At 39.4% G+C, this 512,830-nt stretch overlaps 8 protein-coding genes and 2 long non-coding RNA genes across 27 annotated transcripts; 5 read left to right on the top strand and 5 right to left on the bottom strand.

The window, feature by feature from the left end:
- Positions 1-3,144: 3,144 nt before the first annotated feature.
- gpatch2 (G patch domain containing 2) lies at positions 3,145-10,493 on the bottom strand. 2 transcript variants are annotated; one of them, XM_047388921.1, is made up of 10 exons: positions 10,319-10,493; positions 9,392-9,635; positions 8,423-8,973; positions 7,306-7,370; positions 6,952-7,149; positions 6,539-6,650; positions 6,202-6,241; positions 5,999-6,063; positions 5,796-5,884; positions 3,145-4,026 (listed from the first exon to the last, which is right to left on the bottom strand). In XM_047388921.1, the coding sequence occupies exons 1-10, from the start codon at positions 10,366-10,368 to the stop codon at positions 3,857-3,859; spliced, it is 1,584 nt and encodes a 527-aa protein (XP_047244877.1). In that variant the 5' UTR covers positions 10,369-10,493; the 3' UTR covers positions 3,145-3,856. The 2 variants fall into 2 exon arrangements, with proteins under 2 accessions (XP_047244877.1, XP_047244878.1); XM_047388922.1 differs by having other exon boundaries at positions 8,426-8,973.
- An 11,119-nt stretch (positions 10,494-21,612) lies between these two features.
- On the top strand, positions 21,613-42,702 carry lpin1b (lipin 1b). Of its 3 annotated transcripts, none has more exons than XM_047388643.1 (20): positions 21,613-21,787; positions 32,204-32,407; positions 32,487-32,582; positions 33,942-34,228; positions 34,588-34,698; positions 35,919-36,042; positions 36,163-36,502; positions 36,987-37,080; positions 37,177-37,361; positions 37,457-37,550; positions 37,699-37,768; positions 38,454-38,543; positions 38,629-38,690; positions 39,539-39,677; positions 39,781-39,929; positions 40,157-40,243; positions 40,825-40,977; positions 41,078-41,192; positions 41,285-41,388; positions 41,481-42,702. In XM_047388643.1, exons 1-20 carry the CDS (start codon positions 21,716-21,718, stop codon positions 41,653-41,655), a joined length of 2,751 nt encoding a protein of 916 aa, XP_047244599.1. In that variant the 5' UTR covers positions 21,613-21,715; the 3' UTR covers positions 41,656-42,702. The 3 variants fall into 3 exon arrangements, with proteins under 3 accessions (XP_047244599.1, XP_047244600.1, XP_047244601.1); XM_047388644.1 differs by lacking the exon at positions 21,613-21,787 and adding an exon at positions 28,006-28,205; XM_047388645.1 differs by lacking the exon at positions 21,613-21,787 and having other exon boundaries at positions 32,355-32,407; positions 32,487-33,447.
- Positions 42,703-44,605: 1,903 nt separating this feature from the next.
- gnpat2 (glyceronephosphate O-acyltransferase 2) lies at positions 44,606-60,468 on the top strand. 2 transcript variants are annotated; one of them, XM_047388993.1, is made up of 16 exons: positions 44,606-44,826; positions 51,852-52,052; positions 52,126-52,302; positions 53,141-53,270; positions 53,387-53,514; positions 53,951-54,026; positions 54,165-54,316; positions 54,946-55,076; positions 56,403-56,644; positions 57,049-57,306; positions 57,383-57,462; positions 58,632-58,772; positions 59,135-59,234; positions 59,328-59,421; positions 59,541-59,602; positions 59,715-60,468. In XM_047388993.1, the coding sequence occupies exons 1-16, from the start codon at positions 44,815-44,817 to the stop codon at positions 59,765-59,767; spliced, it is 2,037 nt and encodes a 678-aa protein (XP_047244949.1). In that variant the 5' UTR covers positions 44,606-44,814; the 3' UTR covers positions 59,768-60,468. The 2 variants fall into 2 exon arrangements, with proteins under 2 accessions (XP_047244949.1, XP_047244950.1); XM_047388994.1 differs by having other exon boundaries at positions 44,607-44,826; positions 51,857-52,052.
- A 10,926-nt stretch (positions 60,469-71,394) lies between these two features.
- Positions 71,395-75,928, top strand: fam228a (family with sequence similarity 228 member A). 6 transcript variants are annotated; one of them, XM_047388088.1, is made up of 8 exons: positions 71,395-71,611; positions 71,988-72,078; positions 73,099-73,275; positions 73,352-73,429; positions 74,974-75,066; positions 75,283-75,370; positions 75,500-75,671; positions 75,766-75,928. In XM_047388088.1, the coding sequence occupies exons 2-8, from the start codon at positions 71,992-71,994 to the stop codon at positions 75,905-75,907; spliced, it is 837 nt and encodes a 278-aa protein (XP_047244044.1). In that variant the 5' UTR covers positions 71,395-71,611; positions 71,988-71,991; the 3' UTR covers positions 75,908-75,928. The 6 variants fall into 6 exon arrangements, with proteins under 6 accessions (XP_047244044.1, XP_047244043.1, XP_047244041.1 ...); XM_047388087.1 differs by having other exon boundaries at positions 74,971-75,066; XM_047388085.1 differs by having other exon boundaries at positions 74,875-75,066.
- A 91-nt stretch (positions 75,929-76,019) lies between these two features.
- Positions 76,020-129,050, bottom strand: itsn2a (intersectin 2a). Of its 5 annotated transcripts, XM_047388078.1 has the most exons (41): positions 128,931-129,050; positions 117,934-118,006; positions 117,052-117,228; positions 110,326-110,418; positions 109,031-109,094; positions 108,476-108,651; positions 106,162-106,383; positions 101,941-102,034; positions 99,367-99,509; positions 99,135-99,198; positions 97,759-97,896; positions 97,574-97,680; positions 97,223-97,494; positions 96,996-97,145; positions 96,776-96,916; positions 96,603-96,690; positions 96,378-96,517; positions 94,434-94,514; positions 93,898-94,037; positions 93,402-93,780; positions 92,627-92,787; positions 92,474-92,534; positions 90,392-90,615; positions 90,258-90,298; positions 89,966-90,132; positions 88,781-88,814; positions 88,551-88,672; positions 87,328-87,424; positions 86,067-86,258; positions 85,815-85,859; positions 82,896-83,017; positions 82,701-82,807; positions 80,138-80,321; positions 79,947-80,045; positions 79,689-79,856; positions 79,395-79,607; positions 79,176-79,297; positions 79,008-79,090; positions 77,693-77,776; positions 77,434-77,607; positions 76,020-76,689 (listed from the first exon to the last, which is right to left on the bottom strand). In XM_047388078.1, the coding sequence occupies exons 3-41, from the start codon at positions 117,080-117,082 to the stop codon at positions 76,538-76,540; spliced, it is 5,175 nt and encodes a 1,724-aa protein (XP_047244034.1). In that variant the 5' UTR covers positions 117,083-117,228; positions 117,934-118,006; positions 128,931-129,050; the 3' UTR covers positions 76,020-76,537. The 5 variants fall into 5 exon arrangements, with proteins under 5 accessions (XP_047244034.1, XP_047244036.1, XP_047244037.1 ...); XM_047388080.1 differs by lacking the exon at positions 85,815-85,859 and having other exon boundaries at positions 88,533-88,672; XM_047388081.1 differs by lacking the exon at positions 85,815-85,859.
- An 8,653-nt stretch (positions 129,051-137,703) lies between these two features.
- Positions 137,704-145,851, bottom strand: ddx1 (DEAD (Asp-Glu-Ala-Asp) box helicase 1). The gene is made up of 26 exons (XM_047387106.1): positions 145,760-145,851; positions 145,586-145,637; positions 145,424-145,487; positions 144,254-144,283; positions 144,029-144,125; positions 143,839-143,886; positions 143,636-143,719; positions 143,459-143,542; positions 143,292-143,368; positions 143,132-143,204; positions 142,974-143,050; positions 142,759-142,873; positions 142,471-142,609; positions 142,235-142,295; positions 142,010-142,108; positions 141,803-141,892; positions 140,014-140,202; positions 139,873-139,924; positions 139,619-139,765; positions 139,437-139,528; positions 139,278-139,350; positions 139,107-139,179; positions 138,766-138,808; positions 138,589-138,684; positions 138,331-138,451; positions 137,704-138,242 (listed from the first exon to the last, which is right to left on the bottom strand). The coding sequence occupies exons 1-26, from the start codon at positions 145,773-145,775 to the stop codon at positions 138,112-138,114; spliced, it is 2,223 nt and encodes a 740-aa protein (XP_047243062.1). The 5' UTR covers positions 145,776-145,851; the 3' UTR covers positions 137,704-138,111.
- A 165-nt stretch (positions 145,852-146,016) lies between these two features.
- Positions 146,017-379,711, top strand: nbas (NBAS subunit of NRZ tethering complex). Of its 5 annotated transcripts, none has more exons than XM_047387102.1 (53): positions 146,027-146,183; positions 146,567-146,618; positions 148,922-148,958; positions 152,437-152,514; positions 152,893-152,940; positions 155,313-155,356; positions 159,492-159,625; positions 162,513-162,646; positions 167,152-167,250; positions 171,874-172,012; positions 172,102-172,167; positions 172,264-172,392; positions 172,783-172,846; positions 173,328-173,521; positions 174,154-174,432; positions 187,180-187,305; positions 187,590-187,741; positions 187,869-188,006; positions 195,478-195,556; positions 198,316-198,420; positions 198,649-198,785; positions 204,436-204,522; positions 207,148-207,301; positions 222,814-222,999; positions 225,171-225,344; positions 225,573-225,706; positions 229,788-229,850; positions 236,920-237,042; positions 237,134-237,236; positions 237,407-237,484; positions 237,610-237,764; positions 241,608-241,720; positions 245,405-245,518; positions 249,575-249,685; positions 250,598-250,755; positions 253,337-253,420; positions 254,706-254,858; positions 255,272-255,385; positions 256,513-256,636; positions 260,431-260,507; positions 265,297-265,434; positions 288,778-289,001; positions 289,267-289,377; positions 297,588-297,838; positions 304,749-305,089; positions 306,924-307,148; positions 310,699-310,901; positions 313,773-313,862; positions 317,149-317,332; positions 349,796-349,935; positions 359,297-359,444; positions 360,654-360,788; positions 378,771-379,711. In XM_047387102.1, exons 1-53 carry the CDS (start codon positions 146,091-146,093, stop codon positions 379,044-379,046), a joined length of 7,098 nt encoding a protein of 2,365 aa, XP_047243058.1. In that variant the 5' UTR covers positions 146,027-146,090; the 3' UTR covers positions 379,047-379,711. The 5 variants fall into 5 exon arrangements, with proteins under 5 accessions (XP_047243060.1, XP_047243058.1, XP_047243057.1 ...); XM_047387101.1 differs by having other exon boundaries at positions 249,572-249,685; positions 254,709-254,858; XM_047387103.1 differs by having other exon boundaries at positions 146,028-146,183; positions 171,874-171,982; positions 249,572-249,685.
- Positions 187,802-191,819, bottom strand: LOC124881517. The gene is made up of 3 exons (XR_007041676.1): positions 191,575-191,819; positions 190,419-190,993; positions 187,802-187,938 (listed from the first exon to the last, which is right to left on the bottom strand). It is a non-coding gene; the product is annotated as an uncharacterized LOC124881517 (long non-coding RNA).
- Positions 379,712-436,252: 56,541 nt separating the features above from the next.
- Positions 436,253-441,198, top strand: LOC124882292. Its single transcript, XR_007041855.1, has 2 exons — positions 436,253-436,363; positions 440,050-441,198. It is a non-coding gene; the product is annotated as an uncharacterized LOC124882292 (long non-coding RNA).
- Positions 441,199-458,730: 17,532 nt separating this feature from the next.
- On the bottom strand, positions 458,731-460,874 carry lratd1 (LRAT domain containing 1). Its single transcript, XM_047387201.1, has 2 exons — positions 460,694-460,874; positions 458,731-460,362 (listed from the first exon to the last, which is right to left on the bottom strand). Exon 2 carries the CDS (start codon positions 460,323-460,325, stop codon positions 459,537-459,539), a length of 789 nt encoding a protein of 262 aa, XP_047243157.1. The 5' UTR covers positions 460,326-460,362; positions 460,694-460,874; the 3' UTR covers positions 458,731-459,536.
- Between the last annotated feature and the right edge of the window lie 51,956 nt (positions 460,875-512,830).

The raw sequence follows: 512,830 nt of genomic DNA, 5'->3' as shown, positions 1-512,830 counted from the left end.
TCTGGTACAAAGGGAAAGTTTTTAATTGAGGTGATAGTTGAAAGTTAGTCCATTGACCATTTGGGGTTAGGGAATACAGACTTTTAGAGATTGAAGCAGTTTTGTTTTACTTTAGATGGCAAATATGAGAGGTAACAAAGGGTCTCGTTAGGTTGGGAACCAACAATCTACTAACTACCAATTACTGCCCAGTGTTCCTCAAGTGGAGGTTAAAATGTTAGAGATAGACCATCAGCATAGCAACATTTACTAAAAGTGATTGTTAGGATCTTCTGTTTTTCTGCAGACTGCTCCAGAAGCCCCTCCTTTTTTATTCTGTTTGTGTGCTTCAGGTCATTGTCACGTTGGTAGATGAATCACTATGCTAGCCTGATGTCCAGAGCACGTTGAAGGAGGTTTTCTTCTATAATCTATATATTTGGCTGCTGTGATTTTAGCCTCTATGTGGACTGGTCGCCCAGTTCCTACCTCAGAAAAACATCCCAACAGCATAATGCTGCCCTCGCCATGGTTTATGGTAGGTATGGTGTTGGCCAGGTGATGAGTTGTACCTGTTTAGAGCCCAATATGATGCCTGGAGCTCATGCCAAAAATTGTATTTTGCGTTCATACGAGCAGAAAATGGTGTTTCCCCAGTTCTGACAACTTCTAAGCTGCGTTCTGACTTGATTTTACAGCATACACCTGAGCCCTTCTGTTAGAAGTGGCTTCTGTCTTGCCACTCTACCATAAAGGCCTTATTGGAGGAGTGTGTTAGTAATGATTGACCTTCTAGATGGCTCGGTCTCCACAAAGAGAACATGAGAACTCCCTCTTAGTGACTATTGGATTCTTGGCCTCCTCTCTGAGCTCCTAGGTCAGAAGTTAGCAATGCTCAGTTCTAGTGCTGCACAAATTATGGCAAGAAAAATGTAAATCAGCTCATTCGGCTACTAAATAGTGAAGCCATGAAACAAACCATTGCACCCTCCTCCATTACTCCTCTGTTTAGTTGTCAAGGCATAGGAGGTTAATATGGCTGAAACACGTTGGAGCCAGACGAGCTGACAATTACAGTAGGAAAAAGTAGGAACAGAACGTAACAGAACATATCTAAATGTACAGAATAAAGTTAAAAAAAAGTAAACAATGGGTGAACTAAGATGGCAACACTAAGAGTATACAAACAAGGAAAGAAAGACATCTACAGAAATCCATAACTCAAACACCAAAACATCATGACAGAAGTGACCTTTTTAAATTATATTTTTTTCTGAATAATGACTAAAAGTACTTTTAGCTGAAAGAAATCGGATGGTATGACTTTAAAGAGAGTGACTATCAATGCATGGGAATCCTTTTTAACTGCAGAATGCTTGTCGACAGAAAGCTCTAAAATAAACTGAACGTTCACTACAACTTTAATAGGAAACATTTGACTTTTTTTATTGCCCACTTTTCTGAATTTTAACCTTCCCATGAGAATAGGTAGGTGGTTTTGTGTTCAGAATTTTCTTTTCCTTGGGCAACGACTGCATAACAAACGAGACAAAAAAGGACAATTTATGAAACATGCTAAAAAGTAAGCTTTGCTTGAACATTGGATGAAACTGTGAGGACCAGTGAGTTGTTGCATTTCTGTATCTTTTCTTATGTGGCTGACTAATATTTCAGCTAACCATATCTCCCTCTCAAGACTTAAAACATGAAACACATGACAGGGAGATGGTCATCAACTTATTAACTTGAGATAATGCTTTACCCACTATGCCAAAGGTGTTTTCAGGTCCCTGATAAAGTCAGTCAGTCCCCGAAGGCACAGAGTCCTGAGGAAAGGTTTAATGAAGCCAATTAAATGAAGACACCAATAAACCTGAGGTAGTTGTCTGTTCAATGGATGCTTGGATATTTGTTTTTAAAGAGCTGTTCTGTTAAGAGGGTGTTACTGTTACAGTTACTGGCTTCAAGGTACACCACAGCTTAAAAAAGTTATGGTTTTAAAACCACTTTTCAGTCATACCCTTTTTCAAGCTTAAAGTCCTTTTCGAGAGATATCAGAAAGGGCCAGAGTGAGCAGACCATCCTCCACTGCACACTGCCAGTCAGGTGGCCGAAATAAGGCTGCCACACATTTCCTTTGCTTATTAGAAACATGAATTTGGTCATTTAGAAAGATTTCCTGTGAAAGGCAAATGGAATCAAACTTAAACAACCCATCACTAATAAAGGTAATGTTTTAGTTGTACTGGAGCAGATACCCTGACTAATTAGCCAGCTAATAACCTGTGGACAGAACAAAGAAATATATTTTAAGCAATAATACTAAGCTGCTACTCAAATGTGCAGGTGTTTCTTCTTTGTTTACTTTAGTCTATATCAAAGTGACAAATATTCACCCATCCGTTGTAAATATCCGCTTGTCCTTGCTGGGTCACAGGGGGCTGGTACATTGTTATGTAAATACTGTGAAACTGTAGTATTTCTAGTTAAGGTCATCGAACCAAGATACTTTTTTTTTTCCATTCAGCCCCTTCCTACATACAGTATGAGCAGTCAATACCTTACCCTGCAGTAGATAACTTTCTTATTGCCTTTAATGAAACAGAACAGTTTTTGAGTTAAGGACTAGTGACATAGGAGCTAAATCAAAACCGGATTTCTATCATCTTAAAACAACTGAAAAAAAATCTAAACAGTTTTTCCAAACACTACTTTCAAAAGCTGGCGACCCGCATAAATTGAATGATTATAAACAGAAGTCTGTGGTTCATAAGCATTGGCCCATTTAGTAGTAAAAAAAAAATTTAAGTGGGGGAGCAAAGTTCAAATTCTTTCCACCATTTTATAACATAATCAGGTGTTCACTTTCTTTACACAACCATAGGAAGTTGCCTGATGGCAAACCAACAGTCCTGAACCAAATAAAATAGCATTCACCTGAGCTGCTTTAATGTCTATTTCTGCATCAAATGGTTTCTTTGACCAGGACAGACATGGTGTTGCTTTTCACTTCCAATATATTCTGTAAAATGCATAATATATGGCAATTTTTAACCGTGGGCAACGTTCTATAAAATATGTGACACTACATAAAACATAAAAATATAAATTTGACTGAACTCCAATCCGGGGGGCACGAACATGACCACTAAATGAGAGAAAAACTGAGATTTAGAGTTTTATTTTTCTTGTTTGTTAAGAAATAAAACCTTTCTAATGACACCGAATCCTTAATTAAATGAATAAAATGAATTAATACATACATCCAGATAAATCTGCTAACTTCATAATGATAAAAAATAAACTTAAAAAGGTGTGCTGAGGTATGGCCTATTCAAACATTTGATTCAAAAACATTTGATTCAAAAACATTTGATTCAAAAACATTTGATTCAAAAACATTTGATTCAAAAACATTTGATTCAAAAACATTTGATTCAAAAACATTTGATTCAAAAACATTTGTGCAATCTCAGACAAAACCATTTCTAGTCAATGCTGCAGCCAGTTTGGCTGACTGCTAACAGACTGAACTGTTATCAGTGACACACACTCAGAATGAGCTCAAACACTTGGCTCTCTGCCCTTTAACACTGAGGTAACATGTGATCAAGCATTTAATGTCAAGTTCTCCAACATGGGAGTTTGAGCACTTTTACAGCTCCTGTCCATCTATTACTGTCACATGACTCCATCCCAGGCTTCTTAAAGTTTCCCCAATATGGGAAGGTTTGTCACCACAGACGTTCGTGGTGGAACAAGCCTCACTCCTCTTTACGTGTAGCTCGCAGGACTTTGGTTAAGAATCATCTTGAGGAGAATTTCATCCATCTGTCTTTTTCGAGGCATCTTGTCCCAGAGTCCAGGAATTGGCAGATCAGTTGAAACCTAAGCCTGCCCCTTTGGGTCTCTGTGTGGCCCGGATGGGCTCGGTGATACCCCTTCCCTCAGGGCCGAGGCCCATCCCCGGGCTCCAGCCCATGCTTTGCAACATGCGACTCCCCATGTTCGTCTCAGGGATGGGAGCCGCGTTTTCTCCAACCACAACTGAGGAGAAAAGTGAGAAATTAGTATCCTAACAAAAATAATGGCAAAATTAAAAAAACATCCTAATGGGAACATAAAAGAAAACACTTAACATATATTTTATTAATTTAACAACAGAAAACCACATTTTTCTCAGCCAAAAATCAATAAGTAGTCAGATTGTTAGTCCCTGTGGATCAAATGTGAGCTTTTGCTTTCATACGTTTTTTCTAAGTTTGACTCAGAATTAGCGTGGCTTACTAATTTCTCTGATCTTCCAATGAGTCCTAAACAAACAGTAAAGCTTACTCCCCCTCTCTTTGCCCCTCCTTCCTGTCTGCCTACTATCAAAATAAAGGCCTCTAGTTCCAAAAACATTCTTAAAAAAAACAGTAAAGCTTAGATTATGTGGATTCATTACAAAGAGAGTGATTCAAGTGTTTATTCCCGTCAATGTTGGTGATTATAGCTTACAGCTTTTATAAGATCAATAATTAAAAAGTTATTTTTTTTTTACACAGAAATGTCATGTTATACAAACATAGGGAAGACCGTCACTGGCTCTCTCTATTGCTAAGGAAGCTGGCAGCTCAAAGGGGGCTGAATCCAAACAAATATAATATAAAGTTGAGTAGAAGAAAAAATGTGGTAGAAAAAAATGCTCCGACAACAGGGATAACTGCGGCGTTGGGAAGATTGCGATGCCAGAGTTTTGGGGGATTTTTACAAAGTGAAAAGTGCAGATTAAATCGCTGCGTAGGGAGTCACCTCACACAAACGTATCCATCACATGAGCTACAATTGTTATGTTCTTCGTAATAAAGCCAGTTCTGATCTAGGAACGTTAGAAGTGTCTTACCTAGGACAAAATGGACTGGACTGTTGCTGACCAGTTTAAAGTCCTCTTTTCAGATAAATTTTGGATTTCATTTGGAAATTAATGCCCCCAGAGTCTGGAGGAGGAGTGGAATGGCGCTAATTAAGAATCAGAGTTGCAGTCAGTAATGGGAGCCATGTCATCTGATGGTTCATAGTCAATACAGCTGTTTACCAGGAACTTTTAGAGCACTTTATGATTCCCTCTGCTGACAAGCTTTTTGGAGATATTGATTTTATTTTCCAGCAGGACTCAGCACATGCCCACTGCAGGAAACACCAAAACTGTGTCAAAGACCCTGGTGTCAGTGTTTTTGATTGGCCAGTAAACTGTCCTGACCTTAACCCCACAGGAAATCTATGGACAGGAGATGAGACCCATTAGACAACCTGGGCTTTCTCAGCAGAGCCACAGACTGATCACCTAAAGACAACCGAAGAGTTTATAATCCTGGTTACTTCAAAAGTTAAAACCCTTACTCTTATCTCATAGATTAGGCCTTCTGTCTGCTTGCTTGTCCAGCCTTTCTACAAATGTAACTAGGTTATTGACTTAGCCACACTTGCTGTCGTGCAGCAAATGCATCCGGAAGAAAGGACACTGGGTTCCGTCTTGGACAATGGTCATGCTGTCCTCTGTTTTCCAGGAACTTCGCAGAGACTAACTAATTACTGTTTAAATCCTGTCTTTGTTTGTAAGCAGTGCTGAGTAAAAGCTGCTCAGTCTGTGGTCTCTAGATAGCCTGGATATGACTAGCTCCTCTGTCATTAACAAGTTGTGATGCGTCCAACTCCAAATAGTTCTGGCTAAAAAGATATAAGAAAACAGCTCCATTAAAGTAAGAGCTTATCATACAATAAGTGGCACAGCTGGCATAAAAGATCATCAGGTGTGTTGAGTGTAGATCCATTACCTGAGGGTACAACAGTACCAAGAGGTGCTGCCTTTCGCCTCCGCTTTATGTCGCCTGTGCACAGAGAACCAAGGTGTCCGCTGGTCTGTCTGAGGGGGGGTCACATAAACAACATCAAGTTACATCTCTTAACACCATACAACAGGACAAAATGAGGTAAATTCAGCTGGACGGGACATTTTATCTACGTGAAAAGTTCTCACCTGCTTGCTGTTTTTACTGAACAGCTCCTCCGATGCCCTCTCTCTGTTCGTGGATCCCAGTGCAACTACAGTGGCACAGGTAAAAGACAAATAAAAAGGACACAACTTCATCCCTGAAGCACTTCGGACGATTCAAGCAATACACATAGACTTGATTCAAAAGCTGAACTTTGCATTTTGACCAGTTTGAAAACATGACTCACCTGGCTGTGGTCCCTCCTGGAGCTTGAGCTAAACCAAGGCCTGATTAAAATGAAAACGTACAATTAAAACATCAAAAAAATCTACTGCAATACTTAGAAAAATGCGTACAGAAATATTACTCTAAATTAGGTAAGAGATGTTTTAAAGCAAAGGTTGTGACCTATTTGTTCATATTTCTCATCTTTTCCTTTGGCCACACCATCAATCAGAACACATAATGCAAGCTGAAATGCTCTACAAACATGAAAACAATTTAAAAGGGAGGCATCAGAAAATAAAAAAAGGCAAGAGAGTAAATAAAACAAAAACAGTTAGGTTTAGTAGGTGACAACTCACTCGTGGGGGTCCTGGCTCAGCCTTTCACTGAAGCCCTGACTAGAACTTCCTGCCAGCCCCGCCTCAGATCCCTGCTGATTTCCATGAAGACGACTCAACCTGGCCTGAAAGCCTGTCAAACATTAATGCAGGTTTATTCACAGATGAACTCACTTTGAGCTCATTTTTATTTGGTCAGTAAGAACTAAATCAAGAATTCATCCTGGATGAATTGTTTTTGTTTTAATAGTTTAAAAACAGGAATCAAATAAAAGCAACGGTGACTTAACATTTCGTTTTTCTATTCAGAAACTAGAATAATTATTCTATTTCTCCTCATAGTTCATAGTTTGTTTGTTTTTTTTTTTGGTTTTTGGCATAGTGTGCAAGGAAGTGTTTGCCCCCTACAGCTCAAGAACAAGACAAGTTCATACCTCTATGCGAGGTGGGGCTCAAGAGCGGAAAGGATCCGGTGAGAATGCTGTTGAAGACGGGGTCGGCGAGGTCCAGCTCCTCCGATGCCGCCTCTCTCTCCCACCAGGGAACCACCCCTGCTATCCCACATGCACCACCAGGCCCAGATCCAGACCCTGTTTCTCCATCATAGAACCAATCGCTTTGTTCATCATCGCCTGGAGCAAAGACAGAAAACGTGACCTCACGGTAAAACTAAAATATGCCAGCTTAAAAACAAATTCCTATTTACAACTGACAACATCAGATGTTATTACAGTGTGGGGAGAGAGATCAGCATGGAAATCTTGGGAAGCACTGGAGAACATACACACCTTGCCTCCCCTCATCATTGGTATAGAGGCCACCATCACTGCTGTTACTGACGCTGCTGGTCTCACTAAAAATGAGACAATAAAGGTAATTAAATATAAAATGTAAACATGTTTGAAGCAAAAACGGTCAAAATACAAAACCCTGTGGTTAAAATGTAAGAGCTGAGAGCACACGTTTTCACCCCATCTTTGCTGTGGACAGGATTGCTGAGTGAAGCTGGGTGCACATGTGATATATAGAGGGAGAAAGGTTACGTGCTTTAATGGTATAATGACACAAAGAAAAACCAAAAGGACAACAAAGAGAAATTACTTGGGTTAATGTTCTCCTTCTGACTGAGAAAGATCCAACCAATAGTCAGAAAAAGCTGCGGCCAAATAAGCTCATCTCAGCATGCTTTTATAGTCTATTGTTTCTACCCGTGTCTGTGTTTATTCTTTCAGGAAGTTCTGTTTTTGTTGCAAGGAAGCGTATGTCCATGTTTTTGCTGTGCACATGAGCTTGATCTGAATAAAAACATTTACTTAATAGTCAAATCTAAAACGTGCAGTATGCATGTGTACGTTTAGAAAGATAAGAGAGTAAAACCATGAAAAATTGAGTCTTTTGCGCTGAACCCAGAGGTTTTGATGTTAATGAGATCAAAGGGACTTTTATCTCAAATCAACAAGTAGCTGCAACATGAACTCGTGTCAGTGACGAGTCTGTTGCACACAATATTTTTGGAAGATCAGTTGGACGTAATTTTAGATAAAAACTGCTTGCAATAAAATCTGGATGTCTTTTATAAAAACATTTAGAGTTGGCTTGGAAAAGAGGAGCAGCTATCAGTGTACTTACAAAATTTTATAACAGGTATATTTTTCAGGACAGGAACAGGAAATGGTTCAGAGTTGGCCACAAAAGGCCATCCTCTGAACAGAGTTTCAAATGGAGGAAACTTGTTTTTTTGGTTTTTTTTTCAATTAAAGAATTTTAGAGACAAGATATCAGTCATATATGGTACATGACTGACAAATGTCCTCCAGACCTAAAATCAAACTCATATTAATAACAGCAGCAAAGATGGAGGACTTGAAAATAGCTGAATGGTAAAAAGAAAGACAAAACACTAACCACCTGTCACTCATGTCCTCATCTGAGCCCTTTTGCTCATCCAGGTCCATCTTTTCCTTAGATCCTTCTTTCAGTGAAGACAGAGGGTCTTCACTCTCAACAACCACCCCTTCATCTGCAGCTTCCAGTCCAAGTCTCTGCATTGCCAATTTTCTCTTCTTTACACGATTCTTTTCTCCTACAGATCCTATCAGGCCACCTCCACATAGCTCCATGGCACCCTTACTCTCGTTACCACATAGTCTTTGCGGCTTGCTGCCAACACGGGCCTTTGGGACAGGTGGGGGGCCAAGCAGAATGGAGGAGTGAGGTTCTGGTTCTAGTGGCGGGTCCACAGCCATACGTTTGACCTTACGTCGGCGTCTAAGGCTGCGAGTTCCCTCTGCTGACCCCAGGACGGCCAGGTCGTCAGGCCAAATTGGCCTCTTGCTTCGTCCAAGGTCGGCAGCATGGAGCGGTCGTCTTTTGGGGCCAAGCTGGTCATCGGAATCGCTGTTGTCACGGGCGTGGCTGTTGGCAGCTGAGACACCTCCTGAACTGGCACGGTAGTCCTGCAACAAATATTCCGGCGGTGAAAACAAGATGTGATTACAAAGTACAATAAAAAGATAATTGTGCACCGTCCAATTCGGGTTAATCAACTGAATCAGACTCTGATCTACATCGCATTATTAGTAAGTCAAACTTCCACTGTGATCCCATCTTACATCTCATGGTGGATCAGGTTTTAATGTATGAGCTAAAATGGGAAGTTGATGGGTTTTACTAGGTTTCTTTACATTAGAATACTTGTCTCACATTGATTAATGCACAAATTTATGCTGCAAAGTTTTGGACTTGCATCAGTTTTTCTCAAAACAAATAAAAAGCACCAAATGGATCCACGTCGTAGCTGCCTGAGAAAAGCTTTCAACCGATTTTAGACTATATCAAATCTCTCTAGCAGCCAGAAGACACCTCCAGCCTCACCTTATGTTCCTCCACACTGGACTCTGAACCCTCACTAAGGTGGGCCGTCTCCCATGGCGGATGCGGGTTGTCTGAGCGTCGTTTCCTGCCCCTCCGTTTCCGAGCCTGTCTCTTCAGCAGACAGCCCACTGCCAGTGCGTGGTCTCCCCCATCACCGAAGCCACCCCGGGCAGCTTGCTCCGAGCTCTCCTCTAGTGCTGACACCAAGTCATGGACCAGCTCGTCCATTGTCCGGTGAAAGTGCCTGGGAAGGGGCATAGGTTTCACATGTTTTGCTACAAACCTAAACACTGTTGAACTCCATACTTGAATATAAGCATTTATTTGGGGGGATATGACGAGAGCTACAATGAATGCAGACTGACTGATTGAACACAAAATCAGCAATATAAAGCGACAAGTTTTTTATGGTCATTTTATGTCGATGAGCAATAGTTTAGCAGAGACAAGATGGTAATTATATATGACATATTTTATCTCGTAGAAGAAAGTTATGGTTAAAACAATGGAAACATTTACTATTACGTTATAAAAGCTTGTAGAGGTCTAAGATGAAAACGAAAGATATCGTTAACGGCGTTTATTTGAACTTGAAAATAGACCTCATTTCGTTAGCTGTTTTATTACTTAGCTTTGCAAGCTAACGTTTTCGTGCTAATTAGACCTGTTCACCCAAATAAACGCCTAATAAAGACATAGCTACTTCACTTCCTGTACATAATAAGCTTAAATGCATTACTAACTGTTCTGTGGTGAGAATTGCTGCCAAGAAAAGTGATTAAAATCCTCCTTCGACATTCAGGAGAGCTTCGATGCTAGCCTGTTGATGTAGCTAGCTTGTGCTCTGCAACCAGCTGATCCACGCGAGTTCAATGAACGTGAGCGATGAACTAGCCTACGTGTCAAGGATTTTTAAAGACCACCTACCAGCCAGTTCCCGCTTTACCGATGGTTTTTAGGTCACCTGTGCGGAACATTAAAGCCACCAAATCCCAGCGGGTTATTAACCAGAAACAACAAACAAACGATACTCCATACTGACACAAAAGCTAACAGTCAGCTAGCTGGATATGCGACAAGACACGATGCTGCCTTCATGTGCTGCGGGAAAATGGGATATTTACGTTATAATGTATTGGGACACTACATGGTTCCTTATGTAAAAAATAAGCTAACTTTAACTTTGAATTCCAAGCAAATACAACATGGTTGTGTATATGTTGACGTACGTGTGTGCTGTTATACCTACTAAAATAACATGCTAATTAGCGATGGGGCAGATGGTAGTTTATCAGAGTTTACATACAGCAAGTGAAGGCAACTTCTAATTCAAAGGACAATGTATTTACCCATTTTAAACACCAGAGTGCGCTGCAGTCACATTTTGAATCTGGGCGAACTGTTTAAACCTCTTCAACTTTGTTACATTTTGTCATGTTATAACTACAAACGTCAGTATATTTTATGTAAATCAGTAAATGTAAATCAACTCTGTAAATAATTAGTTGCAAAACTGCTTAAAACCTCTTCAACTTTGTTACATTTGTCATGTTATAACTACAAACGTCAGTATATTTTATGTAAATCAATAAATGTAAATCAACTCTGTAAATAATTAGTTGCAAAACTGCTTAAAACCTCTTCAACTTTGTTACATTTGTCATGTTATAACTACAAACGTCTGTATATTTTATTGGGATTTTATATAGTAGACATAAATCAGGAAATAAATTTGATTTATTTATTTATTTTAAATTTGGAAACCGTCGAGTGCTTTTGTATTTAGTCTCTCAAAATCAGTATGTTGTAGAACCATCTTTCGCAGAAATTAAAACGGCATGTCTTTTGTGGTATGTTTCTACCAGCTTTGCCCATCTAGAGATTGACGGTTCTTTTGTAGATTTTCCTTGGCAAAGTTGTTCAAGATAAATTAGATTAAACGGAGAGCTTCTGTGAACATCAATTTTCAGGTCTTGTCACAGATTCTCAATTGGAGTTAGGTCTGGTCTTTGACAAACCAGTGGCGGCTTGTCAATAGGAGGCGCTAGGGCAAAATTGCAGTGAAAATGTATGGACAGTAAGGATACATTGTGAAATAAAAAGTAATTAATACATCTGTTCACTCATAAAATGTGTCTAACTTTTGATTTTTCAGGATTCCCATTACATTTTTGGTTTAATTGGGGGGTGTAAGTCAATTGCAAAGGGCGCTGGCCAAACAAATGTGTATGTATATGCTTAAACTTTTAACTTCCATGTGACTTCATGCTAGTCTAATATTGGTTACTTAAAGATTCTCCTCAGGGCGCAGAGAGCTGCGCTCCTGGCCAATCAGCGCTTTTGTATATGGATTTTGTTGCCTCTCTGGATGGAGCTCTGAAAGAGCACCTTGAGACTACCATTGTTTTAAGGGTACTTCTACATGTGTACAAAATGAGCTTCTGGCCTGCATGTTGTCTATAGAAAGGGAGCAACAAATCTAAAAAGCTCAAAAAAGTATTTTCTTATCAGTCCAGGTAAATGAGACAACAGATTCAACACAGGCCCAACACTGTGTTTGAGCACAGAGAGGATCTCATTCAGTGTTTTGAGAACATATGAGCCTGGTACCATCAGAGAGGCAGGACCCTTGGCCATGTTACCGGAACATCAGGACTTGAAGTTCTTTCTGGAACATTTTCACCACATCGTGTCACATGTGGACCTCCTCTATGCCAAGCTCCAGAAAAAGAACATCGACTCAGTCCACATCAAAAGGAGCATCCAGCAGTTACAAAACATCAGGTAAAAAGTGTTCGTGTTAGTAATAGGATCATCGTTTCATTACTATCCATTTTCCCTTTTTGATTATGATTTCTCTTTATCCTTCACAGAAATTCTCTCCATTCCATTGGTGAGCAAAACAGTGACTCTCTGCCAGCAGAGGCGTTGGGTACTCAGTTCAGAGTATCTTCAAAGTGTAGCAGAAGAGGTGAGTATATGTTGTAGAAAGCAGACATTGTCCGTGTTAAGTATATTTTTCATGTTGCGAATATGTGCCAACCTATCACCTAATCATATTTTTGGGATTTTTTGTTTTTATTTTTACATTACAATGAAAATTATTCAATATTTCAAATCAGAATTGCAGCTTTCAAAACAGCAAGATATTTGTTTCCAAAATCATGCAGCAACAAAAGGTAAACGTGTTAGCAAAAGTAAATTACATATTCATTTTTGTCTATTTTTGTATTCTTCTCTTTACACTGTAGGCCTGCAACACCATTCTGATACATACCAGGGAGCACTTCTCCTTCACAGACCATCTTGTCTGTGCAACCGTGTTGCAGGGTATGGAGGACCGATCCTGACAACATTAAAAATAAAAGCAGAAATATATATATTTTCTTTTTCCTTTTCCTTACACATGCCTTTGTTCTTTTACATTTCCTCGTCTCTCTTTTTCCTTTACCGTATGCATTTCTCCTTCATTATGCAAATGAGGAGGGCTGCCTTCTTCTCTCCAGCTCCTCTCCTATTGGTTAATATACAGGAAGGTGGAGGATCCATGTGCAGGCCGAGAGTGTGTCCCAATTAAGGGGCTGGATCCTTCCAAGTCCGTAAGCGAGCACGGTTGTCTTCTGCTGTCTTCCGAGGAGAGCATAACTGGCACAACTGGAGGATGAGACAGCACCAAACAAATGTGCTGTCATTCTATACTCCACTGGCTCTTGGTCCACTTTACCATCAGGCCACCACAAAAATCGGAGATGGTCTCTATCCTCTTCAGCCACCTTCACCTGATAAAACATGGACTTAATATTTCCCATGAAGGCTACTGGCTCCTGTCTGAATCTGACAAGGACTCCCAATAGTGAACTTGTCAGGTTTGGGCCTGGAGTGAGGCTCCTATAAATTCAGCTGAGCAGTCAAAAACAACCCTCAGAGAACCTTTTCTGGGATGACGCACAGCATGATGGGGAATATACCAAATCTTTCCATTTTCTCCATTCAGTTGATGTTGAAGCACTTTCTCTGCATAGCCTTTACTTATTACATCACTGAAGAAGCTGGTATATTCTGTATGAAACAGTTCATCCTTTTTGAACTTCCTCTTTAATCCCAACAGCCTTTGCTTGATCTGTTCCTTTCTGAAGGGCATTTTTAGATTATAATGACCATCCTGAAGAAATACTGACTTGTCCATAATCTTTAAAAACCCGATGTCTTCTCTTGACATCCCTTCCTCCTCTGTGCTCCTTTCATTGAAGTCATGGTTATACTGTTTTTTTTAACATCTCTTCCAGGTTACACACAGAGATTCTGTTAACTGCAGCAAATCCAGTTTCACATTTCATGTTCTCGCCATCTTGAAGAGGACCATTAACTACCCAACCAAGTACAGTCTTTACTGCATATGGGCCATTCCCTTGGCTGTTGACAACTTCCCAGGGTTCCCATACCTTAGGTTGTGTTGGTACAAATCATCATGTCAACATTGGCATCTATGCAAGGAATCTGAACTTTGGAAAGGTAAGCCCATTTTTCCAGCTCTTTTTGTGTAACAATATTTCTAGAAGTAACAGGCATTTTGCTTTGTGTGAGACCCTCTGGAAGACTATACAAATGGTTGCTGTTAAGCCCAGCCACTTCCAAACCACTCAAAGCATGAGTGGAAACAACTCTTTCCTGCCCCGTGGTGCATAAAAGGACATTTGTTTTTCTTCCAACTATATTTAAGTTTTGCATAAGATGTTCTGAGCAGAATGTTGCTGTACTCTCTGGATCCAAAAATGCATAGGTTTGTATTATTTTATCTCCCTTGATGGATTTAACTTGGATTGGCAGAGTAGACAAGATGCTGTCCTCTCGCCCGGCCCCTGTATGACCACATGTCTCTGAGGAAGGTGATGCAACATGTTCTGTTTGTTTAGAGTGTTCACTTTCTTTTTCTTGATCTTTCAGGAATATGAAGCGCTGTAGGATGACTCTGACTACACACTTTGCAAATTAAACGCCTGTCACAATCTTTGCTCATGTGTCCACTACACAGGCAGCCAAAGCACATCCTCTTCTCCTTCAGAAATGTAATTTTATCACAACGCTTCATTCTCTTCAGCTTTAAACAATCCTCCAGTCTGTGAGACAGGGAACAACAGATACATGCATTTTATGTTTTTTCCATCCAGTTCTGTCTTTGTGGAATAAAATTTGAACCTTTAGTGGTGTGAACAGTAACAACAGTAGCAAAGCTGTTACCTGTAACTCTGCTGAACTTGGACTGAGACTTGGACTTGACACTCTTTAATATGGGACCACCACTTGTTCTGTCCTGAGTATCGCCAAAAAGTGGATCAGGGATGATCTTGACTTGACGTTCAATAAATGAAACAAGATCTTTAAAGCAAGCTCTGCGATTATATTTTTCCAAAACTTGATGAGCAGTCGTCCTCCACTTTTCTCTGTATTTAAATGGCAACTTGGTCACAATTACTCTCATGTTGGTTGGCATGTCCCACTCTTGGATGTAATGAAGATCCTCCATGACATTGCAGCAGCCACATAAAAACAGAGAAAAGTCTTGAAGTGACTTCACATCCTCTGATTTCACTGTAGGCCAATCCAGAACCTTCTCTAAATAGGCTGCAGCAATCCTGTATTCATTTCCAAAGTGTTCATGTAAAAGCTCTTTAGCCAGTTGATAACCTCTATCAGGAGTCATATGCTGGCAACTCCTCACCAATTCTCTGGGCTGACCCTTTGTGAATTGTTCCAAAAAATACAGAGCATCTGCTTTATTAGCTTTGGATTCCACTCCATGTTCAAACGCTCTGATGAAGTTTCTGTACTGGAGAGGATCCCCATCAAATATTTGAATGTCACGAGTAGGTAAAGACAATAAGCGTTGTTGTTGTACAAGGGTTGATGTGATTTCATTTTGTTTATGCATTATGGTGCATAAATCTCCTTGCATTTGCACAGGAACTGGATGTGATTGGACAGTTGAGGCAGGCTGCTTGTCTTTTACTGACACATGATCAGTTTGTGTGTTTACAAATTGTGTTTTCTTGTGTATCTCCTGTCTTGATCCAACAGTGCGCATCTTCCATTGCTCCTCAGTGCATGCGCTCACTTTACTTGAATCTTTATGTTTTACTGGGAGGTAACTTTGTGGCATTGAACTTTGAGTCCAAGGTTCAAAGGGTTTTGCTGCAGAGTTGAGTTCTTTGGAAACCGTTTCTTGTTCTTTTTTCCTTTGCAGATATGAATTCATTCCATCTCCTGGTTCATGGACTTCACTTAAACATTCTGCAGCATTTTGTAACACAAATAGTTTAGGTGTTGATGCAGCAATTTCAACATCAAGCTCCAGTTGCTTTTTTTCCTTCTAAGCTCTGCTTCTTCTTTCTCCAGAGCATGTTTTTCCTTTAACATTGCAGCTCGAGCTAGAAGTGTAGCCCTTTCTGCCTCAGCTTTAATACGAGCAGATGCTGTTGATTGACCACTTTGCCTGCTTTTAACACTGGATGTACTTTTTCAATGAGAGCATTTACTGGGAACATTTGATATGCTGTCATCAGGATGTACATCATCAGAAGCGCCACCCTCTTTTTCAGTATTTCTCAACCATTGTTTAACATAATGAATAAAACCGTTTTCACTCAACATTTTTGCAACAAACCATGCTTTCTGTATTTCACCTTCTTCAACAGGCAAAAGAGGTATCAAAGTATCATCAGCAATTTGCTTCTTCAAACAAATAAATACATTTTTTCAATGAATCCTTTACCTCATCAACCCTTTTTTCCTGCATATGTTCTTTAATTAATTTTCTTAGATTTTTAATCTTGTTTAATTGACCCTTTCTTACATTTTGCTAATTATCTATTTTCTCAACAAAAGCTTTTGGTGTCAATTTAATTGTTCTTTTAGCTTTGACCACTTGAGTTTCTTTTGAATGTCCAACCTCACTAGAAGCAGCGACAGCGGCCTTTTCTTCACATTTACTGTCCATAATGTCCTCCTTATACGTTCCGCAATGAAATCCAACAGTCACCCTTTAATAACGCTCAGTCTTTGGATGCGATCAAAACTGTTTTTATATAGCAACCAATGCTTTGGAATTACACCTGCAAAGTAGCCCTACACACCAGTATATATATATATATATATATTTTTTTTTATATATATATACATTTTTATTATTAATATGGCCATAAAGTTGGTAGTGCTACTGTTCATACGTTGATGCTAGCGATGGGCGCCATAAATATTGTGATCTCCGTCAGATGAATCAGCTGATCATGTCCTCCAGGAACATGGCCTTTGTGATCCTCCATTCGGCTCACCAGCTCCACTCAGTGCTGTGTCCTCTCCACACTTCCAATCCAGCGTTGCCTCCATAAGGTGTCCTCTCCGCAACTGACTAAGGCTCCTAATTGAAACGACGTTTTTGACTTAAATGTAGTGACTTGTTCTTAATAAAAAAAAAAGCAAAATGAACCTAAGCCACTGAGAGGCGGCTGACTGGCACTTGAGGTTCTATCATTGTAGAACATTTATTGATCAGGCGCTCTCAAACAAGATGCGAATTGTAATATTGCACACTTCAACCTATAACCAAAGGATTTTACATTTTGCCACAACGCAGTGATCAACAACAAACGACAACGACGGTCAAAAACTGTAGGTTTCCGCCGTAATCAGCACCCCTGCTGCTTGGCTACCTGTGATTCCGTTTAAACATATGAAGCCATCCACTGTGATTTTCAGGTATTACACCAAAGAAGAAAATAAACACAAAAAATCCCAAATATGGCTCTAACAGAAGGTTCCATCGGATATTGCTGGATGTTGGAAGTCTATGGGCCACCATTTTATCAAGAACAGCTGTGCGCTTAGGTTATCTGGGAAAAAAGCTGGCAAATCCACCCAGATCAGATAAAACAATCCTCACCTTGGAAATGTGAGAGGTGGCCTGTTGCATAGTCAGGTTGAGTTAAAGTGCATATCAGTGGGTATAGTGGGCATTTGGGTACACATCTCTAATATTCCTCTGAACACCTGCAGTGGAACCCCTCATCACACTGGCTCCATCAAACGCCTGGCAGATTAGCTTACTTTTCTGATCCTCAGGAATGATGACAGCAAGACGCTCTTTTAATGCAGTACCAGTGGACTCGGATGTAGCTGACTGCAGAGGAATGAACTCAAAAAATCTTTCCTGCACGCTGTGTTTATCATCAACGTAGTATAGAACAAGCACAACTTGGGCCTTTGTTGAAATATCTGTTGTCTCATCTGCCTGGATTGATAAGAAAATACTTTTTTGAGCTTCATTGATTATTTGCTCCCTTTCTATAGACAACATGCAGGCCAGAAGCTCATTTTTTACAGATTCAGAAGTATCCTTAAAACAGTGGCGGTCTCAAGGTGCTCTTTCAGATCTCCATCCAGAGAGGCAACAAAATCCACAAACTCACAAAATATCCCAGAGTGTTTAGGAGTAAAAGGTTAGAACTAGTTCTTTTAGGTTTTGACAGCAAACAAGATGTTGTATCAGTTAGGATACAGGACAGATAACACGAGGCTTCTTCCCTGAACTGATGAAGTCAGCTGCTGTATTATCATGTGAATGCACAGTGTTGCAGTCTTTAATACAAATAAGTTGCCATTACGCCACATGCATCACAGCAACATAAGATAAAATAATACAAACCCAGCATATCTTACAAAATAAATAAACACCCATTTATGGATATACATATGCACAACATAACTTTAGCAACTGATTAAACAGTCCCAGTATTATACTGCACAGACAGTTTCTGACTTGGTCATAAAAGGGGAATTTGGCACCATCGTGTGGCCAGATAAAATCACTACACTATGGCGGCAGAGAGCAGCGAACACCGTAACACTTGAAAATGTGCCGCATCCACTCAACGGAAAGCAATTAAAGGTGAGGCGGAAAATCCAGACAACAACAACTGATTTAAAGGAAAGCTTACGCAGACTAACAGAGCTCATTCATCGCTAAAGTATTTAGAAAGCTCAATAAACGAGTAAACTTACATTTAGTCATTTATTTAACACTTCGAGTATCATCGTTTAGGATTGCATTTAGGGACGTAACTTGGATGTCCAGTTGAGACCATTCTGAACTGGAAGTACTACATCCCCGCTTAAATAAGCATTGAAAAATAGACACTCACTCATGCCTACATCAACATTAACTGTGCTGAACAATATTACAAACTATTACAAAATATTACAATGTTACAAAAAAAAAAAAAAACTAAAATAGAAATATCCAAACCTTTTATACACTGGGTTAATAGATCTCTCACTCCCATGGTCACATAAAGCCAACTCAGAGGCCCCACAAAACTTCACACAGTCTATTATTCTGGACAGTATGTGACGGTTTCTGTCACCTCTTCGTTGTGCCTTCTAACACCAACTCTATAGTCCTCATCTAATTGCTCAGCAATTCTAACTCTCTCAAAATCTTTAGCTCCATGCTGTTGTCAAGATGGTTATGGCTACTTTCATGCCGTTTGCATTTCCTTCAGAGATGTTTCAGGTCTCTTATCCCCCGCTTTTGTCCACTAAACCTCAGTACCAGCACTTTGAAAAAGCAAGCATGGAAAGCAAATAGCTTTACTTCACATCCAGTTAGCCAACTGTGCTTGGCATAACAAAGACGGTAAGCACAAACATCCTTCGCCATTGACTTACATACACCCCCCACAAATAAACCAAACATTTAATGGGAATCCTGAAAAATCAAAGTTAGACACAGTTTATGAGTGAACAGATGTGGTACTCATACTCATACTCATCGTCTTCCGCTTTATCCGGGACCGGGTCGCGGGGGCAGCAGACTCAGCAGAGATGCCCAGACGTCCCTCTCCCCAGACACCTCCTCCAGCTCCTCAATGGGGAGCCCAAGGCGTTCCCAGGCCAGCCGAGAGACATAGTTCCTCCAGCGTGTCCTGGGCCGTCCCCTGGGCCTCCTCCCGGTGGGACGTGCCTGGAACGCCTCCCAAGGAAGGCATCCAGGAGGCATCCGGTATAGATGCCCGAGCCACCTCAACTGGCTCCTCTCGATGTGGAGGAGCAGCGGCTCTACTCCGAGCTCCTCCCCGATGGCCGAGCTCCTCGCCCTATCTCTAAGGGAGTGCCCGGCCACCCTACGGAGGAAGCTCATTTCAGCCGCTTGTATCCGGGATCTCATTCTTTCGGTCATGACCCAAAGTTCATGGCCATAGGTGACGGTAGGAACGTAGACCGACCAGTAAATCGAGAGCTTCACTTTTCGGCTCAGCTCCCTCTACACCACAACAGACCGGCACAGCACCTCCAGATGCATGGATCCGTCTGTCGATCTCCCGCTCCATTCTTCCCCCACTCGTGAACAAGACCCAGAGATACTTGAACTCCTCCACTTGAGGCGGGAACTCCCCTCCAACCTGAAGAGGACAAGCCACCCTTTTCCGGTCGAATACCATGGCCTCGGACTTGGAGGAGCTGATCTTCATCCCAGCCGCTTCACACTCGGCTGCGAACTGCCCCAGTGCGTGCTGTAGGTCTTGGCTAGAGGGGGCCAGGACAAGACAGATGTGATAATTACTTTTTATTTCACAATTTTACTGTCTATACATTTTTACTGCAATTTTGATGGGTGGCGCCCTAGTGACCCCTATTGACAAGCCGCCACTGCTTCTAACGATTTCTTCCAGGTCTGCCCTGAATTTGGCTCTATTCGTTTTACCATCACCTCTGATCAGCTTCTCTGTTCCTCCTGAAGAAAAGTACCCTCACATCATGATCCACCTACCACCATGTTTTACCTTTGGGATGGTGTTGTGTAGGGTGATGAGCAGTGTCAGTTTTCTGCCACACACAGCATTTCGAATTTAGGCTAAAAAGTACAATGTTGGGCTCCTCTGACCAGAGCATATTCTTCCTCATGTTTGTTGTGTTCCCTAGATGGATTACTTTCACCAAACTGCAAACAAGAGTCTTGACTTTCAACAGAACCTCATCTTCTTGTTACATTTCCATTCATACATTTCTATATAGGCCAGATTTGTAGCTAATAGTTCAGTTGACAGATTCTTCCACCTGAGATATGGATCTCCACAGGTCCCCCAGAGTTACCCTAGGCCTCTTGGCTGCTCCTCTGATTCGTGCTCTTTTTGCCTGGCTTGTCAGTTTAGGGAAACAGCAATGTCTTGGTAGGTTTGATGTTTTGCCCTACTCTTTCAATGTTTGTATAATGAATTGAACAGTGCATTGTGAGATTTTCAAAGCTTGGGATATTGTTTTATAACCTAACCTTGCTTTAATCTTCTCTACAAATGTATCCCTGACCCATCTGTTTTGTTCATTGGTCCTAATGATGCTGCTTGTTTACTAAAGTTCTTTAATAAAACGTCTGGGTCTTCAAAGATCATCTATATTTATACTGAGAATAAATTACTCACAGTTGGACTGTATTTACTACTGATTTGACTTCTGTAGCTAATTGGTTGCACTGGATTTCATTTAGTGGTATCAGCATAAAAGGGTCTGAAAACAAATGCCTGCTGTTCTTCTAAATAGTTTTATGGCAAAAATGTATCTCGACCTTCCACTCCACAATTGTGCCCTACACTGTTGTTCTGTCACATCAAAGTCCGATAAAATATATTGAAGGTTGTGGCTGTAACATGATAAAATATGAAGAGGTTAAAACAATATGAATATTTTTGCAGGGCATTGTATTATGGGGTCCACTCACTTGGCACATTGGTGATAACAGGATCAGATTATTTGAAGTAGTCACTGTGTACCAGGAAGACTATGTGCTCATTTAACAGGTGGCCTTATCTGAATGTCAGTGACGACAGTATTGTGGTCCTCCAGGGAGCAATAAACGTCATACATATTACAGTCTTTCTATTAAGTAATAGGAAATGCACTTATTGAGAGGACTGACAGGCATGCGTTTGAATTCCTCAGAGGAGAGGTTGGCTGTCTGACTGGTGTGTGATCATGTAAAACCAAAGATGTCCTCTCAGAAAAACATTCAGTCAAAATATCCCAGCAATCCCAACAAATGCCTAAGGAGTCAGAGGATCCGATGTAACATGTCCACTCAAGGGCTGACTCAGGTTTCCAACTGGGGATCCCCATTAAATTTAGTAAGATGCTCTTCACTTGCACTTGACAGTCAGACAGTCCTCCTGCTCGGAGAGTGCAGGCACATGTTCTAGAACGAACTAGACCAGTGGAGTTTCTGCATAACAAACTTCCACTTTGAGGACATTCCACACTTCTGCTTTTGAGATTTAACACATGATATCAGAAGACAAAGAGGAGATAGATGAGGGCGTTCAGCAGTATTCTACCGACACCACTTGGAGCTGGGTAAAGTGTTTTATAAACTATAAGCATGTGTGAAGGAGAGACATCGACAGGAATCACAACACTTTGTCCTGTCCAGCATCTGCATTGTGTTCCATTGTAAATTTAGGTCTGAATTAAGTACTGAAGACAGGTCTTAGAAGTAAGCCAACAGGTTCAAAGAATGGGGTCAGTGTAAGCAGCCGGGTGTGTTTAGATAATCCCACATGTAAAACGACCTGGTGCAAGTGAAACCTGGGAAGAGTGTTTTTGGGTTGTGGGGGCTGGGGTAAACGCTCGAGGGATCAGGTGATCTTCTCACCCCTTCCACAAGTGAGAAAGGATTCAAAGCAACCCAAAACATTTATCATGCAAGATAACAGTTTATAATTCAGATTGAAAAGTTCTACAGGTAAAGTTTTTCTCTCAAATTCTTATTTAAATTTTGTCACATTTGCAAATGCACAGTTAGAGTACATTACCAAATGGAATTTCATTTCTGTTCAAGGAGATTCAAGAATCAAGGAGAATCTAGATTAATTTCAATAAACCTGACTACTTTGTCCTATGTTTTATGGTTTTCAGTGTGCAGTGTTTCAATTTAATCTCCTAGTCAAAGTTTCTGTCTAGTGCCATGACTCTTTAGTCAAAGCAGCCTGAGCCAGTCAGCAGATTTAATATTAATATTTAATGTCTTTCCATCAGTTTCTTTGCATTAAAGTATATTAAAAGAATGTGAGCTGTAAATCAGGAACTTAGACATGATCAATTGTTATAAGGTTGAGCTGAGAGCTTGTTCAAAGTAACAAATGTTTTCTTTATCAGAAAGACTGAAAATGCTGTCATCACGGATGGCTTCTGTATCCTTGGTAGATGTTACAATCTGACTAACACGTTAACAAAACATAAATTTGGGATACAAGCCAACAGACTATTCTGATCAGTGAAGTAGAGAATTACCACTGACATGATAAACAAAGTTACCCTTTTCCATAATGAAGCAAATTGGAGTAAAGATTTGTCTGTGTTATTTTTGAAAAAGGTCTGTCTCTTCTGTATAATAACTGTCCCCTAACTGATCTAACATGCTGAACATTAAACTGCCAACATGATTTGTTTACATCAGCTATGGGCAGTTCTGCTTCTACTCCCAGTGGACTTGTTCTTAGAAACATGTCAGTAAAGACAGCTGGGAGTCTCATGTATCCTAAGAGGTCCCTCTGAAACTGACAGAAAGACTGATGTGGAGTCAGACCGTATTTGTACAACGCCATACAGCTGGAATGTATGTTAGGCTAACATACAGTATATTCAAGAATATATGTTTTGGCAGAATACTGCTTTATCATAAAGATGAAAACATGTTTATTGAAATTTTGAAGTGGACCTCAATAGGGCTGCGAGTGGCATTGAGGTAGAGCAGGCACCCCATATAGTCCTCGACGCATTCGGGGTTCGATTCCCAACCTTGGGACCTTGCATGTCTTCCCCCTTCTGTCTCTGTCATTCTCTGTCTGAATACTGCAAATAAAGGCCACAAAAACCTTATTAAAAAAGTGCATCTAAAAACCCACTGGAATTGCGTCGCTCAAGGTTGCAGCAGGTTGGAGTGGCTCTGTTACTTTTCATTCTGATTAATTCGATTTAAGAACTCAAATTTATCTTGTGGTGGATGAGGGTTGTTCTTTTGGACGATTGTCTTCTCCGGTATCGGATGCTGTGCAGCTGGAAGGATTTTTGCTGATACTTTTTTACATTTGTTATGATGCATCACCATAGCAACAAGATGTTGTTGGGGTTTTTTTTACAACAGGGAGCAGCTGATTAATATCTCAAAAGCTCAAATAATACTTCAACTACAACCCCAAATCTCTGATGAGTTGAAAAGGGAGGTCCATGGCTGCAGAGCAGGAGCAAAGAGAAAAGAGAGAAGGAAGAAGTTCAAACCATCTCTGTTATGATTTGGGGTTGTTTGGTTTCTGGTTTTTTCTTATATGTTTCTCACAGTTTTTGAATCATGCTTCTGTTTATTATATTTCTGGTTATGCTTTAGTTTTTGTCTTCTAGTTCATGTTTTGTCAAGTTTGGTTTTTGGATCTGGTTATGCTTTAGTTTCATGTTTTTTCTGGTTTCTGTTAATTTGTATTCAAGAGTCTCTGTTTTGCTCCAGCCACGTTTTGTTCTCTCCTGTCTGTTAATTAACTTTAATTAATTAACCTGCTCCAAGCTAATCTGTCTCTTTGCTTCACCTGGTTCATGCTCCATATATACACCTCCGTTCTGTTTATTCCTTGCGGAAACATCTTCTGGATCATGCTCACGTCTTGTTTTTCAGATCATGTCACCTGTGTCCTGTTGTTCACGCCAAGCCTGTCTTCCCAGCCTGTCCATGTCTGTTTTTGCCTGTCTTGCCTGCCCGTTTATTGTTTTGGTTCCAGCCTCCTCCTGTGAGTGAGTTTTTTTTGTTATTAAATAATTTTTGCCTGCTTGTCTGCATTCCGGGGTCCTTCGTTGTTCCACGCCTAACAGAATGTTTCCGCCAAACACGGGCCCCGTGGACGAGTAGAAGGCAGACGCCTTGGATCGCTGGGTTCAGCGTCAGAAGGAGGAGGCAATGAGGCATCAGCCGACCGACCTGGAGGTTCTGCCCTCTCCACTGCTGCTGGAGCAGATGGAGCGTGAGGTGGTTCAGCGCCGTCCTCCGCCTGCTCCCCTGGTTGCACACTCTGATCCGGCAGTGAAGCCCTCGCCCTCCTGCGCTGTGGAGCACCTTCCTGTGTTTCAGCCTGCGAGGAGGTGTCTCCCACGTCTGGAGCGGTTGTTTCCCTGCCCGCTGATGGGAGGGTTGCAGCGAGTAACCCCGCATCTTCGTCTACCACAGCACTGTCTCCCAGGCTCGCTGCAGCTCCGCCCAAGCCATCTTCGCTCGCTCCAGTCCGGTGTTCTGAGGCAACAACACCTGACGAGCTGGAGCAGCGTTTAAGGTTTTATGCATGTCAAACTAAGAACTTCAGGAAGACCAGTCTTCTGTATTCCTCTCCTGAGCTGATGGAGAAAATCAAGCAGATGGATGAGGATTATGAAACGGCAGTAAGGCAATTTTACTGCCGTCCACCTTCACCCACACCAAGCGCTGCTGCAGCTCAGTCCACGTCATGTCCACAGCCTGCTGCAAAGTTTCCTGAGGGGTCCGAGGACGGACGCCACTGAGGGTCTCTGCGACATCTCAGCCTCTGCTCATGCCATTGAGGGTCTTGGCGACACCTCAGCTGCTGCTCCTAGTCTGCAGGCCTTCCAGGGGTTCAGTGGGGAACTGGTCCCCGTCCTGGTTCCTGAACCTTGTGACGAGGGGTTTGAGGAGGAAGCGCAGCCAGATCCTGTCTCTGAGGGGTTCAAGGTGCAGCTTGTCCTCATTCTGGCCTCTGAGGGTCCGCCAGGCCAGGTTCATGCTGCCTCCACATCCTGGTTCTGAGCACCTCCTAGGTTTCCTCTGGGGGGTGCTCATGGAACTCAAGCTAGGCTCCAAGCCTCCAGAGTTCAGAGAGGGGTTTGAGGACGGATTGTCTCTACTGCCTGTGCCAGATGGGTCTGTGGGTGGACTGCCTCTGACCATAGCTCCAGGGCTCAGTGACGTTGTTCCAGGCCAGGCTGACTGTGGTTCCAGGCCAGGCTGACTGTGGTTCCAGGCCAGGCTGACTGTGGTTCCAGGCCAGGCTGACTGTGGTTCCAGGCCAGGCTGACTGTGGTTCCAGGCCAGGCTGACGTTTTGCCTAAGGCACCAGACTTGACGCCTGAACTCTGTGCCTGCTTGGGACAATATCCTGGTCACCCGCTTGAACTTTGTGTTTTTGTTTCTGGCCCTCCGGCCGAGGCCCCGACCACCCACCCTGTGTGGGTCGTTTTTGTTTTTTAGTCAGCAAAATATATTTTTAAAAATCCCTCATCCAGCAACATCATCACACAACTTTAAGACCCACAACACCAAACATTGCTTTTAAAATGTCATACTCCATGATGTGAGCAAGTTTTGGCAAGGTTACTTGGTTTTAAAATAATGAAAATTCAACTTGTACAATAGACAGATCAACCAGATGCCTATAAAGCACCTGCCTCAAACAGTTATAATGCTGAACTGCTTTTAAGACCTTGCACCATATAATGTATTTTGTGTTTTATGTATGAAAATGTAATGTTTTTGTATTAGTTCTAGTACCCTCCTTTTGTCTAAACCTGAAGGAACAGTAAACTGCTTTTTATTTTTAAAAACCACCTACATCTGGTTTAATGTTACTTTCACTTTTCCCTGGCTGAGCTGGGTTGTAGCATTAACCCAAATCCAAAATTCAAGTAAAACAGTTTTGTTTTTGTTACACTTTTTAATTGATTTCATTAAAATAAAACAAACAAATGTTTTTTTGTTTTTTTTTTATTGAAAATGCTTTGCTTACAGTAGATTAATAAAGGCATGTAGTTTTATTTTTTGTTCCATTAGTCTTATTTTGTTGAAGATTTTCTATTCAAATACTCAACCAAATCATATAGAAAAAAATTGCTTCGAGTCTGCTTTTATTGAAATTTATATTAAAAATACCTGCTTAGGTCCTGCATAATCTTTGACCCAAGTTATGAAGAGCCACAGTGGAGGCCCCAAAGAGCCACATATGTCTCCGCAACTGCAGGCCGTAGACCCCACCTGCCCTAAACATAGAACTAGGGCTCTCATGGCGTGGAATGGGTCAATGCATATTTATTTTTGAATGTTCAAGCCAAAGTCCAGATCTAAATCCAATTGAGAATCTGTGGCAATACTGGAAAACTGCTTTTCACGCATTCTATTCTATTGTAATCTGGCTGATTTGCTATTTTTTGCAAAGAATGGGTAAAAACATCAGTGTGTAAAGCTGGTTTTACAAAGTAAACATATATTTGCCTGGTTTATGCGTATAATTTTGCTAAGAAGATGCTTATTATGAGAATTGTTAGTGTTAGTCCGTGTTAAGCAACAGGAGACGGAAACCAACGCTCAGCCACATCCTTTTGACACAGTCTCACTTGAGGCTCTCTTTCTATAACAGCCAACATCGCCTCTGCTGCGAGGCAGGGCTGTGATTGGTCAGGAAGATGACCTCACTGCGTCACGCGACTTTAAACGCTGACGTAAGCTCCCAACTGCTTCCCAATGTCAAAGCAAAGCTACAGGATGCAATTTAATTAACCGTTTTCTTTAAATATCTACAACGTGTCCAGGAAACGGGAGTTAAAATGATTCATTTAAGGCATGTGGACGTGAACAGATGTCGCACACAGGAAAACTACAAAAGAGCTGCATGTAATCTTAAGAGATTTTATTTAGATAAAATAGTAATTAATTAAACATTTGTAGAAATCTTGTTTTGTCTGGCGACTTGTATATTCCGTCTCACAAAACACTGAGAATGTGGCGTGACGAGTTACCCTTTTACCACCGAGTAATGAGGTGCATCGGCTGCTGGAAAGGTATTATGGCAAGCCGTATGTGTAAATATTTGATGCTCTTGTTTTGGCAATTGCCATTTCTTTTCTTAGTAGTATTGCTCATTTTACCCCATTTTATACCACCTGGAGGACGTTTCGTACCCACTTTGATAATAGGCCCACCGTAATTTTCAGTGGAGCCTACCGCTCTTCTACTGAGGGAAAATGTGTTTTTATGACTACAAATCATATTATCTAGCAGCAAGAGCTCATTGTAAATTATGCCGTTTTAATCAGGGGAAATAATCTGTCATATTTCATAAAATTCAACTGGCACAAAATGCATCTGAACCACATAAATAGAAATAGGGAGCAATGCGATGTTCACTTACTGGTTCGCAAATACTCTACTATTTAGATATTTTCCCACACTATATTATATATATGATTTTGTTTCTTAAAGATCTTCTGTAAACTGCAAACTTTGGTGCTGGCAAGGTCTCTAATGGGTAACAGGTAGGATAACAGATTTTTTGATGAGTTACTTAGTAGGACTTTCCCTCCTACTAGATCATTCAAGTGCTACTAATTGGCAAAAAGCTAATCAAGAGTTTTTTGAACCACTACATAAAAATACTGAACTAGTGAAAGTACATGTCTAAGCAATGCAGGCAAAATTAACTGATGAGGTCTGGATGTCAAATATTTACTTAAAGCGTTTGCCATAAGAGGTTTGCAAGATCGCCAGCTCGAAGCTGATTGGTCGGTTTTTCTGCATAGGACGCTATTGTCCCATAGGCTACGTGAAGAGTTAAAGGGAATAAACACTGATGAAGAAATTAGTCTACTACTGCGGCTTCTTGACGGAAACATACGGCTACGTGACGCTCTGTTGGGAAACTAGAACTTATGAAGTATTTGGTTTTGCTCTTCTTTAAGGAAGCGCTCGTTCCTGTATGTTAAAGGCTGGCATATTCATTACAAACAGGTATGTGTCTGCTTTTATAAATAGGCTACGTCCCTCAGTCGGTTCATTTAATTGTATGGATGTAAATGTTTACTAGCGGTTGTTTGTACACCTATGTCGTACCCATGTCTTTACACAGTTATCATTTATTGTTGTCATTTTCCGACACGGAGGATAAATGTGTCTTAACTCTTCAACTATCTTCCTTGGACTTAATTGTTTTTCGATTAAATGTTTTTTAGGTAGCTGATTGGCTGCTTGCCTCAGGCACGTGTATTGTCATGTGTTGGTTTATTTAGTAAAATGTATTGTCTTGGTTAGTAAATATTTTTTATTTGAAAGATGACCATATCAACTTTAGTAATACACGAATAGGCTAAGTTTAATTTCCAGAGGCTTAGCACTGTCTGTGTTGTAATATGATACTTGGTTGACTACAAAAGCCCATAATATCTGCTGGGTGGACTAGTCTCATTCCAGCTAAACTGCAGTTTGTGAACTCATTAAACTAATGCACTATTAAACTCACTATTTGAGCTTGAGGTTTTTTTTTTTTTTTTCAACACACATTTGTAAAACCAGATGTTCCCGAGTGTGGCTTAAGCCACTCTTCCTCTTTTTTTAAAATCTCTCACAGGAGACGGTCTATTTTTGGACTGAGCTTCTCAACACTATGTAGTAGCCCTTTTAGTATCAGCTCAATGCAGGGGATGTTAATTACAATAAAGGGAATTTCCAATAAATATTTCTCAGTACAATTTCTCAGTCTGACTTTGTGTTTTAAAGTTCAGTGCACTTGTTATTCAGGAGGGATCCTAATCATATAACATAGATGAAGTGGGGGCACATACTAGCAGTCTTCAATAGGATGAGGGTTATCTGCCAAATGAATCAAGATAAGAGCCACCTTGTCTGTTTATTTCCAACTTTGAGATATTTACATGACAAATATTATTCTGCATATTACGTTCAAACCTGTGTGAAATTACTCATTATATGCATTTGCTTCAGGAAGGAGCTCTATCGCTTGAGGGTAAAATTGTTTTAGGGAGATAGGGCAGGCAACAGCAGTGAGAGGAATGGTGTTTTTAATAATTTAATGGCTCATTCTGAGTCTTGTTTTTGTGTAACTGTGTCTTTCTGGTGTTCTCAATATCATGACGCTGCAGGTTCAGCTCAGCTAATTTAAGACATCAACAGTTATGATAAAGCGATCACTCAAGAAGTGGAAGCATGCTTAACTCTGCCTGTTCAATTCAAATTCAATTCAATTCAATTCAAAGATACTTTATTGATCCCCGAGGGGAAATTAGAATTCCAGTACAACCCATCCAAACATACATCATGACACAAGACAAGGGGGGGACGGGTCACCGAGGCTTTGCTGCCCACTCACAGGCGCTGCCCTTGCTAGATGAGAAAAGAGGCCACATTAGGAAAGTAGAGGAAAAAAAAAATCATATTTCACACTTTATCCTTAGCAGGATACAGTTTGAGATTGCAAAAAACCTCAGCACAAAGAAGCAACAAGTTGACAAAACAACATCATGCTGGGAACGGTGAAGGTGGTGTGAAGGATGCATATGTTTATCTTGAGCATGTGTGTGTGCAAGTAAGTCCATGAAGGTGTTGTTGCACCTCTGGTGTCTGGGGCTGCCGATTGGTTGGATATACACTGCTTGGCCGAAAAGAAGTCACCACCGAAAAAATAGGTCACACACTGATGTTTTGTTGGACTGCCTCTAGGTTTGAGTACACCACGCATTCGCTGTCGCATTGTTTCGAGAAGCTTCTGCAATGTCACAGGATTTAGTTCTATCCAGTGTTGCATTAATGTCACACCAAGATCTTGCAGTGATGATGGTAGAGTCTGACCGTTGCGCAAAGCCTTCTCCAGCACATCCCAAAGATTCTCAATGGGGTTAAGGTCTGGACTCTGTGGTGGCTAATCCATGTGTGAGAATGATGTCTCATGTTGCCTAAACCAATCTTTCGCAATTTGAGCTTAATTAATCCTGGCATTGTCATCTTGGAATATGCCCGTGCCATCAGGGAAGAAAAAATCCATTGATGGAATAACCTGGTCATTCAGTATTTTCAGGTAGTCAGCTGACCTCATTCTTTGAACCCATACTGTTGCTGAACCCAGACCTGACCAACTGCAGCAACCCCGGATCATAGCACTGCCCCCACAGGCTGGTACAGTAGGCACTAGGCATGATGGGTGCATCACTTCACCTACCTCTCTTCTTACCCTGATGTGCCCATCACTCTGGAACAGTGTAAATCTGGACTCATCAGACCATATAACCTTCCATTGCTCCAGAGTTCAATCTTTATGCTCCATAGCAAACTCTAACCTTTTTTTTTTCAGTTAGCCTTATTGATCAGTGGTTTTCTTAAGGCTACACAGCTGTTCAATCCCAATCCCTTGAGTTCCCTTTGCATTGTGCATGTGGAAATGCTCTTTATTTGCACTATTAAACATACATCTGAGTTCTACTGTTGTTTTTCTTCTATTTGATTTGGCCAAACTTTAAGAGATCTCCGATCATGATCATTCAGGATTTTTTTCCGACCACATTTCTTCTATCCGTCCAGTTTTTAATAATCCATTGGACCATTCTCAGCCCAATTTTAGTAGTTTCTGCAATCTCCTTAGATGTTTTCTCTGCTTGATGCATGGCAGACTGACATCTTTTCTACAACCACGGGATGTGTCTTTCGACATGGTTGTTTAAGAGATGAGAAGCTACTGATTGCATCAGTTGGGGTTAATAACTTGTTGCCATCTGAAACATAATCGCCCATGCTGTAATTATCCAATGGGAGGCCCGTACCTATTTGCTTCGTTAAGGTGGCGACTTTCTTTTTGGCCAGGTAGTGTATTTTCTACACTAGAGAAGGAGTGACATGGTGGGAATGCGAAGTCGCAATAAATAGCACAGTTTATGGTGACTTGCAACCACTAACTTCAATATATTTTATTCGGATTTTATGTGATGGACCAACACAAAGTAGTGCATAATTGTTGAAAGTAGAGAAAGGGTTTTATTAACAGAAATTTGAAAAGTGTTACATACCTTTGTATTCGGCCTCCTTTACCCTGATATCCCCAGATTATTAGTAAATGAGTCCACCTCCCCATGCGATTTAAGCTCAGTATGAATCCAGCTGTTCTGTTAAGGCTCAGAGGTTTGTTAGAAAACATTAGAGAACTAACAGCCTCATGAAGACCAAGAAACACAGAAGATAGGCCAGGGATAAAAGTGGAAGTTTAAGCAGCCAAAGGACGCTTGGTAAATGTGGAGGAGCTGCGGAAATTCACGGCTCAAGAGGGAGAATCCTTTGACGAATAACTATTAGTGGTGTCCTCCATAAATTTGGCCTTTATGGAAGAGTGGCAAGGGGAAAGGCATAAAAAGTTCTGTTTGCACTTTCCCACCATGTGGGGGGGACAGCATGCATCTGGAAGAATGATCTCGAGTCAGATGAGACCAAACTGAGCTTTTTAGCAAACACACAAAATTATATGTTTGTGTGAAAACTAACACTGCATATCACCCTGAGATTACATCCCCACAGTGATGCATGGTGATGGCAGCATTATGCTGTAGGGATGCTGGGGATGTGTGGTCGGAGTTGATGGGAAGATGTATGGAGATAAATACAGACCAATTCTAGAATAAAAAATACTTGAGACTGGGGCAGAGGTTCTCCTTCCAGCAGGTCAGCGACACTGGTAGAGAGATTACCCAACAGACTTGGTAGCGTAATTGCAATGAAATGTGGTTCTACTGAGTCATGTCTCAGGAGGACCAAATACAAATGCATGCCACACTTTTGAGATTTGTCTTTGTAAAAAAAAGTTCAAGACTACGAATTGCTTTTTTTTACAACTTTACAATAATGGACACATTTTTGTTGGTGTTTTTTGTCAGTAATTAATAGCCAAGTCCTAAATTAATTATTCTCTCCTCTTCTTTCATCTTTCCATTTTCTAATGTGCATTTCTACAGACCCGTCAGACCATGAACTACGTGGGCCAGCTTGCAGGCCAGGTGTTCGTCCAGGTCAAAGAGCTGTACCGAGGACTTAATCCTGCAACGCTCTCCGGCTGCATTGACGTCATTGTTGTGAGGCAGCCTGATGGCTCCCTGCATTGCTCGCCCTTCCATGTTCGCTTTGGCAAAATGGGCGTCCTTCGGTCCCGAGAAAAAGTGGTAAGGAGGGAAAAATTGGGAATTTGTCTTCATGAGGAATGTTTAGTTTTTCATTCTTTTGATATTCTCTTTACTTTAGGTGGACATAGAAATCAATGGAGAACCAGTGGATCTGCACATGAAGCTTGGTGACAATGGAGAGGCATTCTTTGTTCGAGAAACAAAAAATGATCAGGTCATAATCAGGAAAACACCTTTTCAATGGGTTCTTTGGTCCTGCCTTATTACCCGCTAAGACATTTTACTCTGAGGATAAATGTAGCTGAAGGATTATTTGCCATTTTAAAAATATTTTGGGTTCCCTTGGTGGCTGCACATTTTAAATAAAACAAGCCAGGCTCCACCCAGCCAACCTACCCATGTATTTCAACCCAAAGACTCACTTATCCTCCTTACATTTCGGTACAGGAAATTCAGCAGGTCAGGCTGTGTGCAGACTTGGCTCTGCAGGCTGCATTTTTTCTTTTCCTTTTTTAAAACAGCCTCTGTTTGCCAGTGATAGAGACTTGTGAAGGAGGTATTTACTAATGGAGCCATTTTTACCTACATTTTAATTTGCTGTTGCAACTGTGTGTCTCACAGTCAAAATATGTAAGAATTTCTTGAACTCAGCATTCCTGCTATAAAATGTACCATAGAAGTAAAAAAAAAAAATAAAAACTTTTTTACAAATTGAATTTATTTTGTGATTTTTGTCCCCCCTCTGAGAGACATTCATAACTCTTTAAAAAAAAAAACATTTTAACTCAGTGTTTTAGGAAGCTGCCACCATTAGCTTTGGGGTTTCAAGGTTTTCCGTTGCAAATAAGCTGAAACAGCCTAGGTACTCACTGTTCTAATTAAATGTGCTGTTTTCATCTTTTGGAGCTGATAAAAATGTGGCCAGCCAAAAGTAAGAAAAAGCTGAGTAGTGGCTGGCTCTAACAAAGGAAGTGTGCAATTTATTTTCCCCAGACTGGTGTCAGATTTCCAGGCTTAAAGGAGCAGAGGAGGAGTTTAGTGCCTCTCAACCAACTTTATTGGCACAGCAGAGTGAAAACGTGAGGCAATATTGTCGGACCACATAAACATATATTTTTCTTTGCCTTTACTCTATTGACATGTACAATTACAGAAAAAATGAGCATCTCCTTGAAACTATTTTCCTTTCATAGAACTTCAGCTTGTTAAAGTGTCTGAAAAACAGCAGGTTTACCTTTTATGTAGGTCAACTACTACAGTTTATTAGTCCTTTCCCCGAGTTCTAACCCACTTACTGCCTTGGTCCTTTCAGAAATTGCAGAGCATGTGAAAATATTTCCAAGTCGGCTTCTATACTCAGAGACAGCCAGTTTTTGATTAATTGTTTTTGAAAAAGGCTTTAAGACATTTTAATCTTACATGTTCCAAGGAGTCAGAAATTTCTATACTTACTTTTAATTCAGACTGTTTAGGTTTGTTCAAAGGTTTTTGTTTAAAGACTCTGAACTGTTGCTTACTTGACATATATTACAAAAATAAGTTATCATCTTGCTTGTGTTTATTATCTTTATAGGAACTGGTTCCTTCCTATTTGGCTACCTCTCCCATCTTGTCAGACGCCGCCTTTTTAATGAGCTCCCCCCTGATAGGGAAGAGCTCAGGGGCTCCTACACAGACCCTGGGATCCTTTGGGAGCAATGGCGAGAGCAGCGGGGCAATTACAAAGAAGAGGAGGAAAAGGAGGAGGAAGAGTCGAGCAGACAGCACAAGGAGGGAGGAGAGTGGAGATTACTCAGCAGATGAAGACATGTTTTCAATAGACATCAGTTCTGATGAAGAAGCAGAAATGGAGAGCAGCAGGTAAGAAACAGAAGAGTGAAAGAGAGCATGAGATGTGGCAAAGCAAACATGAGAATGAATGAGAATTAATGTAATCAAATAATAGATTTAGACAGAGTAGTCACCATATGAGGATGGAGAGAAGAACCAGCAGACCTGTCTAATAGACATGACTTCAGTATGATGTCAAACAACTCAGTGTTTAGTTTGACTCAGAATTAGTTTTTATAAAATACTGCTCATCATTTATTGTTAAGACAAAAGCACATATGCATCTTTTTTTTACTTACAGATGTGAATGTGCTGACCTAGATTGGCTACTGGATATAATATCATGCAAGCAAAGCGACACATACTCAGGATTTCTTTTTTCATTTCAGGTCTTTATTGAGGGATTCCTCACAAGACGAAAAAACAGCTGGTTTAGGCATCTGTTTCAAACAGGCTGGGATCTACACTCGTTCAGATGGCGAGTGGAGCCCAGTCCACAGGTAATTCTACTACCCCCGCCACCATGATTTACAGCTCCCTCTATGTTTTAAATTACCAGTATTAAACATGAGAATACTATTCTAGTTTAATAGCATAGTCTTACCCTGAAAAAATATGTTGTAGTCTAAATTGTAGACATTTTTGTTGCTTTTTACCTCCTATACCATCCTCCTCACTGTGCGTTGTGACAAAATAAACAAGTCTGCTATTTCAGCCTTGTTTTTGGCTGTAGATACTTGCAAGCTTAGTCATTTACTTGTTTTATAGAAATATTTTTATTTAATAAGCTAATTAAATATCTGCTATATTATAATGGTATGTGCACTTGTTTTTCTCATTTTGAAGAGTAGTAAAAAGAAATGGGCCACATCATGCAAGGCGTCATGAGACGGATTAAAAATGAATGACTTCCTCAACAATTTCATCACATAAAAATGTAACTCATATATTAAAAGGCTTAAGTTACATTTATTATATATAAATTGTTAGGGGAGCCATTTAACATGTGGCACTATTAAATTTGATACCTTTTTAGTGTATCATGGTATTTGCTCTTGTTCAGAATAGAAAATGATTAATGCTGCTTAAATGATATAGTGTTTTTAATATTACAGTTATAATAGTTGGATCAGTAACATCTATTTGTTATTTTTCTAAAATAACAAATCTTAATAACAAATCTTAATCTATTGTTTAGAATGAATATGCGTTAAATTTGTCTGCTGCTTAATAGAAATGTAGATCACAGCTTGAGACATGCCTACCTGTGTTTTTCACAGCCACAAACATTTCCAAATGTTTCCAAAAGTATTTTAGCTGATGGACTGTGCACAGAACCGGCTCTGTCACTAAGCTGCAAAACTCTTGTTCCAACTCTTTGACAATTATTCCCTGGCATCTCATTAAAAGGACTTTAGAAATGGTATGATGAAAAATGTTAGTGATTTTGCAATCGTAATTTTTTAGAAGTCTATTAACCGGATCATGCCTAGTGTCGGCAATTGTACCACAGATGATTATTTTAAAAACAGATCATTTCTTAATGTGGTATTGTTTCTGTTGATGAATGATTGTGCTCAATTTAAAAGTTGGTCTTTTCAAAAAGATTTTTAGTGTGAGATTATGATATTATGATCCGATGGGGTTCCAAGAAATTTGGAGGTTCTGTATGTTCATAAACAGATGTGTAATTTTTATTCATCAACTATTTTATTTTCAGCCGTGACAACTCTCGCCCCACTTCTCCAAAGAGTGACTCAGAGCTAATCACCAATCTTTCCGACGCCGAAAGTCAGAATCCACCGATGCACTGGGCGTGGGGGGAGCTGCCCCAGGCTACTGCGGTATATAAATGTCCACCATGCACACATCTAAAAATCTGTTGAATTTTTGAGACTATAAAGGGAAAGTTTTTTAGTTGCAATTTTCAACTCTTGTACCTTTCTCCTTTCCCATCTCTTTAGCCTTCATTTCTCTCACTGAAGACTGCCGCACCACGTGTTTGTTCTGTATCTATCCCCGTGTCCGAAAGTACGCATTTCCGTGCTATCCCTCATCAGAAGCCATCAGACCAACGTGCATCGTGTTCTAAAATACAAGCTCCCTCTGTCCTTATTGAGGAGGAGACTGAAACAGGGCTGACAATCAGGATGGAGTCAGAGTCTATGAGGGTGGACGCTCAGACTTTAACCTCAGAGATGCAGGTTACTGCGGCACGAGACACGGACCTGCTGAGGCTGACTGAAATAGAGGAAACAATGGCTTGTCCACCCAGGAAGACAGACTCTCCATCAAAGAAAAACGGTAAAAAGTGATAATTAATAAAGGGAATTTCCTGTGGCTACACCAATGTAGTAAAGTGTATGATGGAAACAAAAAGACTTAACACAATCTCGACAGTGATCAGTCTTGGGTCAGATTCTGCGAACGGTTGTTGTGACTAGCTATAAATGGTCTGCAAGGACGTTTTGGAGTGAGGAGGATAGTGTTTCTTTTAAATATAAAGTCAATGGGGTCACTATGTTACTATACAATTATAGAAAATTCCCATTTTTACTGTAACACTGTAAGGGAACCAGACCCACCATGCTGTTTACCTAAGCCTCCCGGACAGGACATGCTGAAATTTTATTTTAATCAAATAAAATAAATAAACATTCTTTTTTGTTCTAGGTTTTTGTGAATTAGACTGTTATTACATTAGCTTTGCCAAACATATGATAAATTATTGTCTGATGGAAATTGGAATACAAATGCCAGAAACCGGATTTCACCTTGTCTTCTGCAGACAAAAGGAGCCGCCATCTTGGTTCTGATGGAATTTACTTAGATGACATTACAGAATTGGAGCCTGAAGTGGCTGCCCTATATTTTCCTAAAAGGTACAAAAACAGATACATACACACAGATAACACTGTGATAATTCTGATCCATAAAGCATAGATTGGGTTGATCCTTGTAAACACTTCCACTTGCAGTGAGAGCTCTTCAACCATGAGAAGTATATCCGACCCAGCGCTCCACAGCTCCAGTTTGTCCCCACAGTATGTTAGCTCAGGGGGAGACAGCGGAGTGGATAGCTACTGTGACCCCATGTCTGACCTGCCATCCATGGCAATCTCTCTCTGTGGGGGGCTCACTGACAACAAGGAGATTACTAAAGGTACATCAGCACAAGTGACAAAACATCTCCAGGAGACACTTCTTACAAAGTGGTTCCACCTTCACAATCTGATTTGTGTTGTTTTCTGTTTTTAGAGCAATTCTATGATAAAATCGTCTCCTATCAGCAGTTTGCAGAAAACCCCTCCATCATAGACGACCCGAACTTAGTTGTTAAAATTGGCACAAAGTAAGAAACTCTTCAATATATTCTGCATAAATCTGGAACATTTGAATTATCCCTTATTATATAATGAAGAATTTTGCAAAAGTATTTGCTGACTACTCTCTAAATGCATTTCCTGATCGAATTAAAATATATTTTGCTGACTCCCTAGGTACTATAACTGGAGCACCGCAGCTCCACTCGTGCTCGCCCTGCAAGCATTTCAGAAACTTCTGCCAAAGGTAAAAGGTGATGGCACATGCACACAGATACCAATGACTCAGAAGATTTAAGACTTATGAATATGTTATCACACTACCCTATGGCCATTACTGGTACTGCACCCTGCCTTTTCTGTACTATGATAGATTTTTGATGCTGTTTTTTTATTGTGTTGTGATTACAGCCCTGTTGAATTGGCTTGCCTGTATTGCTTGTTTACTTGATTAACAGTCAGGGTGAAGTCTCTTCTACCATTATTTTGTTGGCCTGACACTGTCATATTTAAGAACCAATGCTTTAGAGTGGTGGTGCTTTACTGCAGCTCAAAACAAGCTCTATGTTGGGGAAAATAAGTGAATCTGTTAACATCTGTCATCCCCTGTGTTATCTGCTCCTCTTGTTTCATCACGTCTCCTCTCCTCCATCCACATATTAGTCTTCATGTCTCGCTTATTTACTCTCATCTTTGGAATTCCTCCTCTGTTGTCTGACTGGTATCTTCAGCTTCAGCTTTGTATGTTTGGAAAGACTCCATCCTGCTTTTCATTTATTTGCAGTCTCATATCACTCACAAAAGCTCTCTGTCACTCTGATTTTTCTGTTTGGTTAACGGCTCATTTCTGCATTATTTGCTTTAGTTTTTTTATGTTTCTGTTTTAATGGTGTATTGCCGTGGATGTTTGGGCTGTTCGTGCTCCTCTTCAGGCCACGGTGGAGAACATCATGAAGGAGAAGATGCCCAAGAAAGGAGGGAGGTGGTGGTTCTCCTGGAGAAGCAAAAATAATGCAAAATCAGTAAGTTCTTCTCTGTTCATATCCAAAAAAAGAACATAATTTTTTGGCCCTCTGTTTCCAAATGACCATGAACCTTTTCATTTAGGAATCAGTCGCTGAGTGTGAGGCGTGTGGTTCTGCTGAACAGGTTGGAAAAATGAAAAGCAGGTCAGTAAGGAATTCTGATTTAGAAAACATCCATCCATCCATCCATCCATCCAAATACATTTTGAATTCTATTGAAATTTTCATTTATTTTAGTAACTCAGTTAAAAAAAAATGAAACTCATTTTATACTGATTCTTGGCGCATTCATGGAGTGATGTATTTCTAGCATTTTCTTATTTTAATTTTGATGGATATGACTGCTGAACTCAGTTCCTTCTCTAAGTAGCCCACACTTCTGATGCTGTCTCTAGTTTAGGAGTTGCTTAACACAAGGAATGCAGCAGCTGTCCACGTCCTGGATCAGTCTGTATGTGAAGTTCTTAAAGCCCTCACTCCAGCTCAGGCTGCGGTTATCCCTGTTGCTTGTGCCTCTTGTTCTACCACACGTTTTTCTCCCGCTCAACTTTCCATTAACATACTTGGACACAGCACTCTGTGAACAGCCAGCTTATTTAACAATTAGGTTTTGTGGCTTACTCTCCTTCTGGAAGGTGTCAATGAGTGTCTGCTGGATAACAGTCTTCCCCATGACTGTGTAGACCATTACATAACATTTCATTATGATTAATGATTTTTTATTTGTCTTATGTAGTAATCTTACTGTTGTAAGATTACTCTTACTAGCTCTAAGCAATACCAATAATAAATGCTGGAAATATATCAATCTGTGTTTAATGAATCTGAATAATATATGAGGTTACCTTTTGAACTGAATTACTGAAACAAGTTAACTTATTAATTATATTCTACTTCTATTGAGATGCAGCTGTATCCAAGTCAAGTCAAAAATATCCCTAGGGATCACTCAAGTTTAATCATTTCATATTTATCAACCTCTTTGATGGCAGGCCTAAAGAAGAGTCATCATCTAGTGATGAAGATTACATTGCAGCCAAACAAAGCTCCCCCATCATCCAATCAGAACCTGGGATCTCTTCAGGGGGTGTGTCTTATAAGAAAACACTCCGCCTCACATCAGAAGAGCTGGTGAGGACTCCACCTTTTAATCTAATTTTCTTCTTCATCTAGCTGAATTATGTTCTTAATTTCTTTCTTTGTTTCTTGGCTCTTCTCCCTCTCCTACATGCAGCTGTCCCTTCAGTTGCAGGATGGTCCTAATGATGTTGTGTTTAGTGTGACCACTCAGTACCAGGGAACCTGTCGCTGTCAGGGAACCATCTACCTCTGGAACTGGGACGACAAGATAATCATCTCTGACATAGATGGAACCATTACCAGGTGTTTGATGCTTTAACAAATAAAATGCCTCTATTTGAATAACGTGATGCTTCAGTAACAGATCACTACAGATTTGGAGGAATTTGTTATTTAATGGCTTGCAAATATTGTCTTAGAACAGTTCCATTTAGTTCACACTGCTCATTCACATGCAACTTAAACCATGCTGTCTTTTTACTGAGTTGCAGTCTATCTAGGTTAAAAAAGGTTTCTCAACTTAATTCCAGGTCAGACACATTGGGTCACATCCTGCCCACACTGGGAAAAGACTGGACTCACCAGGGAATTGCACAACTCTACCACAAAGTCAGCCAGTAAGCACCCTACCCCTTAATTGAACCCATAATGTCCAAGTGCTTTTATGAAACTATAAATAGGTATCAAGTGAAGCAATACGTTGTTTAATGTTTGTACAAGCATATATAGATACAGTTTGTTTACACCCCAGATACAGATGTGTAAAAAACATAAAATTGTCTTTTATTGCAAAAGCATAAAAACCTGTATTTTAAATAAATTTATTCTTTGTGGGGGAAAAAACGGTGTTAAGAAATTATTGATTTTAACATAAAGCACCCAGGTTTATGTTAAAATCAATTAAATCAGTGAAGACCCATTTTCAGTTTTCAGACAGGCCACCAGAATTTCATTTAAAATCACCTGGTTTCTCCAAGAGTTCGTGATGAAAGTGCCTTTGGAAGTAAAACAAGCCCACAGTTTCATAGATCCTCCACCCTCATTTACATTTCTTTTTACCTTCCTTATCACCCTCCTCACTGTGCACGGTGGCAGGATACACAGGGGTCCTCGTTCAGTCTGTAGGGCCAGTGGCTAAAAGAAATGGGCCTCTGTTTCATGTTTTTGTTGTGTGCTAATTTCTCTGTCTGTCCATCAGAAATGGCTACAAGTTCCTATATTGTTCAGCTCGGGCGATCGGCATGGCTGATATGACCAGAGGCTACCTCAACTGGGTTAATGAGAGAGGCACCATGCTTCCCATGGGCCCTGTCCTTCTCAGCCCAAGCAGCCTTTTTTCAGCCCTGCACAGGTATTTTTCCGACCCTTAAACATATATATATTACTGTATTTATTAAACATTTTCTCCATGAGATCAGAAGCAGGAGAAACCACGTTTCTTTATGCGATAGGGAGGTGATTGAGAAGAAACCGGAGAAGTTCAAGGTGGAGTGTCTCACAGATATCAGAAACCTCTTTCACCCAAACAAAGAGCCTTTCTACGCAGCATTTGGCAACAGACCTACGGTATACAATCACCTATTTTAGATGTATAATAGATAACATTTCATCTAAAGAAATAACTCAGGGAGAATATATTTTTTCTTTAACATTTGTAGGATGTGTATTCTTATAAAGAAGTAGGAGTGCCACTAAACCGGATTTTTACAGTAAATCCAAAAGGGGAGCTAGTGCAGGAACATGCTAAGACCAACATTTCATCGTAAGTATGCATGATCTTATTATAATGTTATTTTGTCTCAAATAACTTGAATTCGTCTCAGTACAGCTGCCCGTTTTTAATCCCTTTTCCAGCTATGCACGTCTTGGTGAGGTTGTGGACCACGTGTTCCCCCTCAAGATGCGTTCCTGCTCCTCAGACTTTCCCTGCTCAGACACCTACAGCCACTTCACATACTGGAGGGAGCAGCTTCCCCAAGTGGAGCAGGAGGAAACTACATCTCTGCAGAATCCTAATTCCAGCAACTGATTTCCACCTGAGCTTGCAAAGAGAGCACTGATTGGCTGAAATGTTTGAAATATAGCAGTGTTATGTGCGACAATAGTTACTTGTGATGTAAATTCTTGTAGAAGATCAGGTATTTTTATGCACTTTCATAGTCAACCAAGAAATACAATCTTCTGTTTAGTCTTAAGGACAAAAGATGCACTTTTATCAAAGGACTGGATGTGTATATTTAGAATAGATTGTTATAATGTATTCAGGCAGCTTACCGAAGTTATTATTTTGGAGATTAATGTTATCTCATTAGTTAGACTTTCTATTTATCTCGATAGAGGCACTGTGTGAGCTCACAATCCAGCTGTGCTAGGCACTCAAATATTGACTGATTTCAGTTGCTGTTTGTTGGAAAGTTGTTACATAAAAACATTTCTGAAAGCAAGGTTCAATAAAAAAATCATCTATGTTGCTTTATTTCAATTGTACGGAACAGAAAGCACAACACTAGTAGCTGTAGCCAATAACTCCCTCTAAAGTTTTATCTGAGACGATTTGTTCAATAATGTTTATTTTTGTATCCAATCTATGCATGCGTTAAGATATCTTTTATAATACAGTTGTAACTAGAAAAACTTTGTTTCGTCCAATTTCACTTCTGTCATAGACTATCTGACTAATGCCATTTAAAATGCACCTCAGAGTTGTGTGGTTTTTTGTTGCAGCATCGGAAAAGACAGCTCGCCACAGTTTGGACAAGAATGTTTTTCTGTGTTGGGATCTTTATATCTGTCAACACCACAAATCGTATGAAGTTGAATAGACGTGGGAGTCACTATTACAGCTGTTTTTCAGACAGATTTGGTAAGCCGTGTAAAGACATCAAGCCTGCAGTATTGTTTATGAGAGAGGATGTGTAGTTATTTAATAAATGCTGTTATTCTTTCCATGAAAGAGCAAAAACAGATCAACATTCTTTTAATCTTTGCCTCAACTGTGAATCGCTCCCCTACTAGCCTACACTGACCAGTTTATTGTCATAGTGGTCTCATTAAGCACATTAAATTATAAAACACTTATCAGGATGTTAATTGCCTAATTCATATTTTACTGACATCTTAGATTTGTTCCTGGAGAGATATCCGTATTTTGAAATGTAGGCTATGTAGTATTTTTAATTTATGTTTAAGGTCAGAGTTTTAATTCTTTTTTGTAGTCTAGTAGTTATCACATGACTTAAATGTTCAGTTTGACAGATAACTAATTTATTTTACAGTCAAAGATTGTTCTGTTTCAATTCTTGATACAAAACATGATTCTGCTTCTTTGGGAAACAATAAACATTTTATTTTTATGTATTATTATTATTAATTAGGCATATTAGTTTTTTTTTTAGTTTGACACCACTGTTATTGGTCTGATCCAGGACGGTGATGAGTCTGCATACAGACAGGAGGCTGGTACACTGGTGTGGTCAGAACCACCTGAAACTTAACCCACTCAAGATTGTGTAGACTTTTGGAGAACACCACCCCCACATACCCCCCTCACCATCCTGAACAACACTGTATCTGCTGTGGACCACTTCCGGTTCCTAGGAACCACCATTTCTTGAAACCTGAGATGGTCTTCACACATAGACAATGTTCGGAAGAAGGCCCAGCAGAAACTGTACTTTCTGAGGCAACTCAAGAAGTTCAACCTTCCACAGGAGCTGCTGGTCATCTTCTACACTGCCATCATTCAGTCTGTCCTGTCTTCATCCATCTCAGTGTGGTTTGGTTCATCCACAAAACAGGACAGGTCCAGACTGCAATGAACAGATCTAGAGAAAGAATCATCAGGGCTGACTTTCCCTCCATCCAGGACTTATACAGGTATAGGGTCAGGACAAGGGCACCTAAAATCTCTGTAGACCCCACACACCCTGCACACAAACTGTTTAGGCTTTCACCTTCAGGTGGCGCTACAGAGCGCTGTCTGCTAAAAGCAGCCGTCACAGAGACAGTTTCTTCCCCCAGGATGTTTCTCTGATGAACATTTGACAGTCAAGAACAACACCATGCATACTTGGACCGATCTCACGTTATCTTCCATTGTAAAGTCAATTGTGTATATATGTACATTTAAAAAGATATTCTTTATTATTGAGAGCAAAGTGGAGTCAAATTCCTTGTTTGTCTGTACAAACTCGGCATTAAAGCTGATTCTGATTCCGATTCTAATAACATTATTTTACATGCTGAGGCGCAGCCCTACAAGGAAATTCGCAAAGGAGCAGAGAAGAGAAAGGAAGAGAGATATTTTTCCATGTCCCCCCCAAAAATTACTCTCTGAAATGTTCCTGTTTATTGTCCCCCCCCAAAATGAAATGGGATTTTCGCCTTTGTGAATGAAATTTGTGGACCTGAAAAATAGCCATCTGCCATGGGGCATTTCATACCGAGCATCCTTTAAGTTATACCCTTTGGGGGCGTTTTGCATCTACTTTGAGAACTGTTAATTTAAAGTAATTTTCTATTATCTGCTTATGGTTTCCAGTTGGACCAAGCCTTCAGAAGTGGTATAAATACAATTTAAATTTAACAGAGACTGAATCTATTTATGCTTGTTCTGACTAAATTTATTAAATAAAAGGAATACACCGAGGGATATAAAATAATTTGTTTGACAGGTGTATAATTAAGGGGGACAGGTCCACACAAGGGGCGAATGCACCCGCAGGCCAGCCGAGAAAAGCCTCACAATTAAAAACTGATTTTTAAAACAAAACAAAAAAACCACTGCGCCTACATGGTTGTTTATCCGGTGTCTCTAGCTTGCTCTGAGATGGACTTTGCGACCTCTTCAGGGCGTACCCCGCCTCTCAAAATTACTGCTGGAGATAGTAAGCGGGTATGTATGACGAACACCTCCATCTTCTGGACAACTGCTGGAACTACAACTTTGCATTCCAGAGGACCACTGGGTAATTCAAGGGCAAGATAAAGGCTGCTGGTTTCAAGCCAGTGAGGAGGAGTTTCTGAGATCCTGTAACTCTATAGCTAGTTTTGACATGACTGAAACTCTGCTATTGGCCTGAGGCGCAAATTGCTGCAAGGCACGAAGTTTTTTTGTGAAGAAGTTCCAAAGAGAAAAGTCGAAAGTCACGAAGAATCGCCAGCTTTCACGGACGGACTTTTGTAAATAATGGAAAACAAGGTAAGACGTCTTGTTAGTCTGGAATTAAAATGTACTTGCATTCAGCCGGGACACTTGATGTATCCCAGCTTCTCGCTCTCACTGTTAATATGTTTACTCGAAAGGTTCCAAAGAAAACAAAAAGCGCCATGAAAATAAATTAGCCGCAAACGGTGCAGGCTGGGGTCGACATAAGCTGCTCAAACTTTGTTCAGTGTTTCTAAACACGTTAGTTGTTGCCCAATAGGCAGCTATCCGGGTCATAGTACAGAACTGTTACCTCGATAAAAAGTCATAATTGACATTGCTTAAGAGCTTGAAAAGTTGCAGCATTAAACCACTTCAATAAAAAGCTGTGACTAAAAGCTCTATAACTATACTAATTCTCCTTCCACATGCTTTATTGCAGCACTTTGGGCTACAAATGGATTTTCTATCATTTCATAAAAGTTCTTGGAAACTTAAAAACCTGCTGTAGGTACCATTTCAGGCGACAGAAACTGTGCAAGCTGCTTTCTACTTTTCTGATTATACACAAAAAGACATCAGTGACGACCTTACATCTCGGTGATTTAAAATATAATAAAAAAGTGAATACATTTTTGTAACTCACTTGAAACAGTTTTAATGATTATAGGCAGGTAGCCTATTAAGAATCAAAAATTAAATTTCCCAGAAAAGTATAACATATGACCAATAAAAAATTATTCTTAATACAGAAAGGCCAGCCTACTGAAGGGTATATCCTTTGGAAGCAAATCGTTACCATATTTCAAATGAAAAAGCATTTTCAGAAATGCTTTTTCATTTTAAGAATGTGTCTGCATTGTTTGACTCATAAATGAAATTAGTAATCAATAATCCTATTTGCATTTTAATTTTCTTCTTCAAGACTGCTCATTCCTTCACTAAATTAAAATGAAAAAGAAAAAGACTTTTGAGATTTATTTTTCAAAATGTACCCCAGCAAATAGATACCAAAATTCAATTTGAAAAAGCATTTCCAGAAATGCTTTTTCTTTTTTTCAACTTTATTTATTGTTTTTCAGTGAGGTACAAAATAAGAGCAGGAGAATAGTTAAATCGGTAAACGTTGTACCAATTACAAAAACACTTAGTAAACATATAGAAAATATATAGGAAATACCCCACCCCCCCCCACCCACAAAAAGGACATAAAAAAAATAAAATAATAATATATATATATATATACACACATACACAGATACAAAATAGCAACAGCAATAGTGTGAAACCAAAAAATAGTTGCAGAACATATATTTATCTGTCTCTATACATGTAAAAAAATAAATAAATAAATGAAAAGAAACAACAACAAAAAAAACCACAGGTTGCCAGGGGGACAGTCATGTCAGTCTTGACTGATGAGTGTGGACTATAAAATAACCACCAGCAGTGTGTGTGCAAGGTCTTTTTAGTCTGGTATATCAGGAAAATTTATCTTTCTAAGGACTCTAAACAAAGGGTTCCACAGTTCCCAAAATTTAGCAGAGGACCCTCTCAGAGTATGCCGAATTTCTTCTAACTTTATAAAATATAGAACATCTTGAAGCAAATGCATATATGAAGGAGGTTGAGGGGATTTCCATCTCATCACAATCACCCTCCTTGCAAGAAAAGTCAGAAAAGCTAATGAAGACTTTTGTAATGAAGACCAAACAGGCCAAGAAGGTCAAACTCCAAACAAAGCGGTCAAGGGGTTAGGCTCAACCTTTCTGTTAAAGACATCCAACAAGATTTCAAAAACCTTGGTCCAATAACTGTAAAGCTGAGGGCAAAGCCAAACTGTGTGTATTACATTTACTGGTAAATGCTGACACCTATCACTGACAGGTAAAATATTAGTATAAAACTTGGCCAAACGAGCTTTAGTATAGTATGTACGGTGCACAAGTTTGCATTGAATTAAGCTATGTCTAGCACAAATAGATGACTTATGAATTAATAACAAGATTTGTGCCCAAAGGTCCTCTGAAATGGCTTGACCTAGGTCCTCCTCCCAAAGCAACCTAATGGAGTCTAAAGTCTGTGGACGGAGTAAAGTGATCTGATCATAAATAAAAGAAATAGCCCCCTTCAAAGTTAAAACCGGCTTCAAGAACACATCTAAAGGTGAATCTCCGGGAGAATTGGGGAAGGTTGAACATGTTGTACGAACAAATTTACGCACCTGCAAGTACCTAAAAAATTGATGTCTCAGAACCTTAAACTTATCAGAAATTTGTTGAAAGGAGGCAAATACATTGTCAATAAACAAATCTTGAAAAGTCAAAATACCTAATTTCCTCCATGACAGAAATATACTATCTGTGAGAGATGGCGGAAAGGCATGGTTGGCTGCCATGGGGGCATGAATAGAAAACATCTGTAAGCCAAAATGACGTCTAAATTGAACCCAAATTTTAAGAAATGATTTAACCAATTTATTAAAAGTATATGGTTTGGTTGAGGATTGTAGTGGTGAATGTAATAGGGCTGTTAAAGAGACAGGTTTCACAGAGTTGGCCTCCATAACAAGCCAAGCCGGTAGAGAGGGTGCATCTGACTGAAGCCAATACCTAAAAAGTAATATTTGATGCCCAGTAATATCTAAAATTCGGTAGAGACATTCCCCCAAACATTTTAGATCTTTGCAAAAATTGCGTGCTTATACGCGGGGCCTTTCCATTCCAAAGAAATTTTATAATAACACTGTCTAGTCTAGTAAAAAAGGAACGTGGAAGAAAGATAGGAATACACTGAAAAAGATAAGAAATCCGTGGAAGGATATTCATTTTAATACAATTAATACGAGCAACCAAAGAGAGGCCAAGCACTGTCCAACGATCAAGGTCTTTTTCAATACGCGACATTAAAGGGGAGAAGTTAGCTTTAAAGAGATCCTTAAATTCATGAGTAATTTGAATCCCCAAGTAGGTAAAGCTGTGATCTGCGATCTTGAATGGTAGTGTCTACAACGGGTAACTGTTAGCAGGAACATTAACCGGGAACAGCACACTCTTGCCAAGGTTTAATTTATAACCTGACATTTGGCCAAATTGACTAAGTGTGGTGAGAGCCGCAGGAACAGAGGTATTCAAATCTGAAATATATAGAAGTAAATCATCCGCATACACAGAAACTTTCACTTGCACGCTATTCCTTTTAATACCTAAGATATCTGAGTTTGATCTAAGTGCAATTGCAAGGGGTTCAATTGCCAAGGCAAACAATAATGGACTTAGTGGACACCCTTGGCGTGTTGATCAATTGAGGCGAAAGAAGTCAGATTGAATATTATTTGTTCTAATTGAGGCATGAGGGTCAGAGTAGAGTTGCCTGATCCAATCTAGGAAGTTCTTTCCAAACCCGAATTTCTTAATAGAGTAAAACAAATATGGCCACTCTACTCGGTCAAAGGTCTTTTCCGCATCTAAAGAAATCACAGCTTCTTGAGTACTGACAGAGGGTGGGCAATATCTTACATTAAAAAGGTGTCTTATGTTTGAGAAGAAATGTCTGTTTTTCTCGGCACGTTTGCAATGTAATGCAATGCAGATGTGCACAGCGCCCCCTACCGAACAAGATGGGTAGCTCGGTCAGCAGGGAGCTGAAGAAGAGCGTCTGCTGACGTCACTCTGCTGCGCCCGCCGCTCGAAATGCTTTTTCGTTTTCAAGTTCTGGGCAGGACTTTGCGGGCAGACTACGAAAACGAAAAAGCAATGTCTGCTTTGTTTTCTTTTTGATTATGGCATAAAATGTGCAGTCGTGAAGAAGAAAATGCAAATGCAAATAGGATGATTGATTACTAATTTTATTTATGGGTCAAATAATGCAGCCACATTCTTAAAATGAAAAAGCATTTCAGCAAATGCGTTTTCATTTTCAAATTTTACTTTTCAAATTGAATTTTGGTATCTATTTGCTGGGGTACATTTTGAAAAATAAATCTCAAATTTCTTTTTCATTTTAATTTAGTGAAGGAATGAGCAGTCTTGAAGAAGAAAATTAAAATGCAAATAGGATTATTGATTACTAATTTCATTTATGAGTCAAACAATGCAGCCACATTCTTAAAATGAAAAAGCATTTCTGAAAATGCTTTTTCATTTGAAATATGGTAACGATTTGCTTCCATAATGTCCACGTACTGCACAGTATATGCTGTCAATACTTGGGGCTCATTTTGCATGAATTATTGCATCAATGCAGCGTGGCATAGCAGCAGTAAGCCTGTGGCTCTGCTGAGGTGTAGCGGAAACTCTGGTTGCTTTAGTATTGGGCTTCAGCTTGTCTGCGTTGCTGGGTCTGGTGTACCTCTTGACATCTTCTTAGACTTTCTATGGTGTTTACGTCAGGCCAGTTTGCTGGTCTATCAAGCACGGCGGAATTACAGTAAGTAAACCAGGTAATAATCTTTTTGTTGGCAAGTGCCAAGTCCTGCTGGAAAATAAAAATTGCATTCCCATAAAGCTTGACAGCAGAGGGAAGCATGGGGTGCTCTAAAATATCTTGGACTTTAGACTTGATTACAAAAAAGTGGACATACGCCAGCAGAACATGACTCTCCCAAATCATCACTGATAGTGGAACCTTCCCTCTAGACATCAAACAACTTGGATTCTGTGCGTCTCCTCTCTTCCTCCAAACCCTACAGTTGAAGCCCAATCCATTTTGCTTGGACACTTTTTCCTTCCACTCAGTGTTGTTGACTGTCTGCTGGACTGTGTAGCCATGATATATAAACCTTTTTCTTTGTTTTATGTGGCTACTATAATTTTTTGAGAAACTGAACTTCAGTGACTCTTTTTGAATTAATCTACTAAGCTTAATTAACTTCTTGATGGTTCTTAAATTTTATAACCAACATAGGTAAGTCTTCTCTGTAGTTTCTTGTCACAGACGATTAGCCTGGATGCCTCAGTGCCGCACTTTAACACTAAGACAAGTCCATTAGCACACTTCTTTCAACCTATCCCAGTATTCAATTGGCAGAAAACAGAACAGGAGGCATGCAAGGCAGGAGGCAAAAAGCAAGCACACAATTATCTACTTGAGGTCAACAGCTGGTTTAATGAATATGGGTGAAAGCTGGAGAGTACCACACAGGTACAAGAAGAACCACTGCACCAACATACCGTCCTGCACTTTTAAACAGGATTACATTTTAAGATAAAAAATATTGAATTAATACCATTAATGTTTTTTTTTCATTCCTATTGTGATTTAATCAAGTGTTTTACATCACTAAACTGATTGTATGTATATGCTATCTACAAGGTCTTGCAAAAGTGTTCATTTCACACCCCTTGATCTCATCCACACTTTGTCACGTCACCACCACACACCTCAAAGTTTGTATTTGTGTTTTAGGTGATAGACAAGCACTAAGTATTGTTAAGTGGAAAAGTGACTAACATAGTTTTAAACAGTAATTTAAAATATAAAATGTGAAAACTTTGTTGTTTATATGTATTTTATTGTTATGTCTGTATGTTTAGGGTCTTTGTCCCACTGGAGGATGAACCTCCACCCCAGTCTCAAATCTTCTACAATAGGCTTTATTTCAGTATTTCCCTGTAATTGGCTCCATCCATCTTCCCATTAGCTCCGAGCAGCTTTCCTGTCTCTGCTGAAGAAAAGCATCCCCACAGCATGATGCTACAACCAGTCTACATGTGCTTTGTGGACTTGGAGAAGGTGTTCGACCGTGTCCCCCGGGGAATCCTGTGGGGGGTACTCCAGGAGTATGGGGTACCAGGCCCTTTGATACGGGCAGTTAGGTCCCTGTATGACCGGTGTCAGAGTTTGGTCCGCATTGCCGGCAGTAACTCGGACTCGTTTCCTGTGAGGGTTGGACTCCCCCAAGGTTGCCCTTTGTCACCGATTCTGTTCATAACTTTTATGGACAGAATTTCTAGGCGCAGCCAAGGTGTTGAGTGGATCCATTTTGGTGGCCGTAGGATTCCGTCTCTGCTTTTTGCGGATGATGTGGTCCTATTGGCTTCATCAGCTCGTGATCCAGCTCTCACTGGAGCAGTTTTCAGCCGAGTGTGAGGCTGCCAGGATGAGAATCAGTGCCTCCAAGTCTGAGGCCATGGTCTTGAGCCGGAAAAGGGCAGAGTGTCTTCGCCGGGTCGGGGGGGCAGGTCCGGTCTCAAGTGGAGGAGTTCAAGTATCTTGGGGTCTTGTTCACGAATGAGGGAAAAATGGAGCGGGAGATCGATAGACAGATTGATGCTGCGTCAGCAGTGATGCGAGAGCTGTACCGGTCTGTTGTGGTGAACAGAGAGCTGAATCAAAAAGCGAAGCTCTCGATTTACCGGTCGATCTACGTTCCTACCCTCATCTATGGTCATGGGCTTTCGGTCATGACCGAAAGAACGAGATCACGGATACAAGTGGCCGAAATGAGTTTTGTCCGCAGGGTGTCTGGGCTGTGTCTTAGAGATAGGGTGAGGAGCTTGGTCATCCGGGAGGGACTCAGAGTAGAGGCGCTGCTTCTCCACGTCGAGAGGAGCCAGTTGAGGTGGCTCGGGCATCTGGCTAGGATGCCTCCTGCACGCCTCCCTGGTGAGGTGTTCCGGGCACGTCCCATTGGGAGAAGCCCCAGAGGAAGACCCAGGACACGCTGGAGGGACTATGTTTCTCGGCTGGCCTGGGAACGCTTTGGGATTCCCCCGGACGAGCTGGCCCATGTGGCTGGGGAGAGGGAGGTCTGGGTCTCTCTGCTTAGGCTGCTGCCCACGCAACCTGACCCTGGATAAGCGGAAGACAATGGATGGATGGATATAAGCCACATGTATAAATAAGAGGAAAAAAATGTTACGTGGAGGATTTAATGGACATTTGCTAATAAGTAGCTAAATATATTTTTTTGTACATTTTTTTTCATATAACCTATGATACATAAACTATCCTCTTTATTTATTGAGGGTATTTAATATTTGAATCCATGTTTTCTGCATGCACTTTTTGTCTTGTTTTTTTCATTAAATTGTCAAAAATACAGAAATATTCAATCTAAATATTGCTGTCTCCTCCAGTATAGAGTTATAGATAAAGTTGGTCTGCAAGATGACGAGGAGTTTGTGGACATACTGGAGGACAAGAGGTGCCTCAGTGACGTGAGCTTTGCCTTCAGGACCTTTAGTCCTCCACCGTACAAAGTAGCACCAGCCTGCTCCACAGCTGAACTCAACAAAGTTGTGTTGGATTCTCAGTATCTGCGCTACGTGATCAAAGAGGTAGGAGCGAGGCATCCAAAAAGTTGTAGCAAGATCAGCATGCAGTCTGGCTTCTCCCTTCATTCCTCCTCAGGTTGCTGTGGAGACGGGGTCATCTGTGGAGGAAGTGAGAGACCAAGTATGCAGGATTTTGTGGAAAATGTCTCAAAACCTGCAGCTGAGGTTCATCAGGCTGATGGCGTTCACATTCAGAAAGGTGTTTAAGAGAATCTTCAGTGCCATTTACGTCAACATGGAAGGAGTCAACGCGGTCAGTGTGAGATGGGTTTAACTCACTAGATACCAGCCTTTGGTGTCACTCACAATGGTGCTTAAAATGTGTGAATACTTCTAAACAGAAATAAACATGATCTACTCCCCACAGTTACAATAAACACTGCAATCATTTATTTGTGTTATTTATTGGAGGACACACCTTTAAGTTCAGATAAAGAAAGATCTGAGTGTCTTTGTTAGGGTATCCAAGTAAAAAAATAAAGGTTTATATGAAGTGTTCTGGAGTCTATGAGGAGAACCTTAAAAGATGTGTAAAAGATATGTATGACAAGGCCACAGGAACAAAGGAAATACTGTTTTAAATACATATATGCCCATATTTAAATTGGCCCAATAACACATAACACAGCCAATGGGGTGTTGGGAAAGTATTCAATTTTAATAAGTTATAGTAGGTTAAGATAAGACTGCAAGCTAAAATAACCTGCTTTCTTCCTTCTTTGAGACATTGTGGTGGTAGTATTATGGTTTTCACCTCTGTCATTGATTCTAAATTAGTGGAGTTTTGCCTTCATTAACAGAAATAGAAACACAGTAGTGTTCTAGTCCATCTAGAGTTACTGCCACCCAAATGTCACCCATTTTTATTTCTGCCTGTACCTTCCATGTGATTGTGTCGCATTATCTATACTTAGAAAAAGAAGCCCCAGTTTAAAATTGTAGACACCTCAGTTCAACTTTCTATCCATTCTCTGAGGATATTTCAAGATCATAACCAAAAGCACACCAACCATTACTTAATATCTCTCTCAATAAAAAGCAAGTTTTGGTATATTTAATGAGTTCTTTTTCTTTTCTTTCTTTTTCTGCAGCTCCAGCAAGCCGCTCAGGAGAGTCCTGTTATCCTGATGCCCAATCACAGGAGTTATGTCGATTTCCTGGTTGTCTCCTACATCTTATTCAGCTACGACATACCACTGCCCGTAATTGCTGCAGGAATTCGCAAGTATCTATTCAATTTGGACCAATCCATTGTTATTGGAACTGCCAAAAAATTATCCTGACAAGCAGACTTAGTTTCCTTATCTCTTCCTTTTTTTCCTCGTTCATCCTTAAAGCTCTTGCAGGGATGAAGATTGTGGGAGAGATACTGCGTCGGTCTGGGGCTTTCTTTATTCGACGGGCCATTGGTTCTGACAAACTCTACTGGGCTGTGCTGTCAGAATATGTTCGAACAATTGTCAGAGTAAGGCATATGATGATCTGGTGCAAAACATGCTTTGATGTCAACAACTACATTGATGCAATGATAAAACAGACAGCTTTAATCATTTTTTTAATGCAAGGTTTGGTTGCACAAGTTTTATTGAACACCATACCTACTGTTGAGCAAGCTGGTGGCAATGTAAAGTTGATGGAATAAAGAAGACCTTCAAGCTCTTTTACTTACTTTTATTTGACTTACTTTTATATTTTATATTTGAACCAGCATGTTTAATTTTGTTCTTGTGTGAAATTAGAGAACATCCACAATAAATTGTGCACCCAGATCTAGTTCTTAGATATTGTTATACTTTTATGTAGCATAATCATTCCAATCCTATGTTTATCAAGGATCCCCTCCATTTTTTAACGTCAGCTGCTAAAAGAGGCGTAGTAACATTTTGAAATGTGTTCTGTAGAGCGGATTTGCTCCCCTGGAGTTTTTCGTGGAAGGTCTAAGGAGTCGAACTCTGAAGTCCCTCCCACCAAAGTTAGGTGAGCTTTCATCTGTCACCATTTAGTCAATTCTCCTTTTTTAGAGCGAGTCCTAATGTTTTCAGAACATTCTGATTTTTTTTCCTTTTTGAATTGTTTGATTCCAAACACACTACGCTATCTTGTAAATGTCTGCAGGTATGATGCACATGATCCTGGAGCCCTTCTTGAAAGGTGAGGTGTTTGATGTCACCTTGGTGCCCATCAGTATCAGCTACGACCGGGTACTGGAGGAGTCGCTGCTCGCACATGAGTTACTGGGTGTCCCCAAGCCCAGAGAAACCACCACAGTACGTACCACTCACATTAGTCTACCTATTGAAAGATCATATTAAATCCTCACAAAGGTCTAATTATTCTGGAAAAAAATGAAATGCCATAATTTCAGCCAATGTCATGGCAAGTTTTGCATAGATTTTTCTATTTTCATTGAAAAAGATTTTTTCCCCAACACATTTTGTATGAATCTCGGATTTATTCAGAGAAGCAGCCAACAAGCAAGAGACAGCACTTGTTTAAGTATTCACACTCCTTATTGGTCCCTGTTCTTTAATGCCTTATGTTTCACATGTATTGAATTAAATTGAGATGTATTCTTACTTTATTTTTACTTCATTCTTTATTTCAAACTGGTGCTGCTTCAGATCTGTTGATATTTTTAAATATCCATTCACACAGTTCATATAATCTTTCCATTCATGCAAAGCTGCAGCTCTCAAAATGTTTTGTCTTATAGTTCCTACAATAGGTGTCACAAAGATTACAATTTCTAAACAGGCTCAGATGTGTAAAACAATACCATCTCAGCTATCACAACTGACAGCAGTGATATTGTTTATCTCATTATACTTGGTCTGAGACAACGTGTGCAGATCAACAGTTTTTTTTATTCTTACTCTTAGTTTGATTCTCTTTGCAGGGTCTACTGAAGGCCAGCAAAGTTCTGCGGGAGAATTATGGCTGCATGCACGTGAACTTTGGCCGTCCCTTGTCTGTCCGGCAGCTCTGCGAGGGAAAGTTAAATCGCTCCCAGTACAATCTTATTCCTAGGTAGAGAAAAACACTTTCTGACCATTCACTAGTGACCTGCAATAGCAACAGCTTTTAAACAAAAATATTATTTGACATATTTCTTTGCCTGCTTAGTAAAAAAAAATTCTTTATGTGTTTTACTTGATCGACCAACACAAAATATTGCATCATTTTGCGTTGGAAGGAATGTTATGCATGGTTTACAATCAGTCTGAAAGTGTTGCATGCGTGTCGGTTCAGTTCCCCTGAGTTGATAACTTGTAGAAACAAACTTTCGCTTGCGAATATACCTGTTAGTCTTTTGTGATATGTAACTACCAGCTTTGCATATCTAGAGACTTAAATTTAGTTTTTGTCAGATTGGAAGGAAAATGTCTGTCAACCTCAGTTTTCATGTGCTCCCTCAGATTATCATTGGATGTAGGTCTGGATTTTTACTAGGGCATTCTAACACTTGAAAGTGTCGTCCTGATGGAAGGTGAACCTCCGCCCCAGCCTCAAGGTTTCTGCAGCCTCTTACACCTTTTCATCCAGTTGGCCTTTCTTTAGCAGCGTCCATCTTCCCATCAACTCTGACCATTCGTCTTGTCCCTGTTGAGGAAAAGCATTAACCAAAGGGATTTTATGTTCAGGGTGACTGGCCAGAGCACCTTCTTTCAAACACCACAAACGGTTATTATGGTTTTCCTTCAACATTTTCTTTCTTCTTGCCTCTGCTTCATACAGGCCAAATGTGTGGAGAGCACAACTAATTATTTACAGATTCTCCCACCTGAGCTGTAGATCTCTGCTCCTCCTCCAGAGTTACCACGGGCCTCTTGGCTGCTTCTGTAGAATGTGCTTGCTGCCCGTCCTGTCGGTGTAAGGGGTCGAGCAAACATCTGAGGGCCTCCTAGAACAGCTGCTAACCTTTATACTAAGGTTAAATTACACATAGTGGACTAAATTTACTAATTAGGTGACTTCTGCAGAAAAGGGTTTTATTTCAGGTTATCAGAGTAAAGGTGGCTGAATGCAAATGAATGCCAGACTTTTCAGATTTTTATTTGAAAAAACAAATCCTTTTCTTTACAAAGAAATCCCAATGACATACACTTAAAATAGAATACATTTATTTGTTAAGGAACTATAGTAATGGTAAAAGGTTTTTGCTACAGTTTTAGTCAGTTTTATCTCTAAATATTTAGCTCAATCACAAATGTCCAAAAAAGATTAAAAACTTGAATGTACTATAGTAGCTGCCACCCTGTAGTTATTGATGTTTTACAGTGTCTGCTGCCAAGTATATTGAGTTTTGCCTCTCTGTCTCATCCTGCACTCCGTTCACATTATATCTGCTCACAGGGATCTTCCTCAGAAGCCCAATGCAGAGACTGAGGCCTGTGGGAGCTGGCTGGCTCATATGATAGTACGGATCCAAGAGGAGGGTACTCTGACCAGCCCCTGGTCTCTGATGGCTTGTGTGCTGCTTCAGGTTCCCACCGCAGCCTTAACAGAAGAGGGTCTGCTGTTTTATCAGCTCACAGAGCAAACCCTCTGGCTCAGGAAGCTGGCGCTGGATTTTGGGGCTCATCTCAGCTGGCCTGGTGGGTGTTGAATCAGTTTTTTTTTTTTTTACATATATTCTACAAATTTTGTTACCTTTTTTATTCAAAGGTTATTTACAATAAATGCATTTGTAGGCTTTCCTCCTGGTTTGCTTTCATATCCATTCAATGGCCAGTAGGTGGCACTCGTTTTTTGGCATTTAATAGAAGAGCCCACAGTGACGTCACACAATCTGTCTGCAGCAGATCAGACAGATTAGATGAATGTGAGTTGGCACAAGTGCTCACACTCACTTAAGGCATATATGCAGGGGATTAAAGCACTTTAAGTGATTTAGGCTCAGAGTGCAATACCTGAACTGTCTTATTTTACAAGTCTTCTGCATGCACACATCCAGCAAAATTGAAAGTCCAAACATGACGTGCAGGTTACTGTTTTGCAGAAAAACTCTCTGATTCAGAGGTGATGTCTTCCACCCTGGCTCTCCATCGATCTGTTGTTTACCGTAAAGCGGGCCGTGTCTACTTGGTTCGGGGGGATGAGCCTGAGCGAAAACATCCAATAAGCCCAGAGGAGGACATGATGAGGACGGCAGTTGCATTCCTGATGCTGGTTTCATACAGGAATCAATGCCTGCATGTTTTTGTGCGTCCCGCGCTGCTTGCTTTGGCCATGAGCATCACAAAAAGCACGCAGAGAGGTAGGGGGTTTGAAAAGATGTGACAGTATTTGTTTCATAAAGTTACTCATGTAAATGGCGCATCGTCTTTTCACAGATGAGCTCCTCACGTGCTTCTGCTTCCTGCAAGAACTTTTCTCCAACGAATTTATTTTCATCCCTGGCAGATCTTCTCAGGTAAATCCCCTCATCAGCCCTCAGCTCAGATTTTAATTATTGTATATAAAACACTTTTGTTTTAAACTCAACTTTTGCCATACTAGATGTGCTTTAATAATAGAAACTAGGGGTGTACCAGTACATGTAGTCATACCTAAATGTCATAATACAGTCATCGCAACATGCACCTGTGTTTTTTCTGCTTTTTATTAAATGGTGGAAAATTCAATTCAAAATTTATTTATATAGCACATTTAAAACACCTTCAGCTGACCAAAGTGCTGCACAATAGTTACTGCATGAAGTAACTAAAATGAAATTAATAATTATAATGATAATAATAAAATAACATTAAAAGTAACAAAACAAGATATACCCCATTTCAATTAAATTGCAATAATTTTCCAATTCTGGGATCAATTAAGTAAATCATTGTTATCTTATTTCAGCTAGTGTTGAAGGCCAGGGGAAAGCGATACATTTTCAGTCTGAACTTAAACTGACACTAAGGACTGAGAGGACTTGACAGTAAAAGGGAGGCTGTCCCACAGTCTGGGTGCTGCCACGGAGGAGGCTCTATCACCTCTGGACTTTAGCCCGGCTTTAGGAACAGCCAACTAGGGGTGTACCTGACCTCAGGGCTCTGGGTGGAATGTAAAGCTTCAACAGCTCACTTAAATAAGACGGGCCCACAGAGTTTAAACATTTAAAAACAATCACTAAAACCTTGAATTTCATTTGAAAGTCAACAGGAAGCCAGTGAAGGGTGCACAAAACATAGATAGATCCATGCCTCTTTGTTCTGGTCAGCGTGCGGCCTGCAGCATTTTGGACTCTCTGTTAATGCTGCAGGGAACCCTGGTCCACACCGATATACAAAGAATTACAGTAATCCAGACGTGATGTTATAAATGCATGGATTGCTTTTTCAAAGTCAGCTGGAGGAAGATAAGGTTTTATCTTTGCAAGGGTCCTCATCTGGAAAAACTAACCTTGATGACAGGTATTACACTCTGAGCAACTTAAAGCTAATACATTCAACACTAGTTTCCTAACCAGCACCACCTAGAGTTCAATTTGTGCCACCCTTAATCTTCAACATTTTATGGCCTATTTATTTTGTAATTTCACACTTGGAGAGGTTATTTATTCTTTTTTTTATTTCTTTTTTTTTTTGCTCTGTGTAGGACTTTGACGAAGCATGCTCACTACTGAAGAAATGTAAAGCAGTCCATGTCAGTTTGTGGGACGTGACGGTTTCAGACACAGGGCTGGCGGTCTTATCGTTCCTGCAGGAGCTGCTGAAACCCTTCATAGACTCTTATCAGGTGCCCTAACATCTCCATTTGTGTCGGTAGTTAGAATATTCTCGAATGGTTAATTTATTTCAGTCATTTAATTCAAAAAGTGAAACGCATAAAGATTCGTTAAACGTGATATATTTCCAAATGTTTCATTCTATTAATTTTGATAATTAATGCTTATAGCTAATAAAAACACAAGATTCATTTTTTTTTTTAAAGTAGAATATTACATGAGATAATTAAAAAAGGATTTTTAATATAGAAATGTTATATAGCTGTTGATGATATCCTAATTTATTGAGACACACCTGTAAGTTGCATTAGTAAGTTACTGACAGGAACAGACCCAAATGCCTGAAGCACTTCTATGCATTTTTTATGAGCAGCTGATGTTCAGATTCCTCTGTGAAGAGAGAGACTGTGTATTCACTGAGAAAGAGTTCCTGCTTGCTGTGCGAACCCTCGGTGCAAAACTCATCATTTCAGGTAAAATAGAAATCATACAAAAATGACACCTGACCTCCTCCAGCTGCTACATTTGCATAGAAATCAGACAATTTGTTTTTGTGGTTTTTCCAGGTGAACTCCACACCTATGAAGCCCTTTCATCTGACGTGCAGAAAAATGTTTTGTCGGCGCTGCGGAGGCTGGGGGCTGTCACAAGGATAAAGACGTGAGCAAATGAGATCAGGGCCTGAAAATCTGTTTTTATTTAAAACTATTTTCTTTGCTAGTTAAGAAACTGTGTTATTAGTTATGCAGGTTTTGATACTGGTTCTTGTCTGATCTCAGATCTGAGAATAATGAATACAAAGTGAACAAATCAGCTGTGAGAAGAACTGGAGACATGCTTGGTAAGCTTACTATAAAAGTTTTTTTGCTGAATCTTTTTACATTGTTGCCTTCAAAATATCTTTCCGTACCAACAGAGAACACCCTGTTTGCTTTTGTTTTCTCTTGTTGCAGCTGGAAGAATCCCTCCCCAGGTTGTCCAGGCTGTGCCTGATGCCAGACTGTAGTCTCAGCTGGAAGAAATCCATTTTTATTGTCTCCTGTTGGCCGATTTCTCTCTAACAGGGGAGCCTAAGGTGTTAAACTAAAACCTCCTGTCACTTTGCCTGAGAGTATTAAAAAAATAAAAAGTGATACTAAGTAAACTGAAACATTAGAAAACATGATTAAATCAGTTTTTCGAATTTATTAATCATTAGATCTTGATATATTTTATTAGATTTTTTTTTACTGTGATTTAAAAAGTGCATCTAATTTGTTTTCAAATTTTTTGCTCCCTGTATTGATGTTTTTCACCCAGCAAAACTTGATAAAATCACAAATTATTTACAACCCATTTTCAACAATGAAGCTTAATACATGTAAAAATGTATGAAAATGCTAGTATTTTTGGTTCTATAAATACTGTATATATTCTAATAATGTTGCACACAATGGGAATCAAGGGTATAAATAACTTTCAATTCTCAGTTATTTTTCTTTATTTTTTTGATGTGTTGTTGCTGACCGACTGTGTGAATAAACAACAAGGCACTTTAAAATAAACTTGATTGAACAGAGAATTAAGCCAGTTATTGTAGAGGTCTTATTGAATTGAATATGAAATATATTAAATGTATTATTTAGTGTTGTGTGTTTTTTTTTTTTTTTTAGTTCCTAACTAATAAATGGCATCAATAAAAACCCCTGCCTGGGAATGATGTATGGATTTCTGGTGTCCATTTCTGCTTTGTGTGTATTGAGGTTCATGACATCACAAGAGGCATGAAAAATCGAGCTGGTCAGCTGGCGTTTTTATACATTATGGGGTATGAGCTACTTCTGACAGATTTTTACTTAGTTTCTTAAGTATTTGACTTCCATTCCAGTCTTCTCAAATCAATTTTATGTGTTTTATTGTTCCCAAATATGTATAGAAAAAAATCATGCGTCGTTTTACCAGTCGGTTCAAACGTTTTCACTGCAGCTATATAGAATATGAGCAAACAAAAACGGCACGGAAAACATGAATGGGTCTACTCAAAAGAAGAAAATTACTTTAGGCCTTTGGTGATGTCACCAGCAACGGAGGGTGGATTTCGTCTTCACTAAATAACTCTTTAAACAAACTGCGTATGGCATGCTACAAGCAACAGTCTATATTTACAGTGAACTTAAGTGATTTTTTTTTTTTTTTTTTTACAGAAAAGTCTTGTAGCTTTAAGACGTGAAGATCCCAACTTGGATTTGTTTAAGATATTTATTTTAATTTCTTTACATTTCAGCAAATGCAAAACAGTTGTAACAAAACGCACCATAGGTAGTACTCCTCTTCCATATCCAAGTAAGATGGTGGACTTTTACAGTAAGTTAAAACCAGTGGTCAAAGGTCTGCCTCCTGTCCTGTCGGATCAAACCCATCAACTGTACCTTTGACCTGTGGCCAGTTCAGAGAAGGCCTCTTAAGTGCCAGTTAAGCGGACAAAGCTTATCTGTACACAGGTGGCACGTCCACCTTGATGCGTAAAGCGCTGACAGGGTCTTGACAGAACACCGAGATGTACTCCAGCACTTTGGAATTCATCTTTTTCTCGCTCTCCTTGTCCCTGATCCGCTCCTTGTCCCATCTCTCCTTCTCGCCGTTCATTTGGGAGAACAGGTTGATCTGGATGGTGCGCAGCGTCGCCGCCAGGATGTAGAAGCCTCCTTGCAGCATGTGGCAGAAGGCGGCGCCCACACTGAGCGTCGCGCCCATCAGGTTGGGCACCGTTTCGCACACCACGCACATGCCCTCCAGGAAGTGCAGCGTTCCTTTCCTGGCCAGTGGCTGCTGCTGGCCCTGGTGGAGGTACCCGTGTTGGAGGGACGGACTCTGCTGGGCATGACTGAGCAGGTACCGTGCACAGTCGGCGAAGTGGGTCCCGGCCCGCCGCAGCGGGAGCAGGGCCAGGTACAGGTGGCAAGCGGCTTTGGTGAGAGCATGGAAGAGCAGCCGCAGTTCAAGCACGGCGTTACCTGGAGATAAGTCAGGAGCCGGGTCAGCTGGAGACTGATTTAACACTGTGACTAGTGTCACAAACCATTACAAACAGCGCCTGACACTGGATTAGAACCTGCTCAGGCAGGCAGACACATCCTTGTATCCATGCAGAACTAAATATCAAAATTACAAACTATTAAATTTGGAGTAGAATTGACAGATTTCTATTTAAGTTCTTCAACAAGTTTTCTTTTTCTCTTTTTACCTAATTTACCTTAATCAGAGGCCTATAATATTTTACACACTATAATGTGTTGATGTGTTCTGGTGCACCTGTATGTTCACATTAATTAGGTGCACATGTATTTTCTGATCCACTGTTTCTTTGTTAGCCCTGGATGAGATGATCACTTAGAACAACTAATAATAAGTTCTTGGAATAGGCCTACTTTCATTTTCACCTTCTAAAAGAAAAGTGCAGCCAAAATGAGGTACAAAGGTTAACAGGTTGATTTTCTTGCAGCAGCCTTGCTATATATCTTAACAAAGCTTTCAGATGTCTATCAGCAGCTTTGACCTACCGTCTATGAAACAGAATATCCAGAGTAGGGCGATACTCGCTGCCAACCAAGTCCACCAATCCATGTAGCCTCCCCCCTGTCCTGTCCCGGATCGTGTAACGAAAGGAAAGTAAGAAAGAGGTGAAAAGATATGTTGTGACCTGGCCAAGCCCTGCCCCGCCTGTCTGTGGGCAGTTAATACCCAAACATGTCACAGGTGCTTTCCCTGAAGGTGGCCAAATGGACACCTTGTAAGAACTCCTTAGCTGTCAGCAGTCGCATTAAGACCTTAGACCTCCTGCAGGCTGAGTCTTGTCTGCACGCTTTTGAGTCTTGGAGTTTTGTTGAAGCTTCATGCACGTGTTCTTTCCTCGTAGTCTCTCTTGTTTTACTGTAAAGTTTTGTAGCAAAGCAAATGTATCCTTACAAATCTAAATGTCCACGTTCATTGCTAAATTAGTGGTGTTTCCATCCTTAATCTCCTTAAGTTCATCTGCACATAATATTCTCAGGCTATTTACAGTTTCCAGGTTGTGCAAACATCTTTTCATTAGGTCTTTTGCAAAGGTTGGCAACTGGCAATTTTGACCATTTTGAGGTGGACAAAATTGGCCAGGACCTCAAAATGACTCATGCAGACATAAAATGATTAATTTTTAGTGAAAAAGGCATTGCCTGATCCTCATTTAAGAAATATTTTCCATGGGGTGCTTTGTTATTAATTGCTGAATTTGATTCTTGACTATTTGGACCTCTGTTTTAAGCAAGGTAAGTTCATTTGTATGACACAGTTCAGCAACAAGAGAATTCAAAGTGCTTTACACAATAAAAACATAAAACACATAAAAAAAAGTGCATAACATTAGCATAACAAAGGAAAGTAAAGAAAAGTTGGACCACAGACTGAAATTAATGATGTTTCAGTTAATTGTTTAAATAGAAAAGTCAAAGGCAACTCTAAATAAACTGGTTTTAACCTTCATTTAAATGAACTCTGGGTTTCAGCATCTTTGCTGTTTTCTGGAAGTTTGTTCCAGGTTAATGGAGCATTAGTAGAGCATAAGAACTGAATGCTGCTTCTCCATGTTTGGTTCTGATTCTGAGGGTGTGGAGAACCAAAAGACATGAGGGGTCCGTAAAGTTGATGCAATGGCAACACATTTTAACATATTTTCGTGCTAAGCCATTCAGTGTTTCATAAACTAAAACACATATTTTAAAGTCTATTCTCTGAGATATAGGGAGCCAGAGCAAGGACTAGTTATGATGTCTGGCCAAGTCATGCACAGGTGGTAGAAAAAGGAGCAAACCGTGGAAGAAATCTGTCAGCTTTGTGTTGCTTTGAAGGTAAAATAAAGTGCAAAAGATGTTATGGGCCAAATAATATTTAGAGATGAAAACATACTGAAAGGTTTGATCAGTTAAATCTGATAAGTGATCTACCCCAGCTATGGGCTATAAGTGGTGGCAAGACCCTAAGGTTGAAGAAGGAAAAGGGCTAAACATCAACCAGGAAATCATCAAGTCTGCTGTGGTTGATGCAGCTTCTTTGATAAATTGATTCACTTGAGCTACGTTATCAGTTCAGATAAAATGTTGAGATTCACCTGAGTTGCATGTTTGTGGGGATATTTCAGCAACTAACCATTTATGAGCTCAATCATTTAGCTTCCCAGTCGAGGCATGACTAAAAGAAACGAGAATAGATGTGTTAATTTACAGAGCTCAGTGTCAGCGCAGGCACACTAAAGATTTTAACTGTAAGAGCTCCACAACTAATGGCTTGCTGGCAGCCGCTTCACATGCACATAAAGCAAACATTACAAGTAATTTAGTGAGTTATGATGCAACATGTTGCTGTATAGCTTAAAATTGACTGTACCTCATTGGTTACCTTATTTTAAACTATCCTATTGGTAAGCAGAAAATAAGAGAAAATGTCAAAATGCAACACCCATCAGACTGGGCACCCTAGGCAGGGCAACCTAGGCAGGGTGCTGGCCCTGGTGGAGTTAGCCTGAATGGAGGTATGAACTCCGTTAGGCATGACAGAGCACGTACCATGCTTAGTCGGCGAAGTGGGCAGGGGGTTTGCATAGCAGAACCAGGGTCAGGTAGAAGTCGTAACTGATTTTTGTGAGAGCTTGAAATGGACGCCGCAGTTCAACCACGGCGTTATCTGAAGATAAGACAGCAGCTGGGTCACTTAGAGACTAATTTAACAGTGTGACTAGTGTCACAAACCATTACAGACAATGTCTGCCACTGGATTAAAGCCTTCTCCCAGCAATGTGTGTGGCAGGAAGACCTCGTTGGTTCACTGACTGCCTGCAGAACAAAATACTACTAATTAAACATGGCAAAATCTTAAATGTGCAGAAGCCTTAAGAGAAAATGTAGGAAGTTTCAGCTCTTAGAATATTTCAGCAATGGGGTGATATTTTTAAGACACACCCCTACTCAAAATGTTAGGGATATTTGTCTTCCGGGTGAAATTTATGGAAAACATAAACGTTCATGCTACAGTGATATGTCGGAGTAGCTCTGTTACTTTTGATTCTGATTTATTCTTTTTTGGGAACTATTCCTCTTGTGGTGGATACAGTTGATTTTTTTTTTTTGGATGACTGTCCACTCCAGTGTCGGATGCTGTGCAGCTTGGAGGATTTTTCTTAATACTTTCTATTTTTTGACATTTGTTATGATGCATTGCCATGGCAACGGGGTTGTTTCTTACAACCGGGAGCAGCTGATTAATATCTCAAAAGCTCAAATACAACCCCAAATCCCTGATGAGTTGAAAAGGAGATGCCGTGGATGCAGAGCAGGAGCTAAGAGAAGACAGAGAAGGAGGAAGTTCAAACCATCTCTTCCGTCGATTTTGTTGGGCAATGTGAGATCATTGGGAAACAAGTTGGATGAACTCCAAGCCCTACAAAGGACCCAGCCAGAGTACTGGGCATGCAGTATCATGTGTTTTACAGAGACATGGCTGCAGGATCATATCCCCGACTCCAGCGTCTCTCTGCCGGGCTTTTTAACCATACGAGCAGACAGAGATTTAAAGAGGAGCGGCAAATGTAAAGGAGGTGGACTGGCAGTACTTGTGAACAACAGATGGTGTAATCCAGGACATGTAACTGTGAAGTGTCATCTCTGCAGTCCAGATATTGAACTGTTGGCAGTAAGTTTTCGTCCATATTATTTACCCAGAGAGTTCACCAGTGTTATTTTGGCAACAGTTTACGTTCCACCTTCCGCTGTTGCTGACCATGCATGTGATGCCGTCAGCTCAGTTCAAATTCAATTCAAATTCAAATTCAAAAATACTTTATTAATCCCAAAGGGAAATTAAATGTTGTTATAGCTCATATTATGAAGGTTTCTTCAAAGAGCCGTTGTAGATGCTGATGGCTGTGGGCAGGAAGGATCTCCTGTAGCGCTCCGTCTTACAGCAGATCTGAAGAAGCCTCTGACTGAAGACACTCTGTTGTTGTGTTGTTGTAGGACAGTCTCATGAAGAGGATGCTCAGGGTTCTCCATAATGTTCTTCATTTTATGAAGAATCCGTCTTTCCACAATGATCTCCAGAGGTTCCAGAGGAGTCCCCAGAACAGAGCCAGCCTTCTTTATCAGCTTGTTGAGCTTTTATAAGTCCCTGGCTCTGATGCTGCTTCCCCAGCAGATGATGGCAGAAGAGATCACACTTTCCACAACAGACTTATAGAAGATATGCAGCATCTTGCTGCAAACACCAGAGGACCTAAGCTTCCTCAAGAAGTACAGTCTGCTCTGTCCCTTCTTGTAGATGGCTTCACAGTTGCATCTCCACTCTAGTCTATTGTCCAGGTGAACACCAAGGTATTTATACTCCTCCACCACCTCCACTTCTTCTCCCATGAAGGAAATAGTTTTTGACTTATTCCTGTTTCTCTTAAAATCTACAATCATCTCGTTTGTTTTGGTCACGTTCAAAATGAGATGATTGTTTCCACACCATGCCACAAAGCGGTCCACCACCTTCCTGTACTCAGCTTCTTGTCCATCTCTGATCCACCCCACGACTGCAGAATCATCCGAGTATTTCTGAAGATGACAGGAGTCTGTCTTGTACTGGAAGTCCGAGGTGTACAGAGTGAAAAGGAATGGTGAGAGTACAGTGCCCTGTGGTGCTCCTGTGCTGCTGACTACCTGGTTAGACTCACAACCCTTCAGTCTCACAAACTGTGGTCTGTTTGTCAGGTAGTCTTTGATCCAGGAGATTGTTGAGGCCTCCAACTCAGTCTTCTGGAGTTTCTGACAAAGCAAATCAGGTTGGATTGTATTAAATGCACTGAAGAAATCAAAGAACATGATCCTCACAGTGCTACTGGCTTTGTCCAGATGACAGTGGGTTTGTTGAAGCAGGTGTATGATGGCATCTTCAACTCCAACTCCACAGCAATAAGCAAACTGAAGGGGTCCTGATGGTTTAATGTTTGCTTACTCAGGTGGGCCAACATGAGTCTCTCTAGGACCTTCATAATGTGGGATGTCAGGGCAACAGGTCTATAGTCATTGAGGACTGATGGGTGAGTTTTCTTTGGTACCGGAACAAGACAGGAGGTCTTCCACAACACCGGAACCTTCTTCTGGACCAGGCTAAGGTTGAAGAGGTGCTGCAGAATCCCACAGAGCTGCTCTGCACAGGCCTTCAGGATTCTAGGGCTGACATGATCTAGACCTGCAGCCTTATTCCTATTCAGTCTCTCCAGTTGTCTCTTCACCTGACGTCTTGAGACACACAGGTGGAAGGGGGAAGCAAAGGAAGTATCGGCATCTTCTGATATGGTTGAAGGCAAACATGTAGAAGCAGATGGGTCTAAGGCTGAGGTGGAAGATAAAAAATGTGAGGTGGTACTGGACAGCTGTGGGTCCTGTGGGTCAAAGGAAGATGGAATGTCTGTTTGGCTGTGAGCAGGAGAGGAGGATGCGAAGCTGGTTTCTGAACTGAACCTATTGAAGAATGTGTTCAGTTCATTGGCTCTGTCCAGACCTCCATCAGTCTGATCATCCTTCTGCTTGAAGCCTGTGATCTTCTTCATCCCTGTCCACACATCTCTGATATTGTTTTGCTGAAGCTTGCTCTCCAGCTTCTTCTTGTACACCTCCTTCCTGTCTTGTATCTTGACTTTAAGTTGCTTCTGTATTCTCCTCAATAATTCTCTGTCTCCCTCTCTGAAAGCTCTTTTTTTCTTGTTAAGCAGGTCCTTCAGGTCACTGGTGATCCAAGGTTTGTTATGGGGGAAGCATCTCACGGTTCTGGTGGGGATGATGTTATCCACACAGAAGTTTATATATTCGGTTACACACTCAGTCATGGCATTGATGTCCTCTCCATGTGGCTGGCACAGTGCGTCCCAGTCTGTAGCCTCAAAGCAACCTTGCAGAGCTTCTTCAGCTTCCTGTGACCATTTTCTCACAGTCCTCTTTATTACAGGTTGCCTCTGAACAAGGGGCTTATATTTCGAGCAGAGAAGAACAAGATTGTGATCTGATTTGCCTAGAGGAGGTCTTGCTGTAGAGATATATAAGTCCTTGACATTTGCATAAAACAAATCCAATGTTTTGTTTTCTCTGGTAGAGCAGCTGACAAACTGTTGAAACGTTGGAAGTGTAGCAGAGAGTGAAGTGTGGTTAAAATCACCAGAAATTGCCACAAAAGCATTGGGGTTTTGTGTCTGTAGCTTAGAAACAACTGAGCTGATGGCATCACATGCAGTGTCGGCAACAGCGGAAGGTGGAACGTAAACTGTTGCCAAAATAACACTGGTGAACTCTCTGGGTAAATAATATGGACGAAAACGTACTGCCAACAGTTCAATATCTGGACTGCAGAGATGACACTTCACAGTAACATGTCCTGGATTACACCATCTGTTGTTCACAAGTACTGCCAGTCCACCTCCTTTACATTTGCCGCTGCTCTTTAAATCTCTGTCTGCTCGTATGGTTAAAAAGCCCGGCAGAGAGACGCTGGAGTCGGGGATATGATCCTGCTGCCATGTCTCAGTAAAACACATGATACTGCATGCCCGGTACTCTGGCTGGGTCCTTTGTAGGGCTTGGAGTTCATCCAACTTGTTTCCTAACGATCTCACATTGCCCATCATAATCGACGGAAGAGATGGTTTGAACTTCTTCCTTCTCTCTCTCCTCTTAACTCCTGCTCTGCATCCACGGCATCTCCTTTTCAACTCATCAGGGATTTGGAGTTGTAGCTGAAGTATTATTTGAGCTTTCGAGATATTAATCAGCTGCTCCTGGTTGTAAGAAACAACCCCGTTGCCATGGCAATGCATCATAACAAATGTCCAAAAATAGAAAGTATTAAGAAAAATCCTCCAAGCTGCACAGCATCCGACACTGGAGTGGACAGTCATCCAAAAAAAATCAACTGTATCCACCACAAGAGGAATAGTTCCCAAAAAAGAATAAATCAGAATCAAAAGTAACAGAGCTACTCCAACCTGCTGCCACCTTGAGTGGCGCAATTCTAGAAATTGCTAAGCTACAGACACAAAACCCCAATGCTTTTGTGGCAATTTCTGGTGATTTTAATCTCACCTCACTCTCTGCTACACTTCCAACATTTCAGCAATTTGTCAGCTGCTCTACCAGAGAAAACAAAACATTGGATTTGTTTTATGCAAATGTCAAGGACTCATACAGCTCTACAGCAAGACATCCTCTAGGCAAATAAGATCACAATCTTGTTTTTCTCTGCTCGAAATATAAGCCCCTTGTTCAGAGGCAACCTGTAATAAAGAGGACTGTGAGAAAATGGTCACAGGAAGCTGAAGAAGCTCTGCAAGGTTGCTTTGAGGCTACAGACTGGGACGCACTGTGCCAGCCACATGGAGAGGACATCAATGCCATGACTGAGTGTGTAACTGGACAACTGGAGAGACTGAATAGGAATAAGGCTGCAGGTCTAGATCATGTCAGCTATAGAGTCCTGAAGGCCTGTGCAGAGCAGCTCTGTGGGATTCTGCAGCACCTCTTCAACCTTAGCCTGGCCCAAAAGAAGGTTCCGGTGTTGTGGAAGACCTCCTGTCTTGTTCCGGTACCAAGGAAAATCACCCATCAGTCCTCAATGACTATAGACCTGTTGCCCTGACATCTCATATCATGAAGGTCCTAGAGAGACTCCTCTTGGCCCACCTGAGTAAGCAAACAGTAAACCATCAGGACCCCCTTCAGTTTGCTTATCGCTGTGGAGTTGGAGTTGAAGATGCCATCATACACCTGCTTCAACAAACCCACTGTCATCTGGACAAAGCCAGTAGTACTGTGAGGATCAGACAAACAGACCACAGTTTGTGAGACTGAAGGGTTGTGAGTCTAACCAGGTAGTCAGCAGCACAAGAGCACCACAGGGGACTGTACTCTCACCATTCCTTTTCACTCTGTACACCTCAGACTTCCAGTACAAGACAGACTCCTGTCATCTTCAGAAATACTCGGATGATTCTGCAGTCGTGGGGTGGATCAGAGATGGACAAGAAGCTGAGTACAGGAAGGTGGTGGACCGCTTTGTGGCATGGTGTGGAAACAATCATCTCATTTTGAACGTGACTAAAACAAAGGAGATGGTTGTAGATTTTAAGAGAAACAGGAATAAGTCAAAAACTATTTCCATCATGGGAGAAGAAATGGAGGTGGTGGAGGAGTATAAATACCTCGGTGTTCACCTGGACAACAGACTTGAGTGGAGATGCAACTGTGAAGCCATCTACAAGAAGGGACAGAGCAGACTGTACTTCTTGAGGAAGCTTAGGTCCTTTGGTGTTTGCAGCAAGATGCTGCATATCTTCTATACGTCTGTTGTGGAAAGTGTGATCTCTTCTACCATCATCTGCTGGGGAAGCAGCATCAGAGCCAGGGACTTAAAAAAACTCAACAAGCTGATAAAAAAAGGCTGGCTCTGTTCTGGGGACTCCTCTGGAACCTCTGGAGATCATTGTGGAAAGACGGATTCTTCATAAAATGAAGAACATTATGGAGAACCCCGAGCATCCTCTTCATGAGACTGTCCTACAACAACAGAGTGTCTTCAGTCAGAGGCTTCTTCAGATCTGCTGTAAGACGGAGCGCTACAGGAGATCCTTCCTGCCCACAGCCATCAGCATCTACAACGGCTCTTTGAGGAAACCTTCATAATATGAGCTATAACAACATTTAATTTCCCTTTGGGATTAATAAAGTATTTTTGAATTGAATTTGAATTAAACAATTTATAAAAACAAAAGCCAATAACAGTGGAGGGTATACTGCAATAAAAAATACCAATGTCTCAATAACATGTCTTATATCCTTGAGCATCAATTAGAGCAATGACGTTGCATGTTGTTCACAAGTCGACTTTTTGTCTGCTGAGTCATGGCATCTCGCTCTTCTTGAAGGGCTGCCCTCTGGTCATTGAGGTTCTGGGATTCAGAGTTACAAGCCTCTAGATCCCATAAGTTTTATTATGGGATTCTGGTCTGGAGAAAGTGCAGACCACTTCATACGAGGTACCCCAGTCTCCAGCAGCTGTTCCCTAATGATGCAACCTCAAAGAGCTGGAGCATCGTCATCCATGAAATACAAACCTCCAGCAATGGAAGTGATTGTAGCACAAGAATTCATTGATTTGGTCATGATGGATTTTTTTTGTCACTAATGTTGTTCCATCTTTGGTTTATTTCTTTGTGTTGAGGATTTCATGTGTTCTCTGTGTGTTGGTTTAGATACTTATTCTACAATTACTATTTGCTTGTCCATTCAGTTAGATCCTCTTGGATCCTCTTAGATCTGTGGGTATTGCTCCATTTTATCAGCCATTTCTCCTTAGTTCCAATGTTTCTATTTAGGGTCCAACTCTACTCTACATTGGACTGCTGACTTGACAGTTGTCCTACAATTCAATTTATTCAAATAGCGCCGATTTGCAGTAAACATAGTCGCTCTACAAGAAAAACAGGTCAAATTACTATCCAGAAATGCGTAATCCAATCATTTTAATAAGGTCCAATTATAAAGCGGCATTCAAATTCAAAACCTTTGTAGTGCGTTCCGCGGTCGTCGTGGTAACGGGAAACCGCAGGATGCGAGGACTCCTGGAGGTGGCAGAGGAGAATCAGGCCTCCCTTCTGAAGCAAGTTACGGTCGACGCTCTGAAGAAAATTAATGCCGAAAAACACAAGTAAAATGTCTCCCATAGGCTGTATGACAACATTTAGGTTTTAATCAGTTTGTGCAGTCGCAACCAAAGGCGAGGAGAAGGGGACGCTTCATTGCGCAGTAGAAAGGTAAGTCGGTGCGTTATTCGCCGTTTTGTGAGTGGCAACTGCATTTTCCGAATAAAGGAGGCACTAAAATTGACGTTCCACTAATTTTGACAAATCGTTTTATTTAGAGTCACATGTGCTCATGTTGATATTTATCATGGCAATAACTGAGATGAACGTTCAGCAACATCAGCAAATAAAAATAAGCATATCCACTTCGAAATACGATGTGCTTGAAATGTACTTCAACTTAATTTAACTTCGAAATTATACCACACCAGTTGATTGAGTTTTTAAATACTTATATTGCATTTAGTTTAGCTATTTTGTTTAGTCAAAACTCTTTTCATTTTTTAGACTAGCAAGTAAGATATGTCATTTTTGTTTTTATGTCCAGTGATATGAGGATGACTTACCTGAAGAAAAAAAGACCCAGTGGTGTGATCACCGTTTACAATCCTTTTCCTGTCAGCCTGTTAAAAATAGAGGTAACCATCTCTCAATTTATTCCTGACAAAGTATATCACCAGGTAGGAAGGTTCACCGTTTTGAAATGTGAATGTTAAGTAGGGGTGGAAAAAGATCCATTACAAACATTTTATACAATTAGTCCTCAAACATGCACAAGGTAAGACATGATTAAAGACTAAGATTTAGCAAATTGTAACAACATATTGAAATACGGTATTTAATTTTGAAATATAAATAGTTTTGAGATGTTTATCTGTTGATGTTTGCAGAAAAAGCTGCAGGTACTGTGATCACACTATAACTTTTTGATTATGTAGGCCTATAATCTTACTGCACTTCACATCAATGTAGCATAGCATCATGCTCCCGCTGCACTGCTTCTATTTCAGAGAGTAAGACTGTAAACCCCTACCAACTAATAATTTATCAGCAGTCTCTGAATGTCAGGGAGGATGTGTTGGGCCACTAGCTGTTCTTGAATAAAAAAATTTTAGGTTATTGGGGTATGCTGCAGCTTCTGTTGGACTACCGGATTAAACTACACAAGTCGACCTTATACAGATGCCATTCATAATTTTATGCATTTCACTGTGAAACAACATTCATGTTCTACTTGCAGCTTTTGCATAACTAAAGGAAGCAGATCGTGTTTCCAGGCTGTGATGGGATCTATCTGTTGTGCTGACCTCAGCTCTCCTTTGTAAACCTGCACCATTATGTTCTATTTGTCTGTGAACTCTAGGTGGGAATCACTGCGTTTATGTTGCTCTCTATTCTAAGTGATTTCTACAATTATAACATTCTATTTTGCATTTTTAAACCAGCAAACATCTTTACCTGGGTTTTTTTTTTTTTAACCAAATATGTTCAGAGACTTGGGGTTCAGAAAGTAAACACTTGACTAGGACCTGCTTACTTCACTGTCAATTTTCAACTTATTTTTGATGTTATCTAAGCCAATGTATGGGAAGCTTCTGGATATGAAACTGACACCAAAAGCAGTAAGAGGCCCCTTAATTCATAAAGTTGTATTTCAGGAGCACATGGCCGATGTGAAAGAAACCACAGGGAGCAGCAGGAGTTTGGCTCAGCCGAGTGTGAGGGCAAAGAGCAGTTTTATGTGTGTCAGATCAGGGATCAGGAATCAGGTCCCATCTCTCTGTGGGCCAAAGCTCAGGGACCAGCTCTCTCATACCTCCCTCAGACAACTGCAGGTACTGCATTCAGCTCAACTTCCTGTTCCTGTATAGAAAACCTGTGCATTTTCTAACTACATGTATTACTGCTCAGGCAAAGATGGAGACTGAAAATCATCAGGTCCAAGAATTACTTCAGCCTTTATTGAACAGAGAAAATGGGTTCATGAAGGTAGGTCAATAGCATACGGTGCCTTGAAAAAGTATGCATATGATCTGATATTTACATTTTGTTGAATTACAGCCACAAACTGCAATGCATTTTAGAAGGATTTTTATGATAGACCACTATATGATTGTGAATTGAAAGGCAAATTAAACAAAATCTTTGCAAAAAAGGCTAAAAAGTGTGCTGTGCATTTGTTTCCAGTCCCCATCCATTGTGATTAATTGCCCTACGCAGTCCACTTATTTCTAATTTAATCTCAAGAACAGCGCAAAACAGATAAATTTTGGAGAAGTTTAAAGGAAGTGTAGGTTATAAAACAGTATCCCAAGCTTTGAACGTGTACTGTTCAGTCCATCATCAGGTGGTAGAAAGGGCACAAGTGGACATCTACTAAGACATCTCTGTCCACCTAAGCTGGCAGGTCGGGCAAGGAGGGCTATAGACGGAGAAGCAGCCAAAACGTCTGTGGTTAGTGGGACAATCCGTTGAAATCCGCTGAAAAAACTATTAGTAGTGCACTCCACCCATTTGGCCTTTATGAAAGAGTAGAAAGAAGAAAGTCATTGTTGAAGGGAGACCCATTTACAGTTTGCCACAAGCCATCGAGGGGAGTCAGACAGCCGATGGTAGAAGGTGCTTAGGTCAGAGGAGAGCAAAATTTAGCTTTATGGGCTTATCCAAAATAAGGTGGGCAGAGGACATCTAACACTGCACATCACCCTGAACACACTATCACTACAGCTAGTGTTGGCAGCATCATGCTGTGGGGATGCTTTTCTTCAACAGGGAGAGAAAAGAGTAGGGAAGATGAATGGACTGGGCTAAATAAAGAGTAGAATTGAAATAAAATCTGTTAGCAGATGCAAAAGACCTAAGACTGGTGTATAGGTCTCTTCTGGGTAGCAGGACAATGATCCTAAATGTCTAGAGCTAAATGAACGTAAGAAATCTTGGTAAGGTGCGTGGCATAGCAATAGAGCACGCAACCAATATACAGAGGCTTGTCAAGTCCCGACCCCGGAGGCCTGTGCTGCCTGTCTTCACCCTGTCTCCTCCCCACTTCCCATCTGCTGCTGCTGCAAAAAAAACTTAAAAAATTGCTGCCATAAACACTCTCCATCCAGCCAGACTGAGTCTGCAAAGAATGACTTATAATTTCAGTCTCAAGATATCCTAAGCTGTAAAGACTTGCAGTTGTAATTTCAAGAAATGGTGGTTATACACAGTATTGACCCAAATGCACACTATCTGGAAAAAAATTGTTAAACCATATATACTTTCCACATAACTCACAACTTTGTTTTGATCTATCACATACATTTTCCCAAAATACTCAGAAGTTTGTGTTTGTAATATGACAAAATGTGGAAAAAGTTCCAGGGTCTGACATGGAGCATATTGTTTACCTGTCCCCACCATTCTGGCTGAAATCTGTCTTCTTTGAGGAGCTGGAATCTTATCTGACTCAGAGAGACATAGCAGAGCTGAGGAAGAGGGAGCTTCTACACAAGCGCTGGACTGAACGTGTGTGCTTTCCCCTTCAGAAGAGAGTGGAGGAACGTGTTTCCAGCTGTAACCTCATGGTGGCCAAGAAATACCAAAACATGTACGGTCACTACCTCCGACACAGTAACTCTAAGGTGATTCCTCAGTCTTATCTAACTGGCTTTAGAGTTTAGTGACTTAATCTGTGACTTATCAAATTCATGTTTAACTAAACTACTAATTCCTAAAGCATGAAAGGGATTCGTTAGGAGTATAATCTTTTTGGCCTTAAACAACAAAAATACACCTAAATGCGTTTTTATTGTGGCTTAAACTTTGCAAAGATGGGACATTCTCTGCTCCATCCATAGTTCAACACAGCAGACATAAAGGAGAAGCCATATTTTCAATTACATGAAACAACAGGAGAAGATAGACCAGCCACCTCTTGCCAAGCAGGTAGGTGAGCATGATTCAGTTGCTAGATTAATAAGATGAACCCTAAACCTTTGGACAAAATTAAGGAAAATTTGTTTTGTGCTTAAATAAGTTTAATGTTTTGTTATGATTTTGTTTTCTCTGCTGCAGGATCTAAAAACACTTGGGGCCAAACGCAGGAGCTATCCCTGACTGATCGCTCTTTTAACAAGTCTGCGATGTCTCCGGCTAACCAGCTTCCTCAGACCTTACCGAACCATCTGCTGCCTGCGTTCCTCAACCTTCCAGAAAAGGATGAAGCCAAACAAAACAGCTCAGGCAAGTATGTAAAACTCAGCTGTAAGAGTTATATGTTTCTACAGCTAGTTTCTAACATATTCACCATGTATGCGAGCTCAGGTTTTAAACTCATCCAGGAACAACACCATGCGGTACTACATCAGTGCAACATCTACTTTGGATGAGAGATGCCATCAGAGAAGCTGCTGGTTCTGCAGGTGTGAGTGTGTCCAAACCAGACGGTTCACAGCATTTAAACGTACAAATGACAAAATCTAAATAAAACCTCTGTATGCTGATTATCTTCATGTACACTTTCATTTTCAGGAGTCAAATACTTGACTCCTGAAAGAAAAAAAAAAAAAACATACGATAATGGAAAAGCAACAAAAACTGTACAAATATTTAATTTATTCTACTTGTAACTCCTTATTTATTGGAATATTTTAAATGAAATCCTGTTGTATTCAGGATTACAAGCTGAAGTCGTGTGCAACAATAGGTGCCGTGTACTACTCCATATTGACATGTAAGAGACTTCCTTTGAGCGCCTTGTTGCTGAAAAGCACTATATAAATAAACTTGACTTGACTTGAAAGTATATCTATATGTTGCAATGCTGCTTGTAAAAATAGCATCATATTGCATTGGTTATTAGTTGAACAAACCGATCCATTTAGCAGAACTATAAGGTTTTATTTAAAACATTTCTTAAGATTTTGATTCCGCTATGAATAAGAAAATATTTGCAGCTTCACATTCCAGACTGGCATCAGTTATAAAAAGTCTGGATTGCTATGAAAAAAAAAAATGGGGCAGCAGAACCAAGACTAATATACAACAGACCAGGCACATTCAGCATATAAATCTTCTCTATCAATAATGTAAGTGGCAGATGTCCAACATGGCTCATTTGATTGCCTCATAAAGCTGGAGGTCTAGTTTGACAGACACTTCTCCAGTGGGGACTTCATGCAGGAGCAGGTGACGTGTTGCTGCTCCTTTACTCTCCATGTCTTTCTTTATAGTTGCCACAGGAACCTCAGCGCGACCCAGAAAATCTAAGGAGAAAGACATCTGTCATTTCAGTGTGCTGCTTAAGACTTCGTCATCATCAGTTGCTTGTAAATCTCAGTGGATTATCATGGATAACTGAGGCTAGTTTCTCAGCAGGATGCATCTTTAATCATTTTTGGTTTAAAACACACAGATGAAAACATGAAGTAGTATGAAGTAGTGTATTACATAATGGTGACCCTTCCAGTGCTATTTTTTCATGATCTCTTGTTTACTGTGTTTTGGTATTTGCACGAGTTTGGAACTCAGCTAATGTAGGCTTTACTGTACATTCATTTTAATGGAACTGAATGTTAGGGTAATACCGCGCTTTAACTGACTTCTCATAGCTGTTCATTTTCTGAACCACAATTACTATGCTGTATTTTGCTAAAAAAATAAATTAATGAAACGGAATGCGTCACATTTATTTTTTTAAATAAACACAGAATTAAACATACTGTCTCAAATATGCAAGTACGGCTACTCAGGTCAGTAATCATTATTCAGCTGTGGTGTAAAGATAAGAGTTTATTCATTTTAATCATAACTTTCATTTATCAGCAATGACTGGGGGTAATTGACAGCTTCTCTAATAGCAAATCCAATTCAGGCAGAACATATCTGAAAAACAAAGGAATGCAGAGTCACATAAAGTTAAAAACTCCTTTTAAACTGCAGATTTGGAAAACAACTTATTGTACAGCCTTCATTTTATGTCACATCTCATGTTCTGAGAAATCACTGACCATCTGGTGAGAACTGGTCTTTCTCGAACACAGTGATACTCAGGACGTCCTGGTAGATGTCTTTGACGAAAAACTGACAATTGAAGTTCCACTTCGGCTTCAGAGTGTCTATGACCGGCCGTGACGTGTAGCACTGAGCCCCCATGGTCAGTTCACAGTATGGATTACTCTTACCTAAGGAGAGAGGAGTATTAAAGCTTCTTTTTACAATGATTATCGATCAATGAAAACTGATTTGCATTTTGTCTTTGGGTGTCACCGTTGGGCTTGCAGGCCTTCAGCTCCTGAGCTTCTATGACTGTTACCAGCAGGCGACCGATGCCACTAGTCTTTAAGGAGCGTGCTGAAATAAACAAAAAATGACTGATGTACATAAACAAAGCACACATTTTGCTCATTGTGTAGAAAGTGTTCAAGCAGGTTTTTATATAATCTGATTCTGGTTTACAGTTTGAAATTGTAAGTCTTCTTAATATGTATTATTTAGACTATGTTTTAAAAAGTGATGTATATTTCATCTCCTCTCTAAATCATGTCCAATATTATGACAAAACAGCGGTTTTGTGGTATTTACTTATTATGGCGTGCACTTGCAAACATGTTCATACCCCTTGAGTCTTTCCACATTTTGTCGTGTTACAACCTTAACATTTTTGCATTTTTTCTGATTTTATATGGTAGACTAACACATAGTTTCAAATATTTATGAAGTGGAAGAAAAATTATGGCTTTCTTTTCTTTTTAAGTAAAATCTAAGAGGCATGGCATGTATTTGTATTCAGCCCCCAGTATTCCAACTTATCTTTTCCTCCACCATATTTCCCATCCACTCTGTCCAGCTGCCCTGTCCCTGCTGACGAAAAGCATTTCCCACAGCATAATACTGCCACCACCATGTTTCACCATGTTCATTGTAATGTGCATTAGTTTTTTTTTTTTTTTACCAAACATTGTGTTTTGTATGTAGGCTATAATGTTAGTCTTGGTCTTATCTACCCAGAGCCCATTCTGCCACATTTTTGCTGTGTCCTCTACATGGCCTATGGGAAACTGTGAAGATGACTTGTTAAGACTTTGTTAAGCTCCAAGCTCCAGTAAGTTTCGTCTTTCTGTATTTTTAATGTTCTGACTCACATCTTTACATTGGATTTTCTTAAAGCTCAGTTGCTTTCATTCCTTTGGTGCCATGACCCTAAACAAGAGCCCTTATGGTGTTTGCTGATGAGGTCTTTTTAAATGTCTCAAGTGTAAACAGATTTAATCTTTTAGTTGAAAGGACATTGTAAGAAATGATAAATTCTACATGTACTTTTATCATTTGATGCCAAAAGTGTGGCTTTGTAAAACGGGCTCTGTTAGAACATAATCTGCCAGAATTCTTCCACTTGTATTCATTCAAGAACCTGTTGTCTTGTTTTGTTCCAGAGAGCCAGTTATTCCAAAGAGCCAGATTTATTCATACGCCACTTCCAATATTTTCAAAAGATACGAATGCTTTTGCAAGACACTGTAAATCCCACTCAAATTGCAAATTCAGACATTGTAAAAATGTGTGTCCAACGGCTTGTGTTTACCTTGATATGCCTTCTCTCTCTTTTTCTTCTCTGTTTCTATGAAATGTTCAGAGGCTGCTTTAATTTTCTGGACCCACGCTGTCCTACCAAAACAAAGAAGACAAGCCCTGTGTACGATCATTACTCTAGGTCATAGTGCTATAGAGTGCAGCATCCGTGCATGAGTACCTCTCGCTTAAAGTCTCTGTTTTCAGGGTGTAAACGCGGTCAATGTGTGAGACATGAAAGAGCGGCTCATCACTGGACGGGTCTGCTGGCATTTTCACCAAAACCTCATTTAGAAACAGCGGCTAGAAAGAGACGCGAGACGTAAACAAAACAAAAATTTGAAAAATCTCTTGCGGAGAGCAAGAGGTTACACTCTCAGAAGCATTCCCTTAGCCTCACCGTCTTATAGATCTTTAGCTGTATGTTAGTCTTGGGGCTGAACAGTTTTTCTGATCCTGAGGAGGAGAAAGGTTTGGCACTGTGTGTGAGGAGGAGGAAATCATTGAAGAGGAAAGCCCACAGCTCTCTGCTGCTCTTGGTCTTAAACAGTCGGCCACTGTGGAGCAACTTGCGGGGCCCGAGGCAGTTAGTCAAAGAGTTAAAGGACAGGTTCTGCAAGACAGTTTCAGAGATACTTGAGACCTGGTTCAGTAAAGACATGCATTAATATCTGACATGTCTGAGTGTATTTACCTCTAAAGGCCCCTCACACTGAATGTGGTTCTGCATCCATTCCAGGCGGTCTACATTCTCTTTTTCTCTGACTGCCTCATTGACCTGAGAGCACAGCTCCTCGGCTCGCTCCAGGGCCTCTCGCAGGGGTTTGCGGTCCTCATGGCCGTCTGGAGTGTGCTCAAGGATCTGAGCAACGGGAAGAGAATGAAGCTCAATGTTACATCAAGAAGTAAAGGAGAAAGGAAAAAGATGATGAATAGGATGTTTTGAATGTACATTCTTTATGAGCAGAGGGTAGCGAGTGAGTCTCTGCATGGGCTTCAGCAGGAAGCTGGACAGTGGCATTCCTTTGCATCGGTAGTTTGTGGCAACTTTCTGCTCAAAAGAAAGCAAATTATTAGAAAAAAGTATATCTTTAAAAATAGCTTTTTCCCATCAATAGATCATTCCTCATTTACTATTTGTACCTTGAGAAAATCTTTAAATTCAGGCTGGTTGTGGGTTTTGGTCTGCAGGAGGGCTGCAGCATTGAGCTGGCAGGAGCAGAAGCAAATATAAGGCTGCATGTGAGCGAGCTCTGAAGCCAGTAGGTCTCCTATCAGGTGAACTGGCATGTTCTGTCCCCCTGTTTGTTTGCGTTCACGCAGAGCACTGACATACACAAATGATTAGGATGTTATACATGTTTTACAGATTGTTTGCTCAACATGCAGCGCCTTGCAAAAGAGTTCATACCACTTACGTTTTTTTACGTTACAACCTCAAAACGCGGTGAATTTTGTGTGACAATCAAACACATAGTAGTGGATAATACAGTTTTCAATACATTTTTACATTAAAAATCTTAAAGGTGTGGTGTGTATTTGTATTGAGCATCCGAGAGTCAATATAAAGCTGCAAGTCATTTTGGGTTTTTTTCTACTAGGTTTGCACCTGTAGAGAATGACATTATTTTGGGAATAAACACTGATTGGTAGAAGCATTTGTAACACCAATTTTCAAGCCTTTCCACAGATCCTAGATTGAATTTACATTTTGACTTTGACTGGGCCAAAACATGATTATGCTTTGATTTGAACTATTTCATAGCCAGAGCTACAGCTGCTTCTCTACAATTGATTTGTTTAGTTCCATATTTCATTCTGTCAACTTTTATACAACTTTTGGACAAAAGGTGTACCCCACCTTTTGTCCAAGGACAGCTGGAGATAGGCACCAGCCACCCCATGATCCTGTAAGAATACGTGGGTATAGACAACACACTGCTAAAGGTTATCCTGTAGTCAGACTCTCCCACCTGAACTGTGAATTTCCACAACTTTACCGGAGCATCTAAAATCGCAATCAAATATATTTTGGGTTTTTGGCTGAAGATACAGGGGTTGGACAATGAAACTGAAACACCTGTCATTTTAGTGTGGGAGGTTTCATGGCTAAATTGGACCAACCTGGTAGCCAGTCTTCATTGATTGCACATTGCACCAGTAAGAGCAGAGTGTGAAGGTTCAATTAGCAGGGCAAGAGCACAGTTTTGCTCAAAATATTGAAATGCACACAACATTATGGGTGACATACCAGAGTTCAAAAGAGGACAAATTGTTGGTGCACGTCTTGCTGGCGCATCTGTGACCAATACAGCAAATCTTTGTGATGTATCAAGAGCCACGGTATCCAGGGTAATGTCAGCATACCACCAAGAAGGACGAACCACATCCAACAGGATTAACTGTGGACGCAAGAGGAAGCTGTCTGAAAGGGATGTTCGGGTGCTAACCCGGATTGTATCCAAAAAACATAAAACCACGGCTGCCCAAATCACGGCAGAATTAAATGTGCACCTCAACTCTCCTGTGTCGTTGGTTTCAATGGTGCAAGGAGCGCAAATCTTGGGCTGTGGACAATGTGAAACATGTATTGTTCTCTGATGAGTCCACCTTTACTGTTTTCCCCACATCCGAGAGAGTTACGGTGTGGAGAAGCCCCAAAGAAACGTACCACCCAGACTGTTGCATGCCCAGAGTGAAGCATGGGGGTGGATCAGTGATGGTTTGGGCTGCCATATCATGGCATTCCCTTGGCCCAATACTTGTGCTAGATGGGCGCGTCTCTGCCAAGGACTACCGAACCATTCTTGAGGACCATGTGCATCCAATGGTTCAAACAATGTATCCTGAAGGCGGTGCCGTGTATCAGGATGACAATGCACCAATACACACAGCAAAACTGGTGAAAGATTGATTTGATGAACATGAAAGTGAAGTTGAACATCTCCCATGGCCTGCACAGTCACCAGATCTAAATATTATTGAGCCACTTTGGGGTGTTTTGGAGGAGCGAGTCAGGAAACGTTTTCCTCCACCAGTATCACGTAGTGACCTGGCCACTATCCTGCAAGAAGAACGGCTTAAAATCCCTCTGACCACTGTGCAGGACTTGTATATGTCATTCCCAAGACGAATTGATGCTGTATTGGCCGCAAAAGGAGGCCCTACACCATACTAATAAATTATTGTGGTCTAAAACCAGGTGTTTCAGTTTCATTGTCCAACCCCTGTATATGCATACTTTTTTAAGGCACTGTAAATATGAGTCCCAAGCTAGTTAAAAGTCTGTAGACTAAATAACGCCTGACATCAATTTCCATATGATACCAGCCAAAAATGGAAGAATTATCATATCAGGTAAAATCTATAATGCTAAAAGTCAAGCCTTGCTAGATTTGTTGGAACCTTGGGGTTCTGTCAGAACAGTGTCTGCCATAAGTCTTCGATTTGACTCCTCAGCTCAATGTGAATATACATGTCTTGCACATTTACAACAAAAAAAGTATTTTCATTAATCTGTCACTTCCAATGATTTTTGCAGGATCTTTTATCCAACAGTCCCAAACTGACAAAAATATGGTGTGGTCTGAGATTAGGGTTGCACATTAAACTGCTGAACCTCTGGTTGTGGGACAAAATATGGAAAAGTTCAAGAGCTATGAATACTTTTGCAAGGATCTGTTAGATTGTCACATATGATACCTACTTGAGCAATCTGGTGTTGCACATAATCAACTCCCTCCAGTTGACAAAGATCGCTCCCATCTCAGCTTCTGTCAAGCGACCTGACTCAGACATGGGCTTGTAGAATACCTGAGCACCCATCAACAGTCCAAACATAAAATGAAGCAGCTGTAGCTATATCAATTCAGGTAACTTTAAAGAAATATTCGTTTTGTACCTCTAGGACCAGCTCCAGATCCTCCACGTAGGTCTCCTCGGTGTGAATGAGCTCATGTATATAACCCTGTCTCTTCCTTTCTTGAGGACTCATTGTGTCCAGCGTGATCAGGTCTGCACACCCTGTTTTCACCCAAACGCGCACAAACACATGCACATGCAAAGTCACAAAGAGTCACACGAGCACAAGAGAACACCCAAGGTGCATCGCACACAACAAAGCATATAAAAACACTCCACAAGTGCATGTGTCAAAATCATCCTTTATTATCAGTCCTTCAATGTTGTATTTACAGTTAATGCACTGAGTGAGGCACATTGTAGTTGCAGTGCATGAACACAACATACCAAGCAATGCTAACAAGACTGCTACCAAGAAGACTGCATTAAATTAAAGAAAAGCACCTCTCACATTGGGGCACCCTCTCTGGATGATTGCATAGGTGTAAATGAAAAAGTAGCTAAAAGCTGAAGCAAAAGAGCCGCGGAAGATTCAGCTGGTCATTCAAGTCTTAGAGGTTCAAACTTTGCAAAACTAACATGTAAATGTCAGCAGCGCACTGTTGTCCTATCAGTACAATGTTGCACTGTATTCTAATGGGGTTTTGTTTGTTCTTTTTTTGCTGGTGATATCACAGTTCAGTACTTAAAAGTTGAAATACTATGAAGCAGTAATAGCACATAGGAGCGCCTAAGAACTAAGTCATAAAAATAGCATTCAAGTAGTTTTAATCAAAGCAATGTGACAGCGAGCATCAACCGAAGCGATTTAAGCAACAGTGAATCTTCTCATTGGTCCATTTCAGCAAGGTTTAGTGTTGTTAGTGCAAGAATGAGTGAGACTATTAAAATACTATTATAGCACTAATTCATACGCTTAATACAGAAAACTAAATGACTTACATGTTATATTCAATACCTTATAACTAATTTATTCCAGTTCCTTTTTAGAGTTAGGCCCAAAATTACTCACATGGATACCGAAATTTGATTTATTGTTCATTTTCATTTGATCCATAGGTTTTTGATTGCATTCTAACCCTTTAATGGCCAAAGTAGGTTTTATAACTTGACTGGCTTTACCAGTTTGCCAATGACTATGGAAGGTGAGGTAAGAATTGCTTATTTGCAGTGATGGCAAATAAAGGCAATTACTAAAGAAATGTACAAAAACCTTTAAATATGGCATTTTCAACAACAAATAATAATACATACAGATTAATTTATTTTTAAAAGCTTAAAAACAAATTTTAGTTTTGCCACTTGTTTATATCATTTCCAGTCATTAACAAAATGATTAACCAATTAAGGAAATCCCAATGTATCCAACTTTGGTATGTGGATGAAGGATTTCGGGCCTGCCTGTTTCTGTATTAAACTATACTTTCCATATTTCTGTGTTAAAGGTACAAAACGTCCCCTCTGCTTGTGTCTAGCTGCCGCCACCAGAGTCCCTTTGTTAATCAGTGGAGGGAAACAGGAGAAAGTTAAGGGGACCAGGGCAAGAAATCAATGCCTAATGGGAATAAATCTAAAGTGGAGAAGGTAAGAAGCAAAACAATAAAAAGAGGGATTGCAACAGAGGAGCAAAGGACACCAAAGTCCCGAATAATTCAAGAGGAAAGTGAGGAGCTGGACTGTTCTGTTCTTGCTGGCAGCCGGGCTTCCTGTTGCCACAAGGCTATTGGTTCAGACAGGGGCGGTGGGGGGAGACAACAGAGGAAGAGGGGAGGAAGAAGAGAGGAAAACCAGCACTACTGTCCTACGGAAGGAGAAAAAAAATGGATGAAGTGGAGGAGTTGGGGAGATGAGTGAGATGGAAAAAAAGGGAAAAGAGACAGCAGATGGTTAATATAGTTTAAATATTAATGCAGGACTCTTACATGTGCATGCATTAATAATGCATTTCTGGAAATGTAAATGTTGGTACTAATCATTACGAGCTGGAGCGTAGCCGTCATTTATTACCGCTCATTTCTGCAGCAAAGTGCAGAGCGTGTGTGTGCTGGGGGTGTGCGTCCATAAGAACATGTTCGTTAAAGTGAAAATTTCATTGTTTTTAGCAAGTGTGGCTTTGACGAGCTCGGCCTAATTAAATGTCAACTGTGTCCTCTCTTGTTAACAAGAAATGTGCTGCGATGGGCAAAAACACACATCCTATGAATACTAATTTGAACACACACTTCTTATTAAACACTTGTTTAAAACCAGCTATGGCGCCTTTCAAATTTCTTCGTACCCCCTTGAAATTTTTCACATTTTGTCACGTTACAACCAGAAACTTCCATGTGTTTTATTCATAGTAGATGATTATGAAGTGGAAGGAAAAGCATACATGGTTTGAGATAGATGTGAAAGCTTCAATTTCCTTTCATTTCACAATTATGTACTATTTTGTGTTGGCCTATGATATAAAATCTTGATAAAATACATTACAGTTTGTTTTTGTAAGAGGTCTGAATATTGAATATTTTTAGAAGGTGCTGCATGAATGAATCGGTGCTGAATGTACATTGGAAAAGAGTTGAATCAACTCATCAATTAAATTTCCAGAAATGTGAGAGAATTGATTAATGCAGGTTAATCTGAAATTATCAGTGAAATTTCCACTTGATTTGTAAGGGTCTAAAATTATGGGAAATACATTTTACTTTTTTGCTCAGAGATTGTTGAATTGAAAGATTTTAACACGTCAGACTCTTGGCAAAAAAGCTCAGAATGAATATATTGTATTATTCCTTTAAATGATCTTTAAAATGGGAAAACTTAAAATACCCGATTCCTCCCTTTTTAATTTTCTACTGCAAAGGTTAGAAGATTTCATTCATTTCTGCAGTTATCAGTGAAAAAAGTTTGGGATCAGATCTTTTAAGCATAGGGGAACACCAACTCCCTCTGTGACTGAAAAAAACTGGCTTACCATAAGCATCTCCAGGCTCTGATATGGATGAGGAGTTTAATGTACCTGGATCGAACCAAGGTGACTGGTAAGAAAGTAAAACTTTGCATGTGTTTCTGTGTATTTGCAGCTTTATCTTCTCCTTAGCATAAGCTCTCACACAGTTATTCCAGCTGCTGGTGTGAATTGCTGCTTTTCGTGTAAATTCGGCAACAGAAAAAACACTTTTTCTATGAGAATTGTTTGTTAAAAACACACATGAGGTTTACTTACATTGCTGGCTGGGGTCTGACTCTGTTGTCATCTTGACATAATTGGTGGGCAGCAGGCCCGTGACCCCGTTGGCTTCGCTTTTCCACCAGTCGGGGTTGGTCTTGTCGAGGATGTTGATGAGCTGACCCTTGGAGAAGCTGAGCTCATCCTGATTAGCAGCAGTGTAGTCGTACATTGCAATAACTTGGCACACTTGATATATATGGGGGAGAGATACAGAATATTAATGAGGCATCAGTTTACAAGGAGGAAATGAGTAGTGGTCATTGAGGTGATACCGTCTATTGGTAGCTTATAAGTTTATTCCAACTACATAAACTAGAAGTTGCAAATAAGTTTTAGTGTTCTGCAAGCCTTGATATACAATGGCATGCAAACATATTCACACCTTTTGAACCTTTCCACATTTTCTAGCCAAGTGGAAGGACTGCAATGATGACATCTGTGAAGAGCAATGTTCAAACCTTGCTTCAGATTCTTTATTGGATTTAGGTCTTGACTTTGACTGAGCCATTCTGTAATATGAATACCCCATTAAATCTCTGGTTGTATGATTAGGGCTGTTATTCTACTGACTCCCACCTGAGTCTTAAGTCTTCTGCAGCCTCTAACAGGTTTTCTTATTTGGCTGAAAGTTGTCCTATCAACAGATTCTCCAACCTGAGCAGTGGATCTCTGAAGCTCCTCCAGAATTACCATGGACCTCTTGGCTGCTTCTCTGATTAATGTTCGTCTTGTCCAGTTGTTCCATACTCCTTCCTTTTGGTAATGATGGATTGAACAGAGCTCTGAGATGTTCAAAGCTTGGAATATTATTTAATAACCTAACTATGCTTTAAACTACTTCACAACTGTATTCCTGAACTGTCTAGTGTGTTCCGTGGTCTTCATGGTGCTGTTTGTTCACTAAAGTTAAACTTGTAAAAGTTGTAAAAATGTGTAAAAGATTTATACTTTCTCTCCCACTTTGCCGTTATGTTGGTATTTGACAAATAATTCCCTCTAAAATACATTGACAATTGTGGTTGCAACGTAACAAAATGTGAAAAAGTTCAAATTGTTGCAAGGCACAGTACAGTACTTAATTTTCGCCGTATTCTGAAGTTATTCTAATGGGTTTGGAAAACTGGTTGAAAAAAATGAGGTTTTATCACCAGACACATGCAGAAATCCATGCACTTATCAGTAGTGTTGAGAAAATAAACCGGACTAAAACCATTAACGATGACTTCACGTTAGGTAGAGTTGTGTTGGCAGTCACCTGGCAGAGGGGAGAGGGAGATCTTGGTACTGGATGGTCCCAGGAGCTTGACATAGGAGGAGTGAAACCAGCCTTTTTGTCTTTTTTTGCCCCGAGCCTGGCGAGGTAAATAAGAGTGACCAAGAGTCCATTACACAACAGCTTTATTTGGTTTGGGTTCTAAATGAAAAATGTAATTAGTTGATTTTACAAGTTATTTTACAAGGATTATTCATGCTTCCTTAACAATTTTCACACAAAAACTCCATCCAACAGTTTGTATACCATTCTGGGCATCTGAGGACTGAACATTAATATTAAAAATGCTAATTTAATAAACATTTTTAATTATTTGTATCTTCCACAAATTATGATATGATGCTGAATTTGGCTTCTAATTTAGTAATGTGCATAGGGCTGTTTTACTGCTTTTTGTTTCATTTAAACTAACACAGACCATTTCCATTTCAAACTCTCAAGAGGCTCAGATGTCTCAAATTGGGCATAAATCGATTTGTGAACTCATGATACCTTCACAATGTTTGTAAAAACAAAACTAGTAAAAAATAATAAATTTTATTTGGCATCTGTACCACCTTTGATCGTGGTCACCATGAGAACCACAGGTCCCATTTTAAAACCTGATTTTAAGTGAACTGGAGGTCAAAAGTTGCAGTGAAATGGCAATTTTTTGGATATTCAAAACTTAAAATACTGATTGCAAGTCAAAGCTAAAGAATGTAATTTTATAAATAAATCAGTGAAAAAAAAATCATTTTAAAAAATTGTTTATCCTTCAGAAAATGAAAAAAGGAATAATATCTGGAAATGCAAATAGCATTCCATTCTTAAGTTTCTTTTTTTCCATACTAATACAGACCTGAAAAATGATAAAAGCTGCAATTTATACTGAACTGTCACAGTTTATTATTAGAATTAATTGTTGAGAATCATATTTACCTCACCAAACTTACTGAGCAGTAACCAGAGGTATACCAGCTGTACATGAACAACCTTTTTAACACTGCTGTCAGCCTATGAGCAGCTTTACATGCAGCTGCCAGTCAGCATAAACAAAGCCACCAAGACTGCTAGCTGTGCCTATGTTTAAAGAAATCTGTTGTGATTTGGTGTTTAAGATACGTTTTGGATTTAATAATTATATTATTATAAGAATAATTTCTGTGGTGTCATATTTAAAAACAAGATGCAATTCTTGCCCCCACCAGGCTGTGATGTCTGACCTGCAGTTCCCCCAACCACCACCCGGTGGAGTTTTTGGCCCTGACCACAATCAGTTGTCCTGGAGACAGAGTCAGCTGATAAGCCATGGGGGCCTCCATGGCAGCGACAGCCTGAACAATCTCTGTTAATCAAGCAAAAATAAGCAACAATGAATTTAGATCGACATTTATCCACCTGACTCATGACCTCTTTGAATTAAATGGAAGGAAGTGAAGGGCTGTTTCCTCACCAGGTTTCCTGCTTGAAACTCCAGGTGTCAATGCCTAGCATTAGTGAACAAAAGTAAAATAAGTATTTAACTATTGCAATAACATAAAAAATAATCTAAATTGCATTATGTACTACAAAAACATTTATCCTGCAACAAAAGTTTACAGTGCCTTGTAAATGTATTAATACTCAGATATTTGTCACATTTTGTCACACTACCACACAAATCTTAATGTATTTTACTGGGATTTTATGTGACATATCAACAAAAAGAAGGATATAATTGTTAATGGAAGAAAAATAAAAAATGTTAATAGTTTTTTTAACAAATCAATATAAAAGCGTATTGTGCAGTTGTATTCTGCGTCCTTTACTCTAATACCCCTACACAAAATCAAGTGCAACTGGCTTCAGAAGTCACCTAATTAGTAAATACAGTCCACCTGTGTATTATTTAAAGTTTTAATACAGTTGTTGTAGGAAGGCCTTAGGTCAGGGAGAAAGGTATGGAGAAGGATCTGGTAAGATGAGACCAAAATTCCTCTTCATGGACTAAAAGCAAAATGCTAAAAAAAAAAAAACACTGCTCATCAGACTGAGCACAATGCTCCCATCACTGTGAAGCATGGTAGCAGCAGCATCATGCAGTGGGAATGGTTTTTCCTTTAGCAGGAACAGGAAAGCTGGTTAGAGTTGATAGGAAAATAAATAGTGTTGGAAATCCCTGCAATGCTGTATAAAATCCTGAGGGAAGATGCAAAAGGCTTGAGGCTGAGGAATGGGACATCAAGCCTAAACGAGAAAAGGTTTCAGTCTGTAGATGTGCAAAGCTTGTAGAGACACATCCAAAAGACTTGAGCAAAAAATGTTTCTACAAATACTGTCTTAAGGGGATAAATACAAATGCGTGCACTTTTGTTTTACACAGTGTTGGTCCGTTGCATAAAATTTCAATAAAATATGGTTGTAAGAAATTGTAGAAAATTGAAAATGGAAATGTGAAAAATAACCTTTACAAGGCACTGTACTGTACAATAAAGGGATAATTTTCTGCAGCAATTAAAAATTTAATTATTTAACATGTTTAAACAGTTTAATACATATTAGACTAAGAATTTTGTTGTTGGAGTTAACTGCATCTTGTTGAGAAGGAGCAACACCACACGGGATGACACATTTTGAAAAGTGACCCAGTTGTTCTCACCTCTGGCTCAACAGGTCGTACGTAGTTGGAGGGAAACAATCCCGTCTGGTCACCAATGCATCCTCTCCACCACTCTCCTTCTCTCTCCATCACCATGATGACGTCTCCTTCATCAAACGTCAAGTCGCCCGTCTCTGGGCTCTCATATGTGTACAGAGCCACATACTCTGGTTCAGACAGACAATGATCAGAACAAACTATGAAGAGTCCATGCGAAGCCGCATCTGAGACTGCTGTGCAAAGTTTGACAATGATTTTTTTTTGTACAGACAGGATGATGAACGATACTCACCCTCTAACTGAACAGAATCACATGAGTCTGTTGTTTCCACACTACAATCAGAACGACAAATATCTTAAGAATCCAGCAATGGACAACATTTCAACGTTAAACTGAGGTACGTGTTCCCATGTGTGTCTTCGTACTCTGCGTTGCCACCTGGCTCTGGGGTGACGTAGCTTTTTGGGAACCATCCCCGCGTCCCGTTGAGCTGTCCTAACCACCAGTCGTCCCTCTGCTGCAGCACACTGATGAGTTCCCCCTGCGAGAAGCTCAGCAGAGCACCGCCCATGTCTAAGGAAGGTCTGAGATGATTTTCTAAAGCGGGCGACCATGAAGAGATGGCGCGAGCAGAGAGAAGAACTGAGAACTAGGGTGAAAAAATGCAGAATGGAAGAGTGTCAATAATGAATGACAGCTGAACAACTTAGTTATATAACTAATGTAACCAAAAAACACATTTACAGTGCCTTGCAGAGGTATTCATACCCTTTTAACTTTTCATGTATTTTTCTAAATTTTACCAAATACAAATCTAAAAAGTGTGGCATCAATTCTCAGTCACCTTAATCTGAAAACAAGTAAAATCTAGTGCAATCAATTGACTTCAGAAGTCAATTAATTATAAATAGAGTCCTCCTCAGAGTAATTTAATCTCATTTGAGTCCCATTTGACGTTTGCTACAAGTCACTTAGGGGGCACAACAAACATGCGGAAGGTGCTCTTATGTGATGAGACCAAAATTCATCTTGCCGGCCTATATCTGCTATGTGTGGACGAAAACTAACACTGCACATCATCCTTATGCAAAGACATGGTGGTGGGGTTGTCATCCTGTGGGGATGGTTTTCTTCACTAGTGCCAGGGAAACTGAAAAGAGTTGATTGGGAAGATGGATAGAGCTGAATCTCAGAAGAAAAACCTGTTTAGAAAACCTGTTTGGAGGCAGTAGAAGAGTTAAGGCCTGTCGATGAGGTTTACCTTCTGGCAGGACAATAAGAGCTCAAGCAAACTGGATCTGGCTGAGCTGGAGTTAGTTTACAGAAAAGAACAGGCACATTTTTCAGTCTCTGAATGTGAAAAGCTGGTACAGAATTGCAGCTATAACTGCAGCAAAAAGTGGTTCAACAAAGCCAGAATTTTCCTTCAGCTTCACAGTTATTCTGTACTTTCTTTTGACCAATTTTATAAAATCCCAATACTTTACACTGATATTCGAGGTTATAACCTGACAAAATCTGAAAAAGGTTTGCAGGGCCTTGTGTGTGAAGATTTTGCCATATGATATAAAGGTTACGATGGATAAAAATACTGACACTGTTGTGAGATGGACAGAAGTCCATGTATGTGTAACCTACTGAAAGGCAGCGAGACGATAACTCCTTACAGAGGGACGCTTTAAATGTACAGCATTGCTTGTGTTTGTGTGTGTGTGGGGGGGCCAGCAGCAGAGGCTGACACAGACCCACTTCTGTTCCTACCAACGATAGCCAAAATAAACAACAAGAAACAGACAGCAACAAACATTTAATTTTTACAAAACCTTTGTTATGCTATGGCGCATAAAGACCAGTCGTCTCTACTAACATACTGCTCAGGTGCAGTAGTTGTTTATTCAAATGACAAATGTCACTGCCATAAAATCTGGGTCAGAAAATACCGCCTCCCTCAGGAAAGCAGAAAAACAAGTAAACATAAGATTCATAAACTAATTAAAGTGAAAACTATCATTAAAATTGAAGCAAAAAAAAAAGTTTTGTAAAGCACAGTTCTCAGAAATGTGTATATTGTTTTATTTTATCTTTTTTTATAAACTGTCACATGCTACACTATGCAGATGCACTGTCTACATTCATGAAGATTGACTCACTTTGGCATGCTGAACATTTAGAGCAACTGACATGGCAGCGGAGTTGGACTATATTCTAATTAATTAAGGTAATTTTTTTTTTTTTTTTTCTGGGGGGACCTCGATGACTTCAATAGAACCTTAGACTTTTATTCCTAGATGGTCATGTGATCATTAAGTATTAAATAAGAAAAAAAAACACAAGTCGATGTACTCTTTCCTGATGCATATCTAAATGTTGCACATCATTTACAATTCTAAAGTTTAAATCATCATAAAACACATGCTGATATATGTGGCATGATAAGAAACAACAGCAGCTTTAATAAAACAATGTATGTCTAGGATTAAAGCACAGTTTAGTCAAGCCTGCCTCACCTGTGAAGCATGTGAAAAGAGAGAAACAGTGCTGTCCTCTGCTGCATCCAAAACTGGGTTTCTGGATAAAACAGGAAGGAGAGATCACCCTTGTTCAACATGCTTTATGGCACTTCTACATATTTCTATATAGAAAGTAAAAGTTTGACAAACCTTGCATTTAAAGGTGGAAGACTAGGTGTTTTTCCTGAAGAGACAGGGGCCATCTCAAAGGGCTTGCGACATTTCTCTGCATAACTCTGAGGGAACCAGCCCCTTTTTCCTCTGTAATTCCCACACAGCCAACCAGGTTCACCGACAGTATGCTCATCCACCTGCATCATGAGAAATACACTTTAATCCCAGTAAATCAAAGTTAAAATGGCGATGGATAGAGTTTCAGATACCCGCCACACAAACATATCACAGTGATAACTCCTACTGCCTCACATAGTCAGTTTCAGATGGTTCAGCTGCATGTTGCAGCAGAAATATGACGATAAGACAAAGAGCATTTCAGATATAACATAAATTGATAATTATGTATTTATAGATAGACAATTACTAGCAAAAGTTTTATAAATGGTAAGTTACTGTGAATAGTGACATGAGTGAACGACAAACCTTTCTCCAAAATTCAGTACCCCTTATTTTAAGCCTTCATTTTAGCATTTAAAGCAGCATATCTGTATTTTGACAGCTTAACAAAGACGTTGTTGGATCTAGAAGCAGTGTGAAGCAAATTACTAGGTGAAATAGGCCAGTTATAAAAAATACTTTCAAGAGGATTTAGTGAATTTAGGGTGAATTAGCTTTGGTATGTTTAGAGAAAAAAGGATGCAACAGGAGCGAAAAACCTCTCAGAGGTTCTCTCTTTGGCTCCAGCTGCTGCTGGGGACACTTTGCTTGCAGAAGGAAGAGCTTATTTAGCACCGTGTGTGTCTCTTACCTCTATGGGACAGTCTGCATCTATACTCAGCTCATCGGCGTTGCGGGCAACGAAGGAGTACAGGGCTCTGTACGTGGTTAGCTGCGCTACTCCTCTCTCCTGCTCTTCCTTTTTCCTCTTTTCCTCCATTTCTTTTTGTTTCATCTCCTCTTCCAACTGCCTCTTCTTCCTTTCCTCCTCCTCCCTCCGTCTCTTCTCCTCCTCCTGCGCTTTCTCCTGGGCTGCTCGGAGGCGAGCCTGCGCATCCCTCTCCTCCTCCCTCTGTCTAGCCCTCTGCTCCTCCTGGAGCCTCCTCTGCTGTGCCTCCTCTTCCTCCTTCTCCCTCTTCTCTTGTTCCCTCCGTTCTTGCTCTCTCTTCTCCTCCTCCAGCTTCGCCAGTCTGCAAAAAGCAAACGTAAGTGTTTTTATAACCCAATTTAGGTGTGAAAAACATGCAAACAACAATTTCATAGGAGAGATGCAGAAGGAGATTGAGTTAACAGATCACCAGATTCACCTTGCTGCTTCTGCTTCCTCTCTCCGTCTCCTTTCTTTCTCCTCCTCCCTGCGCTTCTGCAACTCCCTCAGTTTCTCCTCTTTCACTCTGTGCAGGTCATCCAGGATGGCCTGCTGCTTCGTCTGCTTCTCCCGCAGCTCCTGGTGCAGGCAAGAGCATGCAATGCAAAGGACACATGAGGATTTCTCTCAGAACAACGTTAAACCCACTAATATATGAATTTAAAAGTCTTCAAAACTGATGTTTACTTTGAAACTCAAGGTAACATGCATATACATTGGATGTGCTGTATGTACATGAGCTGTCTAAAACAGAAATGGAGCAAATTTAACATTTTATGTATGGATGTGTGTTTTACCCTGAGGGAACATCCTGTTTACACAGAACATGCATGTTATTGTTGGATGAAATTGAAAAGAGTGAAGATTGTGGCTGAAGAGAACATAGGAGGTGAAGATGTCTGAGAAAAAAGACAGTTTAGAGGGATTGTTGAAAAAGATAACATAGTGGGAGGTGAAAAAAGGAGGAGGGATAACCTTGATGAGGAGGAAGAGCTGGCTGAGGCAGGCCAGCAGGGTGAGAAGGCCTCGCAAGAGGCAGTCATCCATATCCCCAAGCTATGCAGTAAAACACACGTTGGAATGACAAAAAGAGAAGAAAAATGGATGGAGGGGATGAAAGCAGAATGTAGTAGATGGGATGAAAAAACATTTAATAAAGACGGAAAAACGTGGATTGATGGAAGGTAAAGGCAAATAATGCACACATAAAAAACAAAATATGTAAAGTACAAAAAGATCCAGGTTTGGCAGCAAGGAAGAGAAAGAAGAAGACAAGGGTTAAAAGCTCTAACAGCAGTCAAGAAATCATGCAGTTAAACTGGGCAGAAGAGGAAGATTGATGCTGCAAGTCTGAGAATTACCTACATATTGCCTTTTATAGAGCAATGCATAATTTTCATAGGTACTACAGCCTGAACTACAGCCTGTTTAGCAGCTAATGTATGTTTCTGAGTCTGCAAGTTTTTGCAAATAATAACACAACGTGGTTTGCTGTGCTTCAAAATCTTATTCCGCAGTTTCTGTTTTTACTCGAGAGGCATTTTTAATCTGTTATTTCTACGTATCACAATAAGTGCAGTGTGAAATAAGAGAAAGATAGAACACAAAGGAGGGGAACAATTCCCAATTACATGAATGAGATAAAACATATACACTTGGCAATGAACAGGGAAATTGTACAAGGTAATAAAAGAAATCTGTGTAGTCTTTCAGCTAATCTTAATGAATCCACCATCTGGACAAATGCAGAACATGACAGGGACAAACATAAGAACTGCTGAGCAGGGATAAGCAGCATGGACTTCAAATTTTATCACAATATTGTGTGGTATTTATTGAGGTAATAACAAAAGAAATTAACAAATTCTTGCAGTCTTTTTTTGACAACAGTACGACACTGCAACTGCAGTGTCATGCAGTCACAGCCACAAAAACACAAATGCTGCTTTTAAGAGCAACCCATAATGAAACAGGCTTCTTTAGGACACCAATTACATAAGGAAGCATGGTTTTTATTGCAAAAATGCACAAAATAATAGGATGATGCTGCCATTGACATGGTTCATAACTGGGATGGTGTGTTTAGGGTGATGTGCTGACAGTTCTCAACAACATAATGTTTTGCATGTTGGCCTAAAAGTTCAATTTTGGTCTCATTTTGACCAGAGCACTGATTCTCAACAGATTCTTTTACCAAGGCTGTGGATCTTTGCAGCTTGTCCAGAGTTACCAAGGGCTTAATGGGTGCTCCTCTAATTAATGCTCTTTGTTTCCAGCCTATCAGTTTAACAGTTTAACAGCCATGTCCTTGTAGGTATGCACAAGCTGTTCCACATGATGTACTGAACAGTGCTAGATGTTCACAGCTTGGGAAATTGTTTTATAACCCAACCCTGTTTAAAACGTCTCCACAACCTTCTCCCTGTTGTGTTCCTTGGTTTTTCCTGATGCTGTTTGTCACTAATAGTCTGTATGAAACCTGTGCGGGCTTCATAGAACAGCTGGATTTATACTGGGATCAAATTCTGTTTATTTGTATATTTAGGGGTATCTGAGTAAAGGGGTGCAAATACAAATGCACAGCACTCTTTCAGAACTTTCTGTGAACAAATCTTGAAACAAAGCCCAATAAAATCCCTTAAAGTTTCAGGCTACAACTTAAAGTTCAATAGCAATTAATATAATTGCAAGGCACTGCTTTTGCACACTTTAGTTCTACACCAGATTTACAACACAGATTGCACTAATTACATGGAGATGCAAAGAGATCTATTAAATCCAGAACACGTTGGCTATAAGCACCTATTTTAAAATAATGCATCACAGAATACTCCATGTATATACACGCTCTATAAATAAATAAATAAAAGCTTGATTGATTGATTACACACTGTATCCTGCTCTGTGCTGACCACTGACCTTAAGCTCCTTGTTGTACTGCTCCATCTGGGACAGTTTTTCTGTTGTTTCCCTTTCTAGGATGTCCAGCTGATCTTTGAGCCGGCGGCAGTTCCCACTCGACTCTGTTGCGCTCCCGGTGAGGGATGTTAAAGTGGCCGCTACATAGAAAGGTTAGAGGTCAGGGACATATTAGACAATTCAGCAACCTGTGTTATGTTTGAATGTTGCGACAGTCTGACTCACAGGGCAGTTGCTTGAGGCTGATGTTTCGCAGCTTCTCAGACAGTCGCTGTTGCTCTGGGACGAGCTGTGAAAGCTTCCTCTGCCAGTTCTGCCAGCAAATGATAATATTTAAAACGCTATTGACCATAAAAATGTAAGAGTAGATTTGGAAGAGGCCAGAGAAAGGTTTGTACCTCAAACTCAAGTTGAAGAGTGTTGATCTCAGCAATGCGAGCGTCTCTCTTCTGATTGATGAGGTCGACCTCTGCCTTTTGAATCCGCCTCTTGCTCTGAGCATCACGGAGACGGTCTGAGATCTGCTTGTGCTTGTTGCCCTTATAAACAATAAACTAGGAATTAAACGGCCCAGATTTGACCAGCAGGTATTCATTTTAATGTTAAGCACAGTCTCACCACTGCCTCCAGCTCTAACTCGAGGCTCTTCTTTTTCGCCCTGAGTCGAGAAATTTCCGCTTGCTCCGCCTCTTTTCTCCTTCCCAGCTCCTCTTTCTTTGCTCGCTCCCATTCCTCCCTCCTCTGGCGCTCCATCTCCTGCTTCGCCACCTGAACATACGAAGGCAAATGGTCAACTGAAGGCAGCCACCTCAATGCTTTCCCATCTCAAAACTGCTCCCACATACCTCCTTCCTCTCCAGCTCCCTCAGCCTCTCCTCCTCTCTTTTTCTCTCTATCTCTCTATGCTGCTCCAGCCGCCTCTCCTCCTCCAGCCTCCTCCTGTTCTCCAGCTCCCTGGCCTCCCTCTCCCTTCGCTCTCGGGCTTCCCGCTTCTCCCGCTTCTCCCGCTCCCTGCGTTCCCTCTCCTTCCTCTGTTCCTCCTCCAGAGCCAGCCGCCTTTTCTCCAGCTCAGCACTGCCGCGCACAAAGTTCTCCTTCAGCTTGTCCTCATAGGACACTGAGGTGAGTAGGACGAGAAAGGTAATGAGACCAGTGGAGACAACTTAACAAAACATGAAGTGTCATGAATGCCGTACCACTGTTCTTGTTCTTCTGAGCAGGTTCGATCTCTGTTGTGTCCATTAAACCCGGACTTATGTAGGGCCCTGTTCCATTGACAAGCTCACTGGACTTAATTCCTCCTCTGAAATGAAAAATAGAAGCTTGTTTATTATAGTAATCTATTTGTTTTTGCAAATAATGACCCATCCCTGTATGCTACCTGAGGGAGGGGGGTATAAGGTCCTGAGGCAGCGAGAGAGGCAGTGGATGTCCAGTCTTAGCCATGTCTATCAGGTGCATGGCCAGAATGAACTCCTCAGCCCGTAGCTGACCATCCTTATCAACATCTGCCAGGCTCCTGTGGATAAATAACACCCTTTAATAGAAACGTCAGAATTTTATTCTCGATCTGTTCTTGGTTGTGTTGTGCAAGTTCAATACGGAGAAGATTTAACTTCAGCATGTTAGACATATGGATAATTAATCATTTGGAAGAGAAATGGTCCCACAATATCACGAATCCCCCTCTGTACTTAAAAGTAGGCCCATATTCATCCTTTGTTTTTACACCTCAAATATGGTCAAATCTGACCAAAGCACATGGTTCCAGTTAAAGTCTCATTAAAGTTTAACAAGTTCACAAGTTTATGTATGTGATGGTAGGACAGGAAAGTTTCTTTCTTCCATATCTACAAAAAACAAACAGGCTGGACATGGGGATAGAATCTAATAACTGGTGTGGAGATGGCACTTTTTCTTCACTAGGTCATCCTCCATCCTTGTCTGTCACAGTTTGAGCTCTTTTAAACCTTTTTTAATTATTGCCCTGACTGCAGATACTAGCAAGTTTAGGGGAATTGCTTTTTTCTGTGGCCATTACCTGACCAATAAATATTAACAAACATCCGCCTTACTTAAAAGGTATGTTCTATTTTTCTCCCCTTTGAAGAATGGCTAAAAAAGGAGCCTCTCTGTTACATCATGTTTATACCCCAGTAAAACAGGAAGTCACAGATTATTGATAAAATGTCCACAGAAACTGATCAGATTAAAAAAAGGATCTTTTTAAAATGTTGCAGTAACATTTATTTTGTGGAATTTGGGGCAATTTTTGTAAAAATTTATAATTTCTAAAAGTGTAATTGTATATATAGATTATCCTATTATAATAAAATATTGATTTAAAAGTTGCTTTGATGTCTATTAGGGTTGCTATTAATTTCTAAAGCGGCGGTACATACAGTAGTTTTTACATTGTGCCAAACCAGTTTTCCAGGTATAATTATTTTCATAATTTTTGCTGGTATATTTTCAGCTTCATGTGTTTTTTGTTTGATAAATAACCTTTTGTTTAAACCAGCATCCAGTTTCATAAAGAAATGTGATCCAAATCATCCAAAACAAACAATTGGTAGGAGAGAAAGAAACTAATCCTATTTGCATAGACATTAATTCAATGTTATTTTTATCAGCTTGTTTGTTTTGAAACAGAGAGAAATAGGTTTTACTAAATAGTGAAAATAGTGACACTAGAAAATAGAAATTGAACTTCAAAAACGAAACAAGGCCAGGGAGGCAAACACACATCACACATACCAGATGGTAGCTAGTTGAGTTTGGGTCAAGTTCGATGCCATCAGTGCATTTCTAACCTGAGGTCCTGCAAAGCGATAATAAAGAAATATCACACTTCATATGTACAGTGTGGCATCGGGGTCAGATTCTGCTCTGTTAAAAACAGACCAGACCACTCATGAGCAGCCAAGAGGTGCTGACACCTTTAAATTTTTTTTTGCCGTATTAGTAAGTTCAAACATGATGGACCGACCTGACAAGTAGCCGCTCATGAGTTTGTCGAGTGTGTTGAACTGCTGACGGTACTTGAGCCTTGAGGCCTGTGGAACGGCCCAGTCCCCTGAGCCCATTTTTGGAGAGTTGCTGGCCAGTGATGCGGTGGAGGAAGAATTTGAACTATGGGAAGAGAAAAAAGGATGATTTTAGAATAATGCAAGTTGTTAACTAAGGGGAAAAGACGATAAAATGAGGTGGTCAGCACTTTTCTGCTCCTATTCAAACCTTAACTTTGAAATTACAAGTTGGTTAGAGACTATTTTGTTAGTTCTTACCTAACTAGAGATGATTTATATGAATTTAAAACCTCCAAAGTAAGGTAGAAATTTAATTGAGTTCAGTCCAGTTTATCTATATAGCACAAATTGACAACAAATGTCGTCTCAAGACACTTTACGAAACATACAGCAATGACATACGGCTAAATATGTTGTCACCCGTCAAGCAAGGCAGGGAAACGGTAAATGTTTCTGAGTCATTGTTTTGTAAACCAATGCAGTCAGCCTTTGAGAAACAAATAAAAAGTAGATCCATCATATCCACAAGTGTGTTTTTATATTAAAGAATGGTATAAAAACTTGATCTAAAACACAGAGGTAAATATCACTCAGATTGTTTTTTTTTCCCCCCTGCAGATAAAATGGGCATCATGTTATTCGAAACTGTAAAATTAGTGCAGATCCAATTTCCATCCTTTCTCCAAACCCACAAAAAATGCAAGGAGGAGTCACATGGTTACAAGATAGCCAAAAGAATCTGGGTTAATACGAAACCTTTATAGATCCTAGCTTCGTCCTTCTTTTCTTCTCACTACACCCACTATTGTCGTTGTTCCAGGAAGAGATTAAATGTTTCACACAAAGACAGAAATGTTGCTGCAGTATTTTCTCCTCTTAAAATATGTAAAGTTTAAGAGAAATATTTTGCCGCAAAAGCATCTTTGACATTATTGTTTGACATTTATTGAGATTAAAACAATGAAAAGCAAACATTAGAATTTTGGATGTGAATTCTAAGAAAACACTGAGATAAAATAAAATAAGATAAAATAGAGTGCATTGAATATCTGTGACTCAAAAATGGCTGCTATCAACACTAATTCCTGATTAAATTTCAGTGTTCACTCTGCTCTAATTCTGATTTCCAACTCTCCTGGCCTCTTTCTGCACAATGGCTTTGCTAATACTGGCTTGGGTGTATTGGAGCACTCTTTCTACAGCGCTGGTGAAAACGTTATTTCTCCTCCCTCGAGGCATGAATGTCAAATTTATTTGGGGCCTTTAGAGATGCAATAGGACCCTACTTTGTTCAGGGTGGAACAATAATAAAACAAAGAACAAAATTGGGTGCACTAGTGCGAATCTATTGTGGATATTTTGTAATCCAAACAGGTCAAAAAACACATAAATTCTAAAATGTATTTATACACCTACAGTAAGTTTTAATTAATTCTCAGTAAGCTGCAGAAAAGCTTCTTATTCTGTCTGGATCTTTGTCAACAAAAACTTTTACAATTTATTTAAATTAGTCTGTTTCCTTGCATGGTCTTTTAAATAGAAATAAGGTTTAGATCCAGCCACTCCAAAGGTTTAATGCCAGCCTGCTTTACTTATTCTAAACCAGTTTTAAAGTGTGTTTGAAATGACTGTCATTTGGGAATCCCCAATTATATCCTAGTATCGATACCTTCAAGCTCAACTGAAAAAATGCCATCTAGACAAACGTTTTATGGTCAGACAAAACAACAAGTGAGCGCCTTTGGGCACAATGACAAGAAGTATGTTTGGAGGACTCAAGATGAGGCTTTCAGACCTAAAAACAGTGTGCCAACTGTCAAGCATTGCACAAAGTTGATGGCATAATGAAGGAGGACTACCTCAAGATTCTTCAACTTCAACTTTACTGAACAACTAAATGGTTGACACAAGTTGACCAAAACAATGACCCCAAATGCATCAAAACTGGTTTTGGAAAAGATAAACATGACAGAGATTTCACTTTTGTAACGTCAATCCTTTTGAAAATTGACAAACTAAGCAGCTCTGTGTGAGGGAACCAAAACAAAAATAAATAGACAAAAACAGTTCTGCCAACAGAATTGGCCAAATATTCTGCCAGAAGGTTGTTGATGGTTACAAAAGATGTGTGGTTTCTCTGCCACTTAATGAGGGACATTTATTCAAATATTAGTGGGAGTGTGTGTATAATTATGAATCTATATGTATAATTTTAGGCATGTTTGAATTGGAGAAAATCCATCACAAATTTGAACTAGTGTACCTAGATCTTCCTGAAACTCATTAAAGTTCTCTGATGTATGATCAATCCACCTGCATGAAGAACAGTTCAAATACATCTTTAAATGTCTTAAATTAATTACATTCATACCCATGGTGAGTAAATGTAAACTTTGTGCATAATAAATAGCACAAGTAGAATTACTAAATATTTTATGTAAATACAGTATGTATGGTTCTAAATTTGTTTATCAGTTTAACCTTAGCAAATAGTCATAAAGAACAACTGTATTGTAGAAGAAAAGAAAGTGTACCTGCTTGATCCAAGGTCCAAAAGAGAGTTGGCTTTTGACACAACCGGGGATGGGGAGAAAGCCATGGGGGATGAAAAGCCTGACATTGGGGTCCCTGTAAATAGAGTTGGGCGCCAGTTTACTTTTAGTTTGGAGAAAAAATGAATCTCAAGATAATGTTTAGTAATGATACAGGTCCTTCTGAAAATATTAGCATATTGTGATAAAGTTCATTATTTTCCATAATGTCCTGATGAAAATTTAACATTCATATATTTTAGATTCATTGCACACTAACTGAAATATTTCAGGTCTTTTATTGTCTTAATACGGATGATTTTGGCATACAGCTCATGAAAACCCAAAATTCCTATCTCACAAAATTAGCATATTTCATCCGACCAATAAAATAAAAGTGTTTTTAATACAAAAAACGTCAACCTTCAAATAATCATGTACAGTTATGCACTCAATACTTGGCCGGGAATCCTTTTGCAGAAATGACTGCTTCAATGCGGCGTGGCATGGAGGCAATCAGCCTGTGGCACTGCTGAGGTCTTATGGAGGCCCAGGATGCTTCGATAGCGGCCTTTAGCTCATCCAGAGTGTTGGGTCTTGAGTCTCTCAACGTTCTCTTCACAATATCCCACAGATTCTCTATGGGGTTCAGGTCAGGAGAGTTGGCAGGCCAATTGAGCACAGTGATACCATGGTCAGTAAACCATTTACCAGTGGTTTTGGCACTGTGAGCAGGTGCCAGGTCGTGCTGAAAAATGAAATCTTCATCTCCATAAAGCTTTTCAGCAGATGGAAGCATGAATTGCTCCAAAATCTCCTGATAGCTAGCTGCATTGACCCTGCCCTTGATAAAACACAGTGGACCAACACCAGCAGCTGACACGGCACCCCAGACCATCACTGACTGTGGGTACTTGACACTGGACTTCTGGCATTTTGGCATTTCCTTCTCTCCAGTCTTCCTCCAGACTCTGGCACCTTGATTTCCGAGGTGCCTTGATACAGCACTCTGGGAACAGCCTATTCGTTCAGAAATTTCTTTCTGTGTCTTACCCTCTTGCTTGAGGGTGTTGTGATGGAAATTCTTGCAGTAAGCATTCCACAGTGTATGACCTTTTTTATCTTACTCCTCTGAACATCTGTGTTAGTGGGGGAAGCTGTAAAAGCCATTATCAGAAGTTTAATGGTCAAGGCCCATTTGTTAGGGTGATGCCTCGGGAAGAGCAGATGGTTGTTCCTAGGTAACTTTGTCACCTCTGAACCCGAGAAGGGTCTGGGGTCATAAAACACAGACTCTTTGAAGTTGAGATAACACTGTCATGTTCTGGTATAAATACTGTGTGTAAATGTTGATCGGGGCTCTGCTTAACTGACTAACCTCGGTGACAGAGTCATTCAAACGCTGAATGCCTTTGAATAAAACTTATAAAGACAAAGTCTGGATTTTCTCTTGTTATGAGTCAACTTCTCTCCACTTTGATAAGAAAATTCCACAACAGTGTCAATAGTGGCCTTCTGGACAGCAGTCAGGTCGGCAGTCTTACCCATGATTGGGGTTTTGAGTGATGAACCAGGCTGGGAGTTTTAAAGGCCTCAGGAATCTTTTGCAGGTGTTTAGAGTTAACTCGTTGATTCAGATGATTAGGTTCATAGCTCGTTTAGAGATCCTTTTAATGACATGCTAATTTTGTGAGATAGGAATTTTGGGTTTTCATGAGCTGTATGCCAAAATCATCCGTATTAAGACAATAAAAGACCTAAAATATTTCAGTTAGTGTGCAATGAATCTAAAATATATGAATGTTAAATTTTCATCATTACATTATGGAAAATAATGAACTTTATCACAATATGCTAATATTTTGAGAAGGACCTGTATTTAAAATCATATAAAGTGCATGGAAGTTCCATAAAACAGAATTGCATTGTGTGCAAATTTTCTTAGCTACAGCTGTCCTTGACTTTGTGCGCATCTAATCTTATCTCTTTATATATTATAGACATAGTACATTGAGCTCAAACAGAAACTGAGTTTTATGGTTGGTTTCTGCACTACTCTAAAGAAGAAGCAGATGGTTAAACTAACTAATGTAGTGAATTCAGTCAGTCTTGTTGGGCAATTGTGAAAAACCTACAAAAATACATGGGCATTAGAGGGAGTAACAAACGCACACATGGAGGAGATGTAAACAAAGTAAACACAAAGTTATTATCGGACATGTTTTTATGTTCCTCAGGAAAGGCAAGGCAAAGGAACGGCTCGTTCTTAGAGCAAGTGTTATGATCTTTGGGCGTATAGGTGTTCATATGTGTTTTGATCATTTACTTGTTTATTTATCTTCATATTTAGTAAATTTCTCTGTGTTCATTATTGTTGGAAAAATGTTGCCATATTAGTTTATTCTTTTCTGTTTAGTTTCCGAGTTTATTCATTTTTTCAGTTCTTTGTAAATTTATATTGACTTCTCTTAGATCATATTAGTCTTTTCCCACCTTGCTTTGTAGTATCTTTGTGTCTAGTTCAGCTTCCTTTGTGTTGAATATTCATCTTCCCTCAGTCTGCCTGTTTGCTCTCCTCCAGAGCTGTTCCTAAAGCCCTGATTAACTCACCTGCATTCAATGTCATTCTCCACTCAGCCCGAGTAGAAAAGCTCACTGGTTATCATTGTTCTTTGCTAGTCCCTCCTGTGCTGCATGTCCTGCTCTAAGATCTCCTCTTTGTTTTATTATTAAGGAACTCTATTTTTTGCCACAGTCAGTCACTGTGCGTGGGTCCTTTACTAACCCCAAACATGACAGCAAGTATAAAATATCTTGTGCTAAGCAGGGCAGCATGATCTTAGGAAAACATTTATCATTTAAACATCATTTAGAAAATGACTGACTGACTGACATCATTTATTTATTCCAATTCATTGCGATAACGATATGAATTTGTTGATTCTTTCTATTTTAGGTTTATTAAGAGCAGGTGGTGGATGTGGGGGTATTAGAGTTCTAGGTAATCATACTTCCTATGCATTTCTCTACATAATATTGCTTTAGCCTTACACAGCCTCACCCATCTTCAACACGAGTAAAACTAGTGTGACTTAATGATTAGGAAGCATTTTTATGCTAGCTGTTAATTGTCAATATTAAAGTAACATCATCATAGTCAACCACAGCAACATATAAAGCTACTGAACTCTTTACCTATGAACATTCATAAATGGATCATACAAAATCCTATGATGTGTGAAGCAATCATTCATGGTAGTTTTAAAATGCAGCTTTTCTAACGCCCTGTAGCAGAAAACTGTGCTGCTGTGCTAAAGCTACGTTGTATATAAATATATGTGGGGATCCTGTTTCATTCAACCCTCAACATTGTTGTTAACAACACTGGTGTTAGCCTTTTTGCCAATGGAAAAATGCTGAATTTGTAGTACTTTTTTAATATGTAAAGTTACTTTTGAGTTAGTTAAAGCCCCAGCTAGGCATGAACTGGTGTGAGAGTGGGATAGTATGACAACCTTCAGCGGAAACAGTATTTAAACAAAATTGAAAAACCAAAAATGTACAATATTGTTGAATCACTTTGATTTAAAACAGAAAAGCAACAATTATTGATGATAAAATATTAATATTAATAATTATAACAATGCTATTTTGATTAAAGTAAAAATGTCTGCTTAATATTTTTGCAGTTTTCAAATTACTGAAAAGAATGATGGACCTTTTTGTTTTTCTGCTCAAATTTGTTCATCTTGGAAAGCAAGGGGGAATTGTTCTTGCCTTATTTCAGCCAGTTGACTGGCAGTGCACAGCAGCAGATGGGGTAGGGGCAACACTTTCTCTGGCGTTTCATTAAAAGACTTTAAAATGCACAAAAAACATATCCAAACATTTTAGCAGCTTTGAAGGCATATCATTTCAAAAATGTGGTATGTCGTAATACTGGTAACTGGCTCATGCCTAGCTCTGGCATTCCCTCACGTCCTGCGCTAATGTTTAAAAGACAGGGGCAATTTCATATAGAGCAAGACCAAGTCTCCAGAGCTGTTCACAAATATCTCTTAAATATCCTAAATCTAGTAAGATTACCCGAGCAAATTGATGACCTAAGCCAGTATCATCCATGTGCAATCCTAGTGTCAAATTTGAATTATAGCAATTCCACTTGTCAGCATATCTTTGATTTGTCCAAGAACATGATCTAAATCGTTCTAATGCAGAACCAACCTGCATTGCTGGGAACAAGTGGCGGGGTGAGGAGGCTGACAGTGCCGTTGGGGAACCCCAAATTCCCAAGTGAGGTGATCAAGGGCAGGGTCATTGGCACTGGCACCAGGGGTTGCACAGAGGGTAAAGGAGGATTAGCTGGGACAGGTGTTAGAATGGGCATGGTGGAAATAGCAGGCATGGATGACAGACCAATTGACAAGTTTGGCATGGATCCCATTCCTATACAAAAGAAGTACACAGGTAAATGTGGAGATATCATGAAATGTCTTAGCAGACAGAGGTTATCAGAGGTTATATGTAAAAGTGGGTCACTTTCATATTGTACGTTGTTTGCACTAAAGTGAAACTCATATACAATATAAGTCAGTCAGTCATTTTCTACCGCTTATTCCATAGTGGGTCGCGGGGGAGCTGGTGCCTATATCCAGCAGTCTATGGGGGAGAGGCAGGGTACACCCTGGACAGGTCGCCAGTCCATTACAGGGCAGCACACAAACAACCATGCAAACTCTCATTCATACACCTAAGGGCAATTTAGAAAGACCAATTAACCTAACAGGCATGTCTTTGGACTGTGGGAGGAAGCTGGAGTACCCGGTGAGAACCCACGCATGCACAGGGAGAACATGCAAACTCCATGCAGAAAGACCCCTGGCCAGGAATCAAACACAGGACCTTCTTGCTGCAAGGCAACAGTGCTACCAACTGCGCCACCGTGCAGCCCATATACAATATAAGTTCAAGCATTTATTTCTGTTAATTTTGATGATTATAGCTTACAGTTAATTAAAATCCCAAATTCAGTTACTCAGACAAATATAAGGACAATAAAAATTTTTTAAAACAATTGTTCACCGGCACAAGGGGTTCCCAAAGTGAGGGTCAGGAACCCCCAGGGGGTTGGGTGACTGGAGATGATTTTCAGAATCAACGTGACATGACCCCTGAGCTGTATGGAGGGCCAAAAGGGACAAAATTAAATAAATAAATATATCATGAAATAAATAAATGTGAATCTCCCATGAAATAATTATACCATGAAATATATAAACGTATCATTAAATGTACCATTAAATAAATAAATCATTTATTTGTTTAATACATCATTACATAATTAAACCATTAAATTATAAAATGAGCAATTAAATAATTGTGTGTCATTAAATATACCTTTTTAAATGATGAAGTTAAATAATTAAATGCCATTTTTTTTTAAATCATTCATTTTAAAATACACAGAATTATTTCACTCTATATTTATTTATAAATATAGAGTGAAATAATATATGTTTTTTTAGGGGAGGTCACCAGGTTGCCAATAGGGGCATTGGCAGTCTCTGGCACTGTTATTTTAGGGGCCACAGGCAGAAATGTTTGAGAACCCCTGGCCTACACCAGCCTGGGGAAAACCGCTTACTTGACTGTTACCAAGCAGACTGTCAACAAGTGGTAAGCTACAAAAGGTCATTGGTACTGCAGGTCAAAGGTCATTGCAGCGTTGAGAGGCTTGAGAAGCAAAACCCATTTGGTAAATATGGGTAAGATTCACAGGGGGTGAATTGCATTTGGAGTGAGTACTTCAAGAACCACCAAACACAGACTGATCCAGGACATGAGCTTCAACTGTTGCATTTCACTCACACTGAACAGGATTGCTGTTAAAAGGGAGTCTTTCCTTTCCACTGTCGCCACATGAATGTTCATTATCGCTGATTGTGACAATGTCAGTTATTTGATGCAAAGGACTGGGTTTTTACCAATTTGCATAACCAACTGAACTTGACCGCATTGTTTTATAACTATGATCGAATTGGAATGTATGTAATTATATTTAAATAAGGCTGTATGATTGGATTGAATTGACTTTACATTTTCAACTAGATCTGTTTCTTTTGTAAAGTACATTGAGATTACATTTGCTGTGAATCAGCGCTATATAAATAAGTGTTAAGCTACTCCTGAACCAGAGAGAATGTCAGATGCATCTTCTCTGGGTTAAGGAGAAAAAACTACTGGACTGTTGCTGAGTGATCATAATCATTAAAATCAACAGGAATAAATGCATCAGTACATCGCTGTGTGTGACAAATCTATATAGCATATGAGTTTCACCTTTTGAATTGAACTAAAATCAATAAACTTTCCTATAATATTCTAAATATCGAGATGGACCTGTAACCTTAAGAGTATTGATATACCAACATCTAACATCAGACCAAAATTGCATCTGCTGTATAATTATCCCAGTTTTGAAATCAGTCTTTTTGAAGTACCCTTGTTCATGATTTTTAGACTGCATGAAAAACATTACCAAACCGTGCCGATGAAGACATGTTTGAGCTACTGTTTGAAGTCAGAGGTTGCTTCATGGTAATTGGCAAAGATGAGGGCAAGTTCCTGCCCTGAAGCGTAAGTTTAATGAGCTTCATAGCGATGGAAAACTCCAATCTGTCCATCTTCCCATCACTGTCCATGTCAGCTAGGTGCCTATAGAAGAGAAATTGGTTAAACCTGGTGACTAGAATGATGTGCTTGCAGCAAATTGTACATTCCTGGTGTTTACTTCTCCCTTTGTTGAGACAATGGAATAAGCAAGGTACACAAGGGATAAGGCAATGGTGGGATTGATTTCCAGCTACATTTTTTCACACAAAAACATCAAACACACACACACAGTTCTAATTTCAGTGCACACACACTTCCCCTACTCTTCCACATACACAGTTTACTAGGTGTGGCAGGCAGCAAAGGAAATGAGCTCTCAACAGGAAGTCAAAAACAACTCAATGAACTAAACCAAGTCATTGACCCACTTGAACCAGCTTCAAAATGAATTCTGATAATGATTCGCAAAGCTTTAGGTTACCAGATCTCTGCCAAGACAGAAGCCGGCAGGCCGGACTGAAGAAAGAAATTCCTCGCTTGTTCCCCTGTGGACAAACAACAATTACAGGGGGACTCAGAGAGATGGGAAACTGATACAGACCTATTATTGAATGAAAACGTTTTAAAGCCATAATATTATGACCTAATACTAGGGAAGCTTATTTTTCCAAGGCCTCAACACATTTCTCATTTCATAATTCTAAAACTTCCAGACTCAAATTTCCACAAAAAACGTTCTGCGTTTTTTTTAATATAATTCACTAAACTTGAGAATAAGTAATTTTAAACCTGCTTTACTTGTAGATGAGTCTCATTATCTGTAGCTTTCACAAATAATAAAACACTGCTCAGACTTTCAGTTTTCACAGTGTGGTACAGGCCCACTGCTTTTGTGCCATCTGGCTTAACTAGATCAGCTCTATTTAAAAAATCTCTAGGAAATGGAGCATCCTAGAATACATGCAGATCCTTCAAAGCACATTTGTGAATTTTTCTACCTTTATTTTGTTTAGAAAAACTTCAGTCTGAATTAATATTTTTCTAGAGAGTAAACTGCGATTAAAAGTGCCCATTTTAATTGTTAAATGACTGTGCATTCAGCAAGTAAAAAAAGCATAATATTGATCAATACAATATTTAAATGAATGTTTGTGGAAAATCATAAGACAACACATGAAATTAAACAAAAATTAATGTAAATTAAAATTATATACTGTTCTTTTGGTAATGGAAGGAGGAAAAAACGTTGGAAAATATTTTTTCACACTCAGTTTTCTTTTTTCATACTTATCAAGAACTGCATTATGAGAAAAGCACATTCCACACATTTTGAAACAGTGTAGAACCCCGGTTTTTAACTCCAAATACAGCTCTGGTTGGTGTCTTTTGGTGTCTGTAACAGACGGTCTTCTGGGAGACGTGGACTAAAATGATGGGTCTCTGTGAGTTGGACCAGTTTCCCACTGATACCATGAGATTACATCAGACTAGCACTAGGGTGCTAAGAGGCTGAGTTACCACATCAGTGCCATAAGTGTGCTTTTATGAATCCTTACTTTGCAGTTTCTGCAGGGGGCTACTGCTGTTAATGTAAAGGTGTGCTGCTGCTACTGTACATAGGAGGTGTAATTTTGTCCGAATCTAACAAATTCATGAAGGAATGCAAACATTCCCAGCAGAATCATGTGGAGATTAACAGGGTCACTCACTTTAGCTTTCAAAGGACATAATGTTTTGTCTGATCACTGTGTTAATCTGTTTGTTGGGACAGGTTACCTGAGATGTAGCCAAGGACTGGGGCGAGGGCGTCAAACTGTTTATCATGTTTCCCTCTCTCCTCTGGAGTGATGGCCCAAACACTGGAAGCACCTGGAAAAAAAAACAAGAGATTCACATAATCCGCATATAATACTGTGCAAAAGTCTCAAATCATCCCTCATTTCTTTAAATCGTTCTCCTAAGTAGGCATGTAAATCTTTTAGAGCTGCTTTCTGAAGAGGAATATTTTACTGTTTATTCATCTACTAAACAAGGTCCTATGCATCATTCAAGCTTAATTAGGCTCCGAACACAAGGGATAAGCTAGTCTTGTTTCTTCCAATGATAGAAAACTATTTATAATTATATCTTTAGCCACCTTGTTACACACAGCCTGGAAAAATACAAACTTTGTTCAGATTATTTTAGATGCAGCTCTAAAAAATACCAAATATGATATTTATTAATTGCAATAAAAACTACATAAATCAAACTTCTATCTTATAATCTTACAGATGTGGGTTCTTGAAAAGACTTGATGAAACATATTTGTAGCGTAATATAGTTAAAACATTTTGATTAAATGTAGACATGTTGTTAAACTAAATAACATAATTTAATCCTTCTGGCCTGACTAAATGCAATCTGGTCAAATGTAATACAACTGTAATAAACTAGTTAAAGCCTTTTTGGTACTTTTATTCATTGTCAGAATAAATAATAAAAAACCAACATCTTCAACTTAATGAAAAACCACAAAACTAGACTAAACTCTGTCGGTCGTTAAAACTGTAGTGCACGTAAATTACTATTTTAAAATAATTGGAAGAAAATTGGTCTACATAAGAGGAGGAAGATCTGCAAATTTTAATCATTAAGAACAAGTTCAGGGCCACCCTGATCACACAAACGTCAACCAAGCATCCAAAAGCCAATGATACACCTTCAAAAAGCTGAAACATTAATACCGGTTTCATCACAGACAGTAGTTAGTTCACCATTTAATAATGCATTCATAATTTGTATTCTAAATAAGATCTGCCCTTCAGATAAGTCCTCAGCAAACTTCCACTTGATTGATTGATACACTTAGTGTATAAAACTGTCAGCGCAGCTACTTTTTACCCTGCTCCATCTACCCTCACTTTCTGCCAAGAAACATCTAGGCTTTGGTATGAATTATTACATAAGGTTTGCTGAATTCTTAAACAGGTTCATATTTATCCTTGATAAAATACCTTTTCACAATTGTTTTTTGTGAGAATTCAATAAAAGAATGTACATGCTGGAGGACACATTTCCCCTTTTAACAGTAGCAGGAGACAATGACAGCGTTACAGTCATACTCCTTTAAATGGTTTTACATTTTGTCATGTTCGAAACAGACATCAATTTATTTTACTGTGATTTTATGTTACACACCAATACACCAAGTAGTGCATGTGTCATATTGTGCTGGGTTTTGGTTGGACCAACGTGCAGACCAGAGCATGGGAGCCACATGGTGAAAAGAAGTAAGTTTAATAATAATAAAGTTGATAACTTACAGAGGGTAATGGAACATATGCAGGTAAGCAAACATGGAGCAGGTAGTAAACAGAAGGATCAGGTGGAGAGCAATGCAAACCAGAGGGTATAAATACAAAGTCAGGGTGGAGAATTGACCAATGAACTAGAGAAGCTAATCAGGAGAAATGCGGCGCAGTTGGTGGCAGGGAGAATGCAGAGCAACTGAAGGACGGAGGCTAATTAACACAGAAGAGCAGGAACACACGAAATCCAGGAGAGTCACATAAATAACTAAACACAAGAATGAACCATGAACCTAATCTAATAAGAATAACTAGAATAACAACAACCAAAGAACAGGGAGGAAAGCTAACAAAATATAAATATACATAATACCAAGAATTAACAGTAAAAGGAGAATAAGGAAACTAAAAACTCCTAACACCAGAGGATCATGACGGCATGAAAAAAAAAATGATACATAGTTTGGGAATTTTTTACAAATAAAAATCTAAAAGGCATTGGATGCATTTGTTTTCTGTCCCCTAAGTTGATGCCACCTTTCGATGTAATTACAGTTGTAAGTATTTTGGGGTATGTGTCTACCAGCGATGCAAATCAAGAGACTGATATTTTTTCCCATTCTTCTTTGTAAAATAGATCACGCTCACTCAGATTGGATGGAGAGTGTTTGTGTAAATTAACCTACAAGTCTTGCCCTCATTCTCCATTGGATTTAGGTTTGGGCTTTGATTGGGCCTTTTTAGCAAATGAAAACACTTTGATCTCCACAAACCGTGCTTTGCATGTAGGCCAAAAGGTTAAATTTTGGTCTCATGTGACTGGAGCACCTTCTTGCTATGTCTCCTACACTTGCTTGTGGCAAACTGTAAAAAGGACTTCTTTTGTCTTTCTTTCAACAATGTGTTTCTTCTTGCCACCTATGTATAAAGTGGCATTCCCAGGCCAGCAGAGAAACATAGTCCCTCCAATGTGTCCCAGGCCATCCCCTGGTCCTCCTCCTGCTGGGACGTGCCTGGAACATGGAGGCGTTCAGGAGGTATCTTATACAGATGCCTAAGCCACCTCATGACTCCTCTCGATGTGGAGGAGCAGTGGCTCTACTCCGAGCTCCTCCTGGATGGCCGAGCTCCTCACCCTATCTTAGAGGGAGTGCCTGGCCTCCCTACGGAGGAAGCTCATTTCAGCCGCTTGTATCCGGGATCTCGTTCATTCGATCATGACCCAAAGTTCATGACCATAGGTGAGGGTAGGGACGTAGACCGACTGGTAAATCGAGAGCTTCGCTTTTCAGCTCTCTCTTCACAATGAACCGGCACAGCGTCCCCATGCAACAACAATAGGTCTGTCGATCTCCCGCTCCATTCTCCCCTCACTCATGAACAGACCCCAAGATACTTGAACTCCTCCGCTCCAACCTGAAGAGGACAAGCCACCCTTTTCCAGTTGAGAACCACGGCCTCGTACTTGGAGGAGCTGATCTTCATCCAGCCGCTTGACACTCGATTGTAAACTGCCCCAGTGCATGCTGTATGTCTTGGCTAGAGAGGGCCAGCAAGACCATGTCATCTGCAAAAATAAGAGAGGAAATCCACTGGTCCGGAAAACGTACCCCCTCCGGCCCTTGGCTGTGCCTAGAAATCCTATCCATGAAAGTTATGAACAGGACCGGTGACAAAGGGCAGCCCTGCCAGAGTCCATCATGCACTGGTAACAGGTCTGACTTTGTGCCGGCAATGCGAACCAAACTCCTGCTCCGCTTGTACAGAGACCGGATGGCCCCTAATCTATTATCTATTGTCTTTTATTTCACATTTATGCACTACTTTGTGTCAGTCTACCACATACAATCCTAATGGAATTTGTGGTTGTTGCGTGGCAAAATGTGAAATTTATAAAGGGGTATGAATAATTGTCTAAGGCACTGTAAGACAGAGGCTAGGGATGCAACATCTACAACTCATAAAGGAGTATTAATAATAATTTATTCATAAAGAATTAATTTGGGACAGCTAAAAAAAAAATTGCTGTGATAAATCTGAGCTTGCTTTTTAAACCTCTCATCCTCCGCTGCTCAACAGATGGGCATCCCTGATGCCAAAAGCTGTTGCCATGGTGATCACAGATTGCAAATAAAATGAGTAAACAGATTTGAGCTGAAACTGTGTGCAGCGTTTACAAATTAAAATCATGGTTATGGTACTCACACCCAGAACTTCATGTTAAAACCAGTTTTTAACCAGTGATCCTTATCAAACCCCATGCAAAACTCTATACAATGTATAGAAATGAGTGTAGTTGTAATAATTTAATCTTCCTTTTACTCTGTTTTAAAACATATTTATACCAGTTCGATTATAATTCCATTGTCCTGTGCATTGTAATATAGGTTATGGTGAATTTCTGACAATGTCTGAAAATTTTTAATTTTATTTTTAGTCAAAAGATTATCAAGGTTCTTTTTAAATGTATTGTTTGGCAAAGAAATATAGTAAAAATGTGTTTTTATAATGTTACATCATGGCATTAAAATGTATGATACATTACATACAGCATGACTCTGTAATCTATGAATACAAATAAAATAAAATGTTTTTGGTGACATGTTAGAGGCAGTTGATAAAAAGTCTCCTTAAAACCTTTCAAGTAAAATTTATTAGAGCGATATCAAGAAAGCATGTGATTACACTGATAATTTTGGTTGCAATTAACCTGTATTTTCCTCTCTCGTCTTTTTCTTTACTATGTCACCGTCACTCTTCTTGAGCTTTAGCTTCTTGGGCGCAACTGTGAGCTGAAGGGCAGTAATAGACAACATATGTCCCCAGAATACAGAGCTTGAATGCATGGGGATTGAGAATATAATAGCCAACCAAATACATTTACATATGCTGATACTGTGGTGATTATTTCAATCTACTATATTGCGCAGCTGTAGCATTTATCACATGTTCTAGAAAAACATGGTTTTCTTCATATAAGATAGGAGGAACAGAAGCACTGTGGGTGCATTTCGTCAGAGATATGGTATCTAGGCTGTAATTTGCTCAGCAGGCTCAGGAAATGCCACCCTGCCCATGATGGAACTTCCACCCCAACACAAACCCAAACAATCTAGAAGACTGTCTCAGCTGTACACAGACTTAGTTGAGGAATAGCACATTAGGTATCTGAAATTAAATGACTACACAAAAGCAGCCAAAAAGTTAAATCTGTAACTGTGTAATTCTTCAAGACATGGCTGAACTATTTCCACAATCTAAACAAGCTGCCCTAACCACAATATCACCTGTTCAGAGGGGTTTTTCCCCCTGATAAACTGATGCTATAGCAACTCACACAGCCTAGCCTACTTTAGGCATTGTAGACAACACAAAAGTAATTAATCTCGTACAGAGATGTGAGTATTCTCCACATCGTTTTGATGGCTGTGAGTGAAGGGATATTTAGCACAGGGCCACTGGGACATGCAGCTAACATGGCCACATCCACAGCCTGTCCGTCTGATGCTCTGAGAGTAACTGGGACAGTGCAAAGTTTCAAAAGAAGCCACTATGGCTTGACATTTGTGTTGCTGGAAAGCTATAGTTGCTCTATGTGAGTCCACATAAAAACCTGCCAAATTTATGCATTAGAACTGTAATAAATCACGCTGACACACTTGTGTTTAAACTCCACCATCTGATGTCATTGATTCAACACTCACGGATTACTCACAAATCAACACTGATAATGAAAAAAAAAAAATTGTGATACCATATGTGAATACAAAGCTTTATAAAGGCACCTTTTGCTTATTAAAGCTTAAACTGTTGTGTGTTAGATATAGAGAATGAAATTTTGCCTGTTCTTGAATAACTTAGCTCAAATTCAGACTAGATGGAGGTCATCTGTAAACAGCTTTTTTAATTCTTACCATATTGTATTTAAGTGTGGAGTTTGACTGGGCCATCTTAACACATGAATGTGCTTTGATCTAGACCAGGGGTTTGGGAAATGCAGAACACGGGCCTTTTGGTGCCCTAAGAATGATTTGTTTGACCCACACAAAAACTGCACTTCAACAATGCTACAAATTTGGGTTGTCAGCACAGGTAAATGATGCAATTTGACTTTTTGAAAATTAGGTACAACACAAAGTATTTGTCTTTTACTAACTGCCTTTTTTTTCCTTTCAATTTAATGTCATTGCAAATAAGTTCAACAAACATTCAATGACCCTTTCTCAGGATCAGACCTGGTTGACCATGATCATTAAACCAGACAGCCCGTGTTCTTGAAGAAAGACCCATATTTTATTCTTAATGCTGACAATATTTTAAAAAAGGAGCACTTTCAACTTGATCACTTTGGCCCACAAGGTAAAACGTCTTGACACCCCTGATCTAAACATTTCCATTGTAGCTCTGACTGTATGTTTAGGGTCGTGGTCCTGCAAGTATTTTGTAGCTTTTAACGGGTTTTATTCCAGAATTCAGCTCCATCATGTTCATCAACTTGGAAAAGCTTCCCTGTCCCTTCTGAAGAAAAGTATTTCCACACCATGATGCTGCCACCACCACATTTCACTGTAGGGACAGTGTATTCAAGGTGGTGTGGAGTGATATATTTCCTTCCTGTAAAGCATTTTGGTTGTAGGACAAAAGGTTTTTCCACATTTTTGATGCATCCCCCTACACATGTAGGGTATTAAAAAGTAAAAATAAGACTTTTTACAATCAACCTTCTATGAAGGCCAGATTTGTGGAGCGTACACTCTTGTTTCCTCACCTTAAACATCTCTATAACCTTCTCTCAGACCTGTCTGCTGAGTTCCTCAGCCTTCATGATGCTGTTTGTTCACTAATGTTCTCTAAGAAACCTCTGAGGCCTTCACAGAACAACTGGATTTTTACTGAGATTAAAATACACACAGCTGGACTCTATTTTCTGATCAGTTAACTTCCAAAGACAGTTGGTTTCATACTTCTGGAAGTTCATGAACAGTTTTGCATTGTTAGGGTGCAAGATTTCCTGACTCAAAGCAGGTATGGTGGAAGATATTGAACCCTCTTGCCACAATTTATTTATTCCGCTGATATCAGTTTTTGCATATAAAACAACCTCTGCAAAGCAGGTCATATAATAAACCTGCAGGGATCTCACCAGTACTAACATAAAACAGTTAAAACACCACTGTAAACACATATAGGATGGCTTCTATAGCAACGTCACCTGAGCTGAATTTAAAACACCGGCACCGCATCTCGCCTCCTCAGCAGCTGCTGCAGAGAGCCTCTGCCTTCTGTCTTTTCTCTTCCCTTTGTTGGCCTGTGTGCTGTCGTCTAGGCACCGCAAAGTTCTCACTTAGGAGAAGCTCAAGTCCGTCCCTCGAGTGCCTGCACCCGTCTACTGGAGGAGACCACACCAATGCTTTCCTCAATATTTACATATCAAACACTTCACCTGAGAAGGGCCGGTTTATGTTCCAGATGGTGAATCAATAGTTTCTGCACACTGCAGCATTTTAGGTGCACACAATCCTTGCTTTTTATCTTTATAAGGATTGCTGCATAGTGTTGAGTAAATGACTATGAGAAACTGCTACAGTAAACACATAAAAATGCAAATAATTTTTTCTCCTCTGTCTTCATTGTATGGGATTTGACTGCACAATCCTGTGTCGAGGAACTGTGTTAAACCAAACCAAGAAAAAAAATTGTGTCTGAGAAGCACCCATAAAGCACAAGCACAAGCAAAGTTTCCCTACAGGAAACAGACACAAAAATGTATGGTTTACCCAATATAATTAATATTTCATGTTCACATTAAAAACTTAAGATGACCTGAACATCATAAATCACTGAGGAATAAAACAATTACTCAGTATAAGTCTTGTCCTTTATCTCTGAATGCAGATCAGGACTCTATAAATAGGAACTATGTGATATGATGCAATAGTCCAGCACTTGTCCTGATGACCTGATCTGAGAAATAAACTTTAAGAAGAGGACCTGATATAATTGCAGATAATTACATCAGCTCTTTTAAATCAAAGTTTATTGTCCTCCATCATTCATCTGTTTTCTAATAGAACTGCACAACCTGTATCCTTACCACTCATGGCTGCAGGCTGAAAGGCTCCCGGCAAGAGGGAGGTCCTCTACTCAGCTGGCTAGCTATCAGACATCTGCAGAGAAAAAGACAGCGAGATCTGAGCGTGATTGAGTGTGTCTCACAAAAAGCTGGATGTGTAGTAATCTGTTTGGAAATGAGGAAGATGGGTAAGACAAAAACAATTACCTTTTTCAAAATGCAATGAAGGAACGGTGAAAGGCTAACAATGGTGATAGAGTGAGAGAGGGGCAAGAGAGATGGGAGGGGAAGAGAGAAAGCAGAGACAGATGAGGCCATCATTGTGGAGAAGACATGAAGAGAACAGGCTGAGGAAGAAGGGATGGTGTGTGAGACACAGACTGCCTTGGTGTGTGTGTGTGTTTTTTTGTTTTGTTTTTTTGCTTTTTGGCAGATCTGGCTTCTACAAATCAGGGAAAAACAACAGAAAATTACTACATGCTACAAAAGCATCAACTGCTTGGCTCAAGAACCCCTCATGATGACTACAAAATCGAGGCACCTGACGTCGCCCGGTACAGCGGTCCCACCCTGGAGCCAGGCCTGAGGTCGGGACTCGTCGGAGAGCGCCTGGTGGCTGGGTTGCTCCTCACGGGACCCGGCTGGGCCAAGCCCGAACGAGAGAGGCGAGACCATCTCCCAGTGGGCCCACCACCTGCAGGGGGAACCGTGAGGGACCGGTGCAAAGAGGATTGGGCGGCGGACGAAGGTGGAGACCTCGGCGGCCCGATCCCCGGATGCTTAGGCTGTCTCTAGGGAAGTGGAATGTCACCTCGCTGGGGGTGAAGGAGCCTGAGCTTGTGCGGGAGGTCGAGAAATATCGACTAGAAATAGTCGGGCTCGCCTCCACGCACAGCGTGGGCTCTGGAACCCATCTCCTCGAGAGGGGCTGGATTCTCTTCTACTCTGGAGTGGCCCACGGGGAGAGGCGGCGGCCTGATGTGGGTTTGCTTGTTGCCCCCCAGCTCAGCCGTCTCGTGTTGGGGTTTACCCCAGTGGATGAGAGGGTAGTATCCCTGCGCCTTCGGGTTGGGGAGAGGTCTCTGACTATCATTTCAGCCTAAGGGCCGAGTGGTAGTGCAGAGTACCCGGCCTTCTTGGCGTCCCTGTCGGGGGTGCTGGATAGTGCCCCTCCCGGGGACTCCATTATTCTGCTGGGGGACTTCAACGCCCACGTGGGGAATGACAGTGACACCTGGAGAGGCGTGATTGGGAGGAATGGCCTCCCCGATCTGAATCCGAGTGGTGTTTTGTTATTGGACTTCTGTGCTAGTCACGGATTATCCATAACGAACACCATGTTCAAACATAAGGGTGTCCATTAGTGCACTTGGCACCAGGACACCCTAGGCAGGAGGTCGATGATCGACTTTGTTGTCGCATCATCAGACCTTCGGCCGCATGTTTTGGACACTCGGGTGAAGAGAGGGGCTGAGCTGTCCACTGATCACCACCTGGTGGTGAGTTGGATCCGCTGGAGGAGGAGAAAGCCGGACAGAGTTGGCAGGCCCAAGCGCATAGTGAGGGTGTGCTGGGAATGCCTGGCGGAGCCCTCGGCCAGGGATGAACTTCGACCAGATCCCGGGGGATGTTGGAGACATAGAGTCCGAGTGGACCATGTTCTCCGCATCTATTGTCGATGCTGCTGCCCGTAGCTGCGGCCGTAAGGTCTGCGGTGCCTGTCGCAGCGGCAATCCCAGAACCCGGTGGTGGACACCGGCAGTAAGGGATGCTGTCAAGCTGAAGAAGGAGTCCTATTGGCTGTGGCTGGCTTGTGGGACTCCTGAGGCGGCTTGACGGGTACTGTGAGGCCAAGCGTGCTGCGGCCCGGGCTGTGGCAGAGGCAAAAACTCGGGCCTGGGAGGAGTTCGGTGAGGCCATGGAGAAGGACCACCGGTTGGCCTCGAAGCAATTCTGGCAAACCGTTCGGCGCCTCAGGAGGGGGAAGCAGTGCTTCGCAAACACTGTTTATAGTGGGGGCGGGAGACTGCTGACCTCGACTGAGGACATTATCAGGCGGTGGAAGGAGTACTTCGAGGATCTCCTCAATCCTGCCATCACGCATTCCGTGGTGGAAACAGAGGCTGGGGACTCGGGGTTGGACTCTTTCATCACCCAGGCGGAAGTCACCGAGGTGGTTAAAAAGCTCCGCGGTGGCAAGGCTTCGGGGGTGGATGAGATCCGCCCTGAGTACCTCAAGTCTCTGGATGTTGTAGGGCTGTCATGGTTGACACGCCTCTTCAATATTGCGTGGCGGTCTGGGACAGTGCCTCTGGACTGGCAGACTGGGGTGGTGGTCCCCCTACATAAGAAGGGTGACCGGAGGGTGTGTTCCAACTACAGGGGAATCACACTCCTCAGCCTCCCTGGTAAGGCCTACGCCAGGGTATTGGAGAGGAGAGTCCGACCGATAGTCGAACCTCGGCTTCAGGAGGAGCAGTGTGGTTTTCGTCCCAGCCGTGGAACACTGGGCCAGCTCTATACCCTCTACAGGGTGCTCGACGGTTCATGGGAGTTTGCCCAACCGGTTCACATGTGTTTTGTGGACCTGGAGAAGGCATTCGACTGTGTCCCTCGTGATGCCCTGTGGGGGGTGCTCCAGGAGTATGGAATCGGGGGCCCTTTATTAGGGGCCATCCGGTCTCTGTACAAGCGGAGCAGGAGTTTGGTTCGCATTGCCGGCACTAAGTCGGACCTGTTCCCGGTGCATGTTGGACTCCGGCAGGGATGCCCTTTGTCACCGGTCCTGTCCATAACATTTATGGACAGGATTTCTAGGTGCAGCCAAGGGCCGAAGGGGTTCTGGTTTGGGGACCAGAGGATTTCGTCTCCTCTTTTTGCAGATGACGTGGTCCTGCTGGCCGCCTCTAGCCAAGACCTATAGCACGCACTGGGGCGGTTCGCAGCTGGGATGAAAATCAGCTCCTCCAAGTCCGAGGCCATGGTTCTCGACCGGAAAAGGGTGGCTTGTCCTCTTCAGGTTGGAGGGGAGTTCCTGCCTCAAGTGGAGGAGTTTAAGTATCTCAGGGTCTTGTTCACGAGTGAGGGAAGAATCGAGAGATCGACAGACGGATCGGTGCGGCTGCCACAGTAATGGGGGTGCCGTGCCGGTCCGTTGTGGTGAAGAGAGAGTTGAGCCAAAAAGCGAAGCTCTCGATTTACCGGTCCTTCTACGTTCCTACCCTCACCTATGGCCATGAGCTTTGGGTCATGACCAAAAGAACGAGATCCCGGATACAAGCGGCTGAAATGAGCTTCCTCCGTAGGGTGGCCGGGCACTCCCTTAGAGATAGGGTGAGGAGCTCGGCCATCCGGGAGGGGCTCGGAGTAGAGCCGCTGCTCCTCCACATCGAGAGGAGCCAGTTGAGGTGGCTCGGGCATCTATACCTGATGCCTCCTGGACGCCTTCCTCGGGAGGTGTTCCAGGCACGTCCCACCAGGAGGAGGTCCAGGGGACGGCCCAGGACACGCTGGGACTATGTCTCTCGGCTGGCCTGGGAACGCCTTGGGCTCCCCCCGGAGGAGCTGGAGGAGGTGTCTGGGGAGAGGGATGTCTGGGCGTCTCTGCTGAGTCTGCTGCCCCCGCGACCCGGTCCCGGATAAAGCGGAAGACGACGAATACGAGTACGAAAATGCAATGAAGGAACGGTGAAAGGCTAACAATGGTGATAGAGAGAGAGAGGGGCAGATGGGAGGGGAAGAGAGAAAGCAGAGACAGATGATGCCATCATTGTGGAGAAGACATGAAGAGGACAGGCTGAGGAAGAAGGGATGGTGTGTGAGACACAGACTGCCTTGGTGTGTGTGTGTGTTTTTTTTTTTTTTTTTTTTTTGCTTTTTGGCAGATCTGGCTTCTACAAATCAGGAAAAAACAACAGAAAATTACTACATGTTACAAAAGCATCAACTGCTTGGCTGGAGACAGATTTTGTCTGTCAAGCATTGTACTATCCTCACAAATACATATTTTTCCTGGTTGTATTGTGATTGTATGAAGGATGAAAGCCAATTAACACAAGTAATTGTCATCTTCTGTTCAGATTTAAAAACTGAAGAAACATTATTAGGAATACGATAAATCCATAAAAATCAAATATCATGCTATATCATGATATAGCATAATATAGCAAGATTTAAAAAAGCTCATGTGAAGTGTTGGATGTGTAAAGCTGAAAAAAGGCAGCTGGACTTTTCCCTAAACTTTTGACAAGTTAGGCCTTTAGGATATATTTCCTGTTGTGAAAAATGTATCAGGTTATGAAATGTAAACTGAAAGAGCACCTAGCAACGAGCAGCATATCTGGGAAGCAGCCGACTGCAGGCTTGCTACACCGGCAGACAGCCAACTAACTAAGCCAGCTAATAGTTTGTTCTATAGAGCAGAAAGGCAGAAATATATAATACTCTGCGTGACGAGCAAATAAAAACTAATACATTTTGCAAGCTTTTAGTCTATAAGTTTGCTTAAGACTATGTAGGAAAATCAGAATAAACAATGGATATAGGTAGCATTAATATAACTGGAACAATATTACTATTAGATCCATCCTCCATGTTTCAACTTGGGATTCGCCAAGGATATCTTCACCATAAAATAAAGAAATGAAGATATATCAATCCAAATTGCTTTAATGTACCAATCAGAATAAAAAGAAAATAAGAAAATATGAAATTAATCTTTTTTTTCAGATTCAGTTATAGCAGCAAAGAGAAAATCCTCAGATATCTGGTGCTGTTGTGGAGAAAATCTAACTCAGCAAACAATTTATCATGACTACACACATTTTCAGTTAAACCATAAATTACAACTAAATAATTAAAGTAACACTGGTAAGGGTAGCTCTTAGTGAGAAAGTGGCAGGTTAGTGCTTTACAAACATTTAATGTGGAAGCCACATGTAACCAACCTTGTGGTTGAGACTATGCTAACTGTATAGTAAATCTCATTTTTTGTGAGAAAGATGACATACGTGATGTTTAAAAAAAGAAAAATACTGCTGTCAATTTTAGATGGGAGTTGTTGCCTCACTTTGGTCTATTGCACAAAAAATACACATAGACCTGCAGGATGCACATACAGTAGTGTCATCATGTCCCTTTGGGCTGAATGCTGTCGGGAAAAAATGTGGGCTGGTCAGCGGCACAGAGAAGCTGCTTTAATAACTGAGTCTCATCACTGACGTAATGGAGAGAGGTGTTTATGTGGATACAGGGGCTGAAGAGAGGTGACTTGATAATAAGGAGTCTTATTCACATGGAAACCAACACCTAAGGCACTAAGGTAAATGTAGCTAACTACTGACTAACAGTCAGATGATGCTGATACCTCTATTGTTGTCATCATGAATCTAGAATCTAGAAGCCTTGATGAAAACAGGCTATCTAACCTTAAGCTTAGACTTGAGTGCTGATAAAGAGAGTATTTGTAATGTGTTTTATAAGATCATAGCAGAAGCAAATGTGGATTTATGGTTGCAGCAACAGTAGGTTGCATTTACAAAATCCTGTCTGGAGAAGGTTGGTGCAATGATGAAATGAAGGTAAAGCATCTTAAAAAGTTTTAAATCTTTCAAAGGTTAGATTCCAGTGTTTAATCTAATTTAGTTTTCCCTTTTCTTTTTCTCCCCTTCTTATTTTGCCCCTTCTTTTGTTCCTGTTTGTTGTTTTAGTTTCCCTGTGTTGGAGTGCACTACTAGTGGGGACATTGCAGTTATTTTGTCATATAAAACATTGTCTGTACACGCCAGCTCTAGCTATTGCTAAAGAGCATTAAACCAGTCATTGTATCCTTTGTCTCTGCTTGCTCCCGGGTTAATCTATGAAATTATTCATGGACAAACTCATTCATGACATAGGCAAAGGCACACACCCAGTTTCAACATGAAAAACTAAGAAGAAATTAGAAGCACAAATGGATATACATCTCAGCTAACATTTCTTGTTCATTCACCATTCAGCCATTTTTCTTCTCAGAATGACCTCTGATTGCAGCAGCTTTAAGTTTAGGATTAACGTTGAAACTTTGAATTTTAATAGAACATTGAGATTGGCCTGGCTTAGGTGACCCTTGCCAATTCCTATCAGACTGCTGATTAGTGCTAGATTTCTTTAAGCTAAACTAAGAAACCAAAGAAAAAACTCTTGCCAGCAACACACCTGGAGAAAGGAGGATGGTTGAAATAAAAACATTAAACAAAACATCAATGGACAGAAGAAAGTTTGTAGCATTTAGCATGGCTTACTTTCCTCACTGAAAAGTTTTAAACAGGGCTTTTTCCTACCTTTAAAGACAAAATCAGCTGTTTGGAGAGTTATACCAGGCAAGTGTGGTTATGCTTTTCTTTAAAGTACAGTAAGCAAGCAACGGACAGCATGTTGTATACATTATTCTGTATTTTCTTATGTATTTCATGATGTTTCTTTGAATATATGAAGTAGCTGATTTCGATTTTGAATGTCAACACACTCATGTTCTTCTCATACTGTCCATATAATGTTAGACAACATTTTACCATAATAATCAATCTGTTATTTTAGTAGCAGTATAAATAATCATTGTATTACTGTTTTAAATAGAAATAATTAGGTCATGTCATAATTTTTTTAATCTTTGAATCAATAATGTGAAAATTGAAGGTTACCATAATGTGAGATTTTCATACCAGCCTACACGTAGTCACCATTGCTGTTAATGCTGCTATATATAATTATTTCTTGTGAAATTGACTCAGGGCTTTCTGGTTTGTGTTTTGGTCTCTGTCCCATCCTGTTATTGCCCAACCTCCCTCCCTCCCTATGTATGATGACGCTGCAAGTGTCTTCCAAATGCAAAGGAGTTCCAGCTCCCTGAACTACTTAGGAGACCAAAGATCAGACAAGAGTCAACATAAAGCATATAACCGAACACTGCTAACCCTAACTAAACTAACGCTGCCAAAAATGTGACACAATGCCACAAAAGTGTGCCCATTTTGAGTGCAAATGGGTGAATTTGGCTCTGCTGTCAATCACTTTGATTGGTCGGTATGACAAGAAAAGCGCTACATAAATTCAGTCTATTTAACCTAATGACACATTTATTTTCAGCTACTGTAAGTTGATCTTAAATGTTATAGAAATCTATGTGATCTACATATAAATACTTTATTAAAGAGATATCCAATAGTACTTTCTTACTCTTGACACAACATGGTTACAAAGTGTTTATCTACAATATTTATTTTCATTGAAGTAATTGCTACCATCATTAATATTAGGTCCTCGCTATGAGATCAATAGAAAGTTACTATATGTCAATACATAACTAGTAATGAGGGCTCCTACATCAATGTTACCTTGAGATTCTCACTCCATGATAAACATGAGTAAAATAACAAGGTATTAGGACATTTACACAATTAAATGGTGTCATCTGTCGAGACGCTTCATGCGAACCAAGCATCAGGTGTTACCAATTTCATACCTACTTTGATAACTGACAGTTTATAGTGATTTTTAACTTTCTGCATAATCTACTGTGAACAAATGTCTTTATATGACTCCAATAAATATTATCAATAACAAGGTGGCCACTTATTTTAATTTCAGTGTCCATGAACTATTATATTTCAAAAAATACACATATAAATTGAAATCCATGTATCCTTTTTCATCCAGTAAACAATTCTATACTACTGTGTTGTTTCATCACTGGGGCATGATATTAGAAAATTGCATGATTGTGATACTGTTGGTAACTATTGCTATGCCAACATAAGCTGCAAAAAATCCCTTTTTTCCCCCTCCTCTCTTCTTCATCTGTGCTTCCAACATTCCTTTAGCTTTGTGGACACTGATCCATGTGAGGTATGGGCATTTATTGCAGGCAGACCCCATGCAACAGGCTAAATATGACATTGACATGCAAACTGTGAATTTATGACACTTAATATATTAGCCAACAATTCTTGTATTCCAAAAGATCTTTTCGCGATATTAATTCAATTCAATTCAAAAATACTTTATTAATCCCAAAGGGATTATAAATATTGCGCACATTGATACTGCGATGACAATATATTCACAATATGTTGTGCAGCCCCATCTATCACATAAAATCCTACTAAAATACTTGTACAGGAAAGTTTAAATGTGGCGCATTTTAAAAGGTTAACTAATTTTGCAACACCTTTGTAAGGCACTGTGTCATCAGGTACATTTCCTTATAAATAAGGTAAACTTCTGCCTGGATGTGCACGTTGTTTATATGTGCCTTTATGAAAACACTTACAGTATTTAGTGGACACTTATCCACCCTCATGCACTTGAATACCTTGAAGTGTGTGAGGTACAGTATTTCCTGTTGGCTGTGTAAGACAGCCCTCACTGTTTAAACAGGACGTATCCTGGATAGTTCCAACAATGAATAAACAAAAGGAGACTAAGACACCCTTTATATAAACAGAATATATTTTGCTTAGTTTATATTTTTCAGTATGAACACTCTTGGTACTAATCCTACAGCAATCCCTAATATGACAGTCTTGGTTAAACTTCCTGCTGGTGTAAAATATCTGACATGTAACAAAAGGTTATTAAACTGCTTCCAAGCTGGATTTGAGGCATTGGATTTATCAAAAACAGGCTAGAGGCTTGGTTTGCTGACCCATTGCACAGAGGTCACCAATGAATCAAAGAACCTTTGACTCTAACCAGCATGCTGATTGACACCTGTGTGCGCCAGACTAGTCTAGATGGATGTGGCATATCAATGCTTCGGCCTGTGTGCACAAGTGTGTCCAACACACCCTCCTGACACAGAAGGGGGCCCTGTTCTGGCTGACACAGTCCAGGAAGCATTGAGGAACCGTGGATATAAAGACCCCAGTGTGTGTGTGTGTTGAGTGTAAGCACTGTGTGTTTTGACAGTTCACAAGAGCATAGGAGCAGACGGATACAAAGAGATGCAGGCATACACACCTTTCTCTGTTATGTTCCAGGCTACAATCCAGGACATTTCCGCAATAGGACTCATTCATATCTTCATGACACAGTTATGGGTCAACTCAGTAAATAACTGTGGTCTCTTAAATTACCATAAGATTCTCCATCCCCCATCACACACAAAACAGCATGTCCTACCTCAATGGTTTTTCTACATGCTTTTAAAACAATGGTTTGTTTTTTTCTGCTTAGATTAAAGAGTAAAAGTTACAACCACAAACTACAATTGTATTTTATTAGGATTTTATGTGATAAAACAACTCAGAGCATTGCCTGATTGTGAAGAGGTAGAAAAATTTAATCAACAGTATGGCGTGTATTAATATCAGTCCCTTTTACTCTGATACCCATAAATAAAATCTGCTCTGGTCAGATGGGACAAATTTTCACTTTTCATCCTACATGCAAATTGCTTTGTTTGAAGGAAAACTACCACAGCAAGCCATCCTGAACATATCTGTTCCCTAGTGAGACATGGTGTTAGCAGAATCATGCTGTGCTTTTCTTCAGGAGCGACAGGAAAGCTGTTCAGAGTTGATGGTTAGATGGCTTGAAATAATTTCAGGGCAATCCTGGAAGAATGCCAAATACACACCCTGAGCTAAAATGGAATGGTTCAGATTAAAGCATATGCATGTGTTAGAATGGCCCAGTCAAAGTCCAGGCCTAATATCCAGTTGATGATCTGCTGCTCTGACATTAAAAGTGATGTTCACAGATGCTCTCCATCCAATCTTAATGAGCTCGAGCATTTACAAAGAAGAATAGGCAGAGGTTTTAGTCTGTAGATGTGTAAAGTTCTTACAGACATACCCCTAAAGACTTGCAACTGTAAATGTTGCAAAAATTGGTTCTACAAAGTTTTGAATCAGAAGGGCTAAAAACTATTGTATAGAAAATTGCAGAAAACAATGCATCCTTCCAGTTCACAGATATGCTATTTGTGTTGGTCTGTCACATGTCAAGGGGTATGAATACCTGCGCAAGGCACTGTGGTTATGTCATGCTTTGTCCTGGCAGGTGGATATGCAACAGCCTTGGATGGGATCGGACCAGATGTCACAGCTACTGGGGTTTCAATGGACTTTGCCACTTCAGCAAAGAAAATCTCTAAGCAGCTGAAGAACAGCACACACACACACACACACACACACTACACTGTAAGCTATCTCTATAATTGGTCTTCTTCACTGCAGTGAATGAACACATGCATACATAAACAGCTTATCTTGCTCCAGTTGTCACATTCAGTAATAAAAATATGCTCTCATCTTATACATTGGATGACAAGCTTACCTGCCAGGTGCTGCGAAGGATTGCAGCAGTAAGATAACAAATCCACCTGGTGCTCTTTGAAAAACAGGCTATGCTCCAGCTGTATTTTCCCTCCATTATAAATGTGGATTTGATGATTTACCATTCACTAACCAGGTCCCTGTCAGGGACACACTTTCAGAAAACAGGATAATTAACCTCTAGAATGGGATATGTTGTCTTCAAACAGTGATGTCATGTGATTTCTCCAGACAATTAGTCAAAAATGACTTAAATCACTCCTCCCCCTGAGCACTTCTCATGAAACAATTGCGTTATTGCAGCCAACAGACTATTATTCTGGAAGTTTGAATTTAAGTTTACGGAAAAAACTATATGTAAAAGCATTTTTCCATCCATACGGAGTGCTCCGCATCTCTAACGGAGACAATAGGCTCCTTTTCAGGACAGGTTTTATAGAATCCACATCTTGTCAGGACGGCAGGTCCTCTGCACCAAATCAGTCCACGGCGTGAATAACCGCATTGCCTGTAAGTCTCCTCGTCTCATTTAATAAAGCCGGACACCCCACTTACCTTAATGGAACAGGTTTAATAAAAAAAAAACTAAAAAAAAAACAATATCTCATTCACGGTAACTTGGAGGAGGTGCTACATCGGGCGGTGTTTTTTTCTTTCTTTCCCCCCTTTTTTAAAGCAGCAAAACGATGTTTAATAATTTACCTGTTGCGGTGGAATAGCGGCGAGGATCGACATCCAGGCTGACAACCAAAGCTCCTAGAGAGGGAGGATCAGTTCCAGCAGCCGGGGCGGGTGCGGACTGCAGATGGGCGTCTCTAGCTCCAGAGTCAAACTGGGCTGGATTACTGCTATTTCCGTTTCTGTCCTAAAAAATAAAACGTAGCGCATTAAACAATAATAATAATAATAATAATAATTCCGTCTCTGTCTTAAAAAATAAAACGTAGCGCATTAAACAACAATAATAATAATGATAATAATAATTCCGTCTCTGTCCTAAAAAATAAAACGTAGCACATTAAATAATAAATCAATAAATAAACTAATGGCCAGGATATTGCCGTTTTTAACTAAACAAAAACTACAATAAATGAATGTTTTTCACGTTATTACCCTTGCTCGTGTACTACAATATATTTAGTCTATAATATCTATATGTAGTTGATATTTTCCACAGCTGAACCATATTTTAATGTGCATTTTTGGTGCTTTAAAATATCAAGAATGAGTATCTCCGCTGTGCTGTCATTCTTGATGCTTTAAAGCTGCCTAACTGTGCATTGCAAAGATGGTAGGAATTTCAAATAATTAAAAAATTACAACAGGCAAACAAATGGTAAACCTTTAAAAAAATGATCCGGTGTATTTCGAATATAATTGGTTAAATAATTTATCTATTTTAATTTAAATCCACAATCAAATGTATGTTATTAATTGATTGTTTTATTATGTATTTTATTATGTATTGTGCACATTATCAGCTTTCTCAGTTGTTCACTGTAAACTACCTCACATATTTCTCTATGTTGTAAGATTATCTTGCATGAAACAAGGTCAAAGTTTTCTAGCACCCATTATGGTTTACAATCACCTAAGTTAACCTTTACAGTGAAGGAAAGAAAAAAACAGCTCTTTGATGTACAAGGGACGGAGAGAAGTAAAAAACCTACCTTAGAAAACTACTTATGTTATTATTTTTGGAGCGGACAGACTCACTTAAGTCAAATTTCACACTCTCCAACAGGATGCTCATGTACTACCCAGAAATCATAAATTGGGTTGTAGTCCAGACAACCTGTTTAAGGGGTATCACATGTTCCCCTGTTCCAGCATTAGGCCACTTGGGCTACCCTGCTTCAAGAACTGTCTGTGCATAAGTGTTTGACCATTTAACTGACTTTGTTTTCTTCAAAACAATCTATGATGAAGATATAAATTAATGTATTTTATACCCTTTGTATAATATTTTTAATTAGCTTTTTTCCTTAAAACACGACTGATGTTGGGGAAGATGTAACAATTATTAAGGCTTGCCAAAATGCTAAAAAATTAGATTAAAATGAAAGCATTCGGGATGTTTCATTTACAGAACATACTGCGATATATAAATAGTTTAAAATCAGGTATTTTTTGGATTATCCTATCCTACCATGTTTAAATATTTCTCTTTTGCTTGAAATCCTCTTAGATGAACACGCATGTAATTAAATGCATTTATGATAAAGTTAACTAAAACCCACAATGAAAAAAGGAATCTAAATTTCTGTCAGACTGGAGCGCCACCCAAAGCCCAAACTGGGTATTACAGTTACATGTTAGCCATCATTTTCTTTTAACGTTTCCGACCTGAGAGGATTGAGAAAATGAGAATTTGAGCAACGTAAGTTAGTGTCAATGCTAGTCAGTGGGTGATTTGGGTCATTTCTCATCACAATATAGTAATTTAAAAACGAAAAAAACAACACAAGAAAAAAACGGCAATTTTTTAAATTTAACTCAAAAGATCACATTGAAATAAAACTGCTTTTTGTCTTTAAAAATGATTTTAAACATGGTCTGATTTTCTTTGCATATTTAAATATTAAGAAGATAAGATCTCTGCTAAAAAGAAATGAAAAATGACCAAGTTTTTGCATTTTGTTATAGGACAAGAGACTTCGTTTATTACACATCGACTTTAAAAAAAAATAACAGTTCATATGCTCTTATTTTGCTATTATTAAAGACAATTTAAAATCCTATTACATCACATTTTATGTTATTGCAGAGCCTTGCACAATATTGACACGGTTTTGTCCTAACACGACACATTAGTTTGCTGTGAGATTGAAAATAACACAAAACATCACGTCGTGTATACCCACTTTACAATAACATGTCTGCCATAAATATCATTCTAGCCTGCTATAAATACTATTATTCAGAATGGTGCACAGAAAACCTGAAACACTGACATGAGAAGCTATGCTGAAGTTTAACTGGAAGCACATCCTGACAGCTGTTATATGAAAACATGACTGCATCTCAACAAATTAAAATATAACTGGAAAGTTATATAATTTTAGTAATTCAATTGAATTACCAAAACTTTTATGTATTCATTACAGACATAGGGATATATTCATGTGTTTTTCTCTGAGAGTTCGATAATTAAACCCAAACTTCAAGTTCTCAGAAAACTAGAACAGAAGCCTAATAAACTATCATTTTTATCACATAAAAGGCCAGCCTACCTAAAAGTATGTCCAACTTCACTGGTACTTTTGGTAGTGTAGACAGCTGCCAAATCCTGCTCGAAAATTCAATTCAATTCAATTCAATTCAGTTTTATTTATATAGCGCCAATTCACAATACATGTTGTCTCAAGGCACTTCACAACAGTCAGGTACATACATTCCAATTAATCCTAATCATTGAACAGTGCAGTCAGAGTTAGTTATTTATTCAAATTGGATAAAAAGTTTTTCTATCTAAGGAAACCCAGCAGATTGCATCCAGTCAGTGACTTGCAGCATTCACTCCTCCCGGATGAGCATGAAGAGACAGTGGACACTCACTGGTGTTGACTTTGCAGCAATCCCTCATACTGAGCATGCATGTAGTGACAGTGGAGAGGCAAAACTCCCTTTTAACAGGAAGAAACCTCCAGCAGAACCAGGCTCAGTGTGAGCGGCCATCTGCCACGACCGACTGGGGGTTTGAGAGAACAGAGCAGAGACACAAAGAACAAAGAAGCACTGATCCAGGAGTACTTTCTATGGGAAGGAAAAGTAAATGTTGATGGATGTAGCTCCTTTAGTCATTTCACCTAGAAAGAAAGAACAGATAAACTCTGAGACAGTTTTCAAGGTTAGAGTCTGAAAGAGAGCACATAGAGTTAGTCACAGTAAAAGCTCAGTCAATCACCATGTCTAGGAGAAAGAAAGGGTTAAACACTAAAAGACAGGGCCAAGTGGATCATCGGTAGAGGGTGAGCATTAAGTTGTTGCCAGCAGAAGCTCGGACGATTCCCCTCTCCAGAAAGGTGTCACAGGTGTCACAGGTACACACAGAGCCAGGCCAGGTGTAGCTTCTAGAAAGAGAAAGAGAGAACAAAGTTAAAAGCTGAAATAACAGCAAATAATGCAAAATTGGAGAGTAGTGTGAGAATGTAACAAAGAGGGTGAAAGTGGTCGTTATGTCCTCCAGCAGCCGAAGCCTATAGCAGCATAATTACAGAGATAGTTTCAGTTCAGATTATTTAGTTAAACGGCGCTTATTTACAACAATGTCGTCTCAAGGCACCTCACAAAGGGTCCCACTGATGGTCATTGTTATACTAAAAACCACAATGATTGGGATACCTCTCTCTGTCAGACTGATTATAACCATTGGAAAAGAGAAGGGGTCATACAGGTAGCAGAAATGGAGGGTGTGTTTGCACCTCAACCATAACTGAGCCGGTTTAGGCTAAACCTGACTCCCCCCTTACTCCAACCAACAGGGAGGGAGGAAGGCTCCCTCCCTGATAAACTAAACCACTCAAACTATAAGCTTTATCAAAAAGGAAAGTTTTAAGCCTAGCCTTAAAAGTAGACAGGGTGTCTGCCTCACGAACTAAAACTGGAAGCTGGTTCCACAGGAGAGGAGCCTGATAACTAAAGGATCTGCCTCCCATACTTGTAGAGACTCTAGGAACCACCAGTAAACCTGCAGTCTGAGAACGAAGTGCTCTGTTAGGAACATATGGAACAATCAGATCTCTGATGTATGATGGAGCTAGATCATTAAGGGCTTTATATGTGAGGAGGAGAATTTTAAATTCTATTCTGGATTTAACAGGGAGCCAATGAAGGGAAGCTAAAATAGGAGCAATATGATCTCTCTTTTTAATTTTCATAAGAACTCTTGCTGCAGTATTGTGAATCAGCTGAAGGCTTTTAACTGCATTTTGTGGACATCCTGATAGTAACGAATTACAATAGTCCAGCCTTGAAGTAACAAATGCATGGACTAGTTTTTTAGCGTCACTCCTGGATAGGATATTTCTAATTTTGGCAATGTTCCGGAGGTGAAAGAAGGAAATCCTAGAAACCTGTTTAATATGGGATTTAAATGACATGACCTGGTCAAAAATATCACCAAGGTTTTTTACTTTATTATCAGAGGTCAATTTAATGCCATCCAGGTTAAGTGATTGACTAAGCAGTTTCTTTTTTAAAGACTCCGGTCCAAAGAAGACAACTTCTGTCTTGTCTGAATTTAGAAGCAAAACATTTAAAGTCATCCAAGTTTTTATATCTTCAAGACATGCTTATAGTCTATCTAACTGGTTGGGCTCATCAGGATTTATGGATAAGTAAAGCTGAATATCATCAGCGTAACAGTGAAAATATATCCCATGCTGCCTGATAATTTGACCTATTGGAAGCATATATATAGTAAAGAGAATTGGCCCAAGTACTGAACCCTGTGGTACTCCACAATTAACCCTGGAGTTTAAAGATGGTTTATTATTTACATGAACAAACTGGAATCTGTCAGACAGATACGATTTAAACCAGCCTAGCACTGTTCCTCTGATCCCTACAGCATATTCCAGCCTTTTTAAGAGAATATTATGGTCGACTGTATCAAATGCAGCACTGAGATCTAACAGGACAAGTACAGACACAAGTCCATTATCTGAGGCCATTAAGAATATCATTAGTGACTTTCAGCAGAGCTGTTTCAGTGCTATGATGAGCTCTGAAACCTGAAACTCTTCAAACAGGTCATTGTTGTGTAAATGCTCACACATTTGATTAGCAACTATTTTTTCAAGAATTTTAGATAAGAACGGAAGATTGGATATAGGTCTGTAATTTTTCAAGTCATCTCGATCAAGCGAAGGTTTCTTAAGTAAAGGTTTAATTACAGCTAACTTAAAAGCCTGTGGTACATATCCATTTACTAAGGATAGGTTAATCATACCTAAAATGTGGCTGGTAATCAGAGGGAACACTTCCTTAAATAATTTGGTTGGGATTGGGTCTAACATACAAGTTGAAGGTTTAGATGAAGCTAATATTTCTGATAACTCAGGAAGCTTCACAGGATCAAAACAGTCCAAACACAAATCAGATCCTGCAGTTATTTCCAATGTTGTCTCACTTGCTGAGGATGAAGTAATCATCTTCGGGAGTATGTCAAAGATTTTCTTTTTAATAGAATCAATTTTATTTAAGAAGAAACCCATAAAGTCATGGCTGCTAAGAGCTAAGGGAATGGATGGCTCAACAGAGCTATGACTTTGTGTAAGTTTAGCAACTGTACTAAAGAGAAAGCTAGGATTATTCTTGTTCTCTTTTATTAATGATGAGAAATAAGCTGTTCTAACTTGGCGAAGTGTCTTTTTATACAACAGTAGGCTATTTTTCCAGATTAAGTAGGAATCCTCTAGGTGTGTAGAGTGCCATTTTATTTCCAATTTTCTAACATTGTGCTTTAAAGTATGCAGCTCTGAATTAAACCAAGGAGCTAGCCTCCTATGAATGATAACCTTCTTTTTCAAGGGGGCTGCATTGTCTAATGCATCACGCAACGATGAAGTAACACTATCAACAAGAGAATCAATTTGTGAAGGGGCAGAAACAGAATTATTGCCCTCCATTGTGCTTTTCAGTGATAATGAGGAAATTAAAAGTGGAACAGATTCTTTAAAGGTTGTTAGAGCATCGCCTGATAATGATCTACTATAATGAAATTTTCTTTCAGGTGTGGAGTACTCGGTTAAATTAAACTCAAAGGTTATTAAGAAATGGTCAGACAGGACAGGGTTATGAGAAAATATTGTTATGTCTTTACACTCAATGCCGTATGTCAGCACAAGGTCCAGAGAATGAAGACAAAGGTGGGTAGGTTTGTTAATGTTTTGAGCAAAGCCAATTGAGTCTAAGATAGCATTAAAGGCTATATTTAAGCTATCACTTTCAGTGTCAACATGAATGTTAAAATCCCCCACTATAATAACCTTATCTGTATTTAACACTAAATCAGATAAAAGGTCTGAAAACTGCTCTAAAAATTGAGAGTAAGGGCCTGGTGGACGGTACAAAACAACAAACAGAAGTGGTTTTAGTGCTTTGCAATTTGGATGAGGAAAACTAAGGATTACATATTCAAAAGAGTTGTAGCTATGGATTGGTCTGGGACTAATCAATAAATCGGACTGAAAGATGGTTGCTACTCCTCCTCCTCGCCCAGTATTTCGAGGAAAGTGAAAATTTAAATAATTAGTAGGAGTTGACTCATTTATCGTAACATAATCCTCTTGCTGCCGTAAATCAATCTGATTGTCATAAATCAGGTCATTAACTAGCAATGTCTTTGAAGAGAGAGACCTTATGTTCAGTACGCCACATTTAATTGTTTTATTTTTCTTTTCGGTCTGAGTTGTGTTTATTTTTATGAGATTTTCCTGATTTCCTCCTTTTAGATTATTTTTTAATCTATTGAATATAAAATCAGTATATCCATAAAGCATGTCAGCAGTGGACTCAAAAAGCATTTCCCTGAACTATTAAATGTTTGCAAAAGCTTTTTTTAACCACACTTTTTCTTTCCACTCAACCTTTCATTAATATGCTTGGATGCAGTACTCTGTAAATAACAGCTTTTTCAGCAGTTACCTTGTGTGGCTTACCCTGCATGTGGAGGTGTGTCAGTGACTGTTTTATGGACATTTGTCCAGTCAGGAATCTTTCCCATAATTGTGTGGGCCATGATGTTTCTAGACAAAATAAATAATTTAAATGGTGTTTTGTTATGAAAATATGTAAAAGCCTATTTTTCTAAAAAGACGAATTTGCAACACTTTAGTGGTAAATATGGACTGGCACCTAGGGATGGATGAACTGACTGAATGGTGACTCATTGTGGCTTTTCTTACTGTAATTTATAAACCAGCAAAGCTGTTCCTTTCTCTGGGTGTCAAAAATGTCATTCATGTTTAAAACATCCTTGTAATTTCTTTGACATTAGCATTAGCCTTAAAGTCTATCCCCAAATCACCCACCACTTCAAGCAAATGGAGAAAAATGTTACTTGTGAAGGTCCTGCTAATGCAGACATCAAGTCACTTGACATGCTAAAGACAATTTAGACCACTGCTATGCTCCATTCCTTACCCCTTTTACACTGTTTAATTACTGGTTATTACAACCCCAATTCTGATGAAGATGAGATGTGTAAAACGTAAATCAAAACAGAGTACAATGATTTGCAAATCCTGTTCAACCTTTACGTAACTGAATACAATACAATGTCAAGATATTTAATGTTCAAACTGATAAACTTTATTGTTTTTTGCAAATATTCACAAATTTTTAATTCAATGCTTGTTCCAAAAAACCTGGGACAGGGACAGAAAGGCTTGAAAAGTTGAGGAATGCTAAAAAAAAACAACTGATTGGAAGATTCCACAGGTGGACTGGTTAATGTCATGATTTTGGGTATAAAAGGAGCATCACTGACAGGCTTAGTTGATCACTAGCAACTGTAGGGTGAGGTTCACCACTTTGTGAACAGCTGGGTGAGCAAAATGTCCAACAACCTCAGAACAAGACGTACAATTGCAAGGAATTTAGGGATTTCATGACCAACAGTCCATAATATCAGAAGATTCAGAGAAGCTGGAGAAATCTCTGCATGTAAGCAGCAGGGCCAAAAATAACATTGAATGCTCGTGACCTTTAGTCCCTCAGGAGACACTGCATTAAAAACTGACATCATTCTGTAACGGATATCACCTTGCACATCTGTGAAGGCAAAATTAATGCTGAAAGGTACATACACGTTTTGGAGCAACATTTGCTGAAATAAGCAGGATGTCCCTACAAAGATGTTGCTTGAATGGTAGCATGACAATGCCAAGCCACATTCTGCATGTGTTACAAGAGTGTGGCTTCGTAGTAAAAAGAGCGCAGGTACTAGACTGACCTGCCTGCAGTCCTGACCTGTCTCCCATTGAAAACGTTTGGCGCATTATGAAGCGCAAAATATGAAAACGTAGACCCCAGACTGGTGAGCATTTGACATTTGTAAATCAAACAGGAATGGGAAAGCATTCCAACTACAAAGCTTCAACAATTAGTGCCTCAGTTCCAAAACACTTATTGAGTGTTTCCTGTTAAGGTGAACAAAATCAACCAAGTGGTGAGGTTAATTCTTTTAAGAATTGGTTTATGGTTGATCTATTTAGACAGGGCTTTGTGACCCTCTTCAGGCTGATTTATATAAATGACTGTTTCTCATTTGCTCTTAAATATCTTTGGATCAAAGCATAACTTGCTGCTTTTTCGGATCCTTTAGTTGACTTCATGTTGTCAGTGATTTCTTGATCGCACAGCCGTTTTTTATGTTTTAACAAACTTAAATGAACCCATTCAGTTAACAGCATTCAACCTAAAAAAATATGGAGATTTTCTTTATAATAAGTAGACATCGAAACCAAACTCAACGGACTACAACAATTTATTTCAGAAACAAAAAGTCATTTACTTTACTCATGTTGGTCAGAAAATAAAAGGATGAAGACCAATAAATCAGGATTAGCTTTAGCATCTCTTAGACCAACAGCGAACTTTTTCAGTCATTTTCTATCTTGATCTGTACACTTTAACAAACTCTAATACAGAATACTTCAAAACAGAATCGCCTCTTGTAGCCTGGATATTTAATTCAAAACTTTAGATAAATTAGCAGCTGGAAAACAAAATAAAAAACCAACACAAGATTAACCTTTTTCTTAGATATGCCCTGTTAGGTAGCCCATGAACTTAATGTTCTGCTGTTTTAGCATGTGACTGTTTCACTTTATGGTAAAGGCCTTAAGCGCCATCATGCTGTTTGTGGTTTGTTTGTTCAGAAGGCTCTGAAGAGCTGGTTTGGCATGTATCCTAAATGAAGGAACGATGTTTGAGCATCTCTCTCAAGGTTGGCCAACTCCTGGACTGTCGGGGCCAGAACATCCACGTGGCCCTTATAGTTTCCACCTGGGGAGGGATAACAGGTTTGTTGGTAAGGAACTGTAGAGCAGCAAATATTTATCATTTCTACAAAGATGGAAACGGTTACAGATACCTCCCAGAGCTCTGCGCTGTCCATAAGTCACTTTCCCATCAAACTCGTCCACAGGTACTTTAATATCTGCGTCACACTGAGTAATGGTGCACTTCAGATGCTCTTCGATTTCAGACAGAAGCTGGGAGAAGAGGAAAGGGAATGAGATACAGGAAAATTGAGACCACCCTTTAAACACTTCCCGCTAAATTGGTTCAGGCAAACTACTGCATGCACCACATTTACCTTGAGTGCATCAGAAAGATTCACTTTGCTTACCTCTTTCTCGTTGTACCATATGGTGCACCCTCCATCCTCCTTCAGCCGGGTGTTGTAGCAGCCTTTGCCTCGATTCGGGCAAACATGGTACCACACCTGAAAGGTTGAAAGATGCACTAACATGGATTAAAGAGAGGAGCAGGACCTGAATATTAAGATTCCTATGACCTAGATTACCTTTTCTTTTTCCATAGCAACCAGGGAGATCGCAAGCCCCATTCTACATGTTAAAGGAAAAATTGCTCAACTTTAACTGTACATACAGTGCCTTGCAAAGTATGTTTATATCCTATGAACATCTTTACATTTTGTAATGTTAAAAACAAACAAAAAATTTTTTTTATCCATCAGACCAACAAAAATACAGCATAATTATTAAGCACAATCTTTTTAACAAATATGATTTGAGCCTCCTTTACCCTGACACCCCTAAATATGGTCGAATGCAATCAATTACCATCAGACATCCATAAAGAGAGCCCGTCCACGTATAATTTAAGGCGTGGTTTAGAGCTTACCTCTCGGCTCTTCCAACTCGGCCGATACGATGGACGTAGTTTTGCTTCTCATCAGGCAGGGTGACGTTAATCACTGTTGTTGGAGGTGTGGAGGAAGCAACAGGATGTTTTAAGAACAGATGGCAAAAATCACAGATGTGCATACATCAAATGCAACAACGAAAGCAGTACCATAAGGGACGCCGCTGATGTCAATCCCTCTCGCAGCCACATCTGTGCAGATCAACAGCCTCACGTCTTTTCTCTATGAACACGAGAAGGTACTAAAATGTGCATCGATTGGCTGCACTAACTAAACTACATCAGAAAGTCACATTCATCAATTCTCACCTTGAAGCGATCCAAGTTATTTTTCCGGTCGTTTGGCTTTCGATCACCATGAAGGCAAACACAGGAAAGCTGGTGACCTTTACTGTCTGGACCTGAAGAAAACATGTTCCAAATCCGTTACAAAAAATGGGGTTTAAATAATGAGATTCACAGTCGGTGTTGAATTTTTAAATTCGTTTTACCTCCTCCTTGCTGAATGAAATACTTCTCCATGTTGTCACAGTCGATCTTGGTGCGACAGAAGATTATGGCCTGGTCCATTTTGTGCTCTTTGACGGCCCTGACTGTGTACTCGCCCTTCAGCATCTTGATAGCTTCTGACCACATTTCTAACCAGAAGGCAGACATAGATATCTGTGTCGTTTATTGGTGGAAAAAAATAAATAAAAAAGGACAAGTTTTCTGAATAAAAAACTATGTTAAAATGAGAACTTACCTGGTGTATTGGCTCCTGGTCGCGTGTTGTCTTTGGCATGAACTTCATCGGTCTAACCAAAGGACAGCAGATCAGAATAAGAAGAAATGTTTTCTATATCAACCTTTAACACTGCAATCTATAGTCTCTTGTCCGGCTCACCTGGATGTGGTTCTTGCCGAGGCGTTCCCACAGTCGGTCTGCCTTCGGGTTGACGGGCACCACCACGTGGTGGACGGTCTCTGGAACAGAGTCCTCACCTTTCAGGTCCACCCAGGTGGGAAAATGCATGATGCGCTCGGACAGCTTCTTCACATCAAAGGAGTGCAGCGTGGCTGAGCACACAATGAGCTGGGAAAAATAATGAGTGTCTAAACTTTACCTAAAAAATGGTTGGAAGAAGGGAAAGGGTATCCAAGAAAACAGGTCAAAAGAAAACCTTTTAGAAAGGTAACCCTGTGTTTAGGGAGAGCCTGTGTTTATATTTCCAGAAAAAGAAGCAAATCTGGGAGTGTCACCATGGTGACAGACAGTTACCATGGTGACGCCCTGCCATAGAATGAGTGGGCCATTCGAAAAAAATCCAGCCAGAAACAGAATTACTTTAAAATATCTTCGTCAGGAGAGGATTTTATTTAATTTCCCTGAGGGAATTCTACCAAGGGATCAATAAATCTATCGATCCATCGCTTAGATTAACTGTGGTCTTAACCCACTTAAATTTTCATGTTTAAGTTCATTTAGGTTTTTCCATTAGAATAGCGTTAAATAAAAATGCTTTATTATGTAAAATTACACAGCACTGTGTAATTTCTGGCTTTTGCGTTATGACAGTATCATGTTAGGGGTTTCTATCACTATATTGTTGAAATAGCCATTAAATTAATACTGAATAAAACAGGCAGTAAAGGTGCAAGATTTTACTTAAGACATAAGTCCATGTCTTAAGTTTTTACAGGGTTTTGAAAATTAAAATAAAGGCTTTTTAAGAACATTGCGATTGAAATCTACATGAATTACATAGAAAAACAAATAAGTTAACTTACCCAACAACTTATACTTTACATTATAACTTTAACTATTTGAAATTACGTTGGTGTTTTTGAATCCTGCCAAGTGACTCCAAGACTTTCACAACTAGGTTATCTAACATTAACACGTTCTTAAAGCATACAGTAAGCGTCATACTGGTTGTGAGTGGTTTTTGCAAACTATTTAATGTTTTCAAGCCAAACCTAGTACTAGAGATAGTAGCAGATAACATCACAGGAAGGTTTTAGTTCTGATGTTTCATGTTACAATAAGCCAGTTTCAGAACCAGAATTCTTTTCCAGGCTTGCAGAAAGCATGAATATCTGGGGACAAACATCCCCCAATGGGGCAGGTTGCAGCCCTGCACCAGGAAGCTTGCAGTTTGGTCACATCCAGATTCCTCAACAGATGGGATGAATGCATGATGCAAGGGCAGTTTTCAAAAAAAAAAAAGAAAGAAAAGACAAGACAAGAAAATAATGGAATACACAAATTTTAAGTATATGAATGTAATTTAAGACCTTGTAGGAAAAATCTGGATGTAAAATGTATTTGATTTTTAAGACCCAGCAGAAACCTGTTTTCTTGGCTGACTTAAAACCGATAGAAGCAAAATGCCTAAACTGGAAATCCCTGGACAAATATTAAAGAAATGGAGAAGGCCAAGCGAATTGAAATTAACCTCCTGGCAGCAATTTTCTCCCATGCAGCCTCCAGACTATGAAGAAACCCTGCAATAAATCTGACTGCAAAAGACAAGTGAGGAAAATGTGAATTTATCCCATTTTATAACGGAAACAATCGTATCACAAATCCCACAATTTCCCCAATATAATGCAGCACTAGTTAAGAGTTGTGGTTTATATTATGATTAATTAATTTAACAATCTATAATAATAATTATTATCTTCAATGATACCTGCAGTCTCTTGCCGTCAGAGGTAACCTGAGGGATTTGTTTATGGATCCTGTTGATAAAGTCTGTGTATCCGGCTGTTAGGAGACCATCCTGAAGAAAAAGTGAACGACAAAACATGTTAAAACGTAATAACTTATGTCATAATTATCAAAGAAAATAAAATATATAAAAAAATGGATTCAAATTTTGAAGATGCCTTGCACGTACACACTCATCCAGGACCAGGAAACGGACTTGGGACAGACTTAGTTTCCCAGTAGAAACAAAGTCATCCAGTCTTCCAGGTGTTCCCACCACTATGTCTACCTGATAACAGGATCACACACGCAGAAAGTAAAGAAAAAAAAGAAAAAAAGAAAAAAGGTAAGTCTTTTAGTTTAATTGGGTGTTTTACAGAGATGAAAACCAACTGAGCCTGTAAACGTCACCTACCCCCTGTTCCAGAACTGCCAACTGCTCTTTGGCTGCAACACCTCCAATCACAAGAAGCTCCCTGTAGTCACAGATGAAGAAAGTTTAACAAATGTGGACTAAAAAAATTACACTAACACTTTGGCAGTAATGTGGAATTACAAAAAAAAAAAAGAAACTTCACTTGACTAGAAAGAATCTTCTGTATACAAATACTTTCCCTACAAGACAAGTGGCACCACCTCTATGACTCCTACCTCAGCTTGGGATTTTCTACGTATTTCTTAAACTGCTTGACATTGTTGAAGGTCTGCTCCGCCAGCTCTTTAGATGGCTCAATGATCAGGGCTTTGGGTGCGTTTGAAGAAGCTTTCACTTGAGTCACTTTGGCACTGCCTGCAGATTCACAAATGTTTTAAGAATAAATAAACAGTGGGGATACTTTTTGTAATACTAGCAAGTTACAAAAGACCTTTTTAATACAGGAAATAAATATGATTTCCATTTCATAATTAAACTTCGAATGTTTTTTCTCATAGCTTTACCTGTTTGGGAAGATTTGATTGTGTGACCATCTGATGCCTGATCCAGGGCGACAAACCCACCTTTAGGGGGGTGTTTAAAGTCTTCTCCCCCAAAGTTGAACTTCAGCTCAGCATTCTAGCAGAAAGCAAAGATGGTAGGCTTGTAATGTGCCTTTGTTACATGGCACTTGTTTGTCTGTTTTCTACCATTAGCGCAATATGTTCTCTGAAGATACCTTAAGGACGCATGCGGCGAAAAAACCCTGACACCCTACGTTTTGAGCGATTTCAAAAGCCAATCCCAGATCGTTCCCTGGCAATAAAGAAAAATCAAAATTTTATTAACAACATCTCCACCTAATTGTGATCTAAAGCTAAAATAATCAGGCTGCACCATTTTTAGAGAAGGACATCTGTCCTTTGTCTAAGTCCAGGTAGCACCCGATGGTGTCATGCATGGTAAACTCCTGCAAAGATAGAAAAGGCAGATATCGTGAAAAAAAAAATCCTCACAAACTTTTTGTGTATCTAAACAATGGAGGAGTAATTCCTACCTCCCCATAGCTGTCAAACTGCTTGTTGTTGGATTTCTTTCCAGTCCCACCAAAACCAAAACCATGCTTGTCGGTTCCTGAGAAAAACAGTGACTTATGGTTCAGTTATTGCACTGCTGACATGATGTTTTGTGTGTTCTGCAGACTGGAGATTTTGCAGACAATACCCAGATCCAGAGCAGCTTGACTGGTAGACCAACCCACACGACAGAGACCCTGATCATGGCAGGTCACCTCATAGTAGTACTTCCCTATAAATATTGAATCAATAGAACAGGTGTTTCAAATGTAGGTTTCTCTTATTCAGAACGGTTTGCTAAATAACTGTACCAGCTTTTACAGACCTTTTGTGACACCTTTAGTGGAGCGGCAGCCATGCCACTCTTTAAACTCCCTGCTCTGGCAGCAGAATCCGTCAGGGCCGATTGCTAAGCAGACGTGCCCGGAAAGACGACACAAAAACATGTTGCAAATTACAGAGCTGCAGTTTTAAAGTGTTTGTTCTGCTGTCTTTGAATGGTGATAATTTCTCTTAAGCTTCTCTTACCAAAGGCTGGGCTCCGATCGTATGGATTCATCTGCCAGGTGTTGAAAACTATAATGAAGCATTCAATGACGTTTATGAGCAGGACAAACAACTGCAGAATAGCTTTAATCATATAGAGTATCTAAGCTTTGGATACGTTTTGTATTAAAAGAACAGAATTTTGTCTGATGGATCAATAACTAAATCTCACCTGCTCCTCCAGTTTTAACAGAGGCTCTGCCCTTCTTGCCCTCATGCTGATCCATCAGGGTCTCGTAGACAATCTGGATGACGGGGATACTGAAGGCCTGGTGATCGAAGGGGGAGAAATATTTATGGCACCCTAACTTGAACTACAAAAATCAGCCAAGCATATTTGTTTGCTTTGCTGCAAATGTGTAAAATTGGATTTCAAAAGATGCACGGCTCTGCTTACCCCTGTCTTTCCACTTCCAGTTTCTGCTGCCTTTAATAAAAGAGAAGAACAATCAGAGTCTGCAACAGGCTGGTGTCGGCTTATTGAGGGTGATAGAGATTTTCAACATTTTCTAATGTTACCACCACAAACTTCAATTTTATAGGACTTTGTGTGATAGACCTTTAGAAAACAATCAGCATCAAACTAGGAACACAGCAGACAGGTCAGAGATAAGGTCAGGGCAATAAAACAATACCCCAAGCTTTGGGGTATAGAGAGCATGTGGCACAGCTGGAAACCTACCAGGAGATGGCTATTCCACTAAGCTACAGGCCAGGTGAGGAGAATATTAACCAGAGTCGCAGCCAAAAGGGCCATGGTAACTCTGGAAGTGTAGGAATCTGTTAATAGGAAACTCCTAGTCACACACTACACAAGTCTGATCTTTATGGAAGAATGGCAAGAAAAAAAACCAATGGTGAAAGAAAGCCCTAAGAAGTCCAGTTTGCAGTTTGCCATAAATACTCAAGGACACAGTAAACATTTGGAAGAAGGTACTCTGGTCAGATGACAACAAAACTGAACTTTCTGGCTTACGTGCACAGTGCCAACATAACGCTGAACATGACTCTAAACAGAACATGCCACGTTGAAATATAAATGGGGCAACATCATGATGTAAGCTGACGTTTCTTCAGCAGGGACAGGGATGCTGGTCAGCGTTGTCCGAAAAATGGCTGGAGCTAAAAACAGGACAATCCTGGGGCAGATGTTCAGCTTCTAGCAGAGCAACAATTGTAAACATAGGGCCAGAGCTACCATGCAGGGGTTTAGATCCAAGCCTATTCATGTGGAGTGGATCAGTCAAAGATCACCTAAATCAACAACGTAACAAGACTCGAAAACTGATGGTCACAGATAATCTGCATCCAATCTGACTAACAATAATAATAATAACGTAAAGAGGTTAGGGGCAAACGTGTTGTTATATGTGCGCGAAGCTGGTAGAGACCTACCTAAGAACGTGTGCAGCTGTACGTGCAGTTAAAAAATAAAAACCATGCATCGTTTTTTACTTCAGAGTTATGCACTAGTTTGTTTTGGCCTATCACATAATACTTTAACAGCAAAGGGTGTTAAAGTGGTGGAAATACTTTTCTAAGCAACTGTATACAGAAGGGAGCTTACCATGAGAACATCTCCTCCACCAAGAATCAGGGGAATGGACTCTGCTTGGATGTCTGTTGGCAGTCTATAATTAAAACATTACTAAGTAAACCCTTTACGGTTAAAATGACAAAAATAAACAAGGAATATGGATGATTTGGCAGACAGTGTAATGTAACTCACAGCCAATCCATCTCCTCCACAGCCTGCGCGATTTCAGGCATGACTCCCATTTCTGCGCATATAAAACACACATTTAGTGTTTCAGAGCGCAAGTCTAGTTCATAACAATAACTTGCTGGTGAAACAATTAACGAAAAATGTACATATGAATTCATTTAACACGGAAAAACTCACCAGAAAAGGCTGCCATTTTTACTGCAACGAGAGCAACCGGACCGGATGTTACGTGTTCAGAATGAACGGCTCGGTGCAACTAGTTTAATGGAAAGTCGGAACGGAATGACAACACTAGTTCCGCATTGCAGTTAACATGGTTTAGAAATTGCACAAAATACATTTATATTGTTAAATAAATGTGACATTATAGTACGCAAAGCGTATACACACAAAAAACCTCACCAAACCAATTTTATGAGGGCGATCTACACGTTAAAACTGCGTGGTCCTGCTGTATTTTTTCCCACTCTGCTTGCCATAGGAGAGATTACTGACAGCTGTGGCAATCATGGCTGAAAACAGTTTAATGGAAGGCGAAGAGGAAAACATCTTGTACGATTTACTTGTTATTACGGAATGGCCGCCGGAGACTGACACACAGGTGCGTCACCTCAGACATCTAGTCAGTGGTCGTTAGGTTCGCCTTTGTTTTTGAAACATTACCCGTTAAGAAAGCATGCAGAAGGTGAACTTAACCATGTCAGCAGCGCAAAGCCACGTAGTAGAAACATTGAACAAGCTCATTGAATATTGTGAGAGCAAAGTTCAAAAGACTCAAGATGTAAATACTTCATGCAGTTAAAGAATAAAAAATCTATATACATACATATGCTTCAACTTAAACAATCATAATAATTGTTGCATGCAGTGTACTTACTTTTGCCTTCATTTACATATTTGTAACAGCAGTATAAAAGTCCTATGTAGTTTTGGTCTCTGAAAGACAAAGATGAATTATTGATTCTGTCTCCTATCATTTTGCAGTTACGGGGCAACAAGGAGTACAGTACGTCTTTAATTGCAAAAGCAGTAACAGGTGAGATCTCCTTTATATTGCTTCTGTTATATGTGAACCTGTTTTAAAATTTGTTTGTATTTACACTGCTCAAAAAATAAAGGGAACACTCAAATAACACATCCTAGATCTGAATGAATGAAATATTCTCATTAAATACTTTGTTCTGTACAAAGTTGAATGTGCTGACAACAAGATCACACAAAAATCATCAATGGAAATCAAATTTATTAACCAATGGAGGCGTGGATTTGGAGTCACACACAAAATTAAAGTGGAAAAACACACTACAGGCTGATCCAACTTTAATGTAATGTCCTTAAAACAAGTCAAAATGAGGCAGTATTGTGTATGACCTCCCTTCAATGCCTGGGTATGCTCCTGATGAGATGGCAGATGGTCTCCTGAGCGTCCGCCAACTCCTGGACAGTCTGTGGTGCAACATGACGTTGGTGGATGGAGCAAGACATGATGTCCCAGATGTGCTCAATCGGATTCAGGTCTGGGGAACGGGCGGGCCAGTCCATAGCTTCAATGTCTTCATTTTGCAGGAACTGCTGACACACGCCAGCTACATGAGTTCTAGCATTGTCCTGCATTAGAAGGAACCCAGGGCCAACCGCACCAGCATATGGTCTCACAAGGGGTCTGAGGATCTCATCTTGGTACCTAATGGCAGTCAGGCTACCTCTGGTGAGCACATGGAGGGCCATGCAGCCCTCAAAGAAATGCCACCCCACACCATTACTGACCCACTGCCAAACTGGTCATGCTGAAGGATGTTGCAGGCAGCAGATCGCTCTCCACAGTGTCTCCAGACTCTGTCACGTCTGTCACATGTGCTCAGTGTGAACCTGCTTTCATCTGTGAAGAGCACAGGGCACCAGTGGTGAATTTGCCAATCCTGGTGTTCTCTGGCAAATGCCTAGAGTCCTGCACGGTGTTGGGCTGTGAGCACAACTCCCATTTGTGGACGTTGGGCCCTCATACCATCCTCATGGAGTTGGTTTCTAACCGTTTGTGCAGACACATGCACATTTGTGGCCTGCTGGAGGACATTTTGAAGGGCTCTGGCAGTGCTCTTCCTGTTCCTCCTTGCACAAAGGCAGAGGTAGCGGTCCTGCTGCTGGGTTGTTGGCCTCCTCCACGTCTCTTGGTGTACTGGTCTGTCTCCTGATAGCGCCTCCAGGCTCTGGACACTACGATGACAGACACAGCAAACCTTCTTGCCACAGCTCGCATTGATGTGCCATCTTGGATGAGCTGCACTACCTGAGCCACTTGTGTGGGTTGTAGAGTCCGTCTCATGCTACCACGAGTGTGAAAGCACCACCAACATTCAAAAGTGACCAAAACATCACCCAGAAAGCATAGGTACTGAGAAGTGGTCTGTGGTCCCCACCTGCAGAACCACTCCTTTATTGAGTGTCTTGCTAATCGCCAAAGATTTCCCTCTGTTGTCTATTCCATTTGCACAACAGCTGTGAAATTGATTGTCAATCAGTGTTGCTTCCAAAGAGGACAGTTTGATTTCACAGAAGTTTGATTTACTTGGAGTTATATTGTGTTGTTTAAGTGTTCCCATTATTTTTTTGAGCAGTGTATTTTCCACATTAAGGGCTCAATCTCCATATTAAAACAGTCAAGTGTTTAGTAGATGACTTAGGTGATCTACCTTAGTATGCATCCATCAGAATATGGGGTAGGAAAACATGCAATATATGATTATTGGTGAATGCTGAGATAACAATATGAAAAGTGTTGCTCTTTGCATTCATCCCGGACAGCATGGACCCCAGATAATGAGTCATCTATTCAGCAACTGACCCCAAAATGCCCGCTTTACCACTTCTTTACCTTCTAAAATATTTTAATGCTGTAACATGTGTGACCGTATATATTACAGGCACAGAGAGCCTGAATGTGTGGTACTTGAAAAACCAGCTAGCACTTATTGTAGTCCAGGCAGTTCTCCGTGATATCCATATTGTTTACAGTACTATTGCAATAATGATACATTTGTTATAAACTGTGCAACCCTACTTTATTGATCAAAATAGGATTGCTTTCTTTAATGCAGCAGCAGTTTCCATGACTACTAGGTGTGGTTAGCATTCTAATCTCCAAGGCCAGTAACAACTATGTTTAGATGTTGTCCCCCACAAGTATTTCTATCCCTTAAACATTTTACTTTTGTGATGTTACAACCAAGTGAAGTGGGACCATCTATGGCTATAAACCTGCTTTAAATTGAACAAACCAGGATGGGATGTATTTGCTGAAATGTCAAATTTAGCTCACCAACTGTCACAAATCTTCCACAGGACCGTTCCGATTGCTCCTTCACTATCTATGGTATAGGTAAGTTTGTTATTGTTGTCAGACTTGAATGGCAACAGAAGTGTTGGAACTTCTGTCACAATTTTTACTGCATATTGCCCACCGTTTGATTAAAGAAACCCTTTATATCTGTGAATTAATATCTTTATTCCAATCTTTACCAGAAAGCTATAAAACTATATAAAAAAGGCAACACCATGAAAATAAATAAACTTTGAAAAAGTATAAAAAATGAATAAATAAGTCTGGGTTATTTACCTCATTAAGTTCAAGAATCAATCCAATTGCTTGACTTGATACATTTTAATTGAACAAAAACTAATCGAACTTGTTTGAGATTGTTTTGTGGAAATTATTTACATATTTTTAAAGCTGCTTTAAAGACAACATGTTAAGTCAACATAAAGTTGCAATGTCAGCAGCAACAACCCATACCTATAGAAGAACACCTTAAGCTCTAATTAGATGACATTCTGCATGCAAGGTTTCTTGTGATGATGCAGATTTTTTACCGGACTACCTTCCATCTCTAGCTCATATAGCTGCAGAACACTTGTTTTTTATAAATCCTGTAAATAACCTGACTTATATTTACTACAGCTTAGCTTGAGAATCACAGAAATGTTCAAATGATTACATATTTTTGATAATAATAATAATGCACTGTTCAGTGATGTTAGAAATGTAGCATTTTGGGAGGATACATTCAGCTTTTCCTTATATTTCAGCCCTTAATGTATTACTCAACTCACACTTTCTTTTATATTTAACCCTTATTTAACCAGGAAAGTCCCAGTGAGATTAAGAACCTCTTTTTTTCATGGGAGTCCTGGCCAAGAGGCAGGAAAAGTTCACAACAACACAACAATTACAATTAGATTCCACAATTAAGAGACCATACAAATGAAGAAAATAAGTCACAATTTAAGGAGGTCATCTATAGCCCTCTCAATCTGGACATGCTTGTTTGTATGATGTACATTTCCACCATTACTGGCAGTGGAAATCAGGAAATGCTCACCAAGGCAGCTCCTTCCTCTCTGCACACCGCCTGCTGGAAGACATTAAAGCAGCCGTCACTCTTTAAAGCAGTGAGGTCTGTAATGGTCTAGCCTCATGGTCTGCTTATCCACCCAGCAGGGGGCCTAGCTAACACCATCAATAACTATGTTAAATATTTAACAACTCTTCAAGCTACACCAGTCTCTTTTTATTTTACGTAAAAGGTTCAGAGTTCTTAGAATGTATAAACTTTCTACCTTTTACTGTGCACAAGGCTAGTGATGTTCAGCAGACTTAAAGACCGACGTGGAGTGGGAGACCTAGAAATAAAAATAAGTTATGATTTAAACAAATTATTTTTATAATTGGATTGTTGCCAGAGGGATTGTGCCAATTAATTTTAGATTTAATTTTCTTGTTTGTTTGTTTTTTTTTTTTTTTTTTTAATGAATTGTGTTTTAATTTGAACAAAGAAATCCAGTAATGCCATTATGTAGACGGTTAATGGTCTGGCTTCAGGCCTGTGGAGCTATCCAATCAGTAGACTGACATTACAGGAACTAATAAACTTCCACAGCTTCTAGTGTTATGTGAAACGTGCACCATGGTGCGGCTATTGCCTTAGTAGGCGATGCCATTTGGGGCATCATGTGTTGCTTTCTCTAATGTTTTGACACGCTCAGTGTGTCCCGTGGGAACTGTCATCTAGTTAGTCCTCTTGCAGTAATTTATGAGGCTGTTAAATTGTTATTTATTTACCACAAATCTTATCAGTCTCATTAATAAAGCTGAGTCTCATACCTATCGATAATCAGTTCGAAGGACTAATTCTCTTAATTAGGGTGCCATCGCATTCTGTATATTTTACCTGACAGGTAATTCACACACTTTCATTAGAGACAACAGCCAGCATATTCAGGTAGATTACCTTTTGAGGTACTGTTACCAACTCACTACTACATAACAGCTTCAGGGTGATAAACTTTGGACATGGTTTAACAATCACAGAAACATCATTTGCAGGATATAATTTATTTCAGCTCTACTTGACTTCATGATGAAGTCCTGCACAAAACTTGGTCAGAGTGTGAAATGTGTGCATATGCATGCATGAAAAGCCAGATTTTTAAGTACTTATATTGCTACAACGTCTACACGAATTAGCATATTGAAGCTGAATTAATAATCATCTGTGGTTTAAAGACAATTATATTCAGGAGGAGTGAATTTATACGATAGGATTGTAATAATGTGCTGACAGCATGTGTGCATTCAGTGGTGCATCCCACATGTTTTCGGACTAGGCTACCACGACCTTTTCTTATTGTCTCTGGTTTATTTTAAAGGGTGTTAATGAACACATATTTTACACATATTTTTTTAACTGGGTTAATTAGTTCAAATAAATTATGTGTTGGATTTTTACTATTTTTCATAAGGTTGAAAACAAAGAAAAGACTAGTTATCAGTATCAATGTAAACCGAGGATTTACAGTGTTTTTGTTTTGATATTTGGATACTGTTTCCATTCCTCAATGACCTTTCAATGAGATGGAAGAGAAAGTGCCAGAGTGCCAACAAGTTTCTCCGGCTGTATGCAGCATATAGTAATGCAGCACTGCCCACCACCCACCTGTTGCTGCACATCTCCAGTCAGCTAATATAAATTTACCTGAGGAGGTTGGGACAATATTAACTTACAAAAATGGAAAGTAATATATTCCTTAACATGTTGCTGAGATAAAACATCAGGATAAGAGATGTTGGCGAGGCTGTGGGGAAAGTGTTGCTAGTCCTGTTTGCATTTTCTGGAGCTGTCCTATTGAGAAATATTGGATGGAGCTTAACAGTGTATGGAAATCTTCAGACAGATCTCCCTTTCACTTTTGCAACATTTTACTTGGGAATGTTGAATATGCTAAGCAAAAAGAATGTAAATGTTAAAATGTTTAAAATCCTGTTACTAGCAGGAAAAAGGGGAATTACTAGGAAATGTTTAAAGGTAGAAACGCCAAATAAGGAAAACTTGAAAGTGATAAATTGAGCGGTTGTGGAAAGGATCATTGAACTGTATTAAGCCAATTAGGTCAGGCTTTGTTTAAAACACAGTTTTTGGGAAACTCCCCTGGTTATGTATTGTGTTTTCTACTCATTTGTTTTGCTATATAATAAACAACATTTTACATGTAATTTAACTATTGTACATGTAAATGTATGTTAAATGGTCTGCAACATAAATACAAAAAAAATACAAAAAAGAAAGAAGGCTAAGATACTCTTCATTTCCATTAAAAAAGACAAAGTTGGCTGTTTGGAAAGATTTCTGGTTCAGAGTTATTGCTTGGAAACTAAAGGAGTACCATCCAGTCAAATCATATAATATATATTTTGTTTTTATATTTTTGTGTGGATAAAGTGAAACTATGGCATTTTTACTCAAGTTTTTTTTTTAAACAATCACTTTTTAATAGATTTATTTTCTTGGTTCCTCCCTCAGCCCCTCCAGCTCATCTCTGCCTCTTGGTCTCATCCGACTGGCAAACAAGCAAATCAACTGGCAGCTGGTTCTTTCAAGGTACAGCAGAAACATACAGTTACTGTCTCGCTTTCTTTTCTCTCTAATCAATAAGAGAGTCTCGGCCGCTCTGCCTCATCTCTCCTCAACTAACAATTCGTCTTCATTCCAAATGACAAATTAGTTAAAAAGGCCGATTTTCAAATGGCAATTGTTAATTCAACCAAAGCACGATGAAATGTTTCTGGCTATGACCTGATCTGGGTGTTAATACCCAACCTGGCTTCTTATTCCTGTCTCTGCATTGCTTACAAGATGACACACAAAACTTGTTTATTTTTTATTTATGTTTACCCCTTTTTTATTTACCTCTCTGTCCTTCTGCTCTCATTTCTTTTTCTCATTCATTCCTGACCGCTCTCCTGTTTTACTCCACAGTAATGGCAAACTGTTGGCGGTGGTTCAAGACCAGTGTGTGGAAATTAGGTAATTACAAACCTCTATCTCGTCTTTAAAAGCTCTTTGTGAGAGCGATAGAGCCTTTTTAATTAATGAGGTGATTTATCACATTTTTGTTTAAAAGACTTCCAGGTTCAGCTTGCACCTGAGAAAAGTGAACCGTTTGGTTAAAGCCAGTACAGTCGGTAACAATGTAATCACTCAGTGGAGAACATTTGAATTAATTTAGCACACACTTAACTGCTGCTGTTCAGTCCTTTTGAAGCTGTTAATCAAATGCTTCTTCAAATGGGTATGTGCAAATTGTAGAAGAAGCATTTCCAGATGTATCTAGTTTTTAGTTGAACACTGTACTTTACTGACGTAATGTGGTGATTAAACTGAGCTAGTTGTGTGAGGTTGCACGGAAAAACACAGTTTGAGAAGTCACAGTTGCAAAACCTACATAAATTTAAACTCGTTCAGTGAATTTCAGAGGTGGTGCTTTTCTCAATGATTATGGAGCCCCACCTGGTACCAAGAGCTGTCAGTCAGCTGTGTAGGATTTGCACCACTTGTAAGGATGTGTTAAAAACATTACGATAAAAGTAATAAAAGTTATTAATTGAATGGGGAAAAATCTCTTGTTATAAAATATAGTTAAATAAATGTTACAGATGCATTTTTTAATTTAAGCTTTACCTTTTTAAGGTTGGGATCTTTTGATTAGTAATTTATGACTTTGTGTTTCCTCGGGGGCTATATATTACGTGACACAGATGCCCATTTTCATAGCCACTATTCAAAATGAGAACAAGGACATGTCATTCAAGTAAGACAAATGTTTATTGATCTTCACAAAGGTTCAATACTTGCGACTCAGTTAGGATTTGAACCTTGTTTTTCAAAAGTTAAAACTGATAAAAATTAGTATTACAACATTTAGGTTTTTGTTTTTGTTTTTAAAACCGTAATAGTGTCAAAAAGTACTATTTTTATACAACCCATGCCTACATGACCCGATTGAGGTGGCAGTTCACTGCGTAATTTACCAGAATTTTTGAGGGTAGTTAGAAACTATAAATCTGTTGAAACAATATAGTGCAAATAATCAGGAAAAAAAGGTTTACACTTTTCCTGTTAGCTCTGTGCCTGCTGTCTTTAATTTTACTCAATGGCTGCCTGCAAAAAGATTCTGTCAAGGTTTATTTATTTATTTATTTTTTTACAGCTGGTACACAATTTTAAAGGTCAAAATATTCAGTGGCATCAGTATAAATATGTGATATTTCAACAGAAATTTTGAGTCTAATTCTACTTTAATGGTTTGTTTTTACATTCTAAGTAATATGGAATAGTTATTTTGTTTCCACAAGAACATCTGCTCTATTTGTAGAGATCATCAAAGGTCAACTAGCTTTCCCAGATTACCTGCATAGAACAATATGGTAATTGGGCCTTTTTTGTGCTGCTAAAATCTTTATTTATTACATAATTTTTGTGTGTTTTACAATAATGGTTGATGAATGAAAGGTTTACCATGTTTAGGGCAAACCTTAGATACGTTCTGCAGAAAAGACCCGCAACAAGTTTTTACCTCAAGGTCAGCTGGATGGCCTTTTGTGAACTTTTTTCAATATCTTTAAAATGATAGTAGCTCTAGATTGTGGGGGTGGGACAGCGTCACTTAGGTGTCTGCTCGAGAGCCATACATAAACTTTTGGTTTGCACAGAGGATCAAGAAAATGGCTGTGTTTCAGTTAAACATATGATTGGATGTAATTATGGTCTTCTTAGCAGTACAGCAGCACAACTTAAACTAACTTGGGTACTGAATTACTATTTAATAAGCATAATTTAACAGCAACATTTCTTGATAATTAAATGTTTCATTTGTAGAGAACCATTTGTGTTTAAATGTCTAACTAAAAACAGTGATAGATTTATGTCCAAAGACTGCGATGATTTTTTTAGATACCTTTTTATACACACTTTTTTGCCACTGTAATAAATAGAACAAAATGATGTGATTAAAACTTTTCTGTCTATTTGGCAACTCTCTGTTGCCTACATGTCTTCAACCAAATTTATAAATGTCTAGCAGGAGTTTAATTTACATTCATTGTAAAGATTTGCTCCAATTGACCCTTTGTGCAAAAGGATGTTCCTTTTATACGTTTTATAAATCTGCAGGAGCTGAGTGAGTTCCTGTTATTTACCACCTTCCTGCAAAGTTGAATTGTGGTTAATTTCAGCTCTCTGAGCCTGTTGCTGTGGGTCAGCATTCTGTCTTTAGTTTCACCTCTGTGATCCACTGGTTAAAGTTAGTATCAGAACATGTGGGGTTGAAGTGTGTGCATGTCCTTGTTATTCAGATCTGCTTTTACAGTGTTTGTTCATGTATGCATTTTCTCCTCCAGGTCTGTGAGAGACGACTTTGGCTCTGTCATTGGGAAATGCCAGGGTAAGACCCGCTCCTCTTGTAGTATTAGTTGTAGGCTGTAGTTCATGGTAAGTGAAAGCTAAATCCCTATAGCACACTATAGTAAACACATCTTTGCCATATAAAAGAAAAAATGTTATATAGTAAAGTGTGTGTGTGTATGTTGTGTGTTTCTATGTAATATTGTCAGATGCTGTAGCTTTAAGTGTAGTGGTTGTGGTTAAATTGCCATAGAAACCACACAAAGGAACAATATATCTGCAAGCAGCAATGACCCAGCTCCAATCAGATTAGAAGCATTGAAGCTATTAGCCTTTGTTGACCTCTGTAAGCTCTTGAATACATATTACATGCATGAATTACAGCACTACTGCCTAATAGTAGTAAGGCACCTGGATTTATCAAGACCTGGATCTTAGTAAATAAAACTAATTATTACAGATATTCAATTCATTTCAGTTTTATTTATATAGCACCAATTCGCAGCACATGTCGTCTCAAGGCACTTTATAAAGTCAATTCAATCGAACCATACAGATTTCAAGTCAGGTATATATATTTCAATTAATATATACAAAATATAGTACTAAGTTTGAGATTTAGAATCAAACAATTATTTAAGTGTTAATGACTTCTGTGTTAAAACATGGGTTATTAGTTCTATTTAGAAAGTAATCATCTCTGTTTTTGAGTTTGAAAAGCAAATTATGAAAAATGTAAATTATTTTTCTAAGTTATCCCAAAAAATCAAAGATCAATGTTTTGAATTTCTAGTTAACAATTAATGTGCAATAAAGCAGAAGTAAAAAAACAGGCAAAAAAGAAATATTGATCAAGAACAGAAGCTCTCCTAAGTTGTGCAAAGTTATAAAAATAGTCTGTGGATGTTGATATTTGGAGTAAAGAAGCTCCTGTCTGTGCATTGTTTTTTCTTTCTTTATTGAAATATAAATACATACAGAAAAATGGTACTGCCCCTGTCAAACTAATGCATCACTGCATGAAGATCTCCAGATTTAAGTGAATAACATTCCACCATTGCACGTATTTCATAGTGTATCATAGGGAAATTTGATCTTCAACTTAGTGAGGCTGCCGGAGATCTTTGGACGTGTTAAAATGCTGCAGCATGAGTAGGGCTGAAAGAAAGGAGGTTATGTGAGTTTGTTGAAAGTTAAAATGATGATACCGGTTACAATAAATCCATCTTTTTCTCACCCTTCTTTCCTTTTTCTCACCCCAATATTCATGCCACACTGCATGATTTTTAATGTCTTGGTCACTGAACCCTAGTGGGCATCGATTTAATATACTGCATAGCTCTAGGCATGAATGTTGGAACCTAAAGATGCCAAGCATACAGAATAAATGGACCACTGCTATGAAATAAACTTAAATGTGACTCAAATGTTGCAGCAGTAACTTCATGATGTTACCTAATCTCATGCTACATTATACAGTCCGCAATGATGAAAATTCACTCATCCCAGTATACCAAATGCTTGGTGAACTTGACATGGGAGGCCCCTGGCCTTATTTTCTTTCTAATTCAAATGATAATTATTTTTCTATTTGGGGCGCTGATAGGCTGCCTAGAGACAATTGAAATCACATCCCCATATTGTAATGGGATCTTTAGGTTCTACAGAAAAGAAAATAAGATGGTGACGCTGGTGGAAGAAAATATTTATTTGTTCGCTGATGTGTTAAGAACTAGTGTGAGGTTTATTAAAATGATCTTATACAACAGAGATCACAGTTTCCAAGAGAGCTTTTCATGCCAAGATTAGAAACATTGTGGAAGTAGCTTTTAGGCCCTATTATAAAAAGCCTAAAGAGGATACATTTATAAACTTTTAACAAAGAAACTCAGTGATTTAACAAAGAAATTCAGTGATTTCAATTTGAATTGTGATACTATACATACATATTTCTGCACAGCCTCTAGGCTGTCTCAATGAAAACTGATCTGCAGATCTTTGAGCCTAGGTCATATTGTCAGAGGTCATCAGGTCTTGGTTGTGATTGACCACAGTTAATTTATTCATTCTTTTCCCACATAGGGCTGGGTTGGTTTGATAGCTTTTTTCCCTTTAGTAAATGAATTTGTTAAGGTTATCTTTGTCTGATGTTGAAATTAGTTTCACGAACTGAAACATTTAAGTGTGACAAAACCAATAACTTCATTAAAGTGTCTGCTTAGCAGAGAAATACTGCTGTACAGCCCTGTATTTTAACCTATGCAAAGCAGGAACAGGTAACAGATTCTCAGTGAAACCTGTGTGGGTTTAGCAGTACCTCTACTTCTTTTCTTATTCTATGTCATTTTCTTTTTGCTTTATTTTTGTCATCCCACCCTTCCCTTCGGACCTCCTCACCATATCCGTTCTGCTCTGGCTAGCAGTCATTTTGATCCGTTGCTCCTAATGGTTCATAGTGTGGATAACAGTAGCCCCTGGGTGCGTGTAAACTCTTGCCTCCCTCCCTCTTTTTTTCTTTCCTCTCCATTTCATCTCTCTTTTCCATTTTTCTCATACTTCATTTCATTTCACGGAGATTTGTTCTAATGGATTTTTCTATGATCCTGCCTTTAATGCCATTTTCTCTTAATGGATGAGCATGAGCGTGTATGTGAGCGCGCATATGTTCTCGTGTCCTCTCATTGCATCGACACCTATGTATCAACCCCCCCATCCTTTCCCTCCCGTGTCTGCCTCTGTTACAGTAGAGTTGTCTCAAAACCCCTGTGCATAATTCATAAGTGTTGAGCTGTGATAAATGCATCTGCAAGGCTTCAGATATAAGGCTTCTGTTGGGTCGTTGGGTATAATTCTTCCGCCTCCACTATTGCTAAAAGGGGGTGCAGGAACAAAAAAACAAGGCACAGTAGCATCTAATTTCCTACCTCCTCAGAAAAAACCATCTATGTGGAAATGAAGCCCACCGCATAACATACTGTCCGCCGTTTATAATGGGAGATGAGATACGTTTGTGAGGGAAGCCATAAAAAAGGGATTTAAATATAAAGATGCAAAAGAACAAGAGAAAGACAGAGTTTTGTGCCTGTAGCATCCGTTTAACCTCAATGTCTGAAGTCTGATAAGGTGTGTGGCTCCGAATGTGCTCCTCATACATTGGCCCTGAAATGTGAGCACTCATTATGTTGTTTTTTTTTTTTTTAATAATCTTTATGTCTGATTCATTGTCTTGTCCCTACCCTCTCCCTTCCTTTCTTTATCTGCCTCGCCTCCCACTTCTTCTCTTTGTTCTTCATTTAAAATTCCAGTCATACAATAACCGATGCCCACGTTCGTTAGTGCTATTGCCCACCAGGGGTTGCAGCAGCATTACATGGCCATGAAAATCAGTCCGATAAATGCCAGAAGCTTTGTTATGGGATATCAACTTCAAAAAACATAACCTGCCTTTTCATAACTATATTGCTAGGATGCAGTGCCAGTGTTATATCCCTGTTGTCCAAAAAAAAATTAAATCTGTTAAACCAGAAATGTTAAAAACAAATTAAATATGCTGGTTTTTTTGTTGTTGATTTCTCTGGAGGTGTCACCCCATTTACCCCCCACCTCAACACACACACCCACACACTTTCCGCTTTTTCATTCATTGTGAAAATTAAGCATTCCACAACAGGCCCAGTACCTGGGGCCTGCCAGCCCGACCTGGTCCCTCTGTCAGAAGGAAGGATGACAGCGAAGCCTTGAGCACATGCCAGCAGGCACGGTTGTGCTTTATCATTGCGATATGGTTACCCTCGCAGCTCTGCTGAGCCAGCAGATTCCTAAAACAGTAGCCTAGGCTTCAGTAAAAGCTATATTTATGATCCCCTGTTCTCCTCCCACCTTCTTTTTTCCTCTTCTTGCGTTTTGTTCTCGTCCTTTCTTCTCGCTGTGAGCTTGAAAGTAAAAGTGTGCTACTTTAAGACACAATCACTAAGATGTTATTCATGTTGTTTGTGACAAATAAATTGGTCTGAATCTTGGAAGCATTTCTTTCCAATCTGTATTCATCATCAGAAACCCATATTACACGAGAGATAATGCAACAATGCTGTATTATTTGACCTAATTTAAAAGCTTTAACTCCTGAATTATCTGTTTATAATTTTGGGATTAATTTTTCTTTGCATTTTCCACAGTGCCAAAGGACCCCAACCCTCAGTGGCGAAGGGTGGCATGGAGCTACGACTGCACGTTGTTGGCCTATGCGGACAGCACAGGCACTGTTCGCCTTTTTGACCTCATTGGCAGTGAACTCTTTGTCATCCCTCCGGTAAATATGCTAATCCCAACCGATTGACATAATCTGTCAGTCAATCCATGCTATCTCTGTGTTTAGTAATAAACTACACAACATTCATTATGCTCCTTTTTCGGGGTTGTTGTGTGTATTTTTATATTTTTTTGCTGAACTTTTTTTTTGAAAACTAAGAACTCCCTCAGTTTTTGGCCTACAAATCAGCAAGCTGCACATCCTTCGATACACTTTTCTTTTAGTTGTTTTAGGTCAACAACATACAATGAGGTGCATATTTTTATGTATCTCTGAAAAAAAAAAAAAAATTTAACACGTAAACACAAATAATTTAACTTATTTTAATTATAATTGAAAAAATAACAAAAAGTTTGTATTCTGAGTAGATAAAAAGGAGCCCCTACCCTCTAATAGCCAGTGTTTCCCCTTAGGTTGACAAACTTGTGTTAAACGCTCCTTGTAGCCACAGCGTTCAACCACTCCTCGCTTTCAGCTGTGAGATGTTTGAGTGGTTTCTTTTATGTATGTTTCAAGTCTCCTAACAGCATTGTTATGAGATCAAGGTCTGGGCCCAGGACTTTCCTTACCCTTTCTTTATGCTCAGCCAATTCTTGCTGGATTTGCTGGTATGTTTTAGGTCATTGTCATATTGCAGGCACCTGTTATGCTTCAGCTTGATTTTTTTCAAACACCCTCTGATACACAGTAGAATTCATTGTGGGTACTGTGATGTTGAGCTGGCCAGGTCCTCCTGCAGCAAAGTCTCCCCAAACTATGACACTTCCACCTCCATGCCTCACAGTTGGTATGAAGTTCTTTTCCTGCAATATTTTATTTGGTTTATGCCAAAACATGTTTTCTGTTCTGGTGTCCAAATAATTCAATTTTAGACTCCTTTGTCCAAGGAACATTGCACCTAAAGTCCTGGTCTCTCTGGCAAACCTTGGTCTGGCTATTGTCTTTCTTGGAGAGCAAAGGTTTTCTCCCACCTCCCATAAAACTTTAACTTGTGCAGTCTCTTTCTGATTGTACAGGGATGCGCTTTCATATCAACAGTAGCAAGAGCCTGCTGTATGTCCGCTAATGACAATTTAGTGTTTTCCGAGGACCACTTTTAGCATCATGCGGCCTGCTTTCAGGGTTAACTTGCTTGGATGCCCAGACCTGGTCATGTTGCCAATTGTTTTTAATGTTTTCCACTTGCAGAATATTTCCTGTGTAGAGCAATGGCTGATTTTAAACTCTTTTAAAACCTTTTTAAGTCACTTGTGAGACTCATGAGGTGCTACAATGGTCTATATGCAGGCATCAGACAACCTTTTCAATCTTACCATGTTGTTCACTATTATCTTAACATAGAGGAACACACCAAACTAAATGCGTGAGGTTTAAACATGGAAAACCTGCTTCAAAATGCTGAGTAATGGTAATTGTATGTGCACCTGATGTGACATGCCTATGTGTAGTTTTAGCCATTTTAGGTAGGAATAAATTTGGGAGTGTCTTAATTGACTCATTACCAGAAAAATGCTAAAATTGATTTTATATGTCCAAAATATTGGGAAAACATGCAGGGTGTGTTAGGGTGTCGTTTTTCCTGGCGTTATGCAAAAATGGGAATAACCTCCTTTATTTCTAATTTGGAGTCATAACTAATATCTGTAAAAATAACATGCAGCACTATTTTCTGTTAAATGTTTATATTGCATAGAAAAAGATGAAATTAGCAGACCTCAAAGAAAAACAGAAAGCGGTGTTGGTCTAGAAAAGCCTGATTTGTGCATCAGAAATAATGAAAATGGTTATGGTGGTACGGTTTTCACAAGGAACTTGACCAAAATCTCCATGTCAGCGCTTTTGAAAAATTATTCATTACAAACTGCAATCAGTACAGCTCTACTTGTAACAGTACAGCAAGATGATTATGAGGATTCAGACATCCATAATCCTCCTGGGACGAGTCAGGCGAGACTTGTACTGCTGCTCTGTGAAACACTTTGAGCTGCCTGTCACATTTTGAAGTACATGTTTGCTTGTCAGACACACTCTGTTCTCCTTTTGCCTGTCATGTGGGCTTTGTAGTTCATTATCTGTTGCTTTCTCTTCCGCTTCTTCTTCTCTGCTCATGGTGTCCCATTCCTTCTTTTATCCCCATCTTCATCAACTCCTATCTTAAATTTTTCACAGCCTACTCTCCCAGTCTTTCCCTCAGGTCTCTGCTGTCACATTTCTCTCGTCATCGCATGTCTGTGTCAATATCTCTCCCAATTCTCCCATCAAGTCCATCGTTCTTCCCTGCCTCATTTAATGTCCTCTGTGTGCAGTATATTATTATTCCTGGATTCTGTTCATCATTTCCTCCACTCCTCTATTGGCTCAGGCAGACGGCGAGCGCAGACACTCGTCCTTCTCCCCAGCCACACTTACCTTTTGAAAGTCTCTGAGCCTCGCTCCTTTAGTGCACTTCTGCTTTTTTTGTGTGCCGACAGCGAGTGCGCTCACACACTTACATCAGCTCCCCTCAGCTCTGCTGTGCTCTTCCTTTAGTTTGTCACTGTTTGTCACTGACTTGCTTCTACTTCTGGGGGATGAAAAAAAAGTGAATTTGACAGAAAGTGTGCATGTGCAGAAAAAAAACTGATGTCCATGTGTGTTCTCCTTCCCCTCATCTCCCTGGCTTTCTGTCTATTTAACTTTGTCGTTTATTGTCTGCCTCCCTGGCTTGCCTGTCTCATCATTGCTTTCTTCATTTTAAGGCTGTCTGTTTTCTATTCATCTCTTGCATGTCATGACTGTTGAGATAAAAACACTTGTTGGGATACAAAGTGATAATTACATGTTTTTGCTCTTAAAATCCAACGGAAGTTGCTCCGGCTGCTTTTACAATGCCTGTTTTCTGATCCAGGTGGTGAGTTTCCCCAAAGATTTCAGCTGTGCGATCGCAGGACTGATCTTCTTGGAGTACACAGCAAGTGCTCAGTGGTCAGCAGAGCTTCTTGTGATCACATACAGTGGTGGGCTCAAGAGCTACCTTGTAAGGTGAGAGTGACAACTGCTAAATTAATTCACCACCCTTGAATTGTGTTATTGTCTTCTAATTTGAATGCAGACACTTAATTGGCTTAATTGTCTATCCGATGCTTTTAATGAATCCTGAATGTCACTTTACTGACAAGTGTTGCATATTAACAAATACGATTCTCTAGATGGGCTTTTGGTTATATAAAGACATTGAGAAAATGATGGAAGGTTTAAACATCAAATGCAACATGGATTAAAAACAAAATATTAATTAATTAACATTAATTAACAAGACACAAATCTATCAATTTATTTAAACAATGGTAGTGAACATTCATGACTGAAGGGTTGGTTCTAAGAACCTTAGTTTCATCCTGAAATTATATCAGTCTGAGTTTAGTTTTAGTTTTAGTTCAGGTAAGGTATTTAACATGTTGATGCTCGCTTTATGTCCTGGAGAGGTTTTATGTGTGACCACAGAACCAGCTGCATATAAAACCATGTCATCAGCATACATTTAGAAACCTGCATCCATGAATTTGGCAAATTGCATACAAGATCTAATAAAAAGCACTCTTATTTTATCTTAGAAAAAATATGTTTGATCATTTCCGAAGAATAAAATATTTTATTTAATTCCCACACTCCATTCTGTCCATCCATTCCTCAGTCCGTTCATATATGTAAGCTGTACCTGGGTCAATTTCAGAAAACTTTAAACATCAAAACTTTCTTGACGTTAGTAAAATATTCAACCTAGTTCTTTTGGCTCCTCAGAATACAATTTAAAGAAAGTATATAATAACATGTCATACAGTGGAGTAGTGAGTGCATATAACTTTTAATATTGAACCTGAACTTCACATTGACCCTGCTGGACTCCTGCAAAATTTCAGTTGTGTTCTGGTGTCTTTACTAAAATACCCATCTAACTTACTGGTCAACTCAAATGCTGATTTTATGTTGACTCTGTCTGCTGTCTGGTCAGCATGTTTTGTTACTTTGTTTTGATACTTTAACCTGTCCTTACACATTAACTAACACAAACTCTTAATTGGGGTTTGGTCTGGATTTGGCAAAGGCCATTCTACAATATAATTATGCTTTGACAAAAAAATGTCCCTTATACCTCTGGATGTATGAATTGTGATGTCCTGCTGGAAGGTGAACCTCCACCTCAGTCTAAAGTATTCTGGCAACATCTGGGAGGTTTTCTTCAAGGACTGACCTCCATCTCCTCCAAAAACATCCCACCGCACGATGCTGCCACCAGCGTGGATCGTCATGGGGATAGTGTTTTCAGTTTTATGTCCACTGATACTTCCTCCACCACGCAGCATGGATAAAAGGTTTAGGTTCGGCACTATTCATATGTTTGCTGTGCCCCCTACAATGCTAGCAGCAAACAGGACTTTTTAAATTATTATTTTAAATGAATTTGAGCAGGGACGAGGCATAAAACAATGTTACATTTAAAACAAACCGTTGTTCTGTCTATAGGGCCTCTAGTCAAAGGTTAATTTGCAGGCCTAGAGCCTGTTTAGGCTTTTAGAAGTCAACTTTTAAAACTAATAATACAAAGAAACTCATTTAAAAACAACTGTAAAATCAGACTCCAATACAATTAAAAAGTTGATTTGTAAAACAACTGTTTTATTACTGGTGGCAAACTATTTCAGAACTGGTGTCCTTTAAATGAGAAAAATGTCCAAATGATTTGCATCTTATTGAATTTCAATCTCTGTTTCCAGCTCTCTTTGTCATGACCCCTACTGTGGGAAGCCATTAAATCATGTGACTAACCACCTCTGGAGAAGGTTATTAACACAGTTAAAAGACAAATGTATGAAACTATTGACCTGAAGAGATTTTACACTTCATTGGCTTTAGATTTAAAACTTTTACCGCTGTTTATCCGAAGAGATCACAGACTTTACCACGGATTGGCTAGTTTGGCCCCAGACAGTTGCACACTAAGAAATGTGTGACAAAAATGAAAATATAATTTAGCAGCATGTACAGACTAACATGATCTTATCTGACGAAAGCAGTTTAGATACATTTTTACAGTTTTAGAAACTTTCCTAATGTGAGCTTCACATTTAAGTTGGGAATCCAAAACAACACTCACATATTTGAACTAATATACTTCATCGCTTCGCGCAATAAAATCACTGATTTGACTTTGTCGGATTGAGAAACGCACATTAAGGACAGAAAATGATCCATAAGCCACTTTGAGACTCCCATCATTTCCCTGTTCAGTACCTCTGCGGCCTGCTTTGGATTCTTTGTGGTTCAAAGTTTAAGATTTTCCTTCAAAAATGTCTTTCTTCTTAATATGGAACAGTTCAATGGGGAATTAAAACTAACCTCTAAGCAGAAAGGAAGCCTCTACAATTTTCAGAAACCTTGATTAGTAGGTGGTTATTGTACGTGGTAATATGCAGAGGACATATTATCAGTGATCATTTCGGCAAGTCACTGCATGCTTGAACAAGAGAGAGTGTGACAACTTACTCATATTGACCATGACACTGTTTATTAAGCTTACAAGCTTAAAAATCCGTTAGTTGCGAGTACGTTCCCCCCTCACCACCTTCATCACTGGCATGCTTTTCACCTCTCTCTGTGACCTCACGTTTCATGGAACATTAACAGCAAATTGTTGCGAACAGGCAAAAATCGTGTTACTGGTTTAACCATTTCACAAAAAACAGTTAATTACAGTTAATTAATTAATACGGTTAACAGTTTATGTTAACAACTGTGAAACAAAGTGAAGGTGCCTCTAATTTAATTGCTGATGCATTTCATGAGCTGCTTATCCTGTGCGTTAGAGGCTATTCATGGCAACACAGGGGCTTGTTTGCAGTCTTGGCAAGTCTGGAATTAGATTTCTTATCAAGTTCCAAATATACTATTAAAAAAATTTGCTAAATTGATTATCGAAAAAAGTTTGAGGTTCTGCTTAAATTATTCCTCTATCTAAAAGGTAAACTGAAATTATGAATATAAAAAGGCTTTTTACACTAATATAGATTTGTATAATAGCCTGCATTTTTGGTTTGCTGCATCACTAACTTGAGTTTTTCTTCCAACTCACACTGACCATTTTGGATCCTTTCACTTCTTGGTTTTAAACTGGACCCAGGTTTGGTCAAATACGCTTGATTCGGATGCATGACAAAGCATTTAAATTCAGCTAGGACTGATCTAAAATTTGAAATGGGTAAAAAAACTCAAATTCCTGCCCTTGAGGCCTGGTGTCTGGCAACTTTTAGATGCATCCCTGCTCAACACATCTGAATCAAATAGCTGAATTACTTGGTCAATGTGCAGGCAACTCCTACAGAGACCTTCTAATGACCTTATTAGTTGATTCAGGCGTGGTGAAGCAGAAACACATCTAAAAGTTGCATGACACCAGCTGACGAGATCTAAAGTTTAAGACCCTTGTTTTGTTAAGATTTTGTCTTTTCAAAATCAAGGGCAAATGACTAAACCAATTACATGAATGTTTTTCACTCAAGCGTCCATTATGTCATAAAAATGGGCAGATAAATGTAGAAAGTTTTGAAAATGTGGATTTTAGAAAAGGAAAATTTGTTGGAACCCTGTTTCCTTCCCAGTTAGATTTAGCATTAGCACTATGGCTTTTTTTTTTCTTTCTCCTCAGAGGTTTTCCATTTGTCTGTTTCACTGCTGTTGTCACACAAAGCCTCAGAGCTGTGGCACTCCAAAACACAGGGTAAAACTCAGCTGTGTGTGCTGAATCCTGATCAGATGATGTCCAGCCCTCCAACACCTTCCTTCAATTCTGTCAGTATTGATGCCTGCCAGAAAGTGAGCAAAACGCTGATTTATCCTCCTATTACAGCCAGAGAAATGGTATTTGAGGTACCGCCGTGTATGTGTGAGCAGGTAATTAAGATGCGGGAGACGTTTTTACCAGATTTCCTCTGAAGATGTTTTTGAAGCTTTGCTTTCAGCATGAAGCTCTTCTTCTTTGTGTGACTGTATTCTGATGTTGTTGCTAAATACCTTAAATTAGATTTTCAGACTTCTAGGTGAAGCGCCTCTCTCTCTTATGCTCTCTGTGCCTGAATTTCAGTGTGCGTTCTTTTTGTCTTCCATCTAAATGTTGAGAAGAAGCAAAGCTGTCAAAATCTTGAATATCCTGCAGCTTCTTCCTTTGTTCTCCTTTTCTTTACAACCCTTTCGTCTACTCCTCTTTATACAACAAAGAACAATTTCCCAAGAGAGATATCCCAACACAAATTACACTACATGTGCCACTCTCACTTAAATTTTCATACCTAATTAGATTATATAGATTGTTATGTCTCATTTTAATTGCAACTGGGTGAGAAATCGCTTGTGTCGTGCCCAGAACGGCCCAGAACTGCTTTTCAGCACCACAGGCATCCAAGGTAGAGTTAATGTTTTGATTTGTTTAGTAATGTTTTATGTGCTGAGTTTAATTGTTGATTACGTGTGATATGTTTTTTTTTCTGTTTCAGCGTGGGGACCAATCAAAACTTCCAGGAGAACCACACCTTCAGCTTCTCCCCACACCACTCCCGTGGCATCACCTCGGCCGTTTATCACCTTGGTCACCGGTACGTTAAAATATTACAGGCATTCAAACACTGCATATGTCTGGAAGGCCTGTTGAATATAAATGAGATGAAATATAAACATACTTGCCAGCATTTAGGTTCTAATCCATCAGTGGCAGCCTAATTAATATCTCTAGCCTCCTCTTGACACCCTTGGAGAATTTAAGTTCTCTGGAGAACTCCAGCATCCAAGACTTCATCTATTAGGGCAGTGTTAGATCAGAATAGTTTTCCCTAAATTTATACTCAGACATCCTTACAAATCCTTTGAATCAGTTCTCATCCTGAAATATGTTGCCACAAAACACTTAAATATCTGAAGCTGAAAGTTGGTGAGCAATTTCCAGCCATTTCATCATTTCAGATCTACGGGCAGCGTCGATTTGCTGCGAATCTGTTTTTTTTTTTTTTTTTTTATCATTACTTTGAAAGAACTAAATTAGATTTAATTGCATGGCAGATTGCATTACTTAAATCTTAGTTTTACCTTAAAATCTTTGCCGAGCGGATAGTGTTATGTTTCGGGATAATCTAAAATAAACGTACGGATTATTGGTGGGCCTCTTTCTTTAGTGGTATAACCTAACCCAGATCTGCTGCTCCTTAAAATATATATATTTTTTTCATTTTCCATTTGCAGTGGTTTGCAAATACATTTTATCATGTTACAACCGCAAATATCTTTGGATCATGTGGGGATTTTTTGGTGTTAGACCATTGCGAAGTAGAATTAAAATCAGAATCAGCTTTATTAGGCAAGATTGTGTGCACAAAGATGTATTTTGACTTTAGTTTGTAGCCCTCACAGCGTACAGACAATAACTATGAATATATAACCTTTAGGTGAAATAAAGTGCAGTATAAAAGGAAATGTATGTACAGCTAGTTCGTGCTACAGCAGAGTAGCTGACTACTCAGGCAGTACGGTGTTCATTGTGTTCATCAGAGAGGCAGCATGGAGGAAGAAATTGTCCTCTGTGGCTTCGACCTGAAGGTAAAACTCTGAACAGTTTATGTGCAGGGTGTGTGGGGTCTGCAGAGATTTTAGCAGCTCTTTTCCTGACCCTAGACCTGTATAAGTCCTGGATGGAGGGAAGGTCAGCCCTGATGATTCTTTCTCTAGATCTGTTCATTGCAGTCTGGACCTGTCCTGTTTTGTGGATGAACCAAACCACACTGAGATGGATGAAGACAGGACAGACTGAATGATGGCAGTGTAGAAGATGACCAGCAGCTCCTGTGGAAGGTTGAACTTCTTGAGTTGCCTCAGGAAGTACAGTCTCTGCTGGGCCTTCTTCTGAACATTGTCTATGTGTGAGGACCATCTCAGGTTTCAGGAAATGGTGGTTCCTAGGAACCGGAAGTGGTCCACAGCAGATACATTGTTGTTCAGGATGGTGAGGGGGGTATGTTGGGGGTGGTGTTATCCTAAAGTCCGCCATCATCTCCACAGGCTTGAGTGGGTTAAATTCCAGGTAGTTCTGACCACACCAGTGTACCAGCCTCCTGTCTGTATGCAGACTCATCACCGTCCTTGATCAGACCAACGACAGTGGTGTCATCTGTGAACTTCAGGGGTTTCACAGACAGGCACTTAAGAATGAATGAGCCCCTCTCTTTAATAAAATACCTCCAGGAATTCATGACGGTGGCTTAAAATTCCCCTCTGCCCATTCAGAGGTTGTGGTTCTTTATATCAGGCTCATATTTGTGACTTTACGGTTCTCCCCAGGGTCCATAGGGTGCACAAAGCAAATTTATTTTGGCCGGTGAAACCTGGCGTGAAAGCATAATAGATTTTGGCAGCTACTGTTGGCTAACTGATAGATGAGATGAAACTTTAATGATCCCTGTATGGAAAAAGTGGGTCAGCATCAGAAAGAATAGACAGTAGACAAGGAAACAAGACAGGTTGAGAAATTGCTTCTTGTAAAAATAATGAAACTGTACATTGTTATTAAAATATTTTATGTTTTTAAGTACACATGTGCAGGTTTGCATTAGGAATGCTAATAGTGGTCTAAATGGATCTGTTTTCAATAACCCACACTTTAAGTTTGACTTAATGGGTTTGAATGGGTTGGAGGATTAACTTATAGTTGCCATTTACTTCTTATTAATAACTGTATATGTATTTATTAGTGGAATAAATGCTTTTCTGTTGTGTTGTAGTAAATCTTTCAACATACACTGCTCAAAAAAAATAACAGGAACACTTAAACAACACAATATAACTCCAAGTAAATCAAACTTCTGTGAAATAAAACTGTCCACTTGGGAAGCAACACTGATTGACAATCAGTTTCACACGATGTTGTACAAATGGAATAGACAACAGGGGGAAATCTTTTGTGATTAGCAAGACACACTCAATAAAGGAGTAGTTCTGCAGGTGGGGACCACCTATGCTTTCTGGCTGATGTTTTGGTCATTTTGAATGTTGGTGGTGCTTTCACACTCGTGGTAGCATGAGACGGACTATACAACCCACACAAGTGGCTCAGGTAGTGCAGCTCATCCAGGATGGCACATCAATGCGAGCTGTGGCAAGAAGGTTTGCTGTGTCTGTCAGTGTAGTGTCCAGAGCCTGGAGGCGCTACCAGGAAACAGACCAGTACACCAGGAGACGTGGAGGAGGCCGTAGGAGGGCAACAACCCAGCAGCAGGACCGCTACCTCCGCCTTTGTGCAAGGAGGAACAGGAGGAGCACTGCCAGAGCCCTGCAAAATGACCTCCAGCAGGCCACAAATGTGCATGTGTCTGCACAAACGATTAGAAACTGACTCCATGAGGATGGTATGAGGGTCCGACATCCACAAATGGAGGTTGTGCTCACAGCCCAACACCATGCAGGACTCTAGGCATTTGCCAAAGAACACCAGGATTGGCAAATTCGTCACTGGTGCCCTGTGATCTTCACAGATGAAAGCAGGTTCACACTGAGCACATGTGACAGACGTGACAGAGTCTGGAGACACCATGGAGAGCAATCTGCTGCCTGCAACATCCTTCACCATGACCGGTTTAGCAGTGGGTCAGTAATGGTGTGGGGTGGCATTGATTTGGAGGGCTGCATGTGCTCACCAGAGGTAGCCTGACTGCCATTAGGTACCGAGATGAGATCCTCAGACCCCTTGTGAGACTATATGCTGGTGCGGTTGGCCCTGGGTTCCTCCTAATGCAGGACAATGCTAGACCTCATGTGGCTGGAGTGTGTCAGCAGTTCCTGGAAGATGAAGACATCGAAGCTATGGACTGGCCTGCCCGTTCCCCAGACCTGAATCCAATTGAGCACATCTGGGACATCATGTCTTGCTGCATCCACCAACGTCACGTTGCACCACAGACTGTCCAGGAGTTGGTGGATGCTTTAGTCCAGGTCTGGGAGGAGATCCTTCAGGAGACCATCCACCGTCTCATCAGGAGCATGTCCAGGAGTTGTAGGGAGGTCATACAGGCACGTGGAGGTCACACACAATACTGAGCCTCATTTTGACTTGTTTTAAGGACATTACATCAAAGTTGGATCAGCCTCTAGTGTGTTTTTCCACTTTAATTTTGTGTGTGGCTCTAAATCCAGGCCTCCATTGGTTAATAAATTTGATTTCCATTGATGATTTTTGTGTGATTTTGTTGTCAGCACATTCAACTTTGTACAGAATAAAATATTAAATGAGAATATTTCATTCATTCAGATCTAGGATGTGTTATTTGAGTGTTCCCTTTATTTTTTTTGAGCAGTGTACTTGTAAAGTAAATATATTAAGTAAAACAAAACATGATTAAATGAGATTATGAATAAGATTAACATAAATTGTAAAATACAATAGCTAAAAATAATATTTGAAAAATAATTTTTTTATGTATATAAACATAGATTAATAATTAATTACAGGTCCCCCTCCTATTGTCCTCAGTTCGAAAGGTCAATCTGAGGGCAGGTCAGGGGGCCTTGAGGCACAGCCCCTTTTTTTATATCCACCACCAGTCTCAATTAACTTCTCATCATCATTAATGTAATCGTTTCCTCAGTCCTTCAAAGCAAGGCCACCTGTTAACTGCACATTTCCCTACATTCCAGAGGGTTTACCTTGTTAAGTCCATGAGATGTTTTTTTTGGTATTTGTTTTTTTTTGTTTGTTTTCATTTTGTCCTGTTTTTGTCTTATGTAAAGCGTGCCTTTAGTTGTATATAAAAGGTTCTTTCTAAACACTGATTGGTTGATTACATTCAAACAATTTCCGAATATAGAATAAATATATTTAGCAAGACTAATGATTAATTAATACACAGTAGGCTTTTAACAGTTAGCAAAATAATCCTTTAGATATTTTTTCTCCTCTTTAGTGTCCAATTTCTCTACACCAGGGGGCAGTCTTGAGCTAGAAAGCCAGATTTCATGGCCAATCTCACTGTAAACCAACGGGAACCCTAATCATTGAGGTTTTATTTTTGTCTTTACTGAGTTTAACAGGTTATTTCAACCAGACCTTTTCTCTGATAAATATGAGGCAGTTCACTAGTGGGAATTTTCTTTGGCTTTAGTTGGGTTTAAAGGATGATTTAAAGGTTAAATGCACTGTCATGAGGATGGTCACCATGAATCTGTGTGTTTGTGTATAGATTGCTGCTGGTAGGAGGCTGTGAATCAGGGGATAATGATGCATCCAAGGCCTCCTGCAGCGGGATCACCGCCTGGAGGGTGCTTTCTGGCTCGCCTCACTACAAGCAGGTCACTAGCTATGTGGATGATTTTGGTTCGGTGAGATGTTTTTAACACCCAATTTTCTTGGAAACAATTCAGTCGTGTTGTAGAGCCAAACATTTTCACTGTGTGTGTTTTTGTTAAAGAGTCAGAGAAGAGGTTTTTTCAGGATCCCCAGCCTGAGATTCTTTCCAAGGCAAGGAGATGAAAAGGTAACATACCCCTCTTCAGGCTGAATACCTCATTGTAAAAATGAAAAGCTAATCTATACCTACTAAGAAGAATGTGTTGGCATTCTTACTGTGCAGGATGGTGTGTTTCGCATGAGCATGAGCCCTGACGGGACACTGCTGGCTGTTATCCACTTCTCTGGGCGTTTGTCGATCTGGGACGTCCCCTCTCTGAAACAGAGGGCCACATGGAGCCAAGACCAACAGGTGCAAACCTAAACACTTCATATTTGTGCTGTTAAAATGCTCTGCAGTGGTATTTCTGATAATATGTTGTATATTAGGTACATCACTGATAGTACTAATGTAATCTTCTTTTGGACAAGGTTTTTCAGTGAGGGAAGAAGGATTTTGAATGTTTGTGTTTCCTTCCAACCCTCATATTGTGAGGTGGCTTATAGAGGAACTTAAATTTGCCAAATGTTTTGCTGATTAATGCAGCGTCTGCGTATGTTCAGCTCCGCCGCCGGTGGAGCTCATGTGTGCTGCAAGTGTAAATAGGGTTAGCAGATTAATTTCTTCCCCCGTCCCCTTTTCCACGCTTTCTTCTCTCCCCTCCCTGCTTTGGTGCCTCCATCTTTCCGGTCCGCCCTGCAGCCAGGATTTGAGGAGATCAACCCAGAGTGGAAGACATCACTGGAGAGAAGGAAGAAAATAAAAGGTATTTTGGCCTGCAGCCGTGAAACGAGAGTACTTTGTTGCTGACATGGCAGCATACTTTGGACACAATTTAATGATCTTTGACACAGTTGATTTATTGAATAACACAGTTTTTGCAAACACAAAGCTCACGCTTTATGGCAGGGCTTGTTAATATTTTCCTCCTCCACTAAACGGACCATTTGATGTGTGTCTACTTTCGCTTGTGTATTTGGCTATAATCTTATTTTGACGGTTTCAGGCCAGTAGTGGTGACACCTATCACATTTTGTAAGCAGTAGTCTATGCATATGTTCTTATGACAAGTGATGTCTCATGGCTCTACATATAAATATGTCTGGAAGGGAGGCAGACAAGTTACTAAAAAGTTACTCTTTGGATAAGGGGATTATTAGGCTATAAAGTTCACAAACATGTTCAGCAAGGATGGGGGAAGAAAATCTGCTTTGACTTACTTTTATGTGCCGCCACACTTGTCCCAGATAAGGAGCATTATTACCCGCTGGTGGAAGTGAGCTGGTGGAGTGACAACGTGTTGATTCTGGCTCGCTGCTCTGGGTCGGTCACCGTCTCATCCGTCAGGACGTTACGCAACCTTCTGGGGAAGTCCTGCGAATGGTTCGAGCCCTCGCCCAGACTCACTGCTGCGCATGGCGGGGGCTTCCTAAGCCTGGAGGTAAATGTCACATTCAAGGATGTATGCAGATTTTGGGTTTCAAGACGGCATCCATTAATGTTGGATTTAGATTATAGCCTTCATCCTTTAGGGCCTTAAAACATGTATCGTGGTGCATAGAGCAGTTCACCATCCCTTATATACAACCTCAATTAGGATGTTGTGTAAAATATGAATAAAAACAATGCAAGTCTCATAAACCTGTGTTTTACTCATAATTCTGCTGCCAAGGTGTAACAGAAAGGCCCCCCAAGGCAAAAGTGTGAAGGCCAAAGTCTCCAGCATGAATTTCAATTTATAAAGCCAAAATTGATATGGTAATTTCTCTAGCAAGCCGGAGGGAGTTCAGAGAAATGTTGTCTGAACTCCCCACCCCTTGTTTTTTTTCTTCTGTTCATCTGCAAGATCCCTGATTGACGGTCTAAAATGCAAACGAAATGAATGGGCATTTCTATATGTGGCAGCGTACTTGGCATTAGGCACAAATGGGCTTTAGATCTAAAGTCTAAAGTTTACTTTTCCACAACATGTTTGGCCTTACTAATTACTTCCACCTATTGTTTTTTTGTTTCATAATAAGGCTTTTTGCTGCTTCCACCCTGTTAACTTTCAGTCTTTGTCATATCCATCAGTGTGAGGTGAGGCTTGCTCAGAAGCGTGTGCGCTTTGATAGCAGTCCCACCCGCGGAGCAACAACCAAGGAAGACGAAGGAGATGATGCTGGAGACTCTGATTCGGACGAGGAGTCCTCGGCGAAGGCCCGCTACTTTGGCTACATCAAGCAGGGCTTGTATTACGTGACAGAGATGGAACGCTTCGTGCCGCCACGCAAGCGCCCCCGAACGGTTGTCAAGAACTACCGCCTGGTCAGTTTGAGGTCCACCACACCAGAGGAGCTGTATCAGAGGAAGGTAGGAGGATTTAATCATTGTAACTTGCTCACTACACCCAAGTTTAATAGGGATGATATATTTGTTAGCTATAATCTCTCCTCTGTCCTATATTGCCATTGTATAGCTTCATTATACCGATAAATGCTCACAGTGTCCCACATTTATGCCCGGCTTCATCTGAGAGCTACATATATTAAAGTAAGAAGAAATAACTTCTTTATTGTTTAACTTTGTGACGTTTTATTAATTGTGCATAGCAATAAAACAATTAAGAAAAGTAAGGTAAACATACAATTAACCCTTAAACATATGCATGCATGAAGTGTTGCATGATACAATGCTACACATAAAATTAGGAACTTGTTTTTCCATCAGGTGCATAATATTGCTGAGCTGGAGGTCTCGTTATGATCTTGTGCTAAATGCAAGCGGATTACCAAATATAAACATGATTTCCTTGTACAGAAAAATAAAAGAAGCTGAGAAGAGAAGAGGAATAACGAGAGCTGTTTGAACTTTGAACTCTAAATGTGTTGATTCAGTTAAAAACACAGTTTATCTCCCACTGTTTTTTGCACCAGTTTCTGTAAAAGTAATCAGGACAAACAACATAAAAAAACTCCTTTGCAGAGTTTGTGCCAAAAAAACCTGGAGGCATTGCTCTGAACCAGAAGCCTCTAATAGAGCTTTTGTTGAAAGAGCGGTACCTTAAGGTTTTTATTTTTTTTCTCCTGTGTAATCCCCTTAAGTCCTGTATGGAGATATTTATTTTTTTATTGTAAATGCCTTAAGACGTCATAAATAATTAAATAGTATATGCTACAATGGTATTTAATATTTATTAATTTGAAATCTTCTTTGTTATGGAAAAGTGCATAGTATGTTGAGTGCCTTGTAAAAGTTTTTATGCCCCTTGAACATTTTTTTATGTTATACCTATGTCTTTTGTTGTGATTTTTAAAAAGTTTTTTAATTTAGTTTTTTATGATGCACAAATACAAAGTAGTGCATAATTATAATGTGGGACGAATCTGCCCTGTGATTGACTGGAGACCTGTTCAGGGTGTACGCCACCTCTCCCCAAATGACTGATGGAGATAAGCACCAGCCCCCTGCAAGGATAAGCAGGTATAGACGATGGGTGGATGGAAAGAACCTACACCTGAGCAATGGATCTCTGCAGCTCCTCCAGTCACAATGAGCCCCTTGGGTGCTTTTCTGACTAATGCTCTCCTTGCCCGGGCTGTCTGTTCAGGTGGATATCTTGGTAGATTCGCACATATTCTTTGTATTGTCAGATAATGGATTGAACAGAATACTAATGTAGGCAACTTCTTAAGGCAGTTGGTTGTACTATATTTTAATAAGGGGTTTTAGAGAAAAAGGGGCTGAATTTACATCCATTTTGAATTGCAAAGAAAGAAAGAATACTATGCACCATTTTTCTTCCACTTCATTCTTGTCCACTACTTTCTGTTGGTCCATGAGATAAAATCCCAATAAAATACACTGCTCAAAAAAATAAAAGGAACACTCAAATAACACATCCTAGATCTGATTGAATGAAATATTCTCATTGAATACTTTGTTCTGTACAAAGTTGAATGTGCTGACAACAAAATCACACAAAAATCATCAATGGAAATCAAATGTATTAACCAATGGAGGCCTGGATTTGGAGTCACACACAAAATTAAAGTGGAAAAACACACTACAGGCTGATCCAACTTTGATGTAATGTCCTTAAAACAAGTCAAAATGAGGCTCAGTATTGTGTGTGGCCTCCATGTGTCTGTATGACCTCCTTACAACACCTGGGCATGCTCCTGATGAGACGGCAGATGGTCTCCTGAGGGATCTCCTCCCAGACCTGGACTAAAGCATCCACCAACTCCTGGACAGTTTGTGGTGCAACGTGACATTGGTGGATGGAGCGAGACATGATGTCCCAGATGTGCTCTATCAGGTTCAGGTCTGGGGAACGGGCAGCCAGTCCATAGCTTCAATGTCTTCATCTTCCAGGAACTGCTGACACACTCCAACCACATGAGGTCTAGCATTGTCCTGCATTAGGAGGAACCCAGGGTCAACCGCACCAGCATATGGTCTCACAAGGGGTCTGAGGTAGAGACCTGCACGGGACTGACTTTTCAATCCCGGTCCCGCCCGATCCCGAGGCTTTTCTGACCGCTCCCTCCCGATCCCGAGAACCCCCAACCCCCTACTTTTTCTTCAGCACTCCGAGGCCGAGCGAGACTAGATTGACAGGCGCTGAAAGGCCGCAGTATGTTATTTGACGCGCGCGAGAGGAAAAGTAGCTGAATAAGTAGATCAGGTTATGGTGTTTATTGGGCTGTTTATAAAACGTTTTGTTTACGTGATAGTTAATCATTACAAAGTTAATTATTACTTATTGATATAGGAGTTTTTAGTAATCTGAAAGACTTAAAGGCTGTGATGTGGTAGGTATACTTCATCATATTGTGACAAGCTTCTGATGCGTTTTAACCTGCTTTAATACAGATAAAAAATATTTATTTGTTTCAATGGATTTATTAAATTATTTATTTGTTATATTTATTACAGAATTAACAAGTACAGAAGACAAGAGTTTATTGGTGCTCTTCTGCCTCTTGTAACAAAACTCGACCATATAAAAAGTTCAGGCTGTGAAGTATTAAAATAAATTATATGGGTGAACCAGAAAAAAATATAGAGGCTATAACGAATTTGTCGTATTACCAAAAGCAAACAGAACTATAGCCACAAACTTAGCTATAAAGAGACCTGTCTTACAAAATGAACTAGGCTATCAAAACGTTTAGCCTAAGCATTTATTTCTTCATGCGACTGTGCAGAAACAGAACATTGTTGATTATCTCAGGGTTAAGGTTTGTGCGTCTCTCCTCCACGTTGCGACCACAGACACTGAAAGCTCTTTTTGACGACGCACTGGATTCAGGTATGCTGAGGATGACGCGTGCCAATTTGGCAAGAGGAGGGAAGCGGCTGCTTTTGAACTGCCACCACTTCAGCACATTGTCTGGGTCGGGACTTTCTGGGAGTCTGCAGCTGATATATTCCGCCAATTGTTCCTCTGCAGACTTCGCGTCAGTAACAGCTGAAACTGCAACGTCTTCCCATTCAGTAAACCGCGTTGCTCCCGCAGTTCTTTTGGCTGTAGGTGGCGTGATTGGTGTTGACGACGGCTCTTTTTCCTCTGACCCAACAGCATGCTTTTCTTCAAACCTCATTCTCTGGATCATTTCTTTTGCACCTTTTGAAATAGAATAAATAACCACTATTTATTGTAAATGCATTGTTGTTTTTATTACACTTTATATATAACAAATTAAACACAGAGGTACTGTTTTATTATAGTGTAAATAGATCAAATTAAACCCCAATTTATTGTTTTTATTTTGCATTTTTAGTCAGCTATATTATAATGTTTTTAACTGCATTTTTGGCTAAATCCATACAGTTATTATTTGCTTCCATTTGGATCCAGCATGCGTAGTTGTCGTAGTTGTCGTAGTCAGTAAGGTTGCTATTTTGTACAGCATGTGTAGAGACGTGGTGTTAGAGTTCATTAGCTCTTACAGACGTGAAATGCACACCTTGGCAACTTCGGAGAGCAGAGGGTCCTGGGCTGCTGCTTGGCAGTGTTCAATCAGGGTGATAGGGGAGAACAAGTGATGCACTTGGAGCGGAGTTGTCAGACTCGATTGTTTGTGGCATCCTTGAATACTTTTAGAAAAGCAACTAATGTCTTTAAATTGTCCACATTAATCTGTGCGATCCTGTCATACTGGACAGTGTCCACCAGTAATGCCATAATTGCCTCATGCTGTGACAGTATAGAATCCAGCATGTCGTAGTTGGAGTTCCATCTTGTTTCCACGGACTGTTTAAGTGACTTTCCCAACCTGTTCTATAGACCAGAGTATTTAAAGTACTTCACGAGTTTTTTTGAGCTGACCAGCAACTCAGCCAGCTCCGGCATTGTCTCTAACACTTTATCAGCATATGCGCTGGAGAGGATGACATTTAGGATGTGCGCACTGCAGTTCAGCCTCGTGAATACACGTAGAGCTGCCACAATGTTGGCTCCACGATCGGTAACAAATACCACCCGAGTAGAAAGCAGTAATGTATCAATTCCAAACACCCTGAGTTTCATAAGCAGCAGTTTCTTGATATTCTCACCAGTTTTTGCGATATTCAAATGGCGTTGCAGATTGGATACGAGATACAAGCTCATATGCATCACTTATGTAATGCGCAGTGGCAGAAATGAATGATGTCTTACGATAATTTTCAGTCCATATGTCAGTGGTGACTGCGCACCTGTAGGATTGAACTATTGACTTCATTTCTGTCGTTACTTTCTCCTGTAGGACCTGCACATTGCCTTCAATATACCTCGAAACAGTGGTAGGGTGCAGTAGCTCTTTACGAACGTCAAATTTCTTATGCTTAACTGTAACATCTACGATGTGCTCGTATTTAATTCTATGAAACCTTCCCCGGCCACCACGTCAAATGGTCGAATGTCTTTGCAAGAAAAAAGCAACACACTTCTCTGTTATGCTTTGCTTTACGTGTTGGGGAAGTGAAGGAGTCAGATCTTTCCTGAAACTGATTTTGCTTCGGCCAGGAATGGTGCTACAGGTGTCTCCTTAAACCCGACATGCCTGTTTTCCCAGCAAACTTTATGTGCTGCCCTTTGTCATTGATGACAATTTTGAAGCGGGTCCAAATGTCCAACTTCCCTGCTTTATTCAGTAGGTTGTATTGCCCTTCTCTAATTTTCTTTTCCACAAAAGCCACTGTCTCCTTACCACTCTCCATGCTTTCTTGTTATGTTGCCTCACTCTCACTCGGGAGTCGGGACCCGATGTGTTTTGGTCTGACCGCCGAATCCCGCCCGAGCCTATGTAAATCCCGCCTGATCCCGCGACATTTGTGTCTGGTCCCGCAGGACCCGCTGGACTACCCGCTCGATGCAGGTCTCTAGGCTGAGGATCTCATCTCGGTACCTAATGGCAGTCAGGCTACCTCCGGCGAGCACATGGAGGGCTGTGCGGTCCTCCAAAGAAATGCCACCCCACACCATTACTGACCCACTGCCAAACTGGTCATGCTGAAGGATGTTGCAGGCAGCAGATCGTTCTCCACAGTGTCTCCAGACTCTGTCACGTCTGTCACATGTGCTCAGTGTGAACCTGCTTTCATCTGTGAAGATCACAGGGCGCCAGTGGCAAATTTGCCAATCCTGGTGTTCTCTGGCAAATGCCAAGCGTCCTGCACGGTGTTGGGCTGTGAGCACAACCCCCATTTGTGGACGTCGGGCCCTCATACCATCCTCATGGAGTCGGTTTCTAACCGTTTGTGCAGACACATGCACATTTGTGGCCTGCTGGAGGACATTTTGCAGGGCTCTGGCAGTGTTCCTCCTTGCACAAAGGCGGAGGTAGCGGTCCTGGTTGTTGCCCTCCTACGGCCTCCTCCACATCTCCTGGTGTACTGGCCTGTCTCCTGGCAGCGCCTCCAGACTGTCTGGACACTACGTTGACAGAGACAGCAAACCTTCTTGCCACAGCTCACATTGATGTGCCATCCTGGATGAGCTGCACTACCTGAGCCACTTGTGTGGGTTGTAGAGTCCGTCTCATGCTACCACGAGTGTGAAAGCACCACCAACATTCAAAAGTGACCAAAACATCAGCCAGAAAGCATAGGTACTGAGAAGTGGTCTGTGGTCCCCACCTGCAGAACCACTCCTTTATTGAATGTCTTGCTAATCGCCAAAGATTTCCCTCTGTTGTCTATTCCATTTGTACAACATCATGTGAAATTGATTGTCAATCAGTGTTGCTTCCTAAGTGGACAGTTTGATTTCACAGACGTTTGATTTACTTGGAGTTATATTGTGTTGTTTAAGTGTTCCCTTTATTTTTTTTGAGCAGTGTATTTTGGTTTGCAGTTGTAAGATGACAAAATCTGAAAATGTTGAGAAACAATGGATACTTGCTGTTCTCTGTATTTACTTGCAGGACAACTGAAATATTAAGATGGTCATCATGGTATATTTTGCTAAAGAACAATTTAACTCTGACATTTGTATTTGCCTACACTGGTGATCATCTGCACATTTCAGAACATTTCAGAACAATTTGCTGCGTGAACATGAGGTTTTTTGTTTTACACCTTACTTAGGTTTCTGAAACATCATACACAGCCACATGCTCATGTGCTTTGTGTTTGTGCTGGAATGTCTTCAGGTTTGAACTCAAAGACATTTAGCTCAGCTGTCTAAACAACAACTCCTTCCCTAATCTGTTCTTCTGCCTCCCACTGAGGTACGAATTCATTCTGGAGACAAAATGGATATTGCTTTTGTACTATTTCCAAGGTACTCTAATTCTAATTACATAAACCCTATGCTCTGGCTTTTATTATTTTAAAACTAAATCAATAATAATGTGCACCTCACCGTAATGCCAGTAATCAATTTTATTGAGCGCTTCGCAAAAGACGCCACATTTACTGTGAAACTCTTCATTTCTTTTTTGGCACTTCATTTAGCTGCAATTGAAGGAAGTCACTATCATCTGTTTGGTCATTGACTGAATTGTAATTGGGGATTCAGCAGAATCTGTTTCAGACTAAATAAATCTCTCTCAGCTCCAAGAAGGACTGTTGTTTTTTTGGATCGGCTCCAGAGCACTGTTGAGGAGAAATGAAAAACCAAGGAAGACACTCAGTCTGCTTTAAGGCAATTTTTCAGTCCTGAGGGTATTTTCTGAAATGCTAATTGCTTTGTAGAAATATGGCTGTTTTTGCTGCTTGCTACAAATTGCAGCAAAAGACAACAACAAGCTTTATCTTGAGACGCAGTGAGAGCGGTATCTTTCCTGTACAGTATCCGAGCTGGAGCACGGTTCATCAGTCATTTTTATGACCCATCATCTGCTGCCTCCTTCATCATTGTCATCATCATTAGGTGCCATCACTCATCACCATCAATCCTAACTGTGAGAGTTACAAACTAATACATCATTATTATCTCTTTGTTAAACTAAGTACCGACTGCAATTCCCCAATGGCTGATGCTGCACGTCTACTGTATTATCATACTTTTTTTGTCCTTGTTGAAGGTTTATGGGTGCAAGTAAAACAGCATCTGGATATCTGCATGTGGACTCGCACCTGCAGCCGTACTCATTTAGTCCGTAGCTGTACAATTATATACCTGATCGGATCTGATTCCTGACTTGCATATCAGATAGCACAAAATCCGGGTTTTACCCGTTTTCATTCAGTTAAACCTCAGAACTCCCACCAGTTTCTGTCTATAAACTCACCAACCAGTATCATTTATATTACTGCATATTTTTTTAATTTCATAACAGATACATTGAGGAGAGATGCCTTGACGTATGAATAGGGATAATCTTACAATTTCTTCCCTTTTCAATTCGATTCATATTTTGCTAGCTCTACAAAAGAACCTGCAGCACATCAGGTGATTTCTGAAGTAAATTTGTTGTATTCAGTACATTAGATTAAATAAGGCAAAAAAGATTGCATGCTTTTTTTAATTCTAACAAATTAAAAAAACCAAAAAAAACATATTCCTTTTAAATCATAATTGTTTACTACAAGGGTTCTCAAATGTCATGTTTAAAGGTCCAAATATGATTTCTAGATAAAGTTGAAAGCCCAAAACAGCTAAAAACCATTGAATATTTCCAATTTAAAGGCAAAACAAATGTCACTTTTTGTCTGCTTAGTTGTGACTCTAAGCTGCTTTAATTTCTGAAAGTAAAATGCATGAGCTCTCTTATATTTATAAGAGATTTGACCAACTGTATTACTCTTAATGCATCAACAAATAAAAGTGCCTTACTTTGCGCACAAGGAAAAATACACAAATGAACTAAACTTGAAGTACAGCAAGACACAGTAATAAAATGCTTTCAATGAGAGACCTAAACCTAGAATCCTATAAAAAAAATTTTTTTTTTCAAATTTAATTTGATTACTTCTTAAATTTTGTTTTCAATTTTTAAAATTACATGTATTACAATTCTCTAACCTTAAAATTTATCTAATCATATGTTTATTTTAAATTTAATGTTTTTGTAAAGGTACCAAGTATATTTGGTATAAAATAGTTGCTCACATGTTTCATATGAAAACATGGGAGCAGTGAGGTTTGAAAGATACGTTACAAACTTCCACCACTACTTAAAGTAAAAACTCTTCAGAAATAAACTTGTTCTTGATTTTTATTTACTTATTTATTTACAACAACCAATATATTTTAGAGAGCGCTCTATACTCCAACACAGGGTTAACTTTGCCCCTAAACATATCTTTACTGTTTATTTTTAAATGTCGACTTGACTCGGCACATGCAGAAAAGAAAAGTCAGTAAATGCACATCTTGTTCCGTTTAGGATCTCTGCTGAAGGACAAGTTAACAGAAACAACAGGCTAACGCTAGCTTGTTTCCTCTCTGTGATGACAGACTCTGGTTAATAATTCGCATCATAACATGTTTTCTTTACTGTTCTGATAGTCGGGTAGATGTAAATTACCATCAGAGCTGCTCCATCAAGCAAGCCCTGTGTTTTGCATGTTATAGTTGTTAGTGAGCAGTTTCATGCTACAGTCAGGTCGCTATTAGACGAAACAGAGGCTGAGACATAGCAGTAATGTTTGCTAAAGATCAAGAGATTCATTTTAACATTTGTATTTTATTTTAACAAGCTTCCTGTTTTATGCAGGTGGACTTTCACATAAAACCACACTTATTTAGATTGGAAGCTGATTATTTGAGGCTTTGAGAGCATCTGGTCAATGATTGTCAGGTTTTTTCTTTCCTATTTCTCAAATGCATCAAAACTGATATCTTATACCATTTTTACTCTATATACACATCAACCAACACCATGTAGTTTAATGAACGTTTTGAGTTTAATAAAAGTAAATCTGTATATTCTTCATTTTCTGATGGATTCGAGACTAATAGTTCTGTCATAGAACCTGCAGATTATTATTTTATTTGTTTTGTGTTATAATCCTTAGATAAAAAATGGAATCAGCAGGTAAACCTTAAAGAAAACCTGTAATCAGCTAGGATGAGCCTGATTGGTTTTTTCCTCTCTTTTTTTTCTTCTCTGGTAATATTTATACTATGACATTTCTGTACCACTTTACAATAAACAGCATTCGTACTCAGTCTGGAAAAGTCTGTAAAGTATGGAATTAGATTTCTGTATTTTTCAGTTCTGTATAAATATGAACAAGAGAAATACGTTTATGGAAAAAGATTGGTGTTTCCAGACCTCATTTTCTGTCCCACCATCTAAATGTTGTCCTTCCTCCTTTAAGTCCTTCTATTCTTCCGTTTGTCCTTTCTTCTTCCTCCCTCATGTACTTTGTTCTGCTCCTTTCCATGACTTTTCCTCCTTCATTCGTCTCTCTTATGTTCTTTTTTCTTTCATCTACCCTTCCTTCCTTGTGCCCGACCTACCTGTATCTCTGTCTTTTCATGTGTTACAGTTCACTTTTTTTTGATAATTTTTAGCTTCTATATTAAACATTTCTGATTTAGCAATGGTTTACAAAGTGTTAACATCTAAATGTATTGCAGGTTTAGGAATTGATTAACCATTCATAAGGGCAGGCTTATTGCAAAGGGGTACTAATATCTTTCTAGCTTCACACACACATTCACACAATTATAAGAAAACCGTAATCCCCTCAGAGATTCATCTTGCTTAAAATTATGCGGTGACACTGACTAGAGCGAGTGGGCTCTGGTCAAGTGGGTTATTTCTTTAGGCCAGCCTCCACACACATTTAAGAGTTTGATGATGCACTTGGCAGTGAAACTCTAGCTGCTTTAGTGGCATTGGCAGGTCTGCAAGCAGTTTCATTAGATGAATCTAGAGAGAAGAGGAAGTGTTTTTTTGATGTTCCTCCTACGTGAGGTTTAACTGTGTGGGGTTCCTTCTGGCCTCGAGGATCCACAGTCTGGCTAATGTGTTGCTTTTTAACTCCTACACACAGAGAGGGGGGGATCCTTAGTGTGTCTGTCGACCAGTTTGCATTTTGTTGTTGGATTAAATCATATTGTTCAGCATTGATATGGCAGAAACCTCTAAGATGGTGAAATTCAGTGTGAATAATAATGGCAGAAACAATGACATTCATGCAAGCTTATGAAATTCCACGTAAAATGTTAATGAAATGGAAACTTCAAATATTAGAGTAATAGAGGAGTTATTTGTCACTTAACATGTATTTCAAGTTTAAGGCAGATTTGCCATTTAGATGTAAGTAGGCGTAAAAGTGTGTTCAGAATTGTAGGCTATTTTCATTTTCTTATCTGAAGTCACGAAATGTGTGTGAAAAAGCAGAAAAGAAAATGCACCCAAGAACGTAACCAAAAGTTGCTAAAGAGTGATGAAGAGGTTACATAAAGAACACTGAACACAGGCATCAATGAACGAACACAATGGCAACCCAAGACTAAAGTAGTGACAGCAAAGTTTTCTGCTAAATGTGAGTTTAAAATATGAAGATTTATAAGGCAATATGTAGGAGGAAGTAAGGAGAAATGCTGTCAGAGGAAAGGACTTTAAAGACCTAACAAACTGGCACCATGCACAAAGATTTAAAAGTTTTTTGTGGGAACTACAGTCTGGCTGTAATTCACCTTATTGTTGAATGGCTGCCTGTGACAAAATTTGTAACCCAAAAAAGTTCAATTTTGACAACTTTCAGATAGATGCTGTAAAATTTAGAGTCTTTACTTTCAGAAGCTGAAAGTCTCACTTTTAGTACACATAATCGATCCATGTTTTAATCATGAGGGTTCAACTGCACAACAGTAATGTAGTTGTGAAAAAGTTATTCTGAGAGGACTGTGAACCACAACACTTAAACTCTCTAGTTGGTTTTTCAACAATAAGTGCTGAAACATTTTGCCAGCATTCAAATCCTCTTATATGTATGCATTTCTGGGAAAACTTGCCCATATTTATATATCTATGGATATAACAGCCAGAGCAGAAAATTCCTGATTCTTGAAAACTATAATGGTTTGCATAATGGAGATTGGGCAACTAAAGGGAGTTTAAAACAAGATGGTGGGAAAAAAAAAAAAAAGGGGGGGGGGGGGGGTGTTATTGCTTCTCATGTATTTAGGGCAGACTGCTTTATTTCTTCATTAGATTCATATAGCAAATAGTTGGAGAAAAACAAAAGTCGCTAGAACAGCTAATTATCTTAGCTTAACCTTAAGAAGGAATGTTTGGAGATACTGCGATAATTAATCTAACTCAATAACGAAATTGGAAATCTTGAACATATATTCTTGAACAGACAGAGGATGCATAAAAAGTAAAAGCCACAGTGAAACCTAACCTCAGAAACTTGATTCTTACATACATAGTTCGTGGTTACCTCGATGGGCCCTCAGCTCTGGGTTCTACTTTGTTTGAAATCTTTTCTGTCTCGCGCAGAGACAGTTGTCATAATCTTTGGTCAGAAGGTCCTTTTGAACAAAGAGTGTTCCTTGATGGTGTGGAGAAATCTGTCGTCTTTAATTTATATTTTCAAAAGCTCATCTGCTTTTCCTGTGTACCTATTGACTAGGGCCTACTCCATCCTTCTCTGTGTTGCCAGTAGGTGGCCTCAAATCTATTTGGCCTGTTTCCCCATTAGAAATGCCTTTTTTTTTTTTTTTTTAATTGCAGTTGCACTATTCTGTTTGATAAGCTACTTAATCACCTATATATGGTAACAGTGTTCCTGTTTTAAAGAGGCGTGGCTCCAAATGGTGTTTTAAAATTGCTTATCTGCTGTAGAAACAAGAGACAGGCCATTTTGTAATTTATTTGTATTAAAAATTGTTTAAATTTTTAATACGTTGTGTGGTTTTGACCTGTATGGTTGGATTTTTGTCGCTGGATATTTCCCATGCTTTTTGCTCCTGATTCCTTTTGATGACATTTCAGATTGTCTCTTGGTAACACGGGACCATCTCCTTTTCTGCAGCACAGTTCAGCAGTGGCACATTACACATTGATTCTGAGACTGAAATATGAATGCTTTAACTGTTCCTTTTCATGGACACACTGCTTGTAGCTAAAATTAGTCAAAACCTTGGCCTCCTTGTGCTTGCCTGTAATATAAAACCCAGGGCTGTTAATGGCAAAGCAAGGTGAGTTTATTCAAGTTTATTCATGTTGTGCTATTCATACACAAGGTATTTCAGTGCTTTACAGATACACATGTCTTTTATAGAAAGGTTACAATCAGCTCAAAAAATTTCAAAATGATTTAATTAAACACGTAAATTATAACATTATTAAATGCTTTTCGTTTTTGCTATCTCATTTAAATGAATGAATATATTATAGGTTTTATTTTTATTTCACCTGCAGGACATTGTGGAGGACATTTAAATCAGTTCTGAAAAGGTTAAATGAAAAGAAGATCCACAAATTGCATCCTTATTTTTACTTTACATCTCAATCAAATAGTACTTTTTGGTTTTTGCAGTATAATCAATTTTTAAAATAGTTTCTCATGAGCTTTATGGTCTATTATTTGAAAAACAGTGGTCTGCATTTTTGTTTTAATTGTAAGTTCATATTGTGCTTCTTCTGCAGTGTGTCTCTGTGTCACAGTGCAAATAAAAGGCACAGTCGTTGATGGTGTGTGTTTCTGCTTCCCTCACAGATTGACAATGAAGAATATGGAGAAGCCCTTTCACTCGCCCAGGCATATAACCTGGACTCTGATCTAGTCTACCAGCGGCAGTGGAGGAAGAGCCCGGTCAGCATTGCCTCAATTCAAGATTATCTGGTAAGAAGCGAAGAAAATAAGAGAAAAACTTGAATATTTTCAATATTTATTTCAAGCATTTAGCTGTTTATCACAGTATAATTATTATAGTGTGTAAGCAGATCTGAGTAAGAAAAGCACAAGCTAAATTTCAGAAAAAAAGCATAACCTTGTTTAAAGCCTTGCTTTTTCCAATTTGTCACATTTGTTCTTTTTGCTTTTCTTTTCTTACTCTGTATCTCACTTTATCACATAATGCCCTCTGGGCTAAATCTTTCATATTTTATTCCTCTAAACCCTCCTAGAGCAAAATCCGCAAGCGCTCCTGGGTATTGCACGAGTGTGTGGAGCGTGTCCCAGAAAACGTAGATGCTGCTAAAGAGCTGCTGCAGTATGGGCTGAAGGGAACTGACCTTGAGGCCCTGATAGCCATTGGGCTAAATGAAGATGGTGGCAGGTGGGACATGTGGTGCTGAACACAAACGTCTTTATTAAGGGCACAAGTGATTTTCATCTGCCTTGCTTCTGCTGACGAGGAGCTTTTTCTGGATGTTTTTTAGTGTTTTTTGTTTCAATTTTTTAAGATTTATCATGCCTGGTGATGTGGACCTTGATGACCTCCCATATGAAGACCTCTTGTCAGATGATGAGGAGCTGGGGATGAAGAAAGAGAAGGAAAAAATGAAGCGACAGGAGCTGCTAGCCAAGGTTGATTTCAGCAGGTACGCAGGTTTTACTACATTTGTTCCGTAAGTCTGCGGTTTTATGCACCAGTCTAACAGCTGCTGGTAACCCACCAGTTTAACAGTTCATTGAAAAGTATAGAACTGTGACTGGGGGTTTCACAGGAATTCAACACATGTTTTATCACTGTAGTCACTGATTAAGAAGTTTGTTCCTTGTACCTTATCTCCTAAAATCCACTGTCCTTGTCACTTTCCCTCTGGAGTCACACCCTTTATGCTTTTTGTCTTTGTTCCTTCCTCACAACCTTCTCAATGATAGTTTTAAAACCAGAGTATCAGGCAGTGTACATGATCTCTGACAACACACTTTCCCATGCAGTCTTATTTCCCCAGTTCAGAAAAGTATGAAAAAAGGAAATAGATTGCTGAAAAATATTTATATTTCCAAGATCTTATCCATCTCTCTGACTTTGTCTATCAGTAAGTCCATTCATCTATCATCAGTGTATAAGGCGGAATATTAGAGATTGTCCTGTCCAGTTTTGCACAATTTTGTGCTGGACAGTGGGGTCTATTTGATGGTCAGTGGAATATGAATTTGAACATGAGAAGTATTGTGTTAAAAGCCCAAGAATTCTGCCAATAATTCATTTATTGACTTATTATGATGAAGGAGAAGAAGCTAGTTAAATGATTTGATTTATATAAGCTCTGCAAATACATCGAAGTCTTTTGTGTCAAAAAAGCTCATTTTTGTCCAGTTTCAACAGCTCTGGAGCCTCCGGCCAGTGAGGTGTTAAGTTTTCCCTGAAAACCAAGAGGCAGAAAATATAACTGATGCAGTTCATGATAAACGGTAGAAAAATAAGTCAGTTTTTCTCTGCATAGTGCCGCCTTATTGGAAACCAGGCAGACATTCTGGAGGTGTCTCTGTCTTCGAATGTAAGCGAGGATCTGTTTGGCTGCTGGACTCAAGCTGAGTTGGCATGCAAAACCCCTGCTTTGGTCTTTTAGAGTTAATTAATTTACTGTTTATGTAATTGTTTTATGTGAAGGTTTTCCTTTTTTTAATAAAAAATTTAGTTGAAAAACTTGGGAGAACCATTTGTTGAGTGGGTGGAGAAATCCCACCAAGGGAAACCTGACCCTCACTAGTAGGAGACAGCTTGTTTGGTAAGTTATTTGCCTTGCGTATTGACATATTAAAGGTATGCTTTATTTTTGAACCCGACAGGAAGCACTGTAGCTAATGTGTTAAGGTTTTCGACAGAGGAACCAGGAGTGGATATTAGAGAGGGCTGCCAAATTGAACTCTGATAGTTTGATTGGGTGCCACAGCAAAGAGAGGATCATAAAGGCAGCCATGCTAATGAAGATGAGGGGGGAAAAGACGGAGAAAAAATCATTGGCTCAGATTAGTGGGTAATCTGTTAGAGGTAATTTATGCCTTTGTTGTCAAGTGCCCAGGGAAGACTAATGAAAAACCCTTTAGTGATCACTAATCACCCATTATACGCAGATGCAAATTTGCGTACCCATGTATCCCCAAAAACACTCTTAATGCGATTTCATGCACATTACACGCACCTGTTTAAATAATTGAATGTAAACGGAGGGAAATATGCATAAACTTGCAGGGATGGTGCACTTTTTAAAATGCAAATCCATACTGTGTTCATTGTTCCTGCTGGTTTTAATCTGGAGTTGCTGGATTGTGCTGTGTCTTTTGCTCTTTTTACACCAGGTTCTTACAATAACTTCTAAGCCTTCAGTGTGCATTTGAATGAGAACAAGCACAGAGTTTGTAATGGTGAGCTTTTGTAATGGCTGCCGTTCATTATCTCTAATATTTCATAATTTTACTGCCGTGATTGTCTGTGTGGCTCATCCAAACAAACCAGAGCTTTATTGCAGACCTGTTTTAATATGGATAGATAAAAGATGGAAGATGATTGAAGGGCTATAGGAGGGTGTAAAAAAATTCGATAATTTATAACCACAAAATAGACCATTGAATTGAATCATTAGTGAATTTGCTTCCTAAAACACGGATATTTTTCTTCCATATCTGTCTTTGAGTCGTCGTGTCTCCCAGGGAGCTAAAACATGTCCCAAAATGTGTTTATGTGAGCTCTGCTAATGGATCTAGCCATGCTGACGGGAGGCCTGCGGCTGAGGGCTGTGAGTCACATAATAATTCTCTTAATTTCTTTTTAACTACACAACCATTACAGAAAGGGTTTGGCATCAATCACATCTGCTCTTGAGAAAGTCTGGGCGTCTTGTGCATCAAACCATAGACCATCACAAGAAATGCATCTTTGCTCCTGCCACGTGTCCAAACAGTGAAATAAAATTCTTCTTCATCATTTGGCAAAACAATGAGATGAATGTTGAAAAAAGTCATGATAGATATTGAGCAATCTGATAAAATCCCACTCTGTTTACCTTTTCATTATTGTGTGTAAAATGTTTAAAGAAGCTGCCTCCCTTGGTGTGATATTTTTTATGTTGGTGCTCGGCAAAAGTCCCAGATTGGTGGGTTTCCTTCAGGTGGCCTATTGCTTCCAGGGATGTATTGGGTTGGCTGTGGGCTGCCAGGTCATCGCTCCCTCTTTGACTTCCCAGGGGCTAGCTCACCAGGGGGGATGGTATCCGAGTTCCAGCTGCCGTGGTGGGCTGGTGCCTGCCCGGTGAGTTGGGGGATCTACAGGAGTTCCCATGCTTGGTGCTGCTTGGTCTTGCTGCTGGGGTTGGTGTGAGGCCTGGGTCACCAGGAGACTGGGTATCAAGCTTTGCTCACATGGTGGGATATGGCGGTGGGGGTTCAGTGCTTTATGTCTCGCACTGTCTCTCTTGGCCTGGGGGCTGCTGCTCCTGTGCTTCACCGACGACCTACCTCAATGTGGATAGTTGCCCTTGTGTCTCTCTGCCTGGGGTGGCTGTGGTCTTCCACCTGTTCTTTGCTGCTCTTTAGTGCTGTGTGTTGCAGGCCTTCTCCCCACTCTAACAACTCTGCACCTCTAGGTGTGAAACACATGAAAAAAAGAGAAAGAATACTTTGTACTGTGTATAAAGACATACACACACAGGTTGAAGCAACCACGCTTCAGTTTTTTGCAACAGACAGCATGAGACATAGTTTAGAGTGTCAGATTTGGTTCATTCAGTATTTTCCTACTCACATTTGTTAAAGCAATTTAGGAAAAGACTACGAACCTTTTTAAGGTTTTTAAGGTTTAGGTGCATGCCCTCTGTTACCCACTGTGGTGAATTACCAGGTTTTCCTTTCATATGTTTAACACTGAACTGCAGCACATGTTGTTTACACTGCATCTTATTTCAACTAAGTTATAGAATTACTAATACATCTCAGTTTTGATTAACCTTTATTTAACCAGGTAGATCTCATTGAGATTAAAAAAACTCTCAAGAGAAACCTGGCCAAGAATAGTAATATCACCAAAAAGTGAATTTATTTCAGTAATTCGGTTCAAAAGGGTCAACTCTAAGCTTCATTCACATAGAGCAATATATTTCAAGCATTTATTTCTGTCCATGTTGTTGGCAATTTAATTACAGCTAATAAAAACCTACGATTTACCTTTTCAGAAAATTTGAATATCTCATCCGATCAACAGGGAAAAATATTTTTAGCATAGAACTTTCATGTTATGTCCATGCAATGGCCGATGGAATTATAGAGAAGACTGCAGACTTGAGAGTTGTCTAGCAGACAGTCATTAACACCCTCCACAGGGAGGTTAACATTGTAGTTAGCTCTGGATCCAAGTTTGAAGAATTAGTCCAGCTTGCGAAGCAAGTCGGACATTCGTGTGCGTTTCCTCCCCTAGGAGAGTCGCATGGGTGGAGAACTAGGCGGAGCCGGGAATGTGTTTTTGTTAGAGGCTCCATGACATATTCTAGCTGTGGCTCCTCCTTCCCGAGTTGAACTAAGTGTAGGTTAAACTTCAAAACTGTATTTAAAGGTGCGGAGTTTTCTACCAGCATCCTTGTTTGTGTACAGTTCAGAGTGAAAGTATCTGGTGTGCGCCAGAAAGTTTTTTTTTTTTTTTTCCCTTTAGGCACCGTGCACTTATGTGTTAGAGTAAGTCAGAGATGTCACAGTAAAGGGAATTCAGATCAAGTCGAGAGTCTGACACACCAAACGAGCCTCCAAGTGTAATAGCGAAAATAGGTAGTGATGCAATACGCCTTACCCAATCAGGTTTGACAATTCTTGGTTTCTTCTTCTTTTGAAGTTTATTGGTGGTTTACAAAAATACCGCCACCAACCGGTATGAAGTGTGGTTGCTCATGGCTCAATTTCTTAAATGTGTGAATGTATATAGCTTATAATCAAATTCTATGAATCAATTTTGTTTGCTTAAAAGAAGTTCTGTTGGAATGTGTTTACTATATCAAACTTTTCTTTGATTCTTTCAAATTCTCTCCTCATAAATCTTGTTTCTTGCTCATACTTCTGCCATTCCAATATAACATGTTTTATTGTTTAATGCTCTCACAGTGGTCCTGTATTATGCTTTTGTATTTTGAATAGTGTTTAAGTCTTGTATGTCCAAAAATTAGTCTTATTAATCTTTCCTCCTTTCTGCTCCTTTTTTAGTTCCCATTTCTCTTACTAGCTTTTTGATCTTTTCAAGCCGTCTTCCTTTTCTTTCCCCATTCCACCTTTTCTGCCATTTTTTCTTCAGTTTTTGTTTGATGATGCTCCTTGCTTCTGCTTTACTTGTATGTTTTGTAAGGTGTATATGATTTTGAGTTGCCCTCTTTGCCGTCCTATCTGCCATCTCATTTCCTTTTATTGCAATATGTGCTGGTTCCCATATGAATACCTGTTGTTAAAACCATCCTTTGTATTCTGAATAATGTATGCAGTATTTTCAGTAAAATATCTGGCCTGCTGTCTGAATGATTGTGTTTTAAACGTAATAATACAGAACCTGAATCTGAGCAAATCACCGTTCTCAATTTTTTTATGTCTTCAACCCACTGCACTGCCAATAAAACCGCCCCCAATAAACTGTTTGTGATTCAATTTCCTATTTTTATTAAAAATTCTGGTACCACAAATGCTATTCCAATATTTTCAGTTTTTTCTGATGCATCTGTGTAAATCTGAATTTCCTGATAATAATTTTTTATATATTCCTGAGTTGTATTTAAATCTAAATTGTATGTCTTATCCTTTTTCTTTTCTGTTATTGTCAAATTAACTGTTGCTTCTGGCAAAATTCAAGGTTGCATAACTGATAGAGGTAGTATTATTTCTAACTTATGTACTTGAAATTCTTCTGTTATTTTTCTAATAACCTACCCGAAACTTCTTGTCTCTCTTGTTTTTTTCTTTTTCCCAGCCTGGATTTAAACTGCCACGTGTTGGTTTGGTTGGTGTTTAACCAGTAATTTGTTGCTAATTGTGTTCTTCTCAGATCTGACGGCATTTCTCCCATTTCTACCTCGAGTTCTGCTGTTGAGGTGGTTTTGAATGCTCCTGTAAAAAGTTCTTGATGCTTGATGTTGCATAATGCCTAGTTTTTTCAGATGTGTCTTTGCTGCCGAACCATTAATAATATTTCCATAATCTGTATTTGACCACTTCAAAGATTCCCTATCTGCTGCCCATTCACTGCCTGCCAAACATGTCATAATATTTTATATTTTCTTACACTTGTCTATCAGTTTCTGTATATATATATATATATATATATATATATATATATATACATATGATTTTCTCATCGAACCATATTCCTAAAAACTTCATACATTTTAGTTGTTCTAAATCTTGATTAAATAATTTTAACTTTATTTCCTCTTATTTTTTTCTTTTTCTGTGTAATAACATAACCTTGTTTTATTAAATCCCAATTGAAAGGCCTATTCCTCTATTCTAATACGCTCAGCTGGTATTTTCTTTACAGTAAATTCTACATTTCTACTTTTCTATATAGCTCCATCATCTGCAAAAACTGAACAATACATTTCTTTACCAATTTCTTAAAATATATCATCTATCACCATAGAAAACAATAATGGATATATACTCCATTTTCAGCTACATACTTTCTTGACCAATTCTAACTTGTAGAGTTATATTTGTTAAGAAGTTTTGAATCCAGTTAAACATTTTTCCAGAAATATCCATTTTACATCATTTTAATTTGTAATCCTTCAACCCAAAGGGAAATTAAATGTTGTAGCTCATTATGAAGGTTTCTTCAAAGAGCCGTTGTAGATGCTGATATATATATATCTCTCTCTCTCTCTCTCTCTATATATATATATATATATATATATATATATATATATATCATATATATATATATATATATATATATGATATATATATATATATATATGATGATCATATATATATATATATTGGGATTAATAAAGTATTTTTGAATTGAATTGAATATATATATATATATATATATATATATTATATATCCCTCAGTGTGTAATGAAGGTATATACCAAATAAATGACTGAAAAAAAACAAAAAACGTTTGAAGCATGTTTCAATTTAATAGGTAACTATAGGTGAGATAAGATGCAGACTTGAGGTGAACACCCAGCTTCATCTGCAGTGGTTTAGGTGGTGATTTGGACCCTGCCACTTTAAAATTAAGAAACTTCCCAATAATATGAGATGTTCTTTGTCATTTTTGGTTGTTTTGAACTATGATCAGTCACATTCTCAAGAGAACAGCAGATGGGTTATATATATTTTAAACATCTGTCCTCATCCCTCTTTCTCCCCCTTTTGCCATTCATCTCCTCCAATTTTTTTCTTAACATCGCTCTGAGAAAACAGAGCTAAGTAATTACCAGTAGTGCAAGCTCTAAACCAGCGCTCTCTGATGTGCCAGAGGGTGTTTGAGCCAGTGTTAATCTTTGTTAGTCTATGTGGAGACACCACGATAAAAACCTGATATCACCCTCAGTAATTAGGGATTAAGGAATAAAATGAGGGATGCGAGGTCAGGTCCAGTGCTGTTGATCTGGGACTGATTTTCAAGGGGCAGAGCTGATCTTTCACAGATATTTCCTGATTTGTGTGTGGATCTTTAATGTTTGTAGTCATTCAGTTTATTTATAGCTGTGATCAAATGATACTGGGCATTGATTTGATCCTTGTAAGGTAATCACTCACCTCGACAGTTAGAATCCTTTATTTAAGAACTCAATGGGTTTTGTTGTGAAAAGAAGTTGATTTAGCTGCCTTAGAAAATGATTAATTTGGAGGGCAGTCTAGTCAAAGTCCTATATGTCCCTGAGGGTTTCCTGTGCAGACTCATTTTCCAGTTAATTTGAAGTTGGTTTGTGTCCTACTGCAGTGTATAGACTGCAGTAGGACACAAACCTGAGTAACTTCACTGGGCAAGACCTGCAGTCAGATTTGAGGTCTTGAGTTAACTGTCCGGACTTTGCTGACATGCATTTTATTTACAAACGTGTGTTTGGTTTTTTTCACATCCAGGCTGACCCTGGAGCAGAAGGAACTGTGTCGTAGTCGACTGAAACTGCTCTCCTACCTGGACCGATTGGCAACATACGAGGTAACCACCACTGGTCTGAACGCACCGCTGATGAAATGCTCATCACAAACTCTCGGAGGCAGCCATGGCATTTTTAAATGTCAGCGATCTGAGCAAACAAAGATTCAGTTTACAGTAATCAGAAAAATACACATTTTGCAAGCTTGATATGAGTACATCAGGCAACAGGTTTTACAAAGAAAAAATGCTGAACATCTTTTCTTTTACAGTTGATTTTTAAAGATCAAATGAATAAATTGATTTAGAAATGTTCTGATATACATTTAAAACAATATGTTGGTACACACAGTATTAAAACAACCTTTTTTTGCTCACTGTTTTTGATATAAACTAAACTTTTCCAGTTTTAGGTCTTTTACTTATTATTGTGTTGCCATTTGCTAAATGTGAGAATAATGAGATTGCTTTAGACTTTGGCATAATTGCCATTAAACTGTATGACTTGGGTAAAACATTTTGGGAATCCTTCTACAAGCTTCTCACAACAGTCTGCAGGAGTTTTGGCCCATCCCTGCTGATAGAACTTTATTAGCTGAGTCAGGCTTTTAGGCCACCTTGTTCACACACACCTTTTCAGCTCTGACCACAATTTTTCAACAGGATTGAGATCACGGCTGCGTGATGGCCACTCCAAAGCATTGACTCAGCTGTCCTTTAACCTCTCGGAAATGTTTTGGACATATGCTTAAGGTTTTTGTTTATCTGGAAGACCCATTTGTGTCCAAGGTTTACCTTTCCGCTGATGTCTTAAAATGTTACCGCAATATTTCCACAGAATGCTCTTTCCTCATGATGCCATCTATTTTGTGAAGTGCACCAAACAGGTCTGCAAACAAAAGCCTCAGCCTGTATCTTCACAATGTCTTTTGCTTTTGTTCTGTCAGTGATTTACACATTTTGCACTAAAGCAAGATCCTCGCTAGAACACAGAAATCGTCACCTTTGTGAACAGTATGGTGGCTGGATAATCCCATGCTGTTTTTTACTTGCTGGCAATTAATTTAACAGATGAACATCGCACCTTAAGGCAAGTGGAAGTTAAACTCAAGGATGAACCAGACTTGTGGAGGTTCACCATTGTCTTACTGACACCAGCATTAGATGAAAAGAATGATGCACGCTTTTCCAGTAAACTATTCCACATAACTTTGTTTGCTATTGAAACGCAAAGCAAATATGCAGCATTGAGATGGGTATATTGCCGCACTTCAATGCTTTTGTAACTGGAGGTACTCGGCCAGCCTGATCAAGATATACAGGGTCTCAAGCATAAAGCACAAACCTTTATATCTAGACTCTTGATAATAGCATAGACCTATTTTGGTAGAGGTAGCCATGCTGACAATAGGGTTTTGCCAGATGGGCTTCACTTTAATGAGAAATATCGTGATTTTGCAAAATCTTGTGCAACAAGGTCTCGTTAGGCCCTAAATGGAGGCTGTTTCTAATTTTGTATTGATTGTTCATCCTTTAGTCTGTAGACTTTGTGGAGTCTAAATGAATGTTTTCCAAATTCTCATCCTAATTTTATCTTAAGAGTTCAGCCTGAATCTGTGGGAATTGATACAAAGAGGAGGTCTTTCGAAGTGCTATTAATTATAATTAAAATTACATTAAGTTAAAGAAATTTCAATGCCCAGCATTTTCACTTGTGTTTATGTGGGACACAAACAGCTTTAATGTTTTCTTAAACATTCTTTATGGCTTAGATGTTTTCCCACCAGCAAACTAATGTTTCTGCCTTCATATCAAATCCCTGCAACGCGCAGAGGATTTTCTCATCTATCCTGCGTGGATGCTTTCTCTTTACCCCACTAATCTCTTTAGAAATATGAAAACAGCTAAATAAGATATGGATGTGAGAGGATTTTTAAGTATCTGAATGGAAGACTGAAGAAGTACAGATCCTGCCTGCTGTAACACATCATGCATCACCGATAGACCTGCTACAGAAGCACTTCAGTGCAACATACATGTCTAAAGTGGAGCTTGACTCTTGCAGCCAAGTGCCTAAAAAATAAATAGTAGGTTTTTATATTCACTTTGAAGGATGTTAACATGCACACCCTGGTCAACCACAATAAATCACAAATGAACAAGGCTTTGCTTTCCCCATGCAGGGGGAGATGAGATTTTTTTTTTTTTATACTCTGTTGCATATTCAGCTCAGAGGGAGTGACGTCCCTCACTTTACTCGGACATTGTCATGGTAACGGCAGGACTCGTCAGATTCCTTTCGCCCCAATCCATTTTCTCTGGCTGTCTATGAATATGATATAAGGGTTTTTATCATCCGACGCGGGTGACTCTGTCTGAGTACGACCCATTCAAAGGCTATCCATCACACACACGCATCTTGACACTCTCTCCAGCGCACACACATATTCAAGCATAAAAGATGCTGCAGAGATCTTACACCCACAGATAAATCCCTCTAGCCAAAGGCCAGAACAACAAATGCTCCTTCCTGACATATGCACACACACACGTTCCTAAGATTCACCCAAAGCAGCTGAAAGCTACAAAGTTAAATAGCATCCCTGTTGACTCTTCTTCACTGCATTTCTTCACAGTCTACATCTTCTTTCTCTGGCCCTCTCATCTTTAGTTTAAATTGCTAGCCACTCGCAACATTTATTCTGGAGCGATAACCCTTCTGCTTCTCAAATTTGTTTTAGAGAACCAGAGATCCACTTCATCTTTCTCAGTTTGTCTTGTCTTCTTCTCTCTGCCCCCCTCCACCTTTCCCTTTCTTCCAGGAGATACTTGGTGGGCCTCATTCAGCAGAGCAGAAATATGATGCAGATTTCTTCAAGACGTTTCGCAGTCAAAATATTGTTCTGTCAGCAAGAAACTATGCCAGGGTAATACAAGAGTCTCCTTTTTATTTTTATTTTTACTATTCTCTCTCATGATGTCTTTATTCTAGCTCCATGCATCACCTTAACTTTCTCTGACCCCGCCCATTTCTTTTAAACTTTATTTTAAATAAATTAAATACTTTTCTTCAGGCTGTTGCATTTTGTGGTTTTTAAAACAGAAAATGTAGTGACTGCTGTTCACGTTTTCTCACGCGTATTGTTTGCCTGTAGGAGAGCAACGTGCAGGCTCTAAATATTCTGTTCACGTATCACGGAGAAGAACTCCTGCAGCATAGACTGGCTATCCTCTACAACTTCCCAGAAACCACCTCTCCCCATGAGTATGCCATCCTGCTGCCTGAAGCCTGGTGAGACATGCACAGAGGCTCACATACACTTTAATACAAATGATTTAAAAGACAGGTCTAACACAAAAAGCCAGAAGCCAGGTCATGATTTCTTTTTCTTAAAATACACCTAAAACTGTTGCTAGGGATGATGTGGGTGCATTGTTTTTTTTCGTACATTTTTAGGAGTTTTTCATTGCTGTTTGGTAAAGTGAATGTGGCTTTTTTGCTTTCCAGTAGTACAGTTTCTGATCAATACCTTACCTTGCTAAAGTCTTCATGCTGCTTGAACTTTTCCACATTTTGTCCCACTACAGCCACAAAAGTCAGTGTATTTTATTGGGATTTTATGTGACAGGCCAACTGTTGTCCCTAATTGCAAAACATAATATGGGTTTGTGTTACACCTCCTTTACAGCAATACTCCTAAATAAATTCCATTGCCACAAATTGACCTCAGAAGCCACTTAATTAGCAAATTAGCAAGTCCACCTGTGTGTAATTTAATCTCAATATAAAAGCAGCCGTTCTGCGAAGGCCTCAGTTTTGTTAGAGAACATTAGTGAACAAACAGCGTCCTGAAGACCAAGAGACACAGCAGACCGATCAGAGAGAAAGTTGTGGTAAAGTTTAAAGTGGGGTTAGGTTATAACAGTATCCAAAGCTTTGAAAACCTCAAAGAGCTTAAGAAGACCCATTTAGCAGTAAGCCATGTAGAGCAATCATTAAACATTTGGATGAAGGTGTTCTTGTCCTTTGAGATGAAAATTTAACTTACTATATATGCAAAATACTAAAGGTGGTGGAAAACTAGCAATACAAATTGATTTCAATGCACCATTCCTGCAGTGGTGTATGGTGGTGGGATGGATAGAGCTAAATACTGGGCAATCCTAGAACAAAACCTATAAGAAGCTGCAAAAGCCTTAAAAATCATAAAGTTCTTGTCACTGTAGCCAACCTCTCAGGATGTGAATGCTGGAGCTAATGCAACCACAGGTTCATCAGATGGATGTAATGAATGGTATAAAAAGAGCAAAGGACACCTTTCAAAACCGTTTAAACATAGCTTCAAGGTCAAGGTATGTCACTTTCTGGTTGGACCATTCGTCACGTTTTGAACCATAGAAGGAAACCTAGGAAGGCTACACTAATGAAGGAAAAACACAAAAGAGCCACACTGGAATTCGCTAGATTAATTGTTGACAAAAGCCCAAAGTGTTCCAGAAGAATAACCTTTTGACTGATGAGATAAAACTGGAGATTCAGTCACGGGTCATGGACACTCCAACGAGATAATGACCCAAAACATTCAGCTAAAAGCATGTAATTGCAGTGTAATTACTTAAGAAAAACCACCACAAATTATTTAATTAAGGGAGCCAGATTTTTTTGTCCATTCCATTTTCATTAGTATAATTATTTAAATTATTCAACTAGATAAATAATCAAAAGCAAAGTGTGATTTGTGTTAAATATGGATTGAACAATACAGGATATTACAATTTTGTAAGTTTCACGTCATTTCAGAACCAATTGTATTTTTTAGTTTAAGGCAGAGGAGTACCAACAAATTAGTCTTGGGTTGTATGTATAAATGAAAACATAGCCATAACTCTTTCATCATCTGGGTAATTTACATAGTTGTTCCAAGTCTACCGCTGTAACAAATGAGCTTGTTGAAAGAAGATAATTTCCTTACTTATTGTAATTAATCTGAGTCATCAAAAATGTTGTTAAAAACAATGTATTCTATCAGGGCACATTACTGGTAATGATTCACTTTAAACAATGTATACTTTGCTTTAAAGTTTTAAAGAGTTTATTCCAAGAAGGAAAAAAATTAAATAGGAGGTCATGCTTTACCTTGTGCAACAGAAAAGTCTACAGTTCTTATTTTTTCTTTGCTCTCCAGTCGTTTTTTAAATGATTTTAGGCTTCTGTGGCTCACAGTAAGCAGTTTCACCAGTATTGTATTTGGTTCAGATCATTGTGTTATAAATATTAGCAACTATTAGGCTCGCTATTTAGTACCTGAAAATAATTTTTTATTTGTTTTAATTACTTGACTCTTGTGCGCTTTAAGTGGAAAGCATGGTTGCCTTGATCCTTATTGTTCATTAATTATAAGTACCTAGCCGGATGTTTCAACCCTCAATAGACTTGTTTGCAACTGTAATTTGCTGTGCTTGTTTTTTGGTCATTATTAAAACGACCTGGTAGGATCATTGTCCATTTATTAGCATATTGTTTGCCGGACCCCTGCAGAACTGCCTTCTTCCATAAGTACCTTTTTGGGATGTGGCATCAAAATAATTTGCCCCGCTGGGTAACAAAAAAAAAAAAACCTAATTGTTTTACACTGAGTGTAAATCAAAGCAAAGGTAGAAATAGAAACTTCTGTAAGGGAAACTTAATTTGATGCCAACTTTATTTATAAAGCACTTTAAAAACAGTGAGCACTGACCAAAGTACTGAACACGAAATGAGAAAGAATAAAAACACAACACACAATAAAATACAAAAAAATCAATTTCATTCGTTATTACATTAGTAACAATACAGAACATAGACTTCAGAAAATCAATAAAATCCTAATAGAATTACCTTTCCATTCTGGGTTAAAAGCAAAACCGAAAAGGTGGGTCTTTTGTCCACATTTGAAAATATGGAGTGAGGAAGCCTCTCTAATTTGTAATGGCAGTGCCTTCCACAATTTGCAAAAGCCTGATTCCCCTTGGAGCTTCTGATGTGTCCTTGGGACATCCAGCAACAGCTGGTCAACTGATCTGAGTATGGCCCAACTGCAACCTAGCAAGACATGGCCATCCACCTGGCAAGCAAGAGCAATCATCAGGGAAGCAGCCAAGAAGCCCATGGGAACTTGAAAGCAGCTGCAAACATTCAAAGCTCAGGTGGGGGAATTTGGAAACAAAACAAGTTTTATGTGTGCACTGTACACAACTGGCCTTTATGGAAGAGTGGCAAGAAGAAAGACATCTTATGTTGACAAGAAAAAATATAAGAAGTCTTATTAGCAGTTTGCCAAAACCCGTATAGGGGACACAGCAAGCATGATGAAGAAGGTGCGCTGGTCAAATAAGACCAAAACTGAACTGTTGACATATGGTGGTGGCGGCAGCATCATGTTTGGGAGATGCTCTTCTTCAGCAGGGACAGGGAAGCTGTTCAGAGTCGATGGGAAGATGGTTGGAGCTAAACAGAGGGCAATGCTGAAAGAAAACCTGTTAGAGGGTGTAACAATATTACGATTTGGCCAGACGTTCACCTTCCAGCAAGATATTACTACTAACCATACAGCCAGAGCTACAGTGTAAGGTTTACCTCAAAATCCAATCATGTGTTAGAATGGCCTAGTCAAAATCTAAACCTAAATCTAATTGATAATCTGCACCAAAATTGATGTACACAGATGTTCTCCATCAGTTGTGGCTGAACTTGAGGCATTTTGCAACAAAGAATGTGAAAAGAATTAAGTCTTTAGATGCTCAGCGTTTGGTGCTGCAACTGCAGCAAATTGGTTCAACACAGTATTAAGGCTGATGACAGATGCATGCCAGACTTATTAAAAAACTTTAAAAAACATGCATCTTTTTCCTTCCACTTAACAATTATGGACTACTATGTGTTGGTCTATCACATACAGTGTGATAGACCAATGAAGTAAATTGAAGTATGTGGTTGTTATGTGAAAAAAAAATTAAGTTTCAAGAATATTGAATGCTTTTGCAAGGCGCTGTATATGTTTTCACCAAAATATGGAACACCTGCAAATTAAATCATAATATTAGGTTATGTTCAATGATTGCAGTTGTCTGGTTGGTTGTTTTCTCACATGTGGGGGTGGTTTGACCTGGTTTCAGAACAGTAGTGAAGCATTTTTAACAAATATATATAATGTATAAAAAAAGGACAAGGTCTTCTGGAGTCATGACTTTTCCATCTACACGCATGCCCACACACACATTTCTCTGCAGCCTTTTTTTATTTTTTTATTAGCCATGTCTTGAGTTTGTATGGAGGTCAGGCGGTTGTGGCTCTGCAGTGGGCATCCATCATGGAGCTGCCGCTGTGGGCCAGTTTTCCATTTCCCTCAGCTTGTGAGCACCAACTGCTGCTCCTTCAGCACTCACTCCCACACTGCAGCAGACGGAGCGCGCTCACACCATCTGTCTGGCGCTCACACTATATACTGAAGTCTTGCTTCATTGCAAAGAAGGGGAGGGAGGGTGATTACAGTATTCTTCTGTAATATTGATCAGGTCTGTGTGGGGACCCAGAGAAGCACTGAGGGGAGATGGTTTGTTGAAAAGTTTGCTTGTAGTTTGAAATAGTTTTCCCAGTAAACCCCCCCAAAAAAGGTTTGAAAGCCTTGCATCATCATCTCACTTCTTGTTCCCTGCTCTCCTGATATGGAGTAGATCAGAGCTGTTGGTGCAGAATAATTTATTCCCCTTATTGATATCTAGACCATCTCACCAATATTTACGCTCCTCCCTCTAACATAGCTGTCGTTAATGAAAACTAAAGACCAGGTCAGATAACAAAATTGAATGAATTTGCTCAAGTTTATCAAAGACTTCCTCTTCTCCAAATTTTTAGTCCTAATGGATGAGTTTGCAGTGTAGTGTCCAAGTTAACATAAATCACACCTGCTACTTTCTACTCATGTATTTTTGTGATTGTGTAGAATTTATAGCGGTGCTAATAAAACTGCTGCAACGCGTGTGCAGCCGGCCTTTAACGACACCAAAGCCATAGATGATTTGTAGCTGCGCTATCTCTCTGAGTTTACAGCCTCAGTACATAGTTTTTCTGTCCATAGAGGGGTAGATAACGGATGGAAATGCACTTTTCTTCAATCTGAGCATCAGTCTAGGCATTTTTATGCGTTTTTGTTTTGTTGTTGCGAGTGAATTAGTTTTTAGTGGGTGGGATCTTGTCAGCTCTTTCATACGAGGTTAAAGAATCCTTTTTTTTCCAAATCTGTCACCTAAGGAGGGAAGTTATAAATCAAGCTCAATAGCAGCAGTGTTTAAAAAGTGTTAAAGCTATGAGTCAGACTTTTCTGTAGTTGTCACATGTCGTAATCAGTCTTGCTATTTTGTTGTAAATCATTATTTGTTTATATTAATCTCTAACCTCCCAACAACAGGCTTCCACCCCTCTGGTGACATCACATAAGGCATAAGCCCACTGATTAAAGTACATCTATTCATATATTTCTTGTTTTTTCTTCTGTATTTCCATGTTTTTACCAAATTCCGCCTTTAAAGATATTTACTTGTGTTCAATATGGTTGTGGAAAAATATTTCAATTGTTTATGAGAACGCTGCTTGGATTTCTTGAAAATTTGGCAATAAGAAATGCATGAAAAATGCATTTAATTTAGGCTTTAATAAGGTTGGCAGTTACTTTTTCAACATAAACATAAATTCAGTTATGATTTGTAAAAACTGCATTTTGTATTTACTCAGGTTGTCAAAAAAACCCTTAGAAGACACCTGTAAGGGTACGCATGATTTTTCACGGCACTGTAGGTGCTATAGTATGTTGTAGTCCTGATAAGTTTTTTGTTTGGCTCAGTTGTGTAATTTCAGATTTGCATGTTGTTGAAGCTGTTTCCTAATCCTTATTTTTCCATTACAGTATGGATGAGAGGGGTGAGTTGGCGTTGATCCCTTGGGACGAGCAGAGACACAGAGAGATGGACTGGTGTGAGGCAGAGGAGTGCAGGTAAACACTCACATTAACCTTGACTGACTTTTAGCATTGTACATTAAACAATATTAAACTCCAGCATTAGACAAAGGGTATAATGTATAATTAGATGGCTCCCATCCACATTGCACAATTGGAATAACTCCTGTTGTGTGAAGGCTTGATGCTTGTGCTGGCATCATTATGTGAAGCAAAACATGACATACTATTATCCAAATGTTAAAAGGACTAATGCTGAATCTTGTTGAGCTGCCAATTTGTGCCATTTGCCGTCTACTGTTGGGAGGCCAGCTTCATTTACAATTTTACTTTGCAGGCACAGTTTTATTACTCCTTGGTGTAGAGAGCTAATATAGGTAATCACTTATTTGGAGAAACTTGTCCTGGTGTTGCATTTCATTTGGATAGTAAAATTGACATGATTTCAGGGTACTTATATACTCTCTTCTGTCTTTTATTTATGTTACCTTTGAATTTAAGAAGATATTTTCATTTTTTGGTGATAAAAATTTGACCGAAAAACAATAAAGCCAGCATTGTGCTAAACAAGCTCTGAGTATGAATGTTTGACATCTTTACCCTCTTTTGCATGCTTGTCCTGCCAATGTGTGAAACTTTAACCAGCAGTTAATAAATCCCTTTTATATTCATAAAAGCTAAACCGTTTGCTAAAAAACACGGTTTCTCTTGTGGAAAAACATTGGATGTGTTTTTCTCTGTTTTCAACTCTTTGTGATATGTGCTGCAGGACAGTGTTGTGTTAATTTAAAACGTCTTTTCTGCTTCATTACTCAGTTGTTCCTGCAGCATCTGGTTAAAAATAAAATCTGATAAAGTATGTTTAGCCAGAAACTGTTAAAGGACTTTCGTTTATTTCTAATATTGCGCAGAATTTGTTTTTAACAGTTTGGGTAGTTTCACTTGCGTGCAACCTTGTATAAATATGTAATGACTTAATGTAATATATGATCCATGGTTAAAACATGAATGTGATCTACTGTTGAGCTTAGGTGTGGATGTGGCAGAGTTAGCCTCTATGCCAAAGAAGCCAAAGAAGCATCTATGTCCTTCCTTCTTCCTATACTTCCTTTTTTCTCCCTCATTGTGTGTTTCCTTCCTTGGTTCAGTCCTTCCATCATTGCCCTAGCTCCGTTCTGTCTGTTCTTCCTTGTGTTCTTCCTTTATTCGTTCTTTCCTTGTCCTACCTTTTTTGAAATTGAAAATGTGTAGGGAACCTGATAAAAGAACCACATTTAAATTTTTTTCTCTTACCCTCCTGCCATAAGAGGGCATTAATGTTTCTAATGGGAGGAGAAGTAACATCACACCACTGTGTAAAAAAGAGAAACAAATATTCACATTTTAAATAGTCACATTTTAACTGGCTTAACCATGTTTTATTAGTGGTTAACAATGTGGTTGGCATTCTGAAAACATCACTTTGTGTGCTAACATTCCCAAACCCAGCTTTATCCATAACAGACATAGATACCATAACATAAGTATACATAACATAAATATACACAACAGACATAGCTCAAATGTGTTGGACCACTTGTTTGCTGAATATTGGACCATCGGCACGTTGTTGGACGTCGCTATGCCTTTCCAGCGGCATCGGCCATTCTGTATCCAGGATGGTCCGCTCCTACATATCCCGTCGAGCATTGCGACTGATATGACGGGACGTCCCAAGTCTGATGTCACAAGACGCTATATAGGGAGTCCTCCATTTTGAACACTAGCCTTCAGCTGGAGACCGGGTCCGGTTACCAACATCTGAAGCATCACCTGGAGAAGAGTCCTGAGTGGATCTCATTTATTCTCTCTCGTTGGCCAACGAACAATTCATAACTGAGGTTTCTGGACTAAGAAGGCCAGAAATTTCACTTTGCTGATCGAAGACGTGAGTTTAACACGTAACTAAAAACACGCAGTTTCGAGGAGACGAACCGCCACCGTGTTTTATCCTAAGTTGACTTTGATGGTCAGATCATATCTTTCCCTTTCGCCAAGAAGGCCAAAGGACGAAGATTGACCGCTTTTCCTGAAGTTAACTGTGGACGCACAGTAACTTCCAACTTCCACCCCATTCTCTCTCACCTCCGCTCAGAAGAAAGCCGACAACAAGTAATACCCATCCTTTATTTTTATTTCTTTCTTAGAAGCCTTGGCAGGGTAGGAGGTTTTAGTGCGATGAGATTCGCCATTTAATCTAATGTCTTTTGAATCATATGTGCATGTAACCTTGTTATTGAAACTTTGATGTGCCGTGTTGGACATCTGAAAGCCGCTGTGTTACCCATCTTTGTGTGTGCTTTGCGGGGTTATTTACCACCTGGGAGCAAGCACAGGTGTGCTGTGAGACTGGACTGTTAAAATAACCTCATGGTGAAATTCCCCATTTTCTTTGTCTGCAACCATACTGCGTGGGATAGTAAGTAGAACCTGGTGATGCTTAGCAAGGTGCATTCACTGATGGGGAAAATATCTGATTTCTGCATTCCGATAGGCCAACCAAGTTAAAAATAGTCTGATTTGTATCAATAGCTAAGATCTTGATGCCCCATTAGTCAATTAGTAATTTACTGGAATGAATGATTTACATCTATAATTAAAACTCTTCTTTCAATTACCTAGAGCGGTGCTGGACCAGAACTTGTTTGATGTTGATGGTTTCCTGTATGAGGATGCTCCAGATTTGCAAAGATTTCGTACAGCTACACCATCCATTGAGCTTCTCACCGACTGGTACCGGAGCAGAGCCCAGGACATCGACTCCTGCTCCAGACAGGTATTAACCTTCCCAGTGTTCCCAGCTCAAATATGCTGACTGGACTTGTTGGATGCAGTACTTATCAAAGGAGAGACCTGTCTCTACAGTCACTTTTTGTTAACATGACAGTTGCTGGTATGGAGCATGCACAAGCAATCTTTGGTGCACATCAGCCTGTGAAGGGCTATAATGCCATTCCCAAACATGTTGAAGTCCTTAATTCTACAATGAGAAAAATTGTTCACATGGTCAATCTCAGACTCTACAGGCCTCCGTTAGCATGTTCAAGTTCAGGAACATTTACAAAAAAACTAAGCAAATATTAATTGGAAAGGTTTGTTTAATACCAAACTCACCAGATCAGCAAAAAAATCCATATATATCACTGTCAAGCATGGTGGTGGAGGCGTGATTGGAATTGTTTTGCACCTTGCAATGATGGTGTCAACCTTGAACCAGTTTTCTAGAGTCAAATGTGAGGCCATCTGTGTCTCAGCTAAAGTTCAAGCATAACTGGTCATGCAACATGACAATGATCCCCAACATTGCAGCAAATCACCAACAGAATGGTTGACATGGGAAACAATTAAAGTGTTGCAATGGCCCGGTCAAAGTTCAGACCTCTAAGATGCTGTATCAGAGCCTTGGGAGAGCCTTAAAAAGACTGAAGCGATGTCTTCTTGGCATATGAGATTAAAGTAGAGATGTCTGACTGTGATGCTGTTTTGAAGAAAATCAAACAGAAGGTCAGTACAAAAGAAATCATACCAACTGTCTTGCATGGTGGTGAAGGGCTTGTTGTACAACCATAAGATCTGGCCTCCTTGCAGTCGTTATGTCAATCATAAATTCCTCTTTATATCAAAGTTGTCTGAAGTCAAATTTGAGGACCCCTGTTTTGATGCTGAAGCTTGGTCCACACGGGATCAGTATCAGAGCCTTTTTCAAAACACATCAGCAAATCTGAAACAGAATGGTTTAAAAAGGAAAATAATAAAGATGTGGACATGGCTCAGTCAAAGTCCAGACCGTAACCTGGTTAAATGAGCTTCATAAAAATATCTGCAAACCTCAGTGAACTGAAGCAAGGCTGTAACAAAAGGTGGTTGAACATTTTTCCACAAGAATGTAAGAAACTATCAAAACTGAAGCAGAAATTGATCACTTGAAGTCATTGTTGTATCACGGGGTATACGTCTGTGTGGAAAGTGTGTACTTTCTGGTTACTCTGTATTGTGCTCATGTCTACAGTGGCTTGTAAAAGTATTCATACCCCTTGAACTTTTCTACATATTGTCACATTACAACCCCAAACATAAATATATTTTATTGGAATTTTATGTGAAAGACCAATACAAAGTGGTATAAATTTGTGAAGTGGAGCAAAAATTATACATGATTTTAAACATTTTTTACAACTAAAAAACTGAAATGTGTGGTGTGCAAAAGTATTCAGCCCCCTTTACTCTGTGTGCAACCAATGGCCTTCAGAAGTTGCCCGATGATTGCTAATGACTAAATAGTATCCAACTGCGTGTAATCTAATCTCAGTACAAATACAGCTGCTCTGTGACGGCCTCAGAGGTTGGTTAAGAGAATATTGGGGAGCGAACAGCATCTTGAAGTCCAAGGAACACACCAGACAGGTCAGGGATAAAGTTGTGGAGAAGTTTTAAAGCAGGCTTAGGCTATAAAAAGATTTCCCAAGCTTTGAACATCTCACGGAGCACTGTTCAATCCATCATCTGGAAATGGAGTATGGCACAACTGGAAACCTACCAAGACAAGGCCGTCCACCTAAACGTACAGGCCGAAGAAGGAGAGCTCTGATCAGAGATGTACCCAGGAGACCCATGACTTTGGATGAACTGCAGAGATCCACAGCTCAGATGGAGGAATCTGTCCACAGGTCAACTATTAGTCGTGCACCGCACAAATGAGCTCTTTATGTAAGAAGAGCAAGAAGAAAGCCATTGTTAATAGAAAACCATAAGAAGTCCCGATTGCAGTTTGCCAGAAGAAATGTTGGGGGCACAGCAAACATGTGGAAGAAGGTGTTTTGGTCAGTGACAAAAATGTAACTTTTTGGCCAAAATGCAAAACGCTATGTGTGGCAGAGACGTAATACTGTACATAACTCTGAACACACCATCCCCACTGTCAAATATGGTGGTGGCACCATCATGCTCTGGGGGTGCTTCCCTTCAGCAGGGAAAGGGAAGGTGGTCAGAGTTGGTGGGAAGATGGATGGGGCCAAATACAGGACAATCTTGGAAGAAAACCTGTTGTAGTTTGCAAAAGACTTGAGACTGGGGCAGAGGTTCACCTTCCTGCAGGACAACGGCCCTAAACATGAAGCCAGGGCTACAACGGAATGGGTTAAAACAAAACATATCCATGTGTTAGAATGACCCAGTTAAAGTCCAGACCTAAACCCAATTGAGAATCTGTGGCAAGATCTGAAAACTGCTCTACACAAACACTCTCCATCTAATCTGACTGAGCTTGAGCTGTTTTGCAAAGAAGAATGGGCAAAAATTTCAGTCTCTAGATGTGCAAAGCTGGTAGAGACATACCCTAAAAGACTTGCAGCTGTAATTGCAGCAATTGGTGGTTCCACAAAGTATTGACTCAGGGGGCCTGAATACTTTTGCACAATGCCCTTTTCAGTTTTTTATTTGTAAAAAAAAAAAGAAATCATCAAAATGTTCATTCCACCTCACAATTGTATACCACTTTGTGTTCTTTGTTTCTTTCACCTAAAATTCCAATAAAATATACACTGCTCAAAAAAAATAAAGGGAACACTTAAACAACACAATATAACTCCAAGTAAATCAAACGTCTGTGAAATCAAACTGTCCACTTAGGAAGCAACACTGATTGACAATCAATTTCACATGATGTTGTACAAATGGAATAGACAACAGAGGGAAATCTTTGGCGATTAGCAAGACACACTCAATAAAGGAGTGGTTCTGCAGGTGGGGACCACAGACCACTTCTCAGTACCTATGCTTTCTGGCTGATGTTTTGGTCACTTTTGAATGTTGGTGGTGTTTTCACACTCGTGGTAGCATGAGACGGACTCTACAACCCACACTAGTGGCTCAGGTAGTGCAGCTCATCCAGGATGGCACATCAATGCAAGCTGTGGCAAGGTTTGCTGTGTCTGTCAGCGTAGTGTCCAGAGCCTGGAGGCGCTACCAGGAGACAGGCCAGTACACCAGGAGACGTGGAGGAGGCCAACAACCCAGCAGCAGAACTGCTACCTCCACCTTTGTGCAAGGGGGAACAGGAGGAGCTCTGCCAGAGCCCTGCAAAATGACCTTCAGCAGGCCACAAATGTGCATGTGTCTGCACAAACGGTTAGAAACCGACTCCATGAGGATGGTATGAGGGCCCGACGTCCACAAATGGGGGTTGTGCTCACAGCCCAACACCATGCAGGACGCTTGGCATTTGCCAGAGAACACCAGTATTGGCAAATTCACCACTGGCACCCTGTGCTCTTCACAGATGAAATCAGGTTCACACTGAGCACATGTGACAGACGTGACAGAGTCTGGAGACACCGTGGAGAGCGATCTGCTGCCTGCAACATCCTTCAGCATGACCGGTTTGGCAGTGGGGCAGTGGGTCAGTAATGGTGTGGGGTGGCATTTTTCTGGAGGGCTGCATGGCCCTCCATGTGTTCGCCAGAGGTAGCCTGACTGCTATTATGTACCGAGATGAGATCCTCAGACCCCTTGTGAGACCATATGCTGGTGCGGTTGGCCCTGGGTTCCTCCTAATGCAGGACAATGCTAGACCTCATGTGGCTGGAGTGTGTCAGCAGTTCCTGCAAGATGAAGACATTGAAGCTATGGACTGGCCCGCCCGTTCCTCAGACCTGAATCCGATTGAGCACATCTGGGACATCATGTCTCGCTCCATCCACCAACGTCACGTTGCACCACAGACTGTCTAGGAGTTGGTGGATGCTTTAGTCCAGGTCTGGGAGGAGATCCCTCGGGAGACCATCTGCTGTCTCATCAGGAGCATGCCCAGACGTTGTAGGGAGGTCATACAGGCACGTGGAGGCCACACACAATACTGAGCCTCATTTTGACTTGTTTTAAGGACATTACATCAAAGTTGGATCAGCCTCTAGTGTGTTTTTCCACTTTAATTTTTTGTGTGACTCCAAATCCAGGCCTTCATTGGTTAATGGATTTGATTTCCATTGATGTGTGATTTTGTTGTCAGCACATTTAACTTTGTAGAGAACAAAGTATTCAATGAGAATATTTCATTCATTCAGATCTTGGATGTGTTATTTGAGTGTTCCCTTTATTATTTTTGAGCAGTGTATTTGTTTGTGGTTGTAAGGTGACAATATGTGAAAAGGTTCAAGGGATATGACTATGTTTTCAATCCACTATACATGCTTATTGCATCTTTCCCCTTCTCATAACAACGGATTTAACTTTAAGGCTTATTCGGTACAAGTATTAGTACCTCTAACCCCACTGCAGCAAAAACCAAGAAGTCTTTTGTTCAAATGGATATTTACCATGGTGAGGGTAAAAATTTTCTCAAAAAGGGCTTTTAGCTTTGAACATCCAACAATTGAAGTATCCCAATTCCCATTGCTCTCACTTTCAATTAACAAACATTTTCTTGTTGCTTGTTGGGGATACAATTAGCTCAGACTGCTGGTGTTTTCTACCATTAACGTGAAACATCTTATGCAACCTGATGATCACTCTTTTTCAGGTTCCCTCTGCTTTATTGTGACTTACAGCAGGGCAGCAGCAGAAAGCAATTAATGGAAATCTGGCTATCGGAAAGATAATTGCTGTTGCACACTACTTTTAGATAATTGAGGGCAGAAAACTATGACGAGCGCAGTTTCAGAATGCAGAAGAGATGTTGCCAACCTCCATCATTCAAGGTCACTTTGATCCTGTCTGTGACAGTTATTATCATATTGGCCATATGGACTTTTAATGAAGAGAAACCAAAGCTTCTGTCATCGGCGGTCTGATGCGGTTGCTGTAAAAATTGGACTTGATAGGACTTGTTTAGAAGAGTAATGAGGTATAAACTGTGGTGCTGCCCACTGTCTCCACCCACACTATCCAAACTGCCACCCTGTCCCCTTCCTACCTCCTTCACAGTGATGGATCAAGGTTGTCAGGGCACTCTCTTTATCTTTCTGAAAGGACTAACTAGGGTGAAGTCATTTTGTTCCCCATCATTTCTCTATTTCACTCCTTTCCCTTGGCTTAAGGAGAGAGATTTGAGGGTCCATTGCTCATTTTTGGGAGACCTGGGGAATTGTTGCTTTCATCATACACTGCAGAGAGGGAGACTGAGAGGGTCTGAGAAAAAAATTAGGCTAATCTCAAGGAATCACACCAGCTTTCCCTTTGATTCTGTCCCTTGTTTCTTTTTAATTAGAACTCATCTCCTTTTGCACTGTAACACGTTACTCCAGGAGTCTCTTGAGACTCTTTTTACATGTCACATCTTCTGCGCCTTCACACTTTTTCTTACACATTCTGAAGTGACATAGACCCTAAAACCCTCTGTTATTCTAGTGTCTTGCAAAATTGTGAAGCGGACCTAAAATAACGCATGGTTTTTCTCATTTTTTTCACAAATAAAGATATAAAAATGTGGTGTGCATTTGTTTTCAGCCCTCAGGTCAACCATCTTTCACCGCAATTACAGCTGCAAGTCTTGTTGCCACTCTTTTATTAGTGGTATGTTTCTACCAGCTTTGCACATCTAGGGACTAGGGCTGCACAACATTAGGAAAAACATGAAATTGCAATATAATTGATGAACATTGTGATGGGGATACCAACTGCGATTAATGGTCATTTTCTTTTCCATAAACACAATGTTTCTACCACTCTCATGGACCTTAAGTATCTTTGATTCTAAGATCTAAGACAGATGTGGGCATGGAAGACAATGAAAGTCCATTCTGCAACGGGCCAACATTTATACCCTACCACAAACCCAAGTAGTCCTCTGCAACATTTGCCACATTGACGATGACATTTGTTTTTCAATATGTTGTGAAGCTCAACTAGATAGTAAAATTGGAGTGCATTCTTCCTGCAAAATAACTCGACCTCAGTCCAATTGGATAAAGAGCATCTGTAACCAAAAATGTTCAACTCTGACAGTTTTTCAATTGGATTTAAGTTTCCGGGTTTACTGGGGTCAATCTAAACCATTATGTTGTAGCTCTGGCTGGGTATTTAGGTCGTTGCCCTGCTGGAAGCTGATCTTTCACTATAGCCTCAGATCTTTAGTAGCTCTAACAGGATTTCCTACAGGAGTGCATTTTATTTAGCTCCATTCATCTTTCCGTCAACTCTGATCAGCTGAAACAAAAAGGCATTCCCACAGCATGATGCTGCCACCACCACCATGCATCAATGAGGAGAAGGTGTGTTCTGGGTGAGGAGTAGTGTTAGTTTATCTTCACATGCAGGCTTTTTCATGTCGTTGAAAGACAGCATCTTTAACATGTTTGCTGTGTGCCCTACATGGAGCGTCAAACTGCAGTTAGCTTATCACATGAAATCCCAATAAAATACATTGAAGTTGGTGGTTGTAATGGTACAAAATATGAAAAGGTTTAAGGTTATGTGTGCTTTTGCAAGGCACTGAACTTTTTCTCTCCTCCCTAACATGGTCTGGTTGCTGTTTATGTTTAGGAGAGTGATTTCATGTAGAGAAAGTGGGGCTTGATTAAAAAGGAGCCACATGAGGGGAAGCTGGAGTGTTCTGAAGCAGTCCCAGAGAGATGGCCACCAAGATGCTCAAGGGGAAATTGACAACATGACTCATAGAGGGGAACAAGCTTCTAAAGCATAATATGAGAGTGAAAAACAAGAAAGAAAGAAAGAAAAAAAACGCAGATAAGTGCCGGGCCAATGCAGCATTTCCCACTAGGTTAGCGCATTACAAACACAAAATGAAGAGAGGGCAACGCCGACAGATGCTCCGATAGAAAAAAGAAAGCAATCTAATGGAAAGAGCTCCGTGTGAAGAAAATCACCACTTATATGGGGTTCAAAGAAATTATATTAAAAACAAGTGGTGGTTGCGCTTGCCTCAAAAAAGCAAAAAAAAAAACAAACAAACAAAAAAAACATTTTGAATAGCAGAAATGAGAAAGGGGGTTGCTGGTTTACAGGGAAAGCAGATGGCCAGGAAGGGAGTTCAAACAGAGGCTAGCTATAGTGACTTTTACAGACTTCTATTAGAAGGTGGGAGGGAAAGAGAAGAAGACGAGTGGGTCAGAAATGGAGCAGAGTTGAACAGAATATGTGAGACTGATGTCTGAAAGAAAAGACTGAGATTGGAAAAGGATGAGAATATAAGGAGGCTTGAATTGAGCTGGAGGATCATAAAAAACTGAGGAGAGGGAGATAATGGAGAGAAAAAGAATAGATGGAAGGTGCATGTTACCACATCAATAATGATAACAGAGGAGGAGATGGGGTCATAATTAAAATGTTAGATTTAGGCATGGGCGGATTCTAATGGTGTAATAGAAATACCATGTTAAACAAAAATGTATACCATGATGAAAAAACAATACAATTATTCCAGCTGCTGATTTAATAATTTATTGATTTTTGCAATTATATCACATATATGAATATTTTTCATATGACCTTTTAACTCTTTGTAGAGTAATACTGATTTAAAACTAGTTAAATAACTGTGCTATATGTATCCATGCATTTAGCCAGTGGAGTAAAACAGATGCTCAGAAATCTGACTATTTTGCTGACATATTAATCTTTGACCGAGACTTCATCATCACATTACAGGGAGTTGAAAAACAAAAACATCTGGCAGAAGATTATCATGTCCAAATATAATATTTAGGACTGTGAAGTTATGATTTACATTTTAGTTCGATGCATGTCAGGATATGCTCTAAAAATGAATCCCTGAATAATAATAAAAATAATATTATAATTTAATTATTTATTATTATATTTCTCTTATTCCTTTCGTTAAACTATTCAGTTAGGGTTCAGTGATATAGTAAAATAATTTCAATTAATAATGATTTTTGAAAGATAAGACACATAGGAAAAAAAAACTTTGAAAGATATGATTTTGTTATTCATAGATATAATTATGTTGCCTTCTCTCTTTCTACAAATAATAATAATTTCTAATCCCTTATGAATTCCCTAGACTAGCCTGCGGTCAGCTGCTTTACAGACATGCTGCCTGTAGCTTGTTTACAGTAACTTTAAATCCCAAGAGATCGATGAGTTGCACAAGATTTTTTTATTTGTTTATTTATTGGTGTAAGATTCACCCTGTGTAACATTAAATAAAAATACCACAATTTCTGAATATCATAGTTTGCACCCAAATATTTTACCTTTATAACATTCCTTTTATTTGAAACAAAGAACCAACAATTATTCATACTGCTGCAAAAATGACATCACATATTATTCCAGTTGTTATAATGCTCTCTATAACACTTCATGTTTGAGCTCAGCAAAATTAAAGAATAAATAATTATATTTAGCAGTAGGTTTAATTACTGTTACTGTTGAAATAAAGTTTTTTTGCTTTTTAGTTCTGGAATAATGCTGATCATACAACAAGTTCTGACTAGTTGGATAATTCATTGGTTCATCTGCACAGGTAGCCAGCCGGCATTTTGATTTCTAAAAAGACTTGTAGCTTGCTAGCTTTAGTTTTAAAACAGCCTTAACTTAATAAGAGTGATGGATGGTGCTAGTTAAGGTTCCATGCTGTGACGATTTGTGTTTTTCGTGACAGAAAATATTTCTAAGTGGTTCTTGTATAGAAAAACTCAGCTAGCCTGCAGTGTGCAGCATCACAATCAAATTTTTAAAACTCAATTTAAACCTTGATCTTTTTTGGGAATCTGATCTGTCAGCAATGTGAAAGGGGAATCTCTGTGGAGAGGTCATGGAGGATCTTTTCACACATTTAGATCAATAGACCTCTCCCTCCTTCCACATCTAATCAGGCCTGCTCTGAGTCAAGCTGGTTTAGATGTTTCTCCTGCTGCCTCTGTTTGTTTGTAAGAATGTACATTCAGCGAATGAATGTATGGAATTACCTGTTCAGTAGAAATATGCTGAAACAAGCAGAAGATTACAAGGTTGCAGGATCTGTCTGTGTGTGTGTGCGCGCATGCCTGTGTGTAGGAAAGATGGTTGGCTAAAGAGGCTCTGCCTTAAAGGAAGAGCGAAAGCAATCATCACCTAGAGGTCCAGTGGCATCTGCTATTGATTGGCCGACATCCACAGGTAGGTGCGCATCGATTGGCCAGGCGTGCTGCTAGTGTATAGGTGGTCTAATATTGATCAGTTGCTCTTTTGGATGGAATTATATTGATCCAAGCAGCAGGAAGCTGATTGGATATTAGCAAAGACTGATGGGTATTATTTGGGCTGGGATTGGCTGGGATACTGTTGATTTTTTTGTGTCCCACTTCAGTAACCTGCATGGCATCATTTTATTGACCAGGCACATTGCTAACAACACCCTATGTATTCACTTTGCTGTCCAAGTGTGTTCGGCAATGTGTAGAGATACAGAACTACATATAAAGATGTAGCCTGGTGCAGCAGCCCTACACTCTTGAATGAATCCCAAAGTTTCCACATGAAATGACAATGCAAGTTGTTCTTAAATGAATAAACTTACTATAAACCAACACAGAGAAGATGCAACATAAATGATATCTCTGGGAAACACTTACATGCAGAAAAAAAACACAAAATTACTTAAGCCGAATAAAAATGTACCCTGGGAAAAGATAAATTATCTGTTGAGAAGTTAACATTGGCTATTATTGTTATCAGAATAATTGAATATTAAATGGCGCTATAAAATATTGATAGAAAATTATGAGTGGGTAAGAATACATGACTTTTTGACAGCAATGGTGTTAAATAAATAACATTTCTAAACAAGTTTGATTAGTTTGGAAGCTAATTTTATCATTTTGCATCTATCACAATTGATATTTAATAAGTACTCTGACATACAGTGCCATGAAAGCGTATAAATTTATCTTTTTGCTAGATTATTAGACAATCTCTTTGCTTTAAATCATAAAATAAATCTCATTATCAGATAAAGATAAATTAAGTTTTCAAATGAATAGTTAATTGATTTAGAGGACATTCCATCCAAACCAACCTGGCCGTATGTAGAAAGGCAATTTCCTCCTAAACTGGTTGCGTAATAACTGCTTTGTGGTGTTGTGTTTTGTCAGCAGGGTTTTTTGTTTTGTTGGGACATGAACATTTACCATAACTGAAAAAAGTGAGGACTGCAGAGCTTTTGATGATGTGGTCTTGGTTCTTTTTTGTGCTCCCGGATAAGTTGTTGATGCAATCAAGGTCTAATGTTGTCAGGCTGGTTCTGTATATGGTTTTCTTGATTCTAGAGGTCCGGCAGTGTTGGACCACTTGTTTGCTGAATATTTTGGACCATGTGCATGTTGCTGGATGCCACCAGGCCTCCTGGTGTTTTCGGCCATTTTGTATCCAGGACATTGCGACTAATATGACAGGGACGCCCCAAGTCTGACGTCACATGGCGCTATATATGGAGGCATCCATGTTGAACACGCCGCCTTCTGCTGTAAACCGGACTAGCAACTGAAGCGCATCACTTCAAGAGAAGAGTTCCTTGCGGAGCTCTTTTATTCTCTCTCGTTGGCCAACGAACAATTCCTAACTGAGGTTTCTGGACTAGGAAGGCCAGAAATTTCACTTTGCCGATCGAAGACGTGAGCTGAACACGTAGCTAAGAACACGGAGTTTCGAGGAGTCGAACCGCTACCGTGTTTCATCCCAAGTCGACTTTGAAGGTCAGATCGTATTTTTCCTTTTCGCCAAGAAGGCCAGAAGACGAAGACTGACTGCTTTTCCTGAAGTTGCGGAGTATTTAACGGTTGTAATTGTCAAAGGCGTTGAGCCACAATTACAACACCAGAAACATCTCTGGTCTCAATTCATAAATGAGGATTTTGGTTAAGAAGTTACTTTTGTCAAGTTATGATTTTTAATTATAATTATCGATCAAAATTACTTAATCAATAATCATACTTCCAACAGCAGTAATCACGGCTGGGTCTGATGAGAGAAATCTGACCAGAAAACAGGGTTAATCACAGTTAATTCATACTTTGTACTCGTACTCGTCGTCTTCCACTTCATCTGGGACCGGGTCGCGGGGTCAGCAGACTCAGTAGCGACACCCAGATGTCTCTTTCCCCACACACCTCCTCCAGCTCCTCTGAGGGGAGCCTAAGGTGTTCCCAGGCAAGCCGAGAGACATTGTCCCTCCAGTGTGTCCTGGGGTGTCCCCTGGGCCACCTCCTGAGGAAGGAGTCCAGGAGGCATCTAGAATTGCGCCGCTCAAGGTGGCAGCAGGTTGGAGTAGCTCTGTTTTGATTCTGATTTATTCTTTTTTGGGAACTATTCCTCTTGTGGTGGATACAGTTGATTTTTTTTGGACAACTGTCCTCTCCGGTGTCGAATGCTGTGCAGCTTGGAGGTTTTTTCCTAATATTTTCTATTTTTGGACATTTGTTATGATGCATTGCCATGGCAGCGGGGTTGTTTCTTACAACCGGGAGCAGCTGATTAATATCTCAAAAGCTCAAATAATACGTCAATGGATAAAGAGCAGGAGCTAAGAGAAGAGAGAGAAGGAGGAAGTTCAAACCATCTCTTCCGTCGATTATGATGGGCAAACTGAGATCGTTGGGAAACAAGTTGGATGAACTCCAAGCCCTACAAAGGACCCAGCCAGAGTACTGGGTATGCAGTATTATGTGTTTTTCTGAGACATGGCTGCAGGATCATATCCCCGACTCCAGCGTCTCTCTGCCGGGCTTTTTAACCATACGAGTTACAGAGATTTAAAGAGGAGCAGCAAATGTAAAGGAGGTGGACTGGCAGTACTTGTGAACAACAGATGGTGTAATCCAGGACATGTAACTGTGAGGTGTCATCTCTGCAGTCCAGATATTGAACTGTTGGCAGTAAGTTTTCGTCCATATTATTTAGCCAGAGAGTTCACCAGTGTTATTTTGGCAACAGTTTACGTTCCACCTTACGCTGTTGCCGACACTGCATGTGATGCCATTAGCTCAGTTGTTGCTAAGCTACACACACAAAACCCCAATGCTTTTGTGGCAATTTCTGGTGATTTTAACCATGCTTCACTCTCTGCTACACTTCCAACATTTCAGCAGTTTGTCAGCTGCTCTACCAGAGAAAACAAAACATTGGATTTGTTTTATGCAAATGTCAAGGACTCATACAGGTCCTTCTCAAAATATTAGCATATTGTAATAAAGTTCATTATTTTCCATAATGTCATGATGAAAATTTAACATTCATATATTTTAGATTCATTACACACTAATTGAAATATTTCAGGTCTTTTATTGTCTTAATACGGATGATTTTGGCATACAGTTCATGAAAACCCAAAATTCCTATCTCACAAAATTAGCATATCATTAAAAGGGTCTCTAAACGAGCTATGAACCTAATCATCTGAATCAACGAGTTAACTCTAAACACCTGCAAAAGATTCCTGAGGCCTTTAAAACTCCCAGCCTGGTTCATCACTCAAAACCCCAATCATGGGTAAGACTGCCGACCTGACTGCTGTCCAGAAAGCCACTATTGACACCCTCAAGCAAAAGGGTAAGACACAGAAAGAAATTTCTGAACGAATAGGTTGTTCCCAGAGTGCTGTATCAAGGCACCTCAGTGGGAAGTCTGTGGGAAGGAAAAAGTGTGGCAGAAAACGCTGCACAACGAGAAGAGGTGACCGGACCCTGAGGAAGATTGTGGAGAAGGGCCGATTCCAGATCTTGGGGGACTGAGTCTGGAGTAGAAACATCCAGAGCCACCGTGCACAGGCGTGTGCAGGAAATGGGCTACAGATGCCGCATTCCCCAGGTCAAGCCACTTTTGAACCAGAAACAGCGGCAGAAACGCCTGACCTGGGCTACAGAGAAGCAGCACTGGACTGTTGCTCAGTGGTCCAAAGTACTTTTTTCGGATGAAAGCAAATTCTGCATGTCATTCGGAAATCAAGGTGCCAGAGTCTGGAGGAAGACTGGGGAGAAGGAAATGCCAAAATGCCAGAAGTCCAGTGTCAAGTACCCACAGTCAGTGATGGTCTGGGGAACCGTGTCAGCTGCTGGTGTTGGTCCACTGTGTTTTATCAAGGGCAGGGTCAATGCAGCTAGCTATCAGGAGATTTTGGAGCACTTCATGCTTCCATCTGCTGAAAAGCTTTATGGAGATGAAGATTTCATTTTTCAGCAAGACCTGGCACCTGCTCACAGTGCCAAAACCACTGGTAAATGGTTTACTGGCCATGGTATCACTGTGCTCAATTGGCCTGCCAACTCTCCTGACCTGAACCCCATAGAGAATCTGTGGGATATTGTGAAGAGAACGTTGAGAGACTCAAGACCCAACACTCTGGATGAGCTAAAGGCCGTTATCGAAGCATCCTGGGCCTCCATAAGACCTCAGCAGTGCCACAGGCTGATTGCCTCCATGCCACGACATGGACAATCCATGATTAGCACAGAAGTCCAATAATGAAACAACACTTGGATTCAGATCGGGGAGGCTTTCAACCCGATCACGCCTCTCCAGGTGTCACTGTTATTTCCCACGTGGGCATTGAAGTCCCCCAGCAGAATAATGGAGTCCCCGGGAGGGGCACTAAGCAGCACCTCCGACAGGGATGCCAAGAAGGCCAGGTACTTCGCACTATCGCTCGGCCTGTAGGCCGGAATGACAGTCAGAGACGTGTCCCCAACCCGAAGGCGCAGGGATGCGACCCTCTCATCCACTTGGATAAACCCCAACACGAGACGGCTAAACTGGGGGGCAACAAGCAAATGCACCTGAGCTCGCCACCTCTCCGCGCGGGCCAGTCCAGAGTAGAAGAGAGTCCAGCCTCTCTCAAGGAGATGGGATCCAGAGCCCACTCTGTGCGTGTAAGTGCGCCCGACTATTTCTAGTCAATTTGTCTCGACCTCCCGCACAAGCTCAGGCTCCCTCCCCCCAGCGAGGTGACATTCCACGTCCCTAGAGCCAGCCTAAGCATTCGGAGATTGGGCTGCCGAGGTCTCCTCCTTCGTCCGCTGCTTGATCCTCTTTGCACCGGTGCCTCATGGTTCACCCTGCAGGTGGTGGGCCCACGGGGGGATGGCTTCGCTTCTCTTGTTTGGGCCCGACCGGGTCCCGCGAGGAGCAACCTGGCCACCAGGCGCACTCCGACGAGTCCCAACCCCAGGAATGGCCCAACAGTAGGACCCCGGCTCCGCCTTATCGGGCGACATCACGTGCCGCGATTGTGTGGTCCTCATGAAGGTGTCTTGAACCACTCTTTGTCTGACCCATCACCCAGAGCCTGTTTGCCATGGGAGACCCTACGGGGGGCATTTAAGCCCCAGACAACATAGCCTCTAGGATCATTCAAGCACTCAAACTCCTCCACCACGTTAAGGTGGTGGTTCAAGGTGCATTGTCCATTTTTTTATTCCTCCCCAGAAGTCAATACTTTGTCAAAAAACACAAAAAACTATTTTTGCTAGCTTGACAACTGTAAGTCTTTTGGGGTATGTCTGCCAGGTTTGCACATCTAGAGTCTGTTTGCCTTTTCTTATTTTCAAAATAGTTCAAGCTTGGTTAGAATAGTGTTTAGGGTAATTTTGATTGTTAGTTTTCCTCCATAAATAATGTTTTGCATATAGGCTAGCTCAATTTTGGCCTCACTTGATCTGAGCATCTTCTTCCACATGTTTTCTGTGTCCCCTACATGGCCTGTGGCAATCTGCTTTCTTCTTGTCCCTCTTCCATTAAGGCCAGATTTGTAGCAGTGCAGTTCTGTTGGCAGATTCCCCTACCTGGGCTGTGGATCTCTGTAGCTCCTCCAGCGTTACCTTCTCTAAGGCTCTCCTTGTCTGGCCTGTCAGTATAGAGGGGCAGCCATGTCTTTTTAGGTTTGTGGTTGCACAAACTTTCCTTTTTATAGACGATGGATTGAAAAGTACTTAGTAAAATATCCAAAGCTTAGTTTTTAAACCCTAACCCTGCTTTAAACATTTCTACAATCTTCTTCCTGATCTGTTTACTGTGTTGCTTGGTCTTCATGATACTGTTTGTCTACTAACACTATCTGAGGCCTTTACAGAACAATTGAACTTTTAGTGATTTGGAAACTTCTGAAAGGAATTTATTGAAGGGTATCAGACTACAGAGGACTGGATAAATATTTAACTTTACACTTTCAGTTATTTCTTTGAACAGTTGGTTTCACTTTGTTAAACCTATAAAGGGGTTCGAAGGACTGCATGATTAATCTTTATACTAATGCTGAAACCACAAATTAAATTAAGAAGTTAAATGTCATGCATTGTCCAGCATTTGAATAATTTTTATTTCTGCTTTCTCCCCTGTCAGGTGGACTGCGCCCTGTCTCTGGTGCGTCTGGGGAAGGAGCGGGAGATCCTGGGGCTGGAGCTCCTGTCTGATGACTTGATCACAATGGAAACGCTGGTGTATGAGACGTCATGTGAACTCAGTCTGACACTTAAAAATTTGCAGCAGCTCAGCGACATTGACAAACTGCGGCTGCTTATGAAAAACGTGAGTGACATTTTACCTTAGGGTCTTCTAATGCAGAATATACTTTAAAATAAAATGTTGGCTTGAATTTGAGTTTTTCTTGTGATTAAATTATTAAAAGAGCTTTGGTTCAACACTGGTAGAGAGACATTAACTTACTAGTGAGAGATGATTTAGACCATGTTCTTATGGTTTGAAATAATGTTATTCTGTATTATGTAGTCAAAGCTAAGAGCAAATAACATATTTAATGTTGATAAAAATCTAAAATGAAACTTCAATATAGAGAAAGGTAAAAGAAAAGTTTGACTTTGAAAATATGTTTAATGATGGCCACAAATGCCTGAAATCCCTGACATTTAATGATACAAACCTGCTTTCCAACCACAGCATGAGTGCTATGTGAAAGAGGCTCTATTGCAGGTACTACAGTTAAAAGTCCACCTGGAGTACAAAATGTGAGCTGTCCTGTAAATTGTAGCTAATAACTGCCAGTTTTAGCCTGTAAGGACCATTGGCAATAAGATCTGCCACACAGGCAGGCAGCCAGCAAATGTTGTTGACTGCAATAATACATGCTGTTTGACTGGAACTCTCTTTGGGCTCTCGTCGAGTATATGAGTGTGTGTTTGTAACTGTTTACCAAACTGGCTAGATTAAATCTCCCTCTCTGCTGGTGTCTGATCTCTTTCTTTTCAGAGACATAGTAGAGCGAAGCAAAAACGTGTGTGGGTGTAAGCTTTCGTTTGTGATCTAATTTTGTTTTGAATCTCATTTTTTCCTGTGAATTAATTCTCATCAGCACATTGGGAGTCAGGGCTGTCACAAGGTGAGTGCAAGCCCCTATGAAGATCTTAACATCTATGCTTGCAGACCACAGGACTACCCACATACTGCAGCAATTATAGTTTAAGTTCAGGTGTAATTGCATGGCTCGGTTTCATATAGATGCAGTTTGAAGTGCTCCATAATGTCAGGAAAAGTAAAAAAAAAAAAAAAAAGCATAAAACTTTTTTGAAACCGTGACATGCACACAATCTAGTGTTTAAATGCTGGCATCCTTTTCCATCATACAGCTTATTTGTTGTAAATATTGCAGCAGCATGAAAGGTATCATTGACATGCAGCTGATGTCTTACAGGGTTCTTACACAGTTGGGGAAAAATGGATCTTGACCTTAGGATATTTCAGGTTCTAACTTTCCATAAAGTATTGAAAAATGTTTGTTTTTCAGGTTTTATTTTCCATCTATATCACTGTTTAAAAGACCCGCCCATCTGTCCGTTTATCATACATTTGATAATGTGTCTATCTATCCGGTTTTTTGTAGATCCGTCCATCCAGCTAGCTACCCATCTATCAATCTGTCCATCCTTCTAGTAATCCATCAGTTCCTCTGTCTGTCTATTATTTGCTCTATTTGTTCAACCAACTGTTTGTCCATCGATCTATATTTATGTCAATCTGACCATACATCCATTCATCTGATTGTCAGTCTACCAATTCTTCCATCTTCCATCTGCCCCTTTGTCTATCCAACCGTCCATCCATCTGTCAATCTATCTGTCCATCCATTCGTCCGTCTCTGCATTTGACCATTTGTCCATCATTCTGTCCATCTTTTTGTCAATCATCCATCCAACTTTTGGTCCTTCTATCCATGCATCTAATTAGCCATCCATAAACCTGTCCATTTGTCCCTCCAACTCTCTGTCACTCTGTTCGTTGACCCAGCTATCCCTCCCTCTCTCCGTCCGTTTGTTCAGCAGGTTACATACTCCAATAATGACCATTGTACAAACACCTGCCTTAACTTTGTATTGTAGTTTTATTATTTACATTTATTAAGATATGACCAAGACTTTGATTTGGGACGTGTGCAATCTTGAACCCTGCTCATAGATCAAGAACGTTCTTCAGTGATGTTGACTGGATGTCAACATCATAGACACAAGTGAGGAGAAATGTTCAGCTGAAGCAGCCTGAATCTAAGAAATTTATTTAAAAGGGAAATTGAACTAAGCAAATGTTTAAACTTTCTGCAATTCTTTTTGCAAAAATAACAAATTGTATATAATTTGTGTCAGCTGATCTTTTACTTCTTTTTGGCTGTTTTTTTTTGCCTATTGTTTGTGTTGTCACTAGTATGAACGTGTTTAAACATTTTTCTGTCTGTTTCTTTCTGTGTACAGTCCAATCCTGAGCGCTATGTGAAAGATGCCTTCCAGTGGATGGTGCCATTCCTGCACCGTTGCGAGGGACACAGTGAAGGTGCTGCCAAGTCTCTGCTCGCAAAATACCTGGTCGGCCTGGCCCAGCAAGATCTCACTCTCCCTCTTATCATTTTCCAGCACTCCAAACCTGTAGTAAGTATCCTAAAACCCACACATACACTGGGGTTGGTTTATGTCTAGGCCAGTGCATTTGCTCACATATTATAAATGATAAGCCATATTATGTTTTAGTATCATAGCAGATACAAATCATGCACACGCGCTATAAAGTAAGACAATGGGTAGACATTTGCTTTAGCATTAGAGTAAATGAGGTATTGATACAGATTGAAATGCAGACTTCTCTGTCATCTACTACAGTGCCAGCAGAAGATTATTGGAGACCCAGACCAGCTGATGGAGGTCGCCCTGGAGTGCATCTACAGCTGCGAGAGAGATGACCAGCTTAGCCTCTGTTACGACATCCTGGAGTGTCTACCCCAAAGGGGCTATGGGTGAGACATACACACATTATCATTCACCGGCACCCACAGTCAGCTCGTCAGATATTTATTGCCCTGCAAATGCCAGCATTGATCTTCATCTAAATTCTGTAAATCGAGCTTTCAGGATGTTGAAGAAGTCAATCACTGCCTTGTCCACAAAAATACAATAATCTTAATTCCCACACCATCTTTCTTTTCATTCGCACCTACCATCTCTCCCTGGACCTATAAATAAACCCAAGTACCACCTCTGTTTCTGTTTCCCCTCCCTTTGAGCCTATATTTTCCTGCTCCGTCCCGCTTATACGTCTAACTAGCACTCCAAAGAGCCATCAGTCAGCCATGCTACAGTCCGAATATTATTTCCTACCCTTTCCTATTGCTCAGTCTTTCTCTCTGTATGCCTCTTCAGTTGCACATTTTATTTCATATGACATGAGGGCCTGCCCTGTGAGGTTCCCATGAGACTGTGTAGGTTTGCTGCACATTTAAACCAGACTGAGTTTTCTTAAAAGAGAAAAAATCGAGAAAACCACTGATACAGTGGACTCTTCTAGAATAGCTGAAATCAAATGAAATTGTTCATAAAATCAAGCCTAATTGTGGAAAGATATTACCATTGTGACAGTAATCAGGTGGCTGCATGCAGGTAATCTCAACTTTCAACTGTTTTGCATTTTGCTCTTTTTATCTCTCATTTTAGCTGCACTGTGGCGCTCCATACTGATTGTGTGCTTTGCTATTACACACTCACCTCGGGGAATAGCTGCACTGTAATAAGATGCAATAGAACTGGTTTGGAGCAAGAATCCCGTTCAACCAATGTTTAATATTATGATAAACTGGCTAAATTTGCTACACATGCCGTTCATTTTTATGTGAAGTAACAGCTGTGGCCAGAGGCAATGTGTTTTAGTATTACAGACTTTCATGGGCGCAATATTTCAGGAAATGCTTTAGAGTTTTGTGAGATGTGCAACAAACGTCCACTTTGGCCTACAGATGAATTATTTTGCTCTAACTAGAAGTCATTGTGACAAATGTCTTCAATCGATCTAATACAGTCTCACTTGAAAATGTTTTATTAGGATTTTATAAGATAGACCAACAAAAACTAACTCAGAACCACTCTGGTGGTTCTTCAAAGTTTTGGCTCAAGGGGGCTGAATACAAATACACACCATACATACAGGGGTTGGACAATGAAACTGAAACACCTGGTTTTAGACCACAATAATTTATTAGCATGGTGTAGTGCCTCCTTTTGTGGCCAATAGAGCGTCAATTCGTCTTGGGAATGATATATACAAGTCCTGCACAGTGGTCAGAGGGATTTTAAGCCATTCTTCTTGCAGGATAGTGGCCAGGTCACTACGTGATACTGGTGGAGGAAAACTTTTCCTGACTCGCTCCTCCAAAACACCCCAAAGTGGCTCAATAATATTTAGATCTGGTGACTGTGCAGGCCATGGGAGATGTTCAACTTCACTTTCATGTTCATCAAACCAATCTTTCACCAGTCTTGCTGTGTGTATTGGTGCATTGTCATCCTGATACACGGCACCGCCTTCAGGATACAATGTTTGAACCATTGGAAGCACATGGTCCTCAAGAATGGTTTGGTAGTCCTTGGCAGTGACGCGCCCATCTAGCACAAGTATTGGGCCAAGGGAATGCCATGATATGGCAGCCCAAACCATCACTGATCCACCCCCATGCTTCACTCTGGGCATGCAACAGTCTGGGTGGTATGCTTCTTTGGGGCTTCTCCACACCGTAACTCTCCTGGATGTGGGGAAAACAGTAAAGGTGGACTCATCAGAGAACAATACATGTTTCACATTGTCCACAGCCCAAGATTTGCGTTCCTTGCACCATTGAAACCGACGTTTGGCATTGGCATGAGTGACCAAAGGTTTGGCTATAGCAGCCCGGCCCTGTATATTGACCCTGTGGAGCTCCCAACGGACAGTTCTGTTGGAAACAGGAGAGTTGAGGTGCACATTTAATTCTACCGTGATTTGGACAGCCGTGGTTTTATGTTTTTTGGATACAATCCGGGTTAGCACCCGAACATCCCTTTCAGACAGCGTCTCTTGCGTCCACAGTTAATCCTGTTGGATGTGGTTCGTCCTTCTTGGTGGTATGCTGACATTACCCTGGATACCGTGGCTGTAGATACATCACAAAGACTTGCTGTCTTGGTCACAGATGCGCCAGCAAGACGTGCACCAACAATTTGTCCTCTTTTGAACTCTGGTATGTCACCCATAATGTTGTGTGCATTTCAATATTTTGAACAAAACTGTGCTCTTACCCTGCTAATTGAACCTTCACACTCTGCTCTTACTGGTGCAATGTGCAATCAATGAAGAATGGCTACCAGGCTGGTCCAATTTATCCATGAAACCTCCCACACTAAAATGACAGGTGTTTCATTGTCCAACCCCTGTAGTTTCTTTGTTGTAACATTTTTAAAACAAATTATAATTTCTCTTCCTATTCATAAAATGCACTACCTTGTGTTGGTCGATCACATATAATTTCAATAAAATACATACATTTTTGTGAAAATATGGAAACATGAGACGCAGTTCAGGAGATATGGATTATTTTACCTAGTGCTGTAAATATTAAAATAATCTATTGCGCTGTCACTTTAAATATTGACAGCAATGATAAATTACATGATAACAGTGGTGTTGACACTGGTAGCCAAAATTAGCCCTTTTTAAATCAAATCCAGCTAGTTCAAATGGATAACCTGGACCACAAACCATGTGATTCATTCCCAAAACACCGTCCAAGAGGGCTGGCTGAAATCTGGGAGCTCAAACCTAACCAGGATTAGGTCACATTATCAATTATCAGTCGAAATATGAATCCGTCTGCCAATTTTCTGTGCAAACTCACCTGAATACACAAACCCTAAGACATAGCAAAGTCCTATTGGCAACACCAATCACTAAAATCAGCCAAAATGTCTGGCACTGAACTGCACTTGGCACAGTTCAGATTGGTTGCTGTATTTCCAGCCATCACTTCTATCTCTACGAAAAAGATGTGAATCTATTTTAGTTTTTCTCTGTTTATATTAACCTAGTTAGAAAGATGACAAGTGGTGTACAGAAGACCACTTGGTGACAAAGAGGAAGAAGTTGTAAAGCAGAGTTAGATGATAAAAGTATTTTTTAGGCATCAGCAGCATTTACACTTTGAGATGCTAATTTTATTATTACTTGAGGTACATCTGAATTTGACCAGTGGTGGAATAAATAATGATCAGAAATGTGTTCCTATATTATTACTCCTGCAACTTGATTTTTAGTGTCTTTTTAACAGTACCATTTAAATTCTTTATAAACAAGTACTTTTATGTTTCACTTTCCTTGAATGTTTTATTTTCTGCAGTATTTAGATTAGGAAAAATAGTGAGGCTGAACTGTATATGCATTAACCTCAACCTAACATTTATCCTGGGAGGGATTTTTATGACTTATTAAGCTCCAAAGCTGTTTGCTCCACATGGACTGATGCACTGTAATGAATCAGGTTAGAAAACAACCCTTCGCTGCTCCAACTCAGTTTTTTCCTATCTGTGACACTACTTAACTAAGTCTAAATCATCTAAGAAGTACGTAATTTACCTCTGCACTTATATAAAATGTAGGAATGAACAAGAGATTTAGTGAGTCAGAGAGAAAAATAGCTGGGAAAAGTCATTAAAAGGAGCAGGAGCTAGACGTGGGGGGCTAAAAGTCAGAGCTGGAAAGGAGGAAGCAGAGAAAGGGGTTCAAATGTCAAGATTTTGTTTGTGGTTAGTGGGTTGGGAAGGCAGACACACACACACACACAGATTTACACATGGTTTATTTTAACTTGGCCAGTACACTGCAGGGGAACAGGCCAACCTGGTCCAGAATGCTTTGCCCTGAAGCAAAAGCATCATGGGGTTTGTATTTTTAGTTGGGAATCGATGGAAGGTTACACACAAAAAGTGTACCTCTTAATTATTCAAGCTACTGCTCATTTTTGTGCTCTACTTTGCTTACTAAAAACACTTTTTTTGACCTGTTTTATTATATTGCAGACCAGAAACGGACATCACAGCATCACTCCATGACAAGGTGGACAAACTTGAGAAGCATCTGAGGTACATTTGCTCTGTCTCTCACCTCTGACTGTTTTTGTCCACTTTCCATTTTTGTCAGATCAATGAATTGATTAATTTAATATTATCATTTTCCAGACCTTAAAGGTCAAGCATCATCATTTTTGCAACCTTTCCATTTCAGTTGTAAAAACACAAGCACAAGCTTGAGAATGCAGCCAAAAGTTTCCAATGAGTGAAGAAGTTACATGCAGAACACTAAACTCAATTTATTGGTTATTATATGCCAGTTTGTCTTGACAGTGCAACTAAACAGCACTCTGTGGCAAACCTGGTCTATTTGTAATTTTCAACAGTGAAGAATAACCCTGACCTGTGACAAAAAAAGTTAAACAATGTTGTTGGGTAAAACATAGTGATAATGAATTAAAGCTGCTGAAAATCTAAATTATCTTCAGATAATCAGTCCAGGTTTTACTCACGAGGGTCTTACTTCACTACTGTAAAGTAGATATTAAAATGTTATTTCGAGGACATAGTCTTTCACACCACAGGCACACTTGAGTTCGCTTACAGTTCTTAGAACATGTTGTTTAGCCCCAAAAGTAATTTCAAGCTAATACTAAGCATGTGTTAATTGAAGGGAAAGTAAAATAAAAAACAAACTGATATAGTTTGTTGTTCCTTTCACTCATACTCTGAGACTCAAACTAGCCGCTGCTGCAGCTAATTATGGCGGATAAACACACAGGTGGAACATTTAGAGTGGTTATGAATTTGATTTAATCCTTTGGCATCAGCAGATGTTTTGTAGTGATGGAGGACAAATAAAAAGTATAAAAGATTTTAAAACAGCACTTTGATTTTAACTTGAAACACATTATGCTCAAAACAACACTTGTTGCATACATAGTTGTCTGGCTGCAAAGTAACTTAATCCGCCGTCGATGTAGCATAAAATGTGTGATGTCCCTCAGCCTTCAGGTTTAGTTTCATATTCGTTCGTTATATTAGGTTGTTTTAATAAAAGTGTTTTGAACAGACCCGTTTCTGGTGGGCAAGGAAAAGTTGCTCCTCTTCATCTATTTAGTTTGACAGATCTCATGTGTTTGAATGCACAGACGGTCTTTTGGGAAAATGTATTCACATAAAGGATGTTTTTGTTTAATGGTGAATACTATATTTTTCTTTTTCTAACAATAAAATGGCACACTCTGGGGTTCCAGATGACACGTGGCCGTGTTATGTTAATGGGGATTCTGTTTTACAGAGATGTGCCTCTTCTACGTGATTTATTTAACTATCAACTAATTAGGATTTAATAATGTTTCGTAAATGTCACGGTTCTGTCACGGTTTACTTGGAAATGGACCCCAGAATGCAGACGAGCAGGCAGCGTGATGGTAAGTGAAAAACAAAAGGTTTAATAACAAAAACTCACTCAGCAGGAGGCAGGAACAAAACAAACGGGCAGGCAAGACAGGCATGGCATGATAAAAAAAAAACAAGACTTGGTTAGAGAACTAGACATGAGAGCTAGACATGAGCATGAGAATGAAAGATGTTTCCGCAAAGACTAACAGAACAGGTGTGAATATATGGCGTGAAAACCAGGTGGAGTAAGGAGACAGATTAACTTGAAGCAGGTGAACTGAATAAACTTAATTAACAGAACAAAACGTGACTGGAGCAAAACAAAGACTCTTGAACACAAACTAGAAAAACATGAAGCAAAAGCAAAACCAGATCCGAAAACCAAACTTGACAAAACATGAACAAGACGACAAAACAAAAGCATGACCAGGAAAATAAACAGAAACATGATTCAAAATTTGAACAGTGAAAAACATAAGGAAAAACCCCGAAACCAAAAACCAAACAACCCTACATCATGACAGGACCCCCCCCTTAAGAGCGGATACCAGACGCCCACAACAGTCCAAACAAAAAGAAAACAACCCGACCAGGGCGGGCGGTGGGGGCCTTGGTAGGTGGGCCAAAAACAAAAACAGAGTTCAGGCGGGCGACCAGGAGGTCGTCCCGAGCAGGCACAGAGTTCAGGCGGGCGACCAGGCCTGCACCAAAGACGTGGAGGCCGACTGAGCAGAGTAGAGGACTTCCAAGACACTCTGTGGAACTCCAGAGGCTGAAGCAGAGCCTGGCGAACCCTCAGAGGCTGAAGCAGAGCCTGGCGAACCCTCAGAGGGTGAAGCAGAGCCTGGCGAACCCTCAGAGGCTGAAGCAGAGCCTGGCGAACCCTCAGAGGGTGAAGCAGAGCCTGGCGAACCCTCAGAGGCTGAAGCAGAGCCTGGCGAACCCTCAGAGGCTGAAGCAGAGCCTGGCGAACCCTCAGAGGGTGAAGCAGACCCTGGCGAACCCTCAGAGGCTGAAGCAGAGCCTGGCGAACCCTCAGAGGCTGAAGCAGAGCCTGGCGAACCCTCAGAGGCTGAAGCAGAGCCTGGCGAACCCTCAGAGGCTGAAGCAGAGCCTGGCGAATCCTCAGAGGCTGAAGCAGAGCCTGGCGAACCCTCAGAGGGTGAAGCAGACCCTGGCGAATCCTCAGAGGCTGAAGCAGAGCCTGGCGAACCCTCAGAGGCTGAAGCAGAGCCTGGCGAACCCTCAGAGGCTGAAGCAGAGCCTGGCGAACCCTCAGAGGCTGAAGCAGAGCCTGGCGAATCCTCAGAGGCTGAAGCAGAGCCTGGCGAACCCTCAGAGGCTGAAGCAGAGCCTGGCGAACCCTCAGAGGCTGAAGCAGAGCCTGGCGAACCCTCAGCTCTGGGTTCAAAAGCCAGAACGAGGACAAAACGTTCCTTAAACTCCTGCAGACTAGGAACAGGAGCTGAGGCGTCAACGGGATCCTCCGTGACGTGAGCAGGAGCTGAGGCGTCGGCCGGACCCTCAGTGACGTGAGCAGGAGCTGAGGCGTCGGCCGGACCCTCAGTGGCGTGAGCAGGGGCTGAGGTGTCGACCGGACCCTCAGTGACGTGAGCAGGAGCTGAGGTGTCGACCGGACCCTCAGTGACGTGAGCAGGAGCTGAGGTGTCGACCGGACCCTCAGTGGCGTGAGCAGGGGCTGAGGCGTCACCGAAACCCTTAGTGGCGTGAGCAGAGGCGTCGCCGGGTCCCCTGATGACTTGAGCCGGGGCGTCCCTCTTACGACGTCTTCTGCGCCGTGTGGAGGGGGTTGAGGCTGACTTAGGGTCAGGCTGCGGTGTGTCTGGCCTGGAGTCAGGCTGCGGTGTGTCTGGCGGCCTGGAGTCAGGCTGCGGTGTGTCTGGCGGCCTGGAGTCAGGCTGTGGTGTGTCAGGCTGCGGACCTGACGTGGGCTGCTCTGCAGCAGCAGCAGCTCCCTGGAGTCCTGACGTGGGCTGCTCTGCAGCAGCGCCCTGGAGACTTGACGTGGGCGATGGAGGATGGCAGTAAAACAGCCTTACTGCCGCTTCATACTCTATCTCGATCTGCCTTTTCCTCTCCATCAGCTCAGGAGAGGAATACAGGAGACCAGTCGTCCTGAGGAACTTTATTTGGCTTGCAGTGAACCTCAAGCGCTGCTCCAGCTCGGCAGGTGTTGCCCCAGAACTCCGGGCTGGAGCGAGCGCAGACGGCACGGGCGGAGGTGCAGCGAACCTGGGAGACAGTGCTATGGCAGACGAAGATGTGGGCTCACTTGCTGCAGCGAGCCTGGCAGACTGTGCTGTGGCAGACGAAGATGCGGGCTTACTTGCTGCAGCCCTCACTACGCTGGCAGGGAAACCAACTCCTCGCCAGGCGACCGGCTGGGAATCCCTGCATGACGGTGATTCTTGCGGCGGGAGGAAGATGACGGCTCTGTTGCCAGTATGGAAGCAGGTGGGGAACGTCGGAGCTGAGGCGGAGGGACAGAACAGCCCTCCCGAACTCTCTGGCGCTGGGCCGCTTCACGCTCCATCTCTTCCAGCAGCAGAGGAGACGGCAGAACCTCCCAATCAGTCGGCAGGAGTCTCATCGCCTCCTTCATCTGCTGCTTAACCCAGCGATCCCTGGCGCTCTCCTGCCTACTGTCCGCGAGGTCCATGTTTGGCGGAAACATTCTGTCACGGTTCTGTCACGGTTTACTTGGAATTGGACCTCAGAATGCAGACGAGTAGGCAGCGTGATGGTAAGTGAAAAGCAGCAGGAGGCAGGAACAAAACAAACGGGCAGTCAAGACAGGCATGGCATGATCAAAAAATAAGACTTGGTTAGAGAACTAGACATGAGCATGAGAGTGAAAGATGTTTCTGCGAAGACTAACAGAACAGGTGTGAATATATGGCGTGAAAACCAGGTGGAGTAAGGAGACAGATTAACTTGAAGCAGGTGAACTGAATAAACTTAATTAACAGAACAAAACGTGACTGGAGCAAAACAGAGACTCTTGAACACAAACTAGAAAAACATGAAGCAAAAGCATATTCATATCCGAAAACCAAACTTGACAAAACATGAACAAGACGACAAAACAAAAGCATGACCAGGAAAATAAACAGAAACATGATTCAACACTTGAACAGTGAAAAACATAAGGAAAAACCCCGAAACCAAAAACCAAACAACCCTACATCATGACAGTAAATTCAAAATGTTTACATTTTCTGCCTCTAAACTATTATATTTTCTCTTTTAAAGATATTTTTTCGGCACTAGTGGCCTTTATTTTTTGACAGTAGGCAGACAGGAAAGAGGGGTAGAGAGAGGGGGAGACATTTGGTAAATGTCGCCGGGTCCGGGACTCGAACCCGGGACAGCTGCTTCGAGGACTATAGCCTCCGTATATGGTCGCGCGCTTAACCCCTACACCATCAGCGCCGTGCCCATTATATTTTCTCTTTAACTTGTTCTGTTTAAAATGATTTTCTGATATTTTTTTATTGATATGTTTTCGGCACTAGTGGCCTTTATTTTTGTATTTTTCCTTTGACAGTAGGCAGACAGGAAAGAGGGGTAGAGAGAGGAGGAGACACTCGGCAAATGTCGGCAGGTCCGGGACTCGAACCCGGGACAGCCGCTTCGAGGACTATAGCCTGTGCATATGGTCGCGCGCTTTCACTCTTACACCATCAGCGCCACGTCCATTTTCTGATATTTGTGACTAAAATTAGTTTGACTTATTTTTTTTGTGTGTTTTGGGTATTTTTCTTTGAGTAAAGGAGAATTTACTCTGCCTCCTCATCCTGACGTCTCTGCTGCAGCTGCTATTTCAAATTCTCTTGACAACATTTTAAGGTGTTAAAAAGCAGCCTTTCTGTTCTCTCATTAGTGGTGCATCGCTTGGGAAACGTTGATCATTAATTTTGCATTTTAACTTGATGGGAAAACACCAAAAAGAAGAAGAGACACAGATACACACTCAGCTCACTCACTCCGTATCAAAGGATCATTGACATTCCCAGCGGGCTAAAACAGCCCCAAGCGTTGGCTCTTTTGCAGGTTTTCCTCTTTCTCCTGCACTTGTCTCCCATGGATAAGCTTCCAAAAACAGCAGCGATGAAGGTGAGAGATGGAGGATAAGGATGAAGACAAGAAGAGGGCAGGTACCTGAAGGGAATCCTAACAAATATGGCGATGAATAAGAAGGGAATGAAGTAGATGTGGGAAAGCTTTGATTAAGGCTCAGTTTATCCTTTACATTGTTTATATGCAAGCATCAACAAGCAGACCTCAGGGAGCTTGCTGACTGTGTTTATATGCTTGCCATGCTGAAGTTGTGACTCATACACCACAAATGAATCAAGCGGCAAATGCCAAGTGTTTACTCTCAGAGGACCACCATAATAAAGGCTGGTTTCACTGGCTGCCAATGCCACTTAATTGCAGATTAGGATGTCCACAGGAAGCATGCAGACACATATACACAGACACATGAAAACTCAAGAGCGTACACCCACACAGAGTTGTAAATTTCAGGCCTTGCTGTCTGTCTTTCACTCGCACACATACATTACAGGCAAGAGCCCTCACACATTCCCAGGCACCTGTTTGCTATGTTAATGAGCTACGGTGGAGATCGAACATCTGTAGCGGCACAACCCCGTTGAGACGGGAGGGGGTGCCACGCTAATCCGTCACCAGCGCCAAGCTTCTTCCTTGGTCATATAAAACAGCTGCAGGTGTGTGTTGCCCACAAACACACACTTACAAGTCTGTGCTGTCTCAGTGACATGCACTTTATCATGTTCTTCTGACTTGCACTGTTTTCTCCATCTCCACTGTGTCTTATAAATGACTCTGTGCTGCCAAAATAATAAACAGCTTAGATTCTACCAGTCTTATGTCTTTCTCCTGTGGATTGGGCTGGTTTTATTTCACTATCTTTCTTCTTTATTTACTTTGGCAATGCCAACGGTGACTCAAAACACTTCCTCTCATCTTTTCTGCTTTTTTATTAAGTAAAACTTGTTGGAAAATGTTTGTGTGGTGTTGTTTAAGTTATTCCAACTCATCTAAAGCTCCTTGACTTGTTTTTACTCACTAGACTAAATAAGGTAGATTCCAAATAAACAGTACTTCTAACAGAAATGTGGTGAAACTTGTTTAGTAGGTTGTGAATTACAAAAATCACAGATCAGTTTATTGTGTCATCCACAAATAACAGTGGAACATCATTACTGTCAGTCAGTGTTGCATTAGGGCTCCTACAAAGCCATCCGTCCGTCCGTCCGAATAAAAATAATATATAATGCAGAAGAGAAACTAAAGGTGTTAGTTTCATTTATTTTTTCAGCACCACTGTATCCTGATTGTGGTTAGAAACCTATGCTAAAATTCCTGGTAAATCTCTGAATGCTTCTGCACTTCCTGATTATTCAAAGCAACGCAAATAAATTCAGTCTGGGAAGCCAAGAGTCACAGTTGGTCCTTTGTTCCTTCCTTCTACAATGATGTCGCTTTTCATTGACCTGTCCCCGCTGTGTGGAGTTGTTTGGTCCAGAGCTTTATGCTGCTTTCACTAAGGATGTGGTCTGTTACTTCGGCACTGCACTCTGTGACATTATCTTAAAAAAACTATACCTGAGAGTTTTTGCATTTATCTCTGCAAACTGATCCCTCCAGCTTTCGTAAACTTGAAGCTGTTCGGTTGTTTCCTTGACAGTGTGGTGGAAGTTCTGGAGAAGCATGGCCTCCAGAAGCCCATTTCATATGTGAAGAACAGCCAGAGTAGGAAGGAGGAGGCCCATCAACTTATGGTCAAGCTGTGCCGTCACACCGGCCGCAAGTATGAGCTCAGAATAAAATGCATTCATGAATTGTGAAACTGACAAAAAAAAAGTTTCTGAGTATGCTGAATATCTGTGTGTTGCATTCAGGAACCCTCCAGTGAGTGAGACGGTGTGGAGAGGTCTCCTGCAAGACCTCCTTGATATGCAGCAGAACGTATACTCTTGTTTAAAATCAGAGATGTGTCATCAGGTATCAATAAGCAAATTCACCAAAAAAAGAAACATTTGGGAAAAATTAGTTTGTACTAAAACGTAAGCTTATAGTTTAACACACTGAACATTGCCAGTCTACATCACTCATGCAACAAAGGTACATATCATTTCTGCATCAAATATCCTTACATTTCCTGGCTCTTCCAGGTTTTTGTTGATTCCCTGCTGTGCTCAAGCCGTGTGGAAAACGTACGGCTGGCAGGGCAGCTAATGCATTGCTCTAAGGTATGTTGAACAAGACTTTCCTTGACATAGGCCTAGTACCCCCAGTTGGTTCTCCAAACATTAAACCGCTAATAATGACTTTTCCATTCTTATTGATCTCTCTGCGTTTGTATAAATGTTTCCAGGTCAGCCAGGATGTTCCTGTCAGCTTGTCTTTCCGGGGAAAAGGTTATGCTGTTAAGTTGGCCTATGAAAGCAGCGTGGAGTTGGTGTTGGCTGCTGCCAGGGAGTACTTCAACTCTTCTACGTCAATAAGAGACCCCTGCATGGATCTGGCCAGGTGAGGAAGAATATGAGTAGCTGTATTTCCATCCATAATGGGCTCTTAAAAAGATCATTCTCATCTCTTGTTGCCAATTCTTACTTGGCTTTACGCTTGGCATAAATTAGGCGGGTTCAGATGTAATTAGTGTTCGTACATAATTAAAACAATTTAAATAAAGCAAACATTTAAATTCTGAAGTGTGAGCTTACTTTTCATACCATTTATTGTGTTACCATGGAGGTTCAAAAGTGACCAAATTTATTAAATTAAGTAAATCTTTATTTGGTTACCTAAATGTGTCATTAATTAATATATAAAACAAATACATAGATTATTTAGCAAACATATAGTTAATGTACTATAACTAAGTAGAAATACTCATTATGTCAATGTGAGGGGGTGGAGCTAATTCTGCTCTATTTAAAATAATAATGCTTGAAATTGAATTCCCTGTGTGTTAATGACAGTTTAAATTAAATAATTGTACGCTATAGGTCTGCGCAATGTTCCACATGTATCGTCACTACAGTATCAGTTTGCACAATATTAATATCGTAAAAGACGACTGAATGAAATAACCTTTGTCTAATATCTTCCATGTGTCATGAATACAAATTTTGCATGCCAATAAGAAATTCAGCCTGTTCGATGAAGTCTCTGCAGTAGATGCCCACACCTAAAACGAATAACAGTGTCTAAGATGCTTAAAGTCACAGATGGCTGGAAGCACTTAATAGTGGCATTGCAATATTTCTCTATAAAGTTTCTGTTGTATGATTTTTCAATGTTGTGCAGTCCTAGAGCTCTGCAGCACAGAAACCATGAAATAATTAAAGAGGTAAGAATTTAAAAACAAAGTGAATTAATGGACTAGATACATATCCCACCTTGTTCATTGCTTGACAATAATGTGCGACTCAGGTGACCTGTAACTGGTAGGTTGCCGGCTCGAACCCCTGATGTGTGTTTTTGAGCAAGACACTTCACCTGGCTTGCCTGCTAATGGCGGTCAGACGGCCCGGTGGTACCGATTCCATGGCCGATTCTGTGGCTACCATGTAGTCTACCACTGTCAGTGTGTGAATGAGTGGAAGATTGTAGTGTAGCGGTAAAGCGGTGCAGGCCATTTACAATATCCGTGTCAATTTTGAAAGCACAACAAAATAAAGTTACAAATGGAAACAATTGCTTTTGGGTTTAACATACAACTTTAGAGTTTGATTCAATTTTGTGATGATTTTTTTTTCTATATTTAGTTTTACAATATTGACTCATTTAATATTTAAATTTATCTATTTATGGGCAAAGTATTCTAATTATAAAATGTTTTTATTTCCATTTTTCTTTTTCTTTGACATAAATAAAATATTTTTATATTCTATGTTTAATCATGGCATTTTGGCTCTCATGCCAAACAATGACGTATGAACAATGTTTTTCTCTTCTGTCGCCTCAAAAAAACCCAATAAAACAAAGCAAAAGACCAGCCACTACATTGGGGTCTGCTTTCATTTTATCTTCTGCTGTGTACTACATGAAGGTTTTGTATTTGTGTCTCTTGGTGGTTTCAGATCTAAGAGGGGGGCCGGTGGATGTCTAATCTCACCGTCTGTTCCTGGTGGGGAAGTGGGACAGTAATTGGGTCGTCATTCATTTATAGTAACTAATATGGAGGCCCCCCTCCACACACTTGGACAGCATCATCCATTGTAACACTCCCATCGTGTGAGCATGTCCTGCTGTGCATGTGTGTGTTGTGTATGGATAAAAGGCAGAAAGTAGCGTATTAACTTGTGCGTATTACTTGGAAGATAAATGGCCTTTGTCTTTTTGTCGATTACTGCAGTACATTTTGGAACTTCTGAGACTGACAGAGATCTTGTTTTTCACAAAATTAACTGCTTCAGTTTTTATGAAACTTTGCATGGAGTCTAGGTTGCCATGAAGTGGTCAGTTGAAATGCAATTAATTGCAAAGTTAATTAAAATGTACAAAATGGCCTGCTTGCATCATTTCAGTTTTCTCAGTGTTAGCTCAGAGGAAAGTGTTAACGAGGACAGCGCCGCCGATGTTAATCTGTGATTCTGTTTGAATGGAGTTGTACATTTATGGTTGTTTTTTTTACAGAGGTTTTGCACAAAATAACTTGAAAATTACAGTTTAAGCGCAACAAACCTCTAAGACTTTTTTTTCCCCCTCTTTTCCTATCGCCATTCCTGCACACACTTCCAGATCCTTCACAACCTAAGTACATAATCAACATGTCCTTTTTGAGTCTTTCATTTGCCCATCTGCAGCTCTTTTTTCCACTCTCATCCTCGCCAGGAGAAACTTCTTCCTGGCAGAAAATCCTTGCCTTGCTTAAAGAGCATGCGAAGCAGTGTGGAGTGTTTGTGGAGTGTGCAGTCTACTGAACACTTAGCTGCGTCATTTTGGGGTTGTTTTCATCTCATTATGCTTTATAGGATTAAATTCTACACATTTATAGCAAGGACAAGCCAGTCCTCTCCATTCAGTGTATGCAGATGTAAGATATATATTCTAATCCTAGAGGATTAACTTTAAATTTATCACTTTGCCTTGTTTTTTTTTATGTCCCAGACCTTGTGGTTTATTTATTCATAAAGTAAACTTGCATTTTTCTCCACTCACTCATTCGGCACACTGTTTTCTATTCTAAGTGCTATGCTGCATAATCCTCTTAAGGATAATGAGTGGGAATTGTATTCCAAGAGAGACCTCCGCTGTTGTGAATCCGTCAAATTAGTCTAGACTTTGTAAATAAATCCATTTTAGAAGCCTCATCACATTTCTGCTCACGCTGCTGAGCTCTGAGAACTTCAGGCTTAATATTTTTGGTGTTAACTGGAAGAAGGAAAATCCATTTAGTTCCCTTAATGGTAATCAGTTGGTGAGTTTTAAATGAATAGAAAACAGGTGTGGTCCTCGTGGTGATAACCTTGAGTAAAAATGCCATCGTTTCTTAGTTTTTAGGCAAAAAATGTATGACAAGATATAAACAAATCTAAACAGAACAGCAGTAATTATTCCTTTATGCTGCTACTAAGGTAATAATATATTATTACCATCATAATAAGGGAGTCTATAGCATTTCTTTTTTGTTATTAAGATCTTAACACAGAACACTTTGTATAGAATTAATTTCAAGGAAACTCATTTACAGTTTTAAATAGCTTATTACACTGAATATTACATCTTTTTTCCATTCTGATCTTTATAGACACGAGTATAACAAGCTGATAATAGCTCATAAACAATGGGACTATCTGCTCCAGTGGCCAGTCAGCTGCATAAAGCCCAGGTCTCCTCATTGTGCACCATTTTCCAATGTATTGCATGTTTTTATCTGAGAAATACAATTCACTTTTTGGGTTTAAGAAAAAATAAATAAATTCAGTTAAATAAAAAAGTAAAGCGAAATACAGAGATAGCCAAACAGAACAAGCGACGGTGGCTCTATAGAGTAGATACTAGAACAGAATTAATGTTTAAAACATGTTTTATTTACTTAAAAAATACAATGAAAAGCTCATAAAAATAAAAAAAACTTGGACTAGTCTCTTAAAAATATGATGTTACAATAAAAACTAAAATATAGAAATAACTAAAAGTGTGACTGTAGTTTTGCAAGTGAAAAGATTTCTAAACAGCCAAATTTCTCATTGTTTTTTCCATCCAGCTGGCTGCCAGTGCACAGCAACAAGTGGGGAAGGGACAATGTGACATTACTCTATCCACATTCTCTGTCCAAACAGCAGGAGAAAACTCAAGTCACTCCAATGATCTGATTTATTATAGGAAAATGTTTTGCCATTAATTGGCAGTTGTCTTCCTTAGGGCATGTCTCCAACTGATCACCGACTGTCCTCCAGCCATCCAGGCAGAACTGGACCTCATCAGTGCTCTCACTCAACTGGTTGACTTCAGCGTTTGCATTCTCCCACTGCAAGGTGATACACAAAGTGCCTTTCCTTTAAATATTCTGTCTAAAATGCTGTCTCCTACCTCTTGCCCACACAAATTATAAAACCGGTCCATCCATGCATCATGCTTCCATATGTTACTGCTTCTTGTCTCTATATCGAAATAAATGGTTATTGATGGATCAGGTGTTGAGCAAACATCTGCTTGATGGCCTAATTAGGATCAAATTTTTATGTCTGTATGTGCATGCTGTCTCCCACAGTTTTTGAAATGTCTGCTTCAGATGTGAACCTGATCAATCTGTATTCATCCCTGCACCCATTCTGGTGGGAACTATGGTTTCCAGGAATTCCCTTCTATTAAGTGAAACAGCTGAAGGAGAATAATGTATTGTCAGTTTTAAAATTCACTGTTCGAGGCTTACAGCAAAAAAATACAATAGTTTTTTTCTTTACCAGGTTGTTAACTTGGGTAAAACAACAGATTAAAGACAACACATGACTTTTGCGGGTTTTTACATCCAGTTATTGGAAGAGATTTTGTTCACTGTTCTGTTGCATGAACAAATACACCATTTATCAGGCTGGTGGCCTCACATTTGAGTCCAGAGTCCTATACAGAGGAGTTCACGGTTGATTTAATGTACCCTTTCCTATACAGGCTTTAAAAAACTCCCCGAGCCACCTTTGTTGCAGGAAGGTGTTGAGGCAGAACAGGGTGGGGGGCAAATTTTATAATTTGCTGATATGCTTACGAGTTAGGAACTAAAGTTACCACAGAGCCAGGATGGTGTGGATTTGTGAAGTGGGATGCAGTGTCTCCAGAAGTTGTTACCCAGTTCATTATTTGAGTTATCAGCAGTCACTTGTAGAATTATTGTCACCCCTAGAGGTTTTTCAAATGTAGTGACATTAAAACCACAAACATTAATTTATTGTTTTGGGATTTCATGTGAGAAACAATCCCAAGGTAGTGCATAGTGTGAAATGATACATGGTTTTACTATTTTGTCTTGAAAAAGTATTGACCCCCTCACCTGGAGACCCCCAAAGTCAATGCTTTGAGAATTTACCTTTCACTGCAGTTACAGCTACAAGTCTGTTGATAAATGTCTAGAGACTGACATTTTTGTCCATTCTTCTTTTTCAAAATAACTCAGGGATGTCCTGTATTTAGCTCTATCGATCTTCCCTTCCAGTCTGATGAGCTTCCCTTCCTCTACTGAAGGGAAGCATCCCACACCATGATGCTGCCGCCACAATGTTTCGTAGTTGAGATAGCGTGTGCAGTTTGTTTTTTTGACAAATTTGCATACATTTTGTATGTTGGCCAAAAAGTTTTAATTTAACTCTCATCTGATCAGAACATCTTCTTCAATATGTTTTTTACATCCTTTACACGACTTGTGGAAAACTGCAAATACCACTTCTTATGTCTTTCCTCAGGTCCCATAAATGTGTTAAAATGGCCCAGCCAAAGTTCAGAAGTAAATCTAAACACTTGCATCTGTAATTGCAGTAGGGATCGTTCTACAGAGTGTTGGCTCAGGGGATGAATACAAATGCACACTACATTTTTCTGATTCTTTTTGTAACCATGTTCATTTTTTTACACTACATTGTGTTGTTCTATCACATAAAATCCCAATAAAAAGCATTGCACCTTGTGGTTGTTACATGGCAAAATGTTCAAGGGGGGCTAATAGATTTGCAGATAGTAAAATGACTCATAGTGATGAAATTCAGTACGTGCATTTGTGGGACCATTGCTGATGCTCCTTTTTTTGCAGTCTGTAAACACACAGCTGAAGGCTTCAGGCCTGTTAGCTGACAAATGGCTCTACTTTGAGAGAAGTGCTCCCATTTTCTGATGATCATGTAATCAAGAGCAACACCTGTTTGCTTTTATTGTCTGTTTTTAACTCAATACTGAGTGGTGTTTTTGATAAATAAACCAGACTATAATGTATGATTTAATATCTGAGGTTGTTTACTTCATTTCATGACCACATGTTGACCTTTTTTTTTACACGCATCAAATATTTAAAATCTTAACATGTGGAAAAAGGTTGTACCAGCTTTTTCTAGGACTCTAAAACTACTGTTACATTGAGTTGTTAACTGCATCTCCCGTCATCGGTCTTTGAGACCTACACCTCCACTTAGAGACTGAAAGCAGGGCAGCGTTTCCGAAGAAACTGATATAAGTAGAGACTTCTCGGCTGCTTCCTTATTCAGGGGTCGCCACAGCAAGTCAGTTGAATATGCTCTCAGACTTGGCAGAGTTTTTACACCAGATGCCCTTTCTGACGCAACCGGGAATTGATATGGGATCTCTTGTATCGAAGGCACAGACTTCCCCCACTACCATGAAGAGACTATAAAACTGATTAATGTAACTTAGTAAAATGCATTGTTAGGAAAAAGAGCACAACCAAATTCCAATGAAGAAAAAACTCAACCCATTGATTTTATTTGACATACTGAGTAGTGATTTTTTTGGAGTCAATTATTACTGCTCAGGACCCAAGCTCTGCTTTCCTCACAGTGCTCTTGTTTCCTTTTATTGCACTGTTACAAGGACACACAGGTACTGTACTCACACAGACACCAAAACAAAGAATAGCACCATTTTTTTCCTCGCTACAATGCTCTGTAGCAGATAAACGCGTACAAGTATGAAGCCGAAGCATTTGAACATATGTAATCCATCTCAAGCTTTTTTTTCCTGCTGCCTTTCTACTGAGCAATGCCTCATACACACCTCATCTCCCCAGAATTCCCTCTAGGCCTTGCCCAAAGTGATGCCAACTTTTAAAGATTCTCAAAGGGGAGCAAATAATTCACAGAGGCTTGCTGGGTTTCTAAACGTGACAATTCTTATATTTTAGTGCAAGGTTGGAGAAATGTGGAAATGGAGTTTGGGGATTTTTTGCATCTTGGATTAAAATAGTTAGTTTTGTGCAGAAAATATTTAAACCTGAAAGTATGTATCATATTAAAATTGCCATTAAATTAACAGCAAATCTTAAATATACATGATGAATGAAAGCTACAGTGGTAGGATTATTTTAGTTTTTCTAAGCCAGAGATTGGAATTTGGTCCTCTTACCTTTATTGACTATTTGATCAGAGCATTTTTCTGTTCATAACATACATCAAAGCTAAGAACTTTTACCCATTTTCTGTCAAACACATCGACCAGCAACATTTCACTTTAATTGTTTTGTTTTTTAGGTTAGGAATATTTGCTTTGATGCTTTAATGGGTATTATTTTGCAATTCCTTAATTTTCCTTTAGGATTCAGAACTACAAGCCTTTAAAAGAAAAGGCACCTTTTCGTCTCTTTTGTGTGTTGTCATTCTTAGCTTTAAAAATAAATCAGAATCTGAGATCAGCTCTCAGGATATTGGAAATTGAAAATATTGGCCATATGCATTTTTTAAAAAGTGGTTATGCAGAAAATGACAATTTACAGCCAATGCAGTAATGGATGATTTACATTGTTCTCTGTGAATTTTCTCCTGTGCTTTTTGCAGTTATATCCCACTGTTTGTTCCTGCCTTGTTCACAATAGCTGCTTCATTATTCATTCTGCACAATTTCCTATTATTGGATCATCAACTGTAACTTGCTCTAGATTAAGTGTTGTAATTTGCCACACAAGTGTGACCACCCCTCCTTTCATTCTGCTTCTTTCTTCCCTCCAGTGCGGCTGCGATTAAACCGTTTATCCCTCATTGAAGAGTGCATCGCCCAGTGCTCCATAGCCTACACAAAATCCGCCACTCTGCTCAATCTGGCCTCGCTTCTCAGAGTGTCAGGTACATGCAAAGTCACCTCTAATTTTTTTACTCATATTTTTTTCTTTTTGAGCTTTTTCATGTTGAAATGTGATTGAGGACAAACTTTGAACAAGACTGCCCTGCTGGTTATTGTGTGATGCTGCTTTTAAGATGAAGTGAGATATGTGTGCACGAGAGTTCGACCTAGATACACAATGATGCATGCATGGGGGCTTTTAGCAAGGTTGCTGACAGTTCGAACACAACAGAGAAAGAAGTCAAATGTTTTCAAGCAATGATCGATTCTCAAACTCGCACTAATGAAAGCTAAACCCACTTTTTAGTTCACATAAACATTATATTGAAAACTCAATCTTTTTGTGCACTGAAACATCTTGCACTTTTGCTTTCAGAGACTGAAAAAATACCAAACCATTAGGTCTTTATACTAACATCTTCCTGCATAAGAAGGAAAGTTTGCTTTAACCTGATTGCTTTACTGTGTTATTTTGCAGAAACTCTTGATTTTACTTGGAGTTTAGGTAGTGTTTTTGTTAGCACAAGATTAGCGGATAGTAGTTGTTACCAACAGTAAATTAACAAAATGATTTTGATTCATTTACATTTCATTACCTGTGTGAATGAGTTTAAATGACTAAAAACTCTGCTTTGGGCTATTTTCATCATCACATATTACGTTTTACAGGATTTACACTCTTCACTGGAGAAATGTTTGCATCAGCATTCATATTGTAATTCTAGTAGGGGAATTCCATACTTTAAATTAAATAATTTATGATTTGTTTTGAGCTTTTGAATGTGGTGATGCATGCTGCAGAGCTCTTTGCACTGCAGCGCTGACCACATCGACCAGCAATGCAAGCAGTTCAGTACGTAAAGGGAGAAATGCACAATGGCTGCAAATTGTGGTAATCGATTTCACTCCTTCAATCAACCTTGGAGTAAACACTTTAAGCCTTTCAACTTTAATACCTTGATTCGAAGAGCTGAAAAAGTAAACTTTTACTTTACAGCAGAACCTGAAGGGAAATATGTCTCTTTTTTTTTTTAGATTGCAGCAACATTTTTGACGTTCTGTATAGCTCCAAAGTAAAATGTTCTCCCTGTCAAAAGTACAAGCTTTCACTCTTTTTGTGTCGCTGTATCTGTCTCTCCTGCTTTCATCTCATTTTTTCCCCCCGCATCTGTGAGCCTGTCCGTCTGTCCTCTCACTCAGAGACTTGCCACCAGCCAAAGGAAACCTGCTAACTGGCCTTGTGGCATTTCTGTGTCTGCACCCCTCACAGTTTGTCAACAGGAACCTCTCCCTGTGTGGTTTCAGAGGGGGAAAAAAGAAGGGAGATGAGAGGAGGAATAAACATTTTTTTAAATAAATAAATGCAGGAGGGAGCCTTTTGAAGGGTGCATAGCTCGGGGGCTTTGTGGTGAATATTTAATGCAGGTATCGCCAACACACAAGTTAAAAACACTTAGAGCTGGGTTTCTGCCGTGACAGAAATGCTCCATAAATCATTCAGTATGTGAGGTGTACGTAAAAAAATATATTAAGGAATCAGTAATAATAATTATTGAAATATTCCTTATTATTCTCACTTGCAGCCATTATTACCACTGATCCAGATCATTGCTTTTGGAGACCGTCTTTGTGCGACATTCTTCAACCTTTTGATCTGAGCCTCTGATAGGTCCATCAGGGAGAAGTACAGATATTGATCAGATTATCAATATGTCAGATTCAGAAGAGCTTAAAATAAATACCAAGAGCTGTTTGGATTTACAAACGGTACAGGCTGATGGTTGGTTTGTTCAAACACAAACATTCCTCTTTATTGAGGTCTTGACAGCCTTTGAAGACACCCTCTCTCCATTCACCCAGAAGATATTTGACAAATACATGTCACCCCCCTCTAGGTAAACATCGCATCTCTAACCGCCAGTCACTCTGCACACACACACACACACACACACACACACACACACACACACACACACACACACACACACACACACACACACACACACACACAGCACAGCCAAAGACCAGCACATTTCTTCATGCAGTGTCAGTTCTTTGATCCTCAGAGCACGAGTTTGTTCAGAAGCAGCGTCTATGTCTGTGTCCATTTTCATCTCTTTGCCACCCCCCTTTGTTTATCGAGCTGACGGAGAAATCAGAGGCTGTCCCGAATCCTGACACATCACCCAGTTCCCACCTTTATTAAGAAATCAAACTTGTTTTATTTATTTCCTGTTTAGTGAGACAGCAAGCTGACTGACTTCGAACATTTCAAATACTCTTTGGATGAAAAGACTTTAAAAATAACCACATTTACAAAGACATTAAATAATATGTAGTCTCAGACTTTTCCACCCTGTTGCTTTCAAGATTTAATTACAGTTGTACTTAGACAGATGTGACCTATGGAATCAAAAAGCCCAGATTTTTGCAAATTGTGGTATGTGGTTTGATAGCAGCCTTCAGGTCATCAGCATTGTTGGATCTGGTGTCTCTCATCTTACTCTTAATAATACTCCAGAGATTCTCTGTGGGGCTCAGGTCTAGCCAGTTTGCTGGCCAATCAAGCACAGAAATACCATGGTTATTGGATCAGCTTTTGGTACCTTTGGCAGTGTGGGCAGGAGTCAGCTCCTGCTGGAAAGTTAAATCAACGTCTTGATAAAGCTTGTAAGCAGAAGGAAGCATGAATTACTCTACAATTTTTGTGGCTGAGTTGGCTGTGGACCTCTTCAGAAACAGTAGACCAACACCAGCAGATGACATGGTTCCCCAAATCACCGACTTTGAAATAATCTTACTATACTTCAAGCAGGATTTGGTGCCTCCTCTACTCTTCTTGCAGATTTGGGGACCTTGATTTCCAGGTGAAATGCAATCTTTACTTTCTTCTGAAACTTCTTCTGAAACTTCTGGACTTTGGATAACTGAGCACCAGTCACTTGTACTGCATGTGTAGGATTAGTCTATGCATAGTGGCTCTTTGACTCCAGCTCCCCAAAATTCTTGAATGGATTTTGTTTAACAGTCCTCTCAAGGCTGTGGTTATTCCTGCTGCTGGTGCACCTTTTCTTACCACAATTTTACCTTCCACTCAACTTTCAATGAATATGGTTTTACCAAACAACCAGCTTCTATCACTGTGATCTTTTGCGGCTTACAAGCCTTGTGGAGGGTGTCATTGCAGGCATTTTTCATTAATTTGCTGATTAGAGTGTTACACCATGAGTTTTCAAAATTGAACAATTTCACACTTTTCTAATGTTCTAACGAGTCTGTATAACATGAGTTTCACTTTGTGGAATGAGTGACAAAAATATTTAACTTTTTCATGATACTCTAATTTGTGTAATTGTAATAATATTCAAAATCAGTCTAAGAATAAAATCATTAAATGACACCATAAGAGAATTCTCTGTCTAGATTGCAAACAGAAGTGTATAGAGTAAAAGAGGGAGCATAGAGTCTTCTCTGTTTGTATAATGAAAACTATGGCTATTTTTCAAATTAAGGTCTAAGCTGTGTGCACAAGTTTAACCAGAACATCCCCCCCAAAGGCTGTAAAAAAACTGTAAACTGACAGTCTGGGTTGACCCGCTGATAGAATGGCAAACTAACATCTAATGGCAGCCTAACACTGCTTTAAATCTACATTTTACAGGGTTTTGGATATTTTTAGGCTTAATTGTAAATCATTTCATAACAAGCCATGAAAACTGAGCTTCACAAATAGTCTAAAGCAATCTGACTGGGATTGAACAATTATTTAAAGAATAGGCAACAATTTCAGTCACTACATGTGCAATGCTGGTAGAGACACACCACAAAAGACCTACAGCTGTAAATACAGCAAAATACGTTTTTACCTCTGGGTATAAAACAAATACAAATACTAACAACATTGTTTTTGTCAAGATGTTTAAGAATGTATCCTTTTCTTTCCCTCTAAATTATATGCTGATTTGTGTTTGTTAATCAGTATAGAACATTTCAGTTCTTGTGTTTATGTGTGGCATGTCTCTGTGCCGGCTTAAACAAATACTTTGTGTGTTCAGAAGACAACAACACCGGGCGAAAAGGCCAAGTGCTGACCTTGCTGGCTGAGCAAGCCCTCAAATGTCTGGACTTCAAAGCCTCTTACATCCACTGTCAGGACCTCATGACTGCAGGTTTGTAGTTAAAATAACTGAACCAGGGTGCAGAGTTAAAGGAACAAACATGAAGTTCTCTGTGCAAGAAAATCATTCATTAAATATTCCCTTCGGAGTGATGTCAGTCTATTACTTTGTTTAAATTGCAAAATTATCCTAAAGAGAGCTCTGCATAAAGATTCAGTGGAGTGACTTGAGGTTTTTTATAAATATCGTTTAGTATGACGAAGATGAACGGTCTGAAAATATGGTAAATAGCACATTGACCTGCAATAACAGCAGCAAATTTCTTGTTGGATTCTACAAAATTAGAAATAATTGAACCTTGGTTTAGAGCTCAGATAAATCTCCTTTAGCCACATTAATAGTTATGAAAGGGGAGCTTATACAGGCAGCAAAAAGACATTTTAAGTGCTCTGAAATCCAAGATCTTCTAAAGTTGGCATTATCTAAACTCCATGTGCTTTTTAAAAGAAGCAGTCTGCCAAGTCCCTTTGAAATCTCTGTGATGGTCAAATAGCTCCTACAACTATTTGAATGTACGTTTGCAAGTATTTAAAGTTTGTGTTTGAAAGCAGAGAGAACAGTTGCATAGTTTTTTTAGGAACTAAGTCAAGGTGAGGTGTTGGTGCTTGAATGGGAAGAAGCTTTAGTAAATATAAGCACACGTTCAGTAGATTCTCATCAAGGTCACATTAGCTTTAGACTTAAATAAGTATTTATGTCCTAGTGATGGTAAGCTTTTTTATACTCTTACTGATTAATTTATATTCTTTACGTTTGTCTTCATTCTGGTTTGTGTTATGCCATTAAAAGTTAATTTAGATGCAAATTAAACTATTATTTAGATCCTTTTTTATCTGACTTTATCCTGGCTCATCTTTAACTGTAGCTCTCTTCGTCATTCCCCTCATTGTGTTGTTTACCCAGGTTACAGTCCAGCATGGGAGGTGTGCAGTTTGCTCGGCCAGAGTGAGGGTTATGGAGACCTGGAGGTGCGACAAGAATTGTTAGCCTTCGCTTTGACGCATTGTCCCCCTGACAACATCCACGCCCTCCTAGCTGCCTCCAGTGACTTGCAAACTCAGGTTTGGACAATATGGCCTTTTTTAAATAAAAACCAGACTTAAATGCTATTTAAGATGTATGTTTAGTTTTTAAGCTTGTATTCACTGTGAAAGAACGAAAACAAGTTGATCCTAGATTCATGAGCAAAGTAATTTTGCATGATTTATGATCACTATTATACATTTTTATTTTTCTCACTTTTAAATCACAAACTTCATATAGTTCTATTGGTGTTTATGTGATATAGACAAGCAGAAAGTAGCTTATGTGAAAGAAAAATTCTAACATATATAAGTGGGTGTGCTACCTTTCCGTGAGGTAGTCTTGTTTTATTTATTTTTTCATATCAGTGATCATTTAGGAATCTGGGAAGGAAATTCTTTTGCCTGATGACTACTTCCAAATGGTCAGATAATTATTAGCTTAGAAGAGAGTAAGTATTACTAGTAGTTTCACTTAATGTTTCAAGCATTCAGCATCCCGAGGTGATTTATGCATCTTTGTAGTGTAGCGAACAATAATGTGATGTTATTAGGTTGTTGCCTTGATATCTGAGTTGCAGTTGGGTGGATTCTATAAATGTAGTTCACGTGTGGTATCTATGAGTTTATCTCTGAAGGAAGTTGGTTGTTACCACATAAAATAATAATAAAACACAGTGACGTTTGCAGCTGTAAAGTGATAAGGTGTGAGAACATTGTGTGTGAATGCGATTTGAAAACGCTGTAATTAGATTTTTCAGTTCAACCGCTTTTTTCAACATCTTTCTCCTGATTTCAATCCAACCGTTTCTATGTCTTTACTTTTAGTTTGTGTAATAAAGGATTGAACAGTGTCAGATATTCAAAATGAAGTTTTTTATTGTTTTTGCAGCTGCAAAACTGCAGCTCTGAGATACTCTTTAAATTATTTGGATTTCTGTATTTTTTCATTGATTCTTAATATCTGCATTATCTATAATTATAGTCAAATGATTTTCATGTAACAATATTTTTAGAGTCAGTCAGCCCTGAAATATTTATAAATTCAGTTTTTCCAGTCTGCACTATGGCATGACTGACATGAAATGAACCTTTTAAAGTTTTGAAATATACACCACAGCTCTAACCAGAGGTTACAATAACAAATTTATTTTTCCTTATTTAGATTATTTTGTAGTTTTACCCTGTCTTGTCAAAAACCAAATGTTGAAGCTCATAATCATCGAGGAAGGCTGTTTCATCTTTGAAAATGTCTTCTTTCAAGAGTTTTCTGCAGCTACCTCTCTGAATTGTTTGTCTTGTTTCTATTTTTGGGTTTGCATGGAAAAGTATATGCTCAGCTAGGTTCAGGTTAGACACCTGTCTCGGCCATTCAACAGCCTTAAAGTACACATCTGTACACTTCAAAACCTCTCCTGTTACTTCAGCCAGCAGTCACAAGGTCGCACAGCAGTGACCCAGTTACATTGGCAGACATGAATTCTTATAACATCCGATTGACTTGACTCTATTTGACAGATGATGCCTTTGTTTTCTTTCTCTGTACTCCTCTCATCCAGCTAGGTTAGTCGATGTGTCAGCTGTCCATAGAATCTGCTTTCAAAGCTTGGCAGATTGTTCTGCACAGGAAAATCAGATCCAGTGTTTCTCCTTTTCACTTTTACTAATAGTTTGACATGTGTGGTTAGATAATGCTGTGTATTTACAGGAGTATCATAGTAAGAACTTTTTTCTCCTGAAGAGTGTCTTCAGCTCTTTTAGATATTGCAGCAAGGTTATTGTCTCTCAGGTTTTAAAAATGTTCTTAATTAAGAAGGATTTTAGTCATATTTTGCAGTTGTCTGCTCTTGGATTCAAGGCCTTTTTGTATTGCAGAACTTGCCTCTGTATCCACTTGTTTCATTAGCAACTTCTGTTTAAAATACATATTAAAGAAGACTGAAGATATTGTAGAAGAGGATGAATTTTGATGGCATAATCTGAGAAGATACTCTGAACGAGGGTTTTGCCACAAATAGGCAAAATGGATGATGGTGTGGTGAATGAAGAAAGTAAGAATGAGGAATGAAAGGGGGTAAGGATTGGTAATCATAGAGGTTGAGATGGGAGAGACAAGGAGAGAGGAAAAAAAACTAAGAAGGTAGATATGTCGAATGAAAGGTAGGGATGAAGGATTTGGGGTTAAACATTTGAGGCTCATGATGGTGGTATTTAAAGAATGGGAAAGAAAGTGCTGAACAGGAGAGCTAAGCATAAAGACTGCTGGTTAATTAAAGGTGTGGGCGAGACATGGCTCTACTCCTGAAACCAGGTGAATACATTACCTGCATTTGTTGAGTCGGCCATGATTTACCTTCTACCATTGCATCAAAATGTTTTCCAAAGATGGGAACCAAGAAATACATTTCTCCTCCTTGCTGCATATTTGTTATATTCCTATTTTTTATTTTAGATATCAGATTTTGTATCTAGTTTGGACTTTTTTTCATTATGCTGGTTTTCTAGCTCCTGATCAGAAATTGAGATGACAGCCAGAATGCTGTAGTACATATACAAAGGCAATAAATGATTGGACACTACATATTTCTTTAGTAAATAATTTATTTTGTTGGTTCTTCAGGTGTTGTACCAGGCTGTTAATTATCAAATGGAGCCTGCCAAAACTGAGACTGGACAAGAAGTCACTAAGGCTGACTATTTAAAGGTTTGTGTCATTTAATGTGCTTGCCTTACATGATTATATGATCCCTGTCTGAGCTTGTTGCCTGAGTATACCCTGGTGGGCAATATTTTGAACCTTTTGTTCTGTTTGTGTGTTTTCCTGCTGCTTCATATTTAATGAGTTGTAAACCTAATGTTAAGGTCTGCTCCGTTCCCTTGGTTAATTTATGCCCTTTCTTCTTGTCTTCAGCACTCCCAGCTTTATGATGCCTTGAGTGGGTGTTAATGTTTCATGACTTGAACTGCATTCCCTTTTTGTGCGAATGGGAGCTCATCTGAAGCTCCCTGTTGTCATTTTATTGTTATATTGATGTCACTACTCCTCACTTGTATATATTTAAGACCTCTAGATGTCTGTTTGCATTATAATGTATGTGTGTATCTGTATTTTATTCTTGTCTCTCAATCCCCTGTCTCTCAACCCGTTGCCAAATTAATTATGGAGGAATAGTGCAAAATAATTTGGATCTGGCCCACTTGCAGTCTAAATGGCGCTTTGAGAGCATGTGGGCATAACATGGAAATGTGAAACTTTACATGGAATTTGGTTACATAGTTTCAAAATGTTTTGTCAGCATTATTTCTGAAAAATTATTTCCAAAATAACCTCCCCCATGTAAAAAGTAATTGTCCCCTAAAACTGATAACTGCTTGTGGTATTCTTGGCAGCAATGACCTCCATCAAGTGTTTTGCAATAAGTGGTAATGTGTCTTTTACATTGCTATTGAGGAATTGTAGCCCACCTTATATTCAGAACAGTTTTATCTAAACTGCATCTGTAGGTTTTGGAGAATACACTGCCCATTTAAAGTCAAACCATAGCATCTCAATCAGATTTCCTGACTTTTCTATGTATGTATGTAGGTAACTTTATTTATCATCTGAACTGGGCATGTGTTCCTTTTTGCCTACTGCATGCTGTCCGATGGGTTCTATTTGAGTAATGTTTTGATTCTATAGATCAGTAAGTAATCTGGCCTAGGTGTCATAAGTGAATTTGAGCCAAATAATCTGGATAATCATCATTAATTTACGATTTATTAACAGGGACATTTATATTTTGACATGTTTGTTTGGTTTAGGTCTTTATTTAATACCATTAACCCACCTCAACAGTCATGTAGTTTGCAATTAAAAGAATAGTGTTAAAAAAAATCCCGTTCTATCATGTAAAGTAATTTTTACTTGTTTAGCCCCTCACATTGCATACAACACGCCAGAGAACTTCTCTCTAACATATGTAGTTTCTCTTGTCACCACTTGGCAGCAGGCTGGCACAGCTGGAGACCTCCTTCATAGGACCACGGCAAAGACCATGAAAGTGTTGACCACCACAGGACTGACCACCAAGGCTGTGCTGACTGCCGTCAGTGACCACCGTTGGTGGAAAGAGTCCCTCAGTTACCTCCATCCACTTCAGGTATCAGCACACTGTTTTTTTGCTGAATTAACGGGCCAGTGTTGTAAACAGAGGTGCAGACACACAAACAGTGCAATGAATGTGCAGTTATCTGACTTCTGAGGTTTCTGAATTTACTATCATTGCTTTTATGCTCATGGTCCCTTTTCAGACTTTATTAAAAAATTCAAAAACCAAAGTTCATCTTTTGGATAATTAACTGACGTCCTTCTAAATACTTTATTATCTGGTGGTTAGGAGGTCACCAAGGGGGAGCGGGGTGCCATCTTTCGGGGTGGCTGGGGGTTATGATGCCTACATGGCCACAAGTTACTAAAGAAAGAGAATATGCAAGGATATGAGTTGTGACAGAGCGAGATGACTGTGCTGTGGGCATGTTGTAAAAGTTTAATGATATTTTGATGGCTCCTCAGGGTCATGGAGTAGGAGCCACCGACCAGGAAGGCGTGTTTGAAAACTCCAACCTGGAGCGCCAAGGCTGCAGCCCCTTTTATCAGGAGCTCATTGAGGATCCCTATGTAGACCCGGTGAGTGGTTAAGACCAGTATTTACCATGGCTCATTATTTTCTACTGCAGGCCGTCCTCTTAAATAGCAAAAAATACCTGAGTAGACTTTTGACCCAGGGCATTTAATTTGATTTCCCCCCCTCATGACTTATACATTCCTTCACAAACTGTGTCAAGACAAAATGAATATTGATTTCAGTCTAAGTAATTATTATGCCAAAAGCACTTTGGAAGCACTAAAATCAGGGAAAGCATATTATTTTTAAGATGGATATTATGTTAGTCAGCAAAATCCAAGATGACTTAAAAATAAAAAAGTTGTAACACACTGCATATATCAACCAGAACCGAAAGGTGAACATAAAAAATCCATAAGAAAAGAATGTTGAAAGAGGGATTTATGGAAGGAGAAAAGTGCTACATTTAAAAAAAGGAGTAGATTGACCTTTATACTTAGAAAATGGTCGCCCTGGGCCATAGCTGCGCTTTTTACTCACAGACACAAATCATATGGATACGTAAAGGAGTGGACATGAGGTAAAGGCAGTAAACAGTAAAGGCCGATACATCTCCTCTCATGACACTTTAATAGGCCTCTCCAAATCCCTTCTTTTACTTCGTCTCCACCGTTGATCCATCTTCCATCATCCATCTAGCAATAATTACTCCATGCGTCCATCTCTCCGTGCCTGATCAGTAGGGTCATTTCTTTACCATAGGAGTTGCATTGAAGTATAAAAGAGACGAGGAAGAGGCTGATTGAGGGGGAAAGAGACAAATGCACCGAGACAGAAAGATGAATAGAGTGTTAAAGACAGACAGGAAACATTCAGTGTAGAAGCAATAGCTCTGAGGCAAGTGGGAGGAGAAACTTCATTGTTCACAATTGAGACACTTGAGCAACAACTTGCCAAACAGCAATCCTATGAAGCTATCAAAAGACCTTCTGGTTGAAAATCTTGTTCAGCTCTATCGTTCATTTGTCTACTCCATCTCTCATCTGTCTTAACTCCATGGGAAAGAAGACGCTCAGTCATCTTAATCACATCTCCCTATTTTTTCTATTTTCTTTTGTAGTCTACCCGTCTGCAAGGATTTTGTTTTAACCCTAAGGACTTCATCATTCTCTCCTGTCTTGTCTCTTAGAGCCAAGATGTTTACTCATCCTACAAAGAAACGCCTCAGGAAAACTTTGCTGAGGTTTTGCTGAGGACGGGGAAGCTGGCTGAGGCTAAAACTGAAGGAAAAACCTTATTTCCTGCGACCGAAGGTAAACATCTGGAGCATCACACTACCACTACCACATTTGACCTGTTATCAGTTTTATGATGGATGTAATGGGATGCACACCCTCCAATATGTTCCACCTTTTTTAAAAATGTCTGCCAAGATGCATTTGGTCAATGTGAGGCAAGCTTTTGAGTTCCTTTTGGTCTGCAGATGTTTTCTTCTGAGAACAGCCCACATTCACTTTTGACATCCTCCCACCTGTAGTGTGGATTGTCTTGTACTTTTTCAATTAATAATTGTTCTGTGGTTACTGGAATGTACAGCATGGACTATTTTGAATTGTGTAGAACCTTGACATTTCCCACAGACACTCAATGCTTTCAATGGGTATGATTAATATCAGGCATGCTCTTATACATGAAATGGAAGCCAAACATTCCAGAAATGTATTGAACAATTAAGTGTCACATTTTGACACGCATCTATATCCTTTCTAATCCGAAAAACATGTTGGTCAAGTTAATCTTAATCTCCTAGTGTTATGGTTTGCTAGATAGAACCCCAGAATGGAGACGAGCAGGCAGCGTGATGGTAAGTAAAAAAAACAAACAATTTAATAAAAAACAAAAACTCACTCTAAAAAGAGGCAGGAACAAAACAACGAACGGTCAGGCAGAATAGGCCAAAAACAGATTTGGCCAGGCTGGTCGAAACAGGCGTGGCGTGACTACACGACAAGAGCAATATTTGAATAATGTTTCCGCAATGTACAACTGAACAGGAGTGAATATATGGAGAGTAAACCAGGTGGAGCTAGGAGACAGATTAGTTTGGAGCAGGTGAACCGGATAAAGATAATTAACAGACAGAACAGAACGTGGCTGGAGCAAGAACAGAGACTCTTGAATACAAACAAAAACTAAAGCATGACCAGAACCAAAAACCAAACTTGACAAAACATGAACAAGACTAAAACATGACCAGAAAAATAATAAACAGAAGCATGATTCAAAAACTGTGAGAGAAGTATAAGAAAAACCCAGAAACCAAAAACCAAACAACCCCAAATCATAACACCTAGAGGTATAGATAATTCTGGGCTTTGCTGTAGCTTAAGGTTCTTTTCATAAATCACGTAGGGCTTAAATTGAAATCACAGTTGTCTTAAAAAGATCAATTTAACTTCATAAAATTTGCAGAAGCTCCGGTTTGTAAGAAGGTGATTTGTGGCTTGTGGGTAAACGGAGTCAGTATTGTTTAACTTGAACTATTTCTCAGTGCTTTATCTCACAGTTGAAGCTGTGTCATTTGCCAAGAGCACAGTATGGTCGATCCCCTTGCACACACCCTGCCCTCCCTCACCTCATCCATCTTAGCCACGGAGCCCATGTGTGTTGGACTTGAGGATAACATGGGAAGAATAGCATCGTACTGCTAATTAATGTATCGTCATGCGTCCTGCGGCAATGGTAATTAATGACTGATCACTGCACTGGTACTAGAGAGATAGCATCATGTCAAAACATCAAGGCCATGCTGTATGATGGATCACAGCTGCTCAACAAAATCAATGCAGCAACAAAAATAAAGTGCCAACATGTGGGTGCGTGAATAACTATCTCTGGCCAAAGAGGAGCAGTGTGTTAATATGCCTCCACATATCTGCTTTACACACACACACACACACACAAGCATAACCAAACTAAGGCTCTGTCACGGTTTCTTCTGTCATTCAAATGCGATTCTCCCTCCCTAAAAGTCACCTTCCCTTCGTTGTGAAGCACGACGTGTTGTGAAAGAGAAAAGCCACTCTGGACGGCATCGTCCCCGATAACAAGCTTCGATTAATGACTGCCGTATCTGTCTGCTGTTCTGGCTGTCCTCATAAACAGACTAGGATATAACCTTTAAGAAAATAAATACACTGATTTTTCACCTGACCCCTGATAAGGTGGAGGTAATTAATGATGACACGGACAAAAATTGACTCAGCGTAATTGAGGTCCCAACCAAAGTTCTCAAAGCGAACAGACACAAAGATGCAGACTTTACTGAGTTACACACTGAGCATTAGGTGCTGCCACCGGCTGCATTGTGACCAGGCTGTAATCACTTGTTTTTCAGCCAATATGTACCGGCATCCTGCTAACAACATGGCACATTTAAGTTGACGTGGAAACCCAAATGAACGTGTGCATCAAACTCTCCTTGTCTCATGGCCCCCTACTCCTCCAAAAGGTGTATCTTTATCAGCGTTCCCCTTCATCTTTTTCTCAAGCAGAAATATCGCTAGCTTTAAAGTCAGGGTTATCTACTTTGAGTGTATGAATGTGTGTGTGTTTACCCCTCTGGTAATTCCTGTCCCGATGGTATCTGTAACTTTAGAGAGGCGTGTAATCAGCTCATTCTGAGGTGTAGCTCATTGAAACCCAGGGGGTAGGAGAGGAGGGAAGAGAAAAGTGAGTTGAAGGAGGAGGGTGGGTTCACTTCTTAAGAGAGCTGTTATGGCTCTTAAAACCTCCTCCGCCCCTGCTCACACATTTACACAGAGTAGTTTCAGCTGAACATGTCAGCCACAGAATGCTCCTGCACACATGCACATCATGTGTATTTTGTTCTCCAGAGCTTGTGTCTTCCTTTGGCCCTGAACCTGTCTCTTAGCCAGTGTCCATGCTCCACTTTCTTCTTTCGGTTCCAGTTAGTCTCCTGCTCTTATCACAAACACAGGCCTCTTCTTCTTTGTGGACTACAAAGTGATTTTGTCAGCTTCTCTCTGCTCACTCCCACCGTTTCCTTTGTGTGGGATTCAGTTAGCAAGTGATTAATTAAATGCATTCGTGTGCTCAGAGTGGGTTGGGTTCATCTGCGGTGGTAAATCTGAAAATTGTGTGTGATGCGTTTGTTTCCTTTCTGAATACTTCCTCTTTCAGCCAGTCAATCTTTGTTTTCATTTTGACTTTGTAGGTCTGATAAATCATATTTGCCAGTAGGTATTTGTATCATGTTATGTACTGTTTCAGTTGTATTTGAAGCAACTGTTTTGTTGACATGCCAAGAAATGTAATCAATCACTACTGAAATGTTCAGTGTAGCAACTTTTTGACCAAAAAAAGATTTCTGATTAACCTAATGATGTAAATGATTGAAAACCAGTTATAAGAATGATAGATTATTGTGAACATTTTAGGAACTGGTTTTATAATAAGGCATTTTACCTATTTTTCTTCACATTCATTTAATATTAAAGAAAAATAAGTTTGGCAAATACAAAAAATTTATTTTTGCATGGGGTTCTCATTTATTAGGGGTTAGTGGCTTACCTAACCAACCAGGTCCTATGTATTTACCTCCCTTTTCATATCTTCTGAACTTTTTGGAAGGTGTGTGTCCTGTTACACCTGGGCTAAAGCTAACACAGCATTTTAGAAAATAGACTTCATGCTGAAAGTCAAACCAAGGTGCTGGTAGTGTCATGGTCTGGGAATTGCTGCTTAAATCGGATTCAGATACTGTTGAATGACGTTAAACAGGCTGTCCATCCCCTGAAACCTTCCAGTGTGACTGAATTTAAACTGTCCTGCATAAATGAGTTGAACAAATTTCCTGCACACTGATGTTAAAGAAGGTTAATTCAAATGTGCAACTGGTGGTTGTTCCTGTAAAGGGTGGCATGTCAGTTATTTGATTTAGGGGCAGCAGGGCAAATGTTAAGTACATTTCATTTTTGTACAATAACACCTTTTTTTTAACAACTTGGTCCTCTTATCCAGCATTTAACTGTTCATTTAACGTCTTTTCTTCTCCTCCTTTCCCACATCCCTCCGCTCTTTTCAGTTTTGCTGCAGCTGGCCAGTGATGCATTTCCCAGGGACATGATGCTGGCTCTATCCTACCTACTGGCCCTGCCTCAGGTATGTGCACATGCTCACACATACAAACACGGTCTAGTGGCAGTTAACATGCTTTTGTCTTTTAGTAAACTGTAATTTCAACATTTATGTGATACTGCTAAAGTGTTCTTTGAATTAGCCAATAATAATGTCTGGAATGTAGCACAAAGTCGCCCATCTGTGTGCTGATGTGTACAAACCTTGCAAATTCTTTACCCTTGAACTTTTTCAGGTTTTGTTACATTGCAACCACAAACCTCTGTATTTTGTTGTGATACATCAACACAACGTAGCACATAGTGGTGAAGAACAGATGGTTGAGAAGTGTTGTTTTATTAAAACCTGTTACACGTGTTGTACATATGTAATAAACCTCCTATTAAAACCATTTTGAATCGCCTGTTGGTGCAAGTACAGCTGCAATTTTTGGGAAGCATCTCTTTACCAGTTTTGCACATCTAAAGACTGAAATTCTGCTCATGCTTTTGCAAAAAATTAGCAGTAGGTTAGCATGGAGTGTCTGAACATTATTTTTTATTGTATTTATTTCTGGACTTTAAAAGGCACCTGGGGTTTGTCAGTTCTTGCTCAAATATAATTCACAATCCTTCATCTGAGGGAATTAATGTCACAATTTTCTCAAACCATTCTCATGTCCCATGTTGAGGGTACCTTGCCGATAACAGCAGCTGATCAATACTGTAGAGATTTGAGGACGGATTAGTAAAATGTCATAATACCCTACTGGTATTGAAAATCTTTCTGAGGAGAAACTTGTTGCACAGGTGCTGACCATCCCAGCTTTCATGGGGATATATTCCTTCTCTTTTAACCTCTGTTAAAGATTTTGTGTTTGTTACTGATGAAAAGTGCTCTATAAATAAAGATTGATTGATTGATTGAAGAAGAATGCTTAGTGAGAGCAATATGAACCTAACGGCTTTATTGCTCACCGGTTTAAAATACCTGTCAAGTTAAGGTGCTGCAATTGAGCGAAACTTGACACTTTTGAACTGAGTCATTTTTTTTATTGTGCTATAACTATGTATCTAGGTCTGCTTAGCTAACCAGGTTTTCTATATTTTACCACTTCCTCACCCCCGTCTCTCCTACTCTTGCTTTGTACACTACTGTAATTTATTAGTTTAGTTTATTAGCACAACTAGGGGAATGTCACACACCATATATTATAAGTTAGATTGTAACTTTTGTTTCAATTTTTTCCCCTACCCTATGGTCAGTCATCATGGTAGATTCAGTATTAGTACTTCAGCCTGGGCTAATTCCAAGATGGTTTCTTAGAAGATTGTAAAAGGAGTAGTTATTTAATTTAGAAGAAGCAATCAATGTCAATCTTTGCTGAGAGTCTTATGGCTCACCCTTCTCTTTAACTAGCTTCTTTTAAAAGGGCTAGAAAGGCTTGCTTGAGAGAGTGCAGTGGTCCTGTAATCTGGCAGGTATTTTAACAGTGAGAATGGGATTATTCAAATTCAATTCAATTCAAAAATACTTTATTAATCCCAAAGGGAAATTAAATGTTGTTATAGCTCATATTATGAAGGTTTCTTCAAAGAGTCGTTGTAGATGCTGATGGCTGTGGGCAGGAAGGATCTCCTGTAGCGCTCCGTCTTACAGCAGATCTGAAGAAGCCTCTGACTGAAGACACTCTGTTGTTGTAGGACAGTCTCATGAAGAGGATGTCCAGAGTTCTCCATAATGTTCTTCATTTTATGAAGAATCCTTCTTTCCACAATGATCTCCAGAGGTTCCAGAGGAGTCCCCAGAACAGAGTCAGCCTTTTTTATCAGCTCGTTGAGCTTTTTTAAGTCCCTGGTTCTGATGCTGCTTCCCCAGCAGATGATGGTAGAAGAGATCACAATTCCACAACAGACTTATAGAAGATATGCAGCATCTTGCTGCAAACACCAAATGACCTAAGCTTCCTCAAGAAGTACAGTCTGCTCTGTCCATTCTTGTAGATGGCTTCACAGTTGCATCTCCACTCTAGTCTGTTGTCCAGGTGAACACCGAGGTATTTATACTCCTCCACCACCTCCACTTCTTCTCCCATGATAGAAATAGTGTTTGACTTATTCCTGTTTCTCTTAAAATCTACAATCATCTCCTTTGTTTTAGTCACGTTCAACATGAGATGATTGTTTCCACACCATGCCACAAAGCGGTCCACCACCATCCTGTACTCAGCTTCTTGTCCATCTCTGATCCACCCCACGACTGCAGAATCATCCGAGTATTTCTGAAGATGACAGGAGTCTGTCTTGTACTGGAAGTCTGAGGTGTACAGAGTGAAAAGGAATGGTGAGAGTACAGTCCCCTGTGGTGCTCCTGTGCTGCTGACTACCTGGTTAGACACACAACCCTTCAGTCTCACAAACTGTGGTCTGTTTGTCAGGTAGTCTTTAATCCAGGAGATTGTTGAGGCCTCCACCTGAGTCTTCTGGAGTTTCTGACAAAGCAAATCAGGTTGGATTGTATTAAATGCACTGGAGAAATCAAAGAACATGATCCTCACAGTGCTGCTGGCTTTGTCCAGATGACAGTGGGTTTGTTGAAGCAGGTGTATGATGGCATCTTCAACTCCAACTCCACAGCGATAAGCAAACTGAAGGGGGTCCTGATGGTTTACTATTTGCTTACTCAGGTGGGCCAACAGGAGTCTCTCTAGGACCTTCATGATGTGGTATGTCAGGGCAACAGGTCTGTAGTCATTGAGGACTGATGGGTGAGTTTTCTTTGGTACCGGAACAAGACTGGAGGTCTTCCACAACACCGGAACCTTCTTCTGGGCCAGGCTAAGGTTGAAGAGGTGCTGCAGAATCCCACAGAGCTGCTCTGCACAGGCCTTCAGGACTCTAGGGCTGACATGATCTAGACCTGCAGCCTTATTCTTATTCAGTCTCTCCAGTTGTCTCTTCACCTGACTTCTTGAGACACACAGGTGGAAGGGGGAAGCAAAGGAAGCATCTGCATCTTCTGATATGGTTGATGGCAAACATGTAGAAGGGTCTAGGGCTGAGGTGGAAGATAAAAAATGTGAGGTGTTACTGGACAGCTGTGGGTCCTGTGGGTCAAAGGATGGTGGGATGTCTGTTTGGCTGTGAGCAGGAGAGGAGGATGCTGAGCTTCTTTCTGAACTGAACCTATTGAAGAATATGTTCAGTTCATTGGCTCTGTCCAGACGTCCATCGGTCTGATCATCCTTCTGCTTGAAGCCTGTGATCTTCTTCATCCCTGTCCACACATCTCTGATATTGTTTTGCTGGATCTTGCTCTCCAGCTTCTTCTTGTACACCTCCTTGCTGTCTCTTATCTTGACTTTAAGTTGCTTCTGTAAACTCCTCAATAATTCTCTGTCTCCCTCTCTGAAGGCTCTTTTTTTCTTGTTAAGCAGGTCCTTCAGGTCACTGGTGATCCAAGGTTTGTTATTGGGGAAGCATCTCACGGTTCTGGTGGGGATGATGTTATCCACACAGAAGTTTATATAGTCGGTTACACACTCAGTCATGGCATTGATGTCCTCTCCATGTGGCTGGCACAGTGCGTCCCAGTCTGTAGCCTCAAAGCAACCTTGCAGAGCTTCTTCAGCTTCCTGTGACCATTTTCTCACAGTCCTCTTTCGAGCAGAGAAAAACAAGATTGTGATCTGATTTGCCTAGCGGAGGTCTTGCTGTAGAGATGTATGAGTCCTTGACATTTGCATAAAACAAATCCAATGTTTCGTTTTCTCTGGTAGAGCAGCTGACAAACTGTTAAAACGTTGGAAGTGTAGCAGAGAGTGAAGCATGGTTAAAATCACCAGAAATTGCCACAAAAGCATTGGGGTTTTGTGTCTGTAGCTTAGCAACAACTGAGCTGATGGCATCACATGCAGTGTCGGCAACAGCGGAAGGTGGAATGTAAACTGTTGCCAAAATAACACTGGTGAACTCTCTGGGTAAATAATATGGACGAAAACTTACTGCCAACAGTTCAATATCTGGACTGCAGAGTTGACACTTCACAGTTACATGTCCTGGATTACACCATCTGTTGTTCACAGATACTGCCTCCTTTACATTTGCCGCTCCTCTTTAAGTCTCTGTCTGCTCGTATGGTTAAAAAGCCCGGCAGAGAGACGCTGGAGTCGGGGATATGATCCTGCAGCCATGTCTCAGTAAAACACATGATACTGCATGCCCGGTACTCTGGCTGGGTCCTTTGTAGGGCTTGGAGTTCATCCAACTTGTTTCCCAACTAACTCACATTGCCCATCATAATCGACGGAAGAGATGGTTTGAACTTCCTCCTTCTCTCTCTTCTCTTAGCTCCTGCTCTGCATCCACGGCGTCTCCTTTTCAACTCATCAGGGATTTGGGGTTGTAGTTGAAGTATTATTTGAGCTTTTGAGATATTAATCAGCTGCTCCCGGTTGTAAGAAACAACCCCGTTGCCATGGCAATGCATCATAACAAATGTCCAAAAATAGAAAGTATCAAGAAAAATCTTCCAAGCTGCACAGCATCCGACACTGGAGTGGACAGTCATACAAAAAAAATCAACTGTATTCACCACAAGAGGAATAGTTCCCAAAAAAGAATAAATCAAAATCAAAAGTAACAGAGCTACTCCAACCTGCTGCCACCTTGAGTGGCGCAATTCTACAATTGTCTGTATGGGCCTAAATTGTATCATACATGTAATTTAAATTGTATTTTGTAATTTTCTGTTCATTTAACAGATAGGCTGATGTAAACCTCTGAAAATGCTGTGAATGCTTTTTCCCTTAACATATGGTATTTAATACATGCAGGTGTTAGATGCCAACAAGTGTTTTGAGAAGCAGTGCCACTCTGCTCTGTCACTCCAGCTGGCTGCTTACTACTACTCCCTGCAGATCTACTCCCGCCTCATGCCCTGCTTCAAGGACAAAAACCACACTCTCTACCAGGTTGGTATACTCAAAGTATGTTCAATGAGTCAAAACAATGGTGGTAAAGGTCAGCTGTATGCTAATCATGTGATGTTGTGGTTGTATATAAGTTAATAATTCTTAAAGCTCTTGGTCCTTTTTATCAGAGTTATCAACACTGAAGTTCACTTTGGTTTTATAACAGATATTTGCGGGGAGCTTTGACTTGAAATATGGAATCTAGAAAAAAAAAGATATCTAGAGAGATGGATTGGTGGTTGGTTGATTGGAAGAACGGGTAGATGTAAAGCTAGCTTGAGACATGGGTAGATGGATGGACAAAAGGACAGACTGATGGATGGCTAATGGACAAATTAATTAATTAATGGATAGATCAATAGCTAGAGGGATAGATTGACAAATGGACAGATGGATGAATGTATTGATGGATGAATAGTAGGCGGGCTGATAGATGGGTGACGGAAAAGCAAATGGATGCACAGATGAGTAGATGAATGGCTGTGTAGATAGACAAATAACTAGTGAGATTGATGGATGCCTAGGGGACAGACAGATGGATGCATGGATGGTTGGATGAATAGCTAGTGGGAAGGATGGATGACTAGAGGGATGATAAGTGGGCAGATAGATGGCTGATGGACAAATGATGGAATGAATGAGTGGATGAATAGCTAGATATATTAATGAATTTACAGACAAATAAATGGATGGCTGGATGTATGGATGGCCAAAGATCCAGTGGGATGAGTGGATGGATCACTAAAAAACAGACAGATGAATGAATAGATAGAGGGATAGATAGATAGGTACAGGGACAAAAATCTCCAAAAAGGAGGCATTTGTTAGATGGATAAACTATTCAATGTCTAAAGCTCTTTAGTACTATCCTGGTTTGACCAGCTACATGTTTGAAGAAGCTTCTTGACGATTAGGAAACTAATAGAGCAAGTTTTAGTTTTTACTGCAGTTTACTTTTACGAGGTCTACTTGTAAGACAGTCTGATATGGGTTGGGCTGAACACAGGTGTATACAGGTCCTTCTCAAAACATTAGCATATTGTGATAAAGTTCATTATTTTCCATAATGTCATGATGAAAATTTAACATTCATATATTTTAGATTCATTGCACACTAACTGAAATATTTCAGGTCTTTTATTGTCTTAATACGGATGATTGTGGCATACAGCTCATGAAAACCCAAAATTCCTATCTCACAAAATTAGCATATCATTAAAAGGGTCTCTAAACGAGCTATGAACCTAATCATCTGAATCGAGTTAACTCTAAACACCTGCAAAAGATTCCTGAGGCCTTTAAAACTCCCAGCCTGGTTCATCACTCAAAACCCCAATCATGGGTAAAACTGCCGACCTGACTGCTGTCCAGAAGGCCACTATTGACACCCTCAAGCAAGAGGGTAAGACACAGAAAGACATTTCTGAACGAATAGGCTGTTCCCAGAGTGCTGTATCAAGGCACCTCAGTGGGAAGTCTGTGGGAAGGAAAAAGTGTGGCAGAAAACGCTGCACAATGAGAAGAGGTGACCGGACCCTGAGGAAGATTGTGGAGAAGGGCCGATTCCAGACCTTGGGGGACCTGCGGAAGCAGTGGACTGAGTCTGGAGTAGAAACATCCAGAGCCACCGTGCACAGGCGTGTGCAGGAAATGGGCTACAGGTGCCGCATTCCCCAGGTCAAGCCACTTTTGAACCAGAAACAGCGGCAGAAGCGCCTGACCTGGGCTACAGAGAGGCAGCACTGGACTGTTGCTCAGTGGTCCAAAGTACTTTTTTCGGATGAAAGCAAATTCTGCATGTCATTCGGAAATCAAGGTGCCAGAGTCTGGAGGAAGACTGGGGAGAAGGAAATGCCAAAATGCCAGAAGTCCAGTGTCAAGTACCCACAGTCAGTGATGGTCTGGGGTGCCGTGTCAGCTGCTGGTGTTGGTCCACTGTGTTTTATCAAAGGCAGGGTCAATGCAGCTAGCTATCAGGAGATTTTGGAGCACTTCATGCTTCCATCTGCTGAAAAGCTTTATGGAGATGAAGATTTCATTTTTCAGCACGACCTGGCACCTGCTCACAGTGCCAAAACCACTGGTAAATGGTTTACTGACCATGGTATCACTGTGCTCAATTGGCCTGCCAACTCTCCTGACCTGAACCCCATAAAGAATCTGTGGGATATTGTGAAGAGAACGTTGAGAGACTCAAGACCCAACACTCTGGATGAGCTAAAGGCCGCTATTGAAGCATCCTGGGCCTCCATAAGACCTCAGCAGTGCCACAGGCTGATTGCCTCCATGCCACGCCGCATTGAAGCAGTCATTTTTGCAAAAGGATTCCCAACCAAGTATTGAGTGCATAACTGTACATGATTTGAAGGTTGACGTTTTTTGTATTAAAAACACTTTTTTTTTATTGGTCGGATGAAATATGCTAATTTTGTGAGATAGGAATTTTGGGTTTTCATGAGCTGTATGCCAAAATCATCCGTATTAAGACAATAAAAGACCTGAAATATTTAAGTTAGTGTGCAATGAATCTAAAATATATGAATGTTAAATTTTCATCATTACATTATAGAAAATAATTAACTTTATCACAATTTGCTAATTTTTTGAGAAGGACCTGTATAGCTATCAACAAAATCAGAGGTAACATTGCCCAACTAAGATGTATTGTTAATAATCATGTGAATTTAGCTTGCTATGCTTCAAAGTATGCCCTGTAGGAGTGATTTAAAACTAGTCAACATCATTTACTTCCAGCTACATGTGGGTATAGGGTGTGATAAAGGACAGCTATAGCAGCTTATTAACAGCAAGTGCTGTTGTGGTATCAGTTGTATAGAACATTTTCTCCTTAAAATGGGAACAAAGTAACAGATTAGAAACTCATTGGTTCTGCTTGTGAAAAATGTGTAATTTGCAAATGTTTGTGCTATTTTGGATTCTTTGCCTCCACAAGTTTCATTTGTTCTTTGTAGACCCAAATAGTTTAATTTTAATTGGGCGATATTGACTATTTTGATTGAAGAATCTGCTGAATCTAAAAAAACAAAAAAAAACAAAAAAATTTTCAAAAGAAAAACAATTCTTTCATTGATTTTAATGACATCTTTCACATAAAACAAATAAATCAAGACTGACTGAGATACAAATAAATACGACAGATAAGGGAAGGCAAGGATGACGAAAAGTGGCAGTAGAGTTGTTAGGGGTTGATTGGCACAGAATAAAAGAAGAAATGGCTCTGACCTTTTTCTTGAGTGGTCTGTGGCTCTCATGGCTTTTAGTTCAGGTAGGAGGAGGGAGGTAAAATGTAGAAATAAAAGAAAGAGAAAATTGAAAGAAGAAGGAAAAAGGCCAGCAGAAAAAGTGGATAAGTGTGTCCCAGTTGACATTCAAGGTCAGTGCTGTGCACAGAAACGAACACTCGCACATCCCTACCGACAAATACACTGACAACTCACAGCCAATGTTGCACACACATTTTCACTGTGATGCACGCAGTCCTCCTGTGTCCTAATGGCAGTAATCACTCCTCAATCTCCTGCCTCAAGTAAAGTTCAAGTCCATTAACTTAATATATATATACAACCTTTCTTCACTTCCCTTCTCTTTAGTAGCTGCACTTTTTTTTTTTTTTTTTAGCTATTTTTTATTTACGATTTACTTCTTCTTTTGTTGTTTCAGCGTGTTGAACAATCTTGAGAGCTTGTTATTGTGTTTGAGGTTTTGATGTCCCTTAACTTTTATTGATGAGGCTGTGGTAACTTCATTTTACCCTTTTTACTGTTTTATTCCTTTTTCTTTACTTTCTCGACTATGTTCTCTCTGTGCAGAATGAAGAACATTAATATGTCAAAACAAATAACAAAAATGCTGTAAAACATTTTAAAACTTTCAAATGAATTACAAGTAGGCCTTAACTTATTCATAGTACTGGGACATTTTAATTATAGTTATTGTCATCCAAACACAAAGTTTATTTCTGATAGAAAAATTAGACCGTCATCTCACAAAAGAATAATGTTATCAGTTTTGGGGGAAAAAAATCTATTTTCATTTACATCTTATAAAACATTAGCCTATCGGAAATTATTTATATTCTTTTAAATAATTGATTAAAAAAAAACCTTTATCAGCATTACAACAATCAAACCATTTTCTTTGATAAGTGACCAGGTTTTAGCATGTCTGCCTTTTAAGGACTTGTCTTTGTAGATAGGTCCATTTGTAGATTTGCCTAACTGCTGATGAAAAATTGACATGATACCAAAATAACCTCAGTAGCTGTAGTACAGTATGTTTTTGTACTTTTACCCTAACTAGAGTTGATTTGGTCAAAATTCAGTTTTGACTGTATATTGACTAATGTGTGCAGATTTCATTATTGCTATTATTATTACTACAGTTTTGTTAAAACGTTTTAAATATGCAGACAGCATTGCTATAGACTGAACCAGTAGTATTACAAGGTTTTCTGCAGCATAATTATAATTCCATACTTTACTACAACTCCCTATTATTACTATTATTATTATTTTTTTTATAGACTCTCACCACCACACAGATTGCCTATTTAAAGTTCGACTTAAGAAAATAAATAAAAACAACAGAATGATTTCTAGATTTTCACAATTAGAATACATATTTTGTTCAGTGCTAACGCAGAAGAGATTTGTGGAAATGCTGACATTTTCACTGTTAGAAATATTTACAATAGTTAAATAAAGTAAATGGATTCAGGGAACTCAATAATCTCTGTAGTGTTTGAAAAAATTTGATATACAGGCGTGTCTTACAACAACAAGCAACAAAAATGAAATAAAATTTTTTCCAATACTAATAATAATGGCCTTTAACCCTTTCCATGCTGAGAGATGTCAGACTCAAGTCATCTATTCCTGAATTTCTTGAGATATGAGCATATTTTATTGTTTTAAACGTTGTTACCTACTTCACGTTGTCCAACGGGTTAAATTGAACTGGTTCCTTGTGTCACATGTGTCCAGGTTAGTTTGTACAGTCTTTTTCTCCTAATATATTAAATAATCACCTGAAAACAAATTTTTGAATTTACTCATGTTTTGTTTATCTGATATTAAAATTTGTTTGACCTAAAACATTTTAGTGTGACAAAAAACTAAGTCTAAACAAAATATATGTCACCTATCCTTTTCTTAAATGCTACTTTTAAACAACCTCTGTTTGAAGTACCATATAGCTAAACTTCTTCAGCCTCCTCCTCCATAACAAAAAACAACAAAAGAAAAAAATCTCCAGGAAGTGAAAACATTTTCCAGGAGGAAGTTGATGAAGAGTTTTGGAGGTTCAGCTATTGTGCTTACACTCACCAATCTCAGAATATTCTTTCCTTTAATATTTCATGCATGTCAGAGCATTGACCTCCTTGTCGCCGGTCACAAAGGTATATAAAAAAAAAAAAGGTGGCTGGTTGTTTTTATTAAAAGAAAAATGATCTGAGGGCAAAGGGAGTGGTAGTGGCACAGTTTTGTCTGTGCAAAAATGGAGGCTGACAGAGGAAAACATTGGGAGCCAATAATCCAAGAAGAAAACTATACAGGTCCTTCTCAAAATATTAGCATATTGTGATAAAGTTCATTATTTTCCATAATGTCATGATGAAAATTTAACATTCATATATTTTAGATTCATTGCACACTAACTGAAATATTTCAGGTCTTTTATTGTCTTAATACGGATGATTTTGGCATACAGCTCATGAAAACCTAAAATTCCTATCTCACAAAATTAGCATATCATTAAAAGGGTCTCTAAACGAGCTATGAACCTAATCATCTGAATCAACGAGTTAACTCTAAACACCTGCAAAAGATTCCTGAGGCCTTTAAAACTCCCAGCTTGGTTCATCACTCAAAACCCCAATCATGGGTAAGACTGACGACCTGACTGCTGTCCAGAAGGCCACTATTGACACCCTCAAGCAAGAGGGTAAGACACAGAAAGACATTTCTGAACGAATAGGCTGTTCCCAGAGTGCTGTATCAAGGCACCTCAGTGGGAAGTCTGTGGGAAGGAAAAAGTGTGGCAGAAAACGCTGCACAATGAGAAGAGGTGACCGGACCCTGAGGAAGATTGTGGAGAAGGGCCGATTCTAGACCTTGGGGGACCTGCGGAAGCAGTGGACTGAGTCTGGAGTAGAAACATCCAGAGCCACCGTGCACAGGCGTGTGCAGGAAATGGGCTACAGGTGCCGCATTCCCCAGGTCAAGCCACTTTTGAACCAGAAACAGCGGCAGAAGCGCCTGACCTGGGCTGCAGAGAAGCAGCACTGGACTGTTGCTCAGTGGTCCAAAGTACTTTTTTCGGATGAAAGCAAATTCTGCATGTCATTCGGAAATCCAGGTGCCAGAGTCTGGAGGAAGACTGGGGAGAAGGAAATGCCAAAATGCCAGAAGTCCAGTGTCAAGTACCCACAGTCAGTGATGGTCTGGGGTGCCGTGTCAGCTGCTGGTGTTGGTCCACTGTGTTTTATCAAGGGCAGGGTCAATGCAGCTAGCTATCAGGAGATTTTGGAGCACTTCATGCTTCCATCTGCTGAAAAGCTTTATGGAGATGAAGATTTCATTTTTCAGCACGACCTGGCACCTGCTCACAATGCCAAAACCACTGGTAAATGGTTTACTGACCATGGTATCACTGTGCTCAATTGGCCTGCCAACTCTCCTGACCTGAACCCCATAGAGAATCTGTGGGATATTGTGAAGAGAACGTTGAGAGACTCAAGACCCAACACTCTGGATGAGCTAAAGGCCGCTATCGAAGCATCCTGGGCCTCCATAAGACCTCAGCAGTGCCACAGGCTGATTGCCTCCATGCCACGCCGCATTGAAGCAGTCATTTCTGCCAAAGGATTCCCGACCAAGTATTGAGTGCATAACTGTACATGATTATTTGAAGGTTGACGTTTTTTGTATTAAAAACACTTTTCTTTTATTGGTCGGATGAAATATGCTAATTTTGTGAGATAGGAATTTTGGGTTTTCATGAGCTGTATGCTAAAATCATCCGTATTAAGACAATAAAAGACCTGAAATATTTCAGTTAGTGTGCAATAAATCTAAAATATATGAATGTGAAATTTTCATCATTACATTATGGAAAATAATGAACTTTATCACAATATGCTAATATTTTGAGAAGGACCTGTAATTGATCCAGTGTTTCTAGGCAGTAGAAACAAGAATAATTTCATTAGAAATAAGCATAGAAGAGAAAAAAAAACAAGTTTTAATTTTTTGGGACCTTTAAGTTTGAAAAATGGTCAGCAGTTATAATTATGCCTATTTTTCCTTATAATATGCTGCATTTCAGTTTTGTTCAGCACTTCTTCTGTGCTCTGTTCAGTAGCTTTTTTTTTTTGTCCTCTACTATTCTTCGTGACTCTTGTCAAATCCCAGGCTTCTCTATTCACAATACTATCTCAGCAGTACATGCCTTACACATTGTACCGTTCCTTCAGAAGCTTCCTTGCTTTTTCTTATCTTTATAGTGGCATGCATTTTACATTCTGTGATATTTAATTTTAGATAAGTATGACAGGGTGTATCTATGTTTCATACAGACTCTGCTTTGCATTGCAAATTAGGTTGGCAAAAGAGAAAATGTGTCACGTAGCCAAATGTTTTCTGATACACGGATAGGCATTAAGCATCTGTGTGCATCCTATTGAATGTTTGTAGTGTCTAAGCGCTCCTGCAGGCTAACATGTTGGTGTGGATTTCAGACTAAGATCTTTTTTCCTGTGACAGTGGCTGGTGGATGTCTGTTGCTGTGTGTTGTGGTGTGTCAAGCTGTCTGCAAGTGTTTCCCACTCTCTTCTTGAAGAGCAGTAACACTATGTGAATGACTCTCGTGCTTTTTCAATTCTCTAGTGTCTATCGCATAATTTCATACCCAGTCAATAAGACGCCAAACACTCAAGCTACTGAAATCATCTATTTGCAAATAGGAATAGAACCCTCTGAGGATTTACTCTAGGTGTTTGATTTGTTTTTAAAGCTTCAATGAGCAGCATGTTTTCATAGTATTCTGCTGATATATTAAAGTGACTTTCAAAATGGAGCTGCCACAAGAAAGGGAACATTAAAAGTTAAAGTGAAGAATGCACTTATTTAAGATGAAGTTGCATTGTTTATAAATTGTGTGTAGTAGCTAGATACAGTCACAAAGAATCCACATTACATGCATTAACAACACAACAAAGAAACATATTTATGATAAATGTTAGTAAAATGCCACAGGTTCTGCCCATTTTTGCCCTGCGTTTAGTTCCTTCTTTAGCTAGTTCCCTTGTCCTGCTGGAGAATAGCCAGCTCACTACATCATGCTGCCATGACCCTGTTTCACCATTAGGATAGAGTCCCCACAGTATTGGTCTTTCTCCACACAAACTCATTTGTATTATTGCAGATAAGTTACATTTTTGTTTTATTTGACTAGTGCACCTTCTTTGACATGGATGTGGTACTTTCTGGTGTTCTGTCAACAATCCAACTATTGTGCCACATTTTTAATAAAAGCAATACCTCTGGAGTGCATGACCAATAGTTGTCCTTTAAGCAGATTCTCCAATCTAAACTGTGGGATCTGTTCAGCTACTCCAGAGTTACCTTTGGCCTCTTGGCTTTGATGGATGTTATCTGTGCTCGGTCTGTAAGTTTGGGTGGATATCAATGTTGTAGGTCGGTAGGTAGGTTGCTGTTGTGCTTAATGATGGATTAAACATAGCTCTGTAAGATGGATAAAGCTTGGGATATGGTTTAATAAACTAACCCTGCTTTTAACCAGTCCAAAACTTTCTCCCTAAATGTCTCCCAGTTGCTTTTTACCCCATCTCACTGGTTTCATTTTTGAACCCTTTTATTCATACTACTTGGAAATCTTGAAAAAACTTTTAAGGGTTTGACAAGTTTTCAAATTGTGCTCCAAATTATTATTAGTATATTACGATAGAGAAGCTAAAGTCAGAACTTTATCTGTATGCCTTTTAGTGCTCTGTTTTTTTTACCAGTGTGACTTTCTGGTAATAAAGAAGTATAAACTAGGTTTTTGCATAGGTGGTAATACATGGATGGAAGATTTTAGAAGGTTTTAAAAATATCTTGTACTGGTAAACTGGTTAACTTGCTAAGATGTTCAGGTTTCTTGTCTAAATTTAGGACATGCTTGTAGTCTGATTTAGTGATCAGACACTGGAATATTCTGTCTCTATTAGTAAAATATAGCTGAGCATCAACTGCAAAAACAATTTACCCCATTCTCATATTTTTACAGAGTGGAATTCTTTTAAAGTTACATTTACGGGTCTGAGCATGGGTCTGAGGTACTTAATAACTAACACTGGATCAAACAAACAAGCTTAAATCTGTTAGATAAATATGATTTTAAACCAGCCTAGTGCTGTTCCCTTATCTCCAATTAAAATGTCAACTTGGGTCACATTCCTTTTTTCTGTTCCAGGTTTCGGTAATTATGCATAATACCTATGTTGATTTGTTTATTTGTGCATCTTAAGTAAATGTACTGTTGGTAAAAATAATGCCTGCATCTACAAAAAGAAAGGCAGATTTAATCAAAATTGGTTTGTTACAAATAAATTAGAAATTTTAAACTTTTCTTTTATTTAGGTTTTTTCTCTTATTGTGTTTGTGTTTTTATTTTTTTTAACCCAACTCATTTACTTTGAGACTGAGTCATGTTAAGCGAGTTGATTTAACCTAGAAGAAAATAAAAGCAGACCAATTGCAAATCTGTAGTTTATAATTTGTGCCAATATTGTATTTTAAACATCAGCTTGTAGCTTGTCTGCATTTACTAAATACAGTAAGGTATATCTTTGGACACTGACATAACCTTTTTTTTCACTTGTTTACTGAAACATATTACAGGTATAGTTATGTAGTGAATATAGCGGGCAGACTCAGCTTTAATTTGAGGGTACCCACATTCAAATAAATGATTTCTAACATTTTTGCTCCTTAACATGTGCCACACTCTTTTTAAAGTGACCTAAAGTAATTGGCTCAAAGGCTATTTCATGGCAGGTATGGGCAATTTTTTTATTATGTCTTCATCAATTAAGCTGATAAAAGGTCTGGAGTTGATTTGATGTATGTTGCCTGCATTTTAAAGATTTTGCTGGCAAAGGAGCTCTCCATACAGGTGAAACAAGCCATACTTAAATGCGAAAAACAGAAGGAACCCATCCAAGAAATTGGTACAATATTAGGAGTGGCAAAATCTACAGTTTTGTACATCCTGAGAAAGAAATAAGGCACTGGTGGATTTAGCAACTCAACACAGGTGGATGATCACAAAACCGTTTTCATGGTGGAAAGAAATCACCTCACAACAGCCAACCAGGTCAACAACACTATCCAGTAGGCTGGCTTATCAATATACAAGTCTATCAAAAAGCAAAACTGCATGAAAGTAAGGACCGAGGGTTTACTGCAAGGTGCAAGCCGCTCATAAGTCTCAATAACAGAAACGGTAGTTTGGACTTTGGTAATAAACATCTTTAAAAAAAGCCAGCACAGCTTTGGAAGAACATTCTTTGCACAGATGAATCCAAGATCGCCATCGTCTTCCAGAATGATTGCAAGAAAACTGTATGGAGAAGGCATGGAACAGCCCATAATCCGAAGCATATCACATCATCTGTAAAACACGGCAGAGGCAGTGTGATGGCTTGGGCGTGCATCCTGCCGGTGATTGATGATGTGACACAGGACCGAAGCAGCTGAATGACTTCTGATTGGGTTGCGTTTCATAATACAATTAGACACTGACCTAAAACATACAGGCAATGAAACCCAGGAGTTTATTAAAGCAAAGAAGTGGGATACTCTGAATGACCAAGTCACCTGATTTTAACCCAAACTCATGCTCTTCACTTCTTTTAGACTAAACTTCGGACTGAAAAAGGCCAAGTATTAGAAATGAAAATATTTTTCCCCCTTTTGTCTAGTTACTTTTGATCCCATGAAATGAAGGCAATGTGTTTAAAAATGCTTTAGTTCCTCACATCTTTATGCTTCTGAATCATTTTATTTAAAATTCATCAGGATATTGCACACAACCAAAATTAGACAAAAAAGTTGTCTCTGTCCAAATGTTGAGGAACTTGACTGTATGCTGACTTTTTAACTCTGTTTATGGTTTTTTGTGTGTTTGTGTTACACTGAGGTCTATCACAGCACTCGCCTAATTTTTAGCTTTCTGTTGCCCTCTATTGACTTTTAAAGCCTTCAGCTCTCAACTTTCTGATCTGATTATTGCTCTGAGGCACGACTGAGAAACTTATAGCTTGGCGACACAGAGGCTGAGTTTCCTTTACTCCCCAAGGCATAATGAGCCACTTTCCACTTGTTCACAAGGGAAGTTTTCATTACAGTGGCTAAAGTGCTCATTTGTGAAACAGAGTTGCTTTTTGCCATAATTGTTCTGTATGTAGTGTTTACATGGTGTTGCAAAATAGTCCTCTTTTTGTTTTGGTTTTGATGAGCATTTACCTGCCATTATGTGCGTTCAATTAATCTATATTAGTTTATGTTTTCCAGTGTGGGTTTATGAGAATTTTTTTAGATTCTGTAATTGTAGCTATTAGTGTTATGCTTCTGTAACGTAATATGCTGAGTAAAGAGATGGACAGTTTTTACCAATGCATTTATCTTTGCCTGCAGCTGCAATTCTCTCACTTATTGGAGTATTGATTTCTGTCACGCGTGCTGTGCTGCTGTACATTTCAGAATCAGAATCAGAATCAGAAAAGCTTTATTGCCAAGTACGTTTTTGGACATACAAGGAATTTGTTTTGGCGTAGTCGGTGCAATACAGTACAAATTAAACAGTATAAACATATCTACAATATAATATAAATATATGTGCACAGTTTTAAGTGAGTGAGAGTAAGTGTAGAGCAGTATAAGATGCAAGAGCAATACAACAGTGCAGGTGATCATTGTGCAAGTATGGCAGTGCAAGTAAAGCAGGAGTCCATGCTGAACGTTAATGTAACGCATAGAGTTACAGGTTACAGGTGTCCTGTCAGCAAAAACAGGGGGGGTGTGGGGGAAAGGGAGAGTGTCAGGGTGGTTTCCAGGCTTTGTTAACCAGGCTGGTGGCAGATGGGAAAAAACTGTTCTTGTGGCGTGAGGTTTTGGTCCGGATGGACCGCAGCCTCCTGCCAGAGGGGAGAGTCTCAAAGAGTCTGTGACCAGGGTGGGAGGGATCAGCCAGAATCTTCCCTGCCCGCTTCAGGGTCCTGGAGGTGTACAGTTCCTGGAGCGACAGTAGACTGCAGCCAATCACCTTCTCAGCAGACCGAATGACACGCTGCAGCCTGCCCTTATCCTTGGCTGTAGCAGCGGCGTACCAGATGGTGATGGAGGAGGTGAGGATGGACTCAATGATGGCTGTGTAGAAGTGCACCATCATAGTCTTTGGCAGGTTGAATTTCTTCAGCTGCCGCAGGAAGAACATCCTCTGCTGGGCTTTCTTGATGAGGGAGCTGATGTTTGGCTCCCACTTGAGATCCTGGGAGATGATGGTTCCCAGGAAGCGGAAAGATTCCACAGTGTCAATTGTGGAGTCACAGAGGGTGATGGGGGCAGGTGGTGCTGGGTTCTGCCTGAAGTCCACAACCATCTCCACTGTCTTTAGAGCGTTGAGCTGTTGTTCTGGCTGCACCAGTCCAACAGATGGTCCACCTCCCATCTGTACGCGGACTCGTCACCATCAGAGATGAGTCCGATCAGGGTGGTGTCGTCCGCAAACTTCAGAAGCTTGACAGACTGGTGACTGGAGATGTAGCTGTTGGTGTACAGGGAGAAGAGCAGAGGAGAGAGAACACAGCCTTGGGGGGAACCGGTGCTGATGGTCAGGGAGTCAGAGACGTGCTTCCCCAGCCTCACGCGCTGCTTCCTGTCAGACAGGAAGTCAGTGATCCACCTGCAGGTGGAGTCGGGCACACTCAGCTGGGAGAGCTTCTCCTGGAGCAGAGCTGGGACGATGGTGTTGAAGGCAGAGCTGAAATCCACAAACAGGATCCTGGCATAGGTTCCTGTGGAGTCCAGGTGCCGGACTTGGAGAGTACACGGTTGTATTATACACAAACCTGCATAATTCTGGATCATATCCTGCTTCAAAAACAGTCGAGCTCTGTGCACATATCATTACAAAATTAGGTTTTAGATTTAAAGGGCACAAATCCCTGTTGTTTTGCAGCAGCAAACCAGGAGGAATCTATTACCCCAATTCCAATGAAGTTGGGATGTGGTGTAAAACGTAAATAAAAACAGAATACAATGATTTTTAAATCCTGTTCAGCCTAAATGCAATTAAATACACCTCAAAGACGAGATATTTATTGTTTAAACTGATCAACTTCATTGTTTTTTACGTTCAGATGTTCACTCATTTTGAATTTGATGCTTGCAACCCTTTCCAAACGTGGGGCAGGGGCAACAAAAGACTGGGAAAGTTGAGAAATGCTCAAAAAAACGTACAATTGCTAGGAGTTTAGGGATTTCATGACTTACAGTTCAATATATTATCAAAAGATTCAGATAATCTGGAGATACTGTATCTCTGCACGTACGCTGCAAGGCTGAAAGCCAACATTGAATGCCTGTGACCTTTGCTCCCTAGGCAGGCACTGCATTAAAAACCAACCTATAACGGATATCACCAGGAACACGTTAGAAAACTATTGTCAGTTAACACAGTTTTCTTCATCTACAAGTGCAAGGTGGCACTACCATGCAAAGCAAAAGTCAAATATCAACCACACCAAGAAACGTCAGCTTCTGTGGCCCTGAGCTCATCTGAGATGGATTCAAAGTGGATAAGTGTGCTGTGGTCTGACGAGTCCACATTTTAAAATGTTTTTGAAATGTCCTCCAGACCAAACAGGAAAATGACTATCTGGGTTGTTATCAGCGCAAAGTTCAAAGGCAGCATCAGTGAAGGTATGGGGGTGTGTTGGTGAAAATGGCATGCGTAACTTGCACATCTGTGAAGGCACCATTAAAGCTGAAAGGTGCATACAGGTTTTGGAGCAACAGATGATGTTATTCAAGCAATGTGTTTTTCAGAGACGTCTTTCAGCAAGACAATGCCAAGCCACGTGTTAGAACAGCGTGACTTCGTAGTAAAAGAGTGTCTATACTAGCCTGCCAGCAGTTCAGACCTGTATTTTACAACAACCGAGACCCTGGACTGGTTAGAGCAAGAAGGGGAAATAATTCCTCCTACATAGCTTCAACAATTAGTGGCTCAGTTCCCAAACTCTTATTGAATGTTGTTAAAAGGAAAGGTGATGTAATGCAATTGTAAACATGCTCCTGTCCCAGCTTTTTTAGAATGTGTTACTATCATCAAATTCAAAATAAGTGAATTTATCAACAAAAAAACAATATTATATCTTGTATTTCTAGTGTATTGAATTGCACATGGGTTGAACAGGATTTGCAAATCATTGTATTCGGTTTTTATTTACGTTTACTCAACGTCCCAACTTTTTTGGAATTGGGGTTGTTGATGCTGTTAAGTTTGTAAAAGCACAACTACAGTGCCTTGCGAAAGTATTCGGCCCCCTTGAACTTTTCAACCTCTTGCCACATTTCAGGCTTCAAACATAAAGATATAAAATTCAAATTTTTTGTGAAGAATCAGCAACAAGTGGGACACAATCGTGAAGTGGAATTAAATTTAATGGATGTGTCAAACTTTTTTAACAAATAAAAAACTGAAAAGTGGGGCGTGCAAAATTATTCGGTCCCCTTGCGTTAATACTTTGTAGCGCCACCCTTTGCTGCAATTACAGCTGCAAGTCACTTGGGGTATGTCTCTATCAGTTTTGCACAACAAGAGACTGAAATTCTTGCCCATTCTTCCTTGCAAAACAGCTGGAGCTCAGTGAGGTTGAATGGAGAGCGTTCGTAAACAGCAGTCTTCAGCTCTTTCCACAGATTCTCGATTGGATTCAGGTCTGGACTTTGACTTGGCCATTCCAACACCTGGATACGTTTATTTGTGAACCATTTCATTGTAGATTTGGCTTTATGTTTTGGATCATTGTCTTGTTGGAAGATAAATCTCTGTCCCAGTCTCAGGTCTCTTGCAGACTCCAACAGGTTTTCTTCCAGAATGGTCCTGTATTTGGCCCCATCCATCTTCCCATCAATTTTGACCATCTTCCCTGTCCCTGCTGACGAAAAGCAGGCCCAAACCATGATGCTGCCACCACCATGTTTGACGGTGGGGATGGTGTGTTCAGGGTGATGAGCTGTGTTGCTTTTACGCCAAACATATCGTTTTGCATTGTGGCCAAAGTTTGATTTTGGTTTCATCTGACCAGAGCACCTTCTTCCACATGTTTGGCGTGTCTCCCAGGTGGCTTGTGGCAAACTTTAAACGAGACTTTTTATGGATATCTTTGAGAAATGGCTTTCTTCTTGCCAGATTTGTGCAGTGTACGACTGATTGTTGTCCAATGGACAGACTCTCCCACCTCAGCTGTAGATCTCTGCAGTTCATCCAGAGTGATCATGGGCCTCTTGGCTGCATCTCTGATCAGTCTTCTCCTTGTTCGAGATGAGAGTTTAGAGGGACGGCCGGTTCTTGGTAGATTTGCAGTGGTCTGATACTCCTTCCATTTCAATATGATTGCTTGCACAGTGCTCCTTGGGATGTTTAAAGATTGGGAAATCGTTTTGTATCCAAATCCGGCTTTAAACTTCTCCACAGCAGTATCTCAGACCTGCCTGGTGTGTTCCTTGGTCTTCATGATGCTCTCTGCGCTTTGAACAGAACCCTGAGACTATCGCAGAGCAGGTGCATTTATATGGAGACTTGATTACACACAGGTGGATTCTATTTATCATCATCAGTCATTTGGGACAACATTGGATCATTCAGAGATCCTCACTGAACTTCTGGAGTGAGTTTGCTGCACTGAAAGTAAAGCGGCCGAATAATATTGCACGCCCCACTTTTCAGTTTTTTATTTGTTATTTGTTAAATTTCATTCCACTTCACGATTGTGTCCCACTTGTTGATTCTTCACAAAAAATTTGAATTTTATATCTTTATGTTTGAAGCCTGAAATGTGGCAAAAGGTTGAAAAGTTCAAGAGGGCCGAGTACTTTTGCAAGGCACTGTATGTATGTACAACTAAATGTTAAGTTTTTGACACTGAATTTCACCACGTAGTAATTGTACTTTCAAACCATAATCATTAAACTCAATATTGTACTCATGGGTGCCCTGTAAAGCAGAATAACTGCAGAGTCCTCTATTAGACAAATATGCACCCTGAATGCACTGTTGCAGTTGACTGGGAATGTTTGAGACTAAGTAGTCTTAATTCTTTAATAAAATTCACAGGGTTGAATCGCTTCTGCTATTCCTACTCATGTCTTACTCGTGATCACTCCCCTTCATGGTGTTTTATGACCCACAGTGCAGCCGAGCCTGTTTATGAAGTGATTATTCCTTTACAACCAACGCCTGATTTCTTTCCCCCCATGCCTTTCCACTAATTGTGTGCACATACTGGACACTCTATTATAGTATTAGTGCTAATGAGGCCAGTGACCATGAAGCTAAGTGTCAGACATGACATAAATACAACTCATTAAGATCATTACTGCAATGTAGTGATGGCCGTTTCTTTCATTTTAACCTTTATATTATCTTTCTAATATAATATCGGTTTCATATAAAGTTAAGCCAAATAACCTGTATTTACACTGTCTGCTACTGAGAATGTCGTTTTTAGTTTATTTTTTCATTAGGTTTTTATTCAGACATTTTGCACATTGAGGTGGCATTGTTACACCCAGAACTCTTTTTATGATATCTCTATAAACTCTTTAGACCCTGAGACTGTTATCATACTTTCCTACACCTTGGTTTTTGCATCACCTGTGATAAGACTCTATGGCTGATGATGCTGTTTGATCTCTTTATCTCTTGGTTCAAGTTTCTGCTTCAGTTATTTGCATTTTTACAAAGTTCTGCCTCTTTTATAAACAATAACATTGTTGAAAGGTAATTGGGTCAGCTCAAAGCCCAAAATAACATGAACGTTATGTGTTTTCTTACAAAAATAGGAACTAATGTGACTGAGAAGGCTGGTCACAGCATTGAAGGACCTCTGAAAGTCATTGTATTCCAAATGTCGAACCTTTGGATCAGTTCTTTAACACCACTGTGAAGTTAGTAGTTAGGGAAGAAAATAGTGGGTGTATTTAATGGCATAATATCCATGAATTACATTCAAAAATAAACCATCATACAAAATTATAGCCTGCCATCAATTTTATAAACACTGGGATTTAAGACAGACAAAACAAACAGTGCACATGCCAGATAACCAAACATGCATGTATTTGGAATGCAGGAGGAAACCAGGGAACCAGGAGAAAATGCTCATAAGCATCCAGAGGACACAAACTCCAAACAAAAAGGACCTAGATAAGATTTGACCTTCTAGCTCTGAGGCAACAGTGCTAATCCCTATCTTGCAGCCCCTATTTACGACATTCAGCATATTTTAAGTTCCATATTTTCAGCTTTTGTTTGTCAGATTCCTGCTCTGCTCAGAAGTGTGTTTTAATGTCCTGTCAGTCATTTGTGTTGCAATTTTTCTCATTGGATTATCTGTGCTTTATTATTTTTCCTTAGACCTTACTCTGAGAAGTGTTCGCATCATCAGCCACTCTTGCCGGATCTGAACATTCTTGACCATTGAAACCCAAAGAGTAACTACAAATTGTTACACACAGTGCTGGAAGAAAGTGTTTGTCTCCAAAAAAGATCTTCTATTTTTGCTTTTCTGTCACACTTAAATGTCTCTTTATCAAATACTTTGTAAAATTAGACGACAGGAGCAAATTCAACATGCAGTTTTCAAAGGATGATGACATTTTGCGAGGTAAAAAAGGCATCCAAACCAACCTGGCCCTATGGTAAAAAAAAAAAAAAGTAACATCTCCCTAAACCAAGTAACTTGTTGTTCAACCCTTAGCAGCAATAACAACCACTGAGTCATTGTCACAGCTACCAAAGACTCCTTTACATCACTGTGGGGGAATCTTGGCCCACCCTTCTTGGGCAAATTAGAGAGTTTTTAAACATTAATAGCCTGTTTAAAGTCACGCCATCATACTAGACTACTCCAAAAATATTTTTTGTTGAGCTATTCAGAGGTGCACCCTTTAGTGTGTTTTGGATAGTTACTCTGCTATCATTCTTCTTAAGGATGAAGAAAGCATAATCCATAGTTCAATCAATTTTGGGATCTAATGCAGGTCCTGAGGTACCAGTGCAGTCCGAGAGCATCAGATTACCACCACCATCATGTTAGAATGTCAGTATTTTATTTTTCTGAAATAAATTATTGTGTCACATGGGGTCATGTTGGTTTGGATAACTTTTTCTTGAATTAAATCATTTGAAAACAGTTTTTTGTTTTGTTTTTATATTTCACCTTTTTATCTTAAAATGTTTTGGAGCTGAAACATTTAAATGTGGCTTTTAAAGAAAACAACTAACAGAAGAAATCTATAGGGGACAAACACTTCCCAGCATTTTGTATGCCAAATCAAGGAAGCTGCGAAGATGAATGTGGCAGGAGCAAGTTTTTATTGTTACATTTATTAATTCTTAAGCACCTTCGCAAGGATGAGAAAACAGAGAAAAGAGCCTGTGGCATCAGTGGAGTAGCTAAAGGGGAGTTGGAGACTGATGGCATCACAGCAATGCGACATCACATGCTATCTTATGCAAATGGAATTCCTACAAGCAGTATTCACATTCTCCTCCATAAGGTTTACATCTGAGTTTTCTAGATATTTTTTAATTCTTTCTATTTAAAGAAACTGAGGGAAAAGGGAGAAAAGAAAACACGAAAAAGATGCTGTTATTGTCTTTCTTTGAAGGTAATGTAAATGGGGAAAAGGGATGTAGTATAAAGAAAAGGGGATTTTAGGGATTCTGTGGTATTACGGGAGAGGGGATAAGGAATTTTCAGAAATGCAGCAGAAAATAGTGATCAGGGGAGCTGGGGGTATAATACAGATTACAAACAGTGCAATAGATAAACTGCAGAGAGGAGAGAGAGTAAGGCATTGTAGTATTTCATCATGACAGTCTTTTTTTCAGTCTTATACTTCAAACATCAGCCTGTCCATCACTGTTTTACAGACTTTCTTCTTACTTGTGTTCTTCTCTTTCATGTCATTCTCCCTAATTTTAGGGGAAGTTCAAAATGTACCATTTTGTATAAGGCCATTTGCACCTTACCACAGTGTTTCTCAGTTATAACAAAGAAATACCCCTAACAAGTCCTAATAGCAAGTTAAAGATGTACATGAAACATTACTTTTTGAAGGACTTTAAAAATAACTTATAACCATTCTAAAAATGATTTCCTTGCAAGTATTTGATGGTGACAGCTGTTGAAACGTTGCGTTTATGTACTACAGCCACAACGTTGAATACAATGTAATCTATAACAGAAAATTTTTACTTCTAATACATGGGAACTAGCATTATAACTTTAAGTACATAAAGATAAATCTGAGCACAAAAGTGATAGTGATGCATCAAGGACTGAGCTTTTTCACCCTGACATTAGATTCTGATCCTGAGACTTCACTAGCTCAAGAACGTCAGCTTCCCCTCCTAATCAGGATAAGAGGCAGTGATGCCAGGGCCTCTTAAGACAGACACCCCAGATGCCAAGAGACTTCTTTTTTTGATCCAGAGAATCAATAGACTGGAATTTGTGATGGCATTCAGACCCACAGAGTCTAAATCTTGGTCCAGGGTATATTTTGCCTAAAGGCTGTGGTTATAGCCCTGAAAATAAACTAATAAAACATCCAAGTTCAGAACTCCTAAGAGGACACTTGAAGCCAAGAGTTCACAGTCCTGAGAGACTTATTCATGGCTTCTCCATCCAACGTATTCCTGAATCAGAGCACCAAGGATAGACTGAGAGAAGAAGATGCCCCTTCCTGAGCATGCCGAAAAGGAGGACCACTACTCTCAGGGATGTGTCCACCCAATTTAAACTGACAACCAGCAACCAACAATAATTTGTAAATGTAGAAAGAGGAATGGATCAAGAGGCACCTCCACAGAAGGTGACAAGGACAAAGAGTAAAAATGTGAAACTGGACAGGTGCCCCATCACACACTGGAGCACACCCAGCGAAACCGCAATCGCAATGATATGGGAATAGCATTCCTACAGGAAGTCATGGTATGTAAAAGCAAGCACTGCAGCCGAGCAGTAGAAGGAAGGTGCACTGCTAAGGTGCATTCAAGTACAGCTCGTACCCTGGATTGTCTAGATATCAAAACAACTTCAAGTACAGTATTGTGCAAAGGTTTTTGGCAAGTGTGAAAAAATGCTGTAAACATAGAATGCTTTCAGAAATATAAATGATTGTCTATTTTTATAAATTTACAAAATGCTAAGTGATAGAACCCATAGAACTATCTTCAGCGTAAAGAAGAACAAGACTTACTGGAAGTGATGGTGCGGCTCCCACAGAGCCCTGATCTCAACATCATTGAGTGTGTCTGGGATGACATGAACAGACAGAAGGATGTGAGAAAGTCTACATCCACAGAAGATCTGTGGTTGGTTCCCCAAGATGTTTGCAACAACCTACCAGCCGTGTTCCTTCAAAAAGTGTGTACAAGTGTACCTAAAATTGATGTTGTTTTGAAGGCAAAGGGTGGTTACACCAAATATTGATTTGATTTAGATTTCTCTTTTGATCATTCACTGCATTTTGTTTATTAATAAAAATAATTGATTAACAATTCAGTTTTTGAAAGAATTCTTTGTTTACAGCATTTTTTCACACCTGCCTAAAACTTTTGCATAGTGCTGTAGATTCAAATGTTGGCACAGTCTAATTTAAAGTTTTTAAAGTTTTATAAATTGACAAAATCACATCAAGTCTCTTGTCAGCTCTATACTGGCCTCTTCTTCTACTGATGATGCTGCAAGTCTAGCCACTGCTCATGGGTAATACTGCCCCTAGCTGTTCTCCCGTCCAAATTATAAACCTGTTACTATGTCGTGAGGGTTGACCAAGTTTACCTTCCTTTTACATACATTATCAGGTGCTAATTTCCACCCTAATAATTGTACAAATTCTTTCTTTCAGTTAAGTGCAAAAGACTTTCATTTGAACATAACAGTGGAACATTATTCCATTACTCTTGTTCTTTTTAGACTAAAGTACAAACAGGCAGTAGTGTTCAAATAGATGTATCCAGTATGTTTACACCAGAATAAAAGCCTTACCTTTACCCTCCTGTTCTCATGTTGCCCATACCCTTACCCTTCCTAAATGACTGTTACTCCCCCTTTCATCTGCTGACTTCTTATCTATGATCCTTCTCTTTGTATCTGTGCTTCTCACAACCTTTCCAGTCCTCCTTTTGAACTGCGAATCTGCCACCAAGTCTGCCACTAAGCTTATATTCAGGCACACATACACTAAATATGCGAGCAAGAAGATACACAGACACACAACTGCACATTTCCAGCAGCTATAATTACCTTATGCAAATAAGATCAACAAATAAACCATCTCCTCCTGCCGGGCAGCACGGTATAAGATGCCAACGACTAAAATTTGGGAGCTCATTTAATTAGAATGGAGGTAAAGAAAGAGAGAACATTCACCTAGCCCTCCTGCTGTATTACACTGTCAATTTAAACCTGTCTCTAATATCAAATATCCCCAGGCCTGCATTACCATAGCAATGATAGTACATCTTGCCATAATTTCTTGACATGTAGGAAAAACCTTCGCTAAATTACCTGATTGAACTTGTGCAGGAATAACTGTCTTCACAAGCAAAATTGCAAAAAATTCAATTTATTCCTACACATTTCTGTCAGTTTCTGGAAATTGCTACCATTTGTTTTAATAACCTCATTAGTGTTTTGCTGAGACCTCTGGAAAACATCACAGTATGGGGTGTTTCAAGCTCCTCGTGTGGTGTTGCTAAAGTCAACTCCTAATGTCAATCTTGATTTGGTCATGCCTGCCTTTAATGTTGTGCTGTACCTCCTGCCTTAATACTTGAATTAGATTTAAAAGCAAGCAAGCATCAGGGAACAGGCCTCCATGGTGAAACTCTTAAGTAATACATTTTGAAACACTATATGCAAAACATTGTATCAGATTAGCTTGAATGTATTTAAAGGGGATTTAATTGTGCCTTTGTTGAATGATCAATTTTGATGTTTGATCCTTTTTGAATGAGTTTTATATCCTCTTAAGCCAAACACGCACTGTAAGATTTCAAACACCGTGCAAGACTCGTCAAACTGTGCATGTTTAATATTATAAGATCTTTACAGCAACTCATTTCACACCGCACAAAGAAAAATGCCAGACTTTATGATTTGGTGCCAACTCAGAAACATCCAACAGAAATATCAGTCCAACAATGTATGACGGCAGGTTATGGGTGTTAATGCTTTTATTGTAAGATGCACACAATGAAAAGAGGGAGAGGACGAGGAGGAAAATGAGACAGCTATGGAAATGCCCCAAAATAATAATAGTATGTTGATTTTGTTTTGTTTTTTTCAAAAATCTGCCAAATCAGCAGTCTGTACACCCATCGTACTGAACAACCACACACCACTGGTTCAAAAATTTTGCTTAGGGAGACAACAGGAAGTTTATCCAATTAATGAAGTGTTTCTTTTTTGTTTGGCCGCTTTATCCTGAGCAATGAATCTTTTATTTCTCAAAAGGTTATTGAACAGAAAGGTTGTTAGATCTTTCTGAACTGTCTTACGTGTCAGAAAATATGAAAATAAATACTAACAAAATATTTTATTATCAGTATGGCAGTCATGAAGGGACTATTAGCTGAACAGTCTGCATACAGTGGATGTTCAACTTAAGAATTAAGCCATTTGAAAAGCCCTGAAACAGTCTTTTCTGCTCCTTTTGTCCACTTTCATCATTTTGTAAACACACTGCTCAAAATACTTTCTAGGTCAGAAAGAAGGCCGGGAAAGAGAATGAGTAAAAAGTTGCCAAGGTTCAAATAAAAACTTCAGTTGACCTTCAAAAAGCTGCACAAGCATAATATACATTCTTTTTTATTTTGCTAAATGTTTTAAGGTATGGAGTTTTGAAAAATACGAATTGGCATTTCAAGCCCTTCTGTAACCAGTTTCTCAGTGTCCACGCAGAAAAAAATCTGTCATATTTCATCCAGAAACATTAAATTCTTTACTTCTTTCCACAGGCTGATCCAAAGGAGCTGATTCGATTGGTCACACAGCATGTCTCCTCATATTCGGCCTGGCCGGAGGAGCTGCAGAAGTTAATCAGCCAGCTGTATGTGTACAATGAGCGTTTGACGGACTTCACTCAGGCTCAGGTGTTGCAGGGCCTGGGTCGTGGAGTGGACGTGCAGCGCTTCAGCTCTGACTCCAATTACAAGAAAAACACTATCCTCGGCCTCACAGAGTAAGTGTTTATTTCAGGGACATTTGAGGGATTTTTACCTTCGTGATCGTGAATTGTTAAGCTGGTACCCTGTGGCTAGAAAGGTATTTTACCAGTTGTATTCTGCTATGAGTTGTACTATATCCAAAGTTGTATGCTATATTTAATTTGAAACAGTACTGCAGCACATATGTTATTGTGTAGAAGTAATTAACCTCCCTGCTTTAACAGGATAAAATCAGATCATTTCCCTGTCTTTTCTTGTCTTGCACATGTTTGTGCTTAGGACACTTGATGACAATGTTTACAGGATTGCTTTGTCCCTGGCAAAGCGTTATACTGTTCCTCTGTGGGAGGTCTACATGACTCACCTCGAGTTCCTCTTTACAGAAAACAGGTACATGCACACATACACCATCACACTAGCCCTTTCTTTCTTCTTTTTCTCCTATTTTTCTCATTTTGCTGTGTGATTTGAGTGTAGTCGAGATACAGTAATTAATCAGCCAGAGATTGGAAATGCCTGATTGACCATTCATGATTGGTGATTAGAAGATTTTTTTTTTTTTTAACTGTTGTTTATTACATGCATCAAAACCAAGAAATGTCAACCTTTTTCCTCTATAAATGTATCAGCCAGAAGATTGTACTTTGAGTTGACTAAAAATTACATAAAGGTTAGGAATAAAAGCTTTGATGCCTCAATGGCGATGATTTAAAACCACCAGCTATATCAAAGAAGCTGTTGCACATTTTCTATCAAATATGGTATAGTCCTTAAAAGAAGAACAACTGATGAGAATTGAAATCGGCAGTTCAGACCTCAAAGATAATCAGTGCATCTTTATTTTGTAGGTTTACAGCATTTCTGACATGTCCTCAATTTTTAACAAAAACTACCAGCCAGAACATTTGTTGACTCAAAATGAAATTAAGCATAGAGATATCCCATATGTGTTTAAATTCAGGAAAATGTGAACTTAACTCATTCTTACAGACCTTGCCTACATTAAACAAAGCATTTTTAAAATATCCCAGAGTAAATGAAACATGTAGGGAAAGAGTGTGTTTAAATTTATGAGAGGTTGTGTCAGAAACTATTTTCACAATTTATTGCTCCCACACTTCATAGCTAGTTTATCTGACTAGCACTGCACCTTTCCTTGTTTTTATAGGATGCCTCTTCAGCAGAGTTTGAGGGTTGTTCGTGCTTGGAGGCAAACGTGTGTGCACCTGTGATAAATTCCCACATGTCACATTCTGATATAGGGAAATGCTTTATTGACTCCACTTAACCATAAATTACAACATGCACCTTCCTAAACTCCTTTCACAGCTGCTTTATGTGTGCGTGTTTCCACCAAACCTCAAGATCATGACAAATCTGTGAAGGATATTCATGATATAATCTCGACTAGAAGCATCTGCAGTATCCCCATTGATTTAACGGATGGATGGAAGAAGGAAATGGTATAAATAGTTCAGTTGGGGGAATTTAAAGGGGAAAGATGTATATAGGGAGAATCGGGATTGCAAAATGGAAATTTGACTATTATTGATCCCTAAAGGGAAATAAATACTTTGCATTTCACTCATTTGCCCTATTTAGGAGCTGCCACCAATTATAGTTGGTTAAAGTTAAACTCAGTCCAGATTTTTGGTCAATTCTGGTTCTTTCAGTATAACAACAAGCTTCTGTTTGCCAGACTTCAACCTTCTCTTAGACTTTAACATAACAATGGTCTGGGTCGTAAAGCAAAAATTGCTTTGACACACTCTTGTAAACCCTCTTTTGTCTGGTTTTAAACGAATCAGACTGCTGTTGAAGACAATTCATAAAGCCTGCTGAGTGCCTTCGGAATAAACATAGATCATAACAACCTGCAAACTCAGTTTAGTCCAGGGGTCCTCAACCTTTCAAAAAGCCATTTAAGCCTTCAGACCAGCTAAATGAAGCTCGTTTATAACCACAAATGTTACATGACTTCTTAAAAAGGATAATTTATAAATTTAGCTAAATGTTTAATATAGGAAATGTAATGTTGTTCCTATATTTGTGAAAAATTATGTAAGAAAAGGCAGTTAAAAGGCAGAAAAGCTACTAAATCCTGCATTTGTTGTTATATCTATAATTAAAAACATTAATCCGTTCTATATCCGTTTTAGCCAAAGGCATTAAGAGCCATTGTAGAAGGTCCAAAGAGCCACAGGTTGCTGAAAACTGCTTTAGTCAGTTCATGTGGATTTCCAGTAATATTGATGTTTATGTATACAGGTGTTGTTTAGTTGTTTTTCATGTATTTTTCTAGAATATATTTATTCTCATGTTACTTTGTTGATGATTTCTTAGTCTTGTCTGGATTTAAACCAGGCTGTAGTCTGTGTGTTGCCAATCTTTGCTGATGTTTATTGGTTTAAAATGATTTGATGGTAAACAACCACCTTTGCACGTTGCTGAACCTTAAAAAATGGAGAACTGCATGTTCTCCAACAGAATGTCTATTGCAACATCTTCTTGCTCAAATTTACTACCTGAAGGATGAATTAGGAAACCCTTAAGACTGTTTTTCTTAAAATGACTGAACGGATTAAGACGTCTTTATTGTTGCGCCGTTATACTGGTTAATGTAGAGAAAACTTGAAGTGAGAGAAGCTCATCTTGAAGCTCTCTATATGGAGGTGAATGAAATATTAAAGCTGCATTTTATAAAGAAAAGAGCTGCAACATTTTCCCTCAAGGGGAGCTTAATGGCTGCTGTGTGTGCGCGTGCGCAAGCAGCATCGACCCCATGCTTTAAACTTGACCATACTTGGAGGCTGATGCCCTTTTTTGCCACCACATTTAGTTATTTTGGGGAAGATACTTCTGAAACTAACTGACCTGGCAGATGAGGTTTCGAATGATTTTTCGTTCAAGCAAAATTTTGTCTGTTTTCAAAACTTTTACTCAGAAATGGCATGTCAAAAATATTTTGACCCTTCTTAGTGATCAATGGAAACAATACAACAATAAACCCTTCTTATAATTGCTGAGCAGCATTTTGAATGTTTCCACTGGTGGTTTGATGATTTATCTTTGGTGATGGCCATTAATTTTGTGAGGCTTGAAGGCCTCCTTCCTATCACCCTAATCTTTAGCCCCAACCACAGATTGTTTATCAGATTCTAAATAGATGCCACGTTGATGTATTTGGATTATTATTTTCCCCCTGGTGCCCTGCTGACTCATTTGACCCTCAAAGTGAATCAGAAAAGCTAAGTGAAAATCTATTATTGCTACCTAAGTAAATTAACTTTTCATGTTATTTTTTTAAAAAGGAGATGTTTATGGATGTTTTTCTTAACAAGTAAGTAAAACTGGTTCTCCGGGTTTTCTTTCAAGTAATTAATTATTATTATTATGTGATGATGTGTTTCTCCACAGTAGACAGTTTAACTAATCTCAAGGCACAACAGACTGCAAACCAACTGACTTCAATCAGCCATTTAAAGTGCACCTTATAACATGCTAAATATATGAAGCACAAAATTAACACAGAGAGCATATCTTTATTTACAGGAATAGCTTCTCACATAAAAAGGTGCCTATTTAATCAAGTTTTCTGTCAACTCATTCATTACTTCTGTCTTAATGTGTTCATTTTCAATTCTGTAACGAAGTGTAATTGGTTTCATGTTTAGCAGCCCCTTTATTCTGCAATACCTTATCCTGAAGCTTGGATTAAGGCAAGATTCCTGCAGTTATGTGACCTGACAGCAGAGCTTATGTGTTGGTTTTATTATTGGCTAATACTGTAATACTGTGCCTTTTTTGGACAGAGTGTAGGACACATGAATAGAAAAAAAACTTGGCAAGTCTGATAATTAGAACAAAGCACTGGAAGCGTTTATACATGGGGGCTACTCATTTTCTTCTGCTCACCTGTCCTCTACTCCATGATTCATTAAGCATCTCTTTGGGTTTCCTGTGTTATCAATGAATTCTAATTATTATAAAATACTTCTCTTTTATCTTTTTACCTGGGCAATATCTCTACATTGGTCAGAAAAAAGACCAGTATTCAGTACTCAAACCCAACCTCAATGGATTGATATTGTATAAGAAATATTTGTAAAGAACAAAATGACTTTCACTCTAAGACTCAAAGACATTTAAGGAAAAATGGAGTAAATAGATTACGTATAAATAACTATGAATGGATACTGAATAGATCTATTGAAGCTGAAGTATCTGTCATAATATCTGTGAATATTTGTAAAAAAAAGCTTTCTTTCCCTGATAAAGCCATATAGCTTTTTTAAATCACAGCTAGTGCTGTGACCTTTGAAAGGTACTTTGAACTTTGATAGTCTTAAGTTCCAACTTAAATTTTATTGCAATCTTGTTTATACCAAACTACTAGAAACTGCTCTGTAGCATAGCATATTCTAAAGCTTGTAACATTAAAGCAAGCTACACTGCAACAATGATTACAAAAATTTCACTTTTTGGAAACCAAATGTTTCCTTATTTAATTTTTTTACTTCAATGCTACTCATGAAAAACCATCGAAAATCGGCTTAAATTTAGTTTTAGTTAGTCCTAAAATCAAGCTAGATGTAATTTTGTTATTGCAGCTTCTTTAAAGGGTTAGTTCATATTTTTAGAAGCGAGGTTCTGTGACGCTGTCGGTTGGGTTGGGGTAAGGCTTCCCATCCATTTTGGAATTGATTGTTTTTGAAGTTCTCAATGATAATTTCACACAAAACTCCAAAAATGGGCCTGACACAATTATTGGCACCTTTTCAAAACTGAGTTTAAACAGCATTACATGATTGTTTCAAGCATGTGATGCTTGGTTGAGCAGCCTCCATCATGTTCCAAAGCAATTCAAGCTGTCCTGGAGGCTTAGCGTGCCTCACTGTCAGAGTGAACTGTCCATCGACAAGAGGACTCCATTACTGACACAGAGATATAGAAAAGCTTGCGGACATCTTGTGGACGGATAAGACCAAGATAGAGCTTTTTGGTAAAGCACATCATTCTAATGTTTATCCAAAATGAGTCAAATATGGTGGAGGTTCAATAATGTTTTGGGGTTGTTGTGCTGCTTCTGGCACTTGACTGTGTGCAAGGCATCGTGAAATCTGAAAATTACCAAAGGACATTTGGTCACAATGTAGGGCTCAGTGTCAGAAAACTGGGTTTATGTCCTAAGTCATGGGTCTTCCAGCAGGAGAATGGCTTCAAGGATACTTCAAGAAGCACCCAGTAATCGATGGAAACAAAGTGCTGGAGAGTTCTGAAGTAGCCAGCAATGAGACCGGATCTAAATCCTATTGAATACCTCTGGAGAGATCTTAAAATTGCTTTTGGGAGAAGACACCCTTCAAATATGAGAGACCTGGAGCAGTTTTCAAAAGATGAGTTGTGCAAAATTCCAGCTGAGAGGTGTTGAAGCTTGCTGATGGTTATAGGAAGCAGTTGATTTCTGCTCTTTTTTCAAGGAGTGTGCAACCAAATAATAATTAGAGGGTCCAAATAAATTTGTCTCTCCCATTTGTGGGGTTTACATAAAATTATGTCAAATTTGGCTTTTTTTCCTCTGTCTTCTGATGTTGTTTCAATTCACACAAAGGAAATAAAATGTATACAACAAAACGTGTGTGATTGCAACAATTCTCTAGCAGTAATTCTTTATTTTCTGGAAATATTTCAGGGCCATGACTGTATATATTGATTTTGTTAAGCACTCTGCTGTCTAATATTGTGTAAATGGAAAAGCTATACAAATAAAAGATTAATTGATTGGTGTAACAGCAATACAGTACAACACCCTCCTTCACAGCAAGTTTAAAGCATTCTAGACCCACATATTGCATCTCTTCTAACAATGCAGTGCTGAATAACTATCTGTTCTTATCCAAACCCTCCCCACAGTTTAATCTGTACTGTCTGATTGCTTCTTCAATTGAATATGCCTCAGAGTTTGGGAACATTAGCAATCTCTTTTTGTTTGTTATCTCATGCATCACATCTGAAGCAAACATGTTAATGCGGGCCCGGGACAAGCAGGGAGATGAGGGCTGCAAGGAGCGGCGCAGAGATCAAATCAGATTAAATTGGCTCCTTGTTCTGACTGGTTTTTGAAACAAACAAGAGAAGATTGTAATAACAAGCATCTGATATTACAGCCTCATGAGTACCACAAAGACAGAGTGGGGAAATTCTGCTGCGTCCTTTGAGAGCTACCAACAAGGAAGCAGCGGTAGCAGCAAAGCCAGTGCGGCAGAGGGTAGTAATGAAGCTATCAGAGAGAAATATGCTCACTACAGAGATGCTAAAAACCACAGAGAAAAACAGAAGAAATGCCCCCAACTTAAGAAATTTTTTTTTTCATCAAATAACATCTTACCTCAATAAAGGGTTATTTTAGTTCTAATTGATTCTTTACATGGTTCTCTTTCTCGTTAGAGGTATTATGAATAACTAACAAAACGACCCTGATTGGCTGCTTGTCTGTGAGCGAGACGGAGCACTCACTAAGCTGATCGTGCTTCCCTTTGTATTAGTTCAGATGATTGCAGCCGTATTAGAACTCCTGTGGTGAACATGATTAGTGTTATTTACATTATTGAGCCTATTGTCAGCTGCTGCACCCGCTGCTGCTCTCTATTTAATTTTTTCATTAGCAGAAGCCTCCCAGCTAAGTGTTACAAAGAGCCCAGGGGAAGCATTGTCCACTTTGATGTTGTCTCGTTCTGACAGATAAACAGAAGTCCACTCTCGCAAACACGCTCCCGGACAGCAGCAGATTGTTCGAAGCCCCTCGGAGACCACCAGCGAGTAGCTTTACATCGCCCTTGCCTTTTTAATCTTTGTAGCGCTTCTTGTTTGACTTTAATTGCATTTCTCAGGGGTTTTTCCTCCATTTCTTTGTGCTGCTCTGCTTCTCTTCATTTTTCTTTTGTTCTCATTCTTTGGACCACTTGCTGCTGTTGACTCTTTGCTCTTCTATAACACATACTCAAATCGTGCTCAGCTTGAGCAAATGAAAAGGTTTCCACCGTCTGAACCTTAAATCCGTCCTCAGCTTCATTTTCCTCCCCTGTCCTTCAGTCGTTTTTTTCTTTTTTCTTCTTAGCATAAGTTTGTTACCTGTTCAAATTCGTAGGTTTATTGCCAGCTTTGAAAACACTTTTTTTTTTTTTTGGAGGGCTATAAATTTTCTGATAAGGCCACAGAAGTGTGCCGTTTAAATCAGTTTGTAAAACGCAATTTCCAGAGCTGGTTGTTCTCCTTTTGATTTACTTTAATGAAATAATTTTTTTTCTCTGTGTTACTGTTTAACTTTCCTGCTGTGTTTAAGTGGCTCCTAGCCTGTCTTGGTTTTTTGTGGTCTTAATAAACAAACCTTTGTTTCTGAGACTATAAACAGGAGTTTCCATCCTTTAAACAGATTTTTTTTTAAATCGAGTTTTTCACATTTAATACGCTAGCCTTTTGGGTTACCGGCTTATTTTTGTGTTGGTTATGTACGGTTCAAAGCAGACTTTAACATACACTGTATGAAAAAACAGACCTAAACAATTTTTCTAAATGCCTGACATAGAAATTCAGAAGTTTATATAACCTTAATATTTTTTAGAATTGCCTTAAAAGCGTGTGTCTTGGATCAAACTTTCCTGGTTTCCCTCCAGAACTCTTTACAAAGGTTTGCACATTGTTCTTTCCTCAAGACTCCAACTGTTTTGTGAAGTGCACCAATCCCTCCTGCAGCAAAGCACCCAAACAATATGATGCTGCCACCCAAGTACGTCATACCTAGGATGGTATTCTCAGGCTTTTAAGTGTCCAGCCATTTCCTCCAAATGTAATGGTGCTTCTTGTGACCAGCACCTCAATTTTAGTTTCATCAGACAACAGGACATGTGTCAAAACATTAAGGTCTTCGCCCCTGAGTGTATTTGGAATATGCAGTCTGGCTTTTTATGTAGCTTTTGGCACAATTACTTCTTCATCCGAGTGGCCTTTGAGACCATGATATAGAACTTGTTTCACTGTAGATAACAATAGTCTCTGATGAGCTTCAGCTAGGATCTTCACAAGGTTTTTTACATTTGTTCTGAAATTGGTAGGCACTTTTTGCACAAATACACATTTATCTTTGGGTCACAGAACCCGTCTTCTTCCAGAATATTATGATAGTCTGCACATTCCCATTGTGTTTAGATTTACAAATTACTTTTTTAACAGATGAATGTTGCACCTTCTGGCATCTAAAAATTGTACACAAGAATGAACCAGACCTGTTAGGGTGTGCCTAATTTAAGCTTAAATAATCTCAATTAACCTATGGGAATCTTACAAAGCCATCACATGATCATCTGGGCTAGTAATCTTTACGTACATAAACGTCTGAATAATATTTATACAAATACAAATAATTTTGGTAATCCCAACTGACCTAAAATAGGTTAATTTTAGTCTTATTTAAACTCAGTTGAAAAAAATGGTTGTGTCCTTTTATACGGTGTATGTAAATATGTTTCTAAACACATTTCTGCTCTGTTGATTTGATTGTCAGCTGAATTTGTCTTTTCCTCCTCTTTCTCTCCCACTTCAAGTCTTTCCACTGAAGAAATTGAAACTCGAAGTAACTCCCTCAAACTGTTTGACACTTTGAAATGTGACCCGGAGGCCTTTTACAGCCACATGACCAAATATGTTTTGCCCACTGTGGAGGGAAGCGACCTGGGACGCCTGCTCTACTACTACACCTTGTTAGACGCTGCTGGTTGTGAGCCTTATGTGACCACCATCATAAAACCAGACTCTCACATCAAACTGCTGAAGAAGCTTCGCGCCGTTGCCAAAGGTACGTTTTTCTTTTTATCAGATGGAGATGTACTGCAGAACTGCAAGTTTTTATGTCTTTTTTATTTCATATTTTCTTTCGTTTCAACTATAGAATGTAGTGTATTTTGTTGGGATTTTGTCTGATAGACCAACACAAAGTAGGGCAGTGTCATCATTTGTATTCAGCCCCATTTACTCTTAATAAAATCCAGTACAACAAGTTGCCTTCAGAATACAGCTTAGTATTTCATAAACTTGTGAAGGCTTAAGGTGTGTTTGGCAAAAAAAAAACAACCCAAAAAAACCATTTTCCTATTCATTGAACATCTTCTAGAGCTCAGATTTAATACATTTTCAGAAAGTAGAAAGAGTATTGCAGAACTGCACATCAGTAATTCAACGCCCTTACCTGGGCCTGTGGTAACTCTGGAAGATGTGCACATATTCAGGTGCTCAGGTGGAGGAATCTATTGACAGGAAAACTATTATGTACACCATAACAGTTATTATTGTTGAAAGAAAATCAAAAGAAATTCTGTTTGCAGAACTGAACTTTTTGTCTGGCATTAAAGATTCTACCAATCGGATTTAGCTTGAAATACTTTGCTAGAAAATTGTTACTTTCAGTCTTTGGATGTGTAAAACATTTAAATGAAGGATTTATTGTTGATTTTACTGGGGAGTGATCCGCCCCTGAATGTAACGGTCAAAAAAATCCCCGTGAAGAAAAGATTAAACGTACCCAACGACAAATCTACACAGTCAGAGGTTACATGTATTATCTTATATTTATTTTATTTCCTCCTTGATCTTGTTCTGTTCCTTTCATTTCTTCCCGATCGGTTCATGAAAACCTTTCCTGCAGTGCTGAAACAAAATGCAATCAATTCCCTGTAAATGAAAAAGACACCAATGCATGTCTGTATTATTAGTCAAACAACTGACACCCTGAGAACCTGTATTGACAGCACCAAAGTGAGCACTGCTCTCAAAGGACATCGAGACCAGCAAGTCACCCTCTCTGCCTTGAGTGCCCATTCTTGGTTTTGTTGGGGTGAAAATCTTGTCAGTCCGTTGGAAGTTCAGTAAAGGTCAACCGAGTGTCATCTTGTGTTTTCACGCCTCGCTTCCTCCTTCTGCTTCTGTAAGCGCCACAAATTTTAACAGGGACACATGTCTCTGTTTAAAACAGACACACAAAGCAAAGACGCACACTCCTGAGGGATCGGCATCAGGACTAGGATAATACACCAGCAAAATGTTAACTTAAGGTTTAGGCTCAGTGCTTCCTTTCAGTGTAGGGGAAGCAAATCAAAAATATGACAACAAAACAAGTTTTAATGTGTTACAATATAAGAAGAATTCAGAGGCATGCTTGGCTAACTGCTGCTGAAGTGATTGATATCGTAGGTGTGATTTGCAGAGGTTCAGACATCTGGTAATGCTTTCTTTTGCAAAAACAGCACAACCTCAGTACATTCTAGCCATACAGTTAGCTTACCTCATGTGGATAAGGTCACAGCTTTCTGTTCTTGAGATGTTCCTACGCTCCCATAGTTAAGTGTCGGATTCTTTTCTAAAGAAACTCATTACAACTTAACTAAAGACTCATCAGAACCATTAGTCTTATGGGCTGCACTATTCAGATATTAAATTAAATGGCTAAATTTGGGGGTTTGCTAAAAAGCTTTTGAGTAGTGTTTTGTTTTTTATTTACTGACTGAATGCATGTGCATTCAGTCAGTAAAAAGGGGACACTATGTTTTGCACTTTAGACTACTTCTGATTCAGATTGGACATCCCGGGACTTGTGGTTAAAATTCAAAACAATGCACGAACACTATATATTTTTTGACATTTCAAAAATTAACAAAAGCACCAAATCTGTGTTTTAAACAATCTGCATTTACTGTTGGATAATCTAGTGTTTATTTGACAACTACTAGAGCTACAGATTTAAAAAAAAAGCTGATCTAAGTAAGTTCAGTTGCTAAAAAAGATGGTTTCTATGGTTTCTATAATATGCAATGTGGTATTTTTTAATTTGTGGAACCTGAAGATAGTGCTACCATTCAAGCTATTCAAGATGAATGTTTTGCACTTAACTTTCCAGAATGTTTAAAAAAAACACAGAAACAAATCTACAAATTTGAATCATGGAAAAGCATAGAATGTTGGGATGAAAAATGTGCAGAAACATGGAAGTTTTCACAGCCTGATTATTTCACATCATTGGTTCCTTTGATAAAAACTGCTGCATTAATTCATTGGCTTTAACTTGAGTAAATGTCTCACAGTCTCTGATTTTCTAGGTCAGTTAATGATGTCTTTAAAGTGTTATTTGCGGCATCTGTTTGAAACATTTTCACTTTGGCATCCATGTAAACACATCAGGGCATGCACTCCAGCTAAGCCGCAGAGGAAAGACATCAGCAGTGAACTTAGAGAAACAATTATTTCTTTCTTTTAATCTGGGATTTGTCATGAGACAATTTGCAAATAATTTAAATCCATTATTTTACCGTGGCAAATATGTATTTACAGGCGGCAAAAAAAAAGGTTGTTGCAAATTCATCCAAAGGTTCACTATGAAATCCTCAAATAAACTGTAACACAAGACTCTAGAGCTGCATGTCAGATGCCACAAACCCACTCAACCTGTTAAACGCTGAATTTCATAACTGTATGGTTAAAAAAGGACTAAACTAATAGAGTTTGTTTGAAGGGGTTGCCAGGAGAAAACATCTTCTCCCTCTTTGGCAGCACAAATAAGTTTCAGTCAAATCGGCCACGAGACTTCTGGAAAAATGTTCTTTGGACAGAAGGGACTAATGTAGAGATGTTTGGCGTTAGGGCCAACAAAAACACACATATCAGCACAAACACTTTATAACAAAACGACAGGATAAAAAGTTCAGCTTGGACTTTTTCAACATAGCAACACCTCCTAATCTCCTGTCTTCATCAAATATTTAGCATCGTAGAACCTCAGGAGGGTCTGAAGGATCTTTTAATTTAAAAAAATAAGCCAACAGTTGAAAGGGCCCAGAAATAACAGGGTAGATGGCTGCCTCAACAGAATTTTCACTTTCACTCCAAGCTCTAAAACTTTTTTTGTTATCCCAGAAATTATAGCAAAACCTAACCATAGTGCAGTTTTTTCCAGCCCGAATCCTTCAAAGTTTTTCAAAGCTTAATACCTCACGTACAGTTGCTAGTCGGGGCTGTACCTTGATCCAGGAGGTAAGCTGCAATTTGACACACACTGTTCAGGGGAGGGATTTAGTAATCCATCAGTTTTGCAGATGCTGCAGCATTAACTCCAACAGATGCACATTACCACACATACATATAAATTCAGACCAAATGTAGAGCATCCAAATTCATGCAGGCTACTTGTGTCTTAGCTGACTTTGTGACATTACCTCCTGGAAGCTTATGTGCTCGGCTCTGGGTCTCTTTCCAACTCCCTCACACACAACTTTAGCCCAAGCCAGAAGTTCCAACTCAATGGGAGTGAAATTGTCACACAGGCTGTTGTGGTATCTCCGGGGCCAATAACTTTCTGCTAACATAATCAAACCTTGACACACACTCACTCGAAATGACTCATTTATTTGTCACATGGAAAACCACCCCAGCGAATGCAAAGTTGTGGTGAGAAATGCATTGATGCTTACCACAGGCATTGATGCAGTAAGGATTTGGGGCTTTTAATGATAAATTTGGGCTTACATTTTTCCAGAGTGGAATGGTTATACATCATGCAATTAAAATAATTAATTAGAAACACAAAGTAGGTGGATAGCCTTTAATTTTTTAGAGGGGTATCATCCACACATGTTCAGGAATATAAAGTTGAAGATTTTTCCATACATTATAAAAAGAACCATAACCTTAACTCAAACTAAATGTTTCTTGTTTTATGTCAGTTAGGACTAAGATTGTTTCTATTTACTAAATGCCAGAATAATGAGAGAATTGAGAAAAAAAAAGCATTTGCATTCACAAAAGTGCTGTTTTTTAACTTTTTGGGGTTGTCCAGTTTAAGATAACATAGCTTTGTAAGCTTCTAATTCACAGCATTTGTGTAAAGTTAAGGCACACCTCAGAATGTAAACACACTGCTGAACTGTGTGACATAATGTTGAAAAACAACAGAAATCAGCCAGGATATCAGGGAGATTAACTGTTAACCTGTGTAAGTCTGGCTCATCCTTGGAAACAGCTTTAAGAGGCCTTAAGGTTCTCCCGTCATGTAAAAATTTAAAAATTCCACCATCACAATGTACAGGAAGGAGACGGGCTTTGTGTCCCAGATATAAACGTGTTTTTGTGCAAAATGTCTGTATTGACCCCAATTTCAAAAGAAGACCATGTGAAAAAGCTGGCTGAAGATGGTAAGAGAGTGACATTACCTACAATGATATGAGTCCTGTATCAAGGAAGAAAATAGTACTCCAAAACCAACATAAAAAAGCCAGATTTAAGTTTGTAAATTCACACAGGGAAAAAGCCTGTCCTGCAAGCCTGATAAAATCATGCTAACTTTGAATTATGGTTTGGTAGCATCATATTGTATTAAGGTTTTGCAGCAGAATGGACTTCACAATGTAGATGGTTTGAGGAAATAAATATTAATGCATTATCTCAAGACATCAACCGAGAACTTAAAGATTGGGCACAAATGGGTCTTCCATAAGGGAAAATTAAAAATACAGGCAAATTATTAAAAAATTACTTATGGTAAACAAATTTCATGTTTTGGTTTGGCCATCACAAAGCCCTGATCTCCGTCCTATAGAAAACGTGTTGGCAAAGCTATGACGGTGTGTGGGACCAAGGCACCCTACAAACTAGACTCAGCTATTGCAGCTCTGTCAGGAGGAATGGGCCAGAATACTAGCAAAACATTTTGAGAAGCATATGGAAGGATAACCAAAATGTTTAGCCCAAGTCATACAGTTGTAAATGCAGATATATATATATATATATATATATATATATATATATATATATATATTTAATAACACCGTATTAAGTGTCAAGCATGGTGGTGGCAGCATCGTGCTGTGGGATGGTTTTCCTCCTAGAGATATAATGAACATGGAGGACTACCACCAGATTCTCCAACTTTACCTCAGATCAGCAGCTGGATGGCTGAAAATGAACACAACTGGTTGTTCAAACAGAAAAATGATTCCAAACACTTGTGCCAGCTGGTTTAGGAATCCTCAAGAAGAGTGAACGTAAATTTCCGACTATTAGTGTACTTAATGTCTGAGTGGGCTGTAGGGAGGAAGGTGATGACATGGAGCTTGGAGGAGACTGAAACAAAAGCAGGAAAAGGAGGATGTGGGGCAGAGCCAGACAGTGAGAATGAGAGAACATCTGTAAGGGTAACTCTTATCTGTGGTTTAAGTGTTCTGTCTGAGGTTGTCTAAAAATGATTGCCGTTCTCAGTTTGATAGGTTTTATGTTAGCATGATTTTGTTTTCTAGGTGGAATATTCTGAGCCATTCCACGAAGCGCTCCCCACAGACAGGAGAGTATTAAATATTTAACATCCAGACAGACAGTGGTGTTGCCACCGTGATGCGTCTGTCTGAATGCACTGGAGACCTCGAACACATCACCAGCTCATTCCCATACACACAAACATAAACACAGGCTGGAGCAAAGCTGCAGTGCTTGACATGATCCATGCAGACACATTTACATTGTCAGACAACACTGCTTTCACACGCAACAATCTTTGTTGTCCACATCAGCTTTTTACTCTCCCCTAAGCAAGATAACAAAGCTATGTCATCTTGAACCTAAGCATTTGTGCATTTCTGATGTGCAGTAGATTATAAAACATTCTATTCATGTAAGCTTTTTTCATGTGATATAGAAGTGCAGCAGTTTAGCATTGAATATTCACGCCCTATAGATTACAATGAAATAAACCTGTACCTACTCTGCAATGAAATGTTGAAACTACAGATTCTGTACTTGTCGTCATATTTTTGCTCTTTCGCCCAGCTCTGAAGCACAGTAAAGTAAATACGATTTAAATTTACATAGTTTTGAGTAACAAGCATTTGTATTCAAGAGAGGGGTTGTGGTCTAAAAGATTATTACTCTATCTAAGGTGTGCATAGTAATTAAGCAGCTTCATTCCCTTTTTAAAAAGGACCCAGAAAGAGAATTAGCATATAATAGGTTGTATGTTTGAAACAATATCTACTTGACAGTTGTAACAGTCCTTTCACAAAAAATGTTCATGGAGGAAAAAACTGTGGAAATTAACAGGAAAAAGGTGAAAGGTTTAACAGTAAGCAAGGTAGAACCCATTATCCTTCAGTGACAGCCTGTAGAAGTACCTCCGCCCACGTGTCTTTCTAGAAGAACGAAGTGTCAAGTGACCAGAAACATGGTCGAGGTAAAGAATGGGAGGAAAAAACGTCTGATTTAAGCATCAAGACAAGGCAAGCCTGATGAAGGAATTTTCTAAAGATTTTAAATAGCACATCAAGTGAGAGGGACTTTTTTTTACTGTACGTAGATTTGTACAGATCAGTCAGTGACACTGCTTTCAGTAGGAAATAAAGACCAATACAGAGTAGGACATGATTTTAAAATAGAATTAAAATGATACATTTTTTCACAAATAAAGAGCATCATATCTTTCTGAATTACTTCTAATGTTTGCGGAAAAACTGTTTTAGTATTTGAAAAATAATATTAAGTATATTTTGTTGTATATTAGATATTTTATTATATGACAAACTTGGAAAAAGTTCCAGATGATGGCACATACACATTAAAGAATCAAAGCCAAGTCAAAGAGTTATATTTGGTTGGATAAAGACAAGCACCTTTAAGTTTTAAGATGTAAAATATGTTTTTTTTTATGTTTTGTTTCGTATTCTTGGTGTTTGCAGGTGTAAACTACAGAAAGCTGACTGATGAGTCCTCTGATCCATTGGCCACCTTACAGCTGGTCCTGACCAGTCAGAATGTTCTGTCCATCTCTAAACTCTCCAATCGGCTGCCTTTGCCCGGAGGCGGCAGGTCGACGGTCTCCCCCAGTGCAGTGCACGCAGTATGGCTGCAGAAGCTGTTTTGGAAAGGAGACCCACAGCTGCTGAAAAGACCCCCACAGAGTGATCAGGACTACCTGCATGCTTACGACACCTGTGCGAAGTACATGGACAGACTAGTCCCTGCGGATGCCATCCACTTCCTGGACGGCATCACTTTCTCTCCCGACGCAGCAAAAAATGTAAGCAGCTCCAACTCAACTTGCCATCCATATGAGTCAATATTTGTCCAACAGAAAAGATGAAAAAGCAGCATAGCACAATGCAGCATAGATCAAGCTTTTTTTCTCTGTGATAGCATTAGACAGGAACCGATGGGAGCTGGCCATACACATTTGTAACTGTGGCATTTGTGGTCGCTGGTTTCAGACAGCCACCCAGATGGGGACTCATATTGTGCAGGAGGAAGGATTGTGGGGATTTTTTAGTCACTACATCAGCCTGTCATATTTCTCCCTCCGTAGTTTTTCTTATGGAGCTGATCTGCTCCCGTGCTTCCAGCTTCATTTTGAATTGTCAAAAGCCCCCATGCTAATTTCAGACGAGTTATTCTGTTCACATCCAAATTCCTAGGCCTCAAAACCCATACCAGCCCTGATTTATGAAAGAAATTATGAAATTTCCCTGGAAATGTCAGGCACATAATTACTGCTCTGTGAGAAATTGTCCTGCGGTGGAATTAAAGTGAGTCAGTGCACCTTATCAATAGTAGCCCACTGTGTCTTTTTTCTTCCTGGCACCCCACCAGCTCCCCTCTTTAGACCTTTGCTTTTTTCCCCACTTTTCCCTTATGTCCCTTCTTTCTCCCTGCAACTCTGAGGTTTAATTGATCCCTCTCCACTTCAGAGCCAATTAAACTCCAATTCCCACCAGGCACAGTTTTCCCTCTGGTCTTTAACATGCAGATTACCTCTCAGAAACACACTGCCTTTCTATTCCCTTTCTTTTCTTCTTTTTGAGCCCTTCAAGGAAAAATCCAAACCCATCTCACTATCATGACTGCAGCTGACCTTTGAGTGCTACTTTGCTCTCTTCAATGAAGCCTGATCAATTTCTTACAAGTCTAAGAGGTGAGATGGATAACCGGAGTCTTTCATTCTTCCAACTGGATGAATTTTATGAAGAGAAACTGCTAGCATTAAGGCCCTCCTCTCTAAGTATTGATTTTAGATAAACACTTTCTGGTGTCATACTTGAATTTACAGTATAATATAAACTGATCTGGCTAGGTGATGCAGTGCTTTGCAAAAATAATCATACCTAGTATTGGGTCATATCACTCCGTTCCCAGAGCAGCATGGTGTGTAGGCGATGCCACAGACACTCAGGAGAAAACAAAAAAACTCAGTCAGTTGCACCCACAACAAGTTTTCTGCTGCTGACAAAATCAAGTTGAAGTTCAAGGAATGAATGACAAACCTGCATAAAATCCTACTAAATTTTAAGATTCTGCATGTCTGTCTTGACTCTTAAGTGTGAAAGACCTATCCTGTGATGTTGGAGGAAGGTTCTGATGGGCTCAGTAAAAATACCTTGCAAGTCTATTACGCTGAATGAGAAGTAGTGTCTATGATAATCCAGATAATGCTGGTGTGTCCATCTGGGTTTGATGGTGTGTGTGCAAAGCTTGTCAGCACCTGTCTGCTTTCATGTAGGAGGGTAAAACCTTCAGCCAAACACCCTCTCCTCTCCGCATGAATAGTTAACCTGCTCACGCTGAATAAAATCAATCACATCAGCCTGACTTCCATGATGTCTTTCGCACACACACTTCTCTCACTTACATGCGTCTCCCATACATACACACTTCAGGTTCCTGATATTATTTTTATCGACACGGATCGGGTGTCTTGAATGTCATGTTAAGTTTTGACTTGATAAATATCAGCTGTCAATCCCATCTTCCCTCTTCCTGCTCAGGTTGACCTCAATTTTCCCCACTCATTTGCTTTCGTTATCACATTTCTCCTGTTCCTTCGCTCTTTGACCGTACATGTACTTCTGCTCCCTGTCCAGCTGAGCGTCCAAGCGAGGTTGGTGGTGATAAAGCGAGCCTCAAAAGCCCTGCGCCAGCTGGCAGAGAAGAGCAGGAAGAAAGCAAGTGATAGTAGTGGAGAGCAGGAAGGTACCAACCCAACAGGAATGACTTTTGATGAGGCTTTAGCACACCTTCAGCAATCCCAGGCCCACCTGGACACTCTGAGCCATGCCTTCATCCTGTCACTCAAAGACAGCCAGCAGGTAGGGTGCATCTGCCACAGCCTGGCTATGATTTTCTCTGAGTTTAACAATTTTTCTATATGTAACATTGTGTCAAAAATATCAATTTAACAAACAAGATTTTAAAGAGAAATGTCTCTCTTAATGTATATTATACCAAATTTGTGGGAATTCTTTTGTAGGGCTACATAAAAGTGTTGTTACAATATTGTAATATTATAAAATATGTGTTAAAAGTACTAAGCAAAGCATTTCAGAAGGTTTCTTAAAGTAATTTTATTTCTAGGTTTCCATAAGAACAAAGATATTTATGTTTCGAACAAGGTCTTCATAAGTTTGTCACCTTATTTGACTCAAAATGGACTGAAGCACATAAACTTTATTTGTAGTAAAATAGGTGGCTGATTTTTATTTTATTCCTTGACAGGTTAAAAATATGTTGTTTAAAAAGTTAGAAAGATAAAACATAATCTGGGGAGACGTGCATTGCATTAAGTATTTTCAAGCAGCTTTTTATGAAACTATGAAAAAGGTGTTAATGGTAGTACATTAACAAATAACCTCTCTGTGGCTTACATATTTCGCAGTCCTGCCTCACTGACATTTAGGCTTTAGAAAAATCTGTTAATTAAATTGAACATTTTAGGAGTAAATTTAATTCCTTAAAACACAAAATCCCCATAAATTGCAACTTCAAGGCAACATCTGGTAATCTCGGAATTTCAGTAATAAATGAGCTGAATATAAATGTACAATTTGAGCCAATTATGTTCAGTTAGCCCCAAAATAGTCCAAAAGGATAGGTTACCTTTGTAGTTAAGTTACTCGCCTGTAATACAACAGCTTGTTTTAACATGTGCTAGCATATAAAGTACTGCAGTTCTCGGAGGCAACAGGCAAGTTGACCAGACTGGCATTCTTTTGAGTAAGTGTCTCTGACATCCTGTGACAAACACACACTCACACACATAGACATTTCTCATTTCCCTACCATGAGGTGACCTTTAGTTTGACCTCCAGATGGTGTTGGCGAGTGTTTATTCTGTATATGCGGTTGCATATTTGACCGGTTCCGCTCTGCTAAGCTCTTCCCAGCCTTACGGGGGCCAGTCAAGGGTACATTAATGTAAATCTACTGGTTGCTGTTTAAATGAGCCCCCTCCTTATGGACGTATACATGGCACATGCACCATGCTGTATCTCATTAAGTAAAGTCACACTGACTTAACCCCGCTGTCGCCTCACTGTGCCTGTGCACATGTGTAAACACCGAATGAACGTGTGGCCAGAGAAACAGGACATTATGATTTGGTGAGCTGGATGTTGCTATGCGACCATTAGGCTGCATTGAGACCTGGCTTGACCACTGCACCGTGTAAGTTAGTGATATTTAGCCCCTGATTTATCTCTGTTTAGGAGCAAAAATCCTCCATAATAGAGGCGACGGTACAAACATTTCAAAGCAAGAACGTTCAGGCGCGGTCACCGGTGTACGTGTGCAGAACATGTTGTCAGACACGTTATGCACCTTAATATAACTTCTCCTCTTTTACTGGGTGAAGTGATTGCATCCTTAGAGGATAAACAGCATATTAAGGGGCAGGAAAGGCCAGATAGGAAGAGAAAGATGGATAGCTGGAGTTCTAGAGGTTCTCTTCTGCTTTAAAGGGGTCATTTATCAGATGGGCATGACCCACTGCAAAAACAGGTGCACTGACCTGGCATTAGGAGAACAAAATGCATGCTTCGGGTTTTATACACACTGCCATGCAAAAGTATTTCTACCACTTCAATTATTTTCACAATTTGTCCCATTACATTCACAGTCTTTATGCTAATAAACCAACACATGTAATGCATAATTCTAAAGTGTAAGGAAACTGGTTCACTAATGAAACGTTTATTTTTCCAATAAAAATCTGAGAAGTGTGGCATGTATTTCTTTTCAACCCTGATGGCCTTAAAACAAATTTAGTTTCACAACTTGCATTTATAAGTCACTGAATATGGGGCGCAGCGGTAGGGCAGGGGTAAAACTTGCAAGCTATATTGAGTTTTCGGTGCTTGACACAGCTGCTGTGGGTTTGACTGCCCGATCAGATGAGCTTTGCTGAATGTCTTCCCCCTCTCTCCACCTCTTTCCTGTCAGCTTATTGTCAGAAAAAATGAGAAAAATGATGGCCACTAGCGGCTAGCCCAGGAAAATGTTAAACATCACAATTATGATATACTTTGTGCTGGTCTATCATATAAATCCTAATACATTACACTGGAGATTGTTTTTGTAAAAAATGTGGAAACAACCCAGCTGTGGAAATAAGTTTGCTAGATTGTGTAAGATGCATATGTATAGTGTGATATCCTGGCAAACTGGTACAAATATTCAGGAAGGTTATAAATTGCCACACAGAATAAATATCCAAATCAAAGTCTGTTCTCTGTAAAAAAAAAAAAAAAAAAGCTTTAATCTACAGATAAGTTAACTACTGCCCCATAATTTTTATTCCTCTGAGAACTGGAGCAAAGACTGATTAATTGAAAGCTTAATATAACATTCACTCGTCATCATGTCCATTGCACATAATTAGCATATTACTAAAATCGCTGCATTTTTTCATCAGGCGCTCAGACTATATTGCCATGAACATCAGGGACCACAGTGAAACTGCTGCAGAAAAATGTTATCCATTCAGACACTCCTCAGTCTTTAATGCTGAACTGCGGATGGTTATAATATTATAATCAAGTATCCCATATGAATTCTCTGTGTCTCGTTTCAACAGAAGGAATGATAATTGGATATCAGTATCAAGCTTTTAATATTGTCTTGGTAATATAAAAAGACCCATTTTTGATTATAAAACTTAGCGTGGTTAACCTATTATCAGGAATGTTAGTGTCATGATTAACGTGCATACCAGATTGTTGAACACACTTCTTCTCTACCAGCATCTCTAATGAAATACGTAAGCAGAAAGTAAGAGCAGGGCCCCATCTGCCTGAGGCACACTTTACAGGCAAAAGTGTTAAAAAAGTCAAAATGCAACATTTCAATTTAAAGAGGTTTGGGATCAATTATGACACCCCAGGAAAAAAGTCAAACTGCTATTAATGCAGATCTAAACCTCTGTACTGACAAAACTTCTCTTAGATGGATTTTATTTGTCATTTAGATTTCTTTCAAAATGACATTTCGATGCAGTGGCTTAAAGCACACAGGAATAATAGGCAATATACACAAAACCAACAAGAAATAAATAAATAAAAAACTTTACATTAAGATAAATTTGTATATTTAAAGATAAATATGAAGTTCTGTATATAGCACAGTGGTCATGTAATATAGCATGGCATTATAGCATGGAGGTCCTTGGTGGAACTGTTCTGTCTGGAGGTGTGTGTTTGAGAAGAGGGAAAATTAATTATGCATTAAGCATTCAACTACTTTTGGATTTATTGTTTTAATAACCTCATAATGCTAACCAAGCCCAGTTTATTTACATTGTACCTTAAAACAGACTCCTTCTGGTTCTGTTTCAACTGCTGTCCTTTTTATTCCTCTCTACTTCAGGAGCAGCAACAACGCTATAGTCAACTTTACGATTTGTCGCGCTCTGAAAGGTCAAAAATATGCGAGTTAGCTGTCACAATGGCAACTGATGGACATCCTCTGGAGCAAATTAAAGAGCTTCTTCGTGTGGCTGTTGGACCGCTCGACCTGTCTGTCAAAACTGTGTTTCAAGAGGCTGTGCAGAGGGTCGTGGCAGAACTCAGGTAAGATCGCTCCCTTTCTTTCTGTTTCTCAGTTTCTCTCACACCTTTACAGATGTTGGAGCACAAGGAATTTAGGTAAGATAAATATATATTAAAACAAGATTGCAGTTTTATTGGAGGATATTGATGAAGAAAGAATTCTCCGCAGATCTTTGAAAGCCAACAGCAGCACATATCACATTTCTTAATGCTTAAATCTGCCAGTGGAGCTATCCCATTTTTATCTAATTTTATTCGACAGATGAACAAAAAGAAGCACATTACTGTGAAGTGGATACATGGGTTTCTATGTATTTCACATAAAGAATCTGAAAGGTGTGGAGTGTATTGGTATTACACCTTTACAGAAGTTTGCAAGAGAACATAGGTGAAGAAACAGTATCTTACGCTTGTGTAAGGATATACCCCACTTACTAATACACCACGTTGACTTTCTGCATGTGGAAACAGATCACTCTAAAAAACGTTTTCCTTGAAAGCCTGGATGTTCCTTGCTCATTTGACGTTTAAATAACACTGAAAAACAGAACTCAGCACAACCTAAATTTAGATGCTGCGTATTAATCAGTTTAATTGCCTGGCAACCTCACTCAAAATAACATTTCGCACACTGGCTTTTCAAAATACAGTAAGAAGCTTTTGATGAACAAAGCTTATTTAATTTTCTTATTTTGGCAGAAACAGAATATTACAGACAAGGCTTTGTTGGCTAAAAATGTGAACATATTTCAAGTCCTATGTTTTTTAGGAAGACTTTCTTTTTTTTTTTTAATAGACAGCAACAGTAGGGTTCTTAGTTGTTACAGATATTTTACTGTCAGTTTTCTTCTACATGCAGCTAAAAGTATTTTGCAACTTCTTTTACTGTCTGGGGGAAAATCCGAAGTTTTCTTGTCTTCATCCCTTTTTTTCATCCTCTAGAAACGCCTGCCAAACAACATTTTCATCCCTTTGCTCTGTTTTCATACCTGTCTTACAAGATCATACACAAAGACATGATACAAAACACTTCTTAAATCTATATATGAATAAATAGCAGGCTTAGGATCAGGCCACCTAAACACACCACCCACGACCTGATCTTTGTTGGCGCTTATCAGAAAGAAATTCACCATATCTGTCCACTCTGGGCTCAGCGTGTTGTTGGGAAGAATTCTGTCAAAAGTGAAGCCTGAACGTACACAAGCTGCCTGTGGGAGTTCTGAGCACTCAAAAGGAACGGAAAGATGATTCATGCTGACATGCCTGCGGAGCCGCTAGATTTAAAAGCCATAGCAAATACGCGGATATTGTATGACTCAGCCTGCAAAAACATCATACAGTCGTAACTGAGCTTAGTGAATAACAGAAATGAAGAGAATCTGGGTTGGAGATATGACCAATAAGTAATGGAAGGTCTACTCATTCTTTTTGCCCTTTCAGCCTTGAAGACCTCTTCGGTTTTACTGACAGAGCCACATGTAATCTGGCCATCTGATTGGCTTGATAAATGAGCACCAATCACCTTGATTATATCCCTGCCTCATTTCCTGCTTTTTTTATGGCTGCCCAATGGTGCATGGTGCAGATTAATTGCACCTGCATGTACTCACCAGCAGAAGATGATCGTGCACATCAGCAGACTCCCTCATTTGTATTCGTGCAGAAGTGCAAGCACTATCAATAATAAACACACACACACGGTTTTGCATGCATGTATTTTTGGTGCTTTTTCTCTAAATCATTATCTTCTATCATCTAGCTATCTTTAATTGATGCAGCCTTGTATAGATGTTCTCCTCCAGATTTCATCCACACCCGTATATCTGCTTGTTGGTTATATGTCTGCTCACATAGAGCTTTGCTGCAGGTAATCAGTGGTAGATTTTTTTTTTCATGTTCATTATGCTCATAAATATGCCTTTACCTATTGTTGTTGGGCTTTCTTGAAGTGTTTGGCAGTTATGAATGAGCCAGTCTGGTTTTTGGCTCCCCCAAAAACCTTTCCGGTCTGGTGCAGCAGGCGGAGCCGAGCCTTACGCTAATGGCTGTCTTTTGTATCTGTCATAACCACTCTGTGTGTGTGTGTGTGTGTGTTCTTGTCTTGGCATCACAGTGAGAACCATTTTCCCGATTTCACCATCAAATTGAGGACCGTTTGTACCAAAGTGAGGACATTTTGCTGGTCATGCACTGGTAATGGTTAGGTTTAGGGTTATTGTCAGGGTTAGAACATAGAAAGGGTTGAAAATGACTGAAAATCAATGGGAGTCAACACATGGTCCTCACTACATATAGCAAAACAAGTGTGTGTGTGTGTGTGGGTGTGTGTGTGTGTGTGTTTAAAGGAGAAAATCTAAATGGGAAAAAGCAAAAGAGAAAATCCTGTGTCATCTTCCTCCTTTTTGTAAGAACATTTGTATATTTTTGAGGTCTATATATGCCCAGGGATGAGTTTCCATTGCATGGATGCAGTCCCAGCAGCAACACAGGAAATGCGGCAGATGCCAGAACCACAAAAACACTAATGATGTTCCAGTTACTCTTTCTACTTGCAAGTTTGCGCCTTTAAATCCATTTAATTTACAACTCATTTGAAGTGAGAATTTTCTTTCAGCTTTAAATGATCTTGTCAATTAACCAAGTTTATTGAGCCTGTGATGTTTCCTGCATTCCAGATTGATTTCATGTTTTTTTTTCTGGTTCATGTTGCTAGTAGGACGGTTTCATTTCTACAAAACTGTGTTTTCTTTAAACATTTTTTTGCTGCCAGAGTCATTTGTAATCGAAATTGTCCCTGACAAGAACGTGCTTGTTGTCTCCTGACTTTATAGTAAATCTAACAATAACACTACATTGTTTTAATCTGTTTTTTAATCTGTTTCTCTTCAGTGGAGACCAAAATGCCCTGACAAATTACCCTCAACCCCTCAGAGTCCTGGAGGGGGTGGTGACGTCTGTGCACAACAATGTGCAGAGCGGGTAGGTTGTCCACTCATGCCTCTTCAAAAACCAAAAGCAAAGATCATTGTTCCTAGTGTTAGACTCATACCTCTTGAGTACTTGTGGTGAGATGTGAAATAATACCCTCTTTTGACTGTAAGATTGTGTATATCTTGACAAAGTTGTTGATCCCCATAAATCTGGAAAGTGTAAAACGGTCAGCAAAATAATGACCCAAAGCACATCTGCAAATCCACAAGAAAATGGCTGAAAAGGAAAAATGAATCAGAGTTTGTATGGCCCAGTCAACCTGAATGAAATCATGTGCTTAAAAAAGATTGTTACAGTGCCTTGCGAAAGTATTCGGCCCCCTTTGAACTTTTCAACCTCTTGCCACATTTCAGGCTTCAAACATAAAGATATAAAATTCTAATTTTTTGTGAAGAATCAACAACAAGTGGGACACAATCATGAAGTGGAATGAAATTTATTGGATGTGTCAAACTTTTTTAACAAATAAAAAACTGAAAAGTGGGGCGTGCAATAGTATTCGGCCCCTTTACTTTCAGTGCAGCAAACTCACTCCAGAAGTTCAGTGAGGATCTCTGAATGATCCAATGTTGTCCCAAATGACTGATGATGATAAATAGAATCCACCTGTGTGTCATCAAGTCTCCATATAAATGCACCTGCTCTGTGATAGTCTCAGGGTTCTGTTCAAAGCGCAGAGAGCATCATGAAGACCAAGGAACACACCAGGCAGGTCTGAGATACTGTTGTGGAGAAGTTTAAAGCCGGATTTGGATACAAAACGATTTCCCAAGCTTTAAACATCCCAAGGAGCACTGTGCAAGCAATCATATTGAAATGGAAGGAGTATCAGACCACTGCAAATCTACCAAGACCCGGACGTCCCTCTAAACTCTCGTCTCGAACAAGGAGAAGACTGATCAGAGATGCAGCCAAGAGGCCCATGATCACTCTGGATGAACTGCAGAGATCTACAGCTGAGGTCGTAATCAGTCGTACACTGCACAAATCTGGCCTTTATGGAAGAGTGGCAAGAAGAAAGCCATTTCTCAAAGATATCCATAAAAAGTCTCGTTTAAAGTTTACCACAAGCCACCTGGGAGACACACCAAACATGTGGAAGAAGGTGCTCTGGTCAGATGAAACCAAAATCAAACTGTTTGGCCACAATGTAAAACGATATGTTTGGTGTAAAAGCAACACAGCTCATCACCCTGAACACACCATCCCCACTGTCAAACATGGTGGTGGCAGCATCATGGTTTGGGCCTGCTTTTCGTCAGCAGGGACAGGGAAGATGGTCAAAATTGATGGGAAGATGGATGGGGCCAAATACAGGACCATTCTGGAAGAAAACCTGTTGGAGTCTGCAAGAGACCTGAGACTGGGATGGAGATTTATCTTCCAACAAGACAATGATCCAAAACATAAAGCCAAATCTACAATGGAATGGTTCACAAATAAACGTATCCAGGTGTTGGAATGACCAAGTCAAAGTCCAGACCTGAATCCAATCGAGAATCTGTGGAAAGAGCTGAAGATTGCTGTTCACGAACACTCTCCATCCAACCTCACTGAGCTCAAGCTGTTTTGCAAGGAAGAATGGACAAGAATTTCAGTCTCTCGATGTGAAAAACTGATAGAGACAAACCCCAAGTGACTTGCAGCTGTAATTGCAGCAAAGGATGGCGCTACAAAGTTTTAACGCAAGGGGGCCGAATAATATTGCACGACCCACTTTTCAGTTTTGTATTTGTTAAAAACATTTACACATCCAATAAATTTCATTCCACTTCACGATTGTGTCCCACTTGTTGTTGATTCTTCACAAAAAATTTGAATTTTATATCTTTATGTTTGAAGCCTGAAATGTGGCAAGAGGTTGATCAGTTCAAGGGGGCTGAGTACTTTCGCAAGGCACTGTCTGTCAATGTATTGCATGGAATGTCCAGATCAGGGCTTTTTAAAAATGCTTGGTATCAGAGATCATCACCAGTTGCTGTTCTGCATGTGTTTTTATGTCAGCTGCACCCATAGTGTTAGTCAGTGAGTTGTGCAGTCTTGTGTTGGACATTAAATGTTTAACAAGCACAGACCCTTTTCATTTCCACCACTCGCAAAGCTGTATTACAGGCTGTGCACATTATGTTAATCTAAAAAACTTAAAGTTCCCCTATTTGTGGCAAAGTCTGTTTGCTACTGCAGCTCTCTGTCTGTCTGTGTCATTTTAGCTTAGAAATCCCCACAGAGCTGTCCATGTCATGGAGAGTTGTACAGAGAGTAACTGAAACACAACTCATTAAATTTTATGATATTTGAAACAAAGTTAAAACTTTATAAAGTTTTTTTTTTTGCACACAGTTAATGTAATTAAATTAAAATGTGTTACCAGCAAGTTATTGTACAACAGTGTTACCCTAGGACATCAGAAAACAGTTCAGCAATAACACATCAGCAGGATGTGTTGGTTAACTCCATGTTGAAGCAGAAAGTTAAATGCTGTCCTGGAGAAACTGTTGGTACAAAGTAGGCTACAAAACAACATAGAGTTCACTGAGACAAAAATCACAATACTATAGTAGACAGTGCAATAGTCTGTTATTTTTTTTCTTTTCCAAGTGGCTGTTGAATTTTCTTTAGCTTGCATCGTATTGAGTGTTAGCTTGAATGCACTGTCAAACTGAATGTCTTGGTTGTATTGAATTACAGCCAACCTACACTGTGAAATATGCCATGGTGCTTTTTAATTGAAATTCTATTTGCCATTTTAAGACGTAGTGATAACTAGGAACATTTTATTCCAGCATTTAAGGCTTGAAATAACTTTTCTTTACTAAGACTATATTTAGTGTCTGTTTTGCTCATATGAGTTCAATTCAAGGTTTCAAAATCATTTCTGATACCAAAGCAGTCCCTGATCAATTTAATTCAATTGGATAAAATCATTAAGAGGTCTTTGCAATTCTATTGCAAATCTATATATTGACAAGTCTTATTTGAGTACTGGGTACAGTGGCCAATGTTGAAAACTTGTTCATGCCAGAAAGCTATTATTGGTTCAGGTTTTATCCTTTATGTTTTGCTGAATGATTTCAGAACTCGAAATGTCTCCCACTTTTTGTTTTCAGGCTGTTTATCACTGTGAAATAATATGTTTTGTGCAGTTTTTTTTAAAAGACATGAGCTCAACCTGTTGATCTCTTCTGAGAGTAACCCACACACGTCTCCTGTCAGTCTAAGCCGTCCATATCTCCCTCAGCCTGCCTGACCGCTGTCTCTCTCCCTCTTCCATCAGTGACAGCACTGTGACTTCAGATGACCTGCTGGCTTGGCTGCGTCCATTCTGCGGTGACGCATCCCTCCCCGTACGGCCTCGTATCGACGTGCTACAGATCCTGGAGAGTAACTTCAGTCTCAGAGACAGTGACGTTCGTCTTCTCCTGCTTTACAGGACTCAGGCTGTGCTCAAAGACAGAGAGGTGATACAAACACACATGGCAATCACTTGCCCACTGCACATTGAGTGTTAATTTTGCAGTATTTGAGAAATTGCTTTTATTCCCAGCATTAAGCTAAAAAATAATTAATTCTAAGGAGATTAGAGAGGCTTAGTTATATTTCTTTTGAGAATGTACTTGAAATTAAGGATAGAAAAGAAGAATGAATTAGAAGAATTAGAAAACAGGGAAAGGGGTGGATCAAGAAATCACTCAGAGCAACATGAAATGTTGTAATTTAATAAAGTAATTTGCTTCCAAATTCTGCACACTTTGGTTCCACGGAGCCACATTTAGTTATAATCCTTTAAAGATGCCTAAATCTGTAGTTTTTGATACTTCCTGAGGGTCGTTCAAAGTTTTTCTTTGCATTTGGGCTCCTTCTTCAGTGATTTTCAGTCACATCCTTGTGCCTGCATGACAGCATATTGAGCAGTGGATGCTTAAATACTTTGAAAAGGATGAAACATACGGGGTTCTGCTGACTTTATATACACAGTCTAAGTATAAGCAAACATACCACAGGGGAAGATGGGTACCTTTATTGGCCATTTTCAGAAATCTTCTAGGTAAACATTTTACCAGTATCATATGGGTAGTTTTTGTTGTGGTCATTATTTAGAAAGAGCATATTAAATTATTTTATAATAAATGGCTTCCCATAACAACTAACAATAAGTGAAAGAAACACTTTTTATTTAAAAAAACAAAAACAAATCTTAAACTTTACATGGGTATTTAAACTTAACAGCACGACTGTATAAAATTACCTTACTGGCAGGTACCAATTGACAGAGGGTCTTAGTGAAACATCCTGCAACATTAAGAGAAGCTGCACCCAGCTGTAATCTCATCATTCAACATAGATTTTAATGCCAGGTCAGACTGTCTACATTTGTCTGAATCGGCCTGGATGAGTTAATTCCAGTTCCTGCAGATCCAATTAAAAATCAGTCTTTCATTACGTTTCATGTTTAGACACAATAGTGGTTTAGCCCTTGAGTTTAGGAGTCTTTCAATGGATTCAATTCAGTTTATTTATATAGCGCCAATTCACAATACATGTTGTCTCAAGGCACTTCACAACAGTCAGGTTCATACATTCCAATTAATCCTAACCATTGAACAGTGCAGTCGGAGTTAGTTATTTATTCAAATTGGATAAAAGGTTTTTCTGTCTAAGGAAACCCAGCAGATTGCATCCAGTCAGTGACTTGTAGCAATCACACCTCCTGGATGAGCATGTAGAGACAGTGGACAGTCACTGGCGTTGACTTTGCAGCAATCCCTCATACTGAGCATGCATGTAGCGACAGTGGAGAGGAAAAACTCCCTTTTAACAGGAAGAAACCTCCAGAAAAACCAGGCTCAGTGTGAGCGGCCATCTGCCACGACTGACTGGGGGTTTGAAAGAACAGAGCAGAGACACAAAGAGAACAAAGAAGCACTGATCCAGGAGTCCTTTCTATGGGAAGGAAAAGTAAATGTTAATGGATGTAGATCCTTTAGTCGTTTCACCTAGAAAGAAAGAACAGATCAACTCTGAGCCAGTTTTCAAGGTTAGAGTCTGAAAGAGAGCACATACAGTTAGTTACAGTTAAGCTCAGTCAATCACCATGTCTAAGAGAGAGAAAGGGTTAAACATTAAAAGACAGGGCCAAGTGGATCATCGGTAGAGGGTGAGCATTAAGTTGTTGCCAGCAGTAGCTTGGACGATGCCCCTCTCCAGAAAGGTGTCACAGGTAGACACAGAGTCAGGCCAGGTGTAGCTTCTAGGAAGAGAATAGAGAGAACAAAGTTAAAAGCTGAAATAACAGCAAATAATGCAAAATTGGAGAGTAGTGTGAGAATGTAGCGAAGAAGGTGAAAGTGATCATTATTTCCTCCAGCAGCCTAAGCCTATAGCAGCATAACTACACAGATAGATGAAAAAAGTAAAAAAGCCAATAGTTGAAAAATGGTTGGATAGCACACCTTTTGCTTGAATTGTATTTAAAGAGAAGCAATGGATTTTCTCATTTATGTCTCAAGAAATGTTGAAAGCAATCATAACAAGGCCTGACACACTGCACATCTCTGCAGTCTGGTGTTTATGAATTTTACAAACTCAGTTATTTTAAAAAGCAACTTCTAAAATAGCAGATTTTGAGGATTGATTCTATAAATATTTGTTCCTGTATGTTTTGTACTTAATGTCATATGATTTTGATTCTAAAGAGACATCTTGGTTGGTTAAAAGAAGGCGTTAAGTTGCATGAACCTCCAGTTCAGGATGAACTTCATAAGACTTCAAATTGTCTTTTACTTTAAGCTATAATCGTATTGAACGAGGTTTGCAGATATTCTTATCATGTGCAATCTGCTTTGATCTGTGGCTGTTTTATAACAACAATTGAATTAGCTCATAAATAACTCATAAATATCCATAATCATTTCATAATTCTCAGTCAACTGGCAGACCTCTGTGGCACATGTGTATTTATCTCACCTCAGCACATGTCTGGCTCTGCCTCCACCTTTTCCCCTCCCTGGTGTACCCAGCCATTGAGTGGCTAGTCATTAAGTTATCTCACTCTCACTAACTAATTCATGGCCAAATCTGGTTAATTAATGTGTAAATGCATGCGCACAGCCGCAGGCCATTGTGTGCTCAGGTAGACAGGTGTGCGGGCCCAGACTCTTTAACTAATTGAGTGAACTCCTGACATTTGGCAGGCTTTGATGAAATACTCACACTGAAGCAGACACACACATGCACTCTTAAAGGAGTGTACATCCAAGGGATCTGTTAATTAAAAGACATCTTGCAGTAAGGGTAAGTCTCATTTCAAATGAAGTGATGCTGTGTGTCTGTCTCTCTCTCTCTCTCTCCTCCCCACGGCAACCCAAAGTGTTAGCAGGATTCTTGTTGTAGGGCTCTGTTTTAACTTTCATTAGGCTAAATTTTGGTTGGTTTTAAATATTTTTATGTTCACGGCTCAGCTGCCACCCAAATCTAATCCATGCAGAAGCACATTCACTCACCCTCACTCTTTTATTCATTATATTCTTCCTTTTAATTTGAGCAACTTTTCATTGTGTCAACGGCTGAATGCTGCAGAAGATTAATCATGTTGGTTCCTGCCACCCACAAGCAGAGCTCCCACTGATGGCAGCAAGTTGCCCTGAGCCTCGCTACAGATTCAGTCAGCACTGACCCCATCGTGTCTTTTTCCAGCCAGAAGACAAAGAGGGCGAGGAGCAGAAAGAAATTGCTTTAGGAAAAAAAAGTCAGATGAGTAGAGAGATGGCAGGGGAGGAAGCAGACAGGACCAGAGTTGGTACTATTTCCCTCCTGGACCCTTGGGTCCTTCACTAATCAGCACAGCTCCCTTCTAACGATGTCCCACAAGTTACCTCAGAGACAAAAACATGTTAAATGTATTCTGTTCTCTGCACTGCTCACCTTCAGCGCAGGTGCAAACAAACAAGCTGCGATGGTTGTCTATTTTTAATGAAAGTTATTAGATAGTAACGCTCTGGCCTAAAATAAAATGCAGGAATGAAATAGTAACTCCTGCTTACTCACAACTTGCTGACAACAAAGTCAAGGAATTATTTTGCTGTTTTAGTTCTTCAGAATATATGTGTGCAGATATGCAGTCTGTAGTAAGTTAGAAAACCCAGGAACTGTGGTAAAGATAATATATTTGCTACTTTACTGTATTCCTTTATTTTCTTTGGTTCAGACAGTCATTTAACTTCATAGAACCAGCTAATATTTTTTAAATGTGTCTTTTGCTTTTTTCTAATCAGTCAATGAAACTAAACTGAATAATCAAATAGAAAGCTTCCATTTTTAAACCTTTCAGATTAGTGGTAGAACCGTGTCTTATATAAGCTTCTGACATTAATGATTTGGTTCTTGTCTTCCTTCTTATGATGCGTTTGGTGTCACCAATCCAATATACAGGTCCTTCTCAAAATATTAGCATATTGTGATAAAGTTCATTATTTTCCATAATGTAATGATGAAAATTTAACATTCATATATTTTAGATTCATTGCACACTAACTGAAATATTTCAGGTCTTTTATTGTCCTAATACGGATGATTTTGGCATACAGTTCATGAAAACCCAAAATTCCTATCTCACAAAATTAGCATATCATTAAAAGGGTCTCTAAACGAGCTATGAACCTAATCATCTGAATCAACGAGTTAACTCTAAACACCTGCAAAAGATTCCTGAGGCCTTTAAAACTCCCAGCCTGGTTCATCACTCAAAACCCCAATCATGGGTAAGACTGCCGACCTGACTGCTGTCCAGAAGGCCACTATTGACACCCTCAAGCAAGAGGGTAAGACACAGAAAGACATTTCTGAACGAATAGGCTGTTCCCAGAGTGCTGTATCAAGGCACCTCAGTGGGAAGTCTGTGGGAAGGAAAAAGTGTGGCAGAAAACGCTGCACAACGAGAAGAGGTGACCGGACCCTGAGGAAGATTGTGGAGAAGGGCCGATTCCAGACCTTGGGGGACCTGCGGAAGCAGTGGACTAAGTCTGGAGTAGAAACATCCAGAGCCACCGTGCACAGGCGTGTGCAGGAAATGGGCTACAGGTGCCGCATTCCCCAGACCTGGGCTACAGAGAAGCAGCACTGGACTGTTGCTCAGTGGTCCAAAGTACTTTTTTCGGATGAAAGCAAATTCTGCATGTCATTCGGAAATCAAGGTGCCAGAGTCTGGAGGAAGACTGGGGAGAAGGAAATGCCAAAATGCCAGAAGTCCAGTGTCAAGTACCCACAGTCAGTGATGGTCTGGGGTGCCGTGTCAGCTGCTGGTGTTGGTCCACTGTGTTTTATCAAGGGCAGGGTCAATGCAGCTAGCTATCAGGAGATTTTGGAGCACTTCATGCTTCCATCTGCTGAAAAGCTTTATGGAGATGAAGATTTCATTTTTCAGCATGACCTGGCACCTGCTCACAGTGCCAAAACCACTGGTAAATGGTTTACTGACCATGGTATCACTGTGCTCAATTGGCCTGCCAACTCTCCTGACCTGAACCCCATAGAGAATCTGTGGGATATTGTGAAGAGAACGTTGAGAGACTCAAGACCCAACACTCTGGATGAGCTAAAGGCCACTATTGAAGCATCCTGGGCCTCCATAAGACCTCAGCAGTGCCACAGGCTGATTGCCTCCATGCCACGCCGCATTGAAGCAGTCATTTCTGCCAAAGGATTCCCGACCAAGTATTGAGTGCATAACTGTACATGATTATTTGAAGGTTGACGTTTTTTGTATTAAAAACAATTTTCTTTTATTGGTCGGATGAAATATGCTAATTTTGTGAGATAGGAATTTTGGGTTTTTATGAGCTGTATGCCAAAATCATCCGTATTAAGACAATAAAAGACCAGAAATATTTCAGTTAGTGTGCAATGAATCTAAAATATATGAATGTTAAATTTTCATCATTACATTATAGAAAATAATGAACTTTATCACAATATGCTAATTGTTTGAGAAGGACCTGTATAAGTAGCTCTTTTAAAACCTACAGCAGAAAAGAAGGTTGTACGTTTTTTTATGCTGTGCATTTGAATTATTTCAAGTTTATTGTTTGAAAAAAAAAACTTCAAAAAGTGGCCCAGAAAATTCAGCCAAAAACAGTTTGTTCAATGCAAAAAGAAGTCTCCAATAAAACCCAAATGTTATGACTGAATCTGAATGTTTCTTATCAACTTTTGCTGGCAAAATGGTGACAAATTTTACAGTTAGCAAAAAGACTACCCAAGGACCTTCCATAGAATGATGCTGCCACCACCATGCTTCGCTGTAGGGATGGTATTTTCCCGGTGATGAGCGGTGCCTGGTTTCCTCCCAACATGACGCCAGGCATTCACACCAAAGAGTTCAATTTTTGTCTCACCCAACTCCAGACAGTCTGCCAAATGCCTTTTATGAAGGAGCAGGTTTCACCTGACCACTCTGCCATACAGGCCTGATTGGTGGGATGCTGCAGAGATGGTTGTCCTTCTGGAATGTTCTCCTCTCTCCACGGAGGAACACTGGAGCTCTGACAAAATGACCATGGGGTTCTAAGGCCCTTCTCCCCCGATCGCTCAGTTTAGACAGCCGGCCAGCTCTTGGAAGGTCCTGGTGGTTCCAAACTTCTTCCTGTGTTAACGAATGATGGAGGCCATTGTGCTTATTGGGACCTTCAAATCAGCAGAAACTTTTCTGTATCCTACCCCAGATTTGTGCCTCAAGACAATCCTTTCTCAGAGGTCTACAGACAACTCTTTTTACTTCATTCGTGGTGTTTGTGCTCTGATGTACGGTCAGCTGTGGGACCTCATATAGGGAGGTGTGTGCCTTTCCTAATCATGTCCAAATCAACTGAATTTACCCCAGGTGGACTCCTTTTAAGCTGTAGATACATCTTAAGGATGGTCAGTGGAAACAGTATGCGCCACCGCTCAGTTAGAGCTTCATGGCAAAGACTGTGAACACTTACGTAAAGGTTTTTTTTAAACATAATGTTTATCACAATGTCATAATACGGTATTGCGTGTAGAATTTTGAGGAAAGAGATTTATTTGATACCATTTAGGATAAGGTTGTAACATAACTAAATGTAGAAAAAATGCAGCGCTATGAATACTTCCTGATGTACATGAAGAATGGAGATGATAAAAACAGCAGTGTAAGATGTTCTCAGCTGCATTGTGCATCCTACAGATCTCATCCACTTGCTGTGTATGTTTCTTCATCCTTTGCACTAATCTCTACGACATTATATCAGGAAAATCCTCAGAGCCTGGTTGGTTCTCACAAGTACAGTTTTTTCTTCTGTTTCTGTTTTTGAGCCTCCAAGTTTCTTCTGTATTCTGCAGGTGTCTGTTTAAATGACACATTTTAATTATTTACCACATGTGCATTCATAGTTTTATGCATTGTTAATGTCATCATAAAGAACCGCTTGCATGTGATATTTGGTGGGCTGTATTACTTCTAGTGTTATTCATTTATACTCAGCGTGCCAATAATAGTCTAAACTACATATTTACATACAGTTCATAAAAAGGATGAAATAAAATGTTTCCTCACTGTCTGAAATTAAATCAGATTGATCTTTTTCCTGTTTTAAGTCTATTCTGATTACTAAATTTATTTCAGTTTTAAAAATGCCAGAATAATGAGTTTTTTTAAAGAAATTATTTCTTTATATGTTTTTTAAAATTCAGAAGTTTGCATAGCTGTGCCTTTAAACAATTCGGGAAAGCCCAGATGATGATGTCATGGTTTTATAAGCTTCTGATGGGTTAATTCACAACATTTGAGTTTAATAGATGCATACCCGTAGATTTATTTTAATACAAAACATTAAACACACTGCTTCCTTGTGTGACAAAAAGGGAAAATTAAAAGAATTCAGGCATGAAATCAGGAAGGGAATTATTTATCTCAACATGTTTGGTTCATCCTTGTGGAAAATGTCCAGATGCCTGAAGGTGCCACGTTCATCTGTTCAAAAAATTATATGCAAACATGGATGTCCACCCATCATACTGTTCAAGAAGGAGGCGAGTTCTGTGTCCCAGAGATGAATGTGTTTTGCTGCAAAATGGTACATATTAACCCCAGAACAGATGTAAAAGACCTTGTAAAGATGATGACTGAAGCTGGTCTCAGCAGTAAAACGAGTCCTTTCATGACATGGCACCTTGGCTGCAGAAGGTACTGGTGCACCTCTACAAAATAGATGACATAATGAGCAAAGAACATTATGTGGAAGTACTGAGGCTACGTCTCAACTGAGCGTTGAAGTTGAGGTTTGGGTGAACGCTGGTGTTCCAAGTGGACAATGACCCTAATTGTGCCACCAAATTAGTTAAAAAGTGGCTTAAAGACAACAAAGTCAATGTTGCCATCACAAACCTGTAAAAGTGTAAACCGCACTCCATTTTACAAGTTCTGTCAGGATAAATGGGCCAAAATTTCGGTAGACTATTGTGAAAAACCTGTGGAATGTTATTGAAAACGTTTGTCCCAAGTCAAGCAGTTTATTAGCAGTGCTATCAAATGCTGAGAAAATGTATGTTAACATCTGACTTTAATTCATTTAAAGAGAAAGTCAGTTGTGTGGACTCTTCCTGCTCTGTATGCATGCACTTCTTGTAGATGTAACCAAAATGCTGAAGCTAATGGAGAGTAATAGGTATGTTGTCATGACATAAAGTAAAAGAAGAGGATAATAGTCGATAAATGTAGTTTTGCTATCAATATTGTCATCCCAAAATTGAACCAAATATTTAAAATAAATATTACAATTCCATGATTTGCTAATGTTAGCCTTGTTATGCACCAAGAGTGGCATATGCAATGCATTTCAGCAAATGCCGTCATGATAGATGGTGTCTAGTCCAGCAGTGTCAAGGTTGGGTCAAGCTCAGCTGAATCAGTGGAAACACCTGCCACATGATTCAGAGCTAATGCCTCACAAAGACCTGGGGTGGTATAGAGGATACAGAGAAGGTATAATGATATGTGTGTATATATATATATATAAAAATCAGATCACCATTCCGATCCATTATCCTTTCTCCCTCATTCAGCATCCCAACACACTACTTAGCTGCAGAGACACCTAAATAGGAAGGTATTAATGAGCCCATTTGAAATGCTGACATTTAGGCAGTCTGGAGGAGGGATGGAGTGATGCAGGGAATGAGGCATCGAGGGTATGAGGGGTGACAGTGGGAATAGATTTTGTGACTTAATTTTGAATGATTAGTTATAACAGCAGGGCACCCAAATGCCACCACTGTCAAGATTGGAGGGTCTGTTATGTCTGAGTGCAAGTCTATGGGAATATTGTGGCCTTTACATGAATGAACACAGTCTACGAAGGATAATTTCTCTCTAACATTTCACAAACAAAGAGATGACGTCAGGGCAAATGTTTGCATGCTGCTAAATGCTTGTTAATGCCATGCTGTTTCTGCCTGGTGTTTAAGGTGACATTAATTACTGTGCTGAATCCCTCAGCAAGGCTATCACTAACTACCACATCAGGCCTCAAACACTTAAATGGAAATCTGCAGAGATGAGTGAAACAAACTGGGCCAGGTCACTGCATCAAGGTCTTCACACCTGTGTTTACTTTAAATGTTACTCGACCTAGAGAGGAATTGCAAAGAGAATCATCTGCAGGTGGTCATGTGTGCATGAAATGTCATCATCTAAGCTTCTCATCGCCCCAATCATTGATTCATGCTACAAGGCCTTTTCACCCTGTCACTGTCATGGATCATTTGCTATGACACACCGTTTTGGTGCTGAGCTTTTTGGCCTTGCAGTGTGTCGTGTATGTAATATGGATGAAGGGAGCTTAGCAGAACACGCTGAGTAGATGCACTCTGCCGGCCTCGGGGCTGCAGGTAAACAGCTTCTGGAGCTTGCATGTTAAACGTGTCCTCACTGCTTCTTGACTTTAAGCCACTGCATCACACTTAGAACATTTAATGTCTTCTGTTTTTTTTTTTTTTTATTGTGACCAACATTACATTTAGCTATTTTCTTCAAAGTTCTTGTTTATTGGTATTCCGCTTCTTAATTTAATTTTCCTGCTGAGGCTTTTATCCCGAGGCAGTGAAGTTTGAGTTAGGATCCGCTTACCCTTCCTAGGACTCAGTCTGCTGTAGGCAGTTCCTTGCTTCATCTTCAGTTGCTCAGATTCTTCTGTCGGTGTTTTATGAGACAATTTAATTTTTACACCTCAGCGAATAGAGATGAAATACTCCCAGAAAGTACAAGTACATAACTGCGACATCTGGAGGTGGATGAACTTTTGCTGTAAAATTATCCCTGTTCAGTCTATCACACATCTCTTTTTATTCAGGAAAAGGATAAATGGTCAAGTCTTACTTGTTTGTGTGGCAATGGTTATCTCAATAGAAACGGTTCACTGCAAACATGATGGTCTGCAAGTCACTGAAAGAAAGTTCACACACGCGTAAAATATACCTATAAATTGCCCGTGGATAATTTCCATCTTGTAAACAATGCCCTTGAATGAAAATGTTTAGAGAGAAAATAAAACTTTGCATGAATAAAAAACATTTTCTTAAAGAATCTCAAAGCATCTAAACCCAAATGTTAACCTCAACATCTGCATGTCAAAAACCAAAGCTTTCTGAAAAAAAAGTGATATTTGAGAAGGGTTGTAAAATTACTGTTTGTGCTGTGCTAAATATCTTCTCACAAGTATAATTCCACAGACAATGTATCTTGCATGGCAGGAGATTTATATGGAATAGTTTGACTACTGTAAGTTAGTAAGACTGCTCTGCTCTCGGTGGAGGATGCATGTGTTTTCTCTCCCTCCCTCTTGCCTGCTTCTGCATCTGCTTTTGTCTGTTTTTCTCAGAGCCTTACTTTACATATCTTCCAAACTTGCAAATTATGGATTTGGTCAGCTGGTCTCTCAACGCAATTGATCAAATTTTTTCCACGGGAAGACAGGGTAAAGGAGAACCCTCTTGTGCAGATGGGACGTTCTTCTCTGGATACACAATGGATTCCTGGCAACAGTGGAAGATTGTGTGCTTGACTACAATGTCGGTTGAGAATGCAGAAGACGTTTATATATTTGGATTTTTGATAACAGGATTTCTGCTTTTTGGAGCCGACGGTTACCTGACTTATCGAGTGAGTAGCAAAACGTGGGCAGCTGTTCAAAGCATCCCAAAGCTGCCTGCGATGCTGGATGGAATCTGCAGAGCAATCAATGCTCAGACTAAATTGTTAAGAGAGCTAAGCCGCAAGCTGGATACAGTTCTTGAACAGAATTGTAGCCTGGAAGCAGCTTTTGGACTCAGAGGTGAAAGGATTTAATCATGGAGAAGGTTGTTCACTCCAGAACTGCAGGAAAGTCCACGAAATTTGGATATTTGGATTCGCAATTGAGAGATAACAGTAAAAACTGTTAAAGCTGTTAGAAATCCACACAACTGCTTGAACCAGAACATTTATTGTTTTTCTAAATCTGGCGCGCCAACGTGGCCTTGACAACTTCTGCTAAGTGGTTATCAACAAAATATCTCCTGGATATTATTTAAACATGGCGCTCTTTCCCAGCACCCCGAAAAGCTGTGACCCAGATAAGACTTTGCAGCCGATTGAGAAAACGTCCATCTCTCTCCTCAAGGACAATGGCGCTCTATCTGTGTTGACAGTCTAATTCTTGCACACACACTCACAGTTATATAGTCGCACCCCCAGGATTCCACCGCACTCTTGCAAAATCTTTTCTTCTTGTGTGTTGCTTAGCCCTGCACCTAATTGCGTGATTTCATTACTTTTTCATAGATTTTTAGTTTTATCAGAAGGATTACCAGCGAAAACCAAACATTATTAGTAATGTTGACTATAGCTGCTCTTACAACAATGACCCAGCTTTCTTAGTTAGACTACAATGGACTGTTATTACTTAGTTCAACTTCAGTACCAGTAAAAGCAATATATTATTAGCACCTGAAAATGTGGATTAAAGCTGTTTTGTACAAGTGACTTAGCTTCACTAGTTAGAATTCAGTGGAATGATGAGACTATTAATATTATCATCTTCTTTTAACATAAGATGCTTTATTATTAAGAGTGGCTTGGAACCAATTTCTACCAGTAAACTTGTAAGGATTATTAATTATTATTACTCCCAAGGATTATTAGTGTCATTTGATTTATTTTTCTGTGTCTGTATCTGTGTTTATTTTCTTTGTGATTGTATTGTAATTGTATGTACAGCGCTTTGAATGTCTTGTTACTGAAAAGCGCTATATAAATAAACTTACCTTACCTACCTTACCTTGCCTAAGACCCTTTGGCCTTTTGTAAAAAAAAAATGTTGCCTATCAATACATAGCACAGACCACCACAGCTTTTGCATGTCTTTGAAGGCTTTGCAAAATGCAGATTGACAATTTGCTTTAACATAGTGGAAAAGTTCAAACATCAACCCCTGTCCATGTTGGAGGCCCTAGGTGCTTCCCCAGATGTCAGTTTCAGACTTGTGTAGACACGTTTTTCCTTCAAGAACCTGTTTCTGTCAAAATCTTAACATTTCCCTGAGAAACACTTACTATAGGTAGAAATCATATCTATAATGCTGTCAGGAAGTTACAAATATCAACCTTAGCCTGTCAGTTGATAATAACACTCTTACTTTGCAGCTCCCCATTTGTTCCATTATAACATTTCAGCTGTTTTGTTGCTGTCTGTCATGGTTGGATTTTTTTGAAAGGTTTAGATTGCAAAGAAGATTGAAGTGCCTATCAATATTTTACAATATGTACAAGCCAAAATGGGGTCCAGGTTTGAAGGCTAATGTTTTTACTTTAATAACTGTAAATATTTGGGTGTGTTTCCAAGAGGATGTGCCTCTATATGCTGTTTGTTCTTGCTTGCAACCATTTCCCCTCCTGCAATTTTACAAAACTCCATCTGTTGTATATTTAAAGATCGATTGTGTACAACACTGTAGTGCTAAGATAAGCTGTTTTGCAACATAAAAACAAGCAAAAGAAATCAAGAAAACTCTGGTACAGAAAATGATTTTTTTCTGATGAATTTCTTCCCTCTCCACTCTCTTCTGTTATGTTTTTGCACATTGGAATCATGTTTGAGTTTGGTTCTCTGTTTGCCTTCAGGACAGGAAACATGTTTGAACCTTTTTAAATGAACATGTGAGTTTGTTAAAATATCAGATTAAACACATCATCATATTTCTCATTGGATGTATTTCTAATTTGCCTATTGACATGAAATTAACACCAGATTTCTGTAATAACTCAAGTAATCTACTCAAATACAGAAATTAGCAGCCCATTTCCACCAGTCATTTGTTGAAAGGTGGAATAGACTAGCAAGAATCAAGAAGTTGAAAAACAACATCATTTCCCCATAAACCAGCCATGACCATGTGCTCCTCATTAGATTTTTGACAGAAGACTCAAGATAATAATCCCAGTAATTGTCAAAGAGCCAAGGGCCACTCAGAGATAGTTTTAGCTGGATCTGGAATTGGGAAAAACTGTTTTTCACTAAAGACAGTAAGTAATGCACTCAACTACCATGACCTCTATGAATGCTTATAGTGCACAACTCCACTGCTGAAGAAAAAGCATACAGAAGCTTGGACAAGCCAATGAAATACTGAGAACATTTAGCTTTATGGATGTCTTTCAACAACCAATGTATGGAAGAAGAAATGACGCCAAAAACACCATATTAATAGTGATGTCTAGAGTTGTAAACATCATCATTTGATACTGGCTGACTTCATAGACGCGAAGGAAGGATAAATGGAGAAATGTACCAGAACATTCTTGGTTAGAATCTGAAGATTCACTGAGGTTGGACTTTTCAGGAAGACAATGATCCCAAACGTTCAACAACAGGAACTCTTAATTGGTTTCAGAGAAAGAAAATAGAGCTGGCCCAGTCTATCACATGACTTCTATCCATTTGATGATCTATGGAAAGAACTGAACATCAGAGTACAGAGGCCCGCACAACCAATCAAGATTTGATACGGTGTGGTAGAATGGGCCAAACTAAAACCAGAGCAATATCTCTAGTTTCTCCACACTTTGGTTGTTTACTGACATCTGGTGTGAATTTCATGAAAATAGCTGCAATTCATACCGAAACTCTCCAGTGCAGCCCTGTCGGTTCTGTACGCACATGTACCGAATGATAACGTCGTTGTTTTATACCTGAACAGATGCAGAATATTTATGTATAGAACTACATGTAATCAGCGATCCCAGACACTCATTTTATAAGAATCAAATTGGAGGAATTTCGGTTAATAAGGGGTGATTTTCCAAACCTCTGCACATGCTGCATTAAGGTACAGCTGGGACACCAAGTTGTGAAAATATCAAAGCTCCAATGTGATTTAAACATGTTTTATTCTCAAATATGGGCACAGTCTTATTCAAAAATTTCTAAAAATCAACACTGACCATTTTCGAGTGCTCATATTATTGTATAATCTGTTTATCAAGACATTGGCTATGCCTGCTTATACTACTATATTTATTAGAAAACATCCAACCAAACCTCCACTCAGTAGAAAGATCATACATTTTTATTTATTTTCTTGACTGAACCATACCAAAAACATACCGAGCCGTTATTTTTGGGTGACAGTACTTTTCTATGTCTTGATGTGACAGGAATACAATGGGGGCTTTAGGGTTTTCTGTTTGTTGACAGAGCAGTGTCCTCTTTGGTGTGCACTCTTTTTATGCATTTTCCAATTCCTTTGTGTGTTTTATGTGTCTTTTAAATTTGCAAGACCATTTCTAGACAAAAAAGGTGTTTCATGTAAAAATGAAAGTTATTTTGAGAGGTGCAGGCTACCTGGAGAGGAGTAGCTGGACAGAAGAGCAAAGAGAGCATTTTCTGATGAAATTGAATAAGTCTGGACTGTGGGGAAAGGATTATACATGAGTGCAGAGAAAGAAGGGGGAGAGTCTTTCTTTCCAAGTGGATAAATAATAAATGCGATGAGCTTGAGAAGGCTATCTTACGGTCACAGTCTAATGCAACAGATCAGGGGTCATTGTCGTGATACCCAAACTTCGGCTGTAATACTGCGTGTTTTGGCAGCTTTTATCTTTCCCCGGCGGCTCTTTGAGAAAACTTTATTTATGCTCTGTTTTTAGCTTGGGAGCCTGGAGAGAGAAGCACAACACTTTGTCATCTCGGTGGGATCACAGATGATTCAGTCACCAAAAAAAAAAAAAAAGGAGAGGAGAGGAGAGGAGAGGAGAGGAGAGAAGAGGAGAGGAGAGGCAGCACAATAAAATAAACAAGGAAAGACAGGATGTGGAGAGGGAGATGGACAAGAGGAAAAATGAGGAGAAAATAGCCGGAGGACGGTTGAAGATATAGGAGTAGGCAGCACAGTGCTGGATAGAGTTGGAGAACGTTGAATTTCAGATGGAGGAGGAGGGGATAAGGAGTCTTTTATTTGAAATCTTTTTTGGCAAGTTCTTTCTCGTTCATAGCACCAGGTAAAGCTCACTTTTTATGGGTGTGCCTAAACTATGTCCTTTCACACTTTCACTACCTGTAACAACATACATTTAAAACAGTCTAATAAATAGAATCCTGCAATGATTTGACTCAACGGAAAATTGTATAAAAAGCAAACATACAGTGTCTTGCAAAATGATTTATATCTCTTGAACTCCATTTACTTATGTATAACCTTCAACGTATTTAATTGATATTTCTTCTCAGAGACCATCACAAAGTGTAAAATTGTGATTATTGCCCATTATTTTATTTATTTATTTGTATGTTTTATTGCAAAAAATTTGGCAAGTGTGGCATCCATTTGGATTTAGCCCTCCTGTGAAAGCATCACTGGCTAGAAATTTTGGTCCAGGTTTTTTTGGGGGATGTCTCTATCAGCTTTGCACATCTAGACATTCAGATGTTTGCTCGTTCTTCCCAAAACAGCTCCAGTTCAGTCAGACTGGATGGAGAGCATCTGTAAATAGGATTTTTCAAGTCTTGCCACAGATGGTATTTAGCTCTTGGATTTTGCTGCGCTAACGCATGAACAGCTTTGATATAAACCATTCTTTACTTGTTCTGGATGTATGTGTACGTTCATTTTCTGGGTGGAACATGCTGCTCTGCCCCAGTCTCAAGTCTTTTACAGCCTCTAACATGTTTTCTTTCAGGATTGTTCTGTATTTGGCTCCATCCAGCTTCCCATCATTTCTGACCAATTTCCCTTTCTCTGCTGAAGCAATAAAACCCATCCCCACGGCATGATACTGCCTCCACCATCCTCATGGTGAGAATGGTGTGTTCTGGGTGACATGTAAAGCTATTTTTTGGCCACAAAGCATTCTGCATGTTGGCTAAAATTCAACAATGGCTTTCCTCTTCCCACCCTTCCATAAAGGTCGGATTTGTGGAGTGTTTGACTTTTTTTTAATCAAAGGATTCTCCAAACCCAGCTGTAGATATCAGCATCTCCTCCAGAGTTACCATTGGTCTCTTGGCTGCTTCTCTGAATAATGTTCTCTTTGTCAGCCCGGTCAGTTTAAGTAGACAGTCATGTCTTGTTAGGTTTGCAGTTGTGCCATAATCTTTATATTTTCAGGCGATAGGCTGAACATTGCTCTTTGAGATCTCCAGAGCTTGGAATATTGTTTTAGAACCTTAATCTGCTATAAATTTCTCCACAGCTCTACCCGGGGCTGTCTGCTTGGTTCCTTGATCTTCATGGTGCTGTTTGTTCTCTAACAAACCTCTGTGTCCTTCACAGAACAGCTGGATTTATACTGAGATTTAGTGGCATACAGCCTGATGTACTAATTAGGTGACTTCTAAAGGCTTTTGGTTGCTTCAGGTTTTATTAGGGGTATCAAGGCTGAACACAAAGACATGCTTTCGCCCCCCTACCCCCCTTCAGAAGTATATGGGGTCATCCTTGTGACTCCAGGCTGTTACTGAATATGTTAGCTGGAATGCTCATATTTTTAAATTAACCAAGTCTTCCTTAAAATCCGACTAGTCATCAAACATCTATGAGCATTTATTATTGGAGAAAAACTGGCCTCCTGCCACTCCTGCATTTAATATTAAAAGACATTGTAAAAAGGAAGCAGGCTGTCAAGCTGTTTCCTGTTTTACAAGCTTTCTCATTCATTCCTACACTCTTATACGGTTTCTTTTTTTACCAGTCCTCTTTTGTGTACTGTCATCCAAGCTCTTCCCATCTCGCATCTTCTTCCTTTCTTGAGGCAAGCACCATTATGTATACTCATGTGTCATGTTATACAACGTGGATGCTCCCCAGACAACAGTGAGAACTAAAAGAACGTAACGAATGGAGGGAGGGAATAGAAAGCTATATTTGTTTGTTATTGCACTTATCCTGTCACGTCTTACCCTGCTTACACTAGAGTGTCTCTGTGTTTGTTTGTTCCCCACAGGTGCATGTGTCTTTATCTTTGTACTTATTCGTTCTCTGCATGTTTTATGTGTTTCACTTTCAAATTGTAATAAACTCCCTGCTTCCCCCTGGGCCTCGAGGCTTTGCCCTTTTTGGTGTTTGCTTGTCGTTGCCTTCATTTCTGTCTGAAATCTGCAGTCTATCATCATCTCCGCTGGCTTCCTCCAGCTACGCTCGTTTTCGCCCCTCTCTCTCCCCTTGTGAAGTATGCGACCTCTGCAACTTTATTCTGCCCGTCGCTGGGGACATTAGCTGGAGCAGGTCAATGAATATTGATGAGCTCACTCAGAGCCCACTCAGTAAAGGCCAGACGCAGAGATGTCTCCGTCCTCCAGCTCCGCTGCCGCTCCCAGTCCGATACACTGACAGGCTCGTGTCCTGCGTTCTCTCCCCTTTTCCTTCCCTTTAGTTCCTCTGCCACTCAGGTCAAGGACTGGGGTAATTGCCAAGTTGCTGAGAACATTATCAGGCAGTTTTGTTGACAGGGGCAAAAGTTCACTTCTGCTTCACTACAAGCTCATAAAAATTCAGAGAGAAAAGCGCGTCTTTGACTTTAGTTTCATTTTTAAAAGCTCTGCATTAGCCTCCTTTTGTTACAAGATGATATTTTGTTGTGATGAGCGTAAATAAACATAAATGATATCCTAGTCCCTGCCTTGTGTTTGGAAGTTTGGAGATCTAAGATAAACCCCTTTTAACATAGAGTCTATCAGTGTTCAGCATATATTCAGTTAGAGTACTGGGTTTTTACATATTAGCAGGTTTTTCTTACCAGTATTTTGGAATATTGTGATTTACTTTTGCCTGGTTTTAGGTTCCAAAGTACAGTACAGCTAAAAAATTGGGAAGTAAAGCAGCTCTTGATTGTAGCCAGTTGACACATTTGTTCATCATCTCCCCCTACGAGGGTGTATAAAAAAATGCTTTTATTTGAAATAAATTAACAGAGAAATTGTCATTCTAGGTTTCTTCAAAAGGTCATTATGGATGGTGATGGGGTAGGCAGGAAGGATCTCCTGCAACGACTTGTATTACAGAAGATTTGAAGAACCCTCTGACGCTCTCTGTGCTCTGTGTTGTCCATCATGTTCTCTTTCATGAAACATCCTTCTTTACTTAGTCATCTCTAGAGGGTCCAGAGCAGTCCACAGAACACAGCCAGCAATCTTTATCAGGATGTTGAGTTTAAGTCACTGGTTCTGATGCTGCTACTCCAACAAATTATGGAAGAAGAAATTGCACCTTCCACAACAGATTTATAGAAGATATGCAACATCTTGCTGGACTGATGCACACTAAAAGGCCTAAGCTTCCTTAAAAATACAGCCTGCCCAGTCCTTTCTTGTAGACTGGATCACTGTTCTGTCTCCAGCCTAGTCAGTTGTCCAGTATAACTGACCCAAAAGTACAATTAATACTGGTGTATTTTTGACAGTGAGGCACAAGGAAATGTGGACTCACTGATATGCAGAAGTATTTGCAGATGCTTACATTAACTACTACTTATGGGCAGGTTACAGGTATTAAGGTATACCATGTTTTTCAAAAGCTTGAGTTTCAAACCTTCCTGGCTTAATGGATCTTAAAGCAGCATGGCGCCTCTCCTCTACCAAATGTTCCAGTACACTGCCAATTTGCTGGAAAGGGCAGTGCTCTAAAACATTTCTATTACTCACAAAAAAGACAGATTTGGCTTTTAACAAATTGTTTTTTTCCACAACACCAGTGGCCTTTATTTTTGTTAATTTTCTAAAGTAGGCAGACAGGAAGTTAGGTGGAGAGAGAGAAAGACAGGTCTCCGGGGTTGGGACTCGACTGGTATATGGGTCGCACGCTCTACCGCTATGCCACGCACCACGCCGCGCAGTTAAGAGATTTAATATTGTGAAAAGCACAGTCAGTCAAGTTGTGGAAACTAAAAAGATCACCACTCACTCACCACTGTTATTAAGGTAAAATAGTTTTGAAACTACAGTTTCCGAGCTAAATGCGACATATGCTAACGTCAGCTTGTTTAACCACTGGTGGTAAATATGATATGCTGTACTATAAGCATGCTAATCTTTACATAAGTCTGTGTCAAAAAATAAATAACTTTTAAAAGTAACTTGATTATATTTCCAATGTAAAATATAAAATATATCCAATGTTATTTTAACAACAGTAGGAATAATTGTTGCTTGGTAGTTTTAAATAAAGGTGATAAAATCATTTTCTACAATTTGTAATTAAAAGTCTTAGTAAATCTATCAGTTATAGCATAATAACTGACAAAGATGTGCTCTCTTTTGGTGTATTATTTTTGAAGTTGTTCTGAACACAAGAATGTGTGAAGAGTGGTGCAAGTCTCAGTTTTTGTTTTTATTGAAAATTGAAGCATTTGATTAAGGAGTAAAAAGCTTAAATATCCAAATAAAACCTTTTAAAGTACTTCAGAATGTCAAAAAAACAACCAGTTTTGTAACGCTTTGTAACGTCTTCCGAGAATAAATAGATGATATAGTTTCTTTTACATTAAAGTTTCCTGCCATAGTTTGGGATTGAACCTTTAAATTGTTTTAACCAAAAAAAAGGGTACAGATTGGAGACTTACAAATTCCTGAGCATATCCATAAAAAGATATTTAAGAGTCGTGTGAGAACCAAAATGTCCCACTAAATTGTCTGCTAATTTACAGATAAATGAATGCTGTCAAAACCAGTGTACATGATTGCATTGGATCGGACAATAGGATTAAGTTGGGCATGAATGTAAATAGCTTTTGACTTGTAAGAAGCTTTTCTAATATATTAGAATTTGAAATTAAAAATATGAAGATATTTTCCTTTCTAGAATCAATGACAGGAATCATAATAGGTTTTGAAATTATGCAATCTCACTATTCCTAATAACATACAGTTCCTTCAAAAAACATTAGTTGTCAAGGTGGGTAAAGTAAAGGAGCACCATCCACCTCTGTTAATGTCATGTCAACTAAAAGCAATACATTATTCATGTTTGTTTTTAATCTGTTTTGTTAATAGCATTATTCTGCAGTGGAGATGCAGGGAGGAGAAAAACCAGGCCAGTAAATTACCCCGGTTCTTAAAAACGGTTCCTTCAGTGGAAACACACCATATCTTTAGCAGTTTTGTGGCACTGCAATAAACAAACAGATACTGACGTTTTTTTGTGTTAATGTTTGGGCCCAGAAAAATGACTTGCCAGGACGCTTGGTGTGATGATTTTTACTGTTTGTCTTTCAGTTTCTGTGGGTTAGTGTCTGCACTAAAAACTGCTGTGGAATGCGTCTCCTGCTTTTTGACCTTCTGGAGTTGGCCCTGTCTCATAAATTTACATAATAGCTTTAAATATTTTATTAGGCCTTTTTAAACTCTGTTTAGGCTTTTAAAATGTGCCTTAGGTGCACAGGGTTTAAAAGAAACTGACAGAGGTCGCAGTTTGATGAATTGCAGGAAATAAAAGGACAGCAGTTGCAGAATTTATCAGTGTCGAAAATGTTTGCTTACAGTGGTCCATAGAACTGTCAGTTATTTTGTTTTCATGTGTAGTACTAGATATTTTGTTCAATGTGAGGCATTTATTGTTTGACTGTAAATCTCTTAATCAGTGAACGTTCCACTAAGACAGTGCTTGCAAGTCAAGCTTTTTTTACCATTTGGTGGAGACTGGCCTTCGGTCCTTGGCAGTCACTGTAAACCATCATAGTTTCATTTAAAGGGAAACACGCCTTTAAGTTTTGTACTGTCAGAAAAGGCTTTCACCCAATCTGGACAGCAGGCCTTATTGTGCTTCATATTGCAAATAGGGAAAAATGGACTTTGGCACTTTATTTTGTATTTCAAACTGTGTTCTAACAGAAAGAACTATACCATGAAAGATTTGATCATTTTTGCAACAAATACTATTTAAATGCTTGGTATACCTCAGTACACTTTATGACATAGATCCTTTCATATATAGTACAGAAAACTAAATGTATGCAAGTTATTAATATGACTGAGTAAATATTTTGTGCTCTCGTTTGGTTAGGTTGAAGGCTTAAATAATTTTTAAAGGACAGTTTTGTGTAATGACATTTACCAGAACATGGTGGAAAAGCAAGTAAAGACACAAACAATACATTTTATTTTTAGTTTGAGTTTGGTAATTTAAATAATTTACAGTTCAGCCATTAAGGGAATTCAAACTCCTGTTTATTTGTCAAAGTTCAGCCATTCTAGCTTTGCCTTTTCTGAATCTAATGACAATTCATCACTGATAACATGATTTAAAAAGCAAATAAATAGACATGTTACAAAGAACTGTCCCCATAGATAATAAATATGCATGTTGCCGTCTGTTCTTGACTCCGCAGGTAGTTATTAGTGTGTGCGATAAGTCTCAAAACCTGTTTAAGCTTTTAAAGCAGGTTCTTCCTCATGATGTTTACCCATGTAGACATGGACTGTTGTTATTTATTCTTTATCCCCCCCAGTGTGTGTCAAGAATTGTCTACAATATTACCTTGAGCAAATTTGAAAGACTTTAGCTGAGCTCATTAAAGTCTGAGTATTCATCCTAAGAGATATTATTTAAGGTAACACCAAGATTTGGGGTAAATTATTTGTCTGCATTTTATTAAAGCTCCAGCATTTAGCTGATTGTTTCCAAGTTTGTGGACAGCTGTTTAACTTTAAATCTATAGTTCTTATGATGTTTTGGTGGTTGTGTGCATCTCCTCGAAAATAATCTGACAGCATTCCCATGCCAGTAACTCAACGTGAAAAGAGGTGTAGCAATGTGGAACTATATTAATCTACCAAACTTTAGTCTAAAGGTTGTTAATATGTTATAAATCAAAATTAAGATTTAGTTATTACCGAACAAAACATTCCATGATATCAAAGATTATGTATTGGTTGCAATCACACTGAGGCCTAGTTCTTAAAGATTTAATTAACTAAAAAAATTATAATAATGAACATAACACAAAGACTAACAACTTCTACAGGCTATTAATACAGTGGAAAATGAATATGATCTATGCTGAAATGATTAACATTTGTCCAAAATTTCCCAGTCTTTCTCTGAAATTTAAAGAAAGGGTTTTGTGGCATATTTTGAGTTCTACGACCTAAACATGTTTTGGGGTTTAGTGTTTGGAAAGAGTAAATTCAAAGAACAAAACTGGGTACATCCTTTTTCAAAACCAAAACACTAGAAACATCATAGAACTAGAAAGCATGCCTTACTGTGGGCAGAGGCTGAATATTTTCTCATAACCAGCTTGCATTTTTATTATTTGGTTTCATCTTCTCTGTATCTCTCTCAGCTGGAGGCATCGTTGCAGCAGTGTTATTGTCCAGAGGTCACTTGGACAAGGCAGACCTTATTGGTATCTAGCCCTGGTCTTTTGGATATCTTGATGGTTCCTCACTTTGGAATCAGGATGCCACCCAATCGAATTGGAGAAACAAATACAGGAGTCAGCCACTGAACAATGCACCCACACCATTTTTCCAACCAAACCTTGAGAGGATGATGATCAGTCCTGGTTCTAACAGATTGGAACCAGAAATTCTACCATTTTATTTGGGTGAAAAGTCTGTATTTGAAATGCGATCATCGTTTTCTGAATTATTAACCCAAGATCATTCATATTTAAAGCACAGTTTATGTTTTGACAGGCATACAAACAACGTTAATCATAACGGCATGTCTTACAAACATTCTTATTTTAAAGATTTCAAAATGCAATCAGTGAGGAATGAGCGGTCATTTTGACCAGATACAAAGTCGTAGTGAAGCGAGTGAAGAGTCCAACGAGGGCATTTTGTAAGGCCTTGTTAAAAGGGGTTAAGGGGCGTGGGCCATGTACAGAATGGCGGTCCCTCACCGCAGCTGTCCCTGGTTCGGGTCCTGACCCGAGGGACTTGTAATGCATGTCTTCCCCCATGCAAAAAAATCAAAACAAATCCTTAAAAAATCGAGAAAATATCTTTGAATGCTCAGGTCTGATGTGTTTGTGTGCACTACAAAAATATGGAATTCAGTTCTGTCTGCTGCAGTTATTTAATCATATTCGTTGCTTGCTCCTTAACCTGATGTGTTTGGACTATTTTCTGCTCTGGTTATTGATTTCCTTGGTACTACTGAAAAGGGTAGTTCATCTTTCACCTCTGTACAGAAACATTCACAGTTTAGTATTTTCATGTTATAATAAAGAACAAACTGGGTCAATTGATTTTTTTGACACAAATGGAAAAATGGTGTCAAAGGTTTCTATACTCTATATTTTGATAGTATCATATTTTACAGTCAAACTTTTGCATCCAGTTTCTTTTTTTTAGCTTTGTCTAATACTAAAAATAGATGTCAAGGAGTAATGAAGTGGCTACTAGTAACTGTTTTATTATGTTTTCTGTCTGCTTAAGACATTTTCCTGCCCACCTTTTGCTCTTTTTGTTCCTGTTCATCACTTTTGCATGATCAACTTTAGTCATAGTGGGCAAGCATATAGTATTAGATTTTATTTACAAGTACTGTCTTCAGGGTCAACACAGTGTCATCCTTTTTGTTCAACTTAACTTTCAAGCCTCCATCCATACTCTGTTTGTTGACCTTCAAGTATCTGTGGCTGGAGTTGGTTAGTATAAAGTGTTATGCTGGCTGTGTTTGTTTCCCTTCTAAACTACTACTGATGTGTATTTTGATTTATTTACACCCAGTGCAAAAAGTAGACATGATAAACACAAACTTAAACATTATCACATTCTAAAATAATGTAAATCTAACCTCAAGTGTACAAAACACAACAAATTCCTATTTGTCACTATGTAGTAAACAAAGCTGTGGGAAAAATGAAACAGGAACAGGGACACATTGTTTACATAGTGTTAAGGCAATTTCCTAACAATCATTATTCTACAGTGAAAAAAGTTAATCACAAGAGTTAAAACATTGATGGCAGTTGCAATTGTTTTCCAGTGATCATCTCATAATATTTCCCTGAAGATCAGGCAATACAAGGCTCGGAAAAGTGATGAAAAAAATAAACACATAGAATAATATGAATACCCTTCTGAACCGAACCACAGGATTTCTAGAGCAATATAAATATGCGTTTAACCATTATGCAGAGTACTCTCTAATGAATACTGGCACAAACACCCTATGCCAATTGAAAGCACGGTGGTAAAGGGGTGATAGTTGGTCATGTTTTGCAGCCAATTAAGTCGACCACTAACTTGTCTGGATCCCAAAGTATTATACAGTCAATGGTGAGGCCATCTATCCAATAGCTAAAGCTTTGATGAAGTCATCAAAAGGACAACAGTCTTCAACACAACAACATGACTGAAAAACAAAATATTTAATTTCAACAGTCCAGTACTCAGCCTGATTAAAATGTAGTGGAAGGACCTTATGAGAGCATTAAAAGATTTACACAAACTTCACTGAACTGAAGCAATGTTCTAAAGAAGAATCTGGGAATTTTATTCCAAAATGATGACTGATTACAACAAAGTGGACCCAAATGCAGCTTGGATGCAAGGTGGTGGGTAAGATGCGATTAAAACTATGAAGAGGTAGGTAAGGTAAGGTAAGTTTATTTATATAGCGCCTCTCAGTAACAAGACATTCAAAGCGCTGCACATGAGGAAGAACAATTACAATACAATCACAAAGAAAATAAACACAGATACAGACACAGAAAAATAAATCAAATGACACTAATAATCCCTAGGAGTAATAATAATTAATAATCCTTCCAAGTTTACTGGTAGAAATTGGTTCCAAGCCACTCTTAATAATAAAGCATATTATGCTAAAAGAAGATGATAATATTGATAGTCTCATCATTCCACTGAATTCTAACTAGGGAAGCTGAGTCACTGGTACAAACAGCTTTAATCCACATTTTCAGGCTCTAATAATATATTGCTTTTATTGGTACTGAAGTTGAACTAAGTAATAACAGTCCATTGTAGTCTAACTAAGAAAGCTGGGTCATTGTTGTAAGAGCAGCTATAGTCCACATTACTAATAATGTTTGGTTTTCGCTGATAATCCTTCTGATAAAACAAAAAATCTATGAAAAAGTAATGAAATACTAATAATAATTGGCTTTTGCTGGTAATCCTTCTGAGAAATCTGAAAATCTATGAAAAGTAATGAAATCACACATTTAGGTAAAGTAAGATAGGAGGAAAAAAAATAATATTTCAGACTCTATTCTGAGCAGAATAGAGTCTGAAATAGTTCAAAAAACCTCAGCAGGGGTAAGCAACACACACATAAGTAAAGATTTAGCAAGGGTACGGTGTAATCTTGAGGGTGCAAATGTAAGTCTGAGTGTGTTTGCAAGAAATAGACTGTCAACACTGTAGAAGCGCCATTGTCCTTGAGAAGAGAGGTGGAAGTTTTATCAATCGGCCGCATAGTCCTATCAGCACACAGCTGGTAGGGGAGTGCTGGGGAAGAGCATCGTGTTTATATAACATCCAGGAGATATTTTGTCGATAGCCAGTTAGCAGAAGTTGCCAAGGCCACATTGGGGAGCAAGATGTAGAAAACAATAAATGTTGTGGTTCAGGCAGTTGTGAATTTCCAACTACCTTAAAAGTTTTACTGGTATGTCTCAATTGTGAATCCAAATAGCTAAATTTCTGGTACTTTCCGCAGATCTCGAGCGTACAACTTCTCCAAGATTATATCCTTTAACCTCTGAGTCCAACTGCTGCCAGGCTGCAATTCTGTTCAAGAATTGTTTCCAGCTTGCGATTCTGCTCTCTTAACATTTCAGTCTGAGTGTTGATCGCTCTTCAGACTCCATCTAACATCGCAGGCAGCTTTGGAAAGCTTTGAGCAGCTGCCCACGTTTTGCAAATCACTCAATAAGCCAGGTAACCACCAACTCCAAAAAACAGAAATCCTGTTATCAAAAGTCCAAATATGTACACATTTTCTATGTCCGTGACCGACATCGTAGTCAAGCACACAATCTTCCACTGCTGCCAAGAATCCATTGCGTATCCAGAGAAGAACGTCCCGTCTGGACAAGAGGGTCTCCTTTACCCTGTCTTCCCGTTGAAAAAAAAAAAATTTGATCAATTACGTTGAGAGACCAGCTGACCAAGTCCATAAATTAAAAGTATGGACGATATGCAAAGCGAGGCTCTGAGAAAAATACAGACAAAAAGCAGAAGCAGGGATCAGCAGGGAGGGAGGGAGAGAAAACGCCGGAGGAACAATATTATGTCCAAACTAAACGTCTTGAGCATCGTGGTAATAAAAAGGGAAACAAATTGGGAACTAATTGGAGGACCAGGTGCAAAATCGGAAAAAACTAGGAGGAATATATACTGTCTACTCTCTTTTCACTATGAATGTATTACAGACCTGGTTTTTAGCATTTCTATTATTTTGTGTTTTTAGATGTTTTTAAAAAATTATTTAATTGGAATGCCAATAACTTGATCACTGATTGTATCCCAACATTGATGTTAAACCATTTCACAGAAATGTTTCCCTATGCAGTTTAAGCACAAGCTTGTCAACATGTCTGGTTTGTGAAAAATATGTGTTAACCTGTAGAGTGAGAGCTGTCCAGTAGCCATAGCAAACTACTTCTGTATGTTTGAAGTACTTACAAGCAGTCACTATGTAACATAAAGTAGACAAGGAGGTCAGCAGTTGGAAGAAGAGCTGACATGTCTGCTAAGATAACAGCTGCTAGCTTCAGGTTGGAGCTAGCTCTTTATAACTGACATCAAGCACTACAATGGACTACATAGGGGAAGAGAAGAGTCAAATGGCAAAGTTCCTTAAACTGTAAAAGGGGGGGGCTTTACTTTTAAACAAGATGTTACAAATATGATGAAGATTACTGATGAGTATTATTAATTGCCTAAACATGATTTCATTTCATAGACTCATTACAAGACGTCATTGCCGTCAATCTAAACAGCGGGAAAATGTGTGAAAAGTGAAAATATTTATTTATTTATTAGAGAACTGATTCATCTTGAGATATAATTCTAGAAAGTTATGAAGGCAAATACTGCACCAACTACCCAGTTCTGATTACACATGTCAACTGAAACTGAGCAGTTATAGTCCTAGGTTAAACTGACAACCACCAAGTTATGGTTCACTACACAATAGGTGCAATATTATTGTAGGGATGTTAAGATCCTTGTAAAGATAAAAATATACACTGCAAACGTCTACTGATGTAATTTGTCCCAGGCCTTCTATATTAGTCTTAGAACACAAGAATTTAGGTCCAGACACAATTCTCAACAGTGTCTTTAGGTAAACCCAAGCTATGCCTTCAAAATACAATTCTTGTAGGCAAACATGACAATAAAAATGTCATAACAAAAAATACACCTCTGGGTAGATCTAATTTCCACTTCCCATGTAATTGTTATAATATTGGATGCCTGTCCCTGCCTCACGCCACTTGTTCTTTTTGCCCTATGGCACTATGTTCATTCTGCACCACAAGAAGAAAATGCAGGATTTAATCACCAGGCATAGGTAATTGCCATCCTTCCTTGTTAAGAAAATCAAACCTCACAGCCATGTGGTAAATGAGAGTGAGTCAATTTACAGTTGACAGTAGGTAAGATTTGGTGTGTGTGTGAACGGTTCAACACCAACAGCTCCCACTCAACCCTACATTTTTCTTTTTTTAATATATTTTTGTGTTGCAGTTTTTTCCAATTTGCTGTACATATTTTGGAGCTGGCTGTTTTGTGGACATCTTAGTTGTTATTGTATTTTTGTTTGACATTTATGTTTGGGGATGGCTTGAGCGCCCATGCTATTAGCTGTTAGCTCTCAGAAGCTCTGCTGCCTCCCGCAGAGTGACTCAATATTCCCCATGAACAGAGAAGAAAGAGATGTGGGACCTGTTGGCATTGTGTGTAAAGAGAGGAGGGGCATTTAACTATTGAAGAGATGCTCTACAGTAAACACACTGAGCTGCTAGCTGTTAGCATGAGGCCATATTATCTGCCGTGGGCACTTACACGTTATTGAGATAATGGTGTATGTTCCTCCCTCTGCCAGTGTGGCAGCAGCCTGCAATGTCCTCCACACTGTTACTAGCAGATCCCAAACACAGCATCCTCAGGCCCTTTTTCAGATTTTCAGGGATTGTAAAATACTCTACTTATTGTATACAAACAGCAAAGAGGCATACAGCTCATCACCTATTCCTCCCCTGGGGGCCTCAGATCACAACCTGGTTCATCCCCAGCCTATATATAAACTCCTTGTAAACGGAGAATAAGCTGTGAGACACAGTAAAGGGATGGTCTGATAAGTTGGAAGAAGCTTTGACGGACTGTTTCAGCTGACAGCAACAGAGACTGCATCACAGACTACATCACAGACTACATTAATGTCTGTGTGGTCAACACTGTACCATTCATGAAGGTATGGTGTTTATCCAATAACAAGCCCTGGGTCAACCCTGAAATAAAGCCTCTCCTCAAGGGGAAGCTGAGAGCTGTGCAGAAGGAACTGAAAATAACATAGGGACATAAAGAACATCTACAGAAAGAAGATGAAGGATCAGGTGCACCAGGACGACATCAGTGAGGTTTGGAAGAGGTTAAACACAACCACAAACCAAACGTCGGGGCTGTAGGACATTTAGGGTGGGTGAATGATCTGAACCAGTTCTTTAACAGGTTTCACACACTCACCCCTTCTCCAGCCCAGTCCCCCATGCTGCAACCCCCCTGTCTTCGATGCCTGCCTGCTTTTCTTCCCAGAACTTCACACCTACACTCTCATCACCTACCCCCTCCACTTCATAAGACTCCATCCTACAACCCCCCCACCTCCCTTTCCTACTCCGACCCTATCCTTTCCTTTCAATACTTCAAGTGAGTAACGAGCTGCGAAGATCAATGTGCGAAAGGCTGTAGGTCCAGATGGCATCAGCTTCAGGCTCCTAAGGTGCTGTGCAGATGAACTGTGTGGCATCATGGGATACATGTTGAACATGAGCCTAAAGCTGGGGAAAGTACCACAGCCGTGGAAGTCCTCCTGTGTGGTACCAGTGGGAAGACAACCTCAGGACCTGGACCTGGCATTGCTGCAGTAATCCAGGACTTCAGCGGCTACAGGCTGGTAGTACTGGCCTTGGATCTGATAAAGACTCTCAAGAGGCTGTCCTCAATCATCTCAGCCCCTGGGAGGTCTTCGTTGAATCAGCTTCTGTTTACTTACCAGCCTAGCCTTAGTGTGGATGATGCTATCATCTATCTCCTGCCTGGAAGTACTGTGATGATTATGTTATTTCATTTGTCCAGTGCTTTTAATACTTGTCAATCAACTCCCCAAGCTGCCATTCACACATGTTCTGTGATGACTTTGCCACAGGCCTCATCACAGGTGATGACGATTCAGAGAACACACAGTTGCAACCTGGGCTCTCATAACACCTGAGCAGTCCCACAGACTGATCGACTCCATGCCACGCCACATTGCTGCAATAATCCAGGAAAAAGGAGCCCCAACTAAGTATTGAGTGCTGTACATACTCATACTTTTCATGTTCAAACTTTTCAGGCCAACATTTCTAAAAATTCTTTTTTTGAACTGGTCTTAAGTAATATTCAAATTTTCTGATACTGAATTTTCGGTTTTCATTAGTTGTCAGTTATAATCAGCAAAATTAAAAGAATTAAACATTTGAAATATATCAGTCTGTGAGGAATGAATGAATATAATATACAAGTTTAACTTTTTAATGGAATTACTGAAATAAATTCATTTTTTTCATGATATTCTAATTTTATGACCAACAGTTGTACAGGTCCTTCTCAAAATATTAGCATATTGTGATAAAGTTCATTATTTTCCATAATGTCATGATGAAAATTTAACATTCATATATTTTATATTCATTGCACACTAACTGAAATATTTCAGGTCTTTTATTGTCTTAATACGGATGATTGTGGCATACAGCTCATGAAAACCCAAAATTCCTATCTCACAAAATTAGCATATCATTGAAAGGGTCTCTAAACGAGCTATGAACCTAATCATCTGAATCAACGAGTTAACTCTAAACACCTGCAAAAGATTCCTGAGGCCTTTAAAACTCCCAGCCTGGTTCATCACTCAAAACCCCAATCATGGGTAAGACTGCCGACCTGACTGCTGTCCAGAAGGCCACTATTGACACCCTCAAGCAAGAGGGTAAGACACAGAAAGAATTTTCTGGACGAATAGGCTGTTCCCAGAGTGCTGTATCAAGGCACCTCAGTGGGAAGTCTGTGGGAAGGAAAAAGTGTGGCAGAAAACGCTGCACAACGAGAAGAGGTGACCGGACCCTGAGGAAGATTGTGGAGAAGGGCCGATTCCAGACCTTGGGGGACCTGCGGAAGCAGTGGACTGAGTCTGGAGTAGAAACATCCAGAGCCACCGTGCACAGGCGTGTGCAGGAAATGGGCTACAGGTGCCGCATTCCCCAGGTCAAGCCACTTTTGAACCAGAAACAGCGGCAGAAGCGCCTGACCTGGGCTACAGAGAGGCAGCACTGGACTGTTGCTCAGTGGTCCAAAGTTCTTTTTTCGGATGAAAGCAAATTCTGCATGTCATTCGGAAATCAAGGTGCCAGAGTCTGGAGGAAGACTGGGGAGAAGGAATTGCCAAAATGCCAGAAGTCCAGTGTCAAGTACCCACAGTCAGTGATGGTCTGGGGTGCCGTGTCAGCTGCTGGTGTTGGTCCACTGTGTTTTATCAAGGGCAGTGTCAATGCAGCTAGCTATCAGGAGATTTTGGAGCACTTCATGCTTCCATCTGCTGAAAAGCTTTATGGAGATGAAGATTTCATTTTTCAGCACGACCTGGCACCTGCTCACAGTGCCAAAACCACTGGTAAATGGTTTACTGACCATGGTATCACTGTGCTCAATTGGCCTGCCAACTCTCCTGACCTGAACCCCATAGAGAATCTGTGGGATATTGTGAAGAGAACGTTGAGAGACTCAAGACCCAACACTCTGGATGAGCTAAAGGCCGCTATCGAAGCATCCTGGGCCTCCATAAGACCTCAGCAGTGCCACAGGGTGATTGCCTCCATGCCACGCCGCATTGAAGCAGTCATTTCTGCAAAAGGATTCCCGACCAAGTATTGAGTGCATAACTGTACATGATTATTTGAAGGTTGACGTTTTTTGTATTAAAAACACTTTTCTTTTATTGGTCGGATGAAATATGCTAATTTTGTGAGATAGGAATTTTGGGTTTTCATGAGCTGTATGCCAAAATCATCCGTATTAAGACAATAAAAGACCTGAAATATTTCAGTTAGTGTGCAATGAATCTAAAATATATGAATGTTAAATTTTCATCATGACATTATGGAAAATAATGAACTTTATCACAATATGCTAATATTTTGAGAAGGACCTGTATGTGAGCTTTGTAAATGCATGCATGATACCTCATTTACATATGGGAAACTTTCTTTCTAAATTTTCAGTGGTTGGTGCTGCCGTATTCCAGCAAGTAGATAACCATTTGGATGGTTCGGGCAGTTGATTAGGATGCCTCGTCGACACTCCCCTGTGGTTGTTTTCTGAGTATGTCACACGGTGAGGAGACCCTGGAGGGACTGTTATCCCTTTTCCGCCAGCGCGGTTTGGAGCTCGTTACAATTCCCGTACGTGATTTCGAACCAGTGACATGTGTTTCCACTGACAAAAAGAGGTTCCAAGGAGCAAACTCTGGTTCGACTCGAGCACCATAGAATACTTGGTAGAAACAACAAGTACGGAGGGGAAGACGAAGAACGTACCGTATAAATATGATTTATATGTTTGCAAAAAAAACACTAAACATGCATTGTATCTGACTCGTTTCTGTTACACTTGCAAGATGCTGAACAAATGCAACTGAGAAAATTGCACATACATACCATTGTTCATGTACGAAGTCGCCATCTCCATTTCCGTAGTTTATGGATACTCTCTTTCTGCATTAGAAGGAACATTGCACAGCTCAGCAAGCTCCACTGTTTCGCTTTACTCCTGCGTTGTGTAACGCCCACTGTTGATGACTCCTTCTTGGTTCCTTAAACTGTTGGAAACACACTTTGGTGCTCAACAAAACACCAACGTTCAAAGGTACCCGAACTGTACTAGTTCAAGAACAACAGTTCTTTCAGTGGACAAACTCTATGTAAATAGCTTCTGGCCAGCGTTCCTCCAGAATGGATGGATGGATACTTGCTTTTGTTTGTGGATGATGCCATGTATATCATTATTTTTTTAGATTTTACTAAACAGTCCTATGACATAATTTGAGTTTTATTGCTGAATTTTATGTGTAAAATCTTAACTCTTTAAAGCTTCTCTCAAACTGTCTTTGTATTGTCACCTTCTCATTTCTCTCCACCAGGTCCAGTTAGAGGATGTGGAGAATGAAGATAAAAGGTACGCCCTCTTCCATGAGATGTTGGACGCAGCACAGAAGTGGGAGGACTTTCAGTTGCTCATGCTTCTCCTTCAAGCATGGCCACCCATGATGAAAAATGAAGTGTAAGTTTCACGTTTGTAGCATCTACAGCTTACTGATAGTCTCTAAACAGTGAGATTAGACGACAACACCAATCTAAAATGCATTATTGTGTTACCAGCTCTTTAAAGTGAACATTTGCCATTGCAATATCCAGTGTTATGTTCTTAGAGAACAGGTGAGAATATAATTACCAAGAAGCCTCGCCTTTAAAAACAATGAAAAATGAAGTAATATTCCCTTGTAATGACATTGCTCCAGGAGTATTAAACTGTCATTTCTTAAAGTTATTCTGTACACATGTCCAAACCAAACTACATAAACTATAATGGAAGACAACCTGATGTGAAAAATCACATTTTCCAGTGAATGTAAGATGTTTGTTTTGGGAGGATGCAGTTAGGGACGAAGACCATCTGGCAGTGGCAGCATGTTGCTCTGGTTAGGGTTTTGATATAACACTTATCACATTGGGGCATTTCTGGGCACGGCTTCACACTACCGTAAAATGTTTGAGTAGAGTTTCAGTCAGAAGAGTTTCTTTTTAGTTCAGACAAATAAAAATGACAATCAGGTGGTGTATCATCCACAAAGGTTAAATGTCTAGCTTTATATCCAATGTTTGAGACTGACTGATCGTAGTTCTCCTTACCGACTTACTGGGTTTACGATATCCTCAGAGGGACTTACTTAGACTATTAAATTACAAAATCATAATTGAACAAATATATTTCTGTTTGAATTCAGAAAACAGAAAATTGTTCACAGTACATGTTTATGCTTCACATAAATAGAGTTGTATAGGATAAGCGCAAATTCTGATAAGGAAACAAACATTCATAAGGTTTTTAGTTTTCAGATTAGCTCCTAACAGTTGAGCTATTTTCTTTTGTTACACTTGGATGTCAAAATTCCCCCACGGTCTTTGCTAAATCTGGCAGAGTAAGGAAAAATATGTAGTTTTAGTCAAATTTAAGTAGGAAGCCTATTCACCCTCGTCATCTAAATAAACTATTTTCTTTTTGCAAGAAATAACTACTAAAGAACAGCAACTTTTCTGTATAAGTTCAGCTTCCTGTTATCTGCTGACATCTAACTCTCTGTTGTAGATGCCTGAATGAACAGCTTACACACCTCGGTTTTCCTTCCAGAAACTTCTTGTGTCTTTTGTTCTTCCTAGCTTATTTTTTAAGCACATCAGTGTTTCTGAAAATGGCAAACTGAGTCATTTTCTCTGAGTAACAACTTCCACACCAAAGAGTGTTGTTAGAGCAAGCTGGTAAGATTGGAAAAAGATGGGATGTTTAGGTTCCAACCAGTCAATCACTGATCAGGCCCAGTCCAATAATTTCATTTCAGTCTTTATATGATTTGTCTGTGCATCTATATTTATGAACTTTGTTACAGAATGATCGCAACAGTGTAAATATTTTTGGTTGAAATGAGCACTATGTCAAATATCTATGTCTATATCTATCTACGTAGTATATGAGAGTATGCTTTGCGGTCCTGACAAAACGCTCTCGGGGTCCGGATGTGGATCGGAGTCCGGGGTTTGGGGACCCCTGCTCTTCAGCATCACAAAAAGGCAAAACAAGGAGAACGAGACAATAAAAAAACATAGCTAAAAAAATATATATTTCTCTGGAAAAATGTTTTAAGATTAGAGCTGTTTTAAGGTGGCAGAAATATTTTTTGTTCTGGGGCTCTAACTTGCCTTTAGCTCAAACCTCCCTTTAAAAGAAAAATTTAAATTTATCCCAAACTTTTGTTAATTCTGCAGTCTACTCCAGGTACAAAATACTGACTACCCCTAACATCTGCACACAACCCTATTTAAAAAAATATCCATTTAAAGTATAAACTTTATTGCTTTGAACTTAACTAACCCAGAGATTTGATGTCTTGTTCCGTAAGGTATACTATACATAGAACAAACAGAAGCTTTTAGTACCTTCACACATTCTTCCAATGCTGTAATAATTACATTATGCAGTGTTGTGTTGCAGGGAGGAATCTGTGCAGGTCTCCATGTCATTTTCTGATCAGCCTTCTTCTTTCAGCACAGGAACTCCTGCCTTTAGTAACTTCAGTTGATAAAGGTGCTGTGATGGGGCCATAGGGTTTGACAATGGAGGCCCATATACGCTGTAATTCCCTCACTAGAGCTGCAGGTGAACCGCTGATTTCCTGAAAGGGTAGCAGGGTCACTTAAAAAGCTCATACAGTGGATATAGCCCATTAGATGGACAATCAATTCCTCCTACCACTCAGGAGACAGATTGTTTTGCCCGACTCTAGCCTTTGTGCTGAGCATTCTGCAGAAGCGTTTGGAGAGATAGGATTAGGTTTAGACAACACAGCTGCAGATTGCGTTTGACTGAAATGCCTCTGACTTTTAGCGCATTACAACTGTCAAACTGCTGAGACTGTCATGGTCATTTCTTCTAACCTCAGAGTTTTGTAGCTTCTCTGTCAGATTTAAATAAAACATCAAGCTGATTGTGTGTTTAATAATTCATTTAAAAACCAGTGGTGTTATCTGAAACATGGTGTGTGTGGTTAGAGAGAGGATTTTCTTCAGTGCGACTAAAGAAGGCTGTTGTTTGGATGCTGAATTAAGAGCGGCTTATCCTTTGGTTTGTCCACAAACTCTGAGTCATGATTCAAAACACGGATTGAGGCTGACTGTGACTCACATTGCGCCTTGTGACAGATTTGGCAAAAGCACACACACTTGCACTGTCATGCAGCAGCAGCCCTCTGCTGTCTGTTATTTTAAAGCTCAGAGAGTGTTGTGTGCCAGCACCATGAGTGGACTGTTTGTTCCCATGGTCACCTCATATAGAGGTGAAGCAGTTTGTAAGACGAAGACACCCAGATTATTAGATAGAGGGGTGCCTTTTTTTTACTGACTGATCCTCTCAAAAGTCCTGCTCCTCTGTCTCTTTGTCATCATAGTCTGTCTCCTTATTTTACAGCCATTTTTTACTCCCCCTCACAGGCACACTGGTTTTCGCAGGGACACATGCTCATTGAAGAAAACATTCAGAATCCCAATCTGACATCAGATTTAAACCTCAAAAGATTTTGCCTGTTGTCCTACACTGATAAAAGTCCTAATTAGTCAATAATGTTCAAGCAATAATTTGCAAACATATGTGGCTAGATTTTAATAAGTAGAAATAATGTAAGTTTAACTGTTAAATTTAGTAGGTTTATTTGTACTGTGTTTCTGCAATTTTGGAATGTAATTTAAAGTGCTTTAATGAAAAAAGGAACAGAGGCAATAAGAATTAAAGACAAGCAATACATTAAAAAACAATAATAAAAAAAACAGTTCATAGCAAATACATGATGAAAGTGAAGTAATCCAAGAATTTGTTACCTTTATGGTAAAGCTCCAGTAAACTGTATTGTTTTTCAGTCTTGAAAACAAAAGAAGCAAACTTATCTGTTTTTTAAGGAATTGATTCCAGTGCTGAACATAGTAACTAAATGTGGCCTCCTTTTATTTATTGTTGGTCCTGGGACCACTGAGTCTCCTATGGGGGATTAGCAGTGACACGCACTGTTTTTTCTTTGTTCTGTTTTAACAGGAAACCCTATATTCTGGCAGTGTTTTCAAGTTGGTTGCAATAGACTTTCTGTGGATGTTGAAAGTTAGGTCAGAGTATGACCATACTTGATGTATATTTTTTTGTGGTTATGATGTTAAAGGTCAGAGAAAGTGGTTGGGACATTGTGTGATGGTAAAGAAAAGAACAGTCAGGAAAATGTCAATCGTAATCAATATCACCATTGTACTTTTAGCTATAGTGTCACAATTGTATATCTCCCCAGTGCCACACAGCTTTAGTTTTAGCTATTCGGCTTTATATTGACTTAAAAATTAGACACATATTTGTTAGTTTATGTCTTAATAAACCAATGAGGGTACAAAACTCTTCTGCCTAATTATATTGATGCAAAGGATCCCTTCCTTTCACACTAGTAGAATCATAACCAATTAGTACCTTCACTATATCTATCTTGAATTTATCTGGTTATCATGTTGAAAAGAAAATAACAGTTAACAATGTTTTTTGTAATCAAAGCAGAAAAAACTGTAATAGTAATGACTTTTTTTTAGATAAATTTTAACAAGGTAGCATGTAAACCTTATTCCTCATAACCACAGCTAAGAAGTGTCATTCATTGGCAACAACTGACCTTGGGGTTGAAAAGCTAAGCTATCTAGCAAGTTGTCTTTGCTAGCATGTTTGCCAATTTGACAGTTTTAAACTGTAAAACTGAATACAAACATATATTTTTGCTCTGACATAGAATCGTTTTCCACCACAAGTCTTATGAAAGTTCTTAGCTTTGATTAAGTTGATATACTAATTTATTATACATCCCCTGTAAACATTTAACCCTCACTATTCTCTGACCTACACAAGAAACATGAGAATAAAGGTTGACCAAACCAGCATCTTCTATTAAATTTAAAAATTTTGAGTAGGATTGGTTACACTAAACTAAACTAAATTAGCTAATGTTGCTAGACTTGACCCATTGTTAAACATTACATTTACAAACTTATTTGCTTGGAAAAAATGTAAAAGTAATTTTTAGGGCTAATATTTGTTATCCTTCAAAATATATTTTTATGGTGTTTAATAACTAGTGATGCTTAGTGGAACACGAGGACACACTTGTATCAGATTCCTCCTCTCATTTCTGATTCCCTTCTTTTCCTTTGCTCTCTGTTTAATAAAAAATGCACTGCTTGTCATGCTAATCACATCCAAAATCTCCAACTGTGCCAGCTTTCCCAAACCACTAGAGGTGTCTGTACAGTTTTGACTGGTTAACATTTTTTTCCATACATCACATAAATATTTAAAAATCTCTGCACCACTTAATGTTTTGTTATTTTCTTGCTGTGACTTGATTTAGATACAAAGAGGCCTTTGTTTTGCATTATCCAACTACAGCCGCCAACATTTGTTTGACTCAGCAGATGTATTGGTTTTAATCTGACACCATGTCATCAGAATTTGCCTCTGAAAATTGTCGGTGTTTTTTTTTTATTTTTTTCCCCTCTTACTGATGTATGTTAATAAAGATGCATGAAGGTTGTGTTGGCCTATGATCACCTGTATCTCTTGGCCTTGGTGGGAGATAATCTGTTACTCCAGAGGCATTATTGAAGGTCGTGAAAGCTAATAAAAGAACGTGTGAACACAGTGATGCCTGTCAGTGCTGGCAGCTGTCCCCTGGTGTGTAAACACAGAGGAAAAGGATGATGCTGAGTGTAGGTGTTAAATATTAACTGCAGGAGGGTTTTAGTCAAACATCTTCCTTACACACTCACATGTCATGGCCAGAATTCATTAGTTTATTTGCAGACCTCCTGATCTCTCTTGCTGCTTTCATGTCTGCCTCTTAGTCTTGTGGTGCTTTTATAATCACTATATTCATTATGTATAATGTATGCCATATGGTCCTCAAACTGTAGTCATCTGCTGTAATCCAGTCTTTGTCTAACAGGATTATCTGATGTCATAAGACTGCAGAAAAAAGAATGGATACTGTAGCATTTGACTGGTTTGAGGTAGTGAGATATTGTTTTAGCTTTACAACACAATATATGATGCCCCCAAGGTTAAAAATACAATAACATCAACCAGCGTCTTTACAAAAGAAATCAACAAAATCAATAACCACAGTCACCCTTTCTCACAAAACTCAATATTTCATAAAGATCAAAACCAAAAGCACAACATCAACCACAGGAAAACATCAAACTGCTGCTTTTTTTAAATCATCCATTTCTTTTATTCTGCTTTGTTGCTGGATTTTCTGAAATATATTTTTTATGTTTTGTTTTTTGATAGGAGTTGACTAAAGAAGACAAGTAGACTTAAAAAAAATTTTTAAGGAGGTTTTAGTAATAGAATAAATCATTACAAATCCCAAACAGCTTGTAAGTAATTTGTTTAAAAAGATGTCTTTATGCACCTCCTTGTGTCAGCATGCCAAGATGCGCACTTAGTGAATCTTACCTCCTTGAAATCGCATCTGAGATGCCCGATGTATAAAATAACCCCAGATTTTTTTGTGTTCCATCAATCATGAATAAAGCCATAAATGCTCCTGTTTGCTGAGCAGAACGTTGTGAATTGATTGCAGTGTAACTTTCAGAATGCTTGCAAAACTTTAGACGAACAAAAGTAAACCTCCTGCACAGATTTAAACATCTATATATGAATCTAGGTATATTAGAATTGGATTGGCATTGGATGGACATATGTAAAGACAACTCCCAGCAGTATGAGAGCCTTTCTTCCAACTCTATAGATCAACTGATTGAGCAACATGACAAAAAACAACAAACTATCAATCGTCAGGTGATCCAACAACAATGAACATGTTTCATTTTGAGATACCAAGGAAGGGATTATTAATTGTGCAAACATTTACTGTACCATAATTTACTGTACCATTTAAAAAAAGAGCTGCATCTTGTACGCTCAGCACTTTATAGGTACACTTTGCTCTTACTGGGTTTGTCCCGCTTTTGGCCTCAGAGCTGCCTTGATACTTAATTCTATAGGTTCAACAAAGTTTTGAAATCGCTTCCTAATGATTTTGGTCCAAATTAACATGATAGTATCACACGGTTGCAGTTAATTTGTTAGAAGCACATGCATGATGCAAATTCCCTGTTCTACCACAATGCAAAGGTTTTTTTTTAGATTGTGATCTGGTGACTGTAGAAGCTATTGGAATACAGTCACTGTGACCTTTAAGAAAACCAGTTTGAGCTTTGTAACATGATGCATTATCTTGTTGGAAGTAGTTGTGAGAAGATGGGCACACTGAATGCTTAATGCTCAGCCTCTACTGATGATCCACATGGCCCTGTCTTTTAGTGTTTAACCCTTTCTCTCTCCTAGACATGACGATTGACTGAGCTTAACTGTAACAAACTCTATGTGCTCTCTTTCAGACTCTAACCTTGAAAACTGGCTCAGAGTTTATCTGTTCTTTCTTTCTAGGTGAAATGAATAAAAGGCCACATCCATTAACATTTACTTTTCCTTCCCATAGAAAGTACTCCTGGATCAGTGCTTCTTTGTTCTTTGTGTCTCTGCTCTGTTCCCTCAAACCCCCAGTCGGTTGTGGCAGATGGCCGCTCACACTGAGCCTGATTCTGCTGGAGGTTTCTTCCTGTTAAAAGGGAGTTTTTCCTCTCCACTATCGTTACATGCATGCTCAGTATGAGGGATTGCTGCAAAGTCAACACCATTGACTGTCCACTGTCTCTACATGCTCAACCAGGAGGAGTGAATGCTGCAACTCGCTGACTGGATGCAATCTGCTGGGTTTCCTTAGATAGAAAAACTTTTTATCCAATTTGAATAAATAACTGAATCTGACTGCACTGTTGAATGATTAGGATTAATTGGAATGTATGTACCTGACTGTTGTGAAGTGCCTTGAGACGACATGTGTTGTGAATTGGCGCTATATAAATAAACTGAATTGAATTGAATTGAACTGAGCTCATAAGGGCATAAACATGGTTAGCAACAATACTCAGGTCAGCTGTTGTGTTTAAACAAGGCTCAGTCTGTGCTAATATATCCCCTTTGGCCTCAACCATTGACACGGGGTCATTTCAAGTTATTTATGCCAAATTGTGTAATTTCTTCAAAAATACTTTATTAATTAAAAAGGGCAATTAAATAATAAGGCAAGGTAAGGCAAGGCAAGTTTATTTATAAAGCACATTTGAGTTGCAGGACAATTCAAAGTGCTGTACATGAAAAAAAAAGAAAAAGAGACATAATAGGAAAAGTACACTGCAGTGGCATAAAGGTAATTAAATAATTAAAGAGAATAAAAAAATAATAATTAAAAGATGAGATTATGTCATTGAACACCTTAACAAGAGCAGTCTCTGTACTGTGGTGAGCAGGAAGCCTGACTGGAAGACATCGAAGCGGTTGGTCGTTGTTAGGAAGTTGTTTAAGTGCTGAAACACAGTTTTTCAATAATCTTGCTGATGAAGGGGAGGTTTGAGATAGGCCTGTAGTTCTGTAGTAGCAGCTTGTCCAATTAGCTCTTCTTAAATAGCGTTTTCATAATTGCTGTTTTTAGGGCCTGGGGGAAAACACCTGAAAAAAGGGATGTGTTTATTATTTGAGTTAAATCGATGTTATGACAGGCAAAACTTTCTTAAGGAAAGCTGTGGGTAAAACGCAGATCTGAATGTAGTAGCTGAAATTTATACTTACCATACCAGTGTATATGTACCCTCAATTTTTTGTTCCTAGCTGACAGGGATGGCATGCAATGTGGTCTTCTGCTGATGTCGCCCATCTGCTTTAAGGTTCAACGTGTTGGCATCCAGAGATGTTATACCTTCATACCTTGGTTGTAATGAGAGGTTGTTTGAGTTAATGTTGGCCTTGAATCATCTGGAACTAGTCCGCCTGTTGTCCTCTGAGTTCTGACATCAACATAGCATTTTTGTCCACACAACTGCTGCTTATTAGATATTTTCTCCTTTTTAGTTCATTGTCTATAAACCCAAGATATAGTAGATATGTGTGAAAATGCCAGTAGATCAGGAGTTCCTGAAGCATTCAGACCAGCTTGGCACAAGTAGTGCAAATCTCTCATTCTGTCAACAAGCAACTGAACAGGTGTATCTAATAAAGTAGCTGCTGATTGTATTTATTAAGTGTAGAACTGAACGCCTTTAAAATGTACTCGTACTCGTCATCTTCGCTTTATCCGGGACCGGGTCGCGGGGGCAGCAGACTCAGCAGAGACACTCAGACGTCCCTAACCCTAGACACCTCCTCCAGCTCCTCCGGGGGGAGCCCAAGGCGTTCCCAGGCCGGCTGAGAGACATAGTCCCTCCAGCATGTCCTGGGTCTCCTCCCGGTGGGACATGCCTGGAACACCTCCCAAGGAAGGCGTCCAGGAGGCATCCGGTATAGATGCCCAAGCCACCTCAACTGGCTCCTCTTGATGTGGAGGAGCAGCGGCTCTACTCCGAGCCCCTCCCGGATGGTCGAGCTCCTTTAAAATGTGTGTTTTTATTATAGGTTTGATCTCTGTGCTGAATGACAAAAGTTGACCAAAAGTTGTGATTCTAGATTTCTAAGAAGAAAATCCAAAAGCTATGTTCTGTTATGTTTTGTTGTGACAAGCATTTCAGTACTGTCATCTGAATTGCAACAAAGGAAAATGTTGGTTCTTTAATTATATCTACTTACCTTTGTAGTTAAGCTTTTAAACTTGTCTATTGTTATGTATAGCAAACACAGAACTGTTGGTATAAAACGACACACAATACACTGATGTGCTGCTTTCTGTCTGCAGGGCCCAGTCAGAGCGTAACCCCTGGGTGATGCTGACCTCAGCTCTGCTGACCCGCTGCCAGGCTTCTGAGGGTAGATTAGACCTGGGTCAGGAGTTGGTCTCCATGGTGAGGTCTCTCTATAAGACCAAACACAAGCTCCCTGTGCAGGTAACCACCAAAAATGATGCAGTAGTTTCTTGCTAGTGGTTTCTGATTTCTTCCAGTTATCTAGACTGCTGGTAGTAGCAGGTAATGTTGAAGAAAATGGTATAGATGTCAATCTAATGTGATTTACTAAATCACATTAGATTGACATCTTGGCTAAATTTAAAGGCATACCACAAATTTTACTTTTTATTTCAAAGAGGTTTATAATCATTTGTTTCTTTTTATCACAATTCACAATCATGCAGAGCTCTTTGGTTTGGTCTATCACATAAATGCCCAAAAAAATAGATTGAAGTGTGCGGCTGTAACATGACAAAATGTTGTAATTTTATAAATATAATTATATAATGTATTCAATAATAATTTTCAACTCTTAAAAAAACAAAACAAAAAATCATTAAATGATGGGTTTTTATGTTTTGTAAAACTGTAAATGTTGGACCTGTTTCTTTGCTTGTGTAACTCCTGTATCACTATGAAGCATAATGAATGCGGCTCCTACACATTTTCAATCTGTCTTTTTATCTCATCGTTGCCCTAAGCTTGTTAAAATTCAGGCGACCCGCACTGCAACACCAGTATTTTAACCAGTATCTTAATACAGGAGCCTAAAGCTATTAGGCATTGAACCTCGAGCAACGTGTTAGCATCAGCTCTGTGCTTTTTGCAAAGCATATTTTCACCAGAAGCTCTTTGATAACCGACACCCCCTAATTCTATTTATGCCCTACTGAGCACTACGCAAGTAGCAAGCCAAATGTCATCCTGTATGTCTAAGGCCAGCTGACTGTAATATTAGTTTAGTGGTAATGCTACTCAGTGTGAATAGGCTAGTGTCAGCCTGGCTGTCTGATATTACCGTGGGAAGGAGGGGATGGGAGGTACAGATGGAGGCATTTTACTCTGTTCTGAATGGCTTTAATTTGAAACTGCTGGAATGAAACCACCGAAGCATGAGGGAGTCAGATTGCATTGTGTTATCCATACAGTACAGGATGCGACTGCAACAGGAGCCAGTGTCTGCAGTGCACATTTGTTTGTGGATAAACCTTTATGGCCAAACAGTTTAAGCAAAGTGATTAACCTTCACTCTTTTTTCCTATTTTCTCTCCCATCTTTGGTCTTCTGTCCTCATTTTTATACATTTGGTTTGCCAAACTCATCTCACTCACCACCATTTATCCATCCCCCTTTTCTGTCTTCCATCAGTGTATCCGACACCTTGCACAACTGCTGCTCCAAAACCAGCCAAGCCTCCAGCAACCCGCCCTGAAACTAATGTCTGAGAGCAGCGATGAGCAGCTGCTGCAGCTGACTCTGGATCAGATCAACACCATGAGCGCAGTAAGTGTCACTGTAAAAAAAAAAAAAAAAAAAAAAAAATCTGCAGTGTGCCAGGTTCAAATTCACACTAAGCAGGCTTCACTGCATGGAGAGTAGTTTTGAATGAATTTTTAATAAGTGTTCAATTAATTATGCACTTTGAAAATGGCACTATTTTACAGCTTCACTGAACCCAAGATGGTGTTTCAGATTTCTTGATTCCCTCAACCATCTGTCAGAGCCCAGATGTTTTTGGTTTGTAGCCATACTAAAAAAAAAAAAATATATATAGAAAATCCTGCGTACCGTGTTGTAAAAGAGACTAGAGAGAATACTAGTTTTATTAGATAATTGCCTAAAATGACTGAATCCATTATACTTTTGGTTTCTTTACAACTAACTATTCTTTTGAACAAGTGGTCCAGAGGGTGTCTACTTTTATTGAGTTAATTTGAACCCAATATGGTTTCAGTTTATGCTTGGTGTGAAATATTTTTTTGTGACTCGATTAAAAAAGGTGGTTGGAATATAAAGGCTGCACGGTGGCTCAGTTGGTACACTGTTGCCTTGCAGCAAGATAGGTCCTGGGTTCAACTCCCGCCGGGGGTCTTTCTGCATAGAGTTTGCAATGGTTTCCCCATGCATGCATGGGTTCTCACTGGGTACCAAACACATGACTGTTAGGTGTGACTTAGTGTGTGCATGGTTGTTTGTCCTGTGTGTTTTTGTGTTGCCCTGCCATGGACTGGCGACCTGTCCAGGGTGTACACCGCCTCTCGCCCGTAGACTGCTGGAGATGGGCACCAGCTCCCTCCTTGACCCACTATGAAATAAGCGGTATAGAAGATGGATGAATGAATTAATGGAATATAAAAAAAGTTTTAAAATCCCAGCTATTCATTGTACAATCTTGTTCAGCTTTTTAATTTCGGCCCCTTAGGAAGCATTATGTCAGTTTTGTTTGATTTAGTGTTACACAATTTAGCTGCAGTCTTTTCCATTCTATCACATTGTAACTGATCTTCTTAAATTAACCTATTTTTTTGCTTAAAACATTTATCTTTTTTACATTTTTTACATGAAATATATACAGACAGACAGACAAAGAGGTCTAAAGTGGTTTGGTTACTATTCTACTCATAAATATGCTAAATATTTGAATCAAAATCTAAATATTAAGAAGTTCTCTTTGAAAGCATCTTAAATCTGTGTTTTACGAAGGCTGTTATTCTTAACTTGGAACGCTGAACTTCTTGACCAGTCTTCATATATCACAGTTGTGCATCAGCAAAACAGATTTTTTCTTGCAGAAATAAAGTTGTGGGAAGGTCCCACATGGGCAGATTTCTGCAGCTGCATCAAAGTTTGTGCTTCATCCTGTCAACAGTGGTTTCACATTCTTCTGTATATGAGTTTCACTTCTTTTCTAGCACACAACTCTGACTAAAAAGTCGAAAGTAAAGACGTTTTCAGGCTTCATCCTGAGGAGCCAAAGACATAGCCTCTCTGTGCTTTTTTAAAGCATGTTTGGGGTATATTCCAAAAAAGATCAGTTTTAACATTTATATAAAGTAGCTGTCATCCATTTGCCTTTAGTTCAGGTTTTGATAATCCATGCTAAGATAAGAGAGTAATCTTTCAAGAATACGTGGGATGCTCTCCACAGTTCCTCCCATCAGATAAGCAGTTGTCATAAAGTAGGCCCCTCAGACTCTGTGGACCCTCGCTTTCTTCCTTCATCAGATAAGAGAAAGCTTCAGTATTAACTGTCTGAGCCTGTATTAAATGAAATGATCAAGCTCCTGTTTTGTTTGACCTGCTTTTACACCACAGTGACATTCGGGAAGAACTGAGGGAGGACGAGAGTGGGGAGGGCGGTGAGAGAAATGATATGTGATTTTATTTAAAAAATCTGGGTTAGAAATGGGTGTGAGAGAGAAGATAACAAAGGCAAAAAGATAGGCAAATGTGTAATAAATGTGAAATTAAATTAAATTAATAAAAGTCATTTGTTTTTGCCGAGTCACTTATAACCATTAGTATTCATCATCCAACTGCAGCACTAAGTAAGTGTCTGATCATTGTGGACACAGTGATGTTTGTGTCTGGCTTTTGTTGCATATTGTAGTTTAAAGTGTATGTGTGCCTATAAAGGTTTCTTCTGTTTTTGCTTTTATTTAACTTAAATGTCAGATCTTCAGAAAAAAAATTGATATCAGACAAAGATCCCCTGAGGAAATTAAAAAGCTTTTTCCAAATGATTTTATTTATTAAGGGGTAAAAGCTATTGAGAACAAAATGGCCCTATTTGAATTTCCTGCCTCCAGTAAGCCACAGTGAGAGCCGTTATGCATAAATGGAGAAAACATAAAACAATGGTGAACCTTCCCAGGTGTGGTCAGGTTAGCAAAACTACTCCAAGAGCACGTCAAGAACTCACCCAGAGGGTCATAAAACCACTGGCCTAATTTGCCTCAGTCTAAAGCTGTGGTTAATTTTTCAGCAATATAACAATTCAGTCTCTTAAGAAACAGACTGTGGGAGAAAACCACTACTGCTCAAAAAGAACACAGAGGCCTGTCTCACATTGGCCAAAAAATAACATGTTGATGATCCCCCCCAAAAAATATTCTCTGTACTGTTCTAAACGCTCAGTTTTAGTTATCGCAGTGCTTGATTTTTTTAAGTCCTGCCAGGTTGGGAGCCAGTTTTTAGGTTTGCCATGCAGTTAGTTTTTAAGGTTGGTTTGAATAGCTTTTATTCCCTCTCATAAATAGTCATTGTTTGAAAACTGCAATTTGTATTTATTCAGGTTGTCTTTGTGTGATATAAAAATTACTTTAATGATCTAAACCGTGTGTAAGTGCGACACAAAGGAAAATCAGAACCATTCTGTAAGGGGATTCTCCCAGCACTGTGTATTTATTCAAAGGTTTTCTATAAGGAGTTCCAATATGTCACCTGGAAGAAGTGATATTAGTTTTCATTGGTACATTCCTGGGTAAATAAAGGCAAATAAAGTGTTTGGAGCCATGTTGCTCATTGCCAGTAGTTTTATTACACAGGTTTTGTTCGCAGAAAGAGTTTGTAGGAAGCAGCAGATTCTCCATTTGTGTAATTGTGCTTGTTATGGCAAAATAAATAGTTATCTGAAAGAGGGCCAACTCTGGTTATTCTTAATTTGCTGAAGGAAATGCTAGAAAGCTGGAGCTTCTAACTCAGGGGAGTAATGCAATAACTGATGCACCAAAATATTTTCTTTTTTTTTGGCACCTATTCTGTCTTTGAGGTTAGAACACCCTGACTTAATACAAATATCTTCAAGAATAAAAGCTCACAGATATCCAAGGATTGACTGTAGACTGCAGTATTACAATGTGCTGATGCAAACAGTTTTTTAATTAGTATTTAGCTGTTAACTTTGAATGTTTAATAGGTTGTATGGTTAAAAAATACTCTTGGATCTGAGCTAAAAAGTTCATCATATGGATGGTAATAATATTTTTTTACATTTCATTTGTGATTTGACATTTAAGTTATGGTACATAGTCTGGAAATTGCAAAATATAAATCAAATAGTCAGTGAATATACGTACAAGTAGTAAATTGCAACTAGTGTGTCTCACGCCACTGAGAAATGATGTTGTGTCTGCTAGCCTCAGAGCTTAATGTTTAAAAGGTTGTTCACAGCTGCACAGAGCGGTGTTTGTTTAAGATTTAGATATTTTATATCTAGTACAGCTAAAAAAATATCACTTTGATACTGTGAAAATGAATGCATGTTTATTTCCTGGTCTAGGTGTGCATCTGTTTAAATATGTGAATTCTTCCCATTGTGTGAGTGTATGTGCTAGCACTCTTATCTTTTACATTAAAAGGTACTTTTGACCTTTAAATAAAGGTGTTCTACTGGATAGATACAAAAATATACAGTATATCTCCGCATCTCAACTATTCAATACTTATTTTTTGGATAATAGTTTGCATTTTTATGCTTATGTAATTTAAATTTCAATCTGTCCACTCACTGAAGTTTTACTTAATGGTCTTACATTTGGACATGAAACACTGCCCCTCAGTCAGCTATTCAGCACCATCAGCAGGAACAATACGTTTGATAAGCAGTTTTGACGTTTTTTTTCAAGCTGTGTGCTGTTCTCTAATGATTGGAATGGGAACATTGAACCTTCCTATACACAAAAGTTGTCTGAATGAAGGCAATTGCCGACTGAAGATAGAAAGAAGTGTAACAATTTCACAATTTGGCCTAAAATTGTAACTTCTATTTCTTAAAGTAATCTGCTGTTTTCTCGGGCTCTTCCTTAAATGCCAGCTCCCATTTTTGTCTGCTAGTCTTTAAAGACTAGGCTTAAAACCTTTCACTTTGATAGTAGTTAGTGGCTTGCATTTTCCCCAGCAATCCCTGTAGTCATGCTTGTATAGGCTTTTACCAAGGACAACATACAAACCACCTTTCTTCTCTCTGCTTTTTTATCATTCAACTCTCCATTCATGTGTGCTTAGGAATTTTTGTTACTATCTCTTGCTCGTTCTTTTTTCTTCCCATAGAAAGATCTCCTGTTTCATTGTGTCTAACAACATTGATTTTAGTAGTTAGCTAAACCCTATGCTAGGTTGGTAACCTGGATGTAAAAGTGCTGGACTTTCATGCCAGAGTTAGAAAGAAAGTTGCCAAAGGGATATTGAGCTTACTTATTCAGAAAGAATATAGGTTATAATGCTATAAAATATATGTTATTTTCATATTACATGTACATCTAAAGTTTAAATAATAACAGTATTATAAATCCTCTTAACATTCCACCCAAAACATCTAAAAATACCTGAAAATGCATACTGGAATTAAATTTGAAGCAGTTCTTTAGAGCACATGCAGAAGCATTATCTCTCTTTAAAGGTAACACTGAATATTTTACCTGAATATATAACTGTACATGGAGGGCTAAAGATTTGGACTCAGATGTCCGAATCCCAAATGGGAATTAGACTAGTGCTACCTACTACAAATTAAAATTGTTTTTAAGTCAGTTACTTTACTCAAACAGCTGGGTTTCTTCAAAAAGAAACATTTTTACCAGTTGGAGTTAAGGTGTTACTTGAATTGTAGTGTTTGTAAAATTTGTAAAGAATTACCATATGTAATTGTTCCTGAATTGAAATGTATAAATGGATTGGTTTGAATTAGATTTGACAGAATTTTATATCGCATAACAGGAGAGTAATAACACCTGTTTGTCTTGAGTTGGCATTATTTGTGGATTGGTGCTACGTAATTAAACTTAACTAAATCGGATTGAACTTGGTTGCTCATAGCCTTATTGTTAATTATTTAGTTCTAATTACAATTGTGGGATATATGTAAGCTTGACAAGAAAAACCTTTTTATGTGATGTTTCACTGTCATTTTACATTCTTTTCTAACCTGTTAATTTGGTCTTTTTTCATTTTTATTTTGCTGTAATTCAAGTTCACAGGATAGGACAGTACTCTGGGGTGTTTTATCAGATCTACAAATAGCACGGGCTTGTCAACGGCCGCTGTGTAGCAGCCATTAGCAGATCAGTATCTCAGGATAAGACGTGATTGATTTTTGCTCAGCCTGGTCAGTTAGAAATATAGCGAGATGCTTTAACACAGATGCTTAACTGTTAATTGAGTGTTTTTACCATTCAGTTAGCTCAAGAGTTTCATTGAGATTCGCTCTGTTGTAAAATTTGTTTCACTTCATCACGCCAGTCAGAATCACAACGTGAAAGGTTTCCTAAATGTCACTCATGCTTTATTATGACTTTATCAAGCCTGAAGTTGTGTCAGACTGAAGCACACGATGAATTTATTAACACAGCACTTGTGATTAACTGCATGAAAACCACATGCAGCTGGGAGTGATTGGCAGCCTTTATCTTTAAGCACATTTTTACTGGCTCTGTTCAGTGTCTGATGTCAGCAATTACAGTTTTCCTCACCATCAATAACACTGATATGTCCCTGAGATAATGATTAAACAACATTTTATGAAGATAATTTTTTAATTATAATGGCGTTTCAGAAAAACGCTTTGGCTGCGGCATGTGTGTAAATTTTGTGCTACATTATTTGAGTTGGTGCTGTATAAAAGGTAAATAGTACTGCTGAGCTCTGAAGGGGGACACCTCAATGAGTGCTGGAGAACTTGGAAAGGGTGGACAGGGGTGCAGCGCTGGTGCTGTGGGGAGTTAAGCGCACGACCCATATACAGAGGCCTTATTCCTCGATGCAGCCGTCTCAGGTTCGAGTCCCGGCCCCGACGGCATTTGCCGCATGTCCTCGCCTCTTGCTCCGTCCCCATTTCCTGTTTATCTACTGTCAAAAAATACTGGAAAAATAAAGGCAACTAGTGCTGCAAAAAAATCTTTAAAATAAAAAAAAAAGAAAAGGAGGAGGGAAGTGAGAGTGTGGCCTGTAGTTTTCTCAAAGTAGACAAAGAGGTGGTGGAGCAAGTAATGAGGATTGGGATGCATTCTTGATGCAGAAAAATGCAGTGTGCTCCTTTATCTTCTTTCAGGGCAGTGTTACAAAGTGTCTTCTCATTTTCTGCTCTCCCTGTCCTGCTCATTTTAGAGAAGATGTAAAGCTATGGAGGAGAAGAGTAGAGCTCTTGAAGAGGGAGCAAGTCTACCCTAATGGGGAACAAAGCTAAAGGCCTGACAAGAACCATCCTACTAGTGTAAAGGAGCTCTGTACAGCCTAGTGTACATACAACACATATACAAACTAATGTTCTATTTGTACTTCCATTTTCCTTTTACCATCACTTTCATATCATCTTTAGTTTGGTATTGCTTAAGGTGGTAATTTTTTAAATGGTAGAGGTGAAGTTGACAATAACAGTAACATATTTCCCAGCTTTAGCCTCTAATATGGAGTTCAAGCACACCTCCTAATTGACCCAACAAGAAGCTCATTCTTAGAAAGAAAAAAAGACCAGACACACAGCCTTTTACCATTTTACATTAGTAAACTTATAGTAGGACAGTAAATCAGCAAGGGTGACTACTCGCTGTTGCCACACCTAAAACCTACTTATAGCTGCCAGTAGAAGTACTGTTTGGTCCCATAGCTGCTTGAATTTAGATTTGGTGATCAGATTTTGCTTTAACCTGCTGCCTCTGAATGGTACATTTTCCTGAAACTGTCACATTGTTTCCTTTCTTGCCACATATGTTTTCAAGTCCAAAATCGAGTTTTACACAAATCTAAACATAAAGAAATGTAGCGCATTTCGTAAAACATCAACTATTGTTAAATATTTGAAGTATGTGTGTGCGTTGTTTATGATGTGCCCCTATTTTATATAGTGTGTGCTTGTGTGTTTATTAGGATGAAGACTTTAAATGTACAGTGTGCTACTGCAACAGGCCTGAGTTGTGTTTGCCAAGGCATTGGTGTTTTCTTATTTCAATTTAATATATACTGGTTAATGCCTGAGCATCTGGGGATGATACATTATCAGTGGGTGCCCCTAAATGGCCAAACAAGTATTGGCTGAATTCATCAGATAACAAACACAGGACCCAGCCATTTCAGCCACTTAAGGCTTTTAGCATGTTACGGTGTGAATCTTCATCAGTGCAGACAGAGCATCTGCATAGCGCAGTATGAGATTATGTAAATTACTACCACATGGTAGGATGGATGTCCCGAGACAACTGAGCAGCACTCAATTGTCTTGGTACATCCATCCCCGGGACAACTGAGTGCTACTCAGTTGTCTCAGTGACAATTAGTAGCAGTTGTGAATGTGTGTGCTATGGGTTAGGGGTTGCTATGCTCAGAACTTCTTTACCTTTAGTAAAAGTGTGTAGCTTCCTGGCTTATCTTGAGATTAAGCTGTGTATGACAGAGTAACACATGCATAGGAAGGTAATGCTAGAGGATAACTGTTTTGTGTATTTTCATTCACTAATAAATCACAAAGCAAATATGCAATTGTATTATGTGGGCAAACGTAATGTTTCAATAACACTCAGAGTAAGACTTAGGATTTACCTAAATACTACCTACTGTACCATTTTCTACTAATTATAATAATAAGCATTGGAATACTACATTCTTATAAAAATCCTACATATTCTACCTTTATACTAAACTGATATTAAAAATCTATGTAAAAAGCATTGCATGTACACTTGCTTGTGCACCTACTTCATCTCATTTGTAAGTGCTACAAGAATGTTTCAAGAATAATGTGAAATTTAATTTATTCACCTGGCCTTTTTTAAGCTGCTAGTATTAATTATCTGGGTGTAAATTCCAATTGAGTAATTTAACCATCAGCAGTGTCAGTGCATTTAGGATGAAGACTAAGGCTTATGCAGTGAAACCTGAAACACTACCATGACGGCTAGGGCTGCTACAGTGCAACAATTCCCTCAAATTCAATAGAGAATAACAGGGCTGCCAACAATAGTTGGAATTTGGAGTTGAACACATAATTTAATCTATCGCAACATCAATGCTCCCTGGGCCTACTTATGTTGTCTGACTGTCAGTTAGGACTTAGGGAACGGTCAGTTCACAACTTAATTGCTTCTTCTCCTCCCTTTTTACTAGCCTGTTTTGCTTTTTACTTGCGTTCACTTTGCACCTCATGTTAGAGTTTGTAGTTAGGTTAACCAAAAGGCCTGTCCAAAGAAACAGTTTGTTCTCCATCTGCTCACTGAAGTAAAGACAAAAGGCTTCCACATGCATGTGTTTGACTTAGTGATTATGTGTCTAATTACTTGTTTAAATGGGATTATTTACAGCTTGGGTCCCATATTGGACCTATTAAGCTAACTAGGTTTGCTTACTACTCAGTGCGTTGATCCTTGACTTGCTCACTAAAGGTGTGTATTTGTTTTTTGTTCAGCTGCATCACAACCCACGTATATATTTTTTGGGGCTTTACAGCCTCTTCTGTCACTTTCAATCACGTTTTGCTGTAAGCAAAATGGTGTTTGTGTGTGTGCACACTTCAGATTGATGTACCGCTAAAGCCCAGGGACAGGCAGAGTGAAGGGAAGCAGAGCCTGAGGAGAAACAGAGAAGGATGAGAGGAGGAGGAGAGGAGATAGTTGTGTGTTGTCTAGCATTCCAAAGGAGCGTTATGATTTAAATGATAAAAGAAGGCTTGGCTATGCATAATGTATTAATCATTGTACGTGTTCGGCACTCCCAATTAAGTTCTCATTTGGATTTATCTGAAGGCGGTAGATGGCAACCAAGATGTAGACAGGAAATGAGTGATGTACTGACCACGAATGGAAAACAGACATACAAAATATTGACCATACAATTCACGTCCCATTTAGTGGCTTTTGAAAACAAACAGGGAAGACTACTTTGGCTGTCTCTGACAAGATGAGAAGCTAAACGCAAGTGAGAACCGGTGGGGGTGGTGGGCTACATCTTATGGTTTTAGTTTGGTATGCCAATTGTCTTGTCAAACTGAGGGTTTGTTCACTCAAAGTGAACACCGGCTGTGAGTATGAGAAAATTTGCAGGATTTAGAAGATACTTCTTGTGTTTGAACTCTCTGAAGAGACAGGCCGTGTGCTGTTGGAAGCCTTTCTGAAGATTTGAGGATCTTTCTACCCGACAAACCCACCTTAGCACAGAACATGTACAGCTCCGATAAGTTTTCATTTTCTCAAGGTTGTTGACCCCTGACAAAGGAAGAAGGGCATGATGGGTGTATTCCCTCCACAATTAGATTTGGTTTCTATTGATTTGTTCATCAGGCTCAGAGCAGAAGAGACATCTGTGGAACAACATGAGGAGAGCAGAAAACCTTCAGCAGATGTGTAGATCTAGTTTCAAGTTAAAGAGTGACTTGTCCTTTACAAGAGGCATCAGAGTTCAAAATGGTGGTTTAGCCAACATTCCTGCTACTAAAGACTCCCTACTTTGTGACTGAATGTCACTTCCTGGCATTACCCAAATGGCCTGTCGGGGTTAAAACGATCCTTTACAAAATGTAACAATACGTAAAGAAGCCAGTTGCCAATCGATTGTCTCTGACTCCTTTTAAATAAACCAATCTTGCTTCTTAGTCTGGAAAGGTCTGAAACAATATAGAATTTTAATTTCACTTTCAGGTCTTGAAAAAAGAAGAGTTTGTAAAACATATTTGTAATACCAGACCTTATTTCCTGTCCCATTTACCTAATGTTGTATTTTCTTTTTCTTTATAACTCTGAAGAAGTTATTTCTTCTTTTTGTCTTGCTTCTTTCAGTGTGAATAAATAATTTTCAGCTAAACCTAGCATAATGCCACTAATTCTACATAACTATCATAATTTACCCCCTATGTTGGGTCAGTATAGCTGATGTGCTGCTTTGCCATGTCAAATTCATTTTTATTTATTCTATTTTAATTAAATATGACACAGGCTGCACAGCATTGTGCTTGTTAGCCCTGTTGGCTTGAAGAAAAGGGATCCTGGGTTTGAATCCCTGTCTGTGGTCTTTCTGCATGGTGTTTGCCTGTTTTCAATGCACATGCAGTGGCTACTTTGGCTTTGCCCCAAAGTCCAGATACATGACTGTTACAATAATTGGTCTCTAATGCCTCTTTTCCAGTAGTCTCTAGTGAGCGCTGTTTGGCACGGATCTACTTGTTTTTTAGGCTTTTCCATCAGTAACGTTTACGTGGCACCATTACTATTTTTAGTACCTGGTTGGATATGTTTTCAAGTTTTGCTAAAACCTCAAACCGACTGAAAGTCGGTCGTGGTAGATGGCCGCTCACAATGAGCCTGGTAATGCTGGAGGTTTCTTCCTGTTAAAGGAGAGTTTTCCTTTCCACTGTCGCTACATGCATGCTCAGTATAGGGGATTGCTGCAAAGTTAGTGACACATTGCAAGCGACTGTCTGCTGTTGCTACATGCTCATCCAGGAGGGGTGAATGCTGCAAGTCACTGACTCGATCCAATCTGCTCGGTTTCCTTAGAGAGAAAACTTTTGAACCACTTTGAATAATAAACTGAATTAGTCTGCATTGTTTAATAACTTGGATCAATTGGAATGTATGTACTTGGCTTGGAGTCTGTACGATTCAATTGAATTGACTTTGTAACGTTCCTTGAGGCGACATGTTGTGAATTGGTGCTATATAATGAACTGAATTGAATTAAATAAATATGTTGCTGCTTAGTGCCCGGTTAATTTAGTCTTTTTTTCACACTTTGTTTTTATTTAAGCCAAATAAATTACTTGGGTAGCCGCCAATTCTTTCCCAAGTAATTTACACAGTCCAGTGTTTTTAAACTAGTGATCCACCTGGATCAGTCGATTTTTAGCTTGATCTTCCGTGCTTGATGTTATGGAACATGCTGGATTTGGAAATACTTGTAGCCTTAAAAAATCTAAATGTAAGCATCTATATACTTTGGAAAATGCAAAGAAATATTGCTTTATTGGAAAAGCAAGGTCACAATTTAAACTCTATTCGTTTAGTTTTTTTAGAAAATCACGTTAAAATCCTAAAATCATTGACTGCTCTCTCACACATTGCCTCCACTCCTATATATAATTAAAGACGTCTCACATCAGTAAGACTCCTGCTGTTTTATATCTTTTCATATTATAGATCGCAAAGAGAAATCTACATGGACTAAAATTGGTACTGGCAGAACAAAGCTTAGCAAAAACTGAAGATCAGACATCTGCAAAACAAATTCTGATCAGTGAATCTCTAGTTTACAGAAAACAAGCCTGTAACCATGAAACATTGTCCTCCTCTACTTTACTGACAAACACCATCTCAGTTATGTGACTACCTACTGTGACTGCCAACACAGAGGATTTTCTGCAGCATGTCATCTCCAACCTCTTATTTTACCTATCACACATGACACCAAAAGACAGGAAAAGCTTCTGATGGCATATGCAAGAGGTAATGTGTGAAAAGGGCCCAAGTTCACTGTAAGAAAGAAAAGCTATTGTTGCGGAAGGTCGTGTTAAATTAGATGGCAGCAGTAATTTTAGTTTGTGGTGCATTTAAGCCTCAGTGTAAATGGACCACTGGTGTCAGGAAATTGTCACCCTGACTTGACTAAAACCACACATGCCTATTTTTTACAATTAGTGCTTGAACCTGTTAATAACAAAATAATTGTCCAATTAGGCACTTTGTAGATGCTCTTGTGCAGCCTTTCTTGTGTTTGGACAAAGTTAAAGTATGTTTGTTGTGTTTTGGTATGTTGTAGTAAATCAGAGGTTTTTCGTATTACAAACAAGTAAGTTTGTAGTCAGTGTTGGCATCACTCCCTCTGAAAATCCCACAAAGGAACAGACCAACTGAGACATGAAGGGCAACTTTTTTTGCAGATGTTGGTTGTATTAATTTTTGCAACAAAATGCTAAAGGGTTCTTTTCCCAGAGAAGCTGCATCCTGATCTGTCTGCAGATCTGTTCTGACTACAGTCTCCAAGGTGAAATGTTTTTCACTTCACTGTAAGCTCCAGTATATAGAATTTAGTTGTAGCATATTGGGGCGATCCAAACTTTGTCATTACACTCAGCACTCTAATGCTGCATGCTTATACAGGAGGTGAGAATGCTTGATTAACACTCATGCCTGAAATGTGACTGAGCTCTTGATGCTGCTAGGAGGACACAAAGTTATCTGTGCTGCTTTAATATCAAGATTCCACTCCAGCCCTCCATTTCTCACATGCTTCTTCACATCTATTTTCAGCTCAGCTGTCAATCCGGCTGGCTCCAAGACTCAAATCGGCTGTCTCTCTTGACACTGTCAAACTGTAATAGCCTGGGAGGTATAGGGGTGTGTGTGTGAGCATGTGTGTATGTGTTGTGTGGGGGGGTTGAACATAATTTTTGAAGTCTCTGCTTGCATTCTCTTCTCTGCAGGTCTGTTCAACTCTTCCATGATAAACAAAACTATGCAAGAAAGACAAAAGTTTATTTACATATTTCTTTCTCTGCAGTGGTCACAGTTTCCTGCAAAAACACAAAATGTTTGTGTATTTTGGAGCCCACGCTGCCTGTATCTGATAATTCTCCTGTGTGCTGCAACTCTAATTTGTTCCCTGACACCCTCATCTCCCCTCCCTGATGGCTAATGTTGAGTCACCTTACAGTCAGTTACATAACACAGAAGCAGCAATGATTCAGGTTAATGTATGGGTCAGGTTAGTTCAATAATTTGGGCGAGTCGACGAAAAGTGGGGAAAATGTTTGTGTGCAGAAACTGCATATGACCAAAATGTGTCTTTTTTTGGGATCTAATCTTTTAAATTTGATTTATCAAGTATTGGAGAGCTCTACAGTTAAGTCATTAATTACTAACTGTAATTAACAGCAAAGTTTGTAGCTTAATATTAAAGTTATGCCGTTTTTGCGATAGTATGGAACATTGCCAGGCAGTTTATTCTCACATTTATCATTGTAGCATTAATGTAATCATCTTTTTAGCATTTAGAGAAAAAATGTTTCAATAGATCTACCTATCCCAACTTTGAGCTACTTTTTTTAGGTTATTCATCAGGTATTAAATGTAAAAATAAAACGGAAAAGTGTTTTAAGTAGTTTTTTAAAGCAAATTTATAAAACATGCTGTTTATGGTGAGTTTCAAGTCTGTTAACATCACAGAATTATAAAAGAAGCTAAGGAAAAACAATATTTTAATGCGTATTAACCACTGTTTTTCCCTTTTCAGACAGAGTTGCTATTACTCTACATGCTGCTGACTGTTACAGCCTGAATAACATTTTGGAAATTGGTTCACTCATCATTACGAGCTGCAATAGCTCAGTTATCTGGCAAAGGCATTTGGCAAAAGTGATGAAACTGCCTCATTAGAATACAGCGTACTATATGTTAACAAGATTTCAGAACTATTTAATCCAAATTTAAATAAATATTGTCACTTTAGCATGAAAAAAATCAGCAGCCGAAACTGGGTTATTGAAGCTGGAAATGTTGCAGATCTATTAGCTCACTGTTTCTATGGGCCCTAAAAGGAGTGCTTTCCTGATGCTAAAAAGTAATGAATAGAGTTTTACAGAACAGTTTAAAACATTTAGGTAAAACCTAAAATTTTAGAAAGTATATTTTCCTCATATTCCTGGTACTTTTAACAGCATGGTTATAAACAGGGCTTTACATTTTAGCTGTATATTTTGTCACTTTCTTGTTTAGGTCTCCAAAAAATAGTTTTCATTATTGTCTTCTATACAGTGAAATGTTTGGCATGGCTGTGCACCAGTTTTGTCAGCTGCCCTTAGGAATTTGTGGTTTAGTCTGATTTATTTAGTTTATTAATGTTGCAGGATTTTAGAAAATTCATTGGTCTCCAAAACGTTATCAGATAAATTCAGTTGAATTCAGTCTCAAGATACTTAACAAGGCAAACAGGTCAAATTCCTACCCAAGTTAGGTTTAGATCGATCCACTTTATTCCAATCCAGTCAGAGTCATATTCAGATCAAATTATATATGCTACAGTCAATGCAAAACATAACGCAATACAGTCAAATTAAAATGATGTAATATTTGGTGACGTCTTTGTTTATTAAATGAAGCTAAGCCAACTCCATCTAGCAATTAAAGTTGCAACCGTCTTTCATTGAACAAACATGTGCTGACAGTGGAAAGGATTGATTCGGTTTTTCAGGAAGAAACCTTTATCTGAACCAGCACCAGTGCGAGCTGCCATCTGGTGGTTGAGAAGACGGGAAAGAGGATAAAACCAACAGAAGCCGTGGTATAAAGAGTTAGTAGCAGCAGTAGCCCAGTCAGTGCCTCCATCCAGGAGACACAGGTAAACAAAATGAACTAAATTAAAACCAGCCCAACACTAATAAACTTATTTGGCCATTCTTCCCACATGACATACATACACATATGTTTGTTCTTTGTCTGTACTTTTTAAAAAGATAATCATATGATGTTAGGTTTCGAAATAGGTCAACATCTACCACAGCTTCAGACCTTGTCAAACATATGTTGGGGGGCTCTGTTGAAGCAGCAAAAAGAAAAGGTCTGATCCAAAATGCGAAGGTATTTTGAAATGTTTCACTTTGGCTCTGGTGTGTACTAAGCTCCTGGAAGTCTTCGGTACATTTAAAAATGTATGCAGCAGCTGCTTTGAGTGCATGCCTTCCCTACTCTGCTTTGGCTCATCCTCCTTATTTTCATCATAGGTTTGCCACACTCCCACTTCTTTCTTGAATTCATTCTCTTAATTGTCATTATGTTGAAATGACCTCATCATCCATCTCGGTTCCCCTGCCCCAGCTTGTCACGATTAATCCACTCGTGTCTCTCAATGGAAAATGCAGAAATTAAATTATTACTCATGCATGACATGCAGAACTCGATGTCCATAAGCATTAGCTGTCAGCTCGGTCTTCCCTTAGTCTCAAACTAACCATGCACTTTTGGTCTACTTGAACTGAAAATGCTAACAAAACTTGAATAGTAATGTTCTTCTGGAGATCTTCTAACACTGCAGCAAAATTTGATCAGTATTTGCACCAGGGCTCTGTGTCATCATCAGTGACATCAGCTAAATATTTGAGAAGTCTCTTGTGAAATACTCAGGCCCTATCATGCCTTTGTTTTAAAGCTCAATAGCGTTTTTTTTTTTTTTAAAGGATGAACTGTCCTCAAAACAAGAGGTGGAAAAAAAAAGAAAAAGAAAATGAGGCTGACACTGAGATATTTTAGAGGGTGCGGGGGGGGGGTGCAGAAACTCATCCGACTTCGCTCACCATCTCCACAAAAAGAGGACACAACATGGGGCCCACATGTATAATTGATCTGCTTCAGCTCCAAAAATACCCTGACAAGGACTGGCTGTTGTCTCCGCGCACATGTGTAAAGTTTCACAAAGTGCGAGCTTAATAATGGAGAGAGCCAACAGGTGAGAGGTCACAGAGGAGAAGGGCTGAGTCACAGCGAAAGGCAGAGAGACGACCTCTCAACCCTCAGCACTCAGCCTTGATTTTTCATGCCCTGTACACCACTCACTGCATCATTTAGTGGGTGGAATTTGCATGTAATTGACTGATGTAAGAAGGCAGATGATGTGGTGGAAATATTACATAGAGGTCAGTTCCTGTGCTTACAATTGTTCTTTTGGAGGCTTAGACAGTTCCTCTTGAAAATACAAGTGACTGAGGAGAAATAAGTGTGCGTCTGATGTGTGTGTGAAGGCTCATTCCAGAGGGAGTGGTGGTCCGCTTCAGGGTCAATATAAGATTTGATGCGACACTGTGACCCCATCAGGTTTTGTCAAGCATGGGACAATGTAATCATTCACAGCTCACACATTCTGCTGCTGATGCAGAAATGTTTTCAGTGTTTCAGCAGAAGTATCCCTACTGTTCAAACTTTCACATTTCATTCCTTTAACACCTCAAGCTTCAATGTGAATTATTGTGATTTAAAGTGATAGACCAACACAAAGTAGCACATAATTGTGAAGTAAAACGAAGTTTTTCTACAAATAAAAATGTGTAAAGTGTGGTCTACATTTATATTCATTCCCTTGAAATCAATGCTTTTAAAAATCCCGTTTACTGTAGTTACAGCTGCAACTCTTATGGGCTCAGTCAGATTGGATGGAGAGTGTCCTTGATCATTAATTTTAGAGTGTTGACGGATTCGAAATTGTAATTTGGTTTGGATGTCGGCTGGGCCATTCTTGATCCAAAGCACTCTATTGTAGCTCTGGCTGTACATTAAATCGTCCTACTGGAAGCTTCAACACCTCACCAGTCCCCCTTTTTATAGCTCCCTAAAGGTTTGCATCCCTGCATCAAAATACTGACACCAGCATATTTTACTTTGGTTGGCGTGTTCATGGCGATGTAAACTGTTGCTCCTCACTTAGCCTTTTCCATGTTGGTCGTTCGTCCAGATGTATCCCTTATATGTCGGGAGGAGAAATAGTTTGCTGTTGGCAAACGGCAAATCAACACTTTCTATAATCTTGCCAATGTTCTAGAAAAGCCAGATTTATGTAGTTCAGGTCATGTAGACATATTCTCCACCTGAGTTGTGGATTTCTGCATTTGCTCCAGAGTCTTAAATCCCGAGAACCAGGACTCACTGTGTCTCGTTTCTGTTTAATGTGGCCAATAAACAGGAGATGGACACAGAGTAAGTCCTGGTACTCAGGATTTTTTTAGTTTGCTTAAAAACCTTGTACCCATAATCAGTTTTTAAACCTTTGTGTTTTGTGTGCCAATCATCTCTATTGAGCTCCTTCAGATATACCATTGACCTCTTGGCTGCTTCTTTAATAAATGCTCTCCTGGCTCAGTCCTTCTGTTTAGGTGGACGGCCATGTCTTGGTAAGTTTGCAGAAGTGCCATATCCTTTCCATTTTCAGATTGTTGATTGAACAGAGCTCAGTGAGATGTTCAATGCTTGGGATTTGTTTTATAACCTAACCCTGCTCTAAACTTCTCCACAGCTTTCTCCCTACCCTGTCTGCTGTGTGTGCGGTTCTGTCTGATGCTTTTTGTTAATTAATGTTCTCCAAAGCCACTTTCACACCTATAGTTCATTTACCTTGGTCTTCACAGAACTTCTGTATTTATATCTGGTTTAAATTGAACACCGGAAAACTCTGTTTACTAATTACTTGACTTCTGAAGACAATTGGTTGTAGTAGATTTCATTCAGGGGTATTAGAATAAAGATTTTAGATTATTGGTTGTAAAAAACATGCATAAACATGTATCCATTTCTTTACACTTTGCATTATTTTGTGTTGGTCTATCATGCAATAATTAAATAGGAATAAAATACAGGTACAGCAATTGGTTGCGCTAGATTTTATTTGAGGATATTAAAGTAAAGGGGGCTGAATTCCTCTTTTTAATATAATCTTTGCAGAGATTACCACCCAAAACAGGTTTGTATCATTTAGGTTTTATCACATGTGTGTTTACACTTGTTCGAACCCTATCTTTTTTCCCTGCAGGAGACTGCCTCCTCCTGCGACACAGAGCTACTTTCGTTGCTCCTGGATGCGGGCCTCTTGGTGGGCTGTGTCTCCTCGGCCTTGTACCCTCTGCTCAGCTCCCACATGCTGTCTCACCAGCAGGAGGGAGGCTGGGATGTGGAAAAAGCTGCTGCGGACCTGATTGCGGCAGGCCACCGGCCAGAGGCTGGCTCCCTGCTGCTTGCTCACCGCGGTACCCACCAAGCCCAGTTCACCTTTAACTCTGCTTTGGCCGTGGTCAAGAAGTGGCTGTGAGGAAGTTAAATAACAGCAGGACGAAGAGGATGTTTTTGACCACAAACTGTATCAGAAGACATAGATGGGGAACATAAGAGTTCTAGCAAGCCATATATCTGCATTTTGTTTGCTAATTAGGTTTGGGGTTCATCAAGAAAAAAATATGTCAACAGCAAACAGCATAAAATGGGATGCCTTTAATACTTAAACATAGGCTCATTTAGAAATTGTCACATAAATACACTACCCCATCCTCAGCTGTCACTCAGTCACGAGCATGAGCGTTCAGACGGAGGGACTAATCAGAAACCACACAAGCTCCTCGCATTTATAGGCGCGGAACGTCTCCTATTGTGTGACAAAGTAATGGAGCAGTAGCTAGGAGCGGTGGGTGGATATCAGCCCATTGTTCCATGACAGGTTTGCCTCTTTAACGTCACGCCGTTAAACACACAGCCTCTGCTCCGTTGTTTTCTCCCTAATAATAACTAATTAATTTCCTCTAAACAAATTAGCCCCGCTGCTGCCCCATGCTGTGTGTGTGTGTTTTAGGAATAAACATGAATGTGTGTGTATGACAATGTTGTCAGAATTGTTTGTTCCAGCTAAATCAATACAAGATGGCTGTGGTTTTCAAGCCGTCCCACCTGTCAGATCTGAAATAAAGGAACATGTAATGATAATGAGGCATTTTGTTTTTATTTTATGCATCTGTTACTTTGCTGGATAGAAAAATATGCCGTTGGCGCATCTTCCCATCTGTACACATCTATAGATCATTGGGAGGTCTCATCTTTGTTGAAAGAGAAATCTTTACCTTTTCTCAACTTCACGTTTGTCATAAATGGAAGGATTTTGCAGAGGTGTTACCCTTCCCAAATGAATACATTAAAAACATTTACATCATAATTGCAGCAATTTCATGTTGTTCTGAGGATAATTACAGCCCTCTGACCCAAACAATGCTGATGTATTTATCCTGGCCCTCAAATGCACTTTTTGTTGTGTTGCACAATTATTTGAAAACAGTTTGGTGAAGTGTTCCCCAGCTATTGTTAGCTGGGGAGTATGATTTCGTCCACAATATTTAAACCTTTTCTTTCCTCAACATGGATAATTACTTAAAGGAAAAAATAGCTTTTTTTTTTTTTTTTTTTTTTGCAAAGCAAAGTAAATTGCATAAAACCTCACTTGTCAAAGCAGCGGAGGTGCACTTTTTTTAAGCTTGTTCCAAACAAGGTCAAGCAGGTAGCTTTGTTAATTGTTTACACAAAGTTAAAGGATAAATAAACAACACGTCGTCTCAAGGCACTTCACAAAAGTCAGGTACATACATTCCAATTAATCCTAACCATTGAACAGTGCAGTCAGAGTTAGCTTTTTATTCAAATTGGATAAAAAGTTTTTCTATCTAAGGAAACCCAGCAGATGGCATCCAGTCAGTGAGTTGCAGCATTCACTCCTCCCGGATGAGCACGTAGAGACAGTGGACAGTCACTGGTATTGACTTTGCAGCAATCCCTCATACTGAGCATGCATGTAGTGACACTGGAGAGGAAAAACTCCCTTTTAACAGGAATAAACCTCCAGCAGAACCAGGCTCAGTGTGAGCGGCCATCTGCCACGACCGACTGGGGGTTTGAGAGAACAGAGCAGAGACACAAGAAGAACAAAGAAGCACTGATCCAGGAGTACTTTCTATGGGAAGGAAAAGTAAATGTTAATGGATGTAGCCTTTTAGTCATTTCATCTAGAAAGAAAGAACAGATAAACTCTGAGCCAGTTTTCAAGGTTAGAGTCTGAAAGAGAGCACATAGAGTTAGTCACAGTAAAAGCTCAGTCAATTGCCATGTCTAGGAGAGAGAAAGGGTTAAACACTATAAGACAAGGCCATGTGGATCATCGGTAGAGGGTGAGCATTAAGTTGTTGCCAGCAGAAGTTCGGACGATGCCCATCTCCAGAAAGGTGTCACAGGTAGACACAGAGTCAGGCCAGGTGTAGCTTCTAGGAAGAGAAAAGTGGGAGAACATAAAGTTCAAAACTGAAATAACAGCAAATAATGCAAAATTAGAGAGTAGTGTGAGAATGTAGCGAAGAGGGTGAACCAAATAAAAACTTTCGCAAATTGGAAGTAGGGAATATTTTGACATTTTTATAATTCAAATCCTCTTCAGGTTACATGCATGGCCTCTTCCTGTAGCATTTCTACTTGAACGTTACAGTTCTGTGAAAAAGTATTTGCCCCCTAACAAAATGGTTGTTTTTGTTTTCTTTTTTGTCATACTGTTTCAGATCAATCAAATGTTTATATCAGGCAAACATAACATGAGTGAATACAAAAAAGCACTTTTGAAATGAGGATTGCATTTATAAAAGGAAAAACACTATCGAAACCAACCTGGTCTTATGTGAAAACATGATTTCCCCTGATTTTCTTCTGTCTGATCAACTCAAGAACTGTACTTCAACAACCCCTCATGAACTGATATAAAGACACCCAAGAACAGATGAAAAGCAGTCATCTTGCAGTCTGAAAAGGGGTACAAGCCAGTTTCTGAGACTGTGGAACACAAGCAAACCATAGAGACTAATAAGCCACAATTGAAGAAAGCCTGAAATGGTGGTAAACCTTCCCAGGAGTGGACAGCCTTTCCAAATTACTCCTAGGGCGCATTGATGACTCATCCAGTAAGTCACAAAAGAACCTAAAACATTTTAAGCACTACAGCTCTCATTTGGATGGTCAGAATTAATGATTCATGAGAAACTAAATAAGCAACAAATGCATCCTTGGGAGAGTTGCAAGGTAAAAACTACAAATGACTGAAAAGCACAGAAAGGCCGATCACACATGTACCAAAAAATATTTTGATGATCCCCAAGAGTTTAGGGAAAATATTCAGTGGACTGATGAGACAAAAGTGAAACTACGCTGAAGGTGTAGGTCCCACTACATCTAGCATAAAATAAACAGAATTTCAGAATTATCTAAAACGGTGGTAGTAGTTTGATGATCTGGGACTGTTTTACTGCTTCAGCACCTGGAAGTTGCACTTTAATGTAACCATGAATTCTGCTATCTACAAGAAAATCTCGAAGGATAATGTTCAACCATTGATTTGTGATCTTAATCTCAAACACAATTGGCACAACCATGTATTAGGTTTACGGTGCTATTACCTTTTCATAAACATAATCATCATTTGGAAGCTGCTTTTTAAGTATAATCTGAATATCTTTGACTAAATTAAATTAAAATTTGTTAGATGATCTAAAACATTTAAGTATGACAAAAGGAAAAATTACTGAAGCAAACTGTACCATTTCACGGCAAAGTACGAGAGATTCTGAAATGCAGAATGACTTAAATAAAATTTGTGTTTAGAAAATTGAACTACAGCCTCTAAACCAGGGTTGTCCAGCTCCAGACCTCCAGGGCCAGTGTCCTGCATGTTTTAGATGTCTCCCCCGCTTCAGCGCACTGATTGAAATTCTGTAATAACGCCCTCAGCATATCATGAAGTTGTGCAGATGCCTGCTAACAGGCCATCATTTAATTTAGGTGTGTTGAAGCAGAGACAGATCTAAAATATGCAAGATACCGGCCCATGAGAACTTACATTGAACACAATGGCATCTGGCCCACAAATTATTTTTTATCAAGCTAATAATGAAGCATCACTTATGCACCATTTTGTTACAGTGAACCTTAGCTGCACATCCGTGGAACGTTTAATGATGCCAGCCCTTTAACCAATCAGAACGCTTGGTCACAACATGTGAAACATGGATGCAAGAACACAGCAGTGAGTCGACTTGAGGCTGATTACCCCAGCACATTCTGGTTGATTAGCTCAGTGTGATGTGAGAAATGCTGTTGCACCTTAGACTTCAGTTAGTCCCTTTCAGGGGGAATGCTCTGTGAATGTGTTATCTGTTGAAATAATTGCTCTATGTTCCAGTGACAATAAAACAAAGACTGTCTTTTGACTGTTTTTGGTACATCTTATGGCATAAATTATGTCTAAGTTAAAAGGTTTACAATAATTACCTTATTTAATTGATTTATTTAATGTTGTATTTATTATAGTTTTGAACTTTTTCCCCATAGAACACAGGTGCAACTCAGTACATTAGAATATCATCAATTACTTATTTTATATTAGTAATTTAGTTTAAAAAGTGAAACATATGAATATTTGTCAAACTCAGACTATCTTACACTTTAAATGTTAATTTCTGTTAATTTTGATGATCCTGACTCAGTTAAAAACACAAAATTCATTTTCTCAGAAAAGTACATCAAACCAATTAAAGGTTATTTGATACATCAATTATGTAGTATTAACAATCATGAAGAAGACTGCTGACTTGACACTTGTCCAACACACTATCACAAGGAGGGTAGGCCACAAAATGACACAGTAAAATAATGTTCAATAATATTCAAAGAATGCTGTATTCATGCATTTTTAGGCTTTGCAGATGCGGCTTCCACGAGCTGTGGCTCGAGGGTTATTGGTGCCTCCGTGGTGGGTGAGGACCTGCTGAAGGACACCAGCGATAAAGAAAGCCTTCAGGCTGTAGAATGACGCATTTAGGGATTGGTTGTCCTTGGGGACACCTAAAACAGATGACCAGAAGGACTGCAGCTTCTGTGGTTGCAGAAGCAAAAACTCGGGCATGGGAGGAATTCAGCGAGACTACGGAGAGAGATTTTCAGCTGGCCTCAAGGAAGTTCTAGAAAACCATTTGGCGAGTAAATTAAGATATTGTCAGGCGGTGGAATTAGCACTTAGAGAATCTCCTCAATCTGATCTCCATGTCCTCCGTGGAGGAGGCAGAGCCTGAAGACTTAGGAGAAGGCGATTCCAAAATTGTAGCAGAGTTTGCAGAGGTAGTGAAAAAGCTCCCTGGTAGCAGGGCGCCAGGTGTGGATGAGATTGGGTCTGAAATGCTATGTCTTTGTACATTGTGGGGTTGCCATGGTTCCCATGGTGGGAACACTTAGGATTCCCCAGAATAAGCTGGGGGATGTCGCCGGGAGAGTGATGTCTGGGTTTTCCTTCTGGACCTGTTACCCCCACAACCCAATCTCAGATAAGTGGAAGACAATGGATGCATCTATTCATTATATAAAAATATTGTAATAAATAAAACTAAACAATTTATAATTCAGCAATATTCTCAGTTGATGGTTTATTGGTGGAAAAGGCCCAATCAGAATCAAATTACAGATGCCTTTCAAGTGGAAAAAGTCAGGTGGAAAAAAAAAATTCTAACATGAAAAATCACTTCCACAAATGTTTACATAAATATATGTTTAACATGGTCCTTCTGGGCATAATTACTATAACATTATTTGTGTTTTAGCATATTATTCGTCTCATTCATTCTATACATATGAAGATCCTATTGTATGCTGTATGGCAGGGAAAGCGAGATTTTTCAGACAAAATATTTGAAGCTGGGAGAACAAGTGCAAAAGATTTGTATTTTAGTATTTATATAAACAACCCCCCCCCCCCCCTGCCTGGTATTCACAAACTAATTGGCGCTGTAATAACATTTTTATTTCAATAACTAATAACTAGCACACTGCTATTTGATTGTGCATTGCACAGGACTGGCTCTGAAATTTGCAGTTATTAAAAAAAACAAGTATTTTTTCAGTTAACATGCTTCTGTTTCAAAAAACATTAAGAATTTTGAGTTCTCAAGGAAGTTTTGTACAAATTTAACAGATTTTGGAGCTGTTACACTTTGATTGAACTGGGTTACTGCAATCGTAATAATAGATTGAAACAGTAGAAGACAGTTTGTGATGTGCTGTTTAACAAAGATGTGGGTGCGAGCTATTTAACAAAAACAACTTGCATGAAAAGGGAATTTAAAATTGCTACGTAACATTTGTAAATAGCTCTTTAACTCTGAGCTGGAAAAATGCCATGGTGATGTATTAATACTCATTAAGGTTACTTCTTGTCATACCAATGCACTCTAAAAAGTGGACCAATAAAAGCTCTCAAACCATTAAGAAAACAAAATAACAAAACAAAATGTTTTATCTTCAGAAATCACATATGAAGTGGGATGGAAATATTTTATTTCTACTCAGCATCGTTTAAAAATGGAAGCAAAAGAAAAAAACATTTTATATACAGAAGTAAGTAAACACACAGCAATCAAACACACAATCTTAAAGAAATAGTATCAAGTGATGCAGGTTTGTCTCTTTAATCTGGTACTTTTTTAATCAAATTTGAAAAGAGGTGCCATATATCTATTCAGCTGCCACTCTACACACTTAATTACATTAAACATGCATGATGTTTTTTTTCCTCTTATCCAAGGTAGGAAACTAAAACACTTAAATACTGGACCACATTTTCAACTTGAATAATGGAAGGAAAGAGAGTTTCACAACTTATAAAATATAAATTAAGAAGGAATCTGTAGATAGTGTACTAATGTCTGGTTTACTCCTAATTTAATCATCAAAGTGGTTTATTTGTGATAGTTTAGGCATGCAAGTATGTTTATTAGGTTAGTGCAGCAATTGTTTTTTTTAGTGGATTTCTTTGATTTATTTTAAACTTGAAGTTCAAAAATAAAATCTGACTAATGTAACAATATCAACATTTATGTAGATATTTTGTCAGAAGAATCCATTGCATTTTTAAAGTACAGATTGTTTGACTTTTATTTTCCTATTAGGCTTTGTAGTTAAAGCTGTTTAGATTTCAAATAAATAAAATCCACTGTGATTTCTGTACTACTTTTCTAGCATAATTAGCTTTTCTTACCAACTCAAAAATTTGTATAGTTTCTACTTCAATGTTGCTTCGTTGCCTGGTGGTGTTTCCTGTCTAACTTGTATTTTATTTCTACAAAAGTTTCTGGGCAGCCAAAACAACAATACGTATGAATTCATAATATATTCAGCAGTAATTCACTTAGACAGGCATCATTTAAAACTGCTGCCGCTTGTATCTTCGACAGGCAAGAAATTGAATAAAGGGACGTGGCTCAGAGGTATTTACCCTGTCAGCAGTGCCGCTGTATTTCAAACTCGTTCGAGGAGAAGGGGCGGCCGGGTGGTCTACATATCAAACGAGAGAGTAATAAATTTCTTACCTGCAGAGGAGATGCAGGAAAATGAGACGATTCATGTGTCACTTACATGCCATGTGAATATATACAGCCAGACGCAAAGCTATAACCTGGGTTCCTCAGCTCTGTCTGCATTACAGAGCCGTCTGCAGTTCACCATGAGAATTAATGTTTAACCCTAGTCTCTCAAGGTTGTGCTCCTGCATTTAAGGTTGTGCCATTTATTACTTTTCTACACTACTGTGGCACACTGACTGTGTAAAGATGATTGGGCTTCATGCTCTTAGAAAAAAACACACCATAGCCCATTCTGCTGCAACTCATATTGACCTTTCACAATGAATTAAACTGGTCTTAGATTGTAATTGAAGCTGGATGGTTCATATCCTTGAGCAATAAAAGGTGTCCTCTTCTGGTCCTGAATAGCATAAAATCAACCCCTTTGCTCTGAGCTAATAAGAGGAGACAATGCCTGGTAGATATCAGTCTTAACTAGTAAATCCTTCAGTAATCAAGGTGGTCAAATCAATACTGGCGGGAGACGATCTTAGGCTTTAAACAGCTGATTTGAGTTTACAGTGACAGCCATATGTATTGTCACCCCTGGATGAGAGTGTGCAAAAAGACTTAAAATAAAGGATTTTTTTTTACTGTTTGATTATATTTTCAATGGTTCTTTAAGTAAAGTAAGTTTATTTGTACTGTATAGCACCATTAATACACAAAGCAACTTGAAGTGCTTTACCTGACATCAAAGGAAAAAACAGCAACAAAAAAAAACTGGACTTTTTGCTTAAAAGAGAGTTTAATATGTAAAACACTTGAAAACATTGCATAAATAAAAGAAATATTAAAATGCAGATTTAAACTGAAGTAAAGTTTAGTTAAGTCTAAATTTAATCTTCAATCACTCATCAGTATTCAGACAAACAGTATGTGATTAAAAGCTGTAGTAAACAGAAATGTTTTCAGTCCTGATTTAAAGGAGCAAACAGTTTCTGCACATCTCAAGTTTTTAGGGAGCAGAGGAGCTTAGAAAGTAAATGCTGCTTCTACTTGTTTAGTTCTAATCCTGTGAACGCTGAGTTAGCGGATCTCTGAAGAGCTGATGGGTCCACATGGTTTGTAAGTGAAAAGCAACTCAGAATTTATTTGGGTCCAGGAGCATTTAGTGCTTTATAGCCCAATAGCAAAATTTTAAAACCTATCTTCTGACAATCAGGAAACTGGTGCAGTGATGTTATCCATTGTTATCCAAAGGCCATTTATAAAACAAAATATACAGGGAAGTGGTAATAGACATCTGGTAATAAGCAGGCTTCAGGTCATGGATTTACTGTCTTGGTTGAAAGGTATAATGTTGAGAAATAGTTTTTAATAAAAGTACATATGGCACAATTTAAATAAACAACATAAGTGAAGTATTTATTTTATTTTCAATCATGCAAGTTGATCAGAGGTTATAGGAGCTTCTAATTAGTAACCCATACGTTTATGTAGCAAAAAAGGCATCTTTTTTCATCACAAATGTCAGCTGTGAAGTTTGCTAAACCCCTCTAGGTTTCCAACTGTGCACTGGTTAGATAAGGTTGAGCTTTTAGAAAACAAGCTCTCCAACTGAGCCTAACATGAAAAGATATGAACATGGAGGAAGCACAGTATTAGCACCGTCAGGTATGGTGGAGGATCTGTGAGGATGAGGATGTGGAACAATTTCTATCATCCAAAGCCCCTAGAAACCTGTACAACCAGTGAAAATCAGAACTATTTTAATGTAATTTTTTTTTTTACTTTTCAAACACAAAATAAATGTGCTCATATTAAAGAAGGTTTTTGTTTTTGTAATTTTTCAGAATGCAGTTATGTTACGGCGATAAAAGGTGATTTTATTTTATGGCTTTTTACACATCTTTACCAGGAGTGCCAATAAATTTAGTAAATAGCAATCTTTGTCATTATTGTTTCAATTTAGGACTGTCATCCAATAGCTTAAAAACTATACTGTGAATAACTTTTATGATGGTAATAGATTTTGTGATATGCCCTTCACAGATACTTGTTATGGTATTTGATTTTTATTTTGACTTCTGCTTAATCAAAAGGAGAAGAAAGCATAATATGTTTTTATTTATATACATATTTTTGCAGATTTGTGCAGAAAATAAATTGAGAGAAATGCACAAATGTATTTAAACACCAACACCTTCTATAGGGTATAAAAATAAGCAGTGGATGTCTTACTAGCATGAGTGTGTTTGAGTTCAAATGAAGCTCAATGAGAGCTATTTTCTCAGCAGCAACAGTGACTTTTAGATGTGTTGAATTACTTGGTTGATACCACGATTTATGGCCTACGGTAATGCAGGGTGATCTGCGTGACATGCCATGGTGCTTTCTTCTGTAGAAAAGACACTGACACACTTCAGGTTGTAATTGTGGGTTTTATGCACATGGATGAGTGAAGCTTTCTTTATTTTTTCATTGTTTTAACTTGTTGACTCAGTAGAAACCAAGGCTATACCCTTTGGATTAGACATTTTAAGTTAAAATTATACAGATTCCACACTGTAAAGAACTGTATAATGTTCAAGTTACAAGAGGGATATTTCCCATTTGAGTACCCTGTGTGTAAAAACCTCTGATCTTCTGAAGAACAGGTTAAAAAAACCAAATAGCTAGGCTGATTTAACCAATATTGGCCTAAAACACTAAATAAATGGGTAGGAGTAAGTACAAAATGATTTCTAGAAAATGTTTATTCATAATAGTAAACTTGAAACCGGTGACCTATCCAGGGTCTGCCCCGCATCTCGCCCAAGGAGCACTGGAAATATGAGGTTAGTTCCACTTTGAGGAACCCTAAGGGGGCAAAAAAAACCTCATAAAACAAATCTTAAGTCTTTACGAAGTATGTTGCAAATTTTAAAATATGGTATATATACACATAAATAATTTTTTATTTTGCATCTGTTTTGTAACTTGCAGTTATTTTTTGTGTTTGTGTGTTTGCAGCTTGAATAACCTTTTGCTACGCATTTGCATCTTTCGGGCATCGTAAATGCGCACAAAGGCTTGCAGGTGTAATTGCACCAAAAGTGTTTCTATAAAATTTGGACTCACATCTATCATATTAAACCCAAAGTAAATACATTGCAAGTTGTGGTTGCAATGTGAAAAAAATTAATACGTTTTAGGCATATGAATTCTTTTGCGAGGCCCCACAAAAATAACTTTTATGTAGTTGATTGTAAGTCATAATTCATCTGCTAAATATTTTTTTAGGATTCTGCAACAAGCACGCTTCTGTGTGTTTTTTTGCCAAGTCCGCCTTTAAAACACTCCTCATTCATTATAGGTTCTACCATGCTGTGAATCTTGTTGAAAATGAAAACCACATCTCATGCATAAATATCATTTTACCAAAGAAATGAAGCCAAAACAACGGTGAAGATTAAAGGGATCCTGTTTTTCCCTCTCTTCCTGTTCCCTTTCAGCTCACGCCAGCCCTCATAATTACCTGAAATGCAGTGTAATTTCACTTTCATTAACTTTTACTTTTCTGGTGTTCAAGTCAGACCTCTTAGCTCACATGGTTCTCTGTCACGACTATAAGTGCTCAACATGCACGCAAACACAGACAGATGAAAATGTCAGTTGTGTCAGTAGATTGTTACTTTACCTATGACAATGAAAGCCTCTGTAACCAACTCACACAATGGTGGGACCCATTAGAGTTAATGGTGACAGTGACAACATTTCTGTTCCCACCTCCTGATCGCAGCTTTTTGAGAGCAATTCAAGACTTTTTATCCCCAAAAACAGGAACCAGGTCTGTTTTATAGTCTGTGTTTGTTTCTGGGTTTGAATAGACTCCATAAAACTTGCAAAATGTTGGTATAGTCTACCTCCCTACTGCTGAGGTTTGGTAAACAGTGTCACCACCTGTCAAGTGTCAGCGTCTTTCCTTACATCATTCAGACGGAGCTCGGGATGCAGGCCATCATCACAAGCCATTCAGAAGGTGAGAGAAAGGTGTCGTGGAGGAGGGGAGAGTGTGGAAGGCGAAGAGGCGAGGTTGAATGAGACACATTCTTACAGGCTACTGAGAAGAAGTTATTTCTATGAAACAAAACATTCACTCATCTCTGTGTCTGCAGAAGGTTTGCAGAAGGACCGGGAAAAAGAAAAAGAAAAGTGTCTCTGCATTCCAGGAAATCCTGCACAAGTCTTCAAGCCTGTCAAAACACTGAATCCTGGGCTAAAAATCCCTCTTGTTTTTTTTTTTTTTAATTCTCCTTTTTGCCTGTTTGACACATCTTTGACCCACAACCTTGTAAAGGATGGCTTTCTCTCTGCATTTACAGCATACTGTAATACAGCAACGTATGCAAATCAAACTGTTCTAACAGACAGGCTCCTTTTGCTCTTGTTAAAAGAGCACAAAGCTTACTTGTACTTTGATTATAAAGCTGAACAGAGAGAGGCCAAACAAGCAGGAAAAATACAAAATGAATTAAGGTTAAAAGCAATAAGGGTTAAAGGCACACATTATAAATATATGCTACTACTGGACTTACATTACCTCTGTAAAAGAGCATGAAAGAGCAGCAAAAACAGGGACCTTGGTGGCAGCTGCAATGAAAAAGGTTCCTGCTGGATGACCGTTTCCAGTGATGTAAACAATACCTTGCTAAAATATTCATATTTAAACTGTTTTACAGTTTGTCACACATTATAACCATACACCTCAATATATCCTGTTGCAATTTTATCTGATAGATCAACACAAAGTAGTGCATACTATTGAAGTGGAAGGAAAATGATGCATGCTTTTATAAACAGAGCTTTAAAGAGTGTTAAGAATAAAGCCCTTGCTGAAAGAAAGCCAGAGGAAGTCCTGCTCGCATTTTGCTACAGGCTTCGAGGAGAGACAGCAAACATCGAGCAGCAGAAGCTCTGGCAGGTAAGATCACAGCTTGATATTTATCATTCATGAAAAGCTCTATTTCTGGTGGAAAACTACACTCCTAAACACTATCCCCACTGTCAAACATAGTAGTGACAGCATCATGCATTGGCAGCATCCTGGAAGAAAACCTGATGGCTGCAAAGACCTGAAAATGGGGCTATAGCTATAGAAAAAGACCCTAAACATACAGCTAATGTGGAATGATTTAGATCAAAGCATATTAATGTCAGTCAGTCAGTCAGTCAGTCTGACTGACTGACATATTAATGTGTTAAAATGGCTCAGTGAATATCCAGACTTAAATCCAAAGGAGAAACAGTAACAAGACTTCAAAATTGATGTTCAGAGATGCTCTCCATCCAGTGTGACTGAGTATGAGCTGTCAGGGTCTCTACAGGTGAAAAGCTGATAGAGATATAGCTCAAAAGACCTGAAGCTGTCATTGCAGTAAAATGTGGTTCTACAACGCTGGTGTCTAGGAACCAACTGCAGCCTTTAAAATGGGTTTTTACGCAATCACATTTCAGGACTGGAACAAATCTGGCCCACGGGCACAGGCGTTGATATGTACAGATAGACACTTTTTATTGTTTATAAGTTTTTATTGTTGTAAGACCTTTCAAAAAGATACAGACAAATTTAAATATTCTTAAACTGACTCTTACTCGACAGCAGACTTGGGTGCATCTATTATTGAACATTGTTAAATATAACAAGTGTTTTCATAGAAAGAATAACCCACATATGTTGCAGAGAAGAGGCAAAAAACTGTCTATGCCAAGAAAACAGAAAACAGTCAATCATTTATTCTCACTACCATAATGTAACTACCTTGTCTCATACTCATTAACTTTCATTTAACTTCCACCAACTACTAACTCACTTTAGATAATTGTATTGTTTTCCATCTGTGAGACATCAGGTCTTCACCATGTCCCAATCAGAACTGGTTGTTTGTTAGTGTTGTCACATAAATTACAGGTAAACATCCTAATTAATGGATCAGCCAAAAACAAAGGGAAATGGTTTTTTTTTTCTTTAATAACTTGAGTGTATGAGCAGTGCTTGGATACAGCGTTGTTTCTGCTGAAGATTTCTGTTCTTCCAATAACCACAAGTGAAAAAGCACTTGAACAAGCATGTTTCTAAATGGTGCCATTTTGGTTTGGGTACTTGTGGAGCCTTTTTTCTTTTACAAAGGTGAACTTTATGTTAGAGAATAACCAATGTCTGGATGCTGTCAACGTGCTCGCTCTTCTAAAAGCTCTGTATTGCTGTTCTCCACATATTGTGAGGCGTTACTTTATATCTACCTTTAAAGTGAAGTTCTGACAGATGCTGGCATGTTGAAATTATTCATGTTTGTCTGCTCACTATTATGAATTTGGAGATTTAAAAGGTAAGTAAAAAGTGTCCATGCTAGTAGATATTGCGTATCTATAATACCTGCAATAAGGAAAGGTTTGTATTTGTTTTTAAGTAGAGCGTTGCAGAATCACTGTGAACATTCATTTTACCTGCAGTAAATGGTGGTTGCGGCTCTCTCAGTTTAGAGAATCAAATGTTTCCCACTGAGTAAGTTCAGTGTAAATATGTATGTTTGAGAACCAAAGTTTGTTTTAAAGAATGGGAAATGAGGCCAAATTAAAACAATTAATATGTGTTCAAACAACCAGTTCACAATGCAAAGCAGAAAATAAAATAAAATGCTATTTTAATTGAATAATGTTTCAAAAGTCGTTTGCTGAGTTTGAAATCAGTAACATTTAGGACAATTGATTCTTAATGATGTGTTAACCTCACAGTGACTGATTAAATGGAGTGATGGACTACAAAGATGGCGGCATGCTACGGCTGATCGCAGTGCGAACAGAATAAGCTGTGATGTAAACACAGCAGAACTAATGGTGGCTACTGTCTTAGCATTAGCAGAGCTTTTAGCTTTAGCATGAGCAGCTGGGATAACGGAGACACAATTTTGCATCTTTTATGCAGGTTAGTGAGATGGAAGGAAGGGATATCAACAATAAAATGGATCAAGCTCACTTTACTGTACCATCCGTGTTTAAAACCACTCACTGAAATTGTTTAAAGCACAACCCAAAATAAGTTCTGTAGCATCAGGCTCAGTGGCCTGTTTCAGGTGACTAGTCTTATTTTCGGCTGGAGTACAGTCACTGGATACACGAGCAGCAGACCATACTTCACTTTGGATCCAAGGTTTCTTCGAAGATGCAGTCTTTTACTCATCCAGCGAAATCAAGATGTTTAAGCACGTGACCTCCCCAGTGCAGCCTGTGTAGAATTGTACCCAAAGAGAAAGAAATGTTGATGTGCATAGAGTTTTGTAGCCCCGTGACCTCAGAGGGATTCCAGCTGTGAAAATCTTTCCTGGGAGCTGTCATGAAAATGGGTTAATATTGTAAATTCTGGGATTTTTAGATTTTACCATTCTCTTTTGTTCTCCGTGTGCAGTTCAGTCCTTATTTTCCATCCATGGCTGGGTCCAACAAGGGTATTCACAATAACTGAAAGATTGTTTGTGAGGTTTGAAGGACAGGGCTGAAGTAAGCAGCCAAACAGGGGAAAAAAAGGTAACGAAGGAAAGAGAACAGTGCTGATCTGCCAAATCAATATGTGCACCAAGGGAGACATTTTTATTTATATTTTTTCCAGTACTGCTATAGTGACAAATGTGTCCGTCTTTTTTTTGTTTTCAGTAGGGTAGTAAATATATAGAGTATGGAATAAAAAAGGACAGATAAAATGGAGAGGAATTTCAAGTCAATGTAATGTATAAAATCAAGTGGAACAGAAGTTTGTGTGCTTCCATGAAGGAACTACACCCACAGGCACGCATATGTATATGCACCCTTCATCCTCTCTTCTCTTGCAATCAGAGACTCATTGATGTCAACCTCTTCAGCTGAATTAAGAAAATTACCTGCTTCACCAGCAATTGTTATCTTCACTGTTGCCATCTTTGAGCTCTGGAAAACCTCTGCACCTTACCAACTTCGCCAAGGGGACTGGACAGAGGGGACTCTGACTAAATTTCAGAGTCAAGACAAGTTGATGATTAGCTGGTTTTGGATGCTTATTTGTTTACGGTTGTAGGCACAGCATTCTGCAAAACGTTTAGCAAAATTTCTGTTACTGATAAAGCTGGAGAAACAGAAAATCAGCTCAAACGTGAAGTATGCTAAACATTGCAAAGTTACTTCTGTTTTGTTGCAAAATTACAGCAAAAATGTTAGAAGCACAGTAAGAAATTGAAATGTTCCTATAGCTAGCAAGCATTCTTTTCATTGTTTAAAACCATCAATGTCATTTAGTGGGAAAAGTAGGAATCTAAACCCTGTTAAATAGTGGGAATTGCTGAGTACGGTTATTAGAAAGAAAAGTACAATGGTCCTGTCAGTACTAAGGAATTTCTAGCTTGTTGTGCATTTTAAGTAGAACATTAGACAGGCTCCAAGCTAAATTTGTAAAGGGTTGTTCAAATGTATTGGCTCGCTATAATTTTATAAGCTTTACATGATGGCTTAGTTGCAGAGAAAAAATGAATATATTATTCACTTACCACTAAGGAGACAGCTACCATATTATTTCGATCATTGCTTTTGGGAGTGAAACCTTGTTTGAAAAACCAACCAAGACAGCCTAAAACTGCTGTTGCTTTGAAGGTAAAATGACAGCAGCCTTCTCAACATTTGGCCACCATTGGTTAAAAAGTCTACAAAAGACTTTAAATAACCCATTGAGCATTTTTGTTTTCTAAACGGTTTAAATCCTCCATTGACAATAGGGCTAAATTTGGTAGATATTGATACAAAAAGGGAAAGTTTATTTGATGTGTTTTTGGTCGTAGGAAACTTTGTCTCAGTGTCCAAGGCCCTCTTATCCACTTTGTAATTCAGAAAAACTCAAGAAGAAAAGAAAGTTTACTTTTCCGACATGTTTAAGGCAAGAAATATTTTGCACTAAATCCTCAGACATTTAATCAAACAGTCACAGTCAAGGTCTCAGACAAAATAAATACTAATAAGCAAACATACAAAACTAACAACACAGAAGTGACATAACTAAGCCAGGTGCCTAACACTTGGAGAAGAAAATGAGCAACGGTTAAAACAACAACCTATCAGATCCAAACTACATTTTAGTATGAAAATCTTTCAGTTATGACTTCATTTTGTTTATCCCAGTACCAATTGATATCTCCATGGGCTTAGTTGTACAGGCTCACAGCAGTTTCCTGAAACACTGCTCTATGTAACTACCAGGTGAACAGCATCACAAAATTCCACGTTTTTGACGGAGATGAGCATAAGTGTTTTGCAAAACAAAATCCTTCATCTGCCCGAGCTCCTAAAAATTATTTCTCTTTTGATAAAAAGAGTGTGTTTTTTTAGATAACTGGCTATACTCTAACCACACTTGAAAATAATAACCAGACAAAGATATAGGTACAAAAACATGTTCAAAGAATTAATGCCAGATTCAACTGAATCCAAAGAGCCATGAGATGTTTTTGTTTCCAGGGAATTCATGCCAGAAGAAAATTAAGCAATCAGTTTCCATAGAAATGGTAAAGGAGAAACAGGGGAAGCAGAAGAGATTAGTTTTGAGAGTGTCACTTATGGGCTTTGATGATGATAAGGGCTGCCGCTGGTGTAAACAACCTCGAAGAGAATCAAGCACTCCGGAGGATTTAGTTGTCCTGACTTATGTCCCTTTACCTCTGACTAATTTCCTCCTCCTCTTTCTTACTCAGTGTATCCCAAACAAGATGAGCCTGGTTTTCTTCCTGCTCTTCTTCCACTCCTCATTCAAAAACACACACAAACTCACACTGATCACCACTGCATGGCTACCATCTACTCTGCCCTGCAGGTGACTGACTGGCCTTGTGATGATTGGTGTGGATTGCTGTAACCATGGCAATGCTCTGACACAGACATCCATGTCTGTTAAGGGTGCACACACACACACACACACACACACACACACACTCTTGTTTTGCTATATGTAGTGAGGACCATCTGTTGACTCCCATTGACTTCCATTGATTTTCAGTCATTTTCAACCCTTTCTATGCCCTAACCCTGACAATAACCCTAAACCTAACCATTAGCAGTGCATGCCTAACCCTAACTTTAACCTAAACTCAATTCACACCTTAATCCTAAACCTAACCGTTAGCAAAATAGGTTGTGAGGACCAGCAAAATGTCCTCACTTTGGTACAAACGGTCATCAATTTGATGGTGAAATCGGGAAAATGGTTCTCACTGTGATGCCAAGACAGGAACACACACACACACACACACACGTATGTTTATATCACTATATCACTATATATATATATGTATATACAGGTCCTTCTCAAAATATTAGCATATTGTGATAAAGTTCATTATTTTCCATAATGTAATGATGAAAATTTAACATTCATATATTTTAGATTCATTGCACACTAACTGAAATATTTCAGGTCTTTTATTGTCTTAATACGGATGATTTTGGCATACAGCTCATGAAAACCCAAAATTCCTATCTCACAAAATTAGCATATTTCATCCGACCAATAAAAGAAAAGTGTTTTTAATACAAAAAACGTCAACCTTCAAATAATCATGTACAGTTATGCACTCAATATTTGGTCGGGAATCCTTTTGCAGAAATGACTGCTTCAATGCGGCGTGGCATGGAGGCAATCAGCCTGTGGCACTGCTGAGGTCTTAAGGAGGCCCAGGATGCTTCGATAGCGGCCTTTAGCTCATCCAGAGTGTTGGGTCTTGAGTCTCTCAACGTTCTCTTCACAATATCCCACAGATTCTCTATGGGGTTCAGGTCAGGAGAGTTGGCAGGCCAATTGAGCACAGTGATACCATGGTCAGTAAACCATTTACCAGTGGTTTTGGCACTGTGAGCAGGTGCCAGGTCGTGCTGAAAAATGAAATCTTCATCTCCATAAAGCTTTTCAGCAGATGGAAGCATGAAGTGCTCCAAAATCTCCTGATAGCTAGCTGCATTGACACTGCCCTTGATAAAACACAGTGGACCAACACCAGCAGCTGACACGGCACCCCAGACCATCACTGACTGTGGGTACTTGACACTGGACTTCTGGCATTTTGGCATTTCCTTCTCCCCAGTCTTCCTCCAGACTCTGGCACCTTGATTTCCAAATGACATGCAGAATTTGCTTTCATTCGAAAAAAGTACTTTGGACCACTGAGCAACAGTCCAGTGCTGCTTCTCTGTAGCCCAGGTCTGGGGAATGCGGCACCTGTAGCCCATTTCCTGCACACGCCTGTGCACGGTGGCTCTGGATGTTTCTACTCCAGACTCAGTCCACTGCTTCCGCAGGTCCCCCAAGGTCTGGAATCGGCCCTTCTCCACAATCTTCCTCAGGGTCCGGTCACCTCTTATCGTTGTGCAGCGTTTTCTGCCACACTTTTTCCTTCCCACAGACTTCCCACTGAGGTGCCTTGATACAGCACTCTGGGAACAGCCTATTCATTCAGAAATTTCTTTCTGTGTCTTACCCTCTTGCTTGAGGGTGTCAATAGTGGCCTTCTGGACAGCAGTCAGGTCGGCAGTCTTACCCATGATTGGGGTTTTGAGTGATGAACCAGGCTGGGAGTTTTAAAGGCCTCAGGAATCTTTTGCAGGTGTTTAGAGTTAACTCGTTGATTCAGATGATTTGGTTCATAGCTCGTTTAGAGACCCTTTTAATGATATGCTAATTTTGTGAGATAGGAATTTTGGGTTTTTATGAGCTGTATGCCAAAATCATGCGTATTAAGACAATGAAAGACCTGAAATATTTCAGTTAGTGTGCAATGAATCTAAAATATATGAATGTTAAATTTTCATCATGACATTATGGAAAATAATGAACTTTATCACAATATGCTAATATTTTGAGAAGGACCTGTATATGTGTGGTAGATATGTGCACATCTTTTTCACTTTGCCTCCCATATCTTTTTGTAAATCTTTCTTAATTAATCCCTTCCAGTTGTCTTGATCTATATCAACATCATGCTTCTCCTTTTTTAGGGTGTTATCTCATCATTGTCTTTTGTGCTTCTTGCCCTCTCTATTGCCTTTATCATCCACCTTCTCCTTCCTAGATCAGTAAAAATGAAGGAATCATTTCACTGCTGGAGGACATCACAGCCACTTGTAGAGCTTGGTGGATAGACACAATCAGCTTTGAAAACTTTTTTTCTCTCCACCCAGAAACCACTAGAATAATATACAACTATATATACACTGCTCAAAAAAATAAAGGGAACACTTAAACAACACAATATAAGTCCAAGTAAATCAAACTTCTGTGAAATCAAACTGTCCACTAAGGAAGCAACACTGATTGACAATCAATTTCACATGTTGTTGTGCAAATGGAATCTTTGGCGATTAGCAAGACACTCAATAAAGGAGTGCTTCTGCAGGTGGGGACCACAGACCACTTCTCAGTACCTATGCTTTCTGGCTGATGTTTTGGTCACTTTTGAATGTTGGTGGTGCTTTCACACTTGTGGTAGCATGAGACGGACTCTACAACCCACACAAGTGGCTCAGGTAGTGCAGCTCATCCAGGATGGCACATCAATGCGAGCTGTGGCAAGAAGGTTTGCTGTGTCTGTCAGCGTAGTGTCCAGAGCCTGGAGGTGCTAAAAGGAGACAGGCCAGTACACCAGGAGACGTGGAGGAGGACGTAGGAGGGCAACAACCCAGCAGCAGGACCGCTACCTCTACCTTTGTGCAAGGAGGAACAGGAGGAGCACTGCCAGAACCCTGCAAAATGACCCCCTGCAGGCCACAAATGTGCATGTGTCTGCACAAACGGTTAGAAACCGACTCCATGAGGATGGTATGAGGGCCAGACGTCCACAAATGGGGGTTGTGCTCACAGCCCAACACCATGCAGGATGCTTGGCATTTGCCAGAGAACACCATGTTGGGACTATAAATCTGAGAATATTATTTAATATTTAATATTAATATTTTAATATTTTATCAAATAATATTTCGGCCTGTTAAGGGTTGTCCTATGAATACCAGCCCAGTAAGGCAATGGTATTAGGACAAAATAGGAACGCTCTGACATTATTGAACAGCATAAACTCTGCACACACATGGAATGAATTCACACAATTACTTAAAATACAAGAATTTATTAACAAAAATAAGTCAACTGATCGCATGATCTTATGACACCCTTGGATCCAGTTGAAGAGTTTATGTCTGTTTGCCGGCAAAGAGACATTAGCGCGCTGTTCCTCTCTGGCCAGTCTCTCAGCGGAGTCCCGGGTGGTAGAGATCGGGCCATTGGAAAGGGGGTGCTTCAATACAGCCAGTGGCATCATGGGAAGTCCGCTGTTACCCCCGATTCCTAAGTTGTGCTGGAAGTAGGTTAATGCAATTTATTTTGAAAGTTCCAGAAAAGTCCGTACCGCATTTCCTGTTGTAACTCATGGGTGTGGGTCCCAACAACCAGCATTGGCAAATTTACCACTGGCACCCTGTGCTCTTCACAGATGAAAGCAGGTTCACACTGAGCACATGTGACAGACGTGACAGAGTCTGAAGACACCGTGGAGAGCGATCTGCTGCCTGCAACATCCTTCAGCATGACCAGTTTGGCAGTGGGTCAGTAATGGTGTGGGGTGGCATTTCTTTGGAGGGCTGCACGGCCATCCATGTGCTCGCCAGAGGTAGCCTGATTAGCCAATTAGGTACCGAGATGAGATCCTCAGACCCCTTGTGAGACCATATGCTGGTGCGGTTGGCTCTGGGTTCCTCCTAATGCAGAACAATGCTAGACCTCATGTGGCTGGAGTGTGTCAGCAGTTCCTGCAAGATGAAGACATTGAAGCTATGGACTGGCCCACCCGTTCCCCAGACCTGAATCCGATTGAGCCCATCTGGGACATCATGTCTCGCTCCATCCACCAACGTCACGTTGCACCACAGACTGTCTAGGAGTTGGTGGATGCTTTAGTCCAGGTCTGGGAGGAGATCCCTCAGGAGACTATCCGCCTTCTCATCAGGAGCATGCCCAGCATGCCAAGCACATTAAATCAAAGTTGGATCAGCCTGAAGTGTGTTTTTCCACTTTAATTTTGTGTGACTTCAAATCCAGGCCTTCATTTGTTAATAGATTTGATTTCCATTGATGATTTTTGTGTGATTTTGTTGTTAGCACATTCAACTTTGTACAGAACAAAGTATTTAATGAGAATATTTCATTCATTCAGATCTAGGATGTGTTATTTGAGTGCTCCCTTTATTTTTTTGAGCAGTGTATATATATATATATATATATATATATATATATATATATATACATATACAGGGGTTGGACAATGAAACTGAAACACCTGTCAATTTAGTGTGGGAGGTTTCATGGCTAAATTGTAAATTGGACCAGCCTGGTAGCCAGTCTTCATTGATTGCACATTGCACCAGTAAGAGCAGAGTGTGAAGGTTCAATTAGCTGGGTAAGAGCACAGTTTTGCTCAAAATATTGAAATGCACACAACATTATGGGTGACATACCAGAGTTCAAAAGAGGACAAATTGTTGGTGCACGTCTTGCTGGCGCATCTGTGACCAAGACAGCAAGTATTTGTGATGTATCAAGAGCCACAGTATCCAGGGTAATGTCGGCATACCACCAAGAAGGATGAGCCACATCCAACAGGATTAACTGTGGATGCAAGAGGAAGCTGTCTGAAAGGGGTGTTAACCCGGATTGTATCCAAAAAACATAAAAGCACGGCTGCCCAAATCACGGCAGAATTAAATGTGCACCTCAACACTCCTGTTTCCACCAGAACTGTCCGTCGGGAGCTCCACAGGGTCAATATACACGGCGGGGCTGCTATAGCCAAACCTTTGGTCACTCATGCCAATGCCAAACGTCGGTTTCAGTGGTGCAAGGAGCGCAAATCTTGGGCCGTGGACAATGTGAAACATGTATTGTTCTCTGATGAGTCCACCTTTACTGTTTTCCCCACATCCGGGAGAGTTAAGGTGTGGAGAAGCCCCAAAGAAGCGTACCACCCAGACTGTTGCATGCCCAGAGTGAAGCATGGTGGTGGATCAGTGATGGTTTGTGCTGCCATATCATGGCATTCCCTTGGCCCAATACTTGTGCTAGATGGGCGCGTCACTGCCAAAGACTACCGAACCATTCTTGAGGACCATGTGCATCCAATGGTTCAAACATTGTATCCTGAAGGCGGTGCCGTGTATCAGGATGACAATGCACCAATACACACAGCAAGACTGGTGAAATATTGGTTTGATGAACATGAAAGTGAAGTTGAACATCCCCCATGGCCTGCAGAGTCACCAGATCTAAATATTATTGAGCCACTTTGGGGTGTTTTGGAGGAGCGAGTCAGGAAACGTTTTCCTCCACCAGTATCACATAGTGACCTGGCCACTATCCTGCAAGAAGAATGGCTTAAAATCCCTCTGACCACTGTGCAGGACTTGTATGTGTCATTCCCAAGACGAATTGACGCTGTATTGGCCGCAAAAGGAGGCCCTACACCATACTAATAAATTATTGTGCTCTAAAACCAGGTGTTTCAGTTTCATTGTCCAACCCCTGTATGATGGTGCGCTACATATCGCTACAGATCTCCAAACTTCCTGTCTCCTTCAGATTACCTCAGTGCATAGAGAGCTTCATGGAATGGGTGCCCATGGCTGAACAGCTACATCCAAGCCATGCATCATCAAGTTCAATGCAACTGTATTGTGCCAAGTGTAAAGTTTGGTAGAGGGGGAATAATGCTGTGGGATTGTTCTTCAGGAGCATTTGGTCTCTTAGTTCAAGTGAAAAGAACTCAGAATGCGTCAGCATACCAAGAGATTTTGGTCCATGCTCCCAACTTTGTGGGAACAGTTTGGAGATGGTCACTTCCTTTTCCAACATGACTGTGCACCAGTGCACAAATCAAGGTCCATAAAGATATGGATGAGAGCGTTTGGTGTGGATGAGCTTGACTGGCTTGCACTGAGTTCTGACCTCAACCCGATAGGACACCTTTGGAGTGAATTAGAGCGGAAACTGAGAGCCAGGCCTTCTCGTCCAACATCAGTCTATGACCTCACAAATGTGCTTCTGGAAGAATGGTCAAAAATTCCCATGTTGAAGCTATTATAGCTGCAAAGGATGGACTGCTATCAGATTGAAAATTATGGATTAAGAATTAGATGTCACCTTAGTTCTTATGCGAGTCAATGATTATTAGAAACCATTAGAGTGAAAAAATCCGACATCAGTGCTTTTGGCTGATCTAGAAACTAAAAAAAGATCGTCAAGTTTGTATTTGTGTCGGGTGAATGAGAAAGTAGGTAAAGCAATATGGCCCTTATTAGTACATCTAAACATTTTAACGAAATTGTTGCCTTTGTTTGAAAAAATATCTACTTTCAGATATTTTGGGTATTGATAACATCAACATTAGGCAATACACCAAAGAGAACATTGGTAAACAAACAGGATCATGAAAACCAAGGAACAACCCAAGGATCAAGCATAAATTTGGAGAAGTTTAAAAAAAGGGTTAGACTTTAGAAAAGTAGCCCAAACTGTGTATAATCTCTGATAGGTATTATTTAGTCAACTCAGAGGTAAGGAACGACACAGAGTCAGTTATACTTGCGGCAAGGGTAGCTGTGCAACACAAACTACGAAGTATTAGCCCCCTCTCTTTTTATTTATACATGCTTGGTCACACACAGTTCAAACATCATTCAGGGTGTGTGTGTGTGTGTGTGTGTGTGTGTGTGTGTATGTGTGTGTGTGGGGTCAGAAAGGTTAGGGTTCATCTGTCTTGATTATAAACAAACAGAGGAAGTGGGAAGTGGGGACCTGGTGAATAGCCCCCAGATGCTGCTAGTAAAATAATAAAATAATAAAAGAATAAAAGCATAACTCATTCTTGTGACCATCTCCCTTCCTGTAACATGTAAGGAGGGAAAAGCACTTAGATGAGTGATAAACAATACAAAAAGTCATAAAAACCTAACAGTTCCCCCCTGTTTTATCACGAATAAGTCATCAGTAAATACATGTAAAATGAAACGTGTACGCACAAACCCACAGGACGGAAAACAGATTATTTTGTGGGAAACACTTACATGGTCCCTCCGCCCCTAGGCAACCACCAATCATGGCAGAGTGAAACAATATAATAAAACAAAGAAACAAAATGTAATAATAAAAAATAAAAGAATTAAAACAAGCATTGTTCATATCATCATTGCACTTTTTCTCATTTCACTTAAACAGCAACTTCTTTCGAATTTCTGCTATAAGGTCATTTTATGAAGTACAAGTATGAATACACTCAGGCATTGAAGATATATTCATTTACAACATGTCATCATAATCATCTGCTTTTTGGATCCAGTGTCCATCTTGTCCATCTCTTCTCGTGTGATGTTACATCCTGTGGATCCTGTCTTAAACAGAGAAAGAGCCCTGCTACCAGGTTTAAGCTCAGGCTTATCAGTCCTGTCCACACGTTACAAAAAGCCATGCTAAATTGGGCACAGGTCAGTTGTTTTCTTCGCTGGTTTGAGATGTTGGACCATATGGGTTTCCAACCCCTTTGTACCTGGTCTTTCCCCTGTTACCCCGTCGGTTGGTTTGGCTCCTGTAATGGCAATATTAGCTTACTGTGGCTCGTGTGGATCCAGGATGGTCTCTCTGCGATTTTCAGAGCTGTTGGTGTGGTCAGGAGAACACGATATGGCCCTTTCCAGCAGGGCTGCTCCAGTCCTTTCTGTGAAGTGTCTTAATCAGGACTAGGTCCCCAGGCCTCAGGTTGTTCTGTGAAATCGGAGCAGAATTTACTGGCAGACTACTGGACAACTGTACTTCTTTTGTTTGTAACATCTTATTCATCCATTCAGCTAATGATGTTTCCTGCTGTGCTTTTCCTATGTCATCCATTTCTGATGGCAATGAAAAAGGTCTGCCATGTACTATTTCAAATGGAGTGAGACCAGTTTGATTTGGAGTTATTCTCATCCATAATTAAACCAGAGATAGACATTCAGGCCATGGCCTCCCTGTTTCTTCCATTGTTTTCCTTAATCTATTTTTTATTGTTCCGTTTGTTCGTTCAACCAGCCCAGCAGATTGTGGGTGGTAAGAACAATGGTTTTTTAACTGAAACCCTAATGCTTTAGAGCACAGTTCTATTACATTATTTACAAAATGAGTCCCATTATCTGATCTTATGATTTGTGGGATACCATATGTAGGGAAGTAATGTGTCACTAAACTCTTCGCCACTGTGAGCGCATCACAGTGTTTGGCAAGGTACATTTCAACACACTTCGAAAATGCATCTATAACCACTAAACAATATTTCTTTCCCCCTGACCATGATAACTCTATGAAATCCATGTGTATCGTGTGAAAAGGATGAATAGCTGCTGGGAACTGGCCTCTTTTGGGTCTCATGTTCCCCTGTGGATTATGTTTGCAGCAGATAATACATGATCTACAAAAGTTTTTTGCATAGTCAGAAACATTTATGGTATGGAAATGTAGATTTACTAAGTGTATCATTCCCCCTCTCGACACATGGGAAACCCCGTGTGTCGCATGGGCTGCCGTCTTGTATAAATTCTTTGGTAATATTGGCTTATTTCCCAAATGATAAATGTCATCTTTCTTTATGGCCCCTCTATTCAGCCAAGATTTAACTTCTGCAGCTGGTGCAGATTGTTGTGAATCTTTCAGCACATCTGTATCCATAAATAGGAGATCTGACATTTTCAAAGTGAGGGGAAGTCTCGAGGCTATTTTAGCAGAAATATCAGCAAAGGTGTTCCCCTTTGTTTCCATGGTTTCATCAGATTGATGCGCTTTACATTTACAAAGTGCTATCTTTGCAGGTAGCTGGATAGCTAACAGCAGTCATTTTAACAGATTAAAATGTGTCAATTCTGTTCCAGATGATGTTTTAAACCCTCTATTTTCCCATATTTTAGCAAAAATGGTGAACAGAACTGAATACATATTGGCTGTCTGTATAAATGGTTAGGATTTTTCCTTCATATAGTTCACACGCTCTGATAACAGCATACAGCTCTGCAGTCTGTGCTGAGCATGTATGGGGCAGGGCCTGTGATTCTATAATTTTAGTTTCAGTGGTTACTGCATAACCAACTCTGTTTTTTCAATATTCATCTTTTGATGCTGATCCATCTACAAAGATTATTTGTGCGTTTTCCAGAGGAGTCTGAGAGATATCTTGCCTAGGTTTTGTATCTTCCTCTACCTTTATTTTTCAAGAATGTGGTTTCCCATCTTCAGCTGTTGGAATTAATGTGCTAGGGTTCAGTGGACCACATCTTTGCAGAGTTATATTTGGTTGTGAGAGTAACAATGAGGTCAACGTAATATGCCTTGCATGAGTCAAGAAAGGAAGTGAAGTTTGTAGCAATACAAGTGACACTGAATGAGGAACTTTCAGTGTGAGCGGGTGGCACAGCACAATTTCAGCTGTCTGTTTCACAGCTCCTACTGCTGCAATGCAGCTCTGCAAACAATTTGGAAATCCAGATGCCACAGAATCCAATTTTTTAGAATAAAATGCTAAAGGTCTGTTTTTGGAGCCAAATGGTTGGGTTAATACAGCTTTCATATAACCCTTACATGCATCTACACAAAGTGTGAAAGGATTTTGTCTTTTAATGTCATGTCATAGATTGCAAAGGTTGTACAATGGCTGCATAGTATGGTAGCCATTCTCTGCAAAAATTACACAGTCCCAGAAAGGACATCATTTGTTGTTTAGTTTGTGGTTTTGGGGCTTCCTGTATGGCTGTTTTTCTACTACTTAGGAGGGAACGACCATGTTGTGATAACATATGTCCCAAATAAATCACTTTCTCCTTGCAAAACTGCAGTTTATCCCTAGAGGCTTTGTGCCCCGTCTGGTGGAGATGTTTCAAAACTGTTATAGTAGCTTCCTCATAGTGTTGTTGAGTGTCTGAAGCTATGAGAATATCATCTACATACAACAGGACTTGACTATGTTCAGGCACCTCACAGGTGCTCATAGAGTATCTTAAGGCTTGTGTATATACATGTGGGCTTTCACTGAAGCCTTGTGGTAGTCTGGTATAAGTGTATTTTGTCCCTTTAAACTGAAAGCCAAATAAATGCTGTGACTCTTCATGCAGTGGTACTGTAAAGAAAGCGTTGCTAAGATCTACCACTGAGAAATATTTTTTTATCTGGAGTTAATGTATGCAGTAATGTATGTGGATTCGGGACATCCGGAATCGCATGTCACACTATTTTATTTATCGGTCTAAGATCCTGAACCATCCTCCACTTTCCTGTGCTGACTTTCTGCACTGGAAAGATAGGTGTGTTGCATGTAGCATCAGGTGCTTCCCTTAATATTCCTGACTTCAACATATCCTGTATTACTGGCTTAATACCCTCTTCAGCTTCTGGCTTCAAGGGGTACTGGCGAACTACTGGCCGTTCTTCAGATATTAATTTAACCTTATATGGTGGAAACCCCTTTATAAGTCCTACATCAGTCGATGATTGGGACCACAGTTCAGGTGGGACAGCAGCTAAGGCAGGGTGCCTGTTGCTCTCTTTGCTTTCAGCTAGGCCCTGTATCTGTCACTTTGTCTCATCCAAATGTGTCTTTGGATGAACTTTGACTGTCCACCCTAGAGTGAGTTTCCAGATTCCTGTTTTAGGATCTTCTTTCCAGTCAGAGCTTGTTAATGCCCCATATCTCCCTCTTTCAGAACGCTGTATAAAGTTTTCTAATTCTTTCCACTGACCCCCCACAGGTTTAGTTAATGACAGATGAGGTTTACTGCCTTTAAAATGTTGAAGCTGTCTTCCTGACAGTATGATTGAGGTGGAAGATTTCCCTGTTTTGGGGTCAACATACAGATGCTGTATGGTAACAGGCTGATTAATTTCTCTGTGAAAAACAGTATCATACTGATGATCTGGCCCTGCAGTATTTTTATATCTCATGGTTACATGGAGTTCAGTATCTAGCATGTACTGTGCTTCCTGGGAAGTTTGTTTTTCTCTGGTTCTCCTCAGCAGTTCTCGAGCTGTTGTTGTGGGGCCTAGATCGAGGGACCAGTAATAATGTGGCTGTGAGAGTTCATTCAGGACTAGGGTATCTTCTTCCACTACAGCTTTCATACCTGTTTCTGTTGATACTATATTTATATGCAACTTTTGCATAAGATCTCTTCCCAACAGGTTTACTGGGCATTTTTGACTTAGTTTTGACTAAGTTTTGTCTCAGGTTTGGTTATTGTTACTGGTGCACTTAGGTAATGTACCTCTGATGTGCCAGCTGCTGATATAACATGCACTGCGGTGTTAGAATATTTTACTCCGGGTGGAGGTTTAGTTAGCACAGTTCTACATGCCCCTGTATCACACAAACAGCTATATACTTTGCCATTTATTATTATGTTTTTATATGGCAAATCTTGCGTTCTACTCAGTGCTATAAGTTCTAATGCGGCTTGTATGTCAACTTCTTCCATTTCACTACTGTTTCTCTCTGCTAGTGGGGGAGGAGGTGGGGGCTGTGGCTGTAATTGTCAATTCTTGGTAAAGTTGGGGTTATACACCCACTTTTCATTACATTCTCTTGCAAAATGTCCTGGCTCACTGCAAATCCAGCAATTGTCATCTCTTCCGCCAGGGTTTTGTAAAATTGTCCTACGTTCTCCAACATAATGCCCTATTTTTCCACACCTCAGACACACATTGCTCTGTGTGTAGGTGTGTCGTGGCCCTCCTCCTCCTCCTCCTCTTCTGTGACCTCTGAATCCTCTCCGTCCTCTTTGCCCACTTGCCCCTGAGCGATGCAAAGCCATTAAACTATCTTGCATTCCAAACGTATCTGTCTTCCTATCTCGCTGTGTTTTATGAGCGTGCTGCACGTATTCTAAAGCTTGGGTAACAGTTCCTGTATTTTGATGAACCCAGTGTTTGTCTATATACCGTCTGAGTTCAATTTTAAGGCCTTGCAAAAAGGCTCTCTTCAACTGTTGCTGATAGGCTCCTGCCTCTGCTTCATCATATGGTATAGCAGAGTTTGCTCTAAAAACACCTCTCATCCTATCCAAGAAATCTTGTGGGTCCTCTTCCTCCTTCTGTTTGCATTGTGAGATTTTACCATAATCTGCTCTCTGTATATAAACTCTTCAAATTCTTTCAAAGAGTAAGCGTAAGGCATCCCTTAAATCTAGTGAATTATGTGGTAGTATGTCACCATTATCATCGCATCCAGTGAAACCTCCTGCTACTCTGCACCAGCGGTGGCCAAACAGCTGGGTAAAACACTGGAGCATCTCTCTGCCATTAAGATGAAAGCTTCCTCTGAGTTCTATAATAGCTTCTAGAAATTCTTCCACGCCTTCTTGTATCGATGGGATACCTTTTAAAGCAGCAGTTCTGTCTTCCTGTGTCCATGGTCTATATACTAGAATAGTTGGCGGCTGTCGGTGATTAGCGTCACCTACGTTTGGATTTGCTACCTCAACTAGAGGGAATGTGTCTCCCTCTAAATTTATTCCAGATGGATGAAATTTCTGTTCGTGAGCCATTAAGGCTTCGCCTGGGTACATGCTAGGAATTGTTTTCTTATCTTTACTTCTAGTTCGCACTCCTGTACCCCCCCAGGAATTAGGAGACCAGGGCTCACTAGAAGAGCTCTGTTCTTCTGTTTTAAAAGCATTGCTTATTTTTTCTTGCTTACTTATAGGAGTTTTAGGAACTGCTACAGCTCCTTCTATCTCTCCTCCAATGTGTTGTGCTCCAGCCTCCTGTTCTGCTTCCTGCACGGCAGGGGGCTGAACACCTCGCTGTCTGGATGCGACCACTGTTTCCTCATGTGGGCGCACCAAGACTGCAGCTGTCAGCTTCTCCTTCTTATCTTGCCTCTGAATGTTTCTTAATTTACTTTGTTCCAGCCATTTGTCTGAGAATTTATACTCAACCTTTCTCTTTTCCTTTTTAGTTGGTTTCTTGGTTTTCATTATTTCTAATTTTAAATCCCTTTGATATTTTAAGATCAGTCAGTCAGTTTCTACTGCTTATTCCATAGTGGGTTGCAGGGGAGCTGGTGCCTATCTCCAGCAGTCTATGGGCGAGAGGCAGGGTACACCCTGGACAAGTCGCCAGTCCATCGCAGGGCAACACACAAACAACCACACACACACTCATTCATACACCTAAGGGCAATTTAGAGTGACCAATTAACCTAACAGGCATGTCTTTGGACTGTGGGAGGAAGCCAGAGTACCCGGTGAGAACCCACGCATGCACAGGGAGAACATGCAAACTCCATGCAGAAAGACCCCTGGTCGGGAATTGAACCCAGGACCTTCTTGCTGCAAGGCAACAGTGCTACCAACTGCGCCACCGTGCAGCAATTTTAAGATATCGTTAATATTTAGTTTACCTAAGAAACCATGTTTTTTATTCCATCTATGACAGATCATACTTGCTCCTTTTACGTAATTCTCCATAAATTTTACATCCCCTTCCAAATTAATTTGTTTACTTTGTTTCTTCCCCATGATGTTTAATTTTAGTTCACAATACTATAAATGTCCCAAATAGAAATTCATTGGCATGAGATTCAAGGAGAGGACATTAACACGCCCTTCTACTGCAACTAATTCGCAGCAGTGTTAATTTTCTGGGATTAAACCCGACCTTTATCTCCAAGAATCACCAATACGTCTTTCTATTCTGGGCAAAAGAAAACACAAGACCAGCAGAATCCTACTAAGATTCTTCCAAAATGCTTAGTCTTCCAAACACACAAAACACAGTCGCACATTTAGTATTTTAACATATTTATGTCCCTTCAGCAATATGTATGATCGACCTAGCTTAGTTTATGAGCTCTCTTTATTATTCAACACTTAATTTCAGGGGCTGCACGGTGGCGCAGTTGGTAGCACTGTTGCCTTGCAGCAAGAAGGTCCTGGGTTCAATTCCCAGCCTGGGGTCTTTCTGCATGGAGTTTGCATGTTCTCCCTGTGCATGTGTGGGTTCTCACCAGGTACTCCGGCTTCCTCCCACAGTCCAAAGACATGCCTGTTAGGTTAATTGGTAACTCTAAATTGCTTTTAGGTGTATGAATGAGTGTGTGCATGTTTGTTTGTGTGTTGCCCTGCGATGGACTGGTGACCTGTCCAGGGTGTACCCTGCCTCTCACCCATAGACTGCTGGAGATAGGCACCAGCTTCCCCGCGACCCACTATGGAATGAGCGGTAGAAAATGACTGACTGACTTAATTTCATTCCCTTCCGGTGGAATGTTACCAACCAAATTATCCAGTTCACTTTACGGCGCCTAGTCGTGTTTAATCTGTTTACGGCGAGATAACTACCTAAATTTATCACTATTTCTTTGCGCCGAAATAAAACCTTCCCGATGCAGTGTCCTTAACCGGCGACACACTACCAAACGACTTTTAAGTACTTTTCTTCTTTCATTTATATAGTGCTTACTCTTATCTCATGTACTGTATTTTAAAACTGTCTCACCTTGGAGTTGACTTCTAGGTGACTGTGTCGGACCTCCAGAGTCACCCTGGCATCGAGCAAGACAATAATCCACTGGCCAGATGCGAACGTCACACACCGGGACTTTCAGCCACCAGGCCTAGGTGCGGCTGTGCGGCAGCGCTTAACTTGACGTCAGGCTGTTCCCGGAGATCCGCCAGTCACTGCAAAGAAAGATAAAATCAGTTTAGTTCTTATAATATCCGGCTCGAAGGACCAAATTAATGATAGGTATTATTTAGTCAACTCAGAGGTAAGGAACGACACAGAATCAGTTATACTTGCGGCAAGGGTAGCTGTGCAACACAAACTACGAAGTATTAGCCCCCTCTCTCTTTATTTATACATGCTTGGTCACACACAGTTCAAACATCATTCAAGGTGGGTGTGTGTGTGTGTGTGTGTGTGTATGTGTGTGTGTGTGGGGGGTCAGAAAGGTTAGGGTTCATCTGTCTTGATTATAAACAAACAGAGGAAGTGGGAAGTGGAGACCTGGTGAATAGCCCTCAGATGCTGCTAGTAAAATAATAAAATAATAAAATAATAAAAGCATAACTCATTCTTGTGACCATCTCCCTTCCTGTAACATGTAAGGAGGGAAAAGCACTTAGATGAGTGATAACCAATACAAAAAGTCATAAAATCCCTAACAATCTCATGGAGCACTGTTCAATTCATCTTCAGAAAATGAATTGGCAACTCTGAAGGAGCTGCAGATGTCCACAGCTCAGGTGGGAGAATATTGAGTGAACCAGATTTCTGACTTTACAATGTCAGAAAATATCTTAGTTTTAATATCCTAACTTAATCCCTTTAATCATGGAAGTGTATCTCTTTTTTTTTTTTTTAATTTACGACTTTTCGACATTAGACAATATCTACGTTTTTATTTGTAAATATGTTAAATTAATCTAGACGATTTTGTTTTTGCTAAAATTCTTGGCGAAAATCTAGTCCTCCATGGCCTCATTGTCTCTTTTGTTTGATGTACAATTGCCTTAATACTCTGTCGTGTGTATAAATGTGGATAAGTGCTAACAAAAAAAGATATTTTTAACCAAATTATCTGTCCAAGTCTGCACCGTGCTAAAGTAGGAAAGACAATTGAGAAGCTTGTGCACATATCCTTGTGCTATGTTGTTATTCACATACCCCATTAACACTGGCCTTCTCTCTTCGGCTCTGTAATCACCTGTAACCTAACTCACATCTTTGTAAAATGCTGAACTGTTTTCCTCACTTTGTCTGTGTTTATAATATATCTGGTTGTTCTTTTTATCACCTTAATAACCGCAAGATATTCATCTGGTTGTGGAATGGGTTTTAAAGATCAGGCAGCAGCACAATAATAAGTCTTTGTGAGCAGGGCCGCGGGGGTGATTACGAATCTACGTGACTGAATTACAGTTTTGCTGTGATGCATTCTGTCTGTATTGTGGACAGTATGTTCCCTTTATACGTGTTCGGTATATGTGTTCGGACATTTTAAAATGCTCCTTATCATTGATAACATTTTACTCCCTAAATTTTGGGGATAGAGTGACGATATAACAAACCCATTATCCAGGCAGGAAGACTAACTCCTCTGGGAAGTCATTATAAGAACAACAATGACTTGTAAGAACAAGACGTCACTGCAGAGGAGGAGAGAGTACATAGCTAGCTTGAGGTATAGAAGTGTATTTGTTTATCATCAAGAACTCTTATGAAAAGGCCATGTGTCGTAGTCTTTGCTGATTGACTTTCTTGATCAGTTTTGATCTGTATGACCAGTCGTGCACGGTTTGTTAAAAGATCAGTGTCCATCAGAGCAAGCTCAGCTGTCAGCTTGTTTTTCCAGTGTCTCTTGCAGCGTTGCTGTTGATTTGTTTTGCCTGTGACCTCTCAGCACTCTTCAATCTCTTTTTGAGCTCCATCTCCTTGTATTTCTGTCCATGTCAGAGTCTGGGTCACTGTGACCGCTTTGCTTCTCTCGTCACAGATGTCAGAGTACAGAGTCTGGCTGTATCCTCGGCGGCTGACTAAGCATGTCTGTTTAATACTAGTTTTCTGGGCATTGCTCTAGGCAGTTAAGTTGTCACAAATGTCACTGTCACTGTCATTTGGTCATTTTCAGTGACTCTAATCCCTCTGCACTGTGGAAGTCTCCCAGAAGCTGCTTACATCAGTCAATCTCTCTTTGTTAATCTATTTAGTGTTACTTTACAAAGAAAACAGGCTTGTTTACCTTTGCACCTAGGGATCATTCAGTTTCTTATGATTTTATGTTATGGACCAAACACAAACTATTAGATAATAAGAGGATAGAAAACAATACACTTATTTATTTATCTAATTATTTTTTTGCAAATTAAAAAACGAACATTTTCAGCCTACATGCAAAATATTATGTGGTGATGATATTGAGGTCACTGTAACATGAAAATTTTCTAATCATCCAAAAAGCTTTAGGGCCCGAACACTGCGTAACCATAACTATAGCAGCCAGAACCACTGATAGTTCACATGACAAGGAGAAGGGGAAACACTGCAAGAAGTTTGATATTTCTCATACTGTAGGGGTGGCAAGTGACATATGAATGCTTGCACAGCAGTCTTCTGAGCCATCTTTTAAGGGGCTCTGTGTGCTCTCCCTTTTTGCTCTCTGCTCAACTGAAAAGGACTTCTAAGATAAGGTTTTCTGTAAATGAGGTGTCAAAACTCTTTGACCATGAAGGTGAGATAGAGGAGAACACGTCTGAGACAGAGGATAACCTTGAGGAGGATCCTGATATAACGAGGCTTCCTCCTCTGATGAGTATGACACCCTCAGTGTTGACCCTCCTGTACTCTCTCAACTTCCAGCAAACATCAAAAATGGAAAGTTATCGTGGTCCGTCTCCCCACTTCCACAACAGGGTAGACTTACTGCTGCTAACATCATTAAAATGGTTCGAGGCCTCACCAGATGCGCTGTCAGCCATGTCCAAGACATAGAACCAGCATTTGAGCTCCTAATAACAACATCAGCTGAAAAGGATATACTTAAGATGACCAAATTAGGGTAAGAAGGGGCATGTATAGGGATAGTTGGAAAGAAGTGGATGGAACTCACAAGCCTACATTGGGTTACTCATTTTGGCAGGAGTCTACAAGTCAAAAGGTCAAAGCAACACCAAATGTTTGGACTGCTGACACTGGAAGGACAATAAATCCAGCAACCGTGTCTCTAAATAAACTACTGGTCAAAAGTTTTGGAACGCCTTTCTTACTTAATGGGTCTCTTTATTTTTATGACTATTTAAATTGTAGATTCTCACCAGAGACAACAAACCTGTAAATGAACACACATGGAATTATGTAGTAAACAAAAAGTGTGCAATAACTCAGGAAACACATTTTTATATTTTAGATTATTACAAAATAGCAACCCCTTGCTTTGATGGCTGCTTTCATCTCTTGGCATTCTCTCCATGAGCTTCATGCGGTGGTCACCTGAAATGGTTTTCCAACGAGTCTTGAAAGAACTTCCCAGAGGTTCATTGAGAGATGGCCAGAAATTAATATTTCAGTCATTACAGCAAAGGGTGGCTACTTTAATGATTCTAAAATATAACAAATTTAAAGTTGTTTTACAGTTTTTGGTTTGCTACATAATTGCATATGTGTTCATTTACTGTTTTGATGCCTTCATTGAGAATCTACGTACAATGTAAATAGCCATAAACATAAATAAAACCATTAAATGAGAAAGGGATTCTAAAACCTTTGACTGGTAGTGTACATTACAGTTACAAAAATATGTAATAATATAAAGCCATCAGAATAACAAAAAAACATCTCTTTCCTAATTTAGTTAAATTGGTGAAGTTTTATGGTAATCTGCATATTTCTCCATGGTACGTCTCCATTGGAAGTTAAAGGTGGGTTGTTTGAAGTAGTGGAGTGATGGGGTGACTTATATTTGGGTAACAATTTTAATTTGGATAATTTTTAAAGGTTTAAATTGCTGGGGTGAAGTTGACCCCAAACACAAAACATCTTAGAAAATTTGAAGTTATGGGAGGATTAAAAATATAAATATGACAGGATAGGATATGTTGTACTTCAGTGTGTTACAGCATTTGCTTATTTATTTATTTGTTGATCCTTCCGTCATTTTCTTCCTTAATAGGAAGCCACTCACCACAAATTTTTGTTTTTCCTTTCTTAAAGAAAAGGGGCTTCTTTGCACCTCATTGTCAGAAACCTATTTTGCCTCAGTCAACTTGTGTTGAGACACATGTGCATGCATCCACTCAGATCCACCTGCTGTTAATGTGGTGCAAGCTCTGCACTAGTGGCAACATTATACTGTGGTGCTGTGCTCCAGGAGAGAGGGTACCTGCTCTGACTTGGTAGTATCAGTTTTTGTTGGAAGTAGCCATTACAAACACACTATACTGGCAAAGGTGACAGAGGTGGAAAGCTCACTGCCACTGGACTCTAGGGCAGTGGGGACAGATTAGAGTAACAAATCATTCATTTCTGTCCGACAATCCAGTGAGCTAGTCTGGGTTAGGGTAACACTTGTGTAACTGCATTGTGCCAAGTGTGAAGTTTGGTGCAGAGGGGATTATGTTGTGGGGATGTTTTTTTTAAGAGTAACTCCATTGTAAGGAACATTTAATGCTTCAGCCTACCAAGACATTGTGGACAAATTCTTGCTCCTAACTTTGTGGGAACAGTTTGGAGATGACGCTTTCCTGTTCCAACACGATTGCACATCAGTGCACAAAGCACGTTCATTAAAGACAATGATGAGCGGGTTTGTTGTGGAGGAACTTCATTAGCCTCCACAGAAACCTGACCTCAGCACGCAGGAACATATTTGGGCTAAATTAGAGCAGAGACTATGAGCCAGATCTTCTCATCCAACGTCAGTGTCTAACATCATACAAAAGCTTTTGGGAGCAAATTCTCATAAACTCACTAATAAACATTGTGGAAAGTCTTCTCAGAAAACTTGAAACAGTTAAAGCTGCAAAGATTGGGAATATCTCATTAAATCCTGGATTAGGAAGCAAATACTTTTGGCACTATAGTGCATAAAAACAAATATTTGCAACAGATCTCAACATTCAGTCCTTTATTTCAGCTGCCGTATTTCACAGCTTTTGATATGACCCAACTGAAGGAACGTGAGCTCCTAATTTTGTATCAGGAACATATGAAGTGAGAATGGGTTTTTGTTATAAGGTGAACTTTTTAAGCTAATAAAGCTTTCACAAAATATATGATGCATCTATTCATTCTGCACAATGGTGAACGAAGCCTCGAAGTTTGCAAAACACAGCAGTTGAACCACTATAGACTTTGGCCATGCCTTGCATCTATTACAGAGTAAATATTAACCATCGGTTGCTTTGCATTGAATATATGCAGCTCAGAGATGGGTTACAAAACCTCCAATTTGTGCCTAATGAAGCAGCACTTCATTCTTATTTGTTGTTGTTTTTTGGCAAATTAGAAATGGAACCAACCAAATAAAAATGCATAAATTAATGTGAAAATATTTGTTGTAACCTTGCAAGATTTCTTAAAATCAAGCCCGAGCATCAAAATTATTAAAAGCAGATGAAGAAAAAAAGACTTAAAATCATTTAAATAAAGAAAAAGAGAACAAACTTTTCAGGAGGTTAGAAAAGCAACTTTTCTCATCATCCCTTTTGTCAAATTTGATCTGAATGATTAGTGTGCTCTATGTTCATGGTCTATGAATCACATAATTTTCATCTTTCTTTCAAATAATGAATATTTGCAAATATAAATATATATTCTAAGCTAACTGTAAATCTGCTGTGTTTGTGAAGATAAATGTGAATAGTCTCAGCCTCCGGTGCAGCTGATTAACTACATTTTCTTTGCACCCACACTTATTGCCCCTCCGCCTCCTGTGGTTCAGATCCTTGTTAGCAGGTTGATTTATAAGGCAATCCCTCTGTAAATCAATACGTGTTCGCATTTCAAACATAGTCTTAGCCACCTGTCAGTCAGACGGCTAAAACAGCTCCAGCTCTCCTGTGTGATCCATGGCTTTGGATTTTAGGAGGGATGTAGCCAATTAGAAGGTCAGTCAGTCAGTCATTTTCTACCACTTCTTAGTGGGCCGCGGGGAAGCTGGTGCCTATTTCCAGCAGTGTATGGGTGGGAAGCGGGGATACACCCTTGACAGGGCAATCAAAGGGTATTCATCCCAAATGATTCGAATATTGGTGGATTGAAACTAGAGTCTCCCACCAATTTTCACAAATGCAATTCAGTAATGGCGAGAAATAGAAATATGCAGATTCGCAACAGGAGAAAATATAGAAAGGACAAAAAAAGGCTGACTTAGGTTTGTTTTGTTCTTGCCAAATAATGTGTTGATTGAGTTCAAAAACTGTAATTGAGTTCAGCGAGATTAATGCCGCTCTCTCCTTCTGTTAATTAAACGGACATCTGTGCTATCTGTGTACTCAATAAGAAAACATATTTTCCCTCTAATGGTGAACCTCTTTCCAATAGCTCGCTAATGGACGACAGAGGGACCTGCAAGTGGATGAATTTAGACGGACGATCTCTTCTTCTTTCTACTTCTATTTGCAAGCAGTAAACAGGGCCTGCCTGAGGATTATTGGTCTGATTACCGCCTGATTGAGTCTAGGCCTGTCACTTTGTATACAATCAGCACTGCAATGGACACAATAATACAAAAGCTTTCTACCAATTTGTTGGCTCTGTTTCATTACCATAGCGACTAAGAATATAAACAAGTGAGGTTGTTTTATATTGTTGGGGCTAATTTCTCTGATAGCAGAAAATAGGAATCTTAGAAAAAGTAAACATCCATTCAAGAAGCACAAGGGAATTTTAAGTTCTAAACACTGTGTCAGAGCTATTGGAACCAGGTAAAATGGCTTAATTCCCATTTTGGGGGTCGCTGTTTGTGCTCACTTTAATCTTTGAGGTCAATAAATTCAGCCAGTAAAACAAATTATGGCTTTGCCTTGGGGTCAGTCAAAACATATATATATATATACATATACATATATATACAGGTCCTTCTCAAAATATTAGCATATTGTGATAAAGTTCATTATTTTCCATAATGTCATGATGAAAATTTAACATTCATATATTTTAGATTCATTGCACACTAACTGAAATATTTCAGGTCTTTTATTGTCTTAATACGGATGATTTTGGCATACAGCTCATGAAAACCCAAAATTCCTATCTCACAAAATTAGTATATCATTAAAAGGGTCTCTAAACGAGCTATGAACCTAATCATCTGAATCAACGAGTTAACTCTAAACACCTGCAAAAGATTCCTGAGGCCTTTAAAACTCCCAGCCTGGTTCATCACTCAAAACCCCAATCATGGGTAAGACTGCCGACCTGACTGCTGTCCAGAAGGCCACTATTGACACCCTCAAGCAAGAGGGTAAGACACAGAAAGACATTTCTGAACGAATAGGCTGTTCCCAGAGTGCTGTATCAAGGCACCTCAGTGGGAAGTCTGTGGGAAGGAAAAAGTGTGGCAGAAAACACTGCACAACGAGAAGAGGTGACCGGACCCTGAGGAAGATTGTGGAGAAGGGCCGATTCCAGACCTTGGGGGACCTGCGGAAGCAGTGGACTGAGTCTGGAGTAGAAACATCCAGAGCCACCGTGCACAGGCGTGTGCAGGAAATGGGCTACAGGTGCCGCATTCCCCAGATCAAGCCACTTTTGAACCAGAAACAGCGGCAGAAGCGCCTGACCTGGGCTACAGAGAAGCAGCAACTGGACTGTTGCTCAGTGGTCCAAAAAGCAAATTCTGCATGTCATTCGGAAATCAAGGTGCCAGAGTCTGGAGGAAGACTGGGGAGAAGGAAATGCCAAAATGCCAGAAGTCCAGTGTCAAGTACCCACAGTCAGTGATGGTCTGGGGTGCCGTGTCAGCTGCTGGTGTTGGTCCACTGTGTTTTATCAAGGGCAGGGTCAATGCAGCTAGCTATCAGGAGATTTTGGAGCACTTCATGCTTCCATCTGCTGAAAAGCTTTATGGAGATGAAGATTTCATTTTTAGCACGACCTGGCACCTGCTCACAGTGCCAAAACCACTGGTAAATGGTTTACTGACCATGGTATCACTGTGCTCAATTGGCCTGCCAACTCTCCTGACCTGAACCCCATAGAGAATCTGTGGGATATTGTGAAGAGAACGTTGAGAGACTCAAGACCCAACACTCTGGATGAGCTAAAGGCCGCTATCGAAGCATCCTGGGCCTCCATAAGACCTCAGCAGTGCCACAGGCTGATTGCCTCCATGCCACGCCGCATTGAAGCAGTCATTTCTGCAAAAGGATTCCCGGCCAAGTATTGAGTGCATAACTGTACATGATTATTTGAAGGTTGACGTTTTTTGTATTAAAAACACTTTTCTTTTATTGGTCGGATGAAATATGCTAATTTTGTGAGATAGGAATTTTGGGTTTTCATGAGCTGTATGCCAAAATCATCCGTATTAAGACAATAAAAGACCTGAAATATTTCAGTTAGTGTGCAATGAATCTAAAATATATGAATGTTAAATTTTCATCATTACATTATGGAAAATAATGAACTTTATCACAATATGCTAATATTTTGAGAAGGACCTGTATGTATATATATATATATATATATATATATATATATATATATATATATATATACACATATATATATATATATATATATATATATGTGTATATATATATATATATATATACATATATAATATATTTATTATGTGTTATACTTCATTCAGCTAATATTTTGTTTTTATTTAAGTTTGTTATTTAATGTTTATTGGTTCTATGGTGGAGTTTAAAGATGATGATACTGAGTGCCTTTAGGAAGTAGATCCACTTGTAACTAAAGAACATTGGTTCTGTGTATTTCCTAGATGGAGGGATAAAACACAGCATTATATTAAAAGTATATATAGTCTATATATTAAAAGTTGAAAACAATAATCAAAAAAATATTTGAATTTATAGTTAATTATGGATTACTTCAAAGCTTTCTGGATTTAGAATTTAAAGAAATTTAGATTTTTAAAATTACATTTTACCTGTTCTCCCATCTTCTGTAGAGCATTCAGATAAATAACTTGACTATAGCAACCTAGCAAGGTTGTAGACTCTTTATGGTTTGAAATCCTGGGTTGCCAGCAGCTTGGATAAGAGTTTGCTTTAACTGGATCTATAATTCTATGAAGCCATCTGGAAAGACCTGGACACAGACACCTCTGCAGCTTAAAGTTCACATCAGAGGTGTGTGGGCTTTGCTACAATGTGAGAAGAGCAGGAGGGAGCTGGTGTGCTAGGTCTAAATGGATGAAAATTAGGGGTGTCAAAGTGGAATGCCACCATTTCCTTCAATGCAACAAAATGCATCAATGTATGATTTAAGACAATGTTAAGACAATGTACCAAAGCAGGCCTATGTCTAGGTTTTCCCTTGCATCTGGTTGGGTGTGTTTGAACCTTTCCAAGTAGATTCTTTAAACAAATGTACTCTCAAGTCTCAGTTGCTGGAAAGGATGATGACTGTAATCAAGCCGGTGCCTTTCAATCACGCGGGGCTCTAAAGCAGCGCTGACATTTACAAAGGTGTGTGCTAGATGGAATATTAAAACTCTGTGTCACGCCAACTCTTTTAATGGCTCGTCTTGTGCCTTAAAAGCCACTTGACATTTTATGCCGGGGGTCCTCGGAGATTTAGTGCGGCTTTTAAAGGTTTTTGCTGAAGTTTAAGCCATTGTTTTGTATTTTTCCCAGCTTTGTTTCTTCAAAATCTTTTTTTTTTTTTTGGCAGGTCTTTTGAAATGAGCTCATTCTGAGTGAGACAAATGCATGTTGTTTTTTTGTACTGAAGGCAGGAAAGTGAATGAAACTGAGATTAGGAGGTTATCTTTCTAAAACTCTTGTCTTTCAAATAAGGTGTCTGCTGGAATTTAATAGATACAATAAAAATGCCAGCTCTACCTGAAGCTGACCAGAATAAATCAGAAATAACAGCTACATTCCTTATCAAATTAAAAACCTCATGGTAATTTGAGCTGACAGTAAGTCTGATCACTCTTTGCTCCTCATTAAGGTTTTTCTTTCTTTCTTTTTTGCAGTATCTGTTGTCCTCCTCTGTCCTCTCTCCTTTTTCTCGCTTGATAAGGATCATCCAGCCACCGAAGACATGCTCAAAATCGATTGTCTGATTAATAGTGGAGACAAACACAATTAAAAATTGATTTCTGGCTCATTATCGACCAAATGTAAATAATTAACCAAGGTCTCAGTGTCGTGCATGCAGGAGGCGGTTTTTGTGTGCAGACATGGGATTCAGGGGTTGACAAGCTGTTCTGCATCTGCAGGAGTTTCTAAGATTAAAAACAGTAAATTGTGTTAAAATGAAAATACATAAGGTATGCAATGAAAAAAACTATACTGCTACACATGAACTGAGTAAAAACTCAGTTTGGGTTCCTCTGGTTAGTGTTGCAATAGGCTGAAAGATACTGAACCCACCTGCTGTCTAAAGTCTGGCATCTGTGTCGCGTCTGGTTAGCAGATGGCTGATGGAGACTTCAGCCACATTTTGAACAACTAGGAAAATGTGGAGGACGGAAGTAAGAGCGCTGGAGACAGATTCAAAGGTAGAATGACAGAACAGTGATTGATGCATGTCAGAGAATGTGGAGCATTTACTGGTTGTTTCAGAGAACCTGGACAGAAGCTCTGTACACCACATGGAAATTATATGAGTCTAACAATTTCAGTAAGCTTGGGTGATGTACAGAAGAAAGAATAACCCACACTTTCAGGACTTATGGTAGCAATGAGAAGGATGGTTTTCTTTATTAATTAGTGCACTATAAAAACTGCTGTTTTTTTTTCTTTTACCCAAAGGCTTAGAATATGCTGTACAGAAAGAAGTTTGGTGGTTATAACCATGCACTGGATCAACAAGGGTTACATGGTGATTCTTTGAACTATACAACAACCCAGGACGACTGTGGCTCACTGGGTGGAGTAGTTGTCTTGCAATGTGGTTTGATTGTGGGTTCAATTCCTGCTTCCCCTCGTCCTTTACTTGTTGATGTGCCCCTGCGCAAGGCACTTAACCCCAAGTTGCCTAGCAATGGTCGGTGTATGAATGTGTGATTGGGTGAATAGTGTAAAGCGATTTGAGCAGTTAGTATGACAGGAAAAGTGCTATATAAATTCAGTTCTTTATATAAAATTCAACCTATCTCTTCTTCAGATTCAGTGAAAAATTGCAAGATTGGAATACTATGTTGTATAATAATGTTAGTATGACTTTGTTGTTCAATCACTTTAGTGCACACTAGAAAACAAGCTTGTTCACTGAAGATAAAATTTTCCTTTTAGCCTTTAAGTAGTAGGTGCAAGCTAATGCTGGCTATGTTTAACATTAACAGTTTGACCAAAGAATTGTTTCATAATTGCTACCATTGTTTTCTTGCAGCAAGATGGCTCCCTGTCCTGGGTCTGCCCTGCCTCTAGCTTGCCACCAGCATCTCCTGCAGCCATGTACAAATAACATAGGTATAGAAAATTGAAAGATGGATTAAATCATTAATTCACCCAAATATTACTTCTTTAGTAATCTATGTTATGGGTTATTCTGCCTTTTCTTTTGTACATATGAAAACAAGAGGAAAATAACAAAAATATGTTAATGTTGGACATTTCTGTCAATTAATAAAAATGGGACTAAAATATGAGAGGGAGATACAATATTAAAAAAGCAAATCCAAATAAAGTTGACTCAAAACCCCAAAATTAATCCAAGTATCTGTGTATTGAAAAATATTACTTTAACTCCATTTCATCCTAAAATGGGTATTTCACTTAGGTAACAAGAAAATATTTTCAGTAATGCGACCTTAAGAAAGCGTCCCACTGTGTCTTTACTGATACTCCACTAAATAAACTGTAAATTTAGCAGACTAAAATGTAGTAAGATTTAATCTTCTAAAACTAGATTAAAACTAACACTTAAAATGTGGTTTCCAATGTGTAAACAAACATCCAAAATTGAGTTGTTTTTCACCCAGCAGTTTTAAGGGTGTAGCACATTTTCTGTCACAACATCATGAGGAAAACGTCCTAAGTACAATGACCACAAATAGGACCTCCATTTACTGTATGCAAAACAAATAGTGCTATCACAATATTGCAGTGTGGTCAGTGAAGCAGGATTTGTGCTCAGTAAATAAATTAACAGATGTAATTTAGTTTTAGCTTGCTACAGTAGGAAACAGTAAATCAAGTGCAAACACTCACAACATCATCAGAGTCCACCAACAGTTTTCAGCTTTTTTGAGGTTTCTGACCCTGAAGTGGATGAGAAAAATACTTAACACTATATTACACAAAATGCATCTTAGAATCAGAAAAAAGAGAAAAAAAAGTAGCCATATTGCAATGTTGTATATTCTTCTAGATTTTACATGAAGATAAGAAATCGATAGTATAGTTGGTAGAGTGTGTATGGCTCGAAAAATAATTTATCCTGTCTCTAACTTGGGACTGTCAGCTGCCCTTTCATTGACTGACATGATGTTCAGATTCACACCTAAAGCCACCTTTCACGCATTCCAATTTATATTAATTTTGTGAAACAAAATTAATATAAATTTCTAAGGGCGCTGAGCTAAATATAAAGGTAAATTATGTCTAGAAACATAAATTACATATCGAAGCAACAAGCCGTTTATTTTACTTGATTGTGGTCACATTGACTGACATGTCTTTTCTATTTTCACCTCGAGTATTACAGTGTGTCAGACAAGCATTACAGTGCACGGTAATCCTTTTACGATTTTCAGAATGAAAACCATTCTTATCTGGCAAAATGGGCACTTATTTTGCTTTGAACAACGTGCACCGAATTTACTAGCAGACAACAGGCACTGCAAACTCAAACAAAGCAACAAACCCAGAATTAGAAACCTAAGTGCATGCTGCCAACTGAATGGAATCTGTCTGGACATGGAGATGGCTACTTGAAAACTATCCTACATTTGATAGTGCTGCTCTTAGATCTGCTCACTTGGTGTTTCTAACCAGTGCTGTCAAAATATAAAAGTAGGAAAATAAATTACAGGAAACTCAATGGGTGTGCCGAGACTTTAGTTCATAAATGCAGAACCTTTTATGAAATTAACATAACTGATGGATTCAGTACACTTGTCTTTACTGACACTATTTTACAACATAACAAAAATACTTTAAAACAAGTTTATATAAAACCTTCAGACATTTGTAGAGTTCTGGCAGATAACAGCTAACAATGTGTTCAAACCTATTCCCAGTCTTGGGATATTCTATGAACCTGTTATCAGCAGTCAGTATCTTACCTGTAGTACACAGCTGTCAGCATTCTCTCAGTTTGGAGAAAAAGGAACAAGTCTAAAATGAAGAGTCCAGCTAACTGCTACTCAGAGCAGGGATAAGACCAAAGTGCTGATCTGTTATTTATAAACTCCAGTCTCAATCATTTTATCCACATTGCAGAGTCCTGCTGCTGTTAGATCGATTGCATATGCAACTTACAGAAACATAGCAGAAGCTCAAGTAAAGTGATTTGTTTTGATGGCCAATTATAACAATTAGTATTTTTTGAGTAACTGGTTTGTAGTTTAGGCACTTTTTGTTGGTTTCTTTAATCAAATACTTACAGGGTCCCTGCAAAGATTCGGTGTTTGTTGAACTGTTCAGGGCTGGCCCCATCATCCGTCACACAATGAAGCAGTGTGTTTTAGATGTGCCCTAAAACACACCCACAGATTTGCCTCCAGTCAATTCAAATGTTGTGAATTAACCTATCGAAAGCTTATGAGTTCATTAAATCATCTTCTAGGCTTTTACAAATTGTGTAAAGGCACAGTAATTTCTGGTAATTTTAAGACAGTAAAACAAATCTCTTAAAAAAGGTTCTCTCACATTATTAGAAAAAAATTATTTTGATGGTCCCAACTGACCTAATATGGAAACAAATATCTGCTTTATTGTCAGACAGCGAGGGAAATTGATGTATTTTACCTTATATTTAAATATCTATTTTGGAATGCTCAGAAAAAGTATGCGGCTTTAAAAAGGAAAATTCCTTACCCCAATAAAATATTGTTTTTTGTCACTTTCAGATGAATGTACCCTTTTTCTTTTCTTTGACAGTGTTGGAATTATCTGTGGCATCATAAAATAAAGTTGAACTTTACAGCCAACCTAATCTTAACTCTGAACAAGTGGTAACCTTCTCCATTGTGAGTTAAGCTACTATTGAAATCTTGTCAGGTTAAAAGAGAACCATCCTTGAGGATGTGCTGGTTTATTTATTTATTTTTAACTTGGTTTACATTCATGATAAAGAAATAATTCTAGTGGATCTCACAACCAAAAAATGCTAAAAATATCCTTCACTTTACCAAATGTTCTCTAAAGAAATCAGGACTTCATCCATCCATCTCACCTTTGTTGCATCTGACAGTCTCAACAACTAAGCACCCCACCTCCTCACAATTACATATTATTGTGCTGTCAATACCCCCCACAACCCTATTTGGTTCAAATGGAGGAGAAGGTTTGACAGTTTGTCAGGCCAGAGAAGATAAGATGGCCATTTAGCAGACGGTTGGTCCCCTATCTTCTGTCTAGATTTAATTATACTGTTAGCTCTCCTCCCAGGAAAAGCTTTGAAGTCACTTATGTCAGGAGTGCAGAGAGACTAATGCGATCTGCTTTAGTGTTGGAGCTTGAGGAAGTATTTTCAGGCAATACAATCCTGTAGTTTTGCTCTTGAAATTAATATGATGTTCTGTGACTGTGCTACTGTGCAGAACTATGCTTAGATCTTGATATAATATGAATGTACCACATTACAAGCCTTGTCAGAGGCAGCTGCAAGTGAGACTGCTGTAGAGTCTGTACGCAAAAGTCCCACCAGGACAGTAGAGTCTGTAAAACAGAAGCTGTGGTTATAGCTGGAGGCAAAAGAGAAGATACCCTCATAAAATTTTATAATACAGTGTAGACAGCAGGTGGGAGTGTCTTGTAATAGGCAGGGAGAATGTTCTTCAAAACCAAGAATTTGTAAAGACATCCAGCTCAGAGAAAGAGCCTATAAGGCAATAAGTGACTTTAAATGTTGAAAGAATTCTATTGAGGGGATCAACATTTAGAATATTTGATGTTTCATCCTTTTCAATTAAGAAGAAAAACAGTTGCACACCTCTTTTACATAGTCTTGTATAAGACTAGTATAATGGCTGCCAATCTGAGCTGATAGTTGTTTTGGACATAAAGTTACTGTAATTTTAAAATTGAATTATTATCTCTTTTAACAGCAAAAAAGTTCTTTATGCACTGTGTTTTCTTATCAGTTTTATTTTGTTGCTCCTTCTGTTCTCTTCTCCTCTATCTGTTGTTTCATTAAACCCTATCTATAGTTGCATTTGCTCTTTTGGGGCTTCCTCCTTTTTCTTTCTCTATTAGTTATTTGCCAGGTGGTGTGTCTCTGAAAGCTGTCTTATTTATAGCAGTTTAAAGAGCCATGCTGGACAGGGGTCTCCCTTTTTGTATTCAGTAAATGTGTGTGCATGTTTCAAATCCTGAAAGGGCAGAAGGATAACCAGAAAAGACTGTGTTTGTGTTACTAATAAGTAATTAATGTAATTTTCCCCCTCAATGCTTATTTGCCCAAAATAAAAATGTCATGTTTCAACTCTGATGGCTTAACTTCTCAGTTCCATGCATTATCTAAGTTTTTTTTTACTTTGCTCTCAGCAAAATCATAAATTACGATTCAGATTTTTGCTTTGGACTGCAAAAGAATGACAGTCAATCCATTTATTAGTTTTGAACAGTTGTTGGCTATTATATAAGAACCCTATACTCCTTTCACACTATTGCATATCTACCTTTTGTGTAAATGTCATAGCAAGACACAATACTGTATGAAAATAACTCTGCAGCATTCCCTTGCTATCCATTTGACTATATAGTATACACAATTTGATCATCAGCTAAGCTAGGCTACCATGGATATTTTACACATGTGGAATAACTTTGCTGCATTAGTGCCCTACTTCTCACACTCCATGTGCACCAAACATGAGCCACCACTAGAGAATCAGTCCAACTGCAAATCAAATACCACAGCAATTAAGCTTGTCTCATGCTATGCTATGCAGATGCTCCATTCACCTTAGCATGCTGGGTGCTAGAAACTAAAAGTGAAATGATGGGATGACCTATTTTCTAAATATTTCAGCTAATAATGAACTTACTGCAAAAATAACATACTCCACCCTGACTCAGTTGAACACAAAAAACTCCCTGTACACCCACTATTCAGAATGGGCATGCATCAACAGTGACACACTCCAGTAATACGACACAGAATTTCCTTGTTCTGCTCATCTTCAGACCGATGTAGCACATGTTTTTCAGTACAGCAGCATACATGGCAAGATAGGAAACATTTTAAAAGCAGTTTTAAAATTTATGACACACACTTTGACTGTTCTTGATTATATTTGATAGATATTTGCAGATGTTCAAGCTGGGGTCCAATTTATGGGAAGATCTTGAAATCACTGTGTTGTTAGAACTCTTTACAACAAATATCTTTCATGTTTTTGTGTACTAAACCATCTTGTACTTGAGTCTCAGATGAACTTTAATGTTTAATATGAATTAGCAATCACGATATATACATTGTGTGTACTCTGCAACTTTATCTCCAATAGAATGTGACAATTCTTTTAGCTGTTTTCTAAAATTTAATGACTATGCAGAACAACAATGTAAAAATATAATAAGCTACAAGTGAATATGCCCTTCAGCCTGTTCCACTAAATTGATACAATATGTTACTGGAAAATGTTTTCTGTAAGTCAGCAGAGGGATCCAATGTTGAACAAACCTTGGGCTTGTGTCGACATAAATTCTCATTGTGCTGTTTATGCTACCCAACACAGCTTCAAAGCAATGAATTTCAACAGCATGTGCTTTATGTGAATCCAGTTTGATTTGTATATTTGGCTGGATGGATGTGACTTAAAAGCCTTATACCAAAACTATTGTTCAATGTGGTTATGGTTTATGTTTTAATGCATGCCATTAGACTTGTTAAAGATCTGGCAAGAATTACATTTAACATGTAAGATAGGTAGATAAGTATAGATAAGTATAATCTTAACAATCTAACTTTCAAAATGTGATTTATTCTTTAATTTCAGATGAATTTGTAATATTGTGGGACAAAAATCAATACCACTAAAATGCTCTGCAGAAATTACTTTGTCTCTAATCAGAGGCAGTCCATGGTTGTATGGGGCCCTATGCAGAACTGTATTTGTGGGCCCACTTGAAGACAGGACTGAAGGTTACCAGAGATGGGCCAAGAGCAAAGTGGGCTTCTACTAACACAAAACAGCTACAATCTTAAACGTTTCATAGTGATTTATGAAAATTTTATTTTATGAAACTTTAACAGCCATGATGTTTGCATCGCATCTTTGCAGCTATTACATTTTTCAACCTGTCCTGGGACATTTCAATGTTCTTGGGATCCACACTTATGCCTTGGGCCATCTCTCTCTACAGCACATGCAAACTCACTGAAATGTACTCATTTGAGATCACAGTTCAGTATCCAATCACCTGATTTGTTCTGAACATAAGTTCATAGAATGCGAGTGAAACGCAAGCCTATGTAGCTGACTAAAGTGGGAGTGCATCTGTACTGAAAAGTCTACATGTTGAAGCATGTAGTTATAGAAAAGTCTTTAATGTTTCAAAGGGTCTGATGTGATCATTAGCTGTACATCACAGGCAGAAAGTTTTGTCAGCATAAAGAAGACAAACTGTATCGGAGGAACAAGCATACTGGCAAGCATACTGGCTTTTGATACTTTCGATGTTCAATTTATGGAGCCGCTAAAATATACAATATTTATTTGAGCCATATTTCAAATAGTTCATTTAAAAACAATAAAAACTTATTTTAACTTTTCATGTCTTGCTATCCTTATAACTTTATACTTTAACAGTATTTGAATAGTTTGACTCATTTCTTTAGCAATCAGTGAAGAGAACATTATGGTGCAAAGATCCAATTTCTCACAGACTTACATATTTTTCTTTTTGTTGGATCATTCAGAGCTGTACTGTAAACTACCCCTTTTTTGTTCTCTCTACAGTGCCATAGGCATAGATTATGGATCCAGGGGTATGAATCTGCATGCACAAATTATGAATGAAAATGTGGTTCACAAACCAAGAGTAAAGATTTTCACACTGTCGTTTTGTTCCCCTTAGCTGACCTTAGGGGGGAAGTAAAAAAGTGAAGGAAAAGGAAGAAGGCGAGAGAGGAGAGGTTCACATTGTTTTTGATGTCTGTATACATGACGGCTGTTTTAATCCTTTGCGTGCAAGTTGCAGCATGTAAGACCTCTTTTTTAAGTTCGTCCTGGTTTCATTTAAATTTTTGGCAGAGCATGTTCTGTGTGTACATAGATATTTTATCAGCAAATATTTGTTTGTTTAAACTGTTTATTGAAACTATTTTCATTCTCCTTACTTGTGATTCATAGGATTTGTTGACATAGTAGCTTCCTTTTCTTCCACCTATTTTGGAAAGCTTGCAGGGCACTCCACTGTTTCAGTAATTCCTACTAGTCTCTTTTTATATTTTCCTGCACGTCCTGCACATTGCATCATTTTCTGGGTGTCTCAGAAAGAGGGTTTTGAACACAAATTGGGATGCAAGTGTTCCAGTTCTTGGCTGTACGTATGTCTGACTGCCTGTCTTTCCTGGGCGTCTCCTTGCCTGTCAGGTGATTGGCCTCTTGTCTGCTCTCTGTTTCCAACATTTTCTTGCTGAAATATAAAGGCAGCAAAAAGGTGCTTGGTTGCTAAGGTAACCAATCTTCCAGTGATTTCAGGATCTTTGTGTGTTCCAGAAGCCAGTTTGAGGTTAGACTTTTTTATACTAGAGGAAAAAAATTAGACAGATTTATGACTCATTCTTGTGTTTAGCTTACTTGGATAAGTCTGTGTTAGGTGTTTTAGTTTGAATATACTTGCAGATCTGTTTCCTCCTTGTTTATGTTCTTCAGTTAGTTGTGTACTTATTTCTTGTATCCCTGTACATTTAGAGTTAGATTCCCTCCAGTATTTCTCGAGGTCCTTGCTCATCTATGTTAATTAGCCTTAATTCCTCAGTTGCCCTGCATACTCCTTCTCAACAGCTGCTCCAGATTTCTCCTGATTAGCTTCTCTTGCTCATTGGTCCATTCTCCACCCTACCTCTGCATTCGTACCCTCTTATTTTCATTGTTTTCTACTGGTTACTTCTGGGTACTACCAGCTCCATGTTCATATACATGCCTACATGCCTAAGTTTTCAAATCCTGCCTTCACCTAAGTTTACCCATTTCTGGATTATTAAAGGAGTGTTCAACTCACAAAGAGGCTCCCATGTTCCTATTCACACCTTGGTCCTTCAAAACCTCAGCATAATATAACAATTACAAAAAAGAAATGAGGGATAGAATTCCTGACCAAAAGGTTAATGTACCTAGGAATAGGAATTTAATGGGTAATGCTTTAACACAATACATAATACAAATAGGGGAGATTGAAGGCTTTTCCCCCTTACCATTTAAAGACTTAAAGCTCACCAGTTCAATACAGTTCAGTTGTCTACCAATATCTTATTGCAAAAGTCGCCCCAAGAAAACTATAACATAGAAATGTACAACAAATCCATCTTTACACAATCATGCTTAATACAAGCATAATCTAGTCAAATTAAAGGCATGCTATTTTAATAATTTATAGTATTAAAACATAACATATTTATAAAAATGCCAATTGTCTGGTTAAAGAATGTGCTTCACTAAATGTTTTTTTTATTTTTTTTTTACCATGAGCATGCTTAGGGTGGCTGATGACATTGAAAAGGAAAACTTGTTTTAAACAGAAATAACCAATGAAAAGGTAGCCATCTGTCATAATTGACTAAGAAGACAGGAAGAGGGACCAAATCTACTTTAAATGACTCCTGTCAGGGATACATTGGATGAAAAGAAAATTCCCAATTCCCAAAAATGTAGGTACAATTCTTACAGATTTTTGGGGGATTTACAACAGGATTTTTTTGTTTGTATGCGTTATATTGCTATTTTTTTAAATTATGTATTTGACCTTTATTTACACATGGTAATCAATTTGAAGACAGGAAAAGATAAGATAATCTTTACTGTCACAACAAACACTTCCAGACAATAGTAGCAATTGTAACACATTGTAATAATAAAATTTAAGCATGTTAAAAAAAAAGAAAATACAATAAAAACTTACTCCAATAGTTAAAATGTCAGTCAGTCTGTCATTTTCCATACCGCTTCTTCCATAGTTACACAAAGTAAAGAAAATAATTAGAGAGCAACATGTTGGGACAGTGCTTAATATTGTCATCTCATGTCTAGAAAGTTGCATGCTAGTTCACCAGGTCTTGAACATTCTGTGTACAGTTAAGCCGCAGTTAAGCCGCTGCCCCAATATTTCTTTTCTTGCCACATATGTTGGCGTATAAAAATATGCTTTTTCCATGGGTCTAAATGTGAACAAATGAAGCCCATTTTGTGAAAAATCTAGTTCTGCATTGCCTTTGAAGAATGTGTTGTCTTTGATGTTCCCCCTTTTGTAAAATGCATGTGTATTTGGGATGATGGATACAAAATGTATAATGTGCTATTGCATCAGTAGAGAGCACGTTATTTCTGGCATAACATCGCCTTCTCATTGTTATTGTTTTTGGCACAAACGTTTTGTCTGGCTCTCTTGGACTGAATGTTCAATGCACTATCCTTGGTCTGAGTGCCTCCAAGTGGTCAAATAACTGGTCAAATCAGTCAAGAAATAGACTGGACTGCCCTGCCACTGGACCCACCTAAAGCAATTCTAATGTCAATATGAGTGAATCTTCATTGTTGCAGACAGAGTGTCTGCAAAGCATGCTATGAAAAAGTAATATTTTTTGGTCATCATTGCTGCAACTTTTGAGTAGTACTTGTGTACAGTCTGTAGCAGTAGTGCATATATGCACTATACAGTGAGGCCAAAAAGTACTTAGTCAGCCACTACTTGTGCAAGTTCTCCTACTTAGAAAGATGACAGAGGTCTGTAATTTTCATCATAGGTGCACTTCAACTATGAGAGACATAATGAGAAAAAGAAAATCCAGGAAATCACATTGTAGGATTGTTAAAGAATTTATTTGTAAATTATGGTGGAAAATAAGTTTTTGGTCACCCACAAACAAGCAAGATGTCTGGCCCTCACAGACCCGTAACTGCTTCTTTAAGAAGCTCTTCTGTCCTTCATTCGTTACCTATATTAATAGCACCTGTTTGAACTCGTAATCTGTATAAAAGACACCTGTCCATAGCCTCAGTCCACCTCCAAACTCAACCATGGCCATGACCAAAGAGCTGTCGAAGGAAACCAGGAAGAAAATTGTAGACCTGCCCCAGGCTGGGAAGAGTAAATCTACAATAGGCAAGCAGGTTGGTGTGAATAAATTGAATGTGGGAGCAATTGTAAGAAAATTGAAGACATGCAAGACCAGTGATAATCTCTCTTGATCTGGGGCCCCATGCAAGATCTCAACCCGTGGGATCAAAATGATCATGAGAACAGCGAGCAAAAATCCCAGAACTGCACGGAGGGACCTGGTGAATGCCCTGCAGAGAGCTGGGACCAAAGTAACAAAGGCTACCATCAGTAACACACTATGCCGGGAGGGACTCAAATCCTGCAGTGCTAGACGTGTCCCCCTGCTTTAGCCAGTACATGTCCAGGCCCATCTGAAGTTTGCATTAGAGAATGTTAATGATTCAGAAGAGGATTTGGGAGAATATCATGTGGTCAGATGAAACCAAGATTGAACGTTTTGGCAAAAACTCAACTCGTAGTGTTTGGAGGAAGAAGAATGCTGAGTTGCATCCCAAGAACACCATACCTATTGTGAAGCTCGGGGTTGGAAACATTATGCTTTGGGGCTGTTTTTCTGCAAAGGACAACTGATCCGTGTTAAGGGTAGAATGAACTGGGCCATGTATCGTGAGATTTTAAGCCAAAACCTCCTACAAACAGTGAGAGAATTAAAGATGGAATGTGGCTGGGTCTTCCAGCATAATAATGATCCCAAACACACCGCTCGGGCAATGAAGGAGTGGCTTCGTAAAAAGCATTTCAAGGTCCTGGAGTCCTAGCCAGTCTCCAGACCTCAACCCCATAGACAATTTGTGGAGGGAGTTGAAAGTCTGTGTTGCCCCCTGGCAATCCCAAAACATCACTGCTCTAGAGATCTGCATGGAGGAACTGGCCAAAATACCAGCTACAGTGTGTACAAACCTGGTGAAGACTTACAGGAAATGTTTGACCTCTGTCATTGCCAACAAACGTTATGCTACAAAGTATTGAGTTGAACTTTTGTTATTGAAAAAATACTTATTTTCCACCATAATTTACAAATACATTTGAACAATTCTACAATGTGATTTCTTGGATTTATTTTATCATTTTGTCTCTCATAGTTGAAGTGTCCCTATAATGTAAATTACAGATCTCTCTCATCTTTCTAAGTAGGAGAACTTGCACAACAAGTGGCTGACTAAATACTTATGGGCTCCACTGTACATGGTGTCTCATAGCTTGGAGTCTTTCTACTTCTCCAAAAGCATCTGTGACAATCTTGCTTGGCTGCTACAATATCAGATGCATAGAAAGTCTATGATGATGCATCGACTTCTTAAGCCACTGAAATGATAGATATGCTTTAGTGTGACTGTTCATCTTGTGCTATCAGGCTTTGATGTTAGGATCCTACTCTGAACTTATGTGTTCCTCAATATGGACCGTTAACCTGACCATGGTGAACCTGGCCTCTCAGACAATGAAAAGGATACAGAGTGAGAAATAGCGGATACAAAATCTCCTTGATTTTTTTTGTTGTTGTTGAGAAAGCCATTTAATGTTCTAACACATGATGACATAAGATATGTTTTTTAGAGTTAAATTCCTATCTCTTTCTTCAAAAGCCATTAAATTTAGGGTTGTGGCAATGCTTCACTTATTAGTGTATATAATCGTTAAAGGTTAATCAGCTTGGTAATTGTTTCTCAGATGCAAAATGATGGTTTTTCTTTTTTAGCAACCTCCATTCACTCTCTTTCTCTTAACTGTGGTAAAATCCTACCCAATAAGTCATTGACCGAAGCAATTAAATTCCTGCGGTCGGCCAGGTCTGGTTGGGAATAATGCTCCATCACATCACAGTGTGGTAGCTGCAGCGGCTCTCTGTGACGTATTGTCTTTTGCAATATTCATTAAAGAAAAACCTATGTGTTGGCTCAGATTCTTGTGGCAAGGAGACTGGCAAAATCCCAAAAAATAAAGCTGCTTATATTTTATAAGAGTTTGTTAAATAAAATCAATGAATTAAAACACAGTTTTGAAAGGTAACCCTACTAGTGCAAAGAGTGAACTGCTGTGTGTTTTGTGCTCATTCTTTAGTGAAACACAAGGTCTTAAAGGACATTTGCTGCGTGTAGCTATGTAATTTCATAGTATTCAGCGGTTTTTGTTTTTGTTTGGTTCCATTACAAAGGCTATTATTTTTTAAACTATCAAAAGTATTTTTGTTAAGTGGATACAAATGTTTCCTAATTTTTTTGTTGCTGAATCATGGTTTTGTACCAAAACACCATCATGTGTGACAGTGATTCACTTGCACCCTGATTTATGTGTGCGCGCACCCTTGTGTGTGCTTGTGTGCATCCATAACCCATCTCTGGGAATGCAGGCTGCTCTATTTTTGTGCTTCACATTTCTCATCAATATTTCACTCTTTCCTTGACTCATTCCCTACCTCCTCTCTCAGAATAAGGTGTTATCTATGCTCCACCAAACACCATTGATGGACTAGCTGGCTGGCTGAAGTCCCACTGGGACCATATGAGTTGCGTCTGGTGTTACAGAGAAACTGCCACTGCCAGATGGCTGCAAACAATCCTTTTGCTATTTTTTAACCTTTATTTACACACAGTTGGTTGACAGATTCCAACACATGCTTACACAGTTTTCAGCTATTCACAGAGGACTTGTCCAGCACAACTAATCCTTGACACGGGGTCATTTAGCAAATTCATGGCTGCAGCCAGAGTCAAGGGCAGGTCACACTATTCTAACAGTTGAATGTAGTTTTGTCCATTTCCCCCGCTTCAAATCATATGTCCCTGCTGTGGCAGTTCCAGCTGCCCTGTCAACACTAATGTCACTGCAGAGAAAATGGAGACATGGGGGGGTTAAATGGGCAAGACCTCATGTGGTGCACAATAATTGCTGCATACCCTCACACAGATGAATTAGAGCAGACAATACAAATCTACCAGAAACTCCCAACTTTTCACTCAAAAACAGAAATCTTTAAGTTTATGTCACTATTTTTTGTTTATTATCCCTCCTGGTATTTATTATTTGTTGGTTTTACAACAACATAACTTTATTATGGTGCCTAGTATTTTGATTCTCTTACCATGTTAAAATAACTTGGTTGCATGCTTTGATGTGTATATTTTTTGCATGTATTGGCACCCCCTAAAATTAATACTTTGTTGAAACCACCTTTAGATTCAATTTAGTTTTTTTTCTCAGATTAGGAGGACATTTCTTGTCTTTCTCTTTCTTAATGTGACCCCACAAATTTTCTGTCTTATTTAGTTTAAGACACTTGCTACACCAATGTGTCAGGATATGACATTTTTGGACTTTGTTTGTGGCTTTGTGTTAACTTTTGTTTAGTTGTTTCCATTTTGGATTGGGCTTCGTGTTTATTAGTTCCTTTTCCTCCCTCTATAATTTCCTAGTATGTATTGTATTCCTCTAACTCTTAGTTCCTTTTGTTGTTGCTTTCTTATTATTTTGTGTAGTATTATTATTCTTGTTATAATTATTATTATTATTTATCCTTGGATTCTTATTTAGGAGCTCTGTGTTTATTTACGGTTAGGTATTTGTTCTTATTCCTGCTTTAGTTATTGTTTTCATTTGGTTTGTTTATTTTGTAACTTAGATTCTTCTTATGGGCTCTTTGTTTATTTCTTAGGTTATTGTTTCTATGTTCCCCTCTAGTTTCTCTGTTTACTTTAGTCCATAGTTATTCTAGCTCTTTATTTCCTCCTCTGATTTATTCTCTTGCTTAGTTTGTGTTTTCTGTTTATTGTTTATTAGTCCTTCACTCATCCTCAGCCTTTGTATTTGTATCACCTGTTCCTGCTGCTTCCCTGCCTCCTTGTCGCACCTGTTCTCAGTTCCCTTGATTACCTGCCTTTGTCTTTCCCCAGTATATTAGTTGGTTTGGTGTCTCTGTTCGTTGCTGGTTTCTTGTATTTGTCACTCCTCGTTCCCTACCATGATTATGCTTTGTTTTGCTTTGCCTTGTAAACCTTATGCTTCGCCTTGAATTGGAGTACCTGCAGTGATTTTTGTGAGTTGTTGTATTTGGACTCTGGTTCGTTCCTGCAGTATGTTTTGCTACGTTTTGACTTCAGGAATAAACCTTTGAATTATAAAGACAATCCTGCCGAGCTCTTGTCTGCACTTTGGTCCGATCCAAAATAATATCATGACACAATTTAAAATATTTTCTCTGTTGAAGCCATTGTTTTGTTGATTTGGATATATAGCTGGACTCACCGTGATGAGGAAAAATTTAATCTTTCTTAATTTTCTGCTTTCTGGTAAGCTTAAAATTTGAGGTAAAAACTGACAGGTATTTAGAACTATATGATCTTATTTCCCCCACTTCCACAAAAACCTTAACAAAGTTTGGTTTCCCCAGTCCTTTAAATACAAGGTTATGGGGAAATTTTACCCACAACTGGTTATTTTAATATCAAATATGAAACCTCTGAATGGTGTTGCCAATACATAAAGCAGCGTGATATTATTTTGTAGTAATGAGATGGGTTTTTTTCACCGTAGTGATTACTAAAATTTCTTAATGTATCGCTTTTTCGGTTTAATATATGTGATTTAATATTATAGTCAACAAAAAGAAAAAAGTAAAAACATGAACATTTTACAATTTAACACTTTTAAAATTTATTTAGCCTAAATGTTGTGACTGATTATTATAATACTGTTATCTCAGGATCAAAAATTGGCTATTTTTCTGTTGTGGGAAAAAATATTTTCTTTTGATAAAAATCTAATTTATGTTGAGAGCCTTCCCTTTTGTTTCTTTTTTAGTATAAGCTGGTCAAAGTTAATGAATACAGAGCAATGCTGGAAGAAAATGTGTAAGAGACAAAAAAAGACTTGTGACTGGCAGTAGAGGTTCACCTTCCTGCAAACCAACTGTAAATCACTCAGTAGATGGCCTGGCCTTTAATCTCATCGAGAACCTCTGGCAAGACTTAAAATTAATGTTTGTAGATATGCTCCATCCGATCTGACTGATGGGCAACAAACATTCAGAGCTCATAGAGACATAATTTAAGCTGTAATTATAGAACAAGGCGGTTCTACAAAGAACTGAATAAGTTGAGTTGCATCTTTTATTGTGCTGTTGACCTGCTTAGACTGGACAGAAACAGAAGTGCAAAATTATATTTCAAACATTGGCTTTATTGTATGGATTTATGAAGTCTTACAGATTATATGTAGTATACACAAATAAGTACAGTTGTATACTTGGATCATTGCTACATTGATTTCCATTACCATTGATCTCGAATGTTTCCATTTACTGGATTGGTTTATGCAAACTAACAAATTCCACAGCCCTGAAGGTTTTGGCAAACTTTGAGAATCTTATGAAATCTGCACCCAAATCTGCTAAAAACTGTAGCATCAAATCAGCCATACAGAATTTATTGGACAAACTACATGTCATAATTACATGTCGGTGTTCTCAGAACAGATAACTTAGCCATACAAACTTTGTAATGAACTATATTCACCAATCATTGCTATACAGCTCTTAAACATCTAGCAGTCAGCTTACACCTGAGAAAGCAAACTCCAGCCAGGTAGTTTGGCCACTTTGAACATTTGCTGGTACTCCGGCCATTTGGGCATGTGTTAGTGTTTTTTTTGCCTTATTGTGTATAAGAATAGAGGGATGATTATAGGGGGCATTAGCCCCTCTGTGGTTTTTTATTAGGTCACACATGAGGAGCTTTATTTCATCAGAGCTGACACCCTCCCTAGGAGTCATTTCTTTTTGCAATTTTCTGCTCGGTTTCATGTTCCATTACCGGTAGATTATGCTTTTTCTCTGTCTTGCACATTCTCTCATTCACGGATGAGCTTGAGCACAAACACATTTGCAACACTTCCTCACATCTATGACTGCACACACATACTGTGAAGGCTCGTGATCCCGTGCACATATTGTTATTAAACTGCTGCTTGTTGAATGGTGGATAGTGGCGATTGCCTGGGGGAGAGGACAGTAGTTAAACCAGCACTGATTTACTTTCTGTAAAATGGAAGTAAAATCAATTTGAAAACCCATTACCTGTATGGGAGATTTAAAGGCAATCTGAGAAAGCAAAAGTGTTTTATTACCTATTTCATCAATTTCTACTTGTGTTTTTGTGTGGGTGTTTGTTTTTTGTTTCTTAGGCAGTGCATAGATTTTATTAAGTGCTTACTGAAAGTTAAAGTACTTGGAAAAAAAAGGGCTCCACACGGTATATGGCATCTCAGAATTATTTAATGGTTATGCTGTACTAATCACGGAAAACACTGAGCTGTGTAGGAATCACTATAACCTGTTGGGGGTCAAATGCATCTGCTCCATGCTGCATAGCTTTAGTTTGTTTTTAGCCACCCTAACAGCAGTGATGAAACTGGATCCACTACAGTTACTTTGGTCAAACTATTGTGGAGGAAATTCATAATTCTATTGGTACCAAACATAACTTATGGCTTTATTAATAATTATGTTCTTGGTGCAATACTGTTATATCAGCATAGCTTGGTAAACAACTGCCTAAACTGTCACATTTTTCTTTTGAATCAAGGTTTTGCTGCACTTGCAATTTGGGAGGTGAGTAGATTACTAAGTACCATCATTTAAGTGGTAAATTATTAAAAAATCTCCTCTACAATCCACTCGTCGTGATATCATTATTTTGAATTTGACCACTAAAGTATTTTGTTTATTAGTAACAAAATCAAAGACCTATGGTCACTGAGACCTAATTTATAAAACATCATTGCTGAAGTAAATGTTCTCATTAGTAGGACTTTTCCTGAATTATGAGTTTGGGTTGTATTTTGAAGCTTCCATTTTGTATCATGGTTTTGTATTAATATTCTTAATGTGCTGTGGTTACTAATTTAGTCTTTTTTCTCATACTTGTGTTTTTGTTGTGGTGGTTTTTGCATTTATTTTTTCCTCCCTTTAGTTCCATCAGTGAGCCACCTGCTACCTACATTCAGTAATTAGACTCACTTGTTCCTTATCCTAGTAATCACCTCTCCTGTTATTTCTACTCCTGATTGACAGTCTTTGTCAGATCCGCTTATTGTTCTCATGTCTAGCTGATTTTGCTCGACATTCATCTCACTTTGTGTTACCTGCATTTTCTTACTTTCTCAATAAATATTGCTTGACCAAGATCCTGTCTGCTGTCTCTCTGCATTTAGGTCTCCCACAACTACCAAAAAATCTCAGGAAACATAAGATAAGATGAAAAATGGTACAAGTGTGTAAAAATGTGTAAAAAATATGGATGCATTAACTACCATGAAATGTACAGTTGTTCTCAAAAGTATATGTACCCCTTAAAAATTAGTGTTTTAAAATGTAAAAAATAAGAGTGTGATAAATAATTTCAAAACTTTTTCCACATATAATGTAAGATGCTGTCATCGTTTAGAATCTAAGACTATGATGCAGGCGACAATTACGGAGAGAAAGGTGAAAGCTCAGAAAAAGGATTTATTATGTAATATGTACAAGAATGATGTTCTGCAGGTTTAGGGACCAGGTTCCAAAAATCCACTTGAAGCAGAGGTAGAAATAGTTATGGAAATGATTAATGGACTGATATAAAGTGAGTGAGGTTTACTGGTGTGGAGGTTCTTGGAGCAGGTGAGTCTATCTACAGCTGAGGTTGACAGGAGTTCATGTAATGTTTTGTCCTCATTTCCTTCCAGGTTGGAGATGGTTAGCAGTGAAGCATCAGAGGGTGGACAGGCAGGTGAGCAGAACAGAAGCAAAGGTAAAGACTGCTGAAGGATGGCTGATGGAAGAGCGGCAGTGAGAGAAGGATCCAGGTAGATGTTCTCCAGATGCTAGGAGCCAGGAAGTGGATCACTGGAGTCCAAAACCCAAGCATCAACAAAGGGATCTAGTTTCTGTCAGGAGAGACAAGGGTGGTTACAGTTAAAGCTTCAAGGAGCAAGGAACACAGAGATGAGAGACTGATTACCATGTATGTGAGCTCCTCCTTAAGCTGCTGATGAGCCTTAATGAGTGGCAGCTGCAGAGTCTGCACCCGCCAGTAAATATTAGGGAATCTGATTAACCTGAAATGAAAATCAGTTCTCCTGGTAGGATTTTCTTGACATTTTCTTATTAGTGCCCTTAAGAGGCATCAGAGTTTGCAAACAGTTTTCAAAGGATCAAAATGATCTCATTGTACAAAGTATCAGTATAGAAAAATGGACAAAAAACCTACTGTACCAAGTTGTTCTTCATTTGGAGAAAATATTGGACAATTCTACAAAACCGATGAATAGATGAGATTGAAACTGGTCAGAAAGCTCCGAAGAAGCCAACAGGAATATTGGCAGTGCTTCAGGAATTTCTGAGAAGGAATGGTTGGGTTTACAGTGTGACATTTTGGTTTCAGTACATGTCTGGACCAAGGTTTGACAGACAGAATATTTTTCTTCCAAACAAACATCTAGACCTGTCTCAGATCTCCAAAAATATTGTAGGAAATGTGAGATGTGTCATGGTTTGACGAGGCCAAAGAAACTTTCGGGCCACGATCGACAAGGTATGCTTGACGCAAAAAGAAGAAAACACGTCACCAAAAGAACATCATATCCACAGTTGTGTGTAAAACATTGCATCACAACATTTTTGTGTATAAGTAGGCGTCGTACATGAGGCCCCTGTTGAGGATGGTTCCCAGATTCTGTCTTAAGCAGTGTTTATTTTTAAAGTTGTTTTTATTTTGTATTTTATCTTTTAATGGTGTTGAACCTATTTTACATTGGCTAGCTGGGATCTAAGGGTTAAACCAATTATATGATACTTATGTTTTTAATTGAAATAAATTATTTATTTTAACCTTGTGTAGAGTCTATTCTTTGGGATTCCGAGTTGCTTGCCCCCCTTCTTGTAGAAAGAACATAAAGTATTGTGACCAAATTGACCACAGCTTTATTTTTGGCAATGTTGGCAGCATGAGGCTGGACAGTGGCTGTAATGACCAGGGAGTTTTTTTGTTGTTCTTTTTTTAATGTTCCTCTTTACTGTGGTGCAATTTGCCAGTATTACCATGCAGTAACAGAGTATTTACAGGGTGTACTAGATTTGATGTTAGTTTAGATAACCAGGCTTGAGTAGGCATCAGGGTTTAGAACAAAAAAAAACAAACAAATGTTTTATTTGTGCCAACAGTCTAAGACTTGGGTTGACTTTTTGTCAGTGATCTTGTTTGAGGAGAATATTTTAAGCTAGGCCAGAAGCTCACCCCTAGTTAAGGGAGAGCGGGTTTTGATTATATGCCAATGTTGGCTACACCATGTGGGATTAGGGTATGAGAGCTGTGTAGAAACCCATCTATTGGGCTATGGATGAAAGTTCTCATGGTCTAATGAAATGGCATGTAATATCTAACCTATCCTTAAAAATAATCACCCCTTACAGATACCTTTTAACTTACATGAATGAATTGTTGGAGAGATTGACTTGGCAACGAGATGCCACTGCTTTGGAGAGGAAAAAAACTGCTGAAATGTTTTGTTTTTATGGTTATTTGATTGGCTTTGAAAGACTGTCTTAAAGATCATTGTCATGGACTGACAATTTTTCAGTCCAGGGATATGTCACAGGGTAAAACTGTTTAGTTGTTGCATGTTTGTGTTTATTTGGATGCTTTTACTTTGTAATGTAAGTCTTTCCCTTTTCATTTCACCACGCTGGTTATCCATGCATGAGGAACACCTGGTGACCTGAGTAACCAATAGTGAGTCTGTAGGTTAGCAAAAACCAGTGAGTGGAGGCAAGGAAAAGGCATTTTAAGAGGGAAAATGAGGAGCATGAGAGGGGTTGGAAGACCAACAGCAACAGGAGAGCAGCAGCAGCCACAAGAAGTGGAACCTGTTATGGCTGAGGGGGAGGTCTATACCACGTGAAGGACCCAAAATTGACAAGCCATTTCCCACCGCCAATCCATGAGTACTGGTGCTCTCATTGTCTAAGAATTTTTTTTTTCTGTGACATCAGTGACCTTAATTTTTGTTATTTTTGAAAGTGTTCAGACAGAAAGTGGGGTTAAGAAAGGGGGAAGACATACAGCACAGGTCGCCAAGGTTGAGACTCGAACCAGGGACAGCTGTGTCGAGGACTGAAGCCTCCATTCATGGCTTCTGAATTTTTGCTGCCGGAAATGGACTTTTAGCTCAAACTCTTAGGTCTTTCTTCAGGGTTTTTAAATGACTTTTAGTAGCAAGACTTTTACTTTTGTATATATTTCATTGTAATACATGTCCTACCTCCTTTTTATTCATTGTGGTCATTGCATTGCCTTTTCCACCCAATTAAGAACGTGGTCCTGGTGTGACATAGGTCTGGATAAAATTGTAATGGGAATAAATTGGGGAATGAATTAAATCCGAACTGTGTTAATGAGTTGTCACATTGATTGTTTGTTTTGTCTCCTGGAGTTTCACACAGCTTAATAAGAAAAACTTAAACACATTTACCAAGTTGTTCACACAAATGACCAACTATAAAGAAGATGTTTTCCAATCTCTCCTGTGGTAGCCATCTGATTAAATTCAATATAAAATATCTGTGGGAAATTTTACAAGGGCAATGGAGTATGGGGAAACCCTCCCACTCCCTTAACAATTCGCATTTGGACTTTGGATACCCCCTGCCTACAAATCCCAATTTCACCCCTGGCTTGCTGCAGGGCTTTAAGGCAGGTTTGGTGTTAGCCCAGTTGGTTCACCGCTTTGCTCCAAAATGGAAAATAAAATAAATAATGGATTTCTTGTGGATTTTCTGTCCAGATGCTGATGATCCATTCCGGAATAATCTTTCTAACATTTTCTCTAGTGTAGCAATTTGGTTGAAAGCTATGATTTTGAGAAAAGTATCTAAAAGCTGTTGGTTACATTGGAGAAAGAAATCCATGTCTGCATCTTCTCTGTGTCGAAGTGCAGCCTCAAGAGGGTAGTTTTTAAGAGCCACTTTGAATTTTAACATTCAAATCTGGCAAAATATATTTTTAAAAGCTTTTCTGATTTGTCACACTCCTCTGAGGTCACAAATGTGCTAAGAAATAGAAAATGAGATATGATTAAAAAAGGTGCCATAAGTGAAACTAAGGAAATTTGTGCATGGTTGATATGTTTTCTGTTGTTTTAACAATGCTTCCTGTCAATAAATCGTACACTGTTGAAATGCCTATTTACTTCCCCTTAAATGGTACATTTGTAAGGAAAATGCATTTGTGGGCTGTGGCCTTGAAAACCTTGCCAGATCCTCTCTACCAATGCCAAAAAGCTTTAAGTGGAGACAGTTTTATGATGTGGGGCAGCATCTCCCACAGTGAAAAAACTAGGCTTGCCCAATATTTCCTTTTACATCCTTTCATTAACTGGCATTATGCTGGCTTTTTCTGATGTTTCCTATCATATCTATGCAGATAACATCCAACTGTATGTATCTTTTAAACCTTACCAGCTGGATAGGCTGTCAACATTGTCCAATGTTTATCTCAGATCAATGACTGGCTCTCCAGCAATTTTCTGGTTTTAAATACAGAGATCTTAATAATAGCTCTTGGTCACTTGCATTCTAAAATTAATTAGACAGTTGTCTTTTTTTGTCTAGCAACCAATGTAAAAAACCTAGGAGTTACATTTGACTCCTCAATAAGCTTTGACTCACATTAGATCTATTTCTCGTTCCTGTTTCTTTAATTTAAGAAAGATATCTAAAGTACGAGATGCGCTTAGATTACTGCAATACACGTTTAACAAGTCTGGACAAATCCCCATTTTCATGTCTGCAAACCATTTAGAACGCAGCAGCCAGACTTCTTACTAGAACACTCTCATATTACCCCAGTCTCATGCTCTCTACACTGGCTTCCAGTGGACTTTAGAATCCGGTGTAAAGTTCTGGTTCTCACCTACAGGATTCAAAATGCCCAGGCTTCTGATTATTTGTGTCAGCTTTGAACTCTTTTGCACTCTGGTGCTGCTAGCCTTCAATCCCAAGACCACAATCTCCTGGTTGTTACTCGTACAAGACTAAAGACCAATGGGGACAGTAGCTTTTTGTCCGTGGCTCCTAAAGTGTTGAACAGTTTGCCCCTGCAACTTCGGTTTGCTGACTCTGTGGGCATTTATAAAAGCCAGCTGAAAACATTTTTGTTCCATCAGGCTTTTATGTCATGATTTATTATGCTTTTTTATATGCTTGTTTTTATATTAAGTGTAACTTAATGTGTTTTATATTGTACAGCACTTGGTGGCTTTGTGTCTGTGATGGGAGCTTTATAAATGAACTTTACTTAGTTAATTACCATAGCACTGGCAAAGAAGATTTGGATAGTTCTTCATGGGTGCAAATGCACATACTCTACTCCTCAACCAAATGGATTTCCTTTCAAATGAAGCACCAGTTGAAGTGAAATAAACAGGGTTTCGTGCTGTGTAAGATTTATTGCAAAGAGTTTATTTCCCAGAGGTCAGTAGATTGTGATGTTAAATGAGATCAATATGGAATATTTCTCTTTCATCTTTTGTATTACTGGCTACAGTAGTCATGTTGGCAGGTTGTTCAGCAATGTGTGTTAAAATCATCTTCTTGTATTGTTAGTCTGCCTCTGTGTTTAACACTGTGTGAAGTCGAGTGGGTTCTGCCTTAAGCTGCTGCTGGATATAATCACAATGCACTTTTCCACAACAGTGGTTTTAAACTTCTTTATCCATCACAGCTCTGTTCATTTTGGTGCAGGCCAGGATTCTTGAGTTTACATTCTACATATTGGGATATTCACGGTTCAAAAGTAAGTTTATGATTTCCCTTCTAGGTGTTTTTCGCTTTACTGCTATCAACCCAAAAATATCGCTGTGAATGTCAAATTTGACATTAAACAACAACTGACCAAAGTACGTCACAAACAATACACCTTATATCGATGTAACTAAGTGAAACAATTAAAGGTAAATAATATCAGCCTAAATTTAGGATATCTCAAGTCAAAAACAAAATTAAATTAAATGAATCTGTGGTTGAAGGGTAGTGGACATGTAAAACCCAACACAGATGTTTTTCAACTGGCACTTTAGGAAAAATGTTCCTTGTTCTAGGCAGAATTTTCTATTCTGCTATTTGTGTAAACCTAAAGATACACTTCAAAGAGGTACTTCGGGAATGCTAAAGTTTTCTGTTTGTGTCTCTTACTAGATACAATGAGAACGGTGCAAAATGTCTTTTATCTATAGACATAGAATAGGTATGGTCTTTTCTTGAAATCCTGATCAAAGCATCTTTAAATAATGAGAATCACTGATAAACCTCATTTCCCATGGTTTGCTGTCTGTGATTATGCCAGTTGCATCGTCAGTGAGGCACACCTATGATGAAGCAGCATATTGATGCTAAATTCATGTCAAGAAAATTGAAATGGAGTGACTTCCGGGTTTTAAGTAATATTAGTATTGAGTTTGGTTGGAGAGTAAGCTGAAAAGAAGTGCATTATTTTTCTGCATTTAACGCAACAGAGTTTAAAAGCATATACGTGGGGTTGATTTTATGAAACTCATTGAAGTATCTGGGGCATACTAGGACTCTGGGTGTCGGCTGATGCCTATTCTTAAATTACTCCGATCTGCATTGGCGAACAAAACAATCCTGGTCGGGGGATCACTAATCGTAGAATATTGTTAGTTGAGGTGCAAACTAAAGAAGAAATGATGTTAGAGAACAGAACTTGACCTTTCAGTTCAGACTCAGGTGTAACATGTGGCATGAAAATGAAAAAAAAAAAAGACATTACATTTGCAGAAAGGTAAATATGAGAGCCTGAAAAATGCACAAGAAGACAGGAGGCAACAGAGGTGTGTAATTATTGAGGAATCAAAGTCACTCTCTGACATGTTACTTATTGTGTTTTTTGGTATTAGTGAAACTAAGGGAAGTAGCAAACACAATCTTATGGTTATTACCTTCTTGACTGTAGCTTATTAGTGCCATTAATTTCATATTAAAGTCTCTTAGGAAGCTTGTCTCTGTGTTTGTGGAGACTGTCCAACACTGATAATTTCAATAAACCTCATTAAACAACATCAGTGCAGATAGATTGGTGAGTGCTATTAATAACACTAAGCTCAGCCTCTTCATCCAGCAGCCTCAATAATGAGCAGTAGTGTATTCAGTGTTGTTTATTAAAACATTTTACAAAATTATGTTTTTAAACTTTCACATTCCTTTTCTTTTTGACAAATTCATAGCATGGCTAAACTGGAGCCTACTGAAAATGGCAAGTTTGTACATATGTAATTTGTGAAAGTTTTAAAATTTAAAATGTGGACTTTACCAAGCTGGCAAAAGAAGGATCTGGGAGGCCACGTGATAATGTAGAGTTTTTGCCAACACACTGGTTCATCATTCTGTTGAAATCAACCAGTCCCCTGCTTAAAGTCTGCATTTGGTTTGCAGTTGCACAACAAAAATAACTGAAATTGACTTAGAAACTTCTGACCTATCATAGTGAAAAGACCTATCCTGAGGTCTTTCTAGAATGGCAGGTCAATATGTCTTTGTCTACCTTTCTTTAACTCTTTAAGGTTAATCAAAGGCAACTCTGTGACATTCAAAGAATCTGCAGCAAGGTGCTCCTCTCTTAAAACCCCATATCTCAGAAAACAGTTAATTATTTTAAGAGTGCGGTTTTTCCTTTCCGAAGGAAGAAGTCAATTTCATTGTGTCCCGTTCCCTTGAAAATAGTCTGAAAATCTGTGTAAAGCATGGCTTGTCAAACCTGTCCATTCATCAACAGTTTATATTTTTAACCGTTTAGGATGAAAGTAAAACATGTTTTCTGCACCATTCACAATCTCATCTCTGCTACTAAAGTGCACTCAGGATTAGATTGCAGCTTCAGTAAAAAAAAGTATTTGCCTCAGATTTCTTCAGTTTTTTCTTTTTGTCAATTTAATGATTCAGATCATCAGACAGCTTTTAATATCAGATAAAGATAACCTGAGTAAATACAACATGAAGTTTTTGAGTGGTGGTTTTATTTATTAAACAAAACAAAGTGAAACAGCTATTGAAGCCATTGTGACCTTATAGGGAAAAGTAACCACCACCCCTTGTTAAATGATTAACCACATTTTTGGAGAGCTGAGTTCAGTTTTAGTAACCACACAAATTTCACAAAAGAACCCAAAACAACATCCAAAGCTCTGCAGGCTTCACTTGCCTCAGTTAAGGTCAGTGTTCATTTTTCAACAACAGGAAAGAGAGATTTTCAAAAATGGCTTCCATGTGAGAGTTCTAAAGCCAAAAACACTGCTGACTGCAAATAACACAAAGACCTGTTTCACATTTTCCAAAAAACATCTTGATGGCCTCGAAGACAATATTTTGAGGTCTGACAAGAAAAACGTATAACTGTTTGGAAGGTGTTCATCCAGTTACATCAAGCATAAAAATAACCCAGCATTAAATAACACTCATTGTACCGACAGTCAAAAATAGTCTTAGTAGTGTGATGGTTTGGGGCTGCTTTTCTGCTGTAGGACCTGAGCAGCTTACCGTAATTGATGCAACCATCAATGCTGCTCAGGTGCACTCGGGTTATGCAGCGAGGCAATGAGCCGAAGCATACCAGCAAGTCCATCTTTGAATTTCCCAAAAAAACAGAAGATGGTTTTGCAGTGGCCAAGTTAAAGTCTGAGCTTCAGTCCAGTAGAGATTTTTTGACATGACCTTCAACAGGCTGCTCAATCTTTTATATGGCTGAGTTAAAACAATTCTGTAAAAAATGTGGAACAAAATTAACCCACAGTGGTTTAAAACACTCATTTAACACTCAGGAATAGCTTTTTTCAGTAATAAATAAAATCGGCTTTTTTATTTACTTTATTTGTCTGACATTATTATTAGTTTGATTTGAAATAAACCTTACAAAAAGTAAAAATCGTAAATCTGTAGGGAAGCTCATACTTTTTTACAGGACTGGTGGCCTTTGTTTGATTCAAAGTTCAATTTAACAACTTTTTTTTATCTATAAGCATCAAAAACAAGAAGTTGTAACAGGTCTAGACTAAAAGGAATTTCTTTGTATTAATCACCCTGATACATTCGAATGAGCTGTGGTATAAACATGGAAACATGCTGTGAATCTGCATGAACTTCATGATAACCCAGCAGTTTCTTACCTCTTCAGTAGCCTGATCAGGCCTCACACTGACTGTGAAACGGCCACATGCTTGTTTTCAAACTGCACTTGTTTTTTGTTGTGCATTATTCAACAGAACGCTGCAGTAGGTGTGTGCACCTACGTTTAGGTTTAAAGAGGAACGCTATGAAATGGTGAATACATGTGAATACTTTACAAAGGAAACAGAGGATTATAAAATGGTGAAAGGATGACATTTGGCAGTGAAAAAAGGTTGTGAAATTGCACATAATGACATTTACAGTAACCTTTTGCTGTGCCTTTTTAAAGTGGGATTAAACCACAGAGATGGAAAGATGGGGCTATGTTAGGCCTTTCATTAATCAAACTGTGATTGCACTGGGCCAAAGCCTCAGGGCAATTTCTCTTCTTATGTGTTCAGGAGTTAGCAGAAGGATAAAAACCACACATATGAAGCTGTAAGGGTTTCAGAATGCAATGCAGTATTTGGGCTTTCACTACTAATGTCAGGGTCAAGTCCTTTTGCATAGCTGCATCAGAGTTAAGCCAGATAAAACAGCAAATCTCAGCCACAGTTTCCTAATAGGAATAGTTTCATGAATATTGTTTTGCATGAATGTTTAATCAGCAACAAATTGCTCATTATTATGCACAGAAATGCTTTGAACAACCATGGTTGTGTAATTACAGAAAGATTTACTTGTATAACACTAAATTTGAATGATCTGTTCACAGTCTTATGAGAAGTTTACATAATGTGAATTAATACAAATCTTATGCTTTCTAAAGAGGAGGAAGTGCTAACTAGCATACAATATTTCCACTGCTGTCTCAAAAGATTTCACCTTAAATGTCGTCAAAATATTTAAATCCGTTATGTGTTTCCGTTTAAATGCAATCATAAATCTACCTTTTGTAGTGTTAGAAGTAAATGTGACTGAACATTTGTAAAAGCAGTAGTCAGAATGAGTAAAAGGTAAACGGTTATTGACTGTATTCCATTGACATTTAGCGGTCGGTGCCTTTTCACAGCGATAGGGGTGAAGGCTAAGGACAGAACGATGCAGCTGCGGCAGAGAAAATATCCCGAGGCTGTTCAGTCCCTTAACTCTCTGGAGCAGCCTAAGATTGGAACACCTGCCCTTAGAACAGAACATTTATCGGCTTTAGGAAGTGTTTTGTCACCACAATGGGTTTTCTCCCCTCTTGTGTTTTGGATTTTATGAAAACGCATTGCCTTGCAAAAGATCTTAACCCTTAGTAAACTGTTTAAACTGTGGTTAATTTGAAGAACAGGAAAGTGAAAAATAATCTGTGGATTGTAAGAATAACCGCAGGTTTTATTTTACATGAATATTGCACTAAATTAAATCTCATATAGGTGCGCTCTATTTACTAATTAGGTCAGGGGTGTCCAAAGTGCAGCCTGTGGTCCATTTGCAGCCCTCAGGAGGATTTACATGTGACCACAATTTAAAAATGGTGCAAATTTGGCGCGCAAAAGGCGACTGATGTTTATGGACTTTTTTGTGTACATGAAGCGAGGCCTTTCTGTATAGATGCAGATAAATTAAAATCTTCTTAAAATGAAAAATATTGGGTACAACACAGGATTCTTCATTTTCTGACCACATTTTGCTTTCATTTAAATTTCATAGTAAACAGGACCACAAACATCCAGTGACTTTCATTTTAAACCAGATTTGGCACAGTAAGAATGACCCATGTACAGGTCCTTCTCAAAATATTTGCATATTGTGATAAAGTTCATTATTTTCCATAATATCATGATGAAAATTTAACATTCATATATTTTAGATTCATTGCACACTAACTGAAATATTTCAGGTCTTTTATTGTCTTAATACGGATGATTTTGGCATACAGCTCATGAAAACCCAAAATTCCTATCTCACAAAATTAGCATATTATTAAAAGGGTCTCTAAACGAGCTATGAACCTAATCATCTGAATCAACGAGTTAACTCTAAACACCTGCAAAAGATTCCTGAGGCCTTTAAAACTCCCAGCCTGGTTCATCACTCAAAACCCCAATCATGGGTAAGACTGCCGACCTGACTGCTGTCCAGAAGGCCACTATTGACACCCTCAAGCAAGAGGGTAAGACACAGAAAGAAATTTCTGAACGAATAGGCTGTTCCCAGAGTGCTGTATCAAGGCACCTCAGTGGGAAGTCTGTGGGAAGGAAAAAGTGTGGCAGAAAACGCTGCACAACGAGAAGAGGTGACCGGACCCTGAGGAAGATTGTGGAGAAGGGCCAATTCCAGACCTTGGGGGACCTGCGGAAGCAGTGGACTGAGTCTGGAGTAGAAACATCCAGAGCACCATGCACAGGCGTGTGCACGAAATGGGCTACAGGTGCCGCATTCCCCAGGTCAAGCCACTTTTGAAGCAGAAACAGCGGCAGAAGCGCCTGACCTGGGCTACAGAGAAGCAGCACTGGACTGTTGCTCAGTGGTCCAAAGTACTTTTTTCGGATGAAAGCAAATTCTGCATGTCATTCGGAAATCAAGGTGCCAGAGTCTGGAGGAAGACTGGGGAGAAGGAAATGCCAAAATGCCAGAAGTCCAGTGTCAAGTACCCACAGTCAGTGATGGTCTGGGCTGCCGTGTCAGCTGCTGGTGTTGGTCCACTGTGTTTTATCAAGGGCAGGGTCAATGCAGCTAGCTATCAGGAGATTTTGGAGCACTTCATGCTTCCATCTGCTGAAAAGCTTTATGGAGATGAAGATTTCATTTTTCAGCACGACCTGGCACCTGCTCACAGTGCCAAAACCACTGGTAAATGGTTTACTGACCCTGGTATCACTGTGCTCAATTGGCCTGCCAACTCTCCTGACCTGAACCCCATAGAGAATCTGTGGGATATTGTGAAGAGAACGTTGAGAGACTCAAGACCCAACACTCTGGATGAGCTAAAGGCCGCTATCGAAGCATCCTGGGCCTCCATAAGACCTCAGCAGTGCCACAGGCTGATTGCCTCCATGCCACGCCGCATTGAAGCAGTCATTTCTGCAAAAGGATTCCTGACCAAGTATTGAGTGCATAACTGTACATGATTTTTTGAAGGTTGACGTTTTTTGTATTAAAAACACTTTTCTTTTATTGGTCGGATGAAATATGCTAATTTTGTGAGATAGGAATTTTGGGTTTTCATGAGCTGTATGCCACAATCATCCGTATTAAGACAATAAAAGACCTGAAATATTTCAGTTAGTGTGCAATGAATCTAAAATATATGAATGTTAAATTTTCATCATGACATTATGGAAAATAATGAACTTTATCACAATATGCTAATATTTTGAGAAGGACCTGTACGTTTCTTGTTGCAGATAATAGAGTAAAAAAAAATATTCTATGGCTGAGAAAACAGACCACAATCCATCTCAAAAAATTGGATGTATTAGATTGTATGTTTGATAAGGCAAACATACCAGCCCCCTTTTTATGTTTCACATTTACAAAAAATGTAAACAGGACACCCACTTCACAATTATGTGTTTGTGTTGCTTTATCACATTATATCCCAATGAAACTAATGACATTTGTTGTTGGTTGTCAAAATATGTTTAAGAGATGTGCAAACCTTTGCGAGTCACTATATCATATCCACTTTGACATGTTCTTAAAACAATTAACCCTTTACAACGTAATGTATGTATTAGTAATAGTAAAAATATATTAATATAATACTAGCAGGAGCTATTTAGCATACTGAACCGTATTAGATTAACAACAAAGGACTTTTTTACAACTCCTTTAATGCAAAATTTGAGTGGAGGTAATATACTTTAAGAAGAAATAGTAACTGAATAGCAACTGAATAAGTATTTGAAGTTATTACATTTTCTTTCTAAATATTGTCCAAGTAAATGAACACTATGTGACACCCCAGCATTTTGCCTTTGTTTCAACAGTGGGTGGTGAACATTTGTTAAATTTGCAAAGAGACGTTAACAGAGCACAGCTTTTATCTGCATACAGTTGGCCCACCTGTTGTTAACGGAAAATGGGTGAGGCACAATTTGAATACTGGTCTTTTTCAGTGGAACAACCTGTTTCCTTAAAGAGCCACAGGCGTGTGCTAATCGCTGGATTTAAAATCTAACTGACTGTATGTCACAAAACAAACTTTAAACAGAATACGGCTGGGATTTCCTCTTTTACCTGGAGTTGTCAGGGTGATATTGACAAAAACTAAGATTTCTTTAACCACACAGCCTACCCACACTTACCAAATAGACCTTTACCTGTAAATTTAGCATGTTATCCCTTTCTTGCTTGTGTTGATGTTTCTGTTGGCATTCTAATCTTAGGGTTGGATACAATCTTTTAAAATGTCATAAAGGCAGGGTTCCACACCCACTAGTTATTTGTACTAGTAACGTATTACTGCACATGATAAGACTTGCAAGGCCTAAGAAACATTTGCTTCTTATGACTCATGTTGCATGTGCAAATGCTGGTGCTCATTAAAAAGAACTCCAGCACTCCCGTATCTTACTAATTCTCCATAAGTCTTAAGTCAAAAGGGAGTTTTGATCTGTGATACATCAAGCTGTGCTCATTAAAAAAAACATCTTGGTTTTCCAGACTTTTAATAACATGTCTTGCATTATAGGTTTAAAGAATAGCATATGCCATTACTAACTTTAATTTCAAAATTGCAAGACAATTTTCCAAAACTGTCTATGGTTAATTTAGAATGATTAGATATTTTAAAGCCTTGTTTTGAAAGCAATATACTGTTCTAAACTAGACAAAATCAAAAACAAAGTTGTGAAACGTCGCTAAGAATCATCTGATGGTTCAAATATGAGTGGATCTTAGGTAAACCCTACCTTGCCATGTTTAATTCCAACTCCTTATATATTTACAAAAAATATTTATTGTAAAAAATGTTACAAGTGTGTTTTACACTCCAGCTGACCTTTTTCATTAGTTCTAAAGTCTACTTTAAAACTTAAACTCTTACAAAGAAAATGTAAAGTCTGTTATCTAAAACAGTTTTCTATCATTTCAATCAAATCCACTTTATATATAGTTTTTCACGTATATAACAGCCTGTCATGGTTGTTTCTATATGTTTTGACATGTTATTGTTAATCTTTATTTAATCAAGATCAAATTTACCCCCCTAAAAACAAGCCAAATGATCAACGTTTTTTTGAATGCATTCGTTTATATTTTTCTTCTGATAATGTATCCTGCAGAACTGCTGCGTCACCCACGGCTCCCGGCACAAAATCATCACCAGGCAGAGAGATTTATGTCGAGTTTAGTCCTACCAGGTAGCCCCACTATGCATGCACCTGACCCACAGCCTAAACCATCACTATCATTCAAGTCAACACCAGAGAGAAGAAGTAACAGAAAAACTTCCGTTGCTTGGCCGTCAGAAAAGATAAGTTGTTTGGGTAAGGTAATATGCTTCAGACTGCACGGAGGACCACTGTCCTGGCAAATCACGTAAAATCATGTGGGACCCTTAAGGCTCCATTCTCGGGCTGCTTATATTTCATTCCTACATGCTCTTCCTGGCTCAGATTATTGAGTACTATAACTTTTCTTACTATAATATATGCTGATGACACAGGACTTTGACCACATGACAACATACTCTTGCAGTCACTGAGTCAGTGTTTCTATAACATCCATGAACAAATCTGTTGGAATTTCCTCTAACTTTCCTTTAACTTAATGGTTTTGTATTCACAACATGTGTTGAGTTGGTGCTCTATAAATAAACCAAATAGAACTGCACTGAATTCAAATATGCAAGAAATCTTAATGTTGTTAAGAACTAAGACCTAAAATTCAACATCCAACAAAGGATATTAATATATCAGCCTACACCTTAACCAGCCTACACCTTTAACCACCATAAAAATGTTGCCAGCAGAAAGGGAAAAACTAGATAAAGGGAATGGTGTCTTTACTCAGATCATCAAAAGATCATCAAAAATACTGCTCATGTAATCCTGAAAAACACCAGGAAAATAGATCTTATTACACCAGGTCTTAAATCTGCAATGCACCCTGTTTACAAAAGGTTAGATTCTAAAATCTTATTAATGATCTAAAATGCAGACCCGGCCACTGCTTTGGGCCCCCTAACCTTTAGGGGCCACCGATAAAGGTTTGAATTTTAACATAGACCTTAGATCTAAAATGGTAATGGTAATTTGATGGTTTCAGCATAGATAAATAAATAGATTGTAAATTGTTTTTAATGTAAGATTTAAAGCAATTAGCAAGTTGACTTTATAAAGGTGCAAAGAATAATTGAAGAATTATTGTTTGATAGTTGTGTTAACATAGTTACAGTCTGATACCACAGGTTCAATCTTTTCTTTGGGTTTGAGCTCGGTTTGATCACAAAGACTTCTCAGCAAACAATAACCAGGTATCCATGATTGCTTTTAAGCTCAGTCAATTAAAATTGGCCCCCCTTTCCCAGATTCCACCAAATCTGTACTGAAACGCTGTTAGTGAGGTTGATGTTCTTTACAGGATGAAAGGATCCAAATCAAATTTTGCTTCAGGCCTTCAACAATCTTGGCCCAACCCTTCCAGGATTAGGACTAAACAGTGGGAGGCAGTATTTAATTTCTATGCTCCTCAGCTGTGGGATCAACTCCCTGAAAACCTGAGATAGGCAGAAACTGTTGTCTCTTTTATATCAGGCTTGAAAAAAATGCTGTTTGTTGTAGCTTTCCCATAAAGGTCAAAGATGATGACACTTCATTTTAATAATGTCTTATAATTTTTTGTTTCTTTTTTTTATGTACTTTTTTAGTAACATTTGTGTGTCTTTATCATTATTTTCTTTATCTCTGTTCCTTTATTTTCCTTTTAAGCACTTTGATATAATTTGTGTGTAAATGGTGTTACACAAATACACTTGCCTTGCCTTAACATCTCAGCCCTCACTTTGGGAATCATTGATGTATAAACACCTACAAAGCAAAATACACAGACCTTTTACAAGTTTATTCTCTCTCTGGCAGCAATGATGCTTTGAGAGCCCAGATAACAGGCCCTAATGGCAATGTCATTCAATTTACAAATGTGTTGCAGTGCACAATCAGATTTAAATGTCAGCATGTAGGTGTGGGTTCAAATGCAGATATACTCCATGTGATGAATTAAGCGTTTCACAACAGATGTTTAGAGGTATAAACTGCTGTCACTAACATTTTAGCAGCAAGCAACCCATTTGCAACTGCCTCATTTTTACCACCAGCTGTGCTGTTGTTGAATATTGCCCATCCTTGAGAATAAAGACTGAAAAAAGTACTCCACCGGGAGGGCCCTGTATCTAGATTAGAGGGAGATCCTCTTAAAGGTATCATGCAGACTTAATATTCTCTCGTTCCCTCCTCCCCAGAACATCTCCTCTGAGACCACTGATTTAGCTGGCAGAAGGCTAGATCCTCTTTGTCCAGATGCACACAGCAAACAATTGTCAATTAGGTGAATTAAAAACCTCAGTGCCAAAGGAACAATAGTTGATCCCTAAGGAAACACTGCTGTTTGTGTGTGATTTTAATGTCATATGTCTTACATGAGTGGTTGTTGACAGCTATAGTAGCTTTGGGCTGTGAAGTGTTTGTGCAGTCACACTCAGAGGCCTGCAGAGCTCAGTCGATATATTGTACGCCAGTGTCTGGAGTTTCCCTAGTAACAGTGGCTACTTCCACACTGTTGCAGATAGAAACAAAGATGTAGATCTTCATGGCTACATAGCACATGCACACAACATATGGCTTGTAAATGCACACAAACAGCAAGTCGCCAGTGCTTCCAAAAACAACCTGACACTCACAGCTTTGCTAACCAGCTTTTTTCCCTTTAACTCACCAATACATACCCACATACATATGGAACTGACACTAACAATCCACACGCAAACAGTGTCATAGATGGCAAAGATCTATCCTTAAGCTGACATTTGGTCTGCACACACTTGCCACGTATACATGTTGGTCTTTCTCTGAGTCCTATTAGCCACAGATCACAAACAGCAGTGTAACATTGGCTGCCCCAGTACCCTGATTTATCAAACTCACAAGGGAAGTCTGACATACTCTCCTTTTCTCACTCTCTCTCTCACACACACATGAACACAAATGCTAAATAATATAAAATCACTCACCTGAGGCTGTTCAACATGTACTGAACAGGCAGAACAGTCATCACTAGGGAATATGTCAAAAGCAAAGGACCAAAGCAGCAGTAAAAGGTTGGATTTCATGTTTGACAACGACATCAACCTTGTAAAGAAAGAAAATACCCGGAAATCTCTCTCCCAGCTTGAAGGTTTATAAACTACTATTTTTACTAATCTACAAATTAAATATGACATTTGTGAATGTAATTTTGTAGGTGATTAAAAACAGAGCCACAAAAATAAATGCCTGTAGAAACTGACGGTTATGAGGAGAAAAGGAATGAATGAGAAGAATGTGTCCATATGTTAAGTTGGAAGGTTCATGCATAGTTATGTCAGTTGCACCTTGAAGGAGTTTTCTCTTGCTTTTTGGAGTATCAAGTCAATGGGAATGGGCAGCCATCTGCTATTTTCTGATGGTGAAGTTGGTGTTTGATTCACAGTTTATGATTTAGGCTCAATTAAAGGGCTATTTTGGTGTGTTTAAGGTAAGTGTAATGCTTTTGACCATTTCTAGTTAATATATTTACATATTTAGATGGTCAGAACAGAAACGTGTCAAAGAATTAGGACCTAGATTGAGAACAAACATGAAAATGTGCAATATATAGTTTGATTAAACTAGACCAGATATCTGTAAACCATAGTAAGTGATTTGTAAAATTCTCATGCAGAAAAAAGATAATTCTTTGTTTGCTATAAATATATCATTGAAATCAATCAATCCATATTGATAAATTACTGATCAATATTTTTTAGTTCTTAGTGTGTGATGAGTTACATGATGACAAGACTTTTTGGTGGAATAGGCTTTTTCAGGGAACTGGTTAGTGAATCACCACAGACACAGACTGTTAAGTCTTGTCTAGATTCAACCAGTCACACTAAATCAGACGTGAAGAAGAGCTGATTAATTGGAGTCCAGATCCTAATGAGTGAAAAAGTCCTTTAACTAAGCAACAAATAGGAATTTCAAACCAAGACACTCACCCATAACTGCTGTACCAACCGATTCTTTCATTTTTAATGTCAAGAAGAAATGGAAAATTTGTGTGGGTTACAATATCAATTGCAACCCAAACAAATACGTTTTTTTTTGTTTTTTTTTATGCTAAAGTCGCTCTCTGACACAATTATAAGGTTAATGATTATAGAAGCAATCTTCTCAAAGCACATATACAAAATCATTGCTTTAGTAGTCTGCATTCTGCCACTGGACCTGATTTCACTGAGGCTGCAACATGTGCACACCTAAACAAACAAACCTTCACATATACAAAAATTAAATATGCTTTACTATTGTTGCACAAATGCTGCATCACCTCTGTTGACTATCCACATAATTAAACAAGCTTTGCTCTCCCTATACAACCTTTTACAGATATACTGATCTCCAGCGCAGTGCACAATTACCTATTGTTAATGCATGCAATCAATATAAGGACCTATGGCTGCAACAAGCTAAAAAAAAAAAGCACACTTCATGGCAAAACACCTCGGAGTGCCATGTGCTTCCTTGTGCTTTTAAATTATATTAAAGAAAAATGAAAGCAGCACAAGAACAGATACAGGTGTCTAATGAGGTGATTGATTCAACCTTAATTGATAAAAGCCAGGAAAAGAAAACCATTGTACAACCCTCTCAGGTGATAAGATAAGCACCTGCATTTCTTAATGATAAGATTTATGACATCTTGTGCATTCTAGAGATGTACAATATGTACTCAGATATCTATGTCATGCTGTAAAATCCTGATCAGACAGATTAGATCATGAGTTTTGAAATTCCTTTGCAGAACTAACTGTGAACAACACCACATGAAACAGCCAGTATAAGCTGTAAGATCATAGATTGACATGTTATGTCTGATGCAGATTACTACAAAGATGTGTGAAGTGTGTTTGGTTTGAGAGAGGTCATGAGGTATCTGAACATGAATATTTCATAGATTTGGGAGAGTGCAACATTGTTATTGTGTTTGTGTGTGTGCAGTCAAACAATACCTAATAGCCCAGGTTCATTTTTTTTCATATTTCAACCTTCATTTATTGAACCAAAAACAAAAAAAGAGATAAATCCACTAAACTTAAATACAAAAATAAGGGACTCAAATTTTAAAATCAATGTATGAATACAATTTACACATACATCCAGTGCTGTGAGGCAGATGACAGCATTGTGGAGAGAACAATATGGCAAAAAAGAGGAGCTTGGTCAAGCCAAGACGCTTTGTTTAGGCAACTGCTTCAATCAGCTGAGGCTGTCAAAGGTCTATGAATCATTAAGTGGCTCGGGTCTGTGCCGTTGGGTCTGTCCTGGTCGTAAAGCTAACCGTAAAAAAATAGAAGTGAGACCTCCGAAAGACATCCCCAGATCCAATCTACACCCATCCCCTCTCTCTTCCGGTCTGCTCTGCTGCTGCAGAGAAGAAAGGAGCCAAATCCACTTTCCCCTGAAATCAAAGAGAAATCAAACCGAGTCGTGTGCGCTGTGTTAAAGGTGATTTAGCTTGTTCTGTGTTAATGGGGTTGATTAGAAATCGTGTGCGCGACTCAGCACGCGTCCTAACCATGCGGGGCGTTGTCTGTTTTTTATGGCCGCGTTCCCTCATTTTTCAGCACTCTCCATCTTTTTGGGAAATCCACAGTGCGTCGGGATCCGTCTTAAACAAGCAGGCAGTCCCACAACAACAGGTCCTTATTCGTGTGAGCGCGTCTGGCGGGGCTTATTTGTGTGCGTATGTGTGCGGGTCCTGTAAGTGTGAGCCAAAGCGTGCGTCCATGCGCCTCGGTGACGTGGAGGTTATCAAGCGGAATTCCTGATCAGTCCTTGCCTCCGTTCACCAAAGAGAGCTCTTTAAGAATTCCACTCGCGTCCACTCTCCGCCGCTCCCGGATCATGTCCTCTAGGCTCCGAAAGACCAGAGTGTGCACCCCGCTCCCGGACAGGTGCACTTTGAGGAAATACTGCTGCTCCGCAGAGTGCGCCTCCCCGCCTGCTTTGAACTCCCGTTTTCCGAAGCGGCACCAGGCAGCGAAACTTTCTGAGTTGGTCCAACAAATCTCCTCACTCCTCAGGCCCAGGTGTCCTGAAGCGTTCTGCATCACCAGGTCCGGAGGAAGCGGTCGAAATCGGTACCGATTGTTGACTATTCTTCCATGCCGACCGTTGCTGATCTCCAGCAGACTGTCCCTGCGGATTTCGCCCTTGTACAGGTGAATGACCTGGTCGTCACGCTGGTGGATGACCCAGTGGGGGGCTTGCGCAGTGGCCACCAGCTCCAGTAGGTCCCCGGGCTTGCACATAGTCAGTAAAGTTTTGGCCGAGTACACGTTCAGGTCCTCGTTTTCTCGCAGCTTGGAGAAGACGCATTCCTGGGAGCAGAACGCCGAGTACTCCACCTCACTGACCGAGAAGGGTCCCTCCTCGGCGGGGCCGTGGTCCTTGGTAAAGCTGCAGTCGGACGGAGTGCGGTCGTCCACCTCCTCCTCTTCGTCAGAGAAGAAGTAGGCGACGCCGACACGAAGTTCGTCCTTCTCCAGCCCGGACGGATCCCCCGTGGGCAGCTCGCTGTAGTTGAGGTGGGTGATCCGATCCAGTTGGTTTCCCATCAATGACCCGGCAAGGCAGAGGCATGGACTGCAGTGTCTGGAAGTATAAATGAGAGCACAGAAAGCATAAAAACACCGCCTTTACTAAACAATGCGTTTACGCACAAAATCGATATTGGCTATTCTAAGAAAACACAAAGAAATCCCAGGATCGGTGCGCACAAGGGCAAAAGCTGACATATGATTCAACGAGTCAATGTTCCACTGCCCCTTGCTCCCTCTCACTCAATTGCCAATCATTACATCCGATGGAATGTAAGAAAGCCAAACAAATTGGCAACTGCAACATAAAACCTATGATCCACTTCACATTAAGGCCAATCTTTACGCACAGCAATACACATAGAACGCAGAGTATAATTGGATACCTGTGCGCTCCCAAGGGCGAATGGTTAGATATCTTTATGATCCATTAGTACAGAGGGCTGCTCAGTCCTCTGCTCCACTTCTGTGTCTTTCTTTCCCTTCTTTCTTCTCTCGCTCCCCCTTCAGTGTTAGCAGCACGCACCGGGCGCTCCGGCTGCAGTGCTAAGCTCGTACTTCACTTCTTTCTGGCACCAACTCCGTTTAAGTACCACGGAGAGCTCCGCCTCCTCCGACGTGCCCCGCCCTCAGTGGAGCCCTTTCAAGGTGTCCTAATAGATCTGATCCAATGGCAGCCTTGTGAGTATGTGCCAGTCAGCCAGCAGATCCAATCAGGTGTGCTCAGAGGCGTCTGGCGGCGATGGACTGCTGTTACTGTGGTGTGGTGTTTTTGTTGTCACTGCTGTGTTATTCTCCACATGATCAGCAGAGTCCCCGCACAACTTCGGGCAGACTTTCATTCAGACGAGATAGGATGCAGCGTGAGACATGACATGGAAATATAGTGCCTTACAAAAATATTCAAACCCCAAACCTTTTTATACTTACATTTTTTACATCATGGTAATTTTATTTGGAGATTTTGTGTTATATCAACACAAAATGGCTTATGGATGTGAAATAGGAAAAAAGGATACATGTTTTTTTTTTTTTTATATGGCTTTTTAGATTTTAGATTTTAGAATCTAACCTTTTGTAAACAGGGTGCATTGCAGATTTAAGACCTGGTGTAATAAGATCTATTTTCCTGGTGTTTTTCAGGATTACATGAGCAGTATTTTTGATGATCTTTTGATGATCTGAGTAAAGACACCATTCCCTTTATCTAGTTTTTCCCTTTTTTTTTTTTTACAAATATAAATCTGAAAGTGTGGTATTCATTGCAATTAGCACCCTTTACTCTAACACCCCTGAATAAAATAGAGTCCAACGAACTGCCTTCAAAAACCAGTTTATTATGGAGAGGTTTAAAACACTTACCCTAACTGTAAAATTAGACTACTGAAATTGAAATCTAAAACTGCAAGATCATTCATTTTAGAAGCAGCCAAGAGGTGAGTTGTGATCACCCTACACATCTGGTCATCATGGAAGAGTGGTGGATGCTAAATTTGCTGAATTTATATAGCACTTTTCTAGTCATATTGACCATTTAAAGCACTTTTCACTAGAGTCACATTCAGCTAATCGCACTTATAAATGTGCAAACATTCAGACTCTGATATACAGATCAATAGGTAATTTGGGGTACAGTGCCTTGCCCAGGTGCACATCATGTGGCAGAAGGAATCCACAGCTTTTGGATTGCAAAATGACCACTCCCTAATGAGCCACATTCGCCCGAAGTGGCAAGAGTGGATAGTTTGCACTGACTGCATACTATCCCTACTGTAAGAATCTGGGTAAACACTAGAAAATTGTTGTGCAAAGACATTTCAATCTAACCCTAATACATTTTTCCCCTTTTACAATTATGCACTACTTTGTCTTGGTCTTTCACATAAAATCCTTAAAAAATACATTTAGGTTAGTGGTTGTAGCTTTATGAAATTTGAAAATGTCAAAGGGAGTATGTACTTTAGCAAGGAACTGTGCATGCCAGCACCTTGTGTAATACATGAATAGTTGCCATCCTCCACTTCCCATGAGTGGCCTGTAAAATCATTTTTTTGCTAACCGGCGGATTCACTCACATCTGTCACCATGTGAGGGTTGTGTCACTGGTGCAGGGAAGGGCCTGCAGGTGTGTGTTTGACAGCAAGGAAGAAATGAAACAAAGGATTCTGCAGGATGCTTTGTTCAAAAATCTGTAATATTACTCCGCATTGATGTTGCGCCTGGGAACCAAAATAAGGCTGAAATGCGCATCACATTGCAGCTCGTGACTCACTTTTGCATGCATAATATATTGAATACTTTGTTTTCTTTGCAAGATGTGAATGTGAGTATCCCATCTCCTCTCTGAACTGATGTCTTTCATTTCATCACCACTGCCCACAGCAGATAGTTGTCTTGGTGTTTATATTAAACAACCCTCCAATGAGATAATATTTCCTCTTCAAACCTTGGTCTTCAGAATCTGTTCATCGTTTTTTCGGCAGCATCTGGAGAGCTCTGAGGAGTTGCTGCTGTCTTTTTTTCTTCCTCTCCCAGATGGTTGGAGATAGCAGCTTTCAGCTGCCCCTGGTCTTTGTTTCCGTCAGTGACAGGCAGAGTAAACAGGAGCTTTTGCCACTAAGTGAGATACAGTTGTACTTACACACATGCCCACACAGACTGAAAGTACAAAGTCAGATTTTCATGCGGCTGTTTGCATGTCCTCCTTTGTGTTTACAGCTGCAAGCCTGAGAACAGGAGTTCATGTATGTGAACTCCTGTTGTAAAATGTGCCTTTTTACAACCATGAAACTGCAAGCAGGGCTGTGTGATTCATTTATGATGTATGTTGCCCTTTGTGTGTATCAGTACACTTTAACTCCAACTGAGAGTGAGAGAAACACACTAGGTAGTAAATAAGATTTTTCATGGCCGCTCCACACGCATTGTGTCACGGGACCACCAGTAATGGCTTTGGCTCCAGCTCTTTCACTGTGCTCCTGCCACCTGTGATCTACAATGAGCAGAAATTAGTTACCTTTGAGGATACTAAGTGCCCTGGACACACACACACACACACACACACACACACACACACACACACAAACTTTCCACTCGACTTATTCTCTTTTTTAACTTTAGTTCTTTTCACATTCAGTGGGTGTAATAATGTGGGTGTAATAATAAGGCAGGTTGCAGACAGTAGTGGAATAACTACTGAGACACACTGATATTTCACAACCCCAATAATTGGACACGTCTCCATTCCTAATTACTAACTAAATCATCAACTCTGCTGTGCAATGCAAATAAAACTGTCTAACACACAAACACACACACATTTAGTTATTCACAGATTAACATCCTAATGGATATAAACGTTAAATTGTCTGTCTCCAATGTGACCAATAAATGGGCTAATAAACATCCAAAAATGCATGTCTGTCTTTTGTTCTTTCAACAAAACAGCACCCTCATTCCTCATATAAGACTGGGCCCTGCACACAATCACAGATTTCCAAAATTAGGCTGAGAGAGCCTCTGGTATATATAGGGAATTCCAAAACTATTCATGCTTATTTAATTTTCCCAGATTTTACTGGAAGAATGTTTCTTGGTGAGATCAGACCAAAATTAAACTCTTTGGTCTTTTGCTTTATTTGGTCACCCTGAGAATACCCTCCCTGCTGTGAAACATGGAGGTGACAGCATTATGCTGAGGGAATTGTTTTTCTTTGTCAGGAACAAGGACGCTGGTCAGATATGATACGAAGTTAGATTGAGCTGATTACAGAACAATGATGGGAAATAAATATTGTTAGAGGTTGCAAAAGGAGCCAGTCAGAGCTACAACAGACTTGAATTTAGTTTAAAGCTTATTCGTGTGTAGAATGGCCTAATCAAAGTAAAGACCTAAATGCAATTGAGAATCTGTAGCTTCAGTTAAAAACTTTAAACACTTATATCCAACCTGACTGAGTTTAATTAACTTTGCAAAGAAGGATTTGTAAAAATTTCAGTTTCAAAATGTGAAACACTTTGTTATAACTGAGAAAACCATGAATCATTTTCCTCCCACTTTACAACTATGCACTTCTGCACTAGGTTGGTCCATCACTTAAAATCCCAATAAAAAGTTAGTTTGTGGTTTTAAAAAGACAACATTTTTAAAAATGTATTGGGAGAACAGTGAATAAGCACTGTTAAGGTGTGTATTCTGAGAGAAAACAACACTGTTCATAGTAATAAACCCTTGAGGTACAAGCACATATATTTTCTTTACTTTGGTGTAAAATCAAAAATTGAAGACAGATTTTCTGCTCTTTGTCTGTACTTGTTTTGTCTTATACTCCCTGCACTGAAGAAAAGACTGAATGCAAATCTCAAAGAGCTGCATATTGTCATTGTTGTGAAAATGTTTCGAGTGGGAATTGAGGTTATTGTAGTTTCCTTTATAGAAACCTCAAAGCTAACATGAAATTCCACTGTAAGCTCTTTTGTGTGATACTCTATTGATCTCTACGGGAAAAATAATTCTCCTGCTTGTATCTTTTGTGTGGAGGTCAAAGAGCAGGGTCAGCTGTAGAGCAGTGTCAGGCAGAAATATTACTGCTCTTGGCCACAGTGATTTCAGAGCTGTTGGAGACGATTGCTCAGTGTATGGAGCAGCTCTGTGATCTATTTGGTGAAGATCCAAACATAACAGTCAGCAGAACAGCCTGGCTATGTGCCATCAGAACAATACAGCAGCATCAAATATTGCTTTGCGTTTTTCCTCTGTGACACACATTATTATGTAATGTTAGAGGACCAGTATTACATTTTGGATGATGGTGCTGTAAAACATTTTTTGCCCTTTTAATCTAAATGTAAGAAGTCAGGGAACAGACCTCTAGTGGTTGAAACCTCCAGTTGATGGATGTTGGATGGAATTATAATGAGCTGTTCATTTACACTGATCAAAACATTTAACTGACACCACAAGGACTTTTATGCGACATGAAAAACATTAGATATAAGAATGCAATGTAAAATCCCAAATATTATTTATGACTATGAATGTGGAGGACGCTTTGTAGATGATAGCCTTTATATCACCAGAATCCAACCCCAGTCTTCAAGTGCAAGTGTCCTGCATGCTTTAAGTGTATTTTTCCTCCAACACAGCTAATTAAAATGTCTCAATAACCTTCTCAGCATATCATTAAGTGCTGCAGAGGCCTAGTAATGAACCATTCACTTCATTCAGGTATTGTGAACCAGGGAAACATCTAAAACTTGTAAGAAACTGGCCTTTGAGGAGTGATATTGCTTTACATTACCCTTGTATCTACAATGAGACAAAGAGTTTTCCTCTGAAGCTGAGTTTTGTATCAAAGGGATAGTTCAGACTTTTTTAGGTGAGGTTTATATAGTCTGTAATAGTCTGCTTATAATCAGTAATAGCTCCCTTACCTGTATAAGACAGACATCATCTCACAACTGTAGGTTTGTCTCTATTAATCAGCTAATTTGCTTCCATGTTACTATGAGAAATTACATGGCCTGGTTTATAGCTTGTGGTTTCTGTCCTGTGCATGCATCGTCTGTAAGGGGCATGTTCTGTGGTTTTGGCCCCATATCCCCATTTTTCCAACAGTCCACACTAGGCGAAACTGCCACTCACCAAACAGGAAGAGCAGCAGGATATAGTCTCAAAGCTTTAAATGGCAAAAAAGTAAAACAATTTATGTTGTCAGAGTTGCATTAGGAATACACCTGTTCTGTAGACTCATTTTCTGCTACCAATATTTAAATATAGCCATATTTTATCTGCAGCAACATCCACTGTTGTGAAGGCTGGGTACATCAAGCATTAAATAATAAGCAATAACATTAAAATAGACATTCTTCAATTTTGTGAGACATCAGGCACACAAAAGTATACTCGAGGCTTGATGTATAAATATTCTTGGTCAGCTGACTTGCCCAATCAGATGATTGTTGGTCCACTGGTTTAACTTCCAAAGAGCTGAGAGACTTAGAAAAGAACAGGAACCCAACATCTTCTATGCCACTGCACAAAGTGATGCAAAATCCAACAATGGACTATATCCACATCCGTACATTGTTCACATATCTGTGCAAAGAAAATATTAGACCCATAAACCTTACACTGAGATGGTGTAACACTAGATAAAACTTCATTATTTCAATTAATTTTTTCAATTATAAATATTTTATGTATTTTTTTACAATGTTGATCTGAGCTCATTGGGGATGAAATTGAGAGGCAGGAATTTTTCAACAATCTCATAAAGACCCCTCTTTATGCATACTTTTGGTATCTCATGATTCACTGTTTTTATACTTATCTGCTTCTCACTTAATTCTTTTTCCAATATCCGGTGACCAGAAAACATGCAAGTGTGTGCGTGGTTGTTTGTGTGTTGCCCTGTGATGGACTGGCGACCTGTCCAGTGTGTACCCCGCCTCTCGCCCATAGACTGCTGGAGATAGACACCAGGTCCCCGCGTCCCACTATGGAAGAAGAGCTATAGAAAATGACTGACTGACAGAAAACCTGCTTTTTTGTTTAATTGTTTACCTTTTAAAAAAGTAAAATGCCTAAAATGTAGATTTTTGGACAGCAGGAGGAAGCTGAAGTGCCTGGTCAAAATCCACAGATATACAGGAAAAACATGTAAACAGCACAAACATAGGCCTGCACACAGTGGCTTTTGTTATTATGTTTATTTAGATTTCCTGGTTAAGTGTTATCTGATTTTATTCTTTATTGATATTTACATGTCTTATTTTTCCTGTCTTTGTATTGTGTTTAATATTATACTGTAGAGTCGGTTATCTTTCGTTCTTTCAATTTAGTTTTTTTTTCCCCTGTCACTTGTCTGGTTCAACTTCACTTATTACCACACCTGTACTGTGTCAAACCTTTTCCTGCTTAATGTAGTGTTCATTTGCTACTTGGCAGTCAAAATGTCTGCGTTCCAAGAAAAAAGAACTCAATATGAATCAGTTAAGGTCAGGATAGGCCTGAGGTATAAGCAAACTTTGCAACTGCTTAGGGACCCGCTAGCGTGGGGAATTTAAGTTCACACAAAACATGTTGACAACATTTGTTCACTTACCAAGAAAAACTTTTTTTTTTTAAAGCCTTGTTAATAAAGTTATATTTTAAAACTACAGTTACATTCCTCCTGGCAGATTTAATTTCCAAGTAATCTTTTGACATAACCAACATGTTTCTTCTGACTGGACGTAATAAATGTTTTGGAGGGGCCCAGCCAAAGTTCCAACCTGAATCTGACAGAGAATCTGTGGGGGGAGCTAAAGATTAGGGTAATGATAAGGAGGCATTCCAACCTCAAAGATCTGGAGCTCAACACCAAAGACAAGCTGTTAAAATACCAGTGGAAACATGCACAAATCCAGTCAGTGATATAGGAAGGGTTTGATTGCTGTGGTGCACAGAATATCTTTCCATTTTTCCTTAGCATGATAACAACATCCATGTTCTGCTGGTTTTCACAGCTGCAGCTGGAAAGCCGTTAAGTTGCTTATGAATAATACGACTCACATCTCTTTCTGTGAAGAGGATTTTATTGATGAACCGAAAAGTATGAAGGCCTAATTGCTTTAATCTGAATAATTGGCTAGAAGACTTTGTAGAACTAATATTGATGGAATGTGCAGGACTCACGCAGAGATGGCCTTGAAGGTTTTTGGACATATATTTGGGGTGCTGGGGTTTTCAAGAACCAATATGCGAACAGAAGTGCAGGAGCTGCTTAGTGAGTTGCTGAGTATCTTTAATAATAACAAACTGGTAGACTTACAAAAACGGCATGTTTTTGGACATGGAGTGTGTAGTAAACAGGGAAGTTGAGGTAAAGGACATGGAGCAGGTAGTAGCCAGGAGGAACCAGTGGTAAACAATGAAAACCGGAGGGTATAAATACAGAAAAAATAACAGCAAATGAAAAACATAAACAGGGAAGGGCCGAGGAAACAGACAAGAAACTTAAACTCAAAACCTAACACAGGAGAATAAGGAAACTAAAACTCCTAACACAGGAAGATCATGACAGTATAAAAAATAAGTGGAAATTTAACTCTAAATGAAAGCCAATGATTTCTGGTTTAAGTTAATTTGATATCTACCAAACAGTAATTCCTGGTGTTTTTGTAGAGCAGAGTAATCTATTTTTGTTTAGTTTGTGTTTAGTTGCATGTGATTTTCAGATCCTAGTTCAGACCTCTGAAGCTACAGTACTACAATTCTCCTTACTATAAAATGTGTAGCTGTTTATGCTTTGTTTCAGCAAAACAAATTATTATTCTGATTTAGCTATCAGAACATTTGAATAGCAAATATTATGATGTAAAGGTAAATCACAAACCTTGCTAATTATGTGAGAACACAAATCCTGTAAGAAAGGGGAACTAGTAGCTCATATGAAGGAACTAATATATGTTTCACAAAGTGAACAGCGCAACTGAAAGCGACGCTGTTAAATTGCGCCTAGCATACAGAAGTGATTGTTTATCTCATCATTTTTACTATTGCTTAAACATAGTTATATTTATCCACATGTATTTGTGGAAATTCAGTCTACATCCTTACTTTACATGCATTACATCTTTAAAAGGAGCACATTTCCTTTTATTCTTACTGTGTTTTTTAATAGCCATCTTAATTTGCCAACATTATGCTATAGGATTTCCTTTTTGTTTCGCTTATTCTATGTGTCACCTCTTTTTATTTTGAGTTTCATAAGATATTGAACATGGGTCCAAATTACAACATAAACAACCAGATCAATACAATTCCTGATGGAAATCAATAGGGCCGTCCCAGCATATGAATTGTGCTACAAACAGAAAATACTTGGCATCTGTTTTTCCCAGCATGAGAATGAGAGACATTTAGAAATGGTGGATCTCACTGCGAGGGAAAATTGCCAAGGTTGTGGGTTTGGAGATGGTGAAAAGTTGTCACCATGAATTTGATATTTTGGATCATAACAGCTTTAAAAGATACTTGCAGTAATGAATTTCCATTCAAGTTTTTTTTGTGGCCTGGTTTAAATCCAGCCTGTCACATATGGCATCAAGTCTGTCTCTATGTGATTCTGCAGGGGAAGACATTTGGAATAGGTTCGTTGTGAAACAATTCAGTAGCCAGTCTGAAGGATTGAATTGGCAAAAAAAAGCTTTTTGTGTATGACTTGTTCCAAAAATCTTCTTCTATGTATCTCTAAACAGAACCAATACTCCTGCTGTGATTTACAGCTTCTTTTGTATTACTCTGGCTGCATTTGTACAATAGTTACCACATTAAATATCTCTATGGTTCATGTGTTTTTTCATCTGGAATTTCTTAGTATCTGTTTTTTTTGTATACATACCAGAATTTGAAAATTTTCAGTTTTACAAAAGTGTTATTTCAACTCAACTTGTCTTCATTTTTTCGTATACTCCTTGAGTTGGGTGTGTATTGAAGTTTTTCTGTGTCTGAGCCCTGTATTTTGTTCCAGCTGTGTCTCCCACTGAAAAGCAGGTCTTCAATCAGGTCTTATCAGCCCTCCTCAGACTGTGGGTTGTGACTCACTCAAAAGGCCCTGGTTTGACACAGGAGGCCCATCGACATGGCCCTGAATGTTAACTTACACTGATTCAACTCTGCTCTGCTCGAGGCAGTTCTACTCTGAAAAGAGTTGTACCATTTGGGAAACTGTGAGTATGCAGGTAAATGTGTCAAATTCTGTCTTTCCTGCAACAAACCCATTAGAAGTGGGATTACATTTACTGCAATCATAAAGATCTCCAGTGAGTTAAATCTCCAGTGAGTTAAATGTATGTCTGCTTTTAAAAACTGTACTGCACAAACCTTTTGGAACTGTTATTTTTAATATTTTATTTTATGGTCAACGTTTCTACTTTAGAACTGTCTCTGGACTACTTTATGGTGTTGGTGTCAGAAAGGAAACATGGAGCATGAAATGACTGTTGAAAATAACAGGTTCTTCTTAATGCGACATACAAAATGAATCTAAGAGGGTGCAGCGCTGGTGGTGTGGGGGTTAAGCGCGCGACCAAATGTAGAGGTTATAGTCTTCGATGTGGCCATCCTGGGTTCGAGTCTCGGTGGCCTTTGCTGAATGTCTCCCCCTCTTTTCTGTCTGCCTACTGTAAAAAAAAAAGGCCTCTAGTGCTGAAAAAATATCTTTAAAAAATAAATTAATCTTAGAGGCACATCTTATTTTACCTCATATGATAACTAGTCATGGCAAATTTTCATCTGAGTTTAGTTATGTTACCTGTATTATTACTTAGAGGATACTGATGAAGTAGTTTCTTACTACAGATGTAGGATATCAAATTGCACTTGTCACTTTTTTCACCTTTTTTGCCCTTTCTAAGAATTCAGAGGGCTTCTTGGTCAGCAAAGTCTCTCCACCAGTCAGCAATAAGTCTCCATGGTAACAGACTATTGTACATGCCAGTGGGTGGCGATTGTCCCTCTATGCTCTATATGTCCCTTTGCAGAACATGTACAGATCAGTGATGATCTGAAGGGCGCCATAGTTAGAGGTGCCGTCCGTGCGTTTGCAGATGGACACAGGACAGCAAACAAAATTGCCCAACAAAATAAATTTGTGCTAATTACAATGTGTTTTCAGCCAAAAAAAAAGGCAAAATCATGTTGTCCATCACATCACAATAAAAATTCATTTTGTTGTATTCAGCTAGCATTCATACATGCAGCACATAATAGGGAATGGATACTTTTGAAGGATCATGACACTCAAATAGTGTTTATACTTGAACAAAGTTTATAGAAATATAGTAAGCAAGGGCACAAGCATGTGACTTTTCAGTCATTGTCTTTGCCAGCCCCTGTTAGTGCTGGGCAACATGATATGGGGGGAGGGGCAAATTTGTTTGCACTTTTGTATGCTTCTATATGCTGGTCCCTTTCTTGGGCAAGAAAGTGTTTTCAGTCCTATTACATACAATTTATTGGCCTGGCATTTGCATCTTTCACTCCTTACCATAGATAATAACAGTGTGTTTAGGTTTTGCATCTCATACCAAGACTTCTAACTTTGTGGGTGTATTGACTGAGACCTGAGGATGGGCATTAATTGAGGTCCTATATGAAAAACCCTATTATTTTGTTTTAATTCTATATTTTTAACGATTTCATTGCAGACAACATAAGTGCAAATAAATGGCAGGGAGCTGTATTTGACTCCTGGCAGTTTCCTAGCCTACATGTCTAAATATATTTTTTATTGCTATGCAAAAGCAAGCAACTCAAAAATTAAGTCAACCTTGAGTTTCATTTTTAGGGATGGGCTTAGTTAAAAACATAGTTCTCATTCTCACATTGATTGTTGTTTATTTCTTGAAATGCCATGACTTTATTAAAGGTCAATATTTTAAATTGTCTTGCTTTGTTAAATTGTGATTATTTTGCAATTTTGGGGGCACAGCATGAAGAGTACACACCTAAGGTTTTGCACAACTTCAGCAGACTTAGTCACCACTGGACTACGGCCCAGTTCAGAACTGGTATTAGCATGCATATATGCATAATATAAGTAAGGTGTAGACTTGTATCACAAGATTTAGACTCAAGTCTAATATTTTCAATGGCATTTGACATGATTTGTCCCTGAGGCTGAGACTTCAACTTGACTCAGAATTTATTAGTGACTTGCAACTTGATTTAGACTTGTCTATTTTCAAATTCGTTCCAAAAGACAGGGTGGTTCCTTTGTGTCACAATGCACTACATAGGAAACGATGAAGACCATCATAATGACTCAGAGCTCTGGCCCGACCTAAACCTGAAAGCTCAAGAAACAGTACATGCTGCAATGTCAAAAACACATTGTTTTCAATTCTTTGCCCACACGCTGCAACTGGTGGTTGGAGACAGTCTGAAAGAAACTAAGTGATGACTACTTCTCTGTCAAAGTTATCAAAACTGAGCTTACATTTACAGATGTGTTTGAAGTTGATTTTGGAAAATAAACAGGAATTTCTGCTGTTGTCAACACAAGATGGAACTCCACTCTAAGGTAAGTGAAGTCGGTTCTTCAATATGACCATCTTGAGCTCTGCAATGTCCTGGAAAAAGCTGGACACAATACGTTGTTGTTCAAAATATGGAGTGGAGTTTGTTGAAATGGTTGGTGGACATCTTAAACACCTTTGGAGAACGAATGGATTTGACACAAGGCAAAAAGATGGTTACCATCAGTTTTATGGTTACCCCTGTCCTGTCACTGAATCACCACTTTAACAAGCTAAAAACTCAAGTCAAATTTCTAAGCGGTCTCGTCAGAAATCTCCATGCATCTCGAAATAAAAGATTTTTAGTAATCCATATAAATGTGAAGATGGCTACGGCACAAGATGGAATCACCTTTGTATATCTAGTCTACCTCAAAGCAGCTGCTTTGGATCCAAGCTTCTCTTTATTATGGGTGAAACAACATGTGTTGACATAAAGGCGGCGGTGGAACAAGAAGTGAAAGGTATGCATTATTGATTTTAATTTAATGTTTTTCTTAAAATAGCTTTAATTTACTGTAAATAATCATTTAGTGTATAAAATCACCCTTTAAATAAAGTTTGTCTTAACTCAACACAGAACACAAACACAAACTGAGCACGTGTCCTGAACAGATAATCTGCTAGCACTAAGATAGCTGAGTTTTAACACAAACAAAACCAAACTTGATAAAACAAAAAAATGTTTAGATTATTTCATTCTAAATTACTTCTCTCTGCCCAAACCAAACCTCTCAGGTGAACCGTGCTGAGGAAAAGTTGTCCGGGCGACAAAGTTTGAAGAAAACATCCACAATGAACAAAGGGTTAACTGCAGCTAACCTCCGTAGCTGTGGGGTGGGGCGGCTTGCTCTGTTGGCCGGCCAAACTGCAGGTTACTGCTGTAACCACGGTGATGCAGTCCCGTTGTCCTTCCTTCAGACCGGGAAAACTGCTCCACTCGCCGTTGTAGAGACAGGGTCTCTGCTGGGAACTCTCTAGAACACAGTTTGCTTCTGCAGACCTCAGAGAGAAAAGTCAAGCAACGCTTGTACCTTAATTACCCCCGTTCATGAATAAATAGTGGATACACATACAGCAATTCATTCCTACTTAACTTAGTGCATATGATCACGTGATCGTATGACACTCTTGGATCCAGTTTGAAGAGTTATGTCTGTTGTCCTGCAAAGAGACATTAGTGCGCTGTGTCCCTCCATCCAGTTCTGCAGGGGACCTGTGTGGAAGAGAGAGAATCCTTGCAAAAGCGGGGTTATTTTTGGACAGTGACGTCATGGGAAGTCTGCTGTTACCTCTTTTCCTGGGTGTGCTGGAAGTAGGTTAATGCGATTTATTTTGAAAGTTCCAGAAAAGTTCAAACTGGCCTTTCATTTTGTACCCATGGCTGTGGGGTCCCAACAGCTACAAAAAAACAACAGTAGCATCGGTGATCACTTTTAATGCCCTTATCTTTATAAAACTGTTGTGTTTCTTCCTCTCTCTTCTTTTTTATCCCTCTCACACATTCACAGACAGGACACAGATTATTCCTCCACAAAATAGTTGAGTAACTGCAAACCTATGTTTTGTAAAGCATCTTTTGTTTTTGCAATTTATATTATATTTAAAATACATTGAACATACATCTGACACTTTAGACTAACAACAGTTTAATGTAAATCTGTTTAAATTTATACTCATTTGAGAGAGGTATAGTAAAAAAGGTGAGCACTTTTTATTTTTGATCAATGTGAGTTTAGTTGAACTGGCTGTTTGGGCAAAAAATACCTTTATTAAGCAGTTATTATTTGTTGAAATCATTTATTATTACATATTTTGGTCATGATAAGAGCAAATAAATTCAGAGTTTATGACTTGGACTTGATTCAGGACTTCCAGATATTGACTTTGGACTCAACTTGGAACTTAAATGGCTTTAATTGGCACTTGACTTGAGACTTGATTGAACAGCCTAGAGACTTACTTGTGACTTGCAAATAAATTACTTGGTCCCACCTCTAATACATAGACCTCGATTACAGCAACAATTCTACATCTAGTACTAAAATTCAACCTATGTAATCAGGTCTCAGTTTCTGCCTTTACATGTGAATATGCAAATAGACACATTAGAACATGACACAGTGGGCTGTCAGCTAGTCAGCAGGTGTTTGTAAAATTAAAGATATTAGAATGGTTTAGATTTACCTAGGTTGCATTTTGAGTGATTTGCTACAAAACCTTTTATAGCCTTATTTATCCAGCTTAACTGTTGCAAGAAGTACCTTAAGTAGAAAAAATACAGTGGGACTCTGCAAAGCTTTGCGTCAACGCACAGGCCCTAAAGATTTTAACATATACAGGTCCTTCTCAAAAAATTAGCATATTGTGATAAAGTTCATTATTTTCCATAATGTCATGATGAAAATTTAACATTCATATATTTTAGATTCATTGCACACTAACTGAAATATTTCAAGTCTTTCATTGTCTTAATACGGATGATTTTGGCATACAGCTCATGAAAACCCAAAATTCCTATCTCACAAAATTAACATATCATTAAAAGGGTCTCTAAACGAGCTATGAACCTAATCATCTGAATCAACGAGTTAACTCTAAACACCTGCAAAAGATTCCTGAGGCCTTTAAAACTCCCAGCCTGGTTCATCACTCCAAACCCCAATCATGGGTAAGACTGCCGACCTGACTGCTGTCCAGAAGGCCACTATTGACACCCTCAAGCAAGAGGGTAAGACACAGAAAGAAATTTCTGAACGAATAGGCTGTTCCCAGAGTGCTGTATCAAGGCACCTCAGTGGGAAGTCTGTGGGAAGGAAAAAGTGTGGCAGAAAACGCTGCACAACGAGAAGAGGTGACCGGACCCTGAGGAAGATTGTGGAGAAGGGCCGATTCCAGACCTTGGGGGACCTGCGGAACTAGTGGACTGAGTCTGGAGTAGAAACATCCAGAGCCACCGTGCACAGGCGTGTGCAGGAAATGGGCTACAGGTGCCGCATTCCCCAGGTCAAGCCACTTTTGAACCAGAAACAGTGGCAGAAGCGCCTGACCTGGGCTACAGAGAAGCAGCACTGGACTGTTGCTCAGTGGTCCAAAGTACTTTTTTCGGATGAAAGCAAATTCTGCATGTCATTCGGAAATCAAGGTGCCAGAGTCTGGAGGAAGACTGAGGAGAAGGAAATGCCAAAATGCCAGAAGTCCAGTGTCAAGTACCCACAGTCAGTGATGGTCTGGGGTGCCGTGTCAGCTGCTGGTGTTGGTCCACTGTGTTTTATCAAGGGCAGGGTCAATGCAGCTAGCTATCAGAAGATTTTGGAGCACTTCATGCTTCCATCTGCTGAAAAGCTTTATGTAGATTAAGATTTCATTTTTCAGCACGACCTGGCACCTGCTCACAGTGCCAAAACCACTGGTAAATGGTTTACTGACCATGGTATCACTATGCTCAATTGGCCTGCCAACTCTCTTGACCTGAACCCCATAGAGAATCTGTGGGATATTGTGAAGAGAACGTTGAGAGACTCAAGACCCAACACTCTGGATGAGCTAAAGGCCGCTATCGAAGCATCCTGGGCCTCCATAAGACCTCAGCAGTGCCACAGGCTGATTGCCTCCATGCCACGCCGCATTGAAGCAGTCATTTCTGCAAAAGGATTCCCGACCAAGTATTGAGTGCATAACTGTACATGATTATTTGAAGGTTGACGTTTTTTGTATTAAAAACACTTTTCTTTTATTGGTCGGATGAAATATGCTAATTTTGTGAGATAGGAATTTTGGGTTTTCATGAGCTGTATGCCAAAATCATCCATATTAAGACAATGAAAGACCTGAAATATTTCAGTTAGTGTGCAATGAATCTAAAATATATGAATGTTAAATTTTAATCAGTACATTATAGAAAATAATGAACATTATCACAATATGCTAATTTTTTGAGAAGGACCTGTAAAAGCTCCACCACAGTAAAATGTTTGCCTGCTGATAACTCTCAGCTGGTTCACCAACCTTTATTGTGCACATAGCATTCTGTAATGATGAGTAAAAAGTTGACACACGGCCATAAGATGTTAAGCTTACAGAAAAAAATTTGAATTTAATCATATATCTGAGATATAATAACTACATACACTGTTCCTGGAGGAGACACTTAGTTGCCTCCAGGAAAACTGATTGGACTTCTGACCTCATGCATAAATTTATCAACTAATAACTGTTCAATAAGTGAGGTTCACCTACAATCCTGTCTTTCTTTATGAATAAAGCAACTTTCCTAAAACAAGAGAGTAACACAGTGTAAAATACTTCTAAGTGAGAGATCAGATCACTGTCAGGAGGCCTGAGAAATATCAAGACATCTTGTCAGCCATAAAAAAAAACAAGTCCAGAGAAAAGACACTGTCAATAAAGACAGATTAAAATGAGTAATCAATATATGAACTCTAATACATCTCACACATACATCTCCCTTACATACTCAAACAATTTCTCATATAACTAGCTTTATTTTAATGCATTAATTTATTTAATAGATACACCATTTTCCACTAAAACACACAATTTTCTTCTCAGACCTGTACAGGAAATTCAGCTTAAATCAGTCTTCAACAATAGGCACCTAGCTTTCAGATTGATGCATTTCATGCACAGATATCACAGGAGGTACTGATGTGACGTGTTTTGGCTTTTTGTCCTCCTGTGCACAAATGAATGTCGGCAGGCTGGGCCTCCACCCCTCCTCCTTCATCCTCTGTCTCTGGCTTGTACGGTCCATTGGTATGCAGTGTGATGTTGGCTGATGTTTGCAGGGGAAGGATAAAGCGGTAATCAGTGCCAATGAAGCAGCTCTTGTCCCACAGCACAAAGGTGTCAACGTCAGCAACACCAGCCAACCATGTGTATCCACATGTGAATGTGAATGTGTTTGTTACTTTTTTCTGTGAGAGGGGGAGTAGTATCAGGAAAGCCAGACAGAGGTCATTTTTCTGAAAACCTTTTTTATGACTTCTTTTGCTCTTGTGGTCTGAACAAGCTGTGAAATACATTCGCAACCCATGAAAAGCAACAGATAGTTTATTTTTCTATGGTCCTGTTTCTGCTTTGATTATTCTTTGAAGAGACATATATTCCTACCACTCAAACATAAATTTCACACATGTACAATGTGAACACACTGGCTGGATTTGCAAGGCCCTGATGCAACAGCTGTGAAATGTGTTCCAGTATAACAACGTTGAATGAACTGCTCTATTTCAACAAAGGGAAAGTATTTAATTGACACTTCAATACAGAAAACACAGCTGAAAACCAGAACTTAAATTAAAATGTTATCATATTATACAATTGTGATAGGAATTCAAAGATAAAAGATCTTGAACCTAGAGAGCCAAAGCGCTCATGAGCCCCATGTTGCACCATCAGAAGTCTCGGCAGAGCAGCTAATTGCTTTAAGAATGACAGGGGGTCGGTTTCCAGCTGGCAGCTTCTGTGTGAGTCAATGTGTGTAAGCTCACCTCAACAAGTAAAGCTTAAAACAATTAATTAATTGAGAACAATGACCCTAAATGTGATTATTCTCCTTCTGTTTTCTCAGAACACCAACACACGTTAACTGGACGTTTTTATTTGCTTGTGCTATCTCTGTAAATAAAGATGTTTTAAAGATGATTATTATTTTTAACTGTAAAACTGTGTGAGTGAATAATGTTGACAGAGAGAAGCAGTTGGAAAAAGACATTTAATTCAGTACAATAAAGTTTTATATAGCCTTTACTTACATCATGTCATCTCAAGACACTTTACAAGACAAACAGTTCCAATTCATATTCATTTATGTAGAATTCAAATCTATCCACTTCATTTAATCCAAACATAATGTGTTTCAAATAATAAAATTCAGAAGATCTTTTACTGACAACTGGTAAAACATAATCTAAAGAAGCCCACTGGTTGCTATGGAGTCACTGACTTGGTATCGATTCCTCATCCTGAGGAAGCACATGGCAACAATGGGAAAATACTACTCCTGTTATAATCTTTGGGACTTTGGTCTTGTGTTTTGCTTTATTTTAGTATTATCAAGTATTTGCTTTAATTTTTAGTTCATTCCTCAGTTCTAGGTTTCCTTGTTTCTTTGTTTAGTACTTTAGTATTTCATATGAATTTCAATTCTGCACTTTATTTGTTACATTTGGTAGATCTTAGTTTCTCATTTCCTGTTTCTTTGTTAGCTCCTGTAGTGGTTGATTTTCTCTGTAATCCTAGGTTTTACTATCTCTGGTAGTATTTCCTTCTTTTAGTGTCTGTGTTCCCAAATCTACCCAGTAGCTCCCTTCAGTGTCTTAGCTCCCTGCATTCCTAAGCTGTTTCCCATCTGCTCATTAACTCACCTGTTTAGCTTTCAAGCTGCCCAGTAGTTCTACTTGCTTTTCTCTTTCAGTGAAAGCTTATCCTGTAATTCCTACCAGCCTGTTTGCCTGTGTTGCGTTCGTTGTTACCCTTTTGGATCCCCCTGGTTCTAGTTTTTCAATTTTCTTTTTTAAAGATAATGTTATTTTCACCTGCCTTCCTCTTCCCTGTATTTCTGTCCAGTTCTACAGCATTTCTTGACAACTCCCTTTAAATAGCAAGTGTTCACAAAGCTAATGACAGCAATATATCCATCAATGGATTTGTCCAGTTAATAGAGACAGTTCAATATCAAAGCACTGAGTCAGTGGTACTTTCTATCAGATAAAGAGGATAATACACATAGTTGATGGCAGCAGACAGCTCCATCAATGGGTTTTGCCTAGGGAAGAGACTCGGCTAAACAATGAGTTTGTGGGTTAAGAATACTTTTATGGGAAATTTGTTAAGTTAATAAAGCACTACTTCAGTCAATGTCATCATCCAAGAAGGGAACACAACTGAACACCAAAGCTCGAAACCATGTGGTATCTTAAGGAAGGAATAACAAAGAGTAAATGCAGAGTTAAAGGAAGCAATATTTATATCTGCGGATTTGTTCAGGTGAGAGACACAGCTAAACACGGAAGAACTGAGACAGTGGTACGTTCCAAGAGAAGTAAAAATGAGAACACACATAGGTAAAGGCAGGAATAGCTCCCTGAATGGCTTTTGTCCAGGAAAGAGACATGGCTAAGCAATGATTCACTGGAGCAGAAGTGCTTTCTGTTGTAAGAAAACACAAACCAACAGCTGTAATAGCTCATTCAAAGTCATCTTGGGAAAAGGCACACAGCTAAATAGCGAAACATTGAACTAGCGATTCTTTCTACAGGAAATAAAAACAAAGAGTGTACACAAAGTAAATGGTAGAAAAAGAGCCATCAGTGGCTTTGCCCAGGAAAGAGCCACAGCTAAACATTTAGCAACTGTGTCAGAAGTGCTTTCTGTAAAAAATAAACAAAACAGAGTATAAAACATCAATGGTCCTTGGCTATTAAGGAAAATGATTCAGCTAGCCACAGAATCACTGAGCAAGATATACCTTCTTAATAAGAAATAGAGAAAAAGCAGCATTAGCTCTGTCAATCTAGTTTTGGTATGTATACAACAGATTACTGAGATGTCTGCACTGCCATCATCATTCAGAAACATGTTCACCAGGGTTAGCACAAATCTCATCGCCTCTTAAGTAAATTTCTTTTTCTGTTATTACTTATGGAGATTCTGCACCTCCACTGTAAGGACGCTCATTTCCCAGAGGGAGACATTTTTCTGGCCAACATTTCTCCTCAGGAGATGCACTTCTTTTCCACAGATGTAATAGTGTTTGTGATAAGAAAGGTGACTGATGCCACCTGATACCAACTCATTTTGATGCACTTCCCCAAATTTCTAAAGTTTGGAGGCTGTGCATATCTCGTTCGTCTCAACACGGATGCTACCACAGCTTCAAAAGAGTTCTTTTGGTTTTACAGCGTCACTTTGTTTTCTGCAAATTGCTCTCCTGCCACATTAAGCCATTTATGTTGCTACAAGCTTGCAGCAACAGTTTTGACCTTGCTGAATCTGGCCTTAAAAATATTTCAGTTTGTCACAGAGTGTGCAGAGGCCTTTACATATAATCCTTTCACATATTCAGTGTGACTGAATATGTGTGTTTTCAAGAGAGGGGGTAGATTCAACATGTGACTACCTCCTGTGTGGCCTGGACTTGTCATTCTAATCTTCTGTCAAACAGCCTTGTAGAACTTTACCTCTACAATTGATGCCTTGACCTGATTAGTGTGTGGGAGAGTGTGTACGAGAGTGAAAAAAAGGATCAAAACAAATATGCAAGATGTTAGAGGTTTAAATCATGGAATTATAATCCCTTAAAGGCAATTCACCAGTATCCATGGAGAACATGCACACACATAACCATATCCTGTGCACATATGTTCATTCTTTTGCACACCAGCAAACGATGATAAATTAAATGCAAGCCAATGTTGGGGAATTACCTGTATAACCCTGTGGTAAAGCTGTGATAGGTTACAATTCAATCTCACACCCACAGCCCCCATATCGGCCCAGTAATATGTCATGAGGCACACACTAATGAAATTCCTGTTTCACAACTAATGAGGCGGTAAATTTAGAAGCCAAACCCATGTTGGCTCAAGGTTTCTCCAGTCTTTATGTGCTTCTGCACACTTTTATATTTTGTATTCAGTGCTCAGTTTTTGCTCCAAAAAATGATGACCCACCATCTGCTTTTTGCAAAAAATATTTACCAAAAAGTGAGCTTTTTTTCATGCCATTTATTGGAATTCATTGAAACACCCACTGCTGTACTGATATAAAAACATTCAAACTAAATAACACAGTGAAAGACAAACAGTGGATCTTAAAAGTGTAATCATTACGACCATGATGAATAATTTCTAACTTTTTCCAGTATTAATGTGACATATATTTTGTACACTGCAACATAAAAACAAATCTGTTAGGGACTCGTACTCGTTGTCTTCCGCTTTATCCGGGACCGGGTCGCGGGGGCAGCAGACTCAGCAGAGACGCCCAGACGTCCCTCTCCCCAGACACCTCCTCCAGCTCCTCCGGGGGGAGCCCAGTGCGTTCCCAGGCCAGCTGAGAGACATAGTCCCTCCAGCGTGTCCTGGGCCGTCCCCTGGGCCTCCTCCCGGTGGGACGTGCCTGGAACACCTCCCGAGGAAGGCGTCCAGGAGGCATCCGGTATAGATGCCCGAGCCACCTCAACTGGCTCCTCTCGATGTGGAGGAGCAGCGGCTCTACTCCGAGCCCCTCCCGGATGGCCGAGCTCCTCACCCTATCTCTAAGGGAGTGCCCCGCCACCCTACGGAGGAAGCTCATTTCAGCTGCTTGTATCCAGGATCTCGTTCTTTCGGTCATGACCCAAAGTTCATGGCCATAGGTGAGGGTAGGAACGTAGACTGACCGGTAAATTGAGAGCTTCGCTTTTCGGCTCAGCTCTCTCTTCACCACAACGGACCATTACTGTGGCAGCCGCACCGATCCGTCTGTCAATCTCCCGCTCCATTCCCCCCTCACTCGTGAACAAGACCCCGAGATACTTAAACTCCTCCACTTGAGGCAGGAACTCCCCTCCAACCTGAAGAGGACAAGCCACCCTTTTCCGGTCAAGAACCATGGCCTCGGACTTGGAGGAGCTGATTTTCATCCCTGCCGCTTCACACTCGGCTGCGAACCGCCCCAGTGCGTGCTGTACGTCTTGGCTAGAGGGGGCCAGAAGGAACACGTCATCTGCAAAAAGAAGAGACGAAATCCTCTGGTCCCCAAACCAGACCCCCTCCGGCCCTTGGCTGCACCTAGAAATCCTGTCCATAAAAGTTATGAACAGGACCGGTGACAAAGGGCAGCCCTGCCGGAGTCCAACATGCACCGGGAACACGTCCGACTTAGTGCCGGCAATGCGAACCAAACTCCTGCTCCGCTCGTACAGAGACCGGATGGCCCCTAGTAAAGGGTCCCCGATTTCATACTCCTGGAGTGCCCCCCAAAGGGCATCACGAGGGACACAGTCGAATGCTTTCTCCAAGTCTACAAAACACATGTGGACCGGTTGGGCAAACTCCCATGAACCCTCGAGTACCCTGTAGAGGGTATAGAGCTGGTCCAGTGTTCCACGGCCGGGACGAAAACCACACTACTCCTCGTGAAGCCGGGGTTCGACTATCGACCAGATTCTGATCGCTTTAATGCCTGATGATCAATAGCTGTAAAACTGGCATTTTAACAGGGATATATATGCTTTTGAGAGTCACTGTAACACCCAAGATTGAAAATATCTGGAAATTATATCTAATTCATGGAGCAGTCTATATTCTGACAGATGAAATTTAAATAAAAGAGAATGGTTCTTTGCACCTAATGAGGTGTAGGATCTTCTTTGAGTTTGATAATAATGTTTTTTCTCTACTGCATTAAAAGTCAGCTCCTTCAGAGTGATATGCTGCTGGTCAGTGGTGGCAATTTCATGTGTTGAAGTCCACTAAAGATTAAACTGATGCTAAATGGTCAAACCATGTTTAGGTCTCACCCAGCAAACCCATAGCGTCCATTAAAATGTCACGGGCTGAACGCTGCTGGTGTCTGTGCTGTGTTGCTCTGTTTGCTGCTGTGTAGATTAACCCACCAACCTTGTCTCTTTCTGTGCTAAATGGATTGCTGAAAAAAAGCCAAAACAAAACAAAATGGATCTGCTGTTTTGTCCAAGTAAATTTGATGAATACTTTAAGAATTTGCAGCCTCTAGTGCTGCATGATGTCAATTAACATTATTGTGGTGTATACGTTTTGCTTGGATCATCAGGTTTGCTTGTCAGGTAATTTTTATTTTGACTTAATCCAGCATGAAGTGACAAAATTGTTAGTATAATGTGGGCTGTTGGTAATATGTCACCAACAAATGATAACTATTAAAGCTACAGTTTTGTTCTAAAAAAGAATAAACTTATTTGACTGAAAAAATAATCTTTTTCCTACCCTAGCCAAGTAATGTTATTACCTAATCAAAACCTGGGAGTACCAAAAGGTTTATTACATGGTGTTGTTTTTTGTGTAAACAAAATCCAGAATTGGAAAAATGAAGTATTCCGCTGTTAAAAGAGCGGTTAGTTACAGTGTCAACATCCAGTCAGCCCCAATAGATAGATACAAGGTTCCAAAAGACACACAATCACTAGAAAAGCCCAAGATCTGTTTTACCAGATGTGCCTACTAATTACTTGGCACCCTAAAAGAAAAAGAAAGAAAACTAAAAGGAAGGTAATCATGTATTAATTTTGTAAGCATGTAATAAACTGAACTTGACTGTATTGTTGGATAACTAGGATTCATTTGGAAAGTGTGTAACTGACTTGGAATCTGTCTGAATGATAGGTTATTTGCACTCTCATTTTTTATATGTAACATTAGGTAAGAAATAAACTTTTTGCAACTATCTCATAGTTATAAAGTGTAAATGTTTAAAAATCTAATAGCAGGAATGCTCCTGAGCCTTTTAACCAGGCCATCTGGATACAGATCCCTCCAGTTTAATTTTGTAACAGAAACAGCACTCCATGACTAACTCTTTCAGTCTCTCTAACTTATTTCCACAGATCTGGAGAGCTACACTCTGACACTGACCTGTGCGTTGAGTGACCCAGCATCAGCAGTGCACATTTAATAAAAGCAGAGGCTGCTTGGATGAAAAAGTCACTGCTACCCATTCTGTTTGTATGTTTCGGTCAACATATTGATAAATTCCCAGACTACCTTAGAAATTTAATGCATGGTTGCGACCTCAGGGACAGATCAGAAAACTGTCTACTGTCTCCTCACTAAGGCCAGACAGCACTGATGGCTTTTATAGTATGTCAGGTTAATATTTTTGGTTCAATAAGACTTTAGAGATCTGCTCAATCACTGAAGCAGGTTTTCATTAATCTTCAACCTTTGTTTCTCTGTTCTCCATGCTGAGTAAAGGGCTATTCCACTGCTTTTAAGGAATGTAAGCTATGTTTGATCAGCTCTAGTTCATAATCTAATTACTGTTAACAAGAGACAGATAAACAGTTTGTGTTCTGTCCTAGGCTGTTTTTATATTTGTAAATGTCAAATTCATAACCTTAAAAATGTTTTTTCCCACAAATAGAATACTTTTTTTATTCTATTTTCTATATTTTTATATTCCACAGGGGAAACTGAACCAAAAAAACCAACTGTCATCTTAACAAATAAATATATTGCAATTCCTTGAAATGCTTTCTTGACCTGTGATGCAATCCTGCCATATGAGCCTGTGTCCCCTGACACATGTTCTGGTGATTTCGCCCCTTTTATCATTTCAAACCTTTATGGTTTAAGGCGATTTGTACCCAACATTTTCAGCAAGAATGGAGGCATTGTCTACAGGACGTTTCATACTGACTCATACCTGCCAGAGGGACATTTTACATTTGCTTTAACTGATGATGATGTATTGCATGAACTTTACATATTTAAGGTTATGTGGCTATGTGACTTAATTTAATCTTCTCTATAAACAGGAGTTTTTTATGGGTATTTTGGTTTGATCAGGTATCATAATTTGTCATATTTCATAGAGTAATCTGGCCCAAATAGGGATAAGATCCAAAATAAATTAAGAAAAGATGTAACATAAAGTTTCCATAGAATAAAATACTATCAATTGGATTAATAGATAGTCACTAGATGATCACTACATTCACTGTGGCTACCTGGACAACAGTATTCTCAAGCCCTAATTACTGAACTTATTCTATATTCCGATTACTGTGTTTCTGTAACTTTGAAAGAAAATCCTAAGTTTGTCTTCCCCTTTGTGTTTTACAAGATGTAGACTAATAATTTATAACAATTTACTTTTTTATTGTTCTACTTGGGCATTGGGATGTTTGCATTAATCTAAATCCTTTATTACGGTATATTGATTTCTCTCTGATTATAAAGCTTTGCTGTTTCTTCGACCTGAGGAGGAAAGTGTCTTCTTTTTTTCAAAGGTCATCCTGTTTTGAAATTATTAAACCATTGAAACCATTTGAATTAGCTCGAACTAACAATAAAATACTAAAAATAAAAATTGAGGGTTTTGACCAGACTCACTCATAATGTTTGGCTGAAATACTACATGGTCTATATCCCAACTAACCACAAATGCATAGAACTTTGAATGTCAGTCAGTCATTTTCTACCGCTTCATAGTGGGTCGCGGGGAGCTGGTGCCTATCTCCAGCAGTCTACGGGCAGGGAACTTTGAATGTAGCCTGCCAAAACCAATACCTTAAAGAACCACCCTTTGCTGCAATTACTGTAGCAAGTCTTTTGTTTTCTTTCTCCAGACTGACATTTTGAACATTCTCATTTACAATATAGCTTTCCACAGATTCTTGACTTTGACCAGATAATTCAACAAATGAATATGCTTTGATCTAATCCAATTTATTGTAATCCATGCTGTAAATTTAGGGTCATCTTCCTGTTTGAAGGTGAACCTCTAGTCTCAAGTCTTTTGCAGCCTCTGTCAGAGTTTAATGTTTGTGGAGAACAAAGTGCAGGCTATCAAAGAGAACCTTATTGTAATCAGTGAAATTAAGTTTATTGAACACAAAATTATAAGCGTTCTTCCAGGGTCCTCAGGGAAAGTTATCGGTCCAAGGATTTTTCTAGCAGTACAGAGAGCAATGTTAGCGGACACGTGAGTTACGTATGATTGGAATCTTTGAGGTAAACAATGTCTGTCTTGTTTTCTTAGCAGAGGAAAGATGTACTAAATAATCCTGAATGTCAGGGCTGGTTGAAGCAAGTTCTGCTTGTGTCTTTCCAGGTTTGTATGTTGCAAACTGGGGATTGTGTTGGAGAATGGACTGCCTCAGGTGAGAGTTAAAGGCTGACCTGTGGCAAGAATTAGAGGCAGAGAACAGTGGGGGGAAATCAGGAATCTAAGTAGGTACTGAGAGTTTTTCTTTGAGTTGGTATGGGGAGCATAGATCCAAAGGAGGCAAGGAGGAAGCCACTGGGAATCTGGAAAAACAGCACAGATGGATGCTAACTTTAACGCAGCCATATGTGACCATTGTAAGAAGAAGGAACATCTTCCAGATCTTCTTATACTGCCAGTCTGATAACGAGTTGAATCTCACCAAGGAGAGTGAGGAGTAATGGCAGAGTAAGGAAGAGAAGAGAAAAACTCTAGCATGGATGGCACAACCATCTAGGATCTGACTCTAACAGATTGTCTTCCAGGACTGCCTTGTAGTTGATTTCATCCATCCTCCCATCAACACTGTTAGTTTTAAACACATTGATTTGCAAATAGGTCAGAAAGTTACACTTTTGTTTCTTCTGACCTGTTGATCTTCCTCCATGTTTGCTTTGTCTCCTCAGTTGCTTGTGGCAAACTGCAAGGGGGGACTTGAGGTTTGCTTCTTGCTACTCTTTAATGGCCAAATTTGTGGGACTAATTGCTGTCCTGTTAACCGGTTCTACCACCTGAGTTGCAGATCTCTCCAGCACCTTCAAAGCTACCATGGGCCTCTTGGTTTCTTCTCTGGTCAATGCTCTCCTTGCCTCCATCTCAGTGTGGATGGATAGTCATGCCTCTGCAAGTTTGCAGATGTCACAAAATGGGTGTTGGTTGTGGAGGACCCAAAGCTTAAAAAACAATGTCCAAGGTCTAAAAAACTGACCTGAAACTAAATAAATAAACTAGATATAAGAAGGATTCAAAACAAACAGGAGACTAGGAAGCTCAGAAATGGTAAGAAGACAAGAAATCAAAGAAAAGACAAAAGAAAAAGGGCCAGATTATCCAAAATGAACAGCAAGCCACTAATAAGAAACCAAAGACAACGGTAATTCCAAGAATCTTAACTACCTAAACATGATTAAGTCCAGCACATGACAACAGATTTGCCATTGTCTTTCAATTTTCAGCTAGTGGATTGAGCAGTACCCTCAGAGATTTTCAGAGCTTGGGATATTGTTTTGAAACTTAAACCTGATTTAAACTTCTCCTCAACTTTATCCCTGACCTTTCTGGTTTGTTGCTTGGTCTTCATGATGAAGTTTGTTTACTAATGTTCTCTGTAAGGCCTTCACAGAATAGCTGGATTCAGGTGGAATCTTTTAACTAATTACCTCTGAATGGTAATGGTTACAATGGATCTTATTAAGGGGTATCAGAGTAAAGTCTTTTAAAAATGGCTTAATACCACTGATCATTTCCGTCTACTTCCAAATATGTACTAATTTTTGTTCGTCGATCACACAAAATTCAAATACACTGCAATAAAGTTTGTGGCTATAATATTTGGACAAGATCAACAGGATATGAATAGTCTTACAAGGTATTGTCCATAGAGTCTGTCTCTACTAAGACGTGTATGGCTAGCATAAATTCCAGTTAAAATTGCAGTTCTGTCTCTAAGGTGGGAATTAAAACTTACTAATAGTATGTCACTGAGTCTCTTAAATCAAGTGGAAACCTCTGAGTGTTGTAAAATACAGCAAAATCTCCAAGTGCCCAGGTGTGATGTAGGAGCTGAACCAACATGCAGACAGGACGATGGAGGCAGCATTGTATGTGAAATATTTTTTTTTAAATTTAAAATACCAAAAAACATGCAGGTAGGAACGAGGAGATCTGAGCATGAGGAAAGACAGACTTAATAATGGAAGGATCCAGTTGAAAACAATGTGAACCAGAGAGCTTAAATACAGAGGCAGGGGTGGAGAAATGACAAGCAAACCAGAAGAGTAATCAGAGGATATTTAGAGACGCTGTGACAGACAGAATGTGGAGCAGCTGAAATAGGCAGACAAATTAACACAAATGGACTGAGCAGAAACATAAAGAAACCCAAGGAAGATATATGAAAGAGATCTTACAGAAATAAATCTAAATGTGCAAAGAACACTAGAATAAACTAGGAAGCTAAATACAGAAAATGGACTAAGAAAAACACCTAACAACAATAAATACAGAAATACGAACTAAAGAAAGCAAGACCTAAAGAAAATAATAAACTGCAAGGAAAAGGTCACACACACATACACACACACACACACACACACACACACACACACACAAACACACACACACACACACACATCCGTGTTTTACTATCTTTATGAGGACTTTTCGGTTACTTCCATTGACTTCCATTCATTTTCGTTGATTTTTAGTGCCTAACCCTGATACTAACCCTAACCCTAACCAGTTAATACCTAACCCTAACCCTAACAATAACTCAATTCATACCCTAGTCCTAAACCTAACCCCTGCCCCAAGAACGGAATTTGAAAAAGTGAGGACCAGAAAAATGTCCTCACTTTGTCAAAATGTCCTCACTTTGCGATAAAAATACGAAAAATGGTTCTCACTCAGCAACAAGTACAAGAACACACACACACACACACACACACACGCACGCACACACACACACACAAAAGCAATACAAATCTTAACAAACATCCCAGGTACATGACACCAGAAGGGTGAAATGCAGGGTGCAAAAAAGGACTTTATATGTCTTCAAAATGCAACTTAGGTCAAATTACTTCACAGAACTTAATGAGATTATTTATTTCCACTAAATGTGACATTAAATGGGTTAAACAAGGAGAACATTCAGTGTTGCTTCACTAGGAGTAAGGTTAGTATTAGGTTAATTAGGTTAGTATCAAGATATTTGGTTGCATAGCAATATACCCTACACTTCACACAAATAGGTATTATTTTATCAGCTTCCCTGAGAAACTACGCCAAGGCAGTGAAGTGTATGCGCTGTAAATTTCACAGCTTTGCACACATGCACAGAAAAGATCAGAGGTTTGCAAAAGCTTCAAATTTGTTCAACTCTGAACTGAGCTGCCTCGACCTTTGTGGGTCAAATTGACCTTTGATACTGGCAAACTGAATAGAAGATAAATGGATTAAGGTTAGGTTACTTTAATTTTTAAACTTCAGACAAGACAGTCTGTTCCCTGGGAGAAATAAATGCAAACAGAAAAAGCAGCATATTACAGAAATACAGTAAATCTTCCAAGGCTACCAACCATTTCTAACAGCCTTGACATTGGAGTTACAGCAGGGCCATTCAGTTCAATGACATCATATGCTTTAAATTTGAGTTTTAAAAATTGCACCCACCAGCTTAACACAGTTCAGGACCCCATTTTCTTCCCCATAATGTGGCAGCAGGCACCACTTCCTTCATTGTTTTTCCTGGAAAGAAAACAGTGGTGAGGGAAAAGAAGGGCACCTATTCTTGTCAAATCATGAAGTTTAGTCCTGCTACCATTATAGTCCATGATGATCAGCTGCAGCCTGCTACATAACCATGAAAAACCACAAAAACTATCAAGAGGAATAAAAAAAGCAATTTTAAGCTGGTGGGGTCAGAAATGGACAAGAGCAGCAGGTGGAGGTTCAGAAATATACTGCTGCAGATTCAAAACAGGGAGCTCAGCATTGATTTAGTAATCAGATTGCTTATTTGTTCTTCTCCCTTTGTCTCGTTTCTAGTTTAGGTGAGCAGGAAACTAAGAAAATGACCCATAACAATCTTCGCTATTTGATTATGGGCAAAAATGATTTAATTAAAAGAGAAACAAAATTTGAAAAAAACACTAAGCTTCTGCCACATAATGGGCTGCAAAAAAGAGCCAGCAAGCAATTAGTGCAGCTACTCTTTTGTGTTCTGCTATTTTTGCTAATTAGAAAGTCAAAGACTGTGCTGGTCAGAAAATGTACTGAAAAGGACTCATTCTGCACAGCCACAGGCTGAGGGATTTTTCATCCTGTACTTTCCTAAAAAGTGCTGAAAGAACCAGGCTCTCAGGCTAAGTGAAAACATTCTGGTCATGTCTGTGCAAACACATTTTCTTTGTGACTACAACAGCAAGGATACATTTGTTGGTAAGAGCTTAGAATGAAATCAGAGAACTGACTTAAAGGTTAATAAGGTTGGGTGACATCTTATAACACATAAATACATTTATTGGCACCTCTGGTAAAGATGTGTAAAAACCCTTAACATATATATATATACAGGGGTTGGACAATGAAACTGAAACACCTGTCATTTAATGTGGGATGTTTCATGGCTAAATTGGACCAGCCTGGTAGCCAGTCTTCATTGATTGCACATTGCACCAGTAAGAGCAGAGCGTGAAGGTTCAATTAGCAGGGTAAGAGCACAGTTTTGCTCAAAATATTGAAATGCACACAACATTATGGGTGACATACCAGAGTTCAAAAGAGGACAAATTGTTGGTGCACGTCTTGCTGGTGCATCTGTGACCAAGACAGCAAGTCTTTGTGATGTATCAAGAGCCACGGTATCCAGGGTAATGTCAGCATACCACCAAGAAGGACGGACCACATTCAACAGGATTAACTGTGGACGCAAGAGGAAGCTGTCTGAAAGGGATGTTCGGGTGCTAACCCGGATTGTATCCAAAAAACATAAAACCACGGCTGTCCAAATCACGGCAGAATTAAATGTGCACCTCAACTCTCCTGTTGCCACCAGAACTGTCCGTCGGGAGCTCCACAGGGTCAATATACACGGCCGGGCTGCTATAGCCAAACCTTTGGTCACTCATCCCAATGCCAAACGTCGGTTTCAATGGTGCAAGGAGCGCAAATCTTGGGCTGTGAACAATGTGAAACATGTATTGTTCTCTGATGAGTCCACCTTTACTGTTTTCCCCACATCCGGGAGAGTTACGGTGTGGAGAAGCCCCAAAGAAGCGTACCACCCAGACTGTTGCATGCCCAGAGTGAAGCATGGGGGTGGATCAGTGATGGTTTGGGCTGCCATATCATGGCATTCCCTTGGCCCAATACTTGTGCTAGATGGGCGCGTCACTGCCAAGGACTAACGAACCATTATTGAGGACCATGTGCATCCAATGGTTCAAACATTGTATCCTGAAGGCGGTGCCGTGTGTCAGGATGACAATGCACCAATACACACAGCAAGACTGGTGAAAAATTGGTTTGATGAACATGAAAGTGAAGTTGAACATCTCCCATGGCCTGCACAGTCACCAGATCTAAATATTATTGAGCCACTTTGGGGTGTTTTGGAGGAGGGAGTCAGGAAACGTAGTGACCTGGCCACTATCCTGCAAGAAGAATGGCTTAAAATCCCTCTGACCACTGTGCAGGACTAGTTTATTTCATTCCCAAGATGAATTGACGCTGTATTGGCCGCAAAAGGAGGCCCTACACCATACTAATAAATTATTGTGGTCTAAAACTAGGTGTTTCAGTTTAGTTGTCAAACCCCTGTATACATATATATATATACAGTGCCTTGCAAAAGTATTCGGAACTCTTGAACTTTTCAACCTCTTGCCACATTTCAGGCTTCAAACATAAAGATATAAAATTCAAATTTTTTGTGAAGAATCAGCAACAAGTGGGACACAATCGTGAAGTGGAATGAAATTTATTGGATGTGTCAAACTCGTTTAACAAATAAAAAACTGAAAAGTGGGGCGTGCAATATTATTCGGCCCCCTTGCCTTAGTACTTTGTAGCGCCACCCTTTGCCACAATTACAGCTGCAAGTCACTTGGGGTATGTCTCCATCAGTTTTGCACATCGAGAGGCTGAAATTATTGCCCATTCTTCCTTGCAAAACAGCTCAAGCTCAGTGAGGTTGAATGGAGAGCGTTCGTGAACAGCAGTCTTCAGCTCTTTCCACAGATTCTCGATTGGATTCAGGTCTGGACTTTGACTTGGCCATTCCAACACCTGGATACGTTTATTTGTGAACCATTCCATTGTAGATTTGGCTTTATGTTTTGGATCATTGTCTTGTTGGAAGATAAATCTCCCAGTCTCAGGTCTCTTGCAGACTCCAACAGGTTTTCTTCCAGAATGGTCCTGTATTTGACCCCATCCATCTTCCCATCAATTTTGACCATCTTCCCTGTCCCTGCTGACGAAAAGCAGGCCCAAACTATGATGCTGCCACCACCATGTTTGACAGTGGGGTTGGTGTGTTCAGGGTGATGAGCTGTGTTGCTTTTATGCCAAACATATCGTTTTGCATTGTGGCCAAACAGTTGGATTTTGGTTTCATCTGACCAGAGCACCTTCTTCCACATGTTTGGTGTGTCTCCCAGGTGGCTTGTGGTAAACTTTAAACGAGACTTTTTATGGATATCTTTGAGAAATGGCTTTCTTCTTGCCACTCTTCCATAAAGGCCAGATTTGTGCAGTGTACGACTAATTGTTGTCCTATGGACAGACTCTCCCACCTCAGCTGTAGATCTCTGCAGTTCATCCAGAGTGATCATGGGCCTCTTGGCTGCATCTCTGATCAGTCTTCTCCTTGTTCGAGATGAAAGTTTAGAGGGATGACCTGGTGTTGGTAGATTTGCAGTGGTCTGATACTCCTTCCATTTCAATATGATTGCTTGTACAGTGCTCCTTGGGATGTTTAAAGCTTGGGAAATCTTTTTGTATCCAAATCCAGCTTTAAACTCCTCCACAACAGTATCTCGAACCTGCCTGGTGTGTTCCTTGGTCTTCATGATGCTCTCTGCGCTTTGAACAGAACCCTGAGACTATCACAGAGTAGGTGCATTTATATGGAGACTTGATTACATACAGGTGGATTCTATTTATCATCATCAGTCATTTGGGACAACATTGGATCATTCAGAGATCCTCATTGAACATCTGTAGTGAGTTTGCTGCACTGAAAGTAAAGGGGCCGAATAATATAGCACACCCCACTTTTCACTGTTTTATTTGTTAAAAAAGTTTGACACATCCAATAAATTTCATTCCACTTCACGATTGTGTCCCACTTGTTGTTGATGCTTCACAAAAAATTTGAATTTTATATCTTTATGTTTGAAGCCTGAAATGTGGCAAAAGGTTGAAAGTTCAAGAGGGCCGAATACTTTATACAGGTCCTTCTCAAAAAATTAGCATATTGTGATAAAGTTCATTATTTTCCATAATGTCATGATGTAAATTTAACATTCATATATTTTAGATTCATTGCACACTAACTGAAATATTTCAGGTCTTTTATTGTCCTAATACGGATGATTTTGGCATACAGCTCATGAAAACCCAAAATTCCTATCTCACAAAATTAGCATATCATTAAAAGGGTCTCTAAACGAGCTATGAACCTAATCATCTGAATCAACGAGTTAACTCTAAACACCTGCAAAAGATCCCTGAGGCCTTTAAAACTCCCAGCCTGGTTCATCACTCAAAACCTCAATCATGGGTAAGACTGCCGACCTGACTGCTGTCCAGAAGGCCACTATTGACACCCTCAAGCAAGAGGGTAAGACACAGAAAGACATTTCTGAACGAATAGGCTGTTCCCAGAGTGCTGTATCAAGGCACCTCAGTGGGAAGTGTGTGGGAAGGAAAAAGTGTGGCAGAAAACGCTGCAGAACGAGAAGAGGTGACCGGACCCTGAGGAAGATTGTGGAGAAGGGCCAATTCCAGACCTTGGGGGACCTGCGGAAGCAGTGGACTGAGTCTGGAGTAGAAACATCCAGAGCCACCGTGCACAGGCGTGTGCAGGAAATGGGCTACAGGTGCCGCATTCCCCAGGTCAAGCCACGTTTGAACCAGAAACAGCAGCAGAAGCGCCTGACCTGGGCTACAGAGAAGCAGCACTGGACTGTTGCTCAGTGGTCCAAAGTACTTTTTTCGGATGAAAGCAAATTCTGCATGTCATTCGGAAATCAAGGTGCCAGAGTCTGGAGGAAGACTGGGGAGAAGGAAATGCCAAAATGCCAGAAGTCCAGTGTCAAGTACCCACAGTCAGTGATGGTCTGGGGTGCCGTGTCAGCTGCTGGTGTTGGTCCACTGTGTTTTATCAAGGGCAGGGTCAATGCAGCTAGCTATCAGGAGATTTTGGAGCACTTCATGCTTCCATCTGCTGAAAAGCTTTATGGAGATGAAGATTTCATTTTTCAGCACGACCTGGCACCTGCTCACAGTACCAAAACCACTGGTAAATGGTTTACTGACCATGGTATCACTGTGCTCAATTGGCCTGCCAACTCTCCTGACCTGAACCCCATAGAGAATCTGTGGGATATTGTGAAGAGAACGTTGAGAGACTCAAGACCCAACACTCTGGATGAGCTAAAGGCCGCTATCGAAGCATCCTGGGCCTCCATAAGACCTCAGCAGTGCCACAGGCTGATTGCCTCCATGCCACGCCGCATTGAAGCAGTCATTTCTGCAAAAGAATTCCCGACCAAGTATTGAGTGCATAACTGTACATGATTATTTGAAGGTTGACGTTTTTTGTATTAAAAACACTTTTCTTTTATTGGTCGGATGAAATATGCTAATTTTGTGAGATAGGAATTTTGGGTTTTCATGAGCTGTATGCCAAAATCATCTGTATTAAGACAATAAAAGACCTGAAATATTTCAGTTATTGTGCAATGAATCTAAAATATATGAATGTAAAATTTTCATCATGACATTATGGAAAATAATGAACTTTATCACAATATGCTAATTTTTTGAGAAGGACCTGTGTATATATATATATATATATACATATATACAGGGGTTGGACAATGAAACTGAAACACCTGTCATTTTAGTGTGGGAGGTTTCATGGCTAAATTGGACCAGCCTGGTAGCCAGTCTTCATTGATTGCACATTGCACCAGTAAGAGCAGAGTGTGAAGGTTCAATTAGCAGGGTAAGAGCACAGTTTTGCTCAAAATATTGAAATGCACACAACATTATGGGTGACATACCAGAGTTCAAAAGAGGACAAATTGTTGGTGCACATCTTGCTGGCGCATCTGTGACCAAGACAGCAAGTCTTTGTGATGTATCAAGAGCCATGGTATCAAGGGTAATGTCAGCATACCACCAAGAAGGACGAACCACATCCAACAGGATTAACTGTGGACGCAAGAGGAAGGTGTCTGAAAGGGATGTTCGGGTGCTAACCCGGATTGTATCTAAAAAACATAAAACCACGGCTGCCCAAATCACAGCAGAATTAAATGTGCACCTCAACTCTCCTGTTTCCACCAGAACTGTCCGTCGGGAGCTCCACAGGGTCAATATACACGGCCGGGCTGCTATAGCCAAACCTTTGGTCACTCATGCCAATGCCAAACGTCGGTTTCAATGCTGCAAGGAGCGCAAATCTTGGGCTGTGGACAATGTGAAACATGTATTGTTCTCTGATGAGTCCACCTTTACTGTTTTCCCCACATCCGGGAGAGTTACGGTGTGGAGAAACGCCAAAGAAGCGTACCACCCAGACTGTTGCATGCCCAGAGTGAAGCATGGGGGTGGATCATTGATGGTTTGGGCTGCCATATCATGGCATTCCCTTGGCCCAATACTTGTGCTACATGGGCGCGTCACTGCCAAGGACTACCGAACCATTCTTGAGGACCATGTGCATTCAATGGTTCAAACATTGTTTCCTTAAGGCGGTGCCGTGTATCAGGATGACAATGCACCAATACACACAGCAAGACTAGTGAAAGATTGGTTTGATGAGCATGAAAGTGAAGTTGAACATCTCCCATGGCCTGCACAGTCACCAGATCTAAATATTATTGAGCCACTTTGGGGTGTTTTGGAGGAGCGAGTCAGGAAACGTTTTCCTCCACCAGCATCACGTAGTGACCTGGCCACTATCCTGCAAGAAGAATGGCTTAAAATCCCTCTGACCACTGTGCAGGACTTTTATATGTCATTCCCAAGATGAATTGACGCTGTATTGGCCGCAATAGGAGGCCCTACACCATACTAATAAATTATTGTGGTCTAAAACCAGGTGTTTCAGTTTCATTGTCCAACCCCTGTATTTTCATGACTATGAATATTGTGGCTTCACACTGAAGGCATTAAAACTATGAATTAACACCTGTGGAATTATATACTGAACAAAAAAGTGTGAAACAACTGAAAATATGTCTTATATTCTAGGTTCTTCAAAGTAGCCACCTTTTGCTTTGATTACTGCTCCACACACTCTTGGCATTCTGTCGATGAGCTTCAAGAGGTAGTCACCTGAAATGGTTTTCCAACAGTCTTGAAGGAGTTCCCAGAGATGCTTAGCACTTGTTGGCCCTTTTGCCTGCACTCTGCGGTCCAGCTCACCCCAAACCATCTCGATTGGGTTCAGGTCTGCTGACTGTGGAGGCCAGGTCATCTGGCGCAGCAACCCATCACTCTCCTTCTTGATCACTCAACTTTTTTCTTGAAAAATACAACTTTTAATTTGAAGAACAAATAATCTACATTGAGAAAAAAATAGTTACTATTCTTAGTCCTATAAAGCAATCTTATAAAACAGCAGTAACCTAAGCATTTTTGTAATTTATATTTGCGCAGAGCTTGTGCAGAAGTTTTTAATTGCTCATCCCAGGCTTCCTGTTTTCTTAGCAATAATAAGTTACAGAGACTTATTTCTTTTAGCCAAGGCAGAATGGCAGATAAATGCTGATCTTAGCAAGTAAGGAAATACCCACAAAAAATGATCTACTTGCCAAGTATATCTACAGTCAGAACAATAATTAAGGAGCTACTAGCAATAATATTTAACTTTTGTTTCCCATTGAAAGTACCCCTGGATCAGTGCTTCTGTGTTCTCTTTGTGTCTCTGCTCTGTTCTCTCAAACCCCCAGTCGGTCGTGGCAGATGGCCGCTCACACTGAGCCTGGTTCTGCTGGAGGTTTCTTCCTGTTAAAAGGGAGTTTTTCCTCTCCGCTGTCACTACATGCATGCTCAGTATGAGGGATTGCTGCAAAGTCAATGCAAGCAACTGTTCACTGCCGCAACATGCTCATCCAGGAGGAGTGAATGCTGCAAGTCACTGACTTAATGCAATCTGCTGGGTTTCCTTGGATAGAAAAACTTTTTATCCAATTTGAATAATAAACTAAATTTGACTGCACTGTTTGATAATTAGTATCAATTGGAATGTATGTACCCGACTTTAAATCTGTATGATTCGATTGAACTGACTTTGTAAAATGCCTTGAGACAACATGTGTTGTGAATTTGGAGTTGTATAAATAAACTGAATTGAATTGAAATAAGATATTCAAAACGTCTGGACCTGTGACAAACTAGGCATGTTAAGGACCCAAGTTTAAAAATTTACCACACACAATGAGGAGGATAAAAAGGGGCAATTAAAACCCATCAAAAATTCCTGTTACACGACAGCAAAGCGTGACATCTTGGAGTCACCAGGTCTATATAAAACCATTATATGCTAAAAATATAACTGTAGACATGACAAACCTGCTAATTTCTACTGTGATTTAAACTGTAACTGTGTGCGTGTGTCAGACTGAGATTAATAATCTTGGAAGCGAAAACTCAAGGTAGGTTTGACGTGTAAAAAAAGCACACCATGCCTACTGCTAAGTACAGTGCAGGATCTGTGATCATGTGATGCCATGTTAACTAACTGGGAACCTTGTTAGCTGACATGGGGTCATGAACTCTCTGAAATAACAGAGAATGTTTTATGAAATTCTGGTGGACATTTCTAGAAAACAAAAAATGGGTCATGAATGGATCATTGCACAATAATGATACAAAGCAAATGATTAAATCAACATAGAAAGGGTTCACAAGATGCAAGTCAGCCTTCTTCTACATTTGAAGAAAATCTACTATCCTGATATTTTTTTGACAATTACCATTAACAAACATGATTACAGCAACCAAAAAGGACATCATGCAAGAATCCATGATACAAAATAAAACTATGAAATTAAAAAGGTGCTCTTTTGTGCTTATACCATATCAAACTGCTAAATAAAAAAAGTGATGACCTCAAATTACAGAAGTTAAATGTAAGATACAAGTGACTATGAAAACGACTGAAAAAGACCAGTCACAGGTGTCAGAGGATTTCAAAGCGTCACGCGTCTGTGATCAACTCAAAACGATCAGCTTCTCCTCCATCCAGAACGGGGGAAAAACCGTTGAAGTCGACTGAATCAACAAGGAGGAAAACTCATCTCCTTGACAACACCTCTATGGGTCTTCACCTGCGCCGGAGTGTGTGGCAGGGTATTCCATCGGTTATAATTATTTTGACCTTCTTGTATCAGACAGAATTCAAGCTTTCAAGCTCTTCTGGGAATGGCTGTGTGGACGAAAGTTAACTCGCCTGTGAGTTTCTGTCGCTCCAGATATGCATTGTCCCGTGAGACAGGCTGGAAAAGGCAACAAAAGTTTGTTTGTCGCGGGTTTTATAAACCCGGGTGACGTCAGAGCTGTGATGCCTGTTGAGCAGCTCATGTTGAACTGCGCAGCCTAGTCGGTCTGTCGGACCAAAATGGATGACCCCAACATACTAAATACCGATTTTGATGGAGAGCTAGTTGCCGGCACACAGATATATTTTTGTCAAATATATTTATATTTTGTAATATTTTGGGCTGCATGGTGGTGCAGTTGGTAGCACTGTTGCCTTGCAGCAAGAAGGTCCTGGGTTTGATTCCTGACCGGGGGTCTTTCTGCATGGAGTTTGCATGTTCTCCCTGTGCATGCGTGGGTTCTCACTGGGTACTCCGGCTTCCTCCCACAGTCCAAAGACATGCCTGTTAGGTTAATTGGTAACTCTAAATTGCCCTTAGGGGTATGAATGAGTGTGTGCATGGTTGTTTGTGTGTTGCCCTGCGATGGACTGGCGACCTGTCCAGGGCGTACCCCGCCTCTCACCCATAGACTGCTGGAGATAGGCACCAGCTTCCCCATGACCCACTATGGAATAAGTGGTAGAAGATGACTGACTGACTGGTAATATTTCTTCATGGCCCTTCCACCACTGCAGGGAATCAGACTCGCTGTCAGCACTCACAGACTGGAAGTAGGCAGAGAGCTCTGCATTTATGTACTGTCTGGGTGATGATGTGGCTTTGGAAGATGATGTTTTTGCCTTTTTAAAGAAACTTCCAAATGTTTTGTTTTTTGGTGCATCTGGCTCTGATACTGCTGGCGTTTAACTAGGCTGTGAAGCAGATGACCCTGACGCACCCTGTTCAAACAGCATGACACCTGCCTCCATCACCATTATGGCTCTGCACCTGATTTTCTCTAACTTATCTGTAGTGATGTATGTTGTTTTGAATCTAGGATCCACTAATGATGCCATGATTCCAGCAGGTGTCAGTGAAAGGGTCGGCAAATTTCTCCCATAGGTAATCCGGGATGGAGACTGATGGACTGGGTCAGTGGAGTGTCATCTTCATTAACTGCCAAGATGCTGGAACGGAAGAGATGTAGCACAGGTATGACTCAGGACAATTTGACATAGCCATCCCCTGAAAGGGCATCAGCGAATTCCAACAGGGGTTTTTGAGAGTCGAGGACTTCCAGGTCTTGACACGTTAGAACAAGATGTTCTGTTTTTTTGTCTGAGGCCAAGACCTAACAATAACTCGCTCTTGTTCCAGCACCCGGTCAGTCATTGTGTAAAGGGATCCCCAACCAGTTGGAGACTCTCTGATGTGAAGTGATGAGATCTCTCCATTTCTGCCAACTGAAGGAAAAACTGCTCATAATTATACAAAAAGTAAATTCAGCAAACCAATCACAATGAGAGAATAATCTCAGATTTTACATCAGCTTTAAACAAACAGTTTTTGACAATGTTTTACATATTTGCATACTTCATAAATCACTTTGGCATCACACAATTTAACAGGATGAAAAACATCCTGCTCAAATTTTTAGAGGGATGAAAGTAAAACTCAGTGAATTAGATGCAGAAAGCTTAATCTTGACATGACAGTTTGTACTTGATGGTTTTGATATAGCTATTTTAATCATCGTACATTGAAAAACTCGTGATACATCTAGTATATTCCTATAAATTGGCCACCCCTACTTTCACAGTCATCTCAGTCCCCAGAACTATAGAAAACCTGTGGGATGATTGGAACAGAAGACAGCATTAAAAAGGACCCATGACTGGATGATCTGGAGAGATTGTGTAAAGAATCCCTCCCTCTGTTTGTACCAACTTTGTGCAACAGTCTAGGACAGGAACAAATGCTGTCCTCTTGGCAAATGTCTCTTGTACAAAGGATTACCAGTCTTAACACTCCACTAAATAGATGAATCAAAGTAAATGTAGACATTTTTAGTGTGAGGTTGTTCTTCTGCAGTTTTACACATCTTTAGAAGGGGTGCCATTAAATGTAGAGAGCACTGTTGTGGTCACATCTCAAACAATAATGACCTCGAGATATAACTTCTGTTATTTGACTCTAGATGAGTTATTTAAGTATATTATCAAGCCCCAAAACATAAATGATTCTAAGAACCTAGGAGACTTTCAATAAAGGTAAATGTAAAAATAAGGTGTGGTACCATATCCTGTAGAGGAATGGCTAGAGCATGTTAGGAGTAGTATATCTTGTTTTTGCTGCTGATTCATAGTACTGCAAAGGTTTGACGCAACCTACAAGGCATTAAATTTAACCCTAACTTCTTAAACACTATTATTTTAATTATTTGCTAGGTATCTGTGAGGTCTCTCCCTAAATAAATGGGGAAGGAGAGCTCCCAGTCCTTAGGTCATGGGAGGTTTTTCATTTAATAAAAACACATTTCTTTAATAATCTTATAGAGAGGACAAAGAAACAAAGCAACTGAGATTTAGAAAGGGATGGAACTGATATAAACTTATATTGAAGAACAGCTGGTGCAGAAAACATGCAGCTAGAAAATTGTCTCCCTTTCTGTAAACGTCTGGCTAAAGATTTTTGTTGCTGAAAAGAATTGTTTGGGAAGAATTGTTTCGTCAGTAGCAGCCTCCTGACTGTGCACAGAGAGGGCATGAACAGCCACCCCTGCTCAAAGGATTGTTTCTTAAAAACCGACAGACTGTAACTCAGTGTTGAGATTGAGAACAGAATGGTATGTGCCCCAGTGTATCAGGAAGCCTTTTGCAGTTTTTGTTGCAATTTAACACAAGAAGAACATTTTTGTACCTCAAAACCTCTGGATATAGATCTCACAGAGTCAAAAACATGGAAATAAATGAAACACATTTAATCATTTAGTGTGACAGAGTATTCCTTGATAGCCAATTTATCCCCTGCCCCATAAACTGAGACAACAATCACATTTTGTCTGGCTCAAGAAAATCTTCATAATTGTTCTAAATTGTGAAAAGAGTAAGTTCTGTATCTAGTTATCTAAAACTACCAAAGTAGCACATGGCCACTACTGTTTTTCTTTTTTGTCCAAGCCTAACCAGCTAAAAACTAAGTAAAATATTGGCAAACAAAAGAAATGTCCCAAAAGAAGTTACTCATAGTAATCTTTTACTAAGGAATCAAAGCAGAGTGTCTAAGATTAATGTCTTGAATTTAAGCATATTCAATGTTGCGTTAAGCCACTGTCATCAATGCATATAAGTGCAGGTTTATTTAAAAAAAACAATGACCAGACTGGAAATGTCAGTAGTTAAAAGCTAAATATTTTACTGCTTTGAACAAAAGATGGAGCTGGTTTCATAAAAATGGGAACATAATGAAACAGGTCATTGCAATGTCCTGCTAGGGGATGGTGCTGTGCTCTTTATATTTAACTTCAACACAGTGAAAGGGGGAACACATGAAACAATCCCTGCTGTAAATCCTCAAACTTACCTTTAACATGCCAAAAATGATTCAAAGGCTCTAAAGCATCTTCTGCTGTAATGTGTTGTGAAACATAAGGCAAAGCACCAAGAAGAATGATTCCTTAGTCAGTTGGAGGTCAAACATAAACTGCCTCCACATTTTTATTGTAGACACAGGTTGTGTCACATCGGCCATTAAACTGCTGAAGGCTAAATGAAGACTCTCAACATGCCCACACACATGTTCAGTAAGAGTCTTGCACAGGTTTATCAAATCTTTTTCTAACTTAAAAAGTTTTTTTGCATATTTGTGACTGTAATATTTTCCTCGACATGAAATATGGTGAGGTCTCCTGTCTTCCTTGTTTCCTTGTCAGATTAAGAAACACAGTTTTTTGTCTCTTTTTCATTCTCTCTTTTGTGGCTCATTCCATCTCTGAGTCCAGTCCTGCTTTTCTCTTAACATCTCTCCAACATCCCAAACTCTGCTTTTACTCTCTTTTACTCCCAACAACCCATCTTGTCTCATTCTAAATTTACTGCTGTCGCCATTTCATATCCACTCTCCCCTTTCTTTTTCAGTTTTCTTTCTGCCTAGTTCCTGCTGGTGAATGCTGTCTCTCTCTGACATTTCTAGTAATCTCGTGATATACCATGTGCTTTGAATCTAAAAAAGTCAGCCATTTTCTGCAGCTGGGAGAGCTTTAGTCTGACTCTTCTGACTGTCCTTGCCTCTATTCCTCTCTACCCACTTCCAGTATTCACTGACTATACTGAGAAATCTCTGTTTTTTCTTTTTTTAAATAACTCATTAGCGATTTCACATAGAATCTCCCAACTTCTCAATTATTTTCTTTTGCCGTCAAGTCTTTTTTGCATACCTTTTCTTCCCCTCTATTTGAGGGAGGCTTTGTAGAATGTGTGAAAAAAGGAAAAACAGACTAAGAATTCAATCAAGTAAAAAATGAGCTCAGAGAAGCCAGATTTACCCACACAATAACTGTTCTGGAAGGTCTTTTTAGAAAATTTGAGCAGTTTGTAAAGTTATAGACATTTATTGAAACAACATTAGAGGTCCTTATGCATGAGTAGAAGTAATTTGCAATGCACCAACTTTGCGAAAAATGAGATGAATCACTCTTAACAAAACACAAATGTACATTTTCTTTTCTTACTCGCTTTTTTCATAAGTGAATGTTAGAGGTGAGGAATAGGGGAAAGAAAGGATCAGGAACACATTGAGTCACATTGTCTGCAGTAATTACATTTCAATAAACTCACTGTTGTAAATAATGTATTTTATGGCTTTTAAAGTGTGGATGGATACATATTTTTCCTTGAATCAAACCAATTCATTCTGTGGATCATAGCAACAATATTTTATAGCTTTATTTGTGTCTGAAGGATTTGATTCTGTTTGATTATTTATTTGTTGTAACAGAGCTTTGTGCTAGTAAATCTTATACCATTGGAAAGCCTGATTATTTCCTTTTAAATTGTGCCACATTTGTAAGGAAAATGCATGTTTGTCCCGACAGAGAGGGGTTTATAAGAGACTAACTTTTAGGAATGCACAGGATGCAGTCCTGACCTTAACCCCATTGAACATTTGTGGAATCGCCTTGGACTTCCTGTTTTTGCAGAGTGACCACATTGTCAGACTTGCGACAAATGCTGGTTGGGGAAGGGGATGTCATGCCACAGCATTGTGTGACCATGTTGGTGACTAGTATGAGGAGAAGATGCCAGGTTTTTGTGCTGGTCTTCTCCCAAGCACTACAGAGGGCCCTATTTGTTAAATGAATAAATTGCTAATAATGTGTGTGTGCAAATAACATGTTCAGCTTCCTGGAGCAACTTTTGCCACTGGAAATATCTGTTTAGCTTTTTTCTGTTTCTATTTCTTTTGTTTTGTTCTGTTACAACTACATTTTTTGTTTGTTTCAAATGAAAACTAGAGTTCATCTTTTGTGCATTGACAGTTATAAATGCATCATTGAGGAGAGGCTGTATGGGACAGTCAGAATCTGAAGCTTTTCAATGGCCATTACAAATTGTTCTTATGTTGAGACAAATATGGAGCCTATTGCATCTTTCTTCATGGGACCAAGCTGTGTGTATTTGTTATGATCTTGGTCTATGCATCAGGTTTTCCTAACTCCCCTCTACTGTCACATGTTTTTTTGTGTCTTTTAACTTTTGAGTTTTTACATTATGTCTTCCAGTCTTTTTCTAATTGTTAACTTGCCTTGTTTGGTGTCAGAGATTATCTGACTGTCTTAATATTTCAGTCAAATTAAGTTTGTATTCTCTGCTGAATTCCTAACTTCTGAGCTTAAATTTGAACACAAGCTAGGTACGGTGGGGAAAATTGTGCATGGATGTTATTTTTTAATAAGCTTTCAATATGTCTGGATTGTTAAAAATCTTTCTTGGAGCTCTGACACAGAAACTATTGGCTGCCTTTAGCCATTCTAATAACGTTTGCAGGTGTTTACATGTTTTGTAGCCTTGTTGCATCTTGAATCTACAATACTGCACTTTGGTGGTTGCTTGTTTCTTTTTTCTTTTTTTACCAAAGTAAGATTAGATGCCTCATTGAATTTCTCTGCAGGGGCACTTGTGTTTTCCAGGGAATTTCTACAATCCTCCCCACATTCCACATGTTTTATTGCCCTCCACCTGTGCTGTCCCGCTATGAGCATTCCACTTTCATTCTTTCTGTGATTTTTCCTTGCTGTGTAGTGCCTGTCACAACTTGTACTGTTTTGCTGTCAGTTCAGACAGTCTGTGGCCTAAGCTATTGTATGCATATGCAATTTCATTACTGATGCCTCTTGCTGACAAATTCAGCCACATACAGTCGTCAGCTCCTCTCTAATATCCCAGGAGATATTGTCTTTTGTGATGATTGAGGTGGAGAATGCATAAATATGTGTGTGCATGTACATTGTAACAAAAGCCATCGGAATAAAAACTGTCATGTATGCACCTCCTGTAATGTAACATAAATAGTTTATTTTTATAGCTGTGTTCATGGATTTATATGATTATATGTGGAAGAGGAACAGGAAATATGTGTATATGTGAATTTCTTAGTCTTGCTCAGATTTCTATTACAGTGTCAGCAAGATGTATCCTGCGCAGGATAAAGAGAAATTTATTAGTTGTTGCTGAACAATATTGTGTCTTTTTAGTTGAACACCCACACATGTGAAAAGTTGTCATGGATATGAAAAGCGAGTGTGTGAAAGAAAAAACACACTTATAAGGCCTTAGTTGCATTGGCTAGTTGATACTACAGCAAGAAAAAACAAAGAATGTTTTATATAAGATCAAATTAGATTATTTAAAATTATATTTTCATTTTGGCTGATCTCGCTTTTTTATTAAAATTATGTATAATCGTATCCTTATTTGTAAATAAAGTCCATGGAAGTTGGTTTGATATTAACTGCCCATTATCCAAAGCTTTGAACATCTTATGGAGCACTGTACAAATCACCATACAAGAATAAACAGTTTGGCACAACTGAACCTACTGTGACATGGCTGTCCACCTATACTGACTGGTAAGGGGGACCTTATTAAGAGTTCAGGTTGGAGAATATTTTAATAAAACCCCTCTAGTTATGCACTCCACAAATCCGGCCCTTATGGAAGAGTGGCAAGAAGAAAGCCATTGCTGAAGAAAAGCCATATCAAGTTGCAAACATGTGGAAGAAGGTGCTCTGAAACATTTTCTGTGGCAGCAAATTAACGCTACACGTCACCATGAAAACACCATCACTACCGTGAAACACAGTGGTGGCCATTCTGAGGGAATGCTCTTTTTAACAACTATATGAAAGCTGGTCAGAAGTGATGGAAAATTAGATAATGCTATATACAGGGCAATCCTGGAAGAAAACCTATTAGTGGCTGAAAAGACTTTAGATTGGTGCTTGGGTCATCTTCCAGCAGGACAATGACCCTAAACATACAGCCACACCGCTCTGTTACTTTCAGGAACTCTATCACAAAACATCCAAACATAACACATTGAAGTTTTTGTTGGTATTGTAAGAACATGTGCAAAGGTTCATGGAGAATGACTTTTTGCAAGCCACTATGACTCTGACACGCACAAGAACTCTTTCCTTATAATTAAAAACTATTCAAACAAAAGAAATTGAAAAAAAGCAGTAGTTCACTTCCTGCTGTAAAATACATTTACTGTCAGCAATGTTTTAAGTTGCAAAGACTTCACTTTGTCCCTTTACCAGTTGATTGGTCATATGTAATGAAGGGTATGTAAAACAGAAATTTGGGTGAATTGTTTAATAGGTGACGTTCTAATCTCTCTGGGCAGTTGTCAGACAAAATAAAGTCTAGGCGGAAAACAAAATTAAATTCAAAAGATATACTTGTTGGCAGCACTTTAAATTTGCATTTAAATATGTTTGACCTCCCCAGCAGTGAAGACTCTGCTTCGTCAGATGTGTTGGCAGTAATTACTCCCAATTACAAGGATCTTTGTCCCTTTACTTTTAATTTCCGGGTTGTCCATGCGTGATGAAGAGGACCTGTCACCTAACAGCAGCAAATTATAGACTCTCCTGGTGAATAGAACATCTTTCCACATTTTTCACATCATGTATGCTAGTGCACCCAATGCAAACTTCAGTACAGACTGATGAGTAACTTTATGCTATACACTGTGGAAGAAAAAGGAGTTGTGTAGGTTTCCTCTTAAGATGTTCTAGAGAATCTACTTTTATCATAGTTACATAATTAAACCCTAACATATTTCTACCCTCTCTTATTTTGCTAGTAAAGAGGACATATCATGCTTTTTAATCCTACATTTTCACCCTACGTTTTCACATTTAAATCATACCATTATGGTCTATATCAAGAGGAACTGCAGTGCTCTGGCCAAATTCCTTGTTATTGTAGCTCCACAGGTTCTTCTTTTACCCCTGTTCTGAGGTGGGTCTGAGAGCAGGAACCAAGTACACTTATGCACCATCTTGTGCTCAAACATGATGTTCATCATGGACATTCCGTGCTGTGCGCAGAAGTCCTACCCCTCCAGGTAATGCTGTCATTGCCCACATGGACATTGAAGTCCCTCAGGAGAACTACTGAATCCCCAGATGGCAACTTCTCCAGGACATCGTCCAGAAACTCCCAGAGGGCCAGATTATCTGAACGGCTGTTTGGTGCATAAGCACCAAATCTGTATTGAACTGCTGTTAGTGGTGGTTATGTTCTTAACAAGAAGAGAGGCCCCATTTAAATTCTGCTTAAGGCCCTGTACAACTTTGGGCCACCCCTGTGCATTCCAATAATATATTTGGGCTTGTCAGCTGGAGTTTCTCTGCCTTTGATGCCCATACTGATGTATGTTTTCCTGATATAGTGTAGCCCTATCTTAAAGTTTTTTAGTGTTTCAGTAAAACAGACAAATGTTAATGTTTATGAACCAAATTCCTCATTACATTTCTAGTGTTTCTTCTTTAGATTTTGCATCACAATTAAAGGCTAAACACGATGCCTTCACAAGTGTTTCTTTTGTTCAGTCCACATTGACATAAAAATAATATTACATCCTAAATTAAATAATTTGGACAAAGTGCTCCAGTTACCAAATAAATGTGTAAATTTTTGGCATTAAATGATTATTTTTACATGTGCATCTATATGGATATATATTTATGTCCTAAGTTATGACACCTATAAAGCATCAATACACTAAGTTCAATACATTTTGAGGTTTCAACCTATTTTTGATTCCAGTGTTTCAGTATTTTTAAGGTTTTAAGGTTTTTTTAAGGTTAGCCCACAATAACTAATGAATGAACTATCATCCAATCAACATCAAGCTTCATGTTCCATTAGTCCATATCCTGAGTATATCAGATTTGACTTTGTAATGGTTTCTCTTAAATGTGATAAAATATATATTTTTGACTGTGATTCATGAGAAATTTACTGAAATGTTGTGCCCAACATTTTACAGCTTGTTTTTCTCATGCCTTGACTCATATCCCTTCACTTTCCTCACAAAACTCTCTTTTTGTCTTTGTTCAGTGATCCACATTATTATGGTTCAAAGGGTTTAATTAAAACACTGCATCTGTTAGATTCCGTGTAATATACCTGAGTCAACATTATATTGTATGATATTTTTCGAATAATAGAATAGAATCTGATGAGCTGCTTGCATATTGCATTTTGTGTGGGATTGCAGCTTTGTCTGGTTGCTTTTTTCCTGTGTATATTTATGAATGTGCTTGTGAATGTTGGTGCCACACAGCAAAGCCAGAAAGATAGCAGATCTGCCCATTTTCACATGTAAATAGAATTTGGGTTGGATTTATGAAGGCTGTCTGGAAACTTCACAAGATAATATCTCAAAGAATCTTTTATTTTCACACACATACCAGAAAACTTACACAGACACACACTCAGTAATTAGTGTCTTAGCCCTTGTATTTTCATCTGCATCTGACAGATGGTCAGGAACAGCACTTTGTTTCACTCGCAGGCATTCACGCACATCAAGTCACTGGTGCAGTTTTTATTGGGCACTAGTTCCTGCAGCTATTAGCAGTAATTATGAGTTTATTACTTACACACGCAGGGGCAAAAACAGCTGAGCACAGAGAAAGGAAGATTTAGATAGGAGAGAAGAGGCTCAGTTTGTTCACAATTGACACAAGCTTTGTTATTTAAAAATCTTTATTTAGTCACAGGAGGGTTTGCATTTTTGCATTTGTAATTTGAACAAAAAAATCATATCGTTCAAATGACAAAAATGTCAGAAAATCCTGTGAAAACGTCTTGCTTAAAACTACGGATGTCCTGCTCAGGATACATTTTCCAGATTTGGGGTCCAGTGAGTTAAGAATACTGTAGGGACTGTCCATTGTTAAGAAAACCTGATGCCATGTTTATGCTTTTAGACTCAGTGGCTTCACAGTGCAGTAAACAAGCACAATATATTTCTTCAATATTTCAACTAATCTATGAATTATGATACAGATGCCTTCTTTTGACAGAAACGTGTGCCAGTCTTAGCAAATGCTTGCCCCAGATGCCACATCTTGTCTGTTCATCTCACACAATCAACTCAATGGCCCTGTCGGACATCCTCCTGTTCAAAAACTGTTTATAAAAGAGATTGATTCTGGGCAGAGATAATTGGTTTAGGATAAAACAATTAAAATATTATTTTTTTCACTGTGTTTTGCTTTGTTTGTGGCGCTGAACGTCTTGAGTGCTAACAGGCCACTAAGCCTAATGCTACAAACTTGTTTTGTAAAGTTGATGACTGGTAAAGAGTCACTTTACTTATGTAACATGCACTTATTCTGTTTTTTCACAGTTTTTCCTTAAGCCCTTTTCATTAACCTTTGTAAACATATGTCTGCTTTATCCTTATACACGTGTCAAATTGTGTCTCCATTATACCAGCTGTTAATGCTAACGCTAAAGTTCCGCTAGGGCTAAGATGTTAGCCACTTGTAGTTCTGCAGTGTTTACTACACAGCTCGCTCTGTTCACACTCTAATCAGCTGTACCATGCCATCAGCACTCATACACCCATTAATATTGGTATTATTGGTACTTAAAGTTACATGTGGGACTTAGAGGGGTTACCTTCTAGTTTATTGAATGTTACATGTATAGTTAAAGAGTTTCTTTTCTTTAAGATTTTTTTTGGCACTAGTGACCTTTATTGACAGGTACCAGACAGGAAATGGGCAGAGAGATAAGAGGAGATGACATGCAGCAAAGGTTTCAAGGTCGGGTATCGAGCCGAGGACTGCTACACAGAGGACTGTAACGTGTGGGCGCCTACTCTACCACTATACCACGCAACACCCCTTGTTAAAAAGTTTCTTGACTAAAGTACTTTAACCGTGAGTTCAATTATTTTGTGAATGAACTATTGTATTTTGAAAGGACACTTTTTGTGTTTATTCTGTATATGTGTTAAGTGCTTTCTGTTTGAGATTGTATATCTACATCTATACATATATACATATCTGTATAGATATAGATATATAGATATAGGTCTTAAACAAACAAAATGCTAAATCAAGTAGATATCTTATGTAAGGTAAATCTATCTCTCCATGTTTTTGAGTGAAAATCTTGTCCAGTGAGTATTGCTTCATATTAGGAAACAGGGAGAGAAAGAACACAAGGAATGTTTCCTAGAGTCATGGAAAACTATTACTAGGCAAGAAAACAGTTAAAGTAGAAGAGTTTTTATTTATATGGGATTCCGACGCAACAGAATTTGCTAAAAAGTAAAAGAACTGCAGAACTCAAACAAGAAACACATTGGATTTGTTGGTAGATGGTCTGTCTCTAGTAAAGACAAAGATATTTAATTTTCTGCTCATATGACCCACAGATTATATTAATGTGCTACAAATGCTCCTTACTTATTTGCTCCTTACAGATTTACTGAAAGCACTGTGTGTAAGTCTCATAGATATTTGTGAAAAATAAACAAAAATAACACCCTCTAGGAGTAACCTTTACCTTTTTGGGAACATTAGATGTATACCTATTTTCTACAGATCGGTATCTTCCTTTTAAGAAGGGTTCTTGTTTTGTTTTGCAGGTTAATATCTAAAAGAAACTAGATGGATATACTTCCTACTTTCTAACTCTTGACATTTTTATTATGAAGCAAAGGTGAAAGTTTGGTTTGCCAGAGCAGTAACTTCCAAATTTGCCTTTCACGCTGTTGGTCACTAAGGTTTTCACTTACTCAGCCTCATTATACCTCTGGACTGACTGGGTATAGGCACACCGGATTTGACTGACAGCACCCGTTTTCTCCTTTTGACACATTTGGTGGGGTGGAACAAATTAGATGCATATCATTTCATTGGTACGTGCTGCATGGTTAATTCCTAACACAGCACTATCTGACTGACCTGAGCAGAAGTCTAATCAGCCATAATCTTTTTAGAAAAATATGTGCAGCGTTGCAGGCCCTTAAAAATTACTTGTAATCCAGTTTTAACAGGGTTAAAGCGGAAAAGTATTTTCTGTGAATCTTTGGCTGTGAAATTACTTTAAATCCTAGGATTAAGACAATCTCGTGCTTACAGTGAAATCTATTTTGTAAGAGATAATCATATAATGGAAATACACCGAATGTCAGAAGAAAAATCATGTTGAAAATTATTTGAATAAATATGAAATGGGAAATAATCAAATGAAAAGCATTTTGTACTATGTTCATGTCTGTAAAAAGGATCTAGACCACTGGAGGAAATATCTGTCCACAACGCTAAAATGTATCCTTAAACAAAGAGATTTAGTAGAGAATCTAACTGAATTGAGGCTCAAAACAATATTTGCATATGCGTTTGCAATTGTGATCCTGGTGTGTTAGATTTTGGTTCTCATTTTTGTTTGTGTTCTCATTATTTCCTTGTTTATTTATGTTCTATATTCTTTCCATATTCTGTTTTTTTGTGATTTTTTTCTGTGGTCATTAGTCAGTTAGTTCTTGTTTTATTAGTTTATTCCTTCCTACATACAGGGGTTGGACAATGAAACTGAAACACCTGGTTTTAGACCACAATAATTTATTAGTATGGTGTATTGCGGCCAATACAGCGTCAATTCGTCTTGGGAATGACATGTACAAGTCCTGTACAGTGGTCAGCGGGCTTTTAAGCCATTCTTCTTGCAGGATAGTGGCCAGGTCACTGCGTGATACTGGTGGAGGAAAACGTTTCCTGACTCGCTCCTCCAAAACACCCCAAAGTGGCTCAATAATATTTAGATCTGGTGACTGTGCAGGCCATGGGAGATGTTCAACTTCACTTTCATGTTCATCAAACCAATCTTTCACCAGTCTTGCTGTGTGTATTGGTGCATTGTCATCCTGATACACGGCACCGCCTTCAGGATACAATGTTTGAACCATTGGATGCACATGGTCCTCAAGAATGGTAGTCCTTGGCAGTGACGCGCCCATCTAGCACACGTATTGGGCCAAGGGAATGCCATGATATGGCAGCCCAAACCATCACTGATCCACCCCCATGCTTCACTCTGGGCATGCAACAGTCTGGGTGGTACGTTTCTTTGGGGCTTCTCCACACCGTAACTCTACCAGATGTGGGGAAAACAGTAAAGGTGGACTCATCAGAGAACAATACATGTTTCACATTGTCCACAGCCCAAGATTAGAGCTCCGTGCACCATTGAAACCGACGTTTGACATTGGCATGAGTGACCAAAGGTTTGGCTATAGCAGCCCGGCCGTGTATATTGACCCTGTGGAGCTCCCGACGGACAGTTCTGGTGGAAACAGGAGAGTTGAGGTGCACATTTAATTCTGCCGTGATTTGAGCAGCCGTGGTTTTATGTTTTTTGGATACAATCCGGGTTAGCACCCGAACATCCCTTTCAGACAGCTTCCTCTTGCGTCCACAGTTAATCCTGTTGGATGTGGTTCGTCCTTCCTGGTGGTATGCTGACATTACCCTGGATACCGTGGCTCTTGATACATCACAAAGACTTGCTGTCTTGGTCACAGATGTGCCAGCAAGATGTGCACCAACAATTTGTCCTCTTTTGAACTCTGGTATGTCACCCATAATGTTGTGTGCATTTAATATTTTGAGCAAAACTGTGCTCTTACCCTGCTAATTGAACCTTCACTCTCTGCTCTTACTGGTGCAATGTGCAATCAATGAAGACTGGCTACCAGGCTGGTCCAATTTAGCCATGAAACCTCCCACACTAAAATGACAGGTGTTTCAGTTTCATTGTCAAACCCCTGTATATGTGCATGTATATGTGTGTA

This window comes from Girardinichthys multiradiatus, chromosome 15 (genome assembly GCF_021462225.1).
Source record: "Girardinichthys multiradiatus isolate DD_20200921_A chromosome 15, DD_fGirMul_XY1, whole genome shotgun sequence".
In the NCBI taxonomy this organism is placed as follows: Eukaryota; Metazoa; Chordata; class Actinopteri; order Cyprinodontiformes; family Goodeidae; genus Girardinichthys; species Girardinichthys multiradiatus.
The sequence above is the reverse complement of the archived record's forward strand: the minus strand, read 5'-3'. Positions and strand labels throughout refer to the sequence as shown.

Coding starts and splice junctions, on each gene's coding strand:
- gpatch2 (XM_047388921.1), bottom strand. CDS start 10,368: ATGTTCCGCACAGGTGACCTAAAAACCATCGGTAAAGCGGGAACTGGC. Junction 6,064..6,201: donor CCAGGAGGGACCACAGCCAG/GTGAGTCATGTT, acceptor GTGCCACTGTAG/TTGCACTGGGATCCACGAAC. Junction 4,027..5,795: donor TGGTACTGTTGTACCCTCAG/GTAATGGATCTA, acceptor TTTTCTCCTCAG/TTGTGGTTGGAGAAAACGCG.
- lpin1b (XM_047388643.1), top strand. CDS start 21,716: ATGATATCAGAAGACAAAGAGGAGATAGATGAGGGCGTTCAGCAGTAT. Junction 38,691..39,538: donor GTTGGAAAAATGAAAAGCAG/GTCAGTAAGGAA, acceptor CTTTGATGGCAG/GCCTAAAGAAGAGTCATCAT. Junction 41,389..41,480: donor GCTAAGACCAACATTTCATC/GTAAGTATGCAT, acceptor TCCCTTTTCCAG/CTATGCACGTCTTGGTGAGG.
- gnpat2 (XM_047388993.1), top strand. Junction 56,645..57,048: donor GGCTCATCTCAGCTGGCCTG/GTGGGTGTTGAA, acceptor ACTGTTTTGCAG/AAAAACTCTCTGATTCAGAG. Junction 57,463..58,631: donor TCCCTGGCAGATCTTCTCAG/GTAAATCCCCTC, acceptor TGCTCTGTGTAG/GACTTTGACGAAGCATGCTC.
- fam228a (XM_047388084.1), top strand. CDS start 71,992: ATGAGGATGACTTACCTGAAGAAAAAAAGACCCAGTGGTGTGATCACC. Junction 73,430..74,871: donor GAGAAAATGGGTTCATGAAG/GTAGGTCAATAG, acceptor GTCTTCTTTGAG/GAGCTGGAATCTTATCTGAC. Junction 75,672..75,765: donor AAACAAAACAGCTCAGGCAA/GTATGTAAAACT, acceptor AAACTCATCCAG/GAACAACACCATGCGGTACT.
- itsn2a (XM_047388078.1), bottom strand. CDS start 117,082: ATGCGGTGCCGGTGTTTTAAATTCAGCTCAG. Junction 97,681..97,758: donor CTTATACCCCCCTCCCTCAG/GTAGCATACAGG, acceptor TTTTCATTTCAG/AGGAGGAATTAAGTCCAGTG. Junction 79,298..79,394: donor AGCTAAAGATCTATAAGACG/GTGAGGCTAAGG, acceptor GTCTCTTTCTAG/CCGCTGTTTCTAAATGAGGT.
- ddx1 (XM_047387106.1), bottom strand. Junction 143,051..143,131: donor GATGTCCTTCTCTAAAAATG/GTGCAGCCTGAT, acceptor CTTTATTGCCAG/GGAACGATCTGGGATTGGCT. Junction 139,180..139,277: donor CATCAGCGGCGTCCCTTATG/GTACTGCTTTCG, acceptor CTCCAACAACAG/TGATTAACGTCACCCTGCCT.
- nbas (XM_047387100.1), top strand. CDS start 146,091: ATGGCTGAAAACAGTTTAATGGAAGGCGAAGAGGAAAACATCTTGTAC. Junction 167,251..171,873: donor GTTTATCACCTTGGTCACCG/GTACGTTAAAAT, acceptor GTTTGTGTATAG/ATTGCTGCTGGTAGGAGGCT. Junction 198,786..204,435: donor ATCCTGCTGCCTGAAGCCTG/GTGAGACATGCA, acceptor TTTCCATTACAG/TATGGATGAGAGGGGTGAGT.
- lratd1 (XM_047387201.1), bottom strand. CDS start 460,325: ATGGGAAACCAACTGGATCGGATCACCCACCTCAACTACAGCGAGCTG.